The sequence below is a fragment of the Sinohyriopsis cumingii genome, unplaced genomic scaffold (genome assembly GCF_028554795.1).
Source record: "Sinohyriopsis cumingii isolate HCF-2022 unplaced genomic scaffold, ASM2855479v2 utg001944l, whole genome shotgun sequence".
Taxonomy (NCBI): domain Eukaryota; kingdom Metazoa; phylum Mollusca; class Bivalvia; order Unionida; family Unionidae; genus Sinohyriopsis; species Sinohyriopsis cumingii.
In genome coordinates this window covers 6,965-556,117 of record NW_028316088.1, presented here as the reverse complement: position 1 = coordinate 556,117, position 549,153 = coordinate 6,965, and the positions used below count along the sequence as shown (strand labels likewise).

At 37.2% G+C, this 549,153-nt stretch overlaps 3 protein-coding genes across 11 annotated transcripts; 2 read left to right on the top strand and 1 right to left on the bottom strand.

Annotated features, from left to right (window-relative positions):
• Window positions 1–137,223: 137,223 nt before the first annotated feature.
• LOC149771336 (uncharacterized) lies at window positions 137,224–138,042 on the top strand. The gene has a single exon (XM_089948607.1). The coding sequence runs from the start codon at window positions 137,224–137,226 to the stop codon at window positions 138,040–138,042; it is 819 nt and encodes a 272-aa protein (XP_089804733.1).
• Window positions 138,043–149,164: 11,122 nt separating this feature from the next.
• LOC149771335 (TBC1 domain family member 10B-like) lies at window positions 149,165–156,725 on the bottom strand. Its single transcript, XM_089948606.1, is given in 3 exon segments — window positions 149,165–150,186; window positions 150,188–150,555; window positions 156,678–156,725. Coding segments are annotated over 3 exon segments (1,083 nt in total). The 3' UTR covers window positions 149,165–149,519.
• Window positions 156,726–287,645: 130,920 nt separating this feature from the next.
• Window positions 287,646–531,381, top strand: LOC149771334 (protein madd-4-like). Of its 9 annotated transcripts, XM_089948609.1 has the most exons (21): window positions 287,646–287,790; window positions 288,467–288,752; window positions 326,794–326,955; window positions 402,395–402,538; window positions 467,104–467,233; window positions 494,267–494,428; window positions 496,705–496,938; window positions 497,751–497,936; window positions 499,064–499,197; window positions 503,695–503,896; window positions 504,217–504,355; window positions 509,446–509,472; window positions 515,301–515,352; window positions 515,703–515,833; window positions 517,400–517,531; window positions 518,131–518,260; window positions 518,645–518,849; window positions 519,485–520,345; window positions 521,357–521,539; window positions 524,898–525,042; window positions 531,212–531,381. In XM_089948609.1, the coding sequence occupies exons 5-21, from the start codon at window positions 467,192–467,194 to the stop codon at window positions 531,325–531,327; spliced, it is 3,081 nt and encodes a 1,026-aa protein (XP_089804735.1). In that variant the 5' UTR covers window positions 287,646–287,790; window positions 288,467–288,752; window positions 326,794–326,955; window positions 402,395–402,538; window positions 467,104–467,191; the 3' UTR covers window positions 531,328–531,381. The 9 variants fall into 9 exon arrangements, with proteins under 9 accessions (XP_089804735.1, XP_089804738.1, XP_089804743.1 ...); XM_089948612.1 differs by lacking the exon at window positions 326,794–326,955; XM_089948617.1 differs by lacking the exon at window positions 509,446–509,472.
• The last annotated feature ends 17,772 nt before the right edge of the window (window positions 531,382–549,153 follow it).

The following is a 549,153-nucleotide window of genomic DNA, read 5'->3' as shown; positions in this document are numbered from 1 at the left end:
TCATTCCAGTTTGATGTCTTTAATAACACAACTGAACGCAATACATACCCTGGTGGAAACGTAGTTCTTCAGCAGGGTTTCTGAACTTTTGTCTGCACAAGAATGTGCCCGAAAACAAAACAAAAATGGGGGCAACATAATGGAAGTCTTCATCTTGCAGGTTCTTCAAAGAACTATGCATGCATATATGTGATTAATGACACAACGTTAATGTTTCGAATTGTATGAGTGAATGTTTCAATAATGCTATATTCATAAAATGTTTATCTTATGTACTACCACTAAATTTACATCATGTCATACTGTATTCCTTTTTGTTTGTCACCATTTTTGACGAAGCCCTAATTGTTGTTGTTTATTTATTATGTTTTTTTTTTGTCTGCTTGTTTGATTTTTGTGTTTTGTTTGTGTTTTGTCTTCTTATCTATCTATGGGGACCATTTGCCACAGAAATAAGTCAGAAGTGATACGGATAATTTTTTTTTGATTGGGCGAGAATTATTTGAGTCAAGGGGCTCAAATAGTAATAACTTTGATCGGGAGTGGAAGCTTCGGATGGTAGACATTTTGAACTGAGCCATGGTATAATCAATTATATGTGTGTGGAACGAATCCATATTAACAAGCGTTCGAACTCTCTAAAGGCATGTCTTTCGGCCTTTTTGTACTAATAACAGCATAGAATCATAAGATACGTTGGCTGGGATATGTCTGTAATTGGATCCCAGCTCTTTGTGGGTTACATAACTTTATTTACAGGTCGATGGCGAGATTGGGGACAAAGCTGTCCCAAAAGGCTGCAACAAAAGAATCCTAATTGCAGGTGACCTTTTTTTCTGATTGATTATGAATACTTTAGAGCTGACAGTTTTGTTTAATTTCTGGCAAATTTGCTTTGCCTTTTGCCATATTTTATATAATGCTGACGAAAAAACACTATTGACATTAATACTGTTAAATGCCATAAATTATAGTATTCTTTTATTTCTTTCTTGTCACATTCTATCTTTGCAGTTGGTTTGTCTTTTAGAAGATGATTTTAAGTACTCAACATAATCATCATAAACAAGAATATTGTCATAAGCCCGAATTAAAATTATCTTATTTCTTCTGACAGGCGGTTGTCGAAAGGGTAATAGTAGCTTTGTAACGGATGCAGACGATTTATTTTAGTATGTTGGATGATACATATAATTTTAGCAATTCTGTTTATCCAAAGACTCATGCTTTCTTCAGCTACCCAAGAGTTTATTTCCTTATATTCCGTAAGGTTTCGTGTAAGGCAGGGTTATCCTATCTAAACTGAACTTGGAATGCTAAATTAGTTGATACAAACTTTACGAGGGTAGCATATTTTTATTAGGCAGATGGAGTTTTAGAAAAATACGGTATTTAATTGGCATGTTCGCCAAAACTCAGCTTTATATTACCTCCATGGCAACAATGTGGAAAGGTGCTTCGTTTGACTTCTCGAGACTAATCAGCAAATTCTGATCAAGCTTGTTGGAAATGCGTTTAGATGAATTCAATCAATCTTGATGGAAATGCATGTACAGGATTCCAATCAAGCGTGATGAAAATAAGTTTAAAGAACTCCGATCAAGAAAGATGAAAAATGCGTTTATAGGATTCCGATCAAACAAGATAAAAATGCGTTTAGAGAAAATTATAAATCAAAATGTTTGTTAATTGCGGCATGTCTGTGTTGAAAATCGATATTATCTCGAGTTAGAAAAAAGTAGCATACATACTTTACATGCAATGCGTCTGACTATATTTTGAATAATTAACTCCTTAAAGATACTTCGCACCCGTTGAGAAAACTATCCCTATGTTATGATTTGAAAATTAATTACAGACAGAACACAACTTCAATTATGTACCAATGATTGGTAATTAGAAAAACTTCATTATTAAGAAGTCATTGATTATTCTCGTTACGTCTCGTATTTGATGATTTATCGGTTTCCTTTGAATAACTAATATTTTCTTACAAATAGATTACATGTCACATGGAGTTAACTACACAGCTAAAGGGAACACGGTACTGATTTGTATGGAAAAATGGGAGCCAGTCTGGAAATGGGTGAACATCATATAGAGTATATTTGGGCTTGGCTGGTCAGGATTGCTTGATAATTATAGTTAGATTTTAATAGAAAGATTTGTTTAAGAGCTATGCTATCTGTAACTGAAAATTTTTTAGAGACATTTGTTTGATTGATTGAATTCCAGTCCTTTGACTGTGTTGAGTTTGGAACACTCCTTACTGAAATTAGCACCTGACTCTTTGGTGCGGAATTGAAAGCACATGTTTCAAACACGTGCAAGTCCAGAACATGCTGTGGCTCATATCCTTTCCTCTACATAGAATATGTCATTCAGGATGCATCTATACTGATAAATATAACGTTGATCATAAGCACTCAAAGATGTAAAGTTATTGAATTGTTAATAGCACGATGTTTGCATAGATTTACTATATGAACTGGATTAGTACCATGAGTCCTATAAACAGGGCCGTATTTAGACATGGCGAGGCCCCAAGCAATGGGAAGCTGTAGAGGTCCTATTTGGTAAGTGTTAACAGAGAATAAGGCTGTGTAACAACTGAACTTGGATTTTTTCCTTATTACTACAATGTTAATTATATAATTTATTTAAAATATATTGTATAGATCATAATATGATACATATTATACAAACAATCACAGGTTAAATTATTGCTTTAATATAAATTATAATAAAACTGTAACAATTTATAAAAAAATAATTTTGAAATTTTGAGAGGCCCCTTTAGACTGACAGGCCATACACTGTAGCTTGCTCAGCTTAGCCTAAATCCAGTCTGGCTAGAAGGCTTCTCAATGAAGCGGGAAATTTGTTATCACGAGAGAGGCTGCCACCGACCACTGCGATGTCCCCAGTGCCACCGTCAAGATCGCCCTATCGACGACTGTAATATCCCCGAACGCCACTCCAGTCGGCCAGGGCATTAGCTACTCCAAACAAAAACAGCGTCGTCAGCGAGCACAGGCACTTGATTCGCAGTGTCCAACGTAAGTATGCTTAATTGGCTAAAATGTTTATTTTACATTTTTAGTTAATTCAGTTGAATTCATTGAATCTCATAATATTACCAAGGAGTAAATAGAAAGGCTTTAATTTTTTTGTATGTGATTTTATTAAATTATGAACTCCTTTTCAAAGAGAGAGAGTGAAGGGGAAGGGTGTTATGCACTGACTTCTCGTTTTACGAACGTTAAATTTAAACAAATTTGAAAAACTATCTACCCCTTCTTCATGACGAGTAATGCATTTTCGCTGCAACCAAAGCAGGCCAAGTCGGCAATGCATAAATTGCCCTCCTATCACACCATCCCAAGCATACATTGGCGGTCTTTGTACATGTACTGTATATTTCGTCGTTGTCAAATAGCGCTGCTTCGTTGTCTTGTTTATTTATTTTTTAGTTTATAACATATGTTTTAATTAGTACTGTTCATTTCAGATTTGCTAATGCTCATTCATATTATCTTTTTAGTTGAATACAAGAACTGATGTACAAGATATGAAACTTTCAAGCATTTTAATACCAAGCTTTTGCTTTTACAAACGATAAATTATTTTCTGCGTATGCAGAATAGACAGGCAAGACAGGAAATACATGTATATCTTCATTTAAACTTCATAAATAATGTAATAGTATAGCAAAATTTGAATTGAACGAGGCAACAAATGTAGAAAATGTGTTACTTTCAAAAATTGCAACATTCGTAAAAAGTAAAACGACGAGTAAGTTTATGGAATATCCCTGGATTCTGGTTTTTGCACTATTTACTAACCCCATGAGTCAGTGAAGCTTTAAAGTCTTCTATCTCTGTATATTTTCTTCGACTTGAATATATTCTACATTTTAACTCTGTGGCACAAACAAAGTCTCATGTGAAGGTACGTATATGCTTGATCCGTTATCGTCACCCTGTCAAATAGTTAGGGGTGTCCAAAGTCCGGCCCTCGAGCCAATCACGGCCCCAGGTAAGATTTCATACGACCCGCAGGTACGGTTATATGATGTATTATGTATGGCCCGCTAGCACGCGAACCCTTCTCCGCTCAATTCTGCCATGGCGACTGAAAAGAAAAGGAGGAAAGTTGACAATGAGGGCCGCCGCTTTCAGGAGAGATGGGAATTACAGTACTTTATCACTGGAAATCGAGACAATTATGTTTGTCTCATTTGTAACGAGACGGTTGCCTTGTTTAAGGATTTCAACGTAAAGAGACACTACCAGACTAAATATGCTAACACATACGACAAGCTAACAGGGAGTGACCGCGCTGAAAAAGTGAAGCAACTCCAAGCTGCTCTGGCATCATAACAGCTATTCTTCACGCTGGCCTGTGAGTCAAAGGAAAATATCACCAAAGCAAGCTGCGAAGTTGACTTTTACGGGCAGCTGGATAAAGGCAGATTTCCAGAAATGCGAACATTTCCTAAGAAAATGCTGAGCTTATTCGGCTCCACATATTTGTGTGAGCAGACATTCTCTGTCATGAACTTAAACAAGAACCGATTGAGGTCAAGACTAAGTGACTCCCACTTACGTGACATTTTACGCATCTCAACCACTGCCCTCAAACCAGACCTGGCCTCTTTAGTGAAATCCAGATCTCAGTATCACCCTTCTCATTAGTGTCAGCAAGTTATCGGTTTCTTGATCAATCTGAAATTGAGTGTTTTGAACGGTAACATCTGTCACTATTAACAGTGAAAAGCCAAAAGCACACTTATGCATTATGACTTATGGCACTTATTTTATTAAACTCTTGAATAAGATTTGGTTATAACTGTTGATGTTATGTACCTGTATATGTGGCACAAACTATTATTTTCTGAAAGATCTTTTAAAAGACAAAAGCAACATTCACTTGTTTTAAACTTTAATGATAACAGAAAACTTTGCATTAGTTATAACTCCTGTTTAAAATGACCATGAGGCAAAGATATTTATCTAACTCATGGAAATTTAAGGTATTACATACAGTTCAATCTTATCTGGCTCTCCAGATATGAATGAAATGCAGAATTGTGTTTTTAGAGTTGTTCATGTCTGCCTGAGTGGCTTATATTTAGTTACATTGCCATTTGAAAAATAAAGATAATTGTAACAATGAAAATTGTTTTGTTTATTTATTGTTTATTTGTTTTTTTTTTTATTTATTTATTGTTCTATAACAGTGTATATTTGCATGTAATTTTTGCGGTTAAAAAAAAACATCAGAAGGAACTATTGGCCCCCGGGCATCATCACTTTATCAAATCTGGCCCTCTTTGCAAAAAGTTTGGACACCCCTGGGTTACATAGTTCTACCAACCAAAACATTTGTCTCCATTTGTAATGTAACCAGATTCCTCTCCACATGATGATAAAATGTGTGTACCTGTTTATCATTATCAGGCATTCAAAGCAGAGAGAGACGATTGAAGTAGCGATCTTGACAGGGACACGGTGGATATTACAGTCGTCGGCAGGGGCGATCTTGACGGCGGCACTGGTGATATCGCAATGGTCGGTAGCAGTCTCCCTCGTGATAACAAATATGCCACTTCATAGGGAAACCTTTTAGCGTTGGTTAACAGTAGTGAAGGGGACGGGGGCTGTTTACGGACAATGGGATAATGCATTATATTCCCTCCTTGGATCTTTTCACGGACAAGGTTTTTCAGATCACCCTCGAGCTGTTTACGGACAGTGGGAATTTAACATGGGGAATATTGGGCCTGTTTACGGACACGTTAAAGTTGGGTTGAATAGGAATGGAACAGGTGACGTGACGTCACTGTGCTGGACATTGACAACAATGTTGCAAGGGTCTGACCTGAATACTAGCTACTCTAAGTAGAGACAAATACAGTAGAGATATATATATAACACATATGCATAGATTGATGATCATCACTCTATAGCAAATAAACTACAAAATTGACAAAAATATTTAGGCAAAGAAAATAAATATCTTTTCGAGGCATATAAGTGGCCCTGAAGAGGGCCTTGAGTGTTTTGTGTCTTGTTCTTTTAGTTTCTTCTTTTCCTCCATCATTTTCTTAGTTTTGTTATTGCTGTTGTCTTCCTCTTTTTTCCAATTATTTCTCCTCCTGTTTTTCCTTCTCCTCTTCCTCTTTCTTCCTTCCATTTTCTTCTTCCTTTTCCACTCGCTCATCCTCTGTATGTCCTCATCAGCCTTCTCCTCCTTTTCTTCTTTAATCATTTGTCTCAATCGTTCCTTAGCGTTTTCTTCATTGTTCAATTCCGTTTTTAAAATTGACTAAAAAAAGTTTAGTCAAAGAGAATAAAGATCTTTTCGAGGCATATGAGTGGCCCTGAAAATGGCAATTTAGTATTTTTGTGTTATTCTTTTAGTTTCTTCTTTTCCACCACCATCTTCTTAGTTTTGTTATTGCTGTTGTCTTTTTTCTTCCTCCTCTTGTTTTTCCTTCTCCTCTTTCTTCCTTTCATTTTCTTCTTCATTTTCCACTCTCTCTCATCCTCTGTATGTCCTCTTCATCCTCCTTCTCCTCCTCTTCTTCTTTATCCTTTGTCGCAATTGTTCCTTAGCTTTTTTTAAAAAATTGTTCCATTCCATTTTTAAATTGTGCGGACTATAGGCCCCATTCTCGATTCTCACTAGTAGCACTTCTACCATACCTACCGTATCCACCACTTCCTGTAATTAAATCTTCTTATCCGTATGGCTGCTGGCCATCTTCTTTGATTATTCCGTGTAGAATGGCGCGAATGATGATGATGATAATACAGTTTAGGTCGCCATTGCAACTAGTGCTTTCGCGACCAGTTAAGTCCTGAAGGTCAGGATTCTTAATTGGTCGGGTCTGTGGATATGGTGCCACCACAGCCCCGTTTTTATGTGGAAATGTCGCACTCCTTAATTTTGGACATGTCTAGGCGAGGCAAGAAGGAAAGACACCCCCGGGACGCAAAAGGTTACATAAAAGCGTTACGCCCTAAAACGTCGAAGCGCGTATGACCAAATGTTAGTCCAGTTTTGCTAGTGGACAGTTGCTTTTCCAATAGTGTGTGGGCCACCTATGCAATTTTCCAATTTCATTGAGTTGTATAATTTTCTTTACTATTTTGACAAAAAGTTAGAATTTTGTGTACATGGTGTACCGTCAGTTATCTGAATAGTACCAATTAGCTGGGTGTCAGGCACCCTATGTGCTTTTTGTGTCATGTTATGTTTCCTTTGGCTTTGAATTGTGATGCTGGTAATCAAAGGATCAGACTATGATTTTGGGGATAGAGCTTTTATCAAAAGAGGACTTCATAAGCCAAAGGAAGAATCTCATGTAAGAAGGCAATCTGAAAGTTGATGTCGGTCTTTTCTTCTTCTTTGTTTTCTTTTCTCCTCTTCTTTCTCCTTTCTGTTGGTCTGATGTTGGAATTAGATGTTTGCGACAGGTCCATGGGTTGCCATTTCTTATTTACTTGTTGGAATTTTGCCAGTACTTTGTGCCTCTTAGTTTTGTTTTTTAATAATGGTACTATATTGGTATGAGGAGTAATGTTGGGATTTTAGTGTTGTGTTTAATAATTTGGGGTCTGTGTAAGTGTTATTTATTTTATCTCCGCCTTGTGCGGTGGGCCTGATGTCTGGGTTTTTGTCACCTTATATTCTTAATTCTTTTGGGGACCTAAACCTTTGTGATGTTTGTTTATACATTACCAGTCGTTGTCGCCTTGTACAACCGGGCCTGGTGGCAGAGTTAGTCACATTATGTGCATTACTTTTTTTTTGGATGGATGAGTTGCAGAGTTGCAGAGTTATATGTGTTGTTCTTATTTGTTCTCAGACCAGTATGGTTTGTATTGTATTAATAGTCTGAACACATGCAATGGGAAGTAGTGTTAATATATAAACATTTTTTAACACACACACACACACACATATATATATATATATATATATATATATATATATATATATATATATATATATATATATATATATATATATATACACACACACACACACACACGGATACACAAACATACACACACACACACACACACACACACACACACACACACACACACATATATATATATATATATATATATATATATATATATATATATATATATATATATATATATATATATATATATATATATATATATATATATATATTTCCTGTCTGATGATGGATGTTATGTTTTGATTCTTTTCCTAGTTGTGGATCGAGTTATTTATGCGATGTTATTTTCAAGCTAAATCTATTGTGATAAGACAGATATCTTTGGCGAATACTCGGGTCGCTAACACTTGTCAAAGACATCTGGTCTTATTTATTCCCTAATTTTCAGGGTTTTTTTTAGCCTGTCTACTAGTTTTGATAGGTTTGGACTTATTTGTTTTGTTTATATTCCCAGCTTGTGAACAGAGTTATTTATGCGACGTTTTTTATGTGATGTCTTACCCTACCGCTTTAGTCCTGTCCTTTGGTTGATGTTATGTTTATATTTTCTTATGTTTGATTTTATTTTATCATGTTTATTAATTTGTTTAAGGTGCCATAGTATATTTTTGTATGTAGTTTCGATGTTTTTATTGTGTTCCTTGTTTAATATTACTGTGCATGTCGTAGAGGATCCGTATTTATTCTGTTGTTCTTGGAAGTTAGTTCGTTGATTATGTATTTGGGGCAGGTGTTGAAAACATGGTCTAATGTTTCACTGTTGGACAATGGGGACAGTTTGTGGTTTGGTTTGTTTCTTTCTCGAGATGTTTTCCAAAAACTGCTTCTTAGTAAATTGTTTCCAGTTTTTAACCTATTAATAACGCGGAGGTCCGTGGTTTCTATGTTTTTAGGTGTCATAATGGTTCTGTTGACCTCTTTTTGCAGTTGGAAAAGGTGTCTGCCCTTGTTGGTATTTTCCTAGAGTTGCTGCCATTTCTTGTTTATTTTAATTCTTATTTGACTATATACCTCTTGTACACTGTAGTCAAGGTGTGATAGTGTGATGTTCATGAGGTTATGTTTTGCTTGTTGGTCAGCTTTGTCATTTCCTGTTAGATTGATATGCGAAAGTGCCCATAAGAATTCAATGCTTGTTGTTTCCCTTCAACGTCTCTAATGGATATCATTGTTTCTTCTAACATATTACCTCTGCCTTTTGTTGTACCAGTCTCCAAGGATTTGAGTACGCTTAGAGAGTCTGTTATAATAACGTACTGACTGTACGTTTGGGTTTTAATCCATTTAAGAGCCTCATTTATTGCCCAGAATTTTGCTGTATAGATGGAAGAATCATCCGGGATTCTGTATCCATGTACAACTCGGTGTTCGGGTATTATTATTGCAGCTGCTGTTCCTTTTAGTTCTTGGGATTTGGATCTTTCTATATAGATTTTAAAATATTCAGAGTATGTTTCATCGATGGTCTTGCGTACTTCTGCTAGTGTTCCTATAGGGTTTTGTAGTTTAGATCCAAATGTCTGGGCAACAGGGTTGATTTTGGGGGTGTTATTTTTCCATGCAGTAGGATCGCATATTTTGTGCTGTTGTGCTTGAATGCCTGTGAGTTCCATTTCTTTGCAGAGGGTATGTGTTTTTGCCTGCAGGAGGCGTGGGACAAGTTTTTTGCTACACTTTTTAATCGTCAGTTTGGTTGGATTGGAACCTTTGTGAATTGAGTTTCGGGTGGCATATCTCAATATTTGTTCTTCTCATCTCAGATGTAGTGGTAAAGCTCCTGTTAATATTTGGAGTTCCTCGATTGAGGTATTAAGTAGAGCTCCCCTACACAGTCTAATCACTTTATATTTTATGCTGTTTAGTTTTTTGAGCAGAGTGTTTTTGGCCAATGCATACACTTGGCAGCCATAATCAAGTTTAGCCCTGATTAATGATCTGTAGAGCATGAGCATACTCTTTGGTCCGCGCCCCACTTTGTCCCCTTAATACGTTTTAGAAGGTTGGGGTGATGTTGGCATCTTTTGGTTAGGGCTGTTATGTCCGATTTCCATTTGAGGGTCTTGTCAATTAACATTCCCAAGAAATATGTTTCTTTAACAAATTTGATTGGTGTATTCTGTAGCTGGAATTTGGGATATGTTATATGTCTATTTGTTGTTGGGGAGAAAAGCATTCCTACAGTTTTTGTGCCTGATATTTTAAATCCCCGGTTATCTGCCCATTTGCCGATTTCATCTAGGCTCTATTGTATTTGGTTATTGTTGGTTTGGTTGTTTGTATTGCCTGCTTTCCAGATTCCACTGTCGTCAGAAAATTAAGATAGTTTGATTAGTTTGTTTGTAATATTGTCGTGGAGGCTGTTGTATAGTACCATAAGGTTGAATAGTGTGGGACTTATCACACTTCCTAGGTGAGTTCCGTTATCCAGCGTGTATGTGTCAGAGAGAGCATCACCTACTCTGGTTTTGATTTTGTCTCCCCGTGAGGAAGTTTTAAATCCACTGATGCATGCACCCCGTTATGCCAAACTGATTGAGTTTGGAGATGAGGCCTTTAGTCCAGACCAAATAAAATGCCTTTTTGAGATCTAGAAATATTGCAATGAGGTGCCTATATCTTTTTCGTTTGGCTTTGAATGCAAGTTAAATGCTTGCTTCCAATCTAATTAGTTGGTCAATGGTGGAACGTCTGTTTCTAAATCCACTTTGGTTTTCGGTGGACAAATGTTTTTTGTTCCAGGTGGTGTATTAGCCGGTTGTTAATCACTGTCTCCATGATTTTACAGATGGTGTTAGTCAGGGAGATGGGTCTGTATGATATTGGACTTTTTGGGTCTTTCCCTGGTTTGGGTATTACTATAACTATTGCTTGTTTCCACAATGTGGGTATTTTTCCTGTTTTCCAGATTAAGTTGATCATATCTAGTGTGACGACTTACATATTTACTGGTAGATGCTTATAAATGTCATAGCCTAAGTTGTCGTCTCCTGCGGATGTTGTCCTTTTTATTGGCTAATGCTTTTTCCTTTCTTTAATACTAAAATAGTCATTGAGCGGTGATTCTTTGTTGTTTTGATCCGTAATTCTTTTCCCAGTGTTAGTCTTTTTGTCGTGAATTTTTGAGAGTGATTGTTTTTGATACTAGAGTTGGCAAAGTGGTGTGCTAATTGTTCTGCTTTTGCTTGGTTGGTGTCAGCTCCTGTTAGTTTTGATGTTGTTATTGGTACCTTTTCTATCATGACTTTAATTTTTGTACCGGCCTCTTTCGATTGGTGCGGTGATTGAATGTGGAGCAGTATGCGCGTCATGAGTTAGTTTTTGCTTCCTTTATTAAAATTTTGGTGTTGACTTCCTGTTGTTTATAAATCAGGAAGTCCGAAGCCAGTTTCGTGTGTTTAAATCGGTTCAGGGCTTTCTTTTTTTCGTTATTGGTTATTCGTTAGTTCTCGGTCCAAGATAGTATACTTTTGTTCTAGCTTTCCGGCTTGATTTGGGTATGCTGTTTTGTGCTGCTTCATTTATTGTTTGGATTATATTGTTGTAATATTGGTTAGTGTCGCCATTATAAAGATCTTCTGGTTGTATTTTGCTCAAGTGATTTTGGAATATTTCCCAGTTGGCTTTCTCTGTTTTTCATCTTGGTATATTTTGTTGTTGCTCTTTGAGGCCTTGTTGATATATTGTAATACGTATTGGGAAGTGGTCACTGCCCACTGTGCCTTCCTGTAGGACTTCCCAGTCCGTGATCAGTGCAATATTTGGTGTTGCAAGTGTGAGGTCTATTGGAGCTAGTCTTCCACTGATAGGGTCAAGTCTGGTAGGTGTGCCTGTATTAAGAATTATAATCTGGCATATTTCATACTTTTTACAATGTTTTTTCGTCTTGTAACTATATGGTCACCACCACATTCTGTGTTGTGTGCATTGAAATCCCCACATGTAATGCTATTCGTGCCCTTATCTTTAAATAATCTATAAGGCTTTGAGAGGGGCTAGCATTATTTGCCCCATGGTCATATATATATATATATATATATATATATATATATATATATATATATATATATATATATATATATATATATATATATATATATATATATATATATATATATATATATATATATATATATATATATATATAATAGATGTTCAATTGCTTTGGATCTATGTAGACAGTGATTGTTTGATATTCTATAAGGTTTCCTTTTAAGTCAATGTTTGGGTTTATTTCTATCACCTCTGAGATGATATTACGGATGTGGATGGCTAGCCCTCCGCCTTTTTTCTCATTGTTCCTGTGTTTGAGGAATTTTGTGTCATAATCGGTTATTTTAAGTATGGTTTTACTTGTTTGATTTAAGTGTGTTTCTTGGAGACACAGGATATGCGGCTTTTTGGTGGTAGTGTTGATGGCCGCTATCAATTCACCATGGTTTGGTATTAAGCCCCTGCAATTCCATTGATATATGATGAATTGATTTGTTTAGGTTTTATGATCATGTATATCCGTTGTTATAGGTTGTTGTTTTATTGTATTAAATGTGTTGTAGGGAACTTTGCAAGTGCTAGTTACCCTTTGGAATGTTTTTTACTAACATTCTGAATAATAGTAGGAAGAAATCCTGCTTTTTAATCTGGTTTTGTTGTGTGAGGTATCGGCAGCTTGAAGTATTGTGTTATTTGGGTAGGGTCGATGTAATTCATCATTTGCATTTTTTACCCCTTTTCCAACGCTGTGGGTGTTATTATCCCTGTTTATGGGTTGATTATACACTGATTGTTTAAGCTTGCTTTGCAGTGAGTTGTCCCCGTTTTCTTTACTGTTTACCTTATTCGTTGATTGTTGTATATTGTGTTCGAGGGGAGTATTTGTTTGTGTCTTGTCGTTTCCATTGGTTGTTCGGGGTAGTTTGCTTGTGGCTTGACCCCCTTCAGTGGGAGCTGTTGCCGGTTGAGTAGGTGTCTTTAGATATGTTTGATTTTTGTTTTGTGTTGTGCTGGTACTTTTGTTTAGTTTTTGGGGCCTGGTTGTATGAAATATGTTGGTTTGCCATTATTTTGATAGTTTTTATCTCTGCTGTAGTGTAGGGACACTCTTTGGAATAAGGAGTGTCCTTTCCTCTGCAATTGGCACATTTCAGAGTTTTAGCAATAAATTCTCCTTTGTGTTTACCACCACATCTGGAACATCGTGTGTGGTATCGGCAGCTTGAAGTAATGTGCCCCCATCGTTGAAAGTTGTTACAAAAGCGAGGTTTGTTTATATACTTTATTAATTTGAACGATTTTCCGTGGGGACATAGCTTGATTCTTTTTTGGTGGTGGCTCTGCAAATTCTAGCAACACCGTATGTGTTTCCCTTCCCTGATTATTTCTGAGCTTGCTTATTCGCCAGTATTTGATGTGGTGGTATGTGAGATCGTATACTATTTCTCGAGTAGTTTTCCATTGGAATGTGCCAGTTAATTTGAGGATGGCTTTGAATGCACAACTTGGGTTGTTCTCTTCTCTGTTTCGTGTTGTAGTATGTGGCATTTTGGTGTCCTTCCTTGTGGTGTTCGTTGGAGGGGCTTGTAACAGGGTTGCATTAGTTGCTTGGTGCCTTTTGATAGAGACCGTCATGCCCGCTATTGTTGTTATTTCGAGGTATTTCGCGAGTTGTTTTGCACTATAGCGCCAGATGATAATGTAATTAGCGTCCGGTCGAATGATCCTAAATGTTCATCCGTGATGCTGTACTAGTGTGGCTGCCAGAGCTTTGCTGCTAATTTTTATGAATCTTTGGTTGGTGCTGCTGATATGCAATGTTAGTGCTGGTGGGTAGTATTGGTACTTCACAGGTCTGGTTCTTTCCTTACGTTGGTGATCCCTAGTAGGTGTGTGTGTATCTTCGTGTGGGATGGGCAAGTTGCCTGTGTTTTCCATGTTTGTGTTGTGCGTGTGCCTTTTATTGTAGCCTTGTCTGTTAACCAATTGAGTTTTTGGACTTGTTTGTTGGTTGTTGTCGGCCATTGTTGTTCTTTTGATGTATTTTTTACCTTTATTTGGTTGCTTTCCTTTTCCTTGCAGGACTTCTTCGTAGTCTGGTTTGTTGTAACAATTGTTTGTTGTTGTCTTCTGTTCTTCACGGTCTGCTTCTTCAAGGGCCTTTTTATTTCCTCCATTTCCCTTTGTGTTATGTATTCCTATGGACCTGCTTGTTGACTATTGTGTATGATGTATTTAGTATTTTTAGTTGTTGATTGATGTTGTATAGTTGTATGAATTGCTATTGTTGTTGCTGTGGGCGTTGCGGTGTTTCTGTTTGTGTAGTTAAATGTACTGGTGTAGTTGTCATTCTGTTGTCTATCACAATTGGGACGGTGTCTATCACCTCCGGGTTGGTGTGTACTTTAATAGGTTCTTCATTGTTGTTCTCTATTGTATATTGTACGTTTTGGAATTATTGATGTTGTTGGGGGCTGCATGTTATGCAGTCGATATGTGTTGTATATGTTGTAGTGGTTTCTGTTTCTTTATTGTCAGCCTTATTATTTCCTGTGGTTACTGTAGGTACTGTTATCGTTACTATGTTGTACCTTTCAATTATGTTGTTCTCTTGGTTCTCTTGGTGTTGATTAGGGTTGAGTGCCATGTGGTTGTTATGTGATCTTGATGTAGTAATATATGCTGTATTATTATCAGTCGTATCCTGTGTGGGTGTCATTGGTGGTATTGGTACTATGTTGTCTGTTTCAGTTATGTTATCCTCTTGGTCCCTTTGGTGTTGTTTGGAGCTGTGTACGGTATGGTTGGTATTTGTTGTTGATGTTGTAGCTATTCCTGTTGTATTGTTGTCAGTGTTGTCCTCCTGTGAGGATGTCACTGCTGTTGCTGGCGCTATTATATTGCTTTTCTCTTAATTTCCTGTTGTATTGTTAGTTGTGTATATGCTGCTGTGATGAAGGTCTTTTGGATGTATTTCGGTTTTTTATTTTTATTTCAGTTGTATGCTAATTGGTTTTTTCTTCATTCACTTGGTTTGTATTGCAGCATCCAAGGTTGTTATTTTGTATTTTTGTGTGGTTGCTCTTGTGATCCTGGGTGAGCACGGTTGTAGGGTTTTTAAGTCACGCTGAGTTAAACTTTGTTACAGGAGAGGTGAGTTTAAGTTCCCATTAGTGTTTCCTTGAGGAGTTCTTCCCGTGTTGTTGGACATGTTTCATCTATTTTGTGGTTGTTTTGAGATTGATTGGTTTTTTCCATTTTTTGTTTCAGCTTGCTCTGCTTGACTGCTTCCTTCCTATTTTTGCTTAGGAGAGCAATTTTATTCCTGGTACCTTGTGATATATTTATTTACCTTACCTGGTATGTTTTGTATGTTTTAATAATAGATAATGATTCATATATTGTATCAAGTGATTAGAGTTATTTACTTATGTTGGACAGTATTAGTTGATATAGTTGTTAAATGGGTTTGTTATTAGTTTGTGTTATCTTTTATTCTTATTGTATTAGGTAAATATAAATATCAAAGATATAACTTTGTTTAATTATAAGGTTTTACAAGGTATTGATTTGTTAGGTCACTGTCTTTAGTTATGAACAGACGTTCGTGAAAAATCTTATAACAACACTGGCTTGTTTCTTCTGTTTATAAGGATTTCACCTAGGTTTGGCTAGTATATTTTGCCTAGCACCTGTTTAGGGTCTGTTCAAGTCAGTATAGTAGTGTTGTAGTCAAGAAGTCCTAATATGTGTGGTAATTTCTAACTTAATTGTGTCAGTTATATAAGGTCAAATCTGGTTGGTGGTTGAATTCTTCCGTTTAGTTTTTCAGTATTTATTTCGTAAGCGTGTTGTTTTTATTGGTCAGATTTGATTAGTAGTTGAAACCTAGGTTGTTTCTGATTGGTTGTTGGTTACTTGTATTCTATTGAAGTGGTTTGGTATATTGAACAATAGAAGTTTTTAGTGTGGATCGTTATTATTTTATTTCCCTAGTAGCAATCGTAAAATATTTTGGTGTTATTATTATTAGATTATTGTAGTTAGTAATGTTACAATTAGTGAGTTTGGAAGCACGAGTTAGAAATCTATTTATCTAGGTAATTAATGTAGGTTACTTGTAAAAGTTAATTGTATTAAATTTAAAAGTAAAAATTGAAGGAAAGAGGCACAGTGTATATTTTCTGTGGATTTTATCCTAAATAGAAGAGGAATATTTATTTATTCCTTCGCTTACTGTCGTAATAGTAGGGCGAGGTATAATTTGATTGGGACCAGTCGCGCTGCTGCCGCTGGCCTTCCTTTGTTCTTTGTTCCGACTGCTGCTGCCTGTTTTGCTTTGTTCTTGATCTTGATCTTAATTACTTCGTGCTGAGTTTCGGGCTGGTTATTCTAGGGTCTTGGGGATTTTTTGATATTCATATCGGTTATTTTAGCAATGGCTCCAGGCAGATTTTGTACTTCTGTAATTTTGGTGGCTATCTATCTATGTTGAATTAAGGTCGTGTTCGCCCGCTAGGGCATGTACGACGATAGATGCCATCAAGGCTGGCTGTTTAATTACTCCTGGGGGAAGGAATTAGTGCCTCATTCTCCATGCATTTATGTGTTTATAGAACACTATTTAATTAGGCCGTCAAGTCCAAGGATTAATAAGTTCTTAACGACCCGATTGAAGGGCCGTCATGAATGGGGATCGACCCAACACACACTCATGTTCAAAGACGAATTACAGTCTGCCAGAACTAACCAAGGGTGTCAACCAAAGCGGTATGTGACGCCAGTAGCGATTGGTCGCCTACTATGACGCCACGTCGGGACACCAAGCTTTGGACGGGTGGAAATTGCTCCATATCTCCTTCCATGTACGAATGTCCGAGAGAGGCAGGAGAGGTAAGGAACTCTGCAAGCCGGCCATGGATGTTGTGTACTCCCAGAAAAACCAGCTCGTACTTATTCCAAATCTAGTCCAGTTATATAAATGGACAATAAAATGCCAATAATGTGTAAGCCACCTGTGCAATTGTTCCAATCGACTAAGTCAGAAATTTTGAAAATGATTCATTCTGAAGTTGGAATTTAGTGTACAGTGTACATTCAATATACTAATTAAATACCAATCGGTAGAGTCAAAATGACTTATGAATAGTTAGTATCACGCTTAATAAAAGTTAGAGAATAAAAATTTCGATGGCAGTAATCAAACGGATCAAATTAGGATACTGAAAAAAAAGAGGTATTATCTAAAGCAGTTTCCATCCAAAATGGAAACTGCATAATGCACTTAGGCAATTTTGGCACGTTGCTCGACCTTTTCCATATCGAGATTCCTGGGGTAATCAGAAGGTAAGGCAGCACCTGATTTTCAGCGCTGCTATCGTCAGTCCACATGGATCAGCCGTCCATTGGACTGCTAACATCCAACTGGTAGTTTGCTTGCATACTGAAGTGCAAAGTTTACTTTTAACGAAAGCAGTACCCTCCTGTATTATACAATAGCAGGAGATTCTTTGATATGCAGGTATCGCCAGACTTCTGTCTTTCTTCTTCAACAATTATGTGGGTCCCTGTGTCCGCACATGCAGCATGTGTCCCATGCACCCACATACCATTCTGTCAAGGTACCAGCCAGAGCTCTGATGTTACTCCCTCAAGGTCGCCAAAGTGAATGATTCAGCAAAGGCAGCTTTCCAGCGAAGTTAGTCTGCACTACACTTGGTCGTCCCGGGCAAACAATATGGTCCATGTTTGTCTGGTGGCTCATCATTTCATCTTTCTTCGTTTCATAATATATAGCCGCGACGCGGACGCCAAGGTGCAGTGCTCCCGGATGTTAACTGGTCAAAGTCCTCTTGCTGAATGGAATGGAATGGAATTTTGATGAGTAGTAGTAGTTGCATTAACGTCGTGTTCACCCGATAGGGCATGTACGACGATGTATGCCAGCACAGCTGGCTATTTAATTACTCCTGGGGGAAGGAATTAGTGCCTCATCCCCCATGCATTTATGTGTTCATAGAACACTGTTTAATTAGGCCGTCAGGTCGTATGACTAGTAAGTCCTTAACGACCTAATTGAAGGGCCGTCATGAATGGGAATCGACCCAACACACACTCGTGTTCAAAGACGAATTACAGTCTACCAGAACTGAGAAGGGGTGTCAGTCAAATCAGTATGTGACGCCAGTAGCGATTGGTCGCCTAATATGACGTCAAATCGGGACACCAAGCATTGGACGGGTGGAAATTGTTAAACATCTCCGTCCATGTACGAATGTCCGAGAGAGGCAAGGAAGGCCAGGAACTCGGCAAGCCGGCCATGGATGTTGTATATTCCCAGAAAAACCAGCTCGTACTTATTTCAAATCTAGTCCAGTTATATAAGTGGAGAATACAATGTCAGTAATGTGTAAACCACCTGTGCAAATGTTCAAATCAACTACGTCAGAAAGTTTGAAAAATGATTCATTCTGGGTTGGAATTCAGTGTACAAAGTGTACATTCGATATGTAAAATAAATATCAGTCGATAAAGACAGAATGACTTATACATAGTTTTTATCATGCGTAGTAGAAATGAGAAATATGAATTTTGATGACAGAACGAAACAGATCAAATTAAGAGATTTTCTGTTGCCAAAAATGAAAACCTTGATCACCACTCTTGAGCCCTAACAAGGGCTGTCTTCTTCTATCGTGTTGGTCCATCTCATCTACGTCTGGTTGGAAGTAGTCTGGATGTCCACTCTCGTCTAAAATGGATTATGTAGGCCCCAGGGTCAATCATGTCCGCAACACACCAACCATCGTATTCTTTTGAGTAATGCAATGTAAGATAATAAGTCATGGTGGATAGCCACGTCCTGTGCGAGTGAGTGTCGATGCGAGGATCGACCAGTTACATCAAGGTTACTTTGTTTCTCTCAAAACGCGTTTGGTTTGATGAGGGATGTGAATGATTCCTTGCAGTAATCGACGCGATGTCACTGTATACCATTGTAAGACTTCTCTGAGACTGGCTTCTAAGACACGAGCACGTATTTGTGGATTGTTTGGCGACTGATGCTGTACAAGGCACGAATCATTTTGACGGGTAGAAAAGACTGAAGGCATTTTGACGCTGTCTGAGACATACCTAAAGTGTCGAGATTTTAACCGATTATTGTTGTTGTTGTTAAGGCGACGACGGGGAGGTGTACACGACAGGTCCTCCATCTTGGCACCAATGGTGAGACAGATGGGTGCGAAATCACAAAGAATCGGGGATGGGTGGTTTTTAAATCCACTTGTAAATAGACGTGTAGGGTTTGCATGACATCGTCGTACGAATGAATCAGCCAAGGTGTTCCTAACTGTCTGGCTAAGACTTGCACTTGCGAATTATATATAGGGCTTTTAAACAAGACCACGTAATGAGCATTGAGACTGATGGTGCGATGGGGTTTACTTTGTTGAAACAAATTTTAAGTGATGTATATGACACTGGCATTAGGACGATGCCCTTTGCGCGTAAACCACCGTTTAATTTCTTCTTCGTCTTCTCCTAACATGTCGTCGAAAATGACCAGATGGGTTTGATTGGGGTCAGACAAGATCCCGTCTTCTTCGCTAGGAATGCCTTCCACAAACACGATGGAATCGCCTTGACTTTCTCGCAGGAGACTCTACGCAGATTACCATGCTTTGTAACGCCACACGATCCACTGAGGTGAACGATCGATCAAATGATGTTTACGTTCCATCAAACGCTTGACAAATTCGGTTTTGCCTGAACCGCTGGGTCCGGCAATTAACATGTTAAAGGGATGGCGAAGATATAAGGCCTCCTAACTAGCACGATCTAATTTTTCGTCAAAGACTTTAAAAGTGGAGGAAGAGGGTGCAGAGACAGCATAGGTAAGCAAAGTGTAGGGAAGGTCACGTTTGACACGAAGACAAACAAGGCAAGAGTTTTTATACTTTTTTCTTGACACGTTTATTTATTTTCTTTTAAATGGAACAACACGAAAGACAAAACTGCATAAAAGCCAAAATGGTTACGTACAGTGATAAAATGCACATTTAAAAAAAATCAAAGTGGCGTTTAAATAAGTGACTGTACAACATGTTTTTGGTAACATAGGTGTCCTAGGGACACAGACCACACGTCAACCCTAACTCATGGGACATAATTCTCGTAATAAGTGTTGGTAATCCTCCACAGTTTGAATGCTCTCATTGATTTCCTTCCACGTAATCTGTTGTATCACAACTGATAAAGTTTGTGGCATGGTAGCACATTTCATCCCTCGTTTTTTGTCGGAGACAATAAGTGTACTTTCTGCACAGAGATGATCGTACTCCATTGGCGAAACTAAATTGTTTAGTCACTAACTTGCACATAATATGCCGTTCAGAAGTTTCCTCTTGATCAAAGTTTATACTGTGTAAAAGGTTTTGGTAACCCTCTAACTCTTTCTCTGGAATTCGGTGCAGTAAGTCTACCTTGCAGTACTTAAAATCAGTAACAATAGTAACAGCAGTTGATCAATGTCTGACCACTGGAACACTTTCTTCTGAATCAGTCCTCATATCATTACGGTACCAGTGGTTTAAAAATCGGGGACTTACCGTATGCAATTGTTCTCTGCGTTGAACTTGTATTTTTACCAGCTCTCGGTAAATACGTTCTCTCTTTTCCACAGATAAACCATGAAAGTTCTCTTGTAAAGTATCCATGATCATGTCAGTCAGTATTTATACCCATGTTGGGGTCACTTCTAATTGTCCATATTTTAGAGCGAAAGTAATGGACGTAGTGAGTAATTTCTGGCCACTTCAGGGTAACGGTCAAGACTGGTAATAAAATCTTCCGATGTAAAAGGTCTAAAGCGGAATAATCGGATGAACACAAACTTGATCCAGAAAAATCTAACGAGTTTGTTGACTTTTGTTAATATCCTCTTGTGAATATCTCGACACAAAAGTTCCTCAGGCACCAATTGAGATTTTGTTCTGGCAAGTCCCTACCAAACGTCCTTGTATATCTTCTCTTGCACTTCGTTTGGAAATCCTTGAATATTATTTTTCAATCGGTTTTACATACTTTTCTAGGTGTTATCCAACGCTTGACTCCTAGCCTAGTGGGTTTCTTAAACGCCATAGTATGTCACTTAATTGACTAGTGACCCACTAAAGGTAGGTAGTGACAATGCGGAAACCATCGAGCATGTTCGGGGTAACCCGAATCTTCTGCTCCCATTCATGAAGTGACACACCGCAACTGAAGCACTTGACTTGATCCAATTCGCCCAAGTAGAAAAATCTGGCTGTGGCTAATTATTGAGGGGTAGGTCCTCCCAGATATTTAGGCCACATTCATTGGAACGTTTGAAAACGACGTTCAACGTTGCAATATTCAGGCAAACTCACAACGAACAAATATTCGTCTTTCACAGGCTCATTTCGATGAGGGTACGGTGAAATCCACAGTAGTTTGCTGAGGGTTGGATGACATCCGTAGGTTGGTAGACGCATGGCCTCGCGTGGAGGGTGACATCCACCATGAAAACCAATAAAGACTCCACGATAACGAGTGGCATCGCTTTCGCATCCGTCAGGTTTGACACGTATAGCATCACTTCCCATGGTAGTTATGGTAGTAGTGGTTATAGTAGTCATAGCAAAGTTCCCATGATGTGATACTGAATAGCTGAGGTCACAGCGTACGGCATCCCTGCAATCGCAAGGTACAGCATCGCACTCCACTTGAGAATCCCGAGTTTGAATGATGTATGTTTAAAAGTATTAATCTTTCTCGCTTGGTCTTTGTAGTTACAATGAACTATCGGTCTTCAACGTTTTCCCTTTTTTATGCTGACCAACATCGACATGTTTGTACGGTAAAGTGAAGTGGTTGGGAAGCCACACTCGCTACTGGTGCACGATTCAATTTACTTTTTCCATAGATCGACTGACAATTTGGTTTGTGAGTAAACGTACAATCTTGTGCTGTTCGTAGGTGGTCACTTTAAACTTTCTATCCTGTCCAGACTGCAAAGCTTCTTCCAGTACCCCAAAGTTCACCACTCGATTGTTGCGATAATTGAGAGTCATTCTTTCACTTTCCACTCCGTGTGCACTTTTTCTCGTGGTTCCCGGTATTCGTAGCCGTAATTTGTAGGACGTTACTACCAAACATTAGAATGTTGTCGTCTGGGTGCTCGTCCGTCTAGGCTCCTAAACGGTCTCCTTCGATGTCAGGGTGACGTTGACCCAGGCGATCGATGTAAATGCAACTGTCAAGTGTCAAAGTACAGGAGGCGAACTCCTAACAGTTCTAAAGCTTCGTACAATTTAAGTGAGCATGGTCTGTCACGTAAGCCGCAATGATGACATTTCGAAATTCGTCCTCTTCTACAAAGTCCAGTTCTTCATCGTAATTCACTAAGATCAACTCATCACAAACGACGTCCGCGTGTTTCATGTATTTGGATTTGTCGTGAATCATCTGGAAGTAGTGGAAAGTTTCTGTCAAATACTCTGTCTTGGGTAAATACGATCGTTGTGACATCTTACCCCACAAGCAATTTAACATCACTTTGTCAAACGATCGCCTTCCTTCATTTTTCTCCACGTGGTCTAAAGAGATGCCTTCCTGCTTGCAGTATTTCTCTTTGAATTTCTTTTGGTCTTCGGGAGTGTGGTACCAGGAAGAATCTTGTTTCAGTTTCAAAAAGGCATCCACGTAGTCTGAGAAAATGCCTTTCTGAGTCTCGTCGCCCTGGTGTTACCGTTCTCTATTGGGAAAATGGTACATTTCATATACTTTAAACAGTTAGAATCCCAGATCCAGAGCTTTAAACCATTCCACCCAGACCCAGGTTCCCTTAAATGCGCGTTCTTCCTGAGTGTGCTGACAATGTTGGTCTTCGTTGCACGTTTCGGCACAAGTACGGCACAAGGGAAACATCAGTTTTCCTTGGCAATGGTGAGGTAAATCAAGCCTTCGTATAGACGAATGTTTTCCAGATGTGTTCCGTCAGCATTTGAGGATGCACTGCGGCCAAGTGACAATATTTGCACACGTGAAGATACAACGAGCACACGTCCAAGTATTTGATTTATTCTCCTTTCTCTTCGTCGGCGTGTCACAGTAAACAGGTGGCCTTCGTCCGGTCTACGTGCAAACTGTTCCACAGGTTCAGTGAGTGCACCAACTTGTAACTTTCCAGGACGCGCTTAAACTCGGGATCGGTTTTCAAACGGTGATCGTACTCGTCTTCCCATATTCCCACCACTTGGTGTCCTTGTTGTTCTAACTGCAAGAGCTGGTGACAAGCGGCCTAGTACAGGTTTTCCATGGTCCGTTGTAAAAACTTGATTTTTAGTGTAACGTTGAGGGTTGCATAGGGGACTTCGTGAAATAAGCAACCGTTAAACTCGTGCACGGTCATGGGTTTTTCTAATCCAGCCATCCATCGAATACGTTCCGATGAACTTTTCGCCTACTCCATTGTGGGCGTCTTGGACCCATTTGTCTTCCTTGTCACACGAGTAATGTAGCCAGCGTAGGGCTTTGACCGAGTATTGACGTTTGACAAAGTTCGTCGTTTGAGGGCTTATGACAGCCAGGGTGTTTTCTTGTGTGAATCGTTAGCGGTACACTAAGGAAAACGCTTTGGCAATGGTGCGGGATCGATCCCTCCGTGTTCCATTAACTGTTCTCGAAATATTCCACAACAAACGCCGTAAATTGTCTACGTTGGAACGATAATATTTTAACACTTCTTTCTGAAAGTCGTAGGGGTCTGAGGCGTGAGTCTAATGCCAAGCGTAGAAAGCTACTCGTTGTTCGGTACGCATGGTGTCGGGGTCGTAGTATTGAACCTCAGGCAAATGGAGTAGAACGGCGTGTTAATTGGCTTCGGTATTGAAAAAGTGCGGAAAAATCCTTTGGCCCTGTCTGTCATTCTAACCGTTTTAGGCATTCAGCTCAAAGGCAATACCAAGTAACTCATCGAATCTTTAAAGTGCACTGGGCCCACATGCATGGAACTGAGTTTTGCTCCGTTCAAAGTCACTAATGGAAGATGGGTACTTTGTTCTGTATATTATCTGAAAAGAAACTGTCCATCGTATCCCGAGAAATTGTGAGCCATTCCCGTGGCATGGCGATGACAATCTCCGTAATGTTCGATGTCCTCTTGGCTCCACGTCTCGTCGATGGGGGTCTAAGATCCTCTGGGTGAAGTCGGCCAGCGTGTACGTCCACGAAATATTCTTTTAAATCCTCCAGGAATCTTGCTGTAGTGAGGGCAATGACTCGATGAGCCACACAGAAATTAGGAATGTGAATGCCGGTGTCTGGCATACATTCAAAATTGAAAGAGATGAAATGCCTTTCTTCTGGTCATCTTCTTCATCTTGATGTTTGGAATGGTATTTTTGAATGTAGCATTCGTGTTCCAATTCCACGATTTGGTGACAAATGTGACATCGGTTCTTTCCAGAACATACGTGATCCTTGACATTATTGCTACGTTTCAAATGTCCACAAGAAGGGCACAATCTCAGCAGCTGACAAGCACCTTTCCGCTGTGAACCTTACGTCTTCAGATGTTGTTGTGACAGGCAGGCTGACAATAGTTCGCCGGCAAGCAGGGCAATGCACTCGTTCTTGTCCTTCGTTAATACAGAATTTAGAGACCAAACAACCTGAGCATTTCGATCTACAATGCTTGTGTTGTTCTCGATTGTTACAGCACTAGTCACATTTCTCACAATAATAAATGTATCCAAGGAATGGGGCGATACTGGTGATGGCATCAAAATGTTCATCGTGGTGATAGACGTTAATTTTCCGTCTTTGAAATCTTTGCCTCTAAACAACAGAGGTCTGCGCTCTTCTTGATGGTCACTTTCAAGGTGTAGCGTGGAGCCAGGACATGTTGAAACTTTTGTATTTGAGGAATGCCACAGGGTGTGTCATTGTGTAGCTCCGCTTGCTGTAACAAGAGTTCTGCTTCTCTTTGTTGCTTGGCTCGGTTCAATATTTGAATAGTTTGCCAAACTCTTTTCCATTCTACCGTGTCGTTCTTATCGGCATATGTTCGTCCCTGCACGATGGCACGGGCTAAACACATCTTATCCTGAGGGTTGTTAATTCGGACGAGGCTCTTTTTGGTGATGCGAAGGTCGTCCACCAAAAACACCCTTTTGCGCCCTGTCCCTTGGGGAAGAGACACATGGGTCATGAACGGTGTCGCTTTTCCTTCGATACTGTGAACCTTGTCGCTGGACTGTTGCACGTGTTGAATCTTGTCGATGACTTTGGAAGGTGTCAGTTCTGTCGGGTTGTTAAACTCGATCCAAAGGGGCACTTCAAACTGTCTTGATGTCCCACACCTCGGTGATAAACTCTTATTTATTAAATACATTTACTCGGGTTTCGTTTTTTGTGTACAACGATACCCGAGGGTGATTTATGTATATTGTACAAAGATTTCGAAAGAATGAGTTCGGCTTATCATATACCGCACGTGCGAAGTACTTTCGATGGGAAGAACTGAATACTTCCAGCGCATAGACGTTGTACTGCGGCATCGTCTATGCATAAATGCCTCACCGTAGGTCAGAATCTTTACATTACGGAACGTCTTGTCAGTGAACGCTCTACTTTAAGGACTTACACATCTGCAGCTGTAGATGTATGTGAGTTATTTATTAATTTATTGTGTATAAGTTATTACTATTGTACAACCAAATTTTATTTTTGTATATTTTCTAAGTAGCTTCAGCTTACACAGTATCATGCAACTATTTTATATTCTTGTTTATGACTTAACAAGAGATTTATATTAGCAATAAAGTTGCAATTTTAAGAAACGTTTAATACCGTAGGATTCTTATCGGGCACGGTTATGTTCACTTCTGAACTTATGTATTGTTTTGTAATTATTATGCCGATAATGTAATCTGTATAGCTTACCCTATATAATGTCATTACGTTTTATCGTATACGCCCGTGTCATGCATAGTACACGGTGTTAGATGTATTTTCAACTGACCAGAGTGATCGGAGTAGTCGGACTGACCAGAGTGATCGGAGTAGTCGTGGTACAAGCTGTAGAGCTAACCGTAGTAACTGACCGTAGCAGCTTTGAAGCTGAACCATAGCAGCCGTAAAGCTGAGTAAAGTGTTGCTGGTTGAGTGGCAGGTGACCTGGCATTGCTGACCGAGATTGGTGGGGGCTGATTGCTCAATTGACCAAACTGGAATACTGTCTGCTTGATTGATCAGTGTGACAGGTAGTGAAGTGTACTGGTGACGGAGTGTGTTATTCAAGCCGTGGGCTAATCTTTGGGGTTTGTAATACCCAGTGTGTTTTTGAGACTATAAAGATATTTTGTACATCTGTCCCTTTGTTTTCATCATTTTCAAGATTTGAGTGCATACATTTTTACTATGAGTAAAATACCAGTTGTTACTATCTGAGTCAAACACATCATTCTTTCGTTGTGAAATCACTGTGAATCAATCATTCTTTGTCATTGTACTGTGTAAGGTCATGTATTTGTATTTGTATTATTTAGTTCGTGCGGATTATGTTAATTGATTCAATATTTGGATATTATATACTAATATATTAATCATAATTATTTTCTCATTCAAGTCATTTATCATTAAACGTTTTATTTGTGTCACCATCAAAAGTGTTCTGTTGTAAATCCGAAATCTAACCCGGTTATCTTGTTACAGTAGTACTTTTCAGGGTTTACTAAAGGTGGTGAACTTTGATTGGGTGTAGACTCCCTGTGTCTGGATTCGGGCTCACTCATGTCATCTTCAAAACCACTGGCATGAATTTGAGCCAAGACTTCGGCTACTGTGCGAGCGATAAATCACGTTTCTGCTTCTTGCTTTCTTCTCCTTTCTCCACGAAATGATGCGATCGTTTCATCTTGACTGCAAAAAGTCAAATGACTACATTTTAAAAGCTATTAGTCCCTATATACTAATGTCAGACCAGTGTATATAAAGGGTCAGTGTCTTCCCTCCCAGTATTCATTTCATCTGATCATTTCACTTCTAAACAGAGTTTTGCAAGGAGTCATATGAACGTTTTATTCAGACAAGCTCCCCCAACCTTCCAGATAAAGGTCAAGATACTTGCAATACGAAGAGAGGGCATTAGGCTATAAAATGTCCAGACCGTCAAAAAAGCAAAACAGGTGTCAGAAGAGACAAAAGTTAAGATACATGTTATCACTGTCAAGAGAAAGGACATTGTTCTTCAGACTGACCTAACAAAACAACAGGAGTAAGAGGAAGAGAGGGGTCAGAACAGGAATAAGAAGAGGTACCCTCCCAAAATGAAGAACCCAGACACGTCCAGAAAAAGAAACAAGAGGAGAAAAGAAGACGAAAAGAAAGTGAGGACGAAGAGAACAAACCGGCGAAAGTGAAGAAATTTAAAAAGCAGAGAAAGAGTGAACAAAGACACATAAGAAGTCTATGAACTTTTTAAAGTGTTGTGTTGTGAATTGGATTGTAAAATTTGTACCAGAATAGACCAGACAGAAAATGTAAGTGTCTCTTAGTTTTAATTTTTAGAATATGGACCTACACTCACGTACTCACACATGTTCTTCATGGAGCACAAAAAAAAAAAGGATTTTGAGTTTTAATTGATTTTGGCAAAATGAATAATATCTACTTTCGAGAGAAGTGGGTGGCCATGAAAAGGACCGTTGGGTGCTTGCTTTTTAAGGCCTACTTCTGGACTTGCTCCTGTCGATGACTTGGTAGAAATCACTAGGGCTGGTATCTCGTGTGTAGTAACAGGGTTGGGTTGTTTGGCCCATAAAGGCCTTTTTCTCTTGGGTCGTATTAAGGAAGTCTGATACATTTGTTTCAGACTCCTTAACTGTGCCAACATGTCTAAGAGTGCCGTCCCTGTTTGGCTTTCACTGTCCTCCTTTTCTCCTAGACCTTGTTTCTTCTCTGCTTCTTCTTCTTCTTCTTCCTGTCGTTCCCTTTTTCTTGCCTCTTCTTCTTCTCGCTGTTGCTGTTGAAAGAGCAAAATGGTTGTTATGCTTCTTTCTGCAGCTGTAAATATTTCTCCAATTCTTCTTTCTGTCTCTGTTTAAAATCCTCGACGTGTGGTAAGGAATGAGAAGGTGGCGAAGGTGTTGGTACCGGAACAAATTATTGTGAAGAAGAGAGAAAACCCACTAATCCCATTAAAATCTGTCTCTTCTGGAAGTAGGACCGTGTTGACATTATTAGCCGCTGTTATGCCATAGCTTCTCGTTTCCACAGCCAGTGCACTCCAATTCATCTTCCTCTTAGTTTCCGTCATGTTTGAAAACTCTGTCGCATTGATCCACTGCTCACAGACGCTAGCGCATCGTGACGTCACAATCAACTCTCTTCGGGTTGGAAGACAGACTCCACACTGTGACTGAATTTTGTAACGCGTGTTAGGATTGGTGAAAAAAAACTCAATCCGTTTCGAACCGCTCTTCCACTATAAATAACGCCAGTTCACTTCATTACCTTCACCTATTCTCGTCACAAGATGTGGACTAACGTTGAATCATCTGCTCTCGTAACGTCAATGCTGTTCTGTAAAGACTTACCAGTGTATGTCAAATATTCATGGACAAGCATCCGGAGCACCGATACGAGCTTTTGGACAAGAAGGATCTATGTGGAGGGACAAGACTGTTTGAAGAGAGTCATAATCTACGCACCAGAAGTCAAAAGAAGTTTAAGGAAGAAAAGAAAACATATGCGATGCTCTCTATGTTAACGAAATGGTGTTAACAGGAAACCAACTGCCCTTTTCAAGGCAACTCATATGCCTCGAAAAGATTTGCTTTCTTGCCTGATATTTTTTTATAATCGATTTCATATTTTATGTTTTTCATTTGCCTCCAAAAAAATTATTCTCTTACCTAAAAATATTTTAGTCGATTTTATATTTTAGGGTTGATAGATTGATGTTCATCAATCCGTGAGCAGCAGGGAAGTTGAACAGACCAGCGTTTCCAGCCAAAATACAGCTTCCTACGCGAACTTTCTCCGTAGAAGCCTCAGAATTCAAAAATAAAGCCTTCTACGGAGATCAATTTTCATGCATTTCAGACCGGGTGCATCGGGTGGTCGCGCCGTGTGTGTTAGTAAATATAGCGTTCGAGACAGGAAAAATAAGTCAGGGAATAAATTTTTGTGTTAATTTTTTTGTTGCAACGTGGGCTGCTTTGGTCCATTTTACGTCGCATTAAAACGACATGATTGAAAATAATATGAGTTCGAAAACTAGTACAGTTGGAGAGCCTCATTCTGCTAGGATAGCACGAGAACAATTAGCGGCACTAAAGAAATTTATTCCAGTAAAAGAATTATTCAAGAAAAAAGTTCGTGAGCACGAAGATACGCAATATGGAATTACCGAGATATCTTCGAAATGGTTAAAGCCAGTTACCGAAACAACCGAAAAAGTTTTACTTGGTGATGTGAAAGATCACGATATCAGAAAACGCGGAATTCTTCCTGTGTTGAGAGATATTGAGGAACACACTCGAATATTGCCGGATTTGCCAGCACAAATACCGAAAATACTACCGAAGGCACGAAGTTCAGGAAATGTTGCTATAAGAAGACAAATTATTCTCGATGAAATTAAAAGTAATTTTACCGATGGTGGTTGGAAGGTGATAACTGAAATGCCAGCTAAAACTCCCGATGATGTTATTAAATTTGGTGCGTTTGCCGAAGATTCCTTTCGCAGAAAAGGCTCTTTTTTAACAGATGCAGGATTAAAAATATTTAAAAAGCGCGAAACTTGGATTAATACATTATTCAGAGCTAGATTTGGATTAACGCAGGCAAGTAAAAAAGATCCAGTTTATAATTTATATTTATCAAGTGCGGCTGAAAAATCGCGGTATAATGAAGAAGGGGCAGAAATATTAGAAGAAGAGCCTAAAACTTCACGAAGAAGGAAAACAAAACCAAAAGAAAAAGTTCAACCACAGGAAGAAGAAATTCAACCACAAGAAGAAGATATTCAACCACAAGAAGAAGATATTCAACCACAGGAGTTTGAATTTCGACCACAGGTATTAAAAGAAGACTTTCAACCACAGGAATTAGGGGCTAGACCAAAAGTAAGAAGTCAACCTCAGAAAAAAGAGAGAAAACCAAAAAAGAAAAAAGATAAGAGCGACCAGGAACCAATATTTCATCCAAGCGACTACAAAAAACCTGCGGACAAGAGAGTTCGATTATTAACTGAGGAAGAAATTGCATCTCGTTCAAGAGAGAAGATTGATTATAGTAAACCTGCTGATATTTATTTGAGAGAAGACAATATCAAATATCTCAAAGATAGCGGTGAAAGATTAGATACCGCTGCGAATTATACTCCAGCGAATATAAGAACATACGTGAAAAAAGAGCACATTGGATCAATCACATCAGGAGATTGGCCGGCAGTAATTTATTTTGGTAATTTAGGGAGGCCAATAAATATATACGATCACGAATATTTAAAATTTTTAGAGGAGGTTAGTGGCCACAAAAAATTAATTGAAAGCAGATCACCACAATATCCTGGAAAAAGAACACCATCACCGGAAGATCCTAGACCAAGCACACCGCCACCGCAAGATACTAAAATAGGAAGCGGATATACCATTTGCCCTGACAGCGTCGTCAACGATGTATCTCGCCTCGAAATATTAATAGGAGGAAAACGAGCCGGAAATAACTCTCATGAAATAATCAACGAGGCTTCAGATATTTGTCAGCGATTATTTCGTGGTGGTGTTATTAACTCCCACATTTACAAAGAGCTTGTTGACGAACTCATCGATTAAAACAACACAATTAAAATAACATGATAGTTCACAAACATCAACGCAGACCTAGACAGGTTCGCGTAGCTAACTCTCGATTGCCCGTATATAAATATATTCACGGCAATGGATTCGGCGATATTGTTGGAAGCCTCGTTACGCGAGTAGTCCCTAAAATCGGACCCGCAGCTAAGCAAATTGCATCAAAAGCAATAGGAAAAATTGGCGAGACTGTCATCTCTGGTATTGGTAATTTAGCCAGTAAAGGCTTCAATTTTGTCAAAGGCAAAATATCAAATTTGATGAGCAAAAAAAAGCAGCCAGTCAAATTACCTAGCACCAGCGAAATGCCCCCCGAGGTCAGTAAAGCTATAAACGACGCAGCAAATAAAAAAATAAATGAGCTAGCACAGGAAGTTGCTAACACAAATATCGCAAAGGAAGTAGCAAAGGAAGTAGCGAACACAAGTTTCATATAAGGCGGCGGTCTTCGTTTTAGATGATATTCTTAATAATAAATGTTCGCACAAGTGTCAAACGAAGTGTTCGACATGGACGAGCCTGTAGGTAGAGACACCTCCGTGCGTGATTTCCAGTATTACTCGTACGACACAGTGATACCAGATGCACCTAATCGCATTGACATTCAAGTTCACGATACAACGAGATATTTTCTTCCATCTGAGGCATATATCGAATTTGTTGGTAAAGTTTTGAGACATGACGATACCGCCTATGGAGGAGATTTTAAAATCGGATTTGTCAACAATGGCATCATGGCATTATTTAAGAGCGCCACTTATATGATTGATGGAAGAGAAATTGAATCAATCACAGGCAACGCTGATGTTGCAACGACGATAATAGGTCTGGCCAGATACTCGGATGATTTTATCAGGTCGGCAGGTCCTAGTATGATGTTCGCCAAAGATAATTCCGATGAAGCTGATCATGTCCAGTATAACATCGGTAGACCGAGAAATCACGCTAATAATGCTGACGCCGACGTTAGGCCTATTATGATGAGCACCAATGATGATTACAACCTTGGATTTGCCATACGGAGAAAAATGTTAAATGGAAATGAGAGAGATTTTTCTTGTGCAATTCCGTTATCTCACAATTTTGGATTTTGCAGGCATTTCAGGAAAGTTATTTACGGAGCGAAACACACGATTTCTTTTGTTCGAGATGACACGGGCAATGACAGAGCCATCTGGCGAGAAGCAGGTGCGGGTGTAGGTGATCGAGGTAAGGTGAAACTATCTAAATTTACATTGTGGATGCCAGCGATAGTTCCATCGATAATTGCGGAAGAAAAATTATTGTCATTCATGAATCAAGGTGGTAAGTCTGTTATGTCCTGGCTAACAACTACGACTGACTCTATCGACGTTAATATTAACGGAATGTTTACCTGGCGAATTGCGTCACAACAAGGTGTCTCGGCACCTAGACACATCTTTGTTGCTCTTCAAGCTGCAAATAGATATAATCAAGGGAATAGTCACATGATATTCGATGCATTCGCAGCAACAAACGTGTCATTAAGGATAAACGGGCAACAAGAACCATCCGAGGATATGTCGATTAATTTTGCCAACTACTCTACGGCCCGCGCGTATCATCGCTTGTTAAGTTTCATGGGTCGTGATCAAAATATCGATACCGGATTGCAAATATCACAGCTAGATTTTAATACTCTTTATCCTATCTATTACTTTTGCCTGGAACATCTCGATTTGGTAAAACAATCTGTCGTTGATATTCATTTGAAGGCCACAATTAACACAGGTGGAGCAGTAGCAAGAGCGATTGCGGTGATTCTCAGAGATAGAACAATGATCTTGGAAGGAATTAGTGGCAGAATGAGAATCATCGACGCTCCTGTCGAGAAAATGTAACTTTAAAATGAAAATCGAAGATTTTTAAAATTTTTAAGATTTCTAAATTTAGATTAAACGATTATTAATATGCCATACGAACACGTCAGCGTAACTCTGACCCCGGGTCAGATGAAAAAACTCCAAACAGCAACAGCAAAAGCGATGCGGTGTGAAATTAACCCTGAAAAATGATCAAATTCAGGGCGGTCCTAACAAACTGTCGCTAACTAGGGGTCAACGTGAACGTTTCACCAAAGCCAAATCAGCGAATTCCGGCGTTCATGTGAATCTTAGTATAGGTGCCATCAGAGACATGGTCAAAACGGGCGGAATTTTCCCTTTCCTAGCTGCTATTCCTGGATTATTATCCGGGGCTCTTCCGGCAATTGCAAAAGCGATAGGATTAGGTGCGGCCGGAGCTGTAGGCGACAAACTAGTACACAAAGTAATGGGAGGGCGATATGGTAAAAAAAAGGGAAGCGGCCTTTATCTAAGACGCCCCCCGTACGGATCCGGCCTAAGATTAGCACGGCCTATTCAAATTTAGATTTATTCAACGAAGCAAAAAATAAAAAAATAAAATTTTTCAGAGGCGTATTTATGCGGGATCAACTACCAGAAAAACCAAATTCCACCGAGACGGGAATAATAAATCTCGATTCAAATACCGGTCCTAGCACACATTGGGTCGCCTACGCGATTAATCCTCGCGAAGTTGTTTACTTTGACTCGTACGGACTAGCTCCACCAAAAGAATTCGTCAATTACGTGTCAAAGTTAAATATTCCGATTTGGTATTCGACACTTCCGACGCAGACGTTAATGGATCCACCGATATGCGGTCCTGAATCAATTAATGTCCTTGATGCAATTTCAAAATCATCCGGTCCGTATCATAGAATCGTATTTGAATATGCCATAGATAAATATCATGGTTGATATTTACGGGAGATTCCTCTACAGGAAGAAGGAAGCAGAAGTGACTGACGTCGATCTATCAAAATTCGCAACCAGGGATGATATTAATAATCTTCTGTCGTTGTCAGAAGTAGATCCTGGCGAAGTTGCTGTTTTTCAGAGCCGCGAAGGAAGATTACAAACCAGCAACGTGAAAATAACCGATATAATCAAACGAGACGAGTATAACGATCGTATTGATCAATTTACTCGCTTATCAGAGTCGGTATCAAAATCCATCGCTGATATCTCCGATTTTGTAGCGAAGTTGCCCCTGAAGGCCGATATCGCAGACATGGAAAAAAAAGACAGCGAATTATTAGCGGCGTTGCTTTTGAAGACTGATAAGGTATTACACGACGATCTCAGTGATAGAGTGACAAAAAGACTTAACAGGCTAAATAACGATCTTAAAAACCTCGACGATACCTTAGCTAAATTTAGTAAAAAAATTGAGGAAGATATAAAAACATCCGTCGATAATATCTCCACCACCGCAAACGAGCTAGCAAGGAAAAAAGCCGATCAAGCATCGCACGATGATCTCAGCGATAAGGTAGGAAAAGTCAGCAAGGATATTACTAACGTTTTCACCGATATTACCGAGATAAAAACCGTAATGAGTCAGAAAAGCGATAAAACATCACACGACGATCTCAGCGAGAAAACGAAAAAAATCAACGAGGATATTACTAAAATTAACGATGAAATTTCCAAGATATACCAAATCACAAATGAAAAAGTCGATAAGGCATTACACGGCGATCTCAGCGAAAGTGTGAGAAAAATCAACGAGGATATTACCAAAATCAACGAGGAAATTTCCAAGACGCGTGATTTGGCGCCTCAAAAGGTTGATGCATCGTCGTATGACGGAGAAATTCGAGATTTAAATGCGAAACTTCTTGACGCAACTACAAAAATTAACGATATTAGCGCAAAAATATCGTCAGCTAATCTTGAAAAATTAGCGCGTATTAATATACCATCCGAGGTAGAAACAAAAAATCTTCCCTGCCATGTACCATTTGTGTTAAAAACACACAAAGGTACATGGACACCCGAGAATAACACATTTAGCTTTACCATGCCAATTACTGGCATATATCGAATATATTTTATCTCCGTGATAAAATTCAAAATAATAACCAGATATTTTAATATCCACGACGAATTTTTAAATATTTTGATGCTTGCAAATGACACGGAAACATTTACGCTAGAACCACCAGATAGAACCACGACAGAACCAACCCCTTATTTTGCAGTTTTCGAATATTTATCCGGAACATACCACACAATTGGTTAGATAACCTAACTAATAAATGACTGCATCGGATTACCGATACAATCAGGCGCGTTCATGGCAGGATTCGTTAAAAAAACTCCTCGACGAATATCAAACAAAAATAAAAAAATATCAGCGTAGATTAGTTGCCATCGATGTTGCTGTGTACGCGGTAAGTGTAATAGTCGCCGGTGCGGGAATAATCTTATCCGCGGTAACAACAATCGCGCCGATCGTTGCAACGATAGTAATATCATCAACAACGACAATCGCCGGTGTTCTCAATATCATCGCAAAAAAAATATCTTCATGTACAAACGAAAAATTGTCCCTGTACACGAGTAAACTATCCCAGGTCAACGAGGCGTATTCGAAATTATCGTCGTTGCTTTCTGAGAGTCTCAACGACGGCGTTATATCCGATCTAGAATTTTCAGCGATGGTAAATATCTGTTCTGAGATTGAACAAATGAATATCAATAATGTCGGAACTAGCTCAAATCGTGACAAACACGACACCACCGATAACAACGCTGATATCGGCAAGCTCAACCAGGCCAGAATTTAGTATCGATTTTCCAACACCAATTAGCGTTAAAGAAATTGCGCTGTCACAGTTACGCGTCTATAATAGCTGGCCCAATGTTAGATCAAAACCATTCGGTAGATTATCGCCGAAAAATTCACTTGTTTTTGCCAATAAAAACAAACCTGATGGAACTCCCGATTGGATCGTCGTTGGCATACCAACAGGCAGCTACGAAATTGAGCAAATCGACAAGGAACTTACCAGTAGAATATCAAACATAACCGGCGATGCTAAGCCAGGAATAAAAATATTAGCGCACGAACCAACGTTGTCGTCGATAATCGAGGTAAAATCGCCATATGTCGTTGATATTTACCAATCATCGATTAGGACAGTTCTAGGTTGGCCCGAAATCACACCTCTGGCAAAACCAAAAAAACCAGATGTTTTTATTCCAGGTTGGCACGAGAAAGCTCCTCCAGAACTACCGGAGCCAAAAAAATCTGATTTTACTACTGATGAGGGATGGTACGGAGATATCAAACACAAGTCTCTAATCCACAATGCCATCAACATCATGAATATCCACAAGTTTAACATGTTAATGTTCGCTTTTACTTTTAGGGACGAAAGAATTCTCTCGTGGTTGGTTCTTCCCAAAATTCTCCCCGGCGTGAAAATCTTCGACGCTACTAACATTAACAGGACAATATTCCCCATAGAAGGCATCATGATAAGAAAAACCATCAACGAATTTAATCAAGAACATAAATTACATTTAAATTTATTGCGGGAATCCTTTCATGAATGCATCTTAAATAAATCAGGTTCATGCAGCGAAATTATCGGACGTGTGAAGATTTTAAATCAACTCGCGAATGATGTTGAATATTATCACGACATGTTCATTCGGGCGATAACCGATGATATATCAATTGCCGATTATGTTCTTCCTATTAGCAGCTTCACGTTGATCAGAAATTCAGGAGAAAAACAAAAATTCATGAGAGTATTTGGATTAACCGAGGAAACGCTACCAAATTTCAAATTTCCCGATTATGACGTTGATAAAATGAGAAAATCCGTCACTGATACCATCGATGATTTATTTCCGAAATTACACGCCGCGTGGACTAACAAAATACAATCGGAATCAATTCTCAAACACAATAATGATCAAACGGAAGGGGGACGGCATATCTCGCCGGGTATCGTCAATATAACGGAGGTTATCGCGATTTATCTTCACGCGCACGTCGTTGAAGGTAGCTACAACGCAGATGCGTCTGTGTCAGAGCAGGCACAACAGGGATTTATCTTGTATTCGTTTTCACCTAGCGCCTCTCCGGGTTTTTTGATAATAAAAGAGCCAGTAAATCCGTTTTACCTGCGATGCCACAATCGATTATTATCGAAGATAAATTTCAAACTGACGGATCAAAATGGAAATTTGCTTGATATACGCGAGGAAACATTAAGTATCAACTTGCTGGTGAGATCGTAATCTTTCCGCCAAAGAAAAATGGCCAAAAAAATAAATAAAAACCAGGAAATTTTTCAAAATTAGTAAATTTCTTAATTTTGATGGGGTAAATACCCGTCAAATTGAGTAATTTATATAATTTCGTAAATCTGTTGGGGTAAATACCCGTCAAATTGAGTAATTTGTGTAATTTTATGTTTTTGTTGGGGTAAATACCCGTCAAAATTAAGAAAATTGTACAATTTCAGTAAATAAATTAATTTAGTAAATAATAAAAAAAAATAATAAAAATCAGGGAAATTAAGAAATTTGTGTAATTTTATGTTTTTGATGGGGTAAATACCCAACAAATTGTGTAATTTATATAATTTCGTAAATCTGCTGGGGTAAATACCCGTCAAATTGAGTAAATTATATAATTTAGTAAATTTGATGGGGTAAATGGTAGTCAGAAACAAGAAAATTGCACAATTTCAGTAAAATAAATAAAAATAATAATAAAAATTAGAATCGAAGATTCTTAAAATTTTGTTTTTTTTGTGGCAAGAATCAGGAATCTTCGATTTTAATTTTACTCTCATCGACCAGCTTTTTTAGCTGCCTGACGCGCGAGCTAGTAATTTTTCTTGACTCATACTCGTCTGATAAACTCGATCTCACTTTTTCTACCAACGTCGATAATTTAACAAAATCCTCGATTTGATCATCACTGACAGTCGCAAGTGATTGATACATCGCAATCTGGATTTTCTTTATAAACTTGTATTCAGATGGTAGCGTGTACCTGTATTCGAGTTTTCCTTGGACGATTGTCTCAAATTCGGACCGGATTTTACCTGCGTCCAAATCAGAAGATAAATTTACATTTTTATTTTTCAGATCCTCGATGGCTTCGATGATGTTATTTATATTCTCCTCGTTCATTTATATTTATATTTGTAATCTTCAATTTAATTTTAGAAAATCCTGAGATTTTTAATCGGATATTATCGGAATATAGTAAAATTCGAACCATTCGCCGAATTTGTAGGAAAACGTCGCGTTGATTATTTTTTCTGTCGCACGTTGCACCGATGCTGGATTAATACTAAAATATCTTGCAGCGGCACTCATCGACGTGAATACAATTTCCTCGCTTGTTTCTCGATTTACTGATTTAACCGCCTTAGATGGTCGCCGTACGCCACCGGTATTTCCAAATTTGGAATTTTCACTCGGAGTTACCGCGCGAAGATTGAATATCTTGTTGTTAAGCTTATCTCCGTCCATGTGGTCGATAACAAGACCGACTTTTATTGGTCCGTGAAAACATTCAAATACAAACTTATGACAAAAATAACTTGCGCATCTTCGTTTTTTTGTTTTTGTTAATGGTAAAAATAAGATAACCTGAATTACAAACCTTACCGACCCGATTCTTTGTTCTAATATTTCTAACGATACCATCGGACGACGCCTCGTATCCAGTGATCGTTGGGTGAGATTTAAACTCGTGTGTCATTGTTGATTCAGGAATCTCTGATTTCAGGCTCATATATGATAATCTATATGTCTAAATCGTTATTAGCTTGAAATCGATTAATATAATCTTCTTCGCATGTTATCACGGACGAGGATTTTTTTTCGTAATACCGACGCAATTCTCGATAATTCTTTCCTCCACAAGCCAAACACAACCGAGTTTCCCTCGCATGCCAACTTGACAAACTAAACATCGCTGTGGTCCTTTGCTACCACGCCGAATCGCATGTATGTGAGCGCCGCAATAATCGCCTCTGCAGGATTTGTCACAATTATTTGTTGAACCGATTAGTATCCATTTGCAATGCATTATAATTTAAACATATGTCTAAAATATAATCATGGACGCATTTGATCTTGATGAGGCAGAATATATTATACCTGAAGTTGATCGGGCCAAGAAAGAGTTCTTCGATGATGGAGCGATTCACACTTGGTCGACATGGAAAACAAATTCCATCGATGCCACGATGAACCTGGAGCGAGCCAAGAAAATAATCGAGCATATAAAAACCGAACACAAAGAAGAGCGATTTATCTTTGGAATAAAATTTATCGCACAAATGCCTGACGATACCTGGATTATTCGCGATAAACGAGATCCAGTGCGTGGCGGTAAGAAAAACGTTGTTCTCGATAAAAATTCCAAACCAGGATTGTTATTGGGAATCGATGGCCCTTATTATGCTAGATCCTATCCAGCCAGCGCCGTTGTTTATGGAATTTATCGGCTAAATAACAACCCGGATGTGAAAAATCTACCTGCGATGAAAGAATCACCGATGATAAATTGCGTGGCCGAGCGTGTTATCGAGCACATGAAAAACGCTCGACGTGGATCTGGTCTGACACAATTAAGGTTGGATAAAATTAACGCGTGGGCAAGGACCGTTGCTGATGGTGCATCTGTGGACGACGTAGCTGCGTTGAGTAAAAAACTTAAATTTCCAATCACAGTGAAAACATTATCGGGGGAAATATTATATTCGTCGCCGTATAGATCCCGAGGAGCACCAATCGAGATTGTCGATCATAATTCCCATGCGTGGTCGCAATCGGTAATGATATTTCCGCGGGATCGTATTGTCAAATTTTATCCTATAGATAGTAAATCTGCGGAGAATAATAATTCCGATTCCATGTTCAGATTTATCAAAAATTTAAGCGCGTCTGATCCAATATCGATATGGTTATTCTCGAATGAAGAAAGATACGATCAGTTTATTTTGCCATGCGGTGATATTTACAGGGATGAAATATTACACGAGTCGATGAAAAAACTCGCGATGAAATATTCGTCGAATCCCGATCAGTTACTGACAAATTGCTTTACAATTCCGTCTGTGGCCGCTTACGCCGCTAGAGAGAAAAACTCGTGGAAGCCTACAAGGAACGAATTTCTCGCTGATATTCAACTTAGCTGTATCGAGTATGGCCATGGTGGTTTGTGGAATACCAAGTACGATTTCGAAGATATGATCTCCGTTGACATGAGCGCGTGTTATCCTGGAAGTTTCCTTGGATATGGCGATTGTGCCGATTATTTTGCTAAATTCGGCCATCCTACCAGCGAAATGACAAGGGTAGCAATTAACGGACCGTTGCCTGATTTTGTCATGACCGGATTCGCTTGTGTAACGTCGTTTGAGTTTGCTGAAAATCTACATAAAATCTGCTATATTTGGTTCGGCAAGCATTTCTCCCAGCGTCGTTGGGTTCCTACGGTATTATTGAGATATATGCTAGATTCGTCGATGTTAGTATCGTTGACGGTGAGTGAGGCGATTATATCGTATAGGAAACAGACCGATGTGTGGTTGCCAACAGATTGTGATAACGCGAAAGATATCGGAAGAAAAATAATTGGTAAATTTACTCAAGGTGGATCCGTTGATCACAAACATCGACACGCTAGGTTGTTTATCAACGATGCGGAGATGGATTTTATAATCGCCGATACGGTATCACGAGGAATATTCTGTAACAGAGAGAATATTATCATCGATGGAGCAAAATTAGGTACCGTGATTAGCTACCTTGACGGAGAATCAGCGCAATATACGCATTTGCGGTCGTCGATGCTCGCCTATGTAAGTATAAATTTACTCTCGATGATAAATAAATTTTCTGATATCGCAGTAAGGGTCGCGACGGATTCGTTTTATATCGATAAAAAATACCAAGATAGGTTGGAAAATTTAATCACCGATGGTAGCTCATGGGGAACCTGAAGGATAAAAAACGAGGATATCCTAGATTATTGTGAAGACGCCGATGTCGAAGATTGCGATGAATTTCATCAAGGTAAATTTGGAGAATCTTCGGCGGCCGCATCTGCCTTCGATCCAATTTCACGCAGCAAATTTGTTTACCTAAATGGGCCTGGAGGTAGCGGTAAAACAACGCGAGTAATAAACTTATTTGCGAACTCCGATATGATCGTATTGACTCCGACACATAGATTAGCGCGAGAAATAAAGCAGCGCGGTGTTAATTCTTGCACGTACCATAGCTATTTCAAATACAGCGGTGGATCATGGGACTCGGTGCGAATGGGAGACAAATATATCAACAAGATCATAATATTTGATGAGATTTGCACGGTAAATTTAGATATTTTAAAATCGATCTTGACTTGGTTGGAAGGGAAAAATACCGCCGTAATAATGTGCGGCGATCACGGCCAACCTAATCCTATCGATGGCGAATCTCCCCACGAATGGCTCAGAAGCTTCGTTGATTATTATGAGGAAATCGACGCTGATTATAGATCGACTGATATTTTGTTGACCGAATTTAAGAAATTAATTCGATTACAACCGAATAAGATTCAGTGTGACGTCATGAGGAAAATAATCGACGAGACTCCGATGAGCGATTTTCTAAATTTGTGGCGTCCCGATCATTTGATCGTTGCTAGTAGAAAAATTATTCGTGATATTATCAGGAAATGTTATTCAAGCTGCATTGCGAGAAATTTCCCACGTTGCAGGTACCGTTATGCTACAGACCCGCTAATACTAGGCGACAAAATATCAGCGTTACTCTGCCATGTGGAGAGGAAAAGATTTTGGTCCTAAATGATATTATCTTTGTTGATATTAATCTTGTCAATGACGCGATAAATGCAGAAAAATCACCGTGGAAATTAGGCTACGCAACAACGATACACTCGTCGCAGGGATTGACCGTCGATGGTCAAGTTTGGATCGTCGATGATAGAATTTCTTGGTCAAATCTAGTGTATTTGGCCGTATCGAGAGTAAGAAAATTATCTCAACTAGGACGAATTCGAGTAAATTACATCAGTGACGCTGGTGGTAGTTGAGTATCTTCGGGGACTATTTGTAATTCTTCTTTGGTAAATCCGCGTTGAGGCGCTAACGAATCTAGGATATAAATCGCTGGTCTTCCTGACGATCTTGTTACGGCGGATATTTTGTGTGTTGTAACGCTCCAGGTTGGATCGGTTGCTCTTTTTCTGCCTCCTTCAGCCTCGCCTTCCTTATATAAATATCTGACTGTGACGCTACCTAGTACAGGCTGAATTGTGGAATCTCGCTTTAGTGGTATATTCGATTTTGTGATTGCAATTGCGGGTTTCATTGCTATTGTTCGAGTTGTCTCGTTATTTAACGCGTTAATCACATGAGGCAATCTTGATACCCAATCGTGAGACCGATTATCCTGAATAAATTCACGCGCGTATTGGTATCCGAATAATCGTTCTGCGAGCGTTTTGTTGAATCTTTCGACGATAGCTTGATTGTGATGAACACCTACAATACCGCGACGGATTTTCACATTATTTTTTTTCATCAATGAAGTAACCGCGCCAAGAAATTCTCGACCTGGATCAACCTGGAGAAGATTCGGCCATGTTAACGGGCATCGGGAATAAATTTCGCTAAACGCCTTAGCGATCTCCGTTGCTGTTTTATTCGATAATGGCTCTGCTTCTTTATACCTGCTAGCGATATCAACGATTATATGTGACTCCGTCGACGGTATCGTGAGGAAGAAACATCAGATCCGCTTGATGGACCTCATTGGGGACGCTGACGGTGAAACTCGCGTACGGTATTTTCTTGGGCGGAGGGAGATATATTTGCCAAATTGCCTGTTTTGATAACCACGATTCAGCGACGGATTGTTTTACTTTAGCGGCTTTAGCGAGTTTGGCAATTGCTGATTTTCCTCGCCAGAATCCTCGCGGAGAATAATATATCTGTTCCATATTATTTACCAGCGCCGAACACTAATTTGCCTTTCATCGCGCCTTTTACCAGCCAAGTTGCCAATTTTTCTTTGAAACTTTTATTAGGAATCGCGTCTAATGCGTGAATTAGCTTGATATCAGCGAGATGTCTTTGTTGTAAATCGCCGCTGCGATATGCGAGGTCGTGGTAGTAACAAGCTTTATCGATTGCGTTTACCGGATCTTCACCTTGCTTTGGTTGGTCATTATCGTCGAGTCTGATATCAAGCCTCGTTCCGGGTCCACAATAATTATACCCTGGCAGATGCTTTTCTCCGGGATATTTTGCCCAGGGGGTCCCAGGTAGATTTGTCAAGGAGGCTGCGATATCTCCTCCGGTTCTTCTATTTTTTTTTTTTACAAATCTGAACTTGCGCGTCTTACAAACTTCACATTCTCCTGAGATCGCATTCCTGTTGTTGCGTGTGACAATTTCGGTTGGATTTATCGTAGCTGTGTGCTTGCGGCACTTAACACAATATAGATCCATGTATTCTAGTAACATGAATGTAATTGATTTTTCAGCCACGAAACGACGCGAGCAGGTGAAACATCATGCGGTATTACCGAATTCGATTAGAATGATAATAATTGGCCCATCTGGATCTGGTAAGACACAATTGTTATTGAATTTGATCATGCGATGGCTGAAATGGGATAAATTGTATTTGGTTGCACCATCCGTGGACGATCAACGTTGTTATCAAGTGTTAAAAGAATTTAGCGACAATACCGACGAAGGCACGATCGAATTCATCACAGACATCAATGAAGCTCCATCCGTGGAAAATTTGGACGGCGATGTTAATAATCTTGTTGTTTTCGATGATGTTATGCTGGACAAGCAAACTAATCCGGCTAGGATATTCTCGCGTGGCAGACACAAGAACACCGATGTTATTTACGTGACACAGAGATACACGCAGATTCCAAAGGTGATTAGGGACAATTGTAATATTTTATCTGTGTTCAATGGCGTAGACACACACACGTTGAGAAATATCCATCAGACCTGGTGCAACGGTGACATGGATATAAATAAGTTTAAAAATTTGTTCAGCCGCGCTCAGGCAACGCCACATGGTTTCATCACGATAAATCTTCATGATCCACGAAGTCGGTATCGAATTGGTCTCGATCAAATTTATTCATGAAAAAGCAGCCCCACCATGCAACAAAAAAAAATAACACAAAAAATTATTCCCTGAATTTTATTTTTCCTGTCCTGGACGCTATATTTACTAACACACACGGAGCGACCACCCGATGCACTCGGTCTGAAATGCATGAAAATTAGCTTCCGTAGAAGGCTTTATTTTTGAATTCTGAGGCTTCTACGGAGAAAGTTCGCGTAGGAAGGTTTATTTTGGCTGGAAACGCTGGTCTGTTCAACTTCCCTGCTGCTATCCGTGTATATGTGTTATATATGTCTAGATATCTACTGTATTCGTCTTTACCTGGGCCGGCGCTACCATATAGGCAAACTAGGCAGCCGCCTAGGGCGCTGATTTCGTTGGGCGCATTTTTTAAAAAAAAATTATTGTTTATAAATATTGAAATTGATATTTTCCGGGGGTGGGGGCGCCAGAATCTAACCTTGCCTAGGGCGCCAGATAGTCTGGCCGGGTCTGGCGCCGGCCCTGGTCTTTACCTAAAGTTACTCGTGTTCAGGTCACACCCTTGCCACATTGTTGACAATGTCCACTACCGTGACGTCACCTCACCTGTTCCAAACCTATTCACCCCAACTTTCCCTTGTCCGTAAACATGCTCAATATTGCCCACGTTAAATTCCCATTGTCCGTTAACAGCCCCAGGGTGATCTGAAAAACCTTGTCCGTACACAACCCCAAGGTGAGTCTGTAATGTATTATTCCATTGTCCGTAAACAGTCCCCCTTCACTACTGTTAACTACTGTTCTCCTACATCATGTTCTTTTTTTAAATGCTTTGCGCTCTGGTATATTAACCCACCCCCACCCCTTACAATGCAGGGGCACCATCTGTTCTTTCGACAAAGTTAATGATTTGACTATCGTGTTTCGTTCTTTTATCAGTAGTGTTTGCGCATGTGTGTTGTTTATGTTATGGGAATTTTTTTGACATTTCTATTATTACTTTGTATCATTTTACGTTAGCTGAACCAGCTTGTTTGTTTGTTTCTATCATGTAAATGCCATTTCTTTCGTTTGAGTCTAATTGGTATGTTGTTTGTTTCTGTTGACATTTGTCTGTTTTGTTTGTGTCTCATTTATTTTATTCTCTCTTAATCTTATTGTTTAAATACATTTTATTTCGTTTGGTGTTTACATGTTTCATTGGTATGGTATTTGTTTCTGTAAATATTTGTCTGTTTCGTTTGTGCCTCGGTTGTTTATTTTAGTATTGCTATTATTGTCTAAGATGTAGTATTATTATCATTATTATTATTATTTTACAAGCATATTTGTTTTATTGTAGGTTTTCTTGATTTATTTTACATTTACTTATATTATTTAAATGATTTATTTTTGGCGGCTATGGCTTTCCATACCAAATAGAGATTGATATGCAGTATGTTCATCACAGATGTGGTTTGTCAATATCTGTACATCTAGACTGTCCCTACCGGATGCCAGCACTTGTTCTTAATCATGATACGGATCTTGCCCAAATAACTTGAATTGTTTTTTCTCGGTGTGTTTACATTATTGTTACAATGAGAAACGGGTGCACTTAAACTTCTGGTGTAATTCTCGATGAGGAATAAATTATATAGATCGAAGCGCGTGACTGAATTTATTCGCTACTGTATTACCTCCAGCATTCAAGGTTTAAAAATTAATGTTTTTTTATTTTAATCCGATTTTCTATTTTTATTTTAATGCAATTAATCAGATCAAACTACACTATGTGAGTTAGCTTTTCAATTTATTTGTAAAATGTATTTAGATTATAATGTTTTAATGTCCCAGGACCATGCATAAAACCCTTTTGTGATGCTGAAAGAAATGGAGAAGACTCACGTTTTCTTGATACTACGGAAGTAACAGAAGTGACTGGTTTCTCAGTTACATTGGTAGTTTCCATGTCACTACTGCTCTGTGTTTCGTTTCGGACCTCATAGCGTAGTTTCGTAATTGTAACTATTTCAGGCAGTTCCTATTATCAGTCAAGTTGTGACAATCCTGTCAAAGTAGAGACCGGCACAAACTTATTTTCTTTCAGGCATTGCACAGACAATAACACAGAGATTCGCAGATTCCAAGGATTTAGAGATTGGCCAAGTTAAAAACATTTTACTGGCGCTTGACCAGATGTACACACATCTTATGTATGCAATGCCTGCTTTATAGTTAATATTGGAGTATTCAAACTGCAAACACACAATTGACAATTTCATCTAACTGAGCAGATCCTATGATGATTTGGATTTAGATTTTTTTGAACGTAGCTTTAAAAAAAAATCAGTCATATCGCTACGATGTCTGCAGTGTGGCAGTTTATGGTGATGTCTAGCAATGGGGCATCATGCCGCAGACACGTAGCATGATGTCCCACCCAGTCACATTATCCTGACACCAGGCCGACGAATCTTAACACTAACCTCTTAATGCTGAGCCCCAAGCGAGGCAGCTGTTAGTACCATTTTTGTAAGTCTTTGGTATGACTCGGCCAGGGGATCGAACCCATGACCTCCCGCTCCTATGATGATACATGTGCTGATTAGACATACATTTGGAATGTTATGAAAAGGTTATGTTCGAACGCACAATTTCAACTAGTTCCAACTAGAGTCCCACATTTTTAATTTACGATATTCTGATGTTATTTACAAGTGATTCGGTCACTTAATCAATAAAGTTAACCATCATATGTAAAACGGTTTTACAAATCACATGGTTTGAAGTGTTGTACTTGGCCGGGGGGGGGGGGGGTGGTGTAATTTGAATAATCTGATTTGAATCAAACAACCGTACCTTTAGGTCGTACGGAAACACGCTGGCCTAGCTAACTATTATCTGCTTATCAATGTCATTAGGTGACTCACGAAACGTTTTTGACAATGGTTTTGTCTTACCTTTGGATAACTAAGGAAGTTGTTTCTTCGTGTTTTTATACTAGCACTATTCGTAAGTACTGTTCACATTTTGAATAGTTTTACCATTGATATGAGAATTTAGCTAGATAATTGTCTTAAGTAACTCCGAAGGAAAAGCCTGTCCTAAGCATTCAGAATCCCTCTGATCTCATAGCTAAATTGATTTAGATAAAACGAAGGCAGTTTTTACTTATTTTAAGTTGGCCTGAAATTTATTGTGAATTTTGTAATCGATATTCGGATTACAATCAAACTTTTGTTGTTATGAAAATTATAATTCAGATAATTAATGCTCTTTCGTTCATATTAACTACGATAAATTTTGAATGCACATGACTGCATTACCATATTCACATATAATTATTGTCGTAATGAAAGTCACGTAGATGACAATTAGAAATGGGACTGCGTTTGAACTTCGCAGCTTTTAAATAAATCCTCACTGACTCTGAGATTATGATTTTTTATTGAGAATGTTTTTCTTCTGATATGAAAGTGATAAATATCAGAGTTTATTTTTTTTATATTGAGAAATCACTAACAAACTAGGAGCAGTAATTCAAATACTCATTGTTATCGTTAATTCTATCAAGTCATACGATAATATTAATTTTGAATAATTTCGAATTCTGGAAATATGAGAGAAAGAAAACATTCCTTTCAAAATTAAATCGGATATAGCTCATTCTATGAATGTCTTGATAATTTAAGAAACATTTCGTAATAAATGTTCGAATTATAGGTTTTCTGATGATTATCAGAAATTTTAAAATGTAATAACATTTAAATCATCATCATCATCATCATCACCATCATCACCAATAATAATAATAATAATAATGACAATCTGATCATTTTTATTGAAATAGTAAAGAAAGTCCAGGTCACCTGATTGGAATTGTAAATTATTCGGGTATTACAGATGATTCTAAAGGATTCGTAGCAGCAACGTTTCATATACCATCATTAGCATATTTATAATTGTACTGGTCATCTGGTTGGGTTATATTTGGTCAGTCTGAACCGGGACATTTGGAACATAATGATGGACACTCGGAAAGTGCTCTAGCAATTGCGTTGGCATATATTGCCTGAAATTTCTTTATCCGCAAAGTTATAGCTTATATAGAGTAAGTGTATATCGTCTGGGGGTGTGTTTTCAATGAGATGTACTGTTGTGTTTGAAACGAGATCCCACCCCTTTGAAATCTACACAATTCTACAGTCATTGTGCAGCTATTGAAATGAGGCTCATAATTGCAGATATGAATACTCTTCTTTGCCTTTGATGTCTGAAAGAATTGATCTATCTTTGTTGTGCTTTTGGAACTCAGTTTTTTGTTGCTGGGACGATGCTTTGTCACTGGTGAAAAGAAATATCAAGCACTCGAATAGACATGTAGCCATTTGCAAGGGAGGGTATTGTTTAACAATTATACATCTTACGCGTCCTCGTTCTCATGCATTTTAACATTACGCACACAAAGAAAACTATGAACAAATAACGGTTTTTGGACGTGATATTTACTTCATGTTTGAAATATACAATTAAATAATATCTTTTGAGTTTGCTGTTTTAAACTAAGAAACGAATGTATATAAAACGGGTTTTTTGGGGGGCATTTCTGTTTGTTTGCTTTGTTTCGTTGGGTACTGTGTGGGGTGGGGGTTGCTTCACAGCAGGAGATATGTAAAGATTTTCCACTCACAAATGTTTTACGTGTCCCAAAACTAACATAAAAATTGGACATCTTCAATTGCGAACTGACAGATATTCTAGCACTTGCATATCTGGCATATAGTAACTACTCTTTAAAGAATAGGAAACTTATAAAATATGTATGTATGTATGTATGTATGTATGTATGTACGCATGCATGCACGCCTGCATTCATTCATTCAGGTAGGTAGGTAGGTAGGTAGCTATGACTGACTGCTGAATAACTGATTTTATTTCCTCTTCAACAGAGATTACATCAGATTAATCAAATTCAGGATAATACAAGAGCATGAAATCACAACAGAAAAGTGACAAAAATACAACAGTAGTACTGTGTCAGCTACCGTATTGACCAAACGAAATATCTCAATACCTGCAATTATGCAAATTTTTAATCATTTGGCTTAGCATGGCACTGATCTTTTAACGATTGCTTGATAATGATACTATTTCGAAAATGCTAATACGTCTATATTGTTATAAGCTTAACTCATTCGGCCCTGGAGGTTTTTGTCGTTTTCGCCTGAAATGCGAGTCGGAAAGACATTTTGGGCGCTATTTCTGAATACATCATAATACATCGACTTTCAACAGGTTTTCCATTAGACTAATGCTTACTTGTATTGGAAACATCGTTTTCCATTGGTTATTTTGCTTGAGCATGAGCAGAAGGGTACAAGTTGGATTTTTTTTTCCTTTTTTTTTTTCTTTTTTTTTTTTTCTTTTTTTTTTTTATTAATGGACACATTATTTTCGTATGGAGACCAATCTTTATTCCAAATGACCACCTTATCCTAGTTTTTGCAAAGGTTCACCTGTCTATGTGCAGTTCAGACCGGTCTGCCTTAGATCTGAGGCCAAAAGGTCTCAAATCTGGACACAAAATCAGATTCCGACCACAAGCGGATTTTGGGTGATAAAAAACGGGTCCAAAAATTAGGTTTTTCCCTCTGTATTTTCTTGTGCGACTAGAACGTCCAGATTATTTGGTACCACTGTAGAGCTATATATGTCTGCTTGTTTGTAATACCACCCACTTTTGTATATCTTAAATGACCTTGATGCTGCAGAGCTCGGAAGTAGGGTACAGCCTCATCACGCCTACATGCGGGATTAGGGCTGAATGAGCTAACATTAACATTGACATAGTAACGAAAAGAAATGGAAAACTTATGACAGTGTAATTATATATGTAGTTCTTTCTACATGACACATGTGTGTATGCATATATATACTTGTTTGCTTTTATCTATAACTGTCTAACTGACTTCATTACCTCTTCAACAAAGATTATATCAGGTTAATACAAATACGGATTATACATATCATAACATTATGAGACACAGCATAGACGAGAACACAAGCAAGAGAAATACATCATCAACTAATGCATTTACAAGATGAGATATATAAATACATAAAACCATATAGTAATCTCTAGGAAATATACATAAACAAATATATAAACACACACACACACACACACACATATATATATATATATATATATATATATATATATATATATATATATATATATATATATATATATATATATATATATATATACACACACAAACACACACATATATACACATGCACATACGTACATACATATACACATACACAGGGCCGGCGCCAGACCCGGCCAGACTATCTGGCGCCCTAGGCAAGGTTAGATTCTGGCGGTCCCCCCCCCCCCCGAAAATATCAATTTCAAAATTTATAAACAATATATTTTTTTAAAAAATGCGCCCCCTGAAATCAGCGCCCTAGGCGGCTGCCTAGTTTGCCTATATGGTAGCGCCGGCCCTGCACATACATATATATACATATACACTGTATACAGCTGTCATACAACAAAAATTGCGGATTTGACAAGAAGACATTGTCCTTTAATTTTTTTAAATGATATTTTACTACTTATTATTGCTGTTATGTCTGGAGATGTTGGTTGATAGTAGGGCATACATTTTATTGTAGAATGAAGCTATGCTGTTTGTCGTCACCAACATGAGTCTATCCCATACATCATCGTCAATAGACGACATGCAGTCAACCCTGCTTCCAAGAAGTGTGTCCAACAATATATCGTCTTCTTTATTGAATAAGTTAACCCCGTCTCTTAGTTATTCTGTCAATAGCTGGTATAAATCCCGTCTGTTTTAGCGGGCTGGTCAGATACTGACATAAGCGCATACTGAAAATCTTTCTCCAGATAAAAGTCCGAACTCGAACTCGCGAGTCTTGGATTACGAATCTGACCTCTACCAACTGAGTTACTGCGGATCCCAGCGACGTGTGAACTTATATAAACTTAGGCAGATAGATAATTAGATAGATTTATTGATGGATTGAAAGACAGACCGACGGGTGAATGGATGTATGGATACATACATACATACATACATGCATGCATGCATACATACATACATACATACATATATTAAAAGTCTTTATGCTGAGGTATGTTCAAATACATGTTTCAAGCACACAGAGAAAGTATCTGTGTTCCACAGACAAACGTGCATATACGTCCACAAATTCGTACATAATTGACAGGTGTTGGAGTCCAAAAAACATTTTCTTCAAGAATAAAAAGCTAAAGTTGAAACTATTAGCTTCGTTACAGAAATATTACGAAAATTAAGGTTACTTAGTTTTGTTGAAGAAAGATAACGGTGTTGTTGACAAAATCTTCCACTGATAGTAAGTCCCACATCTACGCGCAAATTAAAGCTCAAAAACATTTTTCTTTTGTATTAAAATGTACAGTGCAGGAACATACTTTTGCCGACCATAAATACTCATACATGTCTTGCGCACGTTCAGCATACATTACACAATAGGAACCATAACAGATTATTTACACATTTTCTTTACAACAAATAGATCTGCATTTACGCATGAGAAACATAAGATGAAAGTATACAAATGTAGTTTGAATAACTTACTTGCAAAAAATAAAATGTTCTTGCAACAGAGAATGAACATTTATTGGTAGATACATGTTTTCTGTAGTTACATGCCTATTAATAGATTATGACTATTGAAAGATGCCTATTGATAGATACATGCATATTGACTTATATGACTATTGATAGTTACATGCCTATTGATAGTTGCATGCCTAGTTAAATGCCTATTGATATATACATGCCTATTGATAGTTACATGCCTATTAATAGATCCGTGACTATTGATAGATACTTGCCTATTGATATATGAATATTCATAGTTACATGCCTATTGATAAATATATGCCTATTCATTGGCACATGCCTATTGATAGTTACATGCCTATTGATAGTTACATGCCTGGTTTCATGCCTGGGGCCCCGAGTGGCCGAGTGGTCTAAAGCGCTCACCGTTACGGATCACTGCCATCTCACCTCTGCGTGAGTTCGAGTCTCAGGCTCGGCTAATGTGGGTATGTGATAAAGCTTGCCAGTAGCTTCTCGTGGGTCGGTGGTTCTTTCCGGGGTTTTCCCGGGTTCTTCCTCCACCAATTATATCGGCCGCCATAACATATCGTGTGCTGAAAAATGGCGTTAAACCATACAACAACAACAACAACAACAGCAACAAAGTTTCATGCCTATTGATAGTTACATGTATGTTGATATATATATATATATATATATATATATATATATATATATATATATATATATATATATATATATATATATATATATATATATATATATATATATATGCCTATTGATAGCTAAATGCCTATTAATACTTACTTGCTGATTGAGAGATATATGACTATTAATAGTTACTTGCTTATTGATAGATATATGACTATTGATAGTTACTTGCTGATTGAGAGATATATGACTATTGATAGTTACATGCTTATTGATAGATATATGACTATTGATAGTTACTTGCTGATTGATAGATATATGACTATTGATAGTTACATGCCATTTGATAGATTCATGCTCATCGGTGGATTTATTTATTAAGTCTTGTTTTTTTTATGCAATTTTTTTTACAAAATTATTGATGCAATGGATAAACTACCTCACTTTCGAAGATGCCGAGTTTAGCGTCATGGCTATAGATCTCGCTAAATACAATTTTTTCCTATAAAGGCGTTCACCAATTATTATGTACTTTTGAGAGAGTGATGTATGTAAGGTGAAGTTGTTTGCATTTAAAACATGCACACTGGAGAGAATGTTGGCATACCTCTATGCTACATTAATGTAATGTAGATGATATTTCTTTGTATATTGTATTTTTGGAAATTGTAAATGATCTAAGCAAACTGCTAACTAAAATGACTGCTCCCTTGTGCTAAATAAATTAGCCTGAATTAGTCTCAAGTACACTATGCATAGCAGCTATTAAAATAGGGAAAATGACTTTTGCCAGACTAGACAATACAGCTTCTGAAGGTGCAATGAATGAATTGCCAAATACATAAAATGTATATTTAAAAAAATGTTATCGGCTCTTTTTTATATACAATTTACCTCTGAAGTTCAGGAAGTGAAAATGACCAAGTACCAAGTGGAGCTAGCACTTATTTGAAAGGTGCACATCTGGAGTAAGGCCAAGCTGTATACTCTATAACCCATATTACACCCATAAATCATACACCAAAATAAAGGGAATTAAAGGTTCTTTGAATTATACCTAAGATCTACAAGGTATTTTTTCAATAGCCAGTATAAGCAGTGAGGAAAGCCGGGGAAATTCTTTTTCTTTAAAATTCTAATCCCCCTATGCAAACTGCAAAACTGTAGGGCGCCACCTATATGGTCATTAAAGTACATGAACCATTTGCAAGCTGTAACGTCGCCCTCTTAGTAAGAGGGGTGATTAATTAGATTTGGCTGGCGTTATCTAAAGAATGACCTCGCTCGATATTATATCCCGGCGGGAGTGAAAGAAGAATGGAATTTCAACAGAGAACTGAACGAGAATACTGGAGAGAAATAAAGCAGTACGAACCCCTTTTGAAAAGACAATAACGAATTTAATTAGAACAAATTAATAACGGCAATTCCGTTCAAGTTAGATTATATAAATAGAATTTAACTGGTGTGTCCAGTTTGGATTTATTTCATCATCATAACGAGAGGCGAAAGCAGCGAAATGTCCACGACTGATTGCATCACCTTCGTTCCCTTTGACCGTATATCAACGTCTCCTAGTTCATCCTTCGTACTCTCTATGATTTGCCCCTTTATGGACTTCCTGGTCCTTGTATTCTGACCTCGTCCTTCTTTCTTTCCCTGGACTTCTGTCTTCAGACTGTCTCGTCTTTCTCTTAGAAAGCTGTTCCTTAAAGGACAAAATTACCCCATAATTCAGTAAACCCCACTCTCTAGAGGTACATACATTTCACCTGCGTTATTCAGAGCATGTTGCTATCCACACACTGTGTAAATTCTGACTTAGCACGGTAGAACATTGACCTTGCTTCCAGCGTCGTCTTAAATTACCACGTGAACGTCTATCGAATATTACCGTATTATTTTACATATGCTACTACATTCGATTACTATTGCATCAAATTCACAAAATGTAACTCACAGCAATCCTTAACCTACAAGATTATCCAAGTATTACAAAATCAGATATAATTAGGTAACTATCATTAACTCATGATATCTGTATCGTTCTAACAAATATATAACTCTATGAAATCCTACACATATAAACATTTGGATCGCATGCAACCAATTCTATCACTGAACTAATAACTGTACAATTAAAAGGTAAATTGCATAACAATTCTAGCATCAACACTTTCCATAAAATTGAAAGGAAATAAATTGCATAACAACTCTAGCATCAACACATTTCCGTAAAATTGTATAAACGATGCATAATATGGAAACGTAGTCATAGCAAACACATTTGCATATAACAAACAATCAAATGATAAAATATTACGTGAAACTAAAATTGCGTACCTTATTGCTGTCCTGTCAGAACTTGTGCCTCCATGCAATAAAACCTGTCTTTCCTTTCACAAGGCGACCACCTGGTCCCTTTCTTGTTTCACGAGGAAAGCACTAATCTCTTTATGCTTTCCAAGGGGTCGAGACTAAGCTTCCTCTTCTAGGAAATTTTCAGACTAAAGAATGTCGACTAAAGTCGTCACTTTAAAATCAGATTACTCTAAAGTGTACGCCCTAATTTATTCTGCCCAATCGAAGGCAGCGGTCCCAAAGAAATAATTCCTTTCATTAGGCTTATACAGCTCAGAATCTGTAAAAGACAGTGAGTGAAAATTTCCCTGTGAAAAAATGATAAGCGGACATAGGTTCATACCAAGCGGTTAGGGTTGGTGGCTCAAATGTTTACTTTCTAAGGACCGTGTTAAGATACCCCGGTCAAGTTGGAATGCTGTCCCTTTGAAATTTACATTGACATGGGGGGGGGGATGAACGAATAAAGGTCGAAGTGAACTTTCACAAAGACTTTTCTGGCTTAGAAGCGATAAAATGTTAATGCTCAATGCGTCCAACTTTAAAGTTCGCTGCTATTCAAAATTCGACACATCACACAAACAGTAGCAACAAATTAGGCATTTTACTAAAGATTTACGTATATGTATTTTTTTTCCATGTCGAATATTTGCCATTTTGAGTGATGTATATGATATGATAACCCACCCGTTAAGGTGCTTTGGTTATTGTGATCTAGATGACCGATTAGGTGTTATTGTCCGGATAGAGCAAACAATAAAATTAAATATGAAATTAATACATAGAATAAAAGAGATATGAGCAAAGATATAGAATACAACAACACGAGACCCACAACAACACGAGACCCGGTATATAAAATATAACAATTTAATCAGTTTCAGAAACACAATAAAATGGAACATGACCGTTGCATGATACACTTTCTATTAGAAATATAATGACAAACATTATGCGAAATGCAATTAGCCATTCTGTTATACAGATGAAGCAAACTTCATCATATGATCGAGTGAATAATTGAATTCAGATTGATGTGATGTCAGCTTAACATGGTTCATTGCGATCTTTTCCAAACTACTGTTGATGACAGGTCAGCATTGCCATTTTTCTTCTTTCTCCCCATCCCACCCCCACCTCTCTCTCTCTCTCTCTCTCTCTCTCTCTCTCTCTCTCTCTCTCTCTCTCTCTCTTGGCGTATTTCTTCTTTCTCCCCAACGCACCCCCCCCTCTTGCCGTATTTCTTCTTTCTCCCCATCCCACCCCCACCCCCCCCTCTCTCTCTCTCTCTCTCTTGGCGTATTTCTTCTTTCTCCCCATCCCACCCCACCCACCTCTCTCTCTCTCTCTCTCTCTCTCTCTCTCTCTCTCTCTCTCTTGCCGTATTTCTTCTTTCTCCCCATCCCACCCCCACCCTCTCTCTCTCTCTCTCTCTCTCTCTCTCTCTCTCTCTCTCTCTCTCTCTCTCTTTGGGTGATCAACCATAACTGGGTTATAGTCTGCACTCCGTTCCACTGTGTACCTCAAGTAGAGAGCTAATTCCTCCTTCGTGCCTTTTCGAGACTCACTCTTTCTATGCAGTAGAATCTCTCTCTTCGTGTCCCTCAACGTTCGCGACACTACTTTCGTGGACAATATGACGAGAAATACTCGTTATTTCCCGGATACAAATTCTGGCTTACCATAGAAACGTAGACTAAGTAATTTTGCTAGGGAGATTACTTAAAACCTTGACAGTCTTGGAGCACACACTCCTCGTTTAGCTGGCCAGTCAAGATTAACTTTCTCTAAGCGCCAAAAACCTGTCATGTCCATTGAAGCTATAATAATTCTCTATCATCTGCCTATAATAATAACTGGACAAATTCATTTCATTTGATGACACTTATTTCAAATGGCCCAAAATTGTCTCTGGATTTTCTGTACTTTGTTGTTTCCTCTTCTTTACCCTATGTTAACATATTTGTCGGACGGTTATCCTAGCAGGTCCTAATTAAAATCCAATCGTGACCCGAAATAGAACATATCCCATCCTTTGCAGGCAGTAATTTATTACAAGCCTAGCTCAAAGTTAATGATTACGTGTCGTGCTGACCAAGACAAAATGTGCTACGAAACAAATCTACAGCCATTTTTCTTTGCGATTAATTTCTTTTGAGACAAAGCTAATTAGGTGGAAACACCTTACTTAATGACCTTAATCACCCTTAAACCAAACGTTCATTTCTGCCTTTAAAATAATATACTGATTGTAAACATCATTGCAAAAGATATAGTTGTAAGATGAACTGAGAACACCCACCAGGTTTTGTTAAATAAAACTCAGTAACTTTAGTGAATGGATTATATTGGCACAAACATCTTTAGAACAATTCGAGAATGCTTCCAGAAAAAGGTTTCAACTATATGACTATAGGAATGGGTCCGAAAGCATCGATGCAGAAGAAAGCAACACAGAGGCATGAGGGAACTGAACCTTATGGTACACTATGGTTCCATTCACATTTTAGATCAAGATAAAGAATAAATAAAATGTAATATCATGTTTCATCCTGTTCGTGTTCACTAAGAACAATTCCCTTGATACGTAACTTTCTGAAATCTGGTCCTCCATCAGTGATACAACAACAGCAGGTTGCTACCTACAGCAGTGTTTGTGGGAGGTGGGGTGGGGTGTACCCTCACCAAACAGCTTGTTAAAAGAAAATAAAGAAGTATCAGGTTATGTCTTAGAAGAACGAGCAATGACATGAAGAAATTAGTATTGACGTTTTACAAAGCGTAGTATGGTTTGTGTACATTAAAATTAAAATGTATCACACATATTATTGAAATCCTCGCGTAACTGAAATTTCTGCCTTTGCAACTTACCTTAAGTAATAGGTTAGTGACTAAATCAGCCGTAGATGCTAATAACATCTAAAACTATTACTTATTTATGATTTCATTTATTTATTTTCAACAAAATATAAAGAAAAGAACTCCTGCAATAGCTGGTATCTCCATTGCTTCAGTCAATTAATCTGTCATGCTACTGATCAATTACATAAGAAATAGGTTATCTGTACCGATAATGATTAATTTAGTTTATTTACGTTTAGATGTGGAGAGAAAGAAAGTCAGCTTTTAAACTGGAAAATCATACATGCTGTAATAAGAACATTTAAAATTTAGTATTTCTTTATTCCCATACCTATATTTTTAAATGCTTATCAACAAGACGAAATAATCTACTTGGAAATGCCAAACTCCTATTGTTTGCAAGCAGATGCCTCCTAATGGTGTCATAAATGAATCGTGGACAAAAGTTACCCTTGGCGATGTGAGACGTTCTTCGTGATTAAAAGTGGCCCTGTTTTCTCTTTAGGGACACCCGGGCTTCTTCACATGAGAAAGTTGTAATGATTACCATGAATAACAGTAAAACAAAGATAAATTTAAATGACGCATGTAAAATATGATGACATAAGAATTCTATCAAGTTCTTTTGGATGCATTTAAGTTTAAATTTAGTTATGTTCCTACACTTCAGCCTGGCCGTTTGGACATGGTGCCAGATAATATTATATTTTCTGAAATTCCTCACAACAGGTGTAAACAAATAACCTACTTTTGTTCTAGTTCATGTGATTAAAGGTTTCTAATAAGCCGTAGTTTTTAATCGCACATTGCGAATTTAAGGTTGCCTTATTTTCTCCTCCAGCATGGTTAGGCATCTCTGCTTTTTGTTACAATTATTATTAACAAATTTGAAACGTCATAATTGCACTCTACAATTCCATTTTAAGCTAATATTTGTGGTTTCCACAAACCAAAGGAGACACATATTCTGTTTAACTGCATGACAACATTGTTGCAGGACATGAAATAGTAGTCTTTTTAGAAGATGGTGACTTTGGTCGACCTTGACGAACGATCGATTAGTATTGCTTTACTCGTATTCAGATTACTACAACGAAGAGTTTGGCATTTTTATCATATGCTTCTATTTGTACCTATCTGACTGAATGTTTAGACAGCAAACGCAAATGCAATAGCCATCTCATTATGCCTAGCTTGTCCTCTTTGGGATATTGTTACTTCTGTTTCTGTTTTACTACAAACGTCTCATGCGATGGTTACTGTTGAAGCAACGGTCAAAAATCAACAAATTAAAAACAAATGCGATATCTGCCCTGAAACTAAAGACATTCGTTTGGTTTGTTCATGTTCAAAGATCTGATCGATTGATTCCAGCGACAAATTGTATAGTTACGGGAACAATATTAGGCTGCATAGTCTTGGCAACCGTTTTTATAATGGCTCCTTTCCTCGCATATATGCTGTGCTTGTTTCCACTTCGGTTTGCTTTTGGGGTTTTTTTTTCTTTCATGAACCCATCCGCCAGTATCTAATCCAGGAAAATTAGATTCGATAGTCTGTGTAAGATAAAGGGAAGAGTTTGTGTAAGAGTCTTTTCCTGCTCCTTAAACAATACCGTTTAAAACATGTTTTAATCAGTGGGGAAACACTTCACAAAACACTAAGTATAAGCACTTAACCCAACAGGAAACCCATCCCATTCAAAAATATGACAAGAATGTATCTCATCATTGAGGCTTTTTGAGAAGTGATATCCTCTGACACATTACCAGACCGATAAGAGCCGTTCTGTCTCTACAAGCCCAAGATTAAGTAAAAGAGTGCCTGGATATTTGCTACAATCGCTTTGTTTCAGTGGCTGTTAAGTTACAGTAGCTTCTTTTAAATTTGCGTGATTCAATAAGTAAGGCACAGACTTGCATTTAAAATAAAGAATGGCTTTTGAAAACTTGCGTCTCGGGAATTTTCATTAACAATCTCCATCGAGTTATTACTTTCGAATTATTTCCGTTATCAACCGTCTGGAATTCAAGTGGATGACAGCCGCTCACTGAGGCGACATAGCTCTTCAGATTAATTTACGCATAAGTGGATAGCAACGCCATTAAATCGATTTATATTACAACAATGAAGGTTTTCAAAAGGTGGTATCCAAGAGAGCTCTGTCTAATTTGTATGATAATGTATCGATTGAAAACTGTCTAGCGTTAAGAATGTATATGACGGTAACTTCATGCTTGATAATTGTTAGGGAATATTAATCGATGAGGCCACCAAAGGAATAAGGACTTCGTGGTAGACGTTTCCGTTTCCAGTGGCGTCACTAGCGGGGTGCGGGGGGTGCGGACCGTATAGGGTGATACCATCAGAGTGGGTGACACAAAAATGACTGTCTATAAAAAAAATTAATTTTTGTGCAGAAAGGAGGTCCATGGGGATGACACCATGAGTTACTGCATATGACTGTCTATACAATTTTTTAATTTCTGTCCATGTGGGTGACACCATGATTTACCGCAAATGACCTTCTATAACAGTTTTTATTTTTTGTGCAGGAAGGAGGTCCATGGAGGTGACACCGTGAGTCACCAACCCTAGTGACGCCACTGTCCTCATCTGAACTTAAATAGATTTCAACAACTTCATTTGATTTGTTTGAATATGTCTGAAATAAAATAGAAGATATACATAGTAAAAAAAAATAAAGATGCTTCTTTATCATGCCAGAAATGACATGTTGCAATAATTGCAAGAGTGTGAATTATTAAAATAAATCAAATACGATGTCATAAATCAAAATGCCATGTCCCATTTATTCCAAGAGAATGATTAATTGATACCCATTGTATCATAATATGCCACTCAATCAATTAATAAATCAGTAGATGGCATGTTATTTTGGTATTACGAATTTATCAAAATTTCTCTCAGTCAGACTATTAATTTCTTTTACTCTTGACCTGATTATATGATAAAGGCGATCCTTGCAAAAACGCTTCGAAGGCGATAACACTATCACTCTTTGTTTCATATTTACTATTTCCCCTGAAAACTTCCCGACAGCGGTATTTTGTTTCACAGCTGGATTGAATATTGTATGACTCATTTCAAACGTTCCCCAACAATGTAAAAAATTTTTAAAAAAAGTATTTGCACGGTAAACATTTTTGCTTATCTTCTTCCCCTCTTTTGCACCTCACCAGATGGTATCTCTCCTTTTTGGCAGACGTCCAAGAATATGTCAAAGATAATAGACCAGAGCACGAGATATGTAATTACAGCTGTTCAGCCTATACAGAGGTTCCGCAAAGGAGAATTTTATTTTTTCTATCACCACTCATATTATCGAAATAAATAATTTTGTACAGAGAAGAATATCTAATGAAAAATCATACATAATCTTAGCCATTCGTGATGGCAAAACATCATAACATTAATCTATTTGAACTTATAGAATCACAAAAAGGATTTTTTTCTTTTCTAATTTAAATTATTAACCAATACAAAATGAGTAGTATAGAAAAAGTATTTCCTTTGCCAAAGACCCTACCCATATTTTCTTTTCGTTTTTATTTTTTCACTTTTTTGGGGGTAGGGGAGGGGATTTGGTTTTGGATTTGTTTGTATTGGGTTTTGTTTTTGTATTGCAGATAATAACGTAAAACAACCCAAAACAATATTGAAGATAAATCCCACACAAAATGATTTTCCCCCTACCCCGCACAATTCTTTTTAATATACACAGTTCCGGGCCAATGAACCTTACACTGCACTCATATCCAGCCACACAATCCAAATTAAATGAGAATCCCTTTTTCTTTCTTTCTTTTGCAAAAGATTTCCAGGCCAAGAAATGCTACTCTCCACTAAAGACTTATTGCGAATAGTATCCTGCTACATAAACCTAACCTACTTGAATGTCAAGGTTATGTTTATATGGCTTTACTGTCCCTTATACACTCACACTTAGTACTTAATTAGCATATGATACTAAAAACGCCTACCCCTGAATTATATCCCTGTGAAAACAAAGTGTACAGACCATACTCGACAACTAAAACTATTGACATCGATAATAGTTATCAACAAATATATGTGGGCAAGTATATAATTTCATGATTTAGTCACAGTATGCATATTTGTGACAAATAAATAATGGGCATCATCTTTTAAAATAAATAATAAGAAGCATATACTTTGCCCTTGTGCTATATATAGCTCGCTTTCACACTGAGCGGAGAAGGGTAAGACTACCAATATTCATATTGCCGGCTTCCTTTTGTGAGACTGAAAATGTAGTTAACAAAAAACAAGAAACTACATATAAAGTTAAGGTACTCAGGGAAAGATGGCTGTGGTATGGGGTATCCCTACCGTACAGTCTGGAGTGAGAATAATGACAGTATGTGGGGAAGAAGCAAAGAAAGTATCAGCCTTTATTATGCCATGGGATTCATAGACAGAACATGGTACAATGGGTGCGAAACTTGTAAAGGAATGCAATAGGTGTAGGCAAATAGGACACACTCCTACAGACTGCCCAGATTCGTCACCATCCAGGACTGGTAATACCTATGCAGACAGGGTGGCTCAACACAAGGGACCGAAAACGGACGAACATGAAACAATACAAGCCGATGATGATGATGCAAAGATGAAACAGCTATACCAAGTACGAGGAGATGGAGAGGATGCTTTTTAATTAAAGAAATTAAAGAGAGGAAAGAAACTAAGAAAAGGAGCATTTGAAATTAGAACGGATAACATAATGATGAGACAGCCACACTATCTACAGCAGAATTTCTCAGAGGAGAGCTCAGAAGAACAGGACGACGAGGCCGAAAATGAAAATGAAGAAGAAAATAAAGGAGAGAAGGAGGATGAAACAATAAGAGAGATAAGGACATCGACCCCGGTACCCATCAAGAGAAAAATAGTAGGCATGCAAGGGGAACCAAATCAAGTCCAAGCGGCTTGTAGAAGTAAGCAAAGAACTCTCTCCTCACTGAAATACTGAGGCAAAAAATGCAATACAAAGCCAGAAATAAACTTGACTCGGAAATACAAAAAGATTTAATAAATAGGAAAGGAAGACGAAAATGAAAAGGACAATGGACATCAGTCTGAGAACAATCTGGATCATGAAGATGAAAAAGAAGTTAAAGAAACGGAATGGCAAAGGTCCATTAGTATATAAATTTTTAGCTAACAATCTATAGATTTTAACGACTTTATGTATTACATTTTGAATCCGAAATAAAAACAAGACTTTACAAAACTAACTTAAGTTACTAACATTGTGCGTACTGTGTTTTGGAAGTACTTTCCCATAAAAGTATATGAACTTGTTTTACCTGTGAATATGTATGTGTGTATAGCTATGTATATGCATATGCATGTACATGAATATGTGCATCTGTGTGTACGTGTACATGTACATGGATGTGGGTATCTTTACTTTGTTTCGAACAATCCTTTCGTATAAATGCACATGGCCATGAAGGTTCATATATGTTATGAAAATATTTTCCCACTTTTATGAATTAAAATATTCCAAAAATAAATGTTGCCCCTCTTATTTCACATAAGGTGTTCTCCTCCGGGAGACGGGTATATATGTGATCCAGATTTCTTAAGACAAGAAATATATATGGATCTTCTAAATGACTCATGAATATATACTTTATATTTCGCACATCCCATTGATATTATAATCCATTAAGATGAACAACCAATAATGTAGAATATTATATAAAACAAAATTATGAACTTTAAAGAAAATAGTATTTAGAACATAGCTGGAAAGATTGACCTGAAAAAGAAAAATGAAATTTTACGACACTTCGTAGATAGTATGAAGTACAACTATTCCAATTATGATACTAAAATCGAATACTCCACTGATCTAACTAATGTTCTATTAAATTAATAGCGCCATAGGAACAGAAGGCTTTGTACACTTGGGACAGAGATCCACGAAATAAAGGGTGTAAATGGAGTAGATCGTATGGGATTATGCTACGTGGCCATAAGCGAGGTAAACAGACCCACTGGGGAACAAATGGAAACCTTTTTCGCGGAAGTATGGATAAGCATTCCAAGAAACACAAGGGATACAATTTACATTTCTCTATCCTTCTCTATCTTTAATCTATCATATCGTTTCCTTTTTTCCGTTTTGTATCTAACACATTCTTGGCGTTTTTATTTGGAAATTAAGCGTCTGACAAAAAAGGCACATTTGAATGAAACGCACTACAAAGAAGACAAAACAAAAACAGAACAGTTTATTTTACGATTTGAGTGGGGTTTTTTTTCTTCAATCAAAACAAATGCGTCTGTTTCTTGTGAAAGTTGGTGTGAAAGATTAAATGATTAACTGGTTAGAGAACTACCAGATATATACATTTGTATAAATTGAAGAAATAAAGTCTAGAGACAACAGTGTATAACATGTATCATTTTTGAAAGGCTATATGTAATCGAATAACCATAAAATTAATTGACAAAAGAAAGGCTAGTCCTGACACAAAAACCGTATTATCTTAGGAATAGGGACAGAAATAAGAGGCCGGTTAATTCAGGAACCCTAAAGTATGACCCATCCGAGAAGGATACAACTGAACTGAATATAAACAATAAGAGAAACCCCCGAAAGAAAATTACATAAAATAAGTTTTCTTTCAAACTTCTTTTTGATTTTTTACGGAAAAATAACATACTATATCATTGTGTGGAACATAAACGCATAAAATCCTTTTACTGTTTCGAGAAAAGCTAGTTGGGGGGACACAAACGAGGTCTGTAGCTTATCATAGCTGCAGGTCGAGGGCGTGGCCACAAATAAATTAGCGGAGAAATATAATAAATAATGAAAGAATAAACAATGTACTGCACAGGAAACATCAATTTTACATGTAAGCCATTGCACGTTTTTGATAAACATACGAGGGGTATTCGAAAAGTTCTGAATATGCTGCCATAACGTGGAAAATAGTAAAATTATCACGGACTTTAAACAGTCAACTGTTTGTGAAATGCTGTTTCAATCTCAGCAAGGTTTGTGCAAGATGGTTTCTGTATTTAATTAAAACTAGACTTGGGTTGGAATCGCCAAATATTTAAAAGCTGCCACGAAGTTGGAGGTGCAGATTTCCGGTGTATGAAACAAATTAACAAACCGTGAATGCAAAATGTAATTTAATAATTTTATAATCACACTAAGAAAGAGTATAGCGGTGCATATGAAGTGTCTTGAGAATACGCACTGACATTCTGTTCACAATAAAAAATTTAAAAACACTTTGTTCCACAACGCACTAATATTCAACATCTTTAAATGCTACGTGTACTATAGGACTGGATACCAAAGATCCAATAAGCAGATAAAAACAAATACAGCCTGATAAGACAACTTTGGTAAAATTGACTTAATTGGGCAGTATGAGTGTCAAAAGCCGGATGAAGACTATCTTGGTGCTTGACACATCAAGGTTTATCAGAGCTAGAACAATACACATATAAGTTTCATGTTTATTTTCAGATACGAAAATCGTTGCCTGAATGCTTAATACCGTTACCTGATGAACATGGTTTTTAATTCAGCCAATAACAAAATACATCACAAACAACTGAAAATAACTTTAATATGACACCCAATAATCACTCGAGATACATTGGTGGCTAAAATAATGCTTGATCGATAATATTCCTAAAGAGCACAAACGATCATATCAAGATTTTGGAGCATCAATAATGTTGATGTGTCAAATGCTTATTACAACGGGGCCCCGAGTGGCCGAGTGGTCTAAAGCGCTCTCCGTTACGGATCACTGCCATCTCACCTCTGTCTGCGTGGGTTCGAGTCTCGGATTCGGCTAATGTGGGTATGTGAGAAAGCTTGCCAGTAGCTTCTCGTGGGTCGGTGGTTCTTTCCGGGTTTTCCCGGATTCTTCCTCCACCATTAATACTGGTAGCCATGTATAGCCTATCGTGTGCTGAAAAATGGCGTTAAACCCAACAACAACAACAAGCTTATTACAACAACAGAGGTGCCAAAGTCGAATACTGGAGAAAACTGCGAGGCCTGGATGAAAAGGGATGAACTTATTTCTTTTATTACGATAGTAACAATCTAACAGAGGAGGGACTTGATGCTATTAAGGTGTTCAACTTCAAGCTAGTACATCTATTACATAGTTCGTTTGGATTTGTCAAACCAAAGTTCACAAGATCTTTAAAACTTGGTTTTGGATGAATAGCATCACAATTATATATAAGCATATATTCCATAGCCATAAGTCAATCTACAAAATTGGTAGCAAATCAGACCCTGGAAATCACAGGCCAATATCAATGTTGTTCGCGGCAATACTATATTGTTGATATCGTGTGAACAGATAGCCTTACTGGTTAAGAAAGCAACTTAGAAAAGTCATCCAGGAATAAACAACATCATAATTACCTACTTTGCAATAAATTTAAATCCAAGTCTTTCAAAACATCTTGAGTTAAACAATAGAAAAATACAATGAAATAAGTGAAAGTGGGCGGTGACAGTCTTATAGTAACAAGAATACATCATTTAAACGACATAGGTCACGAAACATGACGAATTGTTTTTATAACCATGATGGAGATTGTATGCGTTGGTGTAAGGTTGTGAAATATTAATTTTTTATAATTTTTGTTTTCTTTTTTACACGTCTTATCTTAACTGTAAGATACAAAATAAATTGTACTAGAAAAAGTAACATGCCATGATCAGCCGATAAATAAACAACCGGTCCAGCTGATTTCAAACGTCAGCTGATTATTATGACTATGATACCAGGAAATCAGGTCAATACCATTTTAAATAGCTCGTACAAGTATTTGGCAACATGTTTCATTCTCTTCTGTCACGGATGACTCGGTACTTTCTATTTCTCCAATCACGATTGGCAGTATAACCAGAACGTCTTCCACCATATCACCTAATTTTTTTAATCGTGTCTCTCATATTATTGTTTAGTTATTTAACTGATCAACTGACTATGCTCTTTTACTTTGAGTCTTTTCTAATTGCATCTGTTTAGTTTCGTATGTCTTTCGATATGCCCTCTTTTTGATTGTCATTTATCTCAATATCTGACTATGTGTTAGATTCTGAATCATTCTACAGACCTCACATAGCCTCTTAATTTGCATCATTCTTATCGCTTCTGTAATCTTTGAACACTTCCTATTTGATCGAAACAGTTTTAAATGGGAATAGCGTTGTTGACGTCCTAGTTTTGTTGACCAGGTTATTCCCAAAATTTGTACCTATTTCGATTTTTCATCACACATTGGCTCCTTTTTTTTCAAACGAACTTTTAAATATTTTTTGCTTTCATCGGGAATTTGCATTGGCTATCAGTTCGTAAATGTTGACTCCCTGATCCGTTTATGTTTTATTTCTTGAAAGCGTGGAAGTATATAACTTTAAAATACAGGGTTTACAAACTTTTGCCTTTGAAATGTTTGTTTTCCATTAATGGGTTCCATTCGTTTTCTTTCCTTTGTCCAAGACTTTGCAAGTTCAATTTCGACATTTTGTAAAGCTGTGTAGTTTTGTTATCTTCTTTGTTATAAAGCAGTGTTCTTCTATAAATTTTAAGTGAAGTTTATTTCATTGATATCATGCTTCCTCTATGTTTAATAGCGCTTTTGATTAGTTAGAATCATTTAAATATGGTTTAATATTTTCAAATGATTGACTGTATTCGTAAATCTTATTCAAGTTCGTTAAAATCTTCGAAATATCCACGAGTACCTTCTTCTAGATTTGTGCTTTTTCAAAGGAACAACTAGTTGAACAAGATTTGGGTTTCACAGAAGATAAGCGTGAAAAACAAGTTAGCAGTACTGAAGAAGCAAACATACATGAATAAAAAGTAGATGGAGAACAAATCAAGAAAATCAACGTTTCAACGTAAGATCAGCTTAAACATCCAAATCAGTGTCAGCTGATGTCATCTGAGCAATAACATCTCTGATGAACATACTACCGAGCGATGACGTAAATGATACGGTGTAAAAAGCTTACATGAAAACAAATGGAATTAGATCATTTCATGGATTTATTTAATTTATGTGGGAAATACCAGTCTTGAACGGTAGCTGAGGAACATAAAAAGTCTTAAAACACTAAAAAAAACTGTTTCTTTGCAATTTGTATATCACATGTTGCTATCTTACGAGAATGTAAATCACTCACATAGTTAAATATTTCAAGAGAATAAGAACAGATAAAACAGATTGAACTAAACATGTCACTTTTAAAATCTCATCTGTGGTGCAGTTAGCGGTATTAATTAGTTCTACTTGTTACTGCGTCCTGGTATTTCAACAAAACGTTATTCAATCAGTTTTGAAAATGCACCAAAAGCTTTCATTTACCTTGTGTTTGACAAATTTTCTGTCTATTTATCTGTACGTTTCATTTCACACTTTTGACTTTCAATATTTTCTTTCATACCTTATTTTTGTACTGTTTTGTATCTTCCCTCCTGTGCTCTCTATTTCCTTCTCGCCAATTTTTTTTATATAGAATCTGATATTCTTCACGCAAAAAATAATCATCTAATCTTAAAATCATGGTTATGTTCACAAATATTTTCAAGCAAAATAAATGGAAGATGGTGCAATCAAAAAAATTTGGAGACACGCAAAGTTGAACAAATCACCACAGAAAAAATTGGCAAAAGACAAAAGATTTGCGTAAAGCTAAATTTGGTAGATAAAATAGACAATAATCAAATGTCAAAGCAGAGAGATCCAAAAAAGAACAGTATGAAACTGTAAGCAAAGTGAAAGTGAACATGATGAGAGAGGATCACAATAATAAAATTTCAAGTAGGTCCTGCAAAATATTTTATTTGATAGGTGACACTATTATTGCCTTAGATTTGTGATTGGTGTATATATCATGGTTACTTCTGTTTTAAAACATGTTAATTAACTAGAGGTTAAATTTGCTACTGTGTCAAAATAACGGGCAACTTTTTCCAAAATTGTTCGAGAACGGAAACATTTTACAGTAATAAATGGCATGTTATACCAATACAATATTTGACACCATTTTGCAACGTAAACGTTTGAAGAAGATATTTAAGACGCCAACACGTCCACAAGCAAACACGGAATGGGAAGAATTCTTTAAGGTTGTTAGATCATTCAGATTCCATTGCTCCAGTTCACTTTTGACTATCTTATGCACACAAGCTCCTACCAGAAAATTAATTAAGTAAATGAATAGTGCAAGGAACAGCTTTAGCTAGTAAGTGGACGCATGGAAGTTAATTGCATTTTAGTGATAAAAAGACAAAATAAACCGCAACACGAAGTTCAGCTTATTTAGTGGCTACGAGTTCCCCATAAAAGTTGACCTACACCAACGTCTTAAAACACCTATGTTATAAGTAACTCGAACACAACTGATGACATGAACAATAAGGTAATACGTGATAAGAAAATATGTCCATGGAATAGCCACCGAGAAGAACAGATGCAGAGAAATGAAGCATGCAACGAGGAAGAAAGTTCGCAAACGAGGTCAACAGATAAATGTTATCACAGGGCTGTTTAAATTAATAATGGTATGGTATATTACCCGAGATCCTGAGCAATATATCTATTTTACAAAAAAAATTTGATGACTTAAATGATAACATATGCATTTTATTAAGGACAATATGCTTTGTACATGGTTATTTCCATATTTCCAGTGAACGTAGATACAATATATTTTGTTACATCAATGAATACTGTGAAAAAGCACTGTGTAACTCCTGATGGAATATATAACCTTGACATCGACATGAACAAAATTAAAGAGAGAATGACTGCTGTTAACGACATTAAGGAAAGCACTGATTTGGGGTGATTGAAAAACAATTCAAAAGTTCTCATCACTTTGAGCAATAGTTACACTGCGTATATAAATAACTACAACTCGGTATTGCTAGTATTAAAAGTCCGAAAAGTGAAGTGTTGTCAAACACAAATTGTTTTATTTAAAAAAAAGTCTTCATTTTAACTTTGCAGTTCCAAACAAAGCATCAGTTTCACAAGTGATATAATATATTGATAGTTTTTCCAAAACGGTATGGTAAATGGAATCTGAATAAAACAATTTCCTGAAAGTGAATCGAACTATTCAGTCCATATTAAATTTTCAAGAAACGATTTTTCTACGTGATATTAAGAAAACAAAGTTTCATTGGAAAAGAGGGATTTGCACTTTGTTTACCACGTCACTGACGTAAATTACACGTATAATACAATGTCTACTAAGTAGGTCATGGGCTTTCTTCGCTTTCTGTCCATTTATCTGCCCATCCAATGTATAATCACCTGGTAGGTCCAAGTAAATGTAAACACGATTTATACAAAAAATGACAGATCAGGATCACATGCATTAAATACCATATACGATGCATGTCATCTTTAGATATCCGTTTGCCTAAATTTTTGAAGCGTCATCATTGTCTTCTCTATAAATCCATTTCACTCTATCTATTAAATTAGCCTCCATTTCGCATTGTGTTTTATTCATCACGTTCGACATTATGCACGATCCATAATTATATTACTATGTGGCAACATTAATGCACTGTGATGCAGATGACCGCGTCTGAACAGCTAGTCGCTTGTTAAAAGCAATGGAACGTTCTCGTTTACCTTGAGGGTGATCGGGCTTTAACAACAAGACTCTTCTTGCAACACTCAAATAAAGTAAAAACTTTGTTTCAAAAATTCCCAGTGAAGGAATTTTAATGAGGAGTAAAGCAGTTAAAACATTAATATTTATTTTATCGTCTGACGTTTGTAATGAGAAGTTCTGGAACCCACTCCATATTTGGGCATTCTCCGCGCCAGATTGGCCGGTCACGTCGTACACAGTACAACTATCTGAGACAAAACAAGCATCAATGTATTTTACTATGACATATAACACCTTCCAACATGAGGAAACGCCACACACATCGTTGTATCGCACACATTCCAATTTGTATTACACCTGAGCAAATTTGCAGGTGGTAATATCTAAGTGTACCAGAGGGTTAACAAGTATTTATTTTTATATCCTTTGATACAATTGTAAAATGAATGCTTAGAATAAGGCGGAAAATAATTTTGCAAGAATGCTCGTAAAAGACAATCATTTCTTATGGCTGTGATGGTATTAATAATGTGCATGACTACAACATTTTCAAGTAGTTAAATATTCATGGGTGCCAGCATCCGTGTGTGTGTGTGTGTGTGTGTGTGTGTGTGTGTGTGTGATTTGGATTTTTAACGTAGCTTTAACAATTTTTCAGTCATATCGCTACGACGTCTGCAGTGTGGCAATTTATAGTGATGTCTAGCAATGGGGCATCATGCCGCAGACATTTAGCATGATGTCCCAGCCAGTCACATTATCCTGACACCCGTCCGTCCAGTCCTAACACTAACCTCTTAATGCTGAGCGCCAAACGAGGCAGCATCCTTAAGAACGAGCAGTATAGATCAAGCTCTCATGAATAAAGCAATAAAGAACGTATTGAACATGAGCTACTACTAACTAATGTACTGAAGCTGTCCAGAATTGTTAGATTATTTAAAGAATTTAACAGGACCACTCTCACTTTCAAGAAGTTTCATATCATTGTCCATTAAGGTATTTTGTTCTTGATCGGGATTTGAGATTTACCATTAAACTGCCAAAACTCCTCTGAAGTGATAGCGATAGTGTTAGCGATAAATACGAGCTAGAATACATGTCTTCAGTATGTTACGATAACTTCAGATTCATTTGCTCAATACGTTGGCGATACGTATAGAAACGGAATCCCCTTTTTCAACTACTGTGTCACAAGAGAGAGGATTATTGATGTGGCAGCTAGCTAAAAGTTATATTAAACTCACTCTGAGTTTTAAAGGAGTAACAATATCTTGTAAAACACTGAATCAGATCGAGTAGATGTTGGTTATTTCAAATCAAATAGATACTAATTACTTTGGAATGTTTTATTGGCAAGGGTAAAAACTTAAGCAGATGCGTATGTAACAGCGAAGCATTTCCTTGACGAAGAATCAAATCGCATGGAACATATTGATATGAAAGTATTTCCCTGACGAACAATCAAATCGTACGGAATATATTAATATAAGTTTTGCTTTTAACTTTTTCTTTTGCACTGACTTTCACTGCATTGCATGGCTTGATTGAAGAAGTTCGTATGATAATAAATTACATTGTACATGAAAATATATAGCTAATATTCAGCAAGGCACACATCTGCTGATAAATAGACACGATAAAGAGGATGAAAGAGATGTTTTTTGTGCTTTTTGATGCTCAGGTAAATATTCAGAAATTTTTTTAAATAAAATTGATCCTCTTTAATTGTGATATGTTTAATAAATAGAACTCCCTAAAGAAAAATATAGTTTTTTTAGACTTAAGACAGGATTCAGGTGTTACTTTTTGTACAAGGTCGCAACGTGTGGTCTGTGTTACTTCGAAAAATTTGAAGGACAATGACTTACGTAAATCAACGATAAACTGAACTGAAAACAAAAACAAGGAGACTGCAAACCAAGAAATGTCTTCATGAAATAATTAAGGATATTATAGATGCAATCAAAATTGAAACATAGGATAATTTAATTTTGACTACATTTCTAAGACGCTAAAGTCTCTTATTACATAACATGTGTTGCCGAAACCTGAACAAGATACTACAAATGAAATAAATATAATATCGTTCTTGTTGTGGAGATATTTAAGTGCTTTGCTCATTTTGTGCCAAGCAAATATGGTCAACAAAAACCAATCCTTTTTTAAAAGATAGTTTCTATCTATGATTAAGATATATCTATAAAATCATCCGAAACAAAAACCCATCATTAGTTAAACCATCACCAGTTAATATGATATAGTACATTTTGATGTGGTCTGCATGACGCTTACCCACTAAATTTCATGTATTGGCTATAATCAAAATAGGCTGGCAATTTTTAATACTTAATCTGTTCTGTTCGGACCATGAATTGACTTTAAAACAGGACCACTTGTCAACAATTAGAACGTACAAATATAGCGCGATGTTAACGTGATGTCATAGTGATAATTTGCCCACAGCAGCATGTACCAGTAGTGCGTATTTTCGGAAGTTCTGGTCTATTTGAAATAGGTGTCATAAGATGATAATTTCCAGAATAGTTATTAATAAAGGCGGACTAGAAAGTATTTTCTGACTTCTTTGGGGTCGAGAAGAAGTCTGGCGGGAAAAGTGGTACTGCTTGTCAAAGTTAAACATGGGTGCGTGTTCTCGGACGGAATTCAGGGTTTTTAAATAATCTCCCTCGTGAAATTAATCATTCTAAGTCTTGCAATAAGGCAATATGTTGACTCCGTGAAATATAAAGTATTTCTCGTTAGATTGTCGTAAAGGACGAGTGTAGAAAGTTGAGGACACAGGAGAAGATAGAGATGCAGTTGTATAGGAAGGTGCGAATCTCGAATAAATCAGAAAAGGTAGTTCGAATTAATACATGTGTAATAAAGTTGTGCATTCTCTTCAATCGAGAATCGAGTGAGCGAGTGGCTGATTCAGCTGGTAAAATGTATAGCCACAGCGGTTTGCGATGGTTTATCATGGAGTAATTATATCATGAACCGCTCCAGTGGCCTAGTGGTTAGAGCGTCCGCCTTGGATGAGGGAGGTCGTGGGTTCGATCCCCGGCCGAGCCATACCAAAGACTTACAAAAATGGTACTAACAGCTGCCTCGCTTGGTGCTCAGCATGGCGTCAGGTTAATGTGACTGGGTGGGACATTATACTACACGTGTGCGGCATGGTGCTCCAATGCTAGACATCACTATAAACTGCCACACTGCAGATATCGTAGCGATGTTGGTTGATCCCAGGAGAAGAAAAATCTGTCATGAGTTTAGGATGGGTGTTATATTTTATTTGTCCAAGGTACAGAAAATAGCCCTACACAGTATACCTGACTGCACAATGGGAAAGAGAGCGCAGTCCGCAACTTAGATATGATGTCGAGAAGAGGTTAGTAAAAGGAGAGACGGAAACGCCGACCGATCACCAGAAGTGATGTGGGAAGGATCGGAAGCAAATGGTGATGCTGTCAAGCCAGGCAATCTGAGTTCAATTTTTCACTCAATCACATGATTAAATTTGTTATATCAGTAACAGAACGGCTAAACGAAAATTGGCTTAATTTTGTAATTCTGTTTATTAGAGAAAGCGAATTATTCACATGTCATTTTAATTTATGTAATTGATTAAATTGTATTTTACATGCGGGGGCTCGTGCTATTCTATTCTATATGCTCGGTTTTCTGTTATTAGATCCCTTATTTTCATATTTTTTGTTAATATTTATTCGATCCGGGCAATTACACCGTGGTCGATCGTCTCTTAGATAACGATAACCAAAAAGGTTAAGGAGTTAGCAAGACCACACATTATCACTCTGTTCAACAAGGATTCTTGAGCTGAATAAAACGGCTCTGTGTATTTACCTTTAGTTTCCGCCCTAACTGAACATAACATTTTCAAATTAATGTTGTGGATACCGTATCTCTTTTTCATCTTTAGCGTGAACAATAACTTAGGTACTAATGTTTTACACGTATATCGGCTCTATCAATATCTTTTTAATTGGTGGTAATACACATTCTTGTGAAATTAGTTTCTAAGGTGATAATTGGTACTCCATAAAGTTGACACGTAAATGTGTTAGTACCTCTAATTCTACTTCTAAAGTATCACCAAAATTGTGTTCATCATTTCAAGAATATATATTATTTCAGATGATTTTGATTTGTAGTTTGTTTTCCCACTTAAAGTTTATAACTGGCATTTAAATTTCATTTCTGCTCAATTCGTTCAAACCCCTAGTTCTATTCTATCAATTGTTTTTTTACAAATGTTATATCAAATAATTATTTCTCATTTTAATCGCTAAATCAAGCTGGATTCTTCAGTAAGAAACCTTTTTATTTATACTTATTTTGTCTGAAATATTGTGAGACAAATCAATGAGCCTTTTTACAAAAATTATTTTTTTATCTCATTCTTTATATTTTCCCCTCTAGCTTGTAGACTAATTAATTGATGTTTATCACTGTGCAATTATGTTGTTTTTTAAGTATGAAATTATTTGTAGTTAATTCACATTTGATCGTATTGTCACATATTCTCGGCACTTGAAAATAATTCTTTTCCAATTATTTTCTGTGAGCTAAGCGTTTTTTTTATTACGATGTAAGTTTGTTGTCGTCACTGCTTGCATCTTTAATGTTATGCATTTCAACGTTCTTTTAGTTCGACAGGGTTTCTTTCCATAGTTCTAAAAAATGTAAAAACATAGTTTTGTAAACACCGTTTCTTTGACATATGTGTAATGTTCTCTCCACAGCCTATCATTATCAATGTCTGAGCAAAACTATCCAATCTTATGATGAAATCGTTTTTGTCTTCTAAACTTTTACCTTATCATGCAAGATATCACAATACCTATCTTTCAGTATATGTTTTATGATTTTATTGTGATGGTACTTATTTGAATTTTGGTATAAGTGACATAAGAATTATCAATTTTAGCCTTACAAACTTGTCAACGGACACCAGGGCATTATGTATATATTTCTAGTTTTGATTCTCAAGCTGTTTCGACCTTGAATATATCATCTTGTTTTGTTGTGTAGAGATAACCCATCCTCGTAGAATATCCCCTTAAATTGTCTCACATATAACTTCATTCATGTTATCGACCAAACTTCCCTCTGATTTTAGTTATCTATTATATGTTTGGTCGTCTCATAAGTATCGGTTGTCAGATAACCATACAAATTGATCCATAATTTAGATCAAATTTCTTCCTTGAATGCTTCATTTAGAGTCAAAACAATTGACCTGTTATAAGTGTTACTATATCTATTGATGAGGTTATGCACTATATCATATAAATTGTCTTGTTGATTTTGAATAAAATATTTCTACATTGTAGTCTTTTATTACTAAATCGAGATCTCGGATTAGTAAACCGAGATCTCGGATTACAAAAAAATGTGAAGTGTGTCCCTTCACGGGCTCCGTATATTACAAATGCTTTCTTGTGACAGTAATTGATACAATGTGCAATATTTCACCAATGACGCATTAACCTTGCGAATGTAAAATTGTTTCCCTTTATCAAAATGTATCTTTTCTGGTTTTCATTCTTTAAGATTTCCATTCATGAGCCATATATTTTATCTCCTCCCTAGACTCCACTTACTGAGCCTTTATATACTGAGATAAACCATATATCCTATTGTATCTCACATTTTGTTCCCAAGTTTTGATAACCATCGACATTCTAGCATTTTTCTTTTTTCACGTCTTCTAACATTTTAACCTTTGTCTATTTAGTCATTTCACTTTCTTCTTTTAAACTTTTGCTCCTGTCATATTCTCTTGGAGTATGCCTTAATCATACATATAGAATGGCACAATGAGGTACATTTACACAGATTTAATCGAAGGAATAAATATCTTACACAGATTTAATCGAAGGAATAAATATCTATGATGGGTCTGGAATGTACTCTGTTCGAATAGTAGATATTAAAAGTTCATAGGTTTTTATTCGAATCATGTATACTAAGTTAATAACTTTAGCTTATTGTTTATTCTGCTACCTATTAATGACACAGAATGTTTCACTTGTTTTACCTTCAGCTTTATGTTCAAACATAATACAGCAAGTTTTATCTAAGCAGCCGAACGTACCTAACCATGTGATGAACCACCTTACTTACAGGTTGATGACGTAAGTAACTCATATTACAAATGATGAAATATTAAGAAGTTTGCTTAAAAGAAACCCCCCCCCCCCCGACCTGACATAACATCTAATTGTTTTTATCAGTGCACGAATGAAACGCTCTTACCTTGCCTTAACGCTCTATTCAACAAAATCTTTCTCTTCGGCTTTGGGTATGTCTGTCTAAATCAAGATGTTGGAGACTATAAACATTTTTCACTATTTTTGCAAAGAATTAAGGATCTGACATTCAAAAACTGGGAAAGTTATATTAACAATGCACATACATAGGTGTATTATATATAGCACGTATAAAACCGAATTAGAACCGGAAAATACCTCTCATGTGGATTATCATATTTTCTTTGGAAGTAACTTGCTAAATTGAGGTGCACATTGCAAATGCTGAAAATAGAGACAGGCAGACATAGTAGAAATGAAAGAAATAATAGGTATTGTGAATCATGCTGGAGGTTTATTTGGTAGAATATTAATTCCATTTTGTGTTGTGTTTGTCCAGCTTATGGCCATTTAAGAAGGAACTACTTTAATGACGTTTATTATCTCTATCCTTTCGTAGGAAAAATGTAATCCCCTGTGAGTAATATTAATGTATTAATTATAAAAATCATTCTTACTATGTAAATTCGGCTCTTCGTCTTATACAGTGCTTGATAACTCAAACTAATGGTGAATAATTTACTGAGAGTTAGTAACATCTTTATAATATGATGCACCGATTATAAGAAATTATGTATGTACAGTCATGATGAACACTATATTTAACTTCTTTTCACCATGTCGCACAAAATATTTACAAGTATTGTATAATGTAATATGGGCCAGTGGAATACATTAATGGATAAAGTATATTATTATTATTATTATTATTATTATTATATGAAGTACTCGTGTGTCACGCAAAAATTACAAAGGTATGGACACTTTTGAAAACAAATTAAACTAAAGAATAATGATCACCAGTCAAAAATTATGAAAGTGTAACTACTCTTCACTGCATGTGATGCACAACGCACCAGTAAATCATGATTAAAAATTAGAATATAATTTAGTATACACGCATTATTCTTTCGCTAATTAAAGATCCTACATTCTATACTCACCTGATTCATCAGCCCAAAGTTTAAATGTATTTTATTTCATAGATTTGTAACTGGAGATTACCAGAAGTACATCTGCCATTAAGGTAATCACTCTATCAAACAGTGTTAAAGTACACGAGAAAATACTTGAACTAAGCTTTATCAATTAGCACATGAAAGTCAATAATGTTGCAGCCTGCATTTAAAATACGTGTAACTGGAAACAAGAAGTTTAATATCTCCATTTGTCTGATACAATTATAATGACCTGCAAACCCGTACGTGTACTAAGGACGGTGTAAAGTAAATTCCAGATTTAAAATCTTAACTTAATCCGAAACATTCAATTCATTTTCTCTAGTTCTGAATGTACCTTCGTTGTTGTCGGGTACGACCAACATAATTGTTTTATGAGGGCAGGGATCAAGATCTGGTGTTCTAAGCATGTTGTACTGACACTAACAAAAAATAATTGATGAGGGATGGGTTTGGAGATGGTTAGAAATATTTTGATTGATTTATTTTGCTTGGGTTTTTTAAGGGGGGGGGGGTTGCGATGAGGTTGGTTAAGGTTAGAAATTGCTTGATTGTTGGGTTGTGAGTTGAGTGAGTTGGGGGTCGACGAATAACCTGAAGCATATATGTGTTTCATAATGAGGATATATAAAGAACATGTTTAATCACAAAACTGTTGTTCCACTGAATTCTTCCTTTGTGTGTATGTAGTCTCGTATGAATTCGTTGCTACAGGAAAGACGTTTTGTTACGAACTTGTTATTTCAATTTTTGGATTTCTAGACTGAAGAACACATCCAACAACTATGTAAAGCGTATTGGTCACAAAGCTGTAAATTTTACAAATTTAAAACTGAGTATTTGTTCAAATGTTATATAAATGACCATTTTTTGGTACGGACGAAGAAATAGAAAAGTGACAAGAAACATAAACGACATCTTCTTTTCTTGAAACGGCAGAAGGAGCTAAATTTCGTGAACGTTAAGTGGATATGAACAATCTGTAAGACCACAAAGTGAATATATGGAAAGATTACGAACTCCAAGCACAAAAGAAGATAGAATTGAGAATCGTCTATTTAGAGAACAAGCAGAAAAATGGAAACTTTTTAAAGTTTACGTAACAAACACCCAACTTAGCAATATATACAGTCTCAGCTCTGGATAATAGTACAAAAGAGATACCATATCATTTCAGATATTACTACAGATGATATTACAAACCAGAAGTTATTAATGCAATGATATTTAACGGTTATCAGAAATTCGTGAATAACAACTGACATGTTTAATCGTGATATGAACTTGAATACTGGTGTTGTACATTCAATATTAATTAATGTCTGCAATTTAGAAATGGTGTCACGAAAGTGAAAGAAGAGACCTTTGAAATCTTTCAGATGCAACTGATGTGTTCAAATGAGGTGATCAGATGAGAATGGTCGCATTAATGATATCAGGAAAAGCGATATCATTAAACTGTTCAATAAAGTATAAAGATGTAATAAAGTAAAGATAAATAATACATAGACTGAGCCCAGGAAGGTAAAGTCATGAACTGGTAACTCGTTTGATGGGCAAATCATTAAAGAACAACACATAGCATGAGGATAAACTTTGTGTCTTAACCCTGTTGACTTTGAACAGGTAGTTAACATAATTCATGTAAGACATTAAAATGTTGTGAGCTAATATCAAATAAGATAAATAATCTGATCAACAATAAGAAGAATGTATACCCATACCGCTAAACAGCATGTTAACGATGGTATAACGCGACATCTTAAGACCAGATGTATACATTTCCATATTCCGTAAAAGCAGAGGTGTACAATAACATATGCCATCCTTTATGAAGATTCCAATTTTGTAAATATGTCTAAATTCACTTAAACGGGAAAATATTAATCAACAGACTAATGAGATTAAGGGAGGTGTGAGGATACAAATTTCTGTCGATCTACGAAAAGCACATTACTTTGGGCCAGAGAACAATTAATTGGATTTATGGGGACAGGTGCTTGTTAAATTGCTATACTGCAATGATTTATAATGCCTGTGTCGGGAGAGGATGTGATTCTTAATTAAGCCTTCGTTTACTTAGCCGTTAGACGACTAGCAAGGGGACGTTTAACTTAGATTTCATATTGGAACTGTCAGAATTTGAAATTCTCCAGAACAGTTATTCAGGAAAGTAGAGGTCAGGCTGACCCAAATTTGGTGCCTTTTACGAAAGGCGGTAAAGGTATTTAACCCTGATTGGTTACGCAAAATAAGGGGCGTGTTTCCCACACGAAATTTCTTGGTCTTTAAATATTTCCCCATCGAAAAATCTAATCAGTCTGCATTTTTCCTGCAAGAGTGAAACTATAAGAGACTCCGGGAGTAAATTTGGAAGAAATTCTCTCGTAAAACATTTATCAAAGGGGCCTGATTTTAGGGAAAGTCAATGGACACATATCTGGCGGTATAAGCGAACAAAGCTTGAAGCACGAGGTATTTGCGTCAATTTCATGTAATTAGTTGATACTAATATTATGACTTGCATGAATTTATTAGCTTAGATTTGCATGAATTTATTTGTTTATATTTGCATGAATTTATTTGTTTAAATTCGTGTATCAACTTTCTTGATATGAGATAACTGTGTTTGAGTTCATCTGAATTCGTACAATACTCTTCCTTATATAAGTTTGATGAAATGTTTTAATTTTTTTGTCGTCTTGGTTGTACAGAAATTGGGTATTCTAAGATTTCATGCATTACTTTAGTTGATATGAGTTACGAGAATCTGTTTGTATTCACCGATCTTAGAAGATTTCACGTATGATAAAGACTTGAATGTGTGTATTCGCTGAAAACAGCCATTAGGAAGTACATTAATCTTATGAAACTAGGTTTGGTTATGGTCTGCCATGCTTGGCTGACCAAATAGCCTTGGCATCTGTCTGAATTCCGATAGAACGATATCTGACCATAACGAAAGGGGAGTAATGATCGATCCTTAGTAGAATAACCGACAGAAAATGTAGGTTGCTTCTCTATTTTAAAAGGGGAAATATCTCCACTGATGTGTACACTGACGTATACAGTGACGTATCCACGTACCTACTGATATAAGTATCTACGTATCTACATGCCTACGCACCCACCTACCCACACAAAGTTTGAGGGCTGGAAAGAGGCGAGACAGTAGGGAGGTTGAAGGAGAAAACTAAAAGAGCGGAAAGAGGAACAACCACCACAGTGAAGTCAGAGTGAACCGGAATACACAGGTTATGAAGTTGTACAGGGCAATGACTTCGATTGTTCGTTCGATTCTATGATGAACCAATTCTATCATTTAAACAGAACGATTTATTTCAAAGAGAAGTGTATCTTCTTAACGAAGTGTATTATCACAGTTGTTTATGCAATTAATTAAATTATTTTGTTTTCCCATGTACGGGGGCTCGTGTCATTCTGTTCTATATATCTGCTCAAATCTCTGTTTATTCCACCTATAAGTTCCACACTTTACATTATTTCCTCAAAAGGGGAAATAACACAGAGGGCGGTCATCTCATAGATAACAAGAACCGAATAAAGCAGACACCTTGTAAGAAGGTACATTCCGCAAATTAACCCACCCCCACAAGGTGGGCATCTACAGGAGGAGAGACAAAGTTTTGGATTAGGAAAAAATTTAAAAATGACGAACATCAGTGAAAGAAACAAGAGCTTTTCCTTCGATCAAGCTGATATCCAAGTCGTGCACTTAATTTTTCCACTGTTTGAAGACTGTGAGGCCGTAATACATGCTTCCGTTACATTTAAAAAGCTCCGAAATACCTGGACAAAACCATAGATGTTAAAAACGTTAAAATTAAAATAAAAAACGTAAAAAACGCATTTTTTTCTCAATAAATAAGAAACGAAAAAAAAACGTTCCAGTAGTTTTTAGGCAGCACAAAAAATCAATATTTTACTTATTTACACGCTACATACCAGTTTTAAAGTTTCAGTGATACAAATGCATACACGCCTGGCCTACACTACCAGATATCAGCACTATGTTGCAGCATGTTTACGTGAAGTATCGTAGGCTAGCATCATAGATTCATTATTGATCGATATTTGTTATCTAGAGTATGACAGAGGACCGCCTGTATGGCCGATGATAAAAAAAAAATGGAAGTACCAAATATAAAAAACGCAAAAAAATAAAAAACGTAAAAAACGCGTTTTTCGAGGTAAAATAAAAAACGAATAAAACGTTTGTATCATCTATGGACAAAACAAAAAATCACAAAAACGCGAATGAGACTGATTGGAAATTGCTTTTGATCATTAGAAGCAACACACAATCCAATTTACCGTGGAAATGCACTCAAGCAGAACGAAGGAAGAGACTAACGATACTTGGCAGATCAATCAGGCATGAAAGTGATAGGAAAGATTAAGGTGAATTAGAAAGAATGAATCGGGATAAATGTGATAAATAGTTCCATTAGTCTTCCATGAAATACATACATCGTGAATTACATACAAAAGGAACAAGACTTTTACGTCACTTCATTGCCAGTTCATTCAACAAGGACATAATCGTCACCTCCCACTATATAATTATAGCAGTGAATAGATATGATTGAAAGCCATCAAGAGGTCATGTCACAAAGGTTAAGTCTTTGATATGGCTGTTGACAGGATTGACATTTTCTCGGTCAACATATTGAACCCAAAGAGATAACCTACAAGATTAGGACTTCCTCATTCGCAGAGGTGGTCAGGTTACGTGACATACTTTTGATTTGTCTTTATTTACTCGTTGGTTTAAAACAATGAAGTTAACCTTACTGAGAAACACTGTAACTATATTTGCGTGGAAAAAAGTGCACCGCTACATTGTATCTTTTCGCCTTCAATATTCATGGCGTTTTGCTCTCTCTAGCACTCAAATGTTCCTTTTATAAGCGATCGTCTATAATCTACAATCGTCAATAAAAAACAAACCGTCTAATCATTTCTTGGTATACAGCCATTTCGTCGTTTCATCGAAAAGTTCAAGGTTAAGAGTCAAACAACAATTATATACTGCATTATTTTAAAGATTCCGAGTAAAAGATGGCAGCTAGTGGACGTTAAATTGGCAGCAATGAAAGTTTATCTCTGTATATGAGAAAACTTTGTGGCAAATATATTTTTGACACAACCTAAGACAGGTAACCAAACACAGGTTTTAATGTGTGTGTGTGTGTGTGTGTGTGTGTGTGAGAGAGAGAGAGATTTGGAATTTTAAAGTAGCTTTAAAACAAATTCAGTCATATAGCAACGAAGTGAAAAGTACGGCAGTTTCTAATGATGTCTAGCACTGGGTCATCATGCCGCAGACATGTAGCATGATGTCCGATCCAGTCACATTGTCGTGACACCAGTCCAACCAGTCCTAACACTAACCTCTTAACGCCGAGCGCCAGCTACTAGTACCATTTTTAAGTCTTTGGTTTGACTGCTGACCTTCCGCATCCGAGGCGAACTCTCTAACCACGTATTGAACCGTAGCGGTAAATCGCTGGATTTAATAATTTGTGAAAATATGTTGTCTGTGTTGCTCAGTACTATCTAGTATCTTACGGGTTTGTTGACGATAATCTTTGAGAAAGTTCAACTTGCGACTGAGGTTTGTGATATGAAAATTGTGTCCGCTGTTGTCAAATAATCCATGCGCGTCACTGTCCGTCGTATGGTTTATCTTTATGTCTTGCTTTTAATTTATTTCTTTCGTTTTCCTCTCCCAAATGTCTTCATCGCAATTTATATTTGCGATACTGTCTATACGTTCTAGTCGAAAATTAATTTCCTTTCTTTATCTCGTTCTTGTACCATATAGAGTCAAAGTTGTATAACAATCAAACTAATTCTATCCCATTCTTTTTTTCTTCTTCTCGAGTTCTGGGTGTTAGGTACATTAGAAGATGCTATGATGGGTTTAAATCACTCATTCGATTGGTACTGGGTATTTTCAAGTGATTGATGGTATCACGGTACCAATTGTTTTTCCATATACCTCAATGCTAATGTTTTGTGAAATAAATATACTTTCTGTCCTACTTGGGCATACATGTCACACGCTGTCATATAGAACAATGCTAGATTGTCAATTTGACAATGACATAACCAGGTACTCCATTGCATTTAAGAGAGATAACTCTACTGGAACTAGACAGGGGTAAGAGTTATCTAGTCACAACAAGCACATTTTCAGGCATGTGTACCATATTTTAAAAAAATCATAAAAAATACAAAATATGATCTAGATAGAAATTAACACAAACTCACATGTTGCCAAGAGGCTCAACTTTTTTTTAAGCCAAACAGAAAGTACAAGTCTTACATAATGCACCAATCACAGCTAGTTTTGTTCTTTAATTCTGAATACAATGTTCCATACACCTTAAGCTCCGCCCACCTGGACTTGCGCAATTGGTACCGTTATACCTATAGCAAACCTTAATTTTTCCAATAATCTGTGAAATAGTTCGGGACTGTATAAGTAACAAATATACTTAGTCTCATTTGTGAAAAACAATTTGATGAGGTACTAACCTATGTCTTATATGAATGTGTATAGAAATGTCATTGAGCTGTTTGAACTATTGTTTTCATACTTTTGCTTCACCATCAAAATCATCTTTTGAAATAAAATGAATTCTTTCAACTATGAGTTGTATCTTATTCATATCAGCAATTATTGAACTTCACATAGGTGATATGGGATAAATCACATTATATCATATTATGTAATAACTAGGTCAAAGGTCAATGTACCAAATAGTATGCACCTGTCCTACTTCAAAATGTACAATTCACCTAAAAGAAAGGAATTTATATTTGTTTGGTAGGTGCAGAACTTAACATCAGAGACAGGTGGACATGACCCAATCTTATTATAAAGTATAAGCTTTGACCACTTTACACTATCTACAGATACAAGAGGTCACTAACCACCAGTCCTCACACAAAGGTCCACCTACCCATCCTCTTTGTAACACAAATAGTAAGCTTTCCTCCTTTGTAATGTGAATAAAATTGTTTCAATAAGCCAGTCAGTCACCAAATATAGTAAATCGCAGCTTCTAAGTGGTTATGTTTGGATTGGGAGGTGAAATTAGGGGAATAAAATACAGAAAAATGCCAAATATAAACACTAAGTATAGCACATCAAATGGAGTTAAAAACAGGAGGAAAGTGTTTATCTAAAAGGGAGAGGTAGCTTATGATAAAGGAATTAAAGGTGGCAAAATCAGCAATGCGAAAAATGAGAAGTGAAAGTTTGATGACCTTACCTTGGACAAATATATGGGGCAGGGCCCAACAGGTCCAAGGACAGCCCAAAGGCAACTGTGCTATAACATCCCTTACAGGACCCAAATTTCAAGTGAAGTTGTGTTCATTTCCATCTAATATAAAAGGGTGAATAATTTAGATAATATAGATACATATAAAGTATATTTCTTCTACATAAGAATTTAATAATAATTGGCATAAGATAGAGAGAAACTTATCTCAGAGCCAAGCAGAACATACCTTATCAGTTTTTAAACTTGTAAACTTTACTGTGAGAAATTATCAAATTGCTTCTACTTACATTTGCATCAAGATTGAGGGCTAATATAATACTTCACAAATCTTCTCTTTATTTTCATAATCAGTCACTGAAAATGTGAGATTTTATTTCCTTGAAATGTTATGACTGGTGTAAGGGAGATAACTGAATGATACACATAAGGTGTGGTAACCTTGAATACATTATCCATGTAATATAGATGAGTTCATCAACAACCTGTATTAACTTCATTGCAATTAAATTATCTCAAAATACATTACTGACAAAGTGAGAACCTAACATTTAGACTCCTATGTTTAGTGGAGACCTCAAGAGTCATGTAATTTTAATTTCTAAGATGACGCAGCTCTTTCATATCACATAGTTCATATTTTCTACAATGCCGGCATGTAGAGTGCAGCCTTCCATAACCATGCAGATATCATCTCATGCCAATTTGGATTCTTGCGATGGGATGCAAAGTTTCAAGAACAGTGTGGATTTGAATGGAATGAATACGCACTGTGTGACTAAAATGGTTATCATTCTGTAATGTTGGACCAAACATGGAAATTCCACAGGAGCAGCTTGACAGAAAGAAATAGGATTAATTGAAAGTCAATAGTAGATTATAATTGGGCTTATACAAGTGCCAATGGGAAATGCTGACTTAAGGAAACTGTTCTTGTTTGTTGGTATTCACTGCTACTTCAACAAAAGGGAATGCAAGAGAACTGAACTAACTACATGAACAATTTCAAAGCAGGAGAGTGTAAAAAAAAAAAGGGACAATTAGAGCAGGACAATTCAAATCAAAATGGGAAGGAATACCAAATCCTTAATAAATTACCTAAAAATTACTCATGCCAGAACATCCCACATGGTACAAGTGATCTATCTACAAGTGTACTTAGAATGTTCTCTATCCTGGTTTATGGCATGCCTTACAAGAACAAGATAGTTGTTTTTGTACACATGATTTTTCATCTTTTGCAGGTACAATAGCCAATATTTGGCCAAAATCAACTATATTATGTTTACATAACTTATTTTGTTGCATGCATTCCAATCTAGGAGGTAACAGCACATACATAAAGGCATCAGGTAACACAAGTCTATATCTATCATAGCTATAGTTATCAAAAGTCCCCATCCAAAGCCATCTTGTGCTATTTTCTAAAGATTTCATACATTTTATTCTTAAAGAACTTTCAATATTTGACCAAAAGTGTTCAGCATACATTTGTTTTCCTACATCAAACTAGTATAGTTCATAAATGCCGCCCACATGTATGCGTTTCTATGGAAACACTGTGAGGCTATTCTTTCCTTTAGGTATCACGGTACCAATTGTTTTTCCATATACCTCAATGCTAATGTTTTGTGAAATAAATATACTTTCTGTCCTACTTGGGCATGCATGTCACACGCTGTCATATAGAACAATGCTAGATTGTCAATTTGACAATGACATAACCAGGTACTCCATTGCATTTAAGAGAGATAACTCTACTGGAACTAGACAGGGGTAAGAGTTATCTAGTCACAACAAGCACATTTTCAGGCATGTGTACCATATTTTAAAAAAATCATAAAAAATACAAAATATGATCTAGATAGAAATTAACACAAACTCACATGTTGCCAAGAGGCTCAACTTTTTTTTAAGCCAAACAGAAAGTACAAGTCTTACATAATGCACCAATCACAGCTAGTTTTGTTCTTTAATTCTGAATACAATGTTCCATACACCTTAAGCTCCGCCCACCTGGACTTGCGCAATTGGTACCGTTATACCTGATGTTTGAATTATTTCAGTGTCATTGTATACTGCACTGTTTGTTTCCCGTTACCATTGACGACACAAGATCCCAGTGAGAGAGTGTGGAGGCATATGTGGTCTGTGTAAATGTCCACTACTTTAGATATTGTATGATGAGGACACTAAGAATTTATGTTTTACGATAAAGGCTTTTTATTTGATTCGCCTTTCCAAACGGGAGCGTGTGTGTGTGTGTGTGTGTGTGTGTGTGTGTGTGTGTGTGTGTGTGTGTGTGTGTGTGTGATTTTGATTTTTAACGTAACTTTTAACAATGTTTCAGTCATATAGATACGATGTCTGCTGCAGCGTGGCAATTTATAGTGGCGTCTAGTACTGGAGGATCATGTCACAGACATGTAGCATCATGTTCCACCTAGTCACATTCTCCTGACACCAGGCCGACCAGTCCTAACTCTAAACTCTTAATGCTGAGCAGCGCCTAGCGAGACAGCTGCTGGTAGCATATTTTTTTATAATAAGTCTTCGGTATGACTCAGCTGGGGTTCGAACCCATGACCCCCGGCAACCGAAGCGGACTGTCTAACCAATTAGGCCACCGGAGCGGTCCCAAACGGGAGCTTATGATGGTACGGCCGTTGGCCTGTCCGTTTTCCGTCCATCATCCACCAGTTGCAAGTCTGTCAGCACATACTCTTCTTGCCATTTCCCAAACGGTTGTGCCAATCTTTATCAAGCATGCTAGAAATGTTCATTAGGACATGTTCATTCAACATTTCGTCCAAAGTTGTTTATCTAGCAACGGTATTGAATCTATAAATGCCAGTTGGAAACCTATTTTCGACTATTTCGGAAACAGCTGAGCCAGCTTCAATTCCATACAAACAGGATTTTATATTACGACAAATTTGGTTTCCATTGTTATAAAATAACACTCACGTTTAAATTGTTTTTCATGAACCGCCTGACGAATTTCGACCAAATAAACTTTGGAACTAGTAATAAGATGGTCATAAAACAATAACACCCCTGGTTTGAAAATATCTCCATCCGAGATTCTGTTCATATGTAGCTGCTGTGTTGCAACATTCATGTAATGAACAGATATTGGTTTTAAACTGTACTATGCTGCATCCATTTGCATAGCGTTTTTCATGTATCAGCATTAATAGATTCTTATCTAGTACCATTCTTTCAGAGTTTATTTTGTCTATGTTCAGTTGATCGGTTTTGTTTCTTTATCCCATCGATATGTATGACCAGTGGACGTTTCTCTCTCACATATTTCTTTGTAACTACTTATTTATATCTTTTCATCCTTCTGTCTTTCTATGTACATTTTTTATTAAGAGTCTACCGTGCCGCTAAAGAATTGGTTCCCATTTGTTACAGTTAAACTCAGAGCGGTTCAACTTCAGGTCCGCGGCTCATTATTTTGTGGCCCGCTCTCATACAAAAAATCAGTTCTATAATTAGAGTATAGATATTATAATATCGACATGTGGGGGCCCAGAGTGTCCAAGTGGTCTAAAGCGCTCACCTCTGTCTGCGTGGGTTCGAGTCCCGGGTTCGGCCTATGTGGGTATGTGAGAAGGCTTGCCAGTAGCTTCTCGTGGGTCGGTGGTTCTTTCCGGGGTTTCTTCCGGGTTCATCCTCCACAATTTATCCTGGCTGCCATGTATAACCTATCTTGTGCTGAAAAATTGCATTAAACCCTACAACAACAACAGCATATCGACATGTGTGGCCCTTGAACTTTACGTATTTGGTCCACGCGGCTCAAGGTGTTGACGATGTTGGACCACTGACTTCCTAATATGATAGCATATTAAACGATACAAAATTAGTCAAACCACAAAGTCATACCATAAAAAATCAGTCAAACATTACAAAATTAATCAGTACATGAAGTCTGATAAGTTAACATTTAGCTGCCCTATAGAATACCTGAGAATATAAATCTTATCCTAGACTAAGAATTGAGAGTGATAAAGGGTCTAAGGGAGATAAGTGATGCAATAAATATTGGCAACAAATAAATATTATATTTACTTACCGTAATGTACACATTTTATTCAGTAAAGTTATAATTTCATACACACAATGGCTTTTAAAGTGTTGATAAAAAGTAATTTGATATACCAATATTGTTGGTATACCAAACTTATTCGCACATGGCACATTAATACGCACATACACACGTTGTTTCAACAGTAGGCTATCGCTTCTACTCGTTAGATTAGTGATGAATATCCACTGGTTAATCATTAACTACATTAGAAAATAATGAGAAAAATTATTAACAGTCCCAAATTACTAACAGAGAAAGATTGTCAGGGACAATAAATGAAATAACCTTAGGATAACTCTCCACAAATCCCAACCACCCACTCCCCCCCCCCCCCATCTCTCTCTCTCTCTCTCTCTCTCTCTCTCTCTCTCTCTCTCTCTCTCTCTCTCTCTCTCTCTCTCTCTCTCCTCCCCCGTTTTGGAGCATGATACGTGCTAAACTCCTTTTAAAAAAAACGAGCTTTGGGAATTTTCGTCTCTGTCACGTTACTATGTCTTTGGACAGGGAATGATGGTAAACTTCACAGATATACCGGCCAACGGAAAGGGGATAGAGTGGATGGAGCATAAAAACAATCTTATGGGCGGTAGCAATGTTAACCAAAGCATAATTATGGCTTGGATCAACATTGGGTATATTTAATTGGTTAAATGAGTTCTTCGTTATATCTCTTAATTCATGTCCCAATAAGAGTGGCAATTGCAGGTCGACACAGTAAGGAAAATATCTTGCTTACGGGTCACACTTATGAGTAGTGAAGGGGGATATTATAGGGTCTATGGGATTTATCATTAAAAACACCCTTGGGAACATATAGGGTCTATGTAAATTTAACATGGAGAAAAATCGTGGGAACATATAGGGTCTATGGGAATTAACATGGCCAAAAACCCTGGGACAATATAGGGTCTATGTATATTTAACATGGCCAAAAAACCCTTGGGACTGTATAGGGTCTATGTAAAATTGAAACATAAAAAAATAAAAAATAAAATAAAAAAAGGGGTAGGCAATGGAAAGGCTATCTCTTTTCGAGAAATATGGCTGGCCCTGAAAAGGGCCTTTGGGTTTTCTTCTTCTTCTAATTTCTTCTTTTCCTCCACCAATTTCTTATTTTATCTCCTACACTCTTCTTCTCTTTCTTTTTTTTCTTCTCCTCCTCTTCTTTCTTCTCTTCCTCCTCTTCTTTCTTCCTCTTTTCATTTTCTTCTTCTTTTTCAATTTTTTCGTTCCATTTGCGTATTCTTATTCTTTCCTCTTCATCCTCCTTCTCCTCCTTTATCTCTTTCATGACACCACTAATCTTGTCCTTTGCTTTTCTTAAGTTGTTAATCTCCATTTTTACTCTATGCGGACTATAGGAATAATGGTCTTCAACGAGTCTTATTAGCATCTGTTCCATTATTCCTAAGTTGTCTAAAACGTCTTGCAAGGTTTGTATTTTGTCCATTTGGTTTGACGCCATCTTCTTTTTATTCTTTGCAGAATGGTTTGAACAACGAACACTGTGGGTTCTAATAGTGAAAGCGCGGACGTGAAGGAAAACATCCCCCTAATAACATAAAATTGATCTTACCTAGATCATGACCCAACATCGCGCGTACGTGAAGGAAAACATCCCCCTACTTTCTCATTTCATATAATATAACCACAACTATACTCTCTACATACGCTAAGAATCAATAAATAAACCCATAATCTACTATTCACACAAACTTACTTCACCATTTACAAACACAAACTTACTTCAACATTTACAAACACAAACACACACAAACACATACACTTTCACTATTAAAAAAGAGTTAGTGTTTATTTTCACACTACTCTACCTACACACATTGGCAAATTAATAGTTATTTCTTTTCTAGAGTATTGGGTAGCCCTGAAAAGGGCTGTTGGTTTTTTCAACTCCTGATGCACCTATCTAATGGTTGCACCGTCCTGGCCTGGCGCCACACACGCATCTTCTTCCCCAGTCTTCTTTCACCTTTCTTCTGGGGAGCGCAGAGGGAGGATGATTCGCTTCAACACCCCAATCCTCTGTCTCGGGAATATTGAACGACATCCTCTCTTCTCTTTTCTTTTCCTCTTCTTCCCTCTCTCTTCTCTCCTCCTCTTCTTTCTTCATTCTTGCTTCTTCTACGATAGCCTCCGCTGATAGTTCGTTTACTATGCGCCTGGCATATTCCAGGTGCATTTGGAGTTTTAGCAGCTTCACAATCCTTGCATTCATTGTCTTGCTGTTAACAGGTCGACGATGGGCCCAACTGACGATTAGTTTTTAATTTATACTGAAAGCGCGGACGTGAAGGAAAACATCCCCCTAAAAAACATAAAATTCATCTTACCTAGATCATGACCAAAAAAAAAACAACAACGCGCGGACCTAAAAGAAACACTCACTCACTTTTTATGCTACCCATCACTATTTTAAAATTTTTTCTAAATCACTTTAATAGACTATCCACATACGCAAAGCAATCCAATCTAACCCTAAATATACACCTCTAACAGCCAAAAAAACAAACATCATTTTTAATCTACTATCCATACCAACTTACTTAAGCACTTACTAACACTAACACACAAACACATACCCTCACATTTTTTAATAAAGAGTTAGTGTTTATTTTCACACTACTCTACCTACACGCATTGGCAAATTGATGGTTATTTCTTTTCTAGAGTATTGGGTAGCCCTGAAAAGGGCTGTTTTTTTTTTTTTGTTTTGCTATGGCATTCTTTTTTAGTTTCTAAGAATGCGATGTCCTCTGAGGATAGACTTTCTGGCGATAGGTCTGCTTCTTCGGAAAGAGAAGAAGAACTCTTTGGTGTCGATACGACAATCGACAAAGCCTCTGTCAGCTTCAGGTTGCTGCTGCTGTTGCTGCTGTTGCTGCTGTCTCTGAAGTCTGTACTTCTCTGTCCATTCTTCTTTTTCCCTGTTCATTTCTTCTCTGAAGAGCTCTTCTATCAGGTCTTCAGTGATTTTTAACATTCTCACATTCTCTATTTCTTCTGGCTTCGGTATCAGACTGTGTCTGACCCTATGCAGATTCACGTAGGCTTCGTTGAGCTTAGCTAGTTTGGAGCACATCTTCTTAGGAGGATGAGTCGACAATGGATGGTTAGACTGGAAACAACCCCGGTTCTTAAAGTCAAAGCGCGGACGTGAAGGAAAACATCCCCCACACGGTTTTCTAGTCTCAACGTTTCAGTGAGTGTCATGAGAGGGATAGTAAGAAATCAAAGAGCATCAATCCAACATTCTTCTAGCTAAACAAACCACAAAGGCATTTTTTTTCAAAACACAACATTTTTTATTCAAAAATCACTTAACACTAAACAACAACATTTCTAACATTTTTTAACAATAATCCAACACTATAACATCAAACAATTTTTTCAAATCACAAACATTTTTTTCTCAATGGACAATCTATTTTGAACAGGGCTGACAACGTTGTGAATGAAATTGTGATTTCCACTGTTGGAAATCATTAGGCCATTGATGGACACTACGTTTCCTAGCTTGAGACAAAAGATAAGCATAATGGTCACAAAACCATCGATCTACTTTCACATCGTTTCTAGCAGAAGAACGAGGATCGAAATGAGTCACTAAATGTTCTAAGGAATAGCCCAGGCTGCGATGATGCAGAAAATACACACAGTACTGTCCACACACCAAGGAATCTGTGCCTTGTAATTTCACGTTATTGAATCGGGTGGTTTGAGCATTTCTTCTCATAAAGTCGATGATATCGTCTTCCAAAGGGGGCAATCCGTACGAATCGAAATATTCCACACATCCTTCTTGAGGAAAGTAGACGGCTACCCAGTGGGTTCCTGGGAGATGACTGTCGTCCGTGTTGATCACGTAAGCTTGATGGTCTTTAGGTTTGCGATGAGGGAGTTCATCTTTAGCACAGACGACAGGATTCCAAGAAGCCGTATACGAACTGTGGTTCAAAAGGTAATAAAGTTCCCAGGTATCCATTGATTTGTGTGTGTTTTTTTCTTCTTCACAGGTAATAATAAGTCGTCAATTCGATCCTGACTTTTTGCTTGAAAATGTCTGACGAATAAACGGTTATTCGTTCTGTTTCCTCACTCTGATTCAGGAGAGCTTCGATACGATGGATCTCTTGAGTGGTTAATGGTGGACAAGAATGTTCACGCAAGTCTTTATACCACTGGTGCAACACGTCAGTAGTTAAGTGGGATACCCTAGGGACAATGGGACTTAGCATTAAAAAGACCCCTGGGACACTCTAGGGACAATGGAAATTTAACATGGAGAAAAATCGTGGGTCACTCTAGGGACAATGGGAATTTAACATAGAGTTTGGGTGTGTCTAGGGACAAGGGAAATTAACATGGGAATAGAGTTTGGGTTTGTCTAGGGACAAGGGGAATTGAATATGGGATATTTTTTTTTTTTTTTTAAAAAGTTTTTTTTTAATTTAAATTTAAATTTAAATTTAGAAAAGGGGTAGGCAATGGAAAGGCTATCTCTTTTCGAGAAATATGGCTGGCCCTGAAAAGGGCCTTTGGGTTTATGTTAATATTAATATTAACATAGATGGCATCTGTCACATCTTCTTCTTCTTCTTCTTAAACTCCTTCTAACTACCGGTCCATACACAAGTACCCTCTTGAGACATCCTTGTCTTTCTATGTAAACTCTCCTCATCCATTGACTAGTATCTGTCCTATCAACAACAGTCCACTTGGACCTGACATACATGAGCATGTCCGTCATAAACATCATGGAAGACACAAGGGTGGATGACTCAATGAGCGGGTACAAACACAAACACACAAACACAAACACACAAACACAAATACACAAACACATACGCTAAGAAACAATAAACAAATCCATAATCTACTATCCACACAATCGTACGTGAGCTGGTACAAACACAAACACACAAACACAAACACACAAACACAAACACACAAACACAAATACACAAACACATACGCTAAGAAACGATAAACAAATCCATAATCTACTATCCACACAATCGTACGTGAGCGGGTACAAACACAAACACACAAACACAAACACACAAACACAAACACACAAACACAAATACACAAACACATACGCTAAGAAACAATAAACAAATCCATAATCTACTATCCACACAATCTTACGTGAGCGGGTACAAACACAAACACACAAACACAAACACACAAACACATACGCTAAGAAACAATAAACAAAATCCATAATCTACTATCCACACAATCGTACGTGAGCGGTTACAAAACCCAAACTATACTCTCCACATACGCTAAGAAACAATAAAGAAACCCATAATCTACTATTCACACAAACATACCTTAGCTCTTACAAGCACCAACACACAAACACATACCCTCACACTATCTTAGAAAAGAGTTAGTGTTTATATTCACACTACTCTACCTACACATTGGCAAATTGATGGTTATTTCTTTTCTAGAGTATTGGGTAGCCCTGAAAAGGGCTGTTTTTTTTGGAACTTCATGGACACCTGGTTAATGGTGGCACCTTCCAGGCCTGGCGCCACATACACATCTTATCCCCCAGTTACTTTTTACTTTTTTGGGGGAGAGAGCAGAGGCAGGATATGTCGCTTCAGAATCCCAATTTTCGCTCTCTGGGATTCTGAAATTTATTCTTCTTCTCTTCTTTTCCTTCTCCTCCTCCTCTTCTTTGTTTCTTCTCTCCTCCTCTTTGTATCTTCTTTCCTCTTCTTCTTCTTCTTTATATCTTCTCTCCTCCTCTTCTTTTTTTCTTCTTTCCTCCTCCTCTCTTATCCTTCCCTCCTCCACAATGGCTTCCGCGGCCAGTTCATTCAACAGGCGCCTGGCATATTCCAGATGCACATGAAGTTCCAACAGTTTAGACAGTCTCGTGTTCATTTTTGGTGTTGATCAATCAACAAGGGTAGCTAGACTGCCCAGCGAGTTTCAATTTATAGTGAATGCGCGGACGTGAAGGAAAACATCCCCCTAAAAAACATAAAATTGATGTTACCTACATCATGACCAAAAACAACAACGCGCGGACCTAAAAGAAACACTCACTCACTTTTTTATGCTACCCATCACTATTTTAAAAATTTTTTATAAATCACTTCATTAGACTATCCACATACGCAAAGCAATCCAATCTAACTCCAAATATACACCTCAAACACCAAAAAAACATGATTTTAATCTACTATTCATACCAACTTACTTAAGCACTTACTAACACACAAACACATACCCTCACATTTTTTAAAAAAGAGTTAGTGTTTATTTTCACACTACTCTACCTACACACATTGGCAAATCGATCGTTATTTCTTTTCTAGAGTATTGGGGTAGCCCTGAAAAGGGCTGTTTTTTTGTTTGCTATGGCATTCTTTTTTAGTTTCTAAGAATACGATGTCCTCTGAGGATAGACTTTCTGGCGATAGGTCTGCTTCTTCGGAAAGAAAAGAAGAACTCTTTGGTGTCGATACGACAATCGACAAAGCCTCTGTCAGCTTTAGGTTGCTGCTGCTGTTGTTGTTGTTGTTGTTGATGCTGTTGCTGCTGTCTCTGAAGTCTGTACTTCTCTGTCCATTCTTCTTTTTCCCTGTTCATTTCTTCTCTGAAGAGCTCTTCTATCAGGTCTTCAGTGATTTTTAACATTCTCACATTCTCTATTTCTTCTGGCTTCGGTATCAGACTGTGTCTGACCCTATGCAAATTCACGTAGGCTTCGTTGAGCTTAGCTAGTTTGGAGCACATCTTCTTAGGAGGATGAGTCGACAATGGATGGTTAGACTGGAAACAACCCGGTTCTTAAAGTCAAAGCGCGGACGTGAAGGAAAACATCCCCCACACGGTTTTTGAGTCGCAACGTTTAGTGAGTGTCATGAGAGGGATAGTAAGAAATGAAAGAGCATCAATCCAACATTCTTATAGCTAAACAAAAGACAAAGGCATTTTTTTTAAAGCACAACATTTTTTATTCAAAAATCACTTAACACTAAACAACAACTCTAACATTTTTAACAATAATCCAACAATATAGCATCAAACAATTTTTTCAAAACACAACATTTTTTATTCAAAAATCACTTAACACTAAACAACAACAACTCTAACATTTTTTAACAACAATGCAACACTAAAAGTTTCTCCACTAGGTAAAGAGGGATAACAGTCTTCCATGGTTTCTAGTAATCTAGGATGACTTCTCTCAAACTGTTGATTTCTATGGTATTATCGAATTCTGCATACAGGATGACGTTCACCGTTTCATCAGGGTCTCGGTCTTTAAACTGAATTTCCACACGAATCTGGCCGGATCTTATAGGGTGGAAATGTCCCTCGTCGCTGCCTTGGTCTGGAGTGAAATCGAAAGCCCACAAAGCGTAGCCTCCTGCATAATCCTCGTACGTAATACCGTGACTGGTATTGGTTCCTAACTGTCCGGTGGCTTCGTACAGGGACAAGTACGATCTCAAGTAATTCTTCTTGGTAAAGTCAGGTTCGAAAGGTCGGGTACACAAGGTCTTGCCATCGCGACTGACTTCGATTTTGGACACGCCAAAGTGTTGAAAGTAGAAAGGATTTTTTTCGGCAGCTCCGTTGAAGGCTGTATTCTCGACGATACCAACGATCAAACGTTTGGGTAACTGTCCTTCGAACAGATGATCTTCGATCATGGATCGCTGTCCCTTGGGAATGGTGAAGGTTTTCACTTCCACGCGTCGTATGGGATACTTGGCGGTCTTTCTGCTCAACGTCTGACTGATGTCGTTTCCCACTTTAGGTAACACTTCCACACGGCGTACGTAGAATCTGGCTTCTAGGATTTTGGTTTTGTAACCGTCACTATCAGCCATCAAATGGAAAGCGGCACTGCTACGATTCAGTCTCAGACGGACATCCACCCCGTTCAGCAAATACTTTTCTTGCAACCACATGTCCAAATGCAAACGATCCATCAGTTCTAAACTTGTGTCGGCTCCCGTGATTCTCTTTCTTCGTTCTACAAATCCATCATTGTTGTCTTTCTTTTCATCAGTTTCCAATATTTCAAACTTGGTAGGTTCGTCAGCTTCCCATACCACACAGGCATTGAGATGAGTGTTCTTGGCATCTATTCCGTACGTCAAGAGATTTTCCAGGTAGGCACGATAAGGGTAAGTATCCATGCTGCTACTGACCAGTTTGTTATTCAAGTACAAGTCCACTCCACTGAACAAGGAATGCATGAAATTGTTGACGGGAGCTACTGCTTCATCGTCTATAGCACCTCCAGTCTTATCTAGAATTTTGACTTTCAGGTACAAGTAACTGCTATTCAGATCGATGTAATCTTCGGGCTGTCCTTTGATTTCAAACTCGATGGGAGCGGAATCGGTCAATGAGGAGACGGGGTGAAATTCCACCCACTGGGATTCTTGCATCGTCATCATCGTGGGGGGCATGGCAAACAGGTCCAGTTCCGTCTTGGAACAAGCGCAAGATTCTCGGTGCATCATTTTTTTGTCTCTTTTCTCAATAATCGAAAACGTCTAAGTCTCGAACGGTTCTTCTTTTCTTGGCCTTTCTCGCTTGAAGTCTGGTGAAAGGGTGTTTTCTTCGTCGTCTCTTTCTGCCTTGTCCTTGCTGAATGCCTGACTCGGTAGCGTGCAGGGCATTTATAGGTGTTTCTCGTTGGCCTAAAATGTCTTTGCCCGTTTGCAGCAAGACATTTTTGCCTGCCCTCATGAAGGCTTCTTTAGGGTTTTGTTTGTCGATGATGACATTTTGGAGAAATTCTTTGCCTTGCGTCAGTGCCGCATCTTTCAAGGCGTGCAATCCGCGTGTCACCATCGGTTTCAACACCGGGTCCACCGAACGAAAGGCCGATTTTAACATATCTCCTAAGCCGTGTCCTCGCTGTCGAGCAACCCCTCGGTACACTGGATACATGACTTACTTACGAGTCGTGAGAGAACCGTTTTCGAAAATGGAGTTTCACCGTGACTTTTCCTTTGGTGAATGGAATATTTTGTCCCAGATCTCCTTTTATAGCAATGTTGACCGTGTCCAAATACGACTTACTGACAGGCAAATAGTGAGGATGTACAAATTCGCGGTGGACGTGGTAAGTGTTTCCACCTTCCTCGTCAGCGCCCGTGGCAGAATCTACTTTGAAAGGAATGACACGCAGTAACGGTACGGAGGTGTGTCCCACCACGTTATACTCCACCACATCGGAGTACACAAACATCAAATTCAGTCCTTGGTTCAGTTCTACCGGGGCACGAAATAACTTGCTAAAAGACTCGTTGTCGTAAACGATGGGTAATTCGTTTTTCTTGATCATGGTCTTTCTCATGTCCATGTCTCCGCCCAACATGTCAAACAATTCAGGACAAAATAAAATGGACATGATTTTACTCCGTTCAAATTTCATCAAGAAGCGACGAGCTGTTTTGTGGTACTCCATGGTGACACTTTTGTTGACATGCTCCAAAGCTTTCAGAAACACGACATTAAACCTGGAGGTTATGGTACTGACCAAATGTTGACCACTAAAATAATAGCCTGGGGGAATGAACAAGTGATAGGTGGTGTACTTTTGATTTTGTGTACGGGTTTTCTTGTCATATTTGACATTGCTATCCATCCACTGTTGCATTTGCTCGTCATGAACTTCCACATCAAAAAAATTTTGATTGGGAAGGACATTGAGGACTTGGGTCGGGTGAATCATTTCTACTAAAGCCACTTCCCAATGGGCTTCGTGATCTAACTGGATGGCTTGAGGTAATTTGGCCGTGTAACAGCACGTGTTCTTGGGAAACACCTCCATGGAACTGTCACTGGGTAAGGTAAAGTAAAATTGGTTTTGGTGACTCATAATTCCAGAGTTCTGTGGCTGTCCGAGGGGATATTACTGGACGTCAGAGGCGTGTCTCCGTCTAAAATGGGGTTCTGGTTGTAGTTGAAGTGGTGACTGGCACTGGCACTGGACACAAGGTTCCCGGGGTTCCCGTTCGAGGTGAATTTCAGGGAGGGATTGGGAAGCAGGTAACCGATGCAACTGCTCAATAAAATGGTCCACAATTGTTTGTCTCCTTGTTGCAAACTCAAATTGGCGATGGCTGCCCCGATGACACAATACACCACGAAGATTTGGCAGAAAAAGACGATTTGCGTTTTAGGCACACGTTCTCCACACCACACCCACAAGGGTTGTTTTTGTAAATCTTGCACAGAAGAACTAGGTGAAGGAGGAGTGGTCGACGTAGCTGCGTCTGCTGTGTGAAAGGGCATGATGGTCACTTCTTTTTATAGTCGATGACTTGCGAAGCGTCGATCCAAGAATCGAAACTGGGTGGATATCCTTTCCAACGTACTTTGACTTCTTTGACACGTCGTTTGCCCACTTTACGGGTTCTGCGTTCGAGAATGCTTTCGATGTCGTACACGTCGTCTTCTTTTTTGGTGACACTTTGTAACTCGGGCAAATAAAACGTTCCTTTGAGCACTTCTCCGTTCATGTCTTCCAATTTATAGACGACAGGATGACGGCCATGCACTCGTCCAGTGACGCGAAACAGTTCGGTCGTCCAGTTAGGTAAGTAACCTTTGTCGAAAGTGCGTTTGGTTTTGCCAATGCGCACCCAATCTCCTACGGCCAACATTCCACTTTTCTCGGGGACAGGCCTCGTCGGGGACGTACCAAACAGACGCTCAAACACCAACACTTCGTTCTCGGGAGTCACGTCTTGCGGGGCACGTCCGATGCTTCGATGGTAAGATTGGTTGTACGCTTGCACCAGGTGCGGTAAGATGTCGATGTACTTCAGAGTGTGGTGATGCGTAAAATATTTCCACATGCGTTCTTTCAAAGTGCGTTGAAAACGTTCCACGATGCTGGCTTTGGTTTCGGGATTCTCGGTGGTAAAAAAATGAATGTCACGTTTCTTTAATTCTTTTTGGAAAGCTTGGTTCAGAAATTCGGTGCCTTTGTCCGTTTGCCATCGAAGAGGGTGACGACCGCTTTGTTTCAACACCCGTTGCAGGGCTCGCACTAACTCGCTGCTCGATGTGGAAGTCAAGGGCACGACCCAGGCAAATTTGGAAAAGACGTCGATGACACAAAACAAACATTTGTAGCCACGATTGTAGCTGGCCAAATGAGAGACATCGGCTAAATCGGCTTGCCATTGATGATCGATGCCTTCCACTCGGGTGCGACTTCTGGCAAACTTGCGTCGAATGGGTTTGTGTAAAGTGTAGGTAGCTTGTTCTTGTAACCATCGTTGCACTTGAGGTAAACGGAGACTTTTCAGTCGCGTTTTGGCAGCACGATACAATTTTTGAACTCCTGCGTAACCTGCAGGATGCGAGGGATCGTAGTAAATGCTGGCTAAGACTTTTTCCATTTTTGGTGTGGTGGTTGGTGTGTTAATAAGACACCCACTCTTGGAGGAGGCTACTCTTTTTCTCTTGGGGTATTTTCTTGGATTGCAATGCTTTGCGTGTGCGGCCAGCAATAGGTGTCGAAGAGGAGAAGGATGTCTGAGCGGGGGATATCGGTTCTTGTTTCACTTCTGTCTTCACTTCTGTCTTCACTTTCTTTTTCTCTTGTGAGGAAGAAGGGGTGGCCATCATCTTTTTAATCCATCCAATTCTGGAGGTAGGTGGTGTTGTTAACTTGCGTACTTTTTCGGGTGGAGTTTGAAACCCTTCCTCTTCTTCTCCTTTTTCTGTCTTGGTCACTGGTACTGGTGGAACTGGTACTGGTACTGGTGATGGTGCTGGACTTTTCATCAAGGTCTTAAAATCTTTCAGAGTGGGTAGAGCTGTTTCGTCTAAAGCTTTCTGGTGAAAGAGTTGCAGTCGTTGCAAGAGTTGACCGTACTTTTGCGATTTTTCTGTTTCGGACAAATCTTGGCGATCCATCAAGGACTGCAATTCGTGTTGTAACTGGGACATCTCGCTCAAATGGGGATTGGGAGGTAAATGCGGGGTGTGTTGTTCTTGCCACCGATGGTATTCCATCCATCGTTTGTAAGGTACTAAAGCTAGTTTTCGTCCTTCCATGGGGTTGTCAGGGGTCGATTCTGAGATCTTGGAACTTCCGAGGCCTTTTTATCTTGCTCCCACCAGTCCTCCCAACATGGTTCCCAAGACTCCTTTCAGTATGGGGCCTAACAAGAGAGGTAAAATACCTCCACGTTGCACTAACATCTTCTTTTTTTGACGAATGGGAATTTTCTTTTGAACCATTTGGCGAAGAACGTGACGATGTTTGCCTAAGCATTTTTCTGGTGTTTGGACAAAGGGATCGTGCCTTTCAAAACGTTCAAACAACATTCGCACACGGTATCGATGACCTCTTTGGAGGCTGTTTGAATGAGTTTTTTTCGTAGGGGTGGAGAAGCTTTGGACAGGACAGATAACATGTCCCCATGTTTGGCTAAACGTGGTGGCAGACCTTTCCTTTTCTTTCCTTGGGGTTTTCTGGAGGGTGACATCTTTGAGTCTTCAGGAGCACCAAAAAAAAAACACTGATACCCGACTTGGTCACAGGCCTTTTTTATACTGGAACGCGTCGCCACTGATTGTCTTTACGTCGTATTAGTTTGAGGACAGGCATGACACGTCGTGCAGGGGTACGCAACGGACTAAATCGAGCCAGTTCTTGCTTGGACAAATCCAGCAAACTTTGTAACATGCCCGATCTTTCTTGAACTTTGATTTTGGGAGAAGGTACTTTGTGAGCAGCAGCCACTGCCACTAAATTGGAAGGTCCTGCCACTGGGGAAGTTCTTTTGGGGGTCATCAACGGAGAAGTTCTTGGTGTGATCAACGTCTCCAAGTACTCTTCAGTTCTGGGTGTCATTAACGGAGAAGTGGACAAACGTGAAGCTGCCGGAGACGCAGTCACCGCTGTGGCAGGTCGTGGTTTGCGAGTGTAAGGTTGCGTCCTGGCCGAAGTGCCTCTCTTGCGAAGAGTTTTCTGTGGACTTTTCTTTTTCTGGGGGCTTCTTTTCTTTTTCCGGGGTGGTGTCTGGTCAGAGGAGGGTCCTGCCACTGGAGAAGTTCTCCTTGGGGACCTGGTCTTTTTCTTCTTGGGGCTTCGTTGGACTTTTGTCTTGGGGATAACTTTGGGGGCATTAGGATCCCATCTTAAGAGTGAGCGAATGATGACCCCTCCTAGAGTACCGCTCCCTCCAGGTTTCAAAATGATTTGTTTTTTGGTTTGAGTGTCGATGCGGGGATCGGCCAGTTGGACCAAAGCGACTTTGTTTCGATCGAAAAAGCGTTTGGTTTGATGAGGAATCTGAATGATTCCTTGGAGTAATTGACGTGCTGTCACCGTGAACCATCGTAAGACTTCTTTGAGACTAGCTTCTAAGACACGAGCTCGTGTTTGTGGATCTTTTTCTCGACTGATGCCATACAAGGCACGAATCAATTTGACGGGAAGATGCGACTGAAGGGACGTCATGTTCGCACTGAGAGTGAGACAAACGAAAAAAGGGTCTGAGGTTTTTATAGATTTTTTTATGGGGAGTGAAATGAAGTCGAGGACGGAGACGTGTACAGGACAGGCCCTCCGTCTTGGCACCAGTGGTGAAACAAGTGGGTACGAAATCGCAAATCCTCGGGAGTCGTAGGTTTCAAATCGACGAGTAAATAGGCGTGTGGAGTTTGACTGGCATCGTCGTACGCCTGAGTCAGCCAAGGCGTACCTAACTGTTTGGCTAAGACTTGCACTTGCGATTTATCTCGAGGGCTTTTAAACAAGACCACGTAATGCGCATTGAGACTAATGGTGCGATGGGCTTTACTTTGTTGAAACAAATTTTGGGTGATGTAAACGACACTGGCATTACGGTGATGCCCTTTGCGCGTGAACCACAGTTTAATTTCTTCTTCGTCTTCTCCTAACATGTCGTCGAAAATGACCAAATGGGTTAGACGGGAGTCAGAGACGATGCCGTCGTCTTCTTTAGGAATGCCTTCCACAAACACGATGGAATCGCCTTGACTTTCTCGCAAGAGGCTGTACGCCGATTGCCACTCTTTGTAACACCACACGATTCGTTGAGGGGGTCGATCGATCAAATGATGTTTATGTTCGATCAAACGTTTGACGAATTCGGTTTTGCCTGAACCGCTAGGTCCAGCAATGAGCATGTTAAAGGGATGGCGAAGATACAAAGCCTCCCAACTGGCACGATCTAAGTGTTCGTCGATGACTTTGACAGTAGAGGAAGAGGGAGCAGAGACAGCAGAGGTAGCCATGGTGTGAGAAATGTCACTTGTGACACGAAAAAACAAACAAGACAAGAGTTTATATACTTTTTCAGAACACGTTTATTGAATGTTTCAAACATGAATACGAAAGACAAAAATGCATAAAAGCCAAAGGCTTAAGTACAAGAATAAAAGGCACATGATAACCATGAACGTGGAATAAACACAAGTGTCTGTACAACATGTTTTGGGTAAAGTTCTAACCAGTTCTATAGTAGGGGTAAGGTCACACAAGTGTCCTCCCGAAAGGGTCTTTCAGGCCTGTCCACGACAGTCCTGTCCTGGGTGACGGGTTCTTCTGGCACCGTCACTAACACAGGTTGAAAAGTAACTTTTTTCCTTGAATAACTCTCGTGCATACTGGGCCACCTCTTGTGTCCAAGCCTCAAAACCCTGGTCTCGGTGATGTCCAACATTTGACTCCTAACCAATCTGGTTTCTTCTTCGTCAACGACATGGTAAGTTACTTCAATGAACAATGAACTATCGATCTTGCCTAGGGTTCCTTTTCCTATACAGACCAATACCGACGTGACCGTACGGTAAGGTGAAGTGATTGGGAAGTCGCACTCGCTTCTGGTATACAATTTGATAGACTTTTTCCAAGGGTCGACTGACGATGTGGTGAGTGGGTAAACGTACAATCTTGTTCGGTTGATAGGTGGTCACTTTAAAGTTTCCATCCTCTCTCGATTGCAAGGCTTCTTTCAATACCCCAAAGTTGACCACTCGACTGGTACGATGATTCAGAGTCAGTCCTTTCACTTTGCACGTCGTGTGCACTTCTCCTTTTTTGTCCCGGTATTCGTAGCCGTAATTTTTGGGACCACCACTGACGAAACTTAGAATCTTGTCGTCGGGATGCTCGTCTGTCCAGGCTCCTAAACGGTCTCCTTCGATGTCAGGGTGCTGTTGAATCGGGTGATGGATGTAAATGCAACTGTCCGTGTCAAAGTACAGGACGCGTTCTTCTAACAGTTCTAAAGCTTCGTACAATTTTAAGCGAGCATGAGCTGTCACGTAAGCCGCAATGATGACATTTCCAAAAGGGTCGTCTTGTACAAAGTCCAGATCTTCTTCGTAATTGACCAAGATCAAATCCTCTCGAACGACGTCCACGTGTTTCATGTATTTGGTTTTGTCGTGAATCATCTGGAAGTAGCGGGAAGGTTCTTTCAAATATTCCGTCTTGGGTAAACACGGTCGTTGTGCCATTTTACCCCACAAGCAATTTAACATCACTTTGGCAAACGATCGCCTGCCTTCGTTTTTTTCGATGTGGTCTAAAGAGATGCCTTCTTGTGCGTAGTATTTCTCTTTGAATTGTATTTGGTCTTCGGGAGTGTGACACCAGGAAGGATAGCCGCTGGCTTCTTGTTTCAGTTTCAAAAAGGCATCCACGTAGTCGGCGAAAATGCCTTTCTGAGTAGGGTCACCCTTGTGGTACTGTTGTGTCTTGGGAAAGTGGCAAATTTCGTACACTGCTAACAGTTGGTATCCCATGTCCAGAGCTTTGAACAATTCCACGCTGACCCAGGTTCCCGTCAAGGCACGTTCTTCCTGGCTGTGATGGCAAGGTTGGTCCTGGTTGCACGTTTCGGCACAAGTACGGCACAATGGAAACATCAGTTTGCCTTGACAATGGTGAGGTAAGACGGGATGGTATAGGTTCGTGGGAGGCAAAACTTTACACTTGATCATGCCTTCGTATTGTCGAATGTTTTTACGGTCGATGTGTTCCGTGAACAATTGCGGGTGCCCTACAGGAAAGCGACAATATTTGCACACGTAGGGATACAGCGAACACACGTCCAAGTATTTGATTTCTTCTCCTTTCTCTTCGTCGGCTTGGTACAGCAAACAGGTGGCATTGGTCCTTCCTCCGTACAAACTATCCCTCGGGTTCAGCGGGTCCATGAACTGGTAACTTTCCACGAGGCGTTTAAACTCGGGATCGGTTTTCATACGGTGATCGTACTCGTGTTCCCACATTTCCACCACTTGGTATCCTTGCTGTTCTAACTTTAGGCGTCGCTGACAAGTGTCCTGGTACAAGTCTTCCATGGTTCGTTGCAAAAACTGATTTTTAGTGCCACGGTCAGGGTAACAGACGGGACATCCGTGAAATAAGCAACCGTTAAACTCGTACACGATCTTGGTGTTTTCTAAGTCCCAGCCATCGACCGAATACGTTCCGATGGTCTTTTCGCCTCCTCCGTTGCGGGCATGCTGAATCCATTTGTCTTCCTTGTCGCACAAGTAATGTAACCAACGTAGGGCTTTGACCGAGTATTGACGCTTGACAAAGTGGGTCGTTTGAGGACTGATGACAGCCACGGTGTTTTCAGGCATGAATCGTTGGCGGTACACTAAGGAACACGCTTTGGCAATGGTGCAAGCTTCTTTCAAAGGATCGACCCCTCCGTATTCCATGAACAGTTCTCGAAATTTTCCACAGCAACACCGTAAAATGTCCATGTCGGAACGACAATACTTTAACATTTCTTCCTGAAAGTCGAAAGGGTCCGAGGCGTGAGCTTGGTACCAAGCGTAGAAAGCTTCTCGTTGTTCGGTACGCATGTTGTCGGGGTCGTAATAGTGAGCCTCAGGCAAATGGGGTAGAACAGCATGTTGATTGGCTTCCGTATTGAAAAAGTGTGGAAAGTACCCTTTAGCCATTTCTGTCATTCCAAACGTTTTAGGCATTCGGCTCAAAGGCATGGCCAAGTAACTCATCGAATCTTTAAACTGTACTTGTCCCACTTGCATGAAAATGATTTTGGCTCCGTTCAAAATCACTTTAGGACGTTCGGTGCCATGTTCCGTATAGTACCTCAAAAGAAACTGTCCATCGTATCCGTAGAAATTGTGAGCCATCACCGTGGCATGACGATGACAATCTCCGTAAAGTTCGATGTCCTCTTGGCTCCACGTCTTGTCGATGGGGTCTAAGACCCATTGGGCAAAATCGGCTAACGTGTTTCGTCCCCGAAAGATTTTTTCACGCCCTCCAGGAATCTTGCTGCAGTGAGGGCAATGACTGAAGATAGGTTCTTGAATGCACTTCTCGCACGCTCGATGAGCCACGCAGAAATTAGGGATGTGAATGCCAGTCTCTTGCATGCATTCGAAATCGAAAAAGATGAAATTGCCTTTCTTCTTTTGACCGTCCTCTTTCTCTGGTGGGGGTTGGTATTTTTGCACGTAGCATTCGTGTTCCAAGTCCACGATGTGGTGACAAATGTGACATTTTTTCTTTCCTCGACATACGTGTGCCTTGGCATTGTTGGTAAGTATGCCTTGTCCACAGATTGGGCACAATCTCAAGAGTTGACAAGCACATTTCTGCTGTGAACCTTGCGTCTTCAGATGTTGCTGGTAACAGGCAGGGCTGACAAACGTACGCAGACAAGTTGAACAAGGCACTGGTTCTTCGCTCAGACAGGGTGGAGAGGCCAAACATCCTGGGCATTTCAATCCACAATGCTTGTTTTGCTCTCGATTGTTATAACCATAATCACATTTCTCACAATAATAACCGTATCCCAGGAATCCAGTGATACTGGTAATGGTATCGAAATGGTCATCATGATGATAGACATGAATGTATTTTCCGTCCTTAAAGTCTTGGCCTCGAAACAACAGAGACCCGCGCATTTATTGAGGGTGCACTTTCAAGGTGTAGCGTGGAGCTAGGGCATCTTGCAATTTTTGCATCTCAGGAATGCCACAGGGTGTGTCTTTGGACAGGCCAGCTTGTTGCAACAGGAGTTCTGCTTCGTTTCGTTGTTTGGTTCGGTTCGATTTTCGAATGTTCTCCCAGGTTCTTTTCCATTCTACCGTGTCGTTCTTGTTGGCATAGGTTCGTCACACCACGATGGCACGGGCTAAACACATCTGGTCTTGAGGGTTGTTAATTCGGACGAGACTTGTTTTGGTGTTGCGAAGGTCGTCCACCAATAACATCTTTTTGCGTCCTGTCCCTTGAGGAAGAGAGACGTGAGCCATTTTCAGTGTGGCTTTACCATCGGTGATGTCAAACTGGTCATTAGATTGTTGTACGTGTTGAATCTTGTCCATGACTTTGGAAGGGGTTAGTTCTGCGAGTCTGCTAAACTCGATCCAAACAGGGGATTTCAAACCGTCGTGATCTATGGATAGTGTCAAGCGATCGTCTTCTTTGGGTTGACATTGTCGCTTGAGTGAGGTGAGCAAAGAATCCCACATCTCGGTGATAAACCCTTCTGCTTTCTCCAAGGGTACGTCGGCCTTGAAATCTTTAAACTTCACCGTGTAGGTGTAAGCCGTGGTTCTAAATTTTCTAGAGGAGCGCTTTTCCGTCTCTCGAATGGAATAGTACTTTTCAGGGTTGACTAAGGGTGGTGAACTTGGTTTAGAGGGTTCGGATTCTGGTTCACTCATGTCCTCTTCAAAATCACTGGCATGAATTTGTGCCGAGATTTCAGCCCTGGTACGAGGCGATAGATCACGTTTCTGCCTCTTACTTTCTTCTTTTTCTTTCTTCTCGAATGAATGGGATCGTTTCATCTTGAGTGCAAAACGTCAAATGACTCAAGTTTAAACACCACAGACTAATTTATAGTCTTGGCAAACCAGCGTATATAAAAAGGGTGTGTGTCTTGTCCTTTCACTATTCATTTCACTCTCAAGCCGAGCACAACGATGGAAGAGACTACCCAGATGGAACGTTTCGTCAGAGCTTTGCGAGGGGTCATTAGAAAATTCTCTTCAGACCAGCCGACGGACTACTCTCCTTCCTTTCGAGATAAAAGTCAAGATACTTGCTATATCTGTCAGAAGAAAGGGCATTGGTCTTCAGAGTGTCCAGACCGTCAAAAAAGAACAAAAACAGGGACTAAAAGAGACAAAAGTCAAGATACCTGTTATTATTGTAAAGAAAAAGGACATTGGTCTCCAGATTGCCCAAAAAAGAAACAAGAGGAGTCAGAAGAAAAGAAGGATTCTTCAGAAGAAGAGAGGGATTCTTCGGAAGAAGAGAGGGATTCTTCAGAGGAAGAAGAGGAAGAAAGAAGACAGGTGAAGAAAAAGAAACAGGAGAAGAAAAGAAGAAGGGAAGAAAATGAGGTAAAAACGGTGAAGAAATTCAAAAAACAGAGAGACTAAACAAGGAGAAAGAAGAAGTCAATGAACTTTTAATTAAAGTCTTCTGTGGTGAATTGTGAATTGGATTGTAAAAAAATGGATAAAAGAATACATGAATGATATAAGGTAAGTGTCTTTGAGTTTTGATTTTAAAATAAGAAGCTACACTCACGCACTCATACACAGACACGTACTATAAGGGTAAAATGGGTGGGGTTTATTTTTGAGTTATTGGCAAATTGAAATTGTATTTCTTTTCGAGAAATGTGGGTGGCCCTGAAAAGGGCCTTTTTATTTTGGTGTAGGGGTGAGTTTAACCAATCAACTTTAACTGCCTTAAGCCTTTGCCACGGCCAAGGCCTACTTCTGATGATTGGGTTGAAATCACTAAGGGTGGTACGACAGGCTTAGTCACAGGGTTGGCGTGTTTAGCTCGGGAAGGTCGTATTCTCTTCGGTCGTGATAAAGAAGTCTGATACATTTGTTTCAGACTTCTTAACTCCGCTAAAATGCCCAACAGTACCGTAGCCGTTTGATTTTCACCCTCTTGTTTCTTTGCTGCTACTTCTTCTTGCTGTTGTTGCTGTTGTTTTTTTTCTTACCTCTTCTTGTTGCTGTTGCTGTTGCTGTAGGAGAAAAGCTTGTTCCGCTTCCTTTTGTCGTTGCATAAATTTCTCCAATTCTTCTTTCTGTCTCTGTCTAAAATTCTCCACTTGCGGTAATGAAGAAGGTAACGAAGGTTCTGGAACAAATTCTTGCGAGGTAAGAAAATCCACAAAATCCCAGTGTACCTCTTCTGAAAGTAAGTCCGGGTTCCCTTGGGCAGTCTCCCCTGCTGGTGCACCCCAATGGATCGTTTTCTGAGTTTCCTTCATGTTGAATCACTGTCGCATAGATTGACTGCACACAAGCGCTAACGAATCTATATAGACTACGTGACGTCACAGACTGCTCTCTTCGGATTGGATGCGAGCTGACTGAATTTTGTAACGCGTGTTCGGATTGGTGAATGAATTCAATCCGTTTCAATCCTTCCTGTACCTATAAATAAGCACAGTTCACTGCATTGATTCACCTATTCTCGTCGCTTCAAGATGTGGACCACAGTTGAGTCATCCACCCTTGTGTCTTCCATGATGTTTAGGACGGACATGCTCATGTATGTCAGGTCCAAGTGGATTGTTGTTGATAGGACAGATACTAGTCAATGGATGAGGAGAGTTTACATAGAAAGACAAGGATGTCTCAAGAGGGTACTTGTGTATGGACCGGTAGTTAGAAGGAGTTTAAGAAGAAGAAGAAGAAGAAGATGTGACAGATGCCATCTATGTTAATATTAATATTAACATAAACCCAAAGGCCCTTTTCAGGGCCAGCCATATTTCTCGAAAAGAGATAGCCTTTCCATTGCCTACACCTTTTCTAAATTTAAATTTAAATTTAAATTTAAAAAAAAATTTTTAAAAAAAAAAAAAAAAATCCCATGTTCAATTCCCCTTGTCCCTAGACAAACCCAAACTCTATTCCCATGTTAATTTCCCTTGTCCCTAGACACACCCAAACTCTATGTTAAATTCCCATTGTCCCTAGAGTGACCCACGATTTTTCTCCATGTTAAATTTCCATTGTCCCTAGAGTGTCCCAGGGGTCTTTTTAATGCTAAGTCCCATTGTCCCTAGGGTATCCCACTTAACTACTCACGTCTTTGTTTGAGATGAGACTCCAAGCTTCGTCCAGATACTCGTCCAATTTTTCTTCTTGACTCAACATCAGGCATTTATCGTGTTGAATTTGACTGGGATGATCGTTTTGACATCCATATCAATTTTTCTTGATCAATTCCGTCATTTTGTCGACCAAGTGTTTGGCAAAACAGGAGACTAAATGGGCTTCTTGTTCTGGCCATCTTGACTTCATCATGATCACTTCTTCTTCTTTTTCCACGGTCTATCTTACATTCCATGTCCAAAGTTTCTCCACTTTGTAAAGAGGGATAACAGTCTTCCATGGCTTCTAGTAATCTAGAATGACTTCTCTCAAACTGTTGATTTCTATGGTATTATCGAATTCTGCATACAGGATGACGTTCACCGTGTCTGGTAGAGCAATCGCAAACTGAAGTTCCACACGAATCTGGCCGGATTTTATAGGGTGGAAATGTCCCTCGTCGCTGCCCTGGTCAGGAGTAAAATCGAAAGCCCACAAAGCATAACCTCCGTCATATTCGTCGTACTCAATGCCGTGACTGGTGTTGGTTCCTAACTGACCGGTGGCTTCGTACAGGGACAAGTACGATCTCAAGTAATTCGACTTAGTCCTATCGACGTCATTAAAGACAGGTTCGAAAGGCCGGGTACACAAGGTCTTGCCGTCGCGACTGACTTCGATCTTGGACACTTTGTAATGTTTAAACTCAAAAGGATTTTCGTTGTAGACACCATTGAAAGCTGAATTCTTGACGATACCAACAATTAAACGTTTGGGTAACTGTCCTTGGAACAGATGATCTTCGATCTTGGATCGGAGTCCAGAGGCAATGGTGAACGTTTTCACTTCCACGCGTCGTATGGGATACTTGGCGGTTGTTCTGCTCAACGTCTGACTGATGTCGTTTCCCACTTTAGGCAACACTTCCACACGACGCACGTAGAGTCTGGCTTCTTGGATGATGGTTTTGTAAGTGGCATCAGGAGCAGTAGTCATCAAATGGAAAGCAGCACTACTGCGATTCAGTCTCAGGCGGACATCCACCCCGTTCAGCAAATACTTTTCTTGCAACCACATGTCCAAATGCAAGCGATCCATCAGTTCTAAACTACGACTTTTAGCAATTTTCTTTCGTCGGTCTACAAATCCCTTTGAATGTGAAGCATCCGTATGCGCTAAAGTAGTGTTGAACTTAGTCGCTGGGTCGGGTTTCCATACCACGCAAGCATCCAGATGACTGTTCTTGGCTTCTTTTCCGTACGTCAAGAGATTTTCCAGGTAGGCTCGATAAGGGTAAGTATCCATGCTGCTGCTGGCCAGTTTGTTATTCAAGTACAAGTCCACTTCGCTAAACAAGGAATGCATGAAATTATTGACGGGAGCTACTACATCATCATCGGCTAGGTCATCGTTGGGTGGTTCGATCACTTTCACTTTTAAGTATAGGTAACTGCTATTCAGATCGATGTAATCTTCGGGCTGTCCTTTGATTTCAAACTCGATGGGAGCAGAATCGGTCAATGAGGAGATGGGATTAAATTCCACCCACTGGGATTCTTGCATCGTCATCATCGTGGGGGGCATGGCAAACAGATCCAGTTCCGTCTTGGAACAAGCGCAAGACTCTCGGTGCATCATTTTTTTGTCTCTTTTCTCAATAATCGAAAACGTCTAAGTCTCGAACGGTTCTTCTTTTCTTGGCCTTTCTCGCTTGAAGTCTGGTGAAAGGGTGTTTTCTTCGTCGTCTCTTTCTGCCTTGTCCTTGCTGAATGCTTGATTCGGTAGCGTGCAGGGCATTTATAGGTGTGTCTCGTCGGCCCAAAATGTCTTTTCCCGTTTGCAGCAAGACATTTTTGCCTGCCCTCATGAAAGCTTCTTTAGGGTTTTGTTTGTCGATGATGACATTTTGGAGAAATTCTTTGCCTTGCGTCAGTGCCGCATCTTTCAAGGCGTGCAATCCGCGTGTCACCATCGGTTTCAACACCGGAGCCACCGAACGAAAGGCCGATTTTAACATGTCTCCTAAACCGTGTCCTCGCTGTCGAGCAACCCCTCGGTACACTGGATACATGACTTACATACGAGTCGTGAGAGAACCGTTTTCGAAAATGGAGTTTCACCGTGACTTTTCCTTTGGTGAATGGAATATTTTGTCCCAAATCTCCTTTCATAGTAATGTTGACCGTGTCCAAATATGACTTGCTGACCGGCAAATAGTGAGGATGGACAAATTCGCGGTGGACGTGATAAGTGTTTCCACCTTCCTCGTCAGCGTTCGTGGCAGAATCCACTTTGAAAGGAATGACACGCAGTAACGGCACGGAGGTGTGTCCCACCACGTTGTATTCCACCACATCGGAATACACAAACATCAAATTCAGTCCTTGGTTCAGTTCTACCGGGGTACAAAAATACTTGACAAAAGTATCGTTGTCGTGAATGACGGCTTTTTCTTTTAGTGTTTGTTCTGTTTTCTTCCTCATCTTTATGTCACCACCCAACATGTCAAACAATTCATCATCAATAAAATTGAAACCCATGATTTTTTTCCCCCTCAGGAAATTTTATCAGGAAGCGACGAGCTGTTTTGTGGTATTCCATGGTGACAGGTTTGGTCTTCACATTCTTAAAAGCTTCCCCAAACACGCTATTAAACTTGGTGACTATGGTGTTGACCAAATGTTGACCACTAAAATAATAGCCTGAGGGAATGGACAACTCATAGTCGGTCCAATTTGGATTGACTTTGTTAGTTTTTTTATGGGGATATTTGCTATTGTCATTCATCCACTTTTTCAATGTATCGTCATAAACTTCCACCACAAATTTATTTTGATTGGCAACGACATTGAGGACTTGGGTCGGGTGAATCATTTCTACTAAAGCCACTTCCCAATGGGCTTCGTGATCTAAGGGGATGGCCTGATGTAATTTGGCCGTGTAACAGCACAACGTGTTATTGGGAAACACCTCCATGGAACTGTCACTGGGTAAAGTTAAGTAAAATTGGTTTTGGTGACTCATAATTCCAGAGTTCTGTGGCTGTCCGAGGGGTTAGTGGATGTCAGAGGCGTGTCTCCGCCCAAAATGGGGTTCTGGTTGTGGTTGTTGTTGGAGTGGTGACTGGCACTGGCACTGGACACAACGTTCCCGTTCGAGGAGAATTTCAGGGAGGGATTAGGAAGCAGGTAACCGATGCAACTGCTCAATAAAATGGTCCACAATTGTTTGTCTCCTTGTTGCAAACTCAAATTGGCGATGGCTGCCCCGATGACACAATACACCACGAAGATTTGGCAGAAAAAGACGATTTGCGTTTTAGGCACACGTTCTCCACACCACACCCACAAGGGTTGTTTTTGTAAATCTTGCACAGAAGAACTAGGTGAAGAAGGAGTGGTCGACGTAGCTGCGTCTGATGTGTGAAAGGGCATGATGGTCACTTCTTCTTTTTATAGTCGATGACTTGCGAAGCGTCGATCCAAGAATCGAAACTGGGTGGATATCCTTTCCAACGTACTTTGACTTCTTTGACACGTCGTTTGCCCACTTTACGGGTTCTGCGTTCGAGAATGCTTTCGATGTCGTACACGTCGTCTTCTTTTTTGGTGACACGTTGTAACTCGGGCAAATAAAACGTTCCTTTGAGTACTTCTCCGTTCATGTCTTCCAATTTATAGACGACAGGATGACGGCCATTCACTCGTCCAGTGACGCGAAACAATTCGGTCGTCCAGTTAGGTAAGTAACCTTTGTCGAAAGTGCGTTTGGTTTTGCCAATGCGCACCCAATCTCCTACGGCCAACTCTCCACTTTTCTTGGGGACAGCCCTCGTCGGGGACGTACCAAACAGACGCTCAAACACCAGCACTTCGTTGTCGGGAGTCACGTCTTGCGGGGCACGTCCGATGCTTCGATGGTAAGATTGGTTGTACGCTTGCACCAGGTGCGGTAAGATGTCGATGTACTTCAGAGTGTGGTGATGCGTAAAATATTTCCACATGCGTTCTTTCAAAGTGCGTTGAAAACGTTCCACGATGCTGGCTTTGGTTTCGGGATTCTCGGTGGTAAAAAAATGAATGTCACGTTTCTTTAATTCTTTTTGGAAAGCTTGGTTCAGAAATTCGGTGCCTTTGTCCGTTTGCCATCGAAGAGGGTGACGACCGCTTTGTTTCAACACCCGTTGCAGGGCTCGCACTAACTCGTTGCTGGATTTGGAAGTCAAGGGTACGACCCAGGCAAATTTGGAAAAGACGTCGATGACACAAAACAAATATTTGTAGCCACGATTGTAGCTGGCCAAATGAGAGACATCGGCTAAATCGGCTTGCCATTGATGATCGATGCCTTCCACTCGGGTGCGACTTCTGGCAAACTTGCGTCGAATGGGTTTGTGCAAAGTGTAGGTAGCTTGTTCTTGTAACCATCGTTGCACTTGAGGTAAACGGAGACTTTTCAGTCGCGTTTTGGCAGCACGATACAATTTTTGAACTCCTGCGTAACCTGCAGGATGCGAGGGATCGTAGTAAATGCTGTCTAAGACTTTTTCCATTTTTTTGTGTTGATTGGTGTCTTAATAAGGCACCCACTCTTGGAAGAGGCTACTCTTTTTCTCTTGGGGTATTTTCTTGGATTGCAATGCTTTGCGTGTGCGACCGGCAATAGGTGTTGAAGAGGAGGAGGAGGATGTCTGAGCGGGGGATATCGGTTCTTGTTTCACTTCTGTCTTCACTTCTGTCTTCACTTTCTTTTTCTCTTGTGAGGAAGAAGGGGTGGCCATCATCTTTTTAATCCATCCAATTCTGGAGGTAGGTGGTGTTGTTAACTTGCGTACTTTTTCTGGTGGAGTTTGAAACCCTTCTTCTTCTTCTTTTCCTTTTTCTGTCTTGGTCACTGGTAATGGTGGAACTGGTACTGGTACTGGTGATGGTGCTGGACTTTTCATCAAGGTCTTAAAATCTTTCAGAGTGGGTAGAGCTGTTTCGTCTAAAGCTTTCTGGTGAAAGATTTGCAGTCGTTGCAAGAGTTGACCGTACTTTTGCGATTTTTCTGTTTCGGACAAATCTTGGCGATCCATCAAGGACTGCAATTCGTGTTGTAACTAGGACATTTCGCTCAAATTGGGATTGGGAGGTAAATGCGGGGTGCGTTGTTCTTGCCACCGATGGTATTCCATCCATCGTTTGTAAGGCACTAAAGCTAGTTTTCGTCCTTCCATGGGGTTGTCAAGGGTCGATTCTGAGATCTTGGGACTTCCGAGGGCCTTTTTATCTTGCTCCCACCAGTCCTCCCAACATGGTTCCCAAGACTCCTTTCAGTATGGGGCCTAACAAGAGAGGCAAAATGCCTCCACGTTGCACTAACATCTTCTTTTTTTGACGAATGGGAATTTTCTTTCGAACTATTTGGCGAAGAACGTGACGATGTTTGCTTAAGCATTGTTTCTGGTGTTTGGACAAAGGGATCGTGCCTTTCAAAACGTTCAAACAACATTCGCACACGGTATCGATGACCTCTTTGGAGGCCGTTTGAATGAGTTTTTTTCGTAGGGGTGGAGAAGCTTTGGACAGGACAGATAACATGTCCCCATGTTTGGCTAAACGTGGTGGTAGTCCTTTCCTTTTCTTTCCTTGGGGTTTTCTGGAGGGTGACATCTTTGCTTGTGGGTTCCGGGACATTCACCAAACAGACACTAACGTCGATGACTTAACACACACCCTTTTATCCTTTTTTTGGGACTATCGCTTTGTCAAAAAGGTGACAATGTTTTTCCCAAAATCGCCAAGGAATCCTCCCCTTTGTTGACGCCTCTTTTTCTTGGAACGACTGTGTCTTTTCTTAGGGTAACGTCGATGCTTGGCTAAGCGCTTTGTCGGATGACGCGTCTGCCTTTGTCTCTTTCTTTTGTGGCTTCTTGGAGGTGACATCTTTTACAAGTTCACTGATACCCCCGACTTGGTCACAGGCCTTTTTTATACTGGAACGCGTCGCCACTGATTGTCTTTACGTCGTATCAGTTTGAAGACAGGCATGACACGTCGTGCAGGGGTACGCAACGGACTAAATCGAGCCAGTTCTTGCTTGGACAAATCCAGTAAACTTTGTAACATGCCCGATCTTTCATGGACTTTGATTTTGGGAGAAGGTACTTTGTGGGCAGCAGCCACTGCCGCTAAATTGGAAGGTCCTGCCACTGGGGAAGTTCTTTTGGGAGTCATTAACGGAGAAGTTCTTGGTGTGATCAACGTCTCCAAGTACTCTTCAGTTCCTGGTGACATCAACGGAGAAGTGGACAAACGTGAGGCTGCCGGAGACGCAGTCACCGCTGTGGCAGGTCGTGGTTTGCGAGTGTAAGGTTGCGTCCTGGCCGAAGTGCCTCTCTTGCGACTAGTTTTCTTCTGTGGACTTTTCTTTTTCTGGGGGCTTCTTTTCTTTTTCCGGGGTGGTGTCTGGTCAGAGGAGGGTCCTGCCACTGGAGAAGTTCTCCTTGGGGACCTGGTCTTTTTCTTCTTGGGGCTTCGTTGGACTTTTGTCTTGGGGATAACTTTGGGGGCATTAGGATCCCATCTTAAGAGTGAGCGAATGATGACCCCTCCTAGAGTACCGCTCCCTCCAGGTTTCAAAATGATTTGTTTTTTGGTTTGAGTGTCGATGCGGGGATCGGCCAGTTGGACCAAAGCGACTTTGTTTCGATCGAAAAAGCGTTTGGTTTGATGAGGAATCTGAATGATTCCTTGGAGTAATTGACGTGCTGTCACCGTGAACCATCGTAAGACTTCTTTGAGACTAGCTTCTAAGACACGAGCTCGTGTTTGTGGATCTTTTTCTCGACTGATGCCATACAAGGCACGAATCAATTTGACGGGAAGATGCGACTGAAGGGACGTCATGTTCACACTGTGTGAGACAGACGAAAAAGGGTCTGAGGTTTTTATAGATTTTTTTTATGGGGAGTGAAATGAAGTCGAGGACGGAGACGTGTACAGGACAGGCCCTCCGTCTTGGCACCAGTGGTGAAACAAGTGGGTACGAAATCGCAAATCCTCGGGGGTCGTAGGTTTCAAATCGACGAGTAAATAGGCGTGTGGAGTTTGAGTGGCATCGTCGTACGCCTGAGTCAGCCAAGGCGTTCCTAACTGTTTGGCTAAGACTTGCACTTGCGATTTATCTCGAGGGCTTTTAAACAAGACCACGTAATGCGCATTGAGACTGATGGTGCGATGGGCTTTACTTTGTTGAAACAAATTTTGGGTGATGTAAATGACACTGGCATTACGGTGATGCCCTTTGCGCGTGAACCACAGTTTAATTTCTTCTTCGTCTTCTCCTAACATGTCGTCGAAAATGACCAAATGGGTTAGACGGGAGTCAGAGACGATGCCGTCGTCTTCTTTAGGAATGCCTTCCACAAACACGATGGAATCGCCTTGACTTTCTCGCAAGAGGCTGTACGCCGATTGCCACTCTTTGTAACACCACACGATCCGTTGAGGTGGCCGATCGATCAAATGATGTTTATGTTCGATCAAACGTTTGACGAATTCGGTTTTGCCTGAACCGCTAGGTCCAGCAATGAGCATGTTAAAGGGATGGCGAAGATACAAAGCCTCCCAACTGGCACGATCTAAGTGTTCGTCGATGACTTTGACAGTAGAGGAAGAGGGAGCAGAGACAGCAGAGGTAGCCATAGTGTGAGAAATGTCACTTGTGACACTAAAACAAACAAGACAAGAGTTTATATACTTTTTCAGAACACGTTTATTGAATGTTTTTTTTTCAAACATGAATACGAAAGACAAAAATACATAAAAGCCAAAGGCTTAAGTACAAGGATAAAAGGCACATGATAACGATGAACGTGGAATAAACACAAGTGTCTGTACAACAACCACATGTTTTGGGTAATGTTCTAACCAGTTCTATAGTAGGGGGTAAGGTCACACAAGTGTCCTCCCGAAAGGGTCTTTCAGGTCTGTCCACGACAGTCCTGTCCTGAGTGACGGGTTCTTCTGGCACCGTCACTAACACGGGTTGAAAAGTAACTTTTTTCCTTGAACAACTCTCGTGCATACTGGGCCACTTCTTGGGTCCAAGCCTCAAAACCCCATTCTTTCCAGGCACGGACATCTGTCCAATGGGGATGTAAGTCACAAGCTACACACACATCGTCATACATGTCTTGGGTAGCTAAAAGTTGACGAATCTTTTTTTCCTGTTGAGGTCGAGAAGTATCCAGATGAAAACGCAAGGCTTTGAGCAAAAGGAGTTTTTCGTGACCATTTAAGGCCATTGAGGTGGTAAGTACTGATCTTAAAGAGTCCACAAAGAATCGGCTGGTAAACGAAATCCAAAAAAACAAGTCACTAAGACACACACCACTTGTCGTCCCAAATTGAATGGATAAAATTCTTGTAATAATTGATGGTAATGATCTACGGTTTGAATATGGTCATTGAGTTCCTTCCACGGAATCTGTTGAATGACATGTGACATAAACCGTGGCATGGCAGCCTGTTTTTATATTCTCTTTTTTTCGGATGCAATACACGTACTTTCTAGCCAGAGATCTTCGTTCTCCAGTAGGGAATCTAAATCTTGCATACTGTAACCGAAACGTCAGAGTTCGTTTAGAAGTTTCCTCTTCCGCTAAGTATATTCCACGTAACAAATGTTGGTAATCCTTTAACTTGTCTTCCTCAATGCGTTGTACTAGGTGAATCTCGAAGTAACCATAATCATGAACATGTCGATCATTAGCGACCTCAAAGTTTTGAACAATGTCTGACCATTGAAAGAATTTCTGACGAATCAGTTCTCTTATACCATTCAGGTACCAGTGGTTAAAGATCTGGTGACGTATCGGATGCAATTGTTCTTTACGTTTGACTTGTATTTTGACCAGCTCTCGGTAAATGCATTCTCTCAATTCCACAGGCAAGGCACGAATGTTCTCTAGCAAAGTATCCATGAATAGGTCATACTAAATCCTCCTTGGTCTGACACAAGAAATGTACTGTTTGCACAAACATGGTTTTAATTCATTGTCGAATCTAAATCGTTTCACCACTAATTTACACATTACAATTCGTTCAGAAGTTTCCTCTTTCACCAAGTTGACATTGCGTGAAAGATGTTGGTAATTCGTTAACTCTTCCTCTGGAATTCGATGCAGTACGTTTACAATGTAGTAGATAGAATCGTCAATACCAAACCATTCCTTTTTATAACCAGGAGGTCGTTGATCAATGTCTGTCCAATGGAACACTTTCAACTCAATCAGTCCTTGTATAGCCTGAAGGTACCAGTGGTTCAAGCACCGGTGACGTAACGGATGCAATTGTTCTTTACGTTTCACTTGTATTTTGACCAGCTCTCGGTAAATGCACTCTCTCAATTCCACAGGCAAGGCACGAATGTTCTCTTGTAAAGTATCCATGAACAGATTATTATGGTAAGAAGTTACTTCAATGTCTCGGTCCCACTAAGGGTAAGTAATGACAATTCGGTGACCATCGAGCATGTTCTACGTAGGCCGAATCTTGCGGTTCCCAGTGGTGAAGTGACACACCGCAACTGAAGCACTTGACTTTATCTCCTTCGCCCAAGTAGAAAAATCCGGCTCTGGCTAATTCTTCAGGGGTCGGTCCTCCCAGATACTTAGGCCATTTTCCTTTGAACGATTGAAGACGATTTTCAAAGTCGCAGTATTCCGACAAACGCACAGGAAACGAATATTCGTTTTTCACAGGTTCGTTTCGATGAGGGTTGGGTGACATGAACAGGAGTTTGCTCAGGGCTGGATGACATCCGTAGGGAGGTAAACGTGAAGGTGAACATTCCCCTTTAAAACGAAACCCAGTAAAATGTCCAAGAGGACGAGCGGCATCGCTTTCGCATCCCTCAGGTTTGACACGCACAGCATCACTTTCCATGACAGGGGTAGTGAGAACAAAGTTCCCATGATGCTTTACGGCATCGCTCAGGTCACAACGTACAGCATCGGTCCCATCGCAAGGCTCACAATCGCACTCGTCTGCAAACTCCGTTACGCAATTACAATGGTAACCACATGGACAATCGCAGTTTCCTTCCGGACATTTTCCGTCGCAATGCATGGGTCTTATCCATCCAATATTAGTCACACTAGAGGAAGATACAACTTTTTTACAATCCCCAAACTGGAACGATGTCTCTTTCAAAGTATTCATCTTGTTCGCTCGGTCTTGGTAGTCACAATGAACTATCGATCTTGACCATAGCCCCCTTTTTATACTAGTCGCAATGCAGTCTCCAGCTTGTACATCTTTCCTTTTTTACGTTTTTTATGACTTGTTTCGGAAGGCACCGTCTCTAAAGTACCGTCAACATTGTACCGTAGTGTGATGGGTGGAAAGGCCATAGAAAGGTAAGGGCAGTGCGGAGACCATCGAGTATGTTCCAGAATAGCTGAATCTTTATAGATACATAGATCCATTCGTAACTTCAGTCCGCAAGCGAAACACTGTACCTCGTATCCCAATCCTGACTCAGGTCCCAAGTAGACAAATCCTGTTCTAGCTAAAACATGCGAAGAAGGTAATCCTTCCCTATCCGTAGGCCATTTCTGAAACGTGTCCAATCGACGGGCACAATCACAATAGTCAGGTAAGAAGACTGGAAAATGGTAGGGTTTGAACTTGGAGTTCTCATCGGGTTTCTCACTCGATTCTTCCTGTGGCGAAGTCATCTTTCTGGTGGGTGGCTATCCTCGTACAACCAATGTTTTATACCAACGTGTCCATACGGTATGGTGAAATGATTGGGAAGTCGAACTCGCTTCTGGTACACGATTTGATAAACTTTTTCCAAAGGTCGACAGACGATGTGGTGAGTGGGTAAACGTACAATCTTGTTCGGTTGGTAAGTGGTCACTTTAAAGTTTCCATCCTCTCCCGATTGCAAGGCTTCTTTCAATACCCCAAAGTTGACCACTCGACTGGTACGATAATTCAGAGTCAATCCTTTCACTTTGCACGTCGTGTGCACTTCTCCTTGTTTGTCCCGGTATTCGTAGCCGTAATTTTTGGGACCGCCACTGACGAAACTTAGAATCTTGTCGTCGGGATGCTCGTCTGTCCAGGCTCCTAAACGGTCTCCTTCGATGCTAGGGTGATGTTGAATCGGGTGATGGATGTAAATGCAACTGTCCGTGTCAAAGTACAGGACGCGTTCTTCTAACAGTTCTAAAGCTTCGTACAATTTTAAGCGAGCATGGGCTGTCACGTAAGCCGCAATGATGACATTTCCAAAAGGGTCGTCTTGTACAAAGTCCAGATCTTCTTCGTAATTAACCAAGATCAAATTCTCTCGAACGACGTCCACGTGTTTCATGTATTTGGTTTTGTCGTGAATCATCTGGAAGTAGCGGGAAGGTTCTTTCAAATATTCCGTCTTGGGTAAACACGGTCGTTGTGCCATTTTACCCCACAAGCAATTTAACATCACTTTGGCAAACGATCGCCTGCCTTCGTTTTTCTGGGTGTGGTCTAAAGTGATGCCTTCTTGTTCGTAGTATTTCTCTTTGAATTGTATTTGGTCTTCGGGAGTGTGACACCAGGAAGGATAGCCGCTGGCTTCTTGCTTCAGTTTAAAAAAGGCATCCACGTAGTCGGCGAAAATGCCTTTCTGACTGAGGTCACCCTTGTGGTATTGTTGTGTCTTGGGAAAGTGACAAATTTCGTACACTTCTAACAGTTGGTATCCCATGTCCAGAGCTTTGAACAATTCTACGCTGACCCAGGTTCCCGTCAAGGCCCGTTCTTCCTGGCTGTGATGGCAAGGTTGGTCTTGGTTGCACGTTTCGGCACAAGTACGGCACAAGGGAAACATCAGTTTGCCTTGACAATGGTGAGGTAAGACGGGATGGTATAGGTTCGTGGGAGGCAAAACTTTACACTTGATCAAGCCTTCGTATTGTCGAATGTTTTTCAGGTCGATGTGTTCCGTCAGCAATTGCGGGTGCCCTACAGGAAAGCGACAATATTTGCACACGTAGGGATACAGCGAACACACGTCCAAGTATTTGATTTCTTCTCCTTTCTCTTCGCCGGCTTGGTACAGCAAACAGGTGGCATTGGTCCTTCCTCCGTACAAACTATCCCTCGGGTTCAGCGGGTCCATGAACTGGTAACTTTCCACGAGGCGTTTAAACTCGGGATCGGTTTTCATACGGTGATCGTACTCGTGTTCCCACATTTCCACCACTTGGTAGCCTTGCTGTTCTAACTTTAGGCGTCGCTGACAAGTGTCCTGGTACAAGTCTTCCATGGTTCGTTGCAAAAACTGATTTTTAGTGCCACGGTCAGGGTAACAAACAGGACATCCGTGAAATAAGCAACCGTTAAACTCGTACACGATCTTGGGGTTTTCTAAGTCCCAGCCATCGACCGAATGCGTTCCGATGGTCTTTTCGCCCCCTCCGTTGCGGGCATGCTGAATCCACTTGTCTTCCTTGTCGCACAAGTAATGTAACCAGCGTAGGGCTTTGACCGAGTATTGACGTTTGACAAAGTTGGTCGTTTGAGGGCTGATGACAGCCACGGTGTTTTCAGGCATGAATCGTTTTCGATACACTAAGGAACACGCTTTGGCAATGGTGCAAGCTTCTTTCAAAGGATCGACCCCTCCGTGTTCCATGAACAGTTCTCGAAATTTTCCACAGCAACGTCGTAAAATGTCCACGTCGGAACGACAATACTTTAGCATTTCTTCCTGAAAGTCGAAAGGGTCCGAGGCGTGAGCCTGGTACCAAGCGTAGAAAGCTTCTCGTTGTTCGGTACGCATGTTGTCGGGGTCGTAATAGTGAGCCTCAGGTAAATGGGGTAGAACGGCGTGTTGATTGGCTTCCGTATTGAAAAAGTGTGGAAAGTACCCTTTAGCCATTTCTGTCATTCCAAACGTTTTAGGCATTCGACTCAAAGGCATGGCCAAATAGCTCATCGAATCCTTAAACTGTACTTGTCCCACTTGCATGAAAATGATTTTGGCTCCGTTCAAAGTCACTTTAGGACGCTCGGTGCCTTGTTCCGTATAGTACCTCAAAAGAAACTGTCCATCGTATCCGGAGAAATTGTGAGCCATCACCGTGGCATGACGATGACAATCTCCGTAAAGTTCGATGTCCTCTTGGCTCCACGTCTTGTCGATGGGGTCTAAGACCCATTGGGCAAAATCGTCTAGCGTCTTTGGTCCCCGAAAGATTTTTTCACGCCCTCCAGGAATCTTGCTGCAGTGAGGGCAATGACTGAAGATAGGTTCTTGAATGCACTTCTCGCACGCTCGATGAGCCACGCAGAAATTAGGAATGTGAATGCCAGTCTCTTGCATGCATTCGAAATCGAAAAAGATGAAATTGCCTTTCTTCTTGTGACCGTCCTCTTTCTCTGGTGGGGGTTGGTATTTTTGCACGTAACATTGGTGTTCCAAGTCCACGATGTGGTGACAAATGTGACATTTTTTCTTTCCTGAACATACGTGTGCCTTGGTATTATTGGTACGTATGACTTGTTCACACGTAGGGCACAATCTCAGGAGTTGACAAGCGCATTTCTTCTGTGAACCTTGCGTTTTCAGATGTTGTTGGTAACAGGTAGGGCTGACAAACGTGCGCAGACAAGTTGAACAAGGCACTGGTTCTTCGCTCAGACAGGGTGAAGAGGCCAAACATCCTGAGCATTTCGATCCACAATGCTTGTGTTGCTCTCGATTATTATAACCATGGTCACATTTCTCACAGTAATAACCGTATCCCAGGAATCCGGTGATACTGGTAATGGTATCGAAATGGTCATCGTGATGATAAACGTGAATGTATTTTCCGTCCTTAAAATCTTGCCCTCGAAACAACAGAGACCGGCGCACTTCTTGAGGGTACACTTTCAAGGTGTATCGTGGAGCTAGGGCATCTTGCAATTTTTGCATCTCAGGAATGCCACAGGGTGTGTCTTTGGACATGCCAGCTTGTCGTAACAGGAGTTCTGCTTCACTTCGTTGTTTGGCTCGGTCCGATTGTCGAATGTTCTCCCAGTCTCTTTTCCATTCTACCGTGTCGTTCTTGTTGGCATAGGTTCGTCCCACCACGATGGCACGGGCTAAACACATCTGGTCATGAGGATTGTGAATTTGGACAAGGCTACGCTTAATGCTGCGAAGGTCGTTCACCAATAACATCTTTTTGCGTCCAGTCCCTTGAGGAGGAGAGGCGTGGGTCATGTCCAATGTGCTTTTCCATCGGTGATGTCAAACTGGTCATTAGATTGTTGCACGTGTTGAATCTTGTCCATGACTTTGGAAGCGGTCAATTCTGCAGGGGTGCTAAACTCGATCCAAACAGGGGATTTCAAACCGTCGTGTTGTATGGAAAGTCTCAAGCGGTCGTCTTCTTTGGGTTGACATTGTCGCTTGAGTGCAGTGAGCAGAGAATCCCACACTCCGGTGATGAACCCTTCTGCTTTCTCTAACGGTACTTCAGACTTGAAATCTTTAAACTTCACCGTGTATTTGTAAGCCGTGGTTCTAAATTTTCTAGAGGAGCGCTTTTCCGTCTCTCGAATGGAATAGTATTTTTCAGGGTTGACTAAAGGTGGTGAACTTGGTTTAGAGGTTTCAAATTCTGGTTCACTCATGTCCTCTTCAAAATCACTGGCATGAATTTGTGCCAAGATTTCACCCCTGGTTCGAGGCGATAGATTACGTTTCTGCCTCTTACTTTCTTCTTCTTCTTTCTTCTCAAAAGAATGGGATCGTTTCATCTTGAAAGCAAAAAGTCAAATGACTCAAGTTCAAACACCATGAGCTACTTTATAGTCATAGCAGACCAGCGTATATAAAAGGGTGTGTGTCTTATCCTTTCACTATTCATTTCACTCTCAAGCCGAGCACAACGATGGAAGAGACTAACCAGATGGAACGTTTCGTCAGAGCTTTGCGAGGGGTCATTAGAAAATTCTCTTCAGACCAGCCTACGGACTACTCTCCTTCCTTTCGAGATAAAAGTCAAGATACTTGCTATATCTGTCAGAAGAAAGGGCATTGGTCTTCAGAGTCTCCAGACCGTCAAAAAAGAACAAAAACAGGGACTAAAAAAGACAAAAGTCAAGATACCTGTTACACTGGTCAACAGTGAAATCATTACTGACTTGAAAAGGCCCTAATCTGTAGTATTTTGGTGTGCCGAACACGAATATAACCGTGAAAAATTTGAATTGGCTCTCGTTTTGAAGATATTCATATACCTCATTTTCTATGTTTCACTGTGTAAATTTCTCCAGTAGGACTGCAGCAACATCCGGAATAATGATGTAACATTGCATAATACCATCATGCTCACATCATCCACAGTTGATTGCATCATTTTCTGATGCAATGCAATACTAATGCCATGCGGCTGCTGAAGTAAGTTGACGTCAGCAGTGTACTATACATGTGTAGGCCTATTATACTAATGCCAGGCGGCTGCTGAAGCTGACGTAAGCAGTGTACTATATAAAGCCCAATCAGATAGGTTCAGCATTTAAAATATTTTAGACGTTGTGCGAGACAGTTCAAGCTACTGTTACATAAAACTTATTATTTTATCCATTTACGTACAATAAAGAACAGTAATGCCTCGAAAGTGTGTTAATACCGCGGACAATTTTTGCTATATTTGTGGGGAAGTGACATTTGCCAACCAGAAGAAAAGTATCAATTCTCAAGTGAAGAAGGCATATCATCTTTACTTCGGATGCAAGGTTGGTGACCAAGACAAGCCTTGGGCTCCGCATATATGCTGTGCTACATGTACAACACAGCTTTCACAGTGGTTGAATTGCAAAAGGTCATCAATGCCGTTTGCAGTCCCAATGGTGTGGAGAGAGCCAAGCAACCACCTAAATGACTGTTACTTCTGCTTGGTTCCTCCTCTTTCCGGCGGAATAACGAAGCGAAAGAAGTCGAGAATAGTCTACCCAAACATTCCGTCTGCATTGAGACCAGTTCCACATGGTGAGGGACTTCCTATTCCAGAACCTCCAGCAGAATATTCTCTTGATTCATCTGACGAAGACAAAGGTGAGTCGACCTGTTCTTCTCCTGGTCCATCAGCATGCAGTGATCCAGATTTTCACTGTGGTGCATCATCAACCCCACACAGAATAACACAGGAAGAACTAAATGACCTGATTCGTGATTTGGACTTATCAAAGAACAAGGCAGAATTGCTAGGATCAAGACTCCAACAATGGAATCTTCTAGAAGAAGATGTCACAATTACTGCATATCGAAAGCGCCACCAGCAATTGGAGCCTTTCTTCAGAAAGGAAAGTAATCTGATATTCTGTTCCGATATTGAGGGCCTCATGAATGCTTTAAAAATCACTCATGACCCACAAGAATGGAGACTATTTGTGGACTCTTCGAAACTGAGTCTCAAGGCTGTGCTTTTGCACAATGGAAACATTCTTCCATCTATTCCAGTAGCGTATGCTGTCCACATGAAAGAGACATACGATAACTTAAGGCAGCTACTGAATTCCATTGAGTATAACAAGTACAGCTGGCACCTCTGTGGTGATTTGAAGGTAGTTGCCCTTTTAATGGGACTGCAGCAAGGATATACAAAATACATGTGTTTCTTATGCGAGTGGGATAGCCGAGCAAGGGAAATGCACTACATGAGGAAGGAATGGACTCACAGGCAGAATGTAGCCATTGGAGAGAAGAATATCCAACACCCAGCTCTGGTTGAGGCTCAGAAAATCTTGCTACCACCCCTTCACATCAAACTAGGTTTGATGAAGAACTTCGTGAAAGCCATTGACCGGACTTTGCCAGCATTCCGATACCTGCATGAAAAATTCCCTCGACTCAGCGAAGCAAAGATTAAAGAGGGAGTTTTTGTGGGTCCTCAGATTCGAGAGCTTTTCAAAGATGACCGGTTCAACAACTTGCTGGAAGGTGACGCGAAACAAGCATGGAATGCTTTTCGCCTAGTTTCTACAAACTTCCTCGGAAATGTTAGGGCAGAAAACTATAAGGAACTAGTAGAAGACATGTTGATGAAGTATAAGAAACTTGGCTGCAATATGTCTCTAAAGATTCACTTCCTTCATTCCCATTTGGATTTCTTTCCTAGCAACTGTGGTATTGTTAGTGATGAACACGGCGAACGTTTTCATCAAGATATCGCAACAATGGAACAAAGATACCAGGGAAAATGGTCCACTACAATGCTGGCTGACTACTGCTGGACACTCCTCAGAGATGCTCCCGAACAGCTGTACAAGAGACAGGCGAAGAAATCTAAGATGTAGTCAATGACTTGATTTTTTATAGGTAGGCTATTACAGTTGACCTTTTACTATTGGAATGCATTTCGTTATGTAAACATTAATTTCTTGCAGATTAAAAAAAAACTAGAGCCAATTTTGCAATTTGACTGTCATATTCGTGTTCAGCACATAAAAATTGATAAGAATTGACTAATTTTATTTCAGTAACATGACTTTTGTAAAAATTTGTTGTCCAGTGTTATTATTGTAAAGAAAAAGGACATTGGTCTCCAGATTGCCCAAAAAAGAAACAAGAGGAGTCAGAAGAAAAGAAGGATTCTTCAGAAGAAGAGAGGGATTCTTCGGAAGAAGAGAGGGATTCTTCAGAGGAAGAAGAGGAAGAAAAAAGACAATTCTATTTACAAGAGACAAAGAAACAGGAGAAGAAGAAAAGAAGAAGTTATTGGCAAATTGAAATTGTATTTCTTTTCGAGAAATGTGGGTGGCCCTGAAAAGGGCCTTTTTCTTCATGGTGAAGGGGTGAGTTTAAGCAATCAACTTTAACTGCCTTATGCCTTTGCCACGGCCAAGGCCTACTTCTAGACTGCGTAATGTTGATGATGATAATGATTGGGTTGAAATCACTAAGGGTGGTACGGTAGGCTTAGTCACAGGGTTGACGTGTTTAGCTCGGGAAGGTCGTATTCTCTTCGGTCGTGATAAAGAAGTCTGATACATTTGTTTCAGACTTCTTAACTCCGCTAAAATGTCCAACAGTACCGTGACCGTTTGATTTTCACCCTCTTGTTTCTTTGCTGCTACTTCTTCTTGCTGTTGTTTTTTTTTCTTACCTCTTCTTCTTGTTGCTGTTGCTGTAGGAGAAAAGCCTGTTCCGCTTCCTTTTGTCGTTGTATAAATTTCTCCAATTCTTCTTTCTGTCTCTGTCTAAAATTCTCCACTTGCGGTAATGAAGAAGGTAACGAAGGTTCCGGAACAAATTCTTGCGAGGAGAGAAAATCCACAAAATCCCAATTCACCTCTTCTGAAAGTAAGTCCGAGTTCCCTTGGGCAGTCTCCCCTGCTGGTGCACCCCAATGGATCGTTTTCTGAGTTTTCGTCATGTTGAATCACTGTCGCATAGATTGACTGCACATAAGCGCTAGCGAATCTATATAGACTACGTGACGTCACAGACTGCTCTCTTCGGATTGGATGCGGGCTGACTGAATTCTGTAACGCGTGTTCGGATCGGTGAATGAACTCAATCCGTTTCAATCCTTCCTGTACCTATAAATAAGCGCCGTTCAATGCATTGATTCACCTGTTCTCGTCGCTTCAAGATGTGGACTACAGTTGAGTCATCCACCCTTGTGTCTTCCATGATGTTTAGGACGGACATGCTCATGTATGTCAGGTCCAAGTGGACCGTTGTCCACAGGACAAACACCAGCCTGTGGATACGTAGGATCTACGTCGAAAGACAAGGATGCCTGAAAAGAGTGCTGATGTACGGACCAACAGTGAGACGCAGCCTAAGGACAAGAAGAAGACCAATGCGGTGCCATTTATGTTAATGAATACATTAACATAAACCCAAAGGCCCTTTTCAGGGCCAGCCATATTTCTCGAAAAGAGATAGCCTTTCCATTGCCTACCCCTTTTTTATTTTATTTTTTATTTTTTTATGTTTCAATTTTACATAGACCCTATACAGTCCCAAGGGTTTTTTGGCCATGTTAAATATACATAGACCCTATATTGTCCCAGGGTTTTTGGCCATGTTAATTCCCATAGACCCTATATGTTCCCACGATTTTTCTCCATGTTAAATTTACATAGACCCTATATGTTCCCAAGGGTGTTTTTAATGATAAATCCCATAGACCCTATAATATCCCCCTTCACTACTCTTATGTGTTGTAAGTATATTTGTTTACCATTCTTATCAACAGCTAAAGAAGACAGTAGATGATTTGTCATTTGTATGTTATTTGTAAGGACCCTTTCTTGCGTCTGTTGTATACTGTAGCTAGCCTAAATCCGAAACATTGCATCAACAAATTTAACGCGGAATGTGCCAAAGCAGCTGGTATGTGGCAGTCCACGAAACATCTGTTTTAGTTCATTCAGAAACAAATTTAAACAACCACAACGTAAAGCGCCTCTTACGCGAGTGTACGTGATTTGTTTACAAATCAAAAGTGCTGGCGTCTGCGTCCATTGTTTGTTTGCAATAGAAAGTAGTTCCTTTATGCACGTGAATGCAATATGTGTATTTGCACGTGAGTTCAGTATCGGGTAATACTGAACGATTCTGACAATATAAAGTTAACGGATATAAAAATGAGCATATAATAACAGCTGTTTTGGCACATTCCGCGTTAACTTTTTTGATACAAGGTTTCGGATTTAGGCTAGCTATACAACAGACGCAAGAAAGGGTCCTTACAAATAACATACAAGTGACAAGGCAATTACTGTCTTCTTTAGCTGGTGATAAAAATGGCAAACAAATACACTTACAGTTTTACATCCTGAATTTCATCACAATGTACTTTCTGAGTTCTGCAAATCCAAATTACATGAGCCATGTCATAGGTTCTCAATCGTGATTACACATTTCGAAATTGTACTGTAATTTCGAAAATAAGTGCAATTACATCCTCCTTACTGAACTCAAAATGAAATAAGCATTAAATTCATAGGGTCTATTTTCCCCACAGTATGATTTCAAACATTCAATGACAGAAACAGAAACACATTTGCAGATATCAACACGCTTCTCCCTCGCTTCTTCAATTCCATGTATTTCATGTGCAACTGTCACATATAAATCCAGTCCAAAATCACGAAATTTCGTAGAATCGAAACAAATACCAAAATCTATTAATTCCAGATCAAATGGAAAAGTTGTTGCATTGCGCATTCATTCACAATATGACTCCAAATTTCAATTTTAACTAGACACGTCATTTTCTTTCGAAAGTTACGTCGAGCGCGCGACTAAGTTCAAATTTATCTGGGCGGAGTTATGTGCGCAGTAATAATGTTGTTGTTGAACCTGCGCTAGTGTATTTAGTATGGAATATGGCATAGATTCAGTTACTTTCTTTCTTGTAGTGTATTTTGTCAATATAATTAAGTATTAGGTAGAATAAACAAATGAGCATATAATAAAAAGGTTACAAGGTTACTGCATTTGCATGGGAAAATATGAACTCGTTTTGTCGAAAGGATATACTGCACTCCCAAAGTCGTGCAGTATTTCCATTTGAAAAACTCGTTCATATTTTTCCATACAAATGCAGTAACCTATAAATATTTAATGACGTAAGCAATTATATTGAATTCAGTTTGAATTCAGTCTGATGACGCAATAAAGAGAAACTGATCACACATTCTACGTATTGGTATTGGTTATTATATATATATATAACGTACACATACAAACTTGTCACTTGAAATTTGACAATCGTTTTATTCTTGCGCACGTTTATTGTGTATTATTTCCGCTGTGAGTAAATAGGGCCCTTTTGGACACTCCCTCCCCCATCACTTGACTGATACGGCCTTGTGCTGCTATGTGTAGGATATATAAAATATATCAAACCTTCCTTGGAGTTTTGAAATTACGTTAATTTTACGTTTTAGATTAAATTAGTACAGTAAATATGACCCAAGACAGTCATACATCGATATCATTGCCGTGACCTTCACGGAGAGTTAAGTTTTAAAGCAGCCTCTGTTACAAAATTCAGCACTGAATAGAAGCAGACGATCTATGTGAGGAAACTAATAATTTTAATGTAAAATTTTATGATATGTGATTTGGATTTTTAAGGTTGCTTTAACATTTCACTACGAAGTCTGCAGTGCGGCAGTTTATAGTGATGTCTATCACTGAGGCATCATGCTGCAGGCATGTGGCATCATGTCCCACCCAATCACATTATCCTGACACCAGGCCGACCAGTAGTAATACTAATCTCTTTATGTTTAATGCCAAGCGAGGCAGCTGCAAGTACCATTTTTATAAGTCTTTGGTATGACTTTGCCGGGTTCGAACCCGAGACCTCCCGCATCCGAGGCGGACGCCCTTACCACTTTGGCCACCCATGTTAAGGTAAGTATAGCAGCATAAATAAGGACACTTATCCATATGTTAAATATATTCAATATGTTACATATATTTGTGAATGTTCTCTTCGAAACTTACTTTTCACACAGTGGTGAAATCCACGACTATCCTAATGCAAACGGCAACGTCACTCCCTGTGCTTGTTAAATCCTCGAAAATGGCCAGTTAGTATCGACATTTCTACAGTATGTCATGAACTGAACGAAGTGTTTTGAGATGTTTTGAAAATTGATCCACTTTTTATTCCATCTGGCGTAAGTTTTATGTTAGAAGACGAGAATATGAAAAAAAACGTGTAGGGTTTTAAATACCTGAGTGTGTCTTCTCTTGTTTCATATTGTTGCCGGTTGGACCCTACCCATCAACCCCTGGTCTGTATCCAGTCACCGTTAATCTGGGTGACTTTGTAACGTGCCACTGTGGCTTTAATTACGGTCTACAAGCATCATTAGCAATTAATATATTAGGTCTCTGGGACAGACAGAGCGTAGTGCAATAATGTGATCATCCAAGCGAACTAGCAAGTTTATTCAGAATTTTCTCTTTTCAATTAATTCTTAAAAATAGTCTTCAATATATATCTATCTATCTATCTATCTCTCTCTCTATCTATCTATATATATATATATATATATATATATATATATATATATATATATATATATATATATATATATATATATATATATATATATATATATATATATATATATATATATATATATACCACAAACATTAAAAATAACATGACTTTTAAACTGTTGGTATAAACCAATTTGATATATCATTACTCTTGGTATATCAAATTGTGATCCGCCCATGGCGCAATAATATGCATGTGCTGTTGGGTCTATTCCTATAGATTCATGATGAATTTCCGCTAAGTAATTATTCGTGAAGTATGAAAATAACGATAAAAAGTAATAATAATCCCCGTTCTCTAAATGAATTTAACATTAAACAATTTAATTTCAATCCCTTATTTTTCCGTTTCCCCTCCCCTCTGATGCACAAAGGACAAAATATGCAGAAATCTGGAGTGAGAGAGAAAAAGAAATCGGGCTGGATAAAAAGACCTTGAAACTAAAATTGCATCAAGTAACCGAGATTATCGTTCTTGATAACGGTATGTTTACATTTCCCTTGGGACCAATCTAAAGTGTATATAATTAATGATACAAAGTTGGCATTGCCGCTCGACACAACAAGATAGATGTCCTGGTTACATATATATATATATATATATAATGTATTTAAGGCTTTGTTTATGCTGTTCTTGTTTCTTAAACCTATTATAAGGTTCTAAAAGTCGATTACTATTAATTAAATATGAAAATATCCAAAGGACGCCACCACCACCCTCTCTCTCTCTCTCTCTCTCTCTCTCTCTCTCTCTCTCTCTCTCTCTCTCGTTAAGTCAATCCGATTAAAGGATGAGAGAGAGAGTGTTATGATGGGTAGTACTGTCATTAAAGCAGAATAATGTCCTAGATCAACTGTAAATATATTAAAATATTTTAATTACCTCTTGTTGGTTTGTCATTTGGCTTAGTTTCTATTCCACATTAATTTCCATGCGCCGGTCCGTGAATGGTTTAGCGTTCATGTGAATGGCGTAGCTAACCAAGTGTTGCTAGTGCTCTACTTTCTTCATTAAAACCATCTTTCATGTTTAAATCATAAGTGTGTATTATTTGGATTTAATCAATGTGAAGATAAGTAGAAACTAAGAAAAGAAAACAATTAACTTATTAATATGCAAAGGTGATTGTGAATAGACATATAACTATATTTTGTAGCAGGCACACTCGGGGATGTGAGGAATTCAGTCACTCGGTCAATACACAGCTGACTGTAGTAAATCTTAACTCAGCTCAAAGGGCAAATATCTGTATTTGTATGTTATATAAATAAAATATATGTACAATATGTATCCTGTATCAATGATATACCACTCGTATACATTTTTAATTAAAAACACACTCGGCAAGCCTCTTTTCCTTCTAATAAAACATTTATTCATCGTGTGGTATATCAGTGATACAGCGTACATACTACACACACACACAGATATATATATATATATATATATATATATATATATATATATATATATATATATATATATATATATATATATATACGCAATGCAAATGTAAAGATATTATACAAGAAAAGGAAGCCTTTGGTCTCCGAGTAAGGGAGATAACCTATACTTACCAAATTACCATTGCATTATAACATTTAACTCCCGTAAAGTATTATTTTCTTTCTTAAAGGTTAATTGTAAAATATTCCAGCCGATTTCCCGAAATGTGCCATTAAAATTAACTCAGAGTTTTGTAAATTAAGCATGAAATTTTAAATTCATGGTGGAATAGCCTAGTAAACGTCATGAAGCTTTTATCTATAGATTTGATAAGCATCAACCAGCCTTAAACTTCGAGGAGCTTCGTAATTGTACATAGTTATACTGAAACAAAACATAAAAATATAGTATACTTGACCCAAAAAGTCATTGGAAGCTCATAGCAAAAGAAGTTTATGCAACCAAACCATAAAATCTATTTCATATCTAAAGATACTTTTTGACACAAAGCGTTATCAACAGTGCTAATGCAAGTCCTTTCCCTAATTCAAAATAGTTGTCATCCCGGTTGTTTTATTAGATATTCTACTTGCCCTGAAACCATGCTTCTCCTGCGGCGGGTAGCTAAGCTCTGCTTCGTAGAAGACTATTGACCAACTATTAATATTTTACTGCGTAGATGCTTTGAAGTAACTATGGGAGGTGCACATGCCTCGCATCAATTTTAACAACAACACAAAGTTCGAACTTCCCCAAAACATGCTTATCTTTAATCATTATACAATTTAATCATTATACAATACAAGCTGAAAATGTCACACCACAGCTTTAAGTTACGAAATTTGTCGAAGGCCAATTTACGAAACTGTCCTCTGCCACCTAACTTTGTGTTGGCATGATGATTGTGGAAATTTAACATTATGGAATGCTATAGCAGTTAACGTTATGAGAACAAAATAGCGATTATGGGAATTTAACATTATGGATTGCTATAGCAGTTAACGTTATGAGAACAGAATAGCGATTATGGGAATTTAACATTACGGATTGCTATAGCAGTTAACGTTATAAGAACAGAATAGCGATTATGGGAATTTAACATTACGGATTGCTATAGCAGTTAACGTTATGAGAACAGAACAGCGATCATGGGAATTTAACATTACGGATTGCTGTAGCAGTTAACGTTATGAGAACAGAATAGCGATAAGGGGAATTTACCTAGGTTGGTATGGGAATTGAACATGGGGTTCGGGGTACTATAAGACATATGGAACTTATGGAGAAACACAAGTCTTGCAGACCATCACATAATCTTACTGACCAAAATACATCCATTCTGACGAATACACACTCATACTAAGCATTACCCATCCAAAAATGACCAATACCCATGTGAGGTAATATAGGGCATAAAGTGATGAGAACTAAGCACCTAGTAACAATTGAACACTCATCTTAACTATCCAATTCACACCCTCAAAAGAACGAAAAAGAAAGGGAGGACTGTAGATGTGAGTGATGGAATCATCGGGCACACATTGATTCATTATTGCACACATCATCTCAAACCCATACCATCACAAATATGAATACCCGAAGCCGAGGGGTGTATGTGGGGGGGGGGGATTTTTGACGTAGCTTTAAAATAAGTTCAGTTATATCGCTACGATGTCTACCGTGTGGCAGTTTATAGTGATGTCTATCATTGGGGATCATGTCCCAGGCATGTAGCATGATGTCCCACCTAGTCACGCCATACTGACACCAGGCCGACCAGTTGTAACACTACTTGATGCTGAGCGCCTATCGAGGCAGCTGTTAGTACCATTTTTATAAGCCTTTGGTATGACTCGGCCGTGGTTGAAACCCACGACCTCCAGCATCCGAGGCGGACGCTCTACACACTTGGCCGCTGGAGCGGTTTTCTGAAGAATAAAGAAAAGAAATAGTAGATGTAGGGTAATGAAGAAATGACAAATCAAACGTTATTTCTGTGTCAAAGTGTTTCATGTATGCAACTGTTGAACTAAATTCCGTTGCAAAAAGTTGGTTTTTGGACGTGAGCTAACTCTATGAGGGAGGAAGGGTCTTGTCCTATTCTCTGCTATGCCAGTTATGTTTTAAAACATGACTGTTGTTTCCAGAAGCTATTTGTTTCTGAATATAATCTACAATATGTTTTACTGCCAAACCAGCATCATGTTTTTACTCAGATATATAATAACTTGTATAGACAGATATATATAATACATTGGGCAGACAGATATATAACTTGCATAGACATATATATAATAGCTTGCATAGAGAGAATGAGTATCATTTCACTTTTAGCACTCTTTTATATTTTTTATATTTATTTTTTGCGGGGCAGGGGAGATACTATCTTTAAAATGGAAACTTTTTATGTTTTGCGGTCTCCTATATTAGAGTATGGGACGTAAGTTAAGTTAACTGAAATTATATTAAATGTTTTGCTTTTATTTAATTATTTATTTATTTGTGTTTGCGATATAAGAAGTGTTATCATATTTATTAATAGTATATGGTACTTCTTGATCAAATATTACATAAGAACGGTCCTTCATCCTTTGAATAAAAATAGTCGTTTAATCTTTTGCTGGAAGTCATTGTAAAGTTGAGTAAGATAGTTGATTGCAACGGAAGTAAGCACAGAAACACATTAAACGAACATAGCACTGCTTCTAATTATACAACTATGTTATTTATTGTGGTTTTCACAATAATTTGAAAATGAAAATGGCATTGAAGAGTTGTGCAATCTCGTCCTTTAATTTCGCAACCAATAACATTTTAGGCATACGTTAAGGCACAAAAATGTAGTAATTGTATAATGTCAGCCTTACGTGATGTGTGCAAGTTGATTGTGAGGGAACTCGTGACTGGAATTCGTTTTTGATAGACAAACAAGAATTGTGAAGCTACATCAGACTAAATTCCGATATTTTATCATGCATATGTATTGTTAAAGATAACATTATCTGACATTTATTTCATTTACAATTCACACAATGTTCCATATTAGGCTTTATTGACAACGTTTTTGTGGCATATGCACATTTATTACAAGTCTAAGCTACTAAGAATATTACTGATCTTGTATTTGCACAAAATAAAAATACAGAACCAATTATAAATATAGAACATATCTGCGAACAAAAGTGATAGTACATAAACATGTAGGCCAAACATAAAAAGGACTGAAACCTCGAACAATTGATGGTCGAGGCGTTTTGCGTAATTTGTTATGTTGCATGACGTAAGATGACGTCACTAAAATCATGTCCACTTCCAAAGCATTTCCTCGTTTGCAGTGTGTGTTTCTTGGCGTTTTATTAGCATTCTTTCTAGGACATATTAATGCCACTGTAGAAAGCAACGCAAAGACCTGCACAGTTTTGCCATGCTACATAAATGATACCGTTCGGTCGAAGAGAGAAAATGAGCATTACAGAAATTTCGACATATCATTGGGAAAGACACGGCCATATGCTCCTGCCCTCAGAAAAGGAAATAGATACAAGCGTGGAATAGATCGGCGTTCCTCGATAATTAACTTTAAAGAACGAAACATCCTTATGAACGCATTAATACGTCGTAGGGAATATGATCTTTTCATTATTGGGACATACATTGCTGCTCAAAAATATTTTGGTACCACGTTCATAAACACTCATGAAAAGGTGCCTTTTCTGTTTACACGATTTCCCCAACCACCGTACGGTATACACAAGGATATCAACGAGGCGTGCAGTGAAAGTGTTGAGATGTGTGTCGTAGAAGTTTTATCCAAGGCGAAGACATCTGGAACCATGGGACCTATACTGAATACTAGTTCTAAAGACCTTAAGGATCCTTTCAACAAATTACCAGATATGGCTCTGTATCGAATATCAGCCATGTACTACTTTTGTTGGCATGCTCTTCGAGGTGCAAGTGCTCTAGAATTTAAAAATCAGGATAGAAAATGTTTGAGTGATTTGAAGATTACTTTAGATGCCAAATATACTTCGAGTAGCAACATTCCGTATGATGCACGTGAAACTGAAGTATCATATGAACAACAACCGTTAACGTGCGCATTTCTTTGGTTCTGTCCCGATCCATGCTATGGTCGGGAGACAAAAGGATCCTTTCCGATGGAATATTTCCAGAATCCCGAAAGAGACAGAGGCAATCCTTGCAGAAATCTCAAAGATCCCAATTGTGCCTGGAAAGAAGATGATAATAAAAATCTGGAAGGTTTGCGGAAAAACTTATTCAACATCACATGCAAATGCAGTGAAGACTACCCAGGATCATTTTTTAACAACCAAAATAAGAAATGTACCTTCCAAAATGGTTGTAGAGTGGACGACCGTTTGTGTGGTACAACGATTCAGAACACAAACAAACAATCCACGAGCAAGTCGGAAAATCAACTTTCTCCGGCGAGCAACACTCGGTGGAATGACTTGAAAATTTCTGATGAGGACGTGAACTATGACTGGATGGACTTTGAAGTATTTGGGTCCGCTTCACTACAAAAGAGTCAAATTTTTTTTGTTCTGATTTTAACATGTATAAATACTATTTTGTACCCTTAGAGCGTACAACTAAAATTCATCCCAAAGATATACTAATATTTTAGTGGGGTTTTTTTTTGCATCTGTCAATATCTGTACATTTCTTTCTCATCATGTATACATTTAAATCAACCTGTGTCTATTTTCTGATTTGGGATTTTAAAAAAACAACACAAACGCCGAAAATTATGTGCTAAATCTTATTGGATTCGTAAGTTAGATGCCTTGCATCCTAATGGCCTTAATGCCAATGCACTATATAAAACTGTATAATTTGTTTGGTTTTTTTTAAATTTATATATTGTATATCCTTTTAACAATATATTTATATGTATGACTGTTTGTCTCTATTTTATTCTATTATTTTCTGATTTGGACATATAACTAAAAACATTTACATTCAAAGCTGCCCTGAATCTCAACTAGTGTAGGTGATGGCCTGTCTTGAATATACACTTTTTGCAGGTCTATTAAACAATAGCAATTGACCTCTATTTAGCAGTGACCTGTCTTGAATAGACACTTTTTGCAGGTCTAGTAAACAAATAGCAATTGACCTCTATTTAGCAGTGACCTGTCTTGAATAGACACTTTTTGCAGGTCTAGTAAACAAATAGCAATTGACCTCTGTTTAGCAGTGACCTGTCTTGAATATACACTTTTTGCAGGTCCAGTAAACTAAATAACATTTGACCTCTATTTAGCAGTGATCTGTCTTGAATAGACACTTTTTGTAGGTCCAATAAACTAAATTACAACTGACCTCTATTTAGCAGTGATCTGTCTTGAATAGACACTTTTTGCAGGTCCAATAAACTAAATAACATTTGACTTCTTTTAAGCATGATATCATTGGAGAACAATCTTCTCACTTTGTATATGTGGTGCATACGAATAATTTGACTTCGCTGTGATTTTAACTCCATATGTCGTTAAACATCTCTGTTTCTTGCAACTCTCTCTCTCTCTCTCTCTCTCTCTCTCTCGCACGACCTTTAACTTTGATAGACGTGGAAGCTTATTTAGTAAAGCGTGGGATTTATAATCCAAGTGTCACGGTTTCTATACTCGCGCAGGCTATCCCGGTTCGACTGTATGGGTTTGTCATTGTGAAAGTCACCTGAGAGCGCTTTGGACCACTCGGCCACTCGGGGTCCCAGCTATGTATGTATGTATGTATGATGTATGTATGACTGACTGACTGACTGACTGACTTTATTTCCTCTTTAAAAAGAGATCAGAATAAACAAATTCATGAGAATACAAGATCATAAAATAAAACAGAAAATTGACAAAAATACAATAATAATACTGTGTCAGCTACCGTATTGACAAAACGAAATATCTCAATGCCTGCAATTATGCAAATCTGCAGTCATTTGGCGGAGCAAGGCATTAATCTTTTAACAGTTGCTTGATGATGATAATATTTCGAAAAGTTAATACGTCTATAGTGTTATGTGCTTAACATTAAGTTCGAGATAGTAACGAAAATGAAATGAAAAACTTATAACAGTGTAATTCTATATGTAGTTTTTTATTCTTCATATGACGCATGTATTTATGCATATGTATACTTGTTTGCGCGTATGCGTGCGTGCATGCATTTATCTATGACTGACTGTCTAAATGACTTAGTTACCTCTTCAACAAAGAGTATATCAGGTTGCTAAGATACATATTATACATATCATAGGATTATGAGACACATCATAGACGAGAACGCAAGCATGATATATACATCGTCAACTAATGCATTTACAAAATGAGATATACAAGTACAGAAAACCATATAGAAATCTCCTGGAAATAAACATAAACAAATACATAAACAAATACATAAACACACACATACAAACAGCTGTCATACAACAAAATTTGCGGATTTGACAAGAAGACTTTGGCCTTTAATTGTTTATATTTAATGTTAATTTACTACTTACTTTTAATATCATGTTAGGGCATGTTAGTTGATAGTAGGGCACACATTTTATTGTAGAATGAAGCTATGCTGTTTGCGGTCACCAACATGAGCCTATCTGATACGTCATCGTCAATAGACGACATGCAGTCAACCCTGCTTCCAAGAAGTGTCTCCAACAATATATCGTCTTCTTGATTGAATAAGTTAACCCCATCTCTCACTTCTAAAGAGTCAATCACTCTCTCAAAGAAAACGTTTCGTTCCTCAAGCAGCATTTCGCAGCCTAAAATAAGATGTTTCGCTCTGTCGTCAGCCTCTTTTCCACAGAGTTTGCATACCATAACTTTACCAACAGGCATGATATATAGTTTCATTACTTCAGAGAGAGGCCATAACATGGATGGAAATTTACGCCCGAGAAACCATATATTACTTGGTTTTAAGTAGTTTCTTCATGGTTTTGGATAATATCAATAATATGTCGATTCCAGATGAGTTTTTCTTCAGTTTGTACTCTTTCTGCATAGTCTAAAAGAACACTTCCCATACCATATTTCTTAGTTATTCTGTCAATATCAGGTATAAATCCCGTCTGTTTTAGCGGGTTGTTCAGATACTGACATAGGCGCATAATGAAAATCTTTTTTCAGATAAAAGTCCAATCGCCCTTACACAATCGGTTGAAAAAGAGCAATTTCATCCTATCTATGTATGCTTCCATTGACCAGAGTCCTAAAGTACTACTCGTTGCCTCCGTAGGCGAATATTTATCGAAAGCTTGCATACGTCGCGCTGCATATCTCTGGCATAACTCAAGTTCTTCTATATTCGAGTTTGTGATACCTGACCATAGTTCACATCCATATAGGACCGAGGGTAGAATAATTCTTTTCCAAATCTTCAGACTTGTTAGAGGGTATATTCCTCCATCTCTGATACCAATAAAATATAAAGAGTTTAACAAGTGTTTGCCTTTATCACATGCTTCTTTTATCGCGTCGTTTGGTTTTAAGTTGTATTTTAGAGGTATGCCGGCATACTTCTTACTTTTGACTGCCGGAATTGGAGATTTGTCGAGCATAAAAGAAGGTATACCAGTCGTTCTTTTGCTAGTAAACAAGATGGTGCAACTTTTATCTGCATTATATCTTAATCTCCACCTTTTCGCATAGTCGGAAATTGTATCAAGTAGCTGTTGCATTGAATGATGCGAGTTAGACATTACAGTTGTGTCATCTGCTAATAAGACACAAGGCAGGTGGAGATCAACAAGATTTAGACCTCGCAAAGTGTGATCTAATTCCGTGATCAAATCATCTATCATTACAAGAAAAAACCAGGCAGACAAGATACGGCCCTGCCCTACACCCTGCCTAATATCGAAGCGTTTGGACAGCTTGCCCGCATATAAAACAGAGCTTGTTACTCTCTCAAACGAATCTTTCATGATGCGTCAGGTCTTCCCTTTGATGCCAAGTCTGTACAACTTGTAGAATAACCCTTTATGCCAAACTGTGTTGAAGGCTTTAGCATTATCAAGAAATGTAGCATAGACAGGAGTATTTTTATCCAAATAGTAGCATATAGATTCTTTGATACAGAACGCTGCAGTGACACTACCGCAATTATTTCTAAAACCCTGTTGCAACGGATTTGGAAAAGAAATCTGCTTAGAAAATATAAGTAGTCTACTATATATAATTTGTTCTAGAACTTTCTGAAGCACTGGAATTATAGTTATATCGCGGTAATTATTCGTATCTAATTTGTTCTTTCCCCCTCCTTAGAATATTGGTATAACCAAACCTTGTTTAAAGTGGCACGGGTACTTCTCGGCCTCGTACACTTTTGTGAATATAATTTCAAGTAATTGTACACTGCTTGGAGGGTCCGCAAACAGTAAATGCTCAGCAACAATACCGTCGTGGCCACATGCCTTATCTTTATTGAGAGAGCTAATTGTACTACTGATTTCGTCTCTAGTGGGGATTTTATCAACAAGTTCATCAAAGTGTGAATAGGTTTCTTTAGTTTGTTTTCTGACCTCTGCTAAGACCATCTGGTAATGATTTTCATCGTACAGATAAGTATTGTCAGGCAGTGATAAACTGGAGAAATGATTTGCCCATAACTCTCTAATAGAGTCGTGATCGCGTACAATTTTTCCGTTTGATTCGATTTCGTGAATGTAATCGCGTTTATTTCTTTTATTCCGTATAAACTTATAGAAAGTAGAAATATCGAGCTCTGCAGCCTTTTCAAGCCCACTAAATTGTTCTCTATCGTATATTTCTTTAGCTTTCAATAATTCTTTTGCAAACAATTTCTTCGCTTTCTTATAGTTCGCATATGATATATATTCCCAACCTCTTGGCCTACCATTAGAAATCCATACCCTGCGTTTCAGCCGCATTTCAGTGTGAAACTTTTTTACGTTTAATAGTTTCCAATAGGGGTTAGCGTATCTGCAAAACCTCTTTATGGGGAGAAACCTAGAAGCTGCTTCATGTAAAATCTTTACCGTGTCTTGAATAATAATTTCAATATCGACATTCGTCGCTAGTTCTGCTTTATGCATTTGCGCTAACAATTCATTGCGTGTTGCTTCCTTATATCTATTTATTTGTTCTGCTGAGGCTTTCTTCCAATTTATGGAATGAATGATATGCTCGTCAGCCATTGTTGCCTTATGTACTAAAGGTGTGACCAACTCTATTTTTACAGGAAGATGATCTGAAATGTTCAAAGGATGATCATCTATTATTTCTGCCTTAACCACTAAATCGAATTTACTTTTTTGCAATAGTATATGGTCTATCAAAGATTTTGATTTGCCATCGGTCGAGAAAAAAGTAAAATCTGGCCCTTCACAAATGGATTGACTATTAACAGATATTAAATGTCTATCGCTCAGAAACTTTTCCAGAATAGTGCCTCTAGCGTTTGATGTTAAACAATTTGCTTTGGAGCTAAACAGTGAACTTAGCTGACCATTGAAGTCTCCGGCAAGTACGGGAATGCCTTCTTTGCAGAAAATATCAAACTGATCCTTTAGTTCTTCTATTGTTTCGGAGTAACTTGCAATAGGAAAATTAGTTGATGGCAAAAGTACCCCGAATATAAAATATTTAAGTCTATCGTTACATTTTACCTCTATCGCTAAAACTCTGTCACTGCCAGCGCTCGACAAGGGATTAACGCGGAGTGATTTCCTATAAAGGATTGCTATTCCCCCGAACCCCGTATGCCTTAGACTTTCTTCGAAATTTACTGCTAGTCTTTTGTCAGAGCGTGCGAATGATTTAAAATCTGGATGTATATTATCTAGGCACCCTTGCTTCTCTACATAAATTCTTCCGGTCTATATCACTACGTTTTGCACTGCCCGGACTTAGTCCCATAAAATTGTTCATAAAATCAAATCAGTGGCGTACTAAGGGTAAATAGCGCCGTGGGCGACGACGAATGTCCAAAGGGGTTTTGACGCCCCAATACCTCTGGTGCCCGTGCTTTTGGCTCTCTAAAACATCTGGCGCCCGGAAACACTGCCCCGTCCCCACCCAGTACGCTACAGCTTAAAATGCATTTCTGAGACGACAGAATACTGCTCGTATTTGTCCCGGTTTGTTTCCTATTTTTAGTGGATACACTACCTGGCTCTTTCAACAGAATGTAAAGCTAAATGCAATTATACTAATGCACTAGGTATTCTCTCTCTCTCTCTCTCTCTCTCTCTCTCTCCATATGAAATATATTTAATTGTAATTAATTTGCCCATTTGGACATCAGATGGGCAATATATTAGTCTAAAACAGTGCTTCTCCATGAGTATTCAATAGGTCATGCACGCAAAGTTAGTGTTTTTCTTTCGCTGACAAGACAACTGCGTCACACTGTCAGTGTTCGTCACCAAGCAACAACCTCCATCTTTGGAAAAAGTACTGAAAATTACTACTTGTACCTGTTAGGTACAGCGTTGATGTAAATCTATCAACCAAACGCTGCGGATCAAGAGAAGTTTTTAGGAAGGTATAACATGGGAATGACGACCCTGTTGCACAAATGATATCACAGACTAACCGATCGGGAGACATATATATTACAAGTTACTGGCCGTTGAGGTATCACGGTACCAATTGTTTTTCCATAGACCTTAATGCTAATGTCTGGGGAAATAAATATATTTTCTATCCTACTTTAGCGTGCATGTCACACACTTTTCTAGAGAGCAGTGTTAGATTGTCAATTTGACAAGGACAAAACCAGGTACTCCATTGCATTTACGAGAGATAACTCTGCTGGAACTAGACAGGGGTAAGAGTTATTTAGTCACAACAGACACAGTTTCAGACATGTGTACCACATTTAAAAAAAAACAACATAAAAAATACAAAATATCATCCACATAGGAATTAACATAATCTCACATGTTGCCAGGAGGCACAACTTTTTTTTAAACCTAACAGAAAGTACAACTCTTACATAATGCACCTAACACAGCTAGTTTTGTTGTTTATTTCGAAATACAATGTTCCCTACACTTTAAGCTCCGCCCACCTGGACTTGGAAAATTGGTACCGTTATACCTATAGCAAACCTTAGTTTTTCCAATAATCTGTGAAATAGTTCAAGACTGTATAAGTAACAAATGTACTTAGTCTCACTTGTAAAAAACAATTTTATGAGGTATTAAGCTATGTCTTTTATGAATGTGTATAGAAATGAAATAAAATGAATTCTTTTAACTATGAGTTGTATCTTATTCATATCAGCACTTATTGAACTTCACATGAGTTATATGGGATAAACCACATTATGTCAAATTATGTAATAACCAGGTCAAAGGTCAATGTACCAAATAGTATGTAATTGTCCTACTTCAAAATGTACAATTCACCTAAAAGAAAGGAATTTATATTTGTTTGGTAGACGCAGAACGTAACACCAGAGACAGGTGGACACGACCCAATCTTATTATAAAGTATAAGCTTTGAACACTTTACACTGTCTGCAGATACATGTGGTCACTAACCACCAGTCCTCACACAAAGGTCTACCTACCCATCCTCTTTGTAACACAAATAGTAAGCTTCCCTCCTTTGTAATGTGAATAAGATTGATTCAGTAAGCAAATCAGTCACCAAATATAGTAAATCACAGCTTCTAATTGGTTATATTGGATTGGGGGTGACATTTGGGGAATAAAATATAGAAAAATGCCAAATATAAACAATATAGCGCGTCAAACGGAGTTAAAAACAGGAGGAAAGTGTTTATCTAAAAGGTAGAGGTAGCTTATGATAAAGGAATTAAAGGAGACAAAATCAGCAATGCGAAAAATGAGAAGTGAAAATTTGATGACCTTACCTTGGACAAATATATGGGGCAGGGTCCCATACGTCCAAGGACAGCCCAAAGGCAACTGTGCTATAGTATCCCTTACAGGTACACAAATTTCAGGTGAAGTGGTGTTCATTTCCATCCAATATAAAAGGGTGAATAATTTAGATAATATAAATACATATAATGTATATTTCTTCTACATAAGAAATTAACAATAATGTGCTTAAGTTAGGCCGTAACTTGCCTGGACCAAAGAAAACATACTTTATCAGTTTTTAAACTTGTAAACTTTACTGTGAGAAATTATTAAATTGCTTCTACTTACATCTGGATCAAGATTGAAGGCTAATATAATACTTTAACAAATCTTCTCTTTATTTGCATAACCAGTCCCTGAAAATGTGTTTTTATTTTATTTAAATCTTATGACTAGTGTAAGGGAGATAACTGAATGATATACATAAGGTGTGGTAACCTCTGATATATTATCCATGTAATATATATGAGTTCATGAACAACCTGCATTAACTTCATTGCAATTAAATTATCCAAAAATACATTATTGATAAAGTGAGAACCTATCATTTACACTTCTATATTTAGTGGAGACCTCAAGAGTCATGTAATTTTAATTTCTAAGATGACGCGGCTCTTTCATATCACATAGTTCATATTTTCTGCAATGCCGGCATGTAGAGTGCAGCCTTCCATAACCATGCAGATATGATCTTATGCCAATTTGGATTCTTGCGATGGGATGCAAAGTTTCAAGAACACTGTGGATTTGAATGGAATGAATGCACACTGTGTGACTAAAATGGTTATCCATCAGTAATGTCGGACCTTCTATGGAAATTCCACAAGAACAGCTGGAAAGAAATAAATAGAATTAATTGAAAGTCAATAGTAGATTATAACTGGGCTTATACAAGTGTCAATGGGAAATGCTGACTGAAAGAAACTGCTCTTGTTTGTTGGTATTCCCTGCTACTTCAACAAAAGAGAATGCAAGGGAACTTAACTAACTGCATGAACAATTTCAAGGCAGGAAAGTGTACACAAATGGACAATTAGAGCAGGACAATTAAAATCAAAGTGGGAAGGAATACTATATCTTTAATAAATTACCTAAAATTACTCATACCAGAACATCCTACATGGTACAAGTGATCTATCTACAAGTGTACTTAGAGTGTTCTCTATCCTGGTTTATAGCATGCCTTACAAGAACAAGACAGCTGTTTTTGTACACATGATTTTTCATCTTTTACAGGTAAAATAGTCAATATTTGGCCTAAATAAACTATATTATGTTTACAAAACTTATTTTGTTGCATGTATTCCAATCTAGGAGCTAACAGCACAAATATAAAGGCATCAGGCAACACAAGTCTATATCTGCCATAGCTATAGTTATCAAAAGTCCCCATCTGAAGATTTCATACATTTTATTCTTAAAGGACTTTCACTATTTGACCAAAACTGTTCAGCACCCATTTGTTTTCCTCCGTCAAACTAGTAAAGTTCATAAATGCCGCCCAAATGTATGCGTTTCTATGGATACACTGCGAGGCTATTCTTCCCTTTAGGTATCACAGTACCAATTGTTTTTTCCATAGACCTTAATGCTAATGTCTGGGGAAATAAATATATTTTCTATCCTACTTTAGCGTGCATGTCACACACTTTTCTAGAGAGCAGTGTTAGATTGTCAATTTGACAAGGACAAAACTAGGTACTCCATTGCATTTACGAGAAATAACTCTGCTGGAACTAGACAGGGGTAAGAGTTATCTAGTCACAACAGACACAGTTTCAGACATGTGTACCACACTTTAAAAAAATCATAAAAAATACAAAATATCATCTAGATAGGAATTAACATAATCTCACATGTTGCCAGGAGGCACAACTTTTTTTTAAACCTAACAGAAATTACAACTCTTACATAATGCACCAATCACAGCTAGTTTTGTCGTTTATTTCGAAATACAATGTTCCCTACACCTTAAGCTCCGCCCACCTGGACTTGCTCAGTTGGTACCGTTATACTTTGACTGTCTGGCGGTTGTTCTGTTATGGGCGTTTCGGTTTTCTTATTCATTTTTTGTTGTTGTTGTTGTTGTTTTTTATTTTTGTTTACATTCAGTTAATGAACTAGAACACTTTACACGGTAGAGAAAAGTTTTAGATGAAGGTCAAAATTATTACAACGTCTCTATTAAAAAAAATATCATATTTCACAATGTTTCTATAAATAGATAAGACAAAACGCTAGTGCAACATGCGCAATGTATGAACAGAACTTTTCAGAATTTCAGTATGCTCGAGACTGCCTTGAAACATTCGTTAGTGGAAGCAATTATTTGTGATGGCAGAAACCTCTAAAGTTTGTCCTTGTCCACGGTTCTATATTCAAATAGATTGTCATGGGCGACTGCCGCTATAGTGCATTGTGTTACATTTGGTGTGTCTGCAATAGCAACCCAGTTCATTCTGCTGCTGGAAGTGATAAATAAATATATTGATTTATATTGCATTAGACTTGGATGCTGTTCTGTTCGTTTTGTTCTGTGCCGAAAACCTCGATATCACTCACGGCTCGGCGGTGCTATGTGCGTATTAATAGTGATCTTGTTTACTGATGAATCTACGGTTGCATTTTTGTTTTGGAATACAGTATAAATTCAATTACTGTATTTCTTGATGAGTATTTTTTTATACTTAAGCCTTAGGTAGAATAAGTAAGTGAGTATATAACAAAAAGGTTACTGTGCTACGGAAAATGTGAACTCGTTTTATCGGATGAATAATTCACTCCCAAATGTCCTGCAGTATGAATCCGAAAACACTCGTTCATATTTGTTCAGTCCAATGCAGTAACCTATAAATACCTGCAAATTTATTAAATTGTGTCAAATATCACACTGTCCTCTATGTCTTATCATTCAGTACTCGTTATCAAACTTTGAAGTGTTAGTATCAAAAGTATATAATCATTTATACGATAAATGAGTAATTTTATGTGAATAATATCTTTATTATTTTAAATCCACTTGCTATTCCTGTGTCAAGTGGGGCATACTCTCAGTTGCTGGACAATAATAGGGTACACAGCAGGATAATGGGGTGTTTGCTATTTTAATTTGTTGAGGATGGGTTTTTTGGGGAGGGGTATTTGGGAGGTCTTTGTTTGCCGGTGTTTGTTCTTGTGTGTGTTATTCAAACATTTTTTTGTTGGGGGGTGGGGAATCTGAATTTTCCATTTATTTAGTCAAATTACTGAAGTGATTAATTCTATTTCGCAAGAAACGTTTGCAAAAGCAAAGCCCAATCACAAAGTATGTGCCAGACCTGCTAAATCGTCTTAAGCAACGTAGGAACAGATACAGGAATCGGTACTACCAGCATGCAGTCTCTAGTGGTGACGCCTTCGTAGGCGGATCTCACTGTACATGTCTTAACTACCTGTGAACTTCGAGGTCATGTTCACAAGGAATGCTCTTTAACTGTTTTTTTTTTTTTATTCTTTAAAATTACCTTTATTACAATATATATATAGTCATAATATTATATCAAATTCAGAATCTAACTCAATCAATCTTTTTCCTCAAGCATACAGCAAAAAGAGTAATTATGTACAAAGACTAGAAGCTGTAAATAACACACATGACACTGCAACAACTCTATAGCACATGGTGATTACAAATTACAAGTGATTGAATGTCATCATCCTTGGAAAGTCAGGTCCCATTTGCTTGTCTCTGAACTTTAGATTTGCGTTGTTCACTGATTTTTCTTCCTTGTTATTTTTCTGTTCAATTCTAAAGAGGAAAAGGAACATATTAAAAAAACAGAGAGAAAGGAGGAAAGAAAAGTTATGAGCTATATGAACAAGTCATCAAGTATGCACAGCGTGTTTTACACGGGCAAGTATATGTCCATCATTAGTCATTGGTATAACTGAGATTAATCAAAGTTCTTTACTTTCCACAATAAAATTCCCTTGGTTCTTAAATGCCCCAAAGTCACACTAATCAAACTTTTAAAAATATCTCCAATCCAGGATACAACTCAATTTATGACTGAAAGTTAAGAAGAGTTTTTGCACAATCAATGGCTAACAATCTCTTTCCTAGAAATCATACCACATTTCTGTTACTAAACTGTATCCAACACTTGTTATGATCAAATGCAACTATCTAATAGTTCTTGTGTAAGAATTCTCATTTCATTTTCTTTTTGTTTTGCTGGAGCCAGGACGTGCACCTTTTTCTTTGGCTGCTTTTCTCCACTGTACTTGTTTTTGGTGTTCCCTTTCCATGTCTCTTTCACTGATGTTAAGCCGCAAGGACTCCCTTAGAATAAAACTTTCATCATACAATTTCTTTGGCAGATGCTTCAACTGCTCTAGTGTCTCGTATGATCCTTGGCACTTGGATAACTGTTCTGAGGAGGCAAATGTATACCTAAATATGACCAAGGCCACACGGAATATAATTTTCACACCTTCACAAAAGAATATGTCCCAGACACGTAATACACAGGACAATGGTAACGTTCTACTGAATATACACATAAACCATTCTGTCATGTATAATAATGGCTCCACTCTGTGCTTTTTCAAATGTTTATAAATAGAAGGATTGGTCTTTTTCAGCAAACCAAACAATACCTCTCCATCAACCTGGACAGCTTCCAGTCCTGGACTGTAGTAACTAGGAATATATTTTTCGCATATCGAGACAAAGCACCAGAATGCCTCCTCAGCAGGCATGTGCATAAGAAGAACTGCTGCGACTGGTCCCTGAGCTTGGCAGTAGCCATCTTGAGGACTGTGGATGGTACAAGCAATCAAAATCTTGTACAGGTCTTCTTGACCTTGACCTTCCTTGGACAAACATTTCATGCAGAGGAAATTGTCGATGAAGATCTTTTTTGATATCTTCTGCCCACTTAGGATCAACTGTTTGCCTCAAATACTCCTCAAACCTTCCCTTGTTGTGCTCTATCATGTATTTACTCCCACACAAGAACTGCCATGCCCGTGCCCTTATAGAAGGAGGAATACCTTTTCGACACCTTTCTTTCACCTTTTTAAATCTTTTACTCATCCACTTCTCCCAGTTCTGGAACATATCAAGCCACTTTAACTCTTGTTTTCTCAAAGTGTCAATTGGTGTCCGACGCTCGTCATCAGGATTTGTAAATTGGTGACCTCCAAGAAAACCATATCTATCAAATTGCTGAACTGCACTCCCATTTTGCTGTGGTCAATCTGCCAATCTTCCATTTACTCGTGCATCGTATTCATAACCATCTTCTATATCACTTTCATCACTGCTATCATTATCTATGTTTTCATCATGCGAGTCTTCCACAGAATGGTAATCCAACATCGCCTTAGCCATTTCTGTGCAATTTCCTTTAATCTACGTCATACTTAGTGCCAACAATAAATGACATTTTTTAAGCTGTAAGGATGAGAAAAAAAATAGTTTATTTAGAAGTCATAATTTACTGATGTATGTGATTTGAATACTCCATCGTAGTTTGGCGGGGTAAAACAACAAACACTGTAGGTCCATTTCTCTTGCCGCTCAGCTACCTGTTATGAGTCAGTACGCTACATCGAAAAAAAAACGTATAGACTATAGTATGCTGAACTTGAGACGGGACCAATTTGAAATAAATTGTATGATGTATTCAAGTGATACTTTATTACAGTTCACGAATATGCACAATAATATGAATATTCGACACGAACTATGCCTGAGATCAGTTAACTATTTGGAAATACAGAATACAACTCTGTCAAAGTGGTTGACATACTGACATCGACACACCTGCTGAGATCGAGGAAGACATTCTCAAACTAGTTCGTAAGTTAAAAAAAAAATTATATATAGTACCATCCATACGAATTTGAAAGTTCACTTAATCCATACTCAACATCGAATTTCCAGAATACCTATGATTTTTCCCCCAGGAAGTTGAGAAAGTTCTGTGGGAGTGAAGAAACAACAAACAGAAATAAAATACACAGGAAGTTAACCCGCTTTAACTGTTTCCAGCTTCCAGAAGAAGGTGAACCATGACTGTCTTACATGTGTCCCATCCATCAAGCACTAGATATTTCTACATTTATTAATATATGCACGTCGATGTATACATAAACCATTTGTATATACTACCTTATGAAATTAAAGGCATTGATAAATTTGCACATATTATACTGATACTATAAATAGACGTAACTAAAGGAGGTAAGTCATATACGCCACAAGATTGTTCAACTTGTATTTTTATTTCCCTTTATATATAGTTCAACAGTTCTTTCAACTGGTGAGCGCAAGAAACGTTTGCATGTAAACTTAGTTTAATAACGACTTATCAAAAACTTCACACTTGTATTTTTTTCCTCCAAATTTGTCATTATATGCTTACTTATAGTACAGCCAACAAACGTTTTGTTGCAAAATTTGAATCTGAATGACATTTTCTCTGGAATGTATCCTTATATGTATCTTTAGAACGTTAACAGTAAGGAAAAATAAAACATTTTATTATAACTACACATATGAATCATAAGTTGTAAAATGATGGTGTGCCATCTTTTTCTCAACAGTTTTAAAGCTATCACGTCTAAAACAAGCGAACCAACTTTTCCCCAAAAGAAATATAAAAATAATCGATGGCCACGTGATCGCTGAAAAATGTTGCAAACGGTGAATTGTCACATTGAATAGCTAGCGTTTTCTTATGTCTTGAAAACCGGTTCAAAGTGTTTGACATACTTAGGTGTAACATTTTATATCTACTCACAAATGAGACAATTTTCAGCTATATCCGATACTAACACATTCTTAACTAGGACATAAAAAACACGTCTTTAATTCGCCACCCCCCTCCTCCATTTATTTGGTCTTAAGACTGTACTTATCTCGGAGGGGAGGGGTGCATATGGATCATGGGGAGATCGCTGCCCGTCCACCATATGTCTTTTTATATTGGCTGATACTTGCCTAAATCTGCAAGCTAATATGTAATTAGTAAAATATCCATCCCCTGATTAGTCAGTTAGTAACGTCAATCGCACGACGGTGACGTTATTCCTTTAACGACTAATCAGGAATAGCCCCCACAGAACTGCAGCGATTGGTCAGCAGAATCACATGAGACCGATTTATAAGAGCAAGAGAGACGAAATATCGGTACTATTTTCAAAGATAGCAGATGATAGTTTTCTGCATCTCTTATAGAACTGCCGTGATTGGTTGAAAGAATCGCATTAGGCCTGGTACATAATAAGCAAAAAACGATGAAATATTTGTACTAATTTCAAAACTAGCAGTTGGTCGTTTTCTACGGTCTCGTTAGCACCTGACGTGTGACGCACTTGCCAGCAGACTGCATTTATAAGAATTCTTTATAAATTTATTCCAGCAAGATTTATTCCACTTGGGTATTCTTATCATGAAAGAGGAATCATTCTTTCATGTAAGATAAATTGCTGTAAATAATTTTGTTTTATTGCTGTGAAAGGATTCTTTTTGTCTTTAATCAATGTTGAAAACAGTAGTTTAGTTTATATTCTTTAAAATTTATTTAACATCGAGCAGTGTTGCTATATTGTTATATAATCAATGATGTTTTTCCTATGAACTTTTAATAGTGCCCTCTCTGTGTGTCTCTCTACCCAGTCACATTATTCTGACACCAGGCCGACCAGTCCTTACACTTACCTCTTAACCTCGAACCCACGACCTCTCATATCCCAGGCGGACGCTCTAACCACTAGGCCACCGGAGCGGTGAAATATACTGCTATTGGGATCAATGTGGCATTAGGCGGATTGAAACGGTTTCATGTACTTAATCTCAATTCACAAAGCGTTGTTGCTTACTTAATACGTTTCAAGAGATAAACAAAGAAGCGGAAATTAGTCTGGAACAACCGACTGTGGAGTCAGGCAGTTCAAAGGGATTGCACTGAATATAAATTATCCTCATGGGCTCGAAGCACAATATTTATTAACATACAAGATTAAAGTTATCCGAAAGCCATTAGATGTACTCCTGTACCAGTTTCTACCGACTGTGATTAAATAAAGATCTAACTCATTCATCAATGTTTACTTCTTTGTCAACGATAAAGATAGACTCACTTTTTTCCTAGTTGATCACATCTTGTTAAACTGTATAATTCTTTAATAATACCATCTTTTAGATATGCTTTTAAACATGCCGATAAAATAGCTCTTACAGAGCTAGTGTTTATTTATTATATATTTCATAGTGATGTTTTGAAATGTATCTTTGGTTGAAAATGATATTGCGACATTGGCGATGCTACTTTTGGAACACCACTTTCGTTTTCCATGTTGGAAGCATATCTGCCTTTATACGTGTCATTCACACCCCTATATCCATAATTATGCCTCTCTCTCTCTCTCTCTCTCTCTCTCTCTCTCTCTCTCTCTCAATATTAGGATTTACAATTTTTAAAATGTATCTGGTGTACATTTATGCGATCATTGAGGTGACATCAAGGCATGCATTAAAAACGAACATCAAACATCAAAAGATTGATAGTATTTTGTTTAAACAATATTATATTGTTTACGCGAGATATTATTTTCTTTTAAAGAAGCTAATACTTTGTTTATAGAGGATATCAAATGGGTCATTAATTACTGAATTTATGAAACAAGTTGAATAATTTTAATATTCAATCATTACCCATTTGAGATTTTGTTTGTCAAATAGATTTTATTTTAATGGAAATAAAGTACAAAAAAAAGAATAAAAATAGCGTCAAGCCATTGTTGAATTATTATCCGTAGATTTTTTTTAAAAATTATAATTCAAAGAGCTACTATCCCCCCAAACAAATAGAACATTTACCACATACAGCATTATGTATCAACACTGGACCTTTGATGGAAATTTCTGTGTGATATCACATATTTTCCTCGGGTTAGGTTCGACGAGCCATACACATCGATTTTTATGAGAATGTTTCAAACGTTTCCACGTAGAGTGTGTAAATTCGACTTTTAAGCATTCCCGTAGTTGGATATTGGTGTGAAACGATGATTACTGGGTACAGAAATTCCAGATTTACTAAAATGTATGTGTGACAGGGTATTTGCATTCTTTGATTTGGAACAGTAGAGAAATTTAGAGTCGGAAATGGGTCACGTAATATGATACATTATCCCGTTTGACCTTTTTACCGCATAAAATATGCTGTGTTGACCGTCATAAGTCCACGTTCTTCTCTAAACCATGGTGAGTTTATTTACTCCTATAAGCTAACATTTAAACCAACCTAGTCATAGGGTGGGGCCCATGTTACATATCACCCACCCCCACCGCCCTGTACCTATGTAACCGATATCGTTAGTTATATGTGCAACGATCCCCTAATGGGTAAATGTGCCATATTACAACATACCTCGCCTGTTTCCCAATGCCCCTTGTGCAAAAGATTCGAAAATATGGCCGCCAAAATTCTGAGAGTAATAGTTTTAAAAACATTTCTAAAAGGGAGATAAGAAAAATTCCTATGATAGCAGTCAATCAGTAAAGATAATACTACAAAAGGATTTCATGGGCTTATTGGACGAATCAGATTTTAAAAAAGTGATATGTTAACAGGTTGACATTTCACAATTATTAAACTGCACACACTAAATGTAAAGTATGCTAAGTATGTGATTAAAACAAGACATTATCTTGTTAAACAAGATGTGAAAAATATATAATGTTGATTTTAAAAATCAGATCTATTATTTTAAAGTGTCTGCTAAACAATTAACTCATGTTAAAAAATGTGTAACACGAAGTAAAATTTCATAATCATGCGCTTTTTGCTTCCAACAGAATGTAAAAATAAATGCAACTCTCTCTCTCTCTCTCTCTCTCTCTCTCAATTAAATTTGACTCAACATATGAAATATATTTATTTGTAATTAATTTGCCCATTTGGACATCACATGGGCAATACAATAGTCTAAAACAGTGTTGCTCCATGGGTATTCAATAGGTCATGCACGCAAAGTTATTTCGCTGACAACTACGTCACACTTTCAGTGTTCGTCACACATCAACAACCTCCATCTTTGAAAAACGTACTGCAAATGGCTACTTTTCCCTGTTAGGCACCGCACTTATGTAAATCTGTCAACCAAACGCTGCAGATCAAGGGGAATGTTTAGGAAGATATTATCATGGGAATTATGCCACTGTTGTTCAAATGACATCACCGACTAACCACTCGGGAGACAGGTACTTTAAAAGTTACTGGCCTTTGACTGTCCAGCTGGTGCTCTGTTATAGCCTTATGGGTGTTTCGGTTTCTTAGCCAGACTTTGGCAACCATTGGAGTCGGCGGGAGAAGATTGTGTACATTCCATTAAAGAACTTTAATATTTTACACGGTTGAGAAAAGTTTTAGATGAAGGTCAAATATATTACAACGTTCTATAAAAGACTAACTTATTTCACAACTACTTCTATAACATAAATAGGCCAAAACGCCTTTGCAACATCGCAAGATACGAAAAGCAGTTTTGAGAATTTCAGTATGCTCGAGACTGTGCCTTAACACCTTCGTTAGTGGAAGCAATCATTTGCAACGGCAGAAAATCTAAAAGTTTATGTCCTTGTCCACGGTTTTAATAACGAATTTTATTGGAGACTGTCGATACAGTGCAGTTAATTGTGTTAAATTTGGTGTATATGCAATGGTAACCCAGTTCAAATCTGCTACTGGAAGGGATAAATATATTCATTGTCAGCGCATTAGACATTTCGACGGCGTCAGAAATGCTATTCTATTATTTTCGTTCTGTGCAAGAAACCTCGATATCACTAACAGCCGAAAGGCAAACAGATGGAATTTGGTCCCAGCTTGAGAAACTATATCTGTGGAAAATATTTGTTATTCCGAGTCAACACGAATTTGGGACATTTTTTATATTTTGAGCTATGGCAGCAGACTGCTGCATAATTTCCAACTTTAGAATAGATATAGCTAATTGGACTTCGCAAGCTGTATCAAGCAATGTATGCATATGCAATATCGATCTAAATTAATGTCATCCATCATTTCTTTTAGACTCTTTCCAGATCACACCGAATGCCACGTTTCACAGTGACACAAAAAGACGGCTTGAACTAGTAGTATCTCGATTCTGAAATCTAAAAGGCATTTCTAATTTTCGTAGTTTTATTTTTAATGGATCTTGTAATATTATTCCTCCAGACTGTTGGTTCGTCGTTTGTCCCAGAAATATGTTAGTTCCCCATTTCAAATCGCTGGCTTATAAGCAAAGCCAGCTAGAGCAGATAATCATTCTAGAAGTAATACTGCAGATTCTCACCATATACAGACCTGCAAGCTTTAGGGTGAAGTACAATGCATATTTCATTTTTCACTTAAGAAGTTTTACATCATCATGCCTTCATTTCGAATGATCTGCAAGAGCTTAATCTGTTACTTCGAAATAATAATGGATATGATACTGATGTTCATCTGACTACATTACTATAATTCCACCTGTATTGATATTTCATTACGTCTTATATTACAGACAGCAAAAAACTTTTTTCAAAAAATCTTCCCGGAAATCGTTGCAGTTTTTAAAAGGTTACACACGCCATGCTTTCCATTTATACTCCTTTCATCAGTATAAACCAAGACATGTGTGTTCTTGAAGTGTATTTGATGCAAAATGCTAAAGGAACGCCAATGCTCATAGACTGTGTACATTTTCGTCTGCAATATACATCATCCGTCTGCCAGATGTCAAGTTGCTGCACTAAAATATATCCAGAGTGAATACGCCAGTAATGGGTTAGACACAACGTTTCCTCATTTCAATGAAACATGATTGTATTTAAAGAAACGAAGGTAAACAGTGTCTAATGGCAGATGTTAACACCTGCATCGTGTATCTGTGTGGTTTTCATTAACGCAGAGCCAGCCTGGTTTTCCTATGCCCCAGTGGAAAAACCTGGCAAACTAATAAAGTTAGCCCACAATCTAATACTGGTACAATAATTTTGCATGCTCTATAATTCATGGATCAGTATGTTAACTGTTTCTAATGGACGTTTCATACGTGTAATATTAGCAGCCATTAAACACAATGGGGATATAGTCCACTACGTGTTCACACTTCCCTCAATGGCTCAGTACTAGGCAGGACTCTTTGGGCCACCTGTTTTGGAATTACTGAACAAACGCCAGGTATATGTTCTCGAATGTTCTTGTGTTCGCGTTCGAAATCGATCTGATAGCCAGAGTTAATCTCATGGCGCATGACACGCCGTTACCGTCGTTCTCGTCCACTTCCGTTTCAGATGTGGTGTGAGTTTTCAGATCGAGAACAGCGCAAGCGAACCACGCTCTTGACGTTAGAGCGAGAACATCGACGTCAGCAACGCTCTTTTATGCTAAGAACGTTGTTATTATCTCAATAAAGGTCAAATCAAGACATATACAAGTACAGCAGAACGTCTACAAGAAAGATAAGGGAACTTTTAGGTTTCAACATGAATGGTAGACATTTTAAAGCCCTCAACTTAAATAGATAACGCATGTCAGACAACTGGGAATGTCACTCCCTACTGATGAGTTACTTTCGAGATACGATGATTTTTTTGAAGTTTATTCTTTTCACAAAGTTTAAAAGCAGTTAATTATTCGGGTTCTATGTATCTAAATATGAATCCAAACTTCATGGTCACTCCATCACGGACTAATCAATACAGTATGATGGTCAATACGACTTTACTCTTTTTCTGTTAAGAATTACACCGATTTTAATGTGCATTAAATAACTGTCCAGGTTTTCCTTCCATAATGACACCGTACTTGTCACATTTGTGGGCAGAATATTTATGATTCTAAAACCTTAGCGGACACCACTGTAACTTCGATAGCTATTCTTGCGGTCCTGTGTTTGTTCCCCCATCCGCAGCCCGATCCCACAAGCAACGAAAAACAAAACGAAAAACAACTTTCTTCTTGAACTGCAGTTTGTCAAAAGCACCTAAGAAATATCAACGCCCTCTTTTCCATATCAGATAGTGTAAACGATCTCCAGCAGAATACATAATCCATATGTCTGACGTATAATGGCTGCACCGAAAGGCACAGAAAGTGCATCTGCAATTGCCGAATTAAGTAGTCAATATGCCGACATTCAAGTGAACGGGGGGCACCAATGTTACTTAACAGCATGTGTTAGCAATGTCAGTATATATCGGTATGGCTTTTATTAATAAATTTCAAATCATTTTATTTACTCTGTTCCCAGCTTAATGGAACTTTAATTAATTCAATTTCTGACTATTCCCATATTGTCACCGGCAACAGTGCGATATTATCATAATTTGATTCCCATCGGGAAAAGCACTTTGGGACCCACCATTTAATTTTTGGGGTGGTGGGGGAGGGGAGGATTATATATATATATATATATATATATATATATATATATATATATATATATATATATATATATATATATATATATATATATATATATATATATATATATATATATATATATATATAAAATTTATAGCAACAAGAAAACACTATTATATCCATTACTAGTCATAAAATTTAATTATCTTAATGTCTAAGAAAGCGCAATGTCTCTGTTCGAATGAAAATCCCAGCATATTTATTATTTTTATTAATTAATTCTTTTATTTATTTTTTTTTTTTTTCTCTGCAGAACTAATGTATTTCTAATTATCCTACTTTAGCCGATTCTAGTCAATATTGTAAACTATGAAACTTTGAGTTAAAAGTTCGGACTGACTGCAATATATTCAACATGAAATTCCCACGACTACCCAAGTATCAAACTGGCGCATACTGTCAACAAATTCTTCCCAATTGATGATAAAACATTATTTACACACCACAACAATGTTAAAGTCCACGAAACTAACACTGTACTTGACCAGCTTCCTCTTTTATCCATACAATCTGGCCCAGTGAATAGCACGTGAGTAGCTTCGTTGTAACCCCCACGTTCACGATGCTTAAAGGCGCGTGATGCTTGTTAAACAAATATAAACCAGCCCAGAAATGAGTGAATATGAAATAGAGGAAATACCGGTTTGATACGTCACGATTGGTTGATAATTAAAAAGTAAAAATTAACTAAAATAATCTTTTCCAAGCAGATCCGAACTTTAGCTGAACCGAAATTGAGAAATTATTCTATTGATGTGTTGTGTGTACTAGTTTGGTTCGTAGACCTCTGTAATGAAAATGGCAGTTTATTCCTTAACTTAAGCATCCTTATGTATGAGTTGCCAAAATGCGTATTCTGATCACAGAAGTTAGATTATTTTAGTTTCCTAGTTACAGAAATGTTTAGTTCTGAAAATTGCTTGATAAATCATAATTGTGTGTCTTGTGTATTTCATTTAGCAATCGTGCTATTTTTCACGTATCGTCTGATTTAAGCCTTAACTACATGTTTTGTCTTTCATTAAGGATATGTATCCAGGGCCGGCGCTACCATATAGGCAAACTAGGCAGCCGCCTAGGGCGCTGATTTCAAGGGGCGCATTTTTTTAAAAAAATGTATTGTTTATAAATTTTGAAATTAATATTTTCGTGGCGGGGGGGGGGGGGGCGCCAGAATCTAACCTTGCCTAGGGCGCCAGATAGTCTGGCCGGGTCTGGCGCCGGCCCTGTATGTATCACGTGCCTGAAGAGGATTGTGCCATTTAGACACGTGAAGCTGTAATGTATTACTAACTGTATAGTGATGAATCTATAGATAAAACGGTCGAACGGGGGCAGGGTAGCGGGAGGAAACAATCAATAATCAGAAAGATTCATTGAGTAAGTTTCCTTTGTCTAGTTACATATTTAACGTTATGATCCGAATAGTAAGACTGTATCCCCTCCCATGTTAAACAGGATGAAAAGCTTATAGTCTCATACGTGAAATTGCCATAGGAATGGAACCCTGGACCCAAATGGAACTGTAACTTGGGCGAAAACGGGACTTTATCACGCGATGAACATTCTGAATCTAAATTTTAATTTAACTTGGAGAAGACAGTTTGGGAACAACCTAATCATCTACCATCCATCCATCATCTAATTATGTACGTTCCAACATTTTGTAATCAACTATAAAACACCCCGTAATCTATTATTTAACATGCCTTGATTAGTTACCAGTACCCTGCACATGCTATCCAACACCACGTGTGTGATGACCAATACTGTGTCATCTACTATCGAATAGCTCACATCGATTCATCCAACAACTCGTATTTGCTATCCAACATGCAGAGTGTAGTTGCCAAAATTTCGCACCTGAAATCTAACAATGTGGTGGTATGTAAGAGATTGGGGATGAAATCACAAGCTATATATATATATATATATATATATATATATATATATATATATATATATATATATATATATATATATATATATATATATATATATATATATATATATATATATATACGGAGTATGCGCATTTCGTTATTAACGCCCGCTTTTAAGGAATTCTTTGATTCTTGTGATTACTTGTCTGATTATTGGAATTCGGTGCAATGGACATATTCCTTAGCCCGAAATAATTAGCTAAATACTAGGAGCAAACGTCACGGAGTGAAGTTTTAGTGGTTTTCCATGATGTCATGGTTCACAAGTAGTAAATTCAGGTCAAAACCGAATGGGTGGCCCTGGAATACCATAGTCCCAATTAAATTCTAATGGAGTACATTGGTGGTGTGATTGCAGTGGCAGTATTTACGATAGGAAACTGGTAAATTACACAAAGGAATAAATAAGAAGGGACTCAGCAGATACCGTGTATGTCGCCATGGTGGCAAATGTAATGCAGTTGTGCTGGTGAAATGTGCCAGGAAACCATAGTTTTACTGGCCTAAGGTGGCGTAGTTAAAATAGTTACCTGTGTTAGGGGATAGTAGTATAGTTTCTACGGCGTGAACTGCTGGCGGGACAGAACCATAACGAAGAGAAACCATGCAGATGTGCGGTTGATAGATATTTGGCAGGTTGTAAGAGATGTGATCTTGCGTTGATTAGAGTAAAATTTATGTATAGAATAGACACGTCGGGCTTTCTAATTTACATCTGAAGTTGTATGGAAGTCATTGGAAATTTGGGGTAAACTTATATATATATATATATATATATATATATATATATATATATATATATATATATATATATATATATATATATATATATATATATATATATATATATATATATATATATATATATATATAATACCTACATGCACACCAATACTCTCCGTCGTTGCTGCCATGATTTGAAGCAAAATTAAACCCCCATAAGCATATCCACCTGAAAAATAGTCATACAAAAGTTCGTGTCCTCTATAATGCCCTTTCCTGACCATCGCCAATTTACATACTGACCACAAGGAGTAAGATATAGAAGATGGATATGGCAGTCCAAAGCTCTACGTGACTATAAGGTTTCCATGTCACAATTTCTGCAATTCGGGTGCTAACAAAACATAATTTAAAACTGGAAAGTTTAAACAACCGATTCAGTATCTACAGCGTGAGAGCATTAAGAGAGACTGTGTACAGGCTCAACTGAAATGCAAATAAATAATTGGTATCTGAATGATATTATTAGACTGATTACTTTGAAAATGTTTACATAGCAAGTAGGGTGTGGGATGTTCGACTGTTAACACGGCGTGTTGGATAGTAAATGCGGGGTGTTGGATTTTAGATGACCACGAAAAATGTTTTCACTGCGGTATACCGGATTATTTCTGAACTTTCTACGATACGTCCCACGGTATACCGCAATTATATTAGGGACCAGCCATTTTTCTGAGACAGAGACCTAAAACTGAAAATGCTGAAAAAATATCTTGCTCTGATTTAAAGCAAAATAAAAACGTATCATATCTATTCATATAATATTTAAAAAACAAATAAAATATCACAGAACAAAAGAAAATTGCATTTGATCCCCGCCCAATTAAATGGTCCGTACCTTATAGTATATGAATTTTTTATGCGGCGTTAATTTGTGTAAACTTGCAAATGAAACACTGCAACTAAAATGAGTTGATTAAGCTTACATTAGAGCTGACACCCTCTTAGAGGCGTTGTGAAAACATTAGCGAGCTTGTAGATATAAATAGGAGTTGTAAACAATGAAGATTAACTAGCTATGGTATTGATCTAAAAGGCAGGGAAACTTTGAGTGGGATGCCATCATCTGGGCAAGATATTTAGCAGACAGGGCCAGGAAAAAATAAAACAAACTGACTGAACAAAAAAGAAAACATTTAGTGCACTTGAGAAATTACGTAAAATTTTAACAACAACTTCTGTCCTGAACACTTTACGACGATTTGCAGTCTTTCAAAGTAATGCGTCTCTTTTAAACATTAACATACGCTAGAAAATAACTAATAAATTATATTTACTTTCTGTTTAATCCGAATTTTTTCGAACAGTTTTTGTTTGAACACGTTATCACGTGTCAAACATACAATAAAAGGATCTTGAATATAATTATGTTTCTAATATTCCAAATTAATTAATGACAAATACAATTGATTTTTACAAACAATTAATAATTTTTTTTAAATATTGTGTCATGAAAAACGAAAACATGATGTTCAGATCATTAAATTCGTAACGAGATTACTCGGGAATTCCTTAGTGACTGAAATGAAAAAGAACCGTCGTACCTACCACAGAAAAAAACATCCGTGGTAAACTGGTATACCTGTTGATATCGCGCACCTGTATTGAGTCGCATGTGAGGACTACTAGTAACTAGACAAAACAAGGTGGACATTAGATAACGGAGTGTTAGATAATGATAACTACTCGTTGAATATTAGATGACTAGGTGATGGATAGTATATAATTAATTTGTCATCACTATGTTAAATTCTTGTTTGCGTCCAATTTCATACCCATATAAAATTCACCTTTGAGGCTATAAACTTTTGAACCTGTTTTAACATGGGAGGCCTCTTTAAAACTATATCGTCCCAATATTATGCCATGGAAACTCTTTTAATGACGAATGAGTATTTTATACAATCTCAATATGAAAAGTACAACATAAATAAACAATTGGAATGTTTGAACAAATATTGAAAACGATAAATTTCATAAATCGCCAGCGTCCTTATCGACTAGATTGTTATATGTATAAAATATCCATTCGAGATTATTGATATCCATTCGTTTCAATTGAATGGAAACAAAATATACAAGTTTGAGGATTTACAGAAACAATCATAAGCGTACAAATGTTTCAAATATTATAACGAAAATGGATTAATTAAGTTAATTATTTAATTAACCAAATTGTTAATAAAAATATGACCTGAAATAACCTGGATAGTTCAGTAATCCTTAGCTAGATGCTGCTGTGCCATGTGCATAAAATTAATATCGTTTCGTTGTCAGAATGCCACAAATTCCTATAACAGAGAGAGAGAGAGAGAGAGAGAGAGAGTTATTTATTCAACGCGTGAAGACCACAGTAAGACGTACCATTTACTGGATATCTCTTTCTATCCTAATTACCAAAAAGTGATTTAAATATTATCTCTGTACAAACAAAGGATCGGCGTGTTTTCTGTCCTTTCATCTACCGACGCAAGATAAGGTTATATCAATCACAACCATAAATCAAAGTGACTCCTAACATGTTATTACTCTTTGTTTTCCACAGAGACCCTATCAAAATCAAAGGTTAATAAAGATGAAACAAATATTTGAACAGATCTGTCTTTTCAACTTAATCTGTTGTGGATAGAATATATGATTGATGTATATGTACCGTATCATATTTTTCTACTTTTGTTTTGAGTTTTGTTTGTCTGGGTATTTTCTCTGTGTGTGTGTGTGTGTGTGTGTGTGTGTGTGCAAAAGGGTGTAGCTCCTGTACGGTGCTTGATAAGAATTTGTTAATAACTTTATATTTTTTTCACCAAAAAAAATGCTTCCTCCTTATCAAAATCTCAAAACGATTCATCTTGAAAATATTTCTTAATGGTTTTGATAGATCTTCTGAATATCACAAATTGCGCTTTTTTGTTGTAGTTGTTTTAAAACATTATTTTGATTCAAGCTGATGCCGTACTTATAAAACTCGTATACAGAAACAATCCTTTGGTACACGTTTGGAATTTTGCTTCATGCAAAACTTGTGCACGATCGATGTAGTATTTTAGACAACAAGGGCTCTTTATTTTCATTTTGACTATTTGCACTAATTAATTTATCGTTACAACAGTGCGTTTGCTGTTCTATCTCTAATTTAAAGAAGGAAAATTTGATGTTGGTACGTTATGAAAAACACGTTTTTTCACATGCAAACCTCACGCAAAACTAGTACCCACATATATCTGTCAACTATGCTTTATCAAAAAATTATTAACGAAATTATTTTCAACTTTCGGATTACAAACAGCTTATTCAAAAGCTGAGATTTTCTGTGTAGATTGGTGTGGCTTAAATTTCGTGTTTCTGAACGAATTATATGTCAGTAAGACTATATTTCAGTGACATTGGTGGGTGGGGTGGATTTTTAATGCATTCGAGCCTTATCACGAGTGCCTTATTCGTTCCTGGTGATTCCAGTTGCCGTCATTTTAAATGAAAGTGAATAAAGAAACAGGAAGATAATTGCACCAGAATCTCTGAATGAATTGATGTGTATATAACAATATAGGGCTTAGAACTGTGTATCTGTTAGCACCCGTACCCGTGGTGATGCAAAGTTGCAAAAATAATATCGTCTCACTCAAATTATGCAATGAGTACTCGCCTATTTCTCTTCAAAATAATTCTCCTCAAAACTGCATATTTCCTAGTTCTAAAATTAAATATAATATATTCCGTAAATCAGGATGCATTAACCTTAGCTTCTTGGACAGTCATAAATAAGGGCGAAAATATAACAGATTCATTAACCTCCGAATGTTGTGCAGACAAAGAAGCAGACAAAGAATAGTAAATATCCAAATATACAACTTGCCATACCTTACGTAAATACATACATGAAGGTTTACAAACATTGTTACGGGTTCTTAGTTAAGCCGGATCGTTTCAAAGCGGATGCACTGCTGCTTAGCAAAAACGACGTTGTCTTTCTCTGGTGTGTTTGAAGTTCGATATTTAACGCTTGCTTTTATTAGCCACCCACAGACTTTGTAGCAATGATCTATACAGTTTTCCATAGTCGGTTCTTTAGCATTTCATGGGCGTTTGCACCAACATAGTATACGAAACACGTGCAGGTTTCATAACAGTTTATTCAACATGCATTTTAACATAACGGTCACGCTATCCAATCTGCCTGCCATCACATTCATGCAAATTATGGAATAGTGAATTTAACATAGATTTATGATTTCTTCTTGTATTCATGGAAGAATTTAGAAGAAAGATGCATGACCCTGCCAACAACAACGTGTGACAGTATGAACATCTGTTCCGTACACTCACCCACGCAATTTGGAGAAGACATTGAAAATACTTGAATAAGAGTTTAAAGTCTTAGATGTCTAACTGCGCAACTCGTAAACAGCTTACAAGACAATTCATTCCCAGACAATAAATTATAGAACAGATATAATTCTCGACCTCACCCATCTCAGTAACGGAAGTATGGTTAAGTTTGTCTCTGAATTATAGGCTTTTCGTGTTATTTCGTTACACATGATATTTGGAAGATACGTATATGAGACACTAATGGAGAAGTAGGAACTGCACGCCATGTATAATGGATAATCTAAACAAACTGATTAAACACAAAGGATCAGAAATAATGAATGCCCACTGAGCTGATTAAAGGCCGTGAATAAAATATTGGTAAATAGTTCCTAGCTTGATTAATCTTTAATGTCGAATATTCTCGTTCTTTAACATTTAGCACCCAAAAAAAAAAAAAAAAAAATGAAAATAGAATTAGGTTATGTGGTAAAATATACAGCGATACAAATACTAACCAAATGCGGCATTGCACAGCCGGAATGCCGCAACAGTAAGCAAAATACTTAATTATTGCCATTGTGTACAATGCAGAGTGGAGTGCTTGAGTGGAATCTGGTGTGGAGTCAGAAGTCTGGGGTCTGGGGTGTATTAATCTAGACGAAATTATGGTGTTTGTTTGTTTCCATACTCATATTTTTATTCTCAATGTTATATAACTTCATTACCAGTCTATTATTTTGCTATGATTTGGGCACTGTAGCAAATGAATATTTGTGCATATGTGATAAAAAAGGTGTTACAACTAACTAATATCAACACAGTAAAATCCTCACTTGATTAACAATTCTCTTCTCATCGATTGCAACGTAACTGATGTCCGATTATCTGTAGTGAAAATGATTTCCAGTGTCTGGTTGAAATCTATGTGGCTTTACAATTTGTGTTATGGTATTCATCTTAGCCGAGTAAAAAAAAACAAATGAAGTACAGTTGTTAGAAAATTGCAAATGTGTAATAGTTAGTACTATATCCTGTGTAAATGTGTGATAGCTAGTAATATGTCCTGTGTAAATGTGTGCTAGTTAGTACTATATCCTGTGTAAATGTGTAATAGCTAGTATTATGTCCAGTGTAATTGTGTAATAACTAGTACTAGTCCTGTGTAAACGTGTAATAGCTAGTACTATGTCCTGTGTAAAGTAACAAATTGCCTTTGCCACAAGTGCAATGTTTGTTTGATAACCAAAACACTTTCTTGCATCGCTATAGACGTACATTCAAACAATGTGAAAAGAACACAGAAAAGAAATAATATTATCAAAAAGAACAATTTTTAAGTATTACAAGTATATGTGCGTGCATGCGTGTGCGTGTGATTTAGATTTTTAACGTAGGTTTAACAATTTTGCAGTCATATCGCTACGATGTCTGCAGTGTAGCAGTTTTTAGCAGTGTAGCATGATTTCCCACCCAGTCACATTATCATGATACCAGGCCAACCAGTCCTACCGCTAACATCTTAACGCTGAGCCCCTAGCGAGGCAGCTGTTAGTGCCATTTTTATAAGTCTTTGGTATAACTCGACTGGGGTTCGAACCCACGACCTTCTGAGTCCGAGGCAGACGCTCTAACCTACAATTATATAGAAAAAGGAAATAATGACCTTGTGTAATTCCATACTTCTTATTCTTTTGGCATCAGTGTGGAAACACAATAACGAACAAATAATTAGGTTGTATGTATAAAAACATTTTATATTTTGTTACTACAAATACATTGAAAATGTAAATGACCAAGGCGGTCGTGCTATATATATATATATATATATATATATATATATATATATATATATATATATATATATAGAGTACCCAGACAGCAAGGTCCTTATTACAGAACTGATAGAGACCAATGATTATATTTATAGTACGGTGTAATTTATTTGACATGGTGATGATGGCATAGACTGAATCAGTTGGCTTGGTCTTCGTCGACCACACTACGCTACCTTTGTCATAAAACTCAGCTTCCCACGAAAGCTGATATTACATATTTCCTCCTCCTTAAATCATAGATCTAAAATCAATGTTGCGACTTAGATTTTCAAATGTAAGTCAAGTCCATTAGCCCAAAAGAGCCAGAAATGGACTGGTTTGATCTTCTGTCAAGCTAAGAAATATTGATATGTTGAACTGGTTTCCTTGTATCATCTTCAGCAGCAGGGAAGGCGAACCCACCTTTTTGTAGGATCGTCCTCCGGAATTTTTCTAATTAATATTACTTTATTGTCGTTGGTGATTTTTTTTCTAGTTTATTATGCACGTTGTTTACGCGATAACGTCAACGCGAGGTCGCGCCTTCCCTGCTGATATTCATTCAAATATTTTATCAAGACCTACACGATATCGGGATCTAGAATCGTGTAAAGTTATTGTTATAAATCCGTGCGGAGTAGCTTGCGCTCGTGAAAAGAAATTTCTAAATTTAATTATATCCATATCTCCGCTACACCAAGTTTGATGAATATTTCGCAACGTGTATGTATCAACTCCATTAAACACAAGTAAAATATTGCAATTGTCTCTGATCACTTTTGGTATTTGTGTATACCGCTGTGTTACATATATCACATCAGTATTTTTATGTCTACCTCGAGAAAATATTCTAGCTGGATTTGATTGTTTGTCCAGCATCACATCATCGTATACAACCAAATTATTAATAAATCCGTCTATGGAATCTACTGATGGTGCTTCATCAATATCGGTTATAAATTCAATCACATCGTTATCTTCGTCCAGTAATCGCGCGTTTTTATTAAAATCTTTAAGCACATCATAACATCGTTGATCATCAACTGATAGTGCTACTAAATATAATTTCTCCCATTTCAACCATCTCATTATCAGATTAAGTAACAATTGCGTCTTACCCGATCCAGATGGTCCTATTATTATCATTCTGATCGAATCTGGCAACGCAGGATGGTGTTTAACTGGCTCTCGTCGCCGAGTCGCTGAGAAATCAATTAGATCCATGTTATATAAACATATGAATCTATATTGTTTACGCTGTAGAACCAAAACCCCAACTAATGATCTATCCACGGTTACAAAAAAAAAATGCGAGAATAGCATACGGTGGAAGATGTGCAATATGTAACAGGAAGAAGTTTTCGCTTTTACCCAGAATTCAACGTAAAGACGGTGGTGATATTGCTAAATTAATGTCAAAGTTCCCAGGAACTCCCTGGGCTAAATACCCAGGAGAAAAACATCTACCAGGATATAATTATTGTGGTCCTGGTACTCGACTTGATATCAGACTTGACAATCAGGATCAACCAAAACCAGGCGAGGAACCAATAAACGCTATTGATAAAGCGTGTCATGTTCATGATGTAGTATATAAAAGCAAAAACCTACAAGACAGACATATTGCAGATGTGAAATTAATTCATGCGTTAAATTCTATAAAAAATAAAAACGCAAGAGAATGACTAGCTAATCGGTTAGTAAGATCCGCGATGAAAGGTAAATTAGCGCTAGGTGCTGATAATTAATTATAAATGGAATCGATTTATTATCACCAAGAGGATACTGGAAAGGTAACGCAGCAATTAGTAAAGTCACACGTGTTACTGCTAAAAAATGGTTATCTAAACAGGCAATATGGCAAATTTACCTACCACCACCGAAACAAATTCAGTACGCGTATTTCGATGTCAGCGTCCCTAATGAAGTTCATCAAGCAGATATCTTATTTTTACCACACGATACTGTACGCAGAAAAACGTACAAATACGCGCTAACTGTCGTTGATGTTGCAAGTAGATATAAAGAAGCAGAACCAATAATGACAAAGACAGCTGCTGAATTAGCTTCTGCGTTTAAACGAATTTATCAACGTGGACTTGGAGCACAAGGTGGTCTACAATGGCCACAGCTGCTACAGGTTTATCCTGGCAAAGAATTTGTTGGTCCAGTATCATCGCTGATGAAGCAACATGTCACCATCAGACGAGGACATACTGCAATTCATCGTGATCAGGCCACTGTTGAACGATTCAATCGAACACTTGCTGAGCGGTTATTTGGATATCAATACGCGAAGGAATTTATTCAAGACAAGAGATCGCGCGAATGGGTTGCAAGATTACCAAGTGTAATAGCCGCGTTAAATAATGAGATTACTCGAACGACCAACATGAAACCTATTAATGCAATTACAAAAAAAATATACCAATACAACTACGTGATTTTTCAACGCAACCAGTATTAGGTAATGTTACTGTAAGGTATTTATATGAACCCGGTGAACACGAAGGTGGTAAAAAAAGAGAGCGACTGATCCTATTTGGAGTGTTACTACACATAGGATATCCACCGTGACAAGATCCTCAGGTAGACCTGCAATCTACAGACTGGATTCAACTGCTCCTCAACGTGGATTTACACGTGAACATTTACAAGTAATTCCTGAGGATATGCAATTACCACCGCGATCGTGCGTCGGATGACCGAATCGCTCAAAGTACACAGAACAATCTCCGTATCCAAGAAAACTTCCAGGATAACATGCAACCATATCAACTGAAATAACATCTTTATAATTATACTTGGTATTCCATAATCCACCGTGTCCGTATTCGACACAACTTCATATTATATCATCAAGAAAATCGGACCGAGTTGGTTTCCACGAATTTTTCTTTCTAGCAAAATGATCCACAACTGACGGAACAGTAAAACAGTTGCTCAATAGTTCGTTAGTGTCATCAGTATATTGCAGCGCAAGATTTTTCATTTTTTCGTGGAGAAGATCTGTTCGATAAATAACGCCATTCGGTCTTACAAACTGATCAAATTTATTTTTTTCTTCCATATCTGATTCGTCGTTAGAACTTTGAAATAACCATACTGACACAGGATCGTTTTTACTTATCTCGTTAATAAAATCAAACATATCTCCGCTATAATATTTAACAGTTCGATTTCGTGGAAACACTGTTACTGCGCTGGTCCACGTGTGAGCGTTGTGATCAATGATATTTATTGAAGCTCCTCCTTTTTTATAATGTTTCGAATTATATAAAATCTCCCGTTATAGTTTTTACTATTATTGGGAATTTTAGTGTTTTTTCCAACTTAGCAACATCGTTTATTGTAGCTCCAGTATCCTTCACTAAATCAGCCTATTTGTTTATTTTTTCACGTCGTAAATTCGTCAGACCGTTTCCACGCATCGTATTTGCAAAATGTTCTATTGCTCGTTCAGCTACACAGTTTATTTTTGAAACTTTCATCGGCGCCAGTTTATTAATGCTGGGTTTTTCATTTATCACATAGATTCCATAAATAACTGCTGTTACAGGATACGCTCGCTCATAATACGGTTTGTCAATACCAGTCAGCGCTCCTGGTTTGGAATTTCTACTCAGTATGACAGTTTTTTTATTACTGTGGACAGGATCATATTTGTCACGGATAATCCAATTATCTGTTTCTGTTAACGCGACAAATTAAATTCTGAAAAGATAACTTCTATCATCGAACTGCTCAATAATAGCTGCTGCTCGTTTGTCATTCATCGTAGCGTCAATGATATCTTTGTCGCGTATAATTTTGAACGTTGACCAGACATGAGATGCGCCATCTGCGGGAAATTCTTTCTTGGCGTCGTGAATTTTATTGATCAAATTTTTATTTTTCTTATCAACTATATGTTTTATTGGTAAATCAGAAGATATCCTGTCGAGGTTGAATTTACTTGTTTTCCAGGGTTCGATTCTGGATAATCTCTCGAATTCTCCCATATTATATTTCAGACAAGTATTTAAATAAAAAAATATCACATATACAATGTCTCAACAGAACAAGTGCAAATGGTTGATGATCAGATCATTAACTCGTTGTAATAAATCCTGCAGGAAGGAATTCTGCGGGATTCACTTGGAGAGCGTTCATAAAGGTAGTTTAGGACCAATACCATGTCTGCGATGTGATGTTGGAGTACGAGGTAAAAGAGAGTTATGTGCGCGTTGTGGTGGTAAAAAATATCGCGAACTTAAAAGATACTATGATAAAAAGAAAATGTCAGTGACGGAGCCATAAAATCCGTGTAGGATTATATAAATAAGTTTTCAGACAAATTATGATTTAAACAAATGATATTATTATACAAAGGAGCAAAATGAATTTGTCCCACATCCTAAAATAACAAACTACGAATCAAATCGTGATGGTGTGATTAGAAATTGCAGGTTGAAGAGACCAGTTGGTACTGTTAATAATACTGGTTATCTAACGCTTGGTGCTGGGAAGAAAAAGTATCTCCGTCATCGATTTGTGCATGAATGTCACAAGGGGTTGATCAAAGATGATCTTGTGATCGATCATATTGATGGAAACAAACGTAATAATAATTTATCCAACCTTCAAGCTGTTACACAGAGCGAGAACTCTGCACGTGGTAATACTGGGAGATGTAAAACAACCGGAAAGAGGGCGGTAAGATCAACAAACAGAGACGAGTGAAGAGAAAATATTTCAATCAATGAATTCAGCTGGCAAGTATTTTGATATCTGCCGGCGTTCGGTACAAAAAGTCGCGGAAAATATAACCAAATCCACTCTTTCCAAGAAATATAAACAGAAAATCACCTTTCAATATCGTTAATGAGATAAATTATCATTACTATCAAGTAATTACGTAGAATTATATTTATTAATTATTTATCTTTTTTGTCAGAAATCCCCATGCTGTCCTTGAAACATCCTCCTGAACTTGCTAAAACGCTCGATTAGGGTTTCACATGGGGATATTTTTTTTTTATTTAAATAAATATATAAAGTATATGAATAAATCACGAAAATAATAATGATGTAATTGTTGCTATTAAAAAATTGGAAAAAGATGGTATTAATATATCTGATGAACTAAATCCTGAAAAAATAAAAAAGCTGCGGTGTTCCAGTCGCTAGCTACTATAGAAGATGATCAAGTGAAGGAATTCGTTCCTCTTTCTTCTGCAGTAGAAAAAATTACATCGGAGTTATCCTACGAATGCGAAGCAAAAAAAAATAATCAGTACTCGTATAAGACAATTAAGAAAAATTATGTATGCGAGTAACTTCGTTACTGATGAAACGACCGAGCACGAGTAATATTTTATTTTATCAGAAATATTTTTATTTTATCAGAAATATTTTTATTTTATCAGAAATATTTATTTTATCAGAAATATTTCATTTTTCAGAAATATTTTATTTTATCAGTAATGTTTATTTTTTATTTTATCAGAAATATTTTATTTTTTTCTGAAATATTTTATTTTATTTTATCAGAAATTTTTTGTTCATAAATATTCCAACATTTTTTAGTCAAATTTGTTATTTTTTTCAGCTATTTTAGTCCATTTTGTCAAGGAAAATTCATCAAATTACAGTTTTTCGTCAGGTGAAACCTCAAGCGATTCTCTAATTGATTTATGGATAAATCGTTAAAAATCCTCATTTTTTTCGAAAATTACCAGAAAAATTAACAAAAATCGCATGAAAAATCTCATTTTTTGAGCTAATTTTATTGATTTTTGGTGATCGACTAAAACAGCTGAAAAAATAACAAATTTGACTAAAAAATGTCGGAATATTTCAGAAAAAATAAAATAAAATATTTCAGAAAAAATAAAATACAATATTAAGATCAAAGATCTATGATCAAAGATCATCACGATAAAAGTCCTCAAGATGAAGATCTACGATAAAAGTCTTTAAGACTTTACATGCAGGTTCATAATCAATTCCTCCCCACGCAGGTCAATTAATCGTCCTATGTGGTCGGTGAGTTTGAAATTGATACGTGACAAATACTGATTATGTGTACGTAGATAAACAGGATTGGTTGGCTCTAGCACGATCAAACTCTCAGGAGATACTTGTGGTGTGAACGTGTATAAAATATATCCTTGCTGAGCCTGATTTGACTTTCGAAGATCTATTTGATAGTTGCCATCGACTACGTCACAAACAAGATTGACTGCGATCGTTGATGTTATATTAACGATTCCTGGTGAAACATGTCTACCGCCCCCTTGTAGGTCATTGTTGTATCTAAGAACAGTTGCTGGTGGTATCATCTTTCTCCATGCCTCAACAATTTCATGAAAGTTTTCGTTGATAAGATCATTGAGAGATTTTTTTAACTCATCTGCGTTGTACCCGGGAAATTTAAAATTTGATAGATCTACATCTTTTATCGAATACACGTTTAAAAAATGTTCTACATGAACTCGTTGCATCAAAGATAAATTCTTGGAAATATTGCCGTAGTCGCTCTAGTTGTTGTTTATGATGTTGATTTATTTCTTTAAAATACTCAATAAGTTCATCTATGTCAATATCACAAACAGTAGCAACAACACCTCTTTAAGGAGTTCAAGTATAAATCTTCAATTAATTTTCTTATCATCAAGGAACATAAAATTGCTAACTGGCGCTAAATCTTTTATATTAAGTAATTTTTGCTTGTATGATGGGGTAATTTCATGATATGATTGCCTATCCGTGACATAATCAGACTTTTTCGGTTCTGGTGGTATTGGTTTTTCAGGTGGTTGGATTTCAGGCCAACCTAGCACGGATCTTATCGATGATTGATAAATATCAACGGCGTACTCGGGTGAATGTATTTCAATCGTTGCTGATAAAGTTGGCTCATGAATGTTAATTGATATTTTTGATTCTTTTCCGGTTATTGATTTTATTCTACGTTGAAATTCTTCATTGATTTCTTCAATCTCATAACTGCCAGTTGGTATTCCAACGACGACCCAATCAGGTGTTGCATCTTGTTTGTTTTTATTAGCAAATACAAGCGAATTATTTGCTGGTGTTCCATTAAATGATTTCGATCTGATGTTTGGCCAGCTGTAATATACTCGTAATTGTGCTAACGCGATTTCATTTGCACGAATCGCAGTTGGAAAATTAACACTAAATTCAGGATTAGTCGAGTTTACCGAGATCATTGTTGTTTTTGGTGGAGCCGTGTTTGTCACGATCTGTTGAAGTAGCTCTACAGATGTCATTATTAATACTCGTACCTTTAACAGCACTGTTATATATTTTAATCATTTCTGAAAACTCAAAATCAGAGATAATTCCATCGCTGAGGATTGCTGATAACAACGAAGATAACTTGGAATATGCGACCGTCGCTGTGTGTAATTTTATTACTTAATCGGATAATTTTTCATTCATGCAGGTGCATATTTTTTTTTTGCTACGATATTAAAAACACCTGCAATTGTTGTTGCTGCTGAAATACAGATTGTTACGGCTACTGGTGCCATCATTGTCATTGTTGACAATATAACGCCTGTTCCAGCAACAACAGCGGATACTGAATAAACAATCACGTCGACGATAACCAGTCGTCGTCGATATTTGTTTACTTTTACCATATATTGTTCGATGATATCTTTCAACGCTGCTTGCCATTCACGCGCTTGATTATACCTGTATTGAGATGCATCGTCGATTGAGGTACTCATTATATTTTATGCAGTAACCAATTGAGGTGTTTCAGCTACAAATTCCAAACACCACCAGTAAGATGTTGCGGTTAATTTCTTATCAGCTGATTCCAGAATAAATATTTCTTCGGTTCCCTTGTTTAATATGATAGTTACAACTCCAGAAAACTTATCAGTTGAATGACGCCATGGATACGTTGTAAATATCTCGAATTTTGCAGCACTGAACACAGATAGCCTGTACACGCCAGTGACTATTGAGGTATATTTAATAGTTTTATTCTGCGTTGACCGTGTTGCGAATCCAGATGATACCGTGTATACGATATTGGTAATATGTCCAGGAGTTATTCCAGGTGGAATTTTAATCAAACTAATTTTGTTAACGATCTCAGGAATCTCCGCTACGATGTCTTCGAGTGTTCGTTTAATCGTGTCGATGTTAGTTTTGATATCAGATAGTTTTGCGTCAACGGTGGGCGGAGTACCAAAAAATTCCTCTGCGGTTTCGTTAATTTTTCTAAAATTTCTACGGAGATTTGTGAACGCGTTTACGTGAATATCATACTCGGCCCGCAATGTGGATAATTTACCATCTACGGTGTTATAGTTGACGTCGACGTATTGTTTCGTTGCTGCGTCTTCGTCGGATGTTGGATCTCTCAACACTACTATCTTATTCCCGTTCATGCTGAGTTCTCCCGTCATTGTGTCGCCGATATTTTTCACGCGATTAGCAACGCTTCTTGCAATTTCATCTCTGATGGTTGCAAACGACATACTTGAATCCCTGATTTTTCCGCTGTCAGTAAACACAGGGATGTTATCCGTGACCGCACCGAGTACTCGTCGAACTATGTCATTCCATTTGATGTTACTCGTTTTTAAAACATCATATCGGTCCTGAAAAACAACAACTTCATCTCGGTCAAATCCAGCAAGATTCATAATATCAGCGAGTTCATCTTTAGTTGCGTACTTTGACAAATCGATGTCATCGGATTTTTGCTTACTTTTTTTACACGTAGAGGTAGATCTTCCGTAAATATCAACCATTATATAAGATCCTTGATCTGTTTAAAACACCTTGCGCGCAACGAAGCGGTTACTTGTATAATCATGCACAACTTTATTTGGCGGTTTGGATGATTTTGATATGGAGTTAAGTACATTAATTGCTTCACGGCCGCATATTGGCGGATCTGTCATTGTTTGTGTTGGTAGCGTTGAATACCAAACATTTTTATGAAGTGGCTCGACATCCTTGATAAATTCAATCGGTGGAGCTAATCCGTACGAATCAAAATAAACAATTCCACGTGGATCAATTGCGTATGATACCCAATGAGTACCGGGTCCTGAATTCGAGTCAAGATTAATAATACCCGTTTCAACGCTGTTTGGTCGTTGTGGTAATTGATCTCGCATGAAAACACCTCTAAAGGCAGATATTTTTAGTTGTTTAGCAGCATTAAGCAAATCAAAATTTGATGCTGGAACATCTAACGAAGTGATCCTGGAAGCCTCAGACCTCTTCACCAACGAGATCCTGGCAATCTTAGGCCGCGTCCCTTTTTTTTGTATCCCTTTCCTGTTGCTTTCTTTACAGCCATTCCAGCAGCGGTTCCAACAGCACCTAACGCGGCTGCTTTTGCTACGGCTGGAGCATCAGCAGCTATTAATGCCGGAATGGCCGCGAGAAGTGGAAAAATACCACCTGTTTTAACCATGTCCTTGATGGCGCTCGGAGAAAGATGAAATTGAACTCCGGTTTTTGATTCCCATTCTTTATTGAGATGTTTAATCTGGTCATTTGTCAACGATAATTTGTTTGGACCGCCACTAAAAATCTGATCTCGCTTTAGTGATATTTTTGTTCCGCATATGTTGCCGTTTTTTGATTGAAGTTTCTTCACCTGACCGGGAGTCAGAGTGACATTAACGTGATTGCATGACATTTTATGATAAATATCTTTTTCTAAATAATACGATTAAAGATTTTCCACTGGTGCATCAACGACTCTCATTCGACCGCTACCACCTTCAAGTAACATGGCTTTATCGCTGAGTATGACCGCGATTGCTCTATAATCAACACCACCACCTAGCGGGTTATTAACACTAGCTCGAAAATGTATATCAACGACAGATTGTCTAGATAAATCAAGATGTTCCAGCGAAAAATAATAAATCGGATATAGATCTGTAAAATCTAACTGTGATATTTGCAAACCAGTATCCACATCTTAATCACGTCCCATGAATGATATCAAACAATGATATGCACGCGCTATGTGATTTTGATCAAAATTTAACAATATATCTTCAGCTGGTTCTTGATGTCCATTTATCCGCAAGGAAACTTCATTAACTCCAAATTTGTCAAATATCATATGTGAACGTTCCTGTTTATCTATCCGATTACTATTTTGCAGCGCAATAAAAATATGTCGTGGCGCAAAAACACCCTGTTGTGATGCTATATGCCATGTAAATAAACCCCGAATAGAACTTTGAGCAGCATCTGTGGTTACTGTTAACCATGATAGCAATGATTTACCGCCTTGATCCATAAAAGACAATAATTTCTGTTCTTCTGTAATTGATGGAGTTAATACAAGCATCCACAGTGACAGTTTGTTTATAATTACTTTGCCATCAGCAACACCATCACCTCGCCAGATCGCATCATTATCATCGCCTTTTCTTGCAAGTACAACTGTGTGTTTAGCTCCAAACATGACCTTTCTAACATTTCTGCAAAATCCGAAGATGAGAGATAATGGAATTGCACATGAAAACTCTCTATTGTCACCTTTCAACATCGCTCGGCGTGTTGCAAATCCCAAGTTGTAAGTTTCATTAACACTTCCTATAATATCAAAAGCAACACCTGGTCTATTCGTATGTTCAAAATCAGCTGGTTGTGGATTAGATGCAGTATCTTGTGGTGTCCGTATTTTAATATACTGAACATGATCGGCGTTGTTGGTAATATCCTTAGCAAACATCATTGTTGGACCGGCTGATCTTGTGTAGTCATCAGAATATCTCGCTAGACCAATTATTGTTGTAGCAACATCGACATTATTCTGAATCGATTCGATATTTTTTCCATCAATCATGTATGTGGCGCTATCAAACAGTGCCATAATTCCATTGTTGACAAAACCAACACGCAAACTGGCACCATATGGCGTATCATCTGCAACATTCGTTACAAGTTTTCCCTCTACCTCAGTAAACGCCTCAGCGGGCAAGAAATATCTACTTGTATCCTGAACCTGTAATTCTATTCTTCCCCGCTGATTTGGTTGTCTTGCGTCATAGGAATAAAATTGATAATCACGTACTGATTCATCTTTAAAAATCGGTACGTCCATGTCAAATGCTGGATCGGATACGTGTTTAAACATTTTATTGTAATTACTACGATCTAAATCATTGTCGACGAAGACCACTTCCTGCCACTAAATTTGCAGTAATATTTCTTTGTACTTCATCAGATTCTTGATCCATCAACGCTGCTAGTTTTTTATTTGCGGCTTGATTTATTATTTTACTGACCTCACCAGGCATAATTTCAGTACTTGGTAATTTTACTGGTTGTCGTTTTCGTCGTATTAATCGTGCTAGTCTATCTTTGATCACCGAGAACGCCTTACCAGCAAAATTGATAATTGCACCAGGAGCTTTTTCACGAACAACATCGATAGCTTTCATCGATAATTGTTTTTCAACAGGTGCTACTTTTGGGGCTAATCTTCTAAATAATCCCTGAATAACATCACCAAGTCCATCTCCGTAAATTGCTCTGTAGACTGGTAGTCATGAGTTCACTACTCTGACCGGTACAGGTCTACGATAATTATTATGTATGATCATCTTATCTTATTTATCATTTATCTAATCGCGGTGACTAATCATCAACGAGCTCATCAATAAGTTCCCGGTAAACGCCGATATCCATGATGCCGCCGCGAAATAATCGCTGGCAAATATCAGCTGCTTCATTAATTATTTCTGGTGAATTATTTCCGGCACGTTTTCCTCCTATGAGAACCTCTAACCGTGACACGTCATTGAGAATATTATCAGGACAGGTTTTAAAACCACTTCCCACTGTATTCAGGGAAGAAAGACCACTTTTAGTAGAGTCAAAGAATCATCGCCAGAATCTCTTTCTTTACCCAGTGAACGTAATTTCTCCCGTTGTTTAGTTTCTACATCTCTAAATATTTCTTCTCTTTGTTTCCATTTTTATTCTGCTTTTTGCTTCATTTATTTTGCCATCTGTTTCCTTTTCTCTTTAGATGGTTTCAACATCATCTCTTTCTGCGGTGAAGAAGATTGTTGTTGTTCTATTTGTTGCAGAGGTGGAGGAAGCTGATATGAAGGCTCTTGCTGGGAGAGTTGTTGTTCTGGTTGTTTTATTTTCTCTCTATAAAGTCTTTTTACTTCTTTATCAAGATTTTTGTACTCTAAACCTCTAGCTTGTTTTTTGTTGTAATATATACGATATACCCATCTAATAAAATCTTCATTGTTTGTTTTTTCATAACCGGGTTTTAAAATATCAGATTTATTATCTATACCAAATAATATTGTTTTGGGTAGATCATCTTCTTCAGTATTTATAATATCTTCGATAAACTTCTCTCTAAATTTTTTGATCAATTTTACGTTTTCTTTTACTGGTTTGGGTTTAGGTGCAAGTTTTTTTTTCACGTCAGCGACTTCAGTACGAAGTTTTCCAATACCTTCAAGTATTTCTTCATCGACGGATGGAGGCTGAGCCGCAGCTATATCAGTTGGAAGATCTCGTAAAATCTTCTTTGTCTGTTTAGTTCTTCTTGCTATTTTTTCAGTTCGTTCTGCGGATTGTTTTAATACTGGAAAAATACCCTTTTTCCTCTCCTCCTCGTCCTCCTTAATATCTCCCCATATAGTTTTTCAGCAGCCGCTGAAGCTTTTTCAGTAGCTGTAGTGACGGGTTTAAATAGTTTTTTAGTGTCTTCCTCGTACTCAACTTGTGATTGTTGCTGCGCTCGTAAGTTTTCTCTAAATGAGTCTCTAACAGGAAGAAATTTCTTAATTGCTTCTAATCGTTCTCGTGCTATTCTTGCAGTATGAGATTCAGAGTGAACCATTTTATTATAACAATAATTTTTTTAATTAATAGCAGCAGGGAAGGCGCGACCTCGCGTTGACGTTATCGCGTAAACAACGTGCATAATACACTAGAAAAAAAATCACCAACGACAATAAAGTAATATTAATTAGAAAAATTCCGGAGGAATTTTCTCAGTAAAGTGTCGACGCTTTTTTAAAATTTTGTCGACACTTTTCTTTTTCTTTTTCTATTATTTGTAGGAAGGTTCATTTTCGACATTTGGACGTTCCTACGAAAAGGTGGGTTCGCCTTCCCTGCTGCTTCTTCCGTTAAAACGACCATGTCGTTTTCTGGGAGGCAGTGGCCTCTGATTTTCATTCAAACCAGAATATTTTTTTTCTTTTTACCTCAAAATAATGTCTTTTCTTCAACTAATATAATGGATATAAATATTATTTTTTCGACAAATCAGAGCAAGAATATATTTGAAAACTATTTGAGGGCAGGAATATTTTTCTTATACCCCCCTCCTCTGCCCCCATATCCCCACTCCTGTCATTAAATGAACCGTCCTTCAATAACATGACAAGCAGGAGTATGCCTCAATGACGTATTCTTTTATATAAAACGAGATTGCAATGTGACGCACACGCATGCACACAAACACATGGTAATACCGACACTTCCACTTCACCCAGTCTCCATTCTCCAGAAACCCCTCCAAACTCCACTCTCCACTCCAAAACACGTCGCCATAATTTACAGTGTATATACCCTTAATTCATGACCCCTTAGTTTTTGTTCCTTAGAGGCACTGAGAGAGAGAGAGAGAGAGAGAGAGAGAGAGAGAGAGAGAGAGAGAGAGAGAGATGGGATTGAAATTATGCATTGCAAAAACGACCCAAACTAAAAGCTGAAAATCCAAAGCCAAAATTATTCTAGGTTTCAGACAATACGTAGACTTGGTTTGAACACATTATCTCCATCACTTATAACATTGGAAAACTGTTGAATAAAAATGGATTGATGCGGATTGCAAATTGTTCGAACTATATATATCGCACTTTTTGATTAGTCCGGCCTTGGGTATATATGGATTATGTGATTTGAATAATTTATGTTAATAATAATAATAATAATAATAATAATAATAATAATAATAAATTATTATTATTATTATTATTATTATTATTATTATTATTATTATTATTATTATTAAACTTAGAACGTACTTGTTAAAGATATCTATAATTGTTGGGAGATAGCACTCATTGTTATATAATCACTATGCTTAGAGTGGGAAACTTGCCAATTAGAGTTAATACGAGATGATATGAAAGCATTTGCTATGAAGAAAGATTGTCAAATGTGTAACCTTAACATCGAAAATGAATTCCATAGTATTACTGCTTGTCCGCTATATGGAGAAATACCAAGAAAATATTTACCCATTTTTGTATATAAAAATCTAACTTTAGACAAATTTACATCTTTTATACAAAAATGATACTAATAAAATTCTAATGACTAATTTAGCAATGTTTACTATAAAAGCCTTCAAGAGTAGAGAAAACGTTTTTTTTTTGTTTTTTTTTTTTTAACGACTCCTGCTACATACGACTTTAGATCAATATCACAAAACTGGCTCCATGCAAGTTTTAGGGTTACCCTTAAATTTGTTTGTGCGATTGCTGTGTAGTATATACTTGTATCTCACCCAGTTCGAAAAATGCAATAAGGATTACTTTCATGTATATTGCTTCCAATATATAAGATGTTCTTTTGTTACGCATTTTAACATTTCTTTCTACCGTGTGATGTATGGGTATGTATCATGGGCCAGTGGCCTGTCTGACAAATAAACACTATTGTTATTATTATTATTATTATTATTATTATTATTATTATTATTATTATTATCTATTTAATGTTTATGCCATACAAAAGTCACTTAAACACACCCATGTTTACTCGCAAACACACTCACATATTCTATACACAGGTGTTCACATTTCAGCATGTCAGAAGTATAACAAAAAAATACACACATATTACTGCTGAATGCAATAATTCTGTACTGGGAAGCCTTGACATGTCATCACAAACGGTGACGAAAGAATTTCTTAAGTGAGATTTCATATGAAGCAGGGGAATTTGAATTTCATATAAACATGGGTAAGGAATTCCATATAAACAGGGGAATTTGAATTTCTTATAAACAGGGGTAAGGAATTCCATATAAACAGGGGAATTTGAATTTCATATAAACTGGGGTAAGGAATTCCATATAAACAAGGGAATTTCAATTTCTTATAAACAGGGGTAAGGAATTCCGTATAAACAGGGGAATTTGAATTTCTTATAAACAGGGGTAAGGAATTCCATATAAACAGGGGAATTTGAATTTCTTATAAACAGGGGTAAGGAATTCCATATAAACAGGGGAATTTGAATTTCATATAAACAGGGGTAAGGAATTCCATATAAACAGGGGAATTTGAACTTAATATAAACAGGGGTAAGGAATTCTATATAAACAGGGGTAAGGAATTTCATATAAACAGGGGTAAGGAATTCCATATAAACAGGGGAATTTGAATTCAATATAAACAGGGGTAAGGAATTCCATATAAACAGGGGAATTTGAATTCAATATAAACAGGGGTAAGGAATTTCATTATAAACAAGGGTAAGGAATTCAGTATAAACAGGGGTAAGGAATTTCAAGAAGTATATGCTGATGGAGTAAAATCCCTTTAGAAATTATTGGTTCTCGATCTTGGAATTAAGTTTTTATTAGTCGTGCGAAACAAAAGAGCATCTTATATATTGGAGGTAATATACATGAAAGTAATCCTTACGCTCAGTATTTGATGATTTTAGTTTGAGTAGGTTTGAGATATAATCTGCAGAATATCTATTAGTGTATGATTCCTTTAATATAAAGAATACGTTTTTGTATTGGCAACCATTGCCAGTTGCGTCACTAGGATTGGTGTCACCCAGTGCGGCAACTCATGGTGTCACACCCATGGACCTCCTTCCTGCATAAAAATTCAAAAATTGTATAGACAGTCATGTGCAGCAACTCATGCTGTTACCACCATGGACCCCCTTCCTGCACCAAAAATCAAAATTTTTATAGACAGTCATTTTGGTGTCACCCCCTCTGGTGGTGTCACCCGGTGTGGTCTTCACCCCCTGCACCACACTAGTTACGTCACTGGCCAGTGCAAACGGGAAACAAAACTTTCCAGGGAGTCGAAATAGGAAGTTAAAGATTGGTTCATTCTGCATTTTTCTGGAGTTTATCAGTTCTGGATAAATATTAATTTTACGTGTCTCCCCATATGGCAAAGCCGTAATATTATTATGGCAGTACATGTCAAGGAAAATAAAGTTCAAGCGACCGGGGAAGTAGAATTTTCAACACTGATCTAAATGAGTAATTCTTATGTCGACATTTTGCACATAGATGATCGATATGTGAATTACAATTGATAAAGGTAGATGTCGAAAGATTTTTTTTAACACCAGACACGTTTGAGCTATATCGATTGATAAGTAATTTCATGTCAGTAGAAAGGTGCTGTCGTGTTCCTATCGTCATGCATTTCTTTTCAGATGAATTAATATACATTCTGATTTGTTTACATCAAACTGATTGACTGATGAGATCGATCTGAATTTTTTTCCATTAGAGTTGAGACATTTACCAGTGTAGAATCGTCACCTTAGAGATCAGTGTTAAAACGCACTGGATGCTACGCTAAGTAATTAATAAACAATAGAAAAAGAAGAATTAATATACAGCTCTGTGGAACAGAACTTAGTCTATGGCTGCAATCAGAAGTATATTTACCGGTACAAATAACCTGTGATCTTCTCGCGAGACATGACGTGAACCAAGAAAATGAGTCGAGCTAAATTTGTTGGCTGATAGTTATTTAATGAGCAAGTATTCCGCCAAATTGAATTAAGGTTTAAAATCAATGAAGATTGTTCGTATCCACTGACCTATAAGTTTCGTCATGAATGTTTATTTCGGAAACAAGTTTGTGACTAATGGAGGAGTTGTTACTTGTTAAGATGTCCGAAAAGATGCTTGATAACATGTTTTTCAGTATCGTTTGAATGTTCAGATAGAAACGACATAGATCGATCGTAAGATGGCTCATACATCTCCGTTCAATACGAACCTTTGCTAATTTCAACGACTCTGGAAATCTACCGTAAGTGATACTGCAAGTAATTGCTTCTTTAAATGAATCAGAGATTGGCAATAATTGATTTCATTAGTTTACCATTCTGGTTATTTTCAACGTTTGATTATTTTAATTTGTATTTGAGCGTGTTTTATGAGGGTAGTATGAAACATTTGTTTCAAATAGACAAATCAAAATCCGGGTCTGTTTTACAAAAGAAGAGTGAGTTAATATTTTGAGATAGTTCAGATATAAATCCATTTTTAGCATTTTCCTAAGCTGAGGTGCTTCATGTTGGAAATTGAATTCTTAGTTAGAAAAACGGAATAGTGACCATTAGTAGGGAATAGTGATCGCCAACAGGGAAACATGATACGTTAATCTCATGGAAGATGTCAGAGAGGATGTCATGGAAGATGTCAGAAAGGATTGCAGGGAGGATATCATGGAAGATGTCAGAGAGGATGTCAGGGAGGATGTCATGGAAGATGTCAGACAGGATGTCAGGGAGGATGTCACGATGAGTAAGATTGACACAGGCATTACCACTTACGTACAGAAAATTGGTGTTTGTAGGTGTAACCATGACATGCAAAAAAGATTCTAGATTTAAGTCGCCATCTGGAAACAACTAGGACAGTGTCTGCATAACATTAGTTAACGCTTGTGTCAGATATAAGTGCGTAAATTTTCCTTCTGGCTTATCTTTTAAGCTTCTGACATTGAAAACGTGTGACCTCGTTTAGTTTATTTTATCTCATCCAGCCAACCAATAAAAATCTATTCAACTGATTTATGAAGCGTTTTACATTTCATTAAGCAAATTTAAAACTTGTTCCTGCCATTTATCATTCTTAATGGGCTCGAAGTAATCAACAAATGTATTTTACTGGAAGAATATATGGTCCATTCAGACTGAATGCAAGTTAAGCAATCGTAGTCCTCACTCCAAGTAAAAACAAAATGGTTTTATTTTGACATTTAACATTGTACAGAACAATCGTGTATGTTATTTGTCCATTAATCAGTCTATACTACTAAATCTTCAAACGTTCGTTAAATGCTCATCCACACAATTGACATTATGCACCGGAAGTGTTTACTTATTCCCTCTTATATATCCCATCTCTAGGAAAGCTTTCTCGAATTGAAAAGAAGTTTCGTCTGCGAATATTACTAGGTTCGCTCAACCCTCCGAACGGTCCTTAAATCGGGTAAAATAATTACATTTTCCTGCATAGGCTTCTGTCCATATAAAATGTTACAATATCGAACAGAGTTCATAATGGTGGCCTATGACGTCATATGAATGTGCAGGCATAATTACTTCAGGTGACGATATGGTAAAGGAACGCCGAAAAAGCAGTTTTTGCCAGAGACACCTTCTGAAGGATTTTTTTTACAGATAGAGCATGCATCGCACACCGCGATAATTTCTTAAGTGTGCTCTTCTTGTGCGAAGATGTGAGATATACATGCAAGTGTTCCTTGCAGACTATTTTGTACAATTTTTTTATTTATGAAATTGATGTGAATTTGTTGAGTTATCAACTTGTTGGACATAAATTGTAAATTGCCTGTCGAGAATTTATAGACGGCGAAATAGAGCTGTACTGAGTACAGTTCAGAGCAATCTGTCGTTAGATATGAGTGCTATCTTTTTTCTTTTTTTTTAATGCAACGCACTGAATACAGTGGAGTAAACTTTGTAGTAAGTAACTGAATCAGACTGATTAGGACTTGAGCTGAACTCATTATTCTAGAAAGATCTTCTTTTGATAAACAAAATGAAACTTTGTGTTTTGGGACTCAGTTCAACAAGTATGCATGTATATGATACGGAGTCTGAAAGTGTGTATTTCATTCATGAGTGTCGTGATCGAAACTGCGATGGATTGTAATATTTAAAAAGGAAACATTATTCGATATATACTTACGCTTGTATAATTGTGTCTACAGAGAGTGTGGTGAACGTAACGTGTGTAAAATACGAACATGTAATACTTCAAATACAAAACAATACATACCCCCGTGTCGTTTGATGGGTACACAAGTGCAAACAGATAAACATTGGAACGCTAAGCTACGTGTTTAAACTTAATAGTAATCACTGGGACATTTATAACTTTAAATACTAACGTAACGTTAATGCTGCACAACTGTATCCATAAAAATGTTGATGGCGACAACGAAGTGTTTTCATTTTTGTCATTATATATGGCCATCGGTTTATATTTTCATACGTTTGATTGTCCACCAGTTCCTTCAGCTAGTTCCTACCGCTCCGGTGGCCTAGTGGATACAGCGTCCGCCTCGGATGCGGGAGGTCTTGGGTTCGATCCCCGGCCGAGTCATAACAAAGACTTATAAAAATGGTACTAACAGCTACCTTGCTTGGCGCTCAGCATCAAGAGGTTAGTGTTAGGACTGGTCGGCATGGTGTCAGGATAATGTGACTGGGTGGGATATCATGCTACATGTTTGCGGCATGTTGTCCCAGTGCTAGATATCATTATAAACTGACACACTGTAGACATCGTAGCAATATGACTGAAAAATTGTTAAAGCTACGTTAAAAATCCAAATCAGACACACACTCTCACACACACACCTTCACCTATCTTTTGGTCAATTGTCCATCCGTCCGTTCGTTGTTAGTTGCTTTCTTCGTCTGGCTGTTCATCATTTTGTCCGTCTGTCGGGTCGTGCTTAAATTCATTGATCCGTATCCAAGCTATCTGTTCCTATTCCTGCCGATCCATTTGTCTGTCCGTATACCCGTTAGCTATATATGGTTGTATTTGTCTGTTAGTCTAGCCGTCTGTTTGTCGTATGAAAATGACGAATGTTGATGGATGTAGTATTAAAATATTTTGTTCAAAACAAAAACCTATATATATAAAAGTAATATAGCGAAAAAATTTCTTTTTATCATTTGTGCCATTGGTTTTGTACTTTAAAGCAGGAGTGTTAAACTGCTATTCAACTGAAGTAAATCAAATGAGGAAGCCGTAGATTTGAAAGAGACCTGCTGTTCTTCTTCATGTACATACCTGCTTACGTACGTAACTACCTGCATATAAATACTGTACATGTACATAATAAGTGCATATTTTTGCCAATAACTATGTATACTTGTTGAGCGCATGTCATTCGAAAAATATAACTACAAACACTCTTGCTCAATTCTGTACTGATTGCTTCTCATGCGGTCGAATATCCAAGCTCATCACACGTAGGAAACAAAAGCTAGTCATGGTACATGGTTTCAGAAACGGAACTCCGTTGCGAAGAAGCAAAATTATTCGGGTGCATTCACATTATCTCATGAAATAGCACACATATATGTATAATAATACTAATAATAATAATAAGGACTTTGTATAGCGCCTAATCCTTAGAAGCTCTAAGCGCTTTACAACATTAGACAACACCTATAAGATAAAAACATATAATGATATGATTACAAAAACAAACACCATGAAATTAGAAAACATTAAAAAAAAACATGCTGAGAATATTTAAGGTAGGAAACATTATTAGGTCTTTAAATTTGTTCTTGCAGTCGAAATAAGTGAGTTTTGAGAGCCCTCTTGAATGTGATCACTGTGTCTTTGTGTCTAACTTCAGTGGGCAATATATATATATATATATATATATATATATATATATATATATATATATATATATATATATATATATATATATATATATATATATATATATATATATATATATATATATATATATATATATTGTACTGACGTGTAATGCGATTAGGATTCCATTCCATAGTTTACTTCAATGTATTTACATACAAATTCTAAACCCTACCATGAGAGCCGTAGTAAGGAACAATAATTCCCAAGGCGTCAAGTGAATTTATTAAAGAATTATGCTGAACAAGCTGTTACTCTATCACAAACATACACACAGAAACACGCACGCACAAACACGCGCACATACTGATATGTAACTGTTGATACATGTTAGTAGTCACTTTTAATATCAGCCATACAGACAACAATAACAGAAATAATTTAAATAAATTAGGATGTTTTACGTAAACAATTTTTTTAAGAAGGCGAAGAAACATTACAGTTTTTTGTCTGTAATAGCTTCGATATTTTTATCTAACCTACAAATAGCAAAACTAATTAATCTACATTACGGAAATAAGTTATTGGTAAGCAATGCATAATTTCCCGAAATAAAACAAATCCCAGTGATACAAATGAGAACCATTGGCACCTAATGCAATAACCTTATAATGAATAAAACCATGTTCGTCTTAATGTTTAGAATAATTTAAGCATATCAGGGTAATTCAGGATTCCTGTATTGTACAGTATAGCGAAACAAATTACACATATCATTATTTGTTTATGTATATTTCCTTTATTCTCTCTATCTCATATGCGTTAACTATTTATGTTACACATTATGTAACTTGGGTTAGTAACCCACATCATATTTACCTCATTAAAAAATACGAAACTATAAATCTCTTTGTATGTGAATGTGGAGCTTTTGAATTGTACCGTAAACTATATTTGCCTAAAATTCGTTTTGTGAATCCTTTGGAGAAGAACTTTTTAATGTATATTTTATTCTACCCTCTCAAGCATAGTATAAGAACTCCAAGATTATTGCAATTTAAGCTCTGATAACTAATAATGATATAACTCGTCATTTGTTTATGTATTCTTATGTTACATGTTTAGGGTCTAATATACAGTAACAAAGAAAGTGTGAAAACAACAAGCTTTGAAAAAGTTAACAAATAATTTATTTCCCTGGAAAAACAATGTAAAAATAAAAAATAGTTTTTTACGGTTTTAAGAAATCAAATCCAGAAATAATCCAGGAATAATCCACAAATTAAATTTTAGAAGTCCTAGTAACGAAATGTTCTAATGAATTCAAGTTCGAGTCCCAACGAAAATTCCCGAATGGAAGGCGATGACGTACACTGTAGCTAGCACTGTGCTGTTGTGTCTACAGTTCTTTGTTGATTCACAAACAATATTTCGGTGTTTGAATTTCCGAATAAAATTTCAAGAAATGTCTTTGTCCAAGAATTCTGTATGAGCACTCAAATATTTCCAGGAAAAAGAATTAATCTTTTAGAATCCAAATAATTTGAATATAAATTAAAATGTAACTCCAAACTGGTCACAAACAAACACTTTCCAGTGTAAAAGCCCATCAAACTAATTTCTCTATAAACAAAGGTTCTACAGTCAAATAAGGCGCAAAATAGATACCCGTATGAGGGTCACGTGATCACATTCCAGAACAGTTTAGAATCTATTTACATATCAAATGTCACGTATTCCAGTACAGCATTGATCTCACTCTATGTATTCCACAATAAAAATAAATAAAAAATTGTTTAATTGATTCTCAATCAAGGCAAGGAAAGTAGTGAATAGGGATACTATACGTACAATGGGAATTAGCATTACAGACCCCCTTGGGAACATATACGTACAATGGAAATTTAACATGGCGAAAAATCGTGGGAACATATACGTACAAGGGGAATTTAACATGGGAAGAAATCGTGGGAACATATACGTACAAGGGGAATTTAACATGGGAATAAATCGTGGGATACTATACGTACAAGGGGAATTTAACATGGGAATAAATCGTGGGTTAATATACGTACAAGGGGAATTTAACATGGGATTTTTTTTTTTTTTAAATTTCTAAAAAACGGGTAGGCAATTGAAAGGCTATCTCTTTTCGAGAAATATGGCTGGCCCTGAAAAGGGCCTTTGGGTTTTCTTCTAATTTCTTCTTTTCCTCCACCAATTTCTTATTTTATCTCCAACACTCTTTCTCTTCTTTTCTTTCTTTTTTTTCTCCTCCTCTTCTTTCTTCTTCTCTTCCTCCTCTTCTTTCTTCCTCTTTTCATTTTCTTCCTCTTTTTCAATTTTTTCGTTCCATTTGCGTATTCTTATTCTTTCCTCTTCATCCTCCTTCTCCTCCTTGATCTCTTTCATAACGCAACTAATCTTGTCCTTTGCTTTTCTTAAGTTATTAATTTCCATCTTTACACGATGGGGACTATAGGAATAATGGTCTTCAACCAGTCTTATTAGCATCTGTTCCATTATTCCTAAGTTGTCTAAAACGTCTTGCAAGGTTTGTATTTTGTCCATTTGGTTTGACGCCATCTTCTTTTTATTCTTTGCAGAATGGTTTGAACGACGAATACTGTGGGTTCTTATACGAAAAGCGCGGACGTGATGGAAAACATCCCCCTAAAAAACATAAAATGGATCTTACCTAGATGATGACCCAACATCGCGCGTACGTGAAGGAAAACATCCCCTACTTTCTCATTTCATATAATCAAACCCAAACTATACTCTCCACATACGCTAAGAAACAATAAAGAAACCCATAATCTACTATTCACACAAACTTACGTTATCACTTACAAACACAAACACACAAACACACAAACACATACCCTCACACTATCTTAATAAAGAGTTAGTGTTTATTTTCACACTACTCTACCTACACACATTGGCAAATCGATAGTTATTTCTTTTCTAGAGTATTGGGTAGCCCTGAAAAGGGCTGTTTTTTGAACTCCTGATGCACCTATCTAATGGTTGCACCGTCCTGGCCTGGCGCCACACACGCATCTTCTTCCCCAGTCTTCTTTCACCTTTCTTCTGGGGAGCGCAGAGGGAGGATGATTCGCTTCAACACCCCAATCCTCTGTCTCGGGAATATTGAACGACATCCTCTCTTCTCTTTTCTTTTCCTCTTCTTCCCTCTCTCTTCTCTCCTCCTCTTCCTTCTTTACTCTTGCTTCTTCTACTATAGCTTCCGCTGATAGTTCGTTTACTATGCGCCTGGCATATTCCAGGTGCATCTGGAGTTCTAATAGTTTCACTATTCTGCTATTCATTCTTGTGTTGATCAATCAACAAGGGTAGCTGGACTGCCCAGCGAGTTTCAATTTATACTGAAAGCGCGGACGTGATGGAAAACATCCCCTAAAAACATAAAATTCATCTTACCTAGATCATGACCAAAAAACAACAACAACGCGCGGACCTAAAAGAAACACTCACTCACTTTTTTATGCTACCCATCACTATTTTAAAAAATTTTTATAAATCACTTCAATAGACTATCCACATATGCAAGGCAATCCAATCTAACCCCAAATTTACACCTCAAACAGCCCAAAAAAACAAACAAACATCATTTTAATCTACTATCCACACCAACCTACTTTATCACTTACAAACACAAACACAAACACACAAACACATACCCTCACATTTTTTAAAAAAAGAGTTAGTGTTTATATTCACACTACTCTACCTACACACATTGGCAAATTGATCGTTATTTCTTTTCTAGAGTATTGGGTAGCCCTGAAAAAAGCTGTTTTTTTTTTTGTTTGCTATGGCATTCTTTTTTAGTTTCTAAGAATGCGATGTCCTCTGAGGATAGACTTTCTGGCAATAGGTCTGCTTCTTCGGAAAGAGAAGAAGAACTCTTTGGTGTCGATACGACAATCGACAAAGCCTCTGTCAGCTTCAGGTTGTTGCTGCTGTTGTTGTTGTTGCTGTTGCTGCTGTCTCTGAAGTCTGTACTTCTCTGTCCATTCTTCTTTCTCCCTGTTCATTTCTTCTCTGAAGAGCTCTTCTATCAGGTCTTCAGTGATTTTTAACATTCTCACATTCTCTATTTCTTCTGGCTTCGGTATCAGACTGTGTCTGACCCTATGCAAATTCACGTAGGCTTCGTTGAGCTTAGCTAGTTTGGAGCACATCTTCTTAGGAGGATGAGTCGACAATGGATGGTTAGACTGGAAACAACCCGGTTCTTAAAGTCAAAGCGCGGACGTGAAGGAAAACATCCCCCACACGGTTTTCTAGTCGCAACGTTCAGTGAGTGTCATGAGAGGGACAGTAAGAAATGAAAGAGCATCAATCCAACATTCTTATAGCTAAACAAACCACAAAGGCATTTTTTTCAAAACACAACATTTTTTATTCAAAAATCACTTAACACTAAACAACAACTCTAACATTTTTAACAATAATCCAACACTATAACATCAAACAATTTTTTTCAAACCACAAACTTTTTTCTCAATTTACCATCTACTTTAAACAGGGCTGACAATGTTGTGAATGAAATTGTGATTTCCACTGTTGGAAATCATTAGGCCATTGATGGACACTACGTTTCCTAGCTTGAGACAAAAGATAAGCATAATGGTCACAAAACCATCGATCTACTTTCACATCGTTTCTAGCAGAAGAACGAGGATCGAAATGAGTCACTAAATGTTCTAAGGAATAGCCCAGGCTGCGATGATGCAGAAAATACACACAGTACTGTCCACACACCAAGGAATCTGTGCCTTGCAATTTCACATTATTGAATCGGGTGGTTTGAGCATTTCTTCTCATAAAGTCGATGATATCGTCTTCCAAAGGGGGCAATCCGTACGAATCGAAATATTCCACACATCCTTCTTGAGGAAAGTAGACGGCTACCCAGTGGGTTCCTGGGAGATGACTGTCGTCCGTGTTGATCACGTAAGCTTGATGGTCTTTAGGTTTGCGATGAGGGAGTTCATCTTTAGCACAGACGACAGGATTCCAAGAAGCCGTATACGAACTGTGGTTCAAAAGGTAATAAAGTTCCCAGGTATCCATGTTTTTTCTTCTTCTTCACAGGTAATAATAAGTCGTCAATTCGATCCTGACTTTTTGCTTGAAAATGTCTGACGAATAAACGGTTATTCGTTCTGTTTCCTCACTCTGATTCAGGAGAGCTTCGATACGATGGATCTCTTGAGTGGTTAATGGTGGACAAGAATGTTCACGCAAGTCTTTATACCACTGGTGCAACACGTCTTTGTTCGAGATGAGACTCCAAGCTTCGTCCAGATACTCGTCCAATTTTTCTTCTTGACTTAACATTAGGCATTTATCGTGTTGAATTTGACTGGGATGATCGTTTTGACATCCATAGCAATTTTTCTTGATCAATTCCGTCGACCAAGTGTTTGGCAAAACAGGAGACTAAATGGGCTTCTTGTTCTGGCCATCTCGACTTCATTATGATCACTTCTTCTTCCACAGTCTCCTCACATTTCATGTCCAAAGTTTCTCCACTAGGTAAAGAGGGATAACAGTCTTCCATGATTTCTAGTAATCTAGAATGACTTCTCTCAAACTGTTGATTTCTATGGTATTGTCAAATTCTGCATACAGGATGACGTTCACTGTGTGATCTGGAGGTGGATTTGCAAACTGAAGTTCCACACGAATCTGGCCTGATTTTATAGGGTGGAAATGTCCCTCGTCGCTGCCTTGGTCTGGAGTGAAATCAAAACCCCACAAAGCATAGCCTCCTGCATAATCGTCGTACGAAATACCGTGACTGGTGTTGGTTCCTAACTGTCCCGTGGCTTCGTACAGGGACAAGTACGATCTCAGATAATTCTTTGCGACACCAAAGTTGGGCTCAAAGGGTCGGGTACACAAGGTCTTGCCGTCGCGACTGACTTCGATCTTGGACACATTGTAATGTTGAAACTCAAAAGGATTTTGATCGTGGGTTCCGTTGAAGGCTGAATTCCTGACGATACCAACAATCAAACGTTTGGGTAACTGTCCTTGGAACAGATGATCTTCGATAATAGATCGCTGTCCAGCAGGAATGGTGAACGTTTTCACTTCTACGCGTCGTATCGGATACTTGGCAGTCGTTCTGCTCAACGTCTGACTGACGTCGTTTCCCACTTTAGGTAACACTTCCACACGACGCACGTAAAGTCGGGCTTCTTGAATGATAGTTTTGTATTCGTTGGCATGGGCCATCAAATGGAAAGTGGCACTGCTACGATTCAGTCTCAGACGGATATCCACCCCGTTGAGCAAATACTTTTCTTGTAACCACATGTCCAAATGCAAACGATCCATCAGTTCTAAACTTCGCCCTTGCAGAATTTTCTTACGACGGTCGTTAAACCCCACATTGTGAGGATTGTCATCTTCTGTCAGTACTGTGTCGCTAAACGTGCCTACACCTGCTGTGTCAGGTTTCCATACCACGCAAGCATCCAGATGAGTATTCTTGGCTTCTTTTCCGTACGTCAAGAGATTTTCCAAGTAGGCACGATATGGGTAAGTATCCATGCTGCTGCTGACCAGTTTGTTATTCAAGTACAAGTCCACTTCGCTAAATAAGGAATGCATGAAATTGTTGACAGGAGCTACTCTAGCATCGCCTCCTGGATTGGTGTTGTCCGTTTTGATCACTTTCACTTTCAAATACAGGTAACTGCTATTCAGATCGATGTAATCTTCGGGTTGTCCTTTGATTTCAAACTCGATCGGAGCTGATTCCGTCAAAGAGGAGACGGGATGAAATTCCACCCACTGGGATTCTTGCATGGTCATCATGGTGGGGGGCATGGCAAACAGGTCCAGTTCCGTCTTGGAACAAGCGCAAGACTCTCGGTGCATCATTTTTTTCTCTTTCTCAATAATCGAAAACGTCTAAGTCTCGAACGGTTCTTCTTTTCTTGGCCTTTCTCGCTTGAAGTCTGGTGAAAGGGTGTTTTCTTCGTCGTCTCTTTCTGCCTTGTCCTTGCTGAATGCCTGACTCGGTAGCGTGCAGGGCATTTATAGGTGTGTCTCGTCGGCCCAAAATGTCTTTACCCGTTTGCAGCAAGACATTTTTGCCTGCCCTCATGAAGGCTTCTTTAGGGTTTTGTTTGTCGATGATGACATTTTGGAGAAATTCTTTGCCTTGCGTCAGTGCCGCATCTTTCAAGGCGTGCAATACGCGTGTCACCATCGGTTTCAACACCGGAGCCACCGAACGAAAGGCCGATTTCAGCATGTCTCCTAAACCGTGTCCTCGCTGTCGAGCAACCCCTCGGTACACTGGATACATGACTTACTTACGAATCGTGAGAGAACCGTTTTCGAAAATGGAGTTTCACCGTGACTTTTCCTTTGGTGAATGGAATATTTTGTCCCAAATCTCCTTTTATAGTAATGTTGACCGTGTCCAAATACGACTTGCTGACAGGCAAATAGTGAGGATGGACAAATTCGCTGTGGACGTGATAAGTGTTTCCACCTTCCTCGTCAGCGTTCGTGGCAGAATCCACTTTGAAAGGAATGACACGCAGTAACGGTACAGAGGTGTGTCCCACCACGTTATACTCCACCATATCGGAGTACACAAACATCAAATTCAGTCCTTGGTTCAGTTCTACCGGGGCACGAAATAACTTGCTAAAAGACTCGTTGTCGTAAACGATGGGTGATTCGTTTTTCTTCATCATGGCCATTCTCATGTCCATGTCTCCGCCCAACATGTCAAACAATTCAGGACAAAATAAGATGGACAGGATTTTACTCCCGTCAAATTTCATCAAGAAGCGACGAGCTGTTTTGTGGTATTCCATGGTGACACTTTTTTTGACACTTTCCAAAGCTTTCAGAAACACGACATTAAACCTGGAGGTAATGGTGCTCACCAAATGTTGACCACTAAAATAATACCCTGGGGGAATGAACAAATGATAGGTGGTGTACTTTTGATTTTTTGTGCCAGGGGTTTTCTTGTCATATTTGCCATAGGTATCCAAGTACTGTTGCAATTGTTCGTCATGAACTTCCACATCAAAAACATTTTGATTGGGAAGGACATTGAGGACTTGGGTCGGGTGAATCATTTCCACTAAAGCCTCTTCCCAATGGGCTTCGTGATCTAAGGGGATGGTCTGAGGTAATTTGGCCGTGTAACAGCACAACGTGTTGTGGGGAAACACCTCCATGGAACTGTCACTGGGTAAGGTTAAGTAAAATTGGTTTTGGTGACTCATAATTCCAGAGTTCTGTGGCTGTCCGAGGGGTTAGTGGACGTCAGAGGCGTGTCTCCGCCCAAAATGGGGTTCTGATTGTGGTTGGAGTGGTGACTGGCACTGGCACTGGACACAACGTTCCCGTTCGAGGAGAATTTCAGGGAGGGATTGGGAAGCAGGTAACCGATGCAACTGCTCAATAAAATGGTCCACAATTGTTTGTCTCCTTGTTGCAAACTCAAATTGGCAATGGCTGCCCCGATGACACAATACACCACGAAGATTTGGCAGAAAAAGACGATTTGCGTTTTAGGCACACGTTCTCCACACCACACCCACAAGGGTTGTTTTTGTAAATCTTGCACAGAAGAACTGGGTGAAGAAGGACTGGTCGACGTAGCTGCGTCTGCTGTGTGAAAGGGCATGATGGTCACTTCTTCTTTTTATAGTCGATGACTTGCGAAGCGTCGATCCAAGAATCGAAACTGGGTGGATATCCTTTCCAACGTACTTTGACTTCTTTGACACGTCGTTTGCCCACTTTACGGGTTCTGCGTTCGAGAATGCTTTCGATGTCGTACACGTCGTCTTCTTTTTTGGTGACACGTTGTAACTCGGGCAAATAAAACGTTCCTTTGAGTACTTCTCCGTTCATGTCTTCCAATTTATAGACGGCAGGATGACGACCATGCACTCGTCCAGTGACGCGAAACAATTCGGTCGTCCAGTTAGGTAAGTAACCTTTGTCGAAAGTGCGTTTGGTTTTGCCAATGCGCACCCAATCTCCTACGGCCAACTCTCCACTTTTCTTGGGGATAGCCCTCGTCGGGGACGTACCAAACAGGCGCTCAAACACCAACACTTCGTTGTCGGGAGTCACGTCTTGCGGGGCACGTCCAATGCTTCGATGGTAAGATTGGTTGTACGCTTGCACCAGGTGCGGTAAAATGTCGATGTACTTCAGAGTGTGGTGATGCGTAAAATATTTCCACATGCGTTCTTTCAAAGTGCGTTGAAAACGTTCCACGATGCTGGCTTTGGTTTCGGGATTCTCGGTGGTAAAAAAATGAATGTCACGTTTCTTTAATTCTTTTTGGAAAGCTTGGTTCAGAAATTCGGTACCTTTGTCCGTTTGCCATCGAAGAGGGTGACGACAACTTTGTTTCAACACCCGTTGCAGGGCTCGCACTAACTCGCTGCTCGATTTGGAAGTCAAGGGCACGACCCAGGCAAATTTGGAAAAGACGTCGATGACACAAAACAAATATTTGTAGCCACGATTGTAGCTGGCCAAATGAGAGACATCGGCTAAATCGGCTTGCCATTGATGATCGATGCCTTCCACTCGGGTGCGACTTCTGGCAAACTTGCGTCGAATGGGTTTGTGTAAAGTGTAGGTAGCTTGTTCTTGTAACCATCGTTGCACTTGAGGTAAAGGGAGACTTTTCAGTCGCGTTTTGGCAGCACGATACAATTTTTGAACTCCTGCGTAACCTGCAGGATGGGAGGGATCGTAGTAAATGCTGGCTAAGACTTTTTCCATTTTTTTGTGTTTGTGTGTTAATAAGGCACCCACTCTTGGAAGAGGCTACTCTTTTTCTCTTGGGGTATTTTCTTGGATTGCAAGGCTTTGCGTGTGCGACCGGCAATAGGTGTTGAAGAGGAGGAGGATGTCTGAGCGGGGGATATCGGTTCTTGTTTCACTTCTGTCTTCACTTCTGTCTTCACTTTCTTTTTCTCTTGTGATGAAGAAGGGGTGGCCATCATCTTTTCAATCCATCCAATTCTGGAGGTAGGTGGTGTTGTTAACTTGCGTACTTTTTCTGGTGGAGTTTGAAACCCTTCTTCTTCTTCTTCTTTTCCTTTTTCTGTCTTGACCACTGGTACTGGTACTGGTACTAGTGATGGTGCTGGACTTTTCATCAAGGTCTTAAAATCTTTCAAAGTGGGTAGAGCTGTTTCGTCTAAAGCTTTCTGGTGAAAGAGTTGCAGTCGTTGCAAGAGTTGACCGTACTTTTGCGATTTTTCTGTTTCGGACAAATCTTGGCGATCCATCAAGGACTGCAATTCGTGTTGTAACTGGGACATCTCGCTCAAATTGGGATTGGGAGGTAAATGCGGGGTGCGTTGTTCTTGCCACCGATGGTATTCCATCCATCGTTTGTAAGGCACTAAAGCTAGTTTTCGTCCTTCCATGGGGTTGTCAGGGGTCGATTCTGAGATCTTGGGACTTCCGAGGGCCTTTTTATCTTGCTCCCACCAGTCCTCCCAACATGGTTCCCAAGACTCCTTTCAGTATGGGGCCTAACAAGAGAGGTAAAATGCCTCCACGTTGGACCAACATCTTCTTTTTTTGACGAATGGGAATTTTCTTTCGAACCATTTGGCGAAGAACGTGACGATGTTTGCCTAAACATTGTTTCTGGTGTTTGGACAAAGGGATCGTGCCTTTCAAAACGTTCAAACAACATTCGCACACGGTATCGATGACCTCTTTGGAGGCCGTTTGAATGAGTTTTTTTCGTAGGGGTGAAGAAGCTTTGGACAGGACAGATAACATGTCCCCATGTTTAGCTAAACGTGGTGGCAGTCCTTTCCTTTTCTTTCCTTGGGGTTTTCTGGAGGGTGACATTTTTGCTTGTGGGTTCCGGGACATTCACCGAACAGACACTAACGTCGATGACTTAACGCACACCCTTTTATCTTTTTTTTGGGACTATCGCTTTGTCATAAAGGTGACAATGTTTTTCGCAAAATCGCCAAGGAATCCTCCCCTTTGTTGACGCCTCTTTTTCTTGGAACGACTGTGTCTTTTCTTAGGGTAATGTCGATGCTTGGCTAAGCGCTTTGTCGGATGACGCGTCTGCCTTTGTCTCTTTCTTTTGTGGCTTCTTGGAGGTGACATCTTTTTACAAGTTCACTGATACCCCGACTTGGTCACAGGCTCTTTTTATACTGGAACGCGTCGCCACTGATTGTCTTTACGTTTTATCAGTTTGAGGACAGGCATGACACGTCGTGCAGGGGTACGCAACGGACTAAATCGAGCCAGTTCTTGCTTGGACAAATCCAGTAAACTTTGTAACATGCCCGATCTTTCTTGGACTTTGATTTTGGGAGAAGGTACTTTGTGAGCAGCAGCCACTGCCACTAAATTGGAGGGTCCTGCCACTGGGGAAGTTCTTTTGGGGGTCATCAACGGAGATGTTCTTGGTGTGATCAACGTCTCCAAGTACTCTTCAGTTCTGGGTGTCATCAACGGAGAAGTGGATGAACGTGAGGATGCCGGAGACGCAGTCACTGCCGTGGCAGGTCGTGGTTTGCGAGTGTAAGGTTGCGTCCTGGCCGAAGTGCCTCTCTTGCGACTAGTTTTCTTCTGTGGACTTTTCTTTTTCTGGGGACTTTTTCTCTGTTTCTTTTTCTGGGGGCTTCTTTTCTTTTTCCGGGGTGGTGGTGTCTGGTAAGAGGAGGGTCCTGCCACTGGAGAAGTTATTCTTCTTGGGGATCTGGTCTTTTTCTTTTTCTTCTTGGGGCTTCGTTGGACTTTTGTCTTGGGGATAACTTTGGGGGCATTAGGATCCCATCTTAAGAGTGAGCGAATGATGACCCCTCCTAGAGTACCGCTCCCTCCAGGTTTCAAAATGATTTGTTTTTTGGTTTGAGTGTCGATGCGGGGATCGGCCAGTTGGACCAAAGCGACTTTGTTTCGATCGAAAAAGCGTTTGGTTTGATGAGGAATCTGAATGATTCCTTGGAGTAATTGACGTGCCGTCACCGTGAACCATCGTAAGACTTCTTTGAGACTAGCTTCTAAGACACGGGCTCGTGTTTGTGGATTTTTTTCTCGACTGATGCCATACAAGGCACGAATCAATTTGACGGGAAGATGCGACTGAAGGGACGTCATGTTCACACTGTGTGAGACAGACGAAAAAGGGTCTGAGGTTTTTATAGATTTTTTTATGGGGAGTGAAATGAAGTCGAGGACGGAGACGTGTACAGGACAGGCCCTCCGTCTTGGCACCAGTGGTGAAACAAGTGGGTACGAAATCGCAAATCCTCGGGGGTCGTAGGTTTCAAATCGACGAGTAAATAGGCGTGTGGAGTTTGACTGGCATCGTCGTACGCCTGAGTCAGCCAAGGCGTTCCTAACTGTTTGGCTAAGACTTGCACTTGCGATTTATCTCGAGGGCTTTTAAACAAGACCACGTAATGCGCATTGAGACTGATGGTGCGATGGGCTTTACTTTGTTGAAACAAATTTTGGGTGATGTAAATGACACTGGCATTACGGTGATGCCCTTTGCGCGTGAACCACAATTTAATTTCTTCTTCGTCTTCTCCTAACATGTCGTCGAAAATCACCAAATGGGTTTGACGGGAGTCAGAGACGATGCCGTCGTCTTCTTTAGGAATGCCTTCCACAAACACGATGGAATCGCCTTGACTTCCTCGCAAGAGGCTGTACGCCGATTGCCACTCTTTGTAACACCACACGATCCGTTGAGGGGGCCGATCGATCAAATGATGTTTATGTTCGATCAAACGTTTGACGAATTCGGTTTTGCCTGAACCGCTAGGTCCAGCAATGAGCATGTTAAAGGGATGGCGAAGATACAAAGCCTCCCAACTGGCACGATCTAAGTGTTCGTCGATGACTTTGACAGTAGAGGAAGAGGGAGCAAAGACAGCAGAGGTAGTCACGGTGTGAGAAATGTCACTTGTGACACTAAAACAAACAAGACAAGAGTTTATATACTTTTTCAGAACACGTTTATTGAATGTTTTTTTTTCAAACATGAATACGAAAGACAAAAATACATAAAAGCCAAAGGCTTAAGTACAAGGATAAAAGGCACATGATAACTATGAACGTGGAATAAACACAAGTGTCTGTACAACAATCACATCTTTTGGGTAATGTTCTAACCAGTTCAACAGGGGGTAAGGTCACACAAGTGTCCTCCCGAAAGGGTCTTTCAGGCCTGTCCACGACAGTCCTGTCCTGGGTGACGGGTTCTTCTGGCACCGTCACTAACACGGGTTGAAAAGTAACTTTTTTCCTTGAACAACTCTCGTGCATACTGGGCCACTTCTTGGGTCCAAGCCTCAAAATCCCATTCTTTCCAGGCACGGACATCTGTCCAATGGGGATGTAAGTCACAAGCTACACACACATCGTCATACACGTCTTGGGTAGCTAAAAGTTGACGAATCTTTTTTTCCTGTTGAGGTCGAGAAGTATCCAGATGAAAACGCAAGGCTTTGAGCAAAAGGAGTTTTTCGTGACCATTTAAGGCCATGGAGGTGGTAAGTACTGATCGTAAAGAGTCCACAAAGAATCGGCTGGTAAACGAAATCCCAGAAAACAAGTCACTAAGACACACTCCACTTGTCGTCCCAAATTGAATGGATACAGTTCTTGTAATAATCGATGGTAATGATCCACGGTTTGAATATGGTCATTGAGTTCCTTCCACGGAATCTGTTGGATGACATGTGACATAAGTCGTGGCATGGCAGCCTGTTTTTATAGTCTCTTTGTTTCGGAAACAATACACGTACTTTCTAGCCAGAGATCTTCGTTCTCCAGTAGGGAATCTAAATCTTGCATACTGTAACCGAAACTTCAGAGTTCGTTTAGAAGTTTCCTCTTCCTCTAAGTAGATTCCACGTAAAATATGTTGATAATCCTTTAACTTGTCTTCCTCAATGTATTGCTGTAGGTGAATCTCGAAGTAACCAAAATAATGAACATTTCGATCATTCACTAACTCAAAGTGTTGAACAAGGTCTGACCACTGAAACAATTTCTGACGAATCAGTTCTCTTATACCATTCAGGTACCAGTGGTTAAAGATCTGGTGACGTAACGGATGCAATTGTTCTTTACGTTTGACTTGTAGTTTCACCAGCTCTCGGTAAATGCGTTCTCTCAACTCCACAGGCAAAGCACGAATGTTCTCTAGCAAAGTATCCATGAATAGGTCATACTAAATCCTCTTTGGTCTGACACAAGAAATGTACTCTTTGCACAAACATGGTTTCACTTCAGTGTCGAATTTAAATCGTTGAGTCACTAATCTACACAATACAATTCGTTCAGAAGTTTCCTCTTTCACTAAGTTGACATTGTGTTCAAGATGTTGGTAATTCGTTAACTCTTCCTCTGGAATTCGATGCAGTACGTTTACAATGATGTAGGTAGAATCGTCCATACCAAACCAATCCTTTTTAAAACTAGAGGATCGTTGATCAATGTCTGTCCGATGGAACACTTTCAATTGAATCAATCCTTGTATAGTCTTCAGGTACCAGTGGTTCAAACACCGGTGACGTAACGGATGCAATTGTTCTTTACGTTTCACTTGTATTTTGACCAGCTCTCGGTAAATGCGTTCTCTCAACTCCACAGGCAAAGCACGAATGTTCTCTTGTAAAGTATCCATGAACAGATTATTATGGTAAGAAGTTACTTCAATGTCTCGGTCCCACTAAAGGTAAGTAATGACAATTCGGTGACCATCGAGCATGTTCTACGTAGGCCGAATCTTGCGGTTCCCAGTGGTGAAGTGACACACTGCAACTGAAGCACTTGACTTTATCTCCTTCGCCCAAGTAGAAAAATCCGGCTCTGGCTAATTCTTCAGGGGTCGGTCCTCCCAGATACTTAGGCCATTTTCCTTTGAACGATTGAAGACGATTTTCAAAGTCGCAGTATTCCGACAAACGCACAGGAAACGAATATTCGTTTTTCACAGGTTCGTTTCGATGAGGGTTGAGTGACATGGGCAGGAGTTTGCTCAGGGCTGGATGACATCCGTAGGGGGGTAGACGTGAAGGTGAACATTCCCCTTTAAAACGAAACCCAGTAAAATGTCCAAGAGGACGAGCGGCATCACTTTCGCATCCCACAGGTTTGACACGCACAGCATCACTTTCCATGATAGGGGTAGGGACACTAAAGTTCCCATGATGCTTTACGGCATCGCTCAGGTCACAAGGTACAGCATCGTATCCATCGCAAGGCTCACAATTGCACTCGTCTGCAAACTCCGTTACGCAATTACAATGGTAACCACATGGACAATCGCAGTTTCCTTCCGGACATTTTCCGTCGCAATGCCTGGGTCTTATCCATCCAGTATTAGTCACACTAGAGGAAGATACAACTTTTTTACAATCCCCAAACTGGAACGATGTCTCTTTCAAAGTATTCATCTTGTTCGCTCGGTCTTGGTAGTCACAATGAACTATCGATCTTGACCATAGGCCCCTTTTTATACTAGTCGCAATGCAGTCTCCAGCTTGTACATCTTTCCTTTTTTACGTTTTTTATGTCTTGTTTCGGAAGGTACCGTCTCTAAGGTACCGTCAACATTGTACCGTAGTGTGATGGGTGGAACGGCCATAGAAAGGTAAGGGCAGTGCGGAGACCATCGAGTATGTTCCAGAATAGCTGAATCTTTATAGATACATAGATCCATTCGTAACTTCAGTCCGCAAGCGAAACACTGTACCTCGTATCCCAATCCTGACTCAGGTCCCAAGTAGACAAATCCTGTTCTAGCTAAAACATGCGAAGAAGGTAATCCTTCCCTATCCGTAGGCCATTTCTGAAACGTGTCCAATCGACGGGCACAATCACAATAGTCAGGTAAGAAGACTGGAAAATGGTAGGGTTTTAACTTGGAGTTCTCATCGGGTTTCTCACTCGATTCTTGCTGTGGCGAAGTCATCTTTCTGGTGGGTGGCTATCCTCTTACAACCAATGTTTTATACCAACGTGTCCATACGGTAAGGTGAAATGATTGGGAAGTCGCACTCGCTTCTGGTATACAATTTGATAAACTTTTTCCAAAGGTCGACTGACGATGTGGTGAGTGGGTAAACGTACAATCTTGTTCGGTTGGTGAGTGGTCACTTTAAAGTTTCCATCCTCTCCCGATTGCAAGGCTTCTTTCAATACCCCAAAGTTGACCACTCGACTGGTACGATAATTCAGAGTCAGTCCTTTCACTTTGCACGTCGTGTGCACTTCTCCTTGTTTGTCCCGGTATTCGTTGCCGTAATTTTTGGGACCGCCACTAACAAAATTTAGAATCTTGTCGTCGGGATGCTCGTCTGTCCAGGCTCCTAAACGGTCTCCTTCGATGTCAGGGTGCTGTTGAATCGGGTGATGGATGTAAATGCAACTGTCCGTGTCAAAGTACAGGACGCGTTCTTCTAACAGTTCTAAAGCTTCGTACAATTTTAAGCGAGCATGAGCTGTCACGTAAGCCGCAATGATGACATTTCCAAAAGGGTCGTCTTGTACAAAGTCCAAATCTTCTTCGTAATTGACCAAGATCAAATTCTCTCGAACGACGTCCACGTGTTTCATGTATTTGGTTTTGTCGTGAATCATCTGGAAGTAGCGGGAAGGTTCTGTCAAATATTCCGTCTTGGGTAAACACGGTCGTTGTGCCATTTTACCCCACAAGCAATTTAACATCACTTTGGCAAACGATCGCCTGCCTTCGTTTTTCTCGATGTGGTCTAAAGTGATGCCTTCTTGTTCGTAGTATTTCTCTTTGAATTTTATTTGGTCTTCGGGAGTGTGACACCAGGAAGGATAGCCGCTGGCTTCTTGCTTCAGTTTCAAAAAGGCATCCACGTAGTCGGCGAAAATGCCTTTCTGACTGGGATCACCCTTGTGGTATTGTTGTGTCTTGGGAAAGTGACAAATTTCGTACACTTCTAACAGTTGGTATCCCACGTCCAAAGCTTTGAACAATTCTACGCTGACCCAGGTTCCCGTCAAGGCCCGTTCTTCCTGGCTGTGATGACAAGGCTGGTCTTGGTTGCACGTTTCGGCACAAGTACGGCACAAGGGAAACATCAGTTTGCCTTGACAATGGTGAGGTAAGACAGGATGGTATAGGTTCGTGGGAGGCAAAACTTTACACTTGATCAAGCCTTCGTATTGTCGAATGTTTTTCAGGTCGATGTGTTCCGTTAACAATTGTGGGTGCCCTACAGGAAAGCGACAATATTTGCACACGTAGGGATACAGCGAACACACGTCCAAGTATTTGATTTCTTCTCCTTTCTCTTCGTCGGCTTGGTACAGCAAACAGGTGGCATTGGTCCTTCCTCCGTACAAACTATCCCTCGGGTTCAGCGGGTCCATGAACTGGTAACTTTCCACGAGGCGTTTAAACTCGGGATCGGTTTTCATACGGTGATCGTACTCGTGTTCCCACATTTCCACCACTTGGTATCCTTGCTGTTCTAACTTTAGGCGTTGCTGACAAGTGTCCTGGTACAAGTCTTCCATGGTTCGTTGCAAAAACTGATTTTTAGTGCCACGGTCAGGGTAACAAACAGGACATCCGTGAAATAAGCAACCGTTAAACTCGTACACGATCTTGGGGTTTTCTAAGTCCCAGCCATCGACCGAATACGTTCCGATGGTCTTTTCGCCCCCTCCGTTGCGGGCATGCTGAATCCACTTGTCTTCCTTGTCGCACAAGTAATGTAACCAACGTAGGGCTTTGACCGAGTATTGACGTTTGACAAAGTGGGTCGTTTGAGGGCTGATGACAGCCACGGTGTTTTCAGGCATGAATAGTTGTCGATACACTAGGGAACACGCTTTGGCAATGGTGCAAGCTTCTTTCAAAGGATCCACCCCTCCGTGTTCCATGAACAGTTCTCGAAATTTTCCACAGCAACGCCGTAAAATGTCCACGTCGGAACGACAATACTTTAGCATTTCTTCCTGAAAGTCGAAAGGGTCCGAGGCGTGAGCCTGGTACCAAGCGTAGAAAGCTTCTCTTTGTTCGGTACGCATGTTGTCGGGGTCGTAATAGTGAGCCTCAGGTAAATGGGGTAGAACGGCGTGTTGATTGGCTTCCGTATTGAAAAAGTGTGGAAAGTACCCTTTAGCCCTTTCTGTCATTCCAAACGTTTTAGGCATTCGACTCAAAGGCATGGCCAAATAGCTCATCGAATCTTTAAACTGTACTTGTCCCACTTGCATGAAAATGATTTTGGCTCCGTTCAAAGTCACTTTAGGACGCTCGGTGCCTTGTTCCGTATAGTATCTGAGAAGAAACTGTCCATCGTATCCGGAAAAATTGTGAGCCATCACTGTGGCATGACGATGACAATCTCGGTAACGTTCGATGTCCTCTTGGCTCCACGTCTTGTCGACGGGGTCTAAGACCCATTGGGCAAAATCGGCTAACGTGTTCGGTCCCCGAAAGATTTTTTCACGTCCTCCAGGAATCTTGCTGCAGTGAGGGCAATGACTGAAGATAGGTTCTTGAATGCACTTCTCGCACGCTCGATGAGCCACGCAGAAATTAGGAATGTGAATGCCGGTCTCTTGCATGCATTCGAAATCGAAAAAGATGAAATTGCCTTTCTTCTTGTGACCGTCCTCTTTCTCTGGTGGGGGTTGGTATTTTTGCACGTAACATTGGTGTTCCAAGTCCACGATGTGGTGACAAATGTGACATTTTTTCTTTCCTCGACATACGTGTGCCTTGGCAGCATTGGTACATATGACTTGTTCACACGTAGGGCACAATCTCAGGAGTTGACAAGCACATTTCTTCTGTGAACCTTGCGTTTTCAGATGTTGTTGGTAACAGGTAGGGCTGACAAACGTGCGCAGACAAGTTGAACAGGGCACTGGTTCTTCGCTCAGACAGGGTGAAGAGGCCAAACATCCTGAGCATTTCAATCCACAATGCTTGTGTTGCTCTCGATTATTATAACCATGGTCACATTTCTCACAGTAATAACCGTATCCCAGGAATCCGGTGATACTGGTAATCGTATCGAAATGGTCATCGTGATGATAAACATGAATGTATTTTCCGTCCTTAAAATCTTGCCCTCGAAACAACAGAGGCCCGCGCACTTCTTGAGGGTGCACTTTCAAGGTGTATCGTGGAGCTAGGGCATCTTGCAATTTTTGCATCTCAGGAATGCCACAGGGTGTGTCTTTGGACAGGCCAGCTTGTCGTAACAGGAGTTCTGCTTCGTTTCGTTGTTTGGCTCGATAGGAACGTTGAATAGTGTTCCAGGTTCTTTTCCATTCTACCGTGTCGTTCTTGTTGGCATAGGTTCGTCCCACCACGATGGCACGGGCTAAACACATCTGGTCATGAGGATTGTGAATTTGGACAAGGCTACGCTTAATGCTGCGAAGGTCGTTCACCAATAACATCTTTTTGCGTCCGGTCCCTTGAGGAGGAGAGACGTGGGTCATGTCCAATGTGGCTTTTCCATCGGTGATGTCAAACTGGTCATTAGATTGTTGCACGTGTTGAATCTTGTCCATGACTTTGGAAGCGGTCAATTCTGCAGGGGTGCTAAACTCGATCCAAACAGGGGATTTCAAACCGTCGTGTTGTATGGAAAGTCTCAAGCGATCGTCTTCTTTGGGTTGACATTGTTGCTTGAGTGCAGTGAGTAAAGAATCCCACACCTCAGTGATGAACACTTCTGCTTTCTCTAACGGCACTTCAGCCTTGAAATCTTTAAACTTCACCGTGTATTTGTAAGCCGTGGTTCTAAATTTTCTAGAGGAGCGCTTTTCCGTCTCTCGAATGGAATAGTATTTTTCAGGGTTGACTAAGGGTGGTGAACTTGTTTTAGAGGGTTCTGATTCTGGTTCACTCATGTCCTCTTCAAAATCACTGGCATGAATTTGTGCCAAGATTTCAGCTCTGGTACGAGGCGATAGATCACGTTTCTGCCTCTTACTTTCTTCTTCTTCCTTCTCAAATGAATTAGATCGTTTCATCTTGAAAGCAAAAAGTCAAATGACTCAAGTTCAAACACCATGAGCTACTTTATAGTCATAGCAGACCAGTGTATATAAAAGGGTGTGTGTCTTGTCCTTTCACTATTCATTTCACTCTCAAGCCGAGCACAACGATGGAAGAGACTAACCAGATGGAACGTTTCGTCAGAGCTTTGCGAGGGGTCATTAGAAAATTCTCTTCAGACCAGCCTACGGACTACTCTCCTTCCTTTCGAGATAAAAGTCAAGATACTTGCTATATCTGTCGGAAGAAAGGGCATTGGTCTTCAGAGTGTCCAGACCGTCAAAAAAGAACAAAAACAGGGGCTAAAAAAGACAAAAGTCAAGATACCTGTTATTATTGTAAAGAAAAAGGACATTGGTCTCCAGATTGCCCAAAAAAGAAACAAGAGGAATCAGAAGAAAAGAGGGATTCTTCAGAAGAAGAGAGGGGTTCTTCAGAGGAAGAGAGGGATTCTTCAGAGGAAGAAAGCAGACAGGTGAAGAAAAAGAAACAGGAGAAGAAAAGAAGAAGGGAAGAAAGTGAGGAGGAAGAAGAGGAAAAGAGTGTGACAGTGAAGAAATTCAAAAAACAGAGAGACTAAACAAGGAGACAGAAGAAGTCAATGAACTTTTAATTAAAGTGTTGTGTTGAGAATTGTGAATTGGATTGTAAAAAATGGAGAAAAGAATAAATGAATGATATAAGGTAAGTGTCTTTGAGTTTTGATTTTAAAATAAGAAGCTACACTCACGCACTCATACACAGAGACGTACTATAAGGGTAAAATGGGTGGGGTTTATTTTTGAGTTATTGGCAAATTGAAATTGTATTTCTTTTCGAGAAATGTGGGTGGCCCTGAAAAGGGCCTTTTTTCTTTATGGCGTAGGGGTGAGTTTAAGCAATCAACTTTAACTGCCTTATGCCTTTGCCACGGCCAAGGCCTACTTCTGGACTGCGTAATGTTGATGATGATGATAATGATTGGGTTGAAATCACTAAGGGTGGTACGGTAGGCTTAATCACAGGGTTGACGTGTTTAGCTCGGGAAGGTCGTATTCTCTTCGGTCGTAATAAAGAAGTCTGATACATTTGTTTCAGACTTCTTAACTCCGCTAAAATGTCCAACAGTACCGTGACCGTTTGATTTTCACCCTCTTGTTTCTTTGCTGCTACTTCTTCTTGCTGTTGTTGCTGTTGTTTTTTTCTTACCTCTTCTTCTTGCTGTTGCTGTAGGAGAAAAGCCTGTTCCGCTTCCTTTTGTCGTTGTATAAATTTCTCCAATTCTTCTTTCTGTCTCTGTCTAAAATTCTCCACTTGCGGTAATGAAGAAGGTAACGAAGGTTCCGGAACAAATTCTTGCGAGGTAAGAAAATCCACAAAATCCCAATTCACCTCTTCTGAAAGTAAGTCCGAGTTCCCTTGGGCAGTCTCCCCTGCTGGTGCACCCCATTGGATCGTTTTCTGAGTTTCCGTCATGTTGAATCACTGTCGCATAGATTGACTGCACACAAGCGCTAGCGAATCTATATTGACTACGTGACGTCACAGACTGTTCTCTTCGGATTGGATGCGGGCTGACTGAATTCTGTAACGCGTGTTCGGATTGGTGAATGAATTCAATCCGTTTCAATCCTACCTCTGCCTATAAATAAGCGCAGTTCAGTGCATTGATTCACCTGTTCTCGTCGCTTCAAGATGTGGACCACAGTTGAGTCATCCACCCTTGTGTCTTCCATGATGTTTCGGACAGACTTGCTCATGTATGTCCGATCCAAGTGGACCGTTGTCCACAGGACAAACACCAGCCTGTGGATACGTAGGATTTACGTGGAGAGGCAAGGATGCCTGAAAAGAGTGCTAATTTACGGGCCAACAGTGAGACGCAGCCTAAGGACAAGAAGAAGACCAATGCGGTGCCATTTATGTTAATGAATACATTAACATAAACCCAAAGGCCCTTTTCAGGGCCAGCCATATTTCTCGAAAAGAGATAGCCTTTCAATTGCCTACCCGTTTTTTAAAACTTTAAAAAAAAAAAAAAATCCCATGTTAAATTCCCCTTGTACGTATATTAACCCACGATTTATTCCCATGTTAAATTCCCCTTGTACGTATAGTATCCCACGATTTATTCCCATGTTAAATTCCCCTTGTACGTATATGTTCATACGATTTATTCCCATGTTAAATTCCCCTTGTACGTATATGTTCCCACGATTTTTCGCCATGTTAAATTTCCATTGTACGTATATGTTCCCAAGGGGGTCTGTAATGCTAATTCCCATTGTACGTATAGTATCCCTATTCACTACTAAGGAAATAGGTTAGCAAAAAGATACAAAGTTCTATTTTTAGGTGTTTTCAACTAAACAGTCAGATCAAACTAATTTCTGGAAAGTATCAAATTACAGTAAACAAAATTACGTTACTTAACATGTAATAATGAAAAAAAGATTTTAAAACTTACAAAGAATTAAATGAAATTATATATAAATTAAATGAAATATACATAACAGTATCTCTTTTTCCATCGCACACATTATTTGTTAGTGTTACAGATATTATGTAATTTGGGACAGTGGCCTGCGTTACTTCAATAAATACTTCCTCGATCTCTAGATCAAATTAGTAATTTTGAAACGGTGTGTTTCACAGTTCTGATAGCATTGCCATTGCCAACAGTTTGTCTCTGTACGAAACGATTGGCTTTAAACCGATCTTAATACAAAGGTAAGGTTATGACGTACACTGAAGTATATGACTACACACATACGCATATAAAAGAAGCTGACGTCACATTTAAGGGTGTTTCACACATATCTGAGTACATTTTAACTACAGAGAAAGAGTGTAAATATTTGGACTAGTAATATATATTGGGGCTTAGTTGCGATTTATACATGCTCTGTAACATGTCTGGAAAGTTCTTGTGGCAATCAATAAGTACACTGACTATAATTATTTCAAAGTCGATAAATAGGTATATTGACAACGATTATTTCAAAGTCGATAGTAAGACTATTAATAACGATTATTTTATTGTCTGTAAATAAATATATTAATAAAAGTTACACCATTCGATAACGTATGTGGAAACCACACTAATTCCTGGATAGCGTGCGGGTTTGAATCTTGCTGGTTGGTCGCCGTGGCACGACTCTGTCCAATGCAATTTATTTCTCTTGCCATGGTGCGACAATAAACTTTCATGTGTTGATGTGCCGTTAGACATCAATCAATATAATATGATTAAGGACCAGTCTCCCAATTCCTTATGTAATGTTTAAACGGTTACTTGGCTCGTCTTGAATATAGCATTTTAACCTCGCCAACAACCTAACCAAAAACCGACTTCGTTTGATCAAAACTATGATTTCATTGCTTTTATAAACAATACATTCAAAATTGTAAGAATGTAGGTCAAACTTCGTTGGAGCTATGTTTAAGAGCTCTTTTGCTACAAACGAGGTTGTCATGGTAAACAGGTATGTATTTTTATCTAATGTGACTGTAAAATAATTTAGTCAATCCTATTCATCAGTTACTCCTTATGTAAATGTTTTGGAGATAAAATAAGAAACCAAACAAAAATATCTTAGATGAAGTATCTACTGGCAATGCAATTTTCCAGCTACAAAGACTCAAGCGCGACCTCTAATAATAGTGACTGTTTACATTAACCTCTCCCGATGGAAATTCAACACTGATAAAAAAAAATATCTTTATCCACAGCAAATCTTCTTACTATATTGATGATTGTAGTGTAAGAGAACTTCATTTGACAGAGTAGACATGTTTAGAACGTACTTCTATTCCTGATGGATGTTATGATATTTTTCTCCTACAGAAAAAAAACTTGAATATCCAAAAGATAACGTTCGTCGTGACACATTTCGTTATTCGATTCTCGAGACAGAGATAGAATACCAGTGTATTCTTTGAAATAACGTTCTTTGATAGCATTCGCTTAGTATCACAGCGTTTCTCAAGTCAGGTATAACCCATGAGGATATATTTTGATGTAAATTATTTTTTTCATTTATTCCTTCGATTCTCAACATACATATGTTTCTCAAAGCGCGTGTAATACATCTGTATTTCGTGTGTCCTTCTCAAAATATCTTAACAATTAACAATTACAAATCCATTGCACAATAACACTGATAAATGTCTGCTCGGTCACAGGTCAGGATAAATTACATCTCTTTAATACAAACTCACACACACATGATAAATGGAAATTTAAAAACAAACATAAAACTATGAATTATTTCGACAGGTTTGAAAAGTATAAATATTTTTTTAAAATAAATTATCATTCTGAAGCTGTCAGAGTAAGGCTCGCTACTCAAATTTGGATAAAGAATGCCTTGTTCATTATCTATATGAATTCAGTACACTACTACACCTTGATCATAAACTTTCTAAGTCAACATAATCCAATATGTTCATTGGGATAGGTATACTTTCATTTCTATTTCAACTTCGAGATTGTTTCTCTTAATGCCTCATGAAGATGCCAATTAAGTGTTTTATCTTTCAATTTTATTAATTTCTCTGTGCTGAAGGTTTTAGATAAGACGTGCAGAGCTTGCAGGCGATGAAACAAGAGATCAGTATTTCCTACTGTATAGACCTCTGAGATGACCCTCTTGGATCGAAGATGATGCGATATGCTGCTCAAATGTTCAAAAAGCGTGCGGTTTCAGACATGGCATGATTTGTTTCCTCTCATCACTGTCAGTTACAGTATACACGTATAGAGTCCCTCCTCAAATATAAATCTTGAATTCAACTGCACTGACTGATAATTTGTAACAGATCATTTTAAAATGTACATTACATTTCAAACCAATTGTATTCTCTCAGGGACAACAATTCGAACAATTACCAAGTCTTTATTTTTTTCCCTCGTACAATGTTAGCTTTAGGCTGCGACAAAATTCTTGTAAACACGAATTTCCGCTGAAACAGGTCACTAGAGCTGTGTCATTTCCTACTAGATTTACTGAATGATGAATTATTTTAGCACACTTGCACAAATTGATACCTGCATTAAAAAAAAAAAATCCTAATGTCACGTAGCATTCCACGTTTGCCTAAATTTCTCTATGGCCTGAAGGAGCATACATTTTTAACTGTGTCAGGTCTTGCAGATGCACTGTTCATAAGATTGCAACATTTTGAGGTGGCCACAAGGACATTCTATTTCAACTTTTGTCCACCCAGAACTATGTGAGGCATTTTAAAGGTTCAGAATATTCGGTTCTAATTTTTCTGTTTCTTCCAACCTGTCAACAAATTTAGCACCGATCCATAGACAAAATAATGTGCAGCTCGCTGGATATCAGCAGAGACATGTGCGTGTGTGTGACGTAACACATTTTTTTTTAAATGAGAGCGACATAAACCTATTGGGGACAGCTACTGTGCAACGAGTAAGCTTTAAATCCGGGTTCCGTTAGGAAGCTCTCCCACTGATATCAGGGGAGACTTGGAAAAAGTTTACAAATGTATTGCTCTGTTACATCCTTCACTTTGAGGTGTTTTTTTTGTTTTAAAGATTTTCGCCAATCCATGCAAGAGTTCTCATATCTTTCATACAGTCTTGATTTAGGTCAGAATGATTCTTTGCACTAGGGATGCTGCATGGGATTACTTGATAAATAGAAGACGTGCAGCTCGTATGAGATATACTGTGCTGCTGAACTGCCTATGCATTTCTCCTCAGTTCAAAGTTTGTAGTTCTAGTACAGATAAGACTGCGCCAGGAGAAAAGATCATGTGCGAGATTTTCCCAAGATTCAGGGTCAATGTTGAAGAGTTTCAAGCACCACTTGAAGAAATTTTTAAAGCATTTGTTCTTACTAAAATAAATCTCTCTCTCTCTCTCTCTCTCTCTCTCTCTCTCTCTCTCTCTCTCTCAGCCTCTGAGCTTGAAGTAGAAGATCCTCTTTGGTTTTTGCTCTACTGACGTGCTGATGACATGGTCTGTCCATCCCATCTGTGGTTTCCTGAACAGAATCTCGATGCTTTAAATCCATTCTCGTGTGAAAAATCAGTATATGTGATCCTATCCTGCTTTCTTCAGTTTCCTGAGGCAGCCAATGTGAAAATGGTTCAGCTTCTTGACATCGGGATAGGCAACACAATTGCTCTATAGATCTTCAGTTTTGCCTCTTCGCGTAAGTAATGTCATCAATAATCTTCAATTGTTGTGTTAACTTTCCAATATTACCCACCTGCTCTCCATTCAGACAGGTTTAAACGTGAATGAAGTTTGTCTACGTTTACTTCATCGCAATGAGGTATTTTTGTTCTTATTTAATGTATTGTCATATATACATACATATATATATATATATATATATATATATATATATATATATATATATATATATATATATATATATATATATATATATACATACATATATATATATATATATATATATATATATATATATATATATATATATATATATATATATATATATATATATATATATATATATATATGCAGTCATCCAATGCAGAGAATAATGAGCGCGAATCAGGGTGAATTCGTACGCTTTATGTGTACGTGCGTGTGCATATCTGCACGTAGCTGTACATTTCCGTAAACTAGAATATTATGCCTCCTGGGTTGCAGTGTTTAAGTCCCAAGAAAGGTCTCCACAGGCAGCAAAAACCTTTTTTCTCGTATTTTGATGATCACTGTTTTTTTCTAATACAAGTGTAGACCAAATTATTCAGGATGCATGTAGGCTCTCATACATATCGTAATTGTGTAATATATACTGCCTGCAGGTATATGATCCCTACCACATACATTCCCATATTAAACATTTTATTATATGCTCTATATTTTCTCCGCTAACTTTACATTGTCAGAATCGTGCAATATTACCAGATACTGAACTCGCGTGCAAATACACATATTGCATTCACGTACATAAAGAACTACTTTCTACTGTAAACAAACAATGGACGCAGACGCCAGCACTTTTGATTTGTAAACAAGTCATGTACACTCGCGTAGTAGGCGCTTTACGTTTTGGTTGTTTAAATTTGTTTCTGAATGAAGTAATGCAGATGTTTCATGGACTGCCAAATACCAGCTGTTTTGGCACATTCCGAGTTAACTTTTTTGATACAATGTTTCGGATTTAGGCTAGCTATACAGACGCAAAAAAGGGTCCTTACAATAATATACAAGTGACAAGACATATACTGTCTTCTTTAGCTGGTGATCAGAATGGCAAAACAATATACTTACAGTTTTACATCCTGAATTTCCTCAAAATGTACTTTTTAGTTCTGCAAATCCGAATTACATGAGCCATGTCATAGGTTCTCAATCTTGATTACACATTTCGAAATTGTAATGTAATTTCGAATATAAGTGCAATTACTTCCTCCTTACTGCACTCAAAACGATCTTAGTATTAAATTCCATAACGTCTTTTTGATACTTGCAATTGAAAGACTTCATATTGTTCACACATTATGATTTCAAACATTCAGTGACAGAAACATAAACACATTTGCAGATATCAACACGCTTCTCCCTCGCTTCTTCAATCAGATGTGGAAATGTCAGATATAAATCCAGTCCATAATCACGAAATTTCGTAGAACCGAAAAAAATACTAAACTCTATTCATTCCAGATCAAATGGAAAAGTTGTTGCAATGCACATTCATTCACCGTATGACTCCATTTTTCAATTTTAACTAGTCACGCCATTTTCTTTCGAAAGTTACGTCGAGCGCGCGACTAAGTTCAAATATAACTGGGTGGAGTTATGTGCGTTGTAATAATGTTGTTGTTGTGTAATGATGAATCTGCGCTGGTGTGTTTAGTTTGGAATACGGCATACATTCAGTTACTTTGTTTCTTGTAGTGTATTTTGTTAATATAATTAAGCATTAGTTAGAATAAAAAATTACTGCATTTGTATGGGAAAATATGAACTCGTTTTGTCTGATGGATATACTGCATTCCGAAGGTGGTGCAGTATTTCCATTCAAAAAGCTCGTTCATATTTTCCCATACAAATGCAGTAACCTATAAATATTCACTTGAAAGTTGAAAATATTTCCGGCACCATAAGCCCATGCATATGCCTTACTTATCATAGTAGGTTGCAAATAGGTCCAGAGAGAGTTGCGAAGTTTTTGCTTTGAAAAACAAAATGTTATATATCTTGCTATCCATTTTTGGCGCACTATATGAAAATTAAAGCATCTAACTTTCTGTCATAGATTTTGGTTCTAGATTTTCTGTGAAAAATTTTGAACTAATTGTTTTTGACATTCTGACATGAATATAGTTGGGACGTTTAGGTTACTGCATTTGTATGGGAAAATACAAACGAAGTTTGTTTGGTGAGTAATATTGCACGAACTTGTGAATGTAGTATTAGTCCGCGAAAAAAAGAGTCCATATTTTCCCACACAAAAGCAGTAACCTTTAATGATATGCTCATTTTCTTACCTAAGGCTAAATAACAAAGGAATACACTTTAAGAAACAAAGAAATTTAATTTATGTTGTATTTCAAAATAAAGACAACCGTCGATTCAACAATACACAGTAATATATTAATCCGCACATAGCACCGCCCAGCGACCTTGGTATAATTAAGCTTAAAATTAAGAAAATTAAGCTTAAGAGTCATATTTTGAATGAATGCGAATTAAAACAAAAACTGTACCAGTTGGTCTAGAATGGGTGGATTTTGGTTTTCTGTGGATCGAACTCAATTCTGCTTTTCTGCTGATAATGGACTGGATTTGTTGGGTAAATTCAGTGCAGTAAGGAGAATAATTTCAGTTGGAAATGTTGTCGAAATTACAGCACAATCTCGGTGTGTATTATGTCCTTCGAATTTGCAGAATTAGCTAAGAAAGTACAAATTTGAAGAAATTAAAGATGCATAAATTTAATTATATTGGTTACCATTCTTTACACCAGCTAGAGAAGATATATGCTCAAGCCCTGTCACTTGCATACTCACGTTTGGAGAGACCTCATCTATGACCTGTGTCGTATATTGTAAATCTTGTATCGCTAGCCCAACATTGTATCAAAATATTTAAACGGGGGAAAATTGCAAAGCAACTGTTGTGTGACAGTCCATTTAGCCAGCGGAAATAATACCTTCTCCTTGCTTTGGATTACAGGCTCTGAGCCTCTTAGTTTCCTATCGAATTTAGTGTTTCGACTGGCTTGTAAAATGGTACGTCTCCGAAAGATATCCGATAGCCCTTAACCTCAGTATACTTTTCTGCGCTATTTTTAAAGTCCCTAGAGCATTCGCCACAGTCTAATCCATTTTATTTGCGAAATGTTCCAAACATTTCTCCTAAATATCTGTTTATCTGATCAGAATGGTATTTTCAATTATCGCTTCTATTGCGCATGTTGCCGACATTGCGAATATCACGTTCATTCGTTTGTTTGTTTCAGTGTTACATTTGTGACTCAGTGAATTCGTCCACGTCGTTAACTTTACCATCTCTACTGTTTAGACGAAACAGCTTGTTTCATTCATTCACAATCAAATCTAATAAATCAAAGGCTAAACGTGTACTAAATGGGCGTGTATTGTTTGTTTACAGAGTCGTTCCTAATACACTATACTGTTTTTAGACACTCTTGTCGTGCAGCATGAAAAATATGGAAAAATTTGATTTTGACATGATAAAAATATCGGTGAAAAAAAAACATTGTACAATGGTTTAGCTTTTAACACCCACTAAGGGGATATCTTGTAACTTTGTACACTTCACTAGACTATATTTCACGCTAAATGAATGGCTCATAACTTTTTACCCTTGATTGGACTATATTAACCGCTAAATAGATGTATTGTAACATTTATACTTGATTATGCTGTAGTACCTTCTTAAGGTATGTCTCATTACATTTTACACTGGATTAGATTATACTATCCGTGTAACAGTGTAAATTGTGAAAGATGACAGCACATTACTGAATGAATCTTGTGGCAATTAACCTTGAAATATGGATTAGGCACGCAATACATCATTATCCTGCTGCGCATTTTACGTTCTTCCTGGGGGCATGGTTGATTTTTCTATTGAGATAATGGTTAGAGACATAAACGAGGTCAGGTTAATGTGGGTCAAGTAGAGGAAAAACGACCAAGCGGAGAAAATCCAGAGACAATTGGTGTCATTGGAAATAAGTGTCATAAAATGAGATTTTCCAGAAATAGTTATTGAGAAAGCGCAGAAATTCGAGGTACTGCTCACACCTGGACAGGTGTGTATTAATATTTGGCGGTTAGATAAAGTAAACCCTGATTGGCTAAGATAAATAAAAGCTGTATGTTTCCCAGAAAAAATTCAATGTTTTAAGTATTCGCCCTTGAAAGTTTAGTCAATCTAAGTTTCTGCAGGGAGGCCATAGTTTAACTCCGGGAAGATAACAAGTGTTATTTCGCTATAAGGGTGTCCAAGGGATGGGTGTCTGGAAGATATGGAACACGGAAATTAAAGGAACAAAGATATTCGGCTACATATAAAAGAGCGAGTCTCGAGAAGGCACAATGTAATATCCCAGTCTTATACAGTTTATTCATTGATACAAGTTTGTAATTATTTTTGTAATATACTTGTTTTAAATTCATACATCGATTTTCATTGAGTTCGGAAGTTGAATGTTCATTTCTCTTGACTGTTATATGACTCATTTATTCAAAGAATGTCATGCATTTTCCCTTGATAAGGATGTTCGAATTTACTCGTTTCTATATAATAGGATTCATGTTTCATTCATTACTTCTGACAAGAATGGTGTGAATTTATCTGTCTTAAATGAAATTAATTATGTGGGCTAGGAATTGACATTGCTATGTCTGGAATGTTATGTCAGTGAATTGCAAGTTAGCAAGTAATGTAGTAAAGACAAGAGATGAATTCCATTAATTCATTTTTGTAATTAAGTTGTGAATTATTTTAACCAACAAATAGTGCCCCTGCCGACCGAAATTTACTCCAGTTAGTGATTTATAACCTACAGTAGGTAGTAGTCGATTTATTGTATATATATTGTGTTCAAGTAGGGATAACAAATAGGCGCAAGGGAGAGACATTAATTTTCTTGAAAATAGGGTTGTATATCAGCTGCCTGGCTGCGAAATGACCCATAATAGCCTTAGTTTCTGTTGAATTACGATAAGACGATATCTTACGTAACTATAGTGGGGATATTTTTCAGTGCCAGAAGTGTAAAAGCTCGACAAATGTTTACATCGCGTATTTATGTATCCTACTGGAGGCAAAGAGAGCAGACAACCAAGTAACAGTTGATGACCCGAAATGAGGCTAGAGACAGAGAGAGAGACAGAGAGAGACAGAGACACAGACAGAGACAGAGAGAGACAGATGGAGAGACAGAGACAGAGTGAGGGGTGGGGCAACTCTGACCTATACCCACACGTTGACTTTGAAAACCCTGGTAGCAACCAGGTTATGCAGACACGTTAGGCAATATGGGTTTAATCGTTCACTCGATTATGTGATGCAGTTGGTTTTATCGGTATAAACGGAACGGCTAATTGCATTTTTATATAGCTTAGTCGTTTTAATTCTAAGAGAACGTGTATCTTTTAAATGTCATGTTTAATTTCATTTCGTTTTTGTAATTGATTGTTATATTTTACACAAAGACGTCTCGTTGTTCTATTATGTCTCTGCTCAGATCTCTGTTATTCCATTCATTCGTTCATCTCGTATTTTATGTTATTATTTCCGCAATGTGGACAATAACACCGTAGTCAGTCATCCTCTATATAACGATAACCAAAACACCGCCACGGAAGAAACCGTTTAAGGGATGTCTCGGAACTTTTACCACTTGACTACAGTATGTTATCCGCTAAAGGGATGCTTCGTAACTTTTTCGAAAGTGTATAAAATTACTTGCTTTTAAGAACTTTTTCAGCCTTGCAGTCTCCCGTCACAAATATATGCATGGGCTCTCTTATTTTTTCAGAACGAGTACAGAATTTTTTTTAGAGTCATGACTAGATGCTTTCATATAGTAACAACCTCTCGCTAAGGCACATTTGATATAACGAAAGTCACCAGTAGTAAATGGGGGCACCCTAGCGTCAAGGGGAATTAGCATTACAAGACCCCTTGGGCAACTCTAGCGTCAAGGGAAAATTAACATGGAGAAAAATCGTGGGTCAGATTAGCGTCAAGGGAAATTAACATGGAGAAAAATCGTGGGTCACGATAGCGACAAGAGGAATTTAACATGGAACTATAGTGTGGGTCTGTCTAGCGACAAGGTGAAATTAACATGGGAATAGAGTTTGGGTTTGTCTAGGGACAAGGGGAATTGAATATGGGATTTTTTTTTTTTTAAATTTAAATTTAAATTTAAATTTAACAAAAGGGGTAGGCAATGGAAAGGCTATCTCTTTTCGAGAAATATGGCTGGCCCTGAAAAGGGCCTTTGGGTTTATGTTAATATTAATATTAACATAGATGGCATCTGTCACATCTTCTTCTTCTTCTTCTTAAACTCCTTCTAACTGCCGGTCCATACACAAGTACCCTCTTGAGACATCCTTGTCTTTCTATGTAAACTCTCCTCATCCATTGACTAGTATCTGTCCTATCAACGACAGTCCACTTGGACCTGACATACATGAGCATGTCCGTCCTAAACATCATGGAAGACACAAGGTGGATGACTCAACTGTGGTCCACATCTTGAAGCGACGAGAACAGGTGAATCAATGCAGTGAACTGCGCTTATTTATAGGTACAGGAAGGATTGAAACGGATTGAATTCATTCACCAATCCGAACACGCGTTACAAAATTCAGTCAGCTCGCATCCAATCCGAAGAGAGCAGTCTGTGACGTCACGTGGTCTATATAGATTCGTTAGCGCTTGTGTGCAGTCAATCTATGCGACAGTGATTCAACATGACGGAAACTCAGAAAACGATCCATTGGGGTGCACCAGCAGGGGAGACTGCCCAAGGGAACCCGGACTTACTTTCAGAAGAGGTGAATTGGGATTTTGTGGATTTTCTTACCTCGCAAGAATTTGTTCCGGAACCTTCGTTACCTTCTTCATTACCGCAAGTGGAGAATTTTAGACAGAGACAGAAAGAAGAATTGAAGAAATTTATGCAACGACAAAAGGAAGCGGAACAAGCTTTTCTCCTACAGCAACAGCAACAGCAACAAGAAGAGGTAAGAAAAAAACAACAGCAAAAACAGCAAGAAGAAGTAGCAGCAAAGAAACAAGAGGGTGAAAATCAAACGGCTACGGTACTGTTGGACATTTTAGCAGAGTTAAGAAGTCTGAAACAAATGTATCAGACTTCTTTATCACGACCGAAGAGAATACGACCTTCCCGAGCTAAACACGCCAACCCTGTGACTAAGCCTATCGTACCACCCTTAGTGATTTCAACCCAATCACCAGAAGTAGGCCTTGGCCGTGGAAAAGGCTTAAGGCAGTTAAAGTTGATTGGTTAAACTCACCCCTACACCAAAATAAAAAGGCCCTTTTCAGGGCCACCCACATTTCTCGAAAAGAAATACAATTTCAATTTGCCAATAACTCAAAAATAAACCCCACCCATTTTACCCTTATAGTACGTGTCTGTGTATGAGTGCGTGAGTGTAGCTTCTTATTTTAAAATCAAAACTCAAAGACACTTACCTTATATCATTCATGTATTCTTTTATCCATTTTTTACAATCCAATTCACAGCACAACACTTTAATTAAAAGTTCATTGACTTCTTCTTTCTCCTTGTTTAGCCTCTCTGTTTTTTTAATTTCTTCACCGTTTTTTCCTCATTTTCTTCCCTTCTTCTTTTCTTCTCCTGTTTCTTTGCTTCTTTTAAATAGAATTGTCTTCTTTCTTCCTCTGAAGAATCCCTCTCTTCTTTCGAAGAATCCCTCTCTTCTTCCGAAGAATCCCTCTCTTCTTCTGAAGAATCCTTCTTTTCTTCTGACTCCTCTTGTTTCTTTTTTAGGCAATCTGGAGACCAATGTCCTTTTTCTTTACAATAATAACAGGTATCTTGACTTTTGTCTTTTTTAGCCCGTTTTTTTTTTCTTTTTTGACGGTCTGGACACTCTGAAGACCAATGCCCTTTCTTCTGACAGATATAGCAAGTATCCTGACTCTTATCTCGAAAGGAAGGAGAGTAGTCTGTCGGCTGGTCTGAAGAGAATTTTCTAATGACCCCTCGCAAAGCTCTGACGAAACGTTCGATTTGGCTAGTCTCTTCCATTGTTCTCCTCGGTTTGAGAGTGAAATGAATAGTGAAAGGACAAGACACACCCTTTTTATATACGCTGGTTTGCCATGACTATAAATTAGTCTATGGTGTTTGAACTTGAGTCATTTGACGTTTTGCACTCAAGATGAAACGATCCTATTCATTCGAGAAGAAAGAAGAAGAAGAAAGTAAGAGGCAGAAACGTGATCTATCGCCTCGTACCAGGGCTGAAATCTTGGCACAAATTCATGCCAGTGATTTTGAAGAGGACATGAGTGAACCAGAATCCGAACCGTCTAAACCAAGTTCACCACCCTTAGTCAACCCTGAAAAGTACTATTCCATTCGAGAGACGGAAAAGCGCTCCTCTAGAAAATTTAGAACCACGGCTTACACCTACACGGTGAAGTTTAAAGATTTCAAGGCCGACGTACCCTTGGAGAAAGCAGAAGGGTTTATCACCGAGATGTGGGATTCTTTGCTCACCGCACTCAAGCGACAATGTCAACCCAAAGAAGACGATCGCTTGACACTATCCATAGATCACGACGGTTTGAAATCCCCTGTTTGGATCGCGTTTAGCAGACCCGCAGAACTAACCCCTTCCAAAATCATGGACAAGATTCAACACGTACAACAATCTAATGACCAGTTTGACATCACCGATGGTAAAGCCACACTGAAAATGGCCCACGTCTCTCTTCCTCAAGGGACAGGACGCAAAAAGATGTTATTGGTGGACAACCTTCGCAACACCAAAACAAGTCTCGTCCGAATTCACAATCCTCAAGACCAGATGTGTTTAGCCCGTGCCATCGTGGTGGGACGAACCTATGCCAACAAGAACGACACGGTAGAATGGAAAAGAACCTGGAAAACTATTCAACAATCCGATCGAGCCAAACAACGAAATGAAGCAGAACTCCTGTTACAACAAGCCGGACTGTCCAAAGACACACCCTGTGGCATTCCTGAGATGCAAAAATTGCAAGATGCCGTAGTTCCACGCTACACCTTGAAAGTGCACCCTCAAGAAATGCGTGGAACTCTGTTGTTTCGAGGCCAAGATTTTAAGGACGGAAAATACATTCATGTCTATTATCACGATGAACATTTCGATACCATTACCAGTATCACTGGATTCCTGGGATACAGTTATTATTGTGAGAAATGTGATTATGGTTATAACAATCGAGAGCAACACAAGTCTTGTGGATGGAAATGCCCAGGATGTTTGGCCTCTCCACCCTGTCTGAGCGAAGAACCAGTGCCTTGTTCAACTTGTCTGCGCACGTTTGTCAGCCCTACCTGTTACCAGCAACATTTGAAAACACAAGGTTCACAGAAGAAATGTGCTTGTCAACTCCTGAGATTGTGCCCTACGTGTGGACAAGGCATACGTACCAATAGTACCAAGGCACACGTATGTCGAGGAAAGAAAAAATGTCACATTTGTCACCACATCGTGGACTTGGAACACCAATGTTACGTGCAAAAATACCAACCCCCACCAGAGGAAGAGGACGGTCACAAGAAGAAAGGCAATTTCATCTTTTTCGATTTCGAATGCATGCAAGAGACCGGCATTCACATTCCTAATTTCTGCGTGGCTCATCGAGCGTGCGAGAAGTGCATTCAAGAACCTATCTTCAGTCATTGCCCTCACTGCAGCAAGATTCCTGGAGGACGTGAAAAAATCTTTCGAGGACCAAACACGTTAGCCGATTTTGCCCAATGGGTCTTAGACCCCATCGACAAGACATGGAGCAAAGAGGACATCGAACGTTACGGAGATTGTCATCGTCATGCCACAGTGATGGCTCACAATTTTTCCGGATACGATGGACAGTTTCTTCTCAGATACTATACGGAACAAGGCACCGAACGTCCTAAAGTGACTTTGAACGGAGCCAAAATCATTTTCATGCAAGTGGGACAAGTACAGTTTAAAGATTCGATGAGTTACTTGGCCATGCCTTTGAGTCGAATGCCTAAAACGTTTGGAATGACAGAAATGGCTAAAGGGTACTTTCCACACTTTTTCAATACGGAAGCCAATCAACATGCCGTTCTACCCCATTTACCTGAGGCTCACTATTACGACCCCGACAACATGCGTACCGAACAACGAGAAGCTTTCTACGCTTGGTACCAGGCTCATGCCTCTGACCCCTTCGACTTTCAGGAAGAAATGTTAAAGTATTGTCGTTCCGACGTGGACATTTTACGACGTTGCTGTGGAAAATTTCGAGAACTGTTCATGGAACACGGAGGGGTCGATCCTTTGAAAGAAGCTTGCACCATTGCCAAAGCGTGTTCCTTAGTGTACCGCCAACGATTCATGCCTGAAAAGACCGTGGCTGTCATCAGTCCTCAAACGACCCACTATGCCAAGCATCAATACTCGGTCAAAGCCCTACGTTGGTTACATTACTTGTGCGACAAGGAAGACAAATGGATTCAGCATGCCCGCAACGGAGGAGGCGAAAAGACCATCGGAACGTATTCGGTAGATGGCTGGGACTTAGAAAACCCCAAGATCGTGTACGAGTTTAACGGTTGCTTATTTCACGGATGTCCCATCTGTTACCCTGACCGTGACACTAAAAATCAGTTTTTGCAACGAACCATGGAAGACTTGTACCAGGACACTTGTCAGCAACGCCTAAAGTTAGAACAGCAAGGATACCAAGTGGTGGAAATGTGGGAACACGAGTACGATCACCGTATGAAAACCGATCCCGAGTTTAAACGCCTCGTGGAAAGTTACCAGTTCATGGACCCGCTGAACCCGAGGGATAGTTTGTACGGAGGAAGGACCAATGCCACCTGTTTGCTGTACCAAGCCGACGAAGAGAAAGGAGAAGAAATCAAATACTTGGACGTGTGTTCGCTGTATCCCTACGTGTGCAAATATTGTCGCTTTCCTGTAGGGCACCCGCAATTGTTCACGGAACACATCGACCTGAAAAACATTCGACAATACGAAGGCTTGATCAAGTGTAAAGTTTTGCCTCCCACGAACCTATACCATCCCGTCTTACCTCACCATTGTCAAGGCAAACTGATGTTTCCCTTGTGCCGTACTTGTGCCGAAACGTGCAACCAGGACCAACCTTGCCATCACAACCAGGAAGAACGTGCCTTGACGGGAACCTGGGTCAGCGTGGAATTGTTCAAAGCTCTGGACATGGGATACCAACTGTTAGAAGTGTACGAAATTTGCCACTTTCCCAAGACACAACAGTACCACAAGGGTGACCCTACTCAGAAAGGCATTTTCGCCGACTACGTGGATGCCTTTTTGAAACTGAAACAAGAAGCCAGCGGCTATCCTTCCTGGTGTCACACTCCCGAAGACCAAATACAATTCAAAGAGAAATACTACGCACAAGAAGGCATCTCTTTAGACCACATCGAAATAAACGAAGGCAGGCGATCGTTTGCCAAAGTGATGTTAAATTGCTTGTAAAATGGCACAACGACCGTGTTTACCCAAGACGGAATATTTGACAGAACCTTCCCGCTACTTCCAGATGATTCACGACAAAACCAAATACATGAAACACGTGGACGTCGTTCGAGAGGATTTGATCTTGGTCAATTACGAAGAAGATCTGGACTTTGTACAAGACGACCCTTTTGGAAATGTCATCATTGCGGCTTACGTGACAGCTCATGCTCGCTTAAAATTGTACGAAGCTTTAGAACTGTTAGAAGAACGCGTCCTGTACTTTGACACGGACAGTTGCATTTACATCCATCACCCGATTCAACAGCACCCTGACATCGAAGGAGACCGTTTAGGAGCCTGGACAGACAAGCATCCCGACGACAAGATTCTAAGTTTCGTCAGTGGTGGTCCCAAAAATTACGGCAACGAATACCGGGACAAACAAGGAGAAGTGCACACGACGTGCAAAGTGAAAGGACTGACTCTGAATCATCGTACCAGTCGAGTGGTCAACTTTGGGGTATTGAAAGAAGCCTTGCAATAGGGAGAGGATGGAAACTTTAAAGTGACCACTTATCAACCGAACAAGATTGTACGTTTACCCACTCACCACATCGTCAGTCGGCCCCTGGAAAAAATCTATCAAATCGTGTACCAGAAGCGAGTGAGACTTCCCAATCACTTTACGTTGCCGTACGGTCACATCGATATTGGTCAGCATATAAAAAGGGACAACGTCCAAGACCAATAGTTCATTGTTCATTGAAGTAACTTACCATGTCGTTGACGAAGAAGAAACCAGATTGGTTAGGAGTCAAATGTTGAACATCACCGAGACCAGGGTTTTGAGGCTTGGACACAAGAGGTGGCCCAGTATGCACGAGAGTTATTCAAGGAAAAAAGTTACTTTTCAACCTGTGTTAGTGACGGTGCCAGAAGAACCCGTCACCCAGGACAGGACTGTCGTGGACAATCCTGAAAGACCCTTTCGGGAGGACACTTGTGTGACCTTACCCCCTACTATAGAACTGGTTAGAACTTTACCCAAAACATGTGGTTGTTGTACAGACACTTGTTTTTTATTCCACGTTCATGTGCCTTTTATTCTTGTACTTAAGCCTTTGGCTTTTATGTATTTTTGTCTTTCGTATTCATGTTTGAAAAAAACATTCAATAAACGTGTTCTGAAAAAGTATATAAACTCTTGTCTTGTTTGTTTTTTCGTGTCACAAGTGACATTCCTCACACCATGGCTACCTCTACTGTCTCTGCTCCCTCTTCCTCTACTGTCAAAGTCATCGACGAACACTTAGATCGTGCCAGTTGGGAGGCTTTGTATCTTCGCCATCCCTTTAACATGCTCATTGCTGGACCTAGCGGTTCTGGCAAAACCGAATTCGTCAAACGTTTGATCGAACATAGACATCATTTGATCCATCGGCCCCCTCAACGGATCGTGTGGTGTTACAAAGAGTGGCAATCGGCGTACAGCCTCTTGCGAGAAAGTCAAGGCGATTCCATCGTGTTTGTGGAAGGCATTCCTAAAGAAGACGACGGCATCGTCTCTGACTCCCGTCTAACCCATTTGGTCATTTTCGACGACATGTTAGGAGAAGACGAAGAAGAAATTAAATTGTGGTTCACGCGCAAAGGGCATCACCGTAATGCCAGTGTCATTTACATCACCCAAAATTTGTTTCAACAAAGTAAAGCCCATCGCACCATCAGTCTCAATGCGCATTACGTGGTCTTGTTTAAAAGCCCTCGAGATAAATCGCAAGTGCAAGTCTTAGCCAAACAGTTAGGAACGCCTTGGCTGACTCAGGCGTACGACGATGCCACTCAAACGCCACACGCCTATTTACTCGTCGATTTGAAACCTACGACCCCCGAGGATTTGCGATTTCGTACCCACTTGTTTCACCACTGGTGCCAAGACGGAGGGCCTGTCCTGTACACGTCTCCGTCCTCGACTTCATTTCACTCCCCATAAAAAAATCTATAAAAACCTCAGACCCTTTTTTCGTTTGTCTCACTCTCAGTGCGAACATGACGTCCCTTCAGTCGCATCTTCCCGTCAAATTGATTCGTGCCTTGTATGGCATCAGTCGAGAAAAAGATCCACAAACACGAGCTCGTGTCTTAGAAGCTAGTCTCAAAGAAGTCTTACGATGGTTCACGGTGACAGCACGTCAATTACTCCAAGGAATCATTCAGATTCCTCATCAAACCAAACGCTTTTTCGATCGAAACAAAGTCGCTTTGGTCCAACTGGCCGATCCCCGCATCGACACTCAAACCAAAAAACAAATCATTTTGAAACCTGGAGGGAGCGGTACTCTAGGAGGGGTCATCATTCGCTCACTCTTAAGATGGGATCCTAATGCCCCCAAAGTTATCCCCAAGACAAAAGTCCAACGAAGCCCCAAGAAGAAAAAGACCAGGTCCCCAAGGAGAACTTCTCCAGTGGCAGGACCCTCCTCTGACCAGACACCACCCCGGAAAAAGAAAAGAAGCCCCCAGAAAAAGAAAAGTCCACAGAAAACTCTTCGCAAGAGAGGCACTTCGGCCAGGACGCAACCTTACACTCGCAAACCACGACCTGCCACGGCGGTGACTGCGTCTTCGGCAGCTTCACGTTTGTCCACTTCTCCGTTAATGACACCCAGAACTGAAGAGTACTTGGAGACGTTGATCACACCAAGAACTTCTCCGTTGATGACCCCCAAAAGAACTTCCCCAGTGGCAGGACCTTCCAATTTAGTGGCAGTGGCTGCTGCTCACAAAGTACCTTCTCCCAAAATCAAAGTTCAAGAAAGATCGGGCATGTTACAAAGTTTACTGGATTTGTCCAAGCAAGAACTGGCTCGATTTAGTCCGTTACGTACCCCTGCACGACGTGTCATGCCTGTCCTCAAACTAATACGACGTAAAGACAATCAGTGGCGACGCGTTCCAGTATAAAAAAGGCCTGTGACCAAGTCGGGTATCAGTGTTTTTTGGTGCTCCTGAAGACTCAAAGATGTCACCCTCCAGAAAACCCCAAGGAAAGAAAAGCAAAGGACTGCCACCACGTTTAGCCAAACATGGGGACATGTTATCTGTCCTGTCCAAAGCTTCTCCACCCCTACGAAAAAAACTCATTCAAACAGCCTCCAAAGAGGTCATCGATACCGTGTGCGAATGTTGTTTGAACGTTTTGAAAGGCACGATCCCTTTGTCCAAACACCAGAAACAATGCTTAGGCAAGCATCGTCACGTTCTTCGCCAAATGGTTCGAAAGAAAATTCCCATTCGTCAAAAAAAGAAGATGTTAGTGCAACGTGGAGGTATTTTACCTCTCTTGTTAGGCCCCATACTGAAAGGAGTCTTGGGAACCATGTTGGGAGGACTGGTGGGAGCAAGATAAAAAGGCCTCGGAAGTTCCAAGATCTCAGAATCGACCCCTGACAACCCCATGGAAGGACGAAAACTAGCTTTAGTGCCTTACAAACGATGGATGGAATACCATCGGTGGCAAGAACAACACACCCCGCATTTACCTCCCAATCCCCATTTGAGCGAGATGTCCCAGTTACAACACGAATTGCAGTCCTTGATGGATCGCCAAGATTTGTCCGAAACAGAAAAATCGCAAAAGTACGGTCAACTCTTGCAACGACTGCAACTCTTTCACCAGAAAGCTTTAGACGAAACAGCTCTACCCACTCTGAAAGATTTTAAGACCTTGATGAAAAGTCCAGCACCATCACCAGTACCAGTACCAGTACCACCAGTACCCGTGACCAAGACAGAAAAAGGAGAAGAAGAGGAAGGGTTTCAAACTCCACCAGAAAAAGTACGCAAGTTAACAACACCACCTACCTCCAGAATTGGATGGATTAAAAAGATGATGGCCACCCCTTCTTCCTCACAAGAGAAAAAGAAAGTGAAGACAGAAGTGAAGACAGAAGTGAAACAAGAACCGATATCCCCCGCTCAGACATCCTTCTCCTCTTCGACACCTATTGCTAGCCGCACACGCAAAGCATTGCAATCCAAGAAAATACCCCAAGAGAAAAAGAGTAGCATCCTCCAAGAGTGGGTGTCTTATTAACACACCAACCAACACAAACAAATGGAAAAAGTCTTAGCCAGCATTTACTACGATCCCTCCCATCCTGCAGGTTACGCAGGAGTTCAAAAATTGTATCGTGCTGCCAAAACGCGACTGAAAAGTCTCCCTTTACCTCAAGTGCAACGATGGTTACAAGAACAAGCTACCTACACTTTACACAAACCCATTCGACGCAAGTTTGCCAGAAGTCGCACCCGAGTGGAAGGCATCGATCATCAATGGCAAGCCGATTTAGCCGATGTCTCTCATTTGGCCAGCTACAATCGTGGCTACAAATATTTGTTTTGTGTCATCGACGTCTTTTCCAAATTTGCCTGGGTCGTGCCCTTGACTTCCAAATCGAGCAGCGAGTTAGTGCGAGCCCTGCAACGGGTGTTGAAACAAAGCGGTCGTCACCCTCTTCGATGGCAAACCGACAAAGCCACCGAATTTCTGAACCAAGCTTTCCAAAAAGAATTAAAGAAACGTGACATTCATTTTTTTACCACCGAGAATCCCGAAACCAAAGCCAGCATCGTGGAACGTTTTCAACGCACTTTGAAAGAACGCATGTGGAAATATTTTACGCATCACCACACTCTGAAGTACATCGACATCTTACCGCACCTGGTGCAAGCGTACAACCAATCTTACCATCGAAGCATCGGACGTGCCCCGCAAGACGTGACTCCCGACAACGAAGTGTTGGTGTTTGAGCGCCTGTTTGGTACGTCCCCGACGAGGGCTGTCCCCAAGAAAAGTGGAGAGTTGGCCGTAGGAGATTGGGTGCGCATTGGCAAAACCAAACGCACTTTCGACAAAGGTTACTTACCTAACTGGACGACCGAATTGTTTCGCGTCACTGGACGAGTGCATGGCCGTCATCCTGCCGTCTATAAATTGGAAGACATGAACGGAGAAGTGCTCAAAGGAACGTTTTATTTGCCCGAGTTACAACGTGTCACCAAAAAAGAAGACGACGTGTACGACATCGAAAGCATTCTCGAACGCAGAACCCGTAAAGTGGGCAAACGACATGTCAAAGAAGTCAAAGTACGTTGGAAAGGATATCCACCCAGTTTTGATTCTTGGATCGACGCTTCGCAAGTCATCGACTATAAAAAGAAGTGACCATTATGCCCTTTCACACAGCAGACGCAGCTACGTCGACCACTCCTCCTTCACCTAGTTCTTCTGTGCAAGATTTACAAAAACAACCCTTGTGGGTGTGGTGTGGAGAACGTGTGCCTAAAACGCAAATCGTCTTTTTCTGCCAAATCTTCGTGGTGTATTGTGTCATCGGGGCAGCCATCGCCAATTTGAGTTTGCAACAAGGAGACAAACAATTGTGGACCATTTTATTGAGCAGTTGCATCGGTTACCTGCTTCCTAATCCCTCCCTGAAATTCACCTCGAACGGGAACCCCGGCAACCTTGTGTCCAGTGCCAGTGCCAGTCACCACTTCAGTCACAACCAGAACCCCATTTTAGACGGAGACACGCCTCTGACGTCCAGTAACCCCTCGGACAGCCACAGAACTCTGGAATTATGAGTCACCAAAACCAATTTTACTTAACTTTACCCAGTGACAGTTCCATGGAGGTGTTTCCCAAGAACACGTTGTGCTGTTACACGGCCAAATTACCTCAGGCCATCCAGTTAGATCACGAAGCCCATTGGGAAGTGGCTTTAGTAGAAATGATTCACCCGACCCAAGTCCTCAATGTCCTTCCCAATCAAAATTTTTTTGATGTGGAAGTTCATGACGAGCAAATGCAACAGTGGATGGATAGCAATGTCAAATATGACAGGAAAACCCGTACACAAAAGTACACCACCTATCACTTGTTCATTCCCCCAGGCTATTATTTTAGTGGTCAACATTTGGTCAGCACCATACCTCCAGGTTTAATGTCGTGTTTCTGAAAGCTTTGGAGCATGTCAACAAAAATGTCACCATGGAGTACCACAAAGCAGCTCGTCGCTTCTTGATGAAATTTGAACGGAGTAAAATCCTGTCCATTTTATTTTGTCCTGAATTGTATGACATGTTGGGCGGAGACATGGACATGAGAAAGACCATGATCAAGAAAAACGAATTACCCATCGTTTACGACAACGAGTCTTTTAGCAAGTTATTTCGTGCCCCGGTAGAACTGAACCAAGGACTGAATTTGATGTTCGTGTATTCCGATGTGGTGGAGTACAACGTGGTGGGACACACCTCCGTACCGTTACTGCGTGTCATTCCTTTCAAAGTTGATTCTGCCACGAACACTGACGAGGAAGGTGGAAACACTTACCACGTCCACCGCGAATTTGTCCATCCTCACTATTTGCCTGTCAGTAAGTCGTATTTGGACACGGTCAACATTGCTATAAAAGGAGATCTGGGACAAAATATTCCATTCACCAAAGGAAAAGTCACGGTGAAACTCCATTTTCGAAAACGGTTCTCTCACGACTCTTAAGTCATGTATCCAGTGTACCGAGGGGTTGCTCAACAGCGAGGACACGGCTTAGGAGATATGTTAAAATCGGCCTTTCGTTCGGTGGACCCGGTGTTGAAACCGATGGTGACACGCGGATTGCACGCCTTGAAAGATGCGGCACTGACGCAAGGCAAAGAATTTCTCCAAAATGTCATCATCGACAAACAAAACCCTAAAGAAGCCTTCATGAGGGCAGGCAAAAATGTCTTGCTGCAAACGGGTAAAGACATTTTGGGCCGACGAGACACACCTATAAATGCCCTGCACGCTACCGAGTCAGGCATTCAGCAAGGACAAGGCAGAAAGAGACGACGAAGAAAACACCCTTTCACCAGACTTCAAGCGAGAAAGGCCAATAAAAGAAGAACCGTTCGAGACTTAGACGTTTTCGATTATTGAGAAAAGAGACAAAAAAATGATGCACCGAGAATCTTGCGCTTATTCCAAGACGGAACTGGATCTGTTTGCCATGCCCCCCACGATGATGACGATGCAAGAATCCTAGTGGGTGGAATTTCACCCCGTCTCCTCACTGACCGATTCCGCTCCCATCGAGTTTGAAATCAAAGGACAGCCGGAAGATTACATCGATCTGAATAGCAGTTACTTGTACCTGAAAGTCAAAATTCTAGATAAGACTGGAGGTGCTATAGACGATGAAGCAGTAGCTCCCGTCAACAATTTCATGCATTCCTTGTTCAGTGGAGTGGACTTGTATTTGAATAACAAACTGGTCAGTAGCAGCATGGATACTTACCCTTATCGTGCCTACCTGGAAAATCTCTTGACGTACGGAATAGATGCCAAGAACACTCATCTCAATGCCTGTGTGGTATGGGAAGCTGACGAACCTACCAAGTTTGAAATATTGGAAACTGATGAAAAGAATGACTACAATGATGGATTTGTAGAACGAAGAAAGAGAATCACGGGAGCCGACACAAGTTTAGAACTGATGGATCGTTTGCATTTGGACATGTGGTTGCAAGAAAAGTATTTGCTGAACGGGGTGGATGTCCGCCTGAGACTGAATCGTAGCAGTGCCGCTTTCCATTTGATGGCTGATAGTGACGGTTACAAAACCAAAATCCTAGAAGCCAGACTCTACGTACGCCGTGTGGAAGTGTTACCTAAAGTGGGAAACGACATCAGTCAGACCTTGAGCAGAACGACCGCCAAGTATCCCATACGACGTGTGGAAGTGAAAACCTTCACCATTCCCAAGGGACAGCGATCCATGATCGAAGATCATCTGATCCAAGGACAGTTACCCAAACGTTTGATCGTTGGTATCGTCGAGAATACAGCCTTCAACGGAGCTGCCGAAAAAAATCCTTTCTACTTTCAACACTTTGGCGTGTCCAAAATCGAAGTCAGTCGCGATGGCAAGACCTTGTGTACCCGACCTTTCGAACCTGACTTTACCAAGAAGAATTACTTGAGATCGTACTTGTCCCTGTACGAAGCCACCGGACAGTTAGGAACCAATACCAGTCACGGTATTACGTACGAGGATTATGCAGGAGGCTACGCTTTGTGGGCTTTCGATTTCACTCCAGACCAAGGCAGCGACGAGGGACATTTCCACCCTATAAAATCCGGCCAGATTCGTGTGGAAATTCAGTTTAAAGACCGAGACCCTGATGAAACGGTGAACGTCATCCTGTATGCAGAATTCGATAATACCATAGAAATCAATAGTTTGAGAGAAGTCATCCTAGATTACTAGAAACCATGAAAGACTGTTATCCCTCTTTACCTAGTGGAGAAACTTTTAGTGTTGCATTGTTGTTAAAAAATGTTAGAGTTGTTGTTTAGTGTTAAGTGATTTTTGAATAAAAAATGTTGTGTTTTGAAAAAATTGTTTGATGTTATATTGTTGGATTATTGTTAAAAATGTTAGAGTTGTTGTTTAGTGTTAAGTGATTTTTGAATAAAAAATGTTGTGTTTTGAAAAAAATGCCTTTGTCTTTTGTTTAGCTATAAGAATGTTGGATTGATGCTCTTTCATTTCTTACTATCCCTCTCATGACACTCACTAAACGTTGCGACTCAAAAACCGTGTGGGGGATGTTTTCCTTCACGTCCGCGCTTTGACTTTAAGAACCGGGTTGTTTCCAGTCTAACCATCCATTGTCGACTCATCCTCCTAAGAAGATGTGCTCCAAACTAGCTAAACTCAACGAAGCCTACGTGAATTTGCATAGGGTCAGACACAGTCTGATACCGAAGCCAGAAGAAATAGAGAATGTGAGAATGTTAAAAATCACTGAAGACCTGATAGAAGAGCTCTTCAGAGAAGAAATGAACAGGGAAAAAGAAGAATGGACAGAGAAGTACAGACTTCAGAGACAGCAGCAACAACAACAACAAGAGCAGCAGCAGCAGCCTGAAGCTGACAGAGGCTTTGTCGATTGTCGTATCGACACCAAAGAGTTCTTCTTCTCTTTCCGAAGAAGCAGACCTATCGCCAGAAAGTCTATCCTCAGAGGACATCGCATTCTTAGAAACTAAAAAAGAATGCCATAGCAAACAAAAAAAAAACAGCCCTTTTCAGGGCTACCCAATACTCTAGAAAAGAAATAACAATCGATTTGCCAATGTGTGTAGGTAGAGTAGTGTGAAAATAAACACTAACTCTTTTTTAAAAAAAATGTGAGGGTATGTGTTTGTGTGTTTGTGTTTGTAAGTGGTTAAGTAAGTTGGTATGGATAGTAGATTAAAATGATGTCTTTTTTTTTTGGTGTTTGAGGTGTAAATTTGGGGTTAGATTGGATTGCTTTGCGTATGTGGATAGTCTATTGAAGTGATTTATAAAAAATTTTAAAATAGTGATGGGTAGCATAAAAAGTGAGTGAGTGTTTCTTTTAGGTCGGCGCGTTGTTTTATGGTCATGATCTAGGTAAGATCAATTTTATGTTTTTAGGGGATGTTTTCGTTCACGTCCGCGCTTTCACTATAAATTGAAACTCGCTCGGCAGTCCAGCTACCCTTGTTGATTGATCAACACCAAAAATGAACACGAGACTGGAGAAACTGTTGGAACTTCATGTGCATCTGGAATATGCCAGGCGCATATTAAATGAACTGGCCGCGGAAGCCATTGTGGAGGAGGGGAGGATAAGAGAGGAGGAGGAAAGAAGAAACAAAGAAGAGGAGGAGAGAAGATATAAAGAAGAAGAGGAAAGAAGATACAAAGAGGAGGAGAGAAGATACAAAGAAGAGGAGGAGGAGGAAAAGGAGAGAAGAAGAAGAAATTTCAGAATCCCAGAGAGCGAAAATTGGGATTCTGAAGCGACATATCCTGCCTCTGCTCTCTCCCCCAAAAAGGTAAAAAGTAATTGGGGGACAAGATGTGTATGTGGCGCTAGGCCTGGAAGGTGCCACCATTAACCAGGTGTCCATGAAGTTCCAAAAAAAAAAAAACAGCCCTTTTCAGGGCTACCCAATACTCTAGAAAAGAAATAACGATCGATTTGCCAATGTGCGTAGGTAGAGTAGTGTGATTATAAACACTAACTCTTTTTTAAGATAGTGTGAGAGTATGTGTTTGTGTGTTGGTGCTTGTAAGAGCTCAGGTATGTTTGTGGGAATAGTAGATTATGGGTTTCTTTATTGTTTCTTAGCGTAGGTGAAGAGTATAGTTAGGGTTCTGTAAGCGCTCACGTACGATTGTGTGGATAGTAGATTATGTATTAGTTTATTGTTCTTAGCGTATGTGTTTGTGTGTTTGTGTTTGTGTGTTTGTGTTTGTGTGTTTGTGTTTGTGTTTGTACCCGCTCACGTACGATTGTGTGAATAGTAGATTATGGATTTGTTTATTGTTCTTAGCGTATGTGAAGAGTATAGTTTGGGTTTTGTAAGCGCTCACGTAAGATTGTGTGGATAGTAGATTATGGATTTTGTTTATTGTTTCTTAGCGTATGTGGAGAGTATAGTTTGGGTTTTTATTATATGAAATGAGAAAGTATAGTTTGGGTTTTATTATATGAAATGAAAAAGTAGGGGGATGTTTTCCTTCACGTTCGCGCGTTGTTTGGTCATGATCTAGGTAAGATCAATTTTACGTTTTAGGGGGATGTTTTCCTTCACGTACGCGCTTTAAGTATAAGAACCCATAGTATTCGTCGTTCAAACCATTCTGCAAAGAATAAAAAAAGAAGATGGCTTCTAACCAAATGGACAAAATACAAACATTACAAGACGTTTTAGACAACTTAGGAATGATGGAGCAGATGTTAATAAGACTGGTTGAAGACCATTATTCCTATAGTCCCCATCGTGTAAAGATGGAAATTAATAACTTAAAAAAGGTAAAGGACAAGATTAGTGGTGTCACGAAAGAGATAAAGGAGGAGAAGGAGGATGAAGAGGAAAGAATAAGAATAAGCAAATGGAACGAAAAGATTGAAAAAGAAGAAGAAAATGAGAAGAGGAAGAAAGAAGAGGAGGAAGAGAAGAAGAAAGAAGAGCAGGAGAAAAAGAAAGAGAAGAAGAGAAAGAGTGTTGGAGATAAAATAAGAACTTGGTGGAGAAAAAGAAGAAATTAGAAGCAGAAGAAGAAGAAAACCCAAAGGCCCTTTTCAGGGCCAGCCATATTTCTCGAAAAGAGATAGCCTTTCCATTGCCTACCCCTTTTGTTAAATTTAAATTTAAATTTAAATTTAAAAAAAAAAATCCCATATTCAATTCCCCTTGTCCCTAGACAAACCCAAACTTTATTCCCATGTTAATTTCCCCTTGTCGCTAGACAGACCCACACTATAGTTCCATGCTAAATTCCTCTTGTCGCTAGAGTGACCCACGATTTTTCTCCATGTTAATTTCCCTTGACGCTAATCTGACCCACGATTTTTCTCCATGTTAATTTTCCCTTGACGCTAGAGTTGCCCAAGGGGTCTTGTAATGCTAATTCCCCTTGACGCTAGGGTGCCCCCATTTACTACTGTCACCTGGCTTTTCATATCAACGTAGGTGGTAGGTGAGACTGAGAATGAGTGTCAATTGATGAGTCGTTCTCTAGTGACTGGGAAAAGGAGGTGTGTGTGTGGGTGTTGTTCGTCAAACTGTACAGCGTAAACGTTCATGTTTTGATATAATATTAACGTTACATGATAATGAATGCTATATATTATTTAGATGATTTAAAGTCGGAACAGCGGGTATTAAGAAGCTAAAATATCAGATGAATTACGATCATGGTTTGTCAGGAATGAAACAGCGACAGTTTAACATCATCATTATCATCCAAGAAAATGTGCATCTAATGTCACAATCTGTTCTCCTATTCTCACCGACACCCAACACCAACAGATTGGTCGCAATATGTTATCCTATCCACAAAGAAACAATTAAGTATGGTCATGACTGGTGCCTTCAGCCTCTTTGGCAGTCAGTCTAGAACGTGAAACTAATTGGGATTGCGAAACGCTGTAATGGTCATGAAAAAAATATATCTTAATTAGCACTGATGCAGACGTTGGGATATTCGCCCTTTGTCAAAGATATACTGAGCAAATCTATAAAACTCCACGAAGCTATGTGCTATATCTATCCAAATTCACACCACACACACACAAAAAAAAACGGTAACTGAAGATAGATGCCTACATTATCCTACAAAATGCTTCTTTAGTTTGCAAAGCCAGACGCAACCACTGTTCTGGCTCCCTCAGAAACGTTTTATCAACAGTTGTCAACGTAGATCGTTTCAATGCACTGAATTTCCCTTACTACTAGGAGCAATTGTTGATAACAAGGAATAAAGTTCCAAAACTGAATTTGTCTTCTTAATAAATACAGAGCAGTAAATGTGTATGCTACTGGTAGTATCAGTCAAATGAAGCAAGTTTCGTACTTTTAACAGCTTCGTGAAATAGTAATCATTTTCTTTAATGCATGCGTTTACTTGCCATCTAATTTAAGTATTAGTGCAAAAGTGACATTCTTCTCACAATTCAAACATGAAAAAAACTATTTAATGATTCTGATATTGACGATTGTGGACTTATATTTGTGCGCTGCTAAACAAAAGTTACGGCACATGGATTGGACTACAAAATAGTTTTAAAATAGAAGAATTAATTTTGATACAAGATTGTTATTGATCCTAACATCAAATTATATTGTGAACGTAAAAGACAACTAAAAACTATATTGCATTACTGACAAACATAATCATTTGAATTTCTTGCAAAAGCAGCAAAAGCTAGACCACGTTCATTGCATCAGTTTGAACACATTGTAGAAATAATTCCATAAGGACAAGACTCTATGAAATTTAATGTAACGCAAACACCAGATCTTGCTTACAATAAAAAAGACAAGAGCCTCTAACCACCAGCATTTGGCACCGGTAGGAAACATCATCACTTGCCTTCAGTCACTAAACACCAGCCCTTCCTTGTAGTCCCTAAAATCCAACACTTTATCCCAGTTCATAAACACCAGCCCATGTCTTTAAGCCTTTAAACAACGGCTTTTTCCCTCCGGTCCCAAAGCACAAGCTATTGTCAATAGTCCTTAAACACCATCATCTGTCTTTAGTTAAGTTGTGAATTCTTTTCAACTGAGAATCAATGATGTTAGAATTAGGAACGTCTTTCGAAGGAAAAGTTCAATTAGTGATCTATTGCCCACAGCGGGATGCAATGGTTAGTGTAAGAGGTCCAGTTATGTCAAAGTTCTCATTTACGAATGAGAATAGTCGCTAAAAGACATAAAAGGGTGTGTTTATCAGTATCTGGTTTCCAACTGACCATATTAGCTTCTTAGTTCTGATGAATTATGATAAGACGATATTTGACGTAAAAGAGTGGGACTTTTATTCGATCCCAACTGTATAAAAATACTGTAAAAAATACAATAAAATTCAGCATGTTGATTATATATTATTTGAATGTAAAATAGTTTCATATCTGTATTGCACAGTGGAAAAGAGCGCCATCGGCAACCAAGATGGTTGATGACACAAAGACGCTAGAAGGAGAGAAAGAAGGTAAAGAAATACGGCATCGCTGACCTGTCACCAACAGTGAGTTGGAAACGAACGAAAGCAACCAGGTTATGCTGACATTCCGGCAATTTGAGTTCGGTCAGTCACTCGATTATGTGATGAAATTTGTTCTAGTGGTATAACAGAACAGCTAATTGCATTTCGCATATATATTTTAACTAAATCTCTAAGAAAAAGCGAATCATTTAAATGTCATGTTCAATTTCATATCGTCTATGTAAATAATTAAATCGTTTTACTTTAAAGCGCGGGGGGGGGGGGGGGCTCGAGTTGTTCTATTTTATATCTTTGCTCAGATCTATCTTATTCCATCCAGTAATTTCATCTTTTATTGTATTGTTTACTCGACCCTGCAATAACACCGTGGTCAATCATCTCGTAGAAAACGATAACCAAAGCACCATAACGATTGGGGATCACACATCTTAGCACCTTAACCTCAACCCAATGCAATCAGATGAGAGATATATGTTCTCTGTTCAATCCGAGCAAACTTTTGTTGGCACTTTGTAAAGCTTCATATATCTATATTACCTTAAAACTGTGAGAATTGTATCAAATTTAACGTGTCTTATATTTTCGCTGTGTTATAGGTATCCTTACCTGTGTAAGAGAGAATTATGCCAAATTTTATGTATTTGTAATATTGGAGCGTTATTGAGCATCACTACCGTCTTAATATAAGATAATACGATCAAAGTATATGTGTTTACAATTTTGATGTGTTACTAGTATTTTTGCCTTCCTAATATGAGAGAATGCCTTCTATTATTATACGTTTGTACAATTAGTGTGTTGTGGGGTATCCATGTGGTCTACTTACTGAGGGATGAAAAAAAATTATTTATTTGGAAATTTTTGTTTTTAAGATAGCGCATGAATGATGATAGCACAGTCATAGGGTTTTGCGCAAGAAAATGTAATGGATATCGTGGCCTAGAATGTGAGCATATATGTCTGTCCGAAAAATGTACCACGTGATCGTTTGACAGCGTGTGCTTGTATTTGTGTGCCAGTGTGTGTGTCTTGGCATCCGTCCGTCTACGAGAGACGATGGCATAGCTCCAAAGTACGCTTTTGCTTATCCTTCTTTTTAGCTCTCTTTTCAGCTTGCTTTATTCTTCTCTTTTCCTCTGCGTTTTGAACTCCCTGCCTGACAGCTAGACGCCAGCTGGAACGGTTGTTTGCACAGCTCTCCCAGTCGTTGACATTGATGTTTGCTGTTTTCATATCCTTCTTGCAAACATCTTTGTAGCGCAGACGTGGTCGTCCAGTTGGTCGTGCACCTTCTGCTAACTCCACATATAACAGGTCCTTGGGAATGCGACCTGGGTCCATTCTCTTGACATGGCCGAGCCAGCGAAGGCGCCTCTCGCTGAGTATGGAGAACATGCTGTTCATGTTGGCGCGTTCTAGAACCTCTGTGTTGGGTACTTTGTCCTGCCACTGGATGTGCAGAATGCGCCGCAGACATCTCAGGTGGAAGCTGTTGAGTTTCCTCTCGTGTCTTGCATAGGTGGTCCATGTTTCGCTGCTGTAGAGAAGTGAGCTGAGCACGCACGCTTGGTAGACACGCAGTTCGGTCTTCTCTGTGAGGTTGGGGTTGTTCCAGACCCTTTGGTTAAGTCTGGCCATCACTGCTGCTGCCTTGGCAATCCTGCCGCCCACCTCAGAATCAATGGAGAGTGAGCTGGAGATGTTAGACCCGAGGTATGTGAAGTTCTCGACAACTTCCAAATTGTACCCATCGATGGAGACAGAGGGAGGGGAGTCTGTGTCCTGTGCCATGACATTTGTTTTCTTCAAACTGATGGTCAGTCCAAATTCCTTACATGCATGGGAGAGGCAGCATACCAGCTGCTGAAGTCCATCTTCCGTGTGTGATGTCAAGGCTGCATCGTCGGCAAAGAGCAATTCACGGATGAGTACCTCTGTGACTTTAGTCTTAGCACGGAGACGGGCGATGTTGAACAGCTTGCCGTCAGCCCTGGTATGGATGTACACTCCCTCGCTGCAGTCCTTGAATGCGTACTGGAGAAGCATGGAGAAGAAGATGGCAAAAGAGCGTCGGTGCAAGGACACAGCCTTGTTTGACTCCGCTAACGACTGGGAATGCTTCAGATGTTGCGCCATTGAAGCACACTGTGCTGTGCATGTTCTCGTGGAACGACATAATGACAGCAAGCAGACGTGTGGGGCAGCCGATCTTCTGCAGAAGTCTGAAGAGTCCACTCCGACTAACCATGTCAAACGCCTTCGTCAGGTCTATGAAGGCAACGTAGAGGGGCATCCGCTGCTCGCGACACTTCTCCTGCAGCTGACGTAGTGAGAAGATCATGTCTACAGTTGACCTGCCGGCTCGAAATCCACACTGGGATTCTGGGTAGACGCGGGAGGCTAGGATCTGCAAGCGTGCCAAGGCAACACGGGCGAAGGCCTTTCCGACGATGCTGAGGAGGGAGATGCCCCGATAGTTGTTGCAGTCGCTACGGTCTCCTTTGTTTTTGTACAAAGTGACGATGTTGGCATCACGCATGTCCTGTGGGATGTATCCCTGTTCCCAGCAAAGGCAGAGGAGTGTGTGTAGGGGCTGGAGCAGTGCTGGTTTTCCGCTCTTGAGGACTTCAGGCGGAATGCCGTCGCTTCCGGGAGCCTTCCCACAGGCAAGGCAATCGATGGCTTTTCCGAGCTCTTCCAGGGTGGGCAGTGTGTCTAGCTCCTCCATGACAGGCAGGTCTGGAATGGCGTCCAGGGCAGTTCCAGTGCCATTGTTTTGGGTTGCATATAGCTCGAGATAGTGCTCAACCCATCGCTGCAGTTGTTTCCCCTGGTCTGTGACGACTTCGCCCGTCTTGGACTTGAGGGGGCCGGTCTTGTAGCTGGGGGGGCCTGTCGCTTGTTTGATACCCTCATACATTCCTCTTGTATCCCCGGTGTCTGTATACTGTTGCAAAGGTTCAGCCAGTAGGTGTTGGCACAGCGGCGGGCGGTCTTCTGGGCGTTATTCCTTGCAATCCTGAGGACTTGTAGTGTTCTGGGGCTAGGTGCAGCCTTGTATGCCAGGAGGGCTTTCCTCTTTGCCTCAGTCAAGGGCTCCATCTCCTCCCAGTTTGCCTCATACCAGTCGACATTCTTTCGCTCCCTCTTCCCGTAAGCTGTGATGGCTGAATTGTACACAGAGTCACGGATATGGGACCACATGGAATCAATGGTGTCATCAGGTGTCACTTTGGTGAGGGCTTCCTTCAGTTTTCTGATGAACTGCTGTGTTTTCTCTGGGTTGCTTGCACAGCAGGTGTTGATACGTGGGTGACCCTTCTTCTTGGCGTGGTGCAGCTTCTTGGGTAATATTCGCACCTTGCTGGCCACGAGGGAATGGTCCGTGTCACAATCGGCACTGTGGTAGCTGCGGGTAAGGAGGACACTGGCCAGTTCTGCACGCCTGGTGATGACGAGGTCTAGCTGGTGCCAGTGGCGTGAACGTGGGTGTCTCCACGACACCTGGTGGATCTCCTTGCATTTGAAGAAAGTGTTTGACACACATAGGCTGTGGGAGCAGCACATCTCCAGCAGTCGCTGACCATTCTCGTTGATCTTGCCCCTTCCGTAAAAGCCGAGACAGGTGGACCAGGCCTCATGGTCAGCTCCCACTCTAGCATTGAAGTCTCCTAGTAAGTAAAGGCTTTCATTGTTGGGGATACTGGATATTGCCTGATCCAGAGCCTCATAAAACTTGTCTTTCTCCTCGTAGGTGGAGTAGAGGGTTGGAGCGTACACACTGAAGATGTTGACCGGGCCTAAGGATGTTGACAGCCGGAGGGCAAGGATTCTCTCAGTACCTGATGATGGAGGTTCAATGAAGGCGATTAGCGTGTTCTTGACGGCAAAGCCTACACCATGCTGCCTAGGTTCATCCAAGGGCTTCCCCTGCCAAAAGAATGTGTAATTGGCTTCCCTGATGGTGCCGCTGTCAGCCAGTCGGGTCTCCTGGAGGCAGGCAATGTCGATGTTCAGTCGGGAGAGTTCTCTGTCAATGACGGCAGTCTTCCGTGCATCGTCGATCTGCTGTAGGTCAGTGGTCAATCCAGGACACATGGTCCTGATGTTCCAGGTTGCAAAACGAAGAGTTGGAGTCTTTTTATTTCTTCTTTTAGTCTTTCCTGGTGCAGAGTTTTGTGGCCCACTTGTCGAGATGGTTCTCTAAGCTCCACGCACCCAGTGAAGCAGGCAGGCCATGGCGGGCAGCACCTTACTGACTGGGGCCTGCCCAGCTTGAGGCGGGCGGTAGCTGTCCAGTGAGACCTGATGATCTCTCCCACCGTCAGAAGTAACCCCTGGCGCCAAGCTCTACGCCAATCGAGCTTTGACTTAGAACCGGTAAACTGCTACTTCTCGTGTTGTGCCGACGCCGTACGACGACGCTGGAGTGTCCTCTCCAGTGGAGCTATGAAGCCTGGGCAGGGTGGCATGGAGAATCAGCTGTTGCCCATGCAGCAGATCCCCCCTCTCCACGCAGCTGGTGTGCCAAGGGAACGACGAATGCCGATACAGCTTGGCACCAACGGCGTCGCAGGAGTTGCCGGAATGACGTTGAAGTCAATGTCATACCGCCTTAGGGACTCCATCTCCGGATTTTCTGTCGGGGTTTACTCCCTTAGCCTTTCCCATGAGTGGGTATAGCCACAAGGCAGCAGAGGTTTGGAATCGGAGTTTTCCTTCTCCTAGATGAGCTACCATCCAAGGTTTACGAGTCCCATCTACCCGAAGCAACTGGTTTTAAGGCGCCAGTGGGCCGCCTTCACCCCTTCTCCTGTTAGTAGAAAACGTGGTCTGCCGGGCTTCAAATCTAAGCCACTCGCGAAGGCCAGGAGCTGGATTTTAGTTGACAGAGGCAGTAAGAGACGCAGGCCGTATGGGGCATTTTGGAGGATTGGGGCGCTTGTCTCCCACTCCCACCCCGGGCAATGTCAACCTTAGACCAGTGTGTGTGTACTGGGATTCTATCGTTTGTGGTTTTTTATTATTTTTAAGCCATTTTAGAAAATGACTTCTCAAATGCTTGCGTTTGCATCAAAACAAAAGAAAAATGTTACTAATGAAACAAATGAACACCAAAATAATAGTTTTGCATGCGGAATATGCGTTAATGTAACGGTTTTTGACAAATGTAAAGAAAGTTTAGTGAGGCAAGAAGGAAATTATACCCGTATTTCTTTACGGGAATGAAGTAATATTTAGAATTAATACCTGTAATGGTCATTTTCATGTAAACAAAATCCATCAATTAAAAGATGTGTATACTTAACAACGGTTAAAATATAAAGATTTCCTTTCCTCGCTTTTGAAAGACAGTTTACATCTTGCGCAGTAAAGCAGGTATTGCTATTGGTGTTATAGAAGTAGTAGTAGCTGTTGTTCATCCAATCCATCGACATCTTGATTCCTGTCTATTTTCTTTTCTTTCATTTCATAACTTTCTGGAGGTATGCTCGCATTAAACATATTGAATGCCTGAATACTGAGGAAAATTAGTAATCTAGTAAAAGTGTGCATGTTTCATCAACGACTAATAGACAGTCCCTAAAACCGTCCATAATCCTTCAATAAACGTATTGATATTGTGTTGACATTTGTTGTATACCATTCGAACTGTCAAGCAGTCAATGCCGACATCATCAATACAGTTATTTTGTTCGTCAGTTATTTTCATCCAGATTACGTCCTTGTACATATGACAAAATAACCACTTATAGTACGTACTGCAACGTAGCTAAAGTGGCGGTCGAAGCCAACATTTCATGAATTGAATTCTATACCGTTCGAATCTTGTAAATACCAAATTATGTACCCTACAACAAAACAATATCACTGAGTATATTGGATATGACGACAACAAAATCTAAGCTAGATTTTATTCAAACGTGTTTGTTAAGGTCCCGTATCTGAAATGAGATTCGATTTTCGTGTTGGAATATGTTTTGTCAATCAAGTTGAAAACCTGGAAACCTAATTACATAGTTAAAGATTGTAGAGAATGTATTTAATGATGAAAACGTAGAGATGCGATAGCTACATGGTTACGATGGAATTAACAAAGTTCTGATAAAGTAATATTTATTCGTTACATTTGTGGGAGAACGAAAGTACGACGTATACAAGTATGGCACCAGTAACTAATGTCAGCAGACTATCTACACACACATGGCATAATTCCACTGAAAAGTCAGGCTACATAATAAACAATAATCATAAACAATTGTTAAGCTTTTACAGTATCATACGATGTGAAAGCACAATTTAGAATTAAAAAACCAAAAATGTTATATTTAATAAATGACATATTCAATAGGTATGGATCCGCAGTACAGTTTGTATTCATCTCTCCCATATCATATGTATCTTACACCTTAAAGACGTCAAGAAGTTTAACAGTAAACTTATATTACTAAACTCTGATAGTAGTCTGAAAAAAATATTAGGTTTTGGAAAATGGTTTTGAACTGTGTTTTGAGTTCACAACCTGCTCAAGAAGTTCCTAAATAATTATTATCGCAGCAACATCTTCGCTAGGTGTCACATTTTGATCAACAAAAACAAAGGCTTCTCTTGAGATATTTACGTATATCATTATAAAAGCAATAATTCTTCCTGGTCCACATTAAATTGTGTTATCGGTTGGACTGCTTTCAAATAAGCCGCAATGAACGATTCTAAGATCAATTCTGCCCTGAAAATCGACACTGTTACTGTATTAGTGTGTTTAACCGGAGAATATTGGAATACTCCTTCTTAAACCCTGCAATTGTAGATTAAACAGTTAATGTTTTTTATAATGAATGCGCCAATAAGCAGTTTTAATCCCCAATTGCAGTGGTAAAGTATTGTTTATCTTCAATCTCAGATGAAGAATTGTATCTGTGAAGATAAAGCATTTACTTATACAAACGTAAATTTTAACAAATTCATGGTAACATGTTCATTATTATAAGTCATATGCCATCTAAGGTGCTCGCCTTTACAGATCACTGACATCTCACTTCTGTCCGCGTGTTTTCAATTCTCGGCTAGGCCAACGTGGAAATGTGATTAAGCCCGTCTGTAGCTTCCTCTGACTTTTCCCGGGTTATTCTTCCGCCAGATATACTGGCCTCTCTGTATAGCCAGTATCATGTGATAAAAAATGGCATTAAGCCCTAAAAGCAAACGTTGGTCTGTACAAAAGAGTTTCATTAGTGGTAAAACTTAATGCGACTTCAAAGAATTAGCTTTCCGGACGATCCTTGCATGTCCTGTTCTCTGAGATACAGTTATGTCAAGGGTTTTAATCTAATCAGATCTTTACGGTAACAAAACATATTATCTTTATTTGAATCCGCAGATGTTGGAGCAATTATCATGTCAAAAAATACACAGAAAAGTGTCCGATTCACAGGAACAGATTACCACTCACAGTGACGACTCCAGATGCCAAAGTTCTCACACCGACAAGAACGCTAGTCCACCAACCATCCAATTGCTAACTTGCTACACAATTATGATGCGAGAAAAATGAACTGCAAAGATCACATTATTTTCTTTTTATAATTTCTAAATACAGTTATTTTGTGTGTTGAAGTAACAATCTTCATATTTGAATTCAAATTATTTCTAATTTGCATCACACTAATTTAAAGAAAAGTTCAGCGTTAAGCTTGAGTTTTGGATCTTCATATCCACTTCCTCCATCCTAGTGGCTTCAAATTTGTTTTCAGAACTCAGCATTATAAAATTTCGTTTCTTTTTCCTTTAACATTTCTAGAGATTACAGCAACAAACAATCATACATAATCACATTACCTTATAATTTAGACCACACGTTTATAATAATGACGACTGACCTAACGTTGCTCTTGGAGAGATATAGATATGTTGGAAAAATAAAAAATATTCGAATATTATCCTTCTCTTTAACTTTCAATCTAATCTGACTTTGAGAAGTTACAGAAACAATATACTTATTTAGTTCCCTTTAAAGATGTGAGCATAAGACCATGTTTAAATTTCAACTGATGAGATACGAATCTTTATTTTATTTTTTTAAAACATTTATCAAATACTCTATCTTTATACCCTAATGAATGTTATATATTAGTATGGTTGATTTAAAGTCATAACAGAGGATATTAAGAAGCTAAAATATCAGATGAGTTACGATCATGGTTTGTCAGGAATGAAACAGCGACAGTTTAACACCATGATCCACGAAAATGTTCATCTAATGTCACAATCTGTTCTCCTATTCTCACCGACACCCAAAACCAACAGTTTGGTTGCAATATGTTATCCTATCCACAAAGAAACAATTAAGTATGGTTCTGACTGTTGCCTTCAGCTTCTTTGGCAGTAGGTCTAGAATATGAAACTAATTGGGATTGCGAAACGCTGTAAAGGTCATGAAAAAATATATTTCAATTAGCACTGATGCAGACGTTGGGATATTCGTCCATTGTCAAAGATATACTGAGCAAATCTTGAACAAACGCTACCAAACTATGTGCTTTATCTATCAAAATTCATACCACACGCACACACACAAAAAAAACGGTAACGGAAGATAGATGCCTACATTGTCCTACAAAATGCATTCTTTAGTTTGCAAAGCCAGACGCAACCACTGTTCTGGCTCCCTCAGAAACCTTTTATCAACAGTTGTCAACGTGGATCGTTTCAATGCACTGAATTTCCCTTACTACTAGGAATTGCTCCTAGTATTGATAACAAGAAATAAAGTTCCAAAACTGAATTTGTCTTCTTAATAAATACAGAGCAGTAAAGGTGTATACTACTGGTAGTATCAGTCAGATGAAGCAATTAAGTATATCAGTGTAAAAGTGACATTCTTTTCACAATTTAAACATGAAAAACTATTTAATGATTCTGATATTGACGATTGTAGACTTCTATTTGTGCGTTGCGGCACATAGACTAGACCAAAAAAAGGTTTTAAAATAGAAGAATTAATTTTGATTAAAGATTGTTATTGATCCTAACATCAAAGTATATTGTGAACGTAACAAACAACTAAAAACTCTATTATATTACTGACAAACATAATCATTTGAATTTCGTGCAAAAGCAGCAAAAGCAAGACCACGTTCATTGTATCAGTTTGAACACATTGTAGAAATAATCCAATGAGGACGAGACTCTATCAAATTTAATGTAACGGAAATTTTCGAGAAGTACTATGGATTATTCCATTTGAACGTTGCACACAAATTGCTTTATATTAATTTGTTTTTACCAAACTGTATCCTGAAACACTAGTCCTGCAAACACCTGTTGGTATAACAGAACAGCTAATTGCCTTTCGCATATATATTTTAACTATATCTCTAAGAGAAAGCGAATCATTCAAATGTCATGTTCAATTTCATATCGTTTAGGTAAATAATTAAATCGTTATACTTTAAAGCGGGGGGGGGGGGGCGAGTTTTTCTATTTTATATCTTTGCTCAGATCTATGTTATTCCATCCAGTAATTTCATCTTTTATTGTATTGTTTACTCGACCCTGCAATAACACCGTGGTCGATCATCTCCTAGAAAACGATAACCAAAGCACCATAACGATTTTGGATCCCACATCTTAGCACATTCACCTCAACTCAATGCAATCAGATGAGAGAGATATGTTCTCTGTTCAATCCGAGCAAACTTTTGTTGGCACTTTGTAAGGCTACATAGATCTATATTACCTTAAAACTGTGAGAATTGTGTCAGATTTAACGTGTTTTATATTTTCGCTGTGTTACGATTATCTTTACCTGTGTAAGAGAGGATGATGCCAAATTGTATGTATTTGTAATATTGGAGCGTTATAGAGCATCCCTACCGTCTTAATAAGATAATACGATCAAATTATATATGTTTACAATTTTGCTGTGTTACTAGTATTTTTGCCTTCCTAATATGAGAGAATGCCTTCTATTATTATACGTTTGTACAATTAGTGTGTTGCGGGATATCCCTGTGGTCTAATTACTGAGGGATGAACAAAAATTTATTTATTTATTTATTTTAAATTTTTGTTTTAAGATAGCGTATGAATGATAGCACAGTCACAGGCTTTTGCACAAGTAAATGTAAAGGATATCGTGGCCTTGAATGTACCACGTGATCGTTTGACAGTGTGTGATTGTATTTGTGAGTGTGTGTGTGTGTGTGTGTATGTATGTATGTATGTATGTATATATATATATATATATATATATATATATATATATATATATATATATATATATATATATATATGTGTGTGTGTGTGTGTGTGTGTGTTCTATGATTCTATCGTTTGTGGGGTTTTATTATTTTTAAGCCATTTTAGAAAATGACATCTCAAATGCCTGCGTTTGCATCAAAAGAAAAGAAAAATGTTATTAATGAAAGACATATGCGTAAATGTAACTGTTTTTGACAGATGTCAAGAAAGTTTAGCGAGGCAAGAAAGAAATTATACCCTTATTTCTTAACGGAAATGAAATGAATATTTAGAATTAATACCTGTAGTGGTCATTCCCATGTAAACAAAATCCATTAATTAAAAGATGTGTATACTTAACAATGGATTTAATATAAAGACTCGTTTCTTTGCTCTTGAAAGACAGTTTACATCTTGCGCAGTAAAACAGATATTGCTATTGTTGTTATAGTAGTAGTGGTAGTAGTTGTTGTTGTTATTGCTGTTGTTGTTATCCAATCCATCGACATCTTGATATTCCTGTCTATGTTGTTTTCTCATTTCATAACTTTCTGGAGGCATGCTCGCATTAAACACACTAAATGCCTGAATAATGAGGACAATTAGTAATCTAGTAAAAGTGTGCATGTTTCATCAACGACTAATAGACAGTCCCTAAAACCGTCCATAATCCTTCAATAAACGTATTGATATTGTGTTGACATTTGTTGTATACCATTCGAACTGTCAAGCAGTCAATGCCGACATCATCAATACAGTTATTTTGTTCGTCAGTTATTTTCATCCAGATTACGTCCTTGTACATATGACAGAATAACCACTTATAGTACGTACTGCAACGTAGCTAAAGTGGCGGTCGAAGCCAACATTTCATGAATTGAATTCTATACCGTTCGAATCTTGTAAATACCAAATTATGTACCCTACAACAAAACAATATCACTGAGTATATTGGATATGACGACAACAAAATCTAAGCTAGATTTTATTCAAACGTGTTTGTTAAGGTCCCGTATCTGAAATGAGATTCGATTTTCGTGTTGGAATATGTTTTGTCAATCAAGTTGAAAACCTGGAAACCTAATTACATAGTTAAAGATTGTAGAGAATGTATTTAATGATGAAAACGTAGAGATGCGATAGCTACATGGTTACGATGGAATTAACAAAGTTCTGATAAAGTAATATTTATTCGTTACATTTGTGGGAGAACGAAAGTACGACGTATACAAGTATGGCACCAGTAACTAATGTCAGCAGACTATCTACACACACATGGCATAATTCCACTGAAAAGTCAGGCTACATAATAAACAATAATCATAAACAATTGTTAAGCTTTTACAGTATCATACGATGTGAAAGCACAATTTAGAATTAAAAAACCAAAAATGTTATATTTAATAAATGACATATTCAATAGATATGGATCCGCAGTACAGTTTTTATTCATCTCTCCCATATCATATGTATCTTACACCTTAAAGACGTCAAGAAGTTTAACAGTAAACTTATATTACTAAACTCTGATAGTAGTCTGAAAAAAATATTAGGTTTTGGAAAATGGTTTTGAACTGTGTTTTGAGTTCACAACCTGCTCAAGAAGTTCCTAAATAATTATTATCGCAGCAACATCTTCGCTAGGTGTCACATTTTGATCAACAAAAACAAAGGCTTCTCTTGAGATATTTACGTATATCATTATAAAAGCAATAATTCTTCCTGGTCCACATTAAATTGTGTTATCGGTTGGACTGCTTTCAAATAAGCCGCAATGAACGATTCTAAGATCAATTCTGCCCTGAAAATCGACACTGTTACTGTATTAGTGTGTTTAACCGGAGAATATTGGAATACTCCTTCTTAAACCCTGCAATTGTAGATTAAACAGTTAATTTTTTTATAATGAATGCGCCAATAAGCAGTTTTAATCCCCAATTGCAGTGGTAAAGTATTGTTTATCTTCAATCTCAGATGAAGAATTGTATCTGTGAAGATAAAGCATTTACTTATACAAACGTAAATTTTAACAAATTCATGGTAACATGTTCATTATTATAAGTCATATGCCATCTAAGGTGCTCGCCTTTACAGATCACTGACATCTCACTTCTGTCCGCGTGTTTTCAATTCTCGGCTAGGCCAACGTGGAAATGTGATTAAGCCCGTCTGTAGCTTCCTCTGACTTTTCCCGGGTTATTCTTCCGCCAGATATACTGGCCTCTCTGTATAGCCAGTATCATGTGATAAAAATGGCATTAAGCCCTAAAAGCAAACGTTGGTCTGTACAAAAGAGTTTCATTAGTGGTAAAACTTAATGCGACTTCAAAGAATTAGCTTTCCGGACGATCCTTGCATGTCCTGTTCTCTGAGATACAGTTATGTCAAGGGTTTTAATCTAATCAGATCTTTACGGTAACAAAACATATTATCTTTATTTGAATCCGCAGATGTTGGAGCAATTATCATGTCAAAAAATACACAGAAAAGTGTCCGATTCACAGGAACAGATTACCACTCACAGTGACGACTCCAGATGCCAAAGTTCTCACACCGACAAGAACGCTAGTCCACCAACCATCCAATTGCTAACTTGCTACACAATTATGATGCGAGAAAAATGAACTGCAAAGATCACATTATTTTCTTTTTATAATTTCTAAATACAGTTATTTTGTGTGTTGAAGTAACAATCTTCATATTTGAATTCAAATTATTTCTAATTTGCATCACACTAATTTAAAGAAAAGTTCAGCGTTAAGCTTGAGTTTTGGATCTTCATATCCACTTCCTCCATCCTAGTGGCTTCAAATTTGTTTTCAGAACTCAGCATTATAAAATTTCGTTTCTTTTTCCTTTAACATTTCTAGAGATTACAGCAACAAACAATCATACATAATCACATTACCTTATAATTTAGACCACACGTTTATAATAATGACGACTGACCTAACGTTGCTCTTGGAGAGATATAGATATGTTGGAAAAATAAAAAATATTCGAATATTATCCTTCTCTTTAACTTTCAATCTAATCTGACTTTGAGAAGTTACAGAAACAATATACTTATTTAGTTCCCTTTAAAGATGTGAGCATAAGACCATGTTTAAATTTCAACTGATGAGATACGAATCTTTATTTTATTTTTTTAAAACATTTATCAAATACTCTATCTTTATACCCTAATGAATGTTATATATTAGTATGGTTGATTTAAAGTCATAACAGAGGATATTAAGAAGCTAAAATATCAGATGAGTTACGATCATGGTTTGTCAGGAATGAAACAGCGACAGTTTAACACCATGATCCACGAAAATGTTCATCTAATGTCACAATCTGTTCTCCTATTCTCACCGACACCCAAAACCAACAGTTTGGTTGCAATATGTTATCCTATCCACAAAGAAACAATTAAGTATGGTTCTGACTGTTGCCTTCAGCTTCTTTGGCAGTAGGTCTAGAATATGAAACTAATTGGGATTGCGAAACGCTGTAAAGGTCATGAAAAAATATATTTCAATTAGCACTGATGCAGACGTTGGGATATTCGTCCATTGTCAAAGATATACTGAGCAAATCTTGAACAAACGCTACCAAACTATGTGCTTTATCTATCAAAATTCATACCACACGCACACACACAAAAAAAACGGTAACGGAAGATAGATGCCTACATTGTCCTACAAAATGCATTCTTTAGTTTGCAAAGCCAGACGCAACCACTGTTCTGGCTCCCTCAGAAACCTTTTATCAACAGTTGTCAACGTGGATCGTTTCAATGCACTGAATTTCCCTTACTACTAGGAATTGCTCCTAGTATTGATAACAAGAAATAAAGTTCCAAAACTGAATTTGTCTTCTTAATAAATACAGAGCAGTAAAGGTGTATACTACTGGTAGTATCAGTCAGATGAAGCAATTAAGTATATCAGTGTAAAAGTGACATTCTTTTCACAATTTAAACATGAAAAACTATTTAATGATTCTGATATTGACGATTGTAGACTTCTATTTGTGCGTTGCGGCACATAGACTAGACCAAAAAAAGGTTTTAAAATAGAAGAATTAATTTTGATTAAAGATTGTTATTGATCCTAACATCAAAGTATATTGTGAACGTAACAAACAACTAAAAACTCTATTATATTACTGACAAACATAATCATTTGAATTTCGTGCAAAAGCAGCAAAAGCAAGACCACGTTCATTGTATCAGTTTGAACACATTGTAGAAATAATCCAATGAGGACGAGACTCTATCAAATTTAATGTAACGGAAATTTTCGAGAAGTACTATGGATTATTCCATTTGAACGTTGCACACAAATTGCTTTATATTAATTTGTTTTTACCAAACTGTATCCTGAAACACTAGTCCTGCAAACACCTGTTGGTATAACAGAACAGCTAATTGCCTTTCGCATATATATTTTAACTATATCTCTAAGAGAAAGCGAATCATTCAAATGTCATGTTCAATTTCATATCGTTTAGGTAAATAATTAAATCGTTATACTTTAAAGCGGGGGGGGGGGCGAGTTTTTCTATTTTATATCTTTGCTCAGATCTATGTTATTCCATCCAGTAATTTCATCTTTTATTGTATTGTTTACTCGACCCTGCAATAACACCGTGGTCGATCATCTCCTAGAAAACGATAACCAAAGCACCATAACGATTTTGGATCCCACATCTTAGCACATTCACCTCAACTCAATGCAATCAGATGAGAGAGATATGTTCTCTGTTCAATCCGAGCAAACTTTTGTTGGCACTTTGTAAGGCTACATAGATCTATATTACCTTAAAACTGTGAGAATTGTGTCAGATTTAACGTGTTTTATATTTTCGCTGTGTTACGATTATCTTTACCTGTGTAAGAGAGGATGATGCCAAATTGTATGTATTTGTAATATTGGAGCGTTATAGAGCATCCCTACCGTCTTAATAAGATAATACGATCAAATTATATATGTTTACAATTTTGCTGTGTTACTAGTATTTTTGCCTTCCTAATATGAGAGAATGCCTTCTATTATTATACGTTTGTACAATTAGTGTGTTGCGGGATATCCCTGTGGTCTAATTACTGAGGGATGAACAAAAATTTATTTATTTATTTATTTTAAATTTTTGTTTTAAGATAGCGTATGAATGATAGCACAGTCACAGGCTTTTGCACAAGTAAATGTAAAGGATATCGTGGCCTTGAATGTACCACGTGATCGTTTGACAGTGTGTGATTGTATTTGTGAGTGTGTGTGTGTGTGTGTGTATGTATGTATGTATGTATGTATATATATATATATATATATATATATATATATATATATATATATATATATATATATATATATATATATGTGTGTGTGTGTGTGTGTGTGTGTGTGTGTGTGTGTTCTATGATTCTATCGTTTGTGGGGTTTTATTATTTTTAAGCCATTTTAGAAAATGACATCTCAAATGCCTGCGTTTGCATCAAAAGAAAAGAAAAATGTTATTAATGAAAGACATATGCGTAAATGTAACTGTTTTTGACAGATGTCAAGAAAGTTTAGCGAGGCAAGAAAGAAATTATACCCTTATTTCTTAACGGAAATGAAATGAATATTTAGAATTAATACCTGTAATGGTCATTCCCATGTAAACAAAATCCATTAATTAAAAGATGTGTATACTTAACAATGGATTTAATATAAAGACTCGTTTCTTTGCTCTTGAAAGACAGTTTACATCTTGCGCAGTAAAACAGATATTGCTATTGTTGTTATAGTAGTAGTGGTAGTAGTTGTTGTTGTTATTGCTGTTGTTGTTATCCAATCCATCGACATCTTGATATTCCTGTCTATGTTGTTTTCTTTCATTTCATAACTTTCTGGAGGCATGCTCGCATTAAACACACTAAATGCCTGAAAAATGAGGAAAATTAGTAATCTAGTAAAAGTGTGCATGTTTCATCAACGACTAACTGACAGTCCTTAAAACCGTCCCTAAAACCGTCCATAGTCCTTCAATAAACGTATAGATATTTTGTTGACATTTGTTGTATTCCATACGAACTGTCAAGCAGTCAATGCCGACATCATCAATACAGTTATTTTGTTCGTCAGTTATTTTCATCCAGATTACGTCCTTGTACATATGACAAAATAACCACTTATAGTACGTACTGCAACGTAGCTAAAGTGGCGGTCGAAGCCAACATTTCATGAATTGAATTTTATACCGTTCGAATCTTGTAAATACCAAATTATGTACCCTACAACAAAACAATATCACTGAGTATATTGGATATGACGACAACACAATCTAAGCTGGACTTTTTTCAAACGTGTTTCTTAAGGTCCCGTATCTGAAGTGAGATTAGATTTTCGTGTTGGAATGTTTTGTCAATCAAGTTGAAAACCTGGAAACCTAATTACATAGTTAAAGATTGTAGAGAATGCATTGAATGATAAAAACGTAAACAAACAATAGCTACACGGTTACGATGGAATTAACAAAGTTCTGATAAATTAATATTAATTCATTACATTTACGGGAGAAAGAAAGCTTAGTACGACGTATACAAGTATGGCACCAGTAACTAATGTCAGCAGAGTATCTACACACATATGGCTTAAATTCGTTGTACGCTTTAATATATCCTTCGAGGAGAGCAGCCAAAAGAAGGACTATTACGAGCCCAAAGTCATAGATGTATCTAGGTATTCATTCTATTAACTTCTGCTTCGTAGTATATATTCATTTCTGGATCTTCTACGATTATAGCACGGGGACACTGTTACGCTTGACCGGTGTTATACTTTGTTATACATTTTTTCTTAACTACGTATGTTGGTAAATTTCATTCACTCGCACAGACACTCCACACCGAAAAAAAAGAGGAAAGGAAATAGTACAGAGCAAGAAAAATGTAAGCAAAAAAGACCGACTCTGTAAGGAATTATGAAGATTAATAGCTTCAAAGATGCTCTGTCAATAGGTTGAAAATAATGATCTATTTAGTGGACATTTGAGTGGAATATATGGGTCAGGTGCCCTTCAAAAATACGCATTATTGTGCATGCATTTTGCATGAGTTATCTGGAAGAATTACTTTGTGAACATCCATCATGCACAATGTATGCATCCTTTTATGTTTCTGCCAGTGAACCAAGTCCACATAGCTATTCCAATGAAAAGTCAGACTACATAATAAACAATAAATTTTTTTTTTATAATGGATGCGCCAATAAACAGTTTTAATCCCCAATAGCAGTAGTAAAGTATTGTTTATCTTTAATCTCAGATGAAGAATTGTATCGGTGAAGATAAAGCAGTTACTTATACAAACGTAAATTGGACACATTCAAGGTAACATGTTCATTATTATAAGTAAATTGGACACATTCATGGTAACATGTTCATTATTATAAGTAAATTGGACACATTCATGGTAATAAAAAACATGTTCATTATTATAAGTCATATGCCATCTAAGGTGCTCGCCTTTACAGATCACTGACATCTCACTTCTGTCCGCGTGAGTTCTCAGTCTCGGCTAGGCCAACGTGGAAATGTGATTAAGCCCGTCTGTAGCTTCCTCTGACTTTTCCCGGGTTATTCCTCCGCCAGATATACTGGCCTCTCTGTATAGCCAGTTATCATGTGATGAAAAATGGCATTAAGCCCTAAAAGCAAAAGTTGGTCTGTACAAAAGAGTTTCATTAGAGGTAAAACTTAATGCGACTTGAAAGAAATCGTTTTCCGGACGATCCTCGCATGTCCTGTTCTCTGAGATACAGTTATGTCAAGGGTTTTCATCTAATCAGATCTTTACGGTAACAAAATATATTATCTTTATTTGAATCCGCAGATGTTGGAGCAATTATCATGTCAGAAAATACACCGAAAGGTGTCCGATTCACAGAATCGGATTACCACTCACAGTGACTACTCCAGATGCCAAAATTCTCACACCGACAGTAACGCTAGTCCTCCAACCATCCAATAGCTAACTTGCTACACAATTATGATGCGAGAAAAATGAACAGCAAACATCACATTATTTTCTTTTTAGAATTTCTAAATAAGTTATTTTGTGTGTTGAAGTAAAAGTCTTCACATTTGAATTCAAACTTGATTCGGTATTTCTAATTTGCATCGCCACTTGTTCAAAGCAAAATTCAGTGTTAAGCTTGACTTTTGGATCTTCATGTCCACTTCATCCATCTTAATGACTTTCTGATTAATTACCGTTTAGCATGCACAACCAGTTATTGATACAAGACAATAATCTGTTATACAATTTAACATTGGATCAGCAAAAATAAATCTTTGACTGGTACTAAGCAATATTTATACTTCACAGTATGGTGTAGACATTACATTTTCCCGTGAATTCGCTTGCTATGTAATGTCAACCTAACACAAACAGTTCATTGTACCAGAGTCTCTTTAAATAAGTTCGAAATATTGTTAGTTTCGTATCATTTAATTAATATATCAGAGAACCTCATAGTTTTAGAAGGTTTTGAACTTTCGGTAGAAAATATTTTAAAAAGTAGATCTTTATCTTAAACTTTAATTTAGTATGTTCTTCTATCATTTAACAAAACGGATTTATGTGCAGACTAATACGTGTAAAACTCCATGTGATGAACACTGTTTATACCCTTTATATATTCGTCCTGAAATACAATGCATTGTACACCAAAACACATTAAAACATGTAAGGCGAGTGTACGCTTAAGTTACCCTCCTCACCCTTTATATATTCGTCCTGAAATACAATGCATTGTATACCAAAACACATTAAAACATGTAAGGCGAGTGTACGCTTAAGTTACCCTCCTCACTTACGCTCTGTTTATACTTTACAAGACAAAATTGCACTATTCCGCATTATTAGAACGACATTCATGCTTCAGTAAAAAAAAAGATAATTGACAATAAATATTTACTGTAGAAATGGACACCGAAAGAAAAGTTTGTACAATGATCATTCACATCCTAGGTTTATAAAACATTCTAGTTTCATACTGAGATTCGGTGCAAAGTTTCCATTAGTGTCCCAAGGTGTATTATTTTTACTTCCGTTAATATCACGCTCATCCGGAGACGTTTTAGGCGCAGACGCATTTTATTATTATGTGTCTAAAATATGTTTTTAAAAGTTACTTCAGCAGATGGATATAGAGGCAAAGAAAACTTATTGTACTTGGAACTTAAGACGCAAAATCTCTTACTCATCAGAGCACGCAACATTCATGTCAATAATTTGGGGTTGGGCGTGGTCTTTTTCTACAAGCAGCGCTAAAACCATTTTTACTTAAGCCGAAAGAGTCATCATCGTTAAGTGCTCCGCGCCTATAATCTGTTTTTTATTATATTATTATGTATTCATAAATTCATGTATTATAAAGCCATTTAATACAGTCACGTGGCCAAAACCGCTTACAGTCATATGATCCTAGCCCTTGCTACTTTGTAAGGCATTACAGTTTAGTTGCCTTTGAAGATGTGAGCATAAGACAATATTTAAATTGCAACTGACGAGGCATGAATCTTTATTTTTTTTTTTCAAAACGAACCATTTATCAAAAAGCCTATCGTTATCGCAGTGGTGGAGCCATATTGGAACACAAGATGGCATGGAAGCAAAATGTCCATATATCAAGATACTCGTGATTATGATTCAAGAAGCACAATATATCTGTGAGTGGCGCGAGAAAGCCTAGCAAATAATATACTTTACACCCACAAATCACTCGTTTTTGTTTCAAAACCTACTTAAGATTCATCATATAAATTCAATCTGTATTCATCAATTTAAAACAATAAAAACCTTTTACAAGATAAACCGTTTTTAGACAAAGAAAATTGCAATAGATCAAAACATCTTCTGCCCCCTCCCCCCCTTTCTTTTTTTTTGGGGGGGGGGACAAGAATATGGTCGTTTCCGGAATGTGTGAGTGAATATATTCCTTAGTTTGGGTTAGGTTTTTTGTAATGGTTGGTATGAACAAATGACTACGGAGATAATAAGCACTGACAACCAAAGCAAATTTATATACTGTGCAAGATGATAATGTGCAAAGAAAACAGTGCAACATGATTTTGAAACGTATCAAAATTCAAAATGTCAGTGAAATAACATTAGGAGCGAAACTCATCGTTGATATGTATGTATGTATGTATGTATGTACGTACGTACGTACATATGTATGTATGTATCTATGTATAAAATACATAGTCTGAGAGCTCTTTTTTGTTCTTCTTCTTGTTATTGTCATTGTTATGGGTTGAACGGCATCTTTCAGCACACGATAGACTGTACATTGCGGTCAGTATACCTGGTTGAGGTTGATATGTATATATATTTATGTGTGTGTGTGTGTGTGAGAGAGAGAGAGAGAGAGAGAGAGAGAGATCGTTACCAAAGATGTGAAGAGTCTGGAGGATTCATTTTATGAAAAGTGTTTATTTTTTTGTAAAGGTGGGTATAAAATATGATTAAAAGATCAATTTCCTCCATGGGCTTATATTAGACTCTCTTTATACAAAGCTTAGCTCCGAAATGCCATGACAAATTATGTTTAAGCTGAGTTACATGTAATTTCCTTGTCCTTATTACTTTGGGACTGAGTTACATGTAATTTCCTTGTCCTTATTACTTTGGGACTGAGTTACATATAATTTCCTTGTCCTTATTACTTTGAGACTGAGTTACATGTAATTTCCTTGTCCTTATTACTTTGGGACTGAGCGACTGAAATGATTATTCAATGAGATAAAGACAAAGTTAAATGATTGCAACAGCGGTTAGTAAGAACCGTATATACTCGCTTATAAGACGTCGCATAATGCACCTGTAGATATGGGTCTGTGCAGTTTGTTAGGAGTAATCAGTAAAACAAACAACACAGACCATGATCTGAAGGCGAATTAGGCTTCAGCAGATTAGGAGCTTTGTTGTTTGCGGTTCGACTAGACTTATATGCGGTAATCACGCTAGAGCATCGTGTTTGGCTTCAAAACGCAGGCTTATGAGGTGGATTAAACAGGAGGCTAGTTTGGCCAGTCATAATAGAGCATGCCCATGCCAAGTTCCGTCATTTATTCCTATCATGTACACAACGTGCAAGAATAGCATGTGCAACCTTTACATACACCAAGATTCACTTTTGTATAAAACTAGTGACTACGCGTTAAACAATTAACAGGGAAATTCATGTCCAACATATTTGGTACAGGACTATCGATAACAACCATTAATCATTTCCGCTTTTGTATCATTACACAACCAAAAACGATATCTTCCTAACAACAAAGAAGTATCAGGAAACGGGTTATTGCCGTTTCTACTCAGTCACGACAGTGACTCCAAAGAAAAATTAATAAAAACAAGAATCAAGTGGAACCTTTGGCTGGTACCGTAAAGTTTATACTGTACTCAAAACGTGATACGCAAGCTGGTACCCTAAAGTTCATACTGTACTCAAATCGTAATAGTCAAGAATCAGTAAAAAGGACAGTACGTACGATAATGCTGTTGATAACAATGCACATATTTTATAAAGTTCAAAAGATAAGAAATGGCACTAACGTATGCCGTTCATGCTGCAATAAAATAGCGTATATCAAGACCAGACAAAGACCACCCTGAAACCATGCACACCTAGTCTCATCATCATCGCCCTTTCTTTGACCGTGAACATAATAAGCGCATATATAATCAAGGCATGCTGAAAATCAGTTTTGATATGTGTCAGGGTCTTTTATAAACTGACAACAATCACATCTTATGTCTTCAATTTTTAAGATTGAAAGATACAAGTTAAACTTTATAACTTATAGTCCTTAAAGCTGCCTTTCAAATAGCCATGCTTACTTCACATACAAAATACACCTTTCAAATGGCACTATTATCAAAGCCAGGATTACTTCGCATAACAAATACACCCTTCAAATGGCACTATTATCAAAGCCAGGCTTATTTCACATAGAACATACGCCTTTCAAATGGCACTAATATCAAACCGAGGCTTATTTTACATAGAAAATGCACCCTTTAAATGGCACTAATATCAGAGCCAGGCTTACTTCACATAGAAATTACACCCTTCAAATGGCACTATTATCAACGCCAGGCTAACTTCACACAGAAAATACACCTTTCAAATGGCACTATTATCAAAGCCAGGCTTACTTCACATAAAAAATACACCTTTCAAATACACCTTTCAAATGGCACTATTATCAAAGCCAGGCTGACTTCACATAGAAAATACACCCTTCAAATGGCACTATTATCAAACTCAGGCTCACTTCACACAGAAAAAACACCCTTCAAATGGCACTATTATCAAAGCCAGGCTTCCTTCACATAAAAAATACACCTTTCAAATACACCTTTCAAATGGCACAATTATCAAAGCCAGGCTGACTTCACATAGAAAATACACCCTTCAAATGGCACTATTATCAAAGCCAGGATTACTTCACATAAAAAATACACCTTTCAAACACATCTTTCAAATGGCACTATTATCAAAGCCAGGCTGACTTCACATAGAAAATACACCCTTCAAATGGCACAATTATCAAAGCCAGGCTTACTTCATATATAAAATACACCCTTCAAATGGCACTATTATCAAAGCCAGGATTACTTCACATAAAAAATACACCTTTCAAACACATCTTTCAAATGGCACTATTATCAAAGCCAGGCTTACTTCACATAGAAAATACACCCTTCAAATGGCACTATTATCAAAGCCAGGCTTACTTCATATAGAAAATACACCCTTCAAATGACACTATTATCAAAGCCTGGCTTACTTCACGCAGAAAATACACCCTTCAAATGGTACTATTATCAAAGCCAGGCTAACTTCATATAGAAAATACACCCTTCAAATGGCACTATTATCAAAGCCAGGCTTACTTCACATAAAAAATACACCTTTCAAATGGCACTAATATCAAAGCCAGGCATATTTCACATAGAAAATACACCCTTCAAATGGCACTATTATCAAAGCCTGGCTTGCTTCACATAAAAAATACACCCTTCAAATGGCACTATTATCAAAGCCAGGCTTACTTCGCATAACAAATACACCCTTCAAATGGCACTATTATCAAAGCCAGGCTTATTTCACATAGAACATACGCCTTTCAAATGGCACTAATATCAAAGCCAGGCTTATATCACATAGAAAAAACACCCTTCAAATGGCACTATTATCAACACCAGGCTTACTTCACATAGAAAATAACACCCTTCAAATGGCACTGTTATCAAAGTGAGGCTTACTTCACACAGAAAATACACCTTTCAAATGGCACTATTATCAAAGCCAGGCTTCCTTCACATAAAAAATACACCTTTCAAATATACCTTTCATATGGCACTATTATCAAAAACGGGCTTACTTCACATAGAAAATACATCCTTCAAATGGCACTATTATCAAAATCAGGCTTACTTCACACAGAAAATACACCCTTCAAATGGCACTATTATCAAAGCCAGACTTACTTCACATAGAAAATACACCCTTCAAATGGCACTATTATCAAAGCCAGGCTTACTTCATATAGGAAATACACCCTTCAAATGGCACTGTTATCATTGCCAGGCTTACTTCACATAAAAAATACACATTTCAAATACACCTTTCAAATGGCACTATTATCAAAGCCAGGCTTACTTCACATAGAAAATACACCCTTCAAAATGGCACTATTCTCAAAGCCTGGCTTACTTCACATAGAAAATACACCCTTCAAATGGTACTATTATCAAAGCCAGGCTTACTTCACATAGGAAATACACCCTTCAAATGGCACTATTATCAAAGCCTGGCTTACTTCATGCAGAAAATACACCCTTCAAATGGCACTATTATCAACGCCTGGCTTGCTTCACGCAGAAAATACACCCTTCAAATGGCACTATTATCAAAGCCTGGCTTACTTCACGCAGAAAATACACCCTTCAAATGGCACTATTATCAAAGCCTGGCTTACTTCACATAGAAAATACACCCTTCAAATGGCACTATTATCAAAGCCTGGCTTACTTCACGCAGAAAATACACCCTTCAAATGGCACTTTTATCAAAGCCAGGCTTACTTCATATAGAAAATACACCCTTCAAATGGCACTATTATCAAAGCCAGGCTTACTTCACATAGAAATACACCCTTCAAATGGCACTATTATCAATGCCAGGCTTACTTCACATAAAAAAATACACCTTTCAAATACACTTTTCAAATGGCACTATTATCAAAGCCAGGCTTACTTCACATAGAATACACACCCTTCAAATGGCACTATTATCAAAGCCTGGCTTACTTCACATAGAAAATACACCCGTCAAATGGCACTATTATCAAAGCCAGGCTTATTTCACATAGAAATTACACCCTTCAAATGGCACTTTTATCAAAGCCAGGCTTACTTCACATAGAAAATACACCCTTCAAATGGCACTATTATCAATGCCAGGCTTACTTCACATTAAAAATACACCTTTCAAATACACCTTTCAAATGGCACTATTATCAAAGCCAGGCTTACTTCACATAAAAAGTACACCCTTCAAATGGCACTATTATCAAAGTCAGACTTACTTCACATAGAAAATACACCCTTCAAATGGCACTATTATCAAAGCCTGGCTTACTTAACACAGAAAATGCACACTTCAAATGGCACTATTATCAAAGCCAGGCTTACTTCACATGGAAAATACACCCTTCAAATGGCACTATTATCAAAGCCTGGCTTACTTCATGCAGAAAATACACCCTTCAAATGGCACTATTATCAAAGCCTGGCTTACTTCACATAAAAAATATACACCCTTCAAATGGCACTATTATCAAAGCCAGGATTACTTCACATAAAAAATACACATTTCAAATACACCTTTCAAATGGCACTATTATCAAAGCCAGGCTTACTTCACATAGAAAATACACCCTTCAAATGGCAATATTATCAAAGCCTGGCTTACTTCACATAGAAAATACAACCTTCAAATGGCACTATTATCAAAGCCTGGCTTACTTCACGCAGACAATACACCCTTCAAATGGCACTATTATCAAAGCCAGGCTTACTTCACACAGAAAATACACCCTTCAAATGGCACTATTATCAAAGCCTGGCTTACTTCACATAGAAAATACACCCTTCAAATGGCACTATTATCAAAGCCTGGCTTACTTCATGCAGAAAATACACCCTTCAAATGGCACTATTATCAAAGCCTGGCTTACTTCACATAGAAAATACACCCTTCAAATGGCACTATTATCAAAGCCAGGCTTACTTCACGCAGAAAATACACCCTTCAAATAGCACTATTATCAAAGCCAGGCTTATTTCACGCAGATAATACACCCTTCAAATGGCACTATTATCAAAGCCAGGCTTACTTCACATAGAAAATACACCCTTCAAATGGCACTATTATCAAAGCCAGTCTTACTTCACATAGAAAATACACCCTTCAAATGGCACTATTATCAAAGCCAGGCTTGTTTCACATAGAAAATACACCTTTACAAGAACGATCCTCACGAGCTCGTTGCGGGCAATTGCTTCTTTGGGCTTTTATATAACAAGGCATTTAAATTTGATTAAATCTTGGTAGCAACAAGAAACAATATTATCTTGAGCTGAACCCCAGCCTTGCAGCGTAATTATCTAGTAACACAATACATAAACACAGCTTGAATTTTAAACAGTTCAAATAACACTTAAAAACCACTTAAGCAGAGGGCATAATTCTCACACGAATTAAAATGTTTATTCTTCTCTCTCTCTCTCTCTCTCTCTCACCATGTTAGTTTTGCAAATAGTCCTGGGATATTATAACTGCTCTAGAGCCGGTTTCTAAACAGGACTGGTCGGCTTGGTGCCAGGATAATGTGAACTTTTTTTTATACATTTTTAGATACACACACACACACACACACACACACACACACACATGCAAACAAAATGTTTGATAATCTTTTTTACAAATATTATATATTTCACAATTGAGAATACTTATTATATACCTTTTCCAAGTTCAGACGTTCGCTGAAATACGCTGAAATACGCTGAAATACGCAGGAAATACTCTGAACCCCAATGCTTCACCTTCGAGCAGCGGTGTCTTCAGAATTATTTCGGGGGTCGGGGCTGACAAACATACAGTGGCTAGCTATTAAGTTTTACGGATGCAGACCGAAACATGTTTGGAGGTGAAATCCGGGGGGTGGGTAGGATACCCTCTTCACCTTGTCCCTATGTGAAGGCGTCTATGCCTTCCAGCTAAATTCCTTCTTTGTGTACTGAAAGGTTTTCATCTTAGCAAATTATACATGATCACAAGAACTGGACTGATTACATCTCGAAAGTCTCTATTAAATAGCAAATATTTGTTAGATTGTTCACTTATCACACCTCCTTGATGTGTGTACCAACGAAATTGATATTTCTAATGCAGGCTTGCATCATTTTCGTAGTTTTTTACACATAGATTACACATGATACATTCAAATTTGTTCAAGCTTGTCAAAGATAAACATCTTTTATTTCGCCTATTCCGTACGTCTGAGTTAATATTTTCTTTAATGAAATTGAACTTTGAAGTGTAAACATTTACATAGATCCCAAAAAAGTATGTTATCGGCAAGAAGTCCTTGTGGATGATTCTTTTTACGCCAGTGGACGGGACCAGATCTGGATTAAATACCTCTACCTAACTTGGAACAAAAACGGGGTGGTGCTATCATTAGAAAGGTTGCTATCCCACGTTTACGGAGGAATGACAGACATAATTTAATGCGTTCTTCGTGGGTATATAAAACGTTCATTGTCAAGGTATCTAGCAAATAATAAAAGATCGGTTCATGCTCTAACGCTTGCTAGAAACTTACTCAAGTGTGAGAGAAATTGTTTTTAGGATAGAATTGATCATTGTATGTGCTTACGGTCTATGTATCAATTGTAAAAGTCACAATAGGTCGTCCTGCTAATAAAAGCATTACAAATTAGGCTTAACAAAGCGAAATTTTCAATTTTTTTATGAATCAAAATGAAGGCATCCCCGTGAAATATATTTATATTTGCTTTTACATGATTAACTTTATTAATAGCAATTTAATCGGTTAAGTGTTTGCCTTTTGTCCTGTAAGTGGACAACAACAAAAAACGATCATTTAGTAGAAAGTTTACGTTGATTCAAATTAATTGGTCTTGTTAAAAAAGCAGGTCACTGCTCATGCGCACAAGAAAGTAATTCATGTATCTACTTGAAACTTGCAATGTATTCAGTTATCTTTCAGGCAGCTCTAGATTACTCTTTTTGTGGTCCTTCTTTTACGAAGAAAGGGGAGTGATAGACCTTTGATTGAATAACAATTAAAACCTTTCCCTTTTCATCATTATTTTCTTTGAACAGCAGCAGTTTTAATTGTGTATACTTTTTTAGTAGTTATCATCGGTATCATCGGTTTGATTATATTAAAATCTGGTGACATGTGGAAAATTTAATTTTGGATTTCAATTAACTTCTTCCCTCTTCACAATTTGATGTATCCAGTTCTAATGAGAGTCGAAAAACATCGAAAATTGTTTTTTCTAGTAGAACATTTTCTCTGGCTGCTGATACTCAGTCTGCCAGGGAGACTTGAAACGTCATTCAATGCTTTGTGTGAGACACTGACAGGATATGAACCGTCACAGAGATACGGGGAGGCACATAAGGGACAAATCGAATAGCCACTCATTTTAGAGAAAAGATGTCGTATCTATTATTATCTAGATTATTCTATAGGCTTACGTATGGCAAGAAAGTTACAATCCAGAGCTATAAGTTTCAAGTCCCACTTATAATATGGCAGAAGTTGAAGTATGATCAAATAAGACCCCTGTTTTCTAAACAAAATGTTAGAAAGTTTGCGTATGCATTTTTCATTAGCACATAATGTAGCTGAGAATAATGTCATCAGTGTTTTCAAGCTTGATTCCATGTACTAACAACAGCTACTGCTTTACATAGTGATGTATACTTTTCTATGACAGAAGCTAATCTTTATTTGGTATGATCACAAAGATTGCAGTTCGTATGTACCTTTCTTGAATGTCAACATTTGTAATGTTGAAAGCAGAGACAAAATGGATTGTTATGGAACGCCTGAGCTGTCTTAAGATGAGAATATTTATTATATGCTCTGATTTTGTACTTATATGATGTGCAAACTTCATTATATGCTGTGCATTTGTACTTATATGATGTGCAAACTTCATTATATGCTGTGCATTTGTACTTATATGATGTGCAAACTTCTTTATATGCTGTGCAAACTTCATTATATGATGTGCTTTTCTTCCTTATATGAAGTGCAAACTTCTTTATACGAAATTTCATTATAATGAGATGGCCGATAGCTGCCGCCAGAATGCAACATCAAAGTAACATGAATCTGTCATCAACTTGTTATTAGCAGGTGTGAATTTCATTCATGTCAAAATTAATTGCTTTTAGACTCCCAGCTAACTGTCCAGCTAGAATCCCCCTATTTCAGTTCCCTGTGTTTGAAAGCTAGCTTTATATATGGGGGTTCTATATTGTATTGTGCATAATAGATTATATGTGATTGTTACGGGGTACAAAAGTTGCAAACAATACCATCCAACACAAAGCCAATTTTTTAATGTTCACCCAAGCTAGGGCTTAAGACGACTGCACTTTACAGAGAACAATTCTTTAGTTTTACACCAGGGCAATAGTTTATCAAAACAACAGTGATGACAACTGCAGACTCCAACTCCAATGGGTCAGAATCTTTATCAGTATCAGATGTGAACTAGGTAGAATTTGTTTCTAACATTACCATATCTGACCGCTTAAAATCCATTAAACTAAACTATCATGTACACCACTGTCTCTTGCCTTAATGATAATCAATATTTATACAATAAATTGGAGGGAAATGTTAAGCATTAATAGGACGGCAACAGTGATATTTTGTACCAAAATAAGATTAGCTGACTGTTATTGGGATGTGTTTGATTGACAGGCACTCCAAATACATTGTCTGAATAGTGTTGTGATTTTTTTATTACAAGAATACTTAGCTTTTTCTTGAAATATAATCAAGAATTCCAAGAGGAAGAAATGATAAGAATTATATATTATTTGTATTCAGTATTTTGTAATATCACATATTCAGTGTATCACATACCTACACATACTAATGTGAGCCTCAGTTTGATATATAATTGTAGAAATTACATAGCTTTATACCACAGTAAAAAAAATTCTGTTTATAGTATCAGTTAAGTTTAAGTTCAATAACAGTTCAATAGCAATAAGTTCAATAACAATGCTCTCTTCAAAATCATTATATGCTGTGCATTTTTTGTGCAAACTCCCTCTCCTCATGGACTGACCAATTTGAACACGAGTTAGAGGCTGCTTTATCTTCCAACAATGAAGTAATTATCATGGGAGACTTTAATATTGACCTCATCTCTGATACTAACACTAAATGGCTACATATGATACAACTGCACGACCTTACACAGGTAATATATGCTCCAACAAGAGTAACAGCCTGTACTTCTACTCTGATCGACCACATCTATACTACCCATCCAACCAATCTCTACGAGATAAACGTACCATGTTTCCCTATTAGTGATCACTATCATATATGTGCAACTCGTAAGCAACAGAGCGCAAAGAAAAACAACTTACACTCCTACAGATGTACAGATGTTTCAAAAACTTTTCTGAAAATGAATTTCTTTCCGAACTATCACAAAACATTAACGCAATATATTTCCCTAACATAGACCCAGATTATGACTTGTCTAACTGGAATCACTGTTTTCTTACTGTCCTAAATAAACATGCCCCCATACGATCAAAACAACCAGAAAGGTATACTAATGAAATCGCAGAGGCACAACGCAAACGAAACTACTACCATAAACATAAAGACTTCACAAACTATCGTTTATGGCGAAACAAAGTCAAATCAATCATTGTAAAACACAAACGCTCCTTTTTCAAAGAAGCCATCACATCAAAGTCCGATAACAGATCCATCTGGAATCACTTACGAAATCTAACTTCAACGAAACCTGCGCCTCTAGCTCCATGTGAAATTATAGTCGATGGCACTAAATATACTGAAGAGCTCGATATTGCAAACCAGCTGAACCATTTTTTTTACTAATATCTCCCAAACGCTTGAAAGGTCTAAGAATACAGAGCCTAATTTAGACAAACTTACTAAATTTGTGAATGAAAGGGTACCCGATCATGTTAGTTTCAACATTCCCTTAATAACAATAAATGACACTTTTGATATTTTAAATAAACCTGACACAAACAAATCAGTTGGTCTAGATGGAATTCACCCCAAAACTCTGAAAATGTCGGCTTTATCAATCCCAGAGTCGTTGAAAGAAATAATTAACTGTAGTATCACTTCCAATAAATTCCTGCAGTCATTGAAGTTAGCAAAAGTATTCGCAATTTATAAGGGAAATGAAAAGAATGACCCATCCAACTATCGACCCATATCTGTTCTATCCGTACTTTCAAAAATTATGGAGAAACATGTCAGCAAGCATATTTTCAGATATCTTGACAAGTATCAACTCCTCCATAGATCACACTCAGGTTTTCGAAAGAATCATTCATGTCAGACTGCAGTGACAAAACTTATAGACCAATGGCTACTAGCAGTAGAATCAGGTGGACTTACTGGTGCAATCTTCTTTGATTTTAAAAAAGCATTCGATTTGGTTGACCATTCGGTGCTCATTAAAAAACTTTCAGCCTACAAGTTTTCTCCAAACTCAGTTACCTGGTTCACGTCGTATCTCACAAACAGACACCAGGTTGTTTGCACGGGTAAACATATATCCGAACCAAGTCATATCTTAAGTGGTGTTCCTCAAGGATCTATATTAATATTAAGGCCTCTTCTTTTTCTACCATTTATCAATGACTTTGCCTTGTATCCAGCGCACGCTAACACAGATCTTTTCGCTGACGATTCGACATTGCATTTATCTGATAAATCTCTAGACTCCATTAAAAATAAACTTCAAACCGACCTCAACAATATATCAGTTTGGTGTCATCAAAACAAAATACATATTAACATCTCTAAAACGAAATGTATGACAAGTGGAACAAGGCAGCGTCTATCTACTAACATGGATTTACTTCTAACTCAAAATGGCTTAGACGTATCTATTGTCAAAAATAAAAAAAAACTTCTTGGTATCTACATTGATCAACACCTCAGCTGGAATGCGCATATCGATCACTTATGTGCAATGGTAGTCAAAAGAATAACTCTATTAAAATTGCTTTCAAAATTTCTACCTCCACAATCACTTGAAATTTATTTTTCGGGTTATATACTACCACTGATAGATTACGGCTGTACCATATGGGAAAACACATCAAATTATAATCTGTCCAGAATTGTTAGACTCCAGAAAAGGGCAGCCCGAATAATACTGAAACTTCCTGTTATGACTCCCTCAAATGTTTTGTTTTCACGTCTGAAATGGCTACCTATACAAAAACGTATTCTTTATTTTAAAGGAATCATGACATACAAGTCTTTAAACGGTCTTTCTCCAGATTATATCTCTAACATAATTGAACTAAGATCATCAAATACTGAGCGTAATCTCCGATCGACGACAAACAACGATCTCCAGATTCCTTGGTCGAAAACCAGACGACAAACAACGATCTCCAGATTCCTTGGTCGAAAACCAATCATTACAAAAGCTCATTTTCTGTATCAGCACCTACTGTATGGAATTCCTTACCAATGAGGATACGTAATTCAACATCCCTTGCTTCTTTTAAATTATCATTAAAGAAATTCTTTCTAGACCAGCTGGAATGATATATTAAAAGCTCTGAATATAAAACTTTAAAATCATATCCATAATTGATATATATTTATATGTTTCCCAGTATAGTCACACATAGTCATTCATGTCAAATATGTACGAATGAGTGTGCGACCATACATGGTTACGTGCATGAACCTCTATTTTTATTATTTTATTACAAAAACTGAGGACCACATGGCAGATGGGTCAGCCATGACCAAATGTGTTATCCTCGTTAAAGATAGTTTATTATTATTATTATTATTATTATTATTAAATCCCATATTTAAAGCTAGCTTTCAAACACAGGGAACTGAAATAGGGGCATTCTAGCTGGACAGTTAGCTGTGAGTCTAAAAGCAATTAATTTTGACATGAATGAAATTCACACTTGCTAATAACAAGTTGATGACAGATTCATGTTACTTTGATGTTGTATTCTGGCGGCAGCTATCGGCCATCTCATTATAATAAAATTTCGTATAAAGAAGTTTGCACATCATATAAGGAAGAAAGCACAGCATATAATGAAGTTTGCACATCATATAAGTACAAAAGCACAGCATATAATGAAGTTTGCACAGCGTATAATGAAGTTTGCACATCATATAAGTACAAATGCACAGCATATAATGAAGTTTGCAAATCATATAAGTATAAATGCACAGCATATAATGAAGTTTGCACATCATATAAGGAAGAAAGCACAGCATATAATGAAGTTTGCACATCATATAAGCACAAAAGAACAGCATATAATGAAGTTTGCACATCATATAAGTATAAATGCACAGCATATAATGAAGTTTGCACATCATATAAGGACCAATGCACAGCATATAAAGAAGTTTGCACATCATATAAGTATAAATGCACAACATATAATAAAGTTTGCACATCATGTAAGTACAAAAGCACAGCGTATAATGAAGTTTGCACATCATATAAGTATAAATGCACAGCATATAATGAAGTTTGCACATCATATAAGTATAAATGCACAGCATATAATGAAGTTTGCACATCATATAAGTATAAATGCACAGCATATAACGAAGTTTGCACATCATATAAGTATAAATGCACAACATATAATGAAGTTTGCACATCATATAAGTACAAATTCACAGCATATAAAGAAGTTTGCACATCATATATTTGCACATCATATAAGTATAAATGCACAGCATATAATGAAGTTTGCACATCATATAAGTACAAAAGCACAGCATATAATGAAGTTTGCACATCATATAAGTAAAAATGCACAGCATATAATGAAGTTTGCACATCATATAAGTGCAAATGCACAGCATATAATGAAGTTTGCACATCATATAAAGAAGAAAGCACAGCATATAAAGAAGTTTGCACATCATATAAGTACAAATGCACAGCATATAATGAAGTTTGCACATCATATAAGTACAAAAGCACAGCATATAAAGAAGTTTGCACATCATATAAGTACAAAAGCACAGCATATAATAAATATTCTCATCTTATGACAGCTCTTGCGTTCCACAGATTGTTCTCGATCTTTGTATTATCTATTTCCTGTGCAAATCATAATTCATTTATTTGGATAAATGTAGACATGCTGAATTTTTTATCTTATGGTGACAAATCCCATTTAGATGTATAATTAGCTAGGGTCAAATTACTTAGTGTATTTTGTAAAGAAGTCCTTTTTACATTTTATATTTATGTGTATTTTGTAAATAAGTCCTTTTATATGTTATATTTATGTGTATTTTGTAAGGAAGTCCCTTTTACAGGTTATAGTTATGTGTATTTGTAAAAACGGCCTTTTACAGGCTATATTTATGTGTATTTTGTAAAGAAGTCCTTTTTTCAGGTTATGTTTATGTGCTAGCATATTGTTAAAATCGATATTGTCTGCAACAAGTCTCTCTTTCTATACTTTTGTTCTATTACTATCGATGGATCTCTATTATGTGCTTGGAAGACCTACATTTCTTTACAGTATGCCGCGAATATATAAGACCAGTGCGCCGTGTCTTTTTCTGAAAAGCAGAAAACTTTCGCCATTCCCTATTGTCTTCACACTTTGTCAGAACGATAGCTTATGCCATCTCTGATCGTATTTCATTTACTTTCATCAAAAGTTTTGTCATGTACACATGCCTCTATCAGAGAAGACAGAGATATAGACTGGCATTCCAGTTTGAGGAAAATCTTGTCACATTATGGTACCAACCTAAGAAAATGGGTACATAGTTACGATTAAAAATGATTAAGGTATATTACCTAGTAAATAGATTTATCAGTCTTTCAAAACTGAATGATAAATATTTCCTATTGACTTCATTTACAATGTGGATAAAACAATTTAATAATATAAAATAGTGAGCGGGAAAAATGATATATCAACTTTTTCTGAAAACCGTAAACAGCTTTATTTAAAGTCCACATAACCTAGCGTTTAACGGTCTATTCTTTCCTAAGGCGTTGACCGAGGTTTCATTGAACTGAAATTAAATTTCGATCGCTGATTACAATTCCATTGTAAACCCTATATTTTGAATGATTCGAGTATTAAAAGGTGAATTGTATTACTGACTGGCTGGAGATTGCTTTTAAATGAAAAGTGGTAATAACAAGCATAAAAATACGCCGTCATCGAACGCAAGGTCTTGCACGACAAAACAAGGAGAACATAAATGATACAGAGTATCAACCACGTGGTAAACGTGCTCCCAGTGTACATAATGTATGGCCATATTTATAAACTAGGCGGAGGGCGTAGTGTGTATTTCTCATGATCTTATCAGAAATTAGAAGATAAATATTATGACCTCCAAACCCTGCTTTTAGCAGTATGCTTATCCCCTTGGTGTTTATTACATTTTCTTGCGAGTGTCTTCATAATAATCCCAGAGAAAGAAAGTTTAGAAAACGTGTCATAAAAAACAAGTATGGGGTTAGGTGTTGCATCTTTATAAGATAGCTGCAGATATTAACAACAAATAAGTGGACTGCAACATGGTAAAGAACCTCATCATTTGAGAAACGAAATGTTATAGTTCAGTTTTAAACACAGATTGGTGTGCATATAAACCATAGAATATGAAACCAGTTGAAAGACTATATAAGTAAGTACCCTTTGTTGTAAGCTTGCAGCAGATACAACGGAGATCAGACTAAGGGCGGTTGAACAAAGATTCAACAGAATGGGCGAATACAATTAACGAGCTTATAGATATTTTTGTTGGGACATGGGACGTGTTTATTCGGTCAAACCACAATATTCAGTAGTTATTCGTAACCGAGTAAAGGTGATTCAGGAACAAGTGTGTGTGTGTGTGTGTGTGTGTGTGTGCGTGTGCGTGCGTGCGTGCGTTTACATTTGGGCTGTTTATAACCTGTCATTTTCTCTCTGCATTTTAATGAACTACATTTTAATGAGATGTAACAGACCAACACATTGTCTAATGATATTTGATAGCATCTGTACTGAATATCCTGCATGAACGCTTTCACTGCAGGTGTGTCTCCTTTGAGTGATTCATAGACGTACTTGAATTTAGTTCATTGTTCTGTCTTCCTCCGTAACCATATATTCATTCACATTGTTTACACTGCAATGAGACCGCTCCAGTGGCCTAGTGGTTAGAGCGTCCGCCTCGGATGCGGGAGGGCGTGGCAGGGACGTCATTTCAACTTTTTTCGGGGGTGGGCAAAACTTGATGGAGGGGGGCAAAACTTGATGGGCTTGTTAAATTGTGTATGTAGGCTACAGCATTTATGCAGCACATGCAAATTCAGGGGGGTGGCAAATGCCCCCCCCCCCCCCATGATGTCCCTGGGGCGTGGGTTCGATCCTCGGCCGAGCCATACCAAAGACTTATAAAATTACACTAACAGCTGCCTCGCTTGGCGCTCAGCATTATGAGATTGGTGTTAGGACTGGTCGGCCTGGTGTCAGGATAATGTGACTGGGTGGGACATCATGCTAAATGTCTGCGGCATGATGCCCCAGTGCTAGACATTACTATAAACTGCCACACTACAAACGTCGCAGCGATATGACTGAATATTTTTTTTACAGCTACGTTAAAAATCCAGATCACACACACACTGCAATTTTTGTATTGGTTTGGTTGGGTGTGTTACATCCGTTGAAAGCATCATCTACACCAAAATTGCTGCCGATATCCGTTATTCTGACAGACTAAAGGAGTATCAGTATTCATACTTTAAATGCATTTCATTATCTGAGAGTCTTTTGCGCACCTTATCATTTATCAAAAGGAAAAGGTGTCAAAGTACAATTTGTAACTTCATGATCTGCTTACATTATGGTGTCTTTTCATAATTCGGTGTTCACAATAAAAAAATAGGCATGAATCGTTTTTTTTGGTGATATCAGAGGAATACCGTAGGCGGACAGCTGTAAATGCCCTCTAGTGGAGGAAACGTCCATGAAAATGGAATTTGAGAAAGATTGGTTGAGAGTGTACATGTGGCTCGATGCACATGACAAGCTTACTATGTCTCGAAACAGCTTTTAACTATTTGGCGTTATTGTCCCATTTCAAGAAATAGCGTCAATCAAACAAATGACGTGCAGAAAAGTAGGACGTCTGTCAAGAAAAACGAGACGATATGATATCATGTTTAACTCAGTTTTAAATTAAGATATGATTCAGCCTCAGCATACGCCCTCCCTTCCAGACAGATTTCGTTCTAATCCAATAATGGGTTTTACGCCATATTACCCTTTTGTTTGTAAGTTACCCGAGTCTCAGGATCTGAATGCAAAACACATTTTTTTAGATAGTTATACAAAACTGATAGTCGCTTTCAAAATAAGACTCATCTGGTTTCTTTCTTTGATCAAAACATTTATTTTTTATTAACAGACGGTATTTTCCAGAAATACTAATTTTCAGTTTCTTAATTCGAGCACCACCCATGGTTAAATGCAGTGTTTCCCACTCTCCCTGGACTAAATAATTCCTCCAATATATCATCAAGATTGTAAAATTCGATTATTGTGGTAGCGCTTTATTCAAGTCTTTCTGTCCCTATTACCTGATTAGATATATTGGGTTCCTTTTAGCGATTTGGACTCGGGCAGAAAATAGCATTGAATTTATCATAATACTTCGTTGCTTTTGCAAGCAATACATGCTAGTTCTTAAAGCTGGCTGCCAGTCCCTTCGGTTTCTTATCTCACCTGTTTCAGATAGGTTAGTTATAGGTAAGTGTGGCTGCCAGTCCCTTCGGTTTCTTATCTCACCTGTTTCATCCAGGTTAGCTGTAGGTAAATGAATCCAGGCCGCTCTGAAGGAATCTACTACTAATAAATACTACGTAAACGTTCCTAAATCATATACATTCCTTCAGCGCGGCCTGGATCACTTACCCATAACTTACCTGGGCGAAACAGGTACGAGAGATGGAAAATGGATCTTAAAAATGCATTTATAGAGTAAAAAGAAAACGTGTTTTCACATTAGATACATTAATGTCAAGACGAAGGCAAGTATTGGAGTTCTAAAAGTCACAACATGTTAACATATAAAACCATTTTTTAAAAGACAACCTCTATTCCCACGGTGACCACATTTCAGTAGTTATGAAATAATTATTCATGTTGCTGTTGATGGTAAAGATGCAGAAAAAGAGTTGCTGCAACATACGTGAAACCACTGATAACAAATGGCGTCACGAAACTTGTAGGTATGGCAAGATGAACTGGGAATCTCATGGATTAAATGGCGGATTAAATGTATGTATGTATGTATATGTGTGTGTGTGTGTGTGTGTGTGTGTGTGTGTGTGTGTGTGTGTGTGTGTGCGTGCGTGTATGTATGTATGTATGTATGTTCCAGTAAAGCTAGATATCAAGCATTGTAAAATCAAAGACCATGCCAAAAAACCCATGAATATCAAGCCATCCAACCAGAAGTAACTATTCACCGCAAGACAAAAGATAAAAGGTAAATCTATAACAAAAAAAAATTCAAAAAAAAGGTACAGAAAGAAATGAAAGGTATATAAAGTTATATTCACTGAAAAGGTTCAAATCGTTCTATATAAACTGCAATCTTCAATAATAAAAAAAATCCCTAATTTTCTGATTTGGAGCACTAGCACAGGGTTCACCTCAACGCAGATAGGTTACCTCTGTTAATCACTTCTTGCATCTTGCATGAGGGCGCACCGTGTCAGTTCTGCGTCTTTAAACTTTCGCAAGACCCTTATTACAGACCTTTCGTTATAAGTTTGTTATTCCAGGGTACACGGCGGTCTTGAATCAATTCCTGACTTTAAAAGTATGTGCTGCGTGATTGGTTTTAATGACATTTGGAGTGTTCCAGCATCGAAATATATTTTAATCTCTCGTAGATACTTAAGGACTCTAAATGAATCTCAAAACACTTCTCGGTTAGAACAAAAACTTTGGGCGGGGGGGTGGCAGCCAATATGTGATGATGCAAGTAAAGTTAGTCAACCTGTCAATACACATTACGACCTAACGACTTGTTTGCTTCAGGTCGTACCAGATTACATTCACTCAGAATCAGATATAAAAGTAGTTTTAATTTATGATAAAATCGATAATGGGATGGCTGAATGCATGTTTTAAATGCTGCTATCAGCTTGGGAAAATTATGAGGTTTTAAAATGTACGAGAAACGCACCTCATTCAAAGAGTAGGAGGAAAATAATCCAATTATCTCGAGTACAGGACTGGATTCACACAGAGCATATAAGTATTTACGTAAACCTAAAGTTCAGATGAACTGATAAAATGTATGAATATAATTTAATTCGTTCAGCTTCAAACTTGAAATATAATTTTGCAGCAAGAATTTTAACAATATTCATTTTAAGTCGGAATCTCTTTCTTTTCATTTTTAAATATGTATGAAGCATGAATTTTTTCTAATAAGATTTACCAAAAATGTTAGCTATGCTTCGAGTTAGACTTCATTAGACTTCGTTTTAAAACAAACTTCAAATTGAGCAACTGAAACTTTCACAAGAACTAGGGAAGAAAACTCCTCGAAGTAAGAGTTCACATTGTTTCATGATGACTCAGAAAGGGCAATTTACCTGAATTCGAGTTTCATATCATAAAGGCGGCTATACATGCATAATATTCATGAATCTGATTTTTAATAGAAACAAACAGGACAGATTTACAGAGGGAAAGAGTAAAGGAAAGGACGTTATTTAATCAATAAAAGACATTAAATCAATAAAGAATTATCAAAACATTACGCTTATTTTTGTCTCAAAGTGGCCTTCGATTGAAGCAAAGACATTTATATTACTCCAGAACCTTAGTAAATTGTTTCATTACTCTTACAACGTCAGACAAGTGCCACCGTGAGAAGATCAAGTAAATAAGTGTGAAGATCAAGCGATGATTTTGTTGACAATTTCGACTTAATTCTTCACCCACATTATTAAATAACATTTCAAATACAAAAAAATGTACAGTTAAGATAATCGTGATCTTATGAAGGTATTCTTTTATTGTTCATGAGAAATAATTTCTAAATAACCTGCATAATCTGATTAACCCTCTTTAAAATCGGAAATCGGACGTATTAGCTTCTGGTAAGGTAAGATGTATTAAGCATCGGGTTTCTTCAAAGAATCGAACACGTGAGCTTCTCTCGTTTTTTCGTTAATAGATGCTCCTAATTTTATCTTGTTTCAGTACTCGGTGCAGCTGATTTGATTTATTTTTGTTGATTTGTATAAATTTCGTTGTTTTATATTAATTTCGGTTGTTTCGTGCGGTTTTGTCGTTTCTTTCCCATATATTGTCATTACAACTTGAGGTAGTGGTATAACAACACCGGAAAGGAACTACTTTTGGATTCATGCGCCCTTCGTGTGTGATTTTACAATATTTGCAAATAAGGGTTAAAATATAGATTTTGATCTCTAAATTCGTTATACCTTTCAAAAATGTTTCTAGTTCTAAGAACTGAACTCCATATTTTACAAGATACAAGAAGTAATAATGCTTACAAAGCAATTGCACGCTCTACATGAACGGCCTTTACATTATGTACTGCAGTTCGTGCAGAGTGTAATCATTTTTTCTGTTTCATGACTTCATGAATCTGTCAATATAAACGTTAATTTCTTTTATATAATTTCGTGGGACCTAAAGCTATATGCAGCTAAATTAATACCTCAGAAAAAATTATCTAGAATGATTTAAGTTTTTTCTCTCATTCAGTTTGACTGTTTCTATTATTTAAAACAAATCCTGAGAACTTTGTGATCTTGCCCGTCCACTGTGACTCTTACTTGACTTAGGGTGCAAGAGTATGAAATGTCGTGTGAAGTTCCTGCACCAACTGAGACACAGAAAACTAAACTTTGGAACGTGGTTTGACGAATTAAGTTAATATGAGAAAAGATCCCAGGAGCATGCACCACTTACTGGGGACCAATAGTATTGTATTGCCTTAGAACGATGTATCTTTACTATACTTTCTGGTCAAACATTAAAGAAATCACAGAGTAAGTACTGGGGCAGAAATGAAATTGATGTAAGATAAAATCTCCCAAGAATTTCAGTCAAGCACATGCAAAGAATCTAATGAAGATCAAATATAGCGACGAGAATCTGTGCATAATTACCCTATTATTAGTAGCACAGCATTGGTCATTATAAGAGTCGATGTAGTAATATGAAACTGTGTAGCAGCATACAACTTTGCGTAGTGGTATACTGCTTTGCGTAGTGGTATAAGCTTGGCGTAGTGGTATAAAACTAGGTGAATGAGTATAACACTTGGTGTAATAGTATAAAATCTGGTGTAGTAGTATAAGACTTGGTGTAATAGTATAAAACTAAGTGTAGTCGTATAAAACTTGTGTAGTGGTATACAACTTGAGGTAGTGGTATAACAATAGATGGAGTAGTATAAGATTTAGTATAGTAGTATAAAACTTGGTGTTGTAGTGTACAACTTTATAGATATCAAACGATATTTAATTATTTTACTTTCATCTTTCAAAATTCAAAATATTAACCGACGAATTATATGCATACATCTATTAAATTACTGCATCCCAAAGAATTGCTATACATTTACAATGTCGAGTTAAATCCTTATCAAATATGCAACCAAGCATGCAATCCCAAAACCACACCTGCATTGCATGTTTTGCATCAAACTGTTGGTATATACCAAATTTCAAAGATGTACAATGTTAATAACTTGATTTTAGTAACGGTTTGTACGTCTTTATGTAGGGACATGCACTCTATACCTAGAATTAACCTTCACAGCTCCCGCAGAGATTATGACGAAAGTCACTCTGTGCGACGCAGCAAGCACCGGTGACTAAAATTATTGGAGATTCAAATCCACTGTCCCTTGAATTCTTATTATTCATGATTCATAAATCCATTCATCCAAATGTTCATCTAAATTGTAACATTGTATCCAGTGTTTATGTTTACTGCATACATATCGAACTCTAATTTCGCCATTTTTAATAACTTTTTTGTCCATAAAAGTGAGTGCAGGCACTGTTCACATACTATCATCTCCATTACTGTGCGAGAACTGTTTGACAAGGGGTAATTGACAAATAAAAAGCGTGGGAATGCGAAAACACTGCATCTTAATTAAGATTGCTAAGCTATAAGCATTTTGTGATACAAGAGAAGTTGCGAGGTATTGCATAAGCCCGTCAGCATATATGCAAACGCACGCACACATGGACGGAAGATCGATATAACATGAGTTCATAGGTTTTTCCTCTACAAGCATCACAATATGCTAATTAGAGGAAATAAATTAGAAGAGCGATTAATTACATTTCCTTCTGGTTTAATTTATTGTCTTCTTATGTTACACAAGTCTGCCTTGCCATGTTGTTACTCTGTCGTTTCGCTAGTATTTTTTTTTTTTTTTTTATTACACTGGATGCAAGTCGACAAGACTGGACATGCAAACCAACAAAGTCAGCATTGATTCTTAGACATAATTAAAAGGAAGATATATTAGCAATTGGGCACTGGACAGATTAGTTTTAGCATCTATTGAAAATTCGTTTAAATATTACAAAAAAAAAAACAAACGAACTTGCACTTGTTATATGCGGGCACAATTGCAATAAACCATTAGTAATTATGAGTGAATAAAGGCTACCTCCCACTGTGTACTTCTAGTTTCATCACATTTGCTATGTTCTAAGTACCCTGATTTAAACACATAGACAAATTATTCTTATAAATTGTTAAGTTTGTTGCAATACACTGATATCCCCGATATAAAACTGGAACCATGGTACCAACTGTTGACTCGTCCAACATATCCGATATCATGATGACACGTGCTCAATGCTTCGCTGAGCACCTTTGAATCGTATAACCTCAAATGGCTGATTTTATCAACAAACTCCTGGTATCAAAAGCGTTTCAATTAACTGTTTAATGGACATATATCCTTACGCTAATTATTCTTTTGAAATTACGTGCATTAATCTGTTTCACCGATGCCGCTTACTTGTACTACATTTTGCTTTAAATGACTCGAGTCGGATGTATGTCATGAACTGAGCTCAGTGAAAGCTGTAATTGATACTTTCGCCCTGACAACTCTATCGACACCAGTCTATCTTTGAAACATCTGTAGAGGAGCTTTTAAAAACGGTCATAACTTTTTTTTTTCTCACAGTACGTTGCGCACCCTGGCTTCTTAAATGCCCAATTTACATAAAGTCGCGGATGTTAATGTATTTTCGTACCCGTTTTCAATCAGCAGTAATATTTCTTTTTAATCCTTCCAAGTTACATATTCGGAATACTTACCCTCAATTGACTGGAGTGGGGAGACAAATAAAAACGAAAACTAAATAATGAAAAGGAAACATTTTAAAAAAAAGGTCGTTGGCAACATTTTTGACTGTGTTTAGAATTCGTTTTATTGTTCGTATTTTATTTGTTAAAAATACAGTGAAATGTAGCTGGGCTGTACATTATCATACAAACTCCTTTATGAAAATCAAGTCAGTTTGTTCATGGATGTTATGAGTTACATGCAGGGCCGGCGCCAGACCCGGCCAGACTATCTGGCGCCCTAGGCAAGGTTAGATTCTGGCGCCCCCCCCCCCCCCCCCCCAAGGAAAATATCAATTTCAAAATTTATAAACAATAAAAAAAAAATTAAAAATGCGCCCCCTGAAATCAGCGCCCTAGGCGGCTGCCTAGTTTGCCTATATGGTAGCGCCGGCCCTGGTTACATGGAAAATCAAGTCAGTTTGTTCATGAATGTTATGAGTTGCATGGAAAATCAAGTCAGTTTGTTCATGGATGTTATGAGTTACATGGAAAATCAAGTCAGTTCATGCATGCGAGTGATTACGGTGCAGTTCCTGTAAGATTCATTAACTTAATATGTAATTTCTGACGAGAGAGAAACAATACAAAAAAGGACCTGATAATTCAAATTATTGCCCTCATTCATAAAACTTAGTGGTTGCAATTGTGACCCCTAAAGATGCAGCAAAATATTTTGAATTATGAGGTTTGTACACGGCTTCCTTAATACGCCATCACCTTTAAATGATACAATGTTATTTGCAAGTTTACCTATGTATATATTATATGGATAATACCTGTGTATAGATTATATGGATGATATCCGTGTATACATGTTATGCATGTTACCCGTGTAGAGATGATATGGATGCTCCTGTGTATAGATGATATGTATCTTACCCGTCTATATATGTTATGTACGTTACCCGTGCGGAGATGATATGGATGATATTTGTGTATAGATGCTACATATGTTACCCGTGTATAGATGTTATGTATATTACCCAAGTAGAGATGATATGGATGCTACCTGTGAATAAATGATATTATGTGTGTTACCCATGTAGAGATGGTATGTATGTTACCCTGTAGAGATGATATGGATGCTACCTGTGTATAGATGCTATGTGTGTTACCCGTGTATAGATGTTATGTACATTACCCAAGTAGAGATGATATGGATGCTACCTGTGTATAAATGATATTATGTGTGTTACCCATGTTGAGATGGTATGTATGTTACCCTGTAGAGATGATATGGATGCTACCTGTGTATAGATGATATATATGTTACCCGTGTATAGATGTTATATATATTACCCAAGTGGAGATGATATGGCTGCTGCCTGTGTATAAATGATATGTGTGTTACCCATGTAGAGATGATATGGATGATATATGTGTATATATGCTATGTATGTTACCCGTGTAGAGATGGTATGTATGTTACCCGTGTAGAGATGATATGGATGCAACCTATGTATAGATGTTATGTATGTTACCCATATAGAGATGATATGGATGCTACCTGTGTATATTTGCTTTATATGCTACCCGTGTAGAGATGCTATGTATGTTACCCGTGTATAGATGTTATGTATGTTACCCGTGTAGAGATGCTATGTATGTTACCCATGTATGTATGTTATGTATGTTACGCGTGTAGAGATGCTATGTATGTTACCCGTGTCGATATCATATGGATGCTTCCTGTGTATATATGCTATATCTGTTATCTGTGTACATATGCTATGTATGTTACCTATGTATAGATGCTATGCCCATTATCAGTGTATAGATTCAATGTATATTTGTATATTACCTGTATATAGGTGATATGTATGCTACCTGTGTATAGGTGATATGTATGCCACCTGTGTATAGATGCTATCTATTGTACGTGTGTATAGAAGTTATGTATGCTGCCCGTGCATAGATGTTATGTATGTTACATGTGTATGCTACCTGTATATATATATATATATATATATATATATATATATATATATATATATATATATATATATATATATATATATATATATATATATATATATATATATATACTACCTGTGTATAGATGGTATGTGTGTTACCTGTGTATGGCTGACATGTTTTCTACCTGTGTATTGATGATATGTATGTTTCCAGTGTATAGATTCTGTATGCTACATGTGTATCGATACTATGTGTGTTACCTGTGTATAACTGTGTATGTGTATGTGTGCTATCTGTGTATAGGTGATATGTATGTTACCTTTGTATAGATGCTATGTATGTTACCTGTGTGTAGATGCTTTGTATGTTACCTGTGTATAAATATTATGTATATTACCTGTGTATAGATGCTATTTGTGTTACCTGTGTATAGCTGCTATGTATGTTACCTGTGTGTAGATTCTTTGCATGTTACATGTGTTTAGATGCTATTTGTGTTACCTGTTATTTTTTGTGCTGAATTTCAGTTCGATCTAACGCATACAGTATATTTGAAAACTCGAACGGTAAATAGTGATTCATACATTTATAATTTTCGATGTCAGTTATTGAACGCCTTTTGCCTCCTTACCTTTTTTTGTCTTTAGAGTAAAAGATGTCGGAAAGGGCTCGGCATGCTAAGTGGTTGTATACAAGGTTCAAGGTCATGATCACTAAATGTATTTTTAGATATTACGGTTTTTGCAGCGTTACATGCGACTGAAATCTAAACAGGACGTTTTTATACACCATGTTGCTGCTGTTGGTGTTTAGGTAATGTCAGATACTTTGGTGCTTCTTTTTTAGAAGACGTGTTTCATTTAGGGTCGCAAAATACCACAATTAACACCTAGTTATACAACTGTTTCATTCAGGATCTCCATTGTAAACGCCCAATGATATAATTCACTATTAATTTAACAATTATAGCACATGAGCTGGAGTTGCAGCCACTAACGATACAAGTCAGTTGCAGTTGCAACCCCGAATTAATTATATATCGTCTTATTAAGGGTTCTCATATCAATAACGGTTCCTACATAGCCCTTTATTTTGTGATCAATAGTGATGATGCAGATACTTTGCATACATAGTCTACACAGGGTAAAATCGATAGACCGGTATCATTAGTTAGCATGTAGGACTCTCAGTCAGTGCTCTTCATGTTTGAATCATGAGAATCAATCAATCAATCAATCAATCAATCGTCATATCAGGGAATGCTTGGTTGCGATTTTACAAAATATTCTGTTCATAAGGCTGGGTTTCGTTTCTATATATTCTGCCTTTTTGCATTGAACATAACTGTTTTCATCAGAAAAACAAGTGGAATTTTGTCTATGAGGTAACGGAGCATGTACTCTGCAGTTAACCAGTAAAAATAACACTATCGGTCATGGCATATTTCGAATCATGGCACGTGCATCAATCTGAAACGTGTTATTAACGAAAAATGTTCTCCTTGCAACAAGCTTTCGATCGAATGCGTCTAATTCCAATAGTAAACTGTATATTAATTTTTGTATTGTTTATTTTGGCGGGGGAGTGTCGGTCCGAGTTGGGGTTGGTTAGTCATAAAAAGTAAATAGTTTCCTAAGGATTTTCAAGTTTCTTCCATCATGAGAAACCACAATGATCCCAAGTCTAATTGATTCACTGGTCAATTGGTGCTTAGTGAAATATCAACATATGGAAGCTTATATTGTGTAGACACAATCTGAATCAAGTGTTGTGTCCAGGGACAAACTAGAGGCTGACTAGGTTTCGTCAGGGCAAGATTCAAACCCTAACCGTTCGGCGCGTCAACTACAAGCAAATGCGGCTTCGCCAACATCTGAGTCGTCCAGAGAACCCTTGCATTAATTAAAACTTTCTTTTAAATAGCGGATTAATCAGTCAACTATGTTACGTATGTACAAAAAGAAGACCGAGCTCACATGCTTTATATTTTACAACAAGATCTCATATACAATATCATAGGATGGAACAGCCAAGAAGTTAACTAATTCTCTGAATTGTGTTATTTCTACTTGCTTTTTTTTAATCTTATTAATTGCAGAAGATCATTACTGGAAAAAGTGTATTCTCGTTATCTGTATGCAACACACACACACACACACACACACACACACATATATACATACATACATACATACATACATACATACATACATACATACATACATACATACGTACATACATACATACATACATACACACAAACACACATATCTACCTGAAATTCTGAACCACCTGATTGCGAATAAAATGACATACACAAGTACATTATTATAATAACCTCTAGATATCCCAAAATATTCTAGTATTAATTGACAACAAATCGAAATGATTTGTCAAAACAATCCAACAGCAGAAAATAAATACGATCTATGTAGCAAGTACGGCCAAATGAACTATGGCAGCTTGAGTTGTGTGAAATGTGAGCGCCAATTACCGAGTGGGCTTGAGGGCTGGTCTCTCAAATTAGAAGACTGATGTTTTTGTTTTTCCTTACGCCTAATTGAAATATCGAATTTCGAGACCCACAAGAAAAACAAAATAATATCTTGGTTCCCAGATATCTACTTGACCACAGGTAAAACAGAGATTGTAGATATCTGCTTGACCAGAGGTAAAACTAGATTTGCAGACAACTCTTTACTAAGCTTCTACAGCAATTGAAATTCACCTGCGATCTTGGTACGAATGGGAAAACAATTATCGAGCATCTAGCTTGCGAGTTAGAAACAGTACTCACAGAAACATGTTCTGTCTGGCTAATGTTAATCAACGAAGAGATAGCAAGTGCGTTCACAAACCGTGTCCGTGTTTAGTCCGCAGCGTGCAACATTGGTGTTCCGGTTGCACGCATTCTATTGGCGCTGTGTCACAACCTGTCTTTATTTAGACTACTTTCCCACGCATGATGTTTTTTTTTTTTTATCAATGGATGTGGCGAATATAGTTCCAATTACAATGTGAGAGGTTGTGGCTGTGATATAAAGCTGTATATAATAGATGCGGCATCAAGTAGACACAAAGTTAGATTTGCAACTTTATACCGATGCAGCCACGAGGAAATATAATAGATGTGCAGGTAGGGAATTTTTTATGTGCAGTTTACGGATGAGAGAAAAAATAGGAACTATGAACATACATTGAAAAGAACGAAATATAACAACATATATGGAATTCAAATCTTTTGTTGCCTCTTACTCTCAGTTTATCTTAGAAGGCTTCTTGGAAACTCTTTTTCTCTTTTAAACCTTCTTTTTCAAACGAAAATATTGAATACCCTTAAACCATTCACATGAGCTTAAATTTAGTTTATTAAATCTATCATCTCCTTCCTCACCAAAGTACACTCGAAATTTACAATTTTGATACTTTAATGTTTGGGCAACTAGATTTATAACAATAGATTTTTGTCTAGACATGTGTTTTTCCTTCGGTGTTTCTATCTGCATTCATGATAATAGCGAACTGTCTGTAAGGACCTATGCTTGTCTCATGGTCTGTCTGTATATAAAGTCATACATTAACTAAATCTTCGATTTTATGAATATGAAAGTATGAAGACGATCCGACTTAGAAATCAATGTACTAGTCTGTAGCAATGTCGAAGTTTTTCAGTAAAATCAGGACAACGTCATCTCTCTAGACAACGGATAAATATCCACGTTAATACGATGTCTCTCCATCATATTTTATATAACGCAGTGTCCATAACGAGGATGCGCTAAACAGATGTTCATTTTTTTTCTTTCTTGTAGCCAGCAAGTGTTATTTAACAATTCCTGTGACATTTGGACTTTAAAGTTTAAGAAAAGCTGGCGGTGATTCTATGATGTAAGTGTGAATAAACACCATACTGCTAGCACAGAAATTAGTACCATTGTAACGGCACGAAAGGAGTCGAGACAGCAGCAGAGAAAGGCGTTCGAGTTCCCACTTAGGATCAGAACAACTCTTGTGGCTTTGTGAACAGATCTAAAGGACATTTTATGTGACAGTTAAAAGGAAACACTTGATCTTACCTTTTGGTAAACAGTAACAAAGGTAAGATACAATTTTTGATTAACATTTTTAACTTCTTCACAGTCTGCAAACGGGTGGTTGAGGGGAGGGGATAAATTGTCTATCTTTGTTTTAATTATTCAACAACTTTTACTGCGTTCCATTTAACAGCTAACCAGGAAGACTAAACATGTTCAAAAACTTGGAATAGTTATTAATGGCCGCTAAAATGATATGCAGTGGCCATGTCATCAGTAAGTAAAAGCAATCAATCCGGCATCAGGAACGATGCAATAAATCCCAGAGCAGAAAATGTACACTTGCATAATAAATGCAGTGCAACTAGAATTCGGTCGTCTTGGTAGGCTGTTAAAAATGCATATTAACTGCATGTAGTCTTTCTCGTATATGGATTTCTCAGTCCTTTACAAGTTATGAGTGGTTAAATGTAACAGTAAAACAAACATAAAACGATGTTTATTTTTGCAAATGGTTAAGTGACCTAAGTGATTCATCGAACGGTTTCGTTTCGAGACGGTAAAAGGACACGTTAGATTTTTCGTACTGTTTAACTTTACATCATTTAAGCATGTTATATATTTAACAAATCACAATTATCTACTCGATGAAGGTGAGTGGCATAATAAACCACGAAACATAAGAGTGGCGTAATAGACCACGAAACAGAAGAATATCATGCTCTACCATGAATCGGAAGAGTGGCCTAATATACCACGCAACGGAAAAATGGCATAATACACAACGAAACGCAACATGAGATTAAATATTACGAAATGGAAGAATAACTTAAATATACCACGAAACGGAAGAGTGGCATAACAACGAAATGAAAAAGATGACAAAATATACCACTAAAAGGAACAGGTGCATCATACCACGAAAGTATGTTCTCCTTGTAATTCTGTCGAGAATGTTGGTGAACGTTTCTTTTTCTTTTATGTTATTCTCTAAGCAAAGAAAGAAATTCGTGTATTAAATCATAAATTTATGGTATGCGTATAAAATATGAAATATTCAATAACAACAACCATGAGCAGTCGATTTTGTAGTTTATAACACTTATTTGTAGCATCGTTTCAAGTGAGGTATATATTCCCATTTACTCTTCATTTAATAATAACAGCAATAATAATAATAATAATAATAATAAGTACAATAACACCAACAACAATTGTCATTATTATTATTATTATTATTATTATTATTATTATTATTATTATTATTATTATTATTACTATTATTATTATATTTTCGTTTTAATATTTGTAGTATACGACATTGAAATTCATATAGGCAAATGTCAAAATGCCAATGCTTGTGTAAAAACGCCACATGGCTTGATAGAAACGTTTAACATTTCGGCTGTGGTGATACAAGGCTGTGCTTTATCACCTATTTTATTTTCATCATTTCTAAACGATTTAAATACAAACATTTCTGGCCAGCATAATGTTATAAAATTAGACTTAACGAATACTGCAACATTTGGAAACTAAAGATAAATCTGACGAAAATTAAAATAACAGTTTTTCGAATAGGGGCATATTTGAGAGGATATGACTTCTGGTATTTTGACGATTGCCTGATAAAGATGGTGTCGTATCTCAAATATTTCAATAGTGTATCTAAAAACTCGTGGTATATGCGTAAAATATGCTAGCAGCACCAGTAGCAAAGGCACTTTATACTTTGAAGACTTATATATATGCATGTATGTATGTATGTATGTATGTATGTATGTATGTATGTATGTATGTATGTATGTATGTATAATTTTGTAAATATATTATTGGTATTAGAAACACTCCAAATGTTTTTATCGGTAATGAATTATGTAGAATGCTGGTAGTAATTATCAAAGATGACCAATGATATATTCTCAAAACAAATATATAACCAACAATTGACATGGGACAAATAACGTGATCGTTCAGATGAAAAAAGTTAAGAATCTACTGTTGTCATATACGGAATGGGAAAAATTTGAGTTAACTGGGGGAGGGGGGAGAGGTGATGAGGACCTTTTTATTGTTATTTCCAAACATCGTTATGAACACACTTTCCTGCAAGCACTAAATAGAGACATACGTTCAATGGATGGATCACTATTCTGTATTAAAAAAATCAGACACGATTTGAGTGGTCAGTACGATATAGATTGTTTGAACTCTTCGTACAATGTTTGCGTACTGTGCATGTTTAGAAATGCAACCTTTCCTTTAATGATAAATATAGGTAGATTTCAAAATATTCTCTTTTTAGTGCAACTGTAGAAGACGAGTTTCATTATTCTACTAAACGGCCCATGTATGATAATTTGATAAATGTCAATTTACCTTCGTATGTTCACTTTTATGCAAATCACATAAATTTTTGTAGCTATGCAGGGAACCAATAATAATAGTAATAATATTAATATCCTGCATAATTTTGGTCTTTATCGAGCAAAATCGATAAAAGTTCTAGAGCCAGTTTTCTTTCATTCCTAGAAATGGTGTTTCTTGGTTGTACCATATTTCCTCACACATATTATGTAACCTGGGCCGGTGGCCTCTTGTTACAAAGAAGAATAACGTTGTTTATTGTTTGTTTGTTTATTATTATTATTATTATTATTATTATTATTATTATATTGTCGTCACCATCATCATCATCGTTGTTGTGGTCGTTGTTGTTTTTGTAGCAATAACAGCAGTAGTAGTAACTATTATGCAGTGTGCTGTATTTTATTGTGTGGTTCTAGAAGCTCCATCTTAATGCTAGAAACTTCTTCATTAGTGACAGTAGGTTCACTCACCCAAATGACAACCGAACAAGTCGTAACGACACGTTACTTCCTCACCTTCTCTCTCTATCTCTCTCTCTCTCTCTCTGTCTCAGACAGACAGACACACACACAACTATGTACACATGGCAAAAGTTTTGGAAGTTTTTAAATTACATGTTCCTCTCCATTATAAACCAAACTAAGCTAATTTTCATGCAGGCACGAGTTTTGGAAAAAGCCAAGACAGGTGACACATACATATGTAATGAAAACTCGGGGTAGGGGGGAACAAGGATGAGAGCGGAGGGATACTATTTAGTCTGCTCCAGGACGCGCTCTTGTAACAGTAATCATAATGATAAAAGTAATCTTATGTTTGTAAATCGTTTTTGTCTAAATATACATGTGTGTGTGTGTGTGTTTGTGTGTGTGTGTGTGTGTGTGTGTGTGTGTGTGAGAGAGAGAGAGAGAGAGAGAGAGAGAGAGAGAGAGAGAGAGAGAGAGAGTTCAGTTCAATTCAGTTTTGCACGTCACCCCTGCCGGGGTATAGGCCGCCCACAAAAGATCGCCAGACTTATGTCCTGTGCCATCTCCTCGACATGACTGAAGGTGTGTCCCAGCTTAGTAATGTCTGCCTCAAGGTCATGTCGTCAGGTGGCTCTTGGTCGGCTCCTTCTCCGCTTGCCTTGAGGGTTCCACCTCAGTGCCTGTCTGGTAATGATGGTTGGCGCTTACGTAGGGTGTGACCTATTCAACCCCACCTTCTCTTCCTGATCTCGTCTTCTACCTGAAGCTGAGAGGTTGGAGTTGCTGATTGTGTCTGGCCAGTGGATCTGGAGAATTCTTCTTAGAGGTAGAGGGTGTGTGTGTGTGTGTGTGTGTTAGTCATAATTATGGCTGGATGATCAGTTTAAGCATTGTATTGTTACAGTGGGATTAGGCACAAAAGCCTAATTAGTCTAATTAAAGCATGCTAAGCGTATTGCAATGTATTTCAACAAGACGAGAGTGTATCAAAACCTAATAATGAAAAATGATTGGAAAGAGAGCGAGAAGGAGGCACAACGAAAGCATTAGTATTTTAGTTAGATATTGTGGTCGTCCTGTATCAATCTCAGATTTGCACATATGTTGCAGAATTCTGTATGTTTCATTTCATAACCCTTTTCCTAAAACAGTAGATGTAAGCTAACAGTCGGATATGACACTGAGAGTAATTTTCTCGTCAGCTCATTTTGTTGCTGACATACATGAACTTCAGACAGAGCATGACGAAATCCCAAAGGAACCAAAACACTCGTCAACAAATTGAAAGCATTGAAGATCAGCTTTTAATATGCTTATATCATGTCGCAGTTTAATACGAATAATATGTAAGTCTCCGAGTCTAAAATTAAGCATTTTACTGGATTAGATATATGGATAAAACGGCAATGTAAAACGTCCCACAACGGTTATCCTGTTCAAGATTGTACCATAAACCTACTGTAGAGGGGATGGAAGACGATTAATAGAATGTAGCCCGAAATTGCTAGTGACTATATTATTTGAACGTCAACAAGGTTATATTTTGTTCTTCAGACACATGGAGAATGGGTAATTCACCGAGTCAGTCAAGTTTGCGTTGTTTTGCATTGTATGGAGTGTTATTAATTCTTGTTTTTCTTGTCTCGATTGCATACTTTCTCGGACAGCTTCTAACTAGAGATATTGCCTACTTGTACATTTTTTTAAAAATCCTGTAACCATTCTTGCTGCTTCAAAATCTAGCTTTTAAATTTTTCTTAATCTATCAACCAGCATCCATCTGAGAACACACAAGGAAATGTCAAGATGGCTTTGATTTTAGATTTGGATGGTTGTGATAAAATTTGCCTGCTAAGATCGTATTTTAGCTTTCGACGATAGGTAGTTCGAATTGTTACAGTTTAAAAATGCCTTCATTGTGCCTAGTCCACTTCATATTCACTTGGATAAAAGTACTAATCCGAAATGACAATCAGAATTCACATACTTCAGATCAGTATTTTCAAAAGCAATTTCAGGAATATTAATTGCTTTCTTTTCCATAAAAACATAGTCCTGTTTATTTTCTTAATTAATTTTTAAGAGTCATTGATTGGATAATTGATGCAGTTTTATTAGACCTTTATTCATTATTAGTTCTATCCCAACACAAGAGGATGAATAATGCAGTGATGAGTTACCTGCAATAAGACCGGTGATAACACCCACTCGGTCGGCATTAACGATTACGAAGAAACAGTAAAGGCTCATATACGTATCCATGTGGTACACCGACAGATATATATATATATATATATATATATATATATATATATATATATATATATATATATATATATATATATATATATATATATATATATATATATATATATATATATATATATTCGTTTCTTCTGAATAAATATCACGCAAAAGAACCATTTATTGTTCAAACCATTTCATGAGATTACCTGAAATACCGTATTCATTCAGTTTTAATAATACGACTCTGTGCAACACCTGATTAAAAACGTTTGATAGATCACTAAATACAATAGAAGAACCCTGATTAATATTAGTAAAAAAAGACAGGGGTGAGGGTTAAGTAGTGTTACGACTATATGGTCTTAAACTAATTAACGGGAAAAAGCTAAATCCATCAAGTTATGAAACATTCAACAAATATTTTATTTTCATAGAGTACAAAGTGAAAATATAAAAAGGACTTACAATATTGTGAATGAAATCCCAAGCAGTCCAAAAGTGTAGAGATTTCGAATGAATTCCAGTAGTGTTCTGAATGAATTAAATCATAAAAGTGCTAATGTACCAATATCCTGTCCTGGTGTGTTTTTTTTATTGTGTTAACGTGCTAACAATCATGATGTATCAAAATGATATAACTAAAATATCATTGAATGAATGCCCAGTAATACCCAAAATAGTGATTTAGCACGTAAATATATTATAGAGTACTTTGTAATTCCAAAGAATACTTTAATAAATAACTCCTTTCAAATATTAACTGAAACACAACTTAAATTGATGTAGATAAGGCTGATGATAAGGTATGAAATGAGCAATTTAGAAGAAAATAACATTTATATAAAAGAGACACAATTATAGAACCAGGATGGTTATCATTTTTCCATTCAATGCGTAAACAACTTGCTTAGAGAACATTCTTAATTTCTATTAAAATAACCTAGACCTTGAGCTCAACATCTGTAAACATGTTTACCTCCAATTAATAATGATCTTAAAATATAATCTAAAATCATAGGCAAAGTATTAGCTATGTAATATGTTGTTTACAAAATAACAAGCCATTATTCAGGTAGGCCCAATTCCTACTCTCAATTATGGACAAAGGTCAATTATACAATACAAATGAGTGAGTATGCGTGATTTGGATTTTGAAAGTAGCTTTAACAATTTTTCAGTCAGATCGCTACGGTGTCTGCAACGTGACAGTTTATAGTGATGTTTAGCACTGGGGCATCATGCCGCAGACATGTACGTAGTATGATGTCCCACCTAGTCACATTATCCTGACACCAGGCCGACCAGTCAAAACACTATCCTCTTAATGTTGAGCGCTGAGCGAGGCAGCTGTTAGTACCATTTGTATAAGTATTTGGTATGACTCGACTTACTATTTTAAGAATGGGAAGAATGTGCGCAAATTTCCATTTATCTGGAAACTAGTTTTCTGTCGACGACAAATTAAATTGAAGTTTTTGTGGCGCTCCTATCGTTTTAATGATGCCTTTAAATATTCAGTGACGTATGCCATCATTCTCAATGGCTTTATTGACAGAAATGGATTTGATAATATCTATAATTTCTCTTTCAGCGATTGTAATTTCATCCAGGGTATCAAATCCTTTCTAAAAATAACAAATACGGAGGGAACATTGTGAGCATTGATATTTGAATTACAAGCAAAATGTTCGTTTAATATGTCAGACTTTTCTTTTTGATTATAGCTGTCCGGAAATAAATATCATGATGACGATCATCCGGTTTAAATAAAGTAGCAAATGAAATTACAGAGTTAAAAAAAAATCAAATTTCTTTTAAAGGTCTTTCAAGAAAAGTGTATGTCTATTTTGGAATCTCTCACAAGCAGCATTGCAACAACAAAAACCTAGATATTAGTCCTTCCGAAAGTTTCTCTCGAAGTCCCACCCGCTCTCATTTAAATAAGAATACATTCTCCAATGTATAAAAAGAATGCCAATTTCAATGCTTATGGCACACATTTAAAGAAATAAACCTTCAAAAGTTGAGCTATATTAGAGCTGTAGCTTCTGATGTGTTATGACTCCATGTTTCCATGTTGACTCCATGTTACGATCTAGTTCCTATATTTTTCTTTAGGATGTGGAAATATTTTCCACATGGTGGCCCACATGTCTACATTCTACTCCCATTAGCACCAGGCCTTGCATGATAGCCATCCCATGTGTCATAGATAATGACTTCAGTGGACGCTAAGCAAGGGTGATTGCCGTATCTGAAAGGTCGATCGGAAAGGACTCCATGTTCAATCATTATGGCAGTCATGCAAATTGTAACGAATAGAAGCAGACATCGATATTTTAAGACACCCAGGAACATAAATATTTATGAGAAACTTGGAGTTCAGGTTAACATAATATACACTTGTAATAACCCCTTCCGTTTTGGAATAGCCGAAAACAAAACATCTTGAACAAAAATTCTAGGCAAGTGCGTGTTTCATAAAGTAGTTCACCTCTAGTTTGTTCGTCTTCTCCAGGCGGCTTCCCTATTCTTGCTGATATTAGGTAGTCTGTGTTTGTAAATGCTTACCATTCTCTCACTGTCGACTTACATGCAATTAGTACGCGTAATCCTTTCCAGTTTTTTGTGAGAATGTGTCAGTTACAAACAATTGATTTGTTTTAGTTTAAATTTCACACTAAAAATGCGTGAAATCTAAAGTGACTTGCGTCACTCTCCAGATAACGGACGAGTTTTATTCATGCAGAAAATGCTTTGATTTTTGTTTTTATTGTCACAATCAATGATGCTTTTTTGTTGTTGGGTTCTTTTTTATACTTTATTTCTTTGTTCAGTGTAAACACATTTGACCCCCAGCGAGTTTACTTTCAATTAACGTTCAACAAATACGGTAAAACAATTAATTTAACTGATTATTATATATCACAAATAGCTGGTATAAAACTTATTTAATGCATTGCAGAAGAACAGAAAATATTACACGCCCCTTGACTTGCATAATTTGTGTGTATATCATCCGCTTAGAATTAAAAAAGACCGAATTCTTCAAAAAAATATTCCAAACATATTAAATATGACAGAATACATAATAATGGGTGACTTTTATATAAAAACCTCCATTTTGTGGTGATCTTTACGTCCTGAATTAAAAATGACGTATATTGTTATATCATTTACACTAATGGTGATGTCGTGAAAGATGTTTCATTTAATGGGTGTTTTTCGCTGTTTTGTAACAAACATACCAGAGGACGAGACTCATTCCTTGTGTGTTAGGATGTAATTTGGTGTATCGCGATTCATCTAGATAGCAGTAACAAAGATAAAAGACGAGACTCATTCCTTATGTGTTGGGATGTAATTCGGTGTATTGCGATTCATCTAAATAGCAGTAACACAGATAGAGGTTCCTCCACATATACCAGCGATCCAGCAACAATCTCGATGGGGATAGCAAGCTTCTTTTTGTTTCTTCCTCAGAAGCAATTGTTTTTGTTTTGTACTGTCTGCATCGATACTAGCTGCATTTTCTCACAGTATCGTTGTGAAGTTAAACAATTTATATACTAAAAGAACATTATTCACAAGTAAATCCTGAACCTTTGGCTAGTAAAGTAACATGTGTAGGAAATAATAACTAAATCATATACTTTTTGCAGTAAAACTGAAACAACAGGCCGCATACGTTTTGAATGCAAAGTAAGGCACCCATTACAGCATCATGCGGCCATGTGTAAATTCTTGCAATACCTTTTACACTTTCAGGAAATTAGGCCTTCTGCCTAAAGAGGTTTCGTTCCCGGATCTCGAGTTCAAGAACCTTTCCCTGTTATTAGCAGTTCCAAATAAATATATAATTTGGTTTTTTATTCTGTTTAAAAAATATACAAAAAAAACCCCACCCCCACCCACCCACAAAATCACTAACAATGCTTTACCTGCAAATAGCATGTCTCAGTTAACGAAACTCCGCATATGTTAGAGTAATCAATCAATCGTCAAAAGACTGGCTTTAATCTTTGCGTTTACTTAACACCTACTTGTAGTATAAATAAATAATCATTATAGGTCAGCTAACTTTTAGTACCGAAATTGCTTTCTTGTTCCCTGTTTGTATTAATTTCTGTACACTTGATATTGTTACCCTACTATAAACCGAATTCAAATGCAAAACTTCCACTGACAACCTGACTAACCGATCTTGAATTTACGACTTGTTTGGTCATTCGGCCATTTACCCTGTTACCAGGGTTAAATATGCTCGCCGGCACACAATTTAATTACTCGTAACATTGGAAAAAAGCCACCACTCGACGGTTTACTGCATGCACCGCATGCTTTATACCTTACACGTCTGGACTAGAAAGAGGAGGAAAAAGGTGCAGGAGGAATGTGATGCGACATCGTTGGAGGGCTTCACTTGATCCAGTGTGAACTTTTTATTATTATTGCCAAGTTAAATAGCGTCGTCTTGTACTTTGATGACGTTGAAATACTTGCTATTTTAACGTACTTTGTGGCTGTGTTGTTAATAATGTTAGAGTAGAGAGTGTCGGTTTACAGATCAGATATTGCCAAGGATTGCAGTAATTATGTCTTTCCTATACAATTAGGCATATACAATTTTATGGTGTGCTTGATAGAATTGAGTGCCTTGAAAATGAAAGCCAGTGTGACTTTGTTCGACTGGACCTGGTGGGCCCTGATGGTCTGGACTTACAACCAACTTATTATCTTAACTTTTTATTATGGCCGCGATAGTGGGTCCTGTGGCTAGGTTGCTTTCACTGAACCTAATGCTGCCACATTGTGTGACTGGGCCTGATGGTCTGGGTCTAAGACCACCTTATATCGCTTAAGTTTTCCTTAGGAGTTAAGAGACTTCAAAGTCTATTCCTTGGTATTTTAATTATTATTATAGATATAACGGTACCATAGGGAGAGTTGGAGTGTGAATTATCTAAAGTGTGTGTGTGTGTGTGTGTGTGTGTGTGTGTGTGTGTGATTCTGATTTTTTAATGTAGCTTTACAAATTTTCAGTCATATCGCTAGGATGTCTGCTGTGTGGCAGTTTACAGCGATGTCTAGCACTGAGGCATCATGCGGTAGACACGTAGTATCATTACTCACCCAGTCACATTATCCTGACACTAAGCTGACCAGTCCAAACACTAGCCTCTTAATGCTAAACGCCAAGCAAGGCAGCTGCTAGTACCATTTTTATAAGTCTTTGGTATGACTCGGCCAGGATTCGAACCCGCGACCTCCCGCATCCGCGGCGAGCGCTCTAACCAATTTGGCCATCGGAGCGGTGAATCATGTGGACGAAAGGGAGAAGGTATATTCAAATGTGTTAGTGTGTGTATAGCCGGTGTTAAAATTAATGGTGAGTGAGGGGTGTTTATACTGATTTCTGTGGTATAAAATGTGATGAATTAGACTTTTATTTTAGTCATTTTCCCTGTTATCCAAGACCATTTCCCCTATTTGGACTGATGTACCTTAGCCTCTCACCATAGGCATGTTTCTATTGTTTCTCGTTTGACAATGACGGAAAAATAATCCAGGTTATTTTTATGAATCGTACTGATATGTTTTGCTCCATGTTTTCAAGGAATTCTTGACATGAAGTTGGACCTTTAAGAAATATGTTTCACATTTGGGGCAGTCGTTAATGACAATACGTACGATCTCTGGAAAGGGACAGTGTGGTTTTTTAATTTCCGCTGTGTGGACATCTGGTAAGAATCATATGAAACTGTGGAGTAGCTGGATTCTGTCAGTTTTTATTCTAGATAATACTTTGGATTCGTGCGGGTTCGTCAGGTTTGGGGCGGAGGCATTTCTACATGCTCGTGTGAAATGTCTAATTTCTAATTCTACTAATTAGCACTGAGACTAGGACACATATGCTACAAATGTCCTTAATTGCTTTAAGAAAGGGATTTAGTCATATGTCACGGACTAAAAGAGTAATTATCCTAATATCGAAGCCGGTTAAATATCACGGACTAAAAGAGTAATTATCCTAATATCGAAGCCGGTTAAATATCACGGACTAAAAGAGTAATTATCCTAATATCGAAGCCGGTTAAATATAAATTAATTGGTTGCGTAACCTAAGTGCATGAATCTAACCAGGTAAAATAGCAATGTGGACTGATGAAGATTAATTACGGTTAATTCACATTAATGTATGTATTGTGTGTGGTTTCAGAATTGTGAAGATGTTGAAAATGTGCAAAGTTTTTATCTTATCAACATAAGTTTACCTTCTATTAAATCTTAAGATGTTACGTATTTGATAAGCTGGCTTTAGTCCTTCTGAGTAAAACAGTGGCTTTCTAAGGGTAAATGGCACCCGGGGCGACGATGAAAGGCCCAAAGTGCTTTTGGTGCCCCAAGACCTCTGGCGCCCGGGACAACCGCCCGTCTGCCTCCTCATCCCCCTGCGAGCAGACTTTGTCACAGACATATTTTTATTAAATGACATAAAAAGTTGTCGCCGAAAGACATGTGCAAGAACGTATTTAGAAAGAAGTAACCTGTCTATAAACATTTTTGAATGTATGAGCTCAGTGACGAGCACAACAGCACGATATCAAACATGCTGAGAAGGGTCGACAATGAAATTGTTCATGCATTACATTAAATCATGTGCAGAGAGTAAACTTGTAGAAGGCAGGCATAAATTGAACAGTTTCAAATTTTAGATCTTAGCCGTACTAATAATGAACAAAATTGGATACTTTCATCATCACAAATGAAATATGTCTGAAGAAATAGTTTGCAATTAGTCTAAGTCATAACAGTTTGAAGAAACCATCACCTGTAGGAAAAAGCGATAATAAATTCAGCCAGTGTTAAACCAAATTTAGCGCTGGAGATGGAAAGGGCATGCTGAAAAGAAGAAACATAAATTGTTCCATTGTGGCTCTGACTGTATCACACATGGACCTTTGTAGATCTCAAGCCATCCTCCTGTATTTGTATCGGGACATGGAAGAGTCAACGTAGAAATGCAGGCAACGAATAACTTGAAGGAGACCGGTAGAGAAGAGGCATGGGACGTGGCGAATACTGCAAAATTTGCGCAAGACAGTAGAATGGCCATTAAATTAACTATTAATAAAAGCTATGAGAGGGAAACAAGTGACGGAGTCGTGAATTTGGTAATGAATGTAGTTTCTAGAATATTTAATAGGAAAATACAAAAGTGCACATATTTTTCCGTACTATCCCTGCTTCTCTCATAAATATTAATAGGATAAAGATCCATCATTAAAAGTGTTATATAATCTGTTGAACTGCAGCCTCACACAAGAATCTTGTTTGTGTTCTAGACTGAATAACATCCACGTTTTCCTTCAGACCAAATCGTCTCAGTAGTCTTTACCCATAATGCATTTGATGGACAGATTAATCTATTGTTGTTGGACACAAATGACATGTCACGTGTTGTAAATCGCCTTATCTCAGCATGATTCATATTCCTCCGATTTCATCACCTTTTATCATCGTATTTACCTCCTCTGAATCTAAATTGATGTAAATGACTATATATATATATATATATATATATATATATATATATATATATATATATATATATATATATATATATATATATATATATATATATATATATATATATATATATATATATACATATATATATATACATATATATATATATATACACACACACACACACATAAATCTGTAAACCAAAGTAATTATAAATGGCGTGATTTAGATTTTTTATATCTTCATGAATGGTTAGATGATCATCGTGAATTTCTTAGTCATGTAGGGGATAATAAATAATTAGTCATGTAGGGGATAATAAATAATTAGCCATGTAGGGGATAATACATAATTAGGAAATGTCGGTTTACAATAACAACTATGTAATGTTGTAACATCGGGAGTGACACCTGTTATGTGCTTTGTCTATTATTCCAAATAGTTGGTTAAGGATATATAGATACATATTATGATCTCTAAGTGTCATACTCCGTGATTTTTCATGGTCAGTTATAGATGTATCTAGCTGAACTAAAATTCCATTTACAACAAGAAAAATGTTTGATCTTCAACTGCATTAGCAAACAACACTTCTCGTGTGCAGATTTCATGTTAATTTCACATATTTCACCTACTGATTGCTAAGGCTTAAAATGCTCAAATAATTATATTTTTTTAATATTCCTAGAGTTTATGTGGTGAAACGTTTTGATAGAATCATCCATTTTAAGTTGAGTTAACAACAAATATATAGGCCATCTCTATAGCAACGAGGCATTGTATGGATTAAATTAAAAATATTCGTATCGTAGTGTTTTTGTGATGCAAGTCCCCACAATCAAATGTACTCTACCTGTATTCATTGGAATGGAAAATGTCTAAATATGCCTTGTACGGTCATTCTCTAAAAAAAAAAAATCCACAATTATTGTGCATTTTTCTTCTTGTTGGGTATTTTAGTCACAGTTATCGTCTTCAAAGCCTGTGAATTCAACAGAGCTCCAGAGCGATGCGTCTCTTTTTCTGGCTTCCGCTATTGTAATAGCTGTGGTTTATTTGTTTTTATTAGCAATTACATAATACAAAAATATGTTTTTTGCACACTTTAACAAGTCCTAAACATGCACTTGAATTTCAGTATAATGCTTTTATAAATAATCTAATAAATAATTTAATAAATAATATAATTGTCTTAACTGGACGGTGTAGGTCTTCTGAACTAGAAAGTATTGTTTTCGTCCGATCACTGGTGGCTCTTAAGGGACAAACCATATAATTATTATTATTATTATTATTATTATTATTATTATTATTATTTTCAGAGCAGGAAATGTTTTGTGGAGTTAATTGCAAATTGTCGTCGTGATCGTTTCACGTGTTGTACCTTAACGGAAATTCAATGATGAACTAATTTATGAAAACTGCTTTTGGTTTCTAATTATGGATGTTTTTCAGACATTATGATTTTAAACTTTGATGTAAAGCCTGAATCCTAAATCGTGTTTGAGCACAGCAAACAAATATGGGCAACCACTTAAAGCTCAGTATAGTCCAATCTTTATTGAAATTTTTTAAAATTTATGACAGGTAATTAATGCAAGTTCTGCTGACCCCAGTGTCTCAAGCCCATCCTTATGCTTGTCGGAATTAATATTTTTAACTTTCAAAACATTTATTCTACTGAACTTTAACATTGATGTCGTTGCAATCACCGGCGTCACCGGAAAAAATGACTACAATATTTCACTATGTTTCCGCTGCTGAGACAATGGACACATCTTGTTTAAACTACACTAACGCTAGCAGCTGGTTGAAGCTTCTCTTTACAAACATTTAAAGCCATAAGAAATGACAGAAGCGTCGCATATAACGTGTCACACGAACACAAATCTTACTTTTATTTCGCATCGTATTGACTAAAGAATGGAGTTTTTTGTAGTATCAGTTTCACAAATGTTGCTATCGCGAAAGATTGTTTTGCTTCATGGTTTTTCTTTGTAATATTTTCTTCAATCAATGAAATGAGATACGCAATTAAAAGGTTATGATGATCCACTTTAAGTAAGCAGTGTTGTTTATTTTCAAGAAAACAAAAGTTACGTAATTGTTGGTGTCATTGTATCTGAATTTTTATAAACGACATGATGCCACTCTGAGAGGACTAAAATGGAAACATGTTCTGTCTTCTTTTATTTGTGTAAGGTCTGCATGTGACTGATATGCCGATTTCTTACAACTAATCCTTTTATTTTGTGTCTTATCCTATATAAACCACGAATACAGGTTACAATTATTCCATGAATATCGAACCTTCTTTTCTTTTCTTCCTTGCCTCTTGTTTTCATTGTTGATTTATCTGGAGTGATTTTTTTTTCTTTAGTATAATTACAAATATATTATCCTCTAAATCAAATTGAAATAATATGCTTAATGAACATAAATTGTTGTAGAGTTCATCACATGAGAGAGAGAGAGAGAGAGAGAAAGCAACCGGGAACATGCAAGAGTATAGTCATACTCAAAACATGCTGTTTTATTTCAGTTGCAAGTATTTTAACAGAACAGTGTTCCTTTTCATACAACATAAGAACCTAAAAAGCTGTCAGAATTGAGAGATTCAAATGGTTCAAAGATAATCAGTAACCGATGATGGTAACTCCTATTTCAAAGTCAGTTGTTGAATGGCAATCGTCTTTGAACCAATGCTGATAAGCCTATTGGAAAATTAGAAAATAATGCAAGATAACCTGGTGGGATTTCCGGATTCACAACATAACACTTTTGACGATGATATAAATACAATGTTTACTAATGAATGACTTGAATGGGCAAATATGAATAATGTGTGCGTATATATAATCCAAATATTGCATTAATTAACATAAGAACGCACAGACTTGAAAAATACAAATAAATTACTTTACAAAATACAAAGACAAGGGGTGAATAGTTTAGTTTACTCAGCTAGTAAACAATGTAGAATTTTACTCGTAATAAAATGAATTCACTCAGATATGGAAATTATGCAAACAAAATGGGACAGATATACAACTTATCTTTACAGTCCCGAAAGATACAATGGGTTTCACGAACCCCAAAATTAACCCACGGCTAAAAGATATGTACGGAGATGCACTCCGTCATCAGCACACTTTATTTCAGCTCCATGGCTGCTACGGTTAATTCCGGTGGTTGGCTTTACAGTTTGCGCCACGTCGACCCCGATCACTCCGATAACTTTGAACGCTCGGGTCACTCTAGACACTCTGGACAGTTCTACACTCCGGACAGCTGAAAATAGATCAATACCGTGTAATATACATGACACAGGCCTATAAGGTAAAACGTAATGACGTTATACACGGTAAGTTATAAAGATTACATTACCGGCACAATAATTACAAAACAGGTTCAGAAATAAACCTAACCCTGCTTGATAAGAATCCTACTGTACTAAACATTTTTTAAAAATGTAGCTTTATAGTACTAATATAAATCCCTCGCTACGTCGCAAACAAGAATACAAAACATACAAAATAAACGTGGTAGTACGTAAGTTATAATTTATATACAAGAAATTAATAAATTTAACATACCTTTACATCTGAAGATGTGCAAGTCCTTAAAGTAGACCGCTGACTGACAAGACTATCCGTAATGTAAAGAGTTTTACCTACGGTGAGGTATTTATACACAGATATAGTCTGTGCACTGAAGGCATTCGGTTCTTCCCATCGAGAACACTTCGCACGTGCGGCATAGGATGAACCGAACTCACTATTTCGAAATACAACACAATATACATAAATCACTCTCGGGTATCGTTGTACACAAAAAAAACCCCCGAATACATGTATTTAATAAATAAAAGAATTTATACAATTCCGTGACAAAAAAAAATAGCTTTCTATAAGTATGTCGATCCAAATCAAATATCGTGTTCTCGAATCACATCTCATGCTAATTTACAGTAATTGGTGATTAAAATGACACTAAGTGTCTCATGTACGTGTAACTAGTTAAAAATGGTGGTCAGAATCACTAAATAAAGGAAATTAGTGTTGTTTCATGCATGACAATAACTGAATCTTAGTTCCAAGAAAGCTTGTAATTGAATGATACGGGTGCTTCTGCTTGCCGTTGTTTCAAATGACGTTCACTTGAGAAGGTTTTCTCTCTTTAACCTGTACACTCCTTCTATATTTCAAATATTGAAATGACAATGATGTACTAAATAACGTTCTTAAAAGCTTCAAAACTTACACCAGTGACAGTTAAAATTAAAATGACCTCTTTTAGTACAACGTATATATTGGAGGATTGTTTTTACGGGAGAAATAAAATTATTGAAAATGAAAATAGATGATTTTCAAAACTAAAATAAAATATTGGCTTTCCCCGTATATCTTTTTATTCGAGTCGTGTGAAAATGTTTAATCCCTAAATATAGTGGCCGTTGGTGCGGTACGATAACCAGTCTAAATTAAAAAGCTTAGTGTTGTTTAAATTTTTCTTTTTAACCTAAAGGTTATCTATCTAGGTGAAACTTGTGAGACACCACTTGAAGGCGATAATAGACACAATCCAATGTGATCCAGCAACGTTTAATCATATTTCAGAGTATCAAAGTAGTGTCGTCTGTCATCTGTCAAATGGCATGACGGAGAATATATCGAAGCGTTCCAGCGTGTTATCTCTTCTCTCGGGCAACTATAATACGCATGGGATTTGTATCATTATCGAATTCGCACCTCAGCAGGTTCAAAGGTGTATCATTCTTTTTGAAATCCATATATGACTTACATTTTCGACGGGCAGTTTTTACCGCATGTAAGACCTTTGCCGCATGGTTGAATATTATACACTAGCTATTTCGTCGCGGAAATTGTTGTAGAAAAGTGTGTGTATGAGATTTGGATTTTTAAAGTAGCTTTAACAAAATTTCAGTCATATCGCTACGATGTCTGCAGTGTGGCAGTTTATAGTGATGTCTAGCATTGGGGCATCATGCCGCAGACACGTAGCATGATGTACCAGCCAGTCACATTATCCTGACAATAAGCCGACCAATCCTAAACTAACCTCTTAATGCTGAGCGCCAAGCGAGGCAGATGTTAGTACCATTTGGTATGACTCGGCCGGGTTCTAACCCGCGACCTCCCGCATTCGAGGCTGACGCACTAGCCACTAGGCCACCTGGGGCGGAGTTGAGAAAAGGAGCTTATCAATATGAAGCGATAAAATTCAGCATGATTATGTTTAAGGTCGGCTGCTAGTGTGGCTATCCTGACTTTATGGAGGTTATTTGATACGTCACGTGGTGCGTCACATATGCTAATTATGGACAGGCTTTTAATTTTTAAGACATTATTTGGAACAAGGACTAAAATATTGGATATTTCACTACCGGACACTAAATTTGAATATATCCATTTCGTGTGATGTATTCCATCAGGAAATCTACTCTAATCACTCAGAATGCGTGTTAAATTAAATATGATTTAATATTTTGAGGACTGAGTGTGATCATAAATAGCTTCTCGTTATGTTCTAAACCGAAGTCAACGTGACATAGGTTACCATTATAGTTTCCCACTGTGAGATAACTGTACGTTAAAAAAGCCCATTTGTAATTTTGGTGTAATGCTGTGTAATGAGGTATAATGAGGGAAGCTATTTAAAAACGAAATTACTATTAAGAGATATATCACGTAAATTGGACAAGATTCACGGAGTCAAATTTTTTTTTTACAACATGCAGGAATTAACCTGCAAATGGCTTAAAATTTTCAAGGTTATTGAAGTTGTTAAATATAATTTTTACAATTAAGTTTGCATGGCGAAAAAAATTTTGAACATGTTTTTGGCGTTTGAAGTCACAAGAAGGATTGAGGAAAATTGTTTCAACCCAATTAGCTGTCTATATCATAATTAAAGTGTTAGTGCAGTCCATTCAACCCTTTCAGTGTTGCACAATGGCCGTATTTGTGTTAAATCGTAGTTCGAGATTCCCCAAATATTGATGTTTACGAGATAAAATGTAAAATGGGCAAAACAAAATTAAATGTTTTTTTTTTAAGCCTTTATTTATCGTCGATTTATGTACGTTAGCTATAAAGGTTTCACTTATTTCGGCATTATCTAATGAACAGATGAAATTTTTATTTAAAAAAAAATAAAAAGGACGAAACCCCCTAAAACATTAATATGAAATTAGCGAGATAGCGAACATGAATATACCGAACGAATTTTGTGTAAATAATTATTTCAAATGTCTTTTTCATGTACAGTTTATAATATAGACAAGTTTGCAAAATATACCAGAGTTTATTGATAGTTATATTATTATTATTATTATTATTATTATTATTATTATTATTATTGTTGTTGTTGTTCTTCTTCTTCTTCTTCTTCTTCTTCTTCTTGATATTTTTAGTACTGAGGGGCGAATTTTGTTCAAACAAAAATAATATTTTTTTGTCCTTATTACGGATAACTATTTTTTTCTCCACGCCCCCCGCACCCGAGGTGGATGCACTAAACACTTAGGTCACTTGATTATAGTTAACTGACACAATTAGTTTTATGCTATACAAATCCAACATAACTTTCTGTTAATATGAAAATTGCACAAGCGTGATTCCAAGAAATCTCAATCATGGGCTCCGCCTTTTTTCGATTGAATTTGAAATAAAAGGAAGAACCTGAAAATGAAAAGGACAACAAAGAACATATTTGCATTACACTGTGTTGCAAAACAATTATAAAATAACCCCACCCCATCCCCGACATGAAGTAATGGCGCTCTTTAACGCATAAATGTTACAAATAAATATATTGTATCGTTTGAATTAAAGTGTGTCAATAGGTCAATTGCCGACCTAGACAATACCGTCTTGGTTAATTAAATGTAAACTGATTGTAGGTAGTACGAATTTAAATTCCTTTCCACTAACTATTTGCTCTGTTGCTTAACAACGTCAAATATTGAAACACTTGGCTCACCTAAATGGCAGCTATTCATCAATCACAAAGTTAAGTCAAGACTTATGTCCAACTTGATTAACTTGTCTGTGTCTTCATGACTGACTTTTGGCGGTACAGCAGTGTCAAATATACTCTTATCAACAAGTCTATCTGTACACGTAGACCCTGACCCTGATCAGGGACTTTGGTTCTTCTTTTTTTTTTGGGGGGGGGGGTATAGAATACGCCTAACAAATTGCATATATAGAGATCTGCGGGCGCTTTATGTGACGGCAGATTTGGGTATGTGTAGTTTGCAGTTGGGGTAGACCTATAAGCGAGTAACTACAGTAAATGTGATTTACTTCTATACTTATTCCATTTCCCACTTAAACAGAGGATAAAGACATTCGATTTTCCGGCCCATTAGCCTCCACGAATTATATAAACATAGACTGTAAACATTCCAGGGCAACTTAAACAGCATATATGATTGGATAAGTTCCTTTTCAAGATAACCTATGGCTGGCAAGACATCAAAATAGGTTAATATTTCAGGTGTAAGCATCGGTGAGAAAGTTAACATTTTCAAGTATTCTTCATATTCGAAAGTAGCAAAAAGGGGTAAAAAAAAATTAAGTTACGTAATCATTTTGTCTGTGGAAAGTTATGAAGGAAACATCTTGAAAATTAGAATTAGATTGTTCTGTATGGGCTGTTCATTTAGAGATAAAATTATGCAGATGGCTCGTTTTAAGGGACAGACCATTTAATTCGTGTGTTAAATTGGGAAAGGGTGGGAGGGGAAGGGGTCTCTGTTCTTATGTTGTCCCGTCCCAAAATACCAAATTAAAAGAGGTAATTATATCGAGCATTTTATCACAACAATAAATTATCTTGTGGTAAACAAATATTATCCTGGTTCGAAAGTAAAATGACCGGTCCCTCACGTGTATTACACATAGTAAAATCTACATCCCTTATAAAAAGAACTCTTAATAAATAAAATGACATGGTAAAATTCCATCACATTCTACTGAAACAGCCTGGTAGTTAACATCAGCCAGTGTGATATTTATTTATGAATTCTCTGTCCTTCGTACAACTCAGATTAACACAAAATCCCATAGTCGGATCCATACGGTAAAGACAGGTGTGATAAAACAAAATTGCAAACTTGGAAAACCTGAACCTGTTAGGCCACTTGGTGTTACTGCAGTTGTTATTCTATACTATTTTGCCGAGTTTACGACGGCACGTTAAAGTATTTGTTGGTTAGAGTATGTGAATACAGTCGATTGACTTTAGTACTGTAACACGGCATGGGTCTAAAAGTGAATACAGTCGATTGACTTTAGTACTGTAACACGGCATGGGTCTAAAAGTGAATACAGTCGATTGACTTTAGTACTGTAACACGGCATGGGTCTAAAAGTGAATACAGTCGATTGACTTTAGTACTGTAACACGGCATGGATCTAAAAGTGAATACAGTCGATTGACTTTAGTACTGTAACACGGCATGGGTCTAAAAGTGAATACAGTCGATTGACTTTAGTACTGTAACACGGCATGGGTCTAAAAGTGAATACAGTCGATTGACTTTAGTACTGTAACACGGCATGGGTCTAAAAGTGAATACAGTCGATTGACTTTAGTACTGTAACACGGCATGGGTCTAAAAGTGAATACAGTCGATTGACTTTAGTACTGTAACACGGCATGGGTCTAAAAGCAATAAGTTCAAGACTGAACGTTTCAAGACACGGTAAAATACACTGCGTGAGTCTCGCTTGAGGTTGCTGTTTCCCCCATTTCCTTGTTCCTCAAGACAACAGCGCTAATACGATAGTACATGTTCCTATAACGAAACAAGGGGCACACCTTCACGAATATCTAATTTACACGTTTTTATTGATCTTGTTGTTGTTGTTGTTGTTGTTGTTGTTATGGGTTTAACAACATCTTTCAGAACATGGTAGACTAAACATGGCGGCCAGCATAAATGGCAGAGGAAGAACCCGGTAAACGTCTGGTAACAACCACCAACCCACGGGAACCTAATGGCAAACTTTTTTTTACAAACCCATATAGACCGAGCCCGAGACCTGAAACCACGCGGACAGAGGTGAGATATTAATCGTTTAATGCGAGCGCTTTAGATCATTTACCCCTCCCCCTCCGCCCCGGGCCTTGCTTTACATTGGCGTGATTTATCAACACGCATTTCTACGCCTTATATCGATATTTAATGCCACGTACCACAAAACAGACCCTAAACATGTGACATACAGAATCATTCATAAATCTAATTACTAGATACTTTACGCATGAGAATATCCCAAGGATTCATTCATTATATTAAGAAAATATATTGAGATATCGTTTTGAAACAAATCCGAACTACAATACTGTCTAGTGAATAAGGTTTATTTTTACGCCACGTTATAATGATATATAGTCGAGGTACGAAAAGAAAGTCTCGTATGTATGTATGTATGTATGTATGTATGTATGAGAGAGTGAGAGAGAGAGAGAGAGAGAGAGAGATGACTGACCCCATCCCCTTGGGTGTCACATAACGAATATCGACAATATAAAAGCAAAATAGAATGCAGTCATACATTTGTTGCTTGTTTTTGCCTGATTTATTTTTGGGGGTGTGTGTTTGTTTGTTTGGGGGGGGGGGGCTGTTTCAAAGACGGAACAAATCCTATTAAAAATGAAAACATGAGGTTGTTTTGACCTTCTATTCTTTTCCAGTGCAATCGTTACTATATGATAACCTTTCTGATGTCGATTCAATAGGCTGATAAAGCAGCAAACACAAAAGTAGGCCTACTTTAATTCACACAGCTAAAATGGCTTTAGTCTGTGCCAGAACATAGTCTGCCTCTGCATTGTTGTGAGAATGTGCGTTTTTCTCAACTCTTCTATCACTGCCTCTTTAAGAATCGCCGTACGATAAGTTTGAAGAATGAGAACCAGTCTAGAAATAGAGTATATGGATTTGTCTGGCCAGGATCGATGAAAGTAGAATTTTAGTGGAAATAATCTTCTGAGAGTTTTTTTATAATTGTTGCTGTAAAAAGAGATAATGTTTTATTGATGGAATTTCAGTCCTTTTAGAGACATGAATTTGGAATAAATAATTTCCGAAAATAGCACCTGACTCTGGGGTGCGGAATTTAAAGCACATGTTTTAAACCATAGATGATAAAAACGTTTTTCTCGTTTTTTATTTTACCTCGAAAAACGCGTCTTTTACGTTTTTTATTTTTTTGCGTTTTTTAAATTTGGTACTTCCATTTTTTTTAATCACGAAAAAAACAAATTCTAGCACGAAAAAAACAAATTCGCCAGTTCGTTATGGACAGATGGAAACTGTTGCATACAGATCTACATGCAGCCGGCTTTGTGCTCGATCCTGAGTATTCTCATATTTTGCAACATCAAAACGAAGAAGTCGTCTCAGGCTTTCACGCGATGATAGAAAGAACATACCGTGACGACGTTCAGTCGCAGGGGAAAGCCGTGCAACAGCACGCCGTGTATCGTGCAGGACAAGGATTATTTGCTCGACCGATGGCGGTTGCAGCTGCTAAAGAAATGCCAGCATACAGGTGGTGGATGTCATTCGGAGCTCACGTTCCGGAGCTGCAACAAGTTGCGGTTAGGGTCTTAGCACAGGTGACGTCCGCCTCCGCCTGTGAGAGAAACTGGTCAACATTTGACTTTATTCACACGAAAAAGCGAAACCGTATGCAGTGCAAGAGAGTGCGAGATGTAGTGTTTGTGCATGCAAATCTTCGCCTAAAGGAAAAGCTGGGCAATATAAATTATATGGAGGAAACCACAGAGTGGTCAGACCAGTCAGATGGTGATAACGACACTGAGTGAAAAAATTTTCAATGTTATCTGGACTACGGTTTAAAACTTTTGACATTTTTTCATATTTGTATCACTGAAACTTTAAAACTGGTATTTAGCGTGTAAATAAGTAAAATATTGATTTTGTGTTGCCTAAAAACTACTGGAACTTTTTTTTTCGTTTTTTATTTATTGAGAAAAAAATGCGTTTTTTTACGTTTTTTATTTTAATTTTAACGTTTTTAACATCTATGTTTTAAACACATTTTTGTTCTATAATGCGATCTAGGATGCGTCTATACTGATAAATATGTTTGATCATGATCATTCAGGAATGTAAAGTTATTTAATTTTTGATATCATGATGTTTCTGTAGGTTTACTATGGAAGCTGAATTAGTACCGTGAGTACTTTAACACCAATCTCACCACCCTTAATAACCAGGGAAACGCGAGAGCGTTACAATGGCATTGATACACGTAAAAGTCTGTGATCTGCGCATTCTCAGTTCCAAAGGAACTACACACACGTACCGTATGTATTCGCTTATAAGTTGGGTCCAACTGCTAACTGCATAGAGCCTGATCTGGGTATACGCAGTTTATTTAAGGAATAATCATTAGAATAAACAACGTAGACCCTAATCAGCTGGCGCATTATCAGACGGCATATCATGGTCTATGTTGTCTGCAGTTGGACCCGACTTATAAGCGAGTATAGACGGTACCATTCCTAAATTTCTACCAGAGCATTAACCGCGCCCTTTGGACACTCCATGGTATAAAATGGTTTTATGAGAAAAACAATTTTAAAAGCCGGTACATTAGTTTAGCAGAAAGTAATGGTTTGATGAAGTCAACATTATTTATCCATATGCATCAATTGAATTTATCTACAAAATACATTTAAAAAAATGATTTTATGGAGAGAAAAAAAAACAATTTGCAAAGCCATTGTATTAGTTCAGTAGAAAGTAATGTTTTGATAAAGATCCAGTGGTGGTTACAACCTTAAAAGTCACGTCCTTACCTATGCTTGGTGTTTTAGTAGGCCTTAACATTCTATTTATAGTACTCTAAAATTATGTCAGGTACACTGGATGCTACCAAAAACTATAAGTATGTCCGTTTGCGCGGCATTGAATACGTATGTTCGTATGTATGTATGTATGTATCGCATGTATGTATGTATCTACATGGATTTATGTGAAAGGAAAATTATAGGCGTGAGAGAGAGAGAGAGAGAGAGAGAGAGAGAGAGAGAGAGAGAGAGATTTGGATTTTTAACGTAGCTTTAACAATTTTTCAGTCATATCAATACGATGTCTGCAGTGTTAGTTTAGTGATGTCTAGCACTGGGGCATCATGCCACAGACACGTAGCATAATTTCCCATCCAGTCACATTATCCTGACACCAGGCCGACCAGTCCTAACACTAACCTCTTAATGCTGAGCGCCAAGCGAGGCAGCTGTTAATACCATTTTATGTCTTTGATATGACTTGGCCTGGGTTCGCATCCGAGGCATATACTCTAACCACTAGGCGACCGGAGCGGTCGAACATGTTATGCCCTCTTCGTCATGTTGTATATTCCTTGTAATAGACACTCGGGTTCTCAACAATTAATTTCATTCTTAGAATATCGTTTCATTTCTCTATTATAATTCCAACATAATTAGACCCTCCTGACGTCGCTTTAAATTGAATCTATAAATCTGGTTATGTGGAAAACCTGCTATCAGAAAAGTCATCCGATAGAATGAAGATGAATACACCCACTCACTCTTTCACTCACTGATACATCCTCCCCCTCCTTCCCCCATAATGGATAGATAGATATAGTACACTTGACCCTTGCCATTACATATCAGTTCGTGAGCATTGTACGTAACTTGGACATGTATTGAGATTTGGTAGGCAGGCCCTTATCTAAAGAGTGAAAGACGTACATTTGTTGTTGTACCACTGTTGTAAACATACATCCTGTGCAACCCACCACCACCCTAAACCGTTTATTGCTTCCTAATAAGATAATGACATTTTAAAAAGTGTGCAGAACTGTGTTCTTACGGTGGAACAGTTTTCTTCTATCGCCGTTTAGCTTGGAGTACATTATCTGTGGGATCTAGCACATGTTATATATTTGTCAGTTTAACACAAGAGCACCAAAATGATTGTGAACGCAGAGACGACATTTTACTTGGGTGGTTTGCTGAATCACCAAACTGAAAGTGACACGGCAAATGGCAAACGACCCTCTTTCACCTCTCTGCTTCATGCAAATCAAAAACAGCCAATGTTATTTAAAATAAAATAGTTGAGTTTAGAACAAGTAGTATATCGTTTAATGATTTTCTTTTCTTTCTTTTTTGTTTGTTATATAGATATTATTTAATTTATTATAAGTAATAGAAACGCGACACAAGATAACGTAAGCTATATTATTCCACGTTTTTGTACACAAATTTCAGAAGTAATTTAACCATACATTCTTCAGAAATGGTATCGGTCATTCCAAAAGCTGCCTCTTCTGATCGCTGATAAACGCAATAGTTCCAGTTAGTAATGACCAGTATGTTAATCCTATATACTGTCCGCATTAATGTAGCCTGTACTTTGCCATTGAGTTTGTTGTACCTTGTTCTACCGTATAGTCACCTTTCGCTATACCATAATTTCAGCCGGCTATTAGAAACAGATCCTTTTTCAGTAATTTGTAAACTTTTATCACCGACACATCAAATCCGAAACAGCAAAGGATAAGTTTGAAATGTTTATAAATATTGCCACATATATTTCCGCATGATGTGTTGAAATGAAACATTGTTACACGGCAGTCAATCAGCCCATTCGTTAAAATCGCATCGGTAGAGCCTGGTTACAAATAATTTGTCTCATATAATGGGACTCTTGCTGATTGCTAGCAGTTTGTCTTATAGAACATGACTCTTGATGAATACTTTCAATTTGTCTTGTAGAACACGACTCTTGCTCATTACTAGCCATTTGTTTTGTAGAACATGACTCGCTGATTTCTCTTGCTGATTACTAACAATTTGTCTTGTATAGCACGACTCTTACTGATTACTAGTAATTTGTCTTGTATAGCACGATTCTTTCTAATTACTAGCAATTTGTCTTGTATAACATGACTTGCTGATTACTAGTAATTTGTCTTGTATAGCACGATTCTTGCTGATTACTAGCAATTTGTCTTGTATAACATGACTTGCTGATTGCTAGTAAATTGTCTTGTATATCATGACTCTTGCTGATTGCTAGCAATTTGTCTTGTATATCACGACGCTTGCTAATTACTAGTACTTTGTCTTGCAGAACGTGACTCTTGCTGATTACTAGTAATTTGTCTTGTATAGCACGACTCTTGCTGATTGCTAGCAATTTGTTTTGTATAACATGAGTCTTGCTGATTGCTAGTACATTGTCTTGTACAATATGACTATTGCTGATTACAAGCAATTTGTCTTGTACAACATGACTCTTGCTGATTGATTGTAATTTGTCTTGTACAACATGACTTGCTGATTGCTAGCAATTTGTTTTGTATAACATGAGTCTTGCTGATTGCTAGTACATTGTCTTGTACAATATGACTATTGCTGATTACAAGCAATTTGTCTTGTACAACATGACTCTTGCTGATTGATTGTAATTTGTCTTGTACAACATGACTTGCTGATTGCTAGCAATTGTTTTGTATAACATGAGTCTTGCTGATTGCTAGTACATTGTCTTGTACAATATGACTATTGCTGATTACAAGCAATTTGTCTTGTACAACATGACTCTTGCTGATTGATTGTAATTTGTCTTGTACAACATGACTTGCTGATTGATTGCAATTTGTCTTGTATATCATGACTCTTGCTGATTGCTAGCAATTTTTCTTGTATAACATGACTCTTGCTGATTGCTAGCAATTTGTCTTGTATATCATGACTCTTGCTGATTGCTAGCAATTTTTCTTGTACAACATGACTTGCTGATTGATTGCAATTTATCTTGTATATCATGACTCTTGCTGATTGCTAGCAATTTGTCTTGTATAACATGACTCTTGCTGATTGCTAGCAATTTGTCTTGTATAACACGAGTCTTGCTGATTACTAGCACTTTGTCTTGTATAACATGACTCTTGCTGATTCGAGTAATTTTGTCGTGTATAACATGAATCTTGTTGATTACTAGTCATTTGTCTTGTATAGCATGACACTCGCTGATTACTAGTAATTTGTCGTGTATAACATGATTCTTGCTGATTACTAGCAATTTGTCTTGTATAGCATGACACTTGCTGATTACTAGCAATTTGTCTTGTGTAACAGGACTCTTGCTGATTACAAATAAATTTGTGTTGTTTATCACGACTCTTGCTGATTACTAGCAATTTGTCTTGTACAAATGACTCATGCTGATTGCTAGTACTTTGTCTTGTATAACACGACTCTTGTTGATTGATTGCAAATTGTCTTTGTAGAACATGACTCTTGCTGATTACTAGCAAATTGTCTTGTAGAATATTACTCTTGCTGATTACTAGCCATTTGTCTTGTATATCACGACGCTTGTTGATTGCTAGTAATTTCTCTTGTATGGCATGACGCTTGCTGATTGCTAGTAATTTGTCTTGCATAGCATGACATTTGCTGATTGCTAGTAATTTGTCTTGTATATCACGACTCTTGCTGAATACTAGCCATTTGTCTTGTATAACACGAGTCTTGCTGATTGCTAATAATTTGTCTTGTACAACATGACTCTTGCTGATTGATTGCATTTTGTCTTGTACAACATGAGTCTTGCTGATTGCTAGTAATTTGTCTTGTATATCACGAGTCTAGCTGACTACTAGTACTTTATCTTGTATAGCACGACTCTTGCTGATTACTAGCCATTTGTCATATATAACGTGACCCTTGCTGATTCGAGTAATTTGTCTTGTATAACATTACTCCCGTATTCAAACTGCAGTATGTTCAAAATATAACATGCTTATTTTCAGCATACTCTGATTACGATAGGACCACACTTATTGCTTCTTTCATAAAAACCCATCGCAGAAAGTCGAATTTTGAATAGTATTGAACCTTAAAGTTGAATGAATTGAGCATTAAAATTTTATCACATTTAATCCGGAAATGCCTTTGTGAATGGTCACTTCGACTTTTCTTCTTTTCTTCCCCCGCCCCCTCCACCCCCCCCCCATGTCAGTGTTAAACTTGAAATGCCAAAATCTACGACTCATTGAGATTTAACTGGGGCATGGCAACGCTGTCCTGAGAAAGTAAATATTTGTGCTACCAACCATAACCGTTTGATAGGAACATTTTCAAAGAGAAGTTGATTGCTACGTAGTTCGAGATTCTAGGCTATCCAAAATCTGACGAAAGAAATAATTGTCTTGGGAAAATTTAGTAACCGCTGCGTACGATTGGTCAGAGTAAATTAAGGCGTACACTTTGGAAGTAATGTGAATTTAAAGTGACGAATTTGGTCGAAATTTTTTAGTCCGATATTCATGAGAGAGGAGAAGTTTAGAACCGAGGAAGCCTAAAAAGAATAGTGTTTTCCTCGTTAAACAAGAAAAGGGGACCAGGTGGCTGTCTTTGTAAGAAGAGACAGGTTTTAGTGCTATGATGCACAATACTGAAAAAGAACAGCAATAAGGTACGCAATTTTAATTTTTGACATAATTTTCTAGTTTTCATTGTTTGTTTTAAGCAAATGTGTTTGATATGACTAGAATACATCGTATGTATTGTTTATTCAGTTTCATGGAAATCTGTTGATGCTAGAGTTGTTATGCAATTTATCTCTTTAATTTTACAGTTATTAGTTCATTGATATAATCGACGGATTGTGTGCGATCCACATTTTCATACGTGTAGGATTTCATAGGGTTATATGAAATAATTTCCTTTGTCTGTTAGGACGATACTGATTATCGTGAGTTAACGATAATCGCATGTTTATATCTGATTTTTGTAATGTTTAAATAATCTTGTAAGTTAAGGATTGCTGTGAGCTAGAATTTTGTGAATTTTATGCAATAGTAATCGAGCATGTGGTAGCGTAGGTAAAGATATACGGTAATATTAGATACACCGCTCACGTGTTAATTTACGGTCGGTCGCTGTGAAGCGAGAGTGATGATCTATCGAATTAGGTCAGAATTTATGTAGTGTTTGGGTAGCTAGTTATGCTTCTGAGTAACGTAAGCGAGGGAATTCTATGTACATATAGAAAGTGATCCGTATAGAGATTTAGGGGTAATTTTGTCCTTTAAGGGAACAGCCTTTGGGGCGAGGCGGGACAGTCCGAAGTCGGAAGTCCGGAGAGAGATGACGTGTTCAGAATAAAAGATTAGGATGTTCAGGAAGAGATCAAGCGTTCAGAATAGGACGATTAGAGAAAAGGAAGACGTGATACACGAGTGGAAGGTGATGCAATCAGTCGTGGACATTGCGCTCCTTTCACCAATCGTTATTATGATGAAATAAATCCAAATTAGACACTGGTATTAAATTATGTTGACATAACTTAGATTGAATTGGAGTTGCCGCTATTAACTGTTATTGATTAAAAAAAATATTTTCGTGTCTAATGGGGCTCGTGTTGCATTATTTCTACCCAACGGTCTCGCTCAGTTCTCTGTTGATGTTCTACCTATCCACTCCCACCGGGCTATAAAAATCGAGGTCGGTCATTCCCTAGATAACACCAGCAAAATCCAATTAAACACCCCTCTTACTAAGAGGGCGACGTTACACCCATATCAGAAAGATAGTAATAACGGCTTTATGATCACGGTAATGCTTTATATTCTACATTCGTACTCGATGGCTAAGAAATCACACAGAAATCTCAACTTAGACAAGACAAGACATTATTTCACTCAGGTTCTAAAGTTTACATTACATAAGGTATATAAAAACCCGATCATGAATGTAGCTTGTGATATCATTACACAAGTGCTTACTAGGGATTACATAATTCGGAAAACACAGTCTAAGAACCTACAAATATTTTCACGCATATTAACTGTAACCATTCATTAATTATATTTATAAACGTTAGTCCTGGAAACATAAAAATGAAGTATAACTGTCTGTCTTTCAGAATGAAAATAAAAACACTACAAAAGAAAGTGATATTCATCATCTGTTTCTTGCAACTGACAGAGAGTAAAATATTTCGTTATAGGAAACATTAGCCCATCAACCAGTTTCAGCAGAAAACATATGATTTGCAGCTCTAAAATTAACTGAGCTTTTAGACTTCCACTTTTAAACTTAACTGCCCTTTTAGACATATACTTTTAAACTTAACTGAGCTCTTAGACATACACTTTTAAACTTAACTGAGCTTTTAGACTTACACCTTTAAACTGAATTAATCTTTAAGACATACACCTTTAAACTTGACTGAGCTCTTAGACATACACTTTTAAACTTAACTGAGCTCTTAGACATACACTTTTAAACTTAACTGAGCTTTTAGACTTACACCTTTAAACTGAATTAATCTTTTAGACATGCACTTTTAAACTTAAATGACCTTTTAGACATGCACCTTTAAACTTAAGTGAGCTTTTAGACATACACTTTTAAACTTAATTGAGCTTTTGGTCATACACCTTTAAACTTAACTGAGCTTTTAGACATACACTTCTAAACTTAACTGAGCTTTCAGGCATACACTGTTAAACTTAATTGAGCTTTTGGTCATACACTTTTAAACTTACCTGAGCTTTTAGACGTACACCTTTAAACTTAACTGAGCTTTTAGACATGCACTTTTAAACTTAACTGAGCTTTTAGGATCACACTTTTTAACTTAACTGAGCTTTTGTTCATACACTTTTCATCTTAACTGAGCTTTAAGACATACACTTCTAAACTTAACTGAGCTTTTAGACTTTCACTTTTAAACTTAACTTAGCTTTTAGACATGCACTTTTAAACTTAACTGAGCTTTTAGACATATTCCTCTAAACTGAATTGAGTTTTTTGATATATTTTTAGGTAATGAGAAATCGATCTTTCTGCATCCATACTAGTTTGCAATAACCCGTAATTTATACCTTTAGACGATGTATTGACGTTAGCTGCCCAAGCTTGTATATATTGATCATTTAGTCATAGTTCTATAGATTTTGATAACCAATTAACTGACACACAAGACTTTGATTTCTTCATACATAGCTGAAGCCAACATCGTGTAATATAGATTTTAGTTGTATCCATTCATTATCGTAGGAATTGTCCCAAAAACGTATGCATACAATAAGAACGATTTTCGTCATAGCCACTAACTAATCCAACCCAAACGTTTATGATGCAAATTTCAATGTTAATAATAATTAAGGGGAACCGACCATGTTTACCCTAAGCCACATATGGGGGGATATCTTGTTTGATATTCAGTATGCTTCTACTTTGTGCAACTATATCAGACCTTACAAATTCCCAAATTGAATAAAACGTATGTTAAAATCGGTACAAAGGTCTGGTCGAACCGACGACACTCAATACGCTAATCTAATAAGTGTGTAATTGCGTATACGCTTTTAAAGTAACTGCATACCTATATTAGCTAACTTATACAAAATACTAATCACGTGTTATTTGTACGAAAATTTGCAAAGCAAACAAATCTTCAGAAGAGGTGTTTTGATCACTGAGAATAAAACAATTGCTTACAATGCAAGAACAAACGATTGCACAAAGACTATACATGTAATACACTCCAAGTGGAAAGTCATTATTTTACAAGTATTGACATTAATATTTCAGCACTAATGATTAGGAAATCAAACATGACAGAGAAGAATGAGCAATTCCGTATTTTTCACCAGCTGTCACTCAGTCATTTTTTTCAAAATGAAAGCAGCTTGCGGTCAAATCAGGCCGTATGTCATGTATTTTGTAATACCGTATGACGTGAGCTGATTGCCTTTTCTATATAAAGTGACTTCGTGAAGTGATGCTCTGATACCTTAGCTAATTTCACTAAATAATGTGTACAAATCCATACAATCATAACACAGATGACTTGACATTTTCACAAGCAGCAGGAATTGCTTTCGAAAGAGGAAAATTGTCAAAAGAAAATTGTTTTCATTAATGAGCGTGTTGATTTTTTATTTGCGGCTTCGTCAATTAGAAAACTGATGAGTATAGAGAATGGTCTCCTTCATCACTGTATAATTACAACATCATCGTTTAAAACATTTTTATTTGTTGAAAATTGTATCTACCCTGTTTTACATTTTTAAAAATACCTGCTGGATCAATACTAACTACAGGAAAAACTTTACAAACATATCACTCGGCGGGAGGGTCGATACCAGAAGATATTGGAAATATTTGGAACGAACTGCAAACACATAACCAATAAATAAACCTCGTTGCTCCTAACAACGTGCTGTTGGCTATATCAAAAGATATGACGCAAAATTTGATTTCGCAGATATGATAAGTTTAATGACATTCGTCTTCTAAAATGACAAAGGTCACCAGAACATGACTCCTGAGATTGTTGTTTTTTGGAAAAGTCTGTTGCACTATAATCCATTTAAGCTTGATCGCCTATAACCATGTTTGCTTCACCCAGCGTTTTTATTGGGCGTTTCTCGGTCATTATCCTAACAGCTTGGTAAAGACAGCCAACACTTTTATGTAATTTGATGTATTGCTGTAACATGAACAAATTGTGCAGTTGCGAGAACCACTTTAAGAGGGGTCAGCAAGGCGCCATACTTTTAAATTAGACGCAGTTTGGCCTCAATTGCGTTTTCAGATCGGTATTCGTACTAGAAGAAATCTTTTTTTTATATACACTAATACATTTTCAAAGTTTAATTTACGCATGCTGTGCATATCCAAAAGAGTGTAATTGGTTTGAGATAAATTTTCAACAAAAAAAAACCTTGTGAAATTACATTTTTTTCTTGTTCACAATGCCTGTCTTTAATTAAATTAAGTTATCTGGATAATCTTCTAAAGTAAAGAAATCATCTAGCAGATTTTTTAAAGGGGACTGGTCTTCTCATGATAGTGAATCTTTGAGCAGACTTTACAAAGGGGACTGGTCTTCTCACAGTAATAGTGCTTTCAGAAATTAATGTGTACATATATATTGTTTGATATTGATAACGCATTCCTTGATGTTATTTTGTTTTTTCATTTCTGTGGGAAAGCTTTAGTTTTCCGAGGTGTGTCCCTTAAAAAGATTATATACTTTTCTTTTCTGAAATGTTGTGATAGAACATATTCTTTAATTTACGTGAACAAATTTCAGCATTTCAACCAAGTAAGTACATGTATAACTTTCATCAGTCCAATAATAGAAAGGGTAAGTAATTAGAAAAGAGTACAAATTATTTACTTTTTTTTATTGCTATTTAAGTTATTTTCTGGTAACTGTGTAATTTCTTAAGCACACGGTAAAAATCGCTTATGAAATACTCTCGTTGGCTTTAAAAACATATTATTTAATTAGCTGTAATTTCAGAGTTCATAGGAGGAAATCAGCAACTTTATTTAAATGTATCTCGATAAGCAGATGGTATGAGCAGGATGAACAAATAAATAGAACGGGGAGAAATATACGAGATAATAAATTAAGCAAATAGGCCGGGAACTGTGTTAATAAACTAATTTACGTTTTAGGCACAGACTGAAACAAAAAAAAATTTCACCAAAAAAGGTACTAAAGAGAAAATCAGGGTACATGGTGCCATTCATTTCAACCCATTAATGTGATTCTTCACCAAACAGGATTTTGCCCTAATTTAGCTTCTGTGTTTATACGATACTCCGCGTGTCAGTCCGAACCATGTTTTCTTGGAAAAGGGATTTTAGACAAATCCGAAAGACTAGTTTTCTACTTATTTCAATTTTGATAAAGAGTGTGAAAAGTGTTCCCCGATTATATGCGTGATGTTTTTATAATCGGAAATTTACGCATGAACAATTGTTGTTAATGGTAGTGTTTTAATTGATAAAGTTACCAGCCTGTGGATGACTTTCTTAAAAAAGATTTTAGGTTCATTTTGGTGTTTTTAATTCTATGTAATCGGATATAAGTGATACATATGCCCAAATTTCTTACTGGATTCTGTCTTATAGTGTAACCCTTCACCGATATCAGCCAAAGTGCATGTACACATATTTGGTGACGAGCCTGAAGATCGTAAATGTCAAACCTTTAATTTGGTTTCGAGGCTTCCGAAACCAAACTTCTCAAGTTCCGGATTGTTTTTTTTTTTTTTCCCTTCAAAACAGGTCATTTTTATTTGGGATTGCGAGCTACAAGCAAGACTTACTTACCTCTGAAATCGAAGAGCTTTATAACGTGCAAAACTACGTACCTCCAAATATGAAGATTTGACAACGGGAGTTTTCCAATAAGCACTGGCTATTTTGCGCTTTTCAAAAACATATTGACGCACATTTTTTTTCTCAAAAGAATTAGTTTAAAATACTTCCAAGAAGAATTGTAATAGACTGACTTAGTAAATCATGAAAATTACAAAGTAATTTGGTCACGTGTTTGGAACTAATAAGATGCTCTTAATATAAAGAGGTGACCTCGGAGGTGGTCGGTGTAAGGATAATATCCAAAACTGGATAGTAAATTGCCAGATAGCAGAGTCGCTCATTTAGCGAGTCTTGCGTAGAGTGATTCGCAACTTCGAGCTCAATCCTACAGAACATACATCAAATGTACGCAGAAAGATTACCATGCGAAACACCTCAAATGTTTACGAAATAGCGACCTTTGTAACTTTTCGGTCAGTCTTACAGTAAAACCAATTGTAGAAATAGACAAGGTGGTTTGAATAGATTGGGATGGGGTTTTTTGCGGAGATAATTCCGGCGAACAAAATCTATGGAATTTTCTGTAAATTACTGGGCCATCGATATGCATCAGAGACATATTTGGTCTCGCATAAATAGCCTTGAGTATTTCGAATGGATTTTGAGGTTCAGTCTCAGCTACCCAAAAATGACGTACCAAAGTCCATGATGATTAACCTAACACATCAAAAAACACAACTTATATTATCTTCAGCCCTGATGGCCACGAGACAGTCAAAAAGGCATTGATAGTATATAGTGTATATTCGAGTATAAATCAGTGTGTGTGTGTGTGGTTTAGATTTTGAACGTAGCTTTATCAATTTTAAGCAGTATAAATCAGATCGTATAGCAAGCAGCAGATGCGCAGGTCTACCATCACACAACGCTTTGACTGACCTGAATCCATGTGCACCCGCACATAGGGGCACTTCCCACCCCCCACCCCACCCCCCGATTCCATCTTTAAACATAGCATATAATAGCTGACCACTACATGTTTGCACCCTCCCCCCTCCATAATTATGCGGGCTTCCTTGCCTGGATCTATGCAGTTTGTTGGACTAATTGGTAGAATAAACAACATAGACCCGTACATGCCAACGCATTATGCGTCGGCAGATCATTGTTTATGGTGCTGAAGTTAGATGAAACATGAACTAATGTATTTACGGTATTTATTGAGGAAGATTTGAGAACGATTTGGCATGTATTGTTATGAAAAAAGTAGTTGCCTATGTGTGGGAATAAAGTCTAGTATTTCTGGTGCAAACATAGCTTGATGAAACTTATTTTACTTTATGCGAGATATTTTAAAGAAAAACACGAAATGGCGTTACGATTTCAAATATATCAAATATAATAACCTTTTCTACGTCAGGCGATCCCATGAAGTGAAACTAAGATTTTTGTAGTAACACTGCGCAATTACGAGAACGATTTTGTAATTCTTCCAGTTGTTAAAGATTTTTAAAAATCTTCACATGGATAAAAACCATATGTTTGAGAGGGTTTTATTCTGAAATTTGTGCATTTGATATATTTCTTATTTTTTATACAACAGTGACCAAAGTTAGGTTCAGATTGGGACTTGAAACGTTTCTACTTATTCTAGACTGTAAGAAATAACATAGGTCTGTGCTATTATATAAGTTACATTAAAATATTACGTAAAAACGGATACTTTACTTGGCGGCCGTTTAACTGTATTTTGTCAGCTAATGTCGCAAGATGTACGCAGAAAAAGTTCATCCTATGAAACGTGCGTTGTAATCAAGTACCTGAATATTCCGTGCAAGGCATTTAATCCATAAAAATAAATACTGTAATTGCATCCAACAATACATTAGCAACCTTATCAGGCACTACTTTGTTGCATTGGCGATCACGTTTTTCTCATTTTGTTTTACATCTTTATCACTTTGCACGGTCTACAAAGAGCAACTGTTTCCAGATATTCATTATAAAGACTTCAACCTGGCTAATTCTTTGCATTGAGCCATTGTTTTCCCCTTCTTTAATTTGTTTATTTGCTTCTGCCAGATACTTTCTTTAACTATGCAAGTAAACCAAGAATACAGTTTGTGTAAATGTTCAAATCATATCGTTTTTAGTTTTCTTGAAATGAACGTTTTCTATCCAATTAGGTGGGTACAATAACATCTGTGACTACGGTAGCAAGGGGCGCATTATGATAACAAAGGCATCAGAGAGCTAACAGCGGTTTAGGCTCATTATCCCACACTTTTTTCATGAACTAGCTTTCTCTGTGAAGCCGTTAAAAATGACGCAAGGTGGGATCAGCGGAACAGAGCCTCTGTGACCCAGAGGATTTTGGTAAAATCCTTCCTATGTAAACTTTGTCGTCTGCAAGCTGTTGGATAGAGAAAGGTAGAGGACAGCTCGAAGCGTGCTACGGTTTTATAAATTCGTTCAGGTGCCTGTAATGTACAGAAAGTTTGATTTCATCGGATCATTCTCACCTGTCAAAGGTCATTACTCTAAAATATTGTTTAAGTGGATCGCATCTGTTTTCGCCAAGCATTTATCACAGCATTTCGTTCTGGACTACATGTTTTCATTATGTACAGAGAGATGGAGGTGCTTCAATATGGTAAATGTTGACTAACTTTTAAAAGAGTAGAAACGATGAATATTTTGATAAAACATTGTTTACTAGTTTCTGAAACAGTGTCGGTTATTGTTATTGCAAAGTACAGATCGCTTACTGACTGAGCTTACAGTAGTAACGCCTATTTCATAGTATCTCACAAACAAGAGAAAAGTCGATGTCATAGCACAGTAAATCAAATTAAAAAAAAATTATCTTGCAGAAATTTTCGTTCAAGTTATTATACGAATCAAGGACCGAAATGATGGATATTTTAACGTTTGAAACAATTATAATTATCGAGGTGTCTTTCAGTTCATTTTCACGATACCTACATTTGGAAACATAATTGAACAAGTCAACACTATCAGCGTTTGTGTTTACTGATATGATATCAGAACAAAGTCACTTCGCTTAACCACATAAATGTATTTGGGATAAAAGAAACTTGTCACATTTAATTTCGTATTGCAAATCTATTGAAAAATACATTTTAATCTTAAGATGATCCACACACTATCTAATGTTAAAAGAACACTTTGTGTATTTACATTTGAATTCCACGTACATGCTGTGATTAGGGTTTGAAGACAGAAACTCCAGTAATAGTGTACATAAACATGAACGTTCAATCAATCTTATTTTTATTTTTTATTTAGGCAATCAGTAATTCAGGAAGATATTGGTTTTGGTGAACGGAAGGTTTCCTTTCCAGAGTAGACTACAAATGTGTTAAATGGATATATGGATACAGATGCACTCTATATTCAAGTGATCTACTTACTCCGTTTCAATAATTTTCACTGAAGGCATTGATTGTGGTGAGTCTATTTTCATTCATTTATCTTAAAGTTAAAAAATTTCATACTTTTTTGCAAGCCACCTTTTAATTTTAAAGACAAACGATTGTTTCAAATATGAAGCGATAACAAAAACTGAGAATGAAATTTTCGCGGGCCATCTTCGTGTGCATACCAAAGAGTTTAAGACGGATTATGAGAGTTCTTTCCTTTTTTTTAACCAAGAGTGTCACTTTTGATCTGTACATTTGTTTGCCGGAACACGAGGGAAGCGTTTTGAGCCCGAGGATTTAAACTTTTTCTCGCGGAACACACCCCAAATTATGTATAATCTTTGCCGGATCAGGTCAAGTGCTGGAGGGAGGAGGTTTTCCACAATTTCAAAAGGACCCTGACGTTCCTCGAACGGGCACCAAAGCAAAATACTGTCTCTATTTACTCATAGTGTGCATTATACCCAATAAACGTGCGTAAGAATAAACCGATGGTCAAATTTCAAGTGACAAATGACTGTACGTTTGTGTGTGTACATTTTTTTTTTTTTAAAGCGGGGTTAGGGTGAGGAAACACGGGCCCCCAACCCTACCTCCGATCCGGTTCTGATAATATTTTGTTTGCAAAATGATCATTTACCGAGAGCAGGTATCATATATCAAATAAGGATAACAGAAGTTTTTGCAGCAAAGCAATACGTGCCATTACTTTTGCTAGCGGTTGGCTGGGGGTGGGGAACAATCATAAAAAACTGGACTCATGCACGACGACAGCATTTATGTACCTTCTGTACTCGCTTATAAGACAAGTCAAATGGTAAACTTTACAGGCCCAGATCTGCCGTCACAAAATGCGCCGGGAGATCTGGGTCTGTGCATTTTGTTAGGAGTAATCAGTAGAACAAACAACATGGACCGTGAACATGGACCGTGATTTGCATGCGCTTTATATCTACGGCAGATCAGGAACACTGTTCTGTGTAGTTTGACTGGACTTAGTATATACGGTACGTCTTTCAATTTACAATTATTAGTTACGGTGTAGTCATCTTGTGTCATATATATTCAGTATATCCCCTAGGGGTGCAAGACTGAGTGAAAAATCTCCATGGTGTCAGAACTAGGGGTAAAACTGAGTAAAAAAAACAAACTCTGGTAACACAAATGGGGTCAAATCGAAAATTTGGGGGTCTCTGAAGCACAAATGAGGGTAAAGGCAAACATTGTTATATATATATATATGTTTGTGTGTGTGTGTGTGTCCCGTAATAGTGTATGGAGCAATGTTTGATACATCATTAATCACTGTAACCAACAGTAAAGAACAAGTTATGGGAACTTGAAGACTTGCTTACCAACAATATATATTTACATCATTGATGTATTTAACTGCAATTGGAGTAGTTGAGTGTGGTTGATATGTTGGAAGCTAGCCCCATTTTGTAGATATTGTTGTTAAGAGTTGGCATTAGAAATATATACGTTTCTGATGGTCGTGCTATTTGTTTGGTCCTTTGACTATTTTATTGTCTTCAATATAATTCCATATATTATCTTGCAAAGAAATAATGTCAAAACTTCATTATATATGTAATTATTGATTTAAACTAGATACGAACAAATAGAATGTAGAACGAATCATGTATAAAATGTATGCGAATCACATGTGAGTACTTTTTTCTTTTAACATTGTAATGTGAATTTGTTCTCTCTCTCTCTCTCACACCCACACACCCACACCTACACACGCGCGCGCGCGCGCACAAAATGTAAATATGTGCTAACTAAAATGAAGAGAAATTGCACTTAAATGTCAGAAATGAATAAAGATTTCAACAAATATCATTTGAGGCTCTCCGATTATATGACTTGTTCATGCCTCTTAGTTTCCAGGCGTGCAACCCCCCCCCCCTCCACGAGCCTCTATTGCAGCTCTGTTCCCCTTCAGTTTTAGTTGTAGTCATGGTGCATCCAGGTGTTTTTCATTTTCAGTGCGTTGAACTAGAAAAAGCAAGTTGTACTTGACGAGAAAAATATTAACTATTTTATGGGTAAATTAGACTGGGTCTTTCCATTCGAAACGGATGCCCAATTTAATATGGTGTAACTTGTGTGTTGAACAGGACCATATCTACATTAACTTTGCCGAAAAAATGCTGCAAATCTTATACGATACCGGGGTACGGGATAGATGGATTTTGGCAAATTTATATATAACCCCCAATACACATACATGTATCGCTACTATCACCATAGATATAGCAAAGGCATACAAAGCAAAAACAGTTTTCAAATAGTTTCATTCAACGCGTATATTATGGCTGATATAATCATTTCCGTCAATTTAGTCAACTAACGCGTATAGCATGAACTATTATTTTGCGCTAAAAGAGGCATGTGACCTTTTTTTATGGACACTATACTAATTTGATATACTTATAGAAACGAGTCAATCAAGATATTCTTTCAGTGACTAGTACAAAATTCAGGTCACAAAGTCGATTGTCGGGAGATAAGTATGCCCCAGTGTTCCTGGTAATGTGATTTAAGTAATCGTCTTTGCAACTTTTGAGTGAGCGTTGGTAAATGCACTTTATATATATATATATATATATATATATATATATATATATATATATATATATATATATATATATATATATATATATATATATAACCTCTTCCACGTAACATTTAAAATGGTTTGAAACAGGCGGTTTTCCGCGCCATTACATGCAAACAAAATACACATGATATACCTGTATGTATTGGCGTGAAGATCTTCGTTTTGATTCTAATAATAGACAGCAGAATAAACAATTTTGTTTCAAATGTACAGTTGTACACCTTTTGTCTTGGTGTATGGGTTATTTTACATTTTCAAATCCAAACATCAATACTTCTTAAAGTATGATTTATTAATAGTTACTATTCTGCATGCTTAAAAGTGACCCCTTTTGCGAGAGGGGGAGGGGGAAGGGGAAGACAATCATCAGGATATTATTTTGCATGCTTAAAAGTGACCCTTTTGCGAGAGGGGGAGGGGGAGGGGAAGGAGAAGACAATCATCGGGATATTCAGCTGTTAAAAATTATGATACCACTGAGAGTAAGGGACTGCATATATTATTGAATTTTATGCAACAACGTAGGTATATAAGAAGAAAAAAGTATACAAGTAACATAGTCAGATTCGGTGCTTAGATAATAACTTTAAAATATCTATCCCATCAATTAGAAAATATATCCTTATATTGTAGAAGAGTCGTAGATGGTAAGGATCCCTATAGGATGTCATACCTTTGCAGAGCTCATTGCACGTCAGTGCATTGCTGTTGTTGCTGCTGGTGGTATTATTCTTGAAGAATACTGTTCTTGCTCGCTTCTAGGTTTGGTTCAACTACAAACTGCACAGACCCAGATCTGCCGTAGCACAATGCACCGTCAGATCTGGGTCTGTGTAGTTTGTCAGGAGTAATCAGTAGGACAAACAAACCTGACCCTGATCTGAAGGCGCATTATGCTACTGTAGATCAGGATATTTTATTGTTTGCCGTTTGACTCGTCTTATAAGCGAGCATATCCGGTAACATCAGTGTGGCATCCTAAAATAAAAGTATAAAAACAACGAGATGACAAAATATTTATAAAAGTATAAACTTCACACGTTATTTTCCCCAATAAAAAATATGGACTAGTGAGGGGACATTGGATAACTGATACAAACCTTTTCTTGCTAATTGTTGATGTTGAAGTGGTATTTTACGACACAGCCGGACAAGTAGGCTATTGGGTGCCGAGGCACTTTGAATAAGCTGCCTTGCTCAAGGATACACCACGGTAGCTGTATGGGCCAGTGGTAGAACTCAGATCCGCACCAGTTTGATCGCGTGTCCCGCATGCTAACCACTGAGTCAGTGCGGCCCTTTTCATTTTCTTGCTAAACTGGTGTAGCAACTCGAAAGATATGTTCCGCCTCTCTAAAGACAAACATAAATTTTACCATGTATTTGTCGAGTATGGTCATTTTCATTGCAAAGAGATTTAAGAATACTTTTAAATAATGTATTAGAAGATGTATTCTTAGGGTCAGATCAATTTATTCAGTTCAAAAGTAGTAGGTTCGAGACCTTAAATTTTGTCAAAGCTTTCGTCGGTCAGTGGAGAGATAATTAATCAGACTGATAAACGACGTGCTTCCAAAGTTACTTGGCTCGGTCAGCTATCGCGTTGTGTCCTTTGGCAAGGTATTTTACTCCAGTTGCCTCGGCACTAAATAATCTACTTGTGATAATGTGCCGTAAAGTTCCAAACCAACTCAAACCAATCCAAAGTCACTTGTTGCTACTCTTTAACTAAATCGCTCCTAAAAATGCGAAGTTTGACAATATTTCGGAAAATAACCGTTTCTCCATTCTTTGCCAGCGTTTAATTTAAGAAACAGCATTCGCCCCATTCCAACAAAATGGAACCCAGAAAAGATAATCGCGGAAGTCTAATGTATCAATATAAAAACGAATTATGCACGAATGCAATTATATCTAATTGGCGAAAGACAAAACGAGGGCTGACTGACTGATTGAGTGAATGAATGAATGAATGAATGAATGAATGAATGATGCTTCGATATATAGGAGGAAGATGAAGAACTTATATCTAGACGATTCCTAACGCATACAGTCTCGGCACAGCACGCCTCCCGTAAAGTATAATCTTTTTCATATTTGCTTCGTTGAAGAAGAACACACCATGGCTGTCTGTTACATAAATTACTTGAGAACACACTATGTCTATCTGTTATATCGATTAGTTTTATCTTGTTTCTTGGCGAATGTCTGTTACAAAAGCTACTGTCTGAATATGCATAACATGTCATTTTGGAACGTATGTTATGAAAATCAGCCGTACCCACAAAGAGCGACTTCGAGCTTTGCTTCAATAGATACAGTTTGGACAAATTGTACAACCAGGCTGTCATTTGTAACGCTAATTCAGAAAAAGAAATTACCAATCTCGCCCCGGGAGCCAGAGGTCTTGGGGCGCCAAAACTCATTTGGACCATCATCGTCGCCCCGGGCATCATTTACGCTTAGTACGCCACTGGATAAAGCTTCTGCGATTACCGATGGATCTCCTTTTAGTGTCGTTATTGTGAATATACTCCTTTTACAATATCGTATTAAAGTTGTAACCGTGCCGGAAACGTATTGAATAAGAATACGAAGCTAAAGGTGTTAAACCACTGTCTGCTAGCAGTACAACGCAGAGAACACATTAACACATATAACGGTGTTCTCATATATTTGAAAGATTGTTCTCATATATTAAAATTTAACAAACTTGAAACGATCACCTTTTTCCTGTAAATGTGTTTGCCGACATACGTATTCTATGTTGCATAGGTTTTGCAACCATCATGACCACCACCACCAACAGTCACTTTATTTTATCGAATGTATTTTTTATTAATTATTTTATATTTATTTAATTAAGGTGTAATTTTATTGCAATAATGAGATGCTGTTACACCATATATTCATACGTCATTCGACTGCTCCGGTGGCCTAGTGGTTAGAGCGTCTTCCTCGGATGCGGGAGGTCGTGGGTTTGATCCCCGGCCGAGTCATACCGAAGACTTACAAAAATGTTACTAGCAGCTACCTTGCTTAGCGCTCATCATTAAGAGGTTAGTGTTAGGACTGGTCGGCCTGGTGTCAGGATAATGTGACCGGCATAATGCCCCGGTGCTAGACATCACTATAAACTGCCACACTGCAGATATCGTAGCGATATGACTAAAAAATTGTTAAAGTTACGATACAGATCCAAATCTCTCTCTCTCTCTCTCTCTCTCTCTCTCTCTCTCTCACACACACACACAACACACACACACACAAATCTACGTCAGTCAGTCAAGCGGTGGGCCCGTCCATATTTGAATCCATACAAAACATTTCCGGTCACAATAATGACGACGATGATTCTGCATTATTTGAGTCAATCACTTTCATTTAGCGAAAATTTTATTTCAAAAACCTAAATACTAAACACTCGAACCCACACGGACAGATGTGAGATGTCAGTGATCTGTAAAGGCGAGCGCCTTGGACCACTTGGCCCTGCGCTAATCAGGCAAAGTGCCAATGAATGTTACAGTGAAGAAATAATTTAGGTTGATTACCTAATAAAATTATCGACCATTAAAGGTCATTATAAGTAATTTATTTGATGCACTCCAACTGGCTTTGCACGTTTGATTTGATAATGTATGTCAGGCTCGATCGAGTTGTTTTCTTTGTGGATAGGAATCAAGCATGCAAATTAGAATTTAGAATGTGTATATCAGTTGACCCTTTTCGATTATTACTATTCTCCATTCACTCGAATGGCTTCGAATCAGTTTAGAAAAAAGAAGTCATATTCTATAAAACATATTAAAAAGTTTAATTTTGATTATATTTACGTTTAAAATCCTAATTACGTCCTGCTTCCTAAAATATTGTCATTAGAACTTAAAAACTAATGACGTCCTACTCCATTAAGCAATCCTAAAGTATTGTTATAAGAACGTCAAAGCTAATGACGTCATATCCGGATGCCTCATCGGGCAGATCTAGAGTAAATCAATATAGTTTCAAACTTTATCCAAACGAAACTATTGTATTTGTTTGATATAACGGATACCACCTTTTTATGATTGTATAAGCATTAATATGCAGAAGATACTTGGTTTGTAGAGTTTAGACTATAACGTAACAAGACATCAAATGAACGTACATGGAAAACTAGGTCATTTTTTCCTCACTATTGAATCATATTTCAAAGTTATTGGTTTGATTACAAATGTAAATGTTTTGAAAGACAATTATATAAATGCACGTGAAGGTCATAGAAATTTGAAGGTCATGCACATGGTTGTCAGTTATTAAAAAATGCTGCATTTTATTGGCATACAGAATGATTATGACGTGGCTTGCATTATTATGGGTATTTGTAAAAAGAGTATGGTATAGCCTTACAGGTATAAACAATACTGCTTACACAAATCAAGAAGTTTATGCAGTGAGATAGCTCGTCTGTCAGACTAAAAGAGTACAATATCTCGTACTATCAGACTGAAACAGTACAATAGCTCGTTCTGTCAGACTGAATGCCAGTTTGTAATATACAAATATCTAACAAGTATATTCAAGCATACAAACTTTATGCTGACGTAGATGTTAAATTGTTTCCATGATATCGTTATTCAGACTTTGTTCTACCAGATGCAAAGTTTCTTCTCAAGGCTGATGATTTTTATTTATGCAATGATTTTGTTCGGTTTATATCTTCCACCTACATCCGTGTATTTATGTTTATGGTGCCGATAACGCCAGTTTGAGCGGAAATAATAAATGCATGAGTAAGATATCCACAGAACCCGGCGTTTCGCCTGCGTCCGTACACCTGTCAGTAAAAGTCCTGTATCTGGCAATTAAGTTTCAAACAAAACTTTAATAATGTGATCATAATGCTTAAGTAGGCGAGTGAGGCAAGATCAAGACAGACAGGACATGCGTGACAGGTAGGACATAGAATACAGGTAAGGCAGTGAATACAGAAAAAACACAAGACAGGTGTGGCAGGCATGATAGGTAAGACGGACAAGAAAGTCGAGACAGGTAAGACAGGCAAGACAGAAAGACCGAAGACGGGTAAGACGGAGAAGACATGTAAGATAGATAAGACAGGTAAGACAGATCAGACAGGATCTCATCGCATATCAACGCATACATTTATACCTTTAGTAACATTACCCTTAATTTTCAACCGAATTCAACCGAATATATCAAATGATGTAGAAATATATTTGACTTTTAAAGAATTTAACAGAATATATTGATTTTATTTACAAAAGATTAACCAAACGCTCTGTTTAAGCTACTTAAACAGGCGAGTGAAGTAAAACAGGAACTGCTAGCACAAACTTTAGATCGACGGTAATATTATCCTAAAAGCTTTAGCTGAATGCAGCCTCTGATGATGTAACTTTCAACAACTTTGTCAGGAGACGATGGTGATATGTGATCTCCCCTACTCCGGTATGGTTTTTGGTTATCGTTATCTAGGAATGATCGACCACGTTGTTATTGCCCGAATCGAGTAAACGATACAATAACATGTGAAATTAAGTGATGGAGTAACAGAGATCTGAGCAGAGATATAGAATATAACAACATGAGCCCCCGTATGTACAATATAACAATCAATTACATAAAAAGTGAAATCGAACATGACATTTAAATGATTCACTTTCTCGTAGAAATAACGTTACAAAATTTACGCGAAATTCAATTAACCATTCTGTTACACCTATATAACAAATTTAATTATATAATTAAGTGAGTAATCGAACTCATATTCTCGGCATATCAGCATCACTTGGTGCCTCTGGTCTATTCCAAATCACTGTTAATAATAGGTCTGTGTTTCCTTATTTCTTTGCCCCCCCCCCCCATTGCCCGTTCGGATCCACAGTACAGTCACAAATGGAGTTATATTTTCCTTCATATACCGAACCTAAATATGTGTTAGGTTTTTCTTCTCCTTGGATCATCCCATATTCCCACTCTATTCTCACTAGATATCGTCTTTTGAAATTCAACAGAGTTAACTATTACCATTTTGCAACATAAAACATACTTACAACCCTATTAACGTGAATTTGTGTCTTTTTTAGCGGCTACTCGCTTCCTACTGGGATATAACATTATTAGCCCTCTAAGATAAACCATTGCACTCTACTGTGTCTATAAATTGCTAGCTTAACTATGCCTGTCGACACAGTCCCTAAAGCTGACATCCTTGATTCTCGGTTGAAAGGAATTCACAACGTAATTACACAACGACCTAATGGACTTCATCCCTTGTCCCAACTACGTTACCTTGCTAATTAGAGATTAATTGACATACATTTACAAACATAAATTCTCAGCATACATTATGCAAAACATGAAATCTTTATGATACGTGATTTCTATTACATACAAAACGACATTCATTCATGTAATGCACGAGTCATATAACATTTGAGACAAAATGCATGAAAGCGATTAACTTCTGAACTCAAGGAAAAATGATATATGAATTTAAAATGAATAAATTAAACTAATAATTACAAACTTACATCAATAAACATATACTGTATTTAACTGAGACTAACCTTGTGCTTTATATTATAAAAACCTGTACATAACAAATGTGAGGGATTACGTTGTATTTTGCTGTATACTGATTTTATAAATAAAACTCCTAAAGCAAAAGACGTAGATACATTGAACATTACATGATCAACCTGACCAGGCGTGACTAGGGTATATTTGTCAACCAGTTTTCATAAACTTGTTATCCGTCTTCAATGTAGCGTTCAGTAGCTTCTTACGTCAGTTTTTCTTTTTAAAAGGCCCTTTTAAGCTTAAAATCTACCATGTTTAAAAACGTTAATTCTTTTAGTGCAGTTATTTGTCCATTGTATTGGTCTATTTACTAATCAATAAGATTTTTATCTCCTTCTTTACTTTTTCTCCACCATTTTATCTCTTTTCTCTGCTTCAGCAGCCTGATATTAAAGTTCTATTTATCGTGTTCAATTTACATTTTGTCCATAGGGATGCTCATTACGAGCATTCCTGCTTGCAAGCAAATGACAGCATCGTGTAACAAGGCTGGTGTGCAAATCACGATGAGTAATGATCCTAAAAGAATTGACAGTAAATCAAGAAAGAAAGCTTTCATCATAGAAGTTCCACTCAGTTTTGTTTTTCTTTCGAAAAATGAGCATTATTATTCCTGCATTCAATATCTGTGCCAGATTATTTGTTATTTTCCTAATCCCAATCTTTACATATTTCCGTGACGCTGTTCTACATCATTCGTTTATTGTCAACAAAGTGAAAATAATTTCATCAAATCACCTAGCTTTCGGTCAGAGAGGTAACGCGATAACTCGCTTTACTTTTGATTATTGGCGTTATTGCAACTCATCTATTATGTTTATTGGCTGGTACTATTGTTGCTTTCATTTCATCTAATGACCATCTACCTTTAATTTTTGTCAAGCACAGTACATGAAAAAATCTTCGTCGACGATTTTATTCGTATATCCTAACTGGCGTCACCTATGTTAAAATTATTCCACCCCATAATATAAATGTTACGCAAGCTGATAACTTGATATGATGACATGATATACTCCTACAATTTCTCAGATATGTTGCTTCATAAAGATTAGGAGGATGTTATGTTTAGGGGCTTAAACTTAAGTAACAAGACAAGGTAAACCCAACAAGCATTCAATTTTCCAAAACTAAATTTATTTAAATAAAAAATAAAATCAAACAAAGTGAAAGAATTAAAATAACTTAACGTGTACGAATTCCTTGACTATCCTAAACTGTACCACCCATTTCTCACGAATCCGAAAAATGTCAGAATGAAGGTCCATGTGTGTTTATTTGCTAACGTGCTAGCACCACTGAAGAATCACAGTTGTAAATCCAAATATCTTTAATTCAAGGCAATCCATTGAAAGTAGAAAATAACTGAAGTCTTTGAAGGTTTCACATAATCCGATAGAATTATTTAAATATTCAAGTCGATGAATAAGTTCACATAATCCAATAAGTACTGACTGTTTAAATTAGGTGTTTTCCCACATTGCTATTCCAGATAGCAATCATAAATAACCATCTCTTAAAAAGCTGGCCTAACTGAAAAATAGAATACGTGTTTTTTTGTATTCTCATTATATAGTCTCTAAATGAGCACCAAATGAACAAGATCTGATTCACGAAAACATTCTCGAACAATTAAATCGTATTCGTGTTAAATAACTCTGTCATGTTCTGACCATCTCAAATTATTAAACTAGTCAACAATTGGAGTGTGCATTATAGCCCTACATGGCAAATGCACTCCTTGTTTCAGGTGATATTTACGTGACCTCCATTCAAAATAATGTGAGTCGTAATTGATCGAAATAGTTGTAGAATTGACCTAGATAATCGGCCTCGATTAATGAACGTGTTTTTACACTTATTGTACATGTGCGTTATTATAACTCAAGTCAGCCACTGAATTAAGGAATTTAAAATATAACTGTCATAAACCCAAATGACTTAAATAAACATTATATTATAATTTAATCGATGAAACAGATATCCGTGAGACATTTTTGATGAAAAGTTGGCGAGTCGCTTTTCTTTTCTCCAACCGATTTGGGTATACAGAAACCAAATATTTTGTTTGCAACGCTCTAATTTGATGTTTTAGGAACTAAATGGCTACCCACCCGTACAAAGTAATGGTCGCCATGCGAAACTTCAATCATCCATGTCTCCAGAAATTGGGATGGGGTGGGGTGGGGTGATAAAACCATGATCTTTGTATTAAATGCCATGTGTTTAGTGACTACAAACAGAATGAAAACACCAGAATTCGGCTACATTCAATATATTTTGGTGGAAACTGATATGAAGAACATTTCGTTTCTTCTGTGGGTTTTCCTATTGAGACTTCTGGGTCTTGGCCACCTGTCACCAGGCAGGACGTTATTTGAAGGGTAACCTGTGGTGAACAGGTTACACTTTTGATCATCATCGGCTAGAATGGCTTTTTGCCATTCCTTAGAGTGTCATTTATGTATGCAAGGGCGATCGGCACAGTGACCAACTCGTGCAGTTGTATCTTGTGTAGATCACATTCCTACCATCCTGGTCTGTGAGGTCACCAATGAAAAGTATGTCCATAATAAGGAAGATAGAGTTGTTGTTGTTGTTGTTGTTGTTGATGATGATGATGATGATGATGATTATTGTTATTATTATTATTATTATTATTATTATTATTATTATTATTATTTACCACGCTGTACAGGGAAGGGTTGGGAACACAAACCCATACAATTTGTATCATAGGTAATACCTAGCAGTCAGTTAGATCTCGATAAGAATCATTTGTACTCTTCCACTGCAAAATTAAAACAAATCAGAAAAGATAATCTGCTCCGCAGTGGATCTCGGTAAATACATGGCTAGGGCGTGTGGGTGGGGGAGGGTGGGGGTGGGTGGGTGGGTGGGAGTGTGTTTCGGTTTTTAACGTAGCCTTAACAATTTTTCAGTCACATCGCTACGATGTCTGCAGTATGGCAGTTTATAGTGATGTCTAGCACTGGGGCATCATGCCACAGACATGTAGCATGATGTCCCACCCAGTCACATTATCCTGACACCAGGCCGACCAGTCCTAACACTTACCTCTTAATGCTGAGCGCCAAGCGAGGCAGCTGTTATTACCATTTTTATAAGTCTTTGGTATGACTCTGCCGGAGATCGAACCCACGACCTCCCGCATCCGAGGCGGACGCTTTAACCATTAGGCTACCGGAGTGGTCATGGCTAGGGTAAAACAGGAGAATTCACTCAGCTGCGTCGTGTTTTCTCAGACTGTGAGGGTGAATGCTTGGTTTTGTGGGATTTAACGCCATTTTCAGCACATGATAGGTTATATATGGCAGACAGTATATTTTGGTGGAGGAAGAACCTGGGAATACCTAAATATAAAAAACGCACCGAGAAAAGAAGAAAACAAAAGCCACCATAACCCAGTTTTTGTATTCATGTCTTTACAAAGTTAAAAGGTATGTAAACTTTGTCCTCTGTAAAGTGTAGCATTAAAGAAGATGGAATCCAGTTTTAAGCATGCTCTGCTATAATAGCTTCGGAGACGTATATATAAAACGTGTATGTTATTCGCGTACTCTTGTCTGAACCAAGGCCAAAACTTACCACCTTCTGAACATCGTGCCCTCGTTCTTTGTAACATGTATTACAAATGTTTACTGGCGGATGTTTCGGTTAATATGAGAGAGATATATATATATATATATATATATATATATATATATATATATATATATATATATATATATATATATATATATATATATGTATATATATATATATATATATATATATATATATATATATATATATATATATATATATATATATATATATATATATATATATATATATATATATATATATGCAGTGGGAGTTGAATGCTTCAAAAATGTGGTACAGATATTTTGTTTTAAAAATCTTTGATTATGTGAAACATTACGAACTAGGTTTCTCGTCTGCGAATATTTAGATCTGGCTACTGGAATTTTTTTTACTTGATGACGATTCCGCTAGTTGACGCAGCACCTCACTGCTAGTGTAGACGCTGTTAATTAGATTTACGTAATTTTCTTCTGTTACACGGACTTCAAAACTTCTCTTGTTACTGTGGGAAACATTATAGAAGTATGGTTTATTTCAGATTATTAGCAGTATGGGGATAGAGGAGGTCAGGAAGAACATTTAGAATAATTACAGAATAGTGTTGACTGTGACGCAGTTTTTTTAAAACAATTTTTTGGGTAACTTTCTAGTGAGTTTTGTACAAATATTTACACCATTACACCAGGTTTATCCACGTGCAGACATTTGTAACAAGTTCCGATATAACTGATATCGCTGGTAATTGTGGTGCTGGTTGGCATCCGTTAGTCTCGAGAGATGATGGAAGTGAGCCGGTGAGAGATATCCCGGTTGGTGGTTGTACAACGTATGCTGTGGTTTGTAGCCCAACATGGGAGTGGCAGTCCTTACTGCACTTGAAGGTTGGGTCTGGTGTGTGTTGGAGCTGCTTCTTCTTCCTCTGAGATCGCTTTTCATCAGCTAGCAAGCATAGCTTGTCCTCGCCGGCTTTCAGATCAGAGCGTGTCGCCAGCTAGACGTGTATAGAGCAAGCTCTTCTAAAGTGTTGACATCGACGTCCTGCGCTTTCATGTCACGCTTGCAGACACCATTGAAGTGGAGATGTGACCGTCCGATCGATCTTTTGCCAGAGGCAAGTTTCGAATAAAGAAGGTCTTAAGGGATCCGTGCGTCATCCATCAGACGTACATGGCCCAGCCATCTGATGCGACGTTGGCGGAGGAGTGTGACCATACTGGGAATCTTGGCACGTTCAAGCACCTCGTTGCTTGTTACTCGATCGCTCCAGGTGATCCCGAGACTGTATCAGAGGCATAGCATTTGAGCTTGTAACTGTAGTACATGTATATCGCAAAAGCCGATGGGAAGTCATTTTTATAATACAATTATTTCAGGTTCTCCATTTATATGATCCACAACCTTCTCCATTGCATACCTATGACTTCGTACTTGTTTTAGGCAAAAGATTTTGTCGCAGTTTAACCAACATATCATTCTTAAGCTTGTACATAGGATGTCTGAGTGGTTAAACTTCAAGACGTTTGACTGGGTAAACTTCAAAACATTTGATTGGCTAAACTCTTCACGGCGTTTGGTTGGCTAAATTTCAAAAGACGTTTGATTGGCTAAACTTATGGTTTGACTTGTTCTCATTTAAATCAGATTTCGAGATTCTAAAAGTAAATTTAAATTAGAACTCATGTTCATGGGATAAAGTCCAGGCTTATCCCCAGTGGACATGATGGTTTTCTGTTTACATAATCTAGATCAGAATGTCACGTGTACTCTTCACGTGATGACTTGAGATCAATAGCAGTTAGTTGGTCACTGACATGTCACGAGTGTGATATGTAGGCATACTAGCCTGAATAAGAAGTCGATGCTCCACTTTGAAATATAATGTTGTTCAGACGGAGAATAATTTTTCTTTTACTGGTAAACGATCCCCCCACCCCCAACAGGACTATAAATGTTTCCTGGAATATATTAATGTAGTGCTCTCTATCTTCAAATAAAAATTTCATCTGCGACCAATTTTATTTTATTTTTCAATGGAGATATTGACAGTGGTGAGTGTATTTTCACTTTTTTTTCTTGTAAAAAAGGTACTTCATATAACTTTATTTATTACTTAGCTGATACCAGAATTTCAAAATATTTTGTTATCAACACACACACACACACACACACACACACGCACACACACACACACACACGCACACACACACACACACGCACACGCACACCCACACACACACGCACACACGCACACACGCACACACACACGCACACACGCACACACACACACATACACACATACACACACACACACACACACGCACGCACACACACACACACACGCACACACACACACACACACACATCTCGTGCTCACGAGTATATAGGGTTGAAGTTGATAAGTTCGATTCGGATATTGCGAAGAATGGTAGATAACAAATGTAATAACAAATTGCCTAAAAGTTTTTGGGTAATGAATAGAGACAGTACGATCCAACCACGTTTTTATGCAAGATACAGTCGCGTAATAATGGTATTTAATTTAGCGAATGTCGTTCACCATTGGAGTTAAGAGGTCATGATCAAATAGATCATAAATTCAAGAAGTATGCATCCCATTTGATATCGAAGACCACGGGTGTATTAAGTTGCAATGCGAATAGTCCATTGTGGTTGACACGTTGCAATTATGGCTGCTTTTTGTATATATGATTGTAACAGAGTTGTAATAAAACACTTTGAAATCTCGTCGGTTATAGTGCTTGTTTTGTTCGTCTCCTATTTTAATTACATCCAATTGCATTTTGGACGCTTTCCTTGGAAGAATTAATGTCGAATTTCACAATTTATGCGATCTATGCTTTAATTGAGCCTCAACGGTCAAGGCTAACATTTACGGATCATAAACAATTTTTTATTATTCAGTGGTGAAAATATTTTGTCGTTTTATTACCAACCCGTTGGTCCTAAACACATCCTTTTATCTTTACACCTTGGAAAGAAATTTATATTTTTGTTTCAATAAAATGAACATAGCTTGATCATTTAAAGTTAGCCAACAATAAACGAGAACTTCAGATATAACTGACAAATTGTATTTCTTTAAAGGATCATCGTCATGTAAATTTAATTTTTGTTCTGGACTGTTAAACGATGTTACAGGTTTCCCTATCAGTAAGCCACACTTGTGGGAATCATATTAGCCGGCTGTTAAGGGTACGGTAACCAAAGAGGAATTAAAATAACCTTTCTATAATGGACACAAATTTCATCATCCCGGTCTTTGTAAAATTACGAAAGATTTTTTGGCGATCTCAGATCTTTACCATGTGCTTGTTTTAAAATAGTATAAAATTACAGTAACGGGACAAAGCCATTATATCAACATTACATTTTATACTTATAAATCTGTATGTCGTGATCAAAACAGGGCGTCGTGTCAGTCTCCGTTTTAACAATGTTCCCTAGAGGAGCTGGATATATTCAAGTATATTGGAGTTGGGTAAATTGCAGTAAACAGGAGTTGGGTAGATTCCAGTAAACATGAGTTGTGTAGATTCCAGTATACAGGAGTTGGGTTAATTTTGTATTACGTTACTTATAACCAACCATCTAACGTTAGAGAAAACTTATTCCGCCCCGTTTCCCCCCACCTGGGTCGTTGATTGTAAGTGTGCCGTAAAATTCTGCTTATAAGCCGGTTATCATTTAGGTGTGATAATTACGGGCACCTCCGTTCGCAAAAACACTTTTGAACAACGATTTGTCATTTCTTCAGTATGATAAGATGGGGGAAACAGGAGGTCTGAACAATATACATAGCTGTAAACAACAAGACAAAATAACTGCGGTAACATAAAAAGGAAAACGCATTTTTCAGTAACATCTACCTTTACTGTAATCTTGTATCGAGTGTTATGCGGTCAGTCTTTGAGCGTACACATTTTCAGTAAGCATTACCCCTTCAGTAATTTTGTATTAAGTGTTATGTGTACAATCTTTCAGCGTACACATTTTCAGTAAGCATTACCCATACTATAAGACTGTATTGAGCATTATGGGTACAAGCTTTAAGCGTACACATTCTCAGTAAGCATTACCCCTTCAGTAATATTGTAATATTGTATTAACTGGTATGGGTACAATCGTTGAGCGTACACATTTTCAGTAAGCATTACCCATATGTAAGACTGTACTGAGTGTTATGGGTAAAAGCTTTCAGCGTACACATTCTCAGTAAGCATTACCCCTTCAGTAATATTGTATCAACCGTTATGGGTACAATCTTTGAGCGTACACATTTCAGTAAGCATTACCCCTTCAATAATATTGTATTAAGTGTTATGTGTACAATCTTTCAGCGTACACATTTTCAGTAAGCATTACCCATACTATAAGACTGTATTGAGTATTATGGGTACAAGCTTTCAGCGTACACATTCTCAGTAAGCATTACCCTTTCAGTAATATTGTATTAACTGTTATGGGTACAATCTTTGAGTGTACAGATTTTCAGTAAGCATTACCCCTACAGTAAGTCTGTACTAAGTGTTATGGGTACAATCATTCTGCGTACACATTTTCAGTAAGCATTACCCATACTGTAAGATTGTGTGTGTTGAGTGTTATGCGTACAATCTTTGAGTGTACACATTTTCGGTAACTATTGCCCCTAGAGCAAGACTAAATAGCGTTTAGAGTAGTCTTTGTGCGCATGATAATCGTATTAAAGATTCCAATTAACGCTAATGGCAAGTAATTATCTAAGCAATAGTTTACCTTGATCCTATCCAAATTGTTTAAAGTACTTCCAGAAATTGATATTTTTATATTTAAGGTCAACAGAGAATTATGTATGCGGTACAAATTAGGATCTAGGATATCTTAAAGAATAGGATCTAGGATATCTTAAAGAAAAACAAGTGTGACCTCTTTTCTTAATATTAGCTTCGATATACTTAGCTCGTCATTTTTCCATACAAAAGGTTCAATTGAAATGCAGTTTTCAGTGAGTTCTAAAGCTAAACATTATATCTTGCAGTCATTTGTCAGTTTTTGATAATATCTGCTTCTTCACGTTAGTGGCATTATCGCTATGTTTAACATTATTCGAACTGCTTACGCAAATAAATCTCAGCTTTCTATTTTAACTCGACCGAATAACTGAAAAAGAATTAACATATTGAATTTTCCAACCAATTACCCGCCAAAGGTTTGTATACACATGTGATGGTGAACGTTGTGAGCTAAATTTACCAAGTGACCTAAGTCGCTCGCCTGTACATATCACTGACATATCACCTTTGTCCGCATGGTTCGAGTCCGGGAACGGCCAATGTGAGAAAGCTTGCCACTAGCATCCCGTTGATCGTTGGTTCATCCAGCGGTTATCTCGTATTCTTTCTCCACCAAATATATTGACCACCACTTATAGCCTATCATGTGCTGAACAATTGCGTTAAACCCACATAATCAAACATCAACTTTCGAATTCTACCACACCGATCCCAACACGCCCATCATTACTGCATACCGCTGGACTTTTACAATAGTTGCGTCACCGCACAGCCATTGAACCTAGATTCATTTATTTTTATTTGTATCTACCAAAAGAAAGGGGATAGCTATAAAATAGGTCAAATTAACACGGATTGAGAAGTAGACGTGACAATCTTACAAGCCTCAATCGCCTACACGCTGTTAAACTTCGCTGAACACTCTTATTCTGAGTTTCTCTGACTCTCTTTACAACTAAGAAAGGAAGAGTTTGCACATGCATTCTCTTTTGATGACAACATGTTACAGTAAGAACAGCTTGTGAGAACCAGCAACGAACTGCGACTTTTAGTGAATGATTATTAGAACCAAATCGTCCGACCAAAACAGCCATTAGCGCCTGAAATACGTTGGTGGCATATTATATCATTTATTGACTTGAAAACAACTATTCCAATTTTCATCATAAAATTTCAAAAGATATTGGCTCAGAAGTTCAGCGATTCATAAAACAACACTTTCACAAAGATTCCAAGGATGTCTTGATTAGATCGAGGAAACAGAACCATTCATTCTGTAAATGTAGATACTATTTTGGGTTGATATCGAAACAAAGCTTGTTTTTTCATAAGTTAGCTTAGTTTTAGAGATCTAAGTTTTCTTCAGATTCCTTGTGAGGTGTTCGTACCATTATTTCCATACATTATCTAATGTATCCTGGTCGTGGTGTAAAGAATGGATGAGTTAGTGCTGAAAACAGTAGCGGACATTCCAAAATGCAGAAACCTGTCTGCAATAGACTGGCTTAGTATTATTCTGTAGGACTGGCTCAGTATTTTTCTGATGGACTGGTTCAGTATTATTCTGTAGGACTGGTTCAGTATTATTATGTGGGACTGGTTCAGTATTATTTTGTGGGCTAAAATATAGATTAGTCTGACGGATTTCTCCTAGGCATACTTTTGAACATTTTCGGAGCGACCAATGCTCCAGGAAACCAGACTGGTGATGATCATCTTTTCTGTCCATAAACAGAGTCTGCGGCACCTTTGTCTTAAGCATTATCGTCTTTATGAGGATCATCATCATTACCTTCCGTAGAAGATTTATTACATAATATAACAAGCTGAGAAACAATCAACCACAGGAAGAGAATATATATATATATATATATATATATATATATATATATATATATATATATATATATATATATATATATATATATATATATATATATATATATATATATATATATATATATATATATATATATATGTTTAACGCCATTTTTCAGCACAAGATAGGCTATACATGGCGGCCAGTATTAGTGGTGAAGGAAGAACCCGGGAAAACCCCGGAAAGAACCACCGACCCACGAGAAGCTACTGGCTAGCTTTCTCACATACCCACGTGTGTGTGTATCTGTGTGTGTGTGTATTTAATTTGTATTATGTGATTGACCTTTGTCCACAGTTGAGGGGTAGGAGTTTGGGCCTACCTGACTACTGTCTTTCCTTAATGTCTTTTTTTGGTAAATAATATCTTATATAGCTTATGTTTGTCTGTGCTTGTAGATTACATATCAAGATTATTATTCGTAGATAGACATGTTTTACTTGGATTCTAGTTCAGGACATTGGTTCTCTTCTCGGAAATTCCTGGTGTACTTACTGTTTGCCATGTTATTTACTAAAGCTTTATCAGTGTTACGTGTTTTAGGTTCTTATAAACAGTAACAAAGAAAACGTGAAGACAGCAAGCTTAGTAAAATTTAACAAATAATTTATTTCCCTGGAAAAATAGTGTAACTATGAGGAAAAGAACTTACGGTTTTAAGAATCAAATAAAAAATTAATTCAAGAATAATCCAAGGATTATTAAATTAGACGTCCTAATAATAAAATGTTCTAATGCAATTTGAGTACGAGTCCCAGCGAAAAATCTAAAATGGAAGGCGATGACGTATGCTATAGCTATTATAGTGATGTTGTGTCTACAGTTCTTTGTTCTTCCACAGACAATAATATTCCGGTGTTTGAATTCGAAATAAAATTTAAAGAAATGTCTGCGTGCATGAATTCTGTATGAGCATTAAAATATTTCCAGGAAAGCGAATTAATTCTTATGTCACGTGTCTAGGCTCGAAAAAACAGTAACACAAGAAAGAGTGAAAACAACAAGCTTTGAAAAAAATACAATAATTTATTTCCCTGGAAAAATTCTATAAAAATTTTTAAAAATATGAACGGTTTAAAGAATCAAATCCAAAAATGATCCAAGAACAATCTAAGAATAAAATTTTAGTAGTCCTAATAATAAAATGTTCTGCTGATTACAAGTTCGAGCCCCGATGAAGAATCCAAGTTGGAAGATGATGACATATGCTGCAATCTGTTGTGCTGAAGTCTACAGTTCCTTGTAGAAACAAAAATTATCACTCCGGTTTCTGATAGCTGAAAAAAGTTTTATTAAAAAAACTGTCATTGTTGAACAATTTTACATGAGCACACGTATTTTCCAGAAAAATAACATAATTAATCCTTTTTGAATCCAAGTAATTTGAAATAACTCCAAACAGCACAACATACAAGTTCTAGTGTAACAGCCCAGCTTCTACTGAGATTAATTCTTTAAAACATAGGTTATATGTCTTCTAATCATAAACAAGGGGGTCACGTGATCATGTTCTGGACGTTTATAGAAATTAGTACTTGTTAAAGATCACGTCTACCCAGTGTGACCCTGACGAAAACCAATCATTTTACTCAAAGAAATAAAAAAAATAATTTGATTACATCTTATGCACGTAGTCCCATCATGACCCCGACAACAACCAATCATTTTAAAATAAAATAGAACTTGTTTACATGGATGCTACACATTTCGAAACATGGTCAAGATTTAGATGAACACCTGGTGTTCATAAAACAAACATTCAAGGTCAACCTATTGTCTGAAAAAAAGTATCACCTCTAGAGAATAAATTTACATCACAATAGCATGTAATAAGAAAAAAAATTTTATAAAAAAATGACAAACAATTAAGTTGAAATAAGTATATATTAAATCAGATCCAAGTAAACCAAATATGCATAACATAATCTTTTAGAATCCAAATAATCTGAATACAAATTAAAATGCAACTCCAAACTGGTCACAACAAAACATCAAGTGTTTTTAAGCCCAAATTAACTATATTTTCCATAAACATCGGTATTAAACATGACTATTGCGCAATTCCGATAAAGCTAGAATTTCGAAATAGAGGCTGTTTACATCTAAAGCCACGTATTCCCAGTATGGCATTGTCAAAAACCAGTCATTTTACTATAAGAATAAGATAAAAAATAGAAAGTTGTTTACTTGACTCACTGGTTTCTGAATCAAGGTCAGGAACTAGGTTAGCTTCAGGTGTTTACGACAAAACATTCAGGTCAAACTAATTTCTGAGAAATGTCAAATTCCAGTAAACAAAATTACATTACTCTAACATGCAGTGAAATTTTTTAAAAACATTTAAAACTTACAACCAGACAACGAAATTAAATGAAATATAAATTAATTCAAATATACATATTATTTAGTAATAGACCTAATGTTGTTGACAGCTTATAATGTTCTCGAAATGAACTGTTGACCCTCATCCTGGTCCTCATATTGTGACTTAGGCTTTTATATAAGGGAGATGTATACATACGTTCTTTATTCCAGTCTTAACATTTTTAGTGCAATCAATCTTTTAATTGTGTCCAGTTTTTAATTTGAGAGGATTTATTTAAATTAATCACTTGAATTACAAAATGCTTATTGATCATTTTCGGACGTAATCACTGTTTTAGGATTATTGTGAATTCATTTAGAAGCATGTGGGATTATATAATTGTGATGCATCTAGACTGTTAGCACATCAACATTATTCGAGGTTATTGGTACATCAGCACTTTCAAGATTGAAATTCATGCGGAAAATCATCGGAATTCAGACTATACTTCAGGACTTGTGATAGAACGTTTTAGGATTTAAGTTATTTTCACAAAACTTGATGGTTTTCGCTCTTTATTATTACTTAGTTTAAGACCATAGAATCGTAACTATATATATATATATATATATATATATATATATATATATATATATATATATATATATATATATATATATATATATATATATATATATATATATATATATATATATATATATAGTTTTCTTCATGCGGAGGTTGTAAATACATGTATATTATGGTTATACCGTTTGTACATTTCCCAGTGAGGATTGGTTTTTACCATTTGGCGATTGCGATAAGGTGATTTGGCCATGTCTCATCAGATACGGGATCATAGTTAATACAATGTCCGAATTATTGTAAACAAATCAAAGGTAAGATAAGAAGAAAAACAAGCGTGATACAAATGTTCCAGAGAGAATTTCCATCAAGTCTTACATGTACAGCTACTTAGTACCGGCTTGCAGTATTTACTAATACGTTTTCACATTCTCTGCTTAGTATACAAATGTATACATATTGACTTTATATGCTTGATCTAATAACTGTGAAAACGTGCATTCTGATATCCCACCTTTACAAAGACTGGCTTGGTAGTCTGACGCACAGTGCTTCAACGGTAAGACAAAATGTTGCCTAAAATGTTGGTTCGGACCAGTCTCTCGGCGGTCCAGTGGTTGAGACATTTTATCGGGGACCAGAATAGTGCAATATCGATTCCCACTATCGGATCAGCACGAACGGGCTAGCGTGGCATGTCCATGGGCAAGACATTTTACAATACTGGCCTGGGCACAATTTGACGTTCTTAAATGTTACTGTCATAATACACCAATTTAAACCTATTTCTTAGTTTCCAGAATGAAGATCTTTAATGGGTTCTTCGGAAAGACTGTTTACAAAACGGCGTCGTTTCTTAGGCTTAAGGTACAAATCACTTTCTGATGTATACCCATGACTCTGACAAATATTTTCTTCGCTAGGCTCTCAACCCAAAAGTTTTCAAAACACCCTGCTTGCTTCCATGCAGAAAATGTTATTCAAGAAAGGCGAAGGAGCCAAATGAATGCATGAATTAGCGATGGATAGATGGATGAATGAGTGAATGAATATTGATTATTATGAGAGATGCTGAAATTATGTAATCATGCTAGTTGGTCGCATTATGGTATGGTTTTAACAAATTGAGAGATCCCCTTATTGGTGCCTACTAATATACTACACTCCAACATCAATATTTTAAAACAAAATCACATTGTTCGTTTCTGTGTATCCTTTCAGATTACCTTTCCATCTGTTTCAGGTAACTTTTCTAATAGTTTCACTGGTTAGATCCTTGTTTTGTCAGGCAGAACCATGTTTTCAATAGTAATGGATGAAAGTAAATAAATAAAACTGAGACAGTTTCAAAGAACGTGCCTCCACGTTGCTGATAGACTGTAATGCAAGTCATATTGGGAACAATTTTATCTGGGTAATTAAGGGGTGAAGATGTAAGAAGACGAACGCAGTCAATGTTGAAGATGCAAGATTACAACTCAAACACCGTCAATTCGATTGAATTAGGCTGGACAGTTTTGTTATAATGTTTCAGAGAGGTTTTAAATCCCGGATAATGGATAGGTGGGAGTGCATTTTTCTCACGCAAGTATTTGCTACCGCGCTGTTTACAAATAGGTATCCTCCGTGCCGGATGAAACCCTATGGAGACCCTTGGGCAATCGAAATCTTGCCCCCCCCCCCCCCGCAAACTATCTCCTAATACGTTATATCAATATTATTCTGCTCCGTTGTCGCGGGGCCCAAGGCCGGTGCCTACTTAGCATGTTTGGTAATCCGGCCAGTAAAAGCGACATCGTACGTTTAATATTGCTTCTTTTATTAGGAAACGTTTCCTGATTCCGAAACAATCATTTATTTTGTTTCATTTATTTGTTCATCTACTGAATCATATATACCAATTGTTTCTTTTCTTCCTTTCCGTTCTTTGTCGTTGACTAACACGTTTCTGCTAAATCTTTCTCAGCAGTCTTTGATATGCCTATCATCACATGCACTGGGGTTTTGTATGTAAGTTCGCTTGTGAAGTGTCCTCGAAGTGACATCACCATTTGTCCAATCAGTTGGGGACGACTAAGTGCGACTACGGTAGGCGCTAATGCTGTCAGAAGAGCTAACGACGGTTAACATGTCTTATCTATCATATATGCGGACCAACGTTCCTTGTGGAGCCATTGAAATGTTGCAAGCGGCGTCAGAAATCTAAGGCGGACTAAAGCCCCCTTACGGATTAAAGTCAAATCCATGTGTATGTAAACTTGATAGTCTGTCACGTTCAAGATTAGGCAAGGTGCCGGACAGATCAAAGAGTGCCTGGATAATGTAACCTAGAACGGGTTTTATAAATCTGTGCAGTCCATACATGAACCATCTTTGAATATAACTTTTCAAACACTGATTCTAAAGGTCGCTCTTTTTTTCTCTCTCAAGGAAACATGTCAGAGAGCAGTTCCTTATTTACATAGAAAGGTTATTTGTTGTAAAGTTCACTTGTTTTACACTTTCTAGTTACATCAAAACGTTTTTAAATATTACGTACTTAACAAGCTGAATCCGTGACAATGATGTACCATCTTTTTTTCCGGCACTATTTTCTTGTGAGAAATGAAATACAGTTAATTCATCATATGCGTTAGTTTTGGATTGACATGTTCCGTCCTCATGATCGGCGTTTGTAGGCATGGACTTTATAAAGCTTCGTTATCGCCTATAAATTCTGGCCCCAATGTGGGATTTACGTATCCCATACCAGTGCGCGTGCTGGATTTTATTAATGTTCGATCGTGACCTTGATTCTGATGCCGGGACGATATTTTACGTATTTCTATGCACAGGGGCTCATATCGTTGCTTACAATTGACCTTTCATACATGTACTATTAAATAACAACAAGGGAGGACACTTGACTCCCTGCTCGCGCGACTCATTTAAGAATAAACGCTAATATTTCAAGCTACGGTTTGCGTACCTTAATAAATTTGGTACCGGTATTCAACTCAGGCATTCGACTGTATATCCCTATCAGAAGTTTGACTTAATATCATACCTTTAAGGAATGCCAAATCATTTTCCCACGTTACCGCTTCTAAATGGAATAGTACCTTCTGATTGACCAACTGAACATAATTTATAAATACATACAGGACGTCATTTTCTTTCTACCAATGAGAGGACATTATTCCATTCAGCGGGATCTCACTTGAATATTTAGCGGGCGCGATCAGGGCCATGTCGAGCAGTAGCGTGGGAAAATGATGCTGGCGTCTGCGTCCATTGTTTGTTTGCAATAGAAAGTAGTTCCTTTATGCACGTGAATGCAATATGAAGGTGTGCAATATCGTAAATTATTACATGCTCATTTTTTTTTCCCGTTTAGTTTACATTGTCAGAATCGTTCAGTATTTTACGATAGTGCACACCTTCATATTGCATTCACGTGCATAAAGGAACAACGTTCTATTGTAAACAAACAATGGACGCAGACGCCAGCACTTTTGATTCGTAAACAAATCATGTACACTCGCGTAGTAGGCGCTTTACGTTTTGGTTGATTAAATTTGTTTCTGAATGAAGTAAATCAGCTGTTTCGTGGACTGCCACATACTAGCTGTTTTGGCACATTCCGCCTTAACTTTTTTGATACAATGTTTCGGATTTAGGCTAGCTATACAGTAGATGCCAGAAAGGGTCCTTACAAGTAACATACAAGTGACAAGGCATAAACTGTCTTCTTTAACTGGTAATAAGAATGGCAAAAAAGATACTTACAGTGTTACATCCTGAATTTCCTCAAAATGTACTTTCTTAGTTATGCAAATCTGAATTACATGAGCCTTATCATATGTTCTCAATTTTGATTACACATTTTGAAATTGTACTGTAATTTCGATAAGTGCAATTACATCCTCCTTACTGCACTCAGAATGAAATAACCATGAATTCCATAGCGTCTTTTTGATTGCAATTGAAAGACTTCATATTTTTCCCACATTATGATTTCAGACATTCAGTGACAGAAACAGAAGCACATTTGCAGACGTCAACACGCTTCTCCCTCGCTTCTTTACTCCGATGTGTTTTATGTGGAATTGTCACATATAAATCCAGTCCATAATCACGAAAGTTCGTAGATTCGAAACAAACACCAAAATCTATTCATTCCAGATCAAATGGAAAAGTTTTTGCAATGCGCATTCATTCACAATATGACTCCAAATTTCAACTTTAACTAGACACGCCATTTTCTTTCGAAAGTTATGTCGAGCGCGCGACTAAGTTCAGATTTATCTGGGCGGAGTTATGTGCGCAGTAATAATGTTGTTGTTGTGTAATGATGAATCTGCGCTTGTGTATTTAGTTTGGAATACGGTATACATTCAGTTACTTTGTTTCTTGTAGTGTATTTTGTTAATATAATTAAGCATTAGGTAGAATAAAAAATTGAGCATATAATAAAAAGGTTACTGCATTTGTATGGGAAAATATGAATTCGTTTTGTCGGATGAATATACTTCACTCCCAAGGTCGTTCAGTATTTACATCCGAAGAAACTCGTTCATATTTTCCCATACAAATGCAGTAACCTATACATACTAAACGATTCTGACAATGTAAAGTTAACGGAGAAAAAAAAGAGCATATAATAAACGTTATGATGTCATCAGCTTGACATGACATTGTATCTACATGTACCATAACGTTATTTTTTCTAAATTTAGATAATTCCAAAGTTATGGATTGACCGCGTTTTCGACGTTTTGATTGGATGTAAACGGTCACATGATACTGATCTGGAATTTTTTACACATTGATAAATTCTGCAGACTACTTTAAATTCACTGTTTCCAGGTCATTTCATTTCAAGTTTAATCTATATCAACGCCTTGCACCCTAATAATAATAACAAGCTCACACCTACCTACTCCTGTGATTTCCGATCAAAATTTACAAACGCCAGATTAAAATCAACCATTAAGAGTTAAAACAGTATAATTGCACAGACTTTGCTGTACTCCAAAACTTACCCCTTTTGCCGAAGAAGGTATTAAGCAGGCTTTAAATGCCAATCTTGGAAATAATTGCATGTCGCCTCGACACCATATTCCAGAAGCTTTTGTTAAAGGTCAGGGTCATATGTCAAGCAAGGGATCTCACTTAAAATGGACACGAGTTTGCTTTTTAAAGATTGAAATGCGTAGAAAATAACAACAACGAATGCTATAACAAAAAGTGCCATTCGCAAGCGAAATTCTAGCAGCAAAAAAAGGAATAGCCTGCTTTAAACTGCATCAAACATATTTTATTTATTACAATAATGACCATAATAATTTATCAGTGGCATGACCCGCTATGACACTCTACCCTATATTACTGTATAAATCGACGACTCTTGGCTAGCGGAGATCGGGCTATGTATTCTATCGCAGTTAAGAGGCTAATGAAAGAAAACTTCGATCTACATAAAAGTGAATGTTTTGTTGATGAAATCTGCTGATTTGATGACAGAATGGAAGTAAATAGGAATTATAAGGATTAAAATATCATGGTTGGGTATTTTTGGATGTGTAAATGTTACCTAATCACTCACAAAATTAACATAAAGTTCTTCGAACTTTATTTACTTTGTGAGTGATTAGGTAAAATTTACACATCGATAAATAACCCCAAGTTAGATTATTTAGTGTACCTAAGAAGGTTGCAAAATGAAAATTTCTGCTCTTGGTTGGCTTCTACTTAAATTTAGTCATTACTGGTTATTAAACATTTTTTTCATAGTTCCCACTTTCTCAAATTTGTTTTCTAAGCAAATAAAATTTAATTTATTGTTTATGCATTTCTTTCTGCACGTTTCATTTTTGTGAAGAAATTTTTATTCAAAGACGTAATCTTTGAATCTTCGAAAACACGTTATAGAAACAATGACAGCGCCAACATAAATCATGTCACCGATGAGAGGTGACGTCACTAAATCTGTTGTCTTTCGAAGTAGCGAAATGTAGTCGGTAAGAAGGTTTTTAAGCATTAAGTCAGGATGATCAGTAATTTGTATATTGTACATGTTTGTGTAGACAGTTTATATTTTACACACAACATTCTATATAGTTGGTTCAAGGATGGTTGACATGTTATGATCACATCAGTTGGATTCAAATCAAGTCTCCATTGTCCTGGGCGAAGATCTGACAGTGACCTCTTATTGTCATGATCTGGTGACATCTACGTTCACCAATGGCAATGCATCTTTCAGAAATTTGAAAATGAACCAAATCGATAGGCACACACTGATTCTTCTCAGCTACAATGTTCAGTCTCCCAGTCTTGGCTGCTAAAATGAGCGATTATGGTAATACTCTGATTTTAATCAGATTGTGATTTCAGCATAGTTATTTTCTATGGTTTAGCTGCTATGAGTAACATTCTCCGTGTGAGATCTTCGTGGCTGCAAAAATTCCAATCATTTTCGTTTTCTAAAGCTTCGTGACCTTGAATAATTATATAAAGCTCAATTTTACATAATTCAGACATAACTATTCGTTAGGTCGGTCAAATTACTATTCGCTATCAGAGAACAATGTTTTCATCTGGCAGGTAAATGTATCCATTAAAGCATAAGTTTTTCTACATTGAATATTTATTACATATATTCGGCGCCAACGCCGAAACAGGACTCTTCGAAGATTTTGGAACATCAGCAAACTTACGAATGAAAAGGGATACATAGCTTCGCTGGTAGGACAAGACAAAAAGTTATATTTTATTTTCATATAAACTACTCTTGATAAACATTTGACTCCGTGGCTTTCCTCTGTTATATGGTTCATTGGGAAACTTGACAAGGTGTACACTGAAAAAGCCATTCCTTTAAATGTTCATTCTCAGTGAGTTCAGAATTATCTTGTAGAAAAGGCTACTAAACAAAGATGATAATAAAAATAATAGCACACAAACAACCTGAACAAACACATATATATTCAATTAATGAAAAGTATTTCTTTCATTTACCATTTAGAAATTGGCAAAATATACAATGATAAACAGTTTCTACCACCGACCTGTTTCATGTCTCATCAGAGAGAATGATTTTTGTTATATTTTTGTTTAAACATATTTTTTTCCCGTAACTCTTGACGAATGTATTCGGTCTACAAGTTCGCACGACTTAAAATATTCAATGTCCCTATAACGGATAAGAAATTTACATGGATAGAGACACACAATCACAATGGTTTCATAAAATTACATGTAAGCATTCACTATTCAGGAAATAGGTAGAAAATGAAGACAGTCTGACAGAAAGATAGACAGAGAGGAATTGATTACAGGAATGAGGTCATAAGGAAATAAATTATGATCTTTGCAGATCTTGGACGAGAGTGCATAACCAAAATGAATACAGAAGACAATCGATAGCTAAGCATGAAGAACACCAAGTCTTTTTTTATATCAGCATGACGAAGAACATATAGTATTTATCAGTACAGCAGAAATTAAAATAAATTGAGTTGTGGAATTAAATTTGCAATACACCTTATTTGTATAACGCCTTTTTTATCTTTATTATATTTTAATAAGTTAAATAAGCGAATGATAATTAACATTTCAACTAAACACATATGATCCATATAATAAATTACTTGTAGTTACTGGTATATACAAACGATTTAGACTTTGAACCAATTTCCTACGCTGTTCTATATTGTATTTGAAAATGCACGTGTAATGTTACGATTTTTGTATATCATCACCACAAGCCTACATTGGATTGCCCACCAATTGATTAGAATATCAATGATTAATATAAGTCACTACAGTTATTTATATTTCTAATATGCAGAATAGATACGATCCTGTTACCAAAAAAGAAACATGCAGGCACTTGTGTTGTCTCATTCCCTGTTTTACTTCCGAAGAAGGAATAGTTACTTTCACCTTTTATTGGATCGGGAAGTGAATCACATATATGAATAGAAGAGTGTGAACATGGATTTCTACTTATTTCAAATCTAGCATTAATTCGAATAAAACTACTCTTATTTCTAAGATTATACTTGTTGCTCTCGCAAATCTGTGACGAAAGAAGGTCACCCAGATGAGAGGAAGAGATACCGTATGTTGTGTCTCTATGGTCTTAAATTAAGTAACAAGTGTGAAAACCAACGAGATTTATAACATTCAAAATTAAATTTACTTCCCTAAAATAGAAAGTAAAAAAATTCAAAATAACTTCCAGTATGGTGAATGAAATCGTAAATAGTCCTAAAAGTTCTATCACAAGCCCAGAAGTATCGAGTAATCCAAATGAGTTCCATTGGTAATCCAATGAAGGTCACGATGTTATGATGATATGCCATTAATAGTCTTGATGTATCACTAGGATTTAATCCAAAATGTCTTTAAATGAATTCACATGAAATGAATACAGCAGCTGAATCCAACAAGTCACAAGATCAGTCACAATGCCCTGCGCAGTTTTTGATTTAAAAGCGTCATTAGACCAAAAGCCATCCCACACAGCATCATGATATTTTAGTACAGGTCAGATATATTGAAACTATATATTTTTATACTATTTTTCCGGCAAATGTATATTTAAATGATTTTAGGGAGTTATCATTTTTGGGGCTGACAGAAATTCTGTCAATATGTTGGTCCAGTTGTCTAGTCTGCTAAAATTTATATCAGAATGTTTATGGCTGTCAACAAAAGAGAGAATTTCGTTCCTCAACTTTGGTTGAGGAAATGCGGGTTCTAGCTTACGTGAAAATAACATACCTGTTTTGGTTGGACTGAAGTCAAGAAACCACTGCCTTTGTGAATTATGTATAAATCTACTTTCAGTTCATATCCCATTTTGTATCATTTGATAAATACGCACTCGAGTCATCACCAGCAACGAGTCTCGTTACACTCTAAAGGATGTCAACCGTACAATAACGGATCTAAGACAGAGCCGTCATATGCCAACGGCGATATTTTAGCTACAAGAGTCGGCAGTATTTACGAAATATATTCGAAATTAATTAGATAGGTACTCCGAAAACCAGTCAAGTAGAGAACTATCAGTAATAATACACTTTAACGTAAGACAAACACGATCTAATGATCTAACGACCTCTCAAAAGACTTCACTCAATTCATCCTTATTATCAAGCTCTGTACATATACCATGGTACATATCTGTGTGCTGAAATATTGTAGAATTCTTGCTAAGGAAACCGGATTGAAATCTAATATAAGACTACCTGGTCGTAGGAGTTTGCAGAGATGCTTACAAATAATTCATTCCGTAACCTTTCCAATACAACTCGATAGCGAAACAGACTTTAATTTGAGCGATCACTGGCACTGCGGCTCTCCATAAGGTTAGAAAAATTTTGTTAAACAAAAGATGTGTTGAATAGAACACAGAGTTATTTGTCCATGGATGGGGTCGTTCTTTTGGTCATATACTGGCTTACTGGATTCGCGCCTCATACTTTGTGAGCGTGCAAGATATTGATTGCATCAAAAAACGTCTCGCCTTTTTTATTAATATAATATAGTAGTAAGTTTCCTATTAATTGTCAAGAGAGATCCAGTAGAGTAACACTAGTGTCATCAAAGTTCATATTAGTTGTCACGAGAGTACCTAGTAAATTAACCCTAGTGTCATCAAAGTTCCTATTAGTGGTCATGAGAGTATCTAGTAAATTAACACTAGTGTGATCAAAGTTCTTATTAGTTGTCAAGAGAGTATCTAGTATATAACCACTAGTGTCATCAAAATTGTACAATATCCGCTTTGTTGAGAAGCCATGCTTCTACCATATCACAGGTTGAGGACGTCAATGCATTTGTGCAGGGCCGGATTACCCATTAAGTACACATGCGTCAAGCGTATGAACGCAGGTGTGTGTGTGTGTGTGTGTGTGTACAAAAGTACGCATGTATATAGGGAGGGGTGAGGGGTCAAGCTTTGCCAGATTTTTGCATACTTACTAAATGGATGGCCCCTAAGATCTAAAGTAAATGATATGATCGACTCTTTCCCGTGCTCTTAAATATAAAGAGTACATTTCACATATTGTAATATATAAAATTCCCCGATCAATAGGAGGAGACGAAATATAGAGTAGGAAAACAGAAAGGAGAAAGAATGAATACATAGATAATGGTTTGTGACTCTTGATTTGTATTAAAGATTCGCTTGAGCACCTTACATCGAAAGTTTAATAAAGTTCAGTTCAACTGCTAAAGAGGAACACAGCGTGAGAGAAAGATAGAGATAAGAAAGGGCGGTTCAGGGTCGTGCATTCTGTAATTCAAAATATGATCATTCCTGCTCAGACAAGCTTCTTTAGTTTTCTTTCATTGTTATGCTTTCTGTAACTGATATCAACAGATAGTTTTGTTTGCTGAAAATCTAATTTGAATCAAATTTGCACAATCTTGAGTAGCAGAACTTCCTAATAAATCATGTGGGCACAGATAATATGCGACTATGATAAGAAGATGGATGTTTATTTGCATTTATCCGATTAACCTTTAGCAAGTACATCTATGTACATATAGGTTTAAGTTTTGTACGTGTAACTGACACTAACACGTTTGATATATAAAGTCAAACAAATTTTATCGCTTGTACATTGAATCACTATAAAAGATGTATACTTTCATAGGCATAAATCCATTCACATCTACATGCATATATGTCGCGTCTCCTACGGTATTATTTATAAAACCGGAGTAGGTGGACAATTAAAATTTAAATAGCTCAGAGCCCCCAGTCGGCAATGCCGACGGTCTAGGTGTATAAATAACTCAAGTGGATGGTATAACAATACATCAGACGTATTCAACAATTTCATCGAGAAATTTCTCAATCGCAATTTCATTCGAATAAATAGTCAATGACCTATTCACAGTTGCCAGTTACTATCATCATATGGTCCTGAGTATTTCCCTTCAGTGTTGTCTCTGTTACTCATCTGTCCGCCTCTGGTTTCACTTTTGGTACTTCCGTTACCCTTGACTACTGCTCTCCTGGCACTTCAGGATCCGTCCTTCCAAAACTTCCGGTACTCTCTATCTCGTGTCTCTTCCTGAATTGCGCATCCACACAAACTGCTAACATCGCAATAACATCAACCACGTGCTCTCCACGTGTCTTCCCTGTCTCCGATCCTCAAATGTCGACTCTACACCAACCCGGAAAGCTTACCGTGGAATTAGAAGGGATGTATAATCTTGTATCCTTGCTCTAATCTCAGGATTATGAACCATACACTCAGAGACCTTTCATCAGAATAATGGCGAATACATTATCAGGTCAAAACACGCACTCACATCTAAATATTCTATATAAGCTTTTGTCTACAATAATTTTGCTAGAACAATAATAATATTGTCAACGACTTCTTTTACATGCTTACATAGCCCTAATTGTTAACTTCTCGATATAGTAAACTATCGTCATCATCAACAGCGATCATATGCATTTCCTACTCTTCGAATTATAAAAGTCGTATACAAATATCTAATTATAAGTGCACAAGTCCAACAATGGCTAACTCTGCATAATTTACAATCTATATATTCATATACTAATAAAGCAAGTACAAGTTCTAACACAATTCATCAATAAGTTCAGTTATGCATAAATATGCAACATAGTAGGAAAAACACCATCCACTTCGATTCCAGTCTAACAGTCTACATACGTTAATCTTGCATCTTAATAAATCGCAATACGCTACGTTACGATATATTGATAAGTAATCTATAAAAAGAAGATTCCATTAGTAATAAATTAAATGTACATAATGTATCAATCTTACAACACCAAGTTATGGAAGTGAAACTAATTCGGGCGAAGATATGTTATCTCAATAAGCCTTTGTCCGCAAATCCAGCTTAGAATCTCACTTGAATTCATTCCTGCCTTTTAACGAGCGCACAACTTCGGCTACTATGAGTACAGTCAAATGCCTCTCAGCTTCTCTATGATCCACCCTTGGCGAAGTTTACACAAATACTGACTGAGAAATGGATTTGGTCCGAACATAAGCGGATGCTTACTGAGATTCTGCCCTAGATTTGAATCTATCAGTTTTGATTGGATACGGTCTGGTGTCTTTGAAGACTGCCCTGGGGTAATATAGCGCTTACTTGTCATCCTCGGGTTTCCGGTCCCCAAAAGCCGGTTTTGCTCGGGGCCCGACGTGACATCTTACTGACTGATAGCACAAAGAACAGAGAAGTCTCTACCTGGTCGGCCTGGTGGTAGAAATCCTTTGAATTGACTGCGGATGGGTCTTTGTGTAATGGTTAAACAACAGACAGGCAGTTTCTTTGTGTCCACAATCGGTCTAAAGTCGTAATCGTAAACATTGTCATTATCCCGGGTGCTCTTAACTACGAATTAACTGTAAGAACATATCTGTATACATGAAGCATCAGAACATTTTCCCCACAATGTGACTATATATATATATATATATATATATATATATATATATATATATATATATATATATATATATATATATATATATATATAAAGTACATGTGTCTGTATCATATGTAATTTTTATTCGTGACTGTAAACTGTAATGACTCATTTATAGTCACGATATTATATAGTTGAGTTTTGATTCTTTTTTAAGATATTACAGTGACTGTAGATTGCATAGCATCTAAAAATAGATGTTAAGTTTCTAAGAATAAAACTTGTTGACAAGTTTTGGTTCATTTCTCGTTTGCTGGTGGAATCAGTTGGGTTCTTAGGAGAATTAAGTTATTTTCCATTGGATTGGTTAGGTTAGGTGGATTCTTCTACCATGTGAAATGTTTGCAAAAAATCACGTATCTAGTTGTAGGAAAAGGCGTTTTCACCCCTTATGCGTGTATATCAGTGCGTGGAGCTGGAAAGTTTTGGTCAGTCTTATTTCTTAAGTAACATCAGTCTGAAGACCAGTCTGATGACATATTTAATGTTGTGTTTATATAGTATTTGAGAGGAAACGTTAGTTAAGATTATTCATTGGAGTTACAAAGTGCACATTTGGATAAAATATTATTCTGTGACCATTGTGACTTATTCAGAGAAGTTCTGGACAATGCCATTTTGTTACATCATGATTATTGGCAGACCAGTGCATTCCATAGTCTGAAATTCATTTTGAAAAATCGATTTTTTTTTTCATACTTGAATAGACCTTTTATGATTATTTTGCATTCAATTCATAATGTAAGTTCCGTTTCCTTTTTCATTTTATGACTTTGATAATTAAATTATTTGTTAGGTTTTACAAAACTTGTTGGCTTTGTTTCTTTCTGTTACTTAGTTTGTGAGCATAGAGTTGTAACATATCTTAATACTGTGACCTGTAAAATACACCGAAATATATTTGTTCAGTTACACAACTGAGCTTAAATAGAAGCTATTTCGGGAGAAAACACTAAAAATCCCATAATATGTATGCGGTTTTCAAAATGCTTTTGTTAGTAGTATTATAAGAACTTGTTACATGAAAGATGATGGTAATGTATATATTAAAAAACGGAATACAGATGAGGTAAAAGAAACAGCGAACGTATAATAATAATAAAATAATAATAATAATAATAATAATAATAATAATAATAATAAATTTCATTTTAAATAGCGTTCATCTTGTTATTATTTCTAAATTTTGTGAAAGTTATGAATTTAATCAGTTTCAAAGACAATAGTTTTTAGATTTCTTTCGTACGGGTGAATAACTTCGGCATTTCAATAGAAAGTGATACTCATCTTCCAGCACATTGCAGAAGTACATATCCTTTGATATAATGTATAGATTGTGGTCTCTTCCGTCTTCCTGATTCGATATGTGATGTATGGGCAGACATCCTTATTTGGAAAGAGGATTTTCTTAACTTTGTCATAGTTACTGTATTCATATACTCCTTTTAGCCAGAATATGACAAATTTCAGCATAATCTAGCTTTTGAAGAATCTCTGATTACAAATTGGCAATTTTGAATCATTTCGTCAGTTAGATGATGTTTGGTCAAAGATAAGAAATGTTCCCAACAGCTTGATTTATCCACACATTCCTCAGGCCATGTATTCTAAATAAATACCATATTACGATTCCCAGATTTTCTTTCTATGATGGCGTTCTTTGACAGTAAGTTTTAGCTTAACTATTAGGCACGTAAGTTTCTATTATCAAGGGAGATAAGCATAGTACACTATTTCAGAATGCTGTAACAAAGCTTTACATTCCGATTACAAATGGCTTTAGGACGCGATCCGTACCATAAGCGTATAATCATTTTATTTGATCACTGATAACATTCTTGGTTGGACAGCGGAAATACTGAAGGCGGGGTCGACGACAAAAAATCATTGTGACTCTTTGGATTTTAGTCGTATCCTCGTATTAATCATCTACAAAATGTAGAGGATGAGGGAGGTCGCGGGTTCGAACCACGGTCGAGTCATACCAAGGACTTATACAATTGGTACATACAGCTGCCCCGCTAGGCGCTCAGCATTAGGAGGATAGTGTTAGGATTGGTCGGCCTGGTGTCAGGATAATGTGACTGGGTGGGACATCGTGCCACGTGTCTGCGGCTTGATGTCCCAGTGCTAGACATCACTATAAACTTCCACGCTGCAGACATCGTAGCGATACGACTGATTATTATTTTAAGGCTACGTTAAAAATCCAGATCACCCCACCCCCAGTGTACAATAATTCAAGGTGGCGAACTACTAAAGCGTGACGCCGTTTCATCAGTTTATTCAAGCAACCGCAATGAACTATGTTATCAGGGCTGCATACTCACCTGGAACAAGGTCAGATGTCATCACCAATTTTCAAATGTCATCACAAAGGTCAAATGTCATCGCCACTTTTACAAGTTGTATTTGAGTTTTACTATGGCCGTTATTACAGTAATTCGTTCAGACCTGCTATGCGGTATATTGCACGGCCGTGTTTCCATGTGACTTTTCATGAGAGAGAGAGAGAGAGAGATTCATTAAATGTTTCAGTATATTGCACGGCCGTGTTTCCATCTGAATTTTCATGATGAGAGATAGAGAGAGAGTCATTATATGTTTCAGTATATTGCATGACCGTGTTTCCATGAGAATTATCACGAGAGAGAGAGAGAGAGAGAGAGAGTGTCATTATATGTTTTAGTATATTGCACGGCCGTGTTTCCATGAGAATTATCACGAGAGAGAGAGGAGTGTGTGTGTGTGTGTGTGTGTGCGTGAGTGAGAGAGAGAGAGAGAGAGAGTGAGAGAGTCATTATGTGTCAGTATATTGCATGACCGTGTTTCCATGTGAACTATCACGAGAGAGAGAGAGAGAGAGAGAGAGAGAGAGAGAGAGTCATTATGTTTCAGTATATTGCATGACCGTGTTTCCATGTGAACTATCACGAGAGAGAGAGAGAGAGGGTGTGTGTGTGTGTGTGTGTGTGTGTGTGTGTGTGTGTCTGAGAGAGAGAGAGAGAGAGAGAGAGAGAGAGAGAGTCATTATGTTTCAGTATATTGCATGACCGTGTTTCCATGTGAACTATCACGAGAGAGAGAGAGAGAGAGAGAGAGAGAGAGAGAGAGTCATTATGTTTCAGTATATTGCATGACCGTGTTTCCATGTGAACTATCACGAGAGAGAGAGAGAGAGGGTGTGTGTGTGTGTGTGTGTGTGTGTCTGAGAGAGAGAGAGAGAGAGAGAGAGAGAGAGAGAGAGAGAGAGTCATTATGTTTCAGTATATTGCGTGACCGTGTTTCCATGTGAATTATCATGAGAGAGAGAGAGAGAGTGAGTGTGTGTGTGTGTGTGTGTGTGAGAGAGAGAGAGAGAGAGAGAGAGAGAGAGAGAAAGAAAGAGAGAGAGAGTCATCAAATGTTACATGACACTAGAGTCTTAATTAAAGTGCTATAAGCCAACCGTTGGAATGCCCTGGCGGACAACCTGGTTAGGCACCGAATGCAATGGCAAACAACCTGGCTAGGCGTCTACTATTTGAATGCCCTGCCGGGCAACTTGACTATGCATCGGCTAATGGAATGCCCGGCCGGGCAACTTCACTATGCATCGGCAGCATTTACTGAAGTAACACCTCTACAATGCCACATACATGATAGTATGGACAGTGTAGTTTGTTAAAATTAATATACCTATACAAAAAATGAAATGCAGCTTTTTCTTCGAGCATTGACACAACTAATGCAGATTTGACCTCCGCAGACAAGATGCAATTTTACTTCTCGCCAGTCATTGCCTTGCATATTCACTTAACAGTGCCATCGGAATTATGACGATCTCTTTGAATATCGAAACGATTTTTGGGCGTTATTGTTGGAGTTTTGTAAACAAACAAAAAAAATGGAAAATAAATATTATGTAACATTCCGATCCATTTGGTATTGGATACTGGAATTTGGTGATAAGTGCAACTTTACTGACATTATCATTAACTGTGGCATTGGATGTGGTAATGTTGTTCATTGTGAGGACAAGTAGATGTTTCTGAGATTATCATCTGTTATTTATTGTGAGATAGGTTGTTTGCATGCACAAAAGGAGAAGGAAAACTTCAGCTTTTGCAACTTGTAGTCAAGAAATGCGGAGAGTGGCTTTTTGTGTCCGAGTGATCTAAGGCCTCGTGTGGCTGAATAGTCTAAAGCACTCGGCTTTGCCGTTTGCTTCCAACTCATCGCTGTCCACGTGGGTTTGAGTCTTGGGCTCGCCAGTGTTGATATGTGAGAAAGCTTGCTTGTAGCTTCTCATGGGTCGGATTTTTTTACGTTTATTATCCTGGGTTCTTCCTCCACTAGTTACTGACCGCCATGTATAGCCCATCTTGCGCTGATGAGCAGCTTTAAACCAAAAACAACAGCTAAGTATAACTTTTTTCAAAAGCAAACATTTTTGGTTGAAAGTGTTGTTAAAAATGCGAGAGGAGAGCAAAATCAACTTTGCATAATTAACACGGAGATTTGTTTTTCGTTTTTAATTGAGTTTATGTTTTTTTTATATTTCCTATATTTTCTTGAAGAACTTCTTGTTTATCTAAATATTGTTTAGATCTGAAATGAACATTAAAACTTTTTGTTCTGTTTTGAAAACTGACCTCCCTGTCATAATATATTACCCGATTTCGTCAATATTAAAAACACTATGCAATAATATCGACTTTAGTTAACTATAAATGCGCCATTGTCCATTCAGCCGTCATTGAAATCAAATTTTGTCGTCAGAATCGAAACCAACAATACTGTTGGCTTAATTTCGTTCGTCTGGTGTAAGTGGACAAAATCTACAGGATTATACAAGTTTCCAACTGACACTTGTAAGTGGATCTATCCCTATTTCAATACATAGGTGATGTCAAATCTCTCTTGCATTAACTTCATAATGTCCGATAAATCATTGAGACCGGTAAGTGCAGTCGAAAATACTTATATTTGTTCAGTGGATCAGAGGATTCTCTGTGCCACAGTGGATATAGTTTACCAAAGTTCGTCGAATATAAGCTTCAATCACCAACCTGGATTAAAAGAATCCAAAATGGCACAAGCTCAGAACGGCTGGTGTTGAAAAGTTGCTTTGGGCAATTAAGATCGCGTTTTCTTTCTACACTCACCCTTTTGGATAATTGGGATGAAGACAGTTTTATTTAAATTTTTAACCAGTTTTTGTTTCACATTAAATCACTTTAATTATTACATATTTGTGTTGATTGGTTAACCACAAATCATATGGCTTTATTAATTTCTCGAAGATCAAAGTAGCATTGTACATACACTAACAGTCAAGTCGGTCGGTCTTAGGATATATATAAGTACAAAAGACCCGCTTGGTTTGTTTGACCCAGCATTACTTAATGGAATTCGACTGCTCTGGTGGTCTAGTCGTTAGAGCATCCGCCTTGAATACGGGAGGTCGCGGGTTCGAACAACGGCCGAATCATACCAAAGACAAAAAATTGTCTTTACAGCTGCCTCGCTAGAGGCTAGTGTTAGGACTGGTCGGCCTTGTGTCAGGATAATATGACTGGGTGCGGCATGATGCCTCAGTTCTAGACATCACTATTAACTGCCACACTGCAGACATCGTGGCGATATGACTGAAACATTTTGAAAGCTACGTTAAAAATCCAAATTACATACATACATACATACATACATCAAGACGACGTCAGCTTTAATACTTCCATATTCATATATTACCTCAATAATATATCCAAAACATGAAACATCAATTATTTTCAAATTATGCATAATAATTATACACGTAAAGATGGTATCTGGTATCGTGCCCGTCCGCCTTTTTGGAGTCAATAATGTTCAGTTCTTTTGTTAAAACGAGGTGTGACCAATCACATTTGTTATTGTAAAATAAATTATTTATTTTATGTTTTGTGTTAGACAGTACCGACCATGCTCGCTTATAAGACGGATCCAACTGCAAATTTCATTGACCCAGATTTGCCGTCGTATATGCGCCGCCAAAACTGGGTCTCTGAATTTTGTTTTTTAGTTAGCAGTAAAACAAACGTCATAGACCCTGAACTGTCACATGTGACGTGAGATCTGTGTCCATATTGTTTGCAGGTGGACATGGCTTACGAGCAAGTACAGACGGTGAAATATCAGCTTGCCCTCTCATTTTACTCGTTTTTCGTTTCGTTTTCGGTTTGATTATAGTAGATAATTTACTTTTGCTGTGAAAGTATTACCTAATTACAGATCTTTGTTGTACGGAATGAATTGAACTTATATATTTATCTACTGGAGCATTGTGGATATTTTTATATAGTTTATTTATAATTAATTTCCTTGAGAGTACCAGTTAGCAAATAATTCTCTCTCTCTCTCTCTCTCTCTCTCTCTCTCTCTCTCTCTCTCTCTCTCTCTATATATATATATATATATATATATATATATATATATATATATATATATATATATATATATATATATATATATATATATATATATATATATAATGAAATAGGCTGTGTACAAAGAAGATTATTTCTTTTTAAGCGTCTTAATTAACTGGCATTAAGATAGGATATAACTGATACGTTTCTTTATTTATCTTTATACAAGAGGTGTGGTTTGGTGATGTAAGACAGTTGTTCTTTAGTGTCGCTACTGTAGTTTCTTTATTTCTTCATATAATGTATCCAGATAGATTTTTAAAAAATGCTCTCTCTCTCTCTCTCGTTTCTTCAGTGACATTCTCTGCACTTTACAAGAATAAATTAGACATTTGTTAATATTTCAGCATGGTATACATCGTGTCACTCTTCCATTCAATTATATAGGGACAAATATTGTGTGATAGTGGTAGTAGGCGGTACATATGTTCACAATGACTTCAGTAGAACTAACTGCGGCTTTGCTCATTTTACACTATTATGTTTGTTTGTTTTTTGTTTGTTGTTGTGGGTTTTTTTTTTTAAAGGACTAACATTCTCTGTGTAACCGTTGAAATGTTGAAGGCTGGGTCAGGGGAAAATCGGTACATCCCAACAGAATAAGTCATGTACTTCGATTAGATACGGTGGCGGACAGACTGGACTGGAGTGTGCCGCTATTTTATCAGTTCATTCCGCGACTGTAATGTACAAGTCTGATCTAACTGGCGCATTCTCACCTGGGCCAGGTCAGATGTCAAGACCTTAGATGTTCAAATTTTTGTTTTAACATGGGTCGGAGCACATCATTCGAGACTGTACAGGTCGAAATTTGAGAGTGAAGGCGGTTCTTTATTGTGTGAGCTGTTGATAGGTTTTTGAGACTGGAAAAAGATATTCAGACCTTTGTGCAAATGAAACATGAAATGACAATAAAGTAATGGTGCCTACGGGCTAATGAAATGCCCTGTTGGATCAAGTTCTCGCTAACGGACATGGACCTATAGCAACGCTTCTCCATTGGCGTGTTATGTATATGCTAATCGTATACGTGTGGCTCATAAATTTAGATATTATTTACAATCTCAGGGGAATTGCTTACAGACAACATATTTGATGACACGAGGATCACAATTCCTCATATTTTACCGTTGCAGGTAGCTGTTAACATGTTTGACTTTCATCCTTTGGAGGTATATTTAAAAGCGGTTATTATGCTTTGACATAGTAGACTGCTGTAGGTTCTGATGAGATTTTAATAACGATTTGTACCAATTACATGCGATTTACGTAAACTTTTAATACAGCCTGATTCAGTATGTGTCATTTACATGAATTAAAAACCACAGGTTGAAAAACATCTGAAATTGTAGTATGCATTAAGATATTGTGGAAATTTACTGACAAGAAAAGATACCGTGCTGAAAAGATCGGCTACGATACAGTACTTTGCACAGTTATTTCAGAAATTAAAAAGAAACATCACGAGATGTTACAGAGGGACCTGATATATATAGTTTTTGACGTGCGTGAGAACAAACGAATGGGTTACACCTTTTGCGTATCTAGCAAAATTAATAAGGACAGCAATACAATTTGTTGATTTGAACTAACTATTAATTGCAATATGTAATTGAAACGGACACGTTTTCTTGAGGCTAACCAGATAATAGCATCGGAATAAAGGAACTTGTAGCGTTCTATTAACTTTGTTTAGAGTTGATTTCCACATATATCAGGCTATTTAATTGGTATGAGAGACGTATAATTTCAGTGGCTTCCTTGTATAATCATTCAGTTGGAACACCATTCTCATTTGACAGGAACACCAGAACAATTCATTGGAACACCATAAACATTTGATTGAAGTACCATAAACATGTAATTGGGATATCATGCAGATTTGATTGGAAAACCCCAAGCATTTATTTGGAATACCATAAAAAAAAACATACCAACTTCAATCGAACGGAAGAGGCAACATTTTTCTGTATGTTGTCATTTAGAGATACAGTGTTGTTCCTGTGAGTGAGGATTTCCATTCCATGGTAGATTCGTCTTACTAGAATCTTAGGCAAAAGAATCCCGTATTGCATATCCCTTCGGTGAGAGCTTACAAGTGTGCGAGACATCGTTGATATCGGTGAGTACGTTAAAATACTCAAATCTTCCTTTAAATGTTAAATGGGACTGTATTTATAGCATTCAGAAATGTGTTATATGCATCGCAAATAGTAACAGGTACCTTCATTATGTAAGTAAACGTTTAGTACCGCGGCGCTTTCGGCGTGAGTAAACGGTGACGCCGGTGCTTACTCAGGAGACTCGTTATCGCAGGTATGATTGGTCAATGTTTCATCAATAACAAGGTTACAGTAAGTGTTGACAACGAGGTTCAGGATCAAAAGGTCAAAGCTCAAGGTCGCTATCTACTGTTTTCATTAAGATTTAAGATCACATTCTCTGGACCCGGCATTGTGGGAATTATTAGAGTCGACCAATGTTGTTGTTGTTGTAGTGTTTAACGCCATTTTTCAGCACAAGATAGGCTATATATACATGGCGGCCAGTAAAACTGGTGGAGGAAGAACCCTGGAAAACCCCGGGAAGAACCACCGACCCACGAGAAGCTACTGGCAGGCTTTCTCACATACCCACGTTAGCCGTCGACCAATGTTAGCAAGATTTGAAGTTTTACCAAAACCTGAATTTTACCGCAGATCGCATGTCATGTGTGTACAAAAAACAATACACGGTTGTAAATAAACACATAAAACCATGATGATCATGTTGCGTATTAATGAGTGACGAATATTCCCAAATATAGAAACTATTAGTAGGTAATTAACATTTGAATTTAGAAGTAAAGTTTGCTATGACGTAATTTATAAGTACTTATGGACCGTTCTGTTATATAAATTACGATATTAGTGATTCACGGGATTGCAATAGAAATGGTTCACATGTGATTGCCACAGAAGTGTTTCACGTCTGATTGCAGTATATATGGTTCACGTATGATTACAATAAAAATGGTCAACGTGTAATTGCAATAGAGGTGGTTCACGCTTGATTGTATTAGAAATGTTTCACGTGTGATTGCAATAGAAGCGGTTCGCGTGTGATTGTAATATAAATGGTTAACGTGTAATTGCAATAGAAATGTTTCACGTCTGATTGCAGTAGATATGGTTCACGTATGATAACAATAAAAATGGTCAACGTGTAATTGCAATAGAGGTGGTTCACACTTGATTGCATTATAAATGTTTCACGTGTGATTGCAATAGAAGTGGTTCGCGTGTGATTGTAATTAAAATGGTTAACGTGTAATTGCAATAGAAGTGGTTCACGTGTGATTGCAATAGAAATGGTAAACGTGTAGTTGCAATAGAAGTGGTTCTCGTGTGATTGCAGTAGAAATGATACACGTGTAATTGCGATAGAAATGGTTCTCGTATGATTGCAGTAGAAGTGATTCAAGTGTGATTGCAATAAAAATGGTTAACGTGTAATAGCAATAGAAGTGGTTCACTTGTGACTGTAACAGAAGTAGTTCACGTGTGATTGCAATAGAAGTGGTTCGTGTGTGATTTGGAATGGTTAACGTGTAATTGCAATAGCAGTGTTTCACGCGTGATTGCAGTATAAGTGTTTCGCGTGTGATTGCGATAAAAATGGTTAACGTGTAATTGCAGCAGAAGTGGTTCACGTGTGGTTGCAGTATAAGTGGCTCAAGTGTGATTGCAATCGAAGTGGTTCACGTGTGACTGCAGTAGAAGTGGTTTGCGTGTGATTGCAATAGAAATGGTTAGCATATACTTGCAGTATCAGTGGTTCACCTGTGATTGGAATAAAAACGGTTAACGTGTGTTTGCAGTAGAAGTGGTTAACGTGTAATTGTAATACAAGTGTTGCACGTATGATTGCAGTAGAAGTGGTTCACGTGTGATTGCAATAGAAGTTCACGTGTAATTGCAATAGAAGAGGTTCACGTGTGAATGCAGTAGAAGTAGTTCACGTGTGATTGCAATACACTTGTTAACGTGGAATTGCAATAGAAGTGTTTCACATTTGATTACAATAGAAGTGGTTCACGTGTGATTGTAAGGCTAAGCGTATCAAGAAGTTAAATTGTATTTGCTATAAAATGCTAAGCGTTTTCAAGGCTTGCTCCATTTATTTGTTCCTGCACCAATTCCATTTGATAGCAGTTAAATCTCTTATTCTATCCAAGAGAGAATTAAGTCGGAACATTTTCATTCGCGTATTAATTATGATTTAATATTTTCGCGCTATTTACTTGTTAATAAGTTATAATGTGCGCACAAAAATAATTGGACATAGTTCATGACTAATAATTCTTTATGTTATTCACCGTTTAGCGTGTGTGTGATTGTGATGTTTAACGTAGCTTTAACAATGTTTTAGTCATATCGCTACGATGTCTGCAGTGTGACAGGTTTATAGTGATGTCTAGCACTGGGGCATCAGGCCACAGACATGTAGCATGATGTCCCACCCAGTCACATTATCCTGACACCAGGCCGACCAGTCCTAACACTAACCTCTTAATGCTGAGCGCCAAGCGAGGCAGCTGTTAGTACCATTTTGTAAGTCTTTGGTATGATTCGGACGGGGATCGAACCCACAACCTCCCGCATCCGAGGCGGACGCTCTAACCACTAGACCACCGGTGCTGTCACACCATTTAGCATTATTGATATTTTTATTGTCAGTCCGTTGAACATGAGCTATTGAAAGTTGATTCAGTTTATTTTATACTTCGAGCAAAGGTAAACAATTTGCCTTCCAGTAAATGAACGTAAAACAGAGATTAAAGCTGAACCAACCATAGAAAGGATTTTAAGGGTAGTAAATACTACTCCATCAAGAGAACCATAAAGTGAGAATTAAAAATTTGGCAGTAACAATAACCAACGAAATAAATGTTTGTTTTTCCATGGTATCAAGGAGCGTGTAAATATTACACAGTATCGAATGAATATTAAAGAGTTTTAATTTTTCCAGTGTAATTTTTGTTAATATGTCAGTTTTGGTAAATTCAAGAGAACACACTTCACGCTGTTAACGCGTTAGCGCAACTAGATATGTAGTAGATTCAGTTGTGAAAATTGTGCTCTGCAGTTTTTGTATGCACGAAACTTTATAGTAGACTTGAAAACAATCATGACGTGTCGTATGTGTATGTATATATATATATATATATATATATATATATATATATATATATATATATATATATATATATATATATATATATATATATATATATATATTATTCAAAGGATGAAGCTTGACACGGTTTGTTTATGGAGTTAATTATTTAGTCCACACATATTTGAACTAAATGATACCATATCATTATACTCATATTAAGATCCTAATAAGTACAGGCAAACATACAAGATATGAACACATTATAATGCTGGGTCGAAAAATACAAGTCCCGGAAACAAAGGTTTGCATGTTTCCTTAGTTTTACCCTATACCAATATATTTAAGAGTATTTCAGCAAATATGTTACTGCACGTGCTAAGGACATTTTATTACAAGAACTATTTGGTCATTTTCTTGAATAACATCTTTTGATTGATTTCGATGTGCTTTAATATTTCATTTTAATACACTTCGATGTACTTTAATATCTCATTTTAATACACTTCGATATACTTTAATATCTTATTTTAATACACTTCGATGTACTTTTTCTTGAATAATATCTCATTTTGATACACATCGATGTACTTTAATATCTCATTTTAATACACTTCAATATACTTTTTCTTGAATAACATGTCATTTTAATACACTTCCATATACTTTTTCTTGAATAACATTTCATTTTAGTACACTTCGATATTCTATTTCTTGAATAACATCTCATTTTAATACACTTCGATATTCTTTTTCTTGAATAATATCTCATTTTAATTCATTTCTGTATACATTTTTTAATAACATTAATTTAATACATTTCAGATCTCATTTTAATACAATTCAATGTACTTTTTCTTGAATAAGATCTCAATTTAATTCACTTCAATATACTTTTTCTTAAGAAAAGGCTCACTCACTACAAATTGTCCATGATTGCAAAAGAATGTCCTGTGGTAATTTACTGGCATCTAACAATATATTTAAGGTCTTTTTAACGATATTATGGCGGTCTATGGAATTGTTTGAGTTACATACCTTAGTGTTATCTACGTTTCCATAAATCCTACTTGACATATGTAAAAGGATTTTCACACCAATTTATACAACCCATTACTCGCCGGAAAAAGATACAATGTAAATATCTTACGCTTACGAACTCCACTTTTATATATTGCCGTAAAAGTAATCTTGTTCCAAGTCTTTATTGTACCTGTAATTAATATTGACTGGACAGTAGAGTAGTCAGATCCAAGTCTTTATTGTACCTGTAATTAATATTGACTGGACAGTAGAGTAGTCAGATCCTTGAATAGTTGCGTAGTGATTCTTTCTTCTCTTTCTTCCCATACTTGTTCTTCCTTATCCATGAATATTCTTTTGATGGACGCTTTTCTTTCCAACTCTTTTTTTTTTCGTGGTGGTGATGTGTATCTTTGGCAAGTAACATTTTAGCAAAGCAAATTCCGTTGCTATGGACAGTTAAAGCTGACAGCTGTGATGCCTTAGGTCTGACAACATAAAATATACTGACTTTAGTCACCCTTTTCGTCCGTCCATCAGTCCGTCTCTTCCTCCGTTTACTCTTGTAACGATCATAGCTAAAGCTATTGCAAATAATTCGAATCTATTTGACTGGCGAATTTACTCATTGTACATGCATCTGCCTTTCAAACGTTTGGTTATTCAAGTCCACTTGTCTTGGCGTTATTACCCTTTATCTACCACACTAAATTCTCCGCTGCAACAGATCTCTGTAAGTTGGATAGTTCCGAAATCATTAGCTTATTCGGATCGAATTTGGTGTGTACTTTGTTCAGTGGATCTAGATGCACCTATAACGGGCTGAGTCTTGTCAGCTTTATGTGTGACAGAGTTGTTGTCCTTTACGTTTAATTTGTTATCGTTGAAACCTAGTGTAATGTGGTGCATATACCTACCTATACGTGCATTCCATGGTTTAATTCTCGTCTATCCTATTTTGGAAAGAGTTATGACCCTTGTTAATCAGCTTCAAAATCATTACACGGTCTGTTGTCTATAATCAGCATAGATCGAGAACCATTAATTATATTTTCATTCATCTCTGTAGACATATTGTCTCACAGACTTTGATGCATCCATTAATAGTTTTGTCTATTATGCTTTGTTTAAGGCACCGTACTGACCCTCGTGGATCAGTTTCATTTTTCTTTACATCGTATGTTGTTACACCGGATGTTGTTTGTAATCAGCATGGCTAAAAATAAACATTCAGTGCATTATGACAGTACTATAGTCGCTTAGACTTAAGTGTGCCTTCATGGGTTTCCTCTTGTCAGACTCTTTTTGGACAGAGTTATTGCCCTTGTCCGTTAATGCCATACCTATAGATGGTACGTTGTTAGTAAGCAATAGCATGTCACAAGAACCATTCAACATTTTTCTGCAATTTGATGTCACTATTGAATCTTGAACCCGAATGTACCCTTTATGAGATACGATGCTCTGCTTTGTTTCAATACGGGGCTCTATGTGACACTGTCCCTCTGTCAATTTTTTTAAAAAAAACAGCAACCGGTGTATCATTCCAACTGGATAAACACTATTCACTCCAAATGGACGAGATCAACATCTCGATTGCTTTTGTTTGTTTGTTTGTTTGTACCACTTTCTCTTTACCGTGGTTGTTATTATGGCTAGTCCATACTTGTAAGATGACTCTCTCTCTCTCTCTCTCTCTCTATATATATATATATATATATATATATATATATATATATATATATATATATATATATATATATATATATATATATATATATATATATATATATATATATAATCAGTTTTCAAAACAAGTAATGCAGTCTTATTCTTAATATTTTTTTCTCCAGCACATTTATGAGTTGAATCATTCCAACATGTGTAGAGTAAGAGATTTCATTATAATATTATTGACAAGTTACTTTGGAGACACTAGTGGACTTAAATAATATGTCTCTCTACTATCTTGGTGACCTAAACGTGTCCAGACTGTGTAAATATTCGAGATTAAAGCGTATATACGTTCAAGGTGGACCCAGCCTTTGTTTGCCAAGCAACTAGTGTATATTCTGTTGTCAGCAAAATTATTAATTTACAACCATGATCTAACAAAACCTTTTCAATAACTAGGAACGTTTGAAATACAGGCCAAATCCTAATCAGTACAGTCAAGACTTAGTGTTGATGTGCAAAATCCCTGTGCTTTCTGTGCGTGCCAGATATGTGGCAGAAAATGTGAGGGTTCTAATCCTACCACTGAATCAGTCATGACTGGTTAACAATCGTGTGTCCATGGGCAACGCAAGTTATTCAAGTTGTCTCTATGCTAAATAATATTCTCCCTTTGCTTACAATAAAATACCAAACACTCAATCACTTTGATGTTTGTTGGTCATCTTCTTTAATTTACAGTATGATTAAAATGTATTTTTAGCTCTGGACATTTGGGCATATGTCCAGACCTAAAAATACATTTTAGCGATGTATATGAAATTAATTAGTATGCAATAATGGACCGTTTTTGAAATTATTATAGTGAATAGTATTTTTCTTAAGACTTAAAACTATATCAAGGGGCATTACTGATGATCAAACAAAAATCCATGCCCGATAGTGATGCATGTCACTGATAAATTTTAAACGAAATATATACTATCATTTTTAAGAACAAAAATAAATTGATGCATACATCATTCTTTCTTTTTCAAATAAGGACGGAAATGCTACAAAAAGTTGCGCCACGCCGTCTTTACATGCTATAAAAATGGCAGTAAATAATAAAGACTGCTATTTTGAATGAAAGAATACGACACTGGTACACAAATATAACACAGTGGTGTTTCCTTTATATGTTAAAGTTGCTTTAAAATGTAAAAGCTTGATTCATTATCAGTGCTTAGCGTAGATGGATACAATTGTTAATGTCTCGTAAACATTCAGCTTTGGAAGTACCAGACGTCACTAGAAGACTACTGCTAGTTGACTGGTTTGGGGCATTTTTCTATACATGCTATACATCTAAAATTTCTGTTTTCGCCCTTAATTTGAAATATTTGTCTTTTTCGCTGCTTTACTTTTAAATCCCCAAAGTATTTCCGAAAGATGTGTCGTCCGAGAAGATAGTTGAACTCGTGTTATATCCCGCCCAGCCGACCTGGATGTTGAAATCGTGTTTCAGCTGGTCGTGAACAGAAGGGCAAAATCACTGGTCTTTTACCACTTTTGAAAGAAAGTCCTTTAAGAAAGACGTAAAACAAATGGATAACCCTGTTATTTATCGGGAATATAATATGGAAATGAAATTCATGGGTGGGACGACGAACTTAGCTACACGTGTTTGCAGACGTTATCTGATTATATATTACGCTCAAGATAAGCTAAGTCTGGCATTTCCGTGATAATTATGTATATAAGCTAAAAACATTTCTAATAAACACAACATACCTGAACAACATAAGCATTCAATCTATCAAAAAATTAATGACTTGGAAAATATAGGCTTCACAGGGCTACACCACTTTTTTTTTTACACTAGGAGAAAAATTATTTATGATAATTCAAACCCACGCGGGGTTGCCATGGTTGTTCCGAATGCATAGCACTCGCTATGATGTGTTAGTGGTCTTGGCACTTACTGGGACAACAGAAGAAATCCGCAGAACTTGACACCATGGTGTTTTTTTTGGCGAGAATCTATGACAAACTGTACACGCAAATCATTTCGCAGAATCGACTTATTCTAATCGTAGATACTATCTCTCATAACGTTCTTTGTCTTGAAAAAACACTTCAGTTTCAGATTTATGCAATTTGTTTCCAAACTGAAATTGTGGTTTTCGATAAAATAGAAGAAAAAATATACCGTTATTAGTCGATCTTACTCATACTCCAGGTCTGAAAAGTTTAAACTATGCTGAAGACATTGGTGAATTTTTTTTTTTTATTTGGCTGTTTTCGTTTTTCATTGAGTAGTCATTACTTTTGGATATATTAACGCCTCATTATTTACAACGAGGATAAGCTGACCTATTTTAAAAATTAAACTAAAACAGATCCTGAAGTAATTTGTAACAGTAAATATGGTTGTTTATTTTTTGATAAATGATTCTGTCGTTTGTAAATTGGAATTTGTCGAAAATCCAAGTATATGTTATTGCCTTGCACAGTCTCTGACATCCAGACAGTAGAACTTTTGTGATCATGACTCATCATCTCTGAAGAATGTTTTGCCCCTTTTGTCTTCTCCCAAATTTTACTGTATCGTCGCACAGCTGTTGATTTTTTTTTTTAATCAATGTTTCCACATTGATATATGTCATAATTCCGGTTTAAAGGAGTCACTGGATTTCTGCAGATGTTATTATTTTGAACTGTACTAACCATTTTCAAGACTACATAAATCGGTAAGAAAAGGACACGGTCACTACCAGTATTATAATCTAGTTTCACTTTTGAATCTTTTATGCATTATTGAAGTTTACCGTAATGTTTTCGCGTGTGTCGTAACCTTGCCATTTTAAAATTAATATTACTTTAACGTTTTAACGTAACTTTATACAGTCGAAATAGACTGTGTACTAGATCTTATGCAGTATGCTAAATGACACAAAACCACGTTTTGATCCAGTCTGGCTATTCCTTCTTCGGTTGTTATCTAGCAGAAGTAGGTCCAGTCAGTATGCTCTTCTTTGCCGGCCCTTGATGTGTCTCCAGGCATGATGTGGTGTCATTCTTTGCCGGCCACTGAATTCATATCTTCAGCTGATCAAGTATTGTCCCCCTTGAGGTGTCTCCCGGCATGATGTGGTGTTATTTTAACATTGTTACAGATCAAAGTATTTCATATCTCTACAAGTGTTATTTGATTCAGTGGCGTCGTTAGTGGGGTGCGGACCGCACCGGGTGACACCATCTCAGAGGGGTGACACCAAAATGAAAAATTGCAAATTTTACAGAGCACACACTGCTCGGTCTAATCGGATTTCATAAGCGGATAACCGATCATAGTTAAATACATGACTAGCAGGCACATGGTACCACCATGCAGTCTGCAGAGCGTCTGGTGCTTATTTTGAATGAGATACTTTTACCTTCTGACCTTCAGTTAATTTGTTTTTGTTCTTGTCATTTTTATACTGTGGACTTATTTTAAGAAGAAGAAATCCATGGTGGAAGTCTGGAGGGGGTGACACCATGAGTTTACCGCACTGGGTTTCACCAACCCTAGCGACGCCGCTGATTTGATTTTAATGAAACATTGAAGAGCTAAAAGTGTTTTTATAACCATAGAGCAGCTTTCGCATCTGGAAATAAACATGGGATATGTTTACTAATTTGCCTCATCTGTTAGTGCCATTATGGTTTACAACAGTTATGTTTTGCCATGCTACCTGCTTTGGTTGATTCTGCGAAAGTCTCACAGCACTTCGTGATCGGCACCTTTCAATGAATCATTAGTGACAAATTTTAAAGTGTGCTTATGAAAAATATTGAAAAGTGAAAAATTGAATTTCAGTGTAATAAAGTTTTATCTCGTTAAGTATGTGACAGCATGACGATGAATGGTTAGGAATAATTTCGTTCAGTCCATTGCCCCTGACATGCCTAACGATTCCCGGGAACCTCTGTACCCTGCAGTCTCGTTGGTCAAGAACCTTTGATCATTCACATTGAGTCGACCAGTATTGCCCGTCACACCATCGTCACCGAATATATCATTGCATACAACATCCGGGTTAAACAACCCCAATGGAATTTAATAACTCCCCTGATCAGATCAAAATTAAATAATCGAGCCGTTTAATATACGAGACATGTTAAATTGCGAATACATAAACATGCCTGACGAGTGCGTGCACGTGAACTGACTTCGTTACGCATTCAATACTTCTATCATAAGAACGGATCTACTAGAATATCTTTATAACAGCCATGTTCATACACACATTTGTCTGCCACGAGAATGATCGCACTGGATTATCAAACGAAAACTCGAACGTTCCCATCGTTTTACTCGTGCAACATACAAATGAATTCAGCAATAAAATGTCTGATTTATAACAGAATATTGTCACATACCACTGCTTGCATAAAAGCGGCAGATTCCTGACAAGACCCGTATGCATTGCAATGATATAGAGCAACCTACCAGTTCGTATTACGAATGTGGTTAAATCCACGGCCAGTGATCATTGGGTAAACGATCAACAAAATCCCATTTCACCCTTATTCCCTGAGTTTTGTGCGTGCGTCAGCATATGACCTAAAAACATTACTCGAAATCGACAAGGTTTAAACCATGCAACATGGGCAGAGTGGTACGTGGCAACGGAACCAAATTTACATTTATGTTCATATATAACACCAAAGGTACTTTCGAGTATACAGTTTCGAGAAAATAAACAAACATTATTTCTTGATATTGACATTGCTGCATTCTTGTTTAACTCATTAAAGCTGTTGAATGGAGTACAATGTATTTTCGTGCCATTATGCATGTTTCATGAACACAATAAAATTAGTGTTGTGCTTTGCTGATTCATTTCATTGACGGCGCATATCAATGTGCGCTAAGGGCCATGAACCTAGATAGATTTTTGTTTTAAAAATATATTTGAGTGGTCCAGAGATTTAAATTTGCAAAACAAAATGACTATGTGTGTAACCCGGTTGTCTGGTCCATCATACTAGTGTATAAGACAGCATCAATGTGCATACTACAGTCCAGGGACATGGGGTTATTTTGGCCTGATTTTGCATGCAAACCGCATTGGTTTTGGAGGAAACATACTAACCTTTCACTACTGCCATACATTCTGATGTAACAGTCAAAGATATTGTGCATTTATTTGCTATAATACATTTATTTAATTTCATGAATACTATTTTTTTTAAATTGCATGTCACTGATATTTAATTCGGGTATGCGTATCCTCAGAAGGAAATCGAAAGTATGATAAAGATATTTTACTCTGATTATTTAACATTGTTGCTTGGTAACGACAAATGAAAATAAATTCATACCCACGAATACAAGCTATTTCATTGCACCCATTGTACTGAAAGTTTTGTCTGTATATATTATGCGTATTATCATTCATGATAATAGTTAATAGAGGTTGTTTGGTTAATCTTTTAAAAAAATAAAAATATATTGATCATAATAACTTTGCGCTCTTGAAAGAGGTCATCCATTCATAAGTTTGAAAGTTGAGTAGTACCTTTAAATCCAGGTAAACATCACATGATCCGATGTCAGGACATGAGTTCTGAAAGGCCATGATGACCTAATTTCTGATTAGTCAGTGTGAAAAGAGATGGTCTTGTTTACGGATTAGATTATGATAGCGCGATGCTTCTATTGCATTTTAGTAATCTATATAAAAATGTTTACTGAGAAATTAGGTTTTCTTAGTAGTACTACAAGTCTTGGGAATTATTCCGTCATACAGAAAGAATGTATTTTTTTAATCATTCATTTGAATTACAGTGCTCGAAATATTCAGATTAATTGGAATAACATTTGTACGGAATTAATGTGGATTCATTTAAAGACATTTTAGCATTATATCATAGAGTTTTTTCTGTACTTTTGATACACCAGTACATTATTGACATTCGGAATACCATGGACATCATTCAGATTGCTCAATACTTTTAGACTTAATGGAACTATTTAGGACTTTGGGGTTTTATTCACCACACTGTAAGTTATGTTTACTTTTTCATTTTGTATTTTAGGGAAATACATTTTATTTTGAATTATACAAAACTTGCGGATTTTCGTTCTTTCTTGTTACTTTTTTTAAGACCATGGAGTCGTAACAAAAGTCAGAAACCTATAGGCTGTTCCTGTTATGAAATGTCCGTAAAATGATTGCGACAAAGATAAGCAGGCATCTGTCCGTACTGTATTATGCCAATTAATATATGTTGTGCTTGATGTGGCTACTTAAGTGCATTTTTGTGTATTGCATATGATTTTCTAAGAAGTAGAATTTTTAAAGCACGTATGTTCGTGTCGATTATTTCCATGCGAAACATCATCTAATCCAGATCTCAGATATCACATCTGCTCTGGAGGTCGATGACAAAACATCATTTCTGACCTATCTCCTGCCTGTTAAAAAGGTCTCGTTGCTCCGAATTTTTGCAGAACAGTGGCGAAGAGGTGGCAGGGGACATTTTCGTAAATTGGCCCCATGCAAATTTCATTACTTAAGGCTATGGTTTGACTTTTTCAGCTAATATGTTGTAATAATTAAAAATATGGATATATTTGTGAATTTGGTCTTTCCTGCTTGTGTTGTTACTGAATTATGTGAGGTATGTACACATCATGTAGTCACCGCACAATGTATCGCCAGTGAAATACTAACAGTCGGCTAGGAAGCAGAGCTAGCCACTTAATGCAGTAGATACGTTGGTTCATTGCAAGTAGATTATCTTAAAATCTGCCTGGATGACAACTATATTAAGTTTCATCAAGCTATTACGTACACAGTGGTTTTCAAAATTATCACTTAGCCAAAGGGCTCGTGTTTACGCTAAGAGAATCACGTGTTCTCAAAAGTGTCATTCGGATATGAAAAATGCATGTAAAACTTTGGGGATGGAGAGCATCAACCTTGTATTCTATGAATTTCCACTGACTTGTCAGGTTAAGTGAAGGATATTCTTAAGTTTTGCTTTATTATATCTATCCATCAATATGGACCTTTTTGACCTCACTCGTGCATTTTATTTTTATGAATTTTTATATTAGGCATGTGTATGCAACATTAAATTTATGCGTATAAACTTCCCTGTCATCTTTAAGAAAACCTGCTATTTGTATTGGTGCAGTGAACCACATCTGTTATTATTTTCTTGTTCTTTGTGCATATGCAAGTAATAATTATACATTTGCCTCATGATATTTCCTTCTTTTATTCTTTATGCATACTTTTTAAGTTAGCTAGGCAATGGTGTAGGCACCCCCACCCCCACCTTGTATCGGCATCACTAGAACAACATTACCAGGTCAGCAATTTTTGTCTGTCTGTCGGGCTAAAATTATTTTTAAAGTACATTTTTAATGTAACTATCTGGTGATATTTTTCTTGCTTTGTACACTTAAAAAAAATATTCAACAAATATTTGCTTCCAGTTAGAGAGGTTCTATCACTGATAACTAAGAGCACGTATCATAGCCAGTCACCTTTTGCAACTGTAAAATCCATTCTTAGCATTCAGTCAACATTGTCAAGGAATTTATTTCTTCTCCTGGCTATGACAGCTCAAGGAAAGGCAGACATCTTCCATTGCATACAATTTTAATTCTGTTCAAGAAGGCAGTCTTAGCACACATAATACACAATGCAATCCTTTTTGCCGCAATGTAGTCACTTTTCTAAAGGAGTAATAATATTATTTGTGCATAAAATATAATTTCATAAATAATGTCGAAAAATGTGATATGTACAAAACCTTTGACAGAAAATATTCTGCACAAAATATTTAAGGTGGCACGAGACAGTTTCGTAAATTGGCCCCTGGCAAATATCTTGACTTAAGGCTGTAGTTTGACCTTTTGAGCTATTTTTGTGTAATAATTAAAGATATGGATATATTTGTGAATTTGGTCTTTCGGGCTTGTGTTGTTCTTGAAAATGACGTGAGGAATGTACACCTCATTTAGTCACTGCACAGGATGTAGGCAGTGAAATACCAACAGTCGGCTAGGAAGCAGAGCTAGCCACTTACAGCAATAGTTACGCTGGTTCATAGTAGAATATCTCAAAATCTATTGGATGACAACTATTGTGAATTGCATGAAGCTATTAAGTACACAATGATTTTCAAAATTATCACTTAGGGAAAGGGCTTGTGTTTGCACTGTGAGCATCACGTGTTCTCAAAAATGGCCATTGTACATGAAAAATGCTTGTAATTTCTTCTTTTTTGGGGGGAGGGGGGCAGTTCATCAAGTTTGTATTCTATGAATTTCCATTGACTTGTCAGGTCAAGTGAGTGATATTCTTATGTTTTGTTTTATTATACCTATCAATAAATATGGACCTTTTTGACCTCACGCATGTATTTTTATGATTTTTTATATTAGGCAGTAGTATGCAACATTAAATGTATGCATAAAAACTGCTCCATGCACCCAGAATGCGCCAATAATATTTCAAGACACTTATATTTGAAGGGATTGTGGTTGCCTTGCCATGGTATACGGTCATCTTTAGACATGCCAAATTAATGTCTTCTAAATCAGCATTTGTTTAAATCAAAGTTTCTCGGTTTTATAGTCGGTTGATGTACTCGTCTAGTGGCACCAGTTTCCTACACATTTGAAACTTTAAGCATGCGTTTTACTTTTATAGTAGATGGTAGATGGTTGACCTGGATTCCATTGTGCTCTCTGCATTAACAATCATATGAGCCAGTGTTGCCCTGCAGTGGTCAATTATTGGTTTCGGATAGTCATAGTTACTTAACGGTAACAACCGTTTTTGCTTAGGTTGCCTTCTACGTTCGGCTGTGTTTGCCCGCAAAGAGATTGATGTCCTCAGCGTTAACAACCACTGGAACCAAATATCGGGGCTTGCGTGTAACAGTGTGAACGTTCCAAAGCTTGGCTTAAAAAAGAAGCAAGCAACTGAGTTATGAACCCAAGATCCTGCCTTTGGCACCCATACATTTCTTTATACGATCTTGCAAAACCTGAAAGAAATTCTTGAATACATTTAATTTATGTTAAAGATAAAACTGGGAAACATCTGCCAAGTACAACACAGCTTTTCTTCTTACAACTCACTTTTTAAAAATATGCTAATTGTAATGTCTTAGGAAAATATTAAAACTCCACAGTACAGCATAAAAAGTTACAGTTTTGAACAAACACATTTCATTTTGATTCTGTTAAAATAAGTTATACATTTTTTGAAAAACAAGAATGAATTAATCTGTTATGTTGCAGTGCATAATATAAGAAAAGAAATTATTCAGATCAGAGCAAGTGCCTTTTATTTTCTGAATTTTCCAAACTGAAGTTGAAAATATCACCGGAATATATGAGAACTAATTAACAAAGACAACCTCCAGAGATACGTTAATGTGTCTCATCAGTAAACTTTTCTCCAATTAAAATAAACTTACAAATTTTACCAATTAAAATCAACATTACAAATTCTACCAATTACAATTAACATTAAAAATTCTACCAATTATAATTAACATTAAAAATTCTACCAATTATAATTAACATTACAAATTCTACCAAATGCGATAGGAATGAAGAAAACATACTAGTTCGTTTTCTGCTTTCCACCAGACCTAACCTTATAGTTTGCGAAGCCGTAGACGACAAGCTGGCAGAGGGGCCCAAAACAACCGCCTTGCTCGCCATGCCCTAAGAACGGTCCTGCTTCCCTTATCTCTGTTAGTTTGGTACGCATCGTGTTCTTTATTTTCAGCACATCTAACTGGGATGAGTGGTCAAAAAAAAAATATAGCAGAAGATTCATTCCATCTTCTGCTGTGTTGGAGTTAAGATGTTGATCGCACATTTTTAAACAGACTTCAAAAATTGTAATAAAATTCGTACTTATCATGAATAAGAAAGAACCTGATCACGAATCCCTTAAAATGGACTCTCGTGTTAGAAGAAACAACTCAAACTTAGCTATACGGTTGGTCATTTAGTCAACGTCAGTTAGCTGGTGTATTAATTAGTCAGTTCGTCACTGCTAAACATTAGTTCACAAAGCAACCAGGTAGTGGATCCTTATCAAAAGTACTGCACTCATCATCAGGCAGTGTGCTTGTGTATGTGTGTATTGCATGCATCATTAGACAGTGTGCATGTGAACTGAATGCATCATTAGGCAGTGTGCGTGTGTATGTATGTATTGCATGCATCATTAGACAGTGTGCGTGTGTATTGTATGCATCATTTGACAGTATGCGTGTGTAGGTGTGTATTTTATGCATCATTAAGCAGTGTGCGTGTGTGTCTGTTGCATGCATAATTATACAGTGTGCGTATGTGTATGCGTGTATTGCATCCATCATTAGGCAGAGTGCGCGTGTATGTGTGCATTGCCTGCATCATTAGACAGTGTGCGTTGTATGTGTGTTGCAATGATCATTAGGCAGTGTGCGTGTGCATGCGTGTATTGTATCCATCATTAGGCAGAGTGCCTGTTTATGTGCGTATTGCCTGAATCATACAGTGTTCGTGTGTATGTGTATTGTATGCATCATTAGCATTGTATGTGTGTGTTTTCTTTTTTTTTACTTGATTTGATCCCTTTTGCCTGTTAAAGGACAGTATCAAGTTGTTTTATAAATATGGGTGTGTTGCATGCATCGTTAGCATGGGCGTGTGTATGGGTGTATTACTTGTCATCTTTAGTTTAATATATACCGAGACTTTCGAAAAATACAATCATAAACAATGTATCGCGCACTTTATATGCCATCTTCAGTACTTGATATATCTACTTAGTGAACCACATGCTATCTGTACAGGACAGATCATCAATTCTGTAAAAACCAATATAAATCTAGCGTGAGGGTTGGGTGTGTTCCATTAGATAAATAGCACTTTAAACGTGATGAAAACAGCGTTTCAACTTTTTCCTGTATGTTTCTGCCTGGTGAGGAATTAGTGTCGCTTTTTATACGAAGAGTAGATAGTTCTTATAAACGTAGAACAGAAGAACACGAGCCTCCCGTATGTACAGCATAACAATTTAACCAATTACATAAACAAAATGAAATTGAACTTGACTTTTGAATTAATCCCTTTCTCTTAGAAATAGAGTTACACAAATGCAAAATTCAATTAGCCATTCTGTTACACAGATAAAACAAATGTCATATGATCGAGTGACTGATCGAACTGAAATGGCAGGCATGTCAGCACGTGGTTGCTTCCGGTGTTTTTCAAATCACTGTTGATGATAGGTCGACATTGCCGTACTTCTTACTCTCTCTCTTTCTCTCTCTCTCTCTCTCTCTCTCTCTCTCTCTCTCTCTCTCTCGCACTTCTTCGGGTCACAATCGTCTTGATTGTAGAATGCGCTTTTCTCCACTGTGCAGTACAGGTATGAAGCTATTTTTTTTATTTGTGTCTTTTCCGAGACTCGCTCCCTTTTCTATGAAGCTGAATCTCTCTCTGGGTACGAGTCTCTCAAATTATTCTAGACCCACGTCCCTTTAACAATTTATTTAACGACAGAAATTACTTATTGATTTTCCTTGAACCTGAATTTTGTCTTCCCACAGAATCTTAGGCTGACTAATTTTGCGAGGGAGATAACTTTAAAACCTTGAATTTCGTCTGGGAAACAAACTCCCACGTTTGGTTTAGTCAATCAGGATTACTTTCTCTAACCGCCAAAATTGTTTACACTACCATCGAAGTCAGAATTATTCTCCCTAGACTGCCTTTATTAATGACTATTCCGGAAAATAGTATTTTATGATACCTGTTTCAAATCGTCCATGACTTACAAAAATTGTTTGGCTCTGGTGTCCGTTAGTGTTGTCATTTCTCCACTTCGTGACCTTACGTTAGCATATCTCACCGTTATCGAACGGACTATAATGAAAACTTCGGTTATACCCCACAAACAAGAGAGGTTAAGGACCATGATCTGCCACGTTATTGCTAACCTAACCCATAGGACAGTAATAATTGTCACGCTAACCACGACAGAATGTACTAAGAAATTATCGTCAATATTTGGCATCATTACAGAATCGAAAACACAAATAAAATGTCGTAGAAGTAACTTTGTATGATGCAGAGAGTAGACTTACATGTCGATCTAGAAGATTTACTCAACTTGCAGACTGAACTTTTCAAGTACAAAAGCACTGACTGTGCAAGAGTATTGCCACATGGTCGAAGTACCACGTGGGCATTAATCGTGATACTTGCACACACACACACACACACACACACACACACACACATATATATATGAGGGAGAATCATATTATGACTAACCATAAATTTGCCACTATATGATTACTGGCATAAAAACAGACAATCTTCTTCTGGATTTCCTTGCAAGTTGTAAGAGGTGATCGTATTCAGTGTTTACCCTTTATAGTTAGAAACGAAAATAATGAAGAATAAAAAATACATTTAGAGCCCTAGATAAGTATGTACAGCCAGATAGGTGTTACATTTTGCAGCGTATGGTTTCTTTAATTTCAGAAATTCTAATATATACCATTTGAGTTTATGGTCAAAATAAAACAAACGTACCACATATCGAAAATAGCGCTCAGACAGTGTAATAAAAGGATGTTACACGTTGCAAAAATATTTTTATCACAGTTTATCTGTACAGAGGGCATTCGATTTCCTTTCTTGTACAATGAATAACACTCAGCTAGCCATCTTCATCCTGATTTTCACAAGAATAGTCTTTTATGTGGTCAAATAATCTGATATTGTTTCATTTTTATAAATATTTTAAATGGAAAATACCATGAGAAAAATACCTCAGTCATCTAATCTCTCATGGTAAATTCTGAAGTTTTTGAAATCTGAATAATAGGCGCCGGTAGCTCAGTTGGTAGAGCACCGGGACTCATAATCCTAGGGCCGATGGTTCGATATCCGCCATGGTCAACCAGGGTCGACTGAGTGTGTCCTTGGGAAAGGAGTTTATCTCCCGTTTCTTTGGCATAGTATAACCAATAATATGTTCACGTGCCGTTAAAAACCAACAAAACAAACTAATGGACTCTCGGGTAATTAGGCACATATTTGTATGATATGACAGGTCAAAGATCACTGAGGCCATGACCCTTGGAAGACTCTCTGTCTGCTATATGGGAATATTTTAATATAAAATTACGATTCGTCACATCTGCCGAACAATATGTGAAACGTAAGACAAGTAGAAACTAAGTTACGAACAATATCATTGACGCCAGCAAAAGCAAAATGCAATAAAATGAGCCGTTAATTCGTTTTAGACTTCAATTGTCAAGTTTTATTTTTCGTCCCCATGCTATACACATGCCATATATATTTCCTGTGAAGTCTTTGGATCTGCCTGACATCTTTCGTACAGGTATATATTTTGTGTCTTGTACATTTAGCCCCAGTGTAGTTATGCATGATTTTCGTGTTTTTATAGCTCAGCACAGTTTAATAGAGAACTCTTAGGCAGGGTATTGGGATTATATCGAAAGATTGAAGCATGCATATATATATATATATATATATATATATATATATATATATATATATATATATATATATATATATATATATATATATGTATGTATGTATGTATGTATGTATGTATGTATGTATGTATGTATGTATGTATGTATGTATGTGTGTGTGTGTGTGTGTGTGTGTGTGTGTGTGTGTTTTATATTGGAAACCAGTAGCGTCCGAAATTGATTTTCCATCGTCTTTACGTTTAGTGCCTTTTGACTTGTAGTGAGTTAGATTTAACCTAATATTCATCCCTACGTGAGACCCCCACCCCCAATGGTCCTTTTGAAAAAAATAGCTAACGTTGAACAAATCGTCTAAAGGTGGCTTATGTGGGCCAGCTTCAATTTAAAACAAAAAAATATACCATTTCTTGTTGTCCCCATTCCATTTCGTAAAAAATTCATTTTCCTGAATATACCCGGTATAAAAACAGTCCTATATTGAGCTATTTAAGTTAATTGCGTTATTTATCTGTAAATGTATCCATTTACTCCAGAGATTCATGTTCACTGTATATCGTGCTTATGTGATAAAATTGTAACACGTGTACTCCAGTTTATGTGTAGATAAAACATTAAAGCTTCTTGTACCGTAATTTTCACTAGTACTTTTGTCTGACACTATTTACTAGTTAAACACTAAGAACTTTGTAAATTAATATACATATAGCTTATGAACATTCTTTGTGTACTACTGTTTTGCGGTATCCTGCAATGAACTTTCTTCTTGTACTATTGTTTTCTTGTATCCTGCAATGAACTTTCTTTTTGTACTATTGGTTTGCGGTATCTGGCAGTAAACATTTCTGCATTATTGTTTTGCTGTATCTGGCAATGAAGATTCTTTTTGTACTATTGTTTTGCGGTATCTTGCACGTACGTTCTTTTGATCTATTGCATAAAAATATCTTTAGGATTTGAATACAAAAAGTTTACAACACGTTATACAGTGCATATGTAAAACATGTTTGCTTCATACAAAAAGTTTACAACACGTTATACAGTGCATATGTAAAACATGTTTGGTTGATACGAAAAGTTCGCGACACATGTTATACAGTGCATATGTAAAATATGTTTGGTTTACACATGAAAATGTTAAAAGCATGTTTGTATAATGGATATCAAGCTCACGAATTAATAGTTTTACATTTGTATATGATGTACTTATATTTGACGTATATTTTACCCATGTCATATTGACATGTTTATCATGTGTGGAAACCTTTACAGTCATGGATAGCATATGCCCGATGTATGTATTACGTATGTAACACAGCTGTGCTAATTTTGTGTATTAATTGATCCCAGCTGACTGACACTATAATAAAAAGTAAGGACGCGTAATTTGGGCTTGACAGGAGGATACCAAATGAAATTTATGTAATCATGATACTTTATATAACTTTTATCTCAAGGCTTCCTTCTTTTCTTTTGAATTATATTACGACGGAAACAGCGGTATTTTTTAACAATCGTTTGACATTTCATAATCATCTACAACTTTTTATTTAAATTTACATAGACATGTACGAGTCTTAAACGAGAATTTAAATTAATTTTATTCTATGTTGAATATTCATTATGTATTACCCAAAAATTGTGCGATGGAAATCGGTCCACTATTCCCGAAGAACAGGCATTGCTGTATTAGACATGGCGGTAACGTGATAATGGGACCAAAGGTATGGATATGAATGCTAAAGCGTTATGCGTTACTATCGGTAGACCTGATTTTCACTACAAGACCTCACATTCGGTGCCTTTGAAAAATTCCATGGAAGAGAGGTTAGCTGTATTATCCTTGACTTTATAGTTGTACTAATTGTTTCTTATTTATTTAAGCACTCGCAGTTGCCAGATCTTCGAGATGCAGCTATTCAGTTTTCACTCTCCAGCAAAATGAGAAAGTTGTCTGTACTCGCTTATCAGTCGCGTTAAACTGCAAATAACACTGACCCTGATCTACCGTCGCATAATTAGCTGGCAGGTCAAGGGCTGCGTTATGTGTTCTACGGATTACTCCTAACAAACTGCAGAGACCCAGATATGCCGGCGCATTATGACTTGTGCAGTTTGCAGTTGGACTGGACTCATAACCGAGTACATACGGTATTTTGCTAATGCTCACAGCGTTACTACGACACGTCTACCCAATGCATTATATGATTTTCTTCAGAGTAAATTTAAGCCACAGTAATTGTATACACTTAATTGTGTGGCAGCTAACAACTTTTGCGTTATCTTAGTTATTTGCATTGTTTGTTGTTTGAAACCTATCCCTTTACGAATTTCACTTACAGTAACACTAATAAACTACAAAGGCACGAAAGAAAAATGAAACTTCGTTGTAGTAGAAATTTCAGTGAAAGGAATGTAACTAGTTTATTCATGTCATGACGAAAGAAGGCTGGTTTTGTCCACTTTATTCTTGAAAGTATGGATCTACCTTGTCTTTTCGAAACTGGATTTTTTCCGCTGGAGATGACCCAGTAACATACAGTGTTTCTTGCACAAATTAATCGATTCATGTACAAAAACGTTTGGCATCGAAAGAGAGAAATTACTGCCGTTGAAATAATAAATCAATCTGCGCGACAGATGTGAAACGTGTAGCAATCTTTCCTGTGAACTGACCACAGATAAGGGAAACATCGTCAATCCAGCATAATGACGCGATGACAATGTGTACAAGGAGATTGATACGTAACATTAACAGTGAGATCAAAGATAATAGTACATACCATCATAACAGTGAGATAAAGGATAGTGGCACATTACTTCATAACACTGAGATAAGTAGAAGAACACGTAACATCATTAAAGTGAGATACAAGATAATGGCACATAACATCATAAAAGTGAGATAAGGGGAGAATGATACGTAACACCATAACAGTGAGAAAATGGATAATGACACATAACATCATAACAATGAGATAATGAGTAGAGCACATACAAATACAAATAAGAAGAGATTATGAAATTAATTGATTTCATGTTGAGTTTTCGTTAAACTAAAAAAAAAAAAACGAGATGAAAATGGGTTCCTTTTTCCCTAACTACATGCCGTGCAATATTGGACTGGACATGTATCTGACAACTATATTTCACAATGGTTATGACTGGTAAATAGTTATGAACTAAATGTTTAGCGGTAGCAGCTCTTGACTTATTGCTTCGCCGTGACAAGACCACACATAAAGGGTCTTTCATATAACCCTAGAAGAGAGATTATCAATTTACTCTTTGTCTTCTCATCTGCTGTTATCGTCTTTTTATAGTTGTTGTTTTTTTTTCGGGGGGGGGGAGGGTCTTTTAAGTAAGCTAACGCAATTGCCAATCGTTGTAATTACTACGGTTATTTGGTTATGCTCATGCAACCAGTGTGAGTACGTAAATCTAAGTTACCTTGTTAAAATATGCTAATGCTAACTCGATGTTCAGTTCATAGTTTATTCTAGCATCGTTCTAAGTATTTTTCAGCTGAGAAACACTGAGTTTTGAAAGTCTGAACGTGTTTCTGTGTGGTGGCATATATATATATATATATATATATATATATATATATATATATATATATATATATATATATATATATATATATATATATATAACCATATCTTTCACGAAACCCGAAACCTCAGAATCTTATTTCCTTAGTTCTTAATATTATTTTGTTTAAACTTAAATGTAGTGTGTCTAACAAACTTCATTTTGCCCTTTTTTATTTTAGTTTAAACACTTTTTATTTCATGAATTTGTAATTAGAGATTACAAGAGTTACAATATTGAAAGTAAAGGAAAGTCATTGGCTTACAATGTTCTTCTGTACCATGCGAAAATTGTACGATGCGAAAATTGTAAATATATATGAATGAATACATGGCGGATGATCTTAAGTTTTAATGACAGAAAACTAAAAAAGAATTATAGTCAAAGTGAGTCCCTTGCCTGGTTAAACATTATCATTTAGCTAAGGTATTTAAAGCAGGAGGATAAACAACGAGGGAGAAGGTGAAAGATGACGATAATTTAAAAAAAGAAGTTAAAATGAGAAATAGTCAAATGAAGTGTTTCAGGCATTTGTAGAAAGTTGATAAAAAAGGGATAAAAGAAAGGAGAGGGGCAAGAATAAATAACTAAATAAATTAAAAGGAACAAAAAAAGTAACATTAAAAATGAACATTAAAAATGAACAGTCCTTCCTTCTAGATTGAGTGGTTGCGAAGGCGATGGTGAATAATTTGGGTTTTGGTGAATGGTGAATAATTTGGAACGATAGGGTACGTGTTTTCTTGTTGTTGTTTTGGTTTTGTTTTTTTAAGCTGTTCAAGACCCGTGGAAGCGCTTGCGCATAGTGACATGTGTTCTTAAGTAAATCTTTTTGACTTTTCAATACATTTATGAACGGCAAATAAATATGAATGTTTACTTCATACGGGAGCATTGTGTCACCACAAAAGAAGGTATTCAAAGTTAAATTACCATACGGAGTGAGGGATTTAAATATTTCGATGCGTTATTCTTTCTAATTACCGCAAGACGAGAAGCAGTGTTCTGCTTTTGCTATACGGAAATATTATTTCAATTTTCGACATATTATTTCATTTTTACTCATGTTTCTTTGTAATAAACAAAATCGTATTCGTTTGCAAGATGCTTTGCTACTTCTATTGTTTATTTCGCGATCTTGAAAATCTTGTATTTTCCAAATTATTTAAAACTTTACTAAATAGTATTTCCTGTAATCACAATATTTACTTTTAACGATATACTTTGCACTTGCTTAAATGATAGTGAACGGTATTTTACTATATGTCTGCTCAATACATATTTATATGTATGTTTATATGTATTTTCCATTATTATGTCAAGGGTAAGGCAATAATCACCAATCAGACTTGAATGTTGCCTATTCACTGCGTAACATACCTGAAACATATATCCTCCAAAACTCGAACAAGTAGACAATACCTGAAATAACAGGGAAGCTACGCGTTAAAGTGGATATCTAAGGATTAGCAAAGTACCTAAATCGTATATGAAGACAAAGGTTAGCATATCTGCTTTACGTCGATATAAGCTATCGGTGATTAAACACGCCGGAGGTATAAGACAATTAGCACGGAATCGTCAGAGTGGCAGATTTCAAACCATGCGAGTCAAACACCTTGTGTAAATCGTTAGAAGAAAAGTGGTTGTTGTCAATACTTTTCCCTATATACTGACAGATCGCAAACACAAATACTGTTTGTATTTTTACCCGCTCTTGCATCTACTCCATGCAGACATAACTTTTAAGACAAGGCTGATCATAGATTATAGTCTGCAACCGCTGCCATGAGTGTTTTTTTTAATAATTGTAAATTAATTTAAAAAATAAATTCCTGTCCGGAAGAACACCGAACTTGTAAACTAAATAAAAAACCCAAAGTATTCACGTCAAAAGTGACGGTCAAATACTGTAATATAAGATATCAATTTGATACCGTTAAAGAGTTCTTTAACAAGCTTTATCAGGCGATGTTATTTTTAAAACTGTTTGAAATCCATTTACACCAATCGGTAGGCCCGTATTAAAAAAGGTAAATTTATCCAAATTTTACGGCTTCCTTTTGTGGGATAAATTCCAGAATGCTTTTGTGGCTGGGCGATTTTTTTATATAGGTATTTCAGCGTTTCGCATACTTTGTCTAATTTTTTCGGCGTTTCTAATAACAGTTGCAAAGGAATAGTTCAGCCGTGTAAAAAACATTGCATGAAAAGAGTGTGCGCGGTGTTGATGAGCAAAGTCGTTGAGATAGGCTTCTTTGGCTTCCAATGGCACACCCTGTTCAATTTCTCTGCATTTTCTCATTTGGCGTTAACGAACGAACACATCAAACCGCAGTAGTGTTGTGCTAGATAAATATTGGAGGACGGTTGTGCGTGCTGCTTATAAGATAAACATCAATGGTATCAAGTAGCCCGCCTGTGTAACGTTCAAAGAGCCTAACATGCATTTGTGATCGAAGTCAGTTTTGACTGTACAATTACGTCATCCGTTGGGTTGCATTTCCTCTGGAGTTTAGACTCCAAAAGGGTTATGCTTGCCGCATATATACTTTTAGATGAGACTTTATCATATGGTTCTAATTTAAGTCACAGGGTGGACACTGTTTAAGCTACTATATCTTGATAACCAACATCATTCGAGAAGATCGTGCAGACAATGACACATTATCAATAAGACGAGAGGTATATTTTTAGTTACAGGCATAACTCAAACGAGAAATAAATGTTAAGCATCCTCAAATTATATGGTTTATATTTTATGGACTCACTCAGACTACAATTCTGAAATATAGATGTTTAAATAGCAGGTTATCCACTTTGAATCCGTCGTGTATTTTGTGCTTTATTGTCAATGTAATTTTTTTTTCCACATCTTCATGCCAGTTACACCTTCGCCTTGAAGTTGAAAGTCGGTAACGTTATGGAGGCTTACACAACTCCGTAAAGGTTGGAAATTTATACTACAAAGGATTTGTTCTTCTTCAAGGAGATTATGTGTAAAACAATTTTACTTCGCGAAGGAGACTGATATGTGTGAAATAATGTTTCTTCATGATGTGTAAAAGACTTAATTCTTGAAAGAGATTGATTGGTTTTGTAAAAGAATCTGTCTTCTTCGGGGAGGTCACGTGATGAAATTTGAGGTATCTCGTTCATCATTCTACTGTTCATAATGGCATCATTCCCAATGTCGTGTTAAAAGATATAAGCTTGTAATTCAAGGCAGATGCAATTTTCCAATAAAGGTATTACCGATTAAATATAAGACAGGTTCATTTTCACGGATCACTGAAGAAAACATAAAATCCTTGCCAGCCATGAATTTTCGAAGCCATCACAAGTACATGCGAACTAACCTAAAGATGATATAACGGGACAGGAAGTCGGGAAGATGAGGAGCAGGAGGTAGAAAAGTATTAATTATAGTAATTTATTTAATTAATTAATGCAGACTTATATGTAGAATACCTAAGAGCAGATGAAAGACGTTGTTTTCAGTTTTCACGGCAAAAGAGGTGAAGTATTTCCTCATTCCAAAACCTTTAGACAATTAATTTAGAGCTAATAATACAATGCTACATGCAAACAGCTAATGAAGGATTATAATTCAGGAGCTAACCTTAAAATAGAAACTGCCTAATTAATTGCAACATATGCTTTTTGGCAATCATGCACGATATATATCAGCAGCATTTATTTTAAACAATATACCTTCCTTGAACTTCGTTTATTTATTTTTCGGTTCATGCATCTGCTTTCTGGATTGCAAACTACATGCAGTGATGAAAAGCAACTTTAGACCATATCAAAGTGCAAGCTTATCAAAACTGCGTGTATATAAGTAGTACTGCCTTGCGTTCACACACTCGCACATTTTTATTTTATCTATGAAGAAAGAAGAACCATATAATTGGTTCATGGAGTAAAAGCCAGCTGGGTATTGTATAATTTGTTTTCCCGGCAAAATGCAACATTGTACTTTTCTGTCAAGTCCATTAGTGTTATCTTGTTTCCTCTCAAATTTCCATTTGATATGCCCGTTACCTAGATATGCAACCTGTCAGTTAAGACCATGTGTTCTACACAAGCGTACAAACAGCAATCCAAATAACCCGTCTTATGTTTTGGAGTTTATATTTCCAATATTGTTTCGTAGCTGCATCCAATACATTTTTCACCGGCGATGTTATTTTACAATCATTTGCCAAAAGTCATAATTTGTAATTTATTGTTAACTTTCATAGCTAATGTGGGAAACATGCCACTCAACCGAGGTAAGTGTTATTTTTGTCATACACAAACGAAATTAATGATTCGAGAAAATTACTTTGAACGAAAATCTCTGTTGTACAAGGATACCGAATAATAATAATAATAATAATGACAATAATAATAATTATGATGATGACTAAGCATTGAGGAATATCTACGTATCTAAGTATTGTCGCAAAAATGGCGTATGGGTGGTACACTGATCACTGACTTAAATTTTTATTATATTGTACTGGGAAGGTTAGAGGTTTTCATTTACGTCACATTCTCCATGAATGTATTGTTGCAGCATTCATTACTGTTATGTGTCTGAAAGTTGCCGTTTACGGCTTGTTAGAAATGTATAAAGTTTTCCCATATAGTCATGAAATGTATTTAGACCAATATTTTGGGGGGTTAAGTTCAATTTAAGTTTTGAAACCCGCCTCCAGTTCTCGTGTTTAATGTCGAGATTTAACTTGCTGGAGTTCAAAAAGCTCCAGAAAGGTTAAATGAACATACGAGTTCTATCTATCGACAAAAGACGTTCAGGCATCATCAGCAAACATGGATGAAGCATTAATTTTCAGCCTTATGGAACAGATTCGTTTTCCAACTATATTGTTAAGAACTTGTCCAGATTAGGTTTCGCTCCGATTTTCACTTTGCTAAGTGATCTCAGATTGGGCATATGAGACCGAGTGTCCATGCTGAATAACCAGTGGCAGCTAAAAAGATTTTTTATTTATTTTGTGTAATATATGGTATATTGCACTGGTTTCCAAAGTATAGCATACACGTGGACTCTCAAAATTCAAGCTCAGTATGGTGAGTTTATAATTAAGACATTGGAATCAACGTCAGTATCTAATTAATCAGACGAATATATATTTCATGACCTTTCGAGTCCAGTGCTTTGGGAATGAAATCTCTGTTCTGCTTTAGAAGCTGTCAAAATTCAGTTGTTCGCTCGAGGGCTCCTTTATTCAGTACCCGATCAAACGTTATTTTTTTCCCCAGCTGATTTGGCATATATGCAGTCCGATTAGGTGTATTCTTTTTAAATTATGAACGATGCTTTTAATTAATGTCTTGTCGTCTCTTTGCGGTGTCTGAGCTGGATTAAAGACGCTGATAATAAATCACAGTGAAATAAACAACTACAGAGACTTTCGGAATACTATGTATTCTTGGACTCAGAAGAAATATATATTTGCTTTCAAGGTAGAAGACTTCAGGCAACGCCTTTGTGCAGTTAACGTCAAATGAGATGGTTGATTAACAGACCATCTTCAATATTAATAATCATTTTGTAAGCGATGTAGAGATTTTCCAGAAACTATAAATTGAGCTTAAGAGATTAAGACAGTTTCTGTCCATGACCATGAAGATAATAATTGCATCAGACAGACCATGTTAAGCTTTGTGTTGATAGGAATATAATAAGGAATGATAAGATCAAAAGAGTTGTCGGCTGCAATATCATGGTCAAATTCATATTCATGTACTTAGACACTCTGGAATGTTATGCATCTTCTTGAATCAAATCATGAAAGAGATAAAAAAAAAAAAACAACTGTGATTTATTTGTCTGGATGAAGGCACGTTGTAAATTAAATCTGGTTTTCAGCTCTCTATCCATATCTGACAATTCATTTGACAATTAGTATCAAATCTCATACATACATATATACATACATACATACATACATACATACATACATACATACATACATACATACATGGAATCGACTGTTTTGCGGGAGGAAAGACTGTTTGGTTTGGTTTTCGTCATTATTTTCATATGCTCCCATCAAAAGAAATTTAGGCCTGACAACACCGTGTTGTTCAAGCTTTGATTGAATGAAGGTTTCACAAATATACCATACAGAAAATGTAGTTTGTTTTGTAAGTTGGACCGTATGTTGATTTAAGGAAGGTTTTGGGATTTTTCGGTAATTTCTTTTCAAATTTAAAATTCATAGATTTTGACAGACGTGTGTGCCAACTGTAGTGTGATACTGATGAATGTGTTCCTGTGATTGCTCTGGTTCAGTTGATGTGTGTAAATAGCAATACACTACGTGTATCAGTCACAATCTTTAACTTCGTCTGTCACCCTGGTTGACCTTGAACATATTAGAGGATTTGTGATGGCACTACAACCAGCCTACATATATTAAAGAACACTCAAGTCCGAACAGACCTTGGAAAGTTTAACAGCTACTTCTGACCTGGTTCGAGTTTCCTCTGACCCTTGAAGCCCCATTTTTTTATATTTGGACATTTATGTTGGGGTGTAGGGTCAGAGTCCATTCCCTATCGAAAAGTTGGAATTCGCCGACACCATTTGGTCTCGGCATGGGGTAGCCGCTTACTAGCCGGCCCAGCAAACTTGAACGACCTTTCATGAGATATACCTGCATGAAATCGATAGGAATATGATTTATTTTCTCAAAAATCGTGAGCATTGCATTCGTTATGTCTTTAATCCGTTGACAGACGAGACGAAAGTATGTCGTTGCTGAAATTTGACGTGGATCCGGCCATTTGCATTCCGAGTCACATGACTATACAAATCTCGCAACCTACATGTCAAATTTCAGACTAAAGAATTTCGACTAAGATCGTCACTTTAAATTCTGATTGCTTCGAAAGTGTACACCTTAATTTATTCTGCCCAATCGTAGGCAGCGGTCCCTAATTTATCCCAAAGAAATCATTCCTTTTATCAGGTTTAGACAGTTCAAAATGTCTGAACGACGCGATGCGTAACAATTTCCATTTGAAAACATTATATTATGACATAGGTTCCTACCAAGCGGTTAGGGTTGGTAGCTCAAATGTTTACTTTCTAAGTGACGTGCTAAGATACCCCGGTCAGTTTCACTGAATTGGAATGCTGCCCCATTGAAGTTTACACTGACATGGGGAACGAAGAAAGGTCGAAGTGACCCTTCACAAAGACTTTTCTGGCTTAAATACGATAAAATTGTAATGCTCAATGCATCCAACTTTAAAGTTCACTGTAATTCAAACTTATATGTATATTATTCCATCTTCATAATATCTTACTAGAGGATAATTTGTCCGCATCTTCATGTATAAAACCCTGCGATGAGAATAAAGTTGTAATATATTTTTTATTCAAGAGTGAGAAACGATTGATGCGAGTTATTGACTGAAGTTTAGGGATGACACATCGTTGCCAGTCATGAGCGATAATCTGTTGGGGTCCATGATTACCCGTGTCTGGCTATTCAGAGACTCCCTTGTTTGTCATGAGTACGCATACACAAAAATTCTTTATTTAACAATGTCCTTCACAAGAACGAAATTTCCCATTTTATAGCTTGATATGTGGCTGTGCTTGGTAGAAAAACTTTAATTGGCTCATTCAAACAGTGTAAAGGGCCATGTTGGTTCACACAAGCGCGTAACATTTACCAGTGCTGGCTCTGGCCATGATTGGCTCAGTAGGTTTATGCATATTCATGAGAAACGAGAAAATTTCAGCATATGTGGCCAAGGGTATTAAAGGTGTTGCAGATCATAGCGAGTGGCCTACGACGATGAGGGATGAGAATGGAGCCGAAAAATAATATGATACTGTGGATCATTAATTCAATATTAAACGCGTGTCAATAGCCTGCTATTTTACTGCAGAAATTGATAAAAAAAAAAGCCGGCTATTGGAATGCAGAAATGGGTCATGAACTGGCTACTATAATGTAGAAATCAGTCATGAGCCGACTTTTGGAGGACGTTTTCACAGTGTCTTTTTGCAGTAAAATCTCTTGGGCGGTTTCGTACATACGAAATAACTTAGACGTCAAGAGTCGAATGTCAAATTAAAATAAATCTATAAAATAAGCTGGATACAAAATTAAGTTTGGAAAGCAAAATTTAAAAAAAAAAGAAAAATAAGATTGCAGAATTTCGGCATAGTTGTTCAGCTGAGCTGGATCTTGAATAAATACTCATGTCCTCCTGGAAAAGAGCAGACGCAGTTACAGTAAAAATTACTTTTTGAATTATGCAAGTCATTTTTATGATATTTTGTTGAAAATTTATGATAGTTCTGCTGTATTGCTCTCATACGTGTCAAGTACTAATATTTAGTCGTAAGTGCGGTTTGGGTGATGTCGTCTGTTGTTTATGGTATTTGGCGGGAGGCACTAAAATTCATATCTGAGGCAGGAATTGCGAATTTATCACGAGAATCAATGATTTTATCGTGATAATGGCAAGTGGTGTACAAAATTAATAAAATATAAAATGCAATATTTCGCATTTCTAAAGAACGGAATGTTGAATGCTAAGGTCATACATTCTCAAATAAAAAGGCGCTTGGGAAAACTATCTCCCAAATAAATGTTTTTTTTTTAAAAGGCTTCCTTGCTTGCATATGTTTCACAAGAAACAAAGCAAAACATTTGTGCGGCGTATGAATAAGCTCTTTTGAATTAAAACATGGTTGTAATCTTTTATGGTAGCACATTTATTTATTTTTGGTATAATTATCCAGACATTTTCTGATTTTCTGACGACAACGAACCGTCTTCTAACGACTTCGTTTAGGTTAAAATGCACACACAACATGTCTTTTGGTTATGAAAAGTGGTTCTCAAACTTTTTTTTCGCGGACCAGTTGAACATTGACGAGGGTCTCGGCGGACAATTTAATGATTAAGCTTTGCCAGAGTTGATTATACCGTTAGACCGTGTACCAGAGATGGAGAACCTTCGATTTAGAAGGTACAAGACCTGAATGAACTCATTCGCTATCCTGTGTCAACAGTTGATAAGTAGTCCATTTAAGCTTGTGCAAAATTGAATTGTGGAAAGATACTATATATTGCATTCTGACGTTGTTCAGGTGATGTGCCTAAATCATGGTGTTTTCTTTTTCAGGCTGAACTCGTTTGACTTTCACCCCATGGACGAAGGCATTGGCATTAAATGTAACTGACCCAATATACCTACTTCTTCCTTCGATCTGACATGTCATTAACTGTCTGTCTTGGATTATAGTGTTTCCTGTCTTCACTAATCCTGGTAAGTAGTTTATCGATGACTTCGATTTATCAGATGATAAATATTTACCTTTTCATTTTATTATGCGTTTAAAATGTTAAGCGAGGTTTTTGTTAAAAATGTTGGCAACCGAAAATTGGTGTCTCAGGAGTCCAAGATGGTCGATATCCAAAATGCTCTCTTCATTTGTCTTTTATAGGACCACCCTCAAATTGTAAATTGTTGTGGAAGCTGCAATATTTTATGAGATTACTATCATAAAAGTTAAAACGGATACAGATTTTAAGAACAAATATGGAGGCAATAAGTAATTACGGCATGCCCTGAAGCATTATTAACACGATACCCAGGAAGCGTGACCACCAGAGAACGTACGTTACACAAGTGCATAAGTTAATGAATTTGACGGTGACCTATGACCTTGCGACGTGGCCAGCCAAACTAACGAGTCATACAAATGTTTTCTTTTTTTTAGCACTAAACATGTATGTATGTTTATGGTTTAAACGGCGCATCAGCCAAAGATAAACGCGTAAAATTTTCATGGCGGAGAATATACTTGTAACTTACAGATCCTTCTTGCATTGTTGTTATTTCAGCTTGTCTAATATCTTTGCCTTCAAGAGGCGAACATTTTTTTCTTTCTGACTTTTCATAAGATAGTTTTGCCGTTCATTTCGTTTTTCTGTTTTCAACTGAGTCGGAATGACTGTGTTGTTATTGTTATTGTTATTGTTGTGGGGTTTAACGCCATTTTTCAGCACACGATAGGCTATACATGGCGGCCAGTATTATTGGTGGAGGAAGAACCCAGGAAAACCCCGGAAAGAACCACCGACCCACGAGAAGCTACTGGCAAGCTTTCTCACATACCCACATTGGCTGAATCCTAGGCTCGAACCGCCGCAGACAGAGGTGAGATGGCAGTGATTCGTAACGAAGAGCGCTTTAGACCACTCGGCCACTCGGGGCCCCGAATGACTGTGTAGATAGATGAGAATTAATTACTAGGTCGTCATGCGAGTATGTCGACTACACACTAGTGCATATAACACCGACTCAGTTGCATCATTTTTTGGGTGATATGTGCTTAGTCGTGATGGAATATGGACTGGTATGTGCAGGCAAGGCGATTGGTATCGTTTATCCGCTGATCTGGGTTCGATTCTCCGTAGAGTACGAATTAAAAATTCTCTAACCTGTATGATAATAATATTTGTATTAAATATTAGTTCTGCCTACTATCATCAAGCATTCTCCAATAGATTTCAGGGATAGCACTTTCCATTCTGTCTGGTGTATATTTACAATTTTCTCTCTCAATCTCTCTCTCTCTCTCTCTCTCTCTCTCTCTCTCTCTCTCTCTATATATATATATATATATATATATATATATATATATATATATATATATATATATATATATATATACGTGTATCCTTTTATAAGTTAATGGAGTATTTCTATCTCAGATTTAATCTAATGGCTTTCGGTTTTTAAATACTGTCATCTAAATGCGAACCATTAGCCACTTTTCCTTCATGTATAATTTCGAATCAGTACTTTCATGGCCTTATAAGTATATAAATGATGTCATTGACACCATGGCATAAAGCGCTATGAAAAATGTTTTCCGCTTACCAGGCTTACCATATATCTTCAAATAAATTCCCAACATCGGTACCGATTATGTAATGTCGTGCATGTTAAGTAATGTTCCCAGCTAGTAGCATGGTCGTCCGCATAATTCACATTTACGATTTCTTACCCCAGTCAGCTATTTGATTTGTTGTCATCGCATTCAGTTTTCTACTTATTTTGAAACCGATTATGTGGTAACACGAACAACACTGTAATTGGCACTTACCTTTGACGTTCAAAACTCGAGATGTCCCGATATTGTTACGAATCTATGGGAACTGTCAGCATTTATTTGTTATGGCATGTCCTTAAATGTCGCGAAGTTTCTGATGCCACCCGCTAATAAGGTTTGTTATATTGGTCATATATAGGTCATGAGTCCTAAATTGGTACTGGTTTGGAAGTATACAGTAATCATTCCATGTCAGTTTTCTTCAGAACTATCTTGGGAATCACATTAAATGAGTAAGAAAAAAAATGTCTCTACAATATTAATGTCCAGAACAATATATATTCATTCATTCTTGGTCAGAACCTAGCATGTTGTTAGTTATACGACCTTACAAGAGACTCGGCTTTGTCTGAACCCTCATACCTAATTTGAACAATGCATTTCATCGTTGGCATTAGATTTAGGAAATTATCACTATATAATTTTTGTCCAATATGCAAATATTTAAGCTGTATTCGTTTAAATTTCACGTTCTTATTTTTGTATTCTGAAATACTCATTGCCTGTACAGAAAATTAGACTACGTAAGTTAATCTATCTCTCTACTCTCTCATTTGTATGCTTCAGAAATTGTAATCTCTCGTTGAGAAATGCGAATGTGACAATTTATTACGTAATTACATCAATCTCGTTGAGAAATGCGAATGTTACAATTTATTACGTAATTACAGCAGTCTCGTTGAGAAATGCGAATGTTACAATTTATTACGTAATTACAGCAATCTTGGTTTAAATATTCTTTATATTCAGTACATTATTCAAAAATATTTCTCTCTTCCTTTATTCCCAAGTTTTTTCGTCTTTTCCTGATTTTTATAAAAAGTTGAGCTTCTTTATATCTAAAACTGTCCTTCGTAGAGATCAGTTTGTATCGAAATAAAAACCATATATCTGGGAATTTAGTGCATGTGCGTTGGTATGTGTGTGTGTGTGTGTGGGGGGGTATTTTTGTTTAATTTGACGGCACTTTTATTTTAACACTTTAACACATTTTTGTTTTTTTCATAACGAGGAATTGTTAACTAAGAGCCCTTCCCGAGTACACAACGTGCCAACCGACACGAATTGGTCTGGAGTGATATCGAACCCGTGACTGTTAGGTTACAATTCGCTATACCATCCATATATATATATATATATATATATATATATATATATATATATATATATATATATATATATATATATATATATATATATTACTTCGGCAATGCTCTACGATAGGAGCCAGCAGTGAATTAAATGTGGTGCCGAGTCAATGAATGACCTTATTACTGCGTTGACAATGCGAAGGGAAGAGAGAAGAGCAAACATGGGCAACACAACCTTGTTTGTCACATAGGGTGTATAATTTTTTCCTGTCTATCAGTATTGGTGATTGCCGCAGTGTAAATACAAATATGAACACGACCTTCTATTTTGATTGTTACGCCGCATCCAACTTTTAGGTAACACACAATAACGGTATCGACTCTCTTTGGATTTATTTTTGCGACGTGAGCGCGAGCGAGAGTATGTGCGTGTGTGTGTGTGTGTGTGTGTGTGTGATTTGGTTATATCTGATATGCTGGAAAAGTAATGTTTGTGACACAAATCAATATCAATGAATGATAAATTACAACAAAGCAATTCTGTATAGGAGAAGGTGAAAAGTCATTAACAGTAACAAGTAAATTATTACATTTAAATGAGAGCAAATCAAGGCTGTTTATAGTAAAGAAGCCTTTTCACAAACTGTCTATAAAAAGAATAAAAGGAAGCTTTGATTGAACTATGATTAATTTTAAATGCACGTGGAAGTATTTAATATTTCACGTGCGGTTTAGTTTTCTTATTGCATCACAACTTAAAAATGTTTAATCAATTAAATCCGGACAATTTTGTCAAACAAATGTTATTTTTGTTATTTTCTTTTCGTTATTTTAATCTAAAAAAATGTTTGGGTTTTTAATTTTTAAAAATGAACGTATTCTTTGCTTTTCATTTACAGCAAAAACAACGGAAAGTTGTGAATTTTATGATCCTTTGATTTGAATCCTTTGCTATTGACCTTCAAAACTAGTTTTAAACCTTGCAAGCTATGGTTGTATTGTTTACCCATTCACTAAGTACAACGGTCACTCAGTAATTATATTTCACTGACTTTTAAAACGTTCCTAACGCAAACGCGAACTTAATGTTATAGTGGAGACATTTCCCCAGTATTGCTGTATAAATTTTATAATATTTTATAAAAGCAAATTTCATTTTTAAACAGTAAAAATGGCTTGTACCTTTTGCAAAGCTACGATGATCTTCGAGTGCCCTACCCTGCATGAAAAAAATTAACCGTAGAAGTTGATGTTTTCACACAATATGATTGAAAAATATAGTATTGTTACCAATTAATATCCTTTCAGAAGGTTGAATTAAAAATTATGTCTCATCGACTATGTCGAGCACCTGCAATGGCACCGAACCTAAATTAGTTTACTGTGTGTAATTTTAAACCGGGAAAATGCGCATTATTGCACGACGGACAAAAACCTATCCCCAGTGCAGAGATAACCGCGCCTACTCATTAGCATACAACAACATTGAATATAAAAGGTGTTTCATTTGACAATTATATCAGTATGGACTGATATGGAATATTAGTATGGATTAATATGAATGATAGGCGTACACTGCAGATTTCGAACAGATTGGTTGAAAAATGATGGAGTTATGCCGATTTTAATTTGTTTATGTTGTTTTGTGCCAGTCGGCTAGGTGACGGACACTGGACTAGACTATGGGTCAAGCTTGCCATTGTGCTTGTAATATCATAAGGCCTAATGCCTAACACTTTTTCTAGCCATAATATTGGTTAGCGATCCACGGGTATCGGCACGTGTTTGACTTCGACATACTGCGGTAGGTTCACTGTTTCTTGCTTGAACAGAGACTTTCACAAATACAGGCACTAATAAAATGTTTGCATGTATTTTAGGTAACACGCTGAGCATATATGTATGTTTTTATGTCTTTATTCTTAAATCCATGGGGCAGTCTTTACAAGCCGTAAATGAAATCTTTTTAAGTGATAGCACATGTTTAATTTGTAACTCTGTTATTGACATTCCACGATATGATAGGTACTCATTCATCGAAATATGTATTCACTTCTTACAGAAAGTTTTCAAGTGTTTTATGATGCGAAAGCTGACGGATTTAACAGAAGTAACGCGTCTTTAATTGGGCTGTGTCTGACATATTTGAGCGAATAAACCCCGAAAACTTCAGAATACTTACCTTTAATTGCTAGAACTCGTTATATCCCAACGATAAAGCATGGTGGATTGATTTCGCTCTGAAGAAAAGTATATTATGTTGGAAAAGAACATCAGCAATATAGATATGTTTTTGAACTTTATACAACACACAGACTTGAAATTTCATCACACCCTTGTTACAAGTTCCCGTGGCATTAGCCCTAATACATATTCTTTAATAAAGTGTCCTCGTTTTGTTACTATTGTATATGGAGATTGGTTATCTGAAGGAGAAAGAATTGAGAAGTGGGTTTTTTTTGGGGGGGGGGGAGGGGGACCGTGCGGGATGTTTATGTGAGGATGGGTATCGAGATACTAAAGGTCTGAAGTGAACACCTCCACTAATCTTGCGAGGCACCTACAATTCCATTTTGCCAGCAGTCAATCAGTCAGTGTAAATCAATGACTTTTTGCCAGACATAGCACCCACTTCAAAAGGTTATGATTTCTTTGAAAAATAATTGCATATGTGGCATTCCACTGAAGTTCTTAAATTAATCCTTGATTTCGAAACATTGTGAATATCTTCAGCAAAGAGTAAAATTGCTAAAATATTTTAGTACGGCAATTTAAGGGCAGATTTATTGCGCAAACGTTGTTTCCGTCAAACTTGGACTTCGTTTAACGATTGCAGATGTTTTTTTGTTGTTGCTTTCGTGGCGGCAGTAATGAATATTAAAATGGGAGCAATTAAGAATAGACTACATTGGTAACAAAATACTCTTTTTGAACTCGTGGCAAACTTGTCTTTTTTTTCTTTACATTTCCATCACAATTTGTGTTAAAATCTTTCTTGTTGTTATTGTTGTTGTTGTTTTTGTGTTTAACGCCATTTTCAGCATTAGATAGGCTATGCGCTGTGGCCAGAGAAAATGGTGGAGGTAGAACCCGGTGAAGACACTGGTATGAACAACCGATCAAACGGGATGTTACTTAGCAAGCTTTTTCACATACCCACATTGGCCGCGACCGAGACTAGAATCCACCTGGACAGAAGTGAGATGACTGTGATCAGTAAAGTCGAACGCTTTAGACCACTCGGCCACCCGGTTCCCCTCCTTCTCCAAAATAATCTTGGAATTTGAGAGTTGCTCGTTTGACAGCTATATAAAAGAAAATTATATAAATTCTAATTTAACAGCAAACGTTTGTATAACTGTTAGATTAAGTTACAAGATGCTTAGTCAACCCACTGCCACCCCTCCCTCGGGTCGACTTTGCCACTCTTTGAAAACTTGGTATGTGTTCCTTTACATTGAGATCAAAACAGCTTCAGAATGTAGTATGTGCACAATTTATATTCAGTGAAAATGTAAACAGATTATCCCTTTACTCGTTATTTTAGTAGATTCCATGGGCTCCGCACTTAGGGGCAAGTGGGGGTGGGTGGGCTTGCCCCCTCCCCACCCCCTGATTTCACGTCTAAACATATTTTGGCATGCATCCGTAAAAGGTAATAGCTGACCACTTCATGTATGCCCCCACCCCACCCCGCAAATAAGTATGTGGGTGCTCCTGGCACATTCTTAAACTTCCATTATGATACAGTCTTTATCTAGATGCCCAAACTTGTAAGGTGAACTTGTGTATTCTGCTTTACTGCCCAGTCGACAAGGCGAGCTAGCAATTTCAATCGGCCAGTTATATACAGCAGGTGTTAAAACGTGCTTGTTAGAGACATATTTTAGTGCAGTACAAACTGACAACACTGACACAAACGTTACGGACGGAATTTTGCTGACATAGTTTTATTAGTTCAGTATTACCTTAAAGAAATAAGCAGAATAAAAAGATAGCATTTTGTTTTAACTTGGAAAGCACCAATAAACATTTTTTATGTAATAAAAAAAATCAAAATTACCAAAACAATTGATTATTGAATAGAAACACTAGAAGGCCGGGTTTTTATTATATATCATAAAAAAACAACATAACAAACTTTTGTCTGAAGTTTACTCAATATCGAACGACTCTTTATTAATCAAACATGAATTCAAGCCTTCTTCATCCATGTGTAGGGATTGTCCCATTATTGCCCCAGTATTTATCCAATTTATCAAATCATGTTTTAAACCAACAGTCAACCACAATTGAATATTTAATGTACCAGACAATTTCATTGGTCAGAAATGACATCATGTGACCACGATCAGATGCTAGTATTTATGAGTAAACGTTTTGATGAACCACACTTTAGTGCTAAATATAGTCACTCTACCAACAAACTGAAATTAATAAGGAAATGGAGGCCAGCGTAGTTTGTGACTTGAACACGTAATATTATTTATATGTACACATTGAAATGAAAAATCTGATTCTGCAAGTGCCCCAATCTATCAGTAAATCGTTAAGGTATAATCTTGGGAAATTTTAATGTGCAGAATTTTGCAAAGTCACGTGCACTCAATGTTGAAGCTGATTACCACTTCTATAAACCGATCAATCTCAGTCTAACATTTATATAGTGTTCATCGTTTGTGTACGTGTGGGTCTATGAGAGAAAGAGTATTTGAAGGTCATAGGCGCCACAGGTCCTAATGGGCCTTCTTTGTCTTGGGTGCAGTTTTTCAAACCTGTGAATTTATGAAGTCTTGTTTACTGTCTGGGTCCAGTTTATGTTGGCGCCTTGAGCTTTTCATGAAGTCGCTTCGGAGTTGTTTCTTCCAGCGTAGGTTTTGGTTTGTGTTGACATCTCCCGAGTTTGTTCAGATGGGGATTCAAGTGGACTTTTCGTATTCGGATACAGACAAAATATTTTCTGGATGACGCCTTTGAAACTCTTTGTGCGAAATCCGTTTTTAAAGCTGTGGCAGCTAGTTCTAGGTGTTTTCTTTACATCTGACAGGGAAAACTTTGCCTGGTAGCATGGGTTACAATCTCAGATGCCCGCGCGTGTTAAAAAAAAATTCGTTGTGAGGAAACATCATGGGTGGAACCGGAGCTCACCCCGCGACTCCACGTTGGACCTCTTGTTTTGTCGCCTTGGGATATTTGTCGTGGCACGTATGCGTTTACTTAGACGCAAAGTAGGGGTAAAGAACGTAATTGAAATCATAAATCACTATGGTGCCACTGTTGGGATTGATCATAGAAATACCACGACGAAAACACACAGAACAGCCGATAGAAAAAATCGGCCCCATTATTTTTTTAATTCTTATTTTAAGACGTAAATATTTCGTCAGTTACGTAAATAAATACTTCCTCAACTTGCAAATTTGAAGACTGTCAACCTGACACTGACTTTTCATTGAGGAAAATTGATCAGCCATTTGGCTTATGGGATTTTTTCCTCTGCTAAAAATAGCTAATTCAAACACATGAGCATATTCTTACTCGATAAGTCTTTGGCAATTAGAAAAGCTATAAAAAGAGATTAAAATATAACAACAACAACATCAACCGAATCAAAGACAAAAGTAAATTAGTTGAGGATTGCAAGAACAAGAGTTTAATCTATTTTTTTGTGGCATAAACTGTCAAGTTGCCGAACCACGCAACAGGTAAGGGTTTTAAACGCAGTAAGACTGGCAACTGACAGTATATACCACGATAAACGCATTTAAAAAAAAATAATTTTTAACTATTGCAACATATACATTGGGAAGCGCCTTGGGAGTTAGGAGTGCCAAATCCAAAAAAGGTTTCTCAAACAGTCTCCTTTCTCGTCTGCGCAAGGGTTGATACGCATCCGTCTCATGATTCCGCGGGAAGTCACTGACGATATTTCCATTGGTTTCTCAAACTGTGGAATCAATTTCCAACTGGTACAAAGCTCAGATAAATAAAATAATCATATTCAATTAGGTGGAAAATTGGTAGATTTGCTGATGTTACTGAGTTTGCTCTTACCAGCCTGCACAAAACTATACTACTTTTTGTCAAACGATTCGAGTTTCTTATCCTTTTACGTCAAAGTTTAAGTTATGAATGATAGCCAAATTAAACGTTTTTGTGTAAGGTTAACGGATCCCTTTCGTTCTTTTTTTTTTTTTTGTTGGTTGTTTCTTTCTTTATTTCTCTTCTATGCGTATATCTTTGTCCGAATCTTTGTCTGTCGACTATTTGACTATGTCTATTTGCCTATTTATCAACCTATTTTGTTGATCTACTAACTACTTGATTAAGTCTATTTATCGACCTACCTTGTCTATCCACTAACTACCTGACATTGTCTATTTATCAGCCAACGTAATTCAATAACTACTTGACCATGTTAACCGCTCCGGTGGCCTAGTGGTTAGAGCGTCCGCCTCGGATGCGGGAGGTCGTGGGTTCAATCCCCGGCCGAGTCATACCAAAGACTTACAAAAATGGTACTAACAGCTCCCTCGCTTGGCGTTCAGCATTAAGAGGTTAGTGTTAGGACTGGTCGGCCTGGTGTCAGGATAATGTGACTGGGTGGGACATCATGCTACATGTCTGGGGCATGATGCCCCAGTGTTAGACACTATAAACTGCCACATTGCAGACATCGTAGCGATATGACTGCAAAATTGTTAAAGCTACGTTAAAAATAAAAAATTACATCACATCACATCACATCACTTGACCATGTCTATTTATCAACCTACCTTGTCTATCCAATAACTACCTGACAGTGTGCATTTATGGACCTACCCTGTCCATCCACTTACTACCTGATATTGTCTATTTATCAGCCTACGTTATTCAATAACTACTTGATCATGTCTTTGTATCGACCTACCTTGTCTATTCACTACCTGACAGCGTCTATTTATCGACCTACTTTTATATCCACTAACTACTTGACATTATCTTTTTATCAAACTACTTTTATATCCACTAACTACCTGACATTGTCTATTTATAGGACTACTTTTATATCCACTATCTACCTACCATAGTCTATTTTTCAGCCTACGTTATTCAATAACTACTTGATCATGTCTATTTATCAACCTACCTTGTTTATCCTCTACATGACAGTGTCTTTTTATCGACCTACCTTGTCTATCCACTACCTGAGATTGTCTTGTTATCAGCCTACTTTGTCTATCCACTAATTAACTGTCTATATATCCACCTACTTTGTCTATCCACTGACACAATGCCTATGTGTATATATATCCACCTACTTTGTCTAGCCACTAACTACTTAACTATGTATATATATCCACCTACTTTGTCTATCTACTAACTACTTAAATATGTCTATATATCCACCTACTTTGTCTATCCACTAACTACTTAACTATGTATATATATCCACCTACTTTATCTATCCACTAACTACTTAACTATGTCTATATATCCACCTACTTTGTCTATCCACTAACTACTTAACTGTGTCTATATAGCCACCTACTTTATCTATCCACTAACTACTTAACTATGTCTATATATATCCACCTACTTTGTATATCCACTAACTACTTAACTATGTCTATATATCCACCTCCTTTGTCTATCCACTAACTACTTAAATATGTCTATATATCCACCTACTTTATCTATCCACTAACTACATAACTATGTCTATATATCCACCTACTTTGTCTATCCACTGACAACTTGCCTATGTACATTTATCAACCTACTTTCGTTCTACTAACCGTGTAGTTTTCTAAGGAATACGGACAACTTATTTTTTTCTACATACTTGTATCCGCTTTCCTAATTTTCCATATGTATCATATTTGTCTCTCTTTTGATATCTAGAAATTTTCTTCTGTCATTGACCTTGAACCACTTTTTGTTCCTAACTATTTTGGCTCCAAACTCAAAGTCGAGTAAGCATTTAAATGACATCACGTGGTGTCGATAATGTTAATTCATCCTCACGTACACGTTTATTATTTATCGAAGTATCTATATAAATCCGGGGATCTTTAATTTCCAGAGATATCAAACGAACAAAGAGTGAAACCGTTGACCCGCAATAAATTTTCATATTTGAAAACTTAATTAAATTCGCCAAGACGGCATTTTTGTTCACTGGCATTCGACATTTTTGTTTAATTGACCTCACATGTTTGTTCATTTCTTATGACATTTGTGAAAGGAGTTGAATACAGTTATATTCAATGCATGTTTGCAGCCAGTGACAATATATAATATTCAGCAAGGTTTCTAAATTTCATGCAGAATGGAATATAAGTTTAAAATTCTCAATAACAAATACTGTAATTCACTTTTGAGGACTTCGTGGCATCACTATGTGACATTTCTCTATGTCAAAGAATGTTAACAAATTTTGAGGACTCTTTAATATTACTATGTGACATTTTTCTTTGTCAAATAATGTTAACCACTGTTGAGGACTCAATAACATTATTATGTGACATTTTTCCATATCAGATAATTGTTAACGACTTATGAGGACTCTATGCCATTACTATGTGACATGTGTCGTTATCACATAATGCCAACGACTTTTGGGGACTCGGTGACATTACTTTGAGACATTTCTCGTTATCAAATAATGTCAACGACTTTTGATGACTCGGTGACATTACTTTGTGACATTTCTCGTTAAATAATAATGTTAACGACATTTGAGGACACTTCAACATTACCTTGTGACAGTTTTCGTTATTAAATAATGTCAACGACTTTTGAGGACTCGTTGACTTTACTTTGTGACATTTCTCGTTATCAAATAATGTTAACGACTTTTGAGGACTGCAAAGCATGGGCGCCTGCACCTAGGGCCCCCTCCCCCCCCCCCCCCGATTTCGCCTTTAAACATGTTTTGGCATATATGCATAAAACTTAATAGATGACCACTACATGTTTGCCCCCTTTCCCCACCCTCACCCCACGGATTATAATTCTGAGGGGCCTCTGCTCTAAAGAGCGATAAATGAAAAAGAATTGAAAATTGAACATCACTAGGGTTTCAAAATTGGAATCTTATGGTCAAATTGTTAACATGTTTGTTATGATGACCCCCTCCCCCTCCAGTTATAGGAAGTAAGATGACAGTGTAGGAGGGACAAGTTTCCTTTTAAATATCGAAGTGGTAGTAACGTTTAAGCGAAAACTTCTTTCGTTTTGATAGAAAATCTATAAAGAAACTTAAATATCACAGAAACAAATTATTAGAAATTAATTTAAGCATTTACGCCGCAAAAGAAACCTTAAAACGCGTTTACAGAATTGAAAGTTGAATGTGAATTTATTTATTTATTTTATTTATTTATTTATTTATTTATTTATTTATTTATTAACTGTTAACGTCAGTGCTAAATAGTGTAACGAACGAGGATAAACTCTGGCCTCGGCTCTCAAAGTAATATACTAGCATACAGAGAATCTGCGGATTATGAAGCAGAAATCTGTGGCTGTGTGCAATGCCAGTGGCTGACCAATAAAATGTCATCTCATGCTCATAGACAGGTTTTGAGTCGTACAAGGTAGTAGTAGTATCTGCCCTCAAAACTTCTCATTCAAAAGAAAGAACAAAATAGACAGGCGTATCTGTTTTAAAGGCCAATTACCGTAGTGATAAGCTAGAAGCTGGTTTGAGTGAGCATTTCAGAGACTTGCTAGTACACGGAATACATATATTATTGCTTGTGATGTCTCTGATCATGTGTTCAAACCCCGCATGAACCAAAAGTGGATGCCTGCATGCGACCACAAAAACTGCTTCGTCTGTCGAATTCGTTACTTCCCGGTGCATTGGAGAGAGTGATGACCCATATTTTATTTATAGACAGCGTTCTCACGGTGTCAAGTACTATATGGATGAGAGCAAGAACTTCAGGCTATAAATGAATGCATTTATTGTAACAGGCTGCGAATCGTGAATGCATTAAAATGTGATACAGATGTGCAATAGGATTTACAATACTGCACAGATGCACTGGAATGAAATATTGCACAGGTGTGCTGGAAAGAAAAACGCAGGTAGGACAAATTTCTTTTCATCCATATGAAAATATCGATACATTAAGCAATTAGCGAGTCGCTGATGCCATTTTAGATTTATAGCCCTCTGTAAGGAAACGATTTTGTAAATACAAATAAAACAGTTAGAACCTACCAGGATGACGTGCCATTCCCCCACTTTTCTCGATTATTCTTTTTCCTTATCCGTCCTAGAGCGACGAACTTTGGTCCTCATTCACTACTGTCCCCGTGGGTGGATCAAATCTTTGTACTTTGTGCATATCAAGGAAATGACATAATTATTTCTCCATATGTGAAGTCTCTATCTCATATCGTACAAATTAATACGGGTCTTGATGAAAGTTTTAATGCACTCTTGCACGATGAGGATTAAATGATTTCATCATTTTTGTTGTTTTGTTTCGTTTGGTGTGAGGATATTAATTAGGAGCGTATTGTGTATCCGCACGTATATACATATTTTTATTGTTTATATTGATATTCGTACGCTCCTGCATTGAGTAAATTCATATCGAATTAATTGGGAAATTATAAGGAGATTCAGATGTTCTATACTTTTTATTTCATGACACAGAAGAACTGTTGGCGCCAAGAGCCAATATCCAAGGGTTCGATTAGTCCGAGTTTCATCTGACCTCCCCTTTCTCGTTTTAGATTTTGAAAAGTGATAGGGTGTGAGACGAGAGCGTATTCCCTTCGGAATGTGTGAAAGTCGCAAAAAACAAGCGGTAGCAGCATTGCGCAGTCGATTTAAATGGCGGCTAGCAAAAATTAAGCTTTATTGTATAGAACTTGACCTCACTGGTATCGATACGCACACGACATTATAACTTTAGTAGGTTTACCAGTGCGCTGTTTATCCTGTATGCCACCGTTTATCATAAATTTCACCATTCTTCCAATCTAACTAAAGTTTAGATGGAAGGAAATGACTTGTTAAAATACCTATCTGACATAAACGGTTCTTTGAAATAATCCAGATATTAGGGGTGTGTGTGTGTGTGTGTGTGTGTGTGTTGGATTTGTAACGTAGCTTGAAATTGTTTCAGTCATATCGATACGATGTCTGCAGTGTGACAGTTTATAGTAATGTCTGTCATTGGGGCATCATGCCACAGACTTGTAACATGATGGCCCACCCAGTCACATTATCCTGACACCAGGCCTACCAGTCTTAACACTAACTTCTAACCTCTTCATGCTGAGCCTCAAGCGAGGCAGCTACTTGTACCTTTTTTATAAGTCTTTAATATGATTCGGCCAGGGTTCGAACTCGCGAACTCCCGCATCCGATGTGGACGCTCTAGATTGAAACGACGCTCATATATTCAGTTTAGAGTTAAGAGGTTCCACCCCTTAATTCAGTCAACGAAGTCGCATTTCCAATCTTTTTCCGGAATGCTCAGAATGTAGTGATGTGATACATACGACAAATTCCGCTATAGACGAACAATAGCATTCGCACGTGGCGCAAAAATAGTTTCGAGAGGGAATGAAGAGAGGCAGTCCCGCTTATTTTTAACAAGCGGATCGCAAAAGAAAAAGTGTGCATTAAATACAAATAAGACTCGGGTGAATATAGGTGATCGCTGGAAAATACATTGAAAGGCTAACGTGGCCTGAAGACAGTCAGACATAGCGTGATGTTAGCTACTCATCTTTACAACGGTGACGTCATCTAGTCTTGTGTGCCAGATTTCGACTGAAATTAGTTCACCCACGAATGTCACCGAACAACATCGGATTGATTCGTACATGTGAAAAATGGCAGAATTTCTCAGTTCGAGGGAGAAATTACATGGTTCATAATGTGATGAAACGTGGATATTATCTGGTTATAATGGAATCCAACCATGTTTAGGACGAATATCTTTTGAAGAGCTAGTATTATTCAGATGACTTTGCATATTCAACTTTTTGCACGTAACAGGAGCGTTGGGGCTTTAAGAACAGCCCACTTTTCATTGTTAAGTCATGTTACCGCCAAATCTTGCGGCATCATTTACTGGATCACAGTGAGCCTTTTCCGCATGGTTGTTGTCGGTATCACGTGATCATTCAACATCTTGCATCAAAAAAATGCAGGACGCGATATTTGGACCACACGACCATGTTATATAGGAAATTGTAAAATATAAAGTCCAGTTTGTAAACACTAAATTTGGTTTGTATTTATTGAATGAAAAAAAAAACAACCCACAAATATTCAACTTATTCAGAGACAGGTAGGGTTCGTTACAATGCTGCTTAATTCTGCAATCCCCTGTCAAAATCGAATAATCCATGCCGCTAATGCGTGTTTCAGCGAATTCCATATTTTCGATAGCAAATACGTTGAGACCTTACACCCGAAGACTACTGTATGAATATCTAAAACGAGGTAGGAAAGTTCAGAGGAAATAAAGTTCCATATATTTTTTTTCAATCTTTAACACTAAAATATTAACTTTCGTAAATGTTGTTCCGAACTGTGCCGGTGATGTTGCTGTTAGGAACATAAACGTAACCTAAACGCTTTTGACACAGATGATGAAAATACATTTTTTAAAACTATGATAATTGTATTGTCCCATCTTTGAAATTATCAGGTGTATCTTGCGTGACTGACAATACTGTTTACACAGAGCTTTTAGAACCAGTCTAGAATTGTGTGATCATAAAATCGAGAATGTATGGGTTTGGGAGGTCATAATTGTTTGCTGTTGGTGAGAAATAAATCAATCCTAGTCCTATAATTAATTGAAACGAAATGGTAAAAAGGTTATACTGTCATTTTTTTTTTTTTTTAAAAAAAACTTTCTTGGTCTTGGAACCACCAGTAATTAAAATATAAAAATAGCGGTTCATTCCTGGAACGAGATGTCACAAGTTTCCAGTAGTGCTGTTCTAAAAAATGATGCTGCTCATATGGTTTTCTCAAAACAAAAGCATATATATCATGGATGGTTCTCTACGTTGTGATATAGGTTTGATACTGAGTGAAAGATATTAGTTTTGCAGTATTATGGTGTTTCCATAGGTGTATGATAGTCGCACATTTAGTACCGTGAATCCCTTATCCTTTTGACATCTTACGACTAGAATGGTGTCTGCTCGATCTGAATAAAATCGGATCTCCACTGTCCTTTCGTGAAGAGTTTACAGCGACCGCTTCGGTGTATTGTTCTGGTGATCTATGTTATTACCATAATCGTTTATTTTATCAGCCATTCAGATGAAGTCTTATATATTTGCGTTTGAGAGACTGAGCAGTATGGCTGAAGAGCATCAATGTGTGCCGAACAATTGGATTCACTTTCAGATTTATGAAGGCTGCATTTCCATTGAGTAATTCATAGGTTGCAAGAATGGGGTCCCTAAGCGGTCGCTGTCAGATCTTAACGTAGGATAGTGGAGATCTGATTTTAATCAGATTGTATGTCTGTTCATTAGATATCCTTTCTTGCCCAATATCTGATATTTCCTTCTAGGATCTGAAAATACTTAATCGGAGTAGAATTGGGCTTTAATATAAACTGCAGCCTTGGAATGAAAAAGAGATACAGTCGGCCTAATGGTCCTAATGCTGAACAAATCTTGTACAGAAATCATGTTCACCGGTTCCAATGATTTGTATGCACGTTACAAGTTATAAACCAGGTTCATATTAGATGCTTTTCTATCAACCAACATGAATTCAGGATTGAAGAGAACATAACTAAATTTACTCGGAAGCAAACGACGGTTGGGGCGTATTGACCGACCATTGAGAGTGGAAATAAAATGAAAAAGAATACATGACAGAACCGGGTATTGTACACTGGATACAAGACGAGAGAAAGACCACTAATGTAATTTAGAGAAGAACAAAAGAAGCCACTTGCTGAACGACATAATGTCTCTCTCTCTCTCTCTCTGCAGTTGGGTCGGTCATACTGGTGGGTTTTTGTGACGTAATTAGCCATTGTTTTTAGTCTCCATTAAAGGGACTGACTCGCTCGATGCGTAAAAGATTCTTTTCTGTTATGCATAGCACCGTTTTGAACAAGAACAGAGACGCTTTACTTACAGGATCAACATAAGTGCTTTGCAGTATATACAGGAGAACTCCTAAAATAATACGTTAAGAATATGTGCTTTGTAGTATATACAGAGAAACCTTTAAAGTAATACTTTAAGAATAGTTGCTCTGCAGTATATGGGGGAAAACCTTAAAATAATACAATGAAAATAAGTGCTTTGCGTTATCTACAGACGAACCCTTAAAATAACAATTTAAGAACATACTACGGTCATTTAAAAAAGTCCCAACTTCGCCGATATCATTGGAACAAAGACTGAATTTTTACGTCGGCCGGATGTCAGATCAACTCAAAATACCCATATTAACTCATGTCGGGGTGGGCGGTAAGCGGCGGGTGTTGCCAAACCAAACTATTATCAGTGAAAATGCACATTTCTCCCTAGATTCCAAGAATAAAATTATATCTTAAACTTTAATATATTGATTCTCCAGGCAAAGTTATTTATGGTAGCAATAATTTCATATCAAATCAATGTAATTTGTATTGATTGCAACAAACAGCTGGACTTACCGTATATACTAACATAACGTTTGAGTCATATTGACTAATCGTAAGAAAAGGCAGAGACTCAAATCAACCGGCGCATTACGTAGTTTGCAGTTGAACGTGACTTTTAAACTAGTGCATACGGTATCAAATGATGAGATCACTTTAATTCTCTATTTAAGGAATATTTACGACAGCTCGAATAAATGAGGCTAATTAGTGTCAAGTACTGAATTTTAGTTAGTTCAGGCAAATGATTCCGTTTGCAGCTGCAGTATTATGGCTGTGTGGTTGAAAAGTTCTGAGTCATTGTTAAGGCAAGATGTATGTTAATGTAAGACACGTCGATCATTTTCACTTGATTCGAACTGGTCTCATGCAGAAGGGATGGCGTATTTTGACAATGTTGTATAATATTTGGTCGAGTGTGAGATTTTCTGATCTCACTTCTTGAAACGAAAAGATGCTGACCTGTAGAGAGCAGGGACTTTAAAAACTATCACCGTAAAGAGAAATAGTTAATGAACCATAAAATCATTTGTAGATTAACATCTGTTGATAATCTTCTAGAGTCTCTAGACCGTAACATATATGAATTTTAAAATATTATTCAGACAACGTTTGATCAAAAAAGGAACTTTAACTTCTTTCGATGAACGTCGTTTAGATATGAACTCAGATACAAAATGGGAATTGCTTTAGAATATACGAGACCCAAGAATACATTAAATCTGTATTCTGTAATTATTTGATAAGAAGTCTTAACAATGAGCAAAGTTTAATTACATCAGGATGTGTAATAGACTCCATTGTGACCTCGTTCTTTACGTGCCGTAAGATTACTTTCAAATACACTGCATTGATGATCCGTCTCCCTCGATAAAGTGGTGTAATTAAGGTTTGTTTTGTTTTTATAAATTTTATGAATGGTAATGGAGTTTGTCTTCGGGCAATAATATTATTATTCCACTAGCATACGTGTACTTAATTTTGCGCAGCGCAACTCTTTCTTGTCAACCTTTTCTTGAACTATGAACTTGCAAACACATAGTTACCTTTTTATGATAGATATACAGTCATGCACAGAAGAACAGCGGAATAAAAAGCTAAAATTAGACTCCTACAGAATTAAGTATAGTTGAAACGTTTGGTTTATGGAGTTTAGATTGCAACACGAGCTTTAACAAATGTCTCTGTGATCATTGCCCAGATATATAGGAATACTTTTGGGAAGTAGTTCTTCTTGCTTCTCGTACATTAAGCGATTTTTGTTGTTGTTAAGCATACCTCCGATCAATTGTTAAATGAAACAAAACATTCAGACTTTAAAATTGATTTCATTTGTGATTGGTTTCATCTGCATAAACAAAATAGTTTCAGAATGTTGATTGAATCTTGTTTTGTTTCAACAAGACTTTTGGAACAGCCAGTGATAACTTTCATTTAATCAACATTTATATATATATAAAAATTACGAACAATCGGATTAATGGTTCAGATCAGCATAAAGTACTGAACTAATGCCATCAATGTAAACTTAATGATCTCGTCTGCAGTTTTAATACTTCCGTTGGAGCATCTCATTCTTTTCTATGAAAAATCTTGGATGTGCCAAACAGGAAAGCATTGTGAATTTTATTAATGACACAAATGATTTAATACTTCTTCACTGTGTTATATGTAAAGTAGGGTATTCTCTCCAAAAACAAACCATTAAAATATAACATCTAGGTAATATTTTTCTTATCTTAAATATACTTAAAGAAATGTTTTCTTTAGTCCATGTACATGTAGGAAACAGGTCGTTGGCTACGAACTACTTCCTTGAGCAAGAATGTTGTAGAATTTATTTTTTCTTTCTTCCACAAAATGTGAAAGACGATCCGCATTACATATCGAAGTTTGTTTATTTTCGTTTCTTGAACAAAAAGGCGAAGGTTACTCCGATTGCTGGCACTCGTGATACTGCTCTGTTGATTCACTTTTAAGGGTACAATTTGTGTAGTTTTTGTCACATTACTCATTCGAAAATCTTGAAGACAGCGTTTTACAGATCATTCTTCCTTTTTATTTCTTCGCAGGATCCGACATTTCATCTTATCGGACGTCTTCAGAGCTAATTAGTGTCAAGTACTGAAGTAGAATCAGTTCAGGCCAATTGTTTATCAGATAATTATAATCTATGAAGTGATGTAAGTTAAAAGTTTTATAAATCTAGCAATACTATATAACATCTTTTAATAAGAAGCTTGATGTGTTAAAAAAAAACTCGTGCTAGAAACCTCACGAGGTGGATTCTGAATTTCCGCATCCTAGATCTCATGCAAAACACTTATCTCATTTTTCCCCTTGTTTCCACTACAAATTTTACTATCATACAAAACAAGAATATCATTTAAAAAGAGATGCAGTTCCTAAGAGTCAATTATTATTTAATGTATGTCATCAAATACTTATTGCAAGAGTGGAGAAGCTGGTTAAAACAGTACCATTTATGTTTGTCTGTCTTAAAAATAAGAACGATATCCGCAATATTTTGAAATAAAAGACTTACATGGTCGTTATAAAGTTATAGTTATTTTTCTTATCTTAACTATACTTAATAAAACGTTTTCTTTTGTCCATGTGCATGTAGGAAACAGGTTGTTGGTCACAAACAACTTCCTTGAAAGTCTTTGATAGCTGCTAAATTAGTTGATGTTGTTAAAGAAGTTTTTTTTTTTATATCTAGAACAGACCACCGTATCATGTATTAATAGCTGGATAAAGATTTTATCTAGAACAGACCACCGTATCATGTATTAATAGCTGGATAAAGATTTTATCTAGAACAGACCACCGTATCATGTATTAATAGCTGGATAAAGATTTTATCTAGAACAGTCCACCGTATCATGTATTAATAGCTGGATAAAGTTTTTATCTAGAACAGATCACCTTAACATGTATTTATAGCTGGATAAAGATTTTATCTAGAACATACCACCTTATCATGTATTAATAGCTGGATAAAGATTTTATTCGTTACATTCAATAAATTTAAAAATGTATGAGTTTATCAAGCATCATCAATTACTTGTATGAGTACTTTATTAGAAAGGGTTAATTTTATGATCAAAAATTGATCTTGGTGTTTGTTGAATCTTATGAGTACCATATCCTTGCAATATAATCTATTGCTTTCTGTATATCCTCTGGTATAATTTCATCATGGCTTTTATTTGTTTATGTTAAACAGTACTGAATCTATGCCAAATATCGAATTTAGCATAATGTTTACAAGGTAACATACATATCATTTATTAGACAATAATGTTCCAATACTACGTTTGCTATCAAACAAAAGTATAAGCTGCTTTTTGCGAGTGGCATCTATAACGATCACATTGTTTTCTCTGTACCCCTTCAAGATGGTTATCTCTGGCCAGCTCCTACGGAATAAAAATATACTATTGTTAAACATTGGATGAAAATTATTCATTTCTATCAGATATGTTCGATTATCAATCTAACCTTTGATGTCTTACTGCAAATACTGTTGTTTCCGTTTCAGTTAAAAGTGATTATCTTTCCTAATTCAAGTTCTGCTCCTTTCTCGTCCTGGTTATATGGACGTTTGCTTATTATTCTGATCCCTCGCGCGCTTCTAGTTTTGGACGAGATAATCATTTTGAGCTGTTTCAATTTGATCGGCTTCCTTCTTATATGTCCCTAAGGGCCGTTTTACAATATTAGTCTTTCATGTACCGTTCACCCGTTTCAGAAATAGACTCATCTAGCATCCCAACGTGCATTTGGAAAAAGCAGCGATAAGCATCCATGAGTCTAACTATTGTTTGTCAAACAGAAAATACCATTTCTTGTGTCAGGAAGGTAACTAAATTAATGCTGCTATCCAGAGACAGATCCAGTCGTTGAGTAATATTAGGCTTCTAAAATGGTGTTTTCTTATTGGTCTTTGTATAGACTCATGTTCAGTGATTTTGACGAAAACCTGGTTGTGTTGTATTTGCTGCTGCAACGGTTCATTACTGAACTTGTCAATGCAAGTTTATTCAGGGCGTTACACGGGACCTCGAATAAGCCGTCATAGATGGTCTTGGCAATGCAAATTTATTCAGGGCTTTACACAGGACCTCGTACAAGCCTTCATAGATGGTCTTGACAATGCTAATTTATCCAGGGCATTTCGCGGGACCTCGTACAAACCGTAACAGCTAGTCTTGGCAAAGCAAATTTGTTCAAGGTTTTACACGGACCTCGAACAAGCCGTCATAGATATCCTCATTGTGTGGCTGTATCTTCTTCGTATCGAATACTGAGCTATGCATACCATTTGTAAGACCCGACAATAATCCCTGTTTTGCCATTACTTGATATGGGATGTTTACTATGCATTAAACTTCGCTGATTAATAATTCGGTGTATAAACTCTCATTCCTCTCTGCGTTTTGAGCAAGTACGAAAACACCTGTTATGAGAGACAGAGTGACAAAGCCTTTTGATATTCCAACATCTCACCAGCACAAATTGTTGAACTTTAGTCTGTATGTATCGAATCGTCCACTAGCAATAATACTTTTACTGCTCCCACCGCTACAGTATGCACTGTTGTCGCTTAAGATAGTTAGGTTTATGGTGACAATGTCGATAGCATTTCAACGTTGCTTCAAGGAGGACGACTTACGTAATGTGAAATAATTTATAACAGCATGTCAGAAGAAACATTTGCACTCTCTTGGTCGGTGGCATCAACATTTTCTCGAGGTGTTGGTTAAGAAAAATTAATTTACAATTTCCAGATTCATTTGATTTTCGTTTATGCTTTGGATGAACAGTTGACAGTTAATTCGGTGACATTGCTATGCATATTTAACTTGTGTGATTGATCTTTGTTCATTATCGAGGGTAAGAGTTTTGGCCTACATGACTAATGTCATGTAGGGTAAACATGTTTACTTGGTTTTAAGTTTTAAAATTCCAGTAAAGAATTATGTTTACAGTTTGATGGAAATTTCTGTTAAGTGTGATCTCATCATGTTCATCATAATGTGGCTTAGGTTTTTTTATATAAGGAAAAAGTAAACATAAATTATTTATTCCTATCTTTGCTTTAGTTGTGTTCAGTTTTAATTTGAGAGGATCTATTTATTTAAATTATTTACTGGAATTACAAAGTGCTCAATAGTACTTTTTGAAATAAATCGCCTGTTTTGCGATTGTGGTGAATTTATTTAAAGACTTTTTGGATTATATGATTGTGATGTTTCAGGACTGTATCACATCAACACTATTCCATTCTGTTGGTACATCAGCACTTTCGAGACTGGAATTCATTCAGAACACCACTGGAATTCATTTTAAATACTCTATACTTTTGGACTTGTGATAGAAGTTTTAGGACTAATTGGGATTTAATTCACAGTACTGTAATGTCTTTTTAAATGTTAATTTTTTTTGGTTCTGGGAAATAAATTATTTGAAGAATTTTACTAAATTTATTGGTTTTCGCTTTTTTTTTTTTGTTACTCTGTTTTAAGCCCATAGAGACGTAACAACATTCGCGCTTGCCGCTTTGGCATTTGGATCAAGCTCAGTTATAAGAACTTTGCGTTAAGGTTTTGCTTCAAGTATTTTGCTTATATCTCTTAAACCCCTTGATGATTTTTTTTCTTTTCCATTTGGTTATATTTCTTAAACTCCACGATAGACTGAAGTCAAAATAATTCATTGTGCGACATGCTTACACTCCCCTTCTTATCTTCGGGTCAAGTACAAACGTTTTGCACCAATGCTTTGATCGTAAGATCGACACGCAGTGCCTGGCCCTTTTGTTTTCACGGCCTTTATTTTGCGCCCAAGATTATTGTTGTCTTTTAGTGGTATATTATATCCTTTCAGCTTCTTTCCTCAAAGAAATTGATTCTTTGGATAAATACTTTCAGAGCATGATTTCATGTTAATAAGTAATTGAGTTATGAAAAGTTTTAATTTTTAAAATACTGAGATTTTGACAAACGAAGCGAATATAAAATTGTTTCTTTTCCAGAAAATACTGATGGATGTTAAGAATCAATGGTGTTTCTAAAACATTGTTGACTTTGTGAAAGTTGTAAATTATGTACAACCTACGTGGCAAGCAAACAACTGAAAGTGATATCTCATTAAAGTGACATAACTAAGTGACCAAGCGTTCTTTTAATGCTGATTATTCTAAGCGCGCTCAGATGAGAGGTTGTAGCGTTCTTCGATGGTGTCTTCTTTTTGTCACGGTTCTCGGAGACAATTGTTATGCTGGAAAGTATAACTGCATCGGAATAAGTAAAGGAGTATTAACACGAATCAGGCGAAAACGTTATCTTAGGTGTGAAGTCATTTACATCAAGACCAAATGTATTGATGTTATTTAAATATTACCTTTTGTGTCAATCATATTTCACCGTTTACATGTGTACCGCATAGTCGGGATGTTTTGAAAATGAGTGAAACTTCTATTTCATCTGTGTATATGTAAGAGATGATAAATGTATAATTCTTCCATGGAACAGGATTCCTAAAGTTTAATCGAGTAACGGTAAGTAGGAACATTCTTTTGCATCTTCCACATTTCTCATATTAAGGAAGGAATGTATTGTAGAGTCGCAAACACCATGTCTTTTAGTAAATATAGCAAGTTGCTGAAGAGCGTAACTTTGTCCTGGCACCTAAATTCGCGCTATTCCTAACTCTCAGAGCCCGTAACTTCAGTTCGGTGGAACGCAGAAAAGTCATTACGGTTTGATGAATAGAAAATTATATAAGGAATAAAACAAGCCATAGATAATGGTCGTGTGCCTTCAAAGACGGAAATAGCAGAAGGAAATCGAGATTCAGGTGTGGAACGAAGTCTTTAGACGTTACTTACCTTCTTTCTTATATGGTATGATGGACAGGGTCCTATGTAAACGGCTCATGGGGGTAATCTGAGGTAATTGTGTCACACGGTAAGATTTGTTTCCTTCATGTTATTGCTTTTTTCAACATAATGCTCAAGTCGCTCACCAGTGGTAAAAGCTAGTGGTTGACACCACCCTAACCCCTGTATGGAATAAGTCATTTTATATTTCGTATAGCGCTTGGCGTTCTTGATAACCATACACCACTATTTCTACTCATTTGGAAATGAAAGCCTTAATCTGATTCCGATAGAAAATAAATTGGAATCGTATTATGTTGACGGTATTTTATTGTATTTCCCATCTGAAAATATGTTATTCTTTGTTAAATTTCTTGTGAAAGTAAAATTAGGGTTGAATAAAAAAGTCATACGTAAATTTGTACTGCAAGGTTCAACTTCAGTAATGAGACCAAAATATACTCCGTTCGTCTCTTTCAGGCCCATATATCTAAGTGCCAACTGTTATTTTCGTATTATTTAACTAATTACCCCACCCCCCCACCCCCAACAACCGACATAGCTATCTTCGTAACTTCTTACTTACCTTTCCGCCTCTTTACTTTTCAAACAAATGTCCTGGATGATTAATTTTTATATGTTATTATTCTCAGTTAATATCAGTTTTTGCTTTGAGGCGATGAAGGATTTTAATCGAAAGCTCATTACGTCCCACAGGTTAGGTGGGGATTTAAGTCGTGTCGTCCAGTGTCAAAGATTTTATTCACTGTCACGTAGACATTCAAGATTCAATATAGTCTGTCCGAAACTGAGTGATCTTTAATGCCAATGGTGACAAAAAGAAAAACTATTAACTACAATCACTTTTGCCATTTAGAAACGTAACAAAATTCACGTAGGGGATGTCTCACCTGACACTTGATCTTTAAAGACATATATACCTAGAATGAGAGTGTCTGCACTGAATATGTAGTACAAAGAATTGCATGCAAGAAATTTCTCGTTGCTATTGACAAAACTCTATTCCATGTATAATTTTCAACGTCCGAACATTTTTAGCCCAAACGTTAATTCATAGCTATTCAAGACAAGGAGTAAATTGTGTGATATGATTATATATATATATATATATATATATATATATATATATATATATATATATATATATATATATATATATAAGAACTGGTTGACTTGAATATTAGGAAAGTACTTGATTTTAATTTAATTTTCACTATGTTTGGATTACATTTTGCATATAGATTCATTCGTTGCTCAAGAATGATATCACTGCTTGCTTTGTTCGATGAAAATGAAATGTAACGTCGTATCTTGACTTTCAACGTTACAATGGTGAAAGAGTGAAAAACAGAATTGTATAGGTAGGAAATATATGGTGAATGTCCTGAAACCCTACCAAGAACCAGTAACTTTTTGTTTGAAAAATGTATGACATTAGAGCCGAATAGTCCCAATGAATGTCACAGAAATTGCCCCTATAGCTGAATAATATCTTAGACTGCAGTTTTAGTATTGGATAGGAAACCAAGAAACCCGATCTTCAAAGCATAAAATCGTATTACTACAATTAAGAGCCTTATGTCGAACCAGGATAGAAGCTGATGGCACACTGGTAAAATGCGATGTATAGAAATTCTTGAATTTTGTCTTTCCAAGGAATGTGGATCTTGTAAACATATTTGGAGGAAAAAAATATGCCTACGAAACATTCATATGTAGGTATTTTTGCTGATTATAACAATCCGACAATAAACAGAAAGCAGAACTCCTTCGTTCAAAATTGGCTTGTAGTTGCAGACAATTAAGGAAACACAGCTGCCTTTTTCTTGACAAGATCCAGCTGACCCTAATGGAATGAGAAACTAAATGCAGACTAATTGCAGTATCTGCATTTGGTTTCGTTTGAAATATATGATTTTGTTTATACATACATTATCAATCTGTATCCGTCTTCTATAAACACCCGATAAGAAATCTACACACGTACATGCATGCATGAATCAAATGTCGATGCCATATATTTCAGTCCACGGACCCTTCGAGAAATCGTTCTGCTTCTGATTCATAAGACTTCCATTCCATTTTAGACTTGGGCGAAATGTAACTAAAAGTAACCATGCAATACTGCGCTTGCATGAGTCTATTATATTAGCGACGAACGTACAGAAATTACTTTTAAGTTTGGAGATACCCCTGCCTTTGGTATAACACATTGAGCATTTTTATTTGGACTGAACTTCAGTGCAACCACCTATAAAGGCTAAAACAATATGGCGAGATACAAGCATCTGTGGCAGCTATATCAACGGTGTCATTTATGTTTATGTCCCATCATAATATATTTTCTAAAATTACATATTTTATATTCCTGTTGCTGTATTAAACCGAAACTTTGGTATAGTATCACTGTTTATTTAAACTTTGTACCCTGATTTTCCAGAAGTCGTGGTCTCGACTGCCTAAGCACATTGCTAGTGGTATCATATATCCTCAAATCAGTTGTTGTGTTCGACTGAAACGATTTTATAATAAAACTGTGTATAAAGTTAGCATACTATCATCCTTTTGGTGTTCCTGTTATGCTTACGTATGCTGAATAATATGCTTGGTGTTTGTGTTATACCTGCGTAAGCAGAATAACGTCCTTGGTGTTTATGTTATATCTGCATACATAATAACATCCTTGGTGTTTCTGTTTTACCTCTGTAAGGATAATAACACCATTTATGTCCCTGTTATACCTGCGTAAGCGGAATAACATCCGTGGTGTGAGTAATACATGCGTAAGCATAATAACATTCCTCTTGGTGTCTATTATACCTGCGTAAGCAGAATATTCTTGGTGTTTCTGATTTATCTGCATAAACATAATAGCATCGTTGCTGTTCCTGTTATACCTGCGTAAGCATACTAACGTCCTTGGTGTTTGTTATATGTGCGTAAGCAGTCATCATATCACCGTTCTCAGGCGAGACACAAAGTTCGAGGGAGTTTTTATATTCGTATTTCAGAAAAAGAAAGATTAAATGAAAAAGGGGGGGGGGGAATCCCCCAATTAATGTACTATTTTTGCATGGTCAAAATATAATTACATCAACTGGTGCAAATGTGAAACACAAACAACAATATTGGCCATATTATTATACATAATGGACTATACTGGGTTAATTTTTGAAATGTGGTACTAAATAAACAGGTGCTTTATCAAGTAATGAATTTGAAGCGATGTTTTATTGTGTCAGTATACCTGATGATTCACTTTGTAGTACATATGATAAAGAAATAGACTTACGAGTTGATTATAATATACACAAGGTGTCTTCTAAATTTTGTTTGCAGAATTAAATATATTGCTTTTTCGATACGAGAAATGAACAGAGCAATTAAAGAGTTAAAGAAGTGCAAAAGTAGTGACTGATAATATATTTAAAAAAATTTTGGTATATGGCAAAAATATTCTCGAGTCGTATTTGCTCTGTATTAATAATTTAATGTCAGTACAGGTTAGTAGCCAAACATTTGGTTTGAGGGTATTGGTGTTCCTATTCATAAAAAAGGTTGTGTAAATAACATAGAAAATTAAAGCGGTATCACACTTCTGAGAGTCGTGGGTAAATTGTTCGCTATGACTTTAAACAATAGACTTTCGTTTTAGGAAATGTACTTGGATTGATAACTCAATATATTAATTTAGGTTTTAAATTTTTTGCTTTTGTTGATTCGATTATCAGTTAGGAATAAGAGGTACGAATATATAAAACTGTACATTCAGTTACGAATACGAGGTACAAATAGCTAGAACTGTATATTCGGTTCGGAATAAGAGGTACAAATGTTTAAAACTGTACATTCATTGTGTGAAACTGTCAAACGCAAAATGAGACGCAATAATAACTTGTCCAAAATTCGCAAATGTTGCATCATGTCCTACCCAGTCACATTATCCTGACACCAGGCCGACCTAACCTCTTACTGTTGAGCGCCAAGCGAGGTAGCTGCTAGCATCTTTTTATAAGTCTTTGATATGATTTTGTCTTGGCTCGAACCCGCGACCTCCCGCATCCGAGGAGCACGCTCTAACCACTTAGGCTACCGGAGAGGTCTGCACACACACACACACACACACAAGTAAATCCGAAAAATTCGCCCTTATCTTATAATTGATGTGTGAAGTTTATTCTCGTATTATTGGAATTTAATCTTCAGTTTTCTTTCTTCACACCGTAATGTAACGCCTTTCGGTGAGGTAATTGGTTTTTACAGTTACTCTAAGACTTAACTACTGTTCATTACGCTACTTTTAATTGAAGATAAAGTCACCATATCTGTCCAAAGTTAGTGAAGCGAAACTCCACAACTTTGGGAGTTTAAACCACCGTATTTTGACCTAAGCTACTGGCGATTTGTCCAAATTTCCTAACCACGTTCTTGATCTCTGTCAAACAGTCTTTCATTTTTTAACACTGTATTTCCGGCTTGATTTGCAAGCTTAAGCCGTACTTCTAGGTGCATATCTGTCCCCAGAGTATTTATTTGCTACGTGACAAGTTACAATGTGTCTACAATATTGCAAAGGCTTTGAAAAAGACGCATATAATCATATCTGCTTAATCTTGATTGTACGAATTTCTTTCTAATCCTTAAAAATGCGAAAGAGCATTCGATTATTGATCCCATTTTTTGTATTGTCTGCAATTGATCGAAACGGGAATGGTGAATTTTTATGTCATTTTGCAACGTCATAATCTGTCACGAAATTGTTTATTTCAGATTTTTACGAGGTGTACTCTCAATTATATCTCCACTCTAAAAAGGTCACACCATTAAATTCATTTGCAGCAAATTCCAAATGGATGGCAAAACATTAGCTTTGCCATTATTGGTAAGATGTTGCTACGAATATACTAGGTGGCGCTCGCGATTCTTGAGCGAACAAGGACAGCGGATGTTGGAACGAAAAAGAGGATGAAGCAACTTAACACGATGTCTAACTCAAACCACAGAAAAAAAACTAACTTGTTTTGATGAAGTAATGGAGAACACAACTGAACAGCAACAATATATCTTCTTCAAATCACAGAAAACGTAATTGTATTGATGAAGTAAATGGGCGAATATCTTAACAATACCCCTACTTAAAACCACAGACAAAGGAACTGTTTTGATGAAGTAGAAAGGGACTCAACTGACACAACTATACGACGAAAATACCTCTACATCAAAAACCACTGGAATGCGAGATTTGTTCACAAGATTAAGTTGAAACACCCAAAGGGCAGAGTCGACAATAGGACCTGTAAACTTCATTACATTAGGCTCATATTTGGTACAAAAGCTACTGTTCTTGGCGGATTGAATAGGGCGGATCCGGAGTAGCGACAATCACAGAAAACGGACTCTGGATATGTAGTAGTATGGATAAAGCTTTTAACCACAAGGTACTTTTTAAGTGAGATCTAGGTCTATACTGCTCACTAAATACATTTCAAAGTAATTATCGGAACTATGTTTGTACGAAAACGGTTTAGACCGCTCCGGTGGCCTAGTGGCTAGAGCGTCCGCCTCGGATGCGGGAGGTAGCGGGTTCGACCCCAGTTGAGTCATACCAAAGACTTATAAAAAAAATGGTACTAACAGCTGCCTCGCTAGGCGCTCAGCATTAAGAGCTTAGTGTTAGGACTGGTCTGCCTGGTGTCAGGATAATGTGACTGGGTGGGACATCATGCTACATGTCTGCGGCACGATGTCCCAGCTAGACATCACTATAAATAGCCACACTGCAGACATCATAGGGATATGACTGAAAAATTGTTAAAGCTACGATAAAAATCCAAATCACACACACACACACAAGAAAACGTAACGACTTTTATATTATCTTAAAACAACTTAATACGATGGCATGAAAATTTGTATCCAGAATCGGAGAACGTTTACAAATCATTCACCACTGAAGTCAAGGACGGGGAATTTAAAAAGCATGTATTTTTGAAATATTATTATGCACACTACTTAACACTCAGATGTATTATATTTCATTGCAATTATAATAAGGTTAACAAGAAATTGCAGTTTTTGGATATTGCGTAGGGAAACTCCAAGTGGAGTTTAATATATACGTTAGGAAACACCCCGCATTTAGCCTGTCAAATTATTTCAAGCACTTAGCTTTGAGAAAAAAAAAGAAGAAAACGTGGCGACTTATTATGTGAACATTAAATGTCTGAATCAAGCGAGTATCCGTATTTGCTCTATCTAAGCATATTTTAACATCAAAATACCACAATTATTCGAGATGAAGCACATCAGCATCACCACCGCCCCATTTCTACTGCACGTGAACAGCAGCCAGAAAGGACACGTTCCTCTGTTGTTCTTGTTGAGTCGGTTTAACGCAATTTTTCAGCACATAATAGGCTATACAAGGCGTCCAGTATAAATGGTAAAGGAAGAAACCGAGTTGACCCCAGTAAGAACCACCTACCCACTGGAAGTTACTGTCAAGCTTTCTCACATACCTTCATTTTCCAAACCCAGGACTCGAACCCACGTGGACAGGGGTGAGATGACAGCGATCGGTAAAAGCGAGCGCTTTAGACCACTCAGCCACTCGGGGCCCCTGAATTCTTTCATAGAAATAGACACACATATAATAAAATAATTTCTTGCGAACAAATATACTTTTTCAAAACGTGATCGTATAAACTGAACATATATATAACTTACCTGTATCTAAAACTTACTGCATCTTTTTAATGTATTGTACTTCGATTAGTTTATTTATTGTAAGCTACTTTCAAAATTTGAGTTTGCGCTTTTTTTGGTGGTTTTAAAGTAGAGCAACACAAGTAGTTATCTAGTGCCGGGACAACTGAAGTAAACTACCTTCCCGAAGGATGCAGCGCGGTAGTTGACCTGGGCTGATCGATGCTTTGATACGTTTAAATTTGAATTTTAACCCGTTCCATTTTGGTCACGCTTTCGACAGGCTAACCACTCAGCACCCAGTATCGTAATAACCGTAGGTGGGTGGGGAGGTATTGGGGCGCCAAAACCGCCTGCGCCAGAGGTCTTGAGCTGCCAAAACCTCTTCGTGCCGTCATCGTTGCCCCGGGATCCGTTTACCCTCATTACATTGCTAGAGCCACCGCAGCTCATGCCTTCATTAGTTTCCCTACTTTACATAAAGGTAGTTTATATATTCTACATCAGTGATTCTCAAACTGTGTGCCGCGGCACATCAGTGTGCCGCGAGATATTTGCAGGTGGGCCGTGGGAGTTTTGAAAAATATTTAAAATTGCTAGCGTTTTGAAACCTTGAACATATCGAAAAATTAAATGGTAAATCAATGTCGCAAAAGTTAAAAAAGTAACATATATAAAAACGCAATCTCTGTCAGTCTGTCATTCATTGGTTCCTTTCATAACTTGAATATGAATATGGATGGGTGATCAATCCATTCGGAAACAACGAAACTACAAATCTTACAACCGAAGAAGAAGAAGAGCTCATTGATTTAAAAAACGATATAAAAATTTCAGTCAACATTTCCCGAAAAGAGCCTGGATGAGTTTTGGACCTCAATCAAGAAGTCATATCCTGCAATCAGTTCAAAAGCAATCAGAGTAGTTCTGCAATTTGTGTCTTCGTGGTTTTGTGAGTTTGGATTTTCAGCGTTGACTGAAATCAAATCGAAAATGAGAGAGAGACTTCTTAAAATCGACCATGAAATGCTTGTTTGTCGACTTTGGAGCCTCGCTTCAATCTGATTTACTCTCGAAAGCATGCACATCCTTCACATTAAATTTAAAATTAAATGTATATGTAAAAATAATAAGTTCTTCACCACAAAAATTGTTAAATCATTTCAGGTGTGCCGTAAATTTTTTTAGATCTTTTTGGTGCGCCGCAAGACAAAAAAGTTTGAGAAACACTGCTCTATATGAAGCTAGTTTATCTACTCTACAAGAGCAATATGTATGCTCTGCATCAAGGTAGTTTTTATACTTCCCATCCATGTAGTTTATATACTCTGCATGAAGGTAGTTTGATACTCTACATCAGTGTAATTTGTACACTCTACATCAAGGTAGTTTATTTACTCTACATCAAGGTAGTTTGTATACTCTACACCAGTGTAATTTGTTCACTCTACGTCAAGGTAATTTATATACTCTACATCAGGCTAGTTTGTATACTCTACATCAAGGAAGTTTGTATAATCTATATCAATGTGGTTTATATATACTCTGCATCAAGGTAGTTTATATACTCTGCATCGAGGTAGTTTCTATACTGTCCATCGAGGTAGTTTATTTACTCTGCATCGAAGTGGTTTATATAATCTCCATCAATGTTTTCATATACTCTCCGTCAACGTATTTTATATACTCTCCATCAAGGTAGAGTGTATACCCTCCACAAGGGTATTTTATATACTCTTCATCAAGGTAGTTTGTATGCCCTCCACCAGGGTATTTTATACACTCTTCATCAAGGTGGTTCGTATACCCTCCACCAGGGTATTTTATATACTCTTCATCAAGGTAGATTGTATACCCTCCACCAGGGTATTTGATATACTCTCCATCAAGGTAGATTGTATACCCTCCACCAGGGTATTTTATATATTCTCCATCAACGTAGATTGTATAGTCTCCATCAAAATAGTTTATATACTCTGCATCAAGGTAGTTTGTATATTCTACATGAAGGTAGTTTGATACCTCTACATCAGTGTAGTTTATGTACTCTACATTTAGATAGTGTGTATACTCTACATCAATGTAGGTTGTATACTATATAGCAGTGTAATTTGTACACTCTACATCAGTGTAGTTTATATACTCTACATCAATGTAGTTTATATACTCAACATCAATGTAGTTTATATACTCAACATCAATGTAGTTTATATATTCTACATCAAGGTAGTTTGTGTACCCTACATCAATGTAATTTGTACACTGTACATCAAGGTAATTTATGTACTCTACATCAGTGTATTTTATATACTCTACATCAAGGTAATTTATATACTCTACATCAGTGTAATTTGTTCACTCTACATCAGTGTAGTTTATATACTCTACATCAATGTAATTTGTATAGTCTACATCAGTGTAGTTTGTATACTCTACATCAATGTAGTTTGTATGCTCAACATATATGTAGTTTGTATGCTCAACATATATGTAATTTGTACACTCTACATCGGTGTAGTTTATATACTCTACATCAATGTAATTGATATACTCTTCATCAATATAGTTTATATACGCTACATCAATGTAATTTGTATAGTCTACATCAGTGTAGTTTGTATACTCTACATCAAGTTAGCTTGTATAGTCTATATTAATGTGGTTTATATACTATCCATCAAGGTAGTTTATTTACTCTCCATCAGGGTATTTTATATACTCTCCATCAAGGTAGTTTGTATACCCTCCACCAGGGTATTTTATATACTCTCCATCAAGCTAGTTTGTATACCCTCCACCAGGGTATTGTGTATACTCTCCATCCAGGTAGTTTGTATACCCTCCACCAGGGTATTTTATATACTTTTCATCAAGATAGTTTTTATACTCTACCTGAAGGTAGTTTGCATACTCTCCATCAATGTAGTTTATATACTCTACATATTACTCTGATACTGTAGCATTAGCACTTTGAGAATCGAAAGGATTTTACTGGATTTACTAATTTCTTGTCTAAATACTTTATCAACATTACAGAACAAAGGTCTCGTGACCAGAGTCTGTTCTTATAAACAAGACCTAGTTCGATGCCATTCTTCAGGAGTATACACATCATTTCTATATCATATAACGTTTTGTTTTTTGTTTTTTTTTAAATAAAGGTGTGGGTGTTGGGCACGATTATGAGAACCATATTTCTTTAATTCATTGATACTGAGTTGTTGAAGTGATCTTTCCTAATGGTGTGTAAGGAACTCGAACTTCATGGATCTTCTGCACATTTTTGCTGTTCTCATGTACATGCTGTACTGCGCATGCCCTATGATATCCAGAACTGTAATGAGACTTGATTGGTTCAGTCCGGAATTTGTATTTACATCGACAAACACACTGGTTGAATTTTCCAACCTGTGCCAGTTTGAGACATTGTTTTGCAATAATTGCAAAACATGTTTCATTCAGACATGGCGCCATTGATAATTATCAATCCAGTGTGATTTTACAAATTTCACTGTCTCACTGGTGTCATATTTGACATGTTTATTTTGTCCTCACGCAGTCTAGCTTATATCTCTCGAAGAAAGTTACCTCCGAATTAGTGGCAGGGCCGGCGCCAGACCCGGCCAGACTATCTGGCGCCCTAGGCAAGGTTAGATTCTGGCGCCCCCCCCCCCCCTCGGAAAATATCAATTTCAAAATTTATAAACAATACTTTTTTTTAAAAAAATGCGCCCCCTGAAATCAGCGCCCTAGGCGGCTGCCTAGTTTGCCTATATGGTAGCGCCGGCCCTGATTAGTGGCAGCCTTACGTTTTATCAATCTACTATCACATGACTGTTCCATCTCCGAATTTTCCCGATAACCTTCCTTGCAAAGTAAGACCTCGCTCGTCAGCTACTTCTAAAGTTGTCACAACATACATTTGGTGGTTTAAATATAACCACAGACCGCTCTTTAATTAGCAATACTGCTTCGCTTGAAATGCAGGTGCTGGTGCTCTATATAATAAATGTAGAATTCAAGGTTTATTACTATCATTAAATCAGTTCATGTGGGATATTGAAACTACTGTTGTAACCTGACTTTTACTAATGTAATTGCACCGACTCTTGATTTAAATCAATCTGCTGTTTTAACCTGACTTTAATTAATGTAATTGCATCGACGTTTGATTGAAATCAAAAGGTGATTCATTAGTATCTGGGCTGAGCAAATAATATAGCAAGGCCTTTTAAAACACTGCTAATTAATCATACCGTATTGGCTTTGTTTTGACTTGTTTTGAATAGCTTCTAATTCGATAGCTTAGCTCAAGCGATAATTGACTATAAACACGTGTGACAGTTATCAGTGGTTTAATGTAGTATTACCGAGTATGAATGAGCAAATCCAGTGTGGTAAATCCAAGCATTCATTATGACCTGGATAAATGGGGTGTTTGGCCATCAGTTTCCAGATAAAGGTAAATAAACGATTAAATCAATGAAAATTAGCACTTGCCCGGCTTGTTTTAAAATAGGAAATAAACACTTGCCACGGACTAACGTCTTGCAAAATGTTATTTGTCCGACTTCGAAAATGAATAGTCTGGGACGTCGGTAATTGGCACGCGAACCACAAACGGAAAACATGAGATGAGTTCGTACTGCTGGCACTTTGCATGTGCCACTGCGAGTCGGTTGAACGGGGGAGTAATTCTATACGGGTCACAATCGCTCAACAGAGCTAAATAAATCACACACTATGGATAATGCTTTACGCAGCAGCAGGACTCAGAGTTTACTTAAATTAGAATGCACAGTCGCATCCATGTACACAAAATTATGTGTCAGTCGACTCTACCTGCACTCCCACTCCTAGTCCGAGTTTCATCTGACCCTTGCCACCCCATTTTTGATATTTGGACGTTTATGTCGGGGTGTAGGGTTAGAGTCAATTCCCTGTCGAAAAGTTGGAATTCGCCGATACCATTTGGTGGCGGCATAGGGTAGCCGTTTACTGTTGTTGTTGTTGTTGTTGTTGTTGGGTTTAACGCCATTTTTCAGCACACGATAGGCTATGCATGGCGGCCAGTATTAATGGTGGAGGAAGAACCCTGGAAAACCCCGGGAAGGCCGTTTACTGGACAGCCTAGCAAACTAAAACGACGGTTTGTCGAGATATCTCTTCATGAACTCGATAGGAATATGATTTAATTTCTCAAAAATAGCAAATGTAGCATTCATTATGTCTTTAATCTGCTGACAGACGAGATGCAACTACAGCGTTACTAAAATTTGACCTGGAACTCGCCATTTGCATTCCGAGTCACATGACTACACAAATCTCGCAACCTTCATGTCAATGACATCAGAGGTCCAATAATCACGTGATATCAACAGTATACCATTTCGAAAGTTGTTGTACATAGAATTCGAAAATATTAATTAAAAGTCACGTAATAATTGTACATAAATATAATGTACACTTAATTCCCAGCATATTTATCCTGAGAACAACGACTAGGAACCTGTCGGTATCGCAGCAAGGTGGAGAAAACCAGATTCATCAAGTTCTAAGCACGTGTCGGCAATGTATTTTGTTGATATCACGTGACTACCTCATTGGCCTGTGCCCTCCGCTTGTTGAATATGTTTTTTTTCCAAGTTACTGCAATATTTACAGATTTATGGTCGTTGTTTTCAGAATAAATATCTTTAAGTTTATGTTCTTTCATTTTTCTGTAAATGGTACTTGACTTTTATTTATATGTTCGATTTTTTTTATCCTGCAGCAACATTAGAAATGATTTATTGTTGATATCACGTGACAATTTGACCTCTGATGTGTAGTCATGTGACTCAGAATGCAAATGGCGAGTTCCAGGTCAAATTTCATCAACGCTATTGTTCAGGCTAGTCTCTCAGCGGATTAAAGAGATAACGAATGTTCTACTCGCAATATCTGAGAAAGTAAATCATATTCCTATCGAGTTCATGCAAGTATATCTCGGTGAAAGTTCGTTAAAGTTTGATAGGCCGGCTAGTAAGCGGCTACCCCATGCCAACACCAAATGGTGTCGGCGAATTCCAACTTTTCGATAGGGAATTGACTCTGACCCTACACACAAAATAAACGTTCAAATATCAAAAATGGGGTGGCAAGGGTCAGAGGAAACTCGGACTACCCCACGCCAGCTAAGGTTGCGTTGAGGAGTGTCGTGAATATTTTGAAGTTTCATGCTTGACAGCGTGCCATAAGCAGGATCTATGCACGTTTTCCTCATACAAGTATCAGAGTAGAAGAATTCATATGCCAGGCTGATTACGTGAGCGGATGTTTCCACATTATGCGGACTTTTCGTGACTTTGGCATATACACGGACGTATAGTTCAAGTGTACAGGTTTTTTTTTGGATAATCGAAATTTCAGGGTTAAAGTTATTTTTCCTGTCAAACCTTTACACATATGTCTGAATCTAATCTATACTAAAGTATTATTGTTATTATTATTATTATTATTATTATTATTATTATTAAATTCCAAAATATTCATCTGCTTATAAATAGTTTTAAGTCCACTCTGTTTTAAACGATATTGAAAAAGATGGAAAAGAGAAAAGAACAGCCAAAGTCAAAAAATTTTAAATATGCACCTCAAATAGTCAAGAAAAGAAAAGCATTGTTTACACTATCAACAGCTGGCACATTCTTCTATCGAAATAAACTTCATACTAATGAACACGAAATCTTGGAATTACTTTGATTTCGCAATGCATCGTTAGCTCTGAAAGACGCGAATTTAGCAATATCAAAACTCAAAGAAGTGCTAGCATAGATAATTTACTATATGGTTGATTTGTAAGTAATTACCTAGATCTTTCGTGACAGACAAATATCCAGCCTCACAAAGCAGTACATAAAGTAATTGATCCGAACCTAGTTGTAGCCCTTTGATTCTGAACTGTTAGATGTTTATTTGTATTTTCTAATGGCCTAATGGGTAGAAGAGCTATTATTTTCAATTATTGCAAATGGGTATAGTTCTTGAGATCGACTATGATCCGTATATCCTTTTAGTATGATCTAATTAAACCCCGTGATATTCTCCGACAAAATATGTAAGAAGTAGATTGTAACAAACTATTTGAAACCATTGACCTTGTTCCAGTTGGTCACATCAGGATTATTTAATGTTATCTTACAATTTCATAAGGGTTTTAAACACCCTTCAGAATTAATACTTGTAGTAATAATATCTTTTCCAGATATATTTGGACAACAGCTTCACGTGCCCTCTTTAAATCGGGACAGAAAAGTGTCGGGTTTTACACTACAAACAAAAGTATTTCATACAAACATACAAACAGGAGGTTCGAATACACAACACACACAATTTTAGAAAACTTGAATTAGGTGTTGAATTGAGTACATTCGTACAAAAATAACCTGAATTTAAATTGATATTATTTGCTATGAATCGAGTTAAAGAGAATAAAGTCAATATTTAAGTAGAGTATAGTTAGCTACTTTTGAATTGTAATCTGTTTGCCTGTGATCATTTTAGGCAACTACATTCTATTTTAGCCATACGAATTTGTTGGGGGGGGGGGGTTATCCATGAAAATATCCAATCGTCTATAATTTCTTTTAATGAGCCATGTATAAAAAAAAAGTTATGTTAAATTTTCACTACTTTGTACCATTCAATATTTTTATGTCTTCTTAATGGGATTTTGAGTAAATTTACAAAGGTGACAGTATATAATTACTTGTGTTTACTTATTTACTTATTACACTTGGCATTTCGAATACAAATTGAGGCATTCGATGTTTTTTTTTCCCCCGCGTAAACCTCCAAGCAGTGAAAGAGACATATGATATCAATAACTAACACCCGCCGTACCTGTTTGGATAGGATTCCTTAAAAGTATTATCACTCCAAAACTGTCATATCATCGATTTAAATAATATGTAAAATGATAGTTAAAATCAATTTGGAATTATAGATAATATTTATTTCTTCGACGTCAAGATTTTGACAGAGTAAACGTTAACATCATAATGTACAGAGCCAATGGCACGTTTAATCCATCTTAAAGTTTTATATAAATCTTTGTTTTAAGTTTCTTTTAGCGGGCTTCTCGTATGTAACGGTTTGGAGGACATTCGTTTCCTTTAGCTTCCAGTAGTGGCTGTCTCGAATGTGACGGTTTGGCGGAAACTATTTCCCTTTAATTTCGTGTACGGTTTGGACGAAGCTCTTTGCCTTCAGTTTTGTGTACCGGTCCTATCGCCTGTGACGATTTGGACAACGTTCTTTGGCTTCTTTTAAGTTAGGTCATGTAATTACTAATACATGTATAATTTCCGATACTTGTGATTTTTTTATTTGTACGGGTTTGCTACAATTTGCTTGTTGTGAGCAAGAATGTTCAAGAAGTTTGTTTAGCTGTGGCCCAAATGCATTTTTATTAATAAGATACATTGTAAGTCTCTTGTGGGTATCCTTGTTCTAAAATTTTTTTATGGTGATGACAATAAAATACCACTGACGCTCTTTTTATAATTATTTCCTCAGATGCTTCGTCACAGACTTAAATTACCAGATTGTATATGCCAAAAGGCTTTTCAGTAAATAATGATTTCATTTCGTTGTCTGTAACTTCAAAATAGATTTATTACCGTTCTTTTAGGAGTAAGACGATATTTATTGCAAAATAAAACGCTTTTCTTATGCCAACCCAAGAAACAAAGAACATGTTTCATGGACAGTATGGAGATAGTGTTCATGTTATATTTACTTCCTCACACAATATTTCACTATTTCCATTGTTGTCATTCATTTTATAAACATCTGCCATCTAAGTTTAGACATATTCACTATAATCGTGTCTAAATCCACTAATAACGTATTTCTTCACTGTCTTTCCTCATATTTGAATTTCGTGATATTACACTTATATAAATCGTGGGTAAGAAGGTATTCAACCAAACCAGAAGAAGAAACAAATATGTATATCCAAGACGGCCAGAAACAACGAGAAAAGGAGATTAACCCCGTTAAAAAATATTACGATTATTTTTCTTTGTATACATTGAATTACTAAGAATGGCCACGTGATTTGTAGTAACTGCTTCATCTACAGGTACGAGTGTGGAGAGCGAAGATAGATTAAAGTGACTACGTTTTCGCTTTCAGGAAACATTCAGTGTCGTCGTAATATATTTTGTCATTAAACAGAACACGTGCCACAATTAAAAACATTATACGCAGCTGATATCAAGTGCTTGACGTTAATTACTTTGCTCACTCCTTAATTTAAAACGGGAAAGGAACTGTTTGATGCATAAAGCTTTTCGAGCAGTCTTTTAAAAAAAAATTGTCAGTGCTCCACATTTTCAAGAAGCAGTAGATATTCTTTTGCCACATGCACGCGAATCGATCAACTCTATATCCAGATTTTTTTTAAAAAAATCAACAAGAATTCCTAATTTGAACTTAATTGTCAACAAACAGCAAGTCCGGATGTAAAGTAGACCATTTTAGGTCCCGACTGTGACATTTGATAGTAGACGACCAGAGTGAACAGACTGGTTTCACGACAAGTCAACTCACTTCGGTGTTTATAGGACATTACAGATTGTTTCAAGTGTTTTTGGCAAGGCTAACTTTCTCCAAATGAGATCAATACTACTTTCGACATTTCAGTTTCTTGTATTTCATGAAATGTGAGATAAAAATCCGACATGGTCAGTTTTGATTCATCACCTATCAATGCTTCAAAAGAATGTGTGCAAAAGCATTCATTGTACGCTCAGACATGTCTGCGAAAGCACTCACTTAAAGTTTGGTGAAGAAGACTCAGATGGTCACATGCGTCAAGACGCTAGATGGTCACAAGCGTCGGTGAGCATCAGTCTATAGCTATGTTTCATGTGCCTTCTAAGAGTTTTCGGATCGACCAGTAATTTGACCAATAACTCGCATTGCTATTTGTATAGTATAATTGATTTCGGATGTTTGTTGAAATATCGTATCATTACTTTGTTCATAAATACATATAATCGTTGTTTCTCTTTACATTTCCAGTAGAGGGCTCCGGTGGCCTAGTGGTTCGAGCGTCTCCCTCGGATGATGGAGGTCGCGGGTTCGAACCCCGGCCGAGTCATACCAAGACTTAAAAAAGTGGTATTAATAGCTGTCTCTCTAGTGTTAGGACTGGTGGGCCTGGCGTCAAGATAATGTGGCTAGGTGGTACATCATGCAGCATGTCTGAGATGTCTGCCCGAGTGATCGACATCGCTGTAAACTGCCACATTGCAGACATCAAAGCGATTTGACTGAAAATTGTGTGCGTGTGTGATTTGGATTTGTAATGTAGCTTTACCAATTTTTCAGTCATATTGCAACGATGTTTGCAGTATGGCAGTTTATAGTGATGTGTAGCTCTGGGGCATCATACCGCAGACATGTAGCATAATGCCCCACCCCACCCCACCCGTCACATTATCCTGACACCAGGCCGACCAGTCCTAACACTAACCTCTTAATGCTGAGCGCCTAGCGAGGCAGCTTTTAGTGCCGTTTCTATAAGTCTTTGGTCTGACTCGACCGGGGCTGATGCTTTGACCACTTGGCCACCCGAGCGGTCTGAAAAATTGTTAAAGATACGATAAAAATCCAAATCGCACGCGCGCGCACACACACACACACGCAAGAGTAAAGCTGAGCGGCCATGGCCCAATGATTTAGTCATTGGACTAGATTTCTACTATTTGATCAAACCTGGTCAGCTACCTTAGTGTGTCCTTGGACATGGCACTTTACTCAACTTGGCACCGGACAGCCTTCACAATGTTGTTGTGCCGTTAAATACAAAAAAAAAAAAAAAAAAAAAAAAAAAAATGCCAAACCGGACTGTTATGTACAACAAAAGCCACACAAAAATAAGTACACTATGCAGACATCAAATTAAGGACAAGCGATTGCGAGTATTTAATGAAATTTCTTTCTGGATTGTGTTTATGTTGCAAGTCTGACTGGACATTTATGTACCCAGAATTGTTTCCTTCATCTTTGGGCTTTAACAAGAGATGCGATTTTTATTTAATTAACGCAGGACTTCTCTTAAATATCCTATTAATGACTGCTCGTTTCAGCCTCCGGTATGTAATATTCAACGCAAATGTTGGTAAAATGTACGCGTAGAATAACGGTTACTTTTTTTTTTAAAAATGATGTAGAGGAAACGGGTCTGTGGTGTTTTGCTGGTTTACATGTGTTTCATACGCAATGCAAAATCATTTTTTCCATTTAATTTTACATTACCGCATTTTGCGAATAAGTATTTGACTAAAATACACCTTACAGACATGTTGAAATAATGAATATTTTGGACGTCAATTTCGACTTGAATTTAGGATGACAAAATCGTTCCTCATTTCTTCCTCTTTTGTTGGCGAGATTCATATTTTAATTGTGTTAAATGATATGTTGGGTTGCTCATTTCAGAGGACTTGTTAACGTTATAAACTTTATTGGATAAGAAACGATTTTTGTCACTAAGATTCATCTTAAAATTTATTAATTGTGCCAAAATGTTGATTTCAGCGATATATAATTTTGACTAATTCTCGTTCTTTCCATTTTATATTTTTTTTCCTCAGTATCTATCTGTGTTCTCCTTGCATAATCATCATCATCCATTCTTACCATTCAATCTGCCTAAATTGATTTTAAAGTACATTTCTTGCAAACAACATTTAATCCTTGTTTTTAATACGAAGACTTTTCTTCTTTCTTTTGTTTTTGCATTCTACAATTATGCCCACTTTTCCCGAAGCGACAATAAATTTTTATTTATAAAGGCCAGATAACTTCTAAGTTTAACGAGCATATGAAATTTATCATTCCGTGTCAACAGTGTTTCGTCATGCTCACGTATGCACCTGTGGTTAATTGTGGTTTTTAAATGTGTAGGTTCTTAATTCACAGGTGTAGAAAACTAACACAAAGGAAAACAAACGGCACACGATTAATCTTCCTATAGGTAAATACTTAAATTAGCTCACCAAAACAATGATCATTAGATTCAGTGCTTTTCAATGCTTGAAATATCGATTGGCAAAATGCCAAACGAGATAGAGAGTGTGGACACTATTAGTACATCATGTGAACCAATCTCCGTTCAGTTTTGAATGATGTAACATCAGGTGCTCTTATATAAAAAGGTACTGCATGGTTGCTTATTTCACGCGAAAGACCACTTTCATCATGAAAGAATAGCAGAGACAGCAAACACGACGAAGCAAGGTACTGCAAAGTTTGAGAAACTAGCCAATCGCTTTCAAGATCTTCGGTTCCATTTTTCAACGCGAACGAAACAAATAAAGAAGATAAAACCTACTGCAAACACAAAAACCTATAGAAAATGTACATGTTACATACTGTTTTTGTTTAGGTATTTGTATTTGTAATTGTTATGCACGTGTGACGCCCGGCTTAAAAATGGATCCGTACATCTCCTTGAAAAGGGATCGGTACATCTCGAAAGCGCTTGATCAGTTTCTCAGACTTGATCCACTTTTGTATTTTGCAATTAAATTTAAAATTGACTGAGCCTAAAGGAAATTCGACACGTATCAGTTGAACAGATAGAAGCATTGCAATTAAGATGGCTAAGTTAAATTCAGGAAATCCTTCTCCTAATCACCCCTATGGAGACTGAAAGAGGGTTTGTAGAATGACGTAGTAACACTTAAATCTGTGATAGGGAACATTTATTTGTCAAACAGTTTTTGCAGCTAATTTATCTGGTTAACTACCCAAATCTTACTAACCTACATCGTTCTCAATGGTGAAGAGTATAGAATTAATAAGAGCCTATATGAACGTAATAATAACTGTAACAGGCCGTCGATTACAGATTTATCATTAAATGAAAGAGTGAAGAGGAAGTAAATAAAAAAAATTAAAAGAAAATCTGTTGTGGAACTGAGCACAATATTCTGCCTTCAAAGATAAAATGCCGACTACAACTAAAATCTAAAAGTTTCTTCCTCAGATTGATTTATTTAAAGATCTAAATTTTTATTTTATTGGCAAAAAGAATTTGTCAAAGAAAATTCTTTGGATATTCAGAATTAATACACTTGTAAGATCATTAACTTTCCGCGAAGAAGATTCGTCCATTATCAGTAAGGCACATTTTAGGATAACCTTTAGCTTCAGGAAATCCTAATGAGCCGTTTTTGCGTGATTATACAAAAATTTCAAAGTCACAATTTTAAAACTAAAACGATATTTTCATTCTTTACAATGTCTGTAGTTCTAAAATACCCAATATTGTTAAATCTGTCTTAATCAGGAAAGTATAAAATATAACTTAAGGAGAAATTTTGAGACGTGTTGGTAAAACTGGAAGCACACGTGTACAAAATTACCAGTAGTCTGCTGTGATTATACTACAAAATGTCACAATGGTAATGTAGTAATTTATACGCTTTGTAAAATTCATCAGGTTTAGATATATTTTACGTTTCTACAGAATAACTTGCATTAATGTGTTTCTTCGAAAGATATCGCACGCCAGGTTGATCGAAGTGCATTCTGGTCATCTGAACGGGAATTTTGAAAACTTTGGTTTGAGCCTTGATTATGTAACAGTGAATGTCTCATTCCGAATACATGCAGGATTAGGCAGGTTTAACAGCAATTCAGATTTATGCTGGTTTTTTTGTGGGGTTTTCTTGCGTGAGGACAATTATATACTATATGTATTGAAAGATTTTAGTGCTTGTTGCTCGAGGATTCGGCCGGTATTGACTCTTAACTGTATACTTAGTAATTGCTTACCGTTGTGGTATTTTGTTGGTTGCTTCCAGGTAGTATTTTAGAAGTATTCCAAGTGTTGAATAAATGACAATCACCGATCACATGATCAAACCTCAGCAAGAAGTACGGAATAGTACAATATACAGCGATATGAGACTTTGTTATTCAAGGAATTTCGAAATTATTTATCTGATAAAGTCTTTTGAACAAAGGATATCCTGTACGGACATACTTGGCAAGAAACAACGCAAACATATGTGTAGAGAGAGGTAAACGAACTCCAGCAGATTCTGGGCGTATCTGCATTTTAATGGAGCAGACTATTTTCTTGTGATGAAGCAGATTCCCATCGCAAAATCGTACAGCTTTGCATTTGCAGTGTTTACATTTTAATTCCTGTTGCACACTTGGTTAGGTTTAGAAAATGTGAGATCAAATGCAATATGTGGCAGGATTGCTTACACATTTGACGAGTCTTTTAACGAGTTTTAACATAAATTAGTCATAGATGTCACATAACATTTATTCTGCCGACGTTAGCAAAAGATCGCGCCTGTCGTAAATGTAAGAAATTGCTATCTGGAGTAGATTGGATTGACTAATAAGTAAATATTGCATAGGTATATACCTTCAGAAGTTTTCTCTTACAGTATTACCATTCTGTTTGGCTTCTTGTGCAACTTGATAACAGTTACTTGGTGAGTTCAGTTTTTACTTCATAACAATTACATAGTGAGTCCATTTCTACTTGATAACAGTTACATGCCGAGTGCATTTGTATTTGATAACAGTTATAGAGTGAGTACATTACTATTTGATAACAGGTACATGGTAACTACATTTCTACTTGATAATAGTTACAGAGTGAGTATATTTCTACTTGATAACAGGTACATGGTGAATACATTTCTACTTTATAACAGTTACTTGGTAAGTACATTTCTACTTGATAATAGTTGCAGAGTAAGTACATTTCTACTTGATAACAGTTACCGAGTGAGTCCATTTCTGCTAGACAGTAGTTACAGAGTGAGTGCATTTCTACTTGATAACAGTTACATGGCGAGTACATTTCTACTTGATAACACTTACAGAGTGAGTCAATTTCTACTTGATAACAGTTACATGGTGAGTACATTTCTACTCGATAACAGTTATAGAGCGAGTCCATTTATACTGTATAACAGTTGCATGGTGAGTATATTGCTACCTGAAAACCGTTACATGATGAGTATATATTTCTGCTTTATAACAGTTATATGGTGAGTACAGTGCGACTTGATAACAGTTAAATGGCTAGTACAGTGCTTTGGTAACAGTTAAATGACGAGTACAGTGCGACTTGATAAGTTACATGGCCAACACAGTGAACTTCATAACAATTACACGGCGAGTACAGTGCTACAGAAATTATATTATGACCATATAGGGGAATACAACTTTTGTAAGTCAGTACGTCTTACAATCACTAGAATTTCAACATGATCTGCAATATTCGAAACTTGCAGAAGAAAAACTGTATACATTGGTTCATCCATGTGTTTTTGCTTTTCACTGCATAGTTCATTAGATTACATGTCGATGTAATTCACCTTTCTTGTTATCGCAAATTCATGCTTAACGCATGTTTTCATGAAACAAAGTGATTGGAAGATTCCAAGATGGTTCAAATGAATAATTTTATTTATCTTTATCAATAATCAAGATAATACTTTCAAAATCTCTTTTGATGAAAACATTCTTAGCACGACTTCGACTCTTGTAATGAAATATTAGAACCACATAATTTGGAGAATGCATCTCTCTCTCTCTCTCTCTCTCTCTCTCTCTCATTCATATATATATATATATATATATATATATATATATATATATATATATATATATATATATATATATATATATATATATATATATATATATATTAGCAAACATAACGTTTTGTTCTGTTTTATTTGTTTGTCTTGTCTAAGTTTTGTATTTGCCTTTGAAAAAGACTCATTAAAGAGTTGAAAGCGCTCAGGCTATTTAGATACTAGTTTCGCATTGTTCGTGGTCAGTTTATTGCATTTATCTTAATCAATCCCTGACACACGTGATCCCTTGCTGGATCCAGTGCACATGAAAGGATTGTTATTCGCCATATGATTTGTATTATATATATATATATATATATATATATATATATATATATATATATATATATATATATATATATATATATATATATATATATACACACACACATACATACATGCATACATATGTGTGTGTGAGTGGATTGAAAATTAATTGTAGCTGTCTATATCAATAAATCACGTTTTATTAGTATTTTGATTTTTGTGGAGCTAGTTCCTGTAAAGATGGCATGTTTCTTCTACAGTCTTTAACCAGTTGTGCTTAATCTGTTCAGACATAAAGTATGTTCATTGTGTAATCTTCATTTCCAGAACCAGTCATCCAATTGCACCTGAGATCTTTGCATTCCAAATAATAATTAATTAATTCTGGTATTTTTTGGATATACTTCGTTTTTTTTATTGGCATTATTTCAAACTCTGCAACTTTCATTAGTAATTAAAGCAGAGATCATATGACTATAATGATACTAAACAAACTATCCACGTTCGAATCCTAGTATCGGCCGAGCCTTGAAAGTCACTTTTCTCCAATTGCCTCGGCATCAACTAACCTACTTTTGTTGCTATGCCGTAAAGCACCAAACGAAACCAAAGCATATATTATCACATTTTTCGAGGCATATTTTCAAACAAAATCTCTACACGCATCTTACCGAAATAATAACCACTTAACCATTACTTTTGAACTATAAAGTATTTATCATACAGGGAACGCATGTTGGAGTTTGAAACTCAACTATCAAGTACTCGTTTGCGTCTCTCTCTCTCTCTCTCTCTCTCTCTCTCTCTCTCTCTCTCTCTATATATATATATATATATATATATATATATATATATATATATATATATATATATATATATAATTGTGTCCTTTCCCGATCATCCTATTTTCTCTTAAAATATTTTATTTCGGTTTAATTTGCGTTTGCGGCTGATTTGTCATAGTTCGGTAGTTGTCTTATTCCGTCGGTTATGTGCTACTTTTTGTAATTGTGGGACTTTTTGTAATTTTTCCCCACAGAATAGAATTAATACCAGCAAAAATGTTGCACAAATCCACCGGTTAATGAAGGATTCTGACGCGATGAATCATATACCATAGTTCTAGTCTCTTTTTCAAATGGCGTAAAAGAAATTGTCTGATATTATTGTCAGATTCACGACATTACGTGCGGGATAAATTACATCAGTTCTAAAAATACAGTGGTGTTGATTATTCAGTTTTTCACGTTTTATTAATAGAAATTAAAACTTGTCACAATGTCATGTAAATGCTTCGATCGCAATACGAGCTTTAGCAACTATTTTCTACAAAATGAGGAACGATTAAAAGTTTCAAGTCTTAAGCTATACCAAAAATAGTTCCTCGTTTCATATCATTTAACGTGTAGTAAGTATTTTTTACCACTTTAAACTGTATATAGGTAATAACTGTGTATTAATCTATTAGCAGTACAAAGAGCCGAGTATCTGGCACGAACTGACCCGTGGGAAAATTCAAGAGTGATGTCGTATCACAAACCGATCAGAGTGATGACACATAAATATGGTACTCACTTGTCACGAGTTACTGACTGCTTCGGTCAATAATTTACATGTGTGTGTGTGTGTGTGTGTGTGTGTGTGTATATATATATATATATATATATATATATATATATATATATATATATATATATATATATATATCGTTTGCTAGTTAGATTGGCATTCGATACACATTGATACATAAAAGATTGTATGTATCGTGCCTAGGTACTATTTCGAGTGACACAATTTACAAAAATACTTCTGTGATAAAATTTCATAAATTATTATTTATTTTTCGGTTTAGGAGTTAATAACGTAAGGCCGAGATATATAGGCATAATTGAGTGTTGGGTATGTTTTGTGAAATAATTATACCATTCTTAGATTTGTAATTATTTTATTTCTATGAGGTCTCCAGAGGACAGCATGCATACATTTCTAACTTCACTCTTCATAATTGTGACCCTGCGTGTGTTAAATAGCCCTATATTCATTAAAGCATTCCACTGACATGGAGCAGAAGGAAAAAAAAAATACTCGCTCATTTCTCCAGACTTAATAAAACATAGTAAACCTGTACTTATTATTATAATTGCTATGATCGGCTTCCTTGATACCTACATGTACTTTTATTTTGTTGTACTATATTGGTTTACCTGAAAATGTACTCCTTACTAGAACAACTATACTATTAGATACTAATATTTCCATGAAGGTACTTTCACGATGTATACAGCAAAACCGTGAAGAGTACACGTACTTTGAATGAAACGGATATATATATATATATATATATATATATATATATATATATATATATATATATATATATATATATATATATAATGAATGATCACTCATGGTAAGAACGCTTATGGTAGAAAAAGCTCTTCTACACGACTAATGGTCGTCAAGCGTAATTTTAAACAAAATACAATATGGGAATGAATCAAGGAGAAAAAAATGTATAAATGAATGGTCCCATTTTGGTACGGTAAACTTGTATACACAAAAGGACGTGCTGGCACATGCTTTTGCGCCCTTTACAACTGTACATTATACATTTTAATAGGTGTTGATGTTGCAAAGTCAGTTAATTCTTTCCTGAAAGCCACTTTTAAATCTAGAAAGACACATTTTCGCGTTACAACGTATCATTATTCAATTACCCAGGTGTATTTTAGTATAAGAACGTTAAGTCTCCAAACTGACTGTAATCTACCCATGCTTATCAAACTGAAACACCTTTGGATCTAATCCATTTACCTGTTTCGGTTTAGTGTCAATTGATCAAGATGAGGATAATGTGATGGGGGGGGGGGAGGTTAGTAACATTGCAATAACTTGTTTTGCTTTCTCTGTCATGCTTTTCATCCATATCTGTACTCACAGCAATTCGAAAGTGCAAAATTATAAAGAATGCAATCAAATCATTTTAAATCGAATTTTATCAACTCTGTCATCGAATACGCCATATTTTTGCACAAGTACTTTTGTGAGACATTCTTCTGGTACCTGACAGGATCTGCCCATAATGGAACTTCGTATTTCTTATCACACATCTTTGTTATTTTAAAGAAAAATATACAAAACTAAACATATCCATTCATATTATTTTTGACTTGCTTTCTTCTTTTCGAGTAAAATTGAACAGTTACCCTAGTTATGGATAAACCATACAGCGAACAATTTGCATGTTGTTTTTTTATAAGCTATACAAACTGTAGATCAAAGCGTAATGGACTTATACAAAGCTCCGCTAATGCTTCATAGAATTTGGGCCAGTCTACATCACCATATAGCACCTGGGCCGATCAATAGCCATTGTGGCACAATAAGATTGATACACAAGTTAATATGTACCACCATTTCTGAACGTTGTTCTTAAAATATGGGTGTGCGTTATCACCTTGTCCAAAATCAAAATTATCAATAAAGTGAAGGTCTTAAAATCCCGGAATTGACTACACGTAATACGTCGACACAACCTTTTGACATGCCGTTGATCATTGAATATGTACATGTTTGAATGTCAACTTTAAGAATGGTCTGAAGAAAACGGGTTAAAACGTTCCAAGTCTGAAACTGTATGCACTGCTACCGATTACATAAAATTAATTAGGAACCAAAACTTTATATTAACGGTTCTCTTATCCGTTTTGTAGAGGATACCAGATTTTTAAACTTAATTTTTACCGTAAACTTACATTCCTTGCACATATTGTATAAGCTCATGAACAAATGTAAAGAAAAAGTCCTTGATTTAATACGAGTTGTAACAAACACATTGGGAGAGAAGACCTGAAGGCCTTACTCCGCTTTTACATGTTTTTTTTTTATGACTTAAACTTGCCTGTAGCTTCAATGTGTACGGATCACCTTAGAAATCTAACCAGCAGGTGCTTGATCAGATGCAAAATTAGTAACTCAGACTTTGGAAGTATTTAGAACTTCCCTATCAGATAGTGAGGTCAATAAACCATCACGTTATCGCAGATGAACGAAACTAACTCTTCGGAATAATACCAAACTATACTCAGATCTATATAATTCCGCACATTATATCGTGTTTAGGGTCAAATAACAATTATGGTGTTCTCAGAAACTAAAGTGCATTTAACCATTCTGGCATACCAATCTGTTCACATTTAGAAACAGCACAAAATAGTCCTGTTAATGCTGCAAATTGATCTTTTCCCAAAATCACCACCTATGTTACGGAAACCCAAAATCATCATATTTGATCTTTATCAGTTCAAAAGCCGACCATGTGTACAAATCATGGTTCGTAAGATGTACCAAGGTTGTAACTGTTGTCATCGCAACACTTCAACTCCTTGCTCGAGGCGGATACCGGTTAGCAGATAAAGCCTTCCATTTTACCGCAGAAATTGCAGAGAACCAGTCGTACATGTCCGGAAGGACGAAAACGATTATAATTCAAAGAGTCAGGCAGACATTGCAGCCATATTCGATACTTTCAACTACATCAAAACCACTCAGAAAATAAATAGCATAATCTTTTCGGTTTCCCTTTCCAACCTTGAATTTTACAATCCGTTGACATTGTAAATGTTACAGAAACGGGATCTGCTCATACATTCTGCTAAAAGTATTTAGTACTGTTGGCTGCCTAGTCGCATTGATATTAATATGACCGATAAGGCATCCAGAGCTGCCCTGGAGTCACCAGTCCTATATGGAAGATTTACTATAGTCACTTATAAATCTGCATTGGAATGAAAACTCCATAAATACGCCACAGAACCATAAACAAGCTACAGCACGTCAAAACCGACAGTTGAAGTTGTAAGTATGCAGGAGTCAGTATCCGCCAAGTTTTGGAATATCCATTTGCTTAGTCAGACTGCGTTTATTTCATTCTCTATGCGACCACCCAGGTGGTCTAAGTGGTTAGAGCTTCCGCCTCGGATGCGGGAGGTCGCGGGTTCGAACTCATATCGAAGACTTATGACAATGGTACTAGCAGCTACATGTGTACCTCTCTTGGCGCTCAGCATTAAGAGATTAGTGTTAGGACTGGCGTGCCTGGTATGAGGATAATATGAATGTGGGGAACATGATACAAATATATATGCGGTATGATTCCCCAGTGTCAAACTACATACATCGTAGCCATATAACTAACAAATTGTTAAAGCTACATTAAAAATCTAAATCACTCACTCGTTATTGGAAGCTAAATCATCGGTGTCGACAATAGGGAGGAAGTGCACAGTCGTAGGCTAAATCGTAGGGTTTTATGCCGTATTAGGAAGGTCGCCGTCGTAAGCTAAAGCATCCAGACTAACATGGGAAGTTCCCCATCGCAAGCTAAATCAACAGAACTGAAAACGGGGGGAGGGGTAAGTGTCCCGTTGCAAGCTAAATCATCCAAATTGTAATCAGAGGGAAATTATCCCATCGCAAGCTAAATCATCCACAATAAAACCAGAGGGAAAGTATTCCATCGCAAGCCAAACCATCCAAATAGAAACCAGAGGGGAAGTGTCCCATCGCAAGCTAAATCGTCAGAATTAAAGCCAGATGGAATATATCCCATCGTACGCTAAATCGTCCGAATTAAAACCAGATGGAAAATATCACATCGGAAGCTATATCATCTGAATTGAAACCAGAGGGAAAGTATTCCATCGCAAGCTAAATCATCCGAATTAAAACCAGAGGGAACGTATTCCTGCGCAAGCTAAATCATCCAAATTGAAACCATATGGAAAGTATTCCATCCCAATCTAAATCATCCAAATTGAAACCAGAGGGGAAGTGTCCCATCGCAAGCTAAATCATCCAAATTGAAACCAGAATGAAAGTATTCCATCGCAAGCAAAATCATTAGAATTGAAACCAGATGGAAAGTATTCCATCGCAAGCAAACTCATCAGAATTGAAACCAGATGGAAAGTATTCCATCGCAAGCTAAATCATCACAATTGAAACCAGAGGCAAATATTACATCGCAAGCTAACTCATCCAAATTGAAACCAGAGGGGAAATGTCCCATCGCACGCTAAATCATCCAAATTGAAACCAGATGGAAAGTATTCCATCGCAAACTAAAACATCCAAATTGAAATTAGAGGGGAAGTGTCCTATCGCTAGCTAAATCATCAGAATTAAGGCCGAAAAGGAAATTCACCTTTTCAAGCTGTATCATAGGGTTTTATGCAATGTTTGGAAGGTCGACGCAAGCTAAATCAATCCAGTTTAGGAAGGTCGACACCGCACGCTAAATCATACCAATTTAGGAGGGTCGATATCGCAACACCAACTAAATCATCGGGATTTAAATCAAAAATTGAAAACCTTGAACAGCCTACAAGGATTATTGCTGTGTATTATAGCCATTGTGCCACGGTATAAAATATTAAATGCTGCCATTTGTGAGCTTTGGATTAAGCCAGATGAAATCATATGGCTCAAAGTTACAATTAAGCCCTAAGCTTGCTAGAATTTTTATTTATGAAATAGAAACCTGTGGATAATTGTTTGTTGTTTTAGTGTTAGATGCTAACATTCTCAAACCAGCATAGACACTATTATTTTTTGTGGCAATCTTTGTAATTATTTGCATTCTTTTTCTAACAATATACAATAATTGTAAACCTTCCTTCTGGCGTACTTTCAAAAGATTTCATAAAGACAATATTGAAGTGGGTCATGCATCACATAACTATGTCAAACGTTGATTATGTACTACCGAACATAAACCTCTGCGACCTATAATGGGATTTAGAGTACCTTTTACACAGGTGAGGGTGATATGAGTATGATTTACATTTATATTATCTTACTTGACATCCGAGGTGAAATTACGACAGTCAGTTTTCTGACCCATTACACACGCCACCAAGCGTTAGAGAAAATAGCTTGTAAATAGTCCCAGCCAACATCTACCGTATATACCGGTATGAAAGTTCATACTTATCACCCAGGCAGTACCGTCCGTGCAGTTAGTATTGAAAGAGGCCTTTCGTCGATACATGCGAATTTTATCTCCTTTTTCCAGGAAAGTACAGTTTATACATTTCTTGCAACTTTGTACAAGTTGAAATCCACGATCGAGTACTTAGTACATTTTTAAAGTTGCATGTTATATACTTCTCGTGGGTTGCAGTTTTAAGACAATAATGAAAACCATTAGCTGCCAACTCACGTGATTCTGAAACACTCAAAAAGACAAATATGAGTCTCACGGATTAATGCCGTGATGGCTCAGAGCGAGAAATGGTAATTGTAGCTAATTTTCATTATTGGCTTTTCATTATGGGCTTTGAACATTGTTCTGGCATTTTTTGGCCGATCTTGTGTATTTAAATCGGATATCATTGTCTCGATCCAAAGTGTAACTGAGGGTTAAAGTCGGACTGACATAATCGTGATGGCCCACAGGAGGTCCACATGTAGTAGTAGTAGTAGTAGTAGCAGCAGCAGCAGCAGCAGCAGTAGTAGTAGTAGTAGTATGCGAACTGGAACAGGATAGCGGCCAAAATGTCGCCATCTTTGACCCTACGCCATCTTTATTTCTTTGTGAACAAAACATCGTTTCAAATTAACTAATTTCTTCGTCGTAACAAATAAATTTTGTCAGAGCGCCACCACCCCTCACCCCTTAAAAAAATAATCACATTTGTTAGTGCACTACCTCTGATACGACATTATATATAATACAAGGAAACAAATAGCAGGTCTTTATTTTGTTTATGAGCAATTTTCTCCAATTTTCTGTCGCTTATTTCGCCCTAAATTGTTTGTTTCTCTTGGAAAATATAACAAAATCGTCGGCTTAACATAATGTCATCGCTAAAATTACCAAGTTGGCCACGAAATGTGTGTGACATTTAATTCGCAAGTTTTTGTTTTCGCATAATAGACAATTTTCCATCCACAGCATGTACTTTTAATGTTATTTCCACAGTTAATTTATTTCCATATCGAACAATGTATACAAGTTTATAGTATAATAAGCAAAGTGGTAATATTAGTTTGATTGTAATATATTTTTTATTGCAACAAAATTAACTTCTCATTTGAAAGGTCGGAAATCAAAGAACAAGGTTTTTGGAAATGATTATCGAAATCCCCAAGCTCTGTAGTGTGTCCGTTTCGTACATAGTTTTTCTATCGCTTGCAAAGTGCATCGACGAAAGCCGGGAATCACTTTTACAACGGCGATGTATTCGTTGATGCCGGTCTATGGCTCATCGTGAAGTTTGTGCATTTAGTTTAGTCTCTCCTACAATGTTGTATACATAGTGTATAAAGATGAATAGATTCATCTTGGAAGATAGTACTTACCACGAGCAAAACTAAGTATTGCCTATTTTCCATACTCCAGTGATAACGTTTTTTTTTTCTTTCTCTCTCCCCAGTGATTATCTGAAAATGTATATGTTTAATAGTGACACTTCGCGTGCGCATTCCTCTTAGAGTGCACTACATGCAAAGGATATAATTATGTCACAGTGACCGATTTATCACGCTCCCAGTATTTAAATTTATTTGTTCAGTTGAGCTAAGTTTCTCTAGCACTGTTAGCCTTAAATCTTGATTCATTGTCCTCACTAAAGGAAAAGCTAACACATTGTGACCTATTTGTCTTGATTGCGCGCATTTTCTGAAAGTTTCTGAAGATTTTGGGATTATGCCCTAATGGGACAGACAAGACAAATCATTCTGTTGAGGTCAAAGATCGTATGGAAGAGTCGGTGTTACGATGGCTACAGAGTTGCCCAGGTTTAAGATTTAGGTTTCCGATCTAATTCACCTGTACGCATATTCACATGCTATACGGCTGATCACAATGAGCAAGTCACGTATTTAATTTGTTGTGCGTTTCATTTATCGTCTCTAGATGTTAGAAATTATATTCACACTTAACCTTACAGGATTGACTCGTCCACCGAGACTGGGCTTGCTATCGTTTTGTGCTCAACATGTAACAACTCGATTGGCCAATTCGATGCGAACGCTGCAGAGGAAAGTATTAGAGAATCCGTCAGATTTCATTGCTTTAAATATGGCCGATAGAAAGATTCAGTTTAGAGGAACCATTGGCGACTGAATATTCTCAATTCCATAGAGATGTGTTGGTGATGTCCCTCGCATGCATTTAGTATCGACACAGTGATTGCAAAAAGAAAGGATAACAATACAAAATAGTCATCCCTCACCCATTACTAGTATATAAGAAACAAGCGATTGCGGACGGAGATTTTCGTGAACAAGTACGAACTTCACGTAACGATATATGTGTAATTATTAATTATAATTTGTTTATTGACTTTTACAGTTAATACACCCAGACATGTGTTGTCTCGCATTGCAGAATAGTTATGGTCATTGGACAGTCTTTACAAATTCTTCACAGGACACTGTCCACTTTATTTAACCAGAAATAATGTAATACACTGTAATAAGCGACTGTGATAAAACTTTATCCAAAGGTAGAATCTAATACTGGATTATTAAATAACTTTTTTTTTCCTATTTCGATTAAATAATTCCGCGTAGGTAATGTCCAGAATACCTTAGGTCTGATATTTTATTGACGGAAGAAGGTTGCGTTAATTTGGGGTGTATCTTTTTAATGATTTATTTATTTTTAAACACTCTTGTAAACATTTTAGTGGATGAGCTATAGAGGTGATGTAATAAAATCTGCACATTCGGTATATTGTCATTTACTGATGTGAGTAGAATAACTTCGACAGATACGACCGCTCCGGTGGCCCAGTGGTTGAAGCGTCTGTCTCGTACCAAAGACTTATATTTTTTTAAAATGGTACTAACAGCTGCCTCGTTATGCGTTCAGCATTAAGAGGGTAGTGTTAGGACAGGTCGGCCTGGTGTCAGGATAAAAAAATGTAATTGGGTGGGACATCATGCTGCATGTCTGCGGCATGATTCTCCAGTGCTAGACATAACTAGGAAAACTACCACACTGCATATATACTAGCGATATGACTGAAAATTTTGTTGTTGTTGTTGGGTTTAACGCCGTTTTCAGCATGAGATAAGCTATACATGGCGGCCAATACAACTGGTGGAGGATGAACCCTTAAAAAAACCTGGAAGAACCACTGACCCACGAGAAGCTATTGGCAAGCTTTATCGCGTACCCCCTTTAGCCGAGCCGGAGACTCGAACCCACCCATATAGAGGTGAGATGGCAGTGATCCGGAACGGTGAGCGCTTTAGACCACTCGGGGCCCGTGAAATTTGTTTGAAGTTACGTTAAAAATCCATATCACACACACACACACACACACTCGACAGAGAGACTCGGAAGTAATGGTAGTGATATTTCCCAAACTGGTAAGCTATCGGCGGATGAACATCCGGATAGGTGTGGGAAAATACGACGTTTCAGCAATCAGTGAAAGACCTTCACATTTAATGTTTAGTTTTATTCCACAACTGTTTAGGGATTTTTTTAAAAAAAAAACAAAAAACAAAATCGTTTAGTTTTATTGTTTGTAACTTTTGCTTATGTTGGCGTTGAGGATGACAGATCATCTGCTCATTGTGACGTTATGAAGTTATTATGACGATATCCGATATCAACCACGGGCATGAGGGTAGTTGGAGGTGGCCATTATTTATATCCGAGGTTTCATCGTCTTGCATAATATGGAAAATGCCGAAAATGTTTCAGTTCTATATCCGTACAGGTTCTTTTCGTTTTATGTATGGTGACCTTGAGCAACTGCTGTGAAAACTTTTATTGAAATTGTTTGAAATAGATTTGGAGAAATTAACATTAATTAACATTTTTCACCACAATACTGTATTCGCCCCCCCCCCCGGTCATTTGATACGGCAATTTGCTATGTTTCAACACACCTTGATGTTGATGTTTACCTTGTTTGTACATTTAATTTTATTTCACTAAAATTGGATCTTGTGGGCATGTCTGAATGCGCTGTATTCTCCAAGATACCTGCTGGTAGAGGAGTTACAAGTATGATCTTTATATTCAGTTTAATTAATTCTTTTTCAAGAGCGCAAGTGACTCGCATGAAATGAAGATAAAGAAAATCATTTGCTTTATTCAAATATGCATATCCACACGTTTAATTAATGAAGATTCTACATGTTTCAATCATCGATGAATTCAAAACACATGGTAGTTTTTGTAAGTATAACTCTAATGTTCTTCTGTCTATTGTTTTGTTGCATTATGTACGCAGTCATAAGCGACTTTTAAAGCACCCAATCTCGATGAAACAATTGATTAGTGGAATTTTAGTGACGTTGTGAAGTAGACATCTTCCAGTTGATCTGACATCCTTGATTAGCCCTCCCATAGTGGTGTAAATCTGCGGACAGACCAAAAATATTAAGAGAAAATTCTTCCGACATCTTTGTTGTGTGTGTGTGTGTGTAGGGGGGGGGTGATTAGGATTTTAACGTAGCTTTAACACTTTTTCAGTCATATCGCTACGATGTCTGCAGTGTGGCAGTTTATAGTGATGTCTTTCACTGGGGCATCATACCGCAGACACGTAGCATGATGTCCCACCCAGTCACATGATCCTGACACCAGGCCGACCAGTCCTAACACTAACCTCTTAATGCTGAGCGCCTAGCGAGGCAGCTGTTAGTACCATTTTTTGAGTCATTGGTGAGGGATGGCGGTGCGGGGACAATGTTTTAAGAAGGTCGTACAGCCAGTGATTACCGGAAGCCTGGCTGTCAAAGCAACTTACCATATCACATACTTTCGACACTGGTTTGCTTCTGATTTTTTACGTGTTATCGCCGTTAATATAATTTCTCCACATTAAAATAAGACATTGATTATTGAAACGCCTCGTTGTAAATGAAAGCCATAAAGAAATTGAAATGTACAGATGTACAGTTACAATTTCTTGAATTACTAACATTGCATATCATTAGACACTTATGTAATGGAACATATAACAGATGGGTTTATCCAATTTAGTATCAAACTTGCGTCCAAGAGCTGTTAAGCAAACTTAAACGTGCCAGTAAAAGTGACATGGCCACTTGGAAAATTACGTATGTTCTTTTTAGGAATAAAAAGCCTACGTGACTCAACGTGATTTTGGTGAGATAAAAGGTAATGTTCTTGAACTTAATTGATTGCACATACTTTAAAACACTTGCACGTCTCGACACATCTTTTTTGGCGTTGCTCGGATTTCACCCTTTATAATTGGTCTTGAGTTCGTACTTTAATGTAATGGATTGCAATAAGAAACAACATGATGCACGTGCAACTAGATCATAATGAGAGAACAAAACAAAAGCTAGATGTTTTACTTAATATCGACGGATGCTAATTATAATATACAAAGTTGTCCTCTGAAACATAGAGTAAACCTTGTATACGCGTTTCCTCTTGTCTTTCCAGACGCAACTATGTATATCCTACAAACGAATTTTCTACAGACTTTGATATTTTCAGTCACATAAATATTCCATGGCTTACTTTATGGTAGAAAGTGTGTGTGTGTGTGTGTGTGTGTTTTGAATTTTTAACGTAGTTTTAGCAATGTTTCGGTCATATTGCTACGATGTATGCAGTGTGGCAGTTTATAGTGATGTCTATCTAGTACAGGGGCATCATGCCGCAGACATGTAGCATTATGTCCCACCCGGTTACATTATCCTGACACCAAGCCGACCAGTCCTAAGACTGACCTCTTAATGCTGAGCGCATGACGAGGAAGCTGTTAGTGTCATTTTTATGTCTTTGGTATGTCTCGGGTGCGTTCGAACCCGCGACCTCCCGCATCCGAAGTGGACGCTCTAGCCATTAGGCCTGGGGGAAAGAGTCTTTCTTGGAAATAATTCAGACATTCTAATGACACAAATTTCTTAGCCTGAAATCAATTTTAAGTGGTTTACTGTTGCTACAGGTATCATTGGTACATGTTTTGCCGCTGAAGTTAATTACAAGACAGCTCATTGATATTCTGTGCAAGGGGATTTTATAATCGCGCTCATGGTTTTAAAACAGATCGTCTAACGCTGTGATCACTTTTTTTTCTTGCTAACTGTTGTCTTTCAGTTCAGATGATTTCTGTATGTATCATTCAGTCACATGCAGCACTTTGTTGAAACTCCTTAATATACCGTAATTAATATCCGTGAATGCAAATGCCGTAATAGTATTACAAAAATTTCAAACATTACGTCATAAATATTGTAAGTTTGTGAATAAGAGTGATTTGCTGCGGCTACACTTGTCTACATATGGTTTTAAAAACAAATCAAAATTAAAGAGAGTCAAATGTCCAGAAAGGCAACAGACATGGTTCTATCATAAGTATTGTATTATTGTGAGAAATATTTCCACCCGCTCTACATTATTTTAACTAAACTGTAAACAGTTTTCAAGTTGATATGTCTGTCATCACAAACCCTCGATTTCAGCCACTAAGAATTATAATTCATGCTCAAATATGTGCGCGGTAGTTTATAGTCATGTCTAGCACTGGGACATCATGTCACAGATATGTGGCATCATGTCCCAGTCACATTATCCTGACACCAGTACGACCAGTCCTTATATATATAAAGTGCACTGTATTCAGCAAGAGATTGCATTTGTCCGGGATTGATTATGATAATTAAAGAATAGACTGAAAACAATCAGTGCAAAAACTAGATTTTTTTCACTAGCTTGGGCGTTTTCGACTCAGAGGCAGTTACAAATCTAGTTTAAGTATTTTTTCAAAATTGTGGACATAGGGCCTTATTGGATTGAACTCCGATGATAAAGTGGCAGCATAGTTGATATTGACCTGCAAAAAACTGGGTAAAAACGTCATCTGTTTCTTAATATAATAATATACCTGTAGATTATATCCCAGATATTTGTTATCTCTATTTACAGTGACCACAACAATAACATTTCCAACAAGAGCTTAAAAAAGAAATAATTATCGCCAAGTGAATGAACTGTGAACTAAATTAAAGAATTGTGTAATTGAAATATATGATCGAAACCAATGCGGAATTTTTTTAATAAAAAAAAAGGTTTATTTATGTACGGGTCCTTATTTGGAGTCTTCTTAATGTAAGCCACACTGTTTCAGTGTTCTTAAGTGACATATCCTGTAAGATTCCTTTTTTTCTGGTGTCGGAACGCCAGTTACGGTTATGGACAATTGCAGTTCCCATACCGTATATACTCGCTTTTAGGACGAGTCCAAGTGCAAACTGCAATGACACGGATCTGCCGTCGCATATTGAGCCGGCAGATTTGTGTCTGTGCAGCTTGTTTGGAGTAATAAGTAGAACAAGCAACATAGACCCTAATCTGCCGGCGCATTATGCTGTGGCGGATTAGGATCTTTGGGTTTTATTCAGTTTGACTCGTCTTATAAACGAGTAGATCGGTCTTGTCACTCAAAGTATGACCAGTACCAGAGAACGATTGCTACTGGACTTTTGTCCAACTTCTTTGTCATCCAGTCTTGAAGCTTGATACTTATTGTTTGTTGTAGTTCACGTTTGTCCGGCATATTGAAAGCCACCGATCTCATACGATATAACTGCATTCTGTGTTTTGTTTTGTTTGATTAGACAATATATGTTCAGTGTGTGTGTGTGTGTGTGTGTGTGTGTGTGTGTGTGTGTGTGTTGAGTGAGATTATCACAGGGGATTTCAAGCTTGCATAAATATCACATTTAGTACGTAGTTTCTCCAACTTGGTTGGCTGAATCCTACAGTATAGCTCAATATGAAACAAAAGGTTTGATTCTAGAGTTAATGTGGCAAGTCTTGTCACAAATGTACATAGCTGTCGCATTGGACGCGTTGTGCGTTAAGTGAGAGGACGCTGCTTTTGCTATGCTAATACTGTCATACCTTCCTGGAAACTGGTGTTTAGATTGTATGTCGGCAAAGGTATTTGCCCGTTGCAGATAAATATTGAATTTATATGGACTTGAAATCTCCGCTTCCTATCAGCATTGCGATGAAAAATATATGAATATATAAAACCATAAGCGTAGGCCTGCAGTTTAATTCGCAGAAACATGAGTTTAAACGCCTTTTAATATAAAAAGAAAGAAAAGCCTTTTATCAGCAGCTTAAAATAGTTTTAAAAAGTTTGATATTCAGCGCGAAATTCAATTTTGAGAAACTAAATAGTATTTGGCTCGACGGAAATGTAATTTCAAACGATAAGAGGAATTAAGAATGTGCTTTTGCAGTCATTTCCTTTATCAAGAGCATCGATACATGTCGAAAAACAAACATCCATACACTCAAAGCATGTTGTTTACAGTCTATTTTCCATTGTCCAGTGTAATGCTACAAAAAGGCATTTACGTTATTACTCCTTTGAAATTAAGTTACCCTATGATCCTAAAATTTCAACCTTGATGCATTTTCTTTTTCAGTTTTTGTTTGATGTCGTTCCATTTAATTAAGTGACGTTTTAAAAGTATAAGTTCATTCCTGTAGACAATCAGTAACTAAATTTAAAAGTTTAAACTCGCTACATAAACTGATCATGGCGAATGCAGCTACGTTGGTGTCTCGTTGCCAGCGAGACTCGCCGATATCAATTTGTACATATTACACCCACTCTGTAATATGTAATATCACTCTCGCCGTACTTGTACAACAGATTTGAAATATTTTCTTTCGTCGCACGGATGAATTTATGCTGCTAGAGGGTTTCAAGAATACCGCCACTATTTTATACACAAACATCATTCATAACCGAGACATTGTTCCAAACTATTTCAGTCACGACAGATAGGCGAAGTTTTGCATTGTTTATTTGTTTTAATCTGAACTCTCTTGTGACTTATCAGTAAGTCTCGTGGACAGAACGTTGACCACTCCAATAAGCCATTTCTGTTTGTTTGTGTAGCGAGTACAGCAGATGGCCGGATGCCAGTTTAATAGGACTTAATCTCGATAACATCTTCCACTCCAACAAAATATTCCAATCTTGTCATTCCATAAGACTTAATTCAGCGGAAAGATGGTAAAATCAAACTGAGGGACAGCAAAGCACTTATAGCTTCAGTGAGTAAAATGTATTTTGTTTTTACAGTCTGTGGATTATAGATTCAGTATTCAGAGAAAGACATCCAAACACGAGAATCTATTTTAAATTTGAACATAACTGATATATTACAATCTAAATGAGATGTGGCGCTACTGATGCACACAGGTGGATACGTTATGCTTCCACCTTGATACTGCTAAAGCGGGTAACGTGACCACACATCGTAATTCAGAGGTGGGCAATACTCTTTTATATATCTCTTCTGCCATTGTGTGCAAGAAGCATGCCAATTGGGGCGCATTGTCTATTTAAACTGATCTTAGATAGACATCTTTTGTTTATTTATTTATATTTATTTTATTTCTATATTCTTACAAAATATTATAATGTACTTCTGTTATGGAGTAGATGTAACAACGCTGTATATCTTATTTTAAATTACTTTTCGAAATTGTTAAAATACAACTGATTCATTCTAGTGGGATGTAAGAGCTACGCGAATCTCAGTGAAATAGATTACAATATTGGACGTTTATTATATAGCTTCTTTTAGAATAAATTGTTGAGGTATATTGCTTCTTATTTATGGAGTATGAATGATAATGTGGCAAAGTAATTTCAGTGCATGTTACTGATATATTTTTATTTTTATAAACATACTTACGGACATAAATTTTGTTCTTAAATCATTCTCAGGGACAATTCACAGCTGTTTCTTTGGCATTAAGATACGAGACGTCGTCTTTACGGCATACTTATAGTCTGGCTGAAATGAATGTAACCGATTGCTCCGTGTTTTAACTTGATCTCACGCGGTACGAGAATCATGCATTATGCAGTGATTTCATTTCCTATAAGTTATGGTCTCAGGGATAGAATCATTCGTTATTTCATAAAACTGTTTACAGACTAACCTTTACATAATTTTTGTTAACTGTTTGCATGTTTCTTTTTAGTGAAATGTTTATACGAAATGACCTTTCCAAAGGATTTCTTCAGGACAACTTTACAATTAATAGAGGAAAAGGAAACGCGGCGGGGGTAACTCCATCTAATTTACGTTCAGCCGAAATACATTTGACGAAGCAGATCTGTTTTCTATGCGATTATTCGGTTCACCTTTGTGAATAAAGAACTAACTGCTCTCCATTTGTAACATTTAGATCCTAATTCATTTTGAATGCTGGAGTCGGTTTTGAAAATGTTAGATCTAATCCAGTCGGTAGCTGTCTTGTATAAACACTCGATAAGCAGTCTATCCATGTGCAATGTTGAATCAAACGTTTATGCCACATATTTCATTCTGTCGTCGTTCAGAGAGAGAGAGAGATAATACTGTTGGTATATCTTAGGATTTCCTTTCCAGGGTAAACCGGATTAACGTCTAGACAAAGTAGGAGACTGTAGATGTTTCCAATATATGAATGCCACTCCAAGGTTTTCCTTAAGTAACCATGTCATCTAACGTGTGGTTTTTGTGGATAGCATTAATTCTGGTGAGTACAATTTGTTTTATTTGTTTGGGTTTTGTTTGTTTGTTTGCTTGCTTTTTAAATTTCTGATGAAACATTTCATTATTAATATGACCCTTGGTCAGAATTCCCAGTGTGCATAAAGTCGCAACAAAATTTATGTTGTATGAATGTATGTATGTTTTCTTGGAAACACGAGATTTCAATATGGCACGAATGCAGAATCTTAATGGATGTAAAAAAAAAAAAAAAAGAATGTTTAAAGATTGCTCGATGCCAATTTGGCTTGATTTGGTTTGGTGTTTTCATCACCGCAATACAAGTGGATTACTTACTGCCGAGTAAATTGGAATAAAGTGCCTTGCCCAAAGAAACACCAGTTTTGTCGACGAGGCTGTTTCAAAAGTATGAATCGAACTCAACCCCTTTCGATCGCGAGTCTAGCACGCTAGTCACTGAGCCACAGCGGCTCATGCCTTAATTTGTCGCTTCGTACGGCGGCAAGGAGAGCACATGAGACATAATGTACATCTCAGAGATCGCAGTATGTATGTATACGTATGTTTGCGCGTAAATGGGGTAGGGTCAGGCTCATTACATGTTTTCGTCATCAAAACGAGTAATAAGTGCCGGGAAATAAATGTCTTTTCGTAAGATCACAAATCATCGCCATGATTCCAGTTTAAATTTGCAGTCACAAAGTAGCTAGACACATATCCTAATGAAGTGACTTCTGTCGTTCAGCACCAACTACTGTTCAGTGTACAGAGATGAAAAATGTCACAGTCCTACTGCATATTCCTGTCCCATTTTGTTGTAATATGCTGCTATTTAAAAACAAAAAATTAGTTAAAGCAAAACAAACACTCGGGTATCAGAAGTATCCAAGATATTCCAAATATATTAACAAATTAAAACATGGATAAACGATAGATAAGCAACATGGCCACCCACTATTCCTATTAAATGAGGAATGCTGACACATAAGATGAAAGCCTTGTTTAGTCAAGTTCATTAGTAACACTTATATCTCTAGGCCCTTTATTCTTGAAGCATTTTGAGCAAGTAACTGGAGCTATTGCTATAAGTTCAAATTGTTTTACATTCTCCTATGTAACTTATGATAAAGCTACAATAATATAATTTCAAGACCTTTGTTCCGTAATGCATATATAGTCCAAGCACGATGTCTTTGTTTGGGTTTGGAGTCTGAGTTTGGAAATTACTACAACGTTTTTAAAGTACTGAAAAGTTTTGCTCTAAACTTCATAATCTTGAAACTCGACATCGAGGTCAGAATTCCAAATTCAATACATTATACTCTAAGTAAATCATTATCATTAAAATTTAAAATGGAACGGTAAAATCCGAAGATACGAAAATCTTCCATTGTTTCTGATTGAAATAGTACCAAAAGCGTCAGAAATGAACTTTGATCCAGAGCTTCAGGTGCTTCTTGGCTTTAAATTGTTTGCACTTTAAAGACGTATTTCCGCTTGAGGCCCTGCATGAATAAAATGCACGTTAACGATGTATTTCCTCGTGTGGCCTTGCCTGAATAAAATGCACGTTAACCATGTATTTCCGCGTGTGGCCTTGCCTGGATGAAATGGACGTCATCGTTGTATTTCCGCTTGTGGCTTTGCGTGAATAAATTGCGCGTTAATGGTTTATTTTCGCGTGTGAATTTGCATGAATAAAACGCACGTTAACGATGTATTTCTCCTCGTGGCTTTGCATTAAATAAAATGCACGTTAACGATGTATTTCCGCTTGTGGCTTTTCATTAAATAAAATGCACGTTAACGATGTAAATCCGCTTGTAGCTTTGCATGAATAAAATGCACGTTAGCGATGTAATTCCGCTTGTAGCTTTGCATGAATAAAATGCACGTTAACGATGTATTTCCGCTTGTGGCTTTGCTTGAATAAAATGCACGTTAACGATGTATTTCCGCTTGTGGCTTTGCATGAATAAAATGCACGTTAACGATGTATTTCCGTTTGTGGCTTTGTATGAATAAAATGCACGTTAACGATGTATTTCCGCTTGTGGCTTTGCATGAATATACACGTTAACGATGTAATTCCGCTTATGGCTTTGCATGAATAAAATGCACGTTAACGATGTAGTTTCGCTTGTGGCTTTGCATGAATAAAATGCACGTTAACGATGTATTTCCGCTTGTGGCTTTGCATGAATAAAATGCACGTTAACGATGTAAATCCGCTTGTGGCTTTGCTTGAATAAAATGCATGTTAACGATGTATTTCCGCTTGTGGCTTTGCATAAATAAAATGCACGTTAACGATGTATTTCTGCTTGTGGCTTTGCATGAATAAAATGCACGTTAACAACGCATTTCCGCTTGTGGCTTTGCATGAATAAAATGCACGTATTGATGTATTTCCACCTGTGGCTTTGCATGAATAAAATGCACGCGAACGATGTATTTCCGCTCGTGGCCTTGCATAAATAAAATGCACGTTAACGATGTATTTCCGCTTGTAGCTTTGCATGAATAAAATGCACGTTAACGATGTATTTCTGCTTGTGGCCTTGCATGAATAAAATGCACGTTAACGATGTATTTCCGCTTGTGACCTTGCATGAATAAAATATATACGGTTCCTTATTTCCTCAGCATTTAGCCAAGTCTGTTATGATAACAATTGCTGTCTACTTTTTCGTCTGCAAAATTGTTTTCTTGTGGCACTTAAAGCCTTTACATTCAATAAACTTTGTATTAATTAACAGAGATCACCACAGATTAGGTTGTTTTCTTTAAAGTAATGAAGTCACCTGCTTGAACTAAAGATGACGAGGCTTATTTATTTATTTATTTATTTATTTATTATTATTATTATTATTATTATTTTTTTTTTTTTCGAATACTGCATTCGAAAATGAAATTTCTTACTAATATCCATTACTTTTAATCCTATGAGGTAACATGATATCATAACGGGGTCCTAATCCCATGAAACATATGAATCTCCTAAATTCTCGTCCTCTAGTTTCGTAATTGTTATGTGTGCCTGAGTAGTATTTACACAAATCGTAATAATTATTCCTCTTATTGGGCTGGGCTCGGTTTTGATAATTATATAGAATGGTAAGTATCAGGAAATATATTTATTTCGTTAACATTGCAAATCATCGTCAGCATTCCTGTTGAATGTTTCAGTGACAAAGTAGCTAGCGTATCGTGCAGATCGGTCGAATTCAGTTGCTCAATACCAATTACCATACTTTTGACGGCGATGAAAATGAGAGGGCCCTAATAAGCATTAAAAATCATATTTTACTGTATTAGGTTGTAATTTTTAAAAATAATTCTTAATAAAACCAAAACCAAAACTCTCGGGAATTGGAAGTGTCTAAAAGCACTGAATGCGTAATGTAGAGACATACTATAATCCAAGCGATAACAAATGCTTTGAGGGTCTTTCTATTCCTACTACGCAGTTGGAAAACAGAGTACACGATGGCGAGTCCATTCATTAAGGACACGTGATCTTCCAACACAATGCTGACTGCAGAGAAAATAATTCAAACTTGCGAGTATTCATAATCATAAGATGATATGGTGTAAGAAATAAATGGTTGAAAATAGTCACTAGTAATGTGTAATGATTGTGGGTCATGGCATTCAGGGATCAACTGGAATTTAACATTATGCCACCCTTTTGAATGACATAAACTGTAGGGTCAGCGGGAATTTAACATTAACCTTTAGGAATAACATTGGTAAGACACTATGGGGTCAAGGGAAAATATAGGTCCCTTTTATGCTAACTTTCAGAGACACAGTTCCAATGCAAGTATTATAACTTTTATTGCATGAAGTATTTATGCCTGAATTAAAGTTTTATCCCCGTCTCTCACTAGATAAGTAGTTAAGCCTTACTTGAAACTATAACCCAGTCTCTAGTGATAAGTGTTTAGACAATTTAACTCATCCCTCTCACCATTTTCATCCTTCAATCATAATAGTTTGGATCATTCTCTCGTCCTGATGATCAAAATTATCATAAAAATGCGCTCTCTCTCTCTCTCTCTCTCTCTCTCTCTCTCTCTCGATATAAAACAGTTGCATAGAAGCAGAGTGAGGCTGCTTTACCTGATGAAAACAGTCGCAAAGGAGGTGGAGTGAGATTGCATTAACTGATTCAAACAGTTGCATAGAAGCAGAGCGAGATTGCATAACCCGATGCAAACAGTCGCATATGAGGTTGAGCGAGACTGCATTAGCTGATGAAGACAGTCGCATAGGAGGTGGAGTGAGATTGTAATAACTGATGAAAACAGTCGCATAGGAGGTAGAGTGAGATTGTAATAACTGATGAAAACAGTCGCATGGGAGGTAGAGCGATGAAACATATAACCTGATGAAAACAGTCGTATATGAAGTAGAAATATATAGCATTATCTGACGAAAACGCAGTGGAGTTGACCATCTGCATCGGTTTTTAAACGCGTTCTATATAATTTCTTTTCTACCATAGCTACCCAAGCACCCAAAATCACTTACGCGTCTTTTTCATTCTCGCATTCAAAGTGTTATTTCTTAGAAAGAAAAAAAAAAATCTCAAGATGTGTGTTGGTACCCGTCAAAATTTCTGTCAGTTACTTTTATCCGTATACCGTGCCCATCGTTTGTTGGGTTCATATTTCTTATATAAATATTTTGTCGCTTTTATCCATTTTCTGTTGACCTAATATCGGGTATCGACATCGGATCTCTAGGCACTTGAATTTGCAAGAAGGATTTTACGTACAGTCAAAAGCACATTTCGCTGTCCACAAAATGAAAACAGGCTTGAATACAATGTTATCAAGAGCGGATACTCTATTGAACAGAACATAGCGTCGTGCCTATGCAAATCCAATTAATGAACAAAGGGGACTTTTACAAAACAAATACCGTACAATAAGGGCATCTCGAAGTATTATACCCCCTTGTTTGTTTCCCTTTCTGTGCATAACCGGCAGCTCAAATCTGCCAAAAATATTATATACATCAAAAGGTAATCGTACCAAATCTTCCCGTTACGTATTATTTGTTTGGCCTTCTTCACATCGGACTCTGTTTGTTCAGTTTGGCCTTCTTCACATCGGACTCTGTTTGTTCAGCAGATTGACTGAGCAGCACAATTAGAAATAGTCTCTAATCAAAGGTTCCCATAACTAATAGTCTTTATTTTCCTTAACACGCTCAGTGCCGGGACATTTTACATGATCCAACCCATCACACCGTTTCATCATATGCGTTTGAGCTTCAGGTAACGTCAGTTTTTATTGCAATGCTGAGTGTGACCACCAGTTTTGTCCGAGTGATTCGTTATCACCTTTGTCTTTCTACATGATCAGTTTTTGGTTTTATTGTAATGTTGTCAATGTACGCTTGTAAAATGTTAAACTGGCGCACTTGGAACCATAATAACCCAGATGTTGAAATACAATGCTGTTTTTTGGGATGTGTGGATGGGGTGCTTTCTCAATTTTCTTAGCTCAAAAACCGTTTTCAGCTTAGAGGTTTTTGCCTGTATTATTTTGAATCTTCGGTCACTCAAGAGCTGCTGTGCTCCTTAAAACTATGTATCATCCTTGCCAACTGTGTAGATACGAATTGATCAAATTGAACCTAATGATCCATGCTTTCTAATGAATTTCTAGATAGTCGAATGTGAATTATGCAGGACATAGAAGTTAACGTTTAATAGTAAATAAACAACGCGAATAAATAATTAGTTGATGATAGCGTGCTGAGACTGTTGTTAACAGTGTTTACAATATTTTCAGTCTGTGACAAGTGCACCTCTATCATCATTAAAATCCTATGACAGTTTAAGGCCTCCATACAGTAATCTAAGTCATATAATTAAACAAACAGCGAAAGGAAATCATGCATAAAAATCATATTCGTATAAAGAGAACTGACAATAGAAGGATCAAAAATATTTTTTTTTTTAAAATTGATACTTCTTTGGGCCAAATTAACTCAATCCAGATTTGTGTAAGAGACTAACAGAAAATCAAGAATTATGGCGAATGCTCAGTTTACGACATATTCCAATAATGGCATCACATTGGTGGCACTCTACAGTTTAATTTTAAAGAGAAAGAATTTCACCGGCTTTCCTCACTGGTTATACTTTCTATTTAAACATGACCTTGTATATCTTAGGTATAATTCAAAGAACCTTTAGTTCCCTTTATTTTGGTGTATGATTGATGGGTGAAATATGGGTTATAGAGTATACAACTTGGCCTTACTCCTGATGTGCACCTTTCCAAAAAATGCTAGCTCCACTTGGTCATTTTCACTTCCTGAATTTCAGAGGTAAATTGTATTTTTAAAACAAGAGCCGATAACTCTTTTTTTTTTACATTGTATATATTTGGTAATTCATTCATTGCACTTTCAGAAGCTGGTATTGTCTAGTCTGGAAAAATTCATTTTCCCTATTTTAATAGCTTCTATGGATAGTGTACTTTAGACTAATTCAGGCTGATTTTTCTAGCACAAGGGAGCCGTTAATTTTAGTTAGCCATGTGCTTAGATCATGTACAGTTTTCAAAAGTACAATATCCAAAGAAATATAATCCACATTACATTGATGTAGCATAGAGGTATGCCAACATTCTCTCCATTGTGCATGTTTTAAATGCAAACAACTTCACCTTGCCTACGTCACTCTCTCAAAAGTACATAATAACTGGTGAGCGCCCCCATTACGACTCCCATTTTACGACATATTCCGATAATGGCATCACATTACGATATATTTGTTCGCTTGATCATCAGTGTGTGTGATTTAGATTTTCTACGTAGCTACGTAGTCGCAAATATTAATGGGTATCGGGATGTCTAGCTGTTAATTACATCAAAACTGATTAAAACTTATTTGTATATTTATTTGTTTGTAAAGAAATGAGACTTGAATGTGTACTTTCATAATCTGGGTAACACAAATGGTTTAATTTAAAACGTACTACGTCATTGCACACCATATGAACGTATTTAACTAATTATTCCCTTGTCTATATATTTGTGATTACTTCAGGAATTGTTCGCATTAATGTGACTTCAAATGTAGCATGGACTTATTATTCCATTGCTAAAGACATAATACGTTACATATACTGAGCCTTGTGCCTAAATATATGCATATTGTCAGGAGTAGTATCATAATAGGCGTTTGAGACCATGCTTTCCCATCTCGACTCACCAGCACAAAATCCCTTCTAGTTCTCCATACATTTTCCCCACTGGGGATGTTGTAAACATGTGTGAATCCGCGATTGTATCCCGCGAGAGTCCGTGTGGAAGCCGCGTCATGGGTTAGATGTTGGAAACCTTGATCGGTAAGCGTGGTCTCAAAGGAGCCCATGATGACATTACTCACAGACTGATAGATATGCCATCAACGCACAAGTGATTCACTATTAGAGAATAGCAGCCGACTTTTATACAATGGCATTAGAAACCAGAAAATTTTATAGATAATATTGTTTTGTAACTTTAGCTTGAATACATCATATTAATTTGTTCGAGAGTTAAAGAGTTCTTTTATAATCACACACAAAGGACAGATTAGCTTTAATATTTTTAATGTGATTTCTCTGAATCTACAAACCAGGATGACCGATTGATCATAAAGCATTTGTTCTTTTTAACTGGGAATCAAATTAGGAAGATATTGATAGTCACACCTTACTAGGTACAAAGTTTTCCAGGGTAATTTTGTTAATAATGATAATTTTTTACATTAAAACAAAAATTCAGCCCACACGGTCCTGAGATGACGGCAATATACGACCAATATTCTTACTAGAAACATGAACTGTTATAATCCTCGCATAACAGCATCTTAAAAAATAGGCCAAAAAATTCAATACAATTTTTCAAGTACCTATTCGGAGTTCTTTGATAAATTAACCGGGATAAGGATCGCGTCGGAGCTAGCATGGCAAAAAGTTGGCAAAGAATATAAAAACGCGCCAGAAAAGGCATTGTATGATGTTGTACAAGTAAACTTTAAATCACTGATGAAGACGGCAAAACATTCGTCGTAGACAGCGAAACAACCATGGAAGACATCAAAAACACCGAAACGTCAAGCGAAGACAGCAAATATTAGATCAGATTTATACCTTCAGTATCAATATACAAATGGCATCCACACTCAATGACCTTTAAAAAATACAAAATCTACAACGATGCAGAAGCAAGACAGCTTGCCATATGTGATATGTTTACCAAATATGTATTCAAGTTTTAAAAAAAATACAAAACCTGGAGCCTATAAGTGGTTATACATTACATAATCAGTGTATCCCCCAGGGGTGTAAAACTGAGGGTAAAAAAAAAAACAACTTGGGATCAGAACTGGGGGTCAAATAAAAAATGTGTGGGTCAAAAATGTACTGACAAATTTTCATCTGACTCGTACTTTTTCAGCTTGAAATAGGATATTGCAACTTGAACGACATACTCTCTCTCTCTCTCTCTCTCTCTCTCTCTCTCAACATACAAATAAACCAACATGCACAATTAACAAACAAATGCATTATCCATTCTAAGAGTAATTTTATTAATTCATTTTTCTTTTAAAGTCATACTTTTAGCAGTCTCCTTATACTCTTTTTGAAGCAATATTATAGACCAACACATTACATACAAGCCAATACAAAAAGCCTAATAAATATTTTTAACCAAATGGCAGTTAATTTACTAATCGTCATGAAATGTGTACTATCATCGGTTTCATCATACTTCGTCTTTGAACAAATTTATCCAAAAATCAAGGAGGCTAATGATTCATTTTGTTTCTAATAAGTTACACTTGAACTTTAAGATCTTTCTTTTATTGCAGCAAAGTTAAAAACCAACAAAATCTGCAGTGACCCCCTTAGTCCTACATGTAAGACATAGCACGTGTTGATTTTGTTTAGGTGCTATGTCTTACTATCCAAATAACGGCTTTGCATAGTGTGAGTAGTCAAAGTTTCAGGAATATCTCACACATCTGTCTGTATATATCGACACTCTTCCACTAATTTATGTGTAATTAATATACCTACTGTGATGTTTTTATCATGGCGGAATGAAAATATGACACTAGCAAATGGACGCCTTTTCATGTTCCGTTGACATACATTTGAATTTGTTACAATGCGATGGTGGTCGAGGTATGCTGAAGTATGTTTAAGTAGGTTCATGTTGTGGATATATTTCTTGAACGAAACGAAACGTTACTTTACAGTTCCAATAGGCATATTATATTTTTATTCGTTTCTTTAAAGAATGATACTTCCACTTAACTCGATTTCGGCATTCCCGGCTTTCATCGCTTTCTGGTCAACTGAAACGTAGGCCAACGAAACTTGAAAACAGGTCCATTTCTTTTGTGAGAATTTGAATGTATTAGAGAAAAGACATAAGAGTAAGTAAAGCCTGGCTAAAACATTATTACCTTACATTGTAGAAAAGCGCCGTTATTTTAGTTGCCAGTTGTGTGAGATATTCAAAATTTTTACTTTCGTTACGATGTTAGTCGACATCAAAACACACTACACGGTACTATTAGTTAGGCAGTAAGACCCTGACGCCCAAAATATAAATATCAGCGTTAGGTCTTCTATGTAGGACTATGACCCCCTGACTGTGTAATCCAAATAAACGCATTTGTCTCGGCAAGTTTGCTGATTTCTTTGTTGTGAAAGAATGTCTTGGGTTATAATGTGTTCTCCAGATATCTTGTGGCGAACGAGGGCATGTTTTTAAAAATTCTTAAACCCAGTCACGAAAGGATTATTCACTTTTGCAGTCTTCGCAATCACGCGATCAGAAGTCACACCGGTAAAAATCCTAATGGATGTGCCGTATTCCATTCAAGGGAATTATTTTCTCCTATTTTCATTAAAGTTAGATCAACAGTTACTCTTTTGTGTTCTGCTTCTTTCAGTTTCTTCACTAATGATTCTTAGTGCACGACGTTTTAATCTGGAGATCACATTCTAGAGCAACAAGCATTGAGGTTAAACATTAAGATGACATCTTGCTGAGCTCGATGGAAAGGTCGTGAAGTTGAGTAATTAGCTTTGCCGACCATGTGGATATATTGTTGAATATGATGACGAGCGGCTGTGAAGACTTGCTGTATAAAAAAAAAAATAGCCGGTCATGGAAAACGCTAGTGATGTCGTCAAGGAAAACGTCGCCAATATTAGAATGGGTCAAAGCGATTGCTGTTTAAAGAAAAGTTCGTTGGTATATAAGCAATTAGACAATGTTTTTACAAAATATACTGGTATGCCTACTCTGAATCAACTTAATTTGCGCGAGAGCTTGGAATAAGGATACCAAGCGTATAAGAAAGTCGGGTATACTTATATTATTATATGCTCATTTTTTTTTTCTCCGTTAACTTTGCATTGTCAGAATCGTTCATTATTTTACGATACTGAACTCGCGCGCAACATCCTATTGCACTCATAAAGGAAATACTGTCTATTGTAAACAAAGGACGCAGATGGCCAGCACTTTTGGTAAACATATCATGTGCACTCTGATAGTAGGCGGTTTACGTTTTGGTTGATTACATTTGCTTCTGAATGAACTAAAGCAGATGTTTCGTGGACTGCCACATACCAGCTGCTTCGGATTTAGGCGGGAGATGCCAGATTTCATAAAATTGCTGGGTACCTACAAATAACATGCAAGTTACAAGGCATAAACTGTCTTTTTAGCTGGTAGTTAAAAAGAATGGCAAAAAATATACTTAGTTTTACATCCTGAATTTCCTTTGTTAGTTCTGCAAATCCGAATTACATGAGCCATGTCATGGGTTCTCAAGCTTGATTACACATTTCGAAATTGTACTGTAATTTCAACTATATTCCAAGTGCAATTACATCCTCCTTACTGTACTCAAAATAAAATAAACATTAAATTCTATAGCGTCTTTGTGATACTTGCAGTTGAATTACTTCATATTTTTCCTTCATTATGATTTCAAATATTCAATGACAGAGCAGAAACATACTTACAGATGTCAACACGCTTCTCCCTTGCTACTTTAATCCGATGTATTTCATGTAGAATTTGCACAGATGAATCCAGTCCATAATCACGAAATTTCGTAGAATCTACAAAAATACCAAAATCTATTCATTCAGATCAAATGGAAAAGTTGTTGCAATGCGCATTAATTCACAATATGAATCTAAGTTTTAATTTTACGTAGACCAAAATGCAATTTTCTGTTTAAAAGTTATATCTAGTGCGCGACTAAGTTCAAATTTATCTGGGCGGAGTTTTGTGCGCATTAATATTGTTGTGTAATGATGTATCTGCACTTCTGTATTTAGTTTGGAATACGTCATACATTCAGTTACATTGTTTCTTGTTGTTTTTAAAAAATTTGATTATATAATTAAGCCTTAGGTAGAATAAGAAAAATGAGCATATAATAAAAAGGTTACTGCATTTGTATGGGAAAATATGAACTCGTTTTGTCGGATGGATATACTGTACTCCCAAGGTCGCACAGTATTACATCTGAAAAACTCGTTCATACTTTCCCATATAAATGCAGTAATCTATAATTATCAGGACTGCCTCCAGGTAAATAGCAATTAATTGGGAGGCACCTTCATCCAGATTAACATGGGCATTTTCGGGTTAAGGTGCACATTGTTCTTCGTGCTGACTTTATTTTGCCACTCAACCCCACGGAAGGCCTCGGTTCACCAGACAACAATGTACATGTACTTAAAATCTCACGCCAGTGGTTTAAGAGTGGTTGCCGTATAATCTTGACAAACCTTTTGCAAAGATTCTCGAGAAGGTTGAAAAATATACCAACGTATGTTTAGGACGAGTGGAAGTTCTTCCTCATATTTCTTCGTAAAAGCCTTTTCACGGGTCGAGTTGTATTGCAGCACCAGTGTGTATAACGTCGTAATCAGTAATAAATATAAAAAGCAATGACAACCGGTGTTTTGAATGGACGATATTATAATTTCTGCGTTCTATTTTTACTTGGAAAAAATCTTCCAACTGATTCGCCCAACACCACATGCACGTGAGCGAATATTGATCTGCTGTTGTTAAGCAAACGTAGACCGCTTTAACGTCTAAATTGCGAGGTACTGCTATGTATGGTTACAAGATTTTCCACGAATGCAAGCACATCAAAAGAAAGTTTGTATGTCAACAATGCATGCATGTATTTAGCACTCAATAGCACTCAATAGCTTTTTAATCACAATAAAGTTTACTTGTATGGGAATTAGTGATAAGCCTCAGCGTACGTTCATGTCCGAACCTGGTAAGAATATTTCGAAATTCACCGCGGTACAACGTAAGATGAAAGTATCATATATCATTTTTGTAGTCTTTGAATGCTTGAACGTTCCTGTGAAGGACCAGATGTCAGAGGATGATTCAACGGCGCCACCTGCGATTCAGTCATATACGTACAGACGTTGATGAACGCGTCCCATGCGGCTTTTGCTACACTATTGTCAGACGTACTGGAGCGATTGAGTCACCAATATTGTGCCGTGGCAATGACTCGGATGAAGTGTTTATTAACTCGCTTGCGTTTACTCCGAAATGGATCAGACAAGAGCTCTCCTCGCCTGCGGACATGATCATGACATCCAATAACATTCCTGAATTTTCCGCCCTATCTCATAGCTGTATCTGTGAAGGAGCTTTCATTTCACCGACGGAAAAGTGAGTGATTACTGTCACATCACTGTCTCATACACGAGCCGCACACAGAGCGTGTACTCCGCAGTTACAAATTTACCCTCGTAAAAGATAATATACTGTTTTACTTAATGACCTACGCGGGTGTGATGGTCCACCATGATCGATTTACAATTTCATGTCGAGATGGCGGTGATGAGATTTAAGCTGCTTATGCGCAAAGGAATCTATCCTATGAATATGTGATCGAAAAGTTTTACTCTCCTCGCTGCCACGTGAAGACTTTTCGCAGATGCCTACGCCATCGCGAACGTCTGTTCGGCGCCTCGTTGACAAACTTTTGTTGACTGTCATGATTTGTATTTACCCAGGGGATGGTCGTTCTTTACCAGTAGTTTTCATACTTTTCGTGATACCACCATACGCGTATAACAAACCTGGCGCTGTACATTACTTTTCGTGACCGGGTATGGCTTGGGATGCGCTGCTATCGAAGCCAAGATGGAGTTGGAACCATTCACTGAGATCAATCAATATTTGTTTATCAAACGTGGTATCCGTGGCTTGATTCTTTGGCGATGCACAATTTCGTCCTCGCTAACATCCCGCTCGTGAATAGATACGACCCTATCTCCGAAACAGCTTCATTTATCTTTACGCCAACAGTCTGTATCAATAGACGATTTTGTAACTGATGCCCGTTGGAGAGTTTCATTGGATCAGTTTCGCGAATGCAATCATACTTAAACACACGCGAATGTGATAAAAAGTTACCAAGGATATTTCTTTGAAGTCGACGTAGAACACTAGACTCAGATGAGCTTCTCTGCACTCATAATGATTATCCAGTGGTCTTAGACACGTTGTCGGTGCCCAACGATCTGTTGCCACCATACCATTCCATTGTGTAATCGTGGACGAATTTAAGCGTAAATTCACTGAATGTACAAAGCATACCTCGAACTTGCACCGCAAGATCACCCTGTCGTACACTTGCGAAACTTGCAGTTGTATTTGAGGTTGTGAATGCGTATGTGCAAATTCCGTCACGTGTTGCAATGTCGCGAACTTGTGTGGATGGCTCCTTACGTTCATTTAGGTTGACGCGTCCGTATTAAATCTGTCGGAGCTGTTCATGTATGAATTAAACTAGGACTCGATCAAGTTGCGCCTGGGCGATATTAAGATGTTGTACACGGATATATACTCTTTGCTGATGCGAATCACTACCAATAACGCCTTCGTGGACATGGGGCGAGACATCGCTTGTGAAGAGACTGGCAAAATAAGCTTCACTGGTCGTGGTCGCAAGAGAACTCAGGTTCAACGCGTATGTGGAACATATCAGACCGGGTCAGTAACACGCTGTTGTCTGCCTTCCATCTCCCCCGGAGTACACAGACATCGACCATATTAATTCCGTCTAACATGGGTGGCAGTGAAACGGCTTCATGGTTGGACGCTGAGTTTTTGTTACAATTTCTGCCCAACTGTGGAAGATGGTTTAAACCCAATCATATGCGTGTTTTCATTCACCTTTTCAGTATTAAAGAGAACGCAGTATGGTGGCCAGTTTCTCATCTATGTCTATTATCTCAATATACTTTACCTCAAAGTGGAGTCTAGCGACCGCTAAGTGTTTTTTCCGCAAGTGCAATCTTGGCCTTCATGCCTCTTTCAACAATTCATCTGGTGACGCTTTCTCCAATTGCCTGTCGCGTAATCTCATTCAGGTCATATATGTAGTCCTTGTCGGCGCAATGACAAGCACGGATAGCACATGCAGTTTTTTTTTTACGCTGGATCATGTCGGTAACGTGCCCCATCGAAGATGGTTTAGAGGTTCTTCGCGAGGCTTTCATCGGTTATTAGTCATATATCTAGCTATGTTTATGGTTCACAGTAATTGTATCGAGCGATATACTTTCGACCGGAATATCTCCTTCACGGTACCGCGGAAAGTTTCATTAACGGAGCATTGATCTTACCGCCATTGTTTTTATACTAGTGCTCGATTGAACCGGAGTTTTCCAGAAAGGTAAACTTGTTTTCTCCATATCAAACTCGCGTTTCAGCGATTGTGGCTCCGTCATTACGTGTTATAGGCTGTGGTGGATTTGCGGTACATTTTTTTTTCACGCGGCATTGCGCACAATATGATGACCTAATAATAAGTTACATAAATATTAACATTCAACATGGAATCACGAAAGAGAAAATATTTTAAAAAGCTCCACTTTTCCGTTATAGGCTACTTTTTGTCGGTGAAGCATGGTTCCAATGAAACCGGTTCCGTGTTTCCAATCTCGGTTCGCGCGCTGATTATTGAATTGGTCGGATACGGGGAAACGCAATTGTTGGTATATCCGATCCTGTAATGGTACTCAATGAATGCCACCCCCACTCACATTGATTTACTGTCGGTTAGACCGACGGTGCCCACGTATCTTCCCTGCATCAGTACCGGATTGACACACTTTGATTTTTTCCCCGTGGACCAGGATGGGCATGTGTAAGTCCTGCAGGGGAAACTCTGACGATACATATGTTCATTAGAGATTGACCTGGTATTTAATAAATTGACCGACGTAAGCATACTTGTAACACCTATTCGTGTTATCAACGCAATAAAACTGGTATACGCCCAATATTACGGTGTGGATAGTGTCGATGCATCCGTGTGTTTGTTAAAAGACGCGTCAGAAGCTCTTAAGGACTAATTTCATTGCACTTGTCGCTAAACAAGCTGCAACTCGATTCTTTGACAGCAGCAAACTCCAACACAGCTTGACATGTTCAAGAAGCCAAACAAAAGAAGACCTCGGTCACATTAAACGTATGGAAATCAGAGGTGACGCAAATGCAAAGAGCGATGGAATATTTACATTCCCCGAGTCCATCGCTGTTGGCGGCTGTGGCTTGCTCGGTTGAAAAAGCAGCTACGTAGGCAGTGAGAACCGCATCAGGGATGGCTCTGAAGAAAAGCAGTTAGAGACGGATCTTCTCAGTGCCATATAATGTCTCGTGGACAAATAGAAATTGTCTTCGACTACCTAGGACGACTAACAAATAACATCGTGCAAGGGTTACGCGGGATTACTCGCAAAAGAACCTCAGTAAAGTTCCTCGCTTGTGGCCTCGCCGTTGAAGATTGTTAAAGCGTGTCCATGAACCTGTTTTGATTCGCTCGCGATGAAAAAATTAGCCAAGCATTTCCAATGTGTCTTTATATTGGTGACCTTGCATTGATGAATGATTCCCGGCACTTTAGAAACTGGCATCGTTGACAGGGATTTGACAACTTGACCTTGAACACATTGGGTTGCATGTGTGGTAATGTCTTGACATCTTTTGCAATTTGACCTTTACACCATGTGAATTCGTTGATTATTTGCTGGTGGCTTTGTCTGGGGCGCTGGCGGCTTTCAATGACGACCGCTGTTTTATTCAACGATGTCGTGAAAACTCGAGCAGATGATCCAATATACTGGTATCTTGTCGTTGTAGCAATGAATTCAGATAGATGAACTCAAACACAGTTTTACTCATATCAAGAAAATTGATCTACGTATTTAAACAAACTCCTGCAAGTATAAGCAAATAAATTCAAGCAAATCATTATATGGTTTCAACGAATTACATGAGATTGATGCAAATGCCTTGTGCTTTCAAACTTTGCTCGCTTCTACCGGCAGAATTGTGTCCGTTGACTTTGCAGACATTCGGTCCCTCATATATATGTTTTACGAGAGAATTTCTTCTAAATTCAATCTCGGAGTCTCCTACATTTTTTCCTATTGCAGGAAAACGTAAACTAAATTTTGCGATGGGGCATATTAAAAACCAAGCAATTTCGTGTGGGGAAACACGCACCTTGTTTAGCGTAACCAATCAGGATAAAAATTATCTACCGCCTTTTATAACTAGGCGTCAGAATTCCGGTCAGTCTGACCTCTAGATTTCCAAAATAACTGATTCTGGACAATTTCACCTCTGACATTTTCGATACAAAGATCGAAGTTAACCCTTTCCTTCCAGTCTGTCTGACTGTTAAATAAACGAAGGCTAAATTAAGAATCACTTTCTCTCACGACACAGACATTAAAAATCATTGCAGTAGAGCTATTTGACACGCACCTGTCCCATAAATCTAATTAATTGTTCTCTTGCCCACCTTAATGTACTCTTTATAGATCGACAGAAATTTGCATCCTTACATTGTTTTAATGTTATGTTTGGTTTTTGCTGGAATTTTTTTTTTTTTTTTTTTTTTGAGGTATATAATACTGAGAATTGATTGCCGACTTCTCACAAATAACATGTTGTCAATAATACTTTGTTTGCTCATTTTAATTGTACGTTATGAGGATTACAGATACAGTAATGGTTTTGTTTTTATTTTGTTGTAAATGCTTACCTTCAATCCTTCGTGGATTGTGCTATTTAGGGCGGGGACACCATTATGGGATCAGAACACTCATGCTGGAATTTTGAATATCAAAAATACACTGGCATACAAACTGCTACGTTTTGTTTTTAACCTTTACGGTCATATGTATGGTTCTTTTTTTACGCCTGCAAGCAATTACTAAGAACCGAATCAAACAAAAATCACATCAGCGCATTTAGCGAGTGCATGCCAAACGTAAGCAATTATTTCGAATTCCAAGCGCGCAGAAAGTTTCTGTTAATAGACCCAAAACACTTCAGCAATTTCACATCTACTTACCAAACAAAACTTGTTGAAACTCATGATAGTTTTTGGCATCTACCAGCTCGGCCGATCATCGCTATTCTTCCTGAAAGACACTACTCTTGATATCAAGGGCCAAATCTTAGAAACAACAATCCTCTTAGAATTAATCGCTGACACGAAAATCTTCTCATCACTTTCACATTAGGAGCTCATAGAACCGTAATATCGATAGTTCTTTATTAGCTTACTGTTGGATGTAATGTTATGTTATCGCATTCAGATCATATAATGTTTAACATTTGTAAGTGCAAGAACGTTGTGTGTAATTGTTTTTACATGCATTCTGGGTCCTATTAACCTTGCTAGAGTCATATTTGAAAGCCCGCATATAATATTGTAACCGCTTTTTCTGCTCCAAGTTTGATACCACTTGTGTAATCTTTAAGTGTTAAATTTGTTCAGGAATCTTATTTTCTTTAGAAACGACGTAAGGTCCTTTTAACGCGAACTAAGTATTAGACCCAGCTATCTTTAAACGAGAATATTTCTTAGACATACTGCCTTTAAACCTGAACTAAAGATTAGACATAACTACCTTTAAACGTGAACTAAGGATTAGACGTAACTGCCTTAAAACGCGAACTAAGTGTTAGACTTAACCGTTAAAAGGGAACCAAGTACTAGACGTAACTGCCTCTAAATGGGAACTAAGGACTAGACGTAACTGTCTTTTAACGTGAACTAAGCATTAGGCATAACTGCCCTTAAATGGAAACTAATTACTAGCCATAACAGTTAGTAAACGCGACCTAAATATTAGATGTAACTGCCTTAAAATGCGAACTTAGTACTAGACGTAAATTTCTTTAAATGGGTACTAAGTACTAGGCGTTATTGACTTTAAACGCGAACTAATTAATGAACGTAATTGCCTTTAAATGCGAAAGAAGTACTAGACGTAAATGCCTTTATACGCGAACTAAGGATTAGACGTAACTACATTTAAACGCGAACTAAGTACTAGATGTACCAGCTTTTACATGCAAACGAACTAATACAAGTAACTGCCTTTAAACGCCAACTAAGTAATTGATGTATCTGCCTCTAAACGCAAACTAAGTACTAGACGTAACTGACTTCAAACTGGAACTAAGTACTAGACGTAAGTGATTTCAAACGGGAACTAAGATATAGACGTAAGTGACTTCAAACGGGAACTAAGTACTATACGTAACTGATTTCAAACTGGAACTAAGATATAGACGTAAGTGACTTCAAACTGGAACTAAGTACTAGACGTAAGTGACTTCAAGCTGGAACTAAGAAATAGACGTAACTGCCTTCAAACTGGAACTGAATACTAGATGTAATTGCCTTTAAACCAACTAAGAAATAGACGTAACTGCCTTTTCACGCGAACTAAGTATTAAGGGGTACCTGGCTTTAAACGCGAACTAAGTACTTCACGGAAGTGCCTTTAAACAGAAACTAAGTACTAAACGTAACTGCCTTAAACGGGTATTAAGTACTAGGCGTTATTGCCTTTAAATGCGAACAAATTATTAGATGTCATTGCCTCTGATTGCGAAGTAAGTGCTAGACGTTACTGCCTTTAAATACGAACAACTAAGTATTAGACGTAATTACATTTAAACGCGAACTAGGTACTAGATGTAACTGCTTTTAAACGCAAAGAAGTAATAGACATAGCTGCCTTTAAACGCCAACTAGAAGTTACTGACTTTAAACAGGACCTAAGTACTAGACGTAACTGCCTTTAAACACCAACTAAGCAGTACACCTAACTGTCTTTAAACAGAAACTAAGAACTAGATGTAACTGCCTTTAAACGCGAAGTGAGTACTAGACGTAACTGCCTTTAAACGCCAACTAAGTAATATACATAGATGCCTTTTAAAACTAAATAGGTACTAGATGTAACTGTCTTTAAACGAAACTAAGTACTAGACGTAACTATCTTCATACGCGAACCAAGGACTATGCGTAACTGCCTTTAAACGCAAGCAAAATGCTATATGTAACTGCCTTTCAGTGCGAACTTAGTACTAGACATATATGACTTTAAACGGGACTAAGTACTAGACGTAACAACCTTAAATGCGAACTAATTACTAGACGTAACTGCTCGTAAACGCGAACTAAATATTACGCGTAACCGTCTTTAAATGCCAACTGCACTATACGTAACTGTCTTGAAACGGGAACCATGTAATAGGCGTGATTACCTTTAGATGTTTGTTCTTAAGATATTTTAAGACCAAATTTCTTTTTTCGATTCTTTTCTTTTTTCTTTTTTTAAATAATTATTTTCCTTCTTGTCCAGCCACAATATTATACAAAAAAAAATATGTTTGTTTTCTCCCTACGTTGGCAGTGAAGTTAGGCAATATTTTGAAAATACACACTACGGTTTGTACCTTAACTTAGTGCGCGTGCGCGCATACACACGCACACACACACATACACACTTCGTACGTGAACAGCGTGTAAATATTGTAACTTCTTTGAACATTTGATAACTATATTCCCAAAATTGGATTTGATCTCGAGATATATCCTAATCAAATGCTTTCAAAACTCATTGATTTTCAAGCGTTTGTCTAATCACCGGAATCTGGTGACTGACATTATTTTAACAGTATCGAACTGGCCTACCTAGCTGTCTGTCAGAGGGCAGATGAGCGGCGGGTTTTTCAAGCCTTCATGATGGTGGGCTGCTTGAGCTAAGAGCAGATACAAATATTTGCCCATGACATATCTGATTACTATATTCAAGAGTTTCTGGCGCACTAATAGTTTACAGCTTCTAAAAACAAATTAATTTGTAGTCATTTATTTCTGTGCTAAATTTACATTTTGTTATCAGCCATGTGGTCGATTATGATTTTGCTTGTTCGAATATAAACTATTAAGTTTTCTTCTTTAACTGTTCGGCTTTTAGTGGGGAAATAAGTGAATACGTGAACGGCAGCTTCCAATTAACATAGCCATCGTTTGTTTGACACAAAACCGATGTGTGTGTGTGTGTGTGTGAAGATGATCGTGTTTATGTAAATTTATTTTTACTATGTTGATTGAATTTCTCTTGACCCAAGGCAAAAAACGCTGACGTAAACTTGGAACAAGGAAATTAGGAAAGTATCAGTTTCATGCATGTGTTTGCCATAATCTTAGTCTTGTATCAAGGCCATAGCGTTTTTAATGATATCAAGGTCATACTCTTATATCAAGGCCATAAGTCTTACCACTCATATCACGGTCATAGTCTTACAACTCATATCACTGCCATTTTCTTAATACTCATACCAAGGCAATAGTCTTACTACTCATATCAAGGCCATAGTCTTGCAACTCATATCACGGCCATAGTCTTAATACTCATGTCAAGGCATAGTCTTACAACTCATATTCAGGACATAGTCTTACAACTTATATCAAGGCCATAGTCTTACCACTCATATCAAGTTCATAGTCTTACAACTCATATCAAGGTCATAGTCTTACAACTCATATCATGGTCATAGTCTTACAACTCATATCAAGACCTAAATCTAAATATGAGGAAGAAGACTGAAATGGATTAATAAAATAGTATTCTTCATCTAAGTCAAATCTGTGTGTGATATAATCTGCACTCTTTCCAATTTTAGTGCAATGAACTATCCATCATTTACTAGTAACGTAGAGCAAAATTATATGTTTAAGTTGTATTGCTGCCACAACTAATCAGATCTAATGTGGAAGTCAAAATGTTTATGTAGATTTTACATATGATTCAAGTTTCATAAGATACTTTCTCTTCTGCGAGCCAGTATGATGCAGTCATTACTTACAGTTGATGTTTTCTTTTACTTATAAACTGGTTTTAACTAGCAAGGCAGACATCTCACGACATGTAGATGAGAATAAATAAATCTACAGTGTTATGATTTAAAAATAACCAATACTTCCTTATATGATCATCAGTCAGACATTATAATTTCGACTTGAACAACGTTCTTTCCTTGCCATACCAGTGTACTATGCATGTACTGCTGGCATTAGTTAGTTACGCCCGTCACACCTGCCGGGATATATTCCGCCCACAAAAGATCACCAGAGACTTCTGTCCTGTGACATCATTTCGAGCTGACTCCAGGTGTGATCCAGCTTAATGATGTCTGCCTCAAGGTAATGTTGCCAATTGTTTCTTGCTCGGCCCCTTCTCCGCTTGCCTTGAGGGTTCCACCTCAGTGCCTGCCTGGTAATGTTAGTTGGCGGCTTACGTAGGGTGCGTCCTATCCAACCCCACCTTCTCTTCTTGATCTTGTCTTCTACCGGAAGGTGAGAGGTTCTCTGCCACAGGCTGGCGTTGCTGATGGTGTCTGGCCAGTGAATCCGGAGAATTCTACTTTCGCAGCTGTTGATGAAGGTCTGAACTCTCTTTACGGTCGACTTGGTGGTTCTCCAGGTCTCTGCTCCATGCACGTTGGAGTTGAACAGTCTGATCTTGGTAGTAAAGGAAATTTCTTTGGAGCATCACGATGTTCTTGAGCTGTATGAAAACGGCTTTCGTCTACGTCTGTACCACCCTGCTGGCTGATAATGCTGCCCAGGTACGTGAAGGACTCCACCCCTTCCAGGGGACTTCCATGCAGTGTGACTCGGTTGTTACTGACATAATTGATCTTGAGGATCTTTATCTTGTCTTTGTGGAGGTTGAGGCCAACCTGTGCTGATGTGGCTGCCAGTACGTCGTTCTTGTCCTGCATTTGCTGACTGTGGGACACGTGCGCTAGGTCATCGGCAAAGTCCAGATCCTCAAGTTGAAGTAAGTTGACGTCAGCAGTGTACTATACATGTGTAGGCCTATTATACTAATGCCAGGCGGCTGCTGAAGCTGACGTAAGCAGTGTACTATATAAAGCCCAATCAGATAGGTTCAGCATTTAAAATATTTTAGACGTTGTGCGAGACAGTTCAAGCTACTGTTACATAAAACTTATTATTTTATCCATTTACGTACAATAAAGAACAGTAATGCCTCGAAAGTGTGTTAATACCGCGGACAATTTTTGCTATATTTGTGGGGAAGTGACATTTGCCAACCAGAAGAAAAGTATCAATTCTCAAGTGAAGAAGGCATATCATCTTTACTTCGGATGCAAGGTTGGTGACCAAGACAAGCCTTGGGCTCCGCATATATGCTGTGTTACATGTACAACACAGCTTTCACAGTGGTTGAATTGCAAAAGGTCATCAATGCCGTTTGCAGTCCCAATGGTGTGGAGAGAGCCAAGCAACCACCTAAATGACTGTTACTTCTGCTTGGTTCCTCCTCTTTCCGGCGGAATAACGAAGCGAAAGAAGTCGAGAATAGTCTACCCAAACATTCCGTCTGCATTGAGACCAGTTCCACATGGTGAGGGACTTCCTATTCCAGAACCTCCAGCAGAATATTCTCTTGATTCATCTGACGAAGACAAAGGTGAGTCGACCTGTTCTTCTCCTGGTCCATCAGCATGCAGTGATCCAGATTTTCACTGTGGTGCATCATCAACCCCACACAGAATAACACAGGAAGAACTAAATGACCTGATTCGTGATTTGGACTTATCAAAGAACAAGGCAGAATTGCTAGGATCAAGACTCCAACAATGGAATCTTCTAGAAGAAGATGTCACAATTACTGCATATCGAAAGCGCCACCAGCAATTGGAGCCTTTCTTCAGAAAGGAAAGTAATCTGATATTCTGTTCCGATATTGAGGGCCTCATGAATGCTTTAAAAATCACTCATGACCCACAAGAATGGAGACTATTTGTGGACTCTTCGAAACTGAGTCTCAAGGCTGTGCTTTTGCACAATGGAAACATTCTTCCATCTATTCCAGTAGCGTATGCTGTCCACATAAAAGAGACATACGATAACTTAAGGCAGCTACTGAATTCCATTGAGTATAACAAGTACTGTGGTGATTTGAAGGTAGTTGCCCTTTTAATGGGACTGCAGCAAGGATACACAAAATACATGTGTTTCTTATGCGAGTGGGATAGCCGAGCAAGGGAAATGCACTACATGAGGAAGGAATGGACTCACAGGCAGAATGTAGCCATTGGAGAGAAGAATATCCAACACCCAGCTCTGGTTGAGGCTCAGAAAATCTTGCTACCACCCCTTCACATCAAACTAGGTTTGATGAAGAACTTCGTGAAAGCCATTGACCGGACTTTGCCAGCATTCCGATACCTGCATGAAAAATTCCCTCGACTCAGCGAAGCAAAGATTAAAGAGGGAGTTTTTGTGGGTCCTCAGATTCGAGAGCTTTTCAAAGATGACCGGTTCAACAACTTGCTGGAAGGTGACGCGAAACAAGCATGGAATGCTTTTCGCCTAGTTTCTACAAACTTCCTCGGAAATGTTAGGGCAGAAAACTATAAGGAACTAGTAGAAGACATGTTGATGAAGTATAAGAAACTTGGCTGCAATATGTCTCTAAAGATTCACTTCCTTCATTCCCATTTGGATTTCTTTCCTAGCAACTGTGGTATTGTTAGTGATGAACACGGCGAACGTTTTCATCAAGATATCGCAACAATGGAACAAAGATACCAGGGAAAATGGTCCACTACAATGCTGGCTGACTACTGCTGGACACTCCTCAGAGATGCTCCCGAACAGCTGTACAAGAGACAGGCGAAGAAATCTAAGATGTAGTCAATGACTTGATTTTTTATAGGTAGGCTATTACAGTTGACCTTTTACTATTGGAATGCATTTCGTTATGTAAACATTAATTTCTTGCAGATTACAAAAAAACTAGAGCCAATTTTGCAATTTGACTGTCATATTCGTGTTCAGCACATAAAAATTGATAAGAATTGACTAATTTTATTTCAGTAACATGACTTTTGTAAAAATTTGTTGTCCAGTGTAGTTACTTTGTAGCTTTGATGCATTGACAACAAAAAAAAAAGAAGAAAAAAAAATTAAAGCACAGATTGTAACATCTGGTAACATCAAATCTTTTATTTATGGTGAAATCTCTCTCTCTCTCGATCGAACGAACGAAAAGTTAAACACTGCAAATTTGAAATGCAGAAAAATGAGAGGCGAGGTTCGCTTGTTACTTACTTGTTTGTTAATAGCGGAATGTTAAGGACTACAAATATGATACCTAGAAGCAAGGACGCTTAACATTAAAAGGTTATTCTAGTTCCAACATCGGCTGAAACTGAAAAATGCAACACCGTACATTTCATCCTCCTCCATTTGAGTTTTCTTATTAGAACTAAAATTTCCTTTCTGAAAGGCTTGCTGTTTAGATTCCCAGCCTGTCAATTCGGGTCTCTGATGTTTTTATAAAAAAAATATCTCGTTAGGCTATTGGCGCCTCTGGTCTAAGTCGCATGTGCGTGTTTAGATATTGAACACGTGTATTAGTTTTAAACCAGTTTGTATTTGTTAATTTATATGAATGCTGTTATCTGTATACTGAAATAAAACAATCAACATACATAAGAGAAAAAAAAATGTTCTTCATAACTGTGACTACTGTGCGACAGTTGATTTGAGATATTTCTTTGTAAAGCAACACATTAAGATTCTCGAGTAATTTATAATGTGCATCTGATGGACTCTCTCTCTCTCTCTCTCTCTCTCTCTCTCGTCTTCTATAGAAAGCAAAGCATCAACCATAATGTATTCTGCATTTATAATTCAGCTCTGACCTCGGTCGAAATTTAAAAAAGAAACCAAGACACGACAAGCGAGTATATATGGTAATTGAGTAACGAATCTTGAGTTAATTAGATGGTTCGAACATGTTTGTGTCATTCGAGCGAAAAGCGACAACGGAAGTAATTGTTTTACTGAATACTAGAAATGTTCAATACTGTTGTAGTTGTTGATATGCACTATGTTGGGGGGGGGGGTTCTTTTGTTCTTTCACAGTTGTTGTTGTGTTATTATTATTATTATTATCGTTGTTGAACTACGTACTGGACCAACACAGATTAGAGCATATTTCGTAGCTGTGTGGAAATTCCGATATTATAATGCTTAATAATGAAATACGTTTTATATACTGATGTGATATTTATGGGCATATACGACCTGAACATTTCACTACTGCAGATTGCAGAAGTATTCGTCAGTAAAACTTGTGAGATAGACCAGGCTAAGCATATTTTTCACTGATGGGCGTGTGCGTGGAGTGGTCATTAGCAAATTTGATGTATACACAAGTAACTATCCTGCAAAGAGCGAGAAGATTTCTAAACAATGTTTTGTTCATATTTCATTTCAGTTACATTATTTTGTGCACATTCATTTTATACCATAAAGTATGCGCTTACAAAAGAAAAATGCGTGTAGGGTATTTATATATTGATGGTGTGAAGTAACACTGCATAGCTACGAAAACGGCAAAAAAAAAGAAAAATGTTTTTTTTTGCCTTCTCTGCCAGCATATTTCGCTTTAAAGCCGCCAAAGTCCATTCCCCTCTCAAATCCCCTAAAACTGCAGATATTTCTCAAGTTGCAGAACAATTCGTTTGTGTGGTCAGTCTGATTAGCTCCATATGTTCCATCTGGCCGATATCCAAGTCGCCTTCGATTAGGCATCATACACTTTGGGCTGCCTCAGGAGCAGATCACAAGAAGTAAAAGGATTTAGAAGTATATATGAAAAACTGACTGGAAAAAATGACGTACCAACTTCATGAAGAAAATACAATTTTAAATAAGCCATTTTAGAACATGACGACGGACAATTTTTTGTAAATGTCCTTATTAAACTTCAAAATGTAATTTTTTTTTAGATAGATGATGTCGAAATTATCACAGAAAATTTTGACTACGAAAGCATTTCTCGAAAGAATCAGAAATATCCCAAATCTCTTATCCTTCCTGAGTCATATTTTAAAGATTTTTAAAATGCTATTTTGCAATGGATGCAAATTAAATGTAGTGATACAAATAACGTAGAATTCATAAACATAAATTATCCTTTGGATTTAAAGACAAAACTCAAGCTGATTATAATCTCATATTATATATGCAAAATAATATGTTTATGAATGTAGATTTAATAGAGGCAGCCCAAGTTTGCCTCAGTTCAAAAAGATCGTTGCGTTTAAAGTCATTGTGGACAAATATAGCGCATATAGAACCTATACATAGGAAACGTCTGACAATGGTTTTCATTGTACAAACATTTAATAAGGTCATACACTGCGTTTTAGGAAATATGTGCGTATATGGGTATGCATACATATATATGCTTATATAGGGTTGGGTGTATATGTGAATGTTGATATATGTGCATATGTTTGTGTGAATGAGTATGCCGATATTTGTAAACTCTCCTATCTTTTAGTAATGATAATGTTGCCACATATAATGCGATATGTTCTCTTTAAAATATGTATGTAAACAATGTTTCTTTTACTATTCTCCATTTTCTTAATTCTTTATCTTCATTTTAAAGTGAAAAAATTAATTGTCAGAAAATATATTCATTTTTTGTCTTATGGCTGAAAAATTGTATCACGAGTATGTATCATATGTCAATAAAACCTTCTAAAAAATATTTACCTATATGATAATTTTGTTTGCTTGTTATTATTTTAGCTGGCCCCAAACCCCGGTGATGCTGCCTGGAGTGAGTGGGGTCCGTATGAGGAGTGTTCGAGACCCTGTGGGGTGGGTCTCGCCAATAGGACGAGGACATGTGAAGGAGACACCAAGGACTGCAAAGGTGGCAGCATACGGTTCAGACTCTGCAATACTCAGGTATGTACCTTTATTATTTCATGTCATTTCAGAAACGAACGAGACTGGCTAAATTGAATCGCCACTGCATTTTGTTAAATTCGTGTGTGTGTGTGTGTGTGTGTGTGTGTGTGTGTGTGTGTGTGTGATATGTATTTTTAACGTAGCTTTAATAAAGTTTCGGTCATATCGCTACAATGTCTGCATTGTGGCAGTTTATAGTTATGTCTCGCACTGTGGCATCATGCCGCAGACAAGTAGCTGTATGACCCACCGAGTCACATTATCCTGACACCAGGCCGACCAGTCCTAACAATGACCTGTTAATGCTAAACGCTTAGCGATGAAGCTGTTAGCGTCATTTTTTTAAAGAGTCTTTTGTATGACTCGTCCGGGGTTAGAAACCGCGACCTTCCGCATCCGAAATTCGTTTGTGTTTGAGGGAGGTGTAGTTGGGTGAGTAGATGGGTGAAGTTGGGTAATTAGGGAGGTGTAGTGGGGAGAGTAATGCAGTGTAATTGGGCGAGTAGGTAGGTGAGTTTGGAATAGATGTAGTTAGATTGAATGGAAATTGGTTGGACTTTTGTAACTGATTTGCAGATTACTCGACAAAGATGTTGTCTCCTGAAGTTTTGTCATGGAAACTGAAGTAAAAAAGTCGACGGTGTAGTGAGATAATATGATAAATAACTCCCATCGATGTAAAGAGATTAATTGAGACTGTCCTACCCTGTGATTGGAAAATTTAGATTTTTCCTCCAAATTGCTTAAGTTTTAATGACTGATAGAAAAATCTGCAAAATCATTCATCAGTCGGGTCCTGAATTGCACAGTGCAATACAAAAACAACGCAACCTCGCATCTGACCACAAAAGGGGGCGATATCAAAGGTAGTTATCGACAAGACCGTGTGTATTTATGTCCTTGATAATACGCCTCATTACATGATTAAAATACAAAAATATGAGACTACTCCAGGTGTTTTGCTCATCTGTTTGCATGTTATCAATGGGGTGGGGTGCGTAAATGTAATAGGGTTTTCCATAAAGCCGCCAGCATCGACGACTAAAGTTTCTTTTTATCTAAATATTTTGGGAGTCACATATCTCTGTTTCACCCACACAGGTCTTAAAGTTAATTTTAGACATACTAAATTTGGTTGGTCACTTTTAAGTAAGATTTCAATTTCGGTCAGTCAAAACAATGGATTTTATATTCAAGTCCAGGCTCGCTTATAAGTCCAGTCCAGCTGAAAACTGAACATACCCATATCTGCCATCGCATAATGCGCCGTTAGATCTGGGTCTATGTAAAAAAAATTAGAAGTCATTTTTACAACAACGACTGGTCATGGTCTAATTTAAAAGTGAATATGTAATTTCTTGCTTCAGTGTCATACTAGCATTGTAATTTAACTTGTTTTTGAAGAACAAGCCACGTGCGTTTTTAATTGTGTGGTCTATTCTTTATTCATTAAATATAATATTGATTGTGAACGTCCCGAGCCTTAGATTAAAATTTGCTTCAAAGGTATCATCGTTCCTTCAGCTCTCTTGTATGTTCTCGGGCACGAATATCATGCTTTTAAAGCAAGGGGAGTAACTAGCACAATGCACTCTATGGTCAATACCGTAAGAGTTACTTTTTTATATTAATTTACCGGTAAGATGTACAAGAGATTTACGTACTTTATATTTTGTGTCTTGCTGACATACTTATTTATTTCATCACTTCACCATCAACAAGATAGGATCCTAACAAATGACAAGCATGTAACATAAGGATTTTCTTGCAACACTGTTTCGACGGAACATTTACATGTTTTCCAAATGTTTTTTCTTTTTAATATTTGTTTTACAAATTTTGTTATGTTGTTAGAAACAGCCATTTGCTCCTTGTTTGTACTTCTGTCTCGCGTTTATGTTCACGAATGATATTTTCTATGATGTCAGCAAAATGCGATATGCTTCGATACCATATTGGTTTAGTCTTCAGACTTGGAATACCGTTTAGAAGATAAAGACTGCACCAAATGGGTAATAAATGCGTTCTTCATTTAAAACTCCGGAGGGGAGGGGGGTGATGTTTGTCTTGTGTTATGTTCGGTGCTTAGAGACAAACTTGTTTTATTGTTTCTCGTTTATATATAGATATTATACGTATTTTTATTTCGACTGCATATATATTTTACACGTGTTTTTGTTTCATAATGCCATTTTGAAAAAAGTTTCGGTATCATAATTGCAATATTTTGCATACGATTTCCATTAAGTATACTTGTGGTAATTTTGCTACAGCCTTGTGACGAACAAGAAACTGACTTAAGAACGTCCCAGTGCACGTCTTACAACAATGTTTCGCTGCACGGGAACTACTATCAGTGGGTGCCACACCATGTCCCCACAGAGCCTTGCGCGCTGTACTGCCGTACCACAGAGACCGGTGTCATCCTCAAAATTCAACCCGTCGTAATAAATGGTACAGCGTGTGGTGCACAGAACCGAGGCGTATGCGTCAGCGGAAGATGTAGGGTGAGTTTGAAGATTTTTTTAAATGGATACTTATAAGGAGTCAGAATTTCGCAGATTTTGTCCACATTTAAATTTTTTTTTAAAAATTTGTCTTGGGAACGATTGATAATAATTAATACAAATGAATTAATAATAAAATTAAACCAATAAAACAATAATCATGTATTCATGAGGATAGGCCTGTACAAGCTGGACATCTTTTTGGAGAAGTTTCATCTACGACAAAACGCCTTGTAGATAGAGGCTTCTTATATCAATCAGCTTTTTGTCTTTAAATATTGTTACATACTCTTATCTCGTTGTTTTACAAGTGAAGCTTGAAGGGTAATGTGCAAGATAATGATGGTAATAAATCGACGGTGGAATTTGTTTTGGTTCTATTTTTGTTTTCTCTCCTCATTTGTGACGGATTGTAAATACGGACCTGTTCATCTATACCGATCACTGTCTTGGTTCAGGCACTTCCCTTTCCTCAGCCAGACTTACTGATGAAGAAATTTACCTTCATAGGGCATTTGTATACCCCACCCCTCCACCAGTTTGTGCGATAAAAGTATATTACTTGTCACCTTCAGCGTTTTTGTATTGTGCTGTAACTTCACACATGGAGAGAATGTATGTTTTGTCCGTCTTAAAAACCCGTAATGGAAAGAACGCCAAAATGACTTGAGATAACAGGCAAAGTACCTTACCAGGAGGATATTGTAATACTGGTTGAATATCTACGGGGTTTGAACATTTATATTCGGTTCTTGCCTTCAAAATCAATAAAGGAAACTTTTTATCAACATGTACCTATATTCTGATTTCAGAGAGTTGGTTGTGATGGCGTTGTAGGATCAAGAAAAACAGACGACATTTGCGGAGTTTGTGGCGGAAATGGAGAAACCTGCACCCAGAAGATGCAAGATCTGCCTTATGTAGTATCAAGTCCTGAAAAGAATGTTGAACTATTCAGATGGGATATCCAGTGGAAGGCTTGCTCGGCAACCTGCGGTGTGAGTACAGGAAATGGGAATGACATCAAAACCCCTTTAGACCTTGAATTTATCAGCTTTAAAAGGAAATTATTTTTGATGAGGTGTTCGAAACCTTATAGTACGTCCTCTCGAACTTAAGTTTATTTGCCTTGTTTATTTTCAGGGAATAGCTTTCTACGGAAAGTGTAGTAATTTAAAAACAACATGGCGCGGACTTCCACGACACCTTTTGTACATAAAATTGAATCAATATGTCAAAAAATATAGAAATTGATGTTTATATAGTTGTTTTTGGTAGTACTTTTACACCTAATCACAAAACGTTTGACATTCTATAGTTTCAGCATACCCCCCTCCCCCAGCAGCTTGTAACCCCCTCATGCCATTCTTGTTTACATTTTGTCATCTGCATCCAGTGTATGAAATGTCTGATACTAATATTTCCAAAAAAAAGAATAAAAGGAAAAATATATACCCATACATCTCAATGTTAGGGAAATTTACGGATTTATCCAAATCATAGGGAACACTGAACTACATCAATCCTGTTATACGAACAACGCATACTTGCCTATGCAAATATGGATGCCATTTTAGTGTTGCATTTCCATTAGGTTTGAATCACGAAGACTGTGACAGTATTAGGCTACAGCTTAGTGACAATCAAGTTAGAAATTATAATCAGTAAACGAAAAGAGTAACTTTTGCACATTTTTTATATCACTGATGCATTTTTAGGGGGATACAAGCTGATGGAGGTGTAGGCTCAGGCTTTAACCAATGTGAAGTTTGATGAAAAGTAAATGGTATCTGCATAACTTTTACAGACAACTATCATAGTAGCATACATCTTTATATATTCCAGCTGCCTGGCAAAAACCCTTATTTGCTGAATGATCTCTCTCTCACTCTCTCTCTCTCACACACATACACATGCACAGACACAAAAAAGTAAGTTGGAATTTACTGATATTAAAGAAAAATGTGTATATAGATAAAGACATTTTTCAGAATGCATATTTTTTTTATTAGATACTTTCCAACAAATCAGTGATTGCAATATGATATCTAAAGGCACGTTACAGATAAACGTTAGGTACAGAATCAGTTGTAGACATGCAGGTTATGGTTGTGATGTATTTCAGACAGGAACTCAGTTGGCTGTAGTGGTGTGCATAGAAAAAGCAACAGGAAAGTCGAGGCCTGACCATCTCTGTGACCTCAAGACCAATCCTCACCCTCAACCACGACCTTGCATATTACCAGAGTGTCAATACAGGTAATTTTCCATCTTGGTAATTCCTACCTATTCTATCTTTATTACCATATGATACTGCCTCCTCTTCTGGATGTTGCAGATATACTGCATTAACTCTACATCTTTATGATCCCTGGTTCAATCTCAGATTCTGGCATGTTGATTGGAAAGTTGTAGCAGGCCTTACCAGTGTAAGTGGTTTTCGTCAGGTCCTTCATTTTCCCTCAGCTAAAAGAATGCCCATCACAAGCACCTGTGCCATAAAAAGTACATTGTATCAACTGTCAGAACTGGTTCAGTTGACGAAAAATAAATGTATTGTTTTCATAATGTGTGGTCATTAGGACACACACAAATACACATTCACACACACATATGCACATAATGCAGTGCAGACATAATATAATAAAACAATGATTACATGGCAGCAAGAACCTATTTCTTGGAAATGCTGGGTGCTCACCTGCTCAACACAGAATATATATCAAAACTCTAAGTATGCTAAAATTGTTGTAATCTTGCTTTTATTAATAATGGCTAAACTGAAGAAGACTAGTGCACTGGAGATATGCACACATACACACATATTTAGTTAAATGCAAGAGGTCTCACTAATGAGCAATCAATCAAATCCTGTGTGAATCTGAATTTGACAGTCCATGCTGACGCTATTTCCAAGTACCTCAAAACAACAATCTATGTCAGCTTAAAGGTCCTTAAACATGTAGACACTACAAATGATTTTTCACTAATTACTTAATGAACACACATCACAAAACTCTAAATAATTTTACAGTGGCATGTTTTTCTTATTTTATGTCTGTATGATTCCTCAGAAAAGTTTTTCCAAGCTGAATATTAGTACTTCACACTATGCAATACAAAAGACAAACAAAATACCCAATACAAAAGATGAACAAAATACCCAATACAAAATTTATTGGTATCTCAAACTGCTAAACCCATATGCCTAAAACATGCCCCATAATTCCTCATGCTAAGAACTTTAGGCAGGATCCATTTTACAAAACTACTTGATGATGTCCTTCTTGTCGATACCCTGATGATCTGAGCCAAAATAATATGATGACAACCCAAGGATCCAGCAAAATAGCATTGAAACTTAAGTCTCTTATCCACAGTGTAAATTAAGTAATGCTAATGTCTCACTTATACACAGTTAAAACAATCTAGCCCCAAAATTCCATCAGACTTAATGTCAGCTATGACAAAAGCATGTGGTCTTTTGATGCATTTCCAAGCAATCAAGAACTTGGCTTGACCATGAGTGCTAGTCTTGTGACTGAATGCACTGAATCATTGACAAAGTGTTTCTTTCCACTGTCTGCTGATGATAGAAACAGCAGCACCTGTGTCTGCTAGCAGAGCAAGCTCTATTCCATTAACTAAACATTGTGTATACAATCATAGGTTTTCATTCACACAACTTACAGGCTTGGGGTTTCCTGTGTGTTTTGTTTTCTTAATGCCTCCTTTACACTAGTTGCTCTTCTTCCATCTTTGCTTAAATGCTTGGTACACTAACATTGGTAATGGCCCAAATGATTACAATTCCAGCAGTTGGCTTTTATTGCCTTGTATCATGGTACCTATTGGTGCTGATAGGCTTCTTTTTCTCTACGTTCCTCACTCGTTTTCTTGTTTTGCACCATATATAGCTCTACTTTCATTCTAGTTTTCTTATTACTATTTTACCATTGTCATTCACTTCTTCACACCTTTATATGGTTTACTTTAGTCCAGGAGGTATTTCATTCATTCTTCTGAAACAGCATCAAAGGAGCAGCTTATTCTCTGCATCCTGGTTGTCAGGTGCAAAGCAAGCTTCCAGAGAAGCTTTTAACTTCCCAAACTTGAATTGACTATGCAGGACTTGAGGATCCATCAAGGCTTAGAGGGCATTCTTCCTTAAGCATGCCAAGCGCAATTTGCAACCCCTTCTTGATTTTGTTCCACAGTGCTCAACATGTGTCATATAGTCAAGAATGACTGTGAACCATCATAAATATTTGCCTTAATAATCTCCTTATTTCAAGCTGGAGAAATATTAAACTGCTCTTTTCTAGTGCCAACCTCCATGATCTGTTTTACCTTTGCATCTCTGTCTCTCTCTCTCTCTTATCTTTGACTTCACTGGAGCTCTCAATCAAACATGCTCTTAAAAATTGATCCATGGTTCAGCTTAATTTTTCAAGTTTCTCAGTGATGAGGGTGTCCATGGTTTTGACAAAGCTATCAGTCTGTGAACTAATTACCCTCTATGGAACTTAAGAGGTGTTTCAATCATAACTTTAAAAACTTTTGCCATCTGGTGCCACCACCTTAATTATTATCGTGAACCCCAAATCTTCAGACCTGGCACTGAATGCATGTATATTTGCATCAAAATTTGTACTCTCATACTGAGTAGAAATCATAATGAATTGATAATCACTCTCAGTGTTGATACTCTTCTTGTACTTTTCGGTGTATCAGTAACCACATTGTTTGTGCTCCCTTCCATGGCCATTGTAACAGATGATTTATTTATAGTAAATCACACATCAGTTTTTCCTTTTTTCAGTTGCAATGTAGAATGATTATTTTTGTCTAATCAGTTTTGTCTGCTAATTAGTGCTGTTCAAGAGTATGTACTACACCACTGGAAAGTTTACAAAAATGATATCAAGTTTTCAGCTTAGTGAAACCACAGTTGGGGTGGGGGTGAGTTAGAAGGGTTTTGTAAGGTTCTGCTTTGGTTAATCAAGCATACTAAGCTATGTATTCATGACTCAAATGGCTAGGAACTCATAACAAATCATGATCATTTTAATTTGCCCTTGAGAGTTGAGATTTCAATCAGTTATTTTTTAACTGAAAATGCAGTTCAGGTATCATTGTGTCTGGTTGAGACAAAGAAATGTTTGTCACTGACCCACTTTTAGGAAGCAGAAGTGCCCTGTGTTATTTAAAACATACTCTATTCCATGTTCAACTTATATCCTACCAGTAACAGCAACAGATCGTAAAGAACTAAAACAAACAAATAGATTTTCTTCATCTGATAAATGTTCTGATGCATGAAACAAACCTCCAAGGAAGTTTTTGCTTCCAGGAGGGTGCATTTCACTTCCAGTTGTCATGTTGAATCGTCCAACTTCTTTGAAACTATTATCATCACAATATATAAATATCACAACTTTATCCCAAATCCCACAGCTGCCACCAGAAAATCTCTTTTGTTGGTATTCAGGCCCAGGCCTTCTTGTCTGTTGGTATTAAGGTAAAGGCCTTCTTGTCTGTTGGTATTCAGGCCTTGGCTTTCTTGTCTGTTGGTATTCAGGCCCTGACCTTCTTGTGTGTTGGTACTGAGGCCCTGGCATTCTTGTCTTTTAGTATTCAGACCCTAACATTCTTGTCTGTTGGTATTCAGGCCCTGACCTTGTCTATATCTATTCAGATCCTATCCTTCTTTTCTGATTGCATTCTGGTCCTGTCCTTTTTGTCAGTTGATTTCAGGCCCTGGCCTTCTTGTCTGTTTGTATTCTGGTCCTGGCCTTCTTGTTTTGGTACTCAAGTTCCAGCCTTATTGTCTGTTGGTATTCTGGTCTGGCCTTCTTGACTATTGGTAATCTGGTCCTTGCCTTCTTGTCTGCTGTTTTCAGGCCCTGGTCTTCATGTCTGTTGGTATTCAGGCCCTGGCCTTCATGTCTGTTAGTATTTAGGCCCTGACCTTCTTGTTTTTATATATATATTCAGATCCTAGCCTTCTTTTCTGTTCCGTAGTCTGGTCCTGGCTTTTGTATCCATTGTGTTCAGGCCCTGGCCTTCTTGTCTGTTGGTATTCAGGCCCTGGCCCTCTTTACTGTTAGTATTCTTGTCCTGGCCTTCTTGTCTTGGTACGTGGGTCCCTGCCTTCTTGTCTGATATTTGCTTGCAATTTAGGAGATTCAGATGGTTTCTTATGAATAACCAATAAATTATTGGTATTCACAGTAATAAAGTTTGAAGGATACCATTTATGCAAAAATATCATCAACTGTCAGTAGTTCTCGAATTTCTGAGTAAATATAACACATGTTTATTTACTGTGATTTGCAGCTCAACAACTATTTTATTTTATTACAGCGTTTTGAACCAATAAATTTGAATTTCAGCAATATCCTTTCTAACAATTAGTCTCAAAAATACTACAGTGATTTTTTTCTTCTAGATGCAGTACTTTTAATTATAATGTTTTATGTATAACAGTCTGTCTCACAGCTATTCTTATAGTGCTAGACTGAATTACACAAGGCTTTATAATATGCTTTCCACCATGCTGATAGATGCAATGCATTCATTATTTGAGTTATATTACTACAGGTTCCTAGGATTGGTATCAATGTGAAACTTATTTGAACAATTATTCAGTCATAGAAACAACATTAGTAGTTTATGATGCATGTAGAATGTGACTATGATGTTGTCCCTGTATCAATGCATTTCCCTGTCTAACATTTTAGGTCTATTTTACAGGTGGTTGATGTTGAAATGGAGTGGGTGCAGTACCACATGTGCTGCAGGTTTGCAGCATCGCAAGGTGGCCTGTGTAGACACACAACAAGGTCAAGGTCAGAGGCAGGTCAAGGACAGTTATTGCAATGGTGACAGGCCAGAAAGTGAAAGATCATGTGACCTAGGCCCCTGTCCAGTTTGGTTGGCAGGACCTTGGACCAAGGTCAGGGTCACAACTGTTTTCTATCACACATCATATTAAGTGTGTCATGTGATATTTCACATGTTGACTTCAATTTGTTAAAGTAACAAATTAAATATTCTTTCATTGCTTGCATCAGTATAGTAGTGATTACAAAGAAATTTATTTACAATGAATATAGTATTAATCAAGCTTACATTATCTTTACCATTCAGGAACAGTTTCTTTTAAGCCTAGGACTGCAGCTTGAATTTAAAATAGGTATGCATATTAAATAAAATTTGAAAATATTTGCTATAATTTTTACATTTTAATTCTGATTAACCATGGATTTGTTTCAGTGTTCTGGGTTTTGTGATCATGGAACACAAAAGAGAAAAGTGATCTGCAGCTCAAAGTCAGGTGCCCCCTGTAACCTAGATGAGAAACCAGCAAGCAAAAGGTCCTGTTATACAGGACATCAATGTGAAAGTCAACCAGGTAAAAATATACTGAAATATATTTCCTAGCTATCTATCAAAGAAATCCTGTTAATAAGATGTTAAATTTTGAAGAAATTCTTTTAAAGATCCTTTTCTGCATAAGACATCTGACCCCATGTTACACTTTGTAGCATACACTATGATGTTTTGATAAAGATTTGCTGGTAATAATTTATTGTATTGTTGGTTCATATAAGCACAATACATTTAAATAAATATGCATACATCTAGGACGAGATCATTACATGTATGTACCCATGATATGCCTTATCAGTTTAAAGGTTTTATATTTTAAATAAAAAATCCTGTCATCATAGCTATATACATCCTAATATTTCCTTCATATAAACGAAAACAACGAAACACACATCACTGATATTATTTGCACTGGATTAAAATTCAGTTAGGAAAAATTGCCATCTAGATTAACAAGGGTAAAATATAATCCCTCCTAAACTTATGGCATGCTGTTTACTCTTCAGTTCCTAAGAATAGCTTGTGTTCCTGTCACTTTTATATACATGTAGCTCTATTGGCCTTTAAGACTTGAAAAAGATGTTAAGGGACATAACTCACTCTAACCTTTAGAGTACATGTACTCAGAATGGTCCCCTCCCTTGATATAGTCTGACATTCTCTGTGTAATACTTCAAATAATATAGAACTTCAGTAGAAAATAATCATTAAAGTAATTGCTTAAATAATTCTCACAATATTCTGTGAATTTCTTTGTTAAGAGATGCAAATAGAAAAGAATTAAAACATTTTTAATTAAAATTGCACATATGCAGAGGCATGTTGCAATTTGCTAATGATAATAAAAAGGTACATGATTATTAATATCTCACAATGTAGGTTTGTCCATTTGATCCAGTTTAATGTACTATCTTATCCTGATTCTCCATGCTATCAGTATTATTAGTCCTATGATTAATGATATTGACTTGATGAAAGGACGAAAAGTGCTCAGAAACTCATCAAATACATGGATGTAACATGGTTTTACTAACACCATTTTTCATCAGTTTATTAATATTATTCATCCTTCTTTCAGACACATGTAATAATAATAATAATAATGAGGACTTTGTATAGCGCCTAATCTTTAGAAGCTCTAAGCGCTTTACAACATTAGACAACACCTATAAGATAAAAGACATATAATAATATTATTACAGAAACAAACACCATGAAATTAGAAAAACATTAAAAAATAAAAAGCATGCTGAGAATATTTCAGGTAGGAAGCATTATTAGGTCTTTAAGTTTGTTCTTGCAGTCGAAATAAGTGAGTTTTGAGAGCCCTCTTGAATGTGTCTTTGTGTCTAAGTTAAGTGGGCAATTCATTCCACATTTCTGGGCCCTAGTATGCAAAAGAACGCTGTTCATATGACTTTGTTTTCATAGTGGGAATAATGAGTATATGATTGTCAGAAGAGGAGCGTAAGTATCTTGCTGGTGTGTACACATGGGTGAGGTCGGATAGGTATGTTGGACTAGAGTCCGACAGTGAAACGTAGCACAGAGAACAAATTTTGTGTTTGATTCAGGATCGAATGGATAGCCAGTGTAGGGTACAGAGCAGCGGGGAGGTGTGCTCTGATCGTGGTACTCTAAGTATGATCCGAGCAGCTGTGTTTTGTACTTTTTGAAGTTTCTGGAGTAGATATTGAAATGAACCAGACAGAATTGAGTTACAATAGTCCAGTCTTGAAAGTACTAATGAACACACAAGTGTTTTAGTGGCTTCAGCTGAAAGATATTTGCGAATTGAGCTGATGCATCTCAGCTCTAGATATGCAGCCTTGCATATATGTTCATGACATGTTGGTGCAATGTGAGAGTACTGTCCAGAGTAACACCTAGGTTTTGTACTGATTGTGTGAATTTAATGTTGGCGTTGCTGATATTTATTGTTTGAGGTAAAGGATGTGAATGAGAAAGTCTTTGTGTTGTGATCAAAATGGCCTCAGTTTTATCATCATTCATCTGCAGCTTGTTATGTCATCCATGATTTCACATCAGAAATGCACCTCTCTACATCTTGGATGGTAGCATCAACTTCAGTTGGGTGGCAAGATGTGTATATTTGGGTGTCATCAGCATACAATTGGTGAGACACTGGATGATGATCTATGACACTTGAGAGCGACTGAGTGTACAGAATGAAGAGAACAGGTCCAAGAACAGACCCCTGTGGAACACCACAACATAAATCAACTGGGCTGCAGTGTATTCCATTTGCAGATACAATTTGTGTCCTGTTGACCAAGTAGGACTTGAACCACAGTAAGGCTGTATCATGAATGCCAAATACATGCTGGAGACGGTGAAGTAATATATCATGGTCTATTGTGTCAAATGCTGCAGACAAATCAAGGAGGGTGAGGACTGTAATCTTTCCGCTATCCAATGCAGAGAGAATGTCATTAACTACTTTTAGAAGAGTAGTTTCAGTACTGTGGCAAGGGCGATATGCAGATTGTACATTGCTAAAAAGACGGTTTGAATTTAGATGAAAAACAAGCTGGGATAGAACAACCTTTTCTAAGATTTTCTATATGAATGGGAGATTAGAAACTGGGTGGTAGTTCTTTAAATCGTTATGGTCTAGTGTTGGTTTCTTCAGCACAGGCTTTACAATGGCAGTTTTGAAAAATGATGGGAATTCCCCGGATGAGAGAGAGGTATTAATAACATCAGTTAGTGAAGGCAATACTGGATCTAAGCACTCAGACAGCAGTGATGTTGGAATTGGATCAAGTTCACATGACTTTGGTGCACCCTTCATCAGGATTGTACGTACGAAATCCATAGAGACAGGTTCAAATGCTGCTAATGGTTGCCGCTGAAATTCTGTATCCCAACTGTATGGTGATGATGAGTCAGTTGAAATTGTGGTGTCAAGCTTATCTCTAATGGTTTGTACTTTGTCATGGAAGAAATTTGCAAACATGTCCGGAAGGTCGACTGGAGAGAAGGTAGTTGGCAGTGGTGTTGATTTGTTCCTTCACATTAGCTTGTTAGTAATCTCGAAGAGCTCTTTGCAGCTGGAACTTTCCATGATATTAATACTGTAGTAGGCTGATTTTGCTGCATGTATATGAGAGACATGTATTTAAGACATGTTATCAAAGACACATAATTATGATATTACAACTTTTTTCTTTGAATTCTGTTTTCTATGACAACTTTCTGAAAAGTAGGAATTCTGCCCATACCCTAATCATCTGGTCATATACATTCCGAGTGAGATTTGGTTTTCGGAGGGGGGAAAGATTCTTTCTTTTTGTTCTGTTTTTACTTTTTGGTTTTTCTGTTAATAGTTATACTTAGGTACCTGCACTAAAAATTTGTTTTAAAAATCAAGCCAATTCTTAGAATCTCCTGAAAAGAATTTCACTAAATTTTACAGAAAGTTCAAGCAATAAAGGCCTTTCACATTTGCACTAAATTTTACAGAAAGTTTAGGCAATAAAGGCCTTTCACATTTGCACTAAATTTTACAGAAAGTTCAGGCAATAAAGGCCTTTCACATTTGCACAAATTTTACAGAAAGTTCAGGCAATAAAGGCCCTTCACATTTGCACTAAATATTACAGAAAGTTCAGGCAATAAAGGTATTTCACATTTGCACTAAATTTTACAGAAAGTTCAGGCAATAAAGGTATTTCACATTTGCACTAAATTTTACAGAAAGTTCAGGCAATGAATGCCTTTCACATTTGCACTAAATTTTACAGAAAGTTCAGGCACTAAAGGTTTTTCACATTTGCACTAAATTTTACAGAAAGTTCAGGCAATGAATGCCTTTCACATTTGCAGTAAATTTTATGGAAAGTTCAGGCAATAAAGGCCTTTTACATTTGCACTAAATTTTACAGAAAGTTCAGGCAATGAAGGCCCTTCACATTTGCACAGTTTTTTTTTCAGAAGTTCAGGCAATAAAGGCCTTTCACATTTGCACTAAATTGTACAGAAAGTTCAGGCAATGAATGCCCTTCACATTTGCACTAAGTTTTACAGAAAGTTCAGGCAATAAAGGCCTTTCACATTTGCACTAAATTTTACAGAAAGTTCAGGCAATAAAGGCCTTTCACATTTGCACTAAATTTTACAGAAAGTTCAGGCAATAAAGGCCTTTCACATTTGCACTAAATTTTGCTGATTCACCATCAAATATTTCTGTAGTTGCTAAATCAGAAAAAGACAGCTTTCATCTCAAACACCACTTCACATATCTTCCACTTGACAGAAAGCATCCTGGGAATTGGTCCATTCAAATGTATAAAAGTGATTTTAATTGAGCTTACAAAACATAGCCTTAATTTATAAAACAGGAAAAGCATTTCAATGCTTTTTTCTCAAAAATAAACTGAACATAATTTACTTAAATTTGACAAAAAGCACTCTAGCGTGAAAGATTTTAATATTTTTTTTTAAAAATAATGACACTCTGCCATCTAGTGGCCATTATTATAGCTGTTCTTACAAAAATTAGAAAACATCTAAAGAACTCTTTCCAAAGTAGCTCATTATAATTACCTTAACAATCACAGTGAGCATTCCTGGTCTTTGCCTGGGTATCAGAGTGGTCTGTGCCTGGGTATCAGAGTGGTCTATGCCTGGGTATCAGAGTAATCTATGCCTGGGTACCAGAGTGGTCTATGCCTGGGTATCAGAGTGGTCTATGCCCAAGACTCAAACCTACATGAACCAAGGTGAGATGTCAGTGATCTGTGATCTCTAAAGGCAAGAGTGTAAAACCTGTCAAAAATCTGGGGCCCCTAGATCAATTTCATCCTTAAAGTAAAAGCAATTCAATACACGTTGTAATGATTGAATTCAGATGAATGTTACATGTTTTCTTTAAACAGCATTTCATGAAAAAGAGCAAATATGTATACATAATTCTAGAATTATTCAGCCTCGAACTGATTTATGTTATTTGCTATATTGGAAAATAAACTTCTAATTGAAGTCCATTCCATTGTATTATTATTATGACACAGAACAGCATAATTTTATTGAAAGTTTATTAATGTAATATTTAAATGCAAAGTAGTTTTTTTTATCTCCATTTTGAAGAGCCCTTTTTGGATTATCAACAGGATGGTAAGTCCTTGTGTTAGAAGCTAGATGTATAATGAATGTTGTATTTAGAAGCTCATTGTAGCATGTAACCCAGGAATATTTGTGTAAATAATTGATCAATGTTTTGATTCCTTGACTTTTACTAAATAAAGCTAAAAAAAAGTTTATTTTATAGGTGGATTTTTTCTGGGTTTTCAGTATCAAGATAATCATGCTTGCACACTGATTTTATTGAATTATTTACAATCAATGATTCAGACTTTTAGTACTGATTTTGTTTAGAACAGTTGACATCTATAAACTTGGATAGTTACAGTTCAGATTAAAGAGAAAACAACTTTTCAGGATAGATCATGAGGAATTAATTTGGAAAAACAAGCAAAAATCAAATTTGCAGCATCAGTAGCAACTTTTAAAATAAAAATTATTCAAAATATTCTTCAGTGACAATAGAAGAGAATTTGGTTAATTAGCTTCGAAACTCATCCAATAAATTTGTATATTCCTATAATAATACATCACGATAAATAAATCTTACATTCTTGAACCTGTTTGTTTTTGCTTATAGATTCAATTTGATATGATAATTAAACCAAATTATACGCGAAGTTCTACAGACTTATTAATTGTTTGTTTTGTTTTTTGGGGTTTTGGTTATTTATTTTTTTCTAGCTTGGGAGGGTTCCAGTCAGTATTTCTTTGATTGCAGATATTATAAGTATATTGTTAAAGAAAGCGATAGTTACAAATCATCCAGATTTCATCCAAATAACGAAATAAAAAGCCTGCTTAAAATATTAGAAGAAATAATATAATCCCATATTTTTTTTTATTTTGCCATCTTAGTCATGAACTGGTATATACCAAATTTTTACGTTATTTTTGTTAAATTTGTTATCATAAGTGCATCCACATGGTAGGTCAGCATCTTATTTAATTGCAATAAAAATTGGTGCTTTAATAGAATACTGGTTCCAAACGAGGACCAAGACAACATTATGCATTATTCATCTATGTTCCTTCTTGCATCATTAGCTACCCATATGGTTAGTTTGTGATCTTTTGCTGGCTCATTAATGCATGCCCTTGTTTGTTTATAAATGTTTTTAACTTAACTGTAACCAGTTGGACAAAATAACATTACATTGTTGTGCATACTGTCCTTTTTTAGACCCCAACTTTTCAATATTTTATCTGTTTTTCAGTGAAAAGGGTTAATTTTGTGATTTTAAATGGAGCAGTTTGCATATGTGTCATTTGTAGAGGAGTCTCTCGCAATATGGGTCTCCATCCTGTACTTCTACACTACTGCATGGAAGACGACATCTCACACATTAAAAAATGAAATGCAAAATTATATCACTTGACCAAATTGTCTTGAATTAATGATGGGAAACTGTATTTTGATGTAAACTTGAGATTTGGTATTTGATGTAAACTTGAGATTTGGTATTTTATCCTGACATGCAGAGGGGTAAAAAAATGAGCTTTCTGTATCCAAAATTTCAACCTCTTTACACCTCTTTCCAGCAAATATCAAACCTGTCCTAATTTTTGCAAAGCTCAGTATGTTATGGTGCTGTTAATAAATCATGCTGAGATCTTATGAGAGAACACTAAAAACCGAAATGCCCCAGATAGTCAAGTAATGTTGATAGTTTGGCTTTGAAGTACTTGGTCTAAAGGTTTATTTTTTTCTGCTTTAATTTGGTAGAATTAATTTTTAAAATCAAAATTACTTGATATAATTTAAAAACTTAGTATGTGCTTCAAACTTCCATATGGGTCTCTCATAAATCGTGGCAATGATACTGCCCTTGGAAGAAGAGTACATGTAAAACCCATTATGATGCAGTCCTCCAGGTCCAAAGAATAACATTGTGACATAAGCGGGATCATGTTCACAAATTTTTCAAAAACATTCACCACAGAAAATGTGCATTCAAATTTCAATGTGATCAGTTTTAACTAACCTCTTGATCATATATCATTTGTTTTGGAAAATTCGGAAGTTAAGGCATCATTAAACACAGTGTTGAGATTACAAATCAGCGAGGGAAACAAATAATCACCTTTTCCGAGAGCATGTATTTAGGATGTTAAAAAGAGAGGCCACCTGTAGTGAAATAATGGGAGTCATGCTGCCATCATATTATAAGTGGAATCGTATTATAATGAATCTATTATAACAAATCACATTATAACGGGTTTTACCTGTACCAGTCGATTTCTCATGTAGTTACTGTTAGGGCTCAACCTTTCAAAATGCCAAAATTTTATCAAATGTACAACAAATGGAAATCAATATCTGAGCATTATAATCTGAAGAAATTTATTTTGTCAAACTGGTTGGAAAAAAGTCATTGCTAAATGGTGACTCTGTAAACATGTGCATTGCATGATATTTCCAACATCTTCATCTGGTGGGAGTTGAAGAAAGGATTTATTTTGCAGTTATAAACTCAAAGTTGCAACTAGAATGATGGAAATGTCTTTCCTTAATAATATTATTATATGCAATTTCGATCATGCAATTGGTATTATTCTTTCAATATTTATCATTTATAATATTGTCTGTCATTCATGACGTGTCTGGTTTCAAAATATTTATGTTAGGCTTAGTTACTGCTGTTCAAATGGTATATGAATTTTTACATTATGCTTAAAATAATATAATGTCTTCTAATCATGCCCAGTCATCTAATATCATGCCAAACAATTGTCCAATTTAAATAAATTGCATCATAATTACCTAGAAATTCTTTAAAAATGTCTCAAGAAGAATGTCTTGGTGTCTAACTTCATGCAGCCAAATTCTTGCCAAAAGGAGAGATTATGTTATCCGTTCATAGGGAAGTATCTGCAGACTTAACTCAATAATTGACTCATTTTACTATTGACTAATTGATCTAGTAATATTTTATGCTTCTCTCAGCATTGACTCATGTTTACTCATTTTCTCTAATACATAAAATCATCTGTCTCATCATCTCACTTCTTTCTTGGGAATGCGTTCAACAGTACATGTAATTTACTTATAAGTCATGACATATCTTATGACTCATATCATGCATCGTTTTCATATTTGTTCATGAACTGTCTCATTATTACTCATGAATATTGTCAAGAAGTTTCTCATATTTACTCATGAATTGATTCATCAATATTTTCTAGGTTAAGAATGAATATGATTCATAAGAAACGCAACAACTCTTATTCATTTTCTCACATATACTTATGAAATGTCTCATGAACTTCCCGATATTTATAATAAATTTTCTCACATATACTTATGAAATGTCTTGTGAACTTTCAGATATTTGTAAAGAATTTTCTCTCATATATTTATGAAATGTCTCATGAACTTTCAGATATTTATAATGAATTTTCTCACATACACTTATGAAATGTCTCATGAACTTTCAGATATATGTAATGAATTTTCTCACATTTATGAAATGTCTTATGAACTTTCATATATTTGTAATGAAGTTACTCATACACTTATGAAATGTCTCATGAACTTTCAGATATTTGTAAAGAATTTTCTTTCATATACTTATGAAATGTCTCATGAACTTTCAGATATTTGTAATGAATTTTCTCACATACACTTATGAAATGTCTGATGAACTTTCAGATATTTGTAAAGAATTTTCTCTCATACACTTATGAAATGTCTCATGAACTTTCAGATATTTGTAATGAATTTTCTCACATACACTTATGAAATGTCTGATGAACTTTCAGATATTTGTAAAGAATTTTCTCTCATACACTTATGAAATGTCTCATGAATTTTCAGATATTTGTAAAGAATTTTCTTTCATATACTTATGAAATGTCTCATGAACTTTCAGATATTTGTAATGAATTTTCTCACATACACTTATGAAATGTCTCATGAACTTTCAGATATTTGTAATGAATTTTCTCACATACACTTATGAAATGTCTCGTGAACTTTCAGATATTTGTAATGAATTTTCTCACATATACTTATGAAATGTCTCATAAACTTTCAAATATTTGTAATGAATTTTCTCACATACACTTATGAAATGTCTCATGAACTTTCAAATATTTGTAATGAATTTTCTCAGAAAGCTTATCCTGAATGATGATGATACACAATGGCAATGGTCACACCATTGAACTCCTAAACAAAATATGGAGAACCTTATTTAATTAGTAATAATGAATCTAATGACCCTCCACTCACATTTACTTTTGATTTGTCTTGTGAACTTTCTCATCTTGATTAACCCATTTAATGTGTATTTCTTAAATTATGTGATTATCACCATCAACACCCCACTTCACCGATGTTAATTCCGGGGGGGGGGGGGGGGGCGGCTTGAGTATAGCTACTGCTACGTCCATCTCGCTGCCCATTAATAATTTTGTTTCCTGAGTATAATTCACAAATCGTTTAAGTTATGCTTACCTAATGTGATACAAATGTCAGGCAAGTTAAATCAAGGCTGCTTTTGATGCTTTGAATTTTCTGCATTCAGTATTTATATTTTACCTTGGCAGCAAAGAACTGAATAAGTAGTACATAAGTTAATAAGAGAGTGATGAATGAAATTTGACACACATTTTTCCTGATGCTTAAAAGGTTCCAAATGAAAATAGCATCTCTCAGATATCAAACAGGACTGCCACAGCATCCATCATTAAAATTTTGAAATCTTGTTATGTAGTCATAAAATGTAAGGATTGTTTTCTTTAGCTCTACTGGCCAAAGACCAGAATAGCTGATACAGTAATCCTGACTCATTTAGTCAGTCCCTCGTTCATTTACAGTTGTTATCAATACTTGTCCTAAACTAATTGGAGGAAAATCATACAACGTTTCATGCAGTTTTCCTGAGGCATAGTCGGCCATACAGATTAAATGTTGCCCTTGAGACAGCCAAAATAGCTGTCATGGCAGCTATCTTGAAAATCGTGTTATCGCTACTTCTCCTGAATGGATGGTTGTGTCTGTATCTGATGACATTCACTGAAAGATTCTGTATGGTATGTAATTAGTCACGAATTAAAACTGTGCTGATCTTACTTCTAACATGGCCACCATTGCAGCCTTTTTGAAAATAGTGTTGTCTCTACTCCTCCTTAACAGAAGGCTGTATGACTTAGCATTTGCAACCAAAGTCTTCTCACAGTATGTAGCTGAAAATAAAGGTATGATATCCCTTCTTCTCCTGAATGGATGGTCAAATTGGAATGGGGTTTTCACTAAATGTAGTTGGTCCTAAATTAAATACAGCTTTCATGCCCATCTGACCGCCAACATTGCAGCCATCTTGAAAGTCTTGTTATTGTTACTGCTCTGTAATGAACAGTAGTATGAATATGGGGATTTTGCTGAAAGACATTGTGTTGATATCTAGCTGGATCAACTGATAATGGAGTTGATCAGACCTCCATCATGGCTGTGATGGGAGCCACCTTGAAAAGTTTGTAACCACCACTAATGTTGATTGGATGGTCATCGACACGGAGTTTCCCTTGTTAGAAAACAGTGCCATTGTGTGTATATTTGTGTGTGTGTGTGTGTATGTGTGTGTGTGTGTTTTCAACAATGCAAACTGGAATATCTAGTACATTTGTAATGGTTTAATTTAATTAAATCATATTTTTTGTTTCAGTCAACAAATAAAGTTGATTTAAAATGTCATGCTGACAAATTTTTTCCAACCGTGTATGTACTTTAATTGTCTGGATAATGCCATTAATTTGATTTTTAGTACATACCTGATCGTGTTTTATCATCACATTTGATAATTTTCTCATTTCATTTATTCTTGCTTGCTATATATATATTTATTTATGATTTTTAGATGATATACTAGGGATACCTGGTGATTTGGATGATCTATTCAGGATTCCAAGGTTTGTATAAATCTAAGTACCTACCATTTAATAGTTCTGAAGGTTAATTTTTATAAGTACACAGAGAAAGCAATAAAAATTTTCATAATATTCAAATATAAACAGGCTTACTAAATAATGATACTTTTGTTAAGACTTTTTAAAACCATTAGTCAGTTTAAGGTTTCATAAGTTTAAACATCCTAAAATCCTCTATTAATATCACTTGCATTAATGACAACAAATGATTTCCATGAAATGTCATACAGATGGATAGAAGATAGATAGATAACTGTAGTTATTATTTGACTTTTAATAAATTTATTAAATATCTAAACAGAGACTAATTGTAAATTGTCGTTAAATTTCAGATACAGCGTAGGAGAATGGAGCTTGTGTTCAGTAACCTGTGGTTCTGGCGTACAGACACGTGCAGTTGAGTGTAAGATCCCCAGAACTTTGTCAAAGCAAGAAGAAATGGTACCAGATTCACAATGCAAAGGTTTAGTAGTCCTATGTGATTTCTTCCTCTGTTTTGATAATGACAAGAACTGCAGTCTGGCAAAGCAGGGACAGATACGATTTTAATGCATCTGCACTGAATTGGATACTTGAATTACATGGAAATGATGTGTGCCTAAATTGTTGTTCATGATTTTATATGGTTCAAGTTTATTACATCAGTGGAATATTAATCTATGCAAGTCATGTGAGCGATGCAGACTGATATCAGTGGATTATTAATGTATGCAAGTCATCTGAGTGATGCAGACTGATTGATGTTTGAGCTGTAGATATTTTAACTATATTTGTTATCTTGTGTAGAGATGATGTACATTCATTATCACATCGTACGTTATCAAACATCTATATATCTAATACATTTGAAATGTTAATTAAATCCACTGCAACATTTTTGCCATTGTGCTGAAATATACACAGGTCCATCAGATGAATTTTAATATGCAGTGGTTCTCACTACCCATTGCATCCATGACCTCCATCATGAAGTTCCAAAGACCTTATAATAACAGTTGTTGTCAACTGCAGGGTTCTTAAATGCAGAAGTACTAAAAATAAATGTACTCAAATCACTAATTACCAAACAGTCATGTAACCCTAATTTCACACTTGCATGAGTTTATTACTTCATATTTGTATGACCCATCAGTAAGCCATTCCAAGCTGTAAATTGGTACTTTATACCATGTATCACATAAAAAGACCTAAACACCTAATACAATGAATTATTCCAATGTGAAATTAGTAAATGCTCATACTTTAGAATGTTCAGAGAATTCCCTCTGTTAAGAAGTTTGGTAGGATCCATTTTATGAAACTAGTACATGTTATCATATGATCTCATGAATACAACACATTATAACGGCTGTTCCTAGAAATTGGCTAAATACTTGGTTTGAGAAATATCTTCCCAACACCACCCACCATTATAAAAAAAAATAATCACTAAAATCTAGCAAAGCTATAAACACAAATACAAATAGCACATACCCTACCTTTATTATAATATTAAAACTTTTCCGTGTCTGCATATTTGGGGGTTTTCTTCAGGAGTGGGATGGCTGTCTCTGTGACTCCATTTCCAATGCCAGTCTCTATGACTCCATTTCCAATGCCACTTTAAACTCTCAGTTGTCTTCTACTCTACATGCCTAAATTATTAACACTAATGCCTAAATTATTAACACTAATGCCTAAATTATTAACACAAATGCCAAATTATGCATGACAAATACAGAAATGCACATAGATGTTTTTTTTCTGATTGTTTGATTTGTATAAATTATATTTTGACACATTCCTGTGCATAACAAGAACATCATTTAGCCCCATGGCATGAATGTAAAAGTACAAAGCAAGTTCATTGCTATGTCATAATATATCAATGAATACAGATTATCATAGGTTAGATAAAAATATTCAATATTGTACATGATTCTTTCTGTCTGATCAATGATGGCTGCATGTGTTTCTTTTTTGGTCAAGTTTATTCCTGAAAGAGAAGGAAAGAATTATTTCTTTACTTGAATAAAATACCTGTTTGCAGGGTTACGTCCACACAGTGAAAAGTCTTGCCAAATGGATGCATGTCCCAAGACACCTGCCAAGGATGGTAACTCTGGGATGTACAGCTGGCGGGTTGGCAGTAGTGGAGAGTGCAGTGTGACATGTGGTGCAGGTACAAAACATTAGAAATTCTTGAATTTACAATCTATACAGTATTAAGTCATTTGATTGTTGGCCAGGTTTGTATAGTACTGTATGAAGTAGGGTACAAAAAACAAAGAAATGCAAGAGAATCTATGCATAAAAGTAACCTTTATTATTTCATTAATGTAAATCAATTTGTAATGACAGTTCAAGTGATATTAATAGTTCCAACATTTTTCAGTCTTGAAACAAATGTCATCAGTAGTTTCATTCAAAAATAAGTCCAATGCCATTGTTACTCAATTAAAACCAAGTATTGAGAGATAAAACCGTGTCTTTCAGTATCATTTCCATGTGGTCAGACCTAAACACAATCATATGCAGCAATAGAAAAAATTTGCTTTATTTTTGTTAATTGTATTTCACAATGATAATACTTAAAGTTTACACAGTCTATGCAACATACTCTGAATGGTTCATTGTTTATACAGGGCATTCTTTTAAGGCTGAGTCAACTTGGGACCCAAGAAGACCTATAACCCTTGAATGGTCTGTCAGCATGTACTGCCAGATCCCAGCTAGTATTGTACATAAGCCTCTTAACAGTCAAGAATATTGTTATTTCAGGATACCAGTCACATCGTATAGACTGTATCAAAACTAAGGAAGGAATTGTTGTAGGAGAGGTATTGTGTCATGGCATACCAAAACCTCAGCCAGTTCTGCAACAGTGCAGTAAGAAATCATGCCCACCCAGGTAGGTAGAGAGAAATCAAGCAAATCTCTGTAAAGTATGGACAACTGTTGAGTATACCAATGAGTCTGTCATGTATTCTCTTTTCATGTTTATTGCAAGGTAACAGTGATGCACATGTAGATTTCTCTGTTACAATCTTTCAACAAATTACACATTTTTTGTTCTGCGCTCAGTGAGATTATGCACTGAAGACATGAATCATTTTGTCTCTCCATACCCATCAATTATGGACTTTATATCAAGGAAAGTTACAGAGGCGTTTTAGGAAGGAATTGTTAAGTGTGTGCATACTGGTGTTCTTTTTAAACAGTTACTTTTAAGAAATGTTTCACTATAACTGGATATTTGTAGATGTAAATAGAAACAATGAATCACCAACTCCAGGTGGCGTATTGGAGAATACAGTGAATGTTCAGCAAAGTGTGGTGGTGGAATTCAGCGCAGGCTGGTAGAATGTGTTCAGGACCAGGCTTCAGGGGAGGTGACTCTTGTCCAGGATTTCCGTTGTCCCTATCCTTTACCTACCATGGAACAGGCATGCAACCTTCATTTCTGTCAGACACAATGGCTGGCAGGTGACTGGTCTGAGGTATGTTAAATTAATTTACATTTAATTTCTAAATTTAAGACCTTGACATCGTATGAGATAAATTGTCAAACATGTGAATATTTTTCCTCATAATGTTTATTTGAAACTGACCATTAGGCTTACATATTCAATATTTCCTTAATCAGTTCATACTGTATTAGATGAAATACAACAATTTCAATGTCTTGAATACTTTTCATGTATTTATCAGTATCGATGATTCATTTCATAATATTGTGCTTTATGTCCATGCAATACTCCTTAAAAATCTTGGGATGGACATATTGCTACCATTCTCAGAGTGTATATAAATTTAATCTGAGTATGTGTTTTGAATCAGTTAGGGACAGACCATTCAGTTTAGTGGGGGGGGGTGGAATTTGGGATTTTAAAAAATCTACCAGTTTATAAAAGCTTGGAAGAATATTCTTATTCAAATTTTTTGTACCAACAGTAAACCTTATTATATCCATTATATTAGCTGAAGTAAAAACAACTGAATTATCTTGAGATAGAAGAAGAAAAATCCCAGCTTAAAATTGATCCTAGCTTCCCTGCCCCAATCTTTTAACTTAAATGGTCGGTCCCTTCAAATTAGGGCAAGTGTTGAATTCTTTGCATAAATATTATTGCAGTGTTCTGTTACATGTGGATTGGGAACACAGGCACGTTCTGTATACTGTGTCAAGATGCTTTCATCTGGCCAACAGATCAACATATCAGAGCTGGACTGTTTTGAAACAAGGCCGACATCCAGTAGAACATGTGACCTTGGTGATTGCCCACAAGACAAATTTCATCTTCCATCCATTACAGTGGAAAATGATACATTTATTCAGTACAAGAGGACCAAGAAAGTGTTGTTAAATGTTGGTGAGAAGGCAATTTTGTTGCCTAATCAGTCAGTGAAAATAAGATGCCCAGTGAAAAATTACCATAGAAAATTAATATTTTGGACAAAGGATAATAGATTGATTCCTATCGTTGGACGTATAAGAGTATCACCACAAGGCGTGCTAAAAATAACTAGATCCAGACCTCATGACGATAAGGGAATATACACGTGCATTGCTGGCTTTTTACAGGCCAGTGTTCGCATTGACTTCCAGTCAAAGAAGGAAGCTAAAAACAGAGTCGATGAAATAGTAGACAACCTTAGTGACAGTGTAAATCACAATTTTATCAATAGACCACAAAATGATGAAATGTCAAATACTAACTGTGGAAATAATTCAACAACAGCTTCTGTAAAAAAGAAGTCTAATTCTGTAATAAATTATGCAGACTATACAACATCTGAATGGTCCATATGTTCCACTACCTGTGGCTCAGGTGTGCAGACTCGCAACGTAACCTGTAGTGAAATAACAGACAGATATATCAGGATTTTACCCGATAGCAGGTGTGAAGAGAGGTGTATCGATAAGCCAGCTTTATTAAGGAAATGTATTGTGAAGGAGGAGTGTCCGCGCTGGGAAGCTGAGAACTGGTCTGAGGTAAGTAATTTGTTAGATTACTTACAAAATATCATCAGGTTAATCTGACAAAATGCATCATAAAAAATCTTAGGGATGGTACTCTCACCAGTTATTGGAACACATCTGTGTTCAGAATTTCACAAGTAAAATTTTTATTTTTCTGTGTAATAGTGTATGTGTAACCTGTTAGATTCATTAAGACTTTATTTAAGCCACCTTCATGGGTACACAGAGAGGTGTATTTCTAGCAATAACAAACTGGTATGCACATTGACAAAAAAAATCGTAACAATTTTATTTTTATTTCCCTTGAACAATGACCATGTATGTCTGACATTATTTTTACCACAATCTCAGCAATTTACCACACAGACAAGAGGCAGTATAAACAGGTCGCCTGATAATGAACAATACATTTAAACAATAAACAAGATACTACTCAGTAAAACTCCCAAACTCCAAGGCATACATTACTACTCAATAAAACTCCCAAACTCCAAGGCATACATTACTACTCAGTAAAACTCCCAAACTCCAATGTATACATTACTACTCAATAAAACTCTCAAACTCCATGGCATACATTACTACTCAATAAAACTCCCAAACTCCATGGCATACATTACTACTCAATAAAACTCCCAAACTCCAATGCATACATTACTACTCAATAAAACTCCCAAACTCCAAGGCATACATTACTACTCAGTAAAACTCCCAGACTCCAAGGCATACATTACTACTCAATAAAACTCCCAAACTCCAAGGCATACATTACTACTCAGTAAAACTCCCAAACTCCAAGGCATACATTACTACTCAATAAAACTCCCAAACTCCAAGGCATACATTACTACTCAATAAAACTCCCAAACTCCAAGGCATACATTACTACTCAGTAAAACTCCCAAACTCCAAGGCATACATTGATTCATACTAATTTAATATATATCATTAAATTTTGATGCCAGCTTTGCTAAGGAGGGAAATGTAAAGTTGATTTATTCTTTTATCGAACTATATTTTCAGTGTTCAACAAAATTTTGCATTCGAGAAGGGTTTTCTGTTCAGAATCGAGTTGTAACATGTGCATACCAGAATGGTACCACCACCAATGCCTCGTACTGCACCAAAGCTGATAAATTAGATCACACAAGGGAATGCATGAATAAAGCTTGTTTAGCAGTCTGGCAAACCTCCAGATGGTCGCAGGTAATCGGAAATCACATATATATTTAAAATTGTTTTGTTTTTCTCAAATGTCATGATTTGCATGGAAATATATCTGAATGGCACAAATTTCCTCTATTGGTGATTCAGTTTAAAGCGACTTACAAAAAAGAATATTGCATCTTTAAACAAGATTTTGCTGTAATGGATATTTGAAGCTTAATCTGGGAAAAAATTATGAAATTTTAATAGTTATGTACAAAAGCACAAATTTACCCGATCTCAGTACATGTATTAAAAAAATAAAAAAAAACATAATGAAAAGTTCATATACAAATCTTCTTGATTTTTGCACATGTACAGTCCAGTGGAAGCAGTTCAGTTCTAAGTGTGTGTGTGTGTGTGTATATATATATATATATATATATATATATATATATATATATATATATATGATATTTCAAGTCGTAATTTGATTTGTTTTTGCCCTGTTTTAACAGTATCATACTGAGACTTGTATACACCATGTACCATCTATACTTGCTTATAAGTGAAGCCTGTCTACAAACAAAATATACCCTGATCTGCCATTGCATAATGTGCCAGCATATCAGGATCCATATTGTTTGTTCTGTTGATTACTCATAACAAATTACAGAGACCTAGTTTTGCCTGCACAGTAAGCAGTAGCAGATTTGAGTCTGTGCAATCAGCAATTGGACATGCCTTATAAGTGAGTAAAACAGTAATATTTTGCCGTCCTTGACAAAGTGTCCCAGCCACAAATCCAGGAAAAGAGAGAGGAGAATAAATTTATAATAATCCCAAAATAGTGAATTAATCTGAAAAGTATGAGTGAGCACTTTGATATTCCAATGAATAATTACAATAAATCCTCTCCAGATAAAAAAGAACACAAATAGATTCCACTAAGGCTAATGGGCCTAGTACTCAACATCTGTAAACATTTTTACCTCCAAGTAAAAATTATCTTAAAATATAATAAAAAATCATAGACAAAATATTAGTGTTGTAATATGTTGTTTACAAAATAGCAAGACATTAGTCAGTTAGGCCCAGCTTCTATCCTCATTTTTAGACAAAAGTCAGTCACACAATAGAAATTAAATATACACAACAATATGGTCAGGATAGTGTATCAATGTGATGCTTGTTTTCAGTCTGAGCAGCTTGGTTTCATCTCCTGGTTCTGACATATGCAAATTAATTACTTCTCATAATCACACCATTAAATTGATTCATGAGACTCATGCAGCCCCAAAATATTTTGATGCCAATTTTTTGGCATTTCAAACATTTTGTAACTTTTTGATTGGCTGCCTTTTTTCAGTTCTTGAACATTATGTTGACCATGGGTTTTCATATTCTTACCCATACTGAATTATGCAAACTTCTTTTTAGCCAGAAAGGACCTTCCAAATTCCACGCAAGGGTAGCTTGATCAGTATATTTAAAAGTTAAACATGGAGGTTCATATTTACTTTTGGGTTTTTTCCATTCTTTATACCATAAAACCATGATTTCTTTTTTCTTATCATTGCCCCCCAACCAAAACAAAATTAAGCAGGCGTTGTCACCCCCTGATTAATGTGCTCAAGTGGCATATCTGGGAAACATTCAACCCTCCTAAGTCAAATTTATAGTGTTGGAGATGTGCACCACAGTATGAAATGAACAGTGATATCATGTCAGTATAGTCAGGGAGAATCCAATTAGAATGTAATAAATAAATAGCAGATGCAATGTTTGTTCAAATCAATAGAAAAAATAAACATAAATTATCCAGCTTTGTAGACGATTACTGTCAAAAGCTTTCTGAGTGTGCACTGCAGTTGTGAATTGGGGAACCCGAGCCCTCCACAATTTAAATGTTGCCTCTTGTTACTAACAACCTTTTGTCATGTTTTGCTTGATACTGGCTGGATCAAAATCAAAAGATAAATTAGATGAATGTACTTTCAGTTTAATATCTACACCATGTGAATAGGGATGATTTACTTTAAAAAATTCTCTCTCACAAATACTCACTTCAACACACACTTTAAAGTTTATGGGTACCACATTAGCTCAGCTTAAAGAGGGTTGGATTCGTAATCCAATGCTACTTGCATCTCACTATGCTTTAAATGACAGTTTCATCACTCAGTCCGAATTTGCACCTCCTTCCTCAGGGAAAAAGAAAAAAGTTGTCAAATTTATGAGTTATTGAATGTTTTGACAAGAAAATTTTAATATTATCATTAAAATTACCATTTCTTCAATACAGTATTGCAGTAATTTATATTCATAACATTCAGACATGACATCAGATATAATACCAAACATGGTCTAACTCAAAGGAGGTAATGCAGTCTGTAACTCTTAACAATGTAACTCCTCACGTAAGATTTAGAAAATTCAGTGGGCTAAAAAAAAAAATGTCTTTAATTTGCTGTAACCTGCCTGACTCACTAAATAACCCGGACCAAACTTTTTGTTCGCCATTTAGTCCAAATGGATTTTTTTTTTCTTCACAAAAACAATGCTGACCACGTGTTTTCTAGCAAATACTAAAACTCCCTCACTAAATTGAGGACCCAGACACATCTAACGAATGATTAGCTAGGATTATTATGTATATGTACATGTTGGCATTGTTAGCCTTTTCTAAAGTTATTTATGCAATTAGCAAATTATCTGAAGCAATACAAAGCAAAGCAATAAATACAAATATTGCATATATTGAAATTTCCAAATAATTTAATGCATAGAGCTTTACAATTTTCATTATATCTAAAGACAAAAATATCAACCATCCTATCCATGTCTTCAAAATGTAGGCAGGGGTACAGCAAAGCAAAAACTGTTGTCTTTTAAGAATGGCCTATGAGTACATAGTACAGGAAAAGCAGATTTTTAATTGATATATATTGTTAAACAAAAGCACTAAAACATGCTTTTTGATGTTTTTCACCATATCTGACCTGTAATCAACCATTTGTAGACACAGTGCAGATTGTACAATGAATGATATTAATATTAATAAGGATAAGAGATTAATATAGATGATCCTGACTTGAATTACAAGCCTGAACCCTGACCCAACCTCCATCCAGCAGAGATTTTTGAAGGGGGCTGGGTGATAATGGGTCACTGGTACAATAAGAAATAATTAAAAACAATGCAAAATTCTTGATTTTTCAATTTGGGCCTGAAAATTTTTCCCATTAGTAAACTTTTTCCCCAGAAATGTCACAATAAAATCTGCTCTGATATGTGTGTGTGGATAGATGGTGCTTTGTAGCAGTTTGATCCATTAGACTTGTTGCTGAAATTAATGATTTCAAGCACAATAACTTTTGATTAAACTTTTGTCTTTAATTTCATGTTTTTGTTTTAGTGTCATCCACATTGTCAGCCCAATGGCCAAAAAGTCCGATCCGTCTCCTGTGTTTGGGCCACGACAAAACTTCCAGCTGGGGATGAGTGTAGTTCTAAGCCCAAACCACCAGTACACAAACCATGTAAACCCACGTGTATTACAGGTCAGTGAAAACATTATGCTTTTGAATGAAGCGAGAGAAAAAATTAATCAAGTAAATTCTGTTTCTCTCGGTTTTTTTTTTACAAATTTATCTAATGTATGTATGTATGTATGTATGTACATACCTGTGGGGTGCTAATGAAATTGTCATCCTGTTTTGTTATTTAAATTTATTCATTTATGCATGTGTGTTTCTTTTGCTTTTATTCAGTTTTTCTACTTGTTGCTTATTTATTTGTTTCTTTTTGCTTACGTACTTTATTTCATAATAATTGACAATTTTATCTTATTTATTAGCTACTCATAACCTAAAATATTTTAATTGTACATAAGCGAAAACAGCTTCCAATAAGTTAGAAAAAAAGATTATTGTTGATTAAAAAAAATAGTTTCTCTTATCCTAATATGTGCTTTGCTGTATATCTAAATCAATCGCAAGATGAACATAAACATCTAAATCTCAAGGTGAACACAAGCATCTAAACTCAAAATGAACATAACCATCTAAAATTCAAAATGATCATAAACTTCTTCTGAAACTCAAGATGAACACAAGCATCTGAAGCTCAAAATGAATATTAGCTTCTAAAACTCAAGATGAACATAAGTGTCTAAAACTCAAGATGAACATAAGCATCTAATCTCAAGATTAACATAAGCATCTAAAGCTCAAGATGAACATAAGCATCTAATCTCAAGATTAACATAAGTGTCTAAAGCTGAAGATGAATATAAACGTCTAAAGCTTTAGATGAACATATGTCAAGATGAACATAATTGTCCAAAAGCTCAAGATTACCATAAGCTTCTAAAGCTCAAGATGAACATAAGCTTCTAAAGCTCAAGATGAACATAGGCTTCTAAAGCTCAAGATGAACATAGGCTTCTAAAGCTCAAGATGAACATAAGCTTCTAAAGCTCAAGATGAACATAGGCTTCTAAAGCTCAAGATGAACATAGGCTTCTAAAGCTCAAGATGAACATAAGCTTCTAAAGCTCAAGATGAACATAGGCTTCTAAAGCTCAAGATTACCATAAGCTTCTAAAGCTCAAGATGAACATAGGCTTCTAAAGCTCAAGATGAACATAGGCTTCTAAAGCTCAAGATGAACATAAGCTTCTAAAGCTCAAGATGAACATAGGCTTCTAAAGCTCAAGATTACCATAAGCTTCTAAAGCTCAAGATGAACATAAGCTTCTAAAGCTCAAGATGAACATAGGCTTCTAAAGCTCAAGATGAACATAGGCTTCTAAAGCTCAAGATGAACATAAGCTTCTAAAGCTCAAGATGAATATAAGGGTCTAAAGCTCAAGATGAATATAAGGGTCTAAAGCTCAAGATGAATATAAGGGTCTAAAGCTCAAGATGAATATAAGGGTCTAAAGCTCAAGATGAATATAAGGGTCTAAAGCTCAAGATGAATATAAGGGTCTAAAGCTCAAAATGAATATAAGGGTCTAAAGCTCAAGATGAATATAAGGGTCTAAAGCTCAAGATGAATATAAGGGTCTAAAGCTCAAGATGAACATAGGCTTCTAAAGCTCAAGATGAATATAAGGGTCTAAAGCTCAAGATGAATATAAGGGTCTAAAGCTCAAAATGAATATAAGGGTCTAAAGCTCAAGATGAATATAAGGGTCTAAAGCTCAAGATGAATATAAGGGTCTAAAGCTCAAGATGAATATAAGGGTCTAAAGCTCAAAATGAATATAAGGGTCTAAAGATCAAGATGAATATAAGGGTCTAAAGCTCAAGATGAATATAAGGGTCTAAAGCTCAAGATGAACATAGGCTTCTAAAGCTCAAGATGAATATAAGGGTCTAAAGCTCAAGATGAATATAAGGGTCTAAAGCTCAAAATGAATATAAGGGTCTAAAGCTCAAGATGAATATAAGGGTCTAAAGCTCAAGATGAATATAAGGGTCTAAAGCTCAAGATGAATATAAGGGTCTAAAGCTCAAAATGAATATAAGGGTCTAAAGCTCAAGATGAATATAAGGGTCTAAAGCTCAAGATGAATATAAGGGTCTAAAGCTCAAGATGAACATAGGCTTCTAAAGCTCAAGATGAACATAAGCTTCTAAAGCTCAAGATGAATATAAGGGTCTAAAGCTCAAGATGAATATAAGGGTCTAAAGCTCAAGATGAATATAAGGGTCTAAAGCTCAAGATGAATATAAGGGTCTAAAGCTCAAGATGAATATAAGGGTCTAAAGCTCAAGATGAATATAAGGGTCTAAAGCTCAAAATGAATATAAACGTTGAAAGGTCAAGATGAACATAATCATATAAATCTTAAGATGAACATAGGCTTCTAAAGCTCAAGATGAACATAATCAATAAATATCAATTATAAAGATCTCACGATAGTTTATAATTATACACACTGTATGTAACAATGACCAATATGTAATGTATGCATGTAATAGCATTCAGCAGTACATAATCACAATGGTGGCTATATGGTCCCAATTAAAAATTCAGGTAGCATGTTGATCAGCATATTATTGCTTTTGCATTAAATAAGTGTCTTCCTTTCCTTTAAAGAGCTGCTTAGTATTTTTTGTCCAGCAGACCACTGACATGCGTTTGTGCATTAAGTTATTCCAAATTATTTTATCATCGTTTTCATTGCAGTTTTGCAAATCTTTCATAATTTAACATGGTAAAAGTGGACAACGTAAATGTACAATGTCATCATCGAAAAAGCTTCACTATTCATCATGATAGTTTAAGTTACTATATCAACCCATAGTGATGACAAGGTGAAAGGTTTAATTGAATCGATTTACCTTGTACATTAAGAAATGATCTGAGTTTATTCGGTCCTTGGATTGCCTTTGATGCATGAAACTTACTGTCACTAACAAAACTTTAAATGCTTAAGTCATCTATATTGCAAGCACGAGGGTAATTAATACGTTAAATAAGATCGGGGTCAGAAATTTGAAAGTTGGGAGCCATTATCTACGAATAGGATTGAGGCAACTGTAAATGTCACATGCAAAGTCAGCAATAATTGCATCACTAGTGACTCTGAAAACTGCGTTGCCAATAAATGGACTAATTTGTGACATTTACTTTTGTTGTGACATTTGTTGTCAGTCGTGCAGCTTTGATATCGTTTTGATTCAGACAATTTTTAGCTATGATAAATGTCACACTGTTGCATCATCCATAGAAACCTTTTTTTCACTAGTGTTGAAGCTGGTCATAGATAACATTCGATGACTATCATCGATAGTGGTCTTAGAAACGTTTGGTTACTAGTCTCAAGTACAGTTATTGCTGAGGCTACCACGATTCTAGGCTAACTTTTTGCATGGGTGGATAATACCTTTTAGTGACTATCATCGATGCTGGCAGTTGTGGCTAGCACACTTCAGTAAAAGTTAATACTGCATTGATTAAACATGGTTCGCTGGGGCAAGAATACTTGTGCATGGCTGAAACTGGGCACCAAACATCTTTGCTAGCAGAAGTGTATAAACATGCATTACTGAGTTTACGCTTGTAAAACATGAAAGGAATGGTGATTGTGCCATCCTGGAAATGCAGAATCAGTGTTGATGCTGTGGGTGTTTCTGCCATGCAATGAAACAGAAACAGATAGAAGTCATTGCAAGGAAACAATTCGCCAAGATTCGTTGCGAACTACCAGCATGAATTTGCAGGTTACGTTTTGCCCATAATAGACACTTGCTATTAGAACATAAGGTGTAGATTAGGGTACTGTCTGTTGAGCGAATAAACCAGCTGCTCTGTGTGGGGCAGAAACCCGAGACTAAAGATCATGGAATGCTTGTCCATAGGGCCAGGCAGCCAAGCCAGGCATCAGGTAGCACCCACCAGTCATGGACCACCATTGAAAACCAGGTGCCAGGCTGAACTGCCTATAAGCGAGAGAGAACTTAAACCAGCACCAGGCAACCCAGCTAACTCTGCAATTCGGCTCGACAATATCGAGAGGCTGGTCTTCTCAGTCGATGCCGTCTTTGAGCTCTGGAAGAATCTCGACATGCTGTGCATTAGCCAGGAGGTAAGGCCACACCTTGTAGACATACTTTTATATTCTGAAGTGGATTGCGAAGCCTCCAAAAGCCATTACATCTGGACCTAGGCCACCTGTATACAAAAACAGCAGGAATGAACACAATACCTATTCCACTGTTGCCTGCATGTCTTCAGCAAAGCCAATCTGCAGCAGGGTCACAAAATGGACTGTGCTAGCATAGGCGATAACCGCATCAGAATATAAACTGCTAGCCACCAGACATTTCTACAACTATTGTCAAAGTTAGTTGCCAAAAGCTAACGACAAATAGCTTCAATGTTAGTCATTAAATATTTTCTATAGGTGAAGCAGAGTACATATTTTACTGCTACGAGGAAATAGGAGCTAAGAGTCTTTCCCAGAAACAAACTTGAGACAGCTGATCTGGGATGGGTGGTTATCGAATTCGCGATTATTGGATCACACGCCTGACACTTAGCCAGCTGTTTCAGATAGACATTGTTTCTTTCAGTTTGAGGTTCGCTCTTTTATCACCTCCTTTGCGGAGATATCGATTGCATGCCTGTCTGTTGGTGTTTTGTGTTCATGGCTTTGTCCATGTATTCATTCTTTCATTGTCGTTAGATATTTCACAATATATATATATATATATATATATATATATATATATATATATATATATATATATATATAAGATGAACCATCTTTAATTGCTGTCATATTTTGAATTGTATTAACTATATTACCAAGCATGCACATTGTTTAGTCTAGTAATGGTGCAGACTTTGTTTACGTCTATTTTCACACAAATTACTGTATATGCTTTTCAAAAATGGGAGAAAGTTGTACCAAAATATGAATTTATATTGGTCGTGCGATCTGAAATCCTAGTAGATTACAAACTTAAAAACTGTATAACCTAAGTTTCTAAAGGGCAATAACTCTTTACATCATGAACGAATTCAGTTCTACTAATCAAAAACTTCTTTTGATATCTTATGAAAGTTAAGGTTTTCATCTAAATTCGTATTTATATATAATAATAAAAAAGTCGCACCATCGGCTGTATCAAAAGCCAATGCCGTTCGTGTATCTTGTATAATCGATTTCAAACTTCATGGCTTATTGAATCCAGTAAAACATGAAGTTCATTTCTATTAATTACATATAATATACCATATAGACACTGTCGTCATGATGTGCCGTAAAACGCAACTACGTACATACAATTTGTTATATAAATAATAAAGAATTTTAAGAAATAATAAAGCCTATAAGCTTTAACCATTATTAATACAATACTGTCCAAGTACACACGAAGGGCGCATCAATATTATGTAAGTAGTTCCTTTCTGGTGTTATGAATTAAAACTTCCATAGACTCATTTCATCTCACCCCACCCCACCCCAGCAACCTATACATCTATATCGATTGTAAAAGGAAAAGCATCAAGACGTAAAAAAAAAAATGCACAGAACTTGCACATTTAATTCGTTGATTGATAGTTTCCAATTCATTGCCACTAAGCGGTCCAAAATAGTATCACTTTCGCGTTTCAAACCTAACATAACTTCAACTCAAAACATGGCGTCCACATTTGCGCAGGTGAGTATTTGTTGTTCATGCAACAGGCATCATGTATTCCTTAAACTCCAGATAATTCCATGATTTCCATAATGGTCGGATATCAAATCATATTTTCCCCATTTTTTTTCAATGGGGTGGGGAAATGCTAGAAATAGTCATTACATACAATGGATGCAGAGGACAAAGTGTTTTCCTTCTATGTATGTGTAGGCCTTGCATCCACCACTTCACCGAAAATGGACCCTTCCAGTAACCAGGAAATCATAAATGATAGTAAATAAGCTCCTCATTGTAAATGACAATGTTCGGGACAGCTTGGTGACAGTAGAGTTAGAACTTATAACTCGGTGAATGAAATATGTAACTTTTGTGCCTTTTCATGTGTTTGGGTGCTTTTCATTTTTAAACGGGGTGGGGGTGCCAACTTGTCCTATGATGAAAGCGGAAACTATAGTTTTCTGCGTCACGTTATATGATTTTAGCTAATCGAAACGCTGGTTGCAAATGCTGGGCAAATTTTTAAAATTATTTTTGCATTATACGATTATTTTCTTGGTATTTTCAGAATGTACAGATGAATCAAAATTTTGCAGCTTGGTGGGGAGACTGAAGATGTGTCGATTTCATAAATTCCGTAGAAAGTGCTGTTCTACATGTAGCAGTAACAATACCCTATTGTGAACAATCTGACATTTTTTACATTGCATATAATAAAATTTATTTTTTCTATGACAATCATTTCTGTTCATTCGGTATTATAATTAAGATTCTTATAATAAATGAAGATGGTGAGATGTATTGACTAACAGGGACAACTTTTGGCATTCAGTCTTGTGTGTGTGTGTGTTTGTGTGTGTTGGTTGGTTTTTTGGTTGGTTGAGTAGTGTGCATGAAGAAAAGGATGACTGTGGGTTAAAAAGAAACCAATTCGAACAGTTGGCTACATTGTGAAATTATACCAAATTTACAGGTAATCTCTCAAGTTCTGTTATTTTTTATAAACGTGTTCCATGGATCGTTTTCATTTAGAAATAGGACAGCCTTTGAACATTTATTGTGATTTTGTTGATGAAATATGTTACAGCTTTAATATAATGATGATACATAGATATTGTAAACAACATTTATTTCACCCGCCCACACCCCTTGAATTAAATTAGTCACTGAAATTGAACACCTTAAAATTGGCCATTACTGTCGGCAATCTTATTTTCATTGTAAAAAACTTTTTCTTTATATTTTCACTGCAATAAAGGATATTAATGATTGGATGAATAATTGAATTAAAAACTGTTAATGATCAGAGAACATATACATTCAAGTTAAGGTTCAAAACAGATTTTTCCTTTCTTAAAAGAAGTGTGAAATAAATTAATTTGCCCATAACCTCACTGGTTATCATTAAAATCGATACGTAAGTTTTAAATCTTCATCTTGTACAATTCTTTTTGTTTTCCCGAATACATTTGAAGTCATCTTGCAATATTAAATCTGTTTAATAGATGAACTCCATTACAACACTGAATAAAAATACATGTTCAAGGGTGGGAACGATCATCGATAACTACCGGCGTTGATTGAAGGAAATAATCCACAATATCCCTGCTATAAATTCAGATCAATACACAATTATGATTCAGATTCATTTATTGATTGAAGATTAGAAACACAAACAAAACAATTGATCTAAAATTACAATTGAGACAGTGGCATTGTCCCAATTTTGATTACTGATGATAAAAAAGAATGTGTCCGGAATATAGCTGTTCCAAGATTGAGGGAAATAACAATTTGTGCAAACTGAGAAAATACCTGTCGTGGAAAAATCTTGAAGAACAAAATGTTACTTTCTAATTTGCTAATCAAAATTTTAAGAAAAGACAAATTGTTTTTAACATAATTACAGGGAAAATAGAGAATGAGATTTGTTTGGTAAAAAAAGTACCCCATGATAATGTCTACAGAAGGTGTTTTGTGTACAAGTGGATTGTATTCTCTCTCTCTCTCTCTCTCTCTCTCTCTCTCTCTCTCCTTACATTAACCATTTTGTCAGTCAGTAACAATTTAACGGAAAAGCCCCTCCCCATTTCACCTCGTAATATGTTTTGGCCTTGATCCGTACAGTTTGATAGCTGAACACTACAAGTTTGTCCCTCCTACTTAAAAATAATTATGCCAGTGCCACTGTTAAAGATCTTGATATGCAGGCTACTGACATTTCAATAAATTGGCTTCTTCTTTTGCCAGAAGAAAGGCACTTTCATTTTGCTGTTTCCACTAAAACTTTATTACATTGAGATCAAATAAGGGGGTAAAGTTACTTTTCTCTAAACACTTGCGCGAATTAAAATGTACATACTAAATTTCATAAGAAAACGTAGTAGTGAATGGGGATACCCTATGGACAATGGGAACTAAATGTTAAAACATGGGGTTGTACTCTTTAGACAAGGTGAATTTAACATAGGGAATATATAGTGACAGTGTATTGGGACGGTATAGAAACAAGGGGAATTGGAGTGGGGTGATGTTACGGTACTGTACACTGGGGAAGATACAAGTGGCTGACCTCACTCGGGATGAATAGTTAGGAACAGTGTTCAAGTGGCTCACCTGAATACGCGCTACTGTAGGTAGGAACAAACACTACATAGACATACATACATAAAGCCCAGATTTCTATATAAAGCATTACCTAGATCTGAAATTATGTTGGCGGTGTTCATAAATTTGCATAATTCTAATTATGCTATAAATAGCTATAATCAAGGAAAAGACCAATGCCAAAATGGCTGTGACTGAAAATAGTGCTAAAATTACGAAATTGTCCCAGAATTTAATGGAGACTAAACATATCCCTGAACATTAGGTTACATTAGTTTAGACTAAAATGCATAAACCTAGTATATATTTATAACCTCAACTTGTGTGATGATCCTGTTTAAAAACCCTACTAACACTTTATAGATATAACCTGTGGAAATTCCTATGGAACAACCCAAGGCTATATTTATAGCCTCAAAAATTCTAGCCTCAATGACTTCACTATACTAGACACTAGGGAATTAATGGCAACAGTGTTGCAAGTGCCTGACCTGAATATGGGCTACTGTAGGTAGGTAGGTGAAATGAATTTGATAGGGACAAAGGGAGTTTTATAGGGACAAACAAAGACCAATACACACACCAACACACACTCCAAACGTTACGTGTTAGCTTAGAATGTAAACTAAGAAGATGTAATTTCACAAAAAAGATTAACCCTTACACATCAAAAATACACTGCTCCGGTGGCTAGTGGTTAGAGCATCTGCCTCGGATGCTGGAGGTTGTGGGTTCTATACCCGGCCGAGTCATATCAAAGACTTGTAAAAGTGGTACTAACAGCTGCCTCACTTGGCCATCATCATTAAGAGTTTAGTGTTAGCACTGGTCGGCCCGGTATCAGGATACTGTGACTGGGTGGGACATAATGCTACATGTCTGCGGCATGATGCCCCAGTGCTAGACATCACTATAAACTGCCACACTGCAGACATAACGATATGACTGAAAAATTGTTAAAGCTACGTTAAAAAATCCAAATCACACACAAATACCATCACATTAACTATACCAGTTAACATCCCTAAACACTCCCAAAATGGCATGTGTTCGTTCACAATGTAAACGAAGATGAAATCTCACAAAAAAAGACTATTCCTTACACCACAAAAATATTCACCCTCACATCACTATGCTACCCATCATATTCTACTGAATATCCAAACATGACGTGTTCGCTCAGAATGTAAATGAAGATGATGAAATATAATATCCTTTACACCACAGAAACAGTATCCATCACACCACTCTATCATCCACTATCCCTATTCTATTCAACATCCCATAAACAGACTATCACAAGAGGCCAATTTTAGCTTCGAGTTGATGAGAAGTTGAAATCCCACAAATACTTTCTTATATCTTATGTACTATCCAACATCTTGGTATGCATTCTATCAAAAACGCCATTTGTTAGCTTAGAATATAAGACAAGGAGAAGAAATCTTACATAGTATCCAAAACATCACCCATACCATCCCTCACCCCTTACAGACACAGCACCGTGTGAACTTAGAGTAAAAGAGAAGATGAAAGCAAACAATTCATACACACCTATTATACCATCAAACATCCCATAAAATACTATCAATTACACTATCACATCATTAAAAAGTCATTTGTTAGCTTACCCCTTACACACACAACACCGTGTGAACTTAGAGTAAAAGAGGAGATGAAAGAAAACAAATACACACCTAATATACCATCCATCATCCCACAAAATACTATCCATTACACTATCACATCATTAAAAAGGTCATGTGTTAGCTTAGAATGTCAGAAAAGCGATGAAATCTCACAAAACAGAATATCAAAAACATCACCTATACCATCCCTCACCTCGTATACACAGACATCACCTTGTGTTGGCTTAGATTTAAAAAAGGAGATGAAAGCAAACAAAGCACACCTTATACACCATCCATTATCCCATAAAATAATATTCATTACACCATCTATCACCTATCACATCATTCAAAAATGTCCTTTGTTAGCTTAGAATGTCAATGAAGGCGATGAAATCTCACAAAATGTATATTATCATTTCACCAAAAAAATCGCCAGCTATACCACCATATTCACTCTCCACAATGCCTTGTGTTTTCTTAGAATTTAAGATAAGGAGATGAAATCTCACACAAATACTAATCATTACACCCACTGTACCATCCAGTATATCATACTCGCTATCCAAACGCCCACTTTTAGCTTCAGATGTAAGAGGAGACAAAATCTTACAAAATTATACCATCCCTTACATTGCAAAAAATACTATCCATCCGACCCATTATACCATCCAGCTATATCACACTCATTATCCTAAAAACGTACTGTGTACGCTTAGAATATACTCCAAAATACAACATGTTTATTCATAACTAACAAAAATGAACAATAGTAAATACAAAAGCAACAAGTCAACAATTTTTTTCGTTACCAAACACTAACTTATTTACAAGGGTGATGATGTTGTGAAATGTTTCACAAATTCCATTCATTAAATTCTTTGGTTGTGATATGCTCACTACGTTTCCGAGCTAAAAAGAAAAGATAACCATAATGTTCACAAAACAAACTTTATATTTTCTCATCGTTTATAGAAGAATCACGATCAAAATAAGTCACTAAACGTTCTAAGGGATATCTAAGACTGCGTTGATGAAGATAATAAACACAATATTGTCTTCACACACCACGGAATATGTGGCTTGCAATTTCACACAAGTGAAGCGATTGGTCTTGGCATTTCTTCTCACAAAATCGTTGATGTCGTCTTCCAAAGGAAGTAATCCACACGAATCAAAATAGTTCACTGGAGTCTTTGCCTTATACTTCCCCATCAATGGTTTCAATCTTCGAATAAGTCAGCGAAGGAAGAAATGGTTACACTGGTCTTTACATCACTTTATCCCAGGTAATGCTTAGCTAACAATTCACACCTGATGTTTTCTTTGAAAATGTCTGAAAGTCATTCCCTCAACACATACTTCAAACTCCTTACTAAAAGAGCTTCGATGCATTGGATCTTCGAAGAAGTCCACGGAGGGAAGGAGTGGTCACGCAAGTCTTTATACCACTCCTTCAATGCTATCTCTTCTCTAAGAAGATACCAATCGTACTCCTGTTACTTTTTAAACCTTTCTTCTTGACTCGTATTGCACCCTATCAAATATTCATTTGTTAAATATCCAACACTGAATATTTGTCAACCATGAGAATATATTTTATTTCTGCCAGGTGTTTAGCATAACTCATGATTGAAAGTTCTTCTTGTTTTGGCCATCTGGACAACATGTTCTTTTCGTCTTTGTGTTATTTTTTTTGTTGTTGGGGGGTCTGCTTCTAAGAAATCCTCTGTTCCCATTTCCAAAGAGTCTCCACCGTTCAAATAGGGATACGAGTCTTCCATAGCTTCTAATAGTCTAGAATCACTTCTCTCAAGATGTTGACTTCCAGAGTATTGTCTAATTTGGTATACAAGATGACGTTCACCGTGTTGGGTAGAGCTTCTGCAAAATGAAGTTCCACACACAGTTGACCAGATTTTGTAGGATGGAAATGTCCCTTGTCTCTGCCTTGATGCAGCTACCACCCTACGGAGATCATCCATGCCTGAGCAAACTACTTCGGGTTTCACCGCCGTCTGATCGATATGAACCTGTGAAAGCAGACTTCGTTCCTGTGCGTTTGCCTGAGTACTGCGACTTTGAAAGTCGATTCCAAACGTTCATAGTAAAGTGGCTCAAGTATATGGGAGGACCTATCCACGAAGAATTAGCCAGAGCTGGATTTATATACCAGGAAGAAGGTGGTAAAGGCACGTGCTTCAGTTTCGGTGTGTCACATCACGAGTGGGAGCAGAAAGACTCGGCTTACCTGGAACATACTCGATGGTCTCCGCACTGTCACTACTTACCTTTAGTGGGACTGAAGCAATTTCTTCATGAATATTTTACAAGAGAACATTCGTGGTTTTCCTGTGGAGTTGAGATAACGCATTTAACGAGAATGAGTCAAGATACGAGTAAAACGCAAAGAACAATTACATCCTTTACGTGACCAATGTTTTAAAAACTGGTACATGAATGCTATAAGAGGACTGGTTCATTTGAAAACTTTCAAATGATTAGACATTGAGAAACTACCCGAGTGTCAGAAGACCTTGGTTGATACTCATTCTATTTACAAGGTATCCATACTAAACGAAGTTCAAAGGAAGACTTAGTGGATTACCACAATCTTTTACAACAACAACTAGTGTCTGTAAAGGAAAGTTCTGTGCAGTGTGTTGTGTGCGAACTAGTGAGTAAACAATTTGGATACGCAGATGGAATACTATCAGTTCTGTGCTAAAAGTTAATTTATTACTTCCGACAAAAGACAGACATTGCTGTGAATGTCTAGTTCAGAAGAGAAAATTCAGAATCTATCTCTGGAGCTGAGAGAACGCATTAACCAAGCGTTTGTCAAATTACAAGTGAAAAGCAAAGAATAATTGCATCCTTTAAGTCACCGATGTTGGAACCATTGGTACTTGAATGGTATAAGAGAATTGATCCATTTCAAAGTCTTACAATGGCCAGACATTGACGAATCACACGAGATTCATAAAATTTTGGATGCTACTCATTCTACTTACAAGGAGACCATAGTACACCGAATTCCGGAAGAAGAGTTAGAGGATTACCAAAATTTTTTACACGAACAAATCTTGGTTTAAGAGGAAACTTCTGTGCGACGCGTGATGTGTGGGTTAGTGACTAAACAAGTTTGGTACGGTACTCAAATAAAACCGCTTCTGTTCAAAAAGTAAATTTATTACCTCCGACCAAGAGAGGGTATGCAAACGTGCTACCATGCTGTAACCTTTATCATTCGTGATACAACAAATTCCGTTGATAGAAGTCAATGACACTTTTTAAAAGAACTCTGTCCATCGAATTTGGGTCTTCGTGTGGTGTGTGTCTTAGTGACTTCCATTCTGGGATTTCTTTTACCAGCCGATTCCATTTGGCCTTTTTTTGCGAACTGTACCTACCACAAAAAGAATATGAGAGTTGTACCTTTAAATGTACACGAGAGACTTATTCGGTTTTCATCTCGATAGTTATCTACCTCTAAGGGGAAAAATATTCGTCAACTTTTAGTCACTGAGGATGCTTACTAAGATTGTAACTTACACTTTCACTAGCAAGAAGTACGTGACTGGTTTAGAGGCTTGGATAAAAGAGGTGGCTCAGAATGCCAACGATTTGTGTTAATGACTTCAAACGTTCCGTGAAAAATGTAACCTTCACGCCCGTGTTAGTCACAGTGCCAGAAGAACTTGACATCGATGAAAACTACCCCATTCAGGGCAGGACTGTCATCGACAGGGACACCGCCGAAAGACCATTCCGGGAGGACACCTGTAAGGCTGTGCCTAGTGGTGTAGAGAATATAAGAACGTTACCAAGTGCCCTTGGATACCATACCTTCAAAAGCAAATGTTGTACAGTGACTCGCTTCTATTCCACTTTGATCATTTTGATGGGTATTGTATCGACGAACTTAACCATTTGGCTTTTATGCATTTTTGTCTTTCGTGTTCCATTTTGAAGTTTAGAATAAACGTGTCCTGAAGAAAAAGTATAAAACCTCTTGTCTTGTCTGTGTTCGTTTCAAAACTGGGATCACATTCACTATGGTTACCTCTGCTACCTCTTCCTCGACTTTCATAGTCATCGGAGAAAAATTAGATCGTGCCAGTTGGGAGGCCTTGTATTTTCGTCATCCCTTTAACATGTTAATTGCTGCACCGAGCGGTTCAGGCAAAACCGAATTTGTCAAACGTTTGATCGAACATAAAAGTTATTTGATTGATCGTCCACCTCAACGTATCGTGTGGTGTTACAAAGAATAGCAATCGGCGTACAGCCTCCTGCGAGAAAGTCAAGGAGATTCCATCGTGTTTGTGGAAGGCATTACTGGCGAAGACGATGGGAACGTGTCCGACTTCAATCAAACACATCTAGTCTTCTTCGACGACATTTTAGGAGAAGAGGAAGAATCAATTAAACTGGTTTACGCGCAAAGGGTATCACCGTGATGCCAGTGCCATTTACATCGCGGAAAGTTTGTTTCAGCAAAGTAAAGCCCATCGCACTATTAGTCTAAATGCTCTTTACGTGGTCTTGTTTAAAAGCCCTAGAGATAAATCGCAAGTGCAAGTGTTTGGAACTCCTTAGCTGACTCATGTGTACGACGATGCCACTCAAACCCCTCGTGCCTTTTTTACTCTTAGATTTAAAACCCACTACACCCGATTACTTGCGATTTCGTACCTGTTTCACTACTGTTGCCAAGACAGTGGGCCTGGCGTGTACACGTCCCCGTCGACTTAAAAAAATATAACAACCTCGGACACTTTTGGTCTGTCTCACACATCGTCAACATGACATCCCTTCAGTCTCATCTTTCCATCAAATTAATCCGTGCATTGTACGGCAGCAGGAAAGTCTTTCGATGGTTTACAGTGGCCACATGTCAATTACTTCAAGACATCATTCACATCCCGCATCAAAACCAAACACTTTTTGACAGAAACGATTTTGCCTTGATGCAACTGGCAGGTCCCCTAATCGATACTCAAACCAAAAAGCAAATCATTTTGAGACCTGGACATAGTGGTTCTCTAGTCATTCTCTCCCTCATGAAATTGGATCCCAATGCCCCCCCCCCCAAAAAAAAATATAATTCTCCCAATAGATCCAAACGTATCCAGAAGAAAAAGAGCAAATGTGTCAAGACCAGGTCACGGCCCCAGAAAAATAAAAGTCCCCAGCAAAAGAGAAGTCACAAGAAAAGACCACAGAAAACAGCTTCTTCCCGCAAGGTAGGCACTGCGAACCGGACGCAACATTCCCAAGCCACGACCTGCAGCGACGGTGACCGTGTCCCCAGTAACCTTTGGTTCTTCCACCTCATAGTTCCTAGTGATGCCAGCCAAACCCAATTTGACACCCGTCCTTCCCCATTTGATGGAAAATGGAACTTCTCCTCCCGGCGGTGACACCCTCCTCCTCTTTAGAGTTTACTGGACTTATCCAAGCAAGAACTGACACGATAGTCCGTTGCGAATCCCACAACGTCGAGTGTTGCCTGTCATAAAGTTAATACAACGTACCTGGAATTAGCGACGACACATTCAACTTTAGAAAGACCCGTACCTGACGATGGGCATTAGTCTTTTTGTGTCCCTGAACGCAAAAGGATGTCACCCATCGGAAGTGCACACCACCACAATCATCGTTCTCCTGTCCAAAATAAAGTAAAAAGAAGAGGTTAGTCTCGTCATTTGACCCAACATCCGAAAAAACGTCTAGTCCAACATTGTTCACCCAAGAAAAGACACAATCGTCCAAAGAAAAAGAGAATCAACCAAAGGGAATGATTTTTTGTGACGACGCGTTATTAAAAGAGTTCGTCAAAACGACTGGTTACAAACCCTAAGACCTAATAAAAAATACACCCCACCCACCCACCCCAAAAAATAATACGATAAAAGAACGTGTACCAAGTCTTCGACGTCATTGTATTTTGTGTGCTCCGGAACAAAGTTGTCACCCCCTCACCGAGAAGCCATCTCTCTTCTAACCCAAAAGGAAAGAAAAGGAAAGGAATTGCTCCTCGTTTAGCCAAACATGGATACGTGCTGTCCGTTCGGTGCAAAGCCCCTCTACCCATGCGAAAACAGCTCATTCAAACAGCCAAGATTCATCTAAAATTTAAACGGAATGATACCAAGCATCGACACGATCTTCGCCAAACGGTCATAAAGAAAATACCCATCCGTCAAAAGAAAAATATGTTAGTGTAACGCGGACGATTTGTGCACCTGATTTTAGCACCCTTGATGAAAGGATTATTGAGAACAATGATTTCAGGAATCGTTTGAGCTCATGCTTGACAAAGCGGTCTAAGATTTTTTTAAAGACAAAGAAGATAAAAGGGACCTCTTGGGTGAAAAGATCTCAGACGTGTACTTTGGAATCTGATGGAAGGACGAAAACTGACTTTAGTGCTTTGCGAACGATGGATGGAATTCCATCGTTAGCAAGAACAACGGACCCCGCATTTACCGCTCAATCCTCATTTAACCGAGGTGTCCAAGCTACAACACGAACTGCAGTCGTTGATGGATCGCAGAGATTTGTCAGAAACGGAACAATCAAAACGGTACGGCCAAGTGTTACGTCTTCAACTCTTTCATCAGAAGGCTTTAGACGAAACAGCTCCACCGACTCTGAAAGATTTCAAGACCCTAATGAAAAGTCCATCGCCACCACCACCCCTAGTAACCAAAACAGACGCAGCCCCACGGATTTCAGAGGAGGAAGAGGTAAGAGAAGTCTTTCAGACACCGAGAGCACCTCCAATCTCTGGTAAGATTTCAGCGTCCTTGTTGACCTCTTCCCCCACTCCCCAACGAGAAGAACTCAAAGCTTAGGTTCAAAAGATGATGTCTACTCCTGATTCGACAGAAGTCTAAAAGAATGAAGGGAAAGCAGAGGTGAAAAAGGAAAGCACCACCACTAATCTCGACAATTACCCCCATGGCACGTCGGACACCTAAAGAAGTTTCCAAACAACCGCCAGATTATCATCCGTGAAGAGTGGGTGACTTATTAAAGTGAGAGTCCTAATGGAAAATTTGTTTGCCAGCATTCAACCCATCCTGCAGATTACGAAGGAGTTCAGAAATTGTATCGTGCTGTCAAAACCCCGACTAAGAAGTGTCCGTTTACTTCAAGTGCAACGATGGTTAAAAGAACAAGCTGCGTACAGGCTACACAAACCCATTCGACGAATATTTTCAAGAAGTCGCATCCAAGTGGAGGGCATCGATTATCTAGCCGATTTAGCCGATGTGTTTCATTTGGCCACTTGCAATATTTGCTTTGTGTCATCGACGTCTTGTCTAAATTTGCCTGGATCGTACCTTTGACTTCCACATCGAGCTCTGAGTTAGTGCAAGCCTTAACACTGGTGTTGAAACAAAGTGGTCTTCACATTCTTTGATGGCAAACTGACAAAGGCACTGAATTTGTGAACCAAACATTCCAAAACGTATTGAAGAAACGAGACATTCATTTTTCACCACCTGGAATCCAGAAACCATAGCTAGCATGTTGGAACATTTTCAATGCACCTTGAAAGAACGCATGTGGAAATGTTTTATTCACCAACACACTCTCAATTACGTCGACGTCTTACCGAACCTGATCAAAGCGTACAATCAATCTTACCATCGAAGCATCGGATGTGCCCCCGAAGAAGTGACTCCCGACAACGAAGTGATCATCTTTGAGCGACTACTGTTGCCCCCATCCACCCCACCCCACCACCCCCCCCCCAAAAAAAAGGTGGAGTATTGACGATGGTAGATTGGGTGCGCATTAGCAAAACCAAACGCACTTTCGACAAAGGTTACTTATCCAACTGGAACATCGAATTGTTTCGTGCCACTGGAAGCGTGTGTGGCCTTCATCAACTCGACTATAAATTGGAAGACATGAACGGAAAAGTGTTACAAGGAACTTTTTACTTGCCCGAGTTACAACGCCTGACCACAAAAAACGAAGTGTACGACACCGAAAGCATTTTCGATCGAATAGCCCGTAAAGTGGGCCAACGTCGTATCAAAGAAGTCAAAGTCTTTTGGAAAGGATACCCCCCCTCCCCAGTTTTGATTTGTGCATAGACGCTTCGTGACCATCATGCCCTTCAACACAACCTCAACAACAATAGTAACCACTCCTTCTCCGAGTTCTTGTTTATAAGATCTACAAAAGCAACCCTTGTGGGTGTGGTGCGGAGAACGTGTCCATAAAACGCAAATAGTCTTTTCTGCCAGTTCTTTTTGGTGTATTGTCATCGGTGCCGCCATCGCCACTTTGAGTTTCCAACAAGAAGACATACAGTTGCGGACCATATTACTGAGAAGTTTCATCAGTTACCTTCTGCCCAACCCTTCCCTGAAATACTCTAACTGTAATAATGGGAATCTTGCAACCAACGCCAGTCAGCCTCCCAAGAGTCACCACCACCACAAGAACAACAAACCTCTTTTGGAAACTCCTCCGATCTCGAGTGACCCGTCGGAAAGCAAAATTCTGGAATTATAAATAACCATGGATGTGCTTCCCCACAATACTTGGTATTGTTTCACATCCAAATTACCTCAGGCCTTCCAATTAGACCACGAAGCCCATTGTGAAGTGACTTTGGTCGAAATCATTCATCCCACGCAAGTCCTAAATGTCAGTAGAAATCAAACGAAAGTTTGGGCCCAAATCTTGAATATACGGGTACAAGAAAACTTGGATACCAACGATCCTAGTTTTTAACAATAAAAAAAAAAACGTTACAAACCAATTCTACCCTGAGCCTCTATGAGATGAAAATTACTGCAAGCTATTATTTCAACCGTCAACATTTGGTGGAACGATTGCCGCTATTTTTGACACTCAGTTTGACAAAGTCCTGACCAAACAGAACAAAACTGTACCAAAAAGTGGCTCGTCGCCTGCTGATGAAATTTTCGGATGCCAAAATGTTGACCATTACATTTTGTCCTGAATTGTTTGACATGTTGCGTGGAGAGAAGATCACATTATCTAATAGTGAGGTGTCCCCTGACATCAGTATCTTCAGTAACGGCCGATTTTTAAAGTCATTTCGTCACCCGGTAGAACTGAACGAAGGACTGAACACACACACACACACACACACACACACACACACACACACACACACACACACACACACACACATAAATACACACATTTTAGGATATTCAGCAGGCACATATTGCAAATCGAAAGCGCTACATTTAAAACAGCTCGTATTTATAGTTTGCGACCAGAATGGATTGCCATGTCATCAGCATAAAGGGGGCAGGGTCCAGTTTTTGTGTACAAATTTAATGCCGCAATCAGCGACCTAGTATAAAAAAAATCATAAAAAAATCAAATACACAAGTGAGGTCAAAAAAATCCATATTTTTACATACCTATATTAAAACAAAGCATAAGAATAGTATTCACTTGACCAGAGAAGTCAATGGCAGTTCACAGCAGAAGAGGTTTTTGCACCCCAACCCCTATTTTATACCTGCATTTTTCACATCCAAATGCCAATTTTGACAGCATGTGGTGCTCACAGTGCAAACGCAAGCCCTTTCCCTGGATGAAAATTTTGAAAAACATTGTCTACTAAATAGTTTGATGCAATTCAGAATAGTTGTCATCCAAGCCGTTTTTGAGATACTCTAGTTGTCTTGAACCCACGTGTTTACTGCTATGGGACGCTAGCTCATCTTCCTAGCCAACTATTGGTATTTCACTATCAACATACTGCAAAGCAACTATGGAAGGTGTACATGCCTGATATCAGTTTCAAGAACAACACAAGCCCAAAACACCTAGTTCACAAATATATCCATATCTATAAATACTAAACAATAATAGCTGAAAAAGTCACACCATAGCCTTAAGTTAAGAAATTTGCCAGAGGCCAATTTACGAAACTGGACCCTGCCACCTTAAGAATTTGGCTAAAAATGGTTTATGTCAAAAGTTGTGTACATATCACATATTTAGACCTGATCTAGTACAATGGTATAAATGAAAACTTTTTGTGCACAAAACTAAAAATGGTATTATGCTTTTGAAAAAGTTACCTCTTTGCGGCATAAAGCACTGCATTATTTACACTGTGAATTATGACTGACTGCATTTCTTGAAAGATTTCAAATTGTTTGCAACCTACAATGCTTTTGGTCTTTGTTTACCACCATACCATCAGTACAAAATCAAAATTCCTTTACAATGTTTCATGAATGTCAAGAAGAGATCTGGAAGTTATAAATTTTAGGAGGGAATGACAGAAATTATGTTAGGTGAGAGTGACAGAAGTGAAAAGTTTCTATAAACTCTTCTAGCAAATTTAAAGAAATCACACATTTAAGTAAATCATGTGCTTTAGAAGTACTCTTAGACTGATATAAAAGAAGTGGTTCCTAACTTTTCATTATCATTCTGGAGATGCTAATAGTAGCATCAGTGTTGTGTCAGTGTGTGTTGGGGGGGGGGGGGTGTAATCGCAACACAAGTCTAGCTAGTCTGGATAAGTCAAAGTTTAATCAATTAACATTAGACAATACTGGAATATTGATATACTGATGTGTGGGACCCTAAAACTTACAAAGTGACATATCAAATAAATTCATTGATACATAACCAATGAAATTGACCATACATATACAAATTACTCAATACAATTTAACAGAGAAATTTCTTCTCAGACACCAATTTACTTACAACTGACTTTAATGTTTTCTGGAGTTTACAAAATCATAATAAATAATAAGATAAGGTATAGAACAAATATTTAAAGTGGAAAATCCAGTTCAAGGTAAAAATCATTTCACCGGCTTGGCTTTTGATAAGCACGTACCATAAAACAACTCCTGCAGAAGCTAAATCTGTCCGTCAAAGTCACTCTCTTGTGCACTTAGATCAGAATGAGTATCTGGATGAGATTGAAGCTATTGTTTCTTTCAGCATGACTAACCGATTAATCCTAATCTCCTACCATGCAAACTGAGACCTGCAAAAAGAAAAGAAACCAGTGATATTGATGTACTTTTAACATTCAGTGAAAACACAAGACTTTCAGAGGAGAAACTGTATGTGTATTGTCAAATGCATGAAGCTGCCACTTCATTTTAAGCTTTTCCCCCTTTGTTAACTGAACCTAGAAATTTCAAGATATATACATAACACTGAAACATTTTCTGTTATCACCCAAGTGTGAGATATGAATCTCTTATTTCAACTTCAGAGTGGGGTCATGAAGGTAGAAACTATGTCGGTGTGCTAAAACTTTCATTCTTTTTACCAAAATATAGCAAGTAATATGCCATATGCATCATTATTTCTAAGACCGTTCAAATGGTGACATTCAATATTCACAACAGTATGTTTACATATGATTCCTCTGAATTCTATCTGCTCCTGTGGAGTTAAATTACTTTAAAGAATACATGTTGACGTGCTATGCAATTGTTTAGGTGTGTCTGTATTGAAATGTGAATATTATTCATAAAAATAGGGTGCAAAACCTTGACAGCTACAGAAAATGCAAGACAATACATTATGGTTACCATTTTGTTCCCGTATTTAGCAAGTTAAGTCCAAAATATGCTACTTTGTCATGATGTAAACAGTTCTCACATAGAGGTACAAAACACAGTTACCTCCCTCTCCAAAGAGCATTACATACAACACTAAGTGATATATGGAAAAAGGAAGGAGATATAATAAAGTTAATGCATACACATTATTTAAATAAACACAAAGAAACAAAAAAGTATAATAGACGTGGCTGACTGCACCATCCAAAAATTATGAATTTTCCTTAAGGGGGCAGGGTCCAGTTTTTGTGTACAAATTTAATGCCGCAATCAGCGACCTAGTATAAAAAATCAAAAAAAAATCAAATACACAAGTGAGGTCAAAAAAATCCATATTTTTACATACCTATATTAAAACAAAGCATAAGAATAGTATTCACTTGACCAGAGAAGTCAATGGCAGTTCACAGCAGAAGAGGTTTTTGCACCCCAACCCCTATTTTATACCTGCATTTTTCACATCCAAATGCCAATTTTGACAGCATGTGGTGCTCACAGTGCAAACGCAAGCCCTTTCCCTGGATGAAAATTTTGAAAAACATTGTCTACTAAATAGTTTGATGCAATTCAGAATAGTTGTCATCCAAGCCGTTTTTGAGATACTCTAGTTGTCTTGAACCCACGTGTTTACTGCTATGGGACGCTAGCTCATCTTCCTAGCCAACTATTGGTATTTCACTATCAACATACTGCAAAGCAACTATGGAAGGTGTACATGCCTGACATCAATTTCAAGAACAACACAAGCCCAAAACACCTAGTTCACAAATATATCCATATCTATAAATACTAAACAATAATAGCTGAAAAAGTCACACCATAGCCTTAAGTTAAGAAATTTGCCAGAGGCCAATTTACGAAACTGGACCCTGCCACCTAAAAGTGGGAAAATACTGTAACAATACTATACAAAGAACAATACCGTCTATAACACTACGTTAACGAAAACCTGTGTTGTTCAATTTAACAATTTCACGATCCCTTGGACATACCACTATTTCTAATTTTCATTCCAGTAGCTCTACACAAATCAACCCATCAATTACCCATACCTATTTGTACCTTTGTTAGCAGAGACTCTCATTTGATCATTGTCAATATGACAATATTACTTTCTACTGGAATAAAATCTAGATTTGGGGGAAAACAGATTTTAATATCTGAAAATATTGCGGTATGGCCGAGGGACATGACTAATTTTGATTTCGTTGAATCTGATTGCATTCTCGTGCAGTGGATCAATTTTTCTTATGAAAACACTGGATGCAAATTTATCGCTGAAAATCAAACGAGAATTAAGAATGCATTTATTATCGCACAAATCACATTAATCAAATTTTATTAGAAATTTTAGTTCAAACTGAAATTCAGTACAGCATTAGCAACGAACTATAACTCGGATTGAGATGCCCTATTTTTCGCTTACCAAGTAATCCCACCCTCAGTCCACCCCCACCCGCGGGGTACGAGGATCTATAATAGGCTTTATTTACATGTCCTAAGAGGCGATTTAGAGAGGCAACCTTTGCGCCCTGGAAAAGTAACCACGATGTTCCAGCTAAGGATGTTCATATCATCGATGTAATGCAAAAGAAATAACGCACAACAAAGTTCAACGAGTTAAATGAATGTCATTCTATCCTGACAGTCCTACCTTTTGCTCTCAACCCCACTGACACAGTGGCAGAATGAGGGTTCGAGTCTCCCGGTGGCACACTTCCTGTTTTGCCACAGAGAACATATTTTAAGTCAGTTGCCAACCAATCTGATTAAAATCAGATATACAATGTCCTGCGTGAAGATCTGACAGTGACGATTTAGAGGACATGTTCTGGTGACCTATGTTATTACCATAATTGCTAATTTCATCAGCTAATCAGACGAAATATTGTATCTTCGTCTTCAGAAGTTTGAGCAATGTGGCTGAAGAGCATCGATTTATGCCGAACGATTTTTGAAAGTTACATTTCCATTAGTTAATTCATGACCCCTAAGAGGTCTCTGTCAAATCTTCACGTTGGACAGCATCTTCGCTAGCCAAGGTTCCGTTATGATAATCCTGTAGATAGAGTTATCACATCGGAACCTTGGCTAGCGAAGCTGTTATGACAGTGGAGATCTGATGTTAATCAGATTGGTTGCCAGTCTCCTTCTTTTACTTCCCCACACTCAGTTTTATACTGAACACTATGAAAATTTCAGCTGCAAAAAGTTATATACGGCGCTCACTTAGCCTGCCGCCCGGATGCACGTTGCCCCTCTAACCCATCCCCCACACGCTACCACTGTGCTGACAGTCCGTTGTCTTCCAAGCTGACATGCTTTATTTAATACTACACACGCTATGTGACTGATTACATCACTGCTAATGGTCATAGCAGATGTGATAGGGAGATTGTAAGTTGATTGACATGTTGAAAAGATCAATTACCAAGCCACATTAAGAAGTAATATAAATCTACGATTATGTGGAAGGCATCACTCTACTAGTTAAATCAATGAAATCATCAATATCTTTTTCTGTGATTTTTCCTGGAGATTTGCTATTGGGTGAAGAATGTTAATTACATTAAATAGAAATGAGCATTAAAGACTAAACAGAAAATAATATATTTATTAAGTTCATCCTCACGGCTTTTGTGTAGGACGAAAAGCAAAAGTAG

What these genes read in the sequence shown, in the direction of transcription:
- LOC149771336 (XM_089948607.1), top strand. Translation starts at nt 137,224, where the DNA reads ATGTGTGTCGTAGAAGTTTTATCCAAGGCGAAGACATCTGGAACCATG.
- LOC149771334 (XM_089948612.1), top strand. Translation starts at nt 467,192, where the DNA reads ATGTCATCTAACGTGTGGTTTTTGTGGATAGCATTAATTCTG. An exon ending in TCAGACTCTGCAATACTCAG is followed by an intron (nt 494,429 to 496,704) that starts GTATGTACCTTT and finishes ATTTTGCTACAG; the next exon opens with CCTTGTGACGAACAAGAAAC. An exon ending in AAACCTCCAGATGGTCGCAG is followed by an intron (nt 521,540 to 524,897) that starts GTAATCGGAAAT and finishes TTTTTGTTTTAG; the next exon opens with TGTCATCCACATTGTCAGCC.